Source organism: Phasianus colchicus, chromosome 23 (assembly GCF_987193195.1).
Source record: "Phasianus colchicus chromosome 23, bPhaCol1.hap1.1, whole genome shotgun sequence".
Lineage (NCBI taxonomy): Eukaryota > Metazoa > Chordata > Aves > Galliformes > Phasianidae > Phasianus > Phasianus colchicus.
In genome coordinates, this window is record NC_143458.1 from 6,740,335 (window position 1) to 7,209,568 (window position 469,234).

Consider the following 469,234-nt stretch of genomic DNA (forward strand, 5'->3'; position numbering starts at 1 on the left):
GGGGGGAGCAGCCCCTGCCGGTCCGCGCTGCCGGGAGCTCCGAGCGGACTCGTGGCCGCGTTCCGCCGCCGGGGATCCATCCGCACCGAGACCCCACGCGCGCTCACGCGGGCCGATGGAGGCAGAGCAGCTGTCCGTAATTGCGCCTTAATTACTGTCGGCTCGCAGCTGATCCGGGGGTAATTACTGAGGCCGCGGCTCAGCGGGGGAGCTGGGCTTGCTCGAAGGATATTTAGATCCATCAGTCTCTTGGGTTCCCCCGCTAGGTTTATTGCATCTGAAAACAATAAACGGCGTTCAATAAAACTCCAGCAGTAATAACGCATCCCAAATGTCTGTTTTTACCACGCTCCCAAGGCAGAACGCTACAGGAGCGTCGCGGCCGCATGGCTGCGCTCCCCAGCTCCCCAGGACGGCTCGGAGCCTGCCGGCCCTCGGCTCTGTGCCGGCACGCGGCCACAATGACAGCACGATGCAGTTACGGTGGCTGCTAAAGCTGGCACAGCGGTGTGATGGCGACAGTTACGGCTCCCAAAGAAGCCGGGTCACTGCAGTGTGTCAGAGAATATGAAGAGGTGCCCTCATCCACTGCCATCAGTGCGGCCAAAGGATGCACCAGAGAGGGGATGGAAGGGACAAAAGGGACAAAGGCCATCAGCAACACTGCACAGCGCCTCTCCCCTGCTAGAAAACGTTTTTGGAAAGGGATTTGCTGTGTTAGCAGAACACCACAAGTGTTTGCCGGGTCGTTAGTCATTGCTAATGACTGCACCCTGCCCCGATATTTAATGCACAAAGCACAGAAGGGATAAATCGCCAGTTAGATTAATCTGTGTAGAGCAATTGAAAGAAAAAAGGCAAAAAATAAAATAAAGTCTTGTCGGAAAAGAGAAACTGCAATGGGGTCTGCATCGCCCAGCTCAGAGCTATCGGGTCCAGGGGGAATCCTAGCAGAGAAGGGGTTTAGGTGTAGGGATGCAAAGTTGGGGGCAGCCACAGCAACACCCCCAGATCTGCCCCACAGCTCCTAAGTCAGCTCTGATGCAAGCAGAGCTGTGCTCCGCTCTGCACGGCCTGTGGGAAACGTGCAACAAGAAAGAAAAACTCCCCTAACAGGTTACCCCTGCCCTCCTCAGCCACACACTGCATTTTTGCAAAAAATAAGCAAATCTGACAAGAGTTGGCTGCATTCAGATGCTCTGCCTCTCCCTGCTGCTAAAAGGTACCAGGGAACGGCCTGACCTGAATTTTTATTAATCAGATGAGAACAAAGCCCCGGGCATCTCTTGTGATGTGACTTGCATCCAGCAGGCTCGGGACCGCTCCATTACAGAGCAGCCCTGGAAACAAAGAACTGCAGTTATTTTTTTTGCCCCCAGAGTAAAGGAGTCAGCAAAAAGAAAAACGAAAAGGAAAGCCAAGGGAAAGCTCCTACCCCAGCGTGCTGAAAGGAGCACACAGCAGGATGGGCAGCAATTTGATGCCTGCAATTACACCCCTGGTTACCGACTGACCAGAAACCAGAGCCCTCGCTGGCAGTGAGAACTCATGCAGTTTTCAGAGGTTTTGTCCCTTGGTGAGGAAGCAGAGGGCCGTGTGGGCAGACCTCGTTCTCATGCCACCACTTCCAGGGCTCTGGAGAACACCATGGCACAGATAACTGGGTGAAGGTGGATGGGCACAGGTCCTCCTGTCGCAGTCCCTCAGAGGAGCCCAGGCTGCTGCTCTGTCTGCTTAAAAAAACCAACACACCACCAAGGTTACCCCATCAAGGTTTTAATTGACTTAAGCAGAAGGAGCAGTTTCCATAGCAATGGGCTGACAGCCCCAATTTCGTACAAAACCCGAGTATAAAAAAAACAAAAAGCGACAAAACTCTAAAAAAAAAAAACCCAAAAAAAACCCCATCACCAAAACCCACAGATTTATCGGGATAAAAAAATAAAAAAGCAGCTCCACGTCTGGCTCTGCCAGCTCACACTCTTCCTGCCTCCCGGAATTTCTTCAGCAGGGGTTCGTCAGCCCGCAGGGCGAAGGTCAGCGCCCGCTTCTGGTAGTACTCAGCATCCAGCAGCAGGTTGTCAATGACGTCCTCCAGCAGATGGGCTCTCTCAGCAGAGCTGCCCGGCGCATCGTAGCCCAGGGCAGTGAAATGCACGTGCAGGTGGTAGTAGGAGGGCTGGTAGTGCAGGTAGATGCGGAGCTGCGATCCGGGCACACCAAAGCGTTTTGCTATGGCTTCCTACAGACACAGACAGGTCAGTGAGGGCTTGGAAGTGGGTGGGAAGACCGGGGGGAGGGAACAAGAGCCCCCAGGTGTGGGGAGAAAGGTGGAGCCCGCGGCCAAACCTTGCGGCCATCAGGAATGTGCCTGCAGGACTTAAACCACAGGAGAAGGTTCAGGCAGCGAAAACGTGGAGGGAAGCTGTTAAATAAACACCTGGCAAGAGGAGAGCTCTGCTCACACCACTGCCCGACAGCCAGAGCAGCGCTGAGCCCGTTAGGAAGGGAGAGGCGAAGTGAAACGACTGCTGCCTCATCTCTCCTTACAGTAACGGATGGGGAAACATAGAAGTCCGGATGCCCTTCCTGCCAGCCCCACTTCTCCATAACAGGACGTGCTCCCTGCTCCCACTGTTTTCCATTCCTCCCTTATCTCCCCAGCTCACTCAGCAAGTTACAGGATCCCGTTACCAGCCAGTGTAATTAAAGCTATAAACAGCAACGGCGAACTCCAACACACTGGCTCAGTTTGCTGCTCAGCACACTGCAATCCCCTGACTAATCTCTTAATTAATCTCTGCTTTCCCTAGTGCAATTACTTTCCAAATTTCTAATGCAGTGAAGGGAACTATCACACATTGATCTATACGGCCCATTACCAAGTGTGCCCTGGAACAGCCACCAGCCAGAGAAAATGGTCGGGAGGTTACAAAGGCAGCTGTTAGCACACACAGGACGATGAGCTCGACTCTGAGCTCACTGCAGACAAAACTGTACCAGACACTTCTGAAAGGGGAGAGAGGTGAGGAGCTTGCTGGCTGCAGTAAAAAGTCACAGTTCCAAGGCAGGCAGCGCTCAGATTTCATTCCCAGCCTGGCTGCCAAGAGGAGGAGGGTGTTTTCTTCTTAAGGAAGAGCAACGCTTTGCTCCAGAGGGATGGGTGGACTCCCAGACACATCCACACCTCTCCAGCCCATTCCAAAAAGATGCTCCCTTCTCCTAGAACGCACTGCAGTGACACGAGATGGCATGAGGCCAAAGACAGCAGCAGAAATATATTTCTGTTCTCAAGCCGTGGAGGAGAGCTTCAGCCCCAGTATGAGTGTTCAGCACCACCATGGTGATGTGCAAATGGATGCCTGGTGGCTGCAGGAGGAAAGAAAAGCCACCAAGGCCTCCAGAATTGAAGCAGTGTGGCCAGGCTACACAGGGCAGCACTGGGAGGGGTTTCCCAGCAGACAGACCCTTGTAAGGCAAGCACAGAGCACATCGCCTACTGGGCAAGCTCTGCTGCAGTCTCAGGAAGGGAAACAGGCAGGGGAGGCATTCACACCTCCCCCCACCAGCTCCCATGAGAGGGTCTAAACTGAGGAGGAGAGGAAATCAGAAAATGCTTCCCATGGCCCTGTGGAGACTTGCTGCTTTGCTAGGCACCAAGCCCTGCTCAGTGCCTGGAGCAGTTCAGGACACTCGCAACGTATCTGGCCTCAAGAGCATACAAGTTGAAGCACAAAGAGGATTTAAAGTGCCCTCTTTTCATCACCCTGCTCCATTTCTCCATTTCAGCTCTTCCCAAGGCCTGGTGCTGCAGTGTGATGCATCCCCACATTGCAGAGTCATGCAACACAGCACAGCAGCGCTGCAAGAACAAGGCAACATCCTCCCCAGGCAGCTCATACCATAGGGTGCAATGCAAGGAGGAAAGTCAACTCCACCTATGAAGAAATGCCCCTGGTTGAAATAGGGTTCGTATTGCAGGGGAACAATGGGGAGGAGCTCGGGAGGGAGATATGATCATCACTCAGCTGTTGGTGTCCACACAGAGAGCGGCTCTTTGCCAAACCAGGCAGCCACAGCAGGTGCCAGGAGCCGAGGCAGGGAGTTGCAGCAGCTCGCCGTGCCTTCCTGCACTCACCTTGCCTTCCTGCAGGACGTTCCTCAGCAAAGGGAGGTGCTCTGCTGTGAGCTCCCGGAGAGATTTCACATCGCGGCGGTGAATGAGGGCTATCAGGTAGAGGTCTTCGAGCTGTGGAGAGGCAGAAACAGAGGAGGAGGAGGACGATGCTCACAGCAGAAAGCAGGTGGAGGCTCAAGCACTGTCCAGAGCTTTCTGGGCTGTGTTGTAATGTGCACACACACTTATCTGCTGACTTCTTTCACCAACCTCCAGCCTAGGTGGAATCCTAGTTCCAAACCCCAGTAACGTCTCCTCAAACACTTCAGAAGCACTTGTCCAAGTGCAGAGCAAACTAAACCTTCCTCATAGGGCAGCAGAGGTGCAGCACTTGCCTGGGCAGCAGGGAATTGAATGGCAGTGCTGAGCTCAGCCTTTCTGCAGAGCAAAAGAATGGCTTATATCTGCGCTCAGGAGAGGATTTGCAGTGAATTCCAGCAGCCAAAGCTGCAACTGTAGATTTTTCCAAAAGAAAAGCTTCCTGTATTGCCTCTGTACAAACAGTGATCCGTTTTCCAGTGACTCCAGTTTTATAAATAACTATTTTCAAGTGTTCATCTGTCACCTGGCAGCCCACAGTGACATGCGGCCGCCCCGCAGCGCTCAGACCGACCTGTGCCATCTCCGGAAGCACTTCACTGAATTAAATGTTCACGGAAACAAAAGGTCGTGGATCGTTATGTGTTTAAAAAAAATAAATCAGTCAAATGGTTTTGTGACACTGCTGCCCGGGAGATGATAAACACAGAGATGAAGCCCCCTGTACAGGGATCAGACTGAACACAGAGGCAGCCAGGACAAGGCAGGCTCCCACACCACAACTAACAGTGATGTTCTTCAGCAATACCTGCAGCTGACAGTCACTCACACCCAAACCTACCTGTGCTCTCTGCACTGTGTTTTGGCAAGCAGCTGCTTGAGGCTATTTCCTCAACTGCCTGCATTTCCAAAACGAAATGTCCTGCAAACACCAGCCCCTTTCTGCAGCACTTAATCCCTGTCTCCTTCAGTTTAGTTAGTGGCTTTCTAACAATATAAACACTGTGTAGCAAAGGGTTTGGATATCTACAGCCCAGCAGATCTTTTCAGAGTTATAAGCGATCCATCTGGCTATTTGAAAACAGATGTTTGTGCCAAAAGATGCTTGAAGAACTCTGCCTTGGGACTCGAAATACAAAGCTTTATTTGCATCCAGCCAACAAAGCCATTCTCATGGTGTGACCCGGCTCTCACAGCAGCACAGCTCCAGAAGAAGATGGCCTCTCAGTCTGTCCTCTTCAAACCAGAGCTGGCTCACAGGGGAAAAGCAAACATCCCCTCTCCTTAGAACATCTGTATGTTGCTGTTTGAAACAAATAAGCCTGTTGCTAAAAAGGCCCTCAATGATGTCATGTACGGCACCATTTCAGGCAACGCCTCGGGGCTCCTGTGGGTTTGAGAAGAGAAAAGCTGGAGGGATCTAAAAGGGGCTGTTCAGCACCACGTCTAACCAGGACTTGCTTGCTCTGCACAGCTGAGCTGCCACGCTGCTGCTGCAGCATTTCCAGGTACCCACCTCCCAACACAAAGCACGGCTGCTCCTGGCCAGCCGCCCAGCAGCAGGCAGAGGCACCGAGCAGCAGCACACAGGCAGGGAATCCTCCTCCATCCATCAGCCCGAAGCAACAACAGGTGAATCCACATTTAGCAAACTGCTAAGCTGGCACAGCGCGATGCTGTTGGACAGAACTCCAAACCTGAGCTGCAGGGAGGTTCGCAGAGCGCTGCTGGGAGCCCAATCTCACCACCTAATTGAATTCAGCAGCCCATGGCTGCTTGGATGAGTCAAAATGTGAATGGCCAACGGCTCTGAGGTGCAGCTGCAGGGATGAGATCTGATCTGACAGATCCCATGTTTCATCTAATACATTAGGTCTTGAGACACGTTGGATTCAAACCTGTTTGGTTTCTCTCTGAATACCATTCATTTATGGCAATGTCTCACTTACAAGACACTACTGAGTGCACATCCAGCTGCCCGCAAGGCAGGAAAACCAGCTCTAACCTTCCTGATGACGGCCTCAGCGAGGAGCCATGCACATACCCCGCTCAACACAACAGCAGTCAACGCCCATTGCTGGGAAGAGACAGGCAGCACAAGGGGGCATGGATCCCAGCAGCCAGAAGTGCAGAAAAATCACGTCCAAGCCCTTCTCTCAGGATAAGGAATCAGGAAAATAAGCCAGCAGTCCAGATCTCTGCTTTTTAAAACTCAGAGAGCACCCAGCTATCAGCAGCTCCTATCAGTGGGGAGGCAGTACCTGCACAGAGCACGCTGAAGCCCCCAGCTCAGCACTCCCAAAGAGCCTGCAGGGCTTGAGAGCAGCCCCTGCCCTGGGGACGTGGCTGTGCTGCTGCAGTGAGAGCACCCAGCAAGTGAGCCATGGGAAAAAAATCAAGAAGATCCTGTTCAGATCACAAGCAAACCGCACAGCATGGGAAACCTCCGTACGGACAAATCCTGCCATGCAGGTGCTCCCTAACTGCACTGCACACAGCAGGTCTCTAGAGAAATCTGGCTACAACTTCAAGCCCATCTGTCTTCAACACTGCAGTGAGCTGCACAGTTTGGTTCTGGAGAGAAAGAATTTACACTGGGGCTTTGCTCAGAGCGAGGAAAGAGCACATTGCTGAGAATTAACTTCCCAGGATCGCTGAGAATTGCTGAGAATTGCTGCCACATTGCAGGGTGCTAGACAACGGAAATTAAAGCTCAGTTACCCCACAGCAACAAGGCATGGGATTTTTAGAACAGCTGACAGTGAGGGGAATGCAGGTCTTTACGGACTGCCCTGCAGTAACTCACCTGTGCTCACCCACCATAACCCCAATTCAGCACCAGACAGACATCAGCTCTCCTGCCTCCCTGCTGCCCCCAGCCCACGCTCAGCACAGAAATACAGACTCGTGCTGTGCTAAAAGCTTACCAGAAGGATTATTTTTAGTTCTGATTTCTACGTTTTCATCAAACTTTCCCTCAGTGCCACCCACAGAGAGGTTCTGAGGATCAGAAACACGAAGGGGACTTTTTGACTCCACCGAGGCTTGGAGCCTTGCTTCTTTGAGCTTGGGGCATTTCATCTCTGCAGGCACGCCGCAGGCCTTGATGTCTCCAGGCAATAGAAGTGCCACATGAATCCAGCCAGAGTCAAAAGAAATAACGAGCCACTCAATTTACGATTACAGCCTGGGCTAAAACCTCTGAATCTCAACAAGTGGCCACTCCAGCGAGGGGTTAAGCAGCTGCTCATAAGCTAACAACCATCTGTTTAATATTGTTTGAGGAGAGTTAATTGGAAGGACGACACATCTGCCTGATTTATGCCTAATATTTAGACTGACAAAAACCCAAACAAAGGAATCCATCAGGAACAAACAGGCAGCTGGATTTCAGTTCCAACACATCAAGACAGCACTCAGGCTAATACAGGAAAGAGAAAGTGAAGCTAATAAACAAATCACTGAGCAGCAATGAGGACAGCCTGCGTTTTGAAGTGTCCACCATTAGCACTTCCTAAAAGACCCTGAGTCACTGTAACATCATTGCTTAATTACAGTGTGAACAGGAAGGATGCATTTCCCCACTAAAAGTTTCATTAACATGCCATTAGTGATACAAAAGTGGACATTTCCTCTGTATTGCCTCTCAAAGCAGCATCCCTTCAAAAACAAGAGTAGCAACAAACCTGGTTTTGATTCCACTTAAAATCTGGAACTAGAACAAAGCCATTGCAAGGGTCTGGGTTTTCATGGATGATTCGATCAGCCTCAGCTTTCTTCTCCAGGATATTATACACCCACTGAAAGAGAAACATGTGATTTAGAAACCAGCAGAGCAAAAAGCTCAGGCACATTTAGCCCAGGCTCATGGATTAGTCTGTATTCACTGCAAGCAGAATGTGAAGAAGAAAAAAAAAAAAAAATGACGACCAAATAATTTCATGGCCAACAACATTTGTAGTTAATTTTCCATAAAACACTCCAACAAACTCCAGGCTATTACAGGCACTTCAGTTAAAGGATACCCTCTGACCCCGCTGCATGGCACGGCACCACTGCCTCGCTAAATTATTCAGGGATTTCTGTTTTCCTCTCGAGCATTAAGAATCGGCCACAGCTGGAGATGAGGTACGGGAGAGAGATGGTTTAGAAACCGTTGTATTTGCTTGTAAGAGGATTTGGAGATAATTCTGCCCAACAGGGTCTTGCAATTCTCCATCACGCCCACAGAGCTCACGATGCTCCCAGGCAGCAGCCAGACCCCTGGGGCCGGCAGCAGCTCCCGCAGGGCCTGGCGGTGCCTCCATACACCTTTCACACCCCACACCGTCCCGAAACCTCTACAACGAGCTCTGGAAAGGAAACCCAGCTGATTTTTCCATTCAGAAAGGAAGCAGCAGACTGCTGCAAGGCTGAGGTTGGACAGGGCTCCTGCTGCTGGCAGCCAGCGCTCTGCGGGCGAGGATGAGAGGCCTGTGTTTTCTTGGGCAAATCATGTTTCCTGACTGGTTAGAAAAGAGCTCACTGCTCTTCTTCCTCTATATTTAAAGCTTCGGCCTCCAGATAGCCAGTAATCCTTGCTCTGGTCATCCCCTGCATTCCTGGTTGGGCTGCTGGGAGGGAGAACAGGAGGATGTGGGACCTCAGACTCTGCAGAGGGAAACCTCCTGAGGAGCAAAGCACCATCCAGAGACAAGTCTCCACTGTCAAACAGGGATAACCGAAAGATGAGACAGGACAGAGAAAGCACCTTCACACCTAGAAGACTGCTGGTGCTGCTTACAAGCTGCCCACCTGCCCTCCTGCCAAACAGAAAGGTTCTCTTTCACAGAGAGAGCTGCAACTTGGCTTCTAAATGCTAGCAGTTCTTGGAGTTTCAGACTTCCAGCATTGGTCTCTAAAAAAAAAAGCAAGGCAGCAGAAATTGGCTGGGCTTTGGAAGCTGCAATCATTTTGAAACACCCTTCCACTGAAGAAAGTCTTCCTGAGACAACCAGGCTGCAGAAGTGCCACAGTGGTTTCAGCTTTACGGATACAGCAAACAACTGAACTCCACACAACACTCATCACCACCACGCTCACCTTCCCATCAAGCTTAGGTACAAAACACTGCTGCTGTCCCAGTGGCTGTGGAAGCACCAAGCCACTGCTGGCCCTGCAGACACACTGAGCAAGCTGGCTCAGTGGCTGCTGTGTGCAACAGATGCTCAAGATGAAAGAGAGCCCTGCTGGGAACTCTGTCAGGAGTTTAATTAATCTAATCAAAACTTAGGATCGTTGTCAACTGACCTGAATATATCTCCTTAGGGACAAACAAACCTCTCCAGCCTTGATCCTTTTCTCTCTTAAGTTCCCACTCTTTTCTCCCTAGCGATAACATCTCGGAGATCCTCAGAGATCATGGAACACGTGGCACAAGACTGCTGTGCTCTGTGACCCTATGAGAAAAGCAGGGCAGGAAGCTCAGAAGGAAATGAAAGTTTGCCACTCACTTTTTCACGCCACCTCTTTTGAGTAGTGCCAACCTATGGGTACCCTAATAAGCTCACATACAGGATGAGCAGAGCCTCATGTGATCAGCAGTCATCAGCTGGCTGCTCTTGCTCTTTCCAGCACAAGCCTGGGGAAGACACCACGTCCACAAGCTGGCACTACAATAAAACTATTATGCAGAAAGTAGCCACACTTTGCATCCTCCAGGCAGAAAACAGAGCCTCCTCTGTAGTCCTCCAATATTACTGCCCTTCACATTTCCTCTTCCTTCTGACAAAACCAATTAGGTAAAGACAAGAAACTGCATTATCAAATCTCAGAGGACCGATGCTCAGACCAAGATCGCCAAGCACAGATAAGGCAGCTGCTCCCAATGGTGGGCAGGAACACGTCTCCATCTATCTACTTCACGCAGAAATCAGCTCACAGGCATTCGGTGGAACAGGTAGAGAGACCTTGTACTACTTCTGAAGGCAGCTGCTGTGTCACAGAACTTAGCCTGCAGAGCAAAGACACGGAGAAAACATTTGGGCAGGCTGCTATCAGGTGCTGCTATCTTTTGTTTCTCCAGCTAATAAATGCTTCCTATAAATTAGGGGTGTTGCAGTCCAACTGCTGGCAAGAAAACTGAATGATGGAGGGAACAAATGTGGGTGAGCAAGGAGTAATGGAGTGCACACTGCAGCTTGCAAGGTGCCTCCTGGAACTAGATGCAGAAAGCAAGATTCATATCAGCTGCAAGTGATTAGAGCACAAGAGCAAACCCATAGCCAGTCTGCTGCAGTTTAAATCATAAGGAAAAGATGTGAGGAGAGGACACACGAGGTCTGTGATTGTCTGTCTTTTTTTGAGACAAAGGAGTTTATTTTTAATGAATAGCCTCAACAGACCCTCACCTGTAGTCAGCTGGAAGGGCACACACTTCCCTCATCAGCAAGGTGCAGCAGCAGCATGACCAGGGAGAAGATGCAGGAGCTATTGCCTGGCTTTAAGAGCCACTGGGTTTGCTTGCTGGTTTCCTTTTCATGGCAGTGGCTGTACAGATTAGATACATAAGCAATCAGTTGCTTTTAATGCACTGAAAGAGTAGTAATCAATTACTGGAGAAAGCTTGGCATTGTTAGGATTCATTTTATTCCCTCGTCTGCACAGGTTGGCATGAATTGCCCCTACAGACTTTTGTTCCTTCAGCCTATAAAGATGTGGTAGAGAGGAGCAGTCAAAAAAGAGAGAAAACAAGAAATGAGTGCATTGCTGCTGCCCGTGGTGAGAGGCAGCCCAAAAATTCAGCTCCTACACGTGGGATATGAACTGGAAGACTGGAATGCAGAGTAGTTGTATGCAAAGCACTAGGAGTGAGTTGTGATGCAGGAATCCAAGCACAGTCTGGGTCTCCCATTTCAAAGCAACCAAGAGACTCCCACAAGGCCCAGCAAAGTGCATCAATTCCACCCTCAGAAGGAAGAAGTGTCCCAACACAGAAAGTCTCCAGGAGCCTTGAGAAGGGCACACTGGATAAATCTCCAAAGGAAATGCTTTTCTATAATGATGTAGTAGTGCTACCGAAGAACAGGAGAGCTCTACTGGGAGAGCTTGGGGAAAGAGCCTTGTTTAGCACTGCTGTGCTTACCAAAAAGGTCAGACAGCCTCGAGAAAGTGCAGCAGTTAAGAGGGTGTTCTCAGGGAAACAGTCAGCATCACAGATCCCAAACTTCACAGATATCTGCTGCTGGTCACATCTGAGAAATAGGCATGTTAGAAGAGAGGGTGAAAGACCACAGAGCTGCCAACACACAGATGGAGCAGCCACCAGGGAGACAGGGGCAGAGCACTGCTGATTCATCTGTCTGCAGTCCAGGCTTCGAGGAGACATCTGACAGCCCAGCATGTTAAAGAGGGAGGCCAAAGACAGGCAGAGCTCTGCTTCTGTCCCCAGAGCTCCTGCAAACGTCAAGCTTTGCAGAGACTGTTGACTTCAAGGCACACTGTCAGTTCTCATTTGGCCAAAGGAATGGGAGACAGCATGCCATGAAGGCAACGCATGAGGCCCAGAACAGCTCCTGGAGGTGCAGCCTCTGGCAGCTGTGCAATACCAAAATGAAGACTACTATGAAAAAAGAATCAAGTTGAGAATCCTGCTCTCAATTCTCATCATCCAAATCCACTCCGGTACCACTGCAAACAGAACTCGCCACGTTTGTCAAAGGCAGGGTCACCACATCAGTGCCTGAAGCACCTCTTCCTTCAGGCTCTCCACCCCTGCAGAGGGACGTGGAGCCCCAACGCTGAGAAGCAGCAGTGCCTATACCTGGATGCTGAAGCTCTGGGACTGGATGAAGGGCAGTGTTATGTTCCTGTAGTCCTCCCAGGTTTCACGGACGAGGTGCACTTCCTGACGAAGATACTTCTGAAGGTGTTTCTCTGTGGCAGGGTACACCACTGTGGCTTTTATCTCTAGAAAAAAAAAAAAAGAAAAAAAACAAACATATTTACTGAATTATAATCACAGATGAAACCCAAGTTACTTCCTTTAGTTCCTCATGAACCTCTTTTTGCCCTCTAATAAATGCAACACTAGCACATTTCAAAAATATACCATTAAAATAGCGGGGGAGAGCTGATACAGATGGCAAACAAGCACTTGAACCAGCAGGGCTCCTTCTGTCATCAAGGAAAGGAGCTCAGTGCATCTGCACAGAGGAACACAATAAGCTGACAGCACAGCCAGGGCCAGTATTTCCAGTTCAGGTGGAAGGGAACACTGTGAAACTTTTCCCACACTCACTTTTCAGATATATCAGCAACATCAGTGCACATCTGGGGCTCCCAGGGAAGAGTTTATGTGCAGTCAAGTAGGACAGAAACAGCACATGGCAACACTACCCAGGGCAGAAGCACGTTCCTCATTCTTTCCACCTGAGGGTAATCAGATGTTATCAAGAAACTTTCTCCATCCACTAAAGCAGACATCCCATGAGCTGCACGCAGCAGGGCTGCACCAGGGCTGGCACAAGGAGCCACCATCCCCGCAGAAAGCCACCAGCAGGGACAGGGCATGAGAAGCTGCAGGGGGATGGAGCTGACCCTGCTTATGCTCAGAGTGCTGCCTGAGCTGCATCGGATCAGTGACAGCCGGAGGGATCTGCCCTCAGCCCACAGTCCCAGAAGTTCTGTTCCTCCATTTGCATGCAGCTTCACAGCAGCTGCCCAAACTCCAGCAGGGAGGAAGGCAGCCACAGCCGCTCCCTGACTGCAAACAGCCTGTCTGAAGCAGCTCAGCTCCCCTTCCAGCTCCAAGATGATGTAGCCTACTTTTGAGCAGTTGAGGAGCCAAAACTCCACTTGACACAGCTTGGAGAGCTGAGCACACCCATGTTGTGTCTGAGGGCACACCCTGGCTACCTGCTCCCAGACAACAGGATTAGGACAGGAGCAGAGCAAAAAGCTTTTAAATGAGGACAGGCACCTCACCAACCCCTCGTGAGCTCAAGCAGCTAAGCTGCTGCAATGGTACTGGGACAGCTGGTGTCCTCAAAAGAGACAGTAGATGGGATACAGGAAGAAAAGCAAAAGAAATGGGCGCTCCTGCCATGATAAGCAATTCCATTTTTACCCCACCCACCAGCCCCACGCACCCCATCCTCCTCTATCACACCCCATTCGAGCTGTAAGCCCCAAAGCTCCCTGCATTCACAATGCAGCTCCTCTGAAAGCCTCTTCAGCACAGGGCCTGAGGCAGCTCTGTGCAGCCCCACGATATCCAGGCCGTCCTTCTGCCCTGCAGGAAAGGCTCAGTGCTGGTCCACACCCTGCACCAGGCGCAGCACACGGGAGCGAAACCTCCTTGCACACGTGGCCTTGAACTCACAGATTCTCTTCCCAAAAGAGGAGACACGGGGCACATGGACGATCCGTGGGCGGGCAGCACTCCTCCCAGAGCTCCCAGCCATAAGGATGCTCAGCCCCGAGGACAGGAGGCCAAGAAGAGGGACACGTCTGGAAGGTGCTGCGGCTGCTGGGGATGAGTGCAGGGCTCATTCAGTGCTCCGCTTCACCAGCTGGCAGGCAGAGAGCATTCAGCTGGTTACTTTCACTAAAAGAAAACAAGCCCTGTTTACTTTGAGATTAGAACTTGGAGGTGTATTTTCCATGACATTAAATAGGATTCCAGCATGCACCTCACTGACCTGGCAGCTCTGGCCTTGGCAGCAGTAAATCTCGCTCACAGCAGTTGAGCACTGGGAAACATCCTTCCTTGCCCGAGGGTGGATGTGCGACAGCCGCAGGAGCCAAACTGCCCTGCTGAAGGAACACTGAACAACTGAACGCAGAACACCACGTCCTGACCCCAGACGAAGCCGTCAGACCCAAGCACAGGGCAGAAGTCCTGCGGCTTTCCCAGCTTGTGCCCAAGCTCTGCAATGGCTTTTGCTGCTGCCACAGAAAGCAGCAGCACCAAGCAGCTGCGCCTCACGCTTTATAGAAGAATATATGCTAGCCAGACGTGGAATATAAATATCTATTTGTTCTTAAAGCCAGGATTGAGGGTGGGTGTCTTTTTTTGTTTTTTTGGTTTCTGTTCTTTTTAAGGTCAGCACTGCACAAGCTGGGAGACTCTGGTCTTTTCATTCCATGCCAAACCCAGCTTAATGAAATCCACAGGAAAATGCTGGTAACATGAAATATGAAAATGCAAACCACAAGGGCAGTCTGGTCCGATTCCCACTGTACACATGTTCAAACAAGGTTGTTTTCCAGGGCTCGATTAGCACTTTGAGAGGGGTGATGTAATACCCAAAGACGAGGCTGCAGCTCCTCCACTCCTTGCTTAAAAAAAGACCAAAAAAAGCACTGAGGAAACGCAAGAGATAAAAGCCCAAGCCCTCACATTCAGGGTGCAGTGGTGAGCAGCCCCACTGCAGACACCAGCACAACTGCACACACTCACTGCTAAATCCTTCCATTTGCTGGCAACCAACCGCTCGTGTCTCATTCTGAAAGCTGCCCTGCTCCCAGCAGGTCCACATGTGCTAAAACACCACGTCTGGTGCATGACGGGTGCAATCCGTGCTGGCCTGGAAATGGGGCAGAGCATCACTGTGCACATCAGGTGGTTTTCTGGCTGGTAAACGGTTGGCACTTATCACTGCCTGCATCTGGGTCGTGTTGGCCAGCCTGTTCCAGGATGGCAGCCCAAAACGGCTGTGGTTTTTAGCTGGAGGCAGCTAAAAAAATACAAAAAACAGAGGTCTAAATGGAAGGATCCTGGACAAACGTGTGCCAGAGGTACTTGGATCCCTGGGCATCACCCTACAAAGGGAGCAGGTGGTGTCTGAGGGAAAGCTCCATGATTTCAGTTCCACGTCCACAACGAAATGAAGCTCAGACTGCCGAGAACCAAACAGTTCCTCTCCTCCTCTGCTGAGACTGCAAAAAACCCCACTCACTTCTTCACCCCACTCAAGAATTTGGAGGCAGTACCGTGAGGGCCATCACCACGTGTCTGTTGTATGTTTTAAATCAATGTAAGCGTGCTGAGGAGCTGAGAGAAGCAGGCAGGAAAGAACAGCCCCGGGGTGGGGACACTTTTCCTCCATTTGCCAATAGGAAGCCCAGGTGCTTTGGTTTACGATTGAGCACACAAAGCCAAGGGAAAATTGATTGCACTCTTCTAAGTTCTTCCTCTGCAAGATCTTGCATGTTGCATACAGCTTTCTGCACCATCCTCCGCTTCCCCTTTTAATGCCAAGTTACCCAAGCACACTGACATACAACCTCCCTTCCCATTTATCCTTGCTCATGATCACAACTGTACAGCATCCCCAGACGAATCCCACGTAACCCACCCCGGCAGTGCTGCCATGCTCCATCACAGGCTTCTGGGGCTTTCGCTACAGAATGAGACAAAAGCACACAAAAAGGAGAAAGCTTTCAAGAGCTCTCACACTCTCCAAGGCCAGCACATGCCAGGGCAAGCCAAGTGTGCTGCTGGGGACTCTGCCAAGCTGTCTGGCCGCTGCTTCTCATCCAGAGATGGAGAGGACGTGGTGGGCGCTGGCTGCAGCAGGCAGTGTGGGAAAGAGAATCTGAGTCACCAGCTCTGAGAGCTGGAGCCCAGCACGGGAATGGCTCCCACTGCCCAGCAGAGCAGCCCTCCCCTCACCGCCGGCTCTCCTGCACCTACCCCCACCTGGCTCCAGCCCAACTGCTCCCGCTGCTCAGGCTCCAGCCTTCTGTTTAATCACAGAGTCTCATTATGGCATTTAAGCAGCCGCCGCTGTGCCAGGCGGGCGGAGCGTGGCAGCACAGCCATGGGAAGCACTGCAGACTCCGGTGCAGCTCATGCAAGTCTCTCCAGCTCCCGCTGCCTGAAACCAGATCCTTGCTGGGCTCAGGAATGCAGGAATATGTATCACTTCCTGCATGACTGAATAGTTTCCCCGCTGCCTTCCATACTCTTCCATTTCTCCCACAGTCTCTCCACCCTGCGTCGGAGCGTCTGTCAGTAATGCTCATTTTTAGACTGAGCTGGTGAGCTTCAGGCTGCAGCACGAGGACGTGCTTGCAAATGGAGCTGTGACATGTAGCTGCCAATCATGCACAGCAGACAAAGCTTCCTTCCAGTGCAGACTGATGAGAGCCCTTGAATTATGTGAGCATGGCTTAGGTGCCATGAAACACAACATCCCTCAGCAGCCAGGCTGCGCTGCGCTGGAAAACACAAGCTGCCTGCTAAACAGATGTCAGCTGAGCAAATGCATCACCAGGAGCTGGATGCTAGGAGGGAATGCATTGCTTAAACCATCGAGCTTTTGCAATCAGTCCTCTGGCACCCAGAAACTCTTTTCCCTGCTATGAAAGCAGCTCCTGCTCCCCGGGCTGGTGGCAGGGCTGTGATTTCCTCTGCCAGCACATCAGTCCTTCAGAGGTGAGCTGGTAGGCAGAAGCAAGGGGCAGGAAAGGCAGCTCACTGGTATTTAGGAATGGCAGGAACTTAATGTGAGATGGCTTTCCCTCATTCCCCTATCAGTCAGTGCTATGCTGTTTTGCAAACCTGGGGCAATGTTTACGGCTGTGCTCCACAGAGCTGTGCCCAACACACCAACCCAGCATTCAGTGCCTGGCCCACAGCAGAGCTGCAAAGGCTCTCCTCTTCCAGTATTAGACCAGTTATGGTCAGAGGACGTATCAACCAACTCACCAGCAAGCCATCTCCCTAATCAGGTGGGTCTGAATGGCAAATTATCTTCTCCTCAATCAGGTGGGCTTGGGTTACCCTCAGATGCGCTCTCGCTAGGCTGGTTTTCAAATGCATTTCCCATTTTTCCCTCTGCACACCTGTTCCAGCGGCCACAACAAGCAGAACAAGCCGAGGTCCTCCAGCCAGGACCCACTCTGATACAATCCCTGCCCACAAAGCCTGTCCTCAAGCTGCAGAGTGCAACTCTGACTCCCAGGGTGGAGGGACGTCCCCTGCGCGGGTACCTGCACCTCTCCGCCTGCCTCTTCTGTGCCTTGCCACGAAACAAAGCTCGCCCAGCCCCCAGGTTCTTCTACCACCAGGACAAAACAAGCTTTCATTGCACAGAGTTTGCATTAGCTTTACTCCCTGGTGAAACAGCATCTGAGTAGCTTAAACGAGGAGGTGGGAAAAGAGGAAAGAAAATATCCGCTTTCAGCTCTCGCGAAAGCCCAGCTGTCTGCAGGGCCTCCAGGGCCACGGACCACAAAGGCGACATTGAGAAACGCGCCCGCACAAAGCACAGACCTGCAGGCTGCTAATGAGAGCCAGCCAGAGCTCCTCCCAGAGCTGCTCTGTGCCATTAGCAGACCCAGCCTCAGCCACGGCGCAGATGTTTGCAGGTCACCTGCAGCTGTGAGCACCTCGCTCCAGGCGCTTCGCTGGCAGGGGTTCAGCTTCACCCTTGGAAAGGAAGGCATTGAGAGAGGGGGCTTGGCTGCTGCAAAATCCCTGCAGTGAATTCCTCTTCAGTGTGACAGCGACCCAGGGGATCAGATTAATGCCAAAGTCAGGCCTTTACTGCAAAATCACCCAGGCTGTAAGTGCAAACCTGTCAGTGCCAAGAGAGAAAGCCTTAACACCACAACCAAGAGACCAAACTGGATGCCAGGTCTTTCTGGGTCTCCACATGCTCACTTGATGTCCATGGTTTTCCCAATGTACACAGCCCCACAGGGAACTTCTCATCCATCATTTTAACATTTATTAGCTTCATTCCTTGAGTCAACTCCCTTCTTGGGCCATGACTCACTCAAAAAGGCAATTTCTTTCCCCTCCCAAACATGCTTCATCTGATGCTAAACACTCCAGGGTGCCAGCACTGCTGATAGAGAGCATCTCATGCGAGGTATCTGCAAATGCAGCTCTTCATAGGAAGAAATGTGACATCTTTAATAGCAACAGACAGCCCTCGAGCTGCCAGGAGGGACCAGGAGATGTCTCAGCCACACTCAGCATTTCCCCTGCCTGCGCCTTTTCTCGTGAAATTTTAACAATGTGCTGGCATCAGGGAGACCAACTGTCCCCAACTCAACCCTGTTGTGTGTGGAGTGACACAGGGACACAGCTTTGAGCAACAGCAGAGAGGGATGCAAAGATGCCCCTGCTGTCCTTCTGCTGGAGACACGCTGCTTACAAACCGCAGCTCCCGTGGACACCTCTGAACGGCAGCTTCAAAGGTAATTCAGTAAACAAACTTCCACCAAAGGAAGCCAGCAGAACCACGACAAGGGCGCACAGCCTTTATGCCAGGACAGCACGCAGCAGCCCAAGCCAGCTCCCAGGCTCGGCTCCCAGCCCTGCAATGCCACCTCGTGGGAGCCACTGCGACTCACCGCCAGCGCTGACAGCAGGTGCTGCTGACATCCTGAGGCTGAAACCCCTCATTTCAAGTCTGCCGCAGAAGAACACATTTTGCACAAGCTTCTACAGCCACGTGGTACTACCTGCTACGCAGTGGAAGCTGAAGACGGATGCGATGTCCTGAAAATTCCATTTGGGGCCACAACAACTTCTTCCTTCAGGCTATCACTTTGATTGATTCTGACTACATTAAACCTGTCTGGTTATCATCGCATTTATGGAAGTGCTGACACACAATCACTACATTTCCAGAATTTAAACCAACACCAGCATTAAATCAAAGCATCAGCACGGCTGAGAGCAGCCCCACCTTCCATCAGCAGCTGAAGGGTGCTGAAGCCAAGGAAAGCAATTTGATAGCAATGAAAATCCAATTCACAAGGCAGCACCACTCCATGACATCCTCAACCTGCTGATCTGACCTCACCACAGTCAGCTGTTAATCAGGAAGTTGTAAGCAGAGATGTGTGAAATCAGCGGGGAGCAGCAGGAAGGGCAGACGCAAGGTGCTCACCTGCAGCACGGGCTGCAGATTAGCGGCCTTTAATCCCATTGCCAGCACCTCAGCTCTCCGTCCTCATAAGGCAACGAGGAAAAACAAGAACAGAAAACGACACCCTGAGAGGATGCTGGCAACTCTGAAGTGTGAAGAATTTGAGGGATGAACTCTTTGGTGGGTAAGGAACTGGGGGGCTTGTCGTAACCAGAGGGCGGTGGTCAGAGGCTCTACGTCCAGGCAGACACTGCTGAGTTCTGCACCCAGGGTCTCTCCCGGGACCAGTTCTCCAATTCCTTTATCAATGACACGGATGGGACCAAGAGCACCTCGGCGAGATGACGCCAAGCTGAGCGGCGCAGCCGGCTCAGCAGAGGGAAGCCATCCACAGGCACCGGGACAGGCTCAGAAAGCGGGCCAGCAAGGAGCTGCGCTTGGCTTGGGGCAACGCCGGAGAAAAACCGACTGAGAGCAGCTCCGCAGGAGGGACTGGGGGTCCCGGCGGGGCAAAAGCCGGGCGAGGCGGCGGGGCGGGAGGCGGCGGGTCGCTCCCGCAGCCCTGAAGGCCACGGCGTCCCGCGCCAGCAGCGCGCTGATGCCGGCGCTCGCAGCGGCCGGGCAGGCAGGCAGCAGCACGAGCGCCCCCCCGCGGCGAGGCGGCCGGCCGGCACTCACCGCTCAGCTCGGGGGGCGGGCGGAGGCGGTACGTGCTGTAAATGTCGTTGCGCGTCTGCAGCTCCAGCTTGCCGTGCCTCCTCAGCAGCTCCTCGATCTCCTCCTCCCGGAACGGGGTTTTCTCCAGGATCAGCACGGCGTCCGTCTCCTCCCCCGCCGGCCCGGACACCTGCGGCGGCGCAGCCGTGAGCGGGGAAGGAGCCCGCACCCCGCACCCCGCGCCCGCCCCGGACGGGGCTCCGCCCGGTACCTGGCCGTGCACGAAGGCCGCCTTCTCGCGCGCCGAGTCCCGCAGCAGCCGCCGCAGCCGCACGGAGCCCAACGGGAACGGGGAGCCGCCCGGCGCCGCCTCCTCCTCCTCCCGCCGCCGCTTCGGGGCCGGGCCGTCCGCCATGGCCGCGCGGGGACGGCGTGGGAACGGCGCGGGGACGGCGCCCCCGTGCGGCCGGAGGGCTCCGCTCCCGCAGCGCCGCGCAGCCCCGAGCGTTACAGCCTCCGTCGCCGCGTGCCCGTAACGCGCCCGGCCTGCCTGCGACCAATGGTTTTCTCGGAGCCGCAGCCCGCGCTGTGGGGTGTGAGGAAGGCAGCCCCCCCACACAACCCGGGCTCTTTACTGGGACCCCCCCCAAAAAAGAAAAAAACCAACACGCAGGCAGGAGTTAAAAATCAGACGCGCATTTCTCCTCATACAACGTGCAACGCGATGTCCCTGCAGCACAAACGCGCTCCAGCTGCAGGCTCCTCGTGGTGTCAGCTTGCACAGGAGGCTCCAGGCACCCTGAGCGCCCTCATCTTCAGAAGACGCTGCGGAGCCCTCCCTGTGCTTTCCCCGGTGGGAATTTAGTGTTTGCATGACGTGCTCGAGTGATGCCCTGCCCCCAGCCTTGTCCCCATGGAGCCCGAACCCTCGGGACAGCAGAGCTGGGCAGGCGTGATGGCAGCCCAGCAGTGACGTGAGGGGGCTTCGGCTCTGGCCCCAGTGGCACCACTTTGTCCTATTGCACTGAAATGCCCATGGAAATGCCTCTAGCTTTGCTCAGACAGAAGTGCCCTCGGTGGGCACTACTCCATTCCACTCGTGGAGCTCCGGCACAGCTCTTCCAGATCTGTGGAGGCAGCAGACAGGCCCTGTTAGCAGGCTGACTGATCTCAGATTCACCATTTAAACTAATAACAAAAGCAGAGCACAAGGATCCAACCCCTTCCCACGGCCCACTGAGGGATGTCTGGGGACAGAGGTAATGTTCCACCCCCCATGGTACAAACTGTAGGGTACTCACAGCGCAGCACGGTGTCCCTGATCTGCCTGAAGCTGTTCTCCTTGAGAGCCGTGTAGATGTAGTAGAGGTTCCTCAGCTCCTTGGGGTAATCTTTCCTGTCAATGTCCTTCAGCACAGGGATGGTACGCCCATTGGCCATGGGGGCCTCTGCTAGCGCCTGGTGCATCTGGTACCTGCACCAGGGGTCCTGCAGGAAGCTGGGGGTGATGAGCATCACCCAGCAGTGGCTGTTCTGCACAGCCTCACACAGCTCTGTCATGACAGCACTGCCCGCCACGCTGTCCCGCAGCTGCAGGAAACAGCGCAGTCCCTGGGGTTGGCTCTCCAGGTAGGACACCAGCTCCTCCACAAACTCCAGGTCCACCTCGCTGTGGCAGATGCACACATCGTAGCTCTTCGCCCAGCGCGCGCTGCTCGAGCTGCTGATGTCCACTGGGGCTGGGCGGCCAGGCTGAGCTGTGCTGGTGCTGCTCGAGGAGCTGGAGCTCCAAGCAGAGGAAGAGGAGGAGAAGGAGGAGGGTGAGGACGACAGTGATTGGCTGATGGTGCTACGAGAGCCGCTCGATGTGTGGATGGAGCTCGGCTTGGGCTTCTGCACGAGCCGCCTAAACCATCCTGCAGAGGTGAGGTAAGAAGGGAGGCTCAGCACCAAGGCCCCAGAAGCCACATCCTCCTGAGCAGCCCCCGCCTCACATCCCTTTAATCTCTTGACCGCTCAACCACCCTGCCTCTGACAGCCCCTACATTGCATGGTAAGCCTTGGGGTTCTTCCCCACTTCCCTGCCCTCCAGCCCCCTTCTCCCAGCAAATAGCTCACCAGCCATAACAGGCAGTGCACCACTCAGCCTCCAAGCTCCTGCATGAAACCTCTCCTGCAAGGAGAAATGCAGAGGGGAGAGAAAGAACAATGCACCCAAGGATGCTCAGTGCATTTGCACCCCATAGGCAGCTACAGAGATCTCAGCCCCAAAACCATCTCCCCCAGGGCTGCTCCATGGCCACAATGCTCACTCCATTACAACAATTCCTGTAAACCCACACAAGCAAAAGGAACAGACAGACAGATTCACTTCCCCTTGTGCTTGGCGCACATGGGATTTCACCATGACTTGGGGGGATTGCGTGGGAAAGGGGACTTTGGGGGGCATGCAGCAGGGGCAGCCCCCTGTATCACCCAGAGCCTTGTGCTGCAGGGCAGCCCCAGCTTTTTCCTCCTCACCTGCAACAGGCATGTTTGTGGCAGCAACGTGCTGGCAATGCCCAACACTGCCGTGCTGTGCAACTTGTCTGGGCTTCAGCTCTCACAGCAAGCCTTCCTCAAAACACCAGCTCCCGCCTGCCACCCTTCTTCATAAAATTTTCCCCAGAGCAATGTTTCAGATCCAACTCCAAGCACATTGTTCAGCTGCATCCCTCTGAGCCCTTGGGATTGCTGAGGTTGCGCACATCCAAACTCCTCTGCTCCCAAGGGCTGTGAACTGGGACGCCTCTGGCAACACCCTCACCTGCAGCACGTGATGTCAGAGCAGGAGAGCCCCTCATACCCGGAGCAGGGCTAACCAGAGTCCAGGGGAGGGAACAGATCCTGAGAGGATGGGAGGAGAGGGAATCAGTTTCCAGGGATCAGCACAGCAGCACTGTTTCCCACAGTACACATCCCACACCCTTGGTGCTACTCCTCCCTCATATTTGGGGGGTGCATCTCTCCCTAAAAACACACAGGCAGGCCCACAGGCCACCTCTGCCCATTGAGGATCAGCTGCCTGACAGTAGGGATGCACCAGGTCCCACCTGTCCAGATGTGAGTGCACAGGGATCTGCACCTCGATGAGACTTGGGGCACTGGAGCAACTCATACAAGGATACACTGGTGCACCAGCAGCAAGTATGCTCCTGCTTGTTTCAACACCTCCTCCTGCCCCACACTTTTCCACACTTGCATCACCTCATTCACAACAAGCACCGCAGCCTTTGCCCCACAAAAGGAGCAGGGTGTGAAGCGAGCACTGACCAAACCTCCAGACCCACCAGGAACCCAGTAGCATACAGTGCCCTGCCCACGGAAACCACGATCCCCAGGCGATCCCTGCTTAGTAATAGCAAGAAAGCATAAGCATAACATTAAAGAGCTACTCAGTGGGCAGGGAACTGGGGTACCCACCTGAAATCCTTGTGTCAGAGCACAGAAGGGGCTGCATCAGAGCTGGATGGCAGCGCAGCATGAGGTAGGCAGGAGGGTCTTCTGGGTGGGAAAGGTGCAGACAGAAGATATTCACTCCGGAGCCCAATAGGATCCAGTGTGAATGGCCCAGCTGAGCCACTCCTGCAGCTTCCTCCTTGCCCCAGAGCAGCCCCAACAAAGCAATCCCATCCCCTCCCACCCCACAGGGAGCACTCACCAGCCCCGATGGCATGGAAGAGCCATCTTGGGGCTGGTGTCTCACTAGCAGGCAGACCAGCAGCTCGGACACGGAAGTGGAGGGTGGGGAAGCCAGCAGCAATCCTCATCTGGGAGACCAGCCCTCCCTAGGGCCTCCCTCCAGCCCTCCCACATCCGTCACGGCCGGGCCAACCCCATCAACGCAATGAGAACAGCACCTTGACATCCTTACTGCTGCACATCCTCAAGGACCCCAGATTCTCCCTTCTCCCATCCCTGCCTCGCTCACAGCATGGGGGACAAGGACACTCAGCTCCATGCAAAGCCACAAGCTTCTCATTTACCTGACATGCGCAAGCTGAGGGCATCAAACAAGACGTTTCCCTCCCTATCCAAACACTGCAGACGCACAGATCCCACCTAAAGAGTTCAGCATCACCCAGAGCACTGGCACTGGAGGGAGCCCTGTGGCTTGGCATCACAGCACTGCAGGTAGAGCACATCCGCCCTTTTGGGGTATTCCCCCCCCCCACTGACAATACAGGAAACCACCCCCAGCTGCTTAAATCCCTGCTCTGCACCCCATCACTTGCAGCGATGCACAGTTCCATTCACCGCTTCTACAAAGGACAGACAAGACCCTCCCTCACCGCCCAGGCTGGAGGCGCACAGAGGGGACTCTCACGCCCCGCTGACAGCATCACCCCACATCCCCGCTGTGGGGCCGCCCGTCCCACCCCACGTGGGCGCAGCGCCCGCCCTGCCGCTCACCCCAGCAGTGCGTGCAGCTGCGAGGAGCCCAGCGCCCCGAAGCACCGCGATCAGCCCCACCTCAGAGCTGCCAGCTCAGACCCTCTAGGCGGACCAGGGCTCGAAGGGTCGCAGGATTTCAGCCTCGCAACCTACAAAAAGAGTGCGTTCTCCAACCCGCACCCGGCTCCCGCTGCTCGGCAGGGCCGGCCCCCCTCACCGGCACGGGGCTCCAGGCAGCTCTGCCAGGCGTTCAGCACCGCCACAGCGCAACCGGCCCCGCTGCTGAACGGGGAGCGCCGCGATCGGGGCGGCTGCCAGCCCACGGGCCGGGGAGGCCCCGCACCGCAGCGCCCGCAGCGCCCCACCGGCACAGCCGGCCCCACGCGGCAGCGCGCAGCCCGGGCCGCCCGCTCGCCTCTCCCCCCGCTCCCGGCCCTCCGCCAACCCCCCACAGCCGCTTTATTACACCTTTAGCGAACGCCTGAGCTCTGCGATACCAACCAGGCGCCCAGCGGCGCAGCCCCTCCGCGCTCGGACGGACCGACAGACGCCCCGCCCACCGCGCGGCGCAGCCGCCATTTATTTATTGATCGACTTTTAATATTCCCCCACGCTGGAAGCATCGCGAGATCTGCGCCAATTCTCGCACGTGCGCTTTATTCTTCTCCCGCTCCCTCCCCCCAAAATTCTGGTGGAAGTTCCCGCCCCTTCCGGGACGGAGCCAATGGGAGGGGGCGGGCCAATGGGAGGGGGCGGGGCAATCGTCTCCCGTTCTCCCGCCCACAGCCCGACAGGGGGCGGGGCGGCGCATGCGCAGAGCGCCGCAAGGAGGGCGTCACCACGTGGGGCCGGGCGCGCGGCGCCAGGTGCGTGCGGGGAGGGGGGAACGCGGAGCGCTGCCTTGGCGACGGCGGGGCGGAAGGGGCGCGAAGCGGGGCCGCGATGTGGCGGGGGGCCGGGAGGACCTGAGCGGCCGGGTTCGCGGCTCCGCCCGCCCTCCTGCCTCTGTCCGGGCCGCCCCTCCGCGCCGCATCGGTTCCGGTGCCGTCCTTGGGGCTCGGCTGGAATCCCCAGCTGTGACGGAGCCGTGGCGGCGCGGCGCGGTGATTGGGGCTGCGGGACGCCCGTCTGGGTGCCTCCGCTGCTCGGCCGTCCGGCGCCCTTCGCGCCGCCCCAGCGCCCCGCCGTCCCAGCGCATCCTTGGGCGGCGCCGGGCGGCTCTCGGCGATCTGCCGGCGCGCCGCTCTGCGCTGCAGCCGTGCGGCCACCCGCCGTCCGCCCGCGGATGAGCCGTGCTGGCGGCACGGAGCGTGCGGTCAGTGTTTGTTACGGGCTTTTATTCCGGTGCTGGAGGCGCGCTGCGCTGTCCCTCTTTTCCTTAGCTTTCTCTTCTTGCCCCCCTGCTCCCCTTTTAGCAGCACATGAATCAGCAGATCCTTCCTGCGCTCGGCGGGAGCTGCCGCACCCCGCGGGCTGGGAGGGAAATGAACACGCAGCGCTGTCCTGTGATGCGGGAGCAGCGCTGCGCTGTGACGGGAGGACAGGGGGCCGCGGGGTGATTTCTGTGCTGTCTGCAACTCGGCGTAGTCTGAATAGCTGGGAAGTTCAGGGGAAAAAACTGGAGAACTGCTGCTTGTCTGGTGAGTGCCTGGTTGGTGGAACTCACAGCAGGGTCAGGTCCTGCCGAGGCCCCGGTGCAGGATTTTCCACACGGCAGTGGTGTCATCCTTGGAGACAATGCAATTTGACCTCGGTTACCCATCCAGAATGTTTGTGCTCGTGTGGCCCATCCCTGCAGAGCAGACCTTCCTCCCGGGCTCAAAGTCTGGAGGCTTCCAAGTCTTGCTCCTCGGAGAAGTAAACTGTAAAGAGCTTTGCTGTTATTGGAGCTCAGAACAAAAAGCACTTTTCTGGAGACAGGAGGAGACGAGGCATTATTTGTGGTTTGTTTTTGTTTCTTCTTGGTTATCTGCAGTAAGTGGAGATGAAGGCTGAAGTTTGTAATGTTAGAGAACTGTCTTGGTGGCTACAAAGAACATTTTTTCCTGAGTCAGAATGACTTTTGGAACGTCCTTAATACTTTAGGATCATGTAGAAATTGAACTGAGTTCTCCATTAATGCTGTTCAAAATATGCAGATACGTGTGAGGGGAGTAAGTGGTGTCAGGCTGGTCTGTCATCAGGTGACACAAGGAAAATAAAAGTCTGTTATGTGAGGTGGGTGGGCAGCGTGTGCCAAGGGCTTTCAGAAGGTGACAGGTGGGGTCCCTGCACACCTCTCCAAGTGTTTCATTGCAGTGCAGGCTGTCAGAAGGGGAAAGAAATGGAGCCTGGCAAGCATGCTGTGCCACAGCACTGCTCTTGGGAGAGCCAGCATGTCCTGTTTTCATTATCCAGCATGAAAAGGTTATCTAGATGATTGGGACAACCTCTTAAATTATTCCTGCTAACACTTACAGCTCAGCTGGGGTTTCCTTCCTGTAGAGCTTTCGCATGCATTACGCTGCAGTGCTGCTCCTGGAGTTGGTGGAGCATCTGCAGGCTCATTTGTTCTCTTTGAGAGGCCGGCTTTTTACGCAGGCAACAGTGACAGGACAAGGGGAATGGTTTAAACTAAAAGAGGAGAGGTTGAGGTCAGAAGTGAGGAGGAAATCCCCCCCTGGGACGGTGAGGTGCTGTGCTGCCCCATCCTGGAGGTGCCCGAGGCTGGGGGTGGGTGCTGGGCTGTGGGCAGCCAGCACACAGCTGGGAAGTGGAACTGACTCTGTGCACAGACTCTGGGGTTCCTTCCAACCCCAAATGTTCTGTAATCTCACCAAGGCTGCGTGGCAACGAAGGTCACAGCCCCTATAAAAAGCTGTGATTTCAGGCCAGCTGCTCTCGTACAACATTTCTGTTTGGCAGAAGCCTGCCTTTGCATTAACCCAAACCAGAATTTTTGTTGGACTCTTCATTACAAATGGCAAGAAAAAGAGATAAGGGTGTGTAGATCTTTCTGTTTTCTTTCCCTTTTGACAGACTTGTTTTGGAGAAACGTGTGGGAGAGGAGCATTTCCTGGCAGACTGTCTGTGTTTTACGTAATTTGCTTTTGAGAGTTCTCAGCACTTGGCTTCCTTCCTTTCTGTCAGCTCGGCAGTCAGATCCCACCCAGCCCAGATGTGTGGCCGGTTTGGATGATCCTTCCTTTGGCACCACGGAATGGAATGCTCTCTTTTTTTGATAGCCAACAAAAATCTGTTTGTGCTTCTTCCCTCCTGCTGTTTCTGAAGCAGTGAGAGCGATGTGCTGTGAAGGTGCCTTATCCTCAGGCTCCCAGAGAGCCCCGGCGGGACAAAGCAGCCAATCTGATCATGCTTTGTTGCTAGAAGTTAAGGAGGTGGATGAGAGCCAGGGTACAAAGTGCAGAAGCAAGGAGGCCCGATTCGTGGCTCAGAGGTGATGTAAAGATAACGAAACTGAGCATTATCCGCCTGCACAAACCTGCGGTCTGTGCCACGCTGTGATGCACGCATGTGGTGACTCTGCTTGTGGTCATTTGTCTACTGTAGAAACTGGATGGCTTCTACGGTGAGCCTGGGCAAAGAAACATTGTTGGAAGATGGAATGCCCCCTGCAAAAAAGCCCAGGTAACTTTAATTGCACTCCAGTGCATTTCTTCTAATAAGAGCTTTTCCCGTAACCTTGCACCGTCCTTTAATCAGATTGATGTTTGGCACAAAGCTTTAGCAGTCCTTTCTGTTGCTGATCCAGGAAAGGCATTCTGTCTCTAGCTGTGCTCTCTAAGTGATGTTTTCCTGTGGTGCACAAAACAAAGGCCTTAATGCTGAGCATGTGCTGGAGAATTCTTTGCTGCTGGTTTCCTTAACCCCAAAGCATCTTGCACAGAAAGCTTCATTTTGCTGCTCTGTCTCCCTGGTTTGGTGTCAGCCCTCACTCAGGTGCTGCCCTGGTGGCTGTGCTCCTGCACTCTGGGATGGCACATCCTGGTAGGACAGGCAGTTCCTCAAATAAGCTCGACTTTGCTGCATGAAAGGCTAAATAATTGCACTCTGGAGGCTCCCTGTACTTATGTGTAGGTTATCTGGCAGTTCTCTGAATTGCAGTTGCATGTGCTGAAATTTGTGATGCCAGTCAGTGGGGCTGTGCCTGTTTCTGAAGGATACTGAGCTGTGTCCCTCTTCTGCTCACCAAAGAGCCCTAATGGACGTTTTGATGAAAAACTCAGGCAGAGAGTGCCTCAGTTGTCCTTGATTTGCACGTTCCATGACTCAGGACATCCTTCCATGTGTGGTGGTGCCAGCTGTGCTGCTTTCTCCTCTTGCAGGAAGCTGTTGCCAAGCCTAAAAACCAAGAAGCCTCGGGAACTTGTTCTGGTGATCGGAACAGGAATCAGTGCTGCGGTTGCTCCCCAGGTCCCAGCTCTGAAGTCTTGGAAGGGTTTGATCCAGGCCCTCCTGGATGCCGCTATTGACTTTGATCTTCTGGAAGATGAAGAAAGCAAAAGGTTTCAGAAGTGTCTCCATGAGTACAAGAACTTGGTTCACGTTGCCCATGACCTTATCCAGAAGCTCTCTCCGGTGAGTGCCCGCAGCTCTGTGTCTGAGTCCCGAATGCTGCCCCAGGAGAGCAGTTGGTTTTGGAGGTGCAGCAGGTCTGCATTTACAGGGAATCGAGCACGTGCCGTTACTGGGCTGGGTTCCTGATGGAGGGTTTGGGCCAGGAGCTCCCAGAGCTGTCTGTGTCCCTCGGACAGCCGGGTGCCCCCAGCGGCTGCGTGATTCTCGCTCTCAGGTCTGACTACGAACTGCTGGCGTCCCATGTTGAGCTGCCAGGGAGTGCTCCCACCTCGGTGGAGCACATGAAGGGCAAGAGGAAATCAGCCCACTTTGGAGAGTGACACTCCTTTATCTCTGAGCTCCAGAGCTGAGCTGAGTCAATAAGTCTGGATGGAGCAATGCCTGATGAATGTCTCTTCTCAGGTGTTCCCTTGTTCTTGCTCTTCGACCTGAAAATAAATCTGATAAAAGTGCAGCGTTTACCTTGCGAGGACCTATAGCTTTGCAGAGCTCTTCAAGAAATGCATGGATAGTTCTTGTGTATTCATTTGGCATGAAGTATGAAAAGAAACCAGGCTCTGATCTTAATCTCTCTCTGCTTCTCAGCGCACAAGCAACGTTCGCTCAACGTTTTTCAAAGACTGTTTATATGAGGTGTTTGATGACCTGGAATCTAAAATGGAAGATTCTGGGAAGCAGCTGCTTCAGTCAGTGCTTCACCTGATGGAAAACGGGGCACTGGTGTTAACCACAAACTTCGATAACCTGCTGGAACTGTACGCAGCACACCAGGGGAAGCATCTGGAGTCCCTTGACCTGACGGATGAGAAGAAGGTAAAGGATGTTGATTCAAAGGGCTGAGCTGGGACAGCATGGGGTGCTGGCAGCTGCAGGATGTGCTGTTATGCCCATGTCAGGGGTTGTGCAGCTAACAGTAACTTACATCATGTTAGATGAACGCCAGACAGAGGCTCTGACAACTTGGGGCAGTGAGGAATGAAGACGCAGGCTGGTTTCTAAAGTGCAGTTCTTACTGGCTGATATCAGTGCTCAGGAGCAGCCTTTGGGCCTGGTGTTCCTCTGGTCTCTGTCCCTGAAACCTGTGGCTGGGATCTGCTGAAATACAGTGAGCCCTGCTTCCACGTGAGGCTTGGATTGACAGTTCTCACTGAAACAGGCAACTCCAGGCAAAAAGCAGAGCTGGCCTGTCTGCTGTAATGTGCTTTTTGTGGGAGTGCTTTTTGTGAGGGGGCTCTGGCCTGCCAGGCAGCACGCTGCAACTTCTGGTTGCCTTCGTCCTTCCTCCCTACCCTCTGCCCTGCCTCCAGAAGGGCCGAGCAGCTCTGTGTGGGACAGCACCTCGTGCTGCTGTGCTGCATTGGTAGCTGTTGGCCTCAGACGCTTCCCTGCCTGCCTGGGGCTTCAGCCAGGCAGAAAATGAGTGGCAAACAGCACAGCCCGTGCCCTGCAGCACTGCCCTCCTCTACACCGTGCGCTTTGCTCATCCAGCTCACAGTGCTGCTCTGTTTGTGGGTGCTGTGAAGTAATGTTTCCTTCCATCCTGACTTGTTTCTGTGCTTTGTTTCCTCTGTGACCTCTTAATCTCCATGGCTGGAGGTACTTAGAGCAATACAAATAAGCGTTCTAATTATTGCCAGCTTAAATGAGCTGTGGTCTGTAGGAGTAAACTGCAAGCCCCAAAGTGGCTTTCTGAAATGAAGGTAAGCAGCTGAGCTTTCTCAGGGCCTGGGGGAGCAAAAAATGAACTTGGGAGAAACTCGAAGAAATTGCTGACATTACATTCCATTTTTCCCCCTTTTCTGCTGAGCCTGGTGAATTGATTATAGACTCTTTCATGACGTTAGCCATTCCTCTGTAGTGTTGAACCTAGAGGTGCCATAGGCTGCTGATGTAGTGGCTGTTGAACTCATAACCTCTTGAGGAAACGAGATGAACGTGAGGAAGAAGCTGCCTCTGAGAAGCTTCTCCAACTGCCACTTTAGCAGCACACAGTTCAGCACCTGAAGAGGTGGGAGACAAGTCTTAGGGCAGGAGCTGCAGAAGACCTTAGCGAGGACTGTGCCCTCAGCAGCTCTGCTGGAAGCACTCACTCACACTCCTGGCCGTTTGTTCTGCAGGTGCTGGAGTGGGCCCAGGAGAAGAGGCAGCTCAGCGTCCTGCACATCCATGGTGTTTACACCAACCCCAGTGGCATCGTGCTGCACCCGGCCGGCTACCAGAATGTGCTGCGCAACACCGAGGTCATGGTGAGGCTGTGCTGCAGGGCCGTATGAAGAGTCCCATAAATTAGAGCCAAATTCCTTCTGAAAATACACTCTGCTCTTTCCTTTTTCCTCTTTAAGCGAGAGATTCAGAAGCTGTATGAAAACAAGTCGTTCCTGTTCTTGGGCTGTGGTTGGACTGTCGATGACACCACATTTCAGGCCCTGTTTCTAGAAGCTGAGAAGCACAAATCAGACCTGGAGCACTTCATGCTCGTGCGGAGAGGAGATGTGGACGAGTTCAAGAAGCTCCGTGAGAACATGTTGGACAAGGGGATTAAAGTGATTTCCTATGGAGATGAATACACAGACCTGCCCGAGTACTTTGGGAGGCTGGCGAGTGAGATCGCCACGCGGGGCCGAGCAGGTATGGGCTGTGTGCACCTTACAGCTGATCCTTGGAGCACAGCACAGCGTTACTGCCTCCTTTTCTCTGTCTTGTATTTACCCCCCCCAAATTTTCTGCATTTGTAGTTGGATTTGGGGCTTATTTTCACACAATTGCTGCATGTTCATGTAGTTAAAACAGCTCTACTGCTTCTGACGCCTTCATACCTTTTTACATGCAGCTGGCATCATTTATTCTCTTTCTAATGAAAGGAAAGTGCATGCCAGGCTCATTGTTTGGTCTCAGTGCCCTGCACACTACTCAGACTGAGCCAATTCTTTAACAAATGAGATTTCACACTAATAAATCGTAAAAATCAGAAACAAGCTTGCTAGCCAGAGCCTTGCTGGTGTGTGTCCTGAAGGTAAAACCCAGCCAGGAGGGCATCCCGTGGAATCCCTCAGTGCTGAAGTCATACACCCAGATTCCTGGCACCAATTGCTCCTGAAGTGCCATCCCATTCCTGGAGGAGTGCAGGCTGAATGCTGTCGGCGCCCTCCTGCCTTCCCAGCCCATTCTTACGCTCTGCTCTGTTTTAGGTGTGCCCAACGAGGGACAACAGCTGAATGGCTCCGCTGCAGCCCACACTGAGATAACAGGTAAAGTTCCCCCAAGTGCACTCAGAGGTTCCTTGTGCAGCAGAGCAGGGGTGGGGTGCAGTGCTGAGGCCACTGCTAACTTGTGTTGCGCAGCATCACTCCACAGCCAGCCCCAGTTCAGAGCCTTCAGAGCAGAGGCTCCACCTGCCCTGTGGCACCCAGCGTCCCTCTTTCCAACCACCTTGCCAGGCTGGAGGTGCCGCAGGAGCAGCGCAGGTTTTACAGAGCCTTTCCTTCCTCCAGGATGCAGCACGTGAGCCTCAACCCAGGAGTGATGCTATGGATGCTCCCCACACCGCAGGCAACCTGCAGCACCATGCGAGGGGAGGAGCAGCACCCTGCTCAGAGCTGCTGCCTGCCCACCGTGCTGAGCCCTGCCGAGCCAGGCAGGCACGAGCCAGAGAGCTGGGCCCGTCCTCACACAGATGCCTGACAATGTAGACTCTCCTTTTTACCAAGGGTGTGTTTGCTGGGGACTGTGATCTCTCCACCTCAGCTGCTGCCTCCTGTAATTTCATACTTAATGCCTTTGTATTCTGTACTTTCACTTCAGAATGAAACTTGAGCAGTTTTTGTTTTTGTTTTTTTACTTGAAGCTCTAGTTTTATAGTCCTTCCTTTGTACTGTACAGTATTTTGTATGTTGAAGCTCCAATTAAAGGTCTGTTCAGTTCCATTACCCTTTTGGCTGCTGTTTGGTTTGTGTGCACACATCGCAGCCTGAAGGCAGAGACGCCGGTCTGTCTCCCCCATGAGGAGGAAAAGGGTTGTGGCTGAAGGCAGGCCAGTTGTACACAGAAAACAAATTATGAAGTTTATTTATATAAATTATGTCTCTTAGCAGACAGCATTCAATTTATTGCACTAGAGCACATCTGCAATACGGAGCTACAAGACATCGTAAGAGAGTTTTGTATTATTCAATGTAGCACTTTAGACCAGGATCGAGAGGCACTCTAAAGGGGGGGAGAAAGGGTGCAGGGAAGCAGCAAGCAGCCACCACTGTCTTCCAGTATTTTTTTTCTTTTGTTACATAGTTGAGGCAGCAAACAACGCTGAGGCCAGCAGGCAGAAGATCCCCAGGGGCACACCGCCCTCCATCGCTGGCCGGTGGAACAACCAGCATTAGCAGACCACACTGCTGCAGTTCTCTGGGTACCCTGCAGCAAGACCCCAGTGACAAAAGAAATGGGGGCCATAAGGCAGTTTAGCATCTCCCCAGGAGCCCCTGCTTGCCCAGGACAGGGGCAGGCTGTTACAATTTTTGGTTTATCAACTTTGGTGAGCTGCTACAGCCAAAGTTAGCAGCACTATGAACGGTCAGATGGTCTAATGCTGTCACTAAGCAGCAGCTGTCCCTGTTGTACGGTCTGCAAGAGCACAAAAGAGCAGCATGGGGCTAAGTACCCACTTGCAGCACTGCCCAACAGTGCACAGCTGCTGCTAATGACAGCACAGCCCCAATGCACAGCAGGTCCTTGCATTGCCACTTGGATAGCATGAACAATACAAAGCTCTGGTTTCAGCCTCTGCATGAGGGAGGCTGAATTACTGGAACAGAACGAAGGAATCCAGGGGAAGGGCTGTACTGAGCAAAGCCCCATAACTGATCAGGGAAGAATGCTCCAAGTAGAGAAGAGAGCTTTCATTTACAAATACTCTGTAATCAATAAATATGGCAGGAGAGCATGGACCTAACTGGAATAAGCACAAGGTGATCAGGTAACACCTTCCTTCCTACTTTATACTCATGCAGTGCTGGAAGAGCACACCAGCGAGCACTCAGATCAGATGGGCAGGGGAAGCACAGCCCTTGCACCCGCATCCCTTCATTCTGTTTTGCACTACACTGGAAAGACTAGTCAGTCACAGGGTGAAGCATGTTCTTCTGAGACATCTGCAAACAGCAATTTGGTGCAATACTTGATTTTAGGCCTTCATGAGCGCTGCGACCACAGCCTTGGCGTTAAGGCTACGCAGATCACAGTAGGTTTGTCCAGTACCAACAAAAACAATGGGCTTGCTTGTGATGTAGGTCATGGAGATGGCAGCGCCAACCTGCCGAAGGGATGAGCACCATTAGCAAGGCCAGCTGAGGCTGTCCTCCCCAAAACCTCCCATTGTACAGCCTGTTGCTCCACAAAAACACTTCCAGTTCACTGCTTCAGAGGGAAGCAAAAAAAGAACCCAAGAATGCAACAACAAGGATCCAAATTTCTGAGCCTGAAGCTCTGAGTTTTGGAGAACAGTTACTTGCAGAAATACGTGGAGCATTACAGCTGTCATAACTGGGTGTCGGTGCCATATGCAGCCACAAGTCATCTCCCACCAGGATTTCACCTTCTCCAGATTTCATTTCCTACACTGTATAAGCAGGCTCACCCTGATTTAAAGCCACGTTATTCTGCATGGCATTTAATGCAGGCTCTGAGTGGCTGATTCAGCTGCACTTCCCTTGGGATGTGCTTGCTGCAGCTGCCCCAGTATTACTTCCTCAGGGGAGCACAAACATTCAGCCTTCTTACGTTTTCCAGATCTGTACGGTCCCAATTCCACATCCCCCAATGCAATACTGCCAAAGAACTGGGACGCCTCACAGCCATTTTTCCACAGGGACAGAAATCAGTCCACTTCATTTTGTCTAGATGATTGGAGTGCATTTTAACACAAAGGACAGCCTCTAGGAGAGGTCATAAGTGGCCCACTGAAAACAGCCCTTGTTTGTTGACTGCACCTCTTCCCTCCTGTCACCAACAGGAGAGTTGGACAGGTTAAGGTTGGAGATAACCCCCAGAGCACAAAACGCTCCCCTTACCTTGTCATCGATGGTATCAAACTTGGTGAGCACAATTCCATCAATGAGCCGGGGTGTCTGGGCCATGGAGTGGTCAGCCAGGGCCTTGTTGAACTTGACCTGAGGAAGAGAACATCCTCAAGAAATGAAGTTGTGAGGCTGACCCTGTCTGAAACATCTCCTGTAAAACCTGCACAGATCTGCTCTTATCTGCCCTTCCCAGAAAGCAACTCTGCACACTCACCAGCTGATCCACAGCCTCATTTCCCACCAGAGCTTCTCCAACGAAAAGGACCAAGTCAGGAGCATTGACGGCAATGAGTTTTGCCAGAGCTGTCATCAAGGGGGCATTGTCCTGCATGCGGCCCGCCGTGTCCACCAGCACCACGTCGAAGCCCTGGTTACGAGCTGGGGAGATGTGGAGAAGGCATAAGTAGGACGAAGTCCCAGGACTTCCTGCCCCCTTCCTAGCCCCCTCCTGCCACCACTCCTTCCTACCATAGGAGATGGCCTCCATGGCGATCCCCGCAGCGTCCTTCCCATAGCCCTTCTCGTAGAGCTGCACCATGGTCCGCCCGCCGTGGCTCTCCGGGGGGTGCAGGGCGTTGAGGCGCCGGGTGTGAGTGCGGAGCTGCTCCACTGCCCCCGCACGGAACGTGTCACAGGCAGCAATGAGCACACTGAAACCATTCTCAATGAGCCAGAATGAGATCTGTGGCCAGCAATGGAAAAGCCTCGTTAGTGGCCACAGCCTGAGCTCAGTCCTGTCCCAGGAGCCGCCAGCACCGTGCCCTACCTTGGCCAGGTTGGTGGACTTCCCAACACCGTTGACACCGCAGAAAGTGACCACGTAGGGCCGGCGGTGTCGCTGCGCATCCATGACGTCCCGGAGGACGTCCACACGGCGCTGCGGCTGCAGGATCTGCACTAAGGCCTCCTGCAGGGCCTGCTTCACTGTTGAGGTCACAGCTGGGAAAAAGGAGATAGAAGGAGAACTTGTCACACCTGGAAAGCCCTGCAGAGAAGCCCTGAGCCACAAATTACAAACGCGAGGAGGCCAGGAAGACATTTGGTATCACAGTTTCACCAGGTCAGAGAAGCGGGGGACTCAGGCCAGCAAGCTGCACACACCAATAAGAACACAAGCAGGGCACAACCACTTACTGGTGAATGTTCCCATCACTTTCCCTTCCAGTTTCTTCGCCACTGATTCACAGAGCTGGACTGCAATTTCAGCTGCCACATTTTTTGCTTTGGGAGAGAGAGAGAGGCAGAGAGAGAGAAGAGAGCAAGGTTATCAAAGCAGAACGGGTGGCACATGTTGGACTCCAGTATCACACCAGGCCCTGGGAGTTCAGTGCACTGGGGGACGAGTGGAACTGAAGAATCCCCTCCGGATTACACCATTCAAACAAAGCCACACACAGCAGACCCATACATACCAATTAAGTGATCTTTCATCTTCTCCAGGACTGGGTCCATGTCCTGTCTTGTCAAGCTCTTGGAGCCCACCAGGCCTTTCAGCATGCCAAACATACCTCCAAGGCCACCTTTCTTTGTGCTGCAAAGAAGCAGAACAGTTACCTTAAGTGTGAACTGCATAGTGCATGCAACAGCCAGCAGCAGGGAGACACAAGAGCCTGTCACAGCTGACAAACAGACCTGTTTACATCCGCTACAATACTGATTAACACTGGAAAATGAATTATGGGAGGGAAATCATGAAGGGTGTAGCAATCAGGGCTTCAGGAGCCTCTACCTGGGTTTTGAAGTGTTCTGCATAATCTTCTCCTCCTCAGCTTCTTCATCACTCTCATATTCAAGGTCGTAGAGGCGGCCAGGCTCACGGTTTCGATCCTTAAGGGCCTGCAAGATGAAAGCAGCACACTGAGAAGTGGCAACTGCTTAATTTCATTTTCCTGGCTTGCTTTCACTGCCACCAGGAACAGCATCAGTTACAGTCAGCAGAGGCAGCTCTACAGATCTTTGCCAGAAGCGCTCATTGTTTGATCCAACGTGCATGCAAATCTGGTGCTGTTTGCAGCTGTCACAGCAGGAGAAGACATTCTCTAGGTAGTAACCTTACAGGCAGTAGGCTGGGCACCCTGATCCCCTCTTCTAGCACCTTCTCAGCCAGCCTTGGTGACCTGCCTGTGTTCGTGATGCCCCGCTGACTCCAGAAGAATGCACCAAAGCAGAAACCATGACCTGACTTCTCCTTACCATATCAGGATCAAATTCCTCCATGGGAGAGGCCTCTGAGTTCCCGTTGGTAGTGGAGTTACTGTAATCAAGTACTTTGGCGTTAGAGTTCCCCAGATCCCATACTCGGGGTTTCTTCCCCTTCTCCTTCTGAGCATCAGGCTTTGGAGACTTGCTGAAATAAAGACCACAAACATTTTGTTCGGTTGAGTGAAGTATGAGCAAACGCCTTCTTAGAGGCTTCAAAAATTCAAAGTCCAGCTATCAAAAAAGGCAGAAATCCAGGCTAAAACTGACCAATGCCAAATCTCCACAGAGTTTATCTATCTGAACTTTAGTCTTGTCTCAAGCTCAGTATGGTCTGTTTTAACCCAAGCCAGCCATCAGCTCACCCTTTATTTACAGTGGGAAAAACTCCCCCCCATAAAAGAAATCTGGACCCCACATATGAGGTCTGAATTTTGAACACCATACTATACTTTGAGCACAGTCTGATGATTAACAGGATGATTTTCAGGAGCAATAAAGGAAAGAGAAGCTCAGGTATCACCAAGGGATGGCACAGAGCCTCCAGCAAGAGCTGGGCTGCAGCACGCGTGGATTCACCACAGCCTGACCGTGCCCCTGCAACCCACCTGGACTTCTCCCCTGCTTTCATGTGTCTCTTAAAGAATTCTTCCCGGTTCTTCTGCAGTATTTCATCCTTGGTCAGTTCCTCCTTGTCCCCAGTGGCCGAGGACTGCTTTTCACTTGGGGCTGCTTTACTGGAGGCTGTAACAGCTTCATTCCCTGAAGGAAAGAGCACCAGCACAAGCTCAGCCTTTCAGAACTAGCAGAAAGAGCCAGCGCTGCACAGACTGTACATGAGAAATTCCTCTGTGAAGACAGAGACCCACTCCGGCCTCACCTCTGAGATTTTGGAAGCCTCAGGACACATGAGCATCTTATTTCAGCCCAAAGGCAGCTGTCTTTGGGATCCCATTTTCACAAGATTAGCAGTTTATGAACCAGCTCTCCCCAGACATTTTGTACGCTGGTCATTCCCCAACTCAGAACCAAGAATGCATGCTAAGAAGCCATGTCATTACAACAGAACAACCTTTGCCTGTCATTGTCCTAACCGAAGGGCTGTCTTCCTCAATCTGGAAATATGGTAACATTACCATAGCAGATTAAATACATTAAGCAGGACTTTTACCTCTTGAGCCTGTGCTGGCTGTGACCAGAAGACCCTGAACAACACTCAAGTGCTGTGGAATGATTAGGAAAGCACAGGCAGGGCCACACGTGACCCACATTTCACAACACTGGAATATTTACACCCCTCCCATACACACCACATTTCCCTTCGACTCACCTTCCTTTTTGGAACCTTTGTTCTTCTTGTTCTTGACTTTCTCCTTTGGTTTCTCCCCTCTGGTCTCTATCATACACTTGACAGTCTTTTGAGACTTCACAGACTGCTCAAATGTCTTCATCACGGTGGGAGCTCGGACCTTACTGCTCTCCTCTGCTTCCCTGTGGGACAGTGCCCATGAGCCTGAATTGCAGCCCTGTGCCCCCCAGCCCCAGACTTGTGTCTGCTCTAGATAGAAGTAGCATTGAAAAGCTCAGCCTTCCCCACAGACCATTTCTATCAGGTTTTTGGCTATTATGGCCTCATCTGCTATCATACAGCATGCAGCACAACTAAAGAGCAGAGCCACCCACGCTCAGACACAGTGCTGAGCTCTGGGGCAGGAAAGCTCCTCACCGGAGGAGGCGCAGGAAGTCATCCTTAAAATCAAAGGTGCCATTTAGGATGCCCAGGGTGCCCTTCTGCTGGAACTCATTGCGGTATTTGTCTCTGAACTCCTTGTGAACGTCGTCTATCAACTTGTCCACGTAGGTGAGAGTCAGGATCTTCTGAAATCCCACCTGCAACAAAGTGCAGTGGAAAGATGTCACCTTAAGCAAATGGCACTTCAATAATTAAAAACACTAAAAACATTAATTGCCAGTATATCCAGCAGGCAGAATTGACCTTTCTGGATTTCAAACACTTCGTATGAAGTTTTTTAATTTCAGGCACCAGATGATGCAGGCTTCAGACTGAGTTTCCTAATCTGACTTCCGAAGCTTTTAATATGTTCTCTATCTCTCTTAAAAAAAAAAAAAAAAAAAAGCACACAATGCAGAGCTTTGCTTTAAAATATGACTCCCAAAACAATGCTGTTTCATAGCAACAAAGACATGCACTGAAAGACCAGAAAGCCCTGTGCTTATCTGTATAAATCCAATCAAGCTTGTGTGGAGTCACTGAGATAAGGAACAGAGAGCTAAAGGAGAAAAGCATCACAGCTTTCCTGAAGTTGAAAAGATTAGCCATTTTTTACTTTTTTTCTATCATAAATCCAAATACAGACTTCCCATCTGCGATGAGGTTTTCTCAGAATATAACAGTCTGTGCTGTTTCCATTCCACTCAAAGCTGGATTCTTAATCCTATCACTGCTGACTAAAATAAACCAGCACAATCCACAGCAGCACACAACTGAAGGAGGACCCACACTCCGCTCACAAAACCCAGCCTTCAGACAGCACAAACCCTACAGTGTGCTGGGAAAGCCCACTGAGAACACAACAGGCAGGCAAAGCACCATGGGTGACCTCAGTGAAGAGCATTCCTCACCCCCAAAAAATACCAGAGCAAGAAGCTAAGCCAGGCAGAGACAAAGCACAGCAGTATCTGAAGCACCAGTTTGCTCAAGATGCACTGAGGTGACAATTCTCCAGCACTGTGTGTGCAGGAACACCTCTGTCCAAACAGGACGGCTTTTGAATGCTTGCACCCCACGTGCTGCTCTTCCCAAGCTGTCCCCACGGCAGCTCTGCATGCCCAGCACCAGCTGACCCGTTGCCAGCTCAGCTCAGTGGCAGCCTCTGGGTGTTTGACACGTGGCCCAGCTGCAGCATTTCTCAGTGGGCACCAAACTCTCCTGGTGGCGCAGGTGGAGGAACAACAGGACATTGTGTGCCAGGGAAAGTGTCACCTCCCCTGTGTGCAAAATATCTTTTGCACCACGCAGTGCTGAGCTAAGCCCTGTTTTTTTGTGAGATTTTAGTAAGTCAGGGGAAAGCCTCAGCCCCACAGGAAGGCAGAACCCAACATCTCTGCCTTCCTGGAGCTTCTGACCTAGCCACAAACCTCCCTGAGCGCTCTTCCTCTTCTGAGCCTCAACAAGCCCCTTCCTGAGAGTCCCTCAGAGCAAAGAGCACGACAGCCAATCACAGAAACAAAGCATTTAGAGATCAGGGCAGCCCAAGAGGGAGCACTTACCACAAACACCAGCTCAAACTGGTTGTCCAGCTTGTACTTGAGCGTGAGGGCTTCATGGGTGAAGGAGTTGTTGCCACCTCGCTCCTGTGGGATGGACCCATCAATTCAAGGTGGTGACAGCAACAGTGTGACACCCCCCCCTTGCTATTCCTGTTTTTCCCCCAGCCAGAAAAAATCCCCCTCGATGGGATTCCAGGCGCAGCCCTCAGCGCCCAAATAGGGACCCCCGCCCACCGCCACCCCGTCCACCCCAGGATACCAGCCCCTCCCCTCCAAAGGAAGCAGCTCTCCAAAATTCGGCGGTGCTAAGCTCTACTCTCCAACTCCCAGATACGCGGTTCCTCTTCGACCCGCCCCCCCAAGCAGCAGCTCTGCCCTCAGCCCCACTCCTCACGGAGGCAGCCGCAGCCTCTCCCCGTCTCCCCCTCTCGCAGGCCCCTCCCTCATGCAGGCCTCCGCTGCCGCTCCCCCGCCCCGGCGGACCTGCAGAAGCACGGAGCGGATGAGGGCGTTGACAGGGGCAGTAGCGGCGGAAGCGGGCCCGCGGACGCCCTGGAAGCACCAGAGGACGAGCCCGCCCTTGCTGAAGATGGTGAAGAAGTCCAGCATGGCGGCGCCGGGCCGGGCTGCGCGCACACGTCGCACTGCTCCGCGCACTTCCGCCGGAAGTCACCGTATGGTCACGGGGCTTCCCATTGGCTGTTTGGCCAAAAGAGGATGTGGGGGGGGGGAAGCCAATGGCGAGGCGGGGAGGGGCGGAAGGGGCGTGAAGGCGAGGCAAAGGGCAAAGGGCAAAGGGCAGGGGGCGGGGCCAGCCGGCATGCTGCGCGCGGTGCGAGGGGGGCGCGCGTTTTGGGGGGGCTGCGGGAATGGCGGGGGGGGGGCGAAGCTGGGCCGCACCCTGCGCACCGCCACCCCGCGGCGCTCCGACATCTTCCGCGGTGAGATGAGGGCCCTGGGGCTGGGGGCAGCGGGAGGAATCGGGGGTGTCGATGTGATGGAGATGTGTGGAGCGAAAAGGAGATACGGAGGGGGGTAAAGGTCACTGTGCAGGGGGCGCAGAGGGGATTCAGTGGGGTTCTGGGGGGATCCGAGGGGATCCGGGTGGATCGCGGGGTGGCACAGGGGTGGTGAATGGGAAGGGAGGGGGTCGTCGGGGTGCGCCATGGTGTGCAGAGGAGACCGGGAGGTCCGGGGGGGTCCAGGAGACCTCGGTGGATTGGGTGAGGTCTTGGGGGGACCTACAGTGCTCAGTGTGACCTTGGAGGGCGTTCTGAGTGGAGTTAGGAGGTCTCCTGGCTGCATCCCCCTCTATTCCCGCAGAGCTGGGGCCGAGGCTGTCCCGCCTGGGGCAGACACTGCGGGGCCAGCTGCCAGAGTCAGAGGGGGCCTGGAACCCACTGCGTCCCTACCAGAACTGCCCCCCACCCCCAGAGCGAGCAGATGTGGTGGTGGCGGGGGGGGGCGTGCTGGGCTGGTCAGTTGCCTACTGGCTGAAGGCACTGGAGAACAGGCGGCATGGCATGCGGGTGGTGGTGGTGGAGCGAGACCCCACGGTGAGACCTGGGAGATGGGGGGTTGGGCAGGGACACGTCACCCCTCGAACCCCTTTGCCATCGCCCCCCTTCCCCCCTCATAGTATTCCCAGGCTTCCACCGTGCTGTCTGTGGGGGGCATCCGGCAGCAGTTCTCCCTGCCTGAAAACATCCGCCTGTCTCTGCAGTCTGCCACCTTTCTCCGTACCATCAATGTGAGTTTGGGTGATGGCAGCACTGTTGGAGGGTGTCTCACCAAGGAGTCTCATTCTTATCCCCTCCCTACCGTGCTGTTCCCCCCTCAGGACCACCTGTGGGTGCCCAACGAGCCCCCCATCGACCTTCAGTTCCAGCCCTCGGGATATCTCTTCTTGGCATCTGAGCGTGGTGCTGCTACCCTGGAGGCTGGCATCAAGGTGCAAAGGTGATATGGCTACCCCTGACCCCCCCTTAAAAGGGACACTGGGGACACACCTTTTCAGTGACACCGTTTGTCTCCAGGGAAGAGGGTGCCAAGGTCGTCCTGCTGTCCCCTAGTCAGCTGAAGGCCAAGTTCCCATGGATAAACACAGAGAATGTGGCCGTGGCGTCCTATGGTAGGGGAAGTGCTGTTGGTGGGGACGCTGCTGTCCCTGTATGTCACCATGTGTGTCATTGTGTGTGTGTCCACAGGGCTGGAGAATGAGGGCTGGTTTGACCCTTGGTCCCTCCTCAATGCCTTCCGAAGGAAAGCCATGTCCCTGGGCGTCTACAGCTGTGTCGGGGAGGTGACATGTGAGTCCTGGGCGCAGTGACACCACCACTGTGGACACAGGGACAACCTCACCCACCCTACAACTTCCAGCTTTTGTGACGGACACCGCAGACAACACACCAGGCATGCCACAGGGCGTTGGCCGTGTGAAATACGTTAATGTGAGTGTGCCCCAATGCCACCATGTTTGGCTGTCACCACGTTCTGCTGTCACCATGTTGTGGGACCACTTGGGAGCCCGTCCCCGGTCCAGCGTCCTCAATGTCCCAGGTGCGCCTTCCTGACAGCCCAGAGCAGCAGCCCATCTCCTGTGCCATCGTGGTGGCTGCCGCCGGCGCCTGGACTGGGAAGCTGCTGGACTCAGCCACGGCTGGGCTGCGGGGCAGCCTCACATTGAGCCCCCTCCCCATAGAGCCCCGCAAGAGGTCAGGGCTCGGACTGAGTTTGGGCACTTTCAGCCCCAAAGCACATTCCTGTGCCAGGGGGTGGGACACGGCGATGTCCCCACAGGTATGTGTATGTGTGGCACTGCCCTGGCGGGCCGGGCCTGGAGACGCCATTCGTCATTGACACTTCGGGAGCCTATTTTCGGCGCGAAGGCATTGCTGGCAACTATCTAGGGAGCATGAGCCCACCAGAGGTGTGTCCCCAGGGGTCACAGTGTGGTGGGGACCCCCAAGGTGTCCACAGTGGTCACCACCTTTCTCCACGCAGGGCCATGAGCCGGACGCAGGGAACCTGGAGGTGGATCACGACTTCTTCCAGGAGGAGGTGTGGCCGCGGCTGGCGCACCGCGTGCCCGCCTTCCAGTCACTGAAGGTACAGTGCCCTCCACCCTCCATCCCCCACATTTGGGCTCCACGCTGCCATGATGCAGCCCTACAACGCCAAGCAGGTGAAGAGCGCGTGGGCCGGCTACTACGACTACAACACCTTCGACCAGAACGGAGTGCTGGGCCCACATCCGCAGCTGCAGAACGTCTTTGTGCTGGGGGGGTTCAGCGGGCACGGCCTGCAGCAGTCCCCTGCTGCCGGGAAGGCAGCTGCTGAGCTGCTGCTGCACGGCTCCTGCACGGCTGTGGATGTCAGCAGGCTGGCACCTGCGCGGCTGTGGGGGAGTGAGCCTCTGTTGGAGGCGGCCATCGTCTGAGTGGGAGCACCCCCGGGGGTGGGTGCTGGGGGGGAGGGGAGCACTGCTGCTATGGAAATAAAGGGATGGACTGTGGCAGCTGTCTGTGAGTGAAGGGGGTTGTGTTTCCGGCTGGATCCCCACCTGGGATCCTTTTGTATGCATGGTGTCCTACAACCTAAGATGCCAGTTGCCCTCTCAGAATCACAGAATGGCCAGGATTGGAAGGGACCTCAAGGATCATGAATCTCCAACATCCCCCAACACAGGCAGGGCCACCAACCTCCGCATTTCATAGCAGCCCAGGCTGCCCAGTTCCTCATCCAACCTGGCCTTGAACACCTCCAGGGATGGACGGGGCATCCACAGCCTCTCTGGGCAGCTGTTCCAGCACCTCACCACTTTCATAGTAAAGAACTTCCCCCTGACATCCAACCTCAGTCTTCCCTCCCTCAACTTCAAGCCATTTCCCCTCGTCCTGCTGTTATCTAGCCTTTCAAAGAGTTGACTCCCCTCTTGTTTGTAGGCTCCCTTCAGGTACTGAAAGTTTGCAATGATTCACCCCGCAGCCTTCTCCAGGCTGAACAAGCCCAGCTCTCAGCCTGTCTTTGTAGTGGAAGTGCTCCAGTCCCCTGATCATCTTTGTGGCTCCTCTGGACCCCCTCCAACAGCTCTCTGTCCTTCTTGTGCTGGGGCTCCAGGCCTGAACCCAGCGCTGCACACGGGGCCCCGCACCCCTCCCCGCTCCGTTCCCCCCGCTCTCCCCATTCATCACCGCGCCCCCCTGCACGTTGCCCTTACTTTGGCGCCCCCTAGCGGCGGCGCCCGCGCGTCAAAGGGCGGCGCCGCTGACGGCGCTCGCGCGATACCTGCGTGCTGTGCGGCTGCGCGCGGCGCACGCGCGGATCGCGGCGGCCGGGGCGGCGCGAGCCGGGTGCGTTTGCGGCGCCTTTGGGGCCCGGCGGCCCCGAGGTGGAGGCGGGCGCCGCGGGGCGAAGCGAGGTACCGAGCCGCCGGGCCGAGGGCCGTCCTCCGGGTCCGGCCGGTGTCTGAGCCGGGGGCGGCCGCGCTCGGCGCCGCTGGGGCACGGAGCGCCGTTCGGAACCGCCCCGCTGCGCGGCCGTGTGCCGGGGCCGCTCTGCTGCGAGCGGCGGCGCTTTGCGAGGAGCTGCTCGTGTCGGTGGGCGGTGCGCCGAGCCGAGCTGTGCCGTGCCGTGCCGAGCCGAGCCGTGCCGAGCCGAGCCGTGCCGAGCCGAGCCGTGCCGAGCCGAGCCGTGCCGAGCCGAGCCGAGCCGAGCTGAGCCGAGCCGTGCCGTGCTGAGCCGTGCCGAGCCGAGCGCAGCTCTGCGCTTCCCCTGCCCGGAGGCTCGGCTGCGCCCTGGCTGTGATCTCCGAGCTCCGACCCGCGGTGTTTGTCTCTGCCCGCAGGCTCCATCCGCTTCCCACCCCTCCATGATGAGAGAGGCTGGGGTCCGGCTCTTCCCCTCTCCCTGTAGTTGATGGTGTTGGAAGCAGAGGTGATGCTGGAGGCGCGATGGCAGACAGCGTGAAAACCTTCCTTCATGACCTCGTCAGGGTGAGTCCCTGCGCGCCGGGCTGCTCCTGCTGCGGGGCGCCGGATCGTTCAGAGTAAAGGCATCTTCAGAAATCACGTCAGCGTGATGGCAAACCGTCAGAAGAAGGGAAAAAAAAATCATTTTTAGCTGCTTAGAAGTGGTGCTGTGCCCCACATCCCGGGAAGGATTTGTTTCATCCCGGCTGTGAGATACGACCTAAAGAGCAGACTGAGCCTGTAAGGGATTCCTTTGGGCAGGAGTGACCCTTGTAGCCTGGCAGGCGTTTTATGGTGACAGAGTTTTGTGTGCACTCGGTGCTCCCTGTCTCACTTGGATCTCCCAAGTGTTGATGTCAGCTTGAAAACACTTGTGGTGTGACGCTAACAAGTAACCTGGTTTTGGTAAGTTGTTGTTTAAGAGAGCAAAGGTCTGTGGTGCCCTGGCCACAGCTCAAAGCAGAAGAACCTGTGTTGTTTCGTGATGCCTTCATGCCACCTGTAAGAGGTGGCTTAGAGCAGCGTGTAATTAATTTCCACCTCATCAGGTATGAGCAGCAGCTTGCAATGCAGTTTGTCAGATGTGTACTTGGTGTCAAAATCCATGCTGCTGGGTCAGGGGGGAGAGGGGCAGTGATGTTTCATGGGCTGTCTGACCTGTCCGTGCATGCAGGCAGCGTGACTCTGAACCACGGCGATGTGCTCAGCCAGTGCTGCAGCAGTAAGAGGCTGCACAGCAGCCACCCAGGCCAGCTGCAGCACATCTGTCGTTAAAAGGAAGAAATGGCATTGGAAATCACTTCAGGCACTCCCTGGAGGCTTGCATGGATGAGGCTGATGTGAGAGTGTTTCTGAGACAAGGACAGATGGTTTTATTTGTGGAGGAATAAGAATCGAGCTCGTACAGTGAGGCCACATGGACTTTGCACATTCTGAGTATTCTGTATAATTACGTTTTATTGGCCTTAGAAATGCTGGCAGGGGAAGAAGTGCTTTGTGCCAGACAGAAGAAATGGGCTGTGAGAGATCTCCATGGCTTTTGCCAGGGTTATAAATAGAGGAGATTTATGAGACATCACACCTTTTTTTTTTTTTAAAAAAAAAAGGGAAGGGAAAAAAAACAAAAAAGTTTTCTAGTGCTGTTCCTTAAGATGCTGGAACACGTGATTTAGGCCACCAGGCCATGGAAAATACTGTTACTGATCCAAATCTTGGCTTTGGCTTGGCCTTCCAGCTGGGAGTGGGGCTGGCCTTCACCCATCTGTGGGAATGGGTGATGCAGATGTGGTCTGGTCCCTCGTTTCTCCCCCCAGTTCCCTTCTCTGCGTACCTGAGGGTTGGCCAACCTCGGCAGGGAGTTGGGATGGATAAGGGCAGTGCTGCTGCAAATCCACCTTCATGCAACTGAGGACCTTGGGGAGGTTGTATTCATCCTTTGGAAGAATGAAAATCCAGGAAGGGTTCTGCAAGGAGCAGTTGGCATCAAGCACAGCTGTTTTTAAGATGGGGTTTGGTTTATCTTTCATCTCTCTTGCTTTTTCTGAGCATCGCTAACATTTCTCTGAGAGAAAAGCTTTATTTCTGGGTTGCTTTGTCTTGACGTGTCACAGCACTGCTGTCCTGGGAGTGCTTTTGCTTCCTTCCTTGTGCTGTAACCTCTCTCTCCATCCTGTAATGATGTTATATCTCTGTTAATTGTACTGGGCTGGCAGCTCTTCCCAGACAGAAGAGCTGGTAGAGCAGCAACCAAATCTGCAGCCTTGTGCATCTGCTTGGTGCGCATCCTTTCCATAACGGGGAGCAGCCTGGGTCAGCCATGTCCCACTCCTCCCTGCTCTGGGCATGGCTGACGTGCTGTCCTCGTGTCCACAGGGAATCAAGGATTCCATCTGGGGCATCTGCACCATCTCCAAGCTGGATGCCCGGATCCAGCAGAAAAGGGAAGAGCAGAAGCGGAGGAGAGCAAACAGCGCGCTCGCCCAGCGGAGGTTTCACATGGAAGAGAGGAAGCAAGAGAAGTGAGTATGGAGCCTTATGAGTCACAAATCAGGTAATTTGCTTGCCTTTGAGTCCGTTGAGAGCGAGGAGGGAGAACCAGAGGAGAGCTCTGTGCAGAGCTTTGAAGAGCCCGATGAATTGCAAGTCACAGTGATGTGGCAGTGCTTTTCTCTGTCAAATATCCACTGTATCACAGCAGTCTGACTAAAAGGGAAGTTAAGTGAGGTTTATGAAATGAAGTCATTACTTCATTTCATAAACCTCCGTGAAACTGGGTCAGACCTGATCCTGAGTGTCACTACAAGCTGATCTTCTGACATGTTTGCAAGTGGTCTGCAGCAGAAACACAGCTTGTAAACCCAACTGTGCTGACATGCAGAGCCAGCGAGGATGAAAACTGTGACATGAAAGACCTTTTTGCATTCCATAGTGAAACTGTGGGCCTTTTATGATAAGAGAGGAAATCAGACTTTACACTGTTTGAGGATTGAGACTATGTAGGCACTTTGGAATTATCGTGTCCGTGCCCTGCAGTGTGAAGCTGTGCAAGCCAGAAGAACATGGGGTTCTGAGTTTGCCTTTTCCTGAATGCTGGCCCTCCTGCTGTGGTTAAAGATGGTTGCTTTTGGGGATGCTCATGGGATCAGAAAGAAACAGTGTTCTGCTTAGAGCATGCACCTCAGATCCAAGTTACACTTTTGGGGCAGTCGAAGGATATTTTTTTCCACAGCCTTGCAGTGTTCTGCAGCCACCCATATCAGCTGCAGCTATTAAGGCTGGGACTGCCTGAATTACATCCATGTGGGAGCAAACCAGCATCTATTCTTGTGCCTGACTCCCAAACCACACAGAAACGTTTCTCAGCTCTCCTAAATCACTGTTGGGCTGGCATTTGGTGCTGTGATGTTTGGTTGGGATATGCCTTTCAAGATGTTTTTGCAGATTATTTTGCCTGCTTTGGTGGTGGTTTGACCCTTTCTAAAGATGTTGGCAGAGTCCTGCATGTCTGTGCTGGGATTTCCAGTGTTCAGATAAAATCAGCGGTGCTACTGGTACTTGGTTGGTTCTCTTAGAAACTTATGAAGGTGTTTGTCACAGCAGTGTCCAAAATGTGAGACTGAAACAGTTGCCATTTGTCCATGCTCAGGAGCTAATTGTCTCTCATGCACATCTGTCCTGTTGCTTTCCAGCGAGCCCCGGATTGTGAGCCGGATATTTCAGTGCTGTGCCTGGAATGGAGGTGTATTCTGGGTAAGTGGATACTGGGGAGTTTTCTATGTTAAAATGCTGTGAAAAGCAGTGATGTGCTGCAGAGCTTGTGAGCTTTCAGCAGGGCTTGGCTGCCCCGCAGTTGAGAGGCTGTAGGAGCAGAGGGGAATCCTTACATTTCCCAGTCCCAGCTCTGTATTTAGAAGGATGTGGTGCAGGACTGAAGTGATAGATTAACGTGAGAACAATTTGTGTCAAAACCTGCTGATTTCACGGGTCTTTGAAGCTGTGCTTTTTCTGAATATTCAAGTCTTGCTCTGTTGCAGTCAGGGATATTGTATACCGAATTGAATACTGATATCTCAAGACACTGCCTCAGTTCTGACCTTACCATGACTGTGAATAAGTTTAATTAGACTGCTGTTTAATGAAGCAGATGCTTTGCAATCTACTAAATCACCAACTTCATTTTTCCATCAGACTGTGGCAGCGTATGAGGAGTCAGTATAGAAATGTTAAAAGAAAGTGCTTAATCACAGATGTTGGCTGTATTTAAACAGAGATCCTCGGTTGTGTGTTGGTGGATTGATGCCCTTATAATGGTGTGAATGGAGCAGGTAGAGGATCTGCCTTCAGATCAGTGATTACAACCGTGCTGTCTCGCTGTGTGCACGTTACTGTTCCATTTGAAACTGAGCTATTTAGCTGCCGAATAGGAAGCTGTCTGCTGGCCTCATGGTGTGGCTTTGGGACCACAGTGACGTCAGAAGGGGCTGTGGTACCTTCAGGGGGGTTTATGCTAGAGGTTCATTAGGTGTGTTGGGATTTCACCACGCCAGGTGGCAGAATAGAGCACAAGAAGCAAATGTGCAAAGCCTCACCACGAACCCTTGTTGTTTCTCTTTCCTTGTAGCTTAGTCTCTTCTTGTTTTACCGAGTATTTATACCTGTACTTCAGTCAGTCACGGCTCAGATCATCGGTAAGTGCTCTCCTGTCTGTGCATTAAGGGGCACTGAGTAGTAAGGCAAGGCTGTGATTAATTGTTTAGTAGAAAATCAGACAGATGGGTAATCAGACTGGAAGGGTTGACAACAGTCTTTGAACTCTTCTTGTGTTAGGGATCTAGCCGTGTGTTTCACTACTGAACACCCGTGGATGTCAATAGATACAAATTATTTTTTGCAAATAAATGTAATGCAAGTGGGTGGAAATATGCCTTTAAGGGAGAAATGCTGAGGTCAGAGCACTTTACTCGAGCGCTACGATGAGAATTTCACTGCCACAGAGATGATGGTACCAGGAAAGTTTAACACGAACCTGTGGGGTTGTGATGTGAAATGAGGAGGTTCCTGATGTGCTGCTTTCTGCTCATCTTCCAAAGGTGACCCTTCCCTACATGGCGATGTCTGGTCTTGGCTGGAGTTCATTCTCACCTCCATTTTCAGTGCCCTCTGGGTCCTTCCCCTGTTTGTGCTCAGTAAGGTCGTCAATGCCATCTGGTTTCAGGTAGGTGACAGGAAGGTGGACTCATGCAAATGATGGGGAATTTCTGTGTTAAAGCTTAATTGGTCAGGAGGAAATCTGCAGGACACCCTGCGGCCCCTCTTGGTGATGATATGGGGGTGGCATTTTGGGTCCAGATAAAACACAGCATGTCAAGTCCAGAAATGGCACGGGCTGTGTGTCCAAACCATCTTGGCACCCCTGCGTAGGTGTGGGGCAAACTGCCAGGATTAGAAAATCTGAAATCCCATCCTGAAAAGGGGTTGGGGGTGTTCTTAGTGGGTGACCGCAGCGCAGCAGTGTGGTCTGTTAGGTGAGCTGTTTGTCCTTCCCCTTTCCTCCCGTGCAGGACATTGCAGATCTCGCATTCGAAGTTTCTGGCAGAAAGCCTCACCCCTTTCCCAGCGTCAGTAAAATCATTGCCGACATGTTGTTCAACCTCCTGCTGCAGGCACTGTTCCTCATCCAGGTGAGATCACGGCACTGAGCAGACCCTGCCCTGGGGTGGTGACAGTCACACTGCTCCGAGTCCTGAGCAGCCCCCCCTCACCGGCCCTTTTCTTCCGCAGGGGATGATTGTGAGTCTGTTCCCCATCGATGTCATTGGCCAGCTGATCAGCCTCCTGCACATGTCCCTGCTCTATTCTCTCTACTGTTTTGAGTACCGCTGGTTTAACAAAGGTGAGTGCTGCCTCCTGCAAGACACACCTCTGTACCCACGTGCTGCCTGCATGGGGTGATATCAGGGCATGTGTGCAGCCCACAGGGATGTTCTACACCAGCTGACAGGAGTCGCTTTGCTGGCTATTGCTCTTCCTCATTCTGATGCTACTGCATGAGTTTGTTTTCTGTTTGCTCATTTGGTCTTTGGGACAGCTGTGTTCTTTGAAGTAGGCTGGAAATAATAAATGCTTCTTGTTCTGTTTATTGTTTTCCTTTATTTTTACAAGTAGTGAAGGTCTTTCCCCAGTGTGCCAACTCATTGGGTTTCTTTGGGGTTTTATTCTCACCAGGAATTGAAATGCACCAACGGTTGTCCAACATTGAGAGAAACTGGCCCTATTACTTTGGATTTGGCTTACCACTGGCTTTCCTCACCGCAATGCAGTCCTCCTACATCATCAGGTGAGTCTTCAGGGGGTCAGGTTGCTGTCTAGGAGGAGCAGGCCATGCTAATGCCCCTTTCCCAACTTCTGCCCTCCTTTACATCAGAGAAACGTACCCTCATCCACAGCACCGTGGACATCCTTCACAGAGAACTTTCAGCAAACCCAGAAAACCCTTTTCTTTTTCCTTCCAGTGGTTGCCTCTTTTCCATCCTTTTCCCTCTGTTCATCATCAGCGCCAACGAAGCAAAGACACCTGGCAAAACGTAGTAAGTAGTGGCTTGGGGATGCTCCATGGTGGTGTTAGATCTGGGACAAACGTGCTAAACAGAAACAGCACAGGGAGAACAGGCTTCCAGCGCTGGGTTGGTGAGGTGGAAATAGCAAGGCTGAGCTTTCCATACCTGTTAGATTCCCCTTATCCATAAAGGGCATGACAAATGCTGTGAGGGCTCAAGGGGGCTTTTTGGACACAGGGTGCCATGTTGGTGTGGCATCAGGGAGAGCCCAAACTATGCAGCAAGCTCACAGCCTCTCTTCCCTTCCAGCCACTTCCAGCTCCGTCTCTTCTCTCTGGTGGTTTTCCTCAGCAACAGACTCTTCCACAAGACCGTTTACCTTCAGTCCACCCTGAGCAACGCCTCTACAGACAGGATGATCTCTCCCCAGCCGTCTCCTGCCAAACACAAGCCTGCTCCGGGGCACTGAACCACAGCCCAAGGGGGGGGCAGGATGCAGGCCAGGCCTCAACTGCTAGAAACATCCTGGGGAAATGCAGGACCCAACGTGTGAGGCACTCACGTGTTTTCCCACCACCAAAAGCCCCCCTGGGTGTTTCTGTGTCCCCCACTGTGAGCATGCAGGTGGAGAGTTTGGGAGAACTCTGGATTTTTAACACCTTTGTCAGATACAAAAAGCCAGGTTCCCTGTGCTTGTTTTATAGCATGTCCCAGCCCTTCCCTTGGACTGTTTTGTACTTCCTTCCTGTGCCATCTCCCTCCCCTCAGACGAGTGCTTTGTGGCCCCTGTTCTGCCCTAGCTTTGTGGGTAACCTGTGCTGTGTCTCCCCTGTACCGTTGTCCTTTGTATGTTGTAACTCAGGTCGGGGTTTTTGTAGTCCTGCTGTGCTGAGCAGCTCCCAGGGCTGTCAGCCCAGTGGGGGCAGCTCGGCCTCCCCACCCCGCAGTGACCAGCTCTGGTCCCCAGTTGCGGACAGCCCCATGAGAAGTGCCACCTTCCAGGGCTCAGTACCGGAGGGCACCGTCCTGCAGAGAGGGAGCCAGCTTCACACCATGGCCACCAAACGCTGGGGGTTTTTACATCTCTGAAATTGCAAAGGGAAATTGCTCAAATAAGGTCAGGAACCGAAATGGAAACTTGGGAAACGCATTAAATCTGGGGTTGGGTATACAGTTTTTTGGGATTTTCGTGCATTTTTCATTTCTTTTGTGGCCATTAAGCTTCTTGTGAGCAGCACCTGCCTGGGGGTTTTCCATGGACACAGGGATGTGTCACCGCAGTGGCTCTGCACGCTGTTCTGCTGTACCCAGAGCAGGGCTGTTGGTTTTCGGTTGTAGCGGTGGCCGCGCTGCTTTGTCCACGTGTGTGGGTGTGGCTCTGTGCGCGGTCCGTCCCGCAGTGCGTTCCAGGTGCAGCGATCGCGCTGCCACTCCGCTGCCCCGTGGTTTTTCACAACAAGGGTCAGGCTTTGGAGAAACAAACTTGTTCTCGAGTATTTTCACACTGAAATGTTAAATAAAAAAAAAAAATCAAGTTTGCAGCCATCCTGCGTGCAGCAGTGCATTTGACGCGGCCGTTCTCGGGTTCTTTTCGGGGTGAATTCGGGGGAAATCCGCCCTGCCGCAGCTCCGCCTCGGGGTGCGGGCCTGGCGCTCCCACGTGGCGCCACCCACGTGGCGTGCACCGCCCGCTTCCGGGCACGTGACCGGCCGCGCCCCGCCCTCGGGGCTTCGAGCCCGGACGGACACGTCACTGCTCGCTCTCAAGCGGCCCCGCCCTCCGCCCGCTCCGCCAATCGGAGGGCTCCGTGCGAATCCCACCCTCCGCGTTACGCTGAATGAGCGGCGGCGTCGCTTGAGCGGCGTCGCATCGGACCAATGGGAAGCCGGCGGAGCGGTGAGGCGGGCTGGGGCGGCTGCACGGGGCGGATGGCCGCGGCGGCGGGGCCGAGAGCAACGGGCGGGTGAGGGCGGGGGGCGGGGCGGGGCGGCCGGGTCTGAAGGGCCGGGAGCCGTTTGGCGTCGGGCCTGAGGTGAGGAGCGCGGCCTGCGGGGCGTCGGGCCTGGCGAGCCGAGCTGAGACCGGCGGCGCGGGGCGCTGAGCGCGGGCTGCGGGGCGGTGCGACAGCCGGGCGGTGCGACAGCCGGGCAGCGGCCTGCGGGGCAGCGCTGAGCCGCGCCGCGCTCTGCCTCTTTTATCGCCCGCCGCTGCTCTGCCCCCACCGCCGCCGCCCGCTGCCCCGAGGCCCGGGGTCGCTCGCCGCGCAGCCCCGAGTCCGCGTGGCGGTGGTTGGTGGCGGTGGTTGGTGGCTGCAGGCAGAATCGCTGCTGGTCGCGGGACGGTTTGCAGGTGCACTCCGTTATTTCCCAATCTCAGCCGGTCCAAAGAAGCTCCCGCGTGGCCCCTTGAGCTCGGCCATCCGGGCCGCGGCCGTACCGAACGGCTGCAGCAGCTGGGTTTTTTGTTTCTCCCGTCTGAGTGGGCGAAAAGCGCTTCTAAAGAATCGGGGTGTTTTCAGAGGATGAAGTCGTTAATCCCTGCCTGCAGTTTCACTTCCTTGGTGGCTAAAATCAGGTTTTCGCTGTTTTCCCCCACCCAAGGAGGTCAGGTCAAACAGCTGCATCACGCAGTGCCACGGGAGCTGCTGTGCAGAGCTGTTAGCACACCTCTGCCCTGTGCGCCATTCAGATCAGCAATTTGGAACCCCGGTGGGTGTGTGGTGCATCTCCTGCAGCTCGGCCAAGGAGAACCAGCCTTGGTTCTTTAGCTGCTGAAAGCTTCAGATTATCTTGTTTTGCACACAGAGAAACAGACACATCTGCCCAAAGAAGTTTTGCTCTCTGAGAAAGAAGCTGAAGCCTCAGCCAAGATTTGGGCCGACTGATCAGGTGAGGCTCTGGGGAGCCAGGTTCAAGGGGCAGGAGGGAGGGAGGGAGGCAGCGGATACACGGCAGGGGCCCAGCCCTACTCTCTGACCATCTCCATTTCTCATTTTTAGGTTTTCAGGTGTCTGTTTCCCTGCCTTTGATGTGACAATGACCAAGCTGGGGTTCCTTCGGCTCTCCTATGAGAAGCAGGACACGCTGCTCAAGCTCCTCATCCTGTCCATGGCAGCTGTGCTGTGTAAGTCTGCGTGCAGGACCCCAGGAACTGCCTCTGCTCCTCCTTCAGTTCTTTCTTAGGTCACCAAGCTCCCATCTGTCCTTAAAGAGTGACCCAAGAGCACGCTGTTATTCATTCAGTATTGTTTCCTTTAAAAACTCATTCTTCTCTTCTTTGTGTTTACAGCTTTCTCCACAAGACTCTTTTCTGTCTTAAGGTTTGAAAGCGTCATCCATGAATTTGACCCGTAAGTGTCTTCCCCTCGTCCTGCGGGTTTCCCTCTTTGGGATCAGTGGATGTTGGGTGTTGTTTGCAGGGCTGTGTTTGCTCTCAGCAGTCTGTGAGCAGTTGTCCAGCCTGTGTCTGGACACAGAGGTGCTCGTGTTGTTGCAGGTACTTTAACTACCGCACAACACGCTTCCTGGCAGAGGAAGGCTTCTACAAATTCCACAACTGGTTTGATGACCGAGCGTGGTACCCCTTGGGCAGGATTATTGGTGGAACCATTTATCCAGGTAGGCCAGCAGGCTTTGGCTGTGCTAGAACACACTTTGTGCAATGCTGGGCTGCCAGGGTGTGGATTTGGGAAAGCAGCAGCTCCCATCTGTTCCATCCTTCCCACCTTTTTGGCTGCCCTGCTCCAGTTGCAACCCACTGACGGTGCCACATCCATCCCACAGGGCTGATGATCACCTCGGCAGCCATCTACCACGTGCTGCACTTCTTCCACATCACCATCGACATCCGGAACGTCTGCGTCTTCCTGGCGCCCCTCTTCTCTTCCTTCACCACCATTGTGACTTACCACCTCACCAAAGAACTCAAGGTACAGGGAGGACCATTTCAGCGCTAGGTTTTATTCCTTTGGGGTGTAGCTGTGCATACAGGGCCGTGATCTGATGGTTCTCTTGCCCTGTGGCTGTGCTTCCCAGGACGCAGGCGCAGGGCTCCTTGCTGCTGCCATGATTGCAGTTGTGCCTGGATACATCTCTCGTTCTGTTGCTGGATCCTACGATAATGAAGGTGAGTTTGTAACACTCAGAGCAGGGAAACCTTTAAGAAGCCTGGTTTCTCTCTCCTGTATGGGCTGTGGGGGACCACATAAGGAATCACTGTTGCGCTAAAGGATAGCTGGTGGAGCTAGAAACCACGTGAGCATTCTGCTGTGTATTGACGTTGAGGTTACACTGACATTCAGGGTGATGTGAGCTTGCTCTGACCTCACTGTGTCTCTCCACCCAGGTATTGCCATTTTCTGCATGCTGCTAACTTACTACATGTGGATCAAGGCTGTGAAAACCGGCTCTATCTATTGGGCAGCAATGTGTGCTCTTGCCTATTTCTACATGGTGAGCATTCTTTGTCCTGGCACCCAGATATCTGATAAATCTGGGCTTTTGGCAGCTGGGGCTGTTCAGGGTGCCCTTTTTGGGAAGAGCACATGATCCCAGGAAAACAAGACTTGCTGTTGGACCCCACCATGCAGCCTGCCCAGCCCTGGAATTGGTATTTTTCATTTTTCTCTTGCCAGGTCTCCTCGTGGGGTGGCTATGTCTTCCTGATTAACTTGATCCCACTGCACGTCCTTGTGCTGATGCTGACTGGCCGCTTCTCACACAGGATCTATGTCGCCTACTGCACTGTGTACTGCCTGGGGACGATCCTCTCAATGCAGATCTCCTTCGTTGGCTTTCAGGTGAGGCCTTCAAGCACTGCTTGTCTTTCAAGAAATCTTGGAAGTTCCATTTTCCGTGAAGGAAACGCTCACACCAGCACACATCTCCATATAGTAGTTCGTGTTTTCAAGAGAAGCAGTTGTCTCTTTCTCACCTTTAGTGTGCTGGTGTGGGGAACACAGGTTTTGTGGACTTGGAAACTTCATCTGGAGGAGAGCTTACAGCAAGGAGGGCTCTCAGAGTTCATTTTTCATGTGCATTCCTATCAGAATTAAGGCTGATTTGCAATTAGTCATGTCCACAGGGAGGGAATAGCTTCCTCTGACTTCAGCAAGTCATGACTTCAGCACTGATTTTGCTGAGATCTGTTTTTGGAGTGACTCAGCTGCTGTTTCCTTGTGTCTAATCACACTCTCCCCTGCTTGCAGCCTGTCCTCTCCTCAGAACACATGGCTGCCCTGGGCGTCTTTGGCTTGTGCCAGATCCATGCCTTTGTGGACTACCTCCGCAGCAAGCTGAACCCACAGCAGTTCGAAGTCCTCTTCAGGAGCGTCATCTCCCTGGTTGGCTTTGTCCTCCTGACAGTCGGGGCTGTGCTGATGCTCACAGGTAGTTCAATTAACGGTGATCCCATTAATGGTGATGTTGCTGAGCATGTTTCACTGCTGGCTTCATCTCTTTCCAATGCTTTGAATCATAGAATCACAGAACCGTTAAGGTTAGAAAAGACTTCAGATCACCAAGTCCAACCCCAGCTCACCCACTAACCCCCCGCTGAAGGGCACACCTTTTGTCAGTCATGATTTCTGCACTATTGCTTGCACCTTGTGGATTAGGTTGGGGAGAAATCTTCTTGAGTGTAAAATCACACTTAATTTCCTTTTTAAAGTGAGAGTTTTGAATAATGGAGATGTTAAATGAGGAGCAGGATTGCTCATTTAGCTTTGCACGTTTCCCTTATGACAGAACCTGTTGCTGTTGCTGGCTGTGCAAGGACTGATGCTGATTTTCTCCTCTCTGCTAGGGAAAATCTCCCCATGGACAGGGCGTTTCTACTCCCTGCTGGATCCTTCTTATGCCAAGAACAACATTCCCATCATTGCCTCTGTCTCAGAGCACCAGCCCACCACCTGGTCCTCCTATTACTTTGACCTGCAGCTCCTCGTGTTCATGTTCCCAGGTGAGCCCAGCCTCGTTGCAGTCAGACCCTCAGGCGGTCTCTGGATTTATTACATCCTTGCAGTGTCTCCACCAGATAAATTTTCTTTCAGGCTAAGGGGAGCCTCACCTGTTTCTCTTTCCTCTTTGCAGTTGGTCTCTATTACTGCTTCAGCAATCTCTCAGATGCCCGCATTTTTATCATCATGTATGGTGTGACCTCCATGTACTTCTCTGCTGTAATGGTGAGGGCTGCTCGGGTTGGTGCACTGTCGTGGGACTAAGCAGGACACAAGCAGAATGATGAGATTATAATAACAAGGCTGACTTTTTTTTTCTGAACTTGTTGGTAATGGCTTTAAGAGGGTATGTTTAGGTTAGATGTTGGAAGTTCTTCACTGAGAGGGCAGTGGGACCCTGGCACTGCTGCTCAGAGAAGTGGGTGCCCCATCCCTGGAGGTGCCCGAGGCCAGGGTGCGTGGCTCTGCTCAGCTCCCTGCTCCTGCAGGCTCTGATGGCCGTGCTGTTGCCTGCAGGTGCGGCTGATGCTGGTGCTGGCCCCAGTGATGTGCATCCTTTCCGGCATCGGCGTGTCTCAGGTGTTGTCCACCTACATGAAGAACCTGGACATCAGCCGGCCAGACAAGAAGAGCAAAAAGCAGCAAGACTCCACCTACCCCATCAAAAATGAAGTGAGTGCTGGGGCAGCTCGTGACTGTAGGGAAGAAGAGAGGCGTTGCTGTTCCTGCTGGGGATGGGAGGGAGGTGGGAATGCTCTCTCCCCTCCTGCAGTGACGCCTATTTGCACCCCCAGGTTGCCAGCGGCATGATCCTGGTGATGGCTTTTTTCCTCATCACCTACACCTTTCACTCCACCTGGGTGACCAGCGAGGCATACTCCTCGCCCTCCATCGTGCTGTCAGCGCGCGGCGGGGACGGCAGCAGGATCATCTTTGACGACTTCAGGGAGGCTTACTACTGGCTGCGGCACAACACGCCGGAGGTAACGGCGCTCCGAGCCCGGCGGGTGCTGGTGCTCATCTGAGTGCTGACAGCCCGTGTGGTGTTTGGCTGCAGGACGCCAAGGTGATGTCCTGGTGGGACTACGGCTACCAGATCACCGCCATGGCCAACCGCACCATCCTGGTGGACAATAACACCTGGAACAACACTCACATCTCCCGTGTTGGGCAGGTAGGTGCTCCCACCCCGCGCCCACGGTTTGGAGCACTGCGGCACATCACAGCCATCGGGTCCCTTGCAGGCAATGGCCTCGACGGAGGAGAAAGCCTACGAGATCATGAGAGAGCTGGATGTGAGCTACGTGCTGGTGATATTCGGCGGCCTCACCGGCTACTCGTCCGACGGTAAGAGCCCGCAGCACCCTGCGTGCCCCCCGCACAGCCGGTGCTCACCCTCCATCTTTTGCAGACATCAACAAGTTCCTGTGGATGGTGCGCATCGGCGGCAGCACGGACACAGGCCGGCACATCAAGGAGCACGACTACTACACGCCAACCGGCGAGTTCCGCGTCGACCGCGAGGGCTCCCCGGTGCTGCTCAACTGCCTGATGTACAAGATGTGCTACTACCGCTTCGGGCAGGTCTACACCGAGGCCAGTGCGTGTCCTGCGCCGTGCCGCCGTGTCCCAGCAGCCGTGGGGCCGTGGTGGCACAGCGCTGCTTTCTGTCCCCATAGAGCGGCCGCCGGGCTACGACCGCGTGCGCAACGCCGAGATCGGGAACAAGGACTTTGAGCTGGATGTGCTGGAGGAGGCGTACACCACAGAGCACTGGCTGGTCCGGATATACAAAGTATGAGGCCGGAGTGAGCCCCGGCTTTGGGAAAGCATCCGATGTCACCCGGTGTTACCCGCAGGTTTCCTCTCTTGCAGGTGAAGGATTTGGACAACCGCGGCTTGTCGCGGACGTAGAGCCCTGCGCTGCCCCAGCCTTTGCCTGTGAAGCAGAAATATTTTTGGATTTTCTGTTTTTCTGGGGTTGTTTTTTTGTTGTTGTTGTTGTTGTCCTTTTGGTTCTCGTTTTTGGTTTTTTTTTTATACCATTCATAAGTGCAGGAGGAGATGGGATGCCCCCACCCCTGCTGCGTTCCAGGGGGGGTTTTTTATCACACGCAGAGCAGTCACCAAATCAGAAATCACGGCTTTACCGGGGTTGATTAAAGGGGAATTACCGATGTCTGCCGTTTTCCCTCAGTTGCGCTCGGTTGGTTTCCCCGTTCGGCCCCACGAGGGCTCCGTGGCGCGGCGGACCCGGCCCGGTTCGCGGCCTTCGGGCGCTTTTGGCGGCGCGGGGCGGTGCGGGGGGGCGGGGCCTCGGCTGCGCGCGCAGCGCGGGGCGGGGCGCGTGGCGCTGGCGGGAACGGGCGGCGCGGGCTGAGCCGTGCGGGGCGGGGCGGGATGGCCGTGCCGTTCGTGGAGGACTGGGACCTGGTGCAGACGCTGGGAGAAGGCGCCTACGGGGAGTGAGTGCGGCGGGGCCGGGGGGAGGGGGGCGAAGTCCCGGAGCAACGCGGGGCGGCCTTTGCGTGCCGCTCTCCCCGCGTGCGCCCCGCACCTCCCCGCCTGCACGGCGCGGGCACCTCGCGTGCGCACCGCTTGGCATTGCGGGTCGTTGCGTGGCGTTTGCGCGTGCATCTCCTGTCTTCCGCACGCCCGCTTTACGGCCTTTGCTTGCCCGGCGCACGGCCGCTCGGCACCCATTGCTGCGTCCACCGAGCGCTCCCCGCTCGGACGCTGCGTCCCGCTTGTGCGCGCGTTGCCTGCCCGTTATCTGCCTGCACCGCGCCCCTGCATCACCTCTGCTTGCCCTGATGCGCGCCTGTGGTGCGCCCGGCCCCTCTCCCTCCTGGCCGTGCCCTGCAGGGTGCAGCTGGCCGTGAACCGCCGCACCGAGGAGGCCGTGGCCGTGAAGATTGTGGACATGAAGCGCGCGGCCGACTGCCCGGAGAACATCAAGAAGGAGATCTGCATCAACAAGATGCTGAACCACGAGAACGTCGTCAAGTTCTACGGGCACCGGCGCGAGGGGGCCACGCAGTACCTCTTCCTGGAGTACTGCAGCGGTGGGGAGCTCTTCGACCGCATCGGTGCGTGGCAGAACGCAAACCTGCGCCTTGCAGACCGCGTCGGAACGGTGCTCCGTGCGCCTGGGAGCTGCGGCTCCCATCTTCACTCCTTGCTGGTGTTGCAGAGCCAGACATCGGGATGCCGGAGCCGGAGGCGCAGCGCTTCTTCCAGCAGCTGATCGCTGGTGTGGTGAGTGCTGCAGGACGGAGCTGTGGGACGGAGCTGTGGAGCTGCGGTGCTCCATGGTGGCAGCGATGACCCCCGTCCCACCCGCAGGTGTACCTGCACAGCATGGGCATCACGCACCGCGACCTCAAGCCGGAGAACCTGCTGCTGGATGAGCGAGGTGTGCTCCCCACCTCGACTTCCTGCTACGTTTGATCACTTTAACTTAACCATCTCTATTCGTTTTCCACCCAGACAACCTGAAGATCTCTGATTTCGGCCTGGCCACCGTCTTCAAGCACAACGGGCGCGAGCGGCTGCTGAACAAGATGTGTGGCACACTGCCCTACGTGGCCCCCGAGCTGCTGCGGCGCCCCGAGTTCCGTGCGGAGCCCGTGGACGTGTGGGCCTGCGGTGTGGTGCTGACTGCCATGCTGGCGGGAGGTGGGCATGGGGGGCACATGGGATGCGTGTGGGGGTACGAGGTGCGGGGTGTAGGTGAGGTACGTGGGGGGTGTGTATGGGATGCACAGGGGAGGTGTGATGTGCAGGGTGGGGGTGGCTCTCGTGAGAATCGAAAGCCACGTGTGGAGCAGAGCAGCGATGCCTCGCGTGGGAGGTTGCAGCGGTGTTGCAGTGGATGTTTTGCACAGCACAGAGCAGTACTTCTGCACGCTGTGCACCTTGGCACATCGCGTCCTTTTGAAAGCAAACAGGAAAAGCAGCGTTCCTGCCTGCCTTTGCCAATCTCATGTGCCACCCCCGCCATCCCCTCTCCCGCAGAGCTGCCCTGGGATCAGCCCAGTGACAGCTGCCAGGAGTACAGCGACTGGAAGGAGAGGAAGACCTACCTGGCACCCTGGAGGAAGATCGACTCTGCACCGTTAGGTACGCAGCTGGAGGCAGCGGTGCCCCCCACCGCCCCGCACCTCCTGCATGCACCCCATTCCTCACAGCACTGCTGCACAAGATCCTGACCGAGAGCCCCACGGCCCGCATCACCATCCCCGACATCAAGAAGGACCGCTGGTACTGCCGGCCCCTGAAGAAGGGTAAGGGCTGCGGGGCAAAATGCGTTTCCTGCCTGAGCTGTGCACAGTGTTGGGTTTTCCTTGTTTTGCAGGCACAAAGCGCAGCCGGGTGTCTTCAGGTGGTGTCACTGAATCCCCCGGAGCCCTCCCCAAGCACATCCGCTCTGACACAGACTTCTCTCCTGTGAAGGGTGCCCTGGGGTGAGCGGGCTGCACACCTCCCTGTGCATGCTGCCTTTCTGCAGTGCAGGAGCATCCTTCTGCATTGCAACAGCTGGTGCAAACCAGCTCGATGCACACATGACCCCACACTCATTCTTTCCCTACTTGTGCATGCAGAACCCTGATGAGGTACAGCCCTCTCAGTCACCCCTTTTGTAATCTCATCTGCTTGCCTTGCAGTGAGGACAAGGCGAGCTACTCCACATCACAGCCTGAGCCCGGCACCGGCGGCACACTGTGGGACAGCAGCACAGGCAGCATCGACCGCCTGGTGCAGGGCATCAGCTTCTCACAGCCTGCCTGCCCTGAGCACATGCTGCTCAACAGCCAGCTGCTCGGCACGCCAGGCTCCTCCCAGGTGTGCTCCCTTAGGATTTGGTGTGCAACACTGCAACCTTTTAGATGCGTATCTCTGCAGTGTTTGTAATGCCAGGACGCAACCTCACAATCTTTGGGGTGCAGCTTTGCAGTATTTCTAATCCTAGGGGGCTGCTTTGCAATACCAGAGATGCTGCTTTGCAACACATACCACCTTAGGTTGCAACTTTGCAATGTTTGTAATCAGTGTGCTACCTTGCAATACTCGGGACAGCATTCTGCAGCATCTATAGTATCAGATTCGGCACATTGATAACAGTTAGGATGCAACTTTGCAATGTTGATAATACTGGAGATGCGGGTTTGCAATACCTAAAACGTTTGGGGTGCAGTCTGTCAGGACCGGGGATGCTGTTTCCCGCTGTTCTGTAGCACCAGCATGCAGCTCGCAATGCTCACCACGAGGGGGTGCAACTTGCTAATATTGCACGAGGACGTGCGGCACCAGGGGTACAACTTGATGCACCTTCAGGCTTTGGGGCTGCACGGACCGCTTTGCAGCCACGCGTGGGGTGCGGGCACAGCACTGCACTTTGCAGCATTCCTGATGCATTCTGTGCTGCAGAGCCCGTGGCAGCGCCTGGTGAAGAGGATGACGCGCTTCTTCACCAAGCTGGACGCCGACGGCTCCTACCGCAGCCTGAGGGATGTGTGTGAGAAGATGGGCTACGGCTGGAAGCAGAGCTGCACCAACCAGGTGGGGCCGGGCCGGGGGGTGCGGGGATGGGGCTGAGCCCCCCTGACGCCGTGCTGTGCCCCTGCAGGTCACCATCTCCACCACGGACCGGAGGAACAACAAGCTGATCTTCAAGGTGAACCTGCTGGAGATGGAGAGCAGGATCCTGGTGGACTTCCGCCTCTCCAAGGTGGGTGCTGGGGGGTGCAGCGGGCACAGAGCAGCTCACGTTGGGGTGCTGCTGTGAGGTGCTGCTCTGAGTGGGGCTGCGGAGCGCGCTCACTGCTCTCCCCATGCAGGGCGACGGGTTGGAGTTCAAGCGGCATTTCCTGAAGATCAAAGGCAAACTGAGCGACGTGGTCAGCAGCCAGAAGGTGTGGCTGCCCCCACCCTGAGCCCCTCTTCCTCCTCCTCCTCCTCCTCCTCACCCTGTGGGGCTCCCATAGCCCCCAGCAGAGCTGTGCTCCCCAGGGCAGCGCTATGGGGACGGCCCGGTTCTGCGCCCTCTGCGGCTTTTATGGGTTCAATAAAGCTTGGGGTCACAGCTCAGCTCTGTGCCATCTCAGGGGCGTTCCGGGCGCAGCGCCGGTTTGGAGCGATCTCAGCCCCGTGCGGTTCTGCAGCTCCGTTCACTCTGGAGCCGACCGACCGATGGTGCAGAGCTCCTTTGAGCTCTGTGGCTCCATCCACGCCCCGGAGCTGTGGGGGCAGCTCAGGGTCCTCCCCGCTCCCTGCCCTCTCAGGGCTGCAGCTGCCCCCGTCCCAGCCTCTCTAATTGCTTTTCACAGCGCTAACGAGCCCGGAGCTGCCAGGGGTTGTTAGCGCTGGAGCGAGAGGAGCGCAGGGATTAACCCGGGGCAGCACCCCCCCTTCCACACACCCCCCCCAAAAAAGAGCATCCCCCAAACCCCACCCCGAGATGCACATCGGCACCACTCAGCCCCAAACCCACCGATCCCACTGCTTCTCCAGTTACTGAGTTGGAAGAAGCCTCTTTCCGTTGTTTTCCCCTTTTTCCAGTGGGAGCCCCCCCTTCGGCCGAGCAATTAACGTGGCCTTTCGAGGTTTTTTAATTGCATATTTATATTGCAGCCAGGAACGAGACCCCGGCAGCGGGCGAGGGGCAGCAGGAAGACGCCGCCCCGACCCCGTGTGCTTTTCAGCCGGGATTAAGCGCCGTTAATTGTCCCAGAGATCACAGATTGCAGCCGGGGGATAATTAGGCTGAATGCGGGTTTTTCTGGTTCAGTCCCCCGGGGGCTCCCGGTGGGCACAGATTTGGGTTTCCAGGCAAAAAGGAGCTTGGGAGCACCGTTAGAGTGAGGATTTGGGGGGTGGGAGTGGAGAACTGAGGGTTGTGTTCTTCAGAACCTCCCACAGCTCATTGCAGCAGTGGGAAATTGGTCCTACTTGCAGGGAAGGTTTCTCTTCCAGGGGAAAACCTGTCCTTTGGTTCATCCCCCACAGCATTTTGCTTTGCCTGTTGCCTACCCCTGTTTTGGGGGTCACAGGGGTGTCCCATGGATTTGAGCATCGAGCATCTCTATGGGCAATTGTGGTAAGCCTTTAGTAACCATGTAGTAACTCGTCAGTAAGCCTATAGTAAACCTTTTATCCCCTATACAGGGCTCTTAGAGCAGATGCAGGATTTAGGATGCTGATGTTAGGATGTAGATGCAGGTTTTAGGGTGCAGGTGCAGGACACAGGATCCAGCAGGTTCAGGATCTGGGATGCAGAGTTGGGAAAGGGAATTTAGGGTACAGATAGAGGACAGGTGGTATGGAGAATGGGATGCAGATGCTGGACACCAGGTTCAGGGTGCAGGGCGGGGGGTGCAGAACCAGGATGCAGGACAGGGGATGCAGCAACAGAATCCACAGGGAGGATGTAGGTGCAGGACTGCAGGTGCAGGACGTAGGACAGCGAGTGCAGAAGGAGGATTTGGACACAGATGTGGGATGTAGGTGCAGGACAGGGATGCTCCATCCCCAGAGAGCCCCAGACCGTGCGGGGCCAGGAGGTGGGAAATGCCCGTTCCCAATGAGCAGGGATTGCTTCGTGCCACGCGCCCGGCCGATGCTGGGATTTCCCTGTTTGTCCCCATCTGGGCAGCAGAGCCCGGCCACATCTGCCCACCAGATGTGATGGGGCCGCGCCTGGGGGGTGGGTGGGAACCTCCCTGCCCCCCCCTACCCCCCCCAATGGGACCGCCGCAGCCATTGCTGAGATGGGCTGCAGGGCTGGGCTGGGATGGAGGAGCTGAGGAGAGCGGCGTGGGGCGCAGCTCTGAGGTGCGGATGCAGATCCAGGATGGGACGTGCAGGATTAGGCAGCCTGTGAGCAGCACGAGGGGTTTTGCACGGATAAAAGCTGCAAAGATCCCCCAGAACGTGGGGTCGGCCCCACAGCCGTGGGCGGGAGAAAGGAGGAAAAAGCAAAATGCTCGAAAAAGGTGAAAGCCTCCCAAACGCTGAGGTCATTTCTTGGCGAGGAAGTGGGCTCGGTTCGAAGTGCCTCCAGGTCTATTTAATATCAGCAGACACATTCCTGGGCAGGGCGGGGAGAGCGCCCGCACCCCACGGCGGCCCCGAACGCCCCCAAAACCCCCCACAGCTCCGGGACAGCGCTGAGCAGCGGCAGGAAGAGCACAGAAATGGGACAAATGCCCCCAGGATGGTGGGAGCTGAAGCTCTGAGTGGGATTTTGGGGGATGGGGAGGAAAAGTGCCCATGGAGCCCCCAACATGAGGGGCCCACGGCACTGTGCTGGAGCAAAAAGGGGAAAACCCATTAAAATAATGTGACTCCCCCCATCCCACAGCCACCCTGCAGAGCTGCCAGCATCCCGCACGTTCTGAGGGTTTTGGTGACAGCGGTGTTTATTTTGCTAAACCTCACAAACCCATAATTGGGGGGGGGGGGAGGGGAATGTGTTACTGAAGGGCTGAAACAAAAGAAGTGAAAAGGGGTGGAAGTGCAGCTTGAAAGTGAGGTTGGGGCTGCGTGTGCAGAGCAGCTGCCAGCAGAGATGCCCTGAAATCAAGGTGCAAACAGTGGCAGAGGTGCCCTGCTGGGGGTAAGGAGGGTAAGGAGCGTTTGGGGCATTTCTGCAATGGAGGCAGTGGGGCGATGCTCAGGCTGGGGGATTTCATGGTGCTCACACATTCCTCCCGTCAGCAGGATTTACACCACAGCACCAGCAGAGATCCCAGGTCAGTGCAGCATTGCTCCCTGTGTCAGCTGTCTGCACTGCATGGGGCTGCGGCCAGGAGGGCTGCCTGCAGTGCATGGGGATGCCTGCAGCCTGCAGGGATTTCTGCAGCAGTTCATGGGGATATTTGCATCCTGTGGTTGTGTTCTCAGCTTGCAGGGATGTTTGCAGAGCACGGGGATGCTCGCAACTTGCAGGAATGCTTGCAGCACATGGGGATGCTTGCAGTGCACAGGAATGTTTGCATCGTGCAGGGATGTGTGTGGCATGCAGGGATGTTTGCAGCACTCTGCAGGTCCCACAGGTGCTAGCAGCAGTTTTTCAGCCTTGCCCCCTTCCCGTGCCTCAGTTTCCCCTCCCCGAGAGCAAGCACAGCACTGGAGCTGTGGGACTCAGCTCACTGCTGCCTGCTTCCAAACAACGTCTGTGTGTCAGGCAGGTGAGGGCGGCGAGCAGCAGCAATGTGTGCTGAGGAATTTCTTTTCCAAAGTGCCAAAATGGGCCCCGCAGAGCCTTTTCTCCCCAACCACATCCCCAGGCTGCAATGGAGCTCGCTCTCCCTTTCTCACCATTGCAGCACTCAGAGGGGCTGCTGCTCGCCAGATGTGATAAGGAAAGGTTTGGCTGAAGCTTGAGAAGTGGGGGGGCGGAGCGGGGGGAAATAATAATAATAAAAAAATAAAAATAAAAAAGAAGCAAAGCAAATTCCTTGGCAAATCAAAGCGTGGTGCGTGCAGAGCACGGAGCATCCGTGCTGATAAGGGATGAGGGCTGTGGGAGGAGGGGAGGCAGCCCTGCGAGCCAACCATGGCTGCTGGTTGGGGTCAGGGAAGCGCCCGCCCTGCAGCCCAGGCTGTGCCTCAGTTTCCCCACCCTGTGAATGCTGCAAAGGGTTAAAGCTCAGCGGGTAAAATACCTTGGAGGGGTTAAACAGGGCGATTTTTCTGCTGGGTTTTATCCAAAACATATGTTTTTGCCACTATTCGAGTTATCTGGGATATTTCCTGCGTGTTTGCTCCTATGGCAACCGGCCCAGCATGAAAGACCTATTTACTGGGCCCTGGGATAAGGCAGGGCCATGTGTTGTCAATTTGGAAGGCTCCTTCCCCTCCAATCTGTCTCCAGCCCCCCGACTCGTCCAGGGAGAGGCAGCGGGTGGGGGTGGGATGGGCTCTGCAGGGTGGGTTGGAGGCCCATCAGAGAGAGATGGAGTTGAGGTTCCTTCACTGTCGCTTTGAGGTTCTTCAGGAGCTACAGATGGACACAAGCAAGCTGTAACTTGGGGTGAGGTCCTTCGCAGAGGTAGAGATGGGCACACGTAACCTGCAGTTCTGGTTCGGTGTCCATCAGGGGACATAAGGATGAATGCAAGCAAGCTACAACCCTGTCTGGAAGTCCTTCAGAGGCTGGGGGTGGAGACAAGTGACCTACAACACAGATCCTTCAGGGAGGCCAATGGACACCAATAACCTAAGACATTGGTTTCACATCTTTCTGAGAGCTGAGGATTGATATAAGTGACCTACATCACTGCTCTGAGGTCCTTCAGGAGCAAAAGATGGAGCCGAGGGGCCTTCAGCATCAGTCTAAGGTCCATTGGAGATACAGGGATGGAGGCAAGCAACCCACATCACTGCTCTGAGGGCTGCCCAAGAGACTGGGCTGGAGATGGGGCCTCCGGCGCAGGTCTGGGATGTCACCAGGAGGCACAGCAGGAAGCAGGGCTGGTGCCAAGCAACCCGGCATCCATCCCAGAGCTCAAAGCTACAGCTCACCCCAGGCATGGGGCAGGAGGGTCCTGGGGGGAGCAAAGGCTCCTCAGATCCTCCAAGCCGCCACGAGGTCTGATCCCCCTTCAGCATGTCTGGAATTCTTTTGGTGTCACCCCAGTGCCCCAAGAGCCCCAACACTGCCTGGGACACTCTGTGCTCCCTCCCGGGCAGCTGCAGCCAGGCAGGACCAGACACGGTGTGGGACAGAGGATCTGCAGAATGCTTCACCCCCAGGACTCCTACACTGGTATTTCTGATGAAAAAGCCCAAATAAATGATAATTTTTTTCCTCCCCCACGTTTTGCAGGAGTGACCCTTCCTCCCTCCCTCCCTCCCTCCCTCCCTCCCTCCCACCGGCCGCTCGGCGCTGCCTCACCGTATTTCTTTTTAACACACACACAAAAATAAAGGCTTTTGGCCAAAATAAACCTTCCCTATGAAAATGTGCGTTTGGGTCAAAAAGCCACTTTGCACTGGGAAAAAAGAAAAAAGAAAAAAAGCAAAAAGAAAAGAAAACCCCTTAAGTGCACGGCTGGCAAAGCTCCGAGGGAGATATAATACCGTATAATATCATTTGCAGAGTGATGCAGCGGGGGGAAGGATGGAGCAACAGAGCGAGCCCCCGAAGCAGAGCGGGTGGGACAGGAGCTGCTCCCCGTGCAGCCAGCCCTGCTCACACCGCGCTCGTTTCCAGCACGGAGGTTGGCCAAGGATGGAGAATGGAGATGCCCTCGGGGGGGGCGGCGCTCCCTCGCGATGCTCGCAGGCTGCGCATCCCCTTCCAAAAAGCTGCCTTATCCCCCACCAAGCTGGCTGGGGAGATGAGGAAATTGCCTCCTTTCCCGTTTCCCCAACCCCGGAGGAGACAAGCGATCGTTTGAAGGCGGCTCTTCATTTCCTGCCCCGCGCTTCAAAGCGCTGATGGCCGACGGGGGGGGGGAAAGGGGGGGTGCATCGCACGTGGCCGCGGCTCCCCGGGCGACGGCGGGTCCGGCGGAGCAGAACTCCCTGCCAAGGCAAACATTGGCTTCAGAAGGAGTTTTGTCTCTTTCTTTTTTCCTAAAAATGCCAAGTTTTTGCTCACTTGAGGAGGAAAGCGGGCTTTGCTTTGTTTCCATCCCGGCTCTTTTTGCAGCAGGACCACGGGGCAGGTGCAAAGGGGCTTTCAGACACTCAGCCTTCGCCCTCACCCCTGTTGGGCTGTAGGAGGGCCCCCTGTGTCCCCCCGCATGTCCCCCATATTCACCCTTAGAGATGATAGAAAGCAGCGTGCTGGGAGGGGGCTGTGCTCAGCAGGGGCTGCAGCAGAGCAGGGAATTCCCTGTGCCTGGGTGTGGGCCAGCAGCAGAGCCTGGGGCATGGCGAGGTGTCAGAGCTCTTCCCTGCCCTTCCTCCTCCTCCTCTTCTTCCTCTTTCTGCTTCTCCTCCTCCATCCCCCCCTCCTTCTCCATCTCCATTTCCATCATCCCCTCTCACCACCCCCTCCTTATCTTTGTCTCTTCTCCCTTCACCTCTCTCCTCCTCTCCTTACCTCGTCTCTTCCCATCTCCTCACCTTCCTTCCCATGCTGCTCCCACCCAGCCCCCCCACACCTCCCACCCGCTCCGCTCCACGCCTCGCTTTCCCCTCTTGTTGAGCTCCATCAGCCGATGCCACCCAACACCACCTCCACAAATGAAGAGCCCAGGGACCACCCCAGGCAGGAGAAAACCCCCACATGGAGACCCATTGCATTCCCAGGGCTGCCTGAGATGCGTTGGGCAGCGAAGCCCCGATAAATCCTGCGGCAGCAGCGCTCTGAGACCAGCTGTGTTTTTCTAGGCATCTGCGATGTGACTGATAGGGTTTTACTGCTACCACAGAAGCTGTTCACACATAAATGTTACACGAGGGTTTTACAGATTTTTCTGTCCCTGATATTGACCTTAATGTGGCTAAAGAGGACTTAAAAAGGTGATGTATTTCAGACCAAAAGCTCTCACCGGCAGGAAAATGCACCGGGTGTCAAGTGCTTAAAAAGCAGAGGAAGATGGAAGCCACAAACCTTGTGACCCTGCAGCCTTCACCTGTCCCCAAAACAGCCTGTCCACCCAGCAAGGCCAGGATCATGCTGTGCTCTTCCCAGCAGTGCCCCTTATCCCTCCCTGCTGGAGCCCCTCGAGAGGTGACTGGGTATCTGGGGACAAGTGGAGTGGGATGGGGAGCTGGGGACCAGGACAAGGTGCTGGGAATTGGGATGAAGTGCCTGGTGGAGACGGACAAGGGAACTGGGATGGGGACTGGGAGGAGATGCTCATTAGGGACTGGGCTGAGATGATGGGATAGGGGGACAGGGACCAGAATGAGATACTAAGGGGAACCAAGGCATGATACCTGCTGGGGATGGGGTGATGGAGACCAGGACAAGATATTGGCTGGGAAAGGTATGAGGGGGTGAGGGGACAGGAGGACAAGGTACCTGCTGGGGACAGAGTGACGAGGACCAGCATCCACTAGGGACCAGGCCAGGGCAACATGGAGCATCTCCCACCCTCATCCTCCCACGCTGACCCCACATCTACCGCCCACCCCCACCTGCCAGCCCCTCCTCCCCCGCCCCCGCTGCCCCCCGGTCCCCATCCCGGCCCGCAGTGCCCCGAGGACACCGCTGTGGGGCCGCGCAGCTCCCGCGGAGTGGGAGCGAGGAGGGTTGGAGCGCGGGGCGCTGCCGGCTCAATGGCGGGGCCTCGCTCCCACGAGTGCATGAAAGGCCCCCTGTCCAAACGGCATTAGACGCGCTGCGAAGGCTCATTCCCGATCGGTCACGCTCCGAGGCGCAGCTGCAGCCCCCGGCCGCGGGAGCCGAGGATGCTCCGGGGCTTTGTTTGGGCAGCCCCGCTCCCGGGAACCGTGACAGGACGATCGGATTACGGAGCAGCCGGAGAAAAGTCGCCCTCGCTGTGAGCAGAGGGGGGAACGCATCCCCCGCCCCGCCGAACGCCGAGCTACCTGCCTGCTGCCATCGGGGTCGAACAAAGCCGACCCCACAATGCCGGGTTGGGCTGGGAGGGGTTGGGTAGCAGCCCCATTAGTGACGGGCTCGCTCGCTGCCCTTCTGCTGGATGGGGGTGTAGTATGGCCCGTGGGGAAGGGCGAGAAGGGGTCAATGTGGAACAGAGACCCCCAAGAGGAGATGGCTTTCGTGGTCCCAGCTGTGGTGTGGGGGCAGGGCAGGTGCCCCCCTTGCCCTTTTTTGGGATGCCAGCATGGGGCGCTGCGGGATGCAAGAGCCGAACCCCAGAAGGGCGCACGGGGGGCAACGCTCAGCCAGGAGGAAAGCCCGCCCTGAGGAAGCTGAGCAACAGGAAAAGGTGACAGCAGCACAGCCCAGCAGCTGAGTCAGCAGCAAGAGGGGCAGCACCGAGGCTGGGCCGCCCAAAGCCACCCAAACCTGGCGAGAACCCGCAGAGGTTGCTGGGTCACGGCCTTTCTGTCCCCACCGGGCCGGTTATGAACCCGCCGCCAGACAAAGCCAGCAGCCCGCAGCGGAGCCCAGCGTTCCCATTTGCATCTTTGCAGAAGGGATTAGCGGAGCCCCGTTGTCCGGGTGTCACTCGGCGCCTTTGAAAGCAGATGACTTCATCCGCTTTCATGGCCCTGCCGCCTTCCAGTAATTAGATTTGCTCCCGACGACAGCAGCGGGGGTGAGGATGCCGGCCAGATTTTGCTCCCCTTTCGCGAGCAGTTTGGTTATGGGTCCGGCGATGGTCCCGCTGTAGGAAAGCCCAAAACACGGCAGGCGCTGCGCTGGGCGCGGGGCGCACGGAGCCGCTCGGGTCCCTGCATGGCGCCCGTGCTGCGGCCACGCGTGCAAAGCAGCAGCGTCACCTCCGGAGCTGCGGGGTCACTGCGAGGATTTGGGGTGGAAACGGCTCGGCCCGGGGATGGCTGCAGTTACGCATCCTCGTGCGCGGCCCCGAAAGCCCCCCGGGCCCCGCCGGGGTTAATTCACTCAGCGCACCGCTAACGGGCGTAGCTTGTCCCTAATGAGCAGCTCATTTGAATCCATGCAAAGTACCAGGGAGCATGGAGACATGCTAATTAAAGTGACTGCTGCTCCGTAATTAAGCAGCAATTCCCCCCCCAAAGAGGGGAATTCTCATGCAAATACCGCCCGCTTTGGGTGATGTAAGGGCTGCGGCGGCAGCTGGGTCTTCCTAATGGGCTCGGGGGGCATCGATGTGGCAAAGCAGAAGAAAAGGAGCAAATTTCACCATTCCCCGCCCAATCCTCCTCCTGCGGGGGCTGCTGGGGGCGGCGGGGCCACAACGGCACGCGGCGAACCCACCGGGCTGCTTCCGAGCTCAGCCCTCACTTCCCTGTTGTTTTTCCCCCGCAAAGAATAATTATCCCCTCTGGATGCCGAGAGCCCTGCTCGGTTTTGTTTTCAAATCCTGGCGTGATCGCAGCGTGACGAAGCGCATCTGGTTTTTATACGAGTGGGAAATGCTTTCTAATAATCTCTGCGACAGCTTAAATAATGGGAACCTGGAGGCGTCCCGGCGGGCCGGGCCGTCCGAATGGCGCGACGCCCCCAGTGCTTGGGCTGCTCCCTGTGCTCACCTGATTCCTGGAGCTGACTTTGTTCCCAGCCACTTCTTTATTCGAGTCACCGAATTTGAGGGTTGCTGCTAGAAGGGCCATCTTCCATTGGGGCCATCATCTTCCATTGGGGCCATCATCTTCCATTGGGGCCATCATCTTCCACTGGGGCCATCTTCCATCACAGACATCTTCCATCACGGACATCTCCCACCATGGCCACCTTCCACTGGGGACATCTGCCATCAGGGACACCTTCCACCCATCAGCAATGCCTGTCACGGCCATCTTCCATCACAGCCATTTTCTATCATGGCCATCTGCTATCAGGGCCATCTTCATCCCCTTTATTGAGCTCCCCAGATGTATCTGAGATTGAGCCCATGGCATCTCTGCCACCAAAGCCCTGTGGTGGCACCCAGGCTCCTCCCACATTCCCAACCCATGGCCATGCTGCAGCTCCATCACTTGGAGCAGATGACAGCCTTCGGTCCCCCCATGTCCCTGCCCACACAAGGCACACATGCAAGCAGCGTTCCTCCCCCACTCTGGCAGTCTGGGGACACGGAGTGCTTTTCCTCATTTCTCCCTTTTTGCACTTGTGGAAATAATGACGTCCTGCAGGAAACCTCTGCAGGGACAAAATTAGGGCTGGTAAACACTGGGTAGCGGAGCCCGCTGGCCTGCTGGGTTTGCCCAAAGACCCACAGACTGAGAGGCCCTTTGACAGGAAGCCCTTCGTGGGCACCAATCCCATCCCCACGCAGCCATCAGCACAGCTGGGCCGGGAGGGATGGAGAACCGGGGCTGGGGAGCAGCGCAGGAGCCATGACGCCCCACTCTGCAGTTTAATTCCAAAGATTAGGTCTAATGCTTGGCAATTTAGCAAGCTGTTAATATTAAATTACGCTGCAAATGATGGGAGCTTCCCGAATGCTTAATATGATCTTCTTGCGGTTTGCGTTTGGACGCACTCCAAGCCCAGATAAGCCCACTTTTGTTGGTTTTAGCACTGTCTGCCCAAGCAGAGCTTTTTTCCCCGCTGTTATCAGTTGGAGGATCGTGCACAAAGCATGTGTGCAGCGCGGAGGAGCGCTTCCAGCCCTGCGCTCTGGAAAGGCTCAAACGACTCCCCCTGCCCTGCACAGCTCCGTGCCTTCCTGCCGCTTTAAGGGCTGCGGGGCAGAGGTGAGCCGTGCAGCAGAGGGGCGCACGGCAGGTCCCGTGGGTGCGGGAACAGCCTTGGATCGCAAAGCCCTTTGCGCAGGGGAATGGAGACGTGTGGGTAATGTTTGCACGGGGGAAGTTTGCGCAGCGCTCAGGCATGCATTTTTCATGCAAACAAGCTCCCGCTCGCATGGGGCGCAGAGAGGTGTGCAGCGCTCGGCGAGGTTTGTGTGCGTACAGCGATTGCACAGCGCTCAGGAATGCGCTTCTCACGTTTGCGCGAAGCTCCCGATGGGGGCACATGGACGCGCAGTGCACGGCCAGAGGCTGCGCAGGTGGCGTTCGCACGGGTACGGCCGTCGTGCGGCGCTCGGGAACGCGGCTGCACGGTGCAGCCAAGCGGGGCGCGCGGAGCTGCTCTGCGCAGCGATCGCTCAGGTGCGGCCGCTCACGGCGCCCGGCAGCAAAACGCCCCACCGGCGCGAGGCGCGCGGCGACGTTTGCACGGGGAAATTTTGCACGGGGAAATCTTGCACGGGGAAAAGCCGCACAAGCGGAGCCGCGCGGACCCCGCGCCTCGTGCACGCGCCCCGCGCACCGCCCCTCCCACCCCACCGCCGCGCGCGCCCCGCGCCCCGCCCCCTCCCTCTTAAAGGGCCCGCGCCCACCGCCCCGCTTCCTCCCGCGGGGGCCTCCGCCGCTCTCCCCCCCTCCTCCGGCCCTTGGTACGCTCCGCGGGGCGGGGGCGGCGGGCGGCGGGGCTCGCGGGAGCGGGCGGGAGGCGCCCGGCCGGGTCGCCCGCCCCGCCTGCAGGCAGCGGGGCCGGGGCCGCTTCCCTGCGGGCTGGGGGACGCGGGAGCTGCGTTTCCCGGCTGGATGCGGCCGCCGGCAGCCGGGCGCGGCGTGACTCGTTGCGGGCTGCCCGCATCACGCGGCGCGCCGCTCGCCTCGCACCCCCGGCACGAGCCGCCGCGTCCTGAGCCCCGGACGGCGGCGCTGAGCGGAGCTGTCAGCCCCGGAGCGGTGAGTGCTGCGGCCGCGGGGCTTTGGCGCTGCCCGGCCCGAGCGCCGCTCGTGAACGCGCGCGCCGACCCCGGCCCGGTGACAGCGAACCGCCCCGCTTCGCCTCTCGCTCGCGCCGCCCCTCCGTTCCGCTCCCGCTTCGCTCCCCTGCTGGCGGCTGCGGGCCGGGCGTCATCGCTGCACGAGGCAGGTTGAGCCCCCCTCGCGATCCTCGCCTGTCGCAAAGCCGCTTCCCGACAGCTGCGAGCGCTGCTCTGCCCACCCCCTCGTTAAGACCGAAAGGTGCTTTTGCCATTAGTGGTGGCTGCCTTGTGAGCGCTCTCGGCTCGGTGAGGCGCTGTGAATCCTTACCTTTTTGATCCGGCTTGGTTGTGACCTGCATGCTTTTGTTTTAGCGAACCAAACACGCGCTGCTCGTGAGACTGAAGCCAACGCGCTGCGTTTTTGGAGGCTGCCTCGGGGAGAGCCCGATATACACAGAAATAAAAAGGGAAACTACATTTTTGCAGCAGTCCCCTCCAAAGCAAGAGGGAAGGCTCTGAGCAGATGGCGTAGCGGTGCTGCAGCCCCTGGAGCTGCTCGGTGCTTTGGGGTCCCTCGGGCTGCTCGGTGGGATCACCTCTCGGTGCTGCGCTGTTGTGACTCCGAGCTCTGGACTGGGGCAGCCCCGCTTGGAGAGGGATTAGCGATTCACACAAGGGTGAGCCTGGAGCTTTGTTACCGGGATTAACGCGATTTACACCCTTAAGCTGCTTGTAAGCGGCCGTGTCGGGGTGGGTGCTCTGCTCCCCTCCCGTGCGCCACGCAGGGCACCCCGGGGCTGTGCTGCTCCATGGGTTCCCGTCGCCCTCCTCCTTGTGAGCACCGTTCCACCAAACTCGCTGGGTTGGTGCACTGTGTGCGCTTCCTCTGCTGGGGCTCAGTGCTCCTTAATGTGGTGTTTCTTACCCCCAAAAGCAAGGAAAGAGTCAGGAGGGGCCGTAGTGCTGCAGGGCAAACCCCAGCAGTGCTTTCGCCATCTCGAGGTGTGCTGTCAGCCCATAAACTGGGGCTCGTGCTTACTTTGGCACGGCCATGTGCCAGAGGAATAAGGCAGCTGTGCTCCGACTTCAGGTGATGTCACTTGAGGATTTTAACTGTCAAAGCTTAGAAACACACTTACTTGTTTAAAGCCTGCTTCTGCAGATGTGGAAACAGTGAAGCACAGCGATGGATTGACTCCATGGGCACGCAGTGCTGGTGTTCCTCATCCCAGCACCCCTCTGCAGTGCAGTGCTGCCTGCAGCCCTTGGCTGTTATGGGAGCCCTGCTGGGAGCTGCGGCTGCTGGGGTGCCATCCTGCTCTGCTCACCACCATCAGTGTAAGGACAGCAGAGCTTCAGCTTCCGAAACCAAACTGAGAAGTGTGAGATGGTTAAGTTGCATCAGGATGGAGCTATTTTGTAACTCAGTGTGGATTTGGGGCGTTCTTGGTTTCTCATGCAGAGCTGGGTGTCTCTGATCTGCAGCTCTCAGCGTTCTCAGGCACGCAGCCATCTGCACAACCGTATGAAGATGCATTTTGTTTCATCGGTTTGATTTGGCTTGGCGCAGCTCCACGGTGCCCGTCCTGGGGCTGCTGCTGTGTCTGTGTGACAGCTGCGGGTTCTGCTGCTCCTGGATGCGGTTCCAGAGAGGCTCAGAGCTGTGCTGGGTTTGATGTTCTCAGGGAGCCCCAGCACTGAGTTTGCAGCTTTCCCACTTGCTGCAGTATTTCTCTGGTTTTTAATGAACCATCCTGTAACTAGAAGTGTTTTTTAATAACAACAACCTGAGGTCTGCAGTGTTTTCTTTGTTTGGAGCCCTCAGTCTTTTCTCAGTCTCCAGCTTTCCCTGCTTTAGCTGACATTTTCCTCTCATTGACACACACACGTTCAGATACAGATGATGTCTGAACCCCTCTAAGAGCAGAGGAGTGCTGGCAGAAACTGTTTGGGAATCTCGCAGCTGAGTTGTGCAGTCAGTGCTGGTTGTGTGGAGGGGAGCTGCTTGCAGTTCCTCTCTCGATGGGAACCTCCTGCTTTCCTACCCGTTCAGACTCTCCAGGCTGGGCACCAGGCTGCTCTCTGTGCACTGCTGCTGCAGTCTGGTGGCTCAGCTGGCACCAGCTCTGCTCCCATTGAGCGTTCCCAGCTGCATGGGAACGATTCACCCGAGTGCTGTTGTCTGTAGCCGTTCTGCAGTGCAACATCTGACAAATTTCCAGTGCTGCGTTCCCAGCACTGCCTGAACTTGCTGTTGTCTCTCCCTCTTTCTCCAGGGAGAGATCCTCCCTCTTCCCATCCCAACCCCTACAGTCTCCTCCGCAAACTCAGCACGAAGGCTCTCTGCTAACGAGAGCAGTCTCCAATTACCCGTCTCAAGAATTCCTGGAATAGATAGCTGCCTGTGTATGTGCACGCTGCTTTTTTTCTGGGTGTTCTTCCAGCAGTTTCCTTGTAGATGGCTCGCTGCATCTTCCAGGCTGTGTGTCACACGGTTCTGCTCAGCCCCATCGTGGTGCTGTGCTGATGGTCCTGCAGCAGTTTGATGAGCCGTGTGCTCAGCACTGCCTGCACCACCTGCCTTTCCCATTAAGCCCTCGCTCTTCCGATGTGAGAAATCTCTGCTGCCTTCCAACAGAAGGGAAAACAATCACACAAGCTGGGTTGTGTTCCCATCTCTCATCCCAGTGAGCTGCTGGAGCTCCCCCACCACCCCAGGGGGGGCTCAGAGCAGAGGGTGCACGGCTGGTGCCGTGGGGATGCTGCTGGTTGGTTCACTGCTCAGAAGGGTGCCCCGAATTTTCGGATGGCTGTGGTGGCTGCAGGGGGGGCACAGCCCCTTTTGGCAGCAGCTGGTTTTAAATGAGCTTAACTGGCTCATAAAGCTGCACTCTCATGGTGTAGCTGAGCTAAGTGTTGCGGTGGGGAAAGGCTTTGCTGTTCCCCCATACTTTGCCCCGTAAACCCATCCAGCTCACTGAAACAGTAATGGGGAGGGAGGGAGGGAGAGAGAAAGGTAAAAAATAAAATAAAAAGTGGTAAATCCCCTGACGAGCAGCACGAGATAAGCCCACTCCGTTGGAGTATTTCTTGGTCCTGCCTGGCAGCTGGGGGCAATGCTGGGGGAGCAGAGCGTGCTGGGCTGTGAGACCGAGCTGCTGCAGGAACGTGAAACCGCCCCCGGCCTCACCTGTCTGTCTGATCACGCCTCTGATTTATGGGCTGGATTTTGCTGTTTAGTTTTCCCCACAGACTTCAACCATTGTATCTGATAATGAACCGAGTGGTTGAGCCTTATTTGTTTAATTCAAAGGCAAGTTTAATGTTTCCTACCTCGGAGTGGTACAAAGTCTGCTCGCTGGGTTTTCCTCGCAGCAAATCTGCAAATACCGAAGCAGAGCAGAGGAGGGGAAGGGCTGCGGTGGGAATTGGGCTGTGATGGTGCACAGTGCAGTGCTGCTGCACCGCAGCCGAGCTCAAACAAAGGGGCTGTGTGCTCTGGGAAGGGCTGGGCACCACCGGCTTGTGTCTGTGGGGTGAAGGTGGCTGTGGGCTGTGCTGCCCTGCTCATCCTATGGGTGCTGTCCCGGGGGGGGCTGCAGGAGCTCCCGTTCCTCCTGCAGTGCCCTGGGATGTGTGCTGGCACTGCTGGGTGGCAGCCTGCTCCGATGCAGTTGGAGGTGCTGTGGTTCCTATGGGTGGATGCTGTGAGGGGTTTCCCTCCCTCGGCTCTCACCTGGCAGAGAAGACGTCCGTGTGGCTGAAAAGCAAAGGTTTCTATTGAGGCGCTGGTACAGGGCGTGACCCTGTGAGTGCTCCTCACTGAGGACATGACCATCGTGGGGAACTGCACCAAGGGAGGAAGAAGTTGGTGACCACAAACCAGAGGAGATGTTTCGGGGTTTCTGATCCCCTCTGGACCCGAGCACGGCTCTCCCCACTACAGTTCCTGTTGTGAGATGGTGTTTTTTCTGTTCTTGTTTCCCTTCTTGCTTGCTGTTTGTTAAGAGCTGATAGATCAGCCCAAATAAGGGTATGAGAGAGGCTGGAGGTTCTCAGGAGGATCCACAGACAGTCAGTACATGACTTGTTGCCTTTATCTCTGAGATCAGGAGATTCTTTTGCAGTGATGGATTAATCCACTCCTGAGTGAATAATATAACCAAGAACAAGCAGGAGCCAGCGCTCCAAACAGATGATGTGTTTAATAGTGTGTGCCTCTCCTCCCCCACCGAACTGCGTCTGTCTTCGCCGTCTCATTCTGCGGGGCCGCTGAAATCCCAGCGTGGGGAAGGGGGGGAGGCTTGGGGCCGTGTCAGATGTCTGCAGGTGGGCGAGGGCTGGGAGCTGCCTGCAGCCCTGTCTCAGTGAGCAGTGCCCGCTGTCATGGCGTTGCTTTGCTCTGGTCCCCGTGGGGACGTGGTGGCACTGAGCACTGCAGCACCCAGCTGTGTTTCTGGCTGGATGCTGAGGCGGTCTGGATGCGTGGCTGCGCGTGCTGCGCTCTGCTGCCTGCAGCAGAAACGGTGCTGTGTGGCTTTTGCCCCTTCCCCCCTGCAGAAAGCAGCTCTCGCGTTGCGGTGCTGGATGAAGGCAGGCCCGGGTCTCCGTGCTGTTTGCTGAGGACTGGTACTTCTAAGGAGCTGTTTTGCCTGCAGTCGCCTCGGGAGCCCTTTGTTTCTCAGCCTTCCATCCGTGCTGTTGGCGTGGCACGGAGGCTGATTGCCGCAATACCTTACAGTGACATCGCAGCCCGGAGGTTGGAGCCTCCTCTAATGAAATGTGAGCTGAGGAGGAAAACCCCGAGGGTTTTTTGGAACAGAAGATGTTTTCTGTTCTTGCCACTAATCTTTGTTGCCGAATGAAATTGGAATGTATACTTCAAATCTTTGTAAGGGTGTAGAAGGAAGCTGGCAACGGATGTAATCAGAAATGTTATTACCAAAACTCTCAAAATATGTTGAAATTTTGAGCCCGATGGTATAATTTTAAATTCAGATATTCAGATTGAGGCGCTTCCCGTTGCTGTGCCTGTTGGGATCAGGCAGAGAGGAGCCCAGGAGGGGACAGTGGGTGGTGGGTGCTGGGGGAGGAGGGCCGGCGGCTGCGTGGCCCCAGGAATTGAGTCTGTGCAGCGCTGGAAGTCGTCACAGAAACAGATCTGCAATGAACTTAGTGCTAGCAGTAATTCGAGGTGCAGCCCTCTGGGTTACGGACTTCTGAGCACTTGAAAAACGGTTGAGTTTCCAAGCTGGCATTTTTTAATTAGTGCATTTGTCACTGCTTATGTGTGTAGGCTGCCACACGTGGAGGACGTGTTGGAGACGAACGAAGCTGCAGCTGCTGTGGGTTGCAGTTCTGCAGGGTCCCAGTGCTGGGCTGAGCCGCTCCGCTGCGCTCCTGTGGGCTGCAGGGGGGGCTGGCAGTGACCTTCACCCTGCGCCCTTTTGTCTGGTAGGCTGCAGGTTGAGGACGCAGGAGCCAAAGCCCTTCTCCGAGCCGGAGGTGTGAAGCTGTTTATTTTCACTCTGGAAATGTATATATTGCAGGAGGCAGATGCTCGCCTGCTTAACCTAAGCATTCGCGTCTTATCTGGGGTCTGGCAAGTGTACAAGTGTTGTCCTTTCTAATCCCAACTATTAAAAAGTCCAGGCACCTTTCTCTGGCTGAGTCTGAGACTGCTTAAAAACACAAAGAGGAGCCAACAGAAAGAGCTCTTGCTCTCCTTGCCAAGTTTAAATGAAGACTAATGCCGCGGTGCTCCTTAATCTTGTTTTTCTTGCTATGGGATGGATGCTGACGTGGGGTGGGATCGGTCCTGGCTGCAGTTATCTGCTGAGCTCGGCGCCGAGCTGCGCAAGGAGGAAAGCAACAATCTGGACAGAGAAGAGAGTCAGAACTGTTCGGCTGCTCTGTTCTTATGCATAATCCTGTTTTTATTCACTCTCCACCAGCAGTGAATTCTGAAGGGTGAGTGAGAGCCTGCAGTAACGCTCCCCGCACCTCCCATATCCTGCAGCCATGAGTTCACAGGCTCCTAATTGCCGATGATGTCAGACAGCAGTCGATGGGGTTGCTATAAATTCTGGCTGCAGGTGTGGATTTAATAGTCGTGCTTCCCTTTAAGGGATCACGGATAGCATGGATCCTGCAAGTTCCAACAGACTGAGTTGGACGTGGGGCACAGAGAGCTGTTTGCTGTTCTTAGGGCTGCTGCTGCCGAGGGATGAGGTGTCAGCGTTCATCTGCAGCCACCTCAGAAATGAGCCTGCTGTCTGCTGGGGCTCTTCTTGGGCACTTTCTCCTCTCCCAGCTGGGCAGGCCCTGCAGCGTGCCTGCATGCAGTGTGCTTGGACGTGAGCTCCTTTGTCAGGGAACCTGTGCGGCTTGGCTTGTAGGACAGGGCAGCCCCGCAGTTCTTGTCCTTTTTAAGTTGTGCTTGGCCCTGGTTATAGGAACCGGAGAGCTAACAAACGAGGGGCTATCAGAGGTGCACGTGCCCATCAGGGACAGCCAGCCCCGTGAGTCCCCTTGCTGGGAAGGGCTGTGCCTCACTTGGAGTTGCGTTCACTACATTTTCCCAAACTTACCACATTCTCGCAGTTCAAAGATACTGGAAGGTGCTCTGTAGGTTGACCTGAGGCTTCGTGGCACTGCGGTGCAGTGTTCCCTCTGTGGATGTTTGTCTCCTGCTCTGCGCTGTGCTGGTGCTGCAGGTGGGGATGCACGCTGCCCTGGAGGAAGGTGCTGGGCTGAAGTGGTTGTGAAATGCTGTGAGATCACTGGGCTGGAAACCAGAAGATCCAATTGGTGGTGCTGGAAGAATTGGGGAGCGCTGCCAGCAGCCGGGGAGAGCACAGCAGTGAGCTGCAGGTATGGGGATGGGAGTGGGAAGGGGTGAGGGCCGTGTTTGGGACTGTTACACTAATGATACCTTTGGGTCCCTCCGGGTCTAAAAGCCCTTAGTTAGGCATTTAAGGATAATTGCGGCCGAGCCGAGCTGTACATTAGGCTAATGCTCCATTCCTTTTCTTCCCCCCGAGGCCAGAAGCTCAGAAACCATACCCACTTCATTAGCGTGGCAGCGGGGGGACTGTCAGCCTTTTGCTTTGAGGTCATTAATGAAGCTGAGTGCCTCGTGGTGCCGGTTTGCAGCAGGCGGTGGGATGTGGGTCTGTGGGAGCGCATCCCATCCCATCCCATCCCATCCCATCCCATCCCATCCCATCCCGGCTGTCCCAGCAGAACACCTCTGTTGCCCCAGCAGGGCTGAGCCGGCCGTGCTTTGGGAAGCAGCAGAGCTGCAGAGACACAGCACACAAACCGTTAACTTTTCTTCACTCTGCTCACAAATCCATTTCTGCAGCCGATGCCAAAGCATGCGTTCTTCTATCAAGACCATATGTACGCCAAGACTGAGGTTTTAAAGTCAAGGTGTTTTTGAAATATTGGAGTGCAAATTAAGTATCTGAGTAATCTTAACTGTCTTCTCGAAAAAACTCGCTATCAGCTTCACTTATTACTCAAAGGATTAATGGAAAGCTAAACTTTGATCCGTGTCCAACAGCTGATACCAGCCGTGAGGCTTCCCAGGCCTGAGAGCAGCACGCAGGAATCTGGCGGGCGCTGCTCCATCGGCTCGCCGGCTCTGGGCCCGATGTGGTTTTTGTTCCCAGCCCTTCATGCCTCCTCGCGTCACCTCTGTCCCGCAGCACCAGACGCTGCCTGGAGGGGCTGATGTTGCACGGACCCACCTCCCACCTGGCCCTGCGCTGCCCACATCCCTGCCTCCCTTATCCTCAGCGCTCCGTCTGCCCGCTGACAGAAACACATCCCTGTGTGGCTTAAAAAGGATGCAGGGTGCAGAGCATCCTGACAGCAGCACTGCAGTGGCACGGCTCAGCGGGGCACTGCGCTCCCGTTTGGTTTCTGCCGCTGCCACGAGTGCATTCCCTGATCCTTTTCCCTGTCAGCGAATCCCGGTGGGGTTTTCCCTCTTGGATTGAAGTGTGCTTTGGGATGCAGGGAGAGCTGGGCCGGTTGCTCAGGGCTCAGCATTCACAGAAGCACCGGAGCCCTTTGGAGTACAGAACTTTATTACTGTGACTCTTGCAGCCCCGTCTGTGGCGATGCCATAATTCCTGGTGATGGTGTTTGAACAAAACCCCAACCCTTATGTAAATGCCTGATTGCTTATCTCCATCGCTCGGCTTCCTGCAATTTAGTAACACAGAAACTGCAGTTTCAGTGCTCGGGGTGGAGAAGCAAAATGGGAGCACTTTTTTTTTTTTTGACACGAGCTGTGACTGCAGCACAACTCCTCGGTGTTGGGGTCCTCTCGGAGAGCGTAATTAGGAACACATTGATTCTTATTGCAGCTGGCAGCTGCTCACTATTGCCTTTTTCAGCTTCTGACCCCCATAGTCCCGCTGACCTTTCCTGGGGTTAGTCGTGGGCCCTTTGCATTGTGATGGGCTAGAAGTGGCTCATGTGGAGTTGATTATTTCCTTGCTTGTCTGGCCTTTTTGGTGCCATAACTCCAAGTCACTTCCATTTTCTTCCCCTGCTTTTGGCTGACCACAGTGAAAGGAAATGCTTTTGCTGGCGACAGGATCAGTTTGCATGCTTGACTGCCTCGATTGAGACCCTGAAAAGGGGGGAGGGGGAGGGTAATGAACACTGTAGGTGCTGCATTTGCTTTTTAAAGGCTGATGCTAATGATTGAGCGATCATTAAGCATTCATAAAAATGGCGCTGGGGCAGCTTGGGATCCTTCTGGGTGCCCTCAGCCCTGTGTGCAGAGCGGAGCGTGTGCAGTGTGCAGTGTGTGTGCAGTGTGTGTGCAGCGTGCAGTGTGTGTGCAGCGTGCAGTGTGTGTGCAGCGTGCAGTGTGCATGCAGTGGGCTGGCACTGTGTGCTGAGCAGTGACAGCAGTGCTGCTCTCCACGCTGCGCAGAGCCCCGCACAAAGCTAATGAAGTCTCTGTGCCAGCTGTTACACTCATTTTGCAGGACCCCAGGAGGACAGCATGAAGACAGTGAGTGATCAAAGGCTTTGCAGATCACTGAGGAGCCGGGGCTGCAGGAATGTCTGATTGCTTTCTCTTGGAATGCCACAGGCTTCAATACCACATTTTTTTTAAGGTGTCTTGGTGTGAGATTTAATGACCCGACTCAGCTTGCTCGCGCTGGAGGCGCGGCGCTTCACTTCATTCCCGGGCTTTCATTTGCCCCAAATTTTGCCGCTTTGAAACTCTGCAGTTCTTGGTACAGCGAGGATCTGGGAAAGCGAGTTAAAAATTGATTGGATTGCAGGGTTGCCAGGAAGATAAATAACGCAGAGTGCAGTCAGTGCTGCTGCAGGCTGTCCAGAGCGCGGCGCAGAGGGGCGGTGGATGGAGAGGTGACACCTTCAGGTCTGGGCAGCCCTGGGCAGCGCTGCGGCGGGCAGACGTCACTTTTTCCTTGGGCTGCTCGCAGGGCTGTCAGCTCCTGGAGGTGGAGTGGGGAACCTGAATACCTCCCTCTGTTCCTCAGCCTGCCGTTTCCTTCCTCCTCCTCCTCCTCCTCCCCGGCACAGTGCTGTGTTGGTGCTTGCAGGGCTCCATGCTGGGTGAGCGAAGGGATCCTGCCCTCCTGTAGCTCTGGGTCTGCCGGACCTGCACTGAAGGTCAGACGCTCGGAGGGAGCAGTGGGTGGGAATGCAGCAGCAGCTCTGCATGGGGTGCAGCCCAATAGAACCGGGCTGCAGGATGGGGTTACAGCAGCAGCAGGCAGAGCTGGGTCTGTGGTGAGGTGTGGGAGCGGGGCGGTCCCTGCAGGGCTCCAAAGGATGGAGGGTCGTAGAACGGTTCGAGTTGGAAGGGACCCTTAAAGTCCATCTGTTCCAATGCCTGCAGGGAGCGGGGATGCCCGCAGCTCCAGCAGGTGCACAGAGCCCAGTCCTGCACTGCGGGATGCTGCTGACAGCAGTGTGCAGCACAGGGCTGTGACTGATGGTGCGTGGCGCTCCCCGGGGCTGCTGGGGACCATTTATGAGGGATCAGTGACAAATGAGGCACACAGCTAGAATTACGCTGTCCTTCAGAGTACTCCATCTTCCTAATGATCTCCCAGAAGGGATCAGGTGTGTGTTTATTTATGGCTTTGTGTGTGCAGGGTGCTTTCTGCAGGCAGGCATCCATTGGGGTAGTTGGGACTCCTCCATCTCCTGACACAGGTCCTTTATCTTCCTTGTTCCCATTGACTAGAATATATCAGAGCAGCAAAGAGGTCAAGTGTTGGAGGAAAACAACTGGAAAATGACTTCAGATAAAGAGGTTTCAGTGGCGGGGGGATAAGTGTGGGCTATGGCTTTCTGTTGTGTATGTCAGTTCAGGTCTGGAGACGTTGGCATGGGAGTGGAAAGGCTTCCCTCTGCCCATGGGAACTGTGGCACTTCAGTTCTACTCTATTAAAATTGCTGTGAGTAATTCCTGTCAGTATTGGAGTTCCACAAGGAGTATAAATACATTCTATTATAAAAAGACTCATCCTATCCATGACACCTCTTTCTTCAGAACAGTGTGGGCTGCAGAGGTGAGGATGGATGAACTCAGGTGAGGGGCAGGGAGTGAAGCCATGGATGTTGCTGGGTGTGCTCATCCTGCAGGCTGAGATACATGACTGGAGTGGCGTCCAAGCAAAGCACTCCTTCCTCTGCCCCCTGAGCACCTTGCTGGCCCTTGGCAGTGCTTTGCTGTCGTGTGCAGTGGTCAGAGTGGGAGCTGCAGTACTGAAATGATGGCAAAGCAGAAACATTCTGTTTTTCCCATCCCTTGGGCAATTCAACACTTGGGTATGTATTAGCATGTAATGCTTGAGGCAGACTTTATCCACTGAGTGTCTTAAGACCTCCAGAGCAGTGAGCTGTGGGCTCTGTGCTTCTCTCCATCGCGGGGAGTTCTGCGGCGATGTGAGGCGAAGCATGGAAGGAAAAGCAAGTCTCCTTTGGGCTGTGTAGCACTCGTGGGGTCCATCTGTGTGTAACAGAAGCAATGTGAGGAGAGGTCCCTGCTGGCTCCTGGGTGGTGCTGCTGGGGATGACAGCCCAGGTAAAGCTGCTGCTTCGTTCCTCCTCCAGTTGGGGTGCAGTGGTCCCCAGTGCTCTGTGCGCTGTTGGACGTCTGCTCCGCCAGCCAGGCTGCTGGGTCGGAGAGGAGTAGCTGTTGACACTGGCAGCCAGGAACATGTGAAGAGAAAGATAAACAGAGGGAAATCAGAGCCCGGATAAAGTAGATCTGCAAAGATAAAGTTTAGTTAAAGATAATGAGCTGGCCTTGTTTGAAAAGACAGCTGCAGAATAACCCAGTAGCTCCATGTGCCGGGGTTAAAGTTGACCTAGAATATACGTTTCATTGCTTTTCATAAATAAATAGTCAGGGGAAGATTTGGCAAAAAGCAACATTGCCCCCCAGCCTCTTCAGAGCAGTGTTTGATGTTAACAAGTTCTCTGCATGTTTACTCTGCGCTCAGCGGAGCGGCCGCGCTGCGCTCTGCCAGGACCTGGGAGGCCCCGGGTGAAGCCGCCCCGAAACGGCAGCGCAGCTCCTCGGGATTCCTCACCCCCTCCTAAAGCTGTCACTGTAAACTTGAGGCGGAATCGCAGGGAGAAGCGGCTGGAAGTAAATAGTTCTATAAAATCTGGAGTGATATTTTTATTATGATTGGAGCCTCTTCCCGACGCGTGTTTTGCGCAGGCACTTTGCGGTGACGCTGATGATGAAATGCTGTGATTTTAAATAAACCGTGGGATGGTTTTGCTGTGGATCTCTGGATGTGGTCCTTGGGAGCGGAGCGCTGCCCAGATGTGCGTCCGTGGGCCGCTGTGTGGGTGAGGGGTTTGTGCTCAGATGTGACAGATGAGACTTGTCCCGTAGTGCTGTGCGTTATCAGCGGCGAGGCTGTATGGTGAGCTGCGGGCAGACTGATAAATGAAGTAACTGTGCTAAATGAGCCCAGATCTTATTCATCATCGCAGGATGGAGGGCAGCACAAACGCAGTGAGTGGCAGCTGTGGGGCCTGGGGCTGTTTGGGAGGAGAGCGTTCCGTGACAGCGCTGCGTCGGAGATCTGCGGTCACGGCGGCTGCTGGGGATGTGTCCTCGCCCAAAGGGCAGCGCTGTGCTGGCATGGCTGCTGGGGGGTCACCGTCCTGGGCTGTCCCAGAACGTGGGGCTGTGGCACTGAGCAGTGCGGTCAGTGCGGGGATCTGGAGGACTTCTCCAACCTGAGCACATCGGGATCTGCCGGCGGTGCTGCCCTGATGGGCTGCGGAGCAGCGTTCCCGTCAGTGGCTGCAGGGCTGTGAGCTGCTGCTGTGGAACGTGGGTCCTCGTGCCTTGTTAAACAAGTGGAGCTGCTGATGGATGGCCAAACGATTATTGTTTGCAAACAATATTATCTGCGATAGATAAGCTGTTTATTTTGGACTTCAGTTCCTCTGGTTGGCGAGTAGTCTCATTCATCAAGGCGGCGCGGCTCGGTGCGTGTGCCGCGTATCCCAGCTGTGGAAAAATCTTACATTAAGAATAGGACTTGGAAACATGGTTAAGCCCAACTTGTAACTCATTTTTGCAGATGGTTTCTATATTGCGGGGAATATTGGCCGTTTCCTGGTTGCGCCATGTTTTTTTTTTTTTTTTCATCCCCAAACACTTTGTTGTTGGGGAGCTAAAAGAAGAACTCGTGAACCTTCCGTAGACATCTGTGTGTTTGCTTTGCAGCCGTGGTGGTGCCTGCAGTCCGGGCGCTATGCAGTCGGCCCCTGCCTGCCTGCATGCACTGCTCGCCGCCGCGCTCATCTCCGCCAGCAGCTCAGGTAAGGACCTGCTGGGTGAGGCTGAGCCCAGTGAGGCTGAGCTCCAGGGCTTTGTTCTTCGGGGTCCCTGCGGATGAGCTGGGCTCTGGGTTCTCATCTCAGTTCCCCTGGGGTTGGGAGGGGTTTGCAGTTTGCCGAGGAAAAGGGGAACGGGATCTCTGAGCTGTGAACGTCGATGCGTGGCGCTGGTTGGAACGGCTCTGGCGTTAGAAAAAAGCAGAGGGATGGTTTTAATTGACACATCTGCTCTGTGTAGTCAGCTTGTCTTAATGTAACCGCACAAAAAAGAAGCTTTTACTACTTTTAGCACTTCATAGGCAGTCGTTATAAGCAAATGGGATAAATTTTGTTTTTCAAGCCGTCATGGGAGATGAGTTCCATCTGCGGGGCCGGCGCTGCCCGCTGTGACCGCGGTGCGGGCGCTGCAGGACGGGGCAGTGCAGCCATCACTGCTGGCCCTGGGGGCCAAACCCCACTATCAGGAAAAGCAGCTTTCTATTTAAAAGCTAAAACCGTACATCTGGAGCCCTGAGAAGTGCTCGGATACCATTTTTATGGATTTCATATAGTTGTGTTTTTTTTTTTTAAGTGAAGCCACGCTTTAATTTCCAGTTGTGCTTCATGCTTATGCAGATAGCTGGGTTATGGTTCTGGTAAAAATGCGCAGTTTCTCATCTGCAGCTCATCTCTGCAAGCGGCTGGACCGGCTGGCTTGAGAGGCAGAGCGTGAGCTGAGGGCCCCACCTATGAGAAAGCTGTATCCAACCTGGATTTCATTTCTCCCACTCTCAGTCTGTCCTATCTGGGCTTTTTTAGCTTATTTACAAACTCAAATCATTTTCCCTTGCCGCTCTTCCTGTTTGCAAATATTCCCCCTGTTTCTAAGCAAACAGGACCTGTTGGTGTTAAGTGCCTTTTTCTCACTTTGTACAAAATCTTCAGCAGAGAAACCCACAGAAAACAAATGGAAATAATTCCCAATGTTTTGTTGGCCAGAACAGGAAAAAATTCCTCCTACAAGCAGGAATTTTCTTCTGGCAAATCAATGGACTGTCCTCACCCAGTTTTCTGGAGCTCAGCCTTCTTATTTACGAGCAGCTTTCCCTGCCTGCTCGCCTTGCTGCAGTGAAGATAACGGCTGCCCAATTCATCACTCGTCCCAAGGAAGTCGTGCACTTGGTGTTCCCAGGTCCTTCGCTGCCCACGCAGCCTTGCTGTGCTCAGTGCATCGTTCTGCTCCCACCCCAGCCCCTGCAGTCACATCCGAGCCCCTTTGCAGGGCTGCATCCCGGCCGTTGTTGGATGCAGAGCAGACCCCAGCGTGGCCATATTCTGTTCACATCCGTTCCTCTGAATCCCATTGCGGCTGCTCGTGTAAATGCATTAGCAGACGCTGCTCACTAACGCAGTACTGTTTGCTTCCTTCTAGACTTGACTCCCCGCTTCACTTCCGAGCCCATCTCTGCTGTCCAGAAGCCCGGTGGCCCCGTGGTGCTGCGCTGCTCCGCTGAGCCCCCGACAGCTCGCATCTCCTGGCTGCTGGATGGAGAGCCGCTGGGCAGCGGGCTGCCAGGGGTGCAAATCCAGCACGGGTCTCTGAGCATCGCCTCCCTGAGCACGGCGACGTCTGGCCGCTATCAGTGCGTGGCCAGCAGCAGCGCGGGCGCAGTTCTGAGCAGGGCTGCGCTGGTGTCAGTGGGCAGTAAGTCGGCTCGGTTTGTGTTCCTCACTCCACGCAATTGCAGAGACCTCAATGAGTTTGTGTGGTTTGTTTTTCTGCTGCTGTGGGGGAATCGGGCGTTGGGACCCTGTGTGGGTCTCAGTCCTTGGAGGTGTGCGTTGAGTGGAGCTGGGAGGACGTGCTGTGTTTCCCATGATATGGTGCTGGCTGTGCTTGGTGTTCCTCTGTTTGTCTGCTTGGGATCGCAGAGCTGTTTGAATCAGGCCTTTGTCAGGCAGGGTTTGAGTGATTTTGTGTAAGGTATCTCATCTATGGAGCATGTCCAAAATCCCCCCGGGAGGAAAATTTCTTCTGAGTGTGAGAAGTGTTTTGGTAGAGTAGTGACCCATAGCAAGACCCTCTCAGGAGAGCTGTGGGGTGGCTGCTGTAGGAAAGCAGAGCAGCGGGGAGGTGCTGTGAGCACGAAGGGCGCAGAGGAGCAGAATTCACATTTCTGTCTTCCTTTTGAGGTTTTTGCAGCGCACCTGAAGTGCTGCTGAGGCCTTCTGCTCGCTGCACTGCTCACAGCGATGAGTGGAGGATGCCACTGCGTTCAGCACTGCGTCAGTTATAGCCACAGAAAAGCACTGTAATGTTTCTTATGGGAAAGCTCCAACTATTAATTTCAGCTGCACTCCGTGCTGCCATCGGAGCCCACGATGAACACCAGGTCCTCTCTTCCCTTTCCCACCCTCGGCCGCTCATCACCTCCTGTAATTCCCTCCAGGTTTGGCTCACTTTGCCCCATCGCTGACACCCGTCGTCGTGGCAGAGGAGGGAGGCACGGCGCTCATCGGCTGCGCGGTGCCGCAGAGCAACCCCAGGGCTCAGGTCCGCTTCCGAGCGCGGGGGAAGTGGCTGCAGCAGCCCGCAGGTGAGGAGCAGCGCCCAGCGGGCGGCCGTGGAGCTTTTGGGAAGGGACTCACAGTGTGCGGTGTGCACACACCGTTCTGTGCTCATTGCTTCATCAAACCCTTTGTAGATTAATATCCTGTTCGTAGCAGTGTGATTTTTTTTGTGATTTGAAACGTAGACTGGGCTGGTGTGTATGACAGGTTATTAGAAAATACGTCTGTCTTTATTTGAGATGAAGTTAAGTCGCCTTTCTTCTTCCCCGCTTGTTCAGACAGGTACCTAATTCTCCCGTCCGGAAACCTGCAGATCCTCAATGTGTCCATGGAGGACAGGGGGTCCTACAGGTGTGCTGCCTACAACCCCGTCACTCACGACCTCAGAATAGAACCCACGGGGAGGAAACTCGTCATCACACGTGAGTGCTCAGCTCCACTCCGCAGAATGAACGCGGCCAGAGGGACCGGGGCGCAGCTCGGCCAGGCGGTGGCTGCGGTGTGCAGGGCTCGGTGGCCGCCTGACCTGTGTCAAAGGCTGCGCGAGGCTTCGGGGCTGTGGACGCAATGGCAGCGTGCGGCTGAGAGGCCCCGGGGCTGATCCTGCTCTCCTCCCTTCCAGGTCCCTCCACCTCACAGCCCCGCATTCTGCACCCCCTGCGGCCGCAGGCGCTGGCCGTGCCGCAGCGCAGCCCGCTGACCCTGGAGTGCGTGGCTGCAGGGCTGCCCGCGGCCGCCGTGCGATGGGAGAGGGACGGCCGGGACGCGCTGCGCGGGGGCAGGTGGGCCCTGCTGCACTCCCACCTGGTGACGGAGGGGCTGCAGCCCGAGGACTCCGGGAACTACTCGTGTGTGGTGGGGACCGGGCTGGGGGAGGTGACGTACGTCAACTACTCGCTCACCGTGCTCGGTAAGAAGTGAAGCCCCTCTCATGGCTGCTGTTTCTGGCGTCCGGTGACAAGTTGAATATTTAAGCAAAGGCACGTTCGTATCTCATCTCTCCCCGGTTAAAATTCATGTCGGTCTCTTTTCAAATGCTCTAACAACTGAAGACAACAAACCTTGGCATTGTGCAGCCCCTGCTCTGCTCATTCTGCAGCGCTGAGTGTGGGTGCGTGCGGCGCTGATGACGCTGCAGAGCTGGTTTTCTTTGGGGGCTGCAGGAAAGCAGGGAGCTGACAAGGGCAGCTGCTGTGTTTGGATGAAGGCAAAAGCAAATGAAATTCATTTGGCCACTCTGTGTCCACGCGTGGTTCCCCATCTCTCCTTTCCTTTGCAGTCATTTTCCCCTTTGAGGTTTTGGTCTCCGTTGCTGTTTTTGTTTGGTTTTCAGTGCGTACCTCAAAGGGACTTGGAAAATGGGCTGCTGACATAACGTGCACCTTTTGTTACGGGGACGTTGCCAAAGAATTATTTTGAAAGCACAAATGTTTTATTAACGGTATTACTGCAAACATGATTGGTTGGAACAGAAGGAAAAGACCATTAAAATAAGCAAATCGTGGGGAATAGCAGCCCTGCGGTGCACAGATCCAGCACTGCGTGATCCCTTCTGAGCCTTTGTATGGGATGAGTTTAGCTTTTCACGTTTCCAGTGTTATTTTTCAGGATTTAGGCTCAGATACGTGCAGAGCTCCACACGGAACTATTTCTCTTTTCAGAACCTGTCTCAATTTCCAAAGGGCTGCAGGATGAGACAGTGGCCGTCGGCACAACGGTGTCTTTGCGGTGCGCTGCCCACGGGAGCCCCACTCCAGCCCTCACCTGGCTGCACAACGCTGCACCCCTGCGTGCATCCCCGCGGCATTTCCTGCTGGGGAGCAGCCTGCAGATCCGTGGTGTCACCGCGCAGGACTCCGGTGTGTACCAGTGCGTCGCGGATAACGGCGTTGGCTTTGCGCAGTCGGCCGGGAGGCTTCACGTGCAGGCAGGTAGGAGCACTGCAGGGAAAGCAAATTAAGCGTCTGTAAGAACTGTGGAATCACTGAGGTTGGAGGAGAGCTCCTGTGTGCCAAGTCCAACCCCGCCGTGCCCACTGGCTGTGCCCTCAGTGCCGCGTTGCTGCCTGGAATGCATCCGGGGTGGTGACTTGAGGCTTTATTCTGCTGTGTTTTCTCCTCGCTGATTTTTGTCTCTGCTGCTTCTGGCCACCGTCTGCAGCTGACGGTGCAGATAAGTGCTGTCAGGTGCACGGCGAGAGCTGCAGGTGTTTCTGAGGTGTTGTGGTTGCTCCACATTTGAAACGCAGATTGCCAGCTGCAATTAAACCAGTTTGTGGTTAAATTCGGCACAGTTTATGCTGAAATGGAATCGGGGTACTGGATGAACTGGTATTCGGAACAGTGTGGGCTGCTGAGTAATTAAGCCTTTTTCATACCCTTAAGTTAGCAGAACGATTTTCAGCTCTGGAGGTGATGCTCACGTCCTGCAGGTTTGCTGCAAGGCCCTGTCTCAGATGGAGAGGCTTTGCTTTCTGCCCTGGGGGGGCTGAGCCGGGCGGTTCTGCATGTATTGCAGTTATGCCCTTAATGCACAGGGAAGGCAGTTTGTGTGCTTCCTTCAGCTCTAGAGTCACAGAATCATGGAGGCTGAGATTCCCAACCCCACCCCCCCATGCCCACTGCCCACATCCCTCAGTGCCACGTCCCCACGGCTCTGGGACACCCCCAGGGATGGTGACCCCCCCCCCGGGCAGCTGTGCAGCGCAGCACTGCTCTTTGGAGGAGAGGTTGTTCCTCACACCCAACCTGAATGTGATGTGACCTCGTTTTCCAGCTCTTACAGCATCTGGTCTCTGGATGCTTAGCTGAGTGCCAGTGGGATTTAGGATTCTCATGTATGTGGCCTGTATCTCGAGTTTCATTACTACCAATTGACTCATTTCTATGATTTGCGAAGATGCTGAAAGGTTCTCGTAGAGGAAGGGGAGGGGGAAAAAATGGAATGAATGTGATCCCATCAAGTGGTTCATTTGTAAGTTTTTGTTGGACGTTGCTGAATGGAAGCAAAGCTAAATGTCATCCCAGAGTTCAGTCTGTATCAAACAAAACCCCAACTGCTTTGCCTCAGAGTTTTATGGCTGCGAGTTCAAGTTTAACGTTTTGTTTATTCACTTTTATCGGTTTCTAATACGCTCTACTCGCTGCTGATTGTGGTGCGGCGTGGTTACGGCGTTTGGTTTGCATATAAAAGTCCTTAAGTACTGCATGGGAGCTGTTGGGGTTTTTGAGCAGCCCCCATCCGTGTCAGAGCCACGCTCAGCCCCTCGGATGAGTGACAGCAGTTTGTGCCAGGTGCTCATCGGGTGCTGCAGGCTGTGTGAGCTGTGATTTCAGTGCTTTGCACTGGGAGGGGTTTGTCTGCACTTTGCTTCGCTCCAGCACGGAGTGAGAGCGTTTGGCTGAAAAATGTATTTATTTTTTTCTTTCTGCTGGATCTGTTCCATGACCTGGTTCATTGCATGGGCTTCAAAGCTGACACGGCAACTCAAGCCACCACCATAGTGAGAAACCACCGAAATGTAAAATGATAGCCTTGGGGTCCTGTGTCCGTAGCACTGCAAGTCTCTTTTAGACTCTTGCGGTGGTTGCATGGCAGAATCTTCCCATAGCTACAGAACAGCTTCTGTCCAATGGAACTGAAGGAGAAAAATGTGCTGCAGAAGCTGTGAGTGGTGGGCAGGTTGGTGTAAAGCACGAGAAGGGGCAGACCTGTTGGAGGTGGACAGCTGGCACAAAGACCCTGCGGAGGTTTCCCAGCCTTTGCACAGGCAGAGCTGTCAGACAGAACCCTCAGGTTGTTTGGGAAGGGGAGAAGTGCCTGGGAATGTGATCTGTTTGCAGTGATGGCAAAGCACAAAGGTTGCTCTGCTGCCGTGCAAACAGAGGGGATGCCAGCAGGTCAGGAACTGCTGGTGCCTCTGTGTAAAGAGGCGGAGCGGTCAGCATGGAGATGAACAGGCGTAAAGCTTCCCCAGGCTCTGCTTCTGGCTGCTGCTGGAGATGGGATTTGGGGCACTTAGCCCTTGCTCTGGCCCAGGGGGTCACACTGGCAGGGCTGTGGGGCAGAGGAGGAGCAGCGGACGCTCGGGGCCGTGTGCGGGTGGGCATGGGCAGCAGCACACCAGGAGCCAAGCAGCCAGAGCTGGGCTTGGAGTTGCCTCATGGAAACTGTTACCCGGGATTGTTTTTCTGAAAGCAAAACACAACTGACTTGCCAGTGGGTGATGAGTCCCCTCCCGGAGCAATAAACACAGCGATGACTGCAGGTCTGCTGTCACCAGCCGTAACCGCAGCGCTCCCCAGGCCAGCAGGCACCAGCCCATGTGTGCCACCCACAGCCGCGCGTCCATCACGGCACGCCGTCCCTCTGGCTCCCGGAGCCGCGACAGCATTTGTTTCCAATATCCCGTGTGGCAATGCATCACTTTCTCCCCGCCGCACTGACAGCAGCAGGGACCCCTTCCCCCCGGGGCTGCGTGGCTCTCAGCCATGCCGCCCTCGGGTTCCTCTCCCTGGGCCGATCCCTTCTCCTGCCTCCGTGCTGTGACGCCTTCCCAAACAAGTAGGAAGGAACAAATGCTTGCGGAGTGTCTTCATTTTGAAAAGAGAGCTTTCCTTCCCTTCCCGGCTTTTTAAAAAGTGGCCAAAAATAGCAGCCACACTTGCTGCTGGTATTTTAATGGAGGTTTGGAGGAATCCGAGTCAGCCGGCCCAGCGCTGCCTGGGCTGTGCGTTACCAGGAATTTGTTTGTTTTGTAAACCAAGTTCCCTTCATTCCCTTCCCCTTCCAGACCCCGCACGTAACATAAACCTCCACGGCTCCGCGGGCGGGACGCAGCCCGGCACATCTGGGCTGCAGTGCTGCTCCAGCCATCCTTCTCCGCCGCGCTGACGTTTTCTTGTCCTGCACAGTGTCAGACGTCCAACCTGCCGGCCTGCTGAGCCCCGCATCCACCAGACTGTGCCTTTTTGTCCCGTGGCCTCCCCGCACCCCGGTGTGCTTTATTTCCCAGGCAGTGGGCTGAGGGGCCGGGGGTCTCGGAGCACACGGCGTCGAGCTGTGCGTTGGGTCAGTCTGTAGGTGAGGTTGTTCTCAGCGGACGTTTTCGGATGAAGTAGTCGAGTTGTGCAGCTTTCAAAGCTGATTGAAATTACAGTGCAAACCTCAGAAACGGAGGTAGGAGAATGTCCTCTTGTGTGCACGCCAGTACGGGGCATGAAAAGTTCCTTGTACAACTGCAATTAATTTAAAATTACTCTGTTTGTGTCACACGTGGAGCTGTATGTCTTTGCTGTTCACATACAGTGCTGCTGCTCCCTGCCTGAGTGGCAGCCGGGCTGTGCCCTGCTTGGTGGGGAAGCGAAGAGGGGGAAGCAGGGCTGAGTGCAGCCGGTCTGCGTGGGGACCCCTCAGCTCTGCTTTGCTCTGCGTTCGCTGGGCACCAGCAGGTCTGTGATTCCATGCAATCGGAGCATGGTTTGGGTCAGAAGGGAGCACTGAAGGCCCTCGGCTGCATCCACAGCTCCATGCGGGGCGAGCGTGTGTCACCTGGAGGTGCAACCAGGCTCCTTGCTTTGCGTTCCCTGTAGGAGCTGGCCCGAAAGCAGAAGAAACGGCTCTCACAGAGGCTGCCCAGAGTGATGGAAGCCGCATGGATTCCGGTGCGGAAGCGGCGTTTCCCAGCTCAGCTCCGCCAAAGCCGCCTTTGGACACGGCTGCGACAGACAAACCATGGGGCAGCATCTCCCCCCCCGAGGCGCCCATCATCCTCAGCCCCCCGCAGACGCTCAGCCCCGATGTTTACACCTTGCTGTGGCGCTCGGGGCGGGACGGCGGTTTGCCCATCAACGCGTACTTTGTGAAGTACCGCAAGGTGAGTCCCTCCTGCGCTGCGCGCGGGGCTGCGGCCGGGCGGGCGGAGTGCTGCTCTATCCATCTGTGGGACTGGCCCCGTTTCAGGTCTGTTACGGTATCTTTGTGGCCGCGGGGAATTGGGCTCCAGGGCACGCTGCGCTCAGCGTCCGTGGTGTTAAAGCTGCGTTCGTGTGAGCCAGCTTGGGTGGGGTTTGCTATGGCTACACTGAGATCAGAAGGAAAGCTGAGCGTTAGCCTGACGTATCAAAGGGATGGCATCCGAGGAGCAACGCATTGCGGCCCATTTCAGACTGTATTCATCAGACGTGAAGGTGAGCAGGGGCTCCTTAAGCAGATACCTGTCGTGTCCTTGAAAGCAGCGTGCCTGCAGCGAGCCGTGCCGATGGGAACGAGAGCCAAGCGGTGCCGTTCTTCTGAGCAAACAGCCTCCTTTGTGGCAAAGCTATTGGGTTTATTCTTCATAAGCTTTTTAATCCTCTACATCCTGATCTTGTCTTAGCCTGGAGGGAGCGCTTTGGTGTCTGACCTGTTAGTTCCTGAAAACCTGATGCCAAAGTCTGTTGATACAATTCCTCACCCAAAGGGAGGTGATGCTCACGTGGGCGCTGACGGCTCCGATTGACCCCTCGGTGCTCCCCCTCCCCTCTAACAGCTCTCTCCGCATGAAATGTGCTCACTGGTGCGTTTCTCAGCAGGGAGTTACTGTGTTTTTTTAGGGTGGTGCTCTCTTTGTGTCATAAATGACTTTATTTATTTCCCCCTTTGGGGGAAAAGAAAAGAAAATTAGTGTGGAATAACAGCACTGGAAGAGAGATCTCTTCAGAGGGAGTGCTGGAACAGAGACCTCTGGCATAACCCTTGATAATCCGTGGCGTTCAGATCTGCCCTCCATGTTATATTAAAGTCTTATATTGTTTGGTAGTTTATTTTCGGTAGGCTCTGTCTTTTCCTTCGGGATTTGGGGTAATGTTTTTCTGCAGAGGTCGAGCATTAAGGGACTGCCCTCGATCTGCTTCAGCAGAGCTGCTGAGCTCACTGTTACAGTGTCGGGTGGGATTCTTTCCTCATTAGAAAAAAGCAAATCTTTGGTCTCCCTGATGTTTTTTTCCCAGCCTCCGGGAGGACTGAGACATACTTCTGTTGCCCATTTCAGCCAGTAGATATTTAAATGTGCTTAAATGCAGGAAAAGCTGGGATGGTTCAGGGAGCGCATCCCTCTCATTAGGTGTTGGGTCCGGCCTGGAACAACACGCGTCCGCCCCGAGCTCATGGCTGAATGAAGTATTAAAGTCAGTTGGGCTCTTGGAGTTTTCAGTGTGAGAGAAAATGGTTGTTTTTTCAAAAGCGAGTGCATTTGTGGGGTGGGATGGCAGTGGGCAAAGGAGCGCTGCGAAGGCAGCTGCAGAAGTGGTTTGAGGGCAAAGCGTTTGGAGATGGCACCAGCCAACAGACGTACCGTGATGAGGCAGAGGAAAACGTCAGGGGTCCTGGCCGGTCGGAGAGGCCCTCGGGTGTTTGTGTGCTGGGCAGCCGTGGATTTGAGTACTGCACCGGGATTTGTTGGCCGGTGCTGAGCTGTTTCTGTCCCGCACAGCTGGATGACGGTGTGAGCACAGCTGGCGCTTGGCACACCGTGCGCGTCCCGGGCAGCGAGAACGAGCTGCGGCTCAGCGAGTTGGAGCCCTCCAGCCTCTACGAAGTGCTGATGGTGGCCAGGAGCGCTGCCGGCGAAGGCCAGCCTGCCATGCTGACATTCCGCACCAGCAAAGGTACAGAATCTCAGCCACTCAGGCTGGAAAGACCACTGAGATCCCCCACCGCACCCACATCCCGCAGCTCTGGGACACACGGCCCCCTCCCCGCACAGCTGCACACCGCAGTGCTGCCATCTTTCCCGTGTCCTTGGCTTTTGAGAGGACACGTTTCCATGCTGTCTGCTGAGCTGTGCATGAAACGCTCTCCAATGCAGCTGCTGCAGAGCAGCCTCCAATAGGTAAATAGCTGGGCAGCAAACATTGCCAGGCATTACCAGCTCTGCAGGTACCCTTCTTTTAGCTGGAAGCTGCTGGCTGTATGCAAACAATCAGATATTTTTTTGGATTTCTGTACAAGATTTAGGTAAAAATGTACTGTTTTCCTGCAGTTCACAATCTGTATGGACGGCTGTATGGACACAGCCCAGCATCGCTGGTTTTGTTATTGAACTTCTTATCCAAGCCCTGGGATGATGAGCTGTATATCTTGTGTTCCTTAGAAAGAACGTCATCCTCAAAAAACACGCAGGCTCCTTCCCCACCGCTGGGCGTCCCAAAGCACCCCGTTGTCCACGAAGGGACCAACAGTTTTGGAGTGGTGCTCCCCGACGCATCGCGGCACAGCGGAGGTGGGTCTGTGGCTGTTTGTCACTCCTGCACTCGTGTTTGGCACGGAGCAGTGCACCCACGTAAACTCGTGTGCTTTTTGCTGCTCTGGCCTCTTGTATTGCCTCCTTTATTCCTATTTATTCATGGAGCCTCCTGGAGGTGCGTTTCCCATGGAACTTCTCTGGGTGAGACCAAACCCTCACGCTGTTGGGTTTTCTGCTGCTGTGCTGCACTCCCAGTGGCGATGCCGGCTGTGCTGCGGGGCGGTGCGGCTCCTGCATGGCTCAGGGCAGCGCACAGCAGTGTGTCCTGAACAGCTTCTGTGGGGAGAGGTATTGGAGCTGGGAATGTAACAGATGCACATCCTAATCCAGCGGGCAGATAGGATTTCAAAGGGCGCTGTCACCTGCGTGCTTGGCTCTCAGAAATGAGATAAAAGCCTTCCATGCGTAACTGCATTCCTGCTGGATATCAGAGTCCCTTTTTACATCAGAGGAGCCAAGGGGACCCTGTGTGCCCCGCTGTGTGCCAGCTCAGCTGTGGCTGCTCCGGGCTGTGTCCATGAGGGGGGTTACAGCTCTCAGTGCTCACAGTGCTGTTGCAGATTCACTAACACAGCTCTTCCTGTTCTCTCTGTCCCAATGCTGTCTGTAACTTCCAGTGAGCTCCGTAAGTACATCGTTTGCTGCATGCTTCCTTTGCTCTTTGCTCTCGTTTCTTCCAAGTGATGGTTTGGGCAGCATAGTGCTCGTTAGTGTGGGGGGGTTGAAGTCTCGCTGGGGCCTGGTGCAGTTTGAAAAGATGATGGAGGTTTTCCCCATTCACTCAGTGTGTGTTCCCATTTCCGTTGGAGGTGGGCTGGGGGAGCACTGCCACGTCCGTTTGGATGCCACCTCACTGAGGTGGGGAATTCTGTTCCTCCATCCTTCTCCTCAAGCGTCCTTTCCCGAAGAGCAAGGGGATCATTGATACAGGAGGATTTGGGATTCTCTTGTTAATGCACAAAGTCTGATTTCATCACTGACTTGTTTAATCAGTTGCTCCAGAAAATGAAGTTCCAGCTGTGCTGGTCCTCCTGTAACCGAATTTCACCCTTCAGTTCCAGAGGCTCCCGACCGCCCCACTATCTCCACCGCGTCCGAATCCTCCGTCTACGTCACGTGGATCCCCAGAGCAAACGGGGGCTCTCCCATCACAGCCTTCAAAGTGGAGTACAGGCGGGTGGGCCGGAGCAGCGACTGGCTGATTGCAGCCGACAGCATCTCTCCTTCCAAGCTGTCCGTGGAGGTCCGCAGCTTGGAGCCAGGTACTGCAGGCTGCTGCTCCGCCGTCGGGTGGCTGCTGCTGCAGGGCGGTGCTTTGGGATGGCACTCTGTTGTGTGGATTCAAGTTGATGTCTGGCTGTCCAAAGAGAAGCACTCGCACCATAACTTAATGCTTCTTCATGCAAAGAGGGAGATTGTGTGTTATTGCTATTTTTAACTTAAGTGTCCTTCTGGTAAACACTCAGAATGCCGAAAAAAACGAAACAAAAGAGAAGAAAATGCATTAAGGAGTTGTACACATCAGTTTGTTTTTTTCCAGTGTCCAGCCCTAAGAGCTTAGGGAAGGAGCAGAGGGAATGAGTGGTGATTTCCCTCTGAAGGCTGTTCTCAGTGCCCACTGCTTTGCATTTGAGGGATTCCTGAGCCGATGGAGTCCATCTCTGTGTGATGTCTTTGCGTTTTTCTGGAGTGAATTTCCCTCATCGCTCCTATAAGCTGTTTATATTTCTGATGGCCGCATCAGTCTGTGGCAATGAGTTCTGAGGTTTTTTTCCTAATTGGATGTTGTGCAAAACCTGCTTCCTAATCTGTTTAGTCTCTCCTCGTACCCCGTTTCTGGTGCTTGTTTTGCTACGACTTTCTTCCCCTTTTTCCCTTTTAAGGAGAGATGTATAAGTTCCGTGTGATCGCTGTGAACAACTACGGGGAGAGCCCCCGCAGCGCCGCGTCCCGCCCCTACCAGGTCGCAGGCTTCACCCACCGCTTCTCCAGCCGCCCCATCGCCGGGCCCCACATTGCTTACACTGAAGCCATCAGTGACACCCAGATCATGTTAAAGTGGACGGTGAGTGCAGGCAGCTCTGGCTCTGCTCTCGCTCCTCTGCCTGACGTACCCAGCGGGAGCTCCTGGGTCCGGCCGTCCTGCGTGGGCATCGCAGCAGGCAGCAGTGAGCAGAGCTCTGCCCAAACAGAGCCACCAGCTGGCCTTGCCTGCTGCAATTCCTGCTGCTTACGATCTGTGGTCATCAAGAATCACTATCGGATGGTTGGAAGGGGCCGCCGAGATCATCGCATCCAACCATCGCCCCACCAGCCCGTACCCGTTCCCTCCCCAGGCTGGTCTGGCACTGGTGCTGTGCTGCTTTTAGAAGCCCGTCGTCTTGCTTTGCTTCTAGCAGAGGATTCATGTTAGAGAAACGTTTGCCTTTCCCCTGGTACCTTGTCTTCTGTAAACAAGTGCTTTAAAGTCCTTACTGAAGCCCACAGAAATTCTTTGCTCTTGTTTTGAAATCTAACCCCCTGGTATACTTTGGAGGATTTAACGTGTGGAGTTCCCTGTGTTAGTTTGCTCTGCTAGCTTAGTCTTAAGAGATGTTAAGGATAATAAACTTGAAATAACCCCTCGTTCCTCGGGAGGCCGCATAACTTAAAGTTATACTCAAATATTCTGGGCTGCATTGGAGCGACCTGAATTCTGGCTGAGCTAAGAATGGTTTTAACTTCTCCCTTTCATTACATGCTCAGATTTTCAGGCCGTTAATGATCAAACCCCCGTTGAATGTGGGAGGGGGAGGTGCCATCCGCAGCTCGGTGATGGGAGGTGGTGATGGGGTGGTGGGCTGTGGTCAGCAGGGTGGAGGGGTGGGATGGGATGGGGATCTTAGTGCTCGTTTCCAACCTTAATGACTGAATCCTTCACATTTTTTCTTGTCTAATGCGATCTGCTGAATTCTCTTTTAGTACATCACATCGAGCAACAACAACACCCCCATCCAAGGGTTTTATATCTACTACCGGCCCACGGACAGCGACAACGACAGTGACTACAAGAGGGATGTTGTGGAAGGTACCTCACTGTTTGCATGCTGAGCAGCACGGCGTGGTGGGGAGGGACGCCGTGTAGCCGTGTTGGCTGTGTTTATATGAAATCTAAACTGCTTTTCCCTAGTGGAGCCTTTACCATATATTTCACAGAAGCAGCTATCTCAGCCCCATAACACCAGTTCTGCCCACACATGGACTTGCTGCTTCCTTCTGAGCCCTCACTCACATTGGAACTCGAGAGCTGAGCAGTGGTTGTGAGTCTGTGCTGCCGCAGCTCTGTGCGTAGGGCAGCCCTGCTGTGATGGTCTGTGATGGGCAGTGCTGCCCGGAGCTGTGCTGCGGCTGCAGGTACAGCAGTGCTTCGTTCCGCCTCTTAATCAGCTCTGTTTGCTCAGCGCACATTAGATCACCACTTTCCTGGAAGAAGTTATTAGATAATGTCTATATTAGTCCAGAAGTGGAAAAGCCTTTTAAAAATATTTTACTTAATGTCCTTATTGCTCGGGCTGAGTAAACGGAGTGATCTCATTCCGCCCCAATGGCGGTAATTATTTTCTCCCCTCATTTATTTTGGTTACAAGGGGAACGAGCCTTTATTTTGAATGTTTTGCTCAGCTGGACAGCGCTGCACAGAGCTGTGCTGTGTGACACGAACCTTTGCGCTCCATAAAGCTATTGGAGATCACCGTTTCTGCATTACAGAAGCCTATGCAGCCTGCAACTTCATCTGCAGATGCATCTCAGCCAGACCCTGTGCCAGAGCTGCTCTGCCTCAGAACAGCTTCTTGGGGGGCAGAGGACAGAGAGCAGTTTTTGGTTAAAGCGCGACTGCCATGCCTGGGGGAGCTGCGATGATGTTTGTGCCATAAATCACTCATCCTGCCCTGTTTCCCTCTGCTCTCTCTGCATCCCTCCCTGCTGACAGGCACGGTGCTGCAGGCAGCACAGAGCAGTGCTGAGCTCTCTGCTCTCTGTTCAGTCTTGTTGGAGGCACACGGAGCTCTGCTCCCATCTCAGGAGCGCTGCAGGCCCAAGCAGATCTTAGCAGAAAGTCCCATCTGCAATCGCTGCTCACTGTCTTCCAGCAGCTTTTAGCAAAGAAGTGAAGGGAGAGCAGCCCTGTCCTGCGGGTCTCCGTTTGAGGGTCCCAGAGACTGAAATTAAGATGTAAATGCAGTCTGATGTCAGTTGTTTGAATGTTTTCCCTCGCTAATGGTGCACGAAGAGGACAGTCGAAGTGCCTGTACTGATTCCAGTCCCACTAATGGTTTGGAGCGGAAACCTAAAACCTGGCGCAGTGATTAGCAATAGGAATGTGGGGGGGGCTGTGGGAGAAGGGCTGCAGCCTGCAGGGCAGCACCGGACCTGCCTGCACCCCGTCCTCCTGCTGGCAATGCGTAAATCAGGAGGTGCTGTGACAGCTCCTTAGAAACAGTGGAAACAGTTCAAGGTGGTATTTTCCAAGAGGGATTAGGAGCGCTCAAACAGTTAATTAAACTCCCTGAAGGGAAAAAAAAAGAAAAAAGAAAAAAAAGGAGTTGCTGTTTATTAAAATTTGTCACAGGCCCACGAAAGTAAAAGCGGGGAGTGATTTATGTGGAAGCACTCCGTGCTGCAGGAGGTGTCCCAGGGAATGCTGGCGGGCGGCCAGGGCTGACAGAGCGTCCCATTAGCACTGCTGGAATGCAGCTCTGCAGGGCAGGCAGCAGTGCTCGGTGCTGCTCCCTGCTGCATCCCGTGCTGTGCATGGTGGGCTGTGCGCGGTCTGTGCTGCTGGAGGAGCCCAGCCGTGCCCTTCCTTGCACGGTGCTGCAGGGGAGGCCCTCGTGCTCTGCAGCTCACCTGCTCCATCCGCTGAGCTGCGCAGCGCTCCAGATGGTGAGAGGGAAGTTTGTTCTATGAGAAATGGTTCGTAAGATGTTGTGGAGCACTGCAGGGCACAGCGGAGCAGCTCTGTGCTGAAGATGTGCAGCAGTGCACATCTGTGAATGCAACGCTGTAAAGGTGCTGAAAAGCTGGGCTTGGGGTCCTGAGCTCAGGAACTTCCATTCGTGTGGGAAAACAAACAAACAGAAAAACTTACACAGAAATCCTTAAACCAAAGTACTTAAACCAAACCACTTATTCATCAGAAGGCTTTGGCAGGATGGGTTTTGGGTCACAGTGAGCCTTAAGCTTTCAGACAGGTCTGCAGGTCCGTGACAAAACCACCTCCTCCAGCAGGAGAGCCACCACCGTATGTTCCATGCAGCCCTGCAATGGCACGGCGCAGAACTGTTACGGCTGGGAAGGACTTTTGAGGTCCAGCCCAACCTTGCCCCATCCCCACCACTGCCCATGTCCCCAGATAGGATCACAGAGTCACTGAAGCCAGGAAGGGGCTTTCAGAGCACTGAGTCCCATCCCCTGCCATCCCCGCTGTGCCGGCTCCTGGAGCCCCGGGGTGCTGCAGGTTGGCACAGCCGCCATCACCGCTGCACCATGGCCGTGCCCGGCTCTGAGTCATCCCAGTGAATGAAATGAAGCTGGTGTGTTCTTCCGCAGGCACAAAGCAGTGGCACCTGATAAATCACCTGCAGCCAGAAACCTCCTACGACATAAAAATGCAGTGCTATAACGAAGGTGGTGAAAGCGAGTACAGCAACGTGATGATCTGCGAGACGAAGGGTGAGCAGTGCTCTGCTGCCCCGGGGCCGTGGGGGGGTTGCAGTGCAAAAGTTGTCTGTAATGAAGACTGTAATTTTCTGGAATGTTCGGAGGGATTGTTTTGTCTTCCATAGCGGGGATTGTTTTTAGTGAAGCTGCTGGGCTGCGCTCCCAAGGACGGCTCTCGCCCCGTGCCTGGCCAGCACAGCAGAGCCTTTGGGAGCAGGGAATGCAGCCTCCATCACACCTAAAGCTCAGCCATCCGCCGTGCAGCGCCTCGGGGTGTGGGGTTTGCAGGTGATGCTGCTCATTTGGTGTTCCTGCATGGAGGCGCTGCCTTTGCAGAGCGGCTCTGCTGCAGCCCAGACACCTCCTGAAGGTGCCCGTGTCAGGTGGGCAGTCAGTGTGGTGTGATTTCTGGGCTGTCTGTGTTTGCTGTGATTCCTGTTCAGCTCTTTGTATCTCAGTGTGGTTTGAGCACGGGGTCAGCAGGGTTCACATCGGATCCAGGTCGGTCGTCTGATGCAGCGGGGGCATAGAAATGTGTGTTGTGGTTTCTCCCGACTTCAGGAGTGGAAAGATGGTGCTCTCCAGTCAGTTACTGCGGTGTGCATTGAGCTGTGTGTTACAGCTCCCAGTGACCTCAGTGGGAGGGTTAGCGAGCTGAATGACAGCCATCTTCCAAGGCAAATAGTTATTACCCAATAGCAGCTGGCCTTCTCCTTATAGTTTTTAATACTGACTTGGAAGGTTCCTCACTGAGGCATTAGGATTGTAACTCCAGCAGTCATTATTTTCATTTCATAATGAAAAAATGCGTTTAGAAAACTCCTTTGGTGAACGTGCCCTGCCCTGTCTCCCATTGCACGCAGTGAAGCGCATGCCAGGAGTGTCTGAATACCCAGCGAAGGAGCTGAGCACCCCACCCAGCCCCCCCGAGCGGGCGGGGGGCAGTGGGGGTCCGTCCTCCGGCCCGGTGCGGAGCAGTGACATGCTGTACCTGATCGTGGGCTGCGTGCTGGGCGTGATGGTCCTCATCCTGATCGTGTTCATCGCCATGTGTCTGTGGAAGAACCGCCAGCAGAACGCCATGCAGAGTGAGTTGCTTTGGGGTTTCCTTTCGTCGCGGTGTTCAGCCCAGTGCTGGGAGGGCAGATCCCCAACTCCTGCTCAGCCCACGGTGAAGCAGAGTTCGGTTCCTGGTCTTTCAGAGAGGTGTTAATGGGCAGAACCTGGCGCCGTGCACCAAGCACAGTGCTGCGCATTGGAGCTCAGTGCTCATTGCCTGCTCAGAGGTTAACAGAAGTCCTTTAATGGCCTTTCCTAGAGCAGAAACCATCCCTGTTCTTTCCCTTGCTTGTGGTTATTTTTAAATGTCCTCACTCTTTTGACAAGAAATCACACAAACTTCTCGCGAGGTGGGAGAGCGCCTTCGGCTGCAGCCCGGAGCGCAGTGGGAGCCGTCTGGGCAGCAGGGGGCTGCTGGTCCCTGCAGGCTGTGCTCAGGAGCTCCGTGCGGCCGATGGCAGCAGAGCCTCCAGCACGGCCTCCCGGTCTGCCCTGCAGGCTGTGGCTGCTCTCCACTCCTACGCTGCATGCTGAGAACTGAGAAACACCGTTAATGCACAGAAGCTGCAGAAGGAGAGAACGAGCGTCTCCTGTTCACTCCCTTGCGGTACCTGCGCTCTCCGGAGCAGAACTGCAGTCCTCACGCCTGGCTCTCTTGCAGAGTACGACCCTCCTGGCTATCTGTACCAAGGGGCAGAGATCGGCGGGCAGATGATGAAATACGCGACCCTGCCCGGCATGAGCCGCGTCACCGGCAGCGTCCACGGCAGCTTCATCAGCAGCAGCGCTGGCAGCGGCTGCCCGCACCACCGCAAGGCGGGCGGGGGGCTGGATGCTGTGAACGGAGGGGCTGCGCTGAGCTCCCTGCCCGGCGCACACCTGGACTGCGAGCGCGCCCACCGCCTGCTGAACGTGAGCTTGGGCCGTAGCGCGGGGCTGAAGGTGGGCGGGGGGCTTCGTCCTCTGACAGCAGCTGGCTCTGCTGAGCTCCCAGAGGAGGCGACCAGGCTGATAGTGCTGATAAAACACCACGGTTCTCATTTGGGAATATCGGGTGACGGCAAGAATTCCGCTTACTCTGGGAAATCTGCCCCTGCCCTGCTAACAAACAGCTCTGAGAATACTTTTGTGCTGCGTCGAGACGCTTGCCTTCTACATATGGTATTTCTCAATCTTCGAGTTAAATAGATTTAATTACAGCTGCTTATTCTGCGGCTTTATGGATCGCCCGTTTTCCCCCACCTGTTTCAGATCTGTGACTCTGAGCAATGCTATTAATTGTAGCAAGGCACAAATGGAGCAGGAGCTTCCATAAAATAGCCCATACATCAGAAACGCAGTGACGCCATGAGTGCCTTTTTTTTTTAATCCCTCATTTGTGACTTTTGAGACAGACTGCCCCCCTTTTTTAAAAAAAAAATGAAAATAAAATTAAAAACTAATTTAAATCCACGACCCAGCTTTTGTATGTTGTGGAAAAGTACTTCATTTGCTGAAATGTGTCCCGTTTCCAAGAGAGAATAATGATTTCATTATTGTCTATGGAAACAGATGGCTTGCATTCAAACTTACTAAACTTACTCAAAACTGTGAACATTGCCCAGGAAAACTGAAAGAAAAAGTTCAAAAGTCTGAGAAACAGCATGCTGGTTTGGGAGGCAGAAAGGGGGCTATTGTTTGTGTTGGTAATTGAACACAAGCGCTTCGTTTTATTGAACAACAAATTAGCACTTGCACAGTAGTTGCCACTTAGATCACTGCAGTTTCGAGGGCAGAAATGTTGGGTCCTCACCTGGCACCCCATCGCTGTGCCATCGCTGTGCCATCGCTGTGCCATCGCTGTGCCATCGTTGTGCCATTGCTGTGCCATTGCTGTGCCATTTGTGGACCCGTGTTTCCCTGACCTGAACACCCTACCAGCAGGTGAACTCCTGAAAGCCTCAGCCACCCAAGCCCTGGGGAAGGGGTGGTTTTGTGGCACTTGAAAGCCAGCCCATGGGAAGCCTGGCAGTGCTGGGATGTCGTTGTTCTGTTGCTGCTCATCTGCTCCTTGGAGGCAGTGCCTGGTGCACGTGCAGCCGCAGCTCTGCTCTGTGTCTCTGTGTTGAGATGTGGGCAGCAAACCCTGGCATGATGTCTCACTGGAGCAGCTGAGTGTTGGATTAGTGCTGTTTTTCCCCTCTGTGTCGTGCAGAGCTGAGTAAGGCAACCCCTTCCCGCCCAGAGCAGCGGAGCAGAGGAACAGGATGTTCTCATTCTCATTAGGACTCTTTTTATTGTTCCATTGATTGGGCTGAATGAGGAAGAGAGAGACTGGCAGGATGGCAGTCAACACTAATTAGGCATTTCCTCAGTGATCCCTATCTGGCTGAGCAGCCTCCCTGAGCAGAACCCACCCTCACCATCAGCGTGAGCTCTCAGGCTCTGCCTGGGCTCTGCTTGGGGTCTCCCACCCTGCCCGGTCCCACAGACCCTGCTGGGCTGTGCCGACCCCGCGCAGTGCTCCCGTGCTGCCCGCTGCCCCTCACAATGAGGTATGTGTTAATCTGGGCATTCTGCTCACTTGTAATGGGCTCTGCAGCCAAAACCAACAGCACCAAATCCCTCTCACCCGGAGTCATTGCTGGCGAAGGAATTACCCCATCTGTACAAATACCGAGTGTTTCAAAACTCAGCGTAGCGAAGTGCAGTGATCTAATCGGGGTAATTGCAGGAAGGTGGGATGGGTTTGTGCTGTGCTGTGACATCAGCCCTGCAGATTTAGTGCTGTCTCCCCGCGCGGCGCAGCTCGCTAACGAACAGCGATTTGCTTTCATGTCTGTCATCGGCGTTAAAAATAAACATATTTACAGCGTGTTTATTAAATTAAACCTGAGCATATGAAGCTGAAAACAGACCGGGGAAATTACAGCATACTTGTCTAGGCTGCAGTGCTTACTTTGCTCTCCGACACGCGCTGGCAGAGCCGCTGCCTTGGCTCCGTATAATGGCTCAGTGTTGCTGCGCTGGGATGCGGGCCCAGGGCTGGGCAGGGCAGGGCTGGGGGTCGGGGTGCAGGGCTGGGGTCGGGGTGCAGGGCTGGGGGCTCTGAGGTGCTGCTCCCAGCTGTGCTGACCGCTGTCTCCCTGCAGGGCGGGGGGCTGCGTGCGGCGCTGCCCCAGGCGGAACCCCCCGAGTGCATCAGCTGCAGGAACTGCAGGAACAACAACAGGTGAGCGTGGGGGGGGCGGAGGGTGGGTTTGTGGGGAGGGGATCTGCTGTGTGCCACGGGGGGGAGCTGGGGGAGCTGGGCACTCCCAGCAGGATGCCCTCCTTGTGGAGGACGTGCTGCCTTCCAGGCTTCTGAGGGGATCTCTGGTTATTAAGGGCTGACAGTCGGACGTTCTGGACAGGTTGAGGGGTAAATGTGGGGTCTTCTCAGTCATATTTTGAATTTTCTTTCTTATTAAAGCTGGCATTTGCCCTCCGGCGTGTGTCCAAAGGAGCTGAGCTGGAGTTCAGCCGTTCCCAAAGGCTGAAAACTTGCATGCTTCGTCTTTGTGGTTTTACCTCTGAAAATAGAGCTCAAAATGGCATCGAAATGCTCCATCCTCCCGTAACAGGCGTGCAGGGATCGGGGGTCACCCCGGGGCTGTCCCAGGCCGTGGGGCTGTGTGCTGAGGGACGCAGAGGGGTGGGCTGTGGTGGTCTCAGGGGGGGGATGGGCTGCGCTGAGCAGAGCTGTGACACCAGTGGGGACGGAGCGGCCGTCACTGCAAACCGACAGCAGTAACAGCAGTGAGTGGGATGTGCACAACTGGCTGCCATTTGGAACACGTTGTGTGTGTTACGCTGGAATTAATAGCCTGCTTCCCAGTTTTAAGCATATTTACATTCTTAATTACTCTTTTTTCTTAAGAAAAAGGAGAGAATGAGCTCCATCCCACGCGACTGTGATGTTCCTCCCAGTGGGCCATCAGCAGTGGCTGAACTTTGACTTCTCAGCCCTGCTCTGTGTGACACAAGCTGTCCCCCCCAGCTGCAGCTCTGGAGGGATGGGGCACACAGAGGGGTGCATGGGGGGCAGTGGGGTGATGGGCCCGGCTTTGCCTCGGTGTTGTTGGAGGTGTGGGCATGCAGTGACTTTTTAAGTCCAAGCACACTTTAGAGCTGTGAGCACAGCGAGTTCCAGCACCGACCATGGAGGGGTTCCACTGTTACAGCATGGAATCCTCTGGTCTTTGGTTGTTGCTCGTGGATGCCTGCCAGAGGAGGGGGCTGCCAGGTTGTGGACTCCCACTTTGCTGTGGTGGACAAAGCCAGGGAGATGAGCGTGATTTGTGCCGATTGCATCAGGGCTCAAACAGATTTGGTTTTGCTGTGGTTCTCTGGTGCTTTTGCACTGATGTTCTCCGGGTCCTCAGTGGTTTCCGAGCAGTTCTGCTCCCTGCAGGTTCCCTTTGGCACAGGCTGTGTTCCCATCACAGATCTGCACACACGTCCCAAGCGAACAGCCCTTCGGGTTGGAGGGCTGTGCACGATGGCTGGTAGGACTGTAGTGCTGAGAATCGATGCAAGGCGTGTTTTCTGCAGCAGAGATTTTCCACTGCTGCTCACTCTGGGCACGCCCATGGCCAGTTTCCGTCAGAATGTGGTTTTTAGGCTAAAAAAGCTGAACTGCTGTCTTGGAGCTCCATTCAAGCCAGTGGAGTAATACAAAGCGCTGCACTGACCTCTGTGTCTTTAAAAAGAAAGTCCCATAAACATGCAAAACCAAACATCTTAAATGGGTTTCTCTAAGAATTTTTTAAATAATGAGTGAGTGTAGTCAAAACCTCTGTGGAAAGAAATGCAAACTAATAAATGGATTTGTTTGAAGCCCAGATGTGTTTCATGTGGATTCTTCAGTGGCTTTTGTGGTATTTTGGTACTTGGAATAATGATCTGGAGGCGGCTCAGGGCGGAAGGACGGAGCGGGGAGCTGTGAGTGCCATGAAGGCGCTCCATCCCTGCCCCGATGGCACTGTGGGGTCGGTGGGCACAGCAGGACGGGTCGGGGGCCGGAGAGCTCTGTGCTGGCTGGAGGTGGCACTGTCGCTTCAGCTCATCTGGGGGGAAAAGCACTCTGGAAAGGAATCCTTCCAGCAGTCGTAGGGGGAAACATGCAGGGTCGCACACGGTGAGGGCTCGCAGCCCACGTGGGCTGTGTGGGTGCCAGCTCTGAGCAGTGCAGTAAGCAGCAATAAACAGCGATGTGTGGTGAGATGGATGGGCTCGTCAGGGGGGGAAAGCAGGGCAGGCCACTTTTCTATTTATGCTTGGCAGCAAAGAGATGCTCTGAGTTGTGTCCGTTTGGCACGTGGCTTATGGTCTGTGCGTGGAGTTGGAAGCCTGTTCAGCCTTCCCTTGAGTGCCTGGGAGTCGTGCTGGGCTCACATGTAGCACAGAGCTGTGCTCCGTCCATAGCTCAGCGCTGGGGTCGGGGCTGGGTTCGGGCAGACAGGGATGGAAGAGCACTGCAGGACAGGTGAGACGGACACGGTGGCAGCACTGCATTGCATTCTGGGCTCCTTGCTTCTGCTCTACCTGTGTACCCATCAGGGAGCGCACTGGGGGGTGCTTTCCTGGTCTATGGCAGCTATACAAGTGAACCTTTTACTTTTGTGGTAATTATGGTTTTCTATAAAACCACAGTGAAGTGTGATTTTGGGCTGTCGTGCGTAGGATTTGCTTGTATAAATGTTCGCTGAGTCTACATTGTTAGTGGAGCTGCAAACACTGCAGGCATTTTCCCTGCCTGCTGCAATGGCTGTGTGTCTGTTAAGGCCTCGAGCTGCTTTCTGTTGAAGGTTAAATGCCTTGGCTATAACAATTCATTTCGCAGGCTAACTCTGATTTCACAGCCCTTGTGTGTCTCACAGGGTCGCGATCTGAGCTGCACCACTCGGGATTTTGCCTTTATGGTGCTGAGTGTATTTTTGTAGTTTGCATCCACTCTGATAACACTTCAGCATTTGTTTCCCAAGGCACTTTGGTTTGCTGCTTGGGTTTCAAACCTGAGCTCTTTCTGTTGGCGGCGAAAGGCCGCCGTGTGGGGCTGCCCTGGTGGAGACCTGCAAGTCAATGGTCGGGTCACAGCGGACAGGGGAAGCAACTGAGCAAATGTTTGCAGTGTTTCCAGCTGTCTGTTGGGAGAAGAAACGCTTGATCCTTCTCTTAATGTTAGGATTGATCCAAAAATACATTCAGAACTCACTTGGCAAGATCCCTACAGTAAATAACACATGGTGAAGTACTTAAAAATCACAGTTTCTCATGCTAAGTTGAGTGGTAGAAAGGGAGAACGTGCAGACGATCAGGGCTCACAGCAACTCCTGGTATCCCACTCATGCTGGATATGAGGAACAATCTCTCCTCCAAAGAGCAGTGCTGCACTGCACAGCTGCCCAGGGAGGGGGGTCACCGTCCCTGGGGGTGTCCCAGAGCTGTGGGGATGTGGCACTGAGGGTCGTGGGCAGTGGGCACAGTCGGGGTGGGTTGGGCTTTGTGATCTGAGAGGTCTTTTCCTTCCTTAATACTCTGTGGTTGTGGCACATCCTCAGGTGTTTCACCAAAGCCAACGGCACTTTCAGCAGCAGTGCGCTGCCCCTCGTGCCCATCGTCGCTCCGTACCAGCAGGACAGCCTGGAGATGAAGCCCCTGAGCCACATCATGGTTGCCATGTGTTTGGCCTCCAGCATCCCCGAGCACGGCGGGCGGGTGGAGGAGGACAGCATGGAGACAGCCGAGCAGCCGCCCAGCCCTCAGCCCTGCTGCAGGCGCAGCGCCGGGCCGCTCTGCGTGGAGCACACGGATGGTGAGGCGGGGATGGGCGGCACCCGGCGCGGGGACACTGCAGAAATGGCCCTTAATTAAACACAGAGACGGGTAATTAGGCTCGCAAAAGAGCTGGCCTTTGGAAAAAGGGCTGTGTTCCACCTCCTGCAGACTAGTGGTGGTGAAGTTGAGTGTGCTTTTCCTGACTGATGCCTCTAAACGAGCTCACCCTGCAGACGCACTGCAGGTGGTGAGGCTGCGGCTGGTCGCTGCCTGTGCCCACAGCAGACACAAGGGGGTCCCAACGCAGACCTGGGGCTGAGGTACTGCACGTTCCCTACTGCATCTGGGGTGGCCTAAAGCCACGCTGGAGGTGAGGGCAGCAGGGGGATGCAGCTGGGCCGTGTCATCCCAACCTCTTGGATAGCAGCATCAATGTGCTCGGGTAGAGCCGAGGCGCTGTGCTGTTGCCCAACGCTTCCTCAGGGTTTTATGGGAGTAAACCCACTCAGAAAGCTTTGCCAAGATCGGTAACCCGAATTTCCTGTGTGCTCATGAGGCCTTCGAGCTGAAAGCACGTTGCTCTTGCTTTGCAGGTGACAGCTGTGCGCTCTCAGAAACACCAAACCACGTTCTGAGCTGGAGCCCGCTGGTTCTGCAGCCTGTGCCCAAGGACTGCAGGGACAAAGCGGGCTGGACTGCAACACTGCATGGTTCTGGGCAGCCACCGCTGCAGGAGAGCTGAGGGGAGCGCTGGAGGGACTGATGGAGGGGCCTTAATTATAACAGAGAGAGTCACTATTTATTTTTTGTAGTAGTGTCATATGAATGTATCTTGTTTTTAAATGGTTGCCTTTTTATATTATTTATGCCTTGAGATTCCTTTTTTTCCCACGCACCGTGAAACTAGCCTGGTTCTGTGTATATAAACAAAAAAGATTGGTAATAATATAAAGAACAACGATGGGAAATGTGCAGTGTGTGTTCCATGGAGCCGGCAGAGGAGCGCTGCTGAGAGGCTTTAATGGTGCTTTGGGTGCGCGGGGCTGCGCTGGGTTGGGCTGCACTCAGACTGCTCTGCTGGGAGTGGGCAGAAGGGGATCAGCACTGCTTGGCTGTGCTGTGCCGTGCAGCACGTGGAGGTGCTGCAGCCGTGGTTTTTTGGTGGTTGGTTGTGGTTTTTTCCTTCCAAATTTAATCAGACTAAATGCAATGAAGCTGTGCTCGTAAAGCACTCTTTCCAGAAAGCAGCGCGTAGCCCCGGCTGCTGGGTGCCTTCATCACCATTACAGCTGCCCACGGCTCCACGTGCAGCCCGGGCTGAGCAGGAAGGGGCTGGGGGGGGCGGAGCGCTGCAGGTGCGGCTCGGAGCCGTGCCCGACCCAAAGCTCCGTTCCGCACTGAATGTCTGCTCTGTGTACAGCACGGAGGTGCAAAATAACGTGTTATGTGCTTTATAAATAGAGCCCGTAAATAGAGAGCGTGTTGGCTCGGAGCTGGGCTACCATGCAGGTAGGATTCTGGTTATGCTTTATGCCCAGAGCCTGGCGGCGATGCTGTGCTGCGTGCCGTGGTTTCTCCCCTCTGCACGCTTTAGTTCTCATGTCTGCAAGACTGAGCGCGTGCCAGAGGGAGGCAAAGCTACCCAACAAGCACCACATGAGGGCAGTACCCTTCCCCGGATTTGCTGCTCTGCTTTCTTGATGCCGACGCAGGATGCTGGTGTGAGCTCGGTCGGATGGAGCAGCTCTGGTGTCAGATGGAGCGGGGCCGTGGGCTGAGCCGGGCGGGCAGCGATGGATGTGGGGGGCTGCGATCTGCCCTGTCAGCTGCACCTCTCTGCAGGCTGCTTTATTTATAGTGAGTGACACTGTTTTAAGTGTTTGTCTTCCATTTATTGTATTTTATTTTAAAATGTGTCTGAGCTCTGCTTTCACTGTAGGGTTTCGGTGCGTGCTGCCACCTCCATGTGCCCAACTCCAAACCTCCCGCCGATCCCACGGGAGCACCCTGCCTTCAGGCTGCGTGCACAGCCCCGCTCCTCCCTCTGCTCTGCTTTGCCCACCCAAACCCCATCCTTCCCTGTGGCTTTGGCAGTGCTCCTCTCTTTCCCAGAACCAGCAGCGAGCTCTGCTGGGCTCCCGGCGCCTTGCAGCTCCCTGCTTTCCCCAAGCACCGAGTTCAACAACCCTGTGTGCATCAGCCCCTTTTCTCCCCATCTTTGGGCCTTTAGAGAAAAAAATGGACAAACCTCTCTGTGTTCCTCCGTGTACCTCTGAACGCATCGCTGCTGCAGTGCTGTGCTGTGCTGCGCTCCAGATGTGTGCTTGTTGGCATGTGGGTAAATACACTCTATTTTCCGAAGAAGATGTGATATTTCTTTGGAAATTGCACATGTGTTGGAATGATGTAGTTGTTGCGTGTTGGTTTTTTTTTTGTTTTGTTTTGGTGGTTTGATAAATATTAAAGTGAATGCTGCTGCTCGATGGGATGGCAGAGTGGTGATTGGTGCCGGTGCGGCACTGCGCTGAGGTTGGGCGGATCGTTCACGAGATGCAGGGCAGTGCCAGGACCTCCCCTCTCTTGCATAAACACAAAGCTGAGGGCCGCCTCCTCCATGCTCTCCAGGCAGAAGTCTCCCCTGCCCCAACCATCCCAGCTCCTCCTGCTCCCTGGGAGCAGTGATGCATCTCCCCCCACTGCAGAGCAGCAGAGCCAGGCCCTGGTTTGCTGGCAGTCCATGTTGGAGCACAATAAAGCAGCCCAAAAGATTTCCTCTGTGGCGCTTTACCTGCAGCCCAGCACCAGCAGCCACGGGTTAATGACAGTCGGGTCCCAGGAGGGGTGATGTGGGGACATTTCCTGTGGGTGAAGCCCCTTTCCTCATAAAGGGTAAAGGCTGAGAATTCCACAGCTTCACCCTTGCCTCCTGGGGTCCCCATTCCTGGGTTTGCAGTCCCTCTGCTCCCTCCCCACCCAGACTGAGGCTTTGTGGAAGAAGATCCCCACTGCATCTGCTTTCTTGCAGCCTTTATTGAGGCAAAGGAAGCAGTGGGGTACAGCACAGTGCAGGAGGATGGGGCTGTCCAAGGGGTGCTGTTGCCACATCCCAGCTCTCATCCCCCAGGAACAGCAGCAGTGAGGAGGAGGGGTGTCTCAGGAGTGTGCCATGCTCAAGGCATGGCTGTCACCGTGATGCTGACCTCCACCGGTGCGTCATCCGCAGGATCACCTGGTGGGGCTGAGCGTGGCTCTTCTGCAATGGGATGGGATGGAGAGCCTCAGTGGCACCAGGCTGTACCACCACTCTGGTGGCTCTGCCCACCTTCTACCTTCCATGGCTGCTGTGCTGGGGCCACCTGGCTCCTCCTGTCCCTGTCCTTCTCCATCCTCTGTGCTCACAGCCACGTTGGCATCCTCAGCAAGCTGTGGCGCATCGGGGCCAGCCCTGGGGGCATGGGACTCTCAGGTGAGCAACGAGATGCAGGAGAGGGCTGGGTGCATGGCAAGGGTTGAGGCACTCACATGCGGAACAGCAGCTCGTGCAGCCCTATGAATGGACAGACGGACGTCAGATGGGGGTGTTGGGGTTTTGCCCCCTGTTGAGGCCCCCAACACTCACGTGGCAGGCGGTCCCGATGGCGAGCGATGTAGTGCACAGCCAGCAGAGACATGGAGGTGGCCACCAGCATCCCCATCACTGCTGCCCCAGTCACGGCCGGGAGCGCCTCGAAGGGCGGCTCAGCTGGAAGAGAGCAGTGCAAATCAGGCCGTTGGGATGGGGGAGGTGAGGAGGTGAGGAACAGCCAGGATGGTGCGGAGGTACCAGGAGTGAAGGGAGCTGGGGGAGCACCGAGCATCCCTGGCACAAACGGAGGAGAAAGACGGAAGCCTGCACTTGTTTGCTCTGAAACCTACTGATGGCTGCTCACGCTGGGGTGCAGTTCAGTGTTTCTCTGCTTACTCCCTGCTCTGCCTACAGGCAGTCAGCCCCGGTGTGTTCTGTAGCCCCTACCGGTGCCTGGCACCACCCAAGGACGCCGGAGGAGCACGGCATGCTGTCCCGTGCCCGCTTCACCTGGCGTCTGCACCTCGGAGGGGTGCCCGGCCGTGCGGTGGTTGACAGCCAGGACGCGGAAGGCATAGACCACGCGGGGGTCGAGCCCCCCCAGGCGCCGGTCGCGGGAGTGCGGCTCGATGTCTCCAGCGGCCGTTTCCCAAGGGCCTGGCACGCGGCGCTGGGGCTTCTTGGCCGGCCGCCGCTGCACCACGAAGCCGGTCAGGTTGCCCGCGCCCTGCGTCCGCCACTGCAGCCGCACCTCGGTGCGCGCCCGCGTGTACCGCAGCTTGCTGATGGTGACGTTGGGAGGGGCCGGGTACCCTGCGGCGAGACGGCGCTCCGTGGGACAGCTCGCCTCCCCGCGCACCAGGGGATGCGTGCCGCGTCCCCGGGACTCACGATCCACGCGGAGGCGGACGGGGAGACTGGCGGTGCCCACGCTGTTGGCGGCGGCACAGCGGTACGTGCCACCGTCCTGCGGCCACTCGGCATCGCGCACGGTGAGGTTGGCCCACGCCCCGCCGCGCTCCAGCCGGTACTTGGTGGTGCCCGCCGGCACCTCGCGCTCCTGCGGGTCGTACCAGCCCATCTCGGCACCCAGCTCGGTGCCGCCGCGCTGCCGGCACGCCAGCCGTGCCTCGCCGCCCTCCAGCACCGCCACCTCGCCGCGCTCCACCTCCAGCTCGGGGACATCTGCGCAGAGAGAGGGGCTGCTGATGGCATGCCTTCGGCCGGCGTGGCACGACGATGGGGACAGCACACGGGGACGTTCTCTCTTACCCAGCCGGAGGCGGCACTCGGTGCTGGCGGCTCGCAGTGGGTGCGCGGCTACGCAGACGAAGTCCTGGCCCCTCAGGCTGGTATCGGTGCTCAGCACCAGGACAGTGGCTGATGGTGTGGGGGCACCCAGCGCCCGGCCCCGGCCGTCCCACCAGCGCAGCGTGGCCGGCGGCGTGCCCCCCTCCCAGCGGCACCGCAGCATCACGTATTCGTCATGCTTGGTGGCCGCAGCCATGCATGTGGGGCTGCCTGCCGGGATCCCTGGGAAGAGACAGGTGGTGGGGTGAGCCGCATCCTGCCTGCCTTTGTCCCCAGAAAGTGCTGGGGTAGCAAGGGGCAGCCAATGCAGCTTCATTTTGGGGTGCTCTGCAGTGCAGCCATAGCACGTGGATTGAAGGGCAATAGGGTGAGGGGAATTTAGGGACGTGGGAGTTTGGGGATGTGTCCACACTCACACAGAGTGGTCCTGCACACAGCCCCCTCCCGCAGCGCAGGGTGCGTGGCCACGCAGGCGAAGGAGCTGCCGTTCCTCGTGGCCGCCCCTGGCACGATGCTGGTGGCCATGGAAAAGCTGGGCCCCGCTGCCCCCTCTTCATGCTCCTCCTCCTCCTCCTCCCGCTCCTCCTCCCTAGGGCCCACCCAGCGCAGCCGGGCTGGAGGGAATCCCCCCAGCCAACGGCACCGAAGGGCCACGTCCCGCAGGTCAGCAGTGGCCAGAGCAGAGCAGCTGGGGCTCCCAGCCGGTGGATCTGTGTGGGGCATAGAGCTGTCACCGCGGGGCCCCTCCATGCCATCACCCCAACATCCTCATCGTGCCATCACGTACTTCCCGCCCACATCCTCACCAGGCACCGTGTTGTCACCACGCCGGGCCAGGGCCACAGTACTTACAGTATACGGTGAGGACGATGGTGGCCTGGGTGCGCGTTTGGAGGTGGGTGTTCTCAGCCAGGCAGGTGTAGGTGCCCGCCTGGCCCCGGGCAATGGCCGACATGACAAAGGTCTGGCCAACGTGCACCTGGGAGCCATTGTGCAGCCAGATGTAACGGCTGGGGGGGTTGGAGGGCGCCAGGCAGCTCAGCACCACGTCCTCCCGCTCGCCCGCAGAGAAGCTGCCCTGCTCCGGGGAGAAGGGCTCCACGCTGATGGCCGGCTCATCAGGGCCATCTGCAGGGACACAGAGCCCTTTAGCCATGGGACATCACTGCTGAGGGGACGCAGCTCTAATCAGGGCATCTTCCCACTGGTGGAAACCTGACCCATGAAACCTCCTTAGAAGTGATGCAGGACAGTGGCTGTGAACACACTATGATACATGGTGCCCATGGATGGACCACAGGGAACAGTGGCCTTGGTGGCACAGTGCCAGCCATAGAGGTACCATGATGGTGGTGAACGATGGCCACAGATACACCTTGGAGGCATGGTACTTGGTCGCCATAGAGGCACTATGATGTTGATGGATGATGGCCATTGGTGCATCTGATCAATGTGGCACTTGGTGGCCATGGAGGCACCCAGGTGGCCATACCTGCATCGTGGTGGCATCTTAACCCTTGGGGCTGCCCCGGTCTGGTGAAAAATCTCCCCCACCTTAGGGCCCCCTGGGAAGCAGAGCCATGCCCCGGGGCACTCACAGACGATGTCAAGGTAGACGGGCTCACTGGTGCGGTTGTTGACCTCATTGCGGGCAGTGCAGGCGTACCAGCCAGCATGGCTGCGGTTGGCAGGTGCCAGGAGCAGCTCTGCCCCAGAGCCTCCCAGCCCCATGGGGGCTGCCAGGAGTCTTCCATGGGGCTCCCGGTGCTGCCAGGAGAAGCTGAGCGGTGCCGTCCCCTCCCGCACAGTGCACGTCAGGGCCACCTCTGTCCCCTCCGCTGCCGCCGCCGCCGTCAGCCGCACGAAAGGTTTGGAGACGGGCACTGAGGGTACCGGGCCATGAGCGTCCCCAAAGCCACCAGCCCCCTGCCCAGAGCAGCTGCATCCCTCCTTCCTTATCCAGTTGTGCCCTTTCCAGTTCTGACATTCTGTGGCTAGTGGGCTAGTGAATGTGTATGAGTCAGTGAGTCCACATGTTGGCTAGCGGGACACCAGGTTGGCCAAGGGAGGGAGATAGGAGGTGGCTAATGAGCTGCTATGTGGCTGGTGGGCAAGGCAATGGGGTTGGCCAGCGGGTTGCTACTTTGTTGAGTGCAGAGTTGTGTTGGCCAGTGGGGCACTTCATTGCCCAGCGGGGCTCCTCATGGTCTATCAGCACGCAGCAGTGCGGGCTGTCGGCGAGGGGAGCCGCGCGGAGCGCTGGCAGGAGGGAGACCTTACCCAGCACACGCAGCATCACGGCGGCGTATCCCACACGGAGCCGGCCCCACTCCGGGAAGAGCCCCTGGCAGAGGAAGCGCCCGGCGGCGGCCGTCCGCAGCTCCCGCAGCTCCAGAGTGCCGTTGCGCAGCGTGACCCGGCCCAGCGCGCCCGCGCCAGGAGCCACCGCCACCTCCGGCCCGGAGCCCACCGCCACGGCCCGCGGCGGCCCCGCGCTCCCCATCGCCGCGAAGCTCCAGAAGACCACGGCCGGCGCTGCCAGCCCGCAGCTCAGCTCCACCGCCCGGCCCCGTATCCCCGTCACCGTCCGCTCCTCGTAGGCTGCAGAGCCGGCGTCCAGCGGCTGGCCTGGGGAGAGGTGCGCTGTGTTGGCCGCGTCTCGGCGGCGCGGCTCCATCCCTCCGTGCCACGAGGACCCCGGCACTCACCCACCGCCATCAGCGGCAGCAGGGAGAGCAGCCAGGGGCCCCCCCAGCGCTCCATGCCGGGAGCCCCCCGTGCTGCGCTGCGCTCCCCAGCCCGACCTCCTCTCGGGTTTCCCCGGATTGGCCCTGATTAATCTTTAATTATTAATGAAATGACAGCAGAAACCCAACGCCGCTGCAATCTGGCTGTCCCCGTGCCAGGCACGAGGATGGGTGCACTCATGGCACGAGCCATTGCCACCTGTCCCTCCTCCAAGAAGTCCCCACAGGTGGCCAATCCCTCCCTCTTCCCATTTTTCTCCTTACAAGAGGTAAATCCAGTCTGACCCCCACTTTGTAGCAATAACGGGGGCTTTGAACACGCAGCAGACGCGTGGCACCGAGCGGGGTTTGATATTTCATCTCCTGCTCTCTGCAGGCCATGAAACATTGATGGGGGGCGGCGGCACAGGAAGGCAGCGCCGGGAGGGGACGGGGCTGCCCTGCAGGGGGGTCTGCAGTGTGTGTGACGGGGCTGCATCCCACTGCACCCATGGGGCAGCCGCAACGCCCCTCAAAAAAGGGGGTTCATCCCCCAGTTATCCTCTCCCAGTCAGTTATTATTCACCCCTCCCAAATTCACCCTCAGCTTTCGCACTTTTGCTGGTGCCTCTTCTGCAGCACCGCCCTGGGTGAGGGTTTGTGGTGGGGCGGCGTGAGTGGGACAGCCGCCCTGGGGGCAGCCAACAAACACGTGGGCACAGCCAACACGTGGGCACGGCCGCCAGGCACTGGCCCTGCGTTGCAGCGCTGCCCTTTGTGCTTTCAGACGCCTTTTGGCAGCCCTGCGCAGCTGACTTAAGAGAGCACCCGCAGGCGTTGTTTGCTTTCTTCTGGTCTGTTTGCTTAGGAGGGGGACACGAGCGCGGGTTTCTTTTGGCTTTGGGTTTTTGGCTCTTTTCCCCCTTTTCCCCGGTCAGGCCGACCCGCCCCCTGCGGCCGCCCGCACCGCGCTGCTCTGTGTTATTCGTTAGCAGCATTTTGAAACGTCATTCCCACACTCACAGCGGACTTGACAACACGCGTGTTAAACGGCTCATTAAGAAGCACGAGGAGACAACAGCAAAGATGCTCACAAGCATTACGAAGCGCATTAACCGCCCCCCCCGCCGTGGGAACGGGGCTGGGAGGGGGCGGGGCTGAGGGCGCGCGCGGCGGCTGCGTGCAGAGCGAAGGCCGGCAGCGCCCCCTGGCGGCGGGGCGCGGGATGAAATGGGGAAGCAAAGCCCTTTTGGGACAGAACCGCCCCGCCTGCGCGGGGCACAGAGGGAGCACTGCCTGCGTGGGGGAAACGACAAGGGGGATTTTTAAATCCTAGGCTGGGCCTAAATGGGAGCTGAACGGCTGTTTAAAGACGGTTCGCATGAATATTCAACAGTCGTGAATATTCATGACGGGCGCGCGGCGGGGCGGGCACTTCCGGGGCAGCGGCACCGGCACCGGAAGTGGCGGCGGTGGCTCAGGTACGGGCGGGGGTTGTGGGGCAGCGCGGGGCGGTTCGGCCTTTCGGGTCGGCGCTTCCGATCCCAGCCGGAGCTGGAATCGCCGCACGGCGTAAATGCGCGCCGCGAAGGTCAGGAAAGGGGTGAAAAAGCGGCGCTTGGAGCGCGGCGGGGCGGCGGTTCCGGAGGACTCCGCGCCACGTGGTTCCATTTAACGCGCAACTCCGATGGGCCTTCTGACACGCTTTATTGAAGTACGTTGCCGAGTTGCCCTACATCACACAGCTCACACAGCCCCCGTCCGGGGGAGCAGCAGCATTCCAACTTAAAAATCACAGCTCTCGCTTCGTTATGCAGTTTGAGTGGCTTTTCCCTGTCTGCTTCCTCGGCTTTCCAGCAGTGACTCAGAGTGAAGCTTTCTAACAGTGTAGCAGCGAAGTACGGATGTCCAAAATCCAATAACCTGGGGAGCTGGGAGAAGTTTTACGCTACAATCAACACGCTTATATAAACAGAAAGATTTCCAGAGTAGTTGAGTCCTGGATGGAAGAGGAGAGCATCTAGGATGACGTCAGAACGGGGTGTTTTTCCTGGGGATGAGGCCATTCGCCAGGTCCCAGCGCACTTCCCAGCGCAGGGCAGCCCTCTTCTTGTCCGTGGGCACCGTGTAGGTGTTGGGGACGTAGGTGTGCTGCGGTTTGCTGGGGTGGCTGTGCTGTGCGAGCATCCGCCCCCGAATGCTGCAGCGCACGTCCTTGTGCTGGTCCTCACCTGGCACAGGGAACCGCTCCCACTCTCGCTTGTACTCAAAATATTTGGCCACCCGGTCGCTTTTGCTGCGGTTTTGACGCAGCGTCTCCAACCTGGGGGGAATGAAGGACTTGGGCTGCACTGTTGTGGCTGTGCAGTGAGAGGTGGGAGGACTCTGGCTCTGCACAACCCTGAGAAGGAAGGGAGGATCGCACTCAGCGCCCTGATGCTGATAGGAAGGCTCTGGGGGGAACTGTTGGAAAAAACTGCTGCTCATCTCGATTTCCCCCTCGGAGAGGCTGTCATCTGGACCGGTGCTCAGCTGAAGCATTTGCTGTGTCAGGTTCCACATGGCCGTGCTCTCTGGCAGTCTGGTGATCGATTCGTCACAGACCTGGACTCCTCCGTCAGGTCTCCGCCTCAGCACCTTCCTCTTCATCACCTGCCTCCTCGAGCCCTTGGGGCACCATGGTGCAGCGCTGGGCTCTGCACAGGGGAACCCTTCGGATGGAGGTCGGGCTGGCTGCAGCCCTGTGAGCGCAGTGTAGGCACTGCAGCACAGAGGTGCCCCTTCTGCTCCATGGCCCTCGCTGCCTCCTTCCAGCTCCTCATCACTCAGAGCAGCACATGAATGCCTGTCTGCTTCCAGCCTGTTCTCCATGGTTTCTGCTGGGCTGGTTGGACCCTGCAAAAAGAAATTTGGTTAATATCTTGCAGTGCATTCAAGTTGGCTGAAGGGGGCTCTGTGAAGTCTGACTCTGGCTCTTCTCCACCCTGAAACTTCTCAGGTTTGTGGTGCTGATTCAGGCTCCATCAAACCAGAGAAGAAGTTGCCTATAGACAACTTATGTACAGCGTTGTACATGGCACACATAAATTGCATTACATTGCATATGAAGGTTCGATGAAATGATGGACAAGTGCAGGGCAGACACAGTACGCTCTGTGACTGTAAGCCTTGGGCAGATATATTAATGATTTTCCCTTTGTGCAAACCAGTATGTTCTCTCAAAAACACGGTACCTAGTTGTGACTAAAGACATCAAAAAAAGGGTGTTTTTATTTCCATAGACAAGGAAAAAGTGTTTGTTTAGAGATTGGCTATCATAGCCTAAAGGCAAAGCTTCAGGCTGAGTTGTGTGATTGAGGTAAGGCAGAAGGATTGGCTGCAAAAGGGATATGGACAGTGTTCCCACTGAAGCCTGCAGGTTTGGGGCTATCTTTATGCCATTAAACGGGTTTAGAAATGCAAGTTTTAATCGTGTGGCAGTGATGCCATTACGAAACGTTCGAGCAGATGGTGCTGCGGGATGACTGGTAGCTGTTAGCAGGCTGTCTGAAGTGTTGATGCTAGCTGAACACAGCGAGAATGGGAACCGCTCCATGACAGCTTTGCACAGGAAATGTGGGAATGAGCTGCCGCCGTGCTGGGCTGCCAGAGCAGAGCTGCTGACAGCGGTGGCTGAAGGAAGATGCGTGATTAAAAGCACCAAAGAGATTTGCAGCCTTGAGTCAAAGTGTATCATCTCAGCCAAGCACCCCTGACAGTTACTGTGTGCTTCTGGGCACACTGAGTGATTAAAAAGAAGCTAAAGAATTATTGTGCAGATAACAATTCTGCAAAGGCAGAAAAAGGTAGAAACACAGATTTCCTCCTTTCTTTGCAGGCCCTGAGGAGCTGCCAGCCACCAGCTAAAGACTCCAAGAGACTCACTATGGCCAATGGGAGCTGGGCCACAGATCGAGAACAGCTCCTGAGGAGGGTGCAGGACCTGGAGGAGGAGGTGAAGCAGCTGCAAGAGAAGTTGTCAGAGGGGAAGGAGGGCACTGCAGTGAAGGACACCCCTTCGACCTCCAGGAAATCCAAGAAGCAGCAGCAGCGGCCATTTGATTTCAGTGCCCACAGCCGCAGGCACGTGGCACTGAGGATCGCCTACCTCGGCTGGGGGTACCAAGGCTTTGCCAGCCAGGAGAACACCAGCAACACGATTGAAGAGAAGCTGTTTGAAGCCCTGAAGAAGACACGGCTGGTAGATAATAGACAGACCTCCAACTATCACCGCTGTGGACGGACAGACAAAGGAGTCAGTGCCTTTGGACAGGTCAGGATGGATTTATGGGTTCCACTGGGGGTGGTAGAACTCAGGATGGAGATCTCATGGGGTTACTGGTCAATGACAACGAGCCAAGTGCTCACTGTGTGACAGTGCAGGTTGAATTTGTTTTTTAAAACACTTTTCAGACACTAATTGTTTACTGGAGCTGTTTGGAGAGGATGAAATGCATTTCAGGCTGCCATTTCCTGAGTCGGGTCAGCTGTCAGTCCAGCTCAGAGTTGCCAGAAAGGGGAGCTGCCCCTTCCTCTGCCTATATAGATATTGCTCTTGTGCCAACTGCAGTGCTTGGCAGACCCCTCTCATCTGCCTTAACAGCCCAGCAAAATAATGGGAATGCTTCCCACAGAGTGAGAAAACTGAGTCCCTGTGTGGAAGGGTCTGAGGAGAGCTGCAGCCAGCGGAAGAGAGTGAGGGAGTGGGAGCTAGAGGAAAAGGAGCAGCTGGCCCACACAGTGGCAGGGAACCATCAGGGAAGCTCAGCCTCCTCACAGATCCTTATGGTGGCTTTGCTTTCCTCCTCTTCCCCTCCTGCTTGTGCTCAGGGAGCAGGCCTGCCCCAGCTTTTGCCATGGTAGGGTGGTTTTAGCCTGCATCACTCACTTGCTCTAGTTCATGAAGCAAACCACACAAAGTAAGGGTGTGGGCCACCTTTTCTTGCACAGTTAGATATGCTCACGGACTTGCAGTGTTAATTCACTTGTTTCCACACCACAATTCCAAGCCTGTTCGGCTGGTAATGGGTTCAAGTTATGAACTCCATTAAAAAAAAAAAAAAAAAAAAAAAGCACATGTGTATCCTGCAGACTGAAGCCATTTAGAGACCATGCTATGTAGGCAGTTTGCAACTTTTTCTGATTTATTAAAGGAATCTATAGCATCTGCTAGGAAGCTCAGCAGAGGCATTTGCAGTTTTACCCACAGGAAGGAGTGGTAAGAGACTGATTTAAGATACCTTCCTCTGTAGGAGATCCTGAATTCATTTCAAAATGCAAGGCAGAGGTGTAGGAAGACTTGGCTTTACACACTGAATACGCCCATCCACCACCTAATCCTAGTTTTCACAATTTTGCAGGTGATTTCCCTAGATCTTCGCTCTAACCTCTCGGAGGAAAAGAAACTAAATGGTTGCACGGGTGATTCGGAGGGAAAAAGCAGTAAATCTGAGGAAGAGCTCCGCTACACTCACATTCTGAACAGGGTGCTCCCACCTGACATCCGTGTGCTGGCCTGGGCCCCCGTGGAGCCAGACTTCAGTGCCCGGTTCAGCTGTCTCAAGAGGACCTACCGCTACTTCTTCCCCTGTGCAGACCTGGACGTGGCCCTCATGCACACTGCAGCCCAGCGCTATGTGGGGACGCACGACTTCCGGAACCTCTGCAAAATGGACGTGGCCAATGGCGTCATCAACTTCCAGAGAACAATTCTCAGCGCCCAGGTAACGTGGGTGGATGGGGGAGCTGAAGGTGGCCTGCGGGACCCTTTCCGACTGTGCCAGTTCGAGGTGACAGGACAGGCATTCCTCTACCACCAAGTGCGCTGCATGATGGCCATCCTCTTCCTGATTGGACAAAGGATGGAGGGCCCAGAGATCATCGACGAGCTGTTGGACGTGGAGAAGAACCCTCGAAAACCACAGTACAGGTATGGGCAGCAACCTCCCAGGCTGCATAGCAAGAAAGCAAACTGCTGGCATCTCCGTGAGATAGCCTTAAGGATCTGATTTTCTTGTTGCTGTGCTCCTGGACAAGTTATTGATGGTCTTAACCCTTTGTATTTGGTAAAAATTAATTCAGAAAAGCATTTTTGTGAAAGGCAGCACTGTTATTAGCAGAATGGGCAGGCTGCTGTGCTGTTGCATTAAGGCAGTGACCCTTTCCTATCACAGCCATTCGCTAGCATGCCTGTTTGTAACGCCTTCTCTCCTTTTTCCTAGTATGGCTGTGGAGTTCCCCTTGGTCCTGTATGACTGTGAGTTTGAGAACATCCAGTGGCATTATGACCCGGAAGTGCAGGAGTTCAATGTTACCCACCTGCAGCAGCTCTGGGCCAGCTACGCCATCAAGACTCAAGTGCTGCACAACATGTTACGAGGCCTGGACGCTGCTCCCATGGCTGCAGGGAAAGGTAAGAGATGGCAGAATTGTTCCAAACAAGTAGGTATTCAAATATTGTTGAAAGCGTCGTTCGTACAATCATTAAGGTTGGAAAAGACCTCTTAAGATCATCAAGTCCAACCATCAGCCCATCCCCACCATGCCCACTGACCCACTGACCACGTCCCTCGGTGCCACATCTCTACTTTTCTGAACCCCTTCAGGGCTGGTGACTCCACCACATCCCTGTTCCAATATCTCACTACTCCTTCTGCCAAGAAATTTTTCCTAATATCCAAACTGAGCCCAGCACTTGATCTCATTGTTCCATTGGCTTCAGCCCATCCATCAGCCTGGCCAGATCCCTCTGTAGGCCCTTCCTACACCCTGGCAGACCGACACCTCCTCCCAACTTGGTGTCATCTGCAAACGTACTGAGGTTGCACTCAATTCCCTCGTCCAGATCATCCACAGAGATATTAAACAGGGCCGGCCCCAGCACCGACCCACGGGGAACCACTGGTGCCCGGTCACCAGCTGGATTTAGCTCCATTACCCCGCTCTGGGCCCAGCCCTCCAGCCAGCTCCTCACCCAGCAGCATCACCTGTCCAACCTCGGGCTGCGGCTTCCGCAGAGCGCTGTGTGTTTCAATTTCTTTTTCAGACCCGGGGAATGCCGCCCCTGTGCTCTGGGGAGACCTGAAGCCTCCGGTGCACAACCAGGCCAGCAGCTTTGTGGAAGGTGTCCGTGCCCGGGCCTACAGACCGCTGCTGGAGCGGCCCCGGTGCGAGGGCCTGGAGTCCCGCATCCAGCAGTGCCTGCGCAGGGGCCGCGGGCAGGCCGAGCGGGCGGCCAAGCGCCTGTGCACGGGGGAGGGGCCGGGGGGGGGCCGCTGAAGGGCGGCTTTTTGCGCGGGTTTGGTTTAAATGCGTTTTTCCTTGCGATTTTTATAAATTCCTGTTGGCCTTAAAAGTAGCGGTGCTGCGTTACGGCCTGCGGGGGGACGGGGCCGGGCCTGGGGCGCCGAGGGCTGCCGGGGCACGACACGATACGACACGATACGGCACGATACGGCACGGCACGAGCACGGGGCGGCTCCCGGCCGGCCGGCACCCCCCGCGCGGAGCCGCACCTCACCCGCTCCGTCCTCGCGCCGCGGCCGCGACCGGTTCCCAACCGCCGCTCTCCTTCAAACTGCCGGGCGGGGGCGGGGCGGGGCGGAGCACTGCCGCTTCCTATAGGCGGTCGCTGAAGTCGCTCGTCTCCCTCTGCCCTCCTATTGGGTGCCTGGGCTGAAGGGTTGTCTCGCCCTCTCCTAATGGCGGGCGGTGCTGTCGTTCGTCTCCCCCCGCCCTTCCCATTGGGCGCTGGGCTGAGGCACCGCCTTCCGGCGGGCGGAAGGGGAGGAGCGGAGGAGGGCCGGGAAAATGGCGGCGCTCAGTGGACGGCTGTGGCGGCGGCCGAGTGAGGCCTTGCGGCGGACGGCGGCGGGGGCGGTGCGGGCGCAGGAGCTGGCGGAGCGGCTGCGGGCGAAGCGGAGCGAGGAGGAGAAGAAGAAAAAGGAGGAGCGAGAAGTGAGCGCGGCCGGGAGCTGGCACGTGGGCTCGCGGCGTGGGCCCGGTCGCCTCCATCCGCTTCTCTTCCTCCATTCCTTCAGGTGGCCGCGGAGCCGGCGCGGAGGCGGGCCCGGCAGCTGGCCGCGCTGCAGCGGGTGCACCACAACGTGCTGGCCAAGGCGCTCCGGCAGCGGGCCGTGTACCAGGACGAGGAGCTGGTGGTGCTCAACAAGCCCTACGGACTGCCCGTGCACGGTGAGGGACCGGCGGTTCCCCGTTGCTTCGTGCTGCGCCGGAGGGCTGCGGCCGGTGGGACGAGCTTCAACAAGACTGAGTGCCCACTCACAACGACACCCTGTAACTCTACGGGTGTGGGGCAGAGCGCGAAGCTGCAAGGAAGGAAAGGATCTGGGAGCGGTAGCTGACAGCCAGGTGAATTGTGCCCAGCTGGTCAAGAAGGCCAGTGGCATCCTGACTTGTATCAGAAACGTGCAGCCAGCAGGAGCAGGTGATTGTGCCTACAGAACTCTGGTGCAGCTACACCTCGAGTGCTGCGTTCACTGTTGGGCTCCTTGCTGCAGCAAAGACGTGGAGGCTCTGGAGCTCATTCAGAGAAGGGCAACAGAGCTGTGAATGGTCTAGAGTGCAAATCTTACAGGGAGCAACTGAGGGAACTGCGGTTGTTTAGTTTAAAGAAGGCTCAGGGGAGACGTTATTGCTCTCTGCTGCTCACTGAGAGGAGGTTGTAGTGAGGTGGAGGTCAGCCTCTGCTCCCAGGTAACAGTGATGGAATGAGAGCTGATGGCTTTACGTTGTGCTGAGGAGGTTCAGTTGGACATTAGAAAAAATTTATTCTGAAAAGGAGTAGTGAGGTATTGGAACCAGCTGCCCAGGGAGGTAGTGGAGTCACCGTCCCTGCAAGTGCTGAAGAAAAAAGTGGATGTAGCACGGGGGAACAAGGTTTAGCGGGTATGATGGGGATGGGCTGATAGTTGGATGAGATGATCTTAGTGGTCTTTTTCTATCTTAGTGATTCCATGTTGATGTGCTTTTGTTTTTGATTTTTTAAGCAGAGTTGTGTAGTGCTACCCCTCTCACTGATCACTGTTAATAGCAAGGGTGGGGAGATCCTGCCGTGTCCCTTTGTATTGCATTGAAGTTAGACAGGGATGTGAATGCCTGTCTGGGTTTTGCAGGTGGCCCTGGGGTCAAGAACTGTATTGCTGATGTGCTGCCAATTTTGGCCAAGATGCTGATGAACATGAAAGCTGAACCACTGCACCTGTGTCATCGGCTGGACAAGGAGACAACGGGTTTGATGGTGTTGGCACGGAGCAGAGAGGCAGCAGACAGGATCCGGCTCCTCTTCAAAACTCGCCAGGTGGAAAAGATATACTGGTAGGAAAGGTTTTGGAGGAAAAATCATAGAAGGGCTTAGGTTGGAAGGGACTCAGGGGATCACTGAGTTCCAACTCGTCTACCTTAAGTAGGGTTACCAACCATTAGATTAGACTGGCCAGAGCCCCAAAATTATCTTTGACAAGCAGTAAAGTGTCACCACTGTGCAGATATGGGGATGTGGAACTCTGCAGAAGTGATGGGTGTTTGATCATAGAATCTTACAATGGTTTAGGTTGGAATAGACATTACAGATCATGGGCAGGGTTGCTATCCACCAGATCAGGTTGTCTAAGGCCCCATCCAACCTGACCTTGAACCAACTGCACCACTCAGCTTGATGTCGTCAGCACACTTGATGAGAGTACGCTCAATCCCACTGTCTGTGTGACTATGAATGCTTGAGTCCCCTGTTAAGGGGGTCTCTCCTGGGGAGAAAAGTGAGGGGTAAGGGAGAGTTTCTATCCTGCTGGATGTGCAAAGGGCTGTAGCAGCATCATGCAGACCTCTGCTTTTCCTTTGCAGGGCAATTAGTGTGGGGAGCCCAGACCCTGCTGAGGGCATTGTGGAAATTCCTATGGTGGAGAGGGAGGTGCAGAGCCACCAACCTCACTACAAGGTGAGCAAGTATCCTCTCAATTGCAGTTTGGGGCTGTTTTCCCCTTCCCCTGGGCTCATCCTCTTACTGTGGTTCAGATGACACTGGCCCCAAACTACCGCATGTCTCCTGAGGATGGAAAGGTGTTGAAAATCCGCAAGAACCGCAATGCTGAAAACGCTGTGACGCAGTATCGTGTTCTGGCTAGCTCATCTGCCTGCTCTCTGCTGGAGCTCCACCCCATCACAGGTGAGTCTTAGCCAGGTATTCCTGTGCTTTGCTTTCTGTACAGCCAGGGGCAGTCCTAGAGGGAGGAACAAGCTGTAGAACATGGCCAAGGCTCTGGGAACCAGTGCTGTTTTGCTGCTAGGGCTCTCAGCACAAGGTTACCTAGCATGAGGGTGCTTTGGGTGGGTAGCGAGTGTAGACCTGATGCCCAGTGTGACAGATGTGATGTTTTTCCTTTTCTCCTTGTTATCTCAGGAGTGAAACACCAGCTCCGGGTTCACCTGGCCTATGGATTGGGGTGCCCCATCCTGGGGGATCATAAATACTCGCACTGGAGCAAACTGGCACCACAGGTAAGGCAGATACCGTGCCATGGAGCAGGGCAGAGAAGGCACCAGCTGCTTGGTGGCACATGCTGGGATTCTGAGACCAGGCTGCTGACATGGGGTTATGGAAGGGGTGTTAGGGCTGTCCTCACACCACTCTGTCCTCAATGCAGAAGCTTCCTGAAATAACTCTGAAGAGGTTGAAGCTGCAGCAGAGCAAGTCTCGCCACCTCCCCCTGCATCTCCATGCCTACCGCCTCTCCCTGCCGCTGGGCACCAATGGGAGCAAGCAGATAGACCTTGTATGTGAGCCACCCAGCTTCTTCCACAGGACGCTGAGGAAGCTGGAGCTGGACTTTGCTAAGGAGTAGAGCGTGGCTTGTCAACAGGACTGATCCTTTGCATCTCCATACGTCTGGCACACTGTAGTGCTGGATCCAGCTATGCTGCATTGGTGTTTCACTCACAGCAAGTGGCGTGATGAGGTTTGTGTTCTGCTGCTTGGGAGACACCTTGCCTTCCGGGTAATGGAGTTGCTGGCTTAACCTCTGCGCACTTCTTGTCCACAGTCCATACCTGATCTGGAGCAGAAAGCGTGGTGGGTGCACTCTTGTTTATAGTGATGAGGCTGGGTGGAAACTGGGCATTGACCATTCTGTGCTCTGAACTTGTCCCTGTCCAATAAAGAACCCAGCTTCTGCAAAAGTGAAGGTTGTGTGGCTCTCTGTGGTCAGGGCAGGTGGACCTCAGTGCCTGGGCAGGTTTTGAACAGCTCTGAGTGTAATGCAAGTCAGTTCAGGACTTCCTTGGCTCAGCCCTTCTGTACTATCTTACATCCTGGCACTCAAATTTGGAGACTGCCTTTGTCTGGAAAAAAAAAAAACACAAAAAAACAGAAACAACACAGTAAAAGTAAAACTTGGCAGCGATTGTAAGTGCTGGCTGTGTTGAGAGGCTGCCCAGAGCCACAGCATGGCAGGGACTCCCCTCAGCTTGGCTGAGCAACCCAGAGCTCTCCTGGCTTTGGCTGTTGGCTTCTTGGGCAGCAGTCATATTGCCAGAGTTGGCAGAGTTGGGAGCTTTTCTGTCCTCTGTTCCATCTCACCAACTCCTGATTTCCATACTGTTTTTTTCTAGATCCCAATATTTGTATCCCTGTCCCAGTGGAGCTTGCTGCTTTGTCCCCACTGCGCTTCCCTGGAGCCAGATTAGAGGGTGAGCAAGGGGAGATTGCAAAGCTGGTACACAGGGAACCACAGCTGGTGTGTATCTCAACAGTGCAATTACTGATGTCTTCTCAGCTCCTGGTGCCACTTGGCCTGTCCCCAAGGTTTGGGAACTGAGCAGCAGGACCTCCTCCAGCAGCCCTGGCACACGCAGGAATGTTGGAAGGGGGCTCTTTGTACCCTATGAGGCCGCTCTGTACCTGGCTAGGGCTTTTGGTTAGGGTAATGCCCCATCCTTGCTTGTTACAGAAAGTAAAAATAGTTCAGGAGCCCCACGCCCCACAAACATGTTGCTGGAAATACATCTACTTATGACAGAGGGGAGTAAAACCACGGGGATCTGGTCCGTGCTGGGACCCATGGTGGCTGGGCTGGAATGCTGCCTTGGCCATGGTGCTGTGACTGCGAGGTTTTTTTTCTATTTTGAGGCATGCCATTTGCATTCTTGCCAGTGAAAGACTTCCCCTGTAATTATCAGTTGATTTAATGCACTATCTAAGCTGTCATTTACAGCTGCCTGGTTGGTAGCACTTGGCATGCAATGTTTCCAGCCATACAAAGCCTCTCGCCACGCTAGTTGCACCTCAGACAGCACCAGGACCCCCAGGCAGCAGCACTGGACTCCATTTCCCCGTGGCGTGGCCCTTCCTGGAGAGAAAAATGTCCCTGTCACACACGGCTGCCGAGTACATGCTTTCAGATGCCCTCCTCCCAGAGCCCAGCAGCTCCCGTGCCAAAGGCTTGCGGCTGGAGCTGCCGAGCGACCGCGTGCTGAAGTTCGTCGCAGTGGGGCTGCCCCTCTTCCTCGTCTCGCTGGCCTTCGCCCGGGAGTTCTCTGCTGGTGAGTTGTGGGGACAGCGTTTGTATCACATGCCTTGCTGGGACAGCTTTAGGGTGGTGAGAACTGTAAAAGCCTGATGTTTTCACTGGCGTGACATTATAGCTTGGAAATCCCACTTTGGGGGTTTTAAATTTTCTGTCTTGGGATTACTGGTTGTTTTTTAATTGATTTTAATCAACCTGATGAGGTTTTGTTGTTTGATGTAATAGCTTTTATTGATTTTTTATTTTTTTTTTTAATTGCTTGCTGGTAGCCCTCTGAGTGTAGCCATGCGTCCTCTCACCTGCTGTTCTGCTCACAGCACCCTGTAGTGCTCCTATCAGAAAGGCAGGATTGTTTTGTTGGGAGGTGTCAGTGGGGTGTTGAGGTCTTCCCTGGGACTCTTTGGGGATTTTACTGTCCCAGAGTTTGGTGCTTGCTTGGATAATGAGAGCAGGCTGGTGATAGCAGCACAGAGCTTCATTGACAGCCTGTTTTGTGCATCACAACATTGAGCTAAAGCTGGATTTGGCCACTGTTTTTATGTGGCCCTGCAGTGTTTGGTTTTGTGCTGGTTTGTGTCTGGTTCAAATTTTCCTGCTATGAACCTGTGGCTGTGCTTAAAGGGAAACATTCAAGAAATAGTAAAGCCCTTGCCCCTCTGACAGCCAGAAAACACTGCAACAGGGACAAATAGCTACAAAGAGCCCTGTCCTACCTGCTCAGCTCCCCTCCTCCTCGTAGGTTCACAGATCAGCTGTTTCTCACCCTCCAACTTCACGGGGAAGCAATCTGCCTATGCTGACACAGCTTGCTGGGACTCACTTCTCCACCATGGCTTCGATGCTGAGGGACGTGCTGTCACCAAGTCCCTTTGGGCTCTCAAGGTACACTGGTGGGCTGGCATGGGGCTACCACCTCAGTGACTGGGTGCTACCAGGTCCTGCTGTTGTGTTGGCGGGGCTGGATCCTGAAGGGCAAAGTAGCTGAGCCACCTCATCTCCCCCTAAAATCCCTCTCTCCTGGGGAACCCTAACCTAGAGGTGGTCTCCCTCAGGTCTTCCCATACTCACTGCTGGTGGTGGCAGTGCTCATGTATCTGCCCTACCTGCTGTGGCGTTATGCAGCCTCCCCCACCCTCCACTCTGACCTCCTCTTCATCATCGATGAGCTGGACAAGTCCTACAACCGCTCCGTGCGCCTGGTGCAGCACATGAGGAAGGTCCAGCAGGCGAGCGATGATCCGGAGCAGTTCTGGGAGGAGTATGAGAGGTGAGGCAGCGTGCTGGAGGCATCCAGTCGTAGCCCCTACACACTGCCTTTGGTCACCTCCTCACTCGCTTTGGTGAAGCAGTGGGGTGGCTCCAACTCACTACTCTCTCTCCAGGGCTCGCCAGGAGAGGTACTTTGAGTTCCCATTGCTGGAGCGCTACCTTGCCTGCAAGCAGCACTCCCACTCCCTGGTCATCATCTACCTCCTGAGGAACCTCCTCCTGCTCTTGTTCTTGGCTGCTACTTGCCTCTACCTGGTCTTCCTCCATCTCAACATCTTCTTCCAGGATGAGTTCAGCTGCTCCATCAAAACAGGGCTGCTCCAGGATGAGCCTCACGTTCCCCCACTCATACCGTGCAAGCTGGTCTTCTTCTCTGTCTTCCAGCTCATCAGCCTCACGGTTGGTGGTGTGTATGTCCTCCTTATGCCTGTCGTCATCTACAGTGCCCTGCGGCTCTGTCAGTGGGACAAAGGGCTGCTCTCCGTCTATGAGATGTTGCCTGCCTTTGACCTTCTCAGTCGCAAGATGCTTACCTGTCCCATCAACGACCTCAATGTCATCCTCCTCTTCCTCCGGGCCAACATCTCCGAGCTGACGTCCTTCAGCCGCCTCAGTGCTGTCAGTGCCTTGCGGGAGGCCACTGCTGAGAAGCAGGACATCGACACCGTTGTTGACTTCATGACGCTGCTGGCTGGGCTGGAGGCCACCAAGCCCAAACACCAGGCTTGTATGCCCCTGGGCAATGGCGAGGCCATCGGTAGGTTCCTTGGTGTTTCTGGGGTAGAGATGACCTATTTGCTGTCTTCTCAGCACCTGCATTTTTGCATTCCACCTTAGGGGTGAGGCAGAATCTGTCTGCTCTGGCCCTTAACCTGTTGCCAAGACCTTTAAGCTTTTTGGACTGGGGTGCTGCAGAGGGTTGCTGAGGGGGCTGATGGTTCCATCTTCCCTTTTTATGACCAGGGACTGGTTCTGGCAGCCAGGGCCGCGACGCTACCACGAGCCCATGCGTGGGCAGGAGTTGCTATAGGAACAGTTTTGCTGAGAAGACTGCAGAGCTGGAGGCTTAAACCCAAACTCTGGGCTAATTGGGGGGCTGGGGGTTGTCCTCATTTTTGGCGAAGACAACAACCCAGCCTACTGATGGGTGGGGGCAAACTAAATTTTGGGGTGCTGGTGTGATGTTCTGCTGTTACTGTGACAGTGGGGTGGTGGGCAGGCTCCCAAGACACCAACGCTTCTTCTCTCACGTTTGGATTTTTGGGGAGCTGGGGGCACCTTCTTTGCTGTATTCTCAAGCTGCTCACTGTGGTTTCTGGGCTCTGCAAGACAGCTCATCCCTGGCAGGGTGGGAGCCAGAATGTCTGCGATCTTTTCCTGGCCCTGAACATGCAGCCTGCGGTCTGTGGTTTTAAAATGAATAAATATGGAAAGAAAGAAAGATTGAGCTGTATTTAGCATCCTTGTTGGCATGGTAACTGCAGGGCTAGCACAGCCAGCTCTGGGGCTAGTTGACTGAGAAAAGCCCAGGATGCTGGGTTGAGGTGGTTCAAAGGCTGAGATAATTATGTCTTCTTCCTCCAACCCCATCCAGAAATGAAGCCTGGAGTGGAAGCCAAGGATGAAGATGCCCGTGACTCCTGAGCCTGGCCACAGCTCCTCTGCTGGGATCCAGCTCCGTCCTCTTCCACAGCAGCAGTGCTGGTTGTTGTCATTAAACTTTGATTTTGTTACAGGTGTGCTGGTGGCTGTAGTGGGGCAGGCTGAGATCACCTTTCTTTTGCACTGGGGTTGAATCTTTCCATCTTTCCTGCAAAAAAAAAAAAAGAAAAAAAAAAAGAAACTGTGCTCTTAGTGAGTGGTGCCGGGCAGTGCTCCTTTCCTAAGAGTTCGTCCTGGTGTTACAGCAGGAGCGGGCAATGGGGGGGGACCAAAGGAGGGGGTAGGGGGAGCCCAGGTTTCCCCTTAGAGGAGCAGCAACAGCACGGCGCGAAGGGGGAGGGCGAGCAGAAACTCCCGAAGACAAATATGGGTCGGAGCAGCAGCGGGGGGAGGAACGGGCGGCAGGAGCAGCTCGGGGGCTGACGGCGCGAAGGGCCCGGCCCGTTTTAGAGCCGCGCGCTGCGGGAACCGACGGCCGGGAGCGCCGCGGGGGGCGGGGCCTGGGGGGCGGGGCCGCGGAGGGCGTCGCGCCGCTCTTCCGTTGCTAAGTGACCCCGCGCCGCCGCACGGCTCCGAGCGGGGCGGTCCGGTAGGAGCGGGGCAGGGGACGAGGATCGGAGTGAGGCCGGGCGGGGACTGAGGGCGGGGCCGGGCGCTGCTGCTCGCCCCCCCACCGCACACGACCCCTTCTGCTCAACCCCCCCCCTTTACTCCCCCCAACCCTTCGGGCGGCTCTGCGCACGCGCGGCGGGCGCCGACGGGTGCGGACAGCGCCCCCTGGCGGTCGGGTCCCGGGTTCGAGTCCCGCTCGCTCCGCTCGCCGTGGCCGCCATGTCGTTTCTCGACCCCCGCGGCGCCCCGCGGCTGCCCGGCGGCTTCGAGGAGCTGCTGCAGGGGATGGCGCGGGAGGTGCTGAGGGCGCAGCCCGACGACGTGCCGGGCTTCATCGCCCGATACTTCGAGGCGCTGCTGGCTGAGAGGGAGCGTGAGTGAGCCCCGCCTGCCCCGCCGCGTTCCCGTGCGCCCGGCCGGGGCGTCCGGCCGCCCTGCCGCCGGGCCTCAGCCGCGCTTCCTTCCCAGGCAGCTCCGCTGCGCCGGACGGGGACGCAGGAGAGGCCGGGGCGGCGCGGAGCAGCGGGGCGGTGCCGGAGCGCCAGGTGAGCCGCTCGCGCTGCCCCGCGGGGAGCTGACGGCCGACCCGGCCCGGCCGGCCGCCGTTGAGCCGCGTCCGCCCCGCGCAGCGCCGTCCCCGCGCCCGCCTGCTGAGCTCCGACGACGCCGCTACGAAAATCCAGGCTGCGTTCCGGGGCTTCTGCGCACGCCGGGGGCTGCGGGGGCCGCGCAGAGCCTTCTCCGAGCCTCCCTGCCCGGCCTCGGGCCCCCGGGACGCCCCGTAACCGGCACGGCTCCGCCGGGAGCGGCCCGACCCGAACGTCCTGACCCAAAACGAGGAGCCGCGATTGAAGAACCTACATTTCCCTTCCAGGCGGCTCGCAGGGCGGATAATTATCTCTCGCGCTGCCGCCAAGGCGCTTGCATAATGAGAACTTAATAAAATGCCTCCAGTAACGCTCTCCCGAGGCCCCTGCTGTTATTAGCGGCTCTCACCTGAGGCTTCTCCCCTAAAAGCTCAGTGTTAGCCGTGCCCTTCCGGCACGACCGAGAGAGGGGAGAGAAGCTCTGTAAAGGCGCGCGCCTCGAGATGGTATTTAATGCTCTATATTTAGGGCCCCGCATCCCTGGAGGTTGTCAAAATTTAATATCGTCCCTGTGAGAAGGAGGGATGTGACATTGCTCCACTGCCACCACCCCCCACCAAGGCTGAGATGCGCCTGTATCTCTGCAGCAATTTGGGGTCCTCCCGCGTGTGTTTGGGAGGCAATGGTGAAATGCAGGCAAAAGTCAAAGCCCTGAGAAAAGGACAGTGGGGTGAAAAGTGGGCGATGGGCGATGGAGGGCCGCTCGGTTCGGAGGGATCGGCGGGCCCCCAGGCTCACCGCGGAGGGAAGCCATGCCGCCTCGCAGCACTGGCGTCGGGAGCTGCCATATGCAGGCTGAGAAAAACAGGAAGGAGGGATGGGGACAGCTGGCGGGGACCCCATGCAGGCTGGTGCCAGCCGCTGCGCCCTGACCCTGCGCCGCCTCGCCGGCTGCCAGCCCCGCTCCCCAAAGGGTTCTGTGCCAACACCGCGTTGTGCCAGCATGTCCCCAAGCTGGGGCTTGTCACCCATTTCCATCCCATGGGTTATGCGTTATTCTGCATCCCAGGGTGATGCTAAGGGGTTTCTGAGTGCCTGGAAAGCATTGCTCAGGGCGGATGGTTTTTGGGGTGCCCTCACTGTAAGCAGCAGCACGGGGAGAAGAAGGCAGAGGTTGGCACAGGCTCAAAATGCTGCTAATGATTAGAAATGTTCTGGCATTTTGCGTCCCTCCTCCGCAGCCTGCGGGATTCGTGGTGATCAGCGACTCTGCCAGGACTGGGGAGCTGCGGATGGAGCTGGTTCTGGGAGTCCAGGGCCAAAACGCTCCCCAGATCCCTTACACTGGGGGATTTTACAGGTTTGGCAGGTAATGGGATGAGCTTTTTGCACCGCAATTTTTGAAGTTTCCCATTAGCACAGATTTTTCCTGGAGCCATCCCTTCGATGCACCTATCGCCCTGGCTCTGCTTAGCTCCCCAGAAATGCCTCCTCTTGCCTTGCCAGGAAACAGCGATCAATCCGGAGGCTCTAAAAAGAGAAGGGGATTGGTTTCCCATCTGAAAACACCGGCTGAGCGGTGCAGCCTTTGTCTGGAAGCTGGAGCAGATCGGTGCTGAGAGCGCAGCTATTTTTTCCCCGCGCTGGTGGGAAGAGGTGGCATTTGCAGGGACTTGAAACTGGCTCCGCTTGGGAGAGCAGGAGTGAGCAGCTCGTGGGGATTTGAGGGATGCTCAGCCCTGCAACCTGCGTGCCACTGCGAGTGCTTGCACCTGGAGGCGGCTGTGGATAACCCCCACAACCCCTCTTAGGGTGGGATGGAGATGTGGAGATGGGGACAGGGACAGATAGACAGGGAGAGAACAGGGGCAGTGATGGGAAAGGGAACAGAGATGGTGACAAGGGATGGGGAAGGGAATGGATATGGAGATAAGGAGGACGGACAGTGAGGGGTGCAGGGATGGGGAAGAGGACAGGGATAGGGAGGGGGACAGACAAGTACGGGGGGAGAGGATGGGGCAGGGATAAAGAGTGTTGGGAGTGGGAACAGAGATGATGATAGGAACAGGGATGGGAATGGGGACGGGGATAGGGATGGGGACACAGAGAGTGATAGACAGGAGCAATGATGGGGCAAGGATGGTGATGGAGGCAGATGATGATGATGTTGAGGTTGGGATGGGAACAAGAATGAGGGTGATGAAGGGGATGGGGACAGGAATGGTGAGATGGGCAGAGATACTGAGATGGGAACAGGGACAACAGTGGAGGTGGGGATTGCGGTGGGGGTGGTGATGGGTCAGTAACAACAGTGGGAACTGTGACAGTGACAGGAACAGGGACAGTGATGACAACAGGACGGAGGTGCTGACCACAGCGATGGTGACAGGGACACCAGTGACGCCAGCTGACGGCAGTGGGAAGGTTGCTGCAACAAAAGCCCCGGGTGGGTGGCGAGGCCAGCCCTACAGGCAGCCTGCCTAGGGGCACCCATCCCCACCGGGCTCTGGGGGACCACAGCGTGCTTTGGGGGCTGGCCACAGCCAGCATTGCTGTGCGGAGCCCACAGGCGAGTTGTGTGGTTGCTTAGCAACCCCAAACCCGGATTAGAGGCGTGTGAGGTGGGCGATGCGGGGGGCTGCGGCTGCACCCCCTGAGCTGCTCTGGGGGTCCCCATGGCTCCTGGTGACAGCGTGGCCCGGGGAATGGCACAACACCCCCAAAGATGTCTCAGGTTGAACGTTTTGTAAGAAAACACTCCCAAATTGGGAGTGAGATGCTGCTGTGAGTGCGACCACCGTGAGCAGCCCTCCTCACCATCCTCATCCGTGCCCTCCTTCGGGGCCCAGCGCTAAGTAGGTCAGAGCTGGTGTGGGAAGGTTTCCCTCTGCTCCTGCAAAAACACAGCTGGGGGTGAAGCCCCCGGCCTGAGGGCTCAGCATCACCCCTGAAAAGTCACATCACCCCCAAAAGTCACATCATCACCCCCCAAAAATTCACCCTGAAAAGGTCACGTCAACCCCACTTGCTGCAGGTGTGTGTGACCCTGGTGCACCCCAGCCCCCATGTCCACAGCGAAATCAGCTCTGCTGGGAACCAAACGCAGCCCCCCCACCCTGATCTGGGCTGTGGGCACAGTGCCCAGCACCCCATCCCATTAAATATTTGATAGCATCTTCCGTGTTGCGGGATTTATATTGCATGAAGCCCTGGCATGGGCTGCCGGCTCCTTTAAGCGTTAGGAGGGAGTCGGAGGCGAGGGGAGTCGCTGGGAGAGAAATTGGAGGAGGCAAAAAAAAAAAAAAAAAAGAGAGAAGGGGAAAAAAATTGAAAAGCTGAATCCTGATCCTGGCAGGAGCAGCAGTGCTGGCGGGGAGGTGGGCTGAGCGGCGCCCCGAGGAAGCGCATTACGTAGGCAAGCAGCTCCGCTCAACTTGCCACCTGCGCCGAGAGCCCCGCACCGCCATGGACTGCTGCAACGTACGTACCCTGCTGCTTTCTGATTGTTTTTAATTAGTATGTTTATTATTTTGCTTTTTGGTGGTGGTGGTGGTTTGCTTTTTTGCTTTCGTGCGGGGCTGCGCATTGTGCTGTTGCAGGAGCGTGGGTGCTGCACCCCTGTGCGTGGCACCCCAAAACGCCCCTGCTTGCGGGGTGCTCAGGGACCCCAACCCTTCCTGCCTCCAGGTTTGCACAGCATTCCACCAGGGCAGAGTGGGCAGCAGCCCCTTTCCTCAAGCCCAGCACGCAGACACCTCGTTCTGCTCTTATTCAGCCTTATCTCCCCAGAACGGCTCCCCAGGAGGAGCGAAGGTTTCCTACAGACGAGGGGCGAAGCGGCTGCTTGCTGCTTTGGAAAGGGGTGACTGCTGCACCCCTGGTGAGCAGCGCTGAATCCCCCAGCCGGGTCACGGAGCTCATCTGCCAGAAGAGCACACTGCTGTCCCCTTTCTCCCTTTTTCTCCCGATTTTCCCATTTTTTCCCTCCTTCTCCCCCTTTTTTAGCCCTCCTGCTCCACCGGCATCACAACACTGCTGGCTGCCTGCAGGGGTGGCAAAGCCCTCCCTGGGGACAGGATTTCCCCCGTGGATATACAAATTGTCCCTGCGGAGATAGAATTTCCCCCGTGGATATAGGGTTTCCCCACTGCGTATAAAATTCCTTCCCTGGCTATAGGATTTCCCCTCTGGCTGTAACATTTCCATCCCAACGATCGCATTTCCCCCCAGCTCTGTCACTTAAGCTTCCGACACCCTCCCCACTGCCACAGCAGCACTTTGCAGTGACACCGCGTGCCCCCTCCCCAGGAGCACAGGGCATGACGGCTGCGGTGTCCCCTGCTCCTGCACTGACCACCCCTTGGTGTGAATCAGCCCCAGCCGCTTTCTCCCGTGGGTGAACATGCTGTGGCTGCCGTCCCTTTGCTCCTGAAGAACCCCCAGAACTCTCACAAAAGTCCTTAGGAGCTCAGGGCAGGGTGACGCAGTGATGCAGTGGCAGTGGGGTGTCACTGGTCCCGTTTGGATGGCAGGTGATTTTTCCCCTGTTTTTCACTCCTTTCCACTCCTCAGAGGTGGCAGCGTGAATTATTGCCCCCGGCTCCAAGCGCTGCCCTGGGGAGATGCTGTGGGGTCAGGATGCGGTGCACGGGGTGTGCGTTTCCAGCAGGGTGTCGATGCAGTCGCTTCCCCCACATCTCCCCAATTTCCCCATTGCTTTTCTGTACTTTGTGGGACGACGGCACCTTTCCCACCCCACAACCACGCACCATCACCGCACACACCCCGACCCCAGGCCCCGAACTGCCCCCATAACGGCCGCTCGCTGCCGGCAGGAGGGCGCCTGCACGAAGCTGGATGAGGACATCCTGGACATCCCCCTGGACGACCCCGACGCCAACGCGGCGGCGGCCAAGATCCAGGCCAGCTTCCGCGGGCACATGACCCGCAAGAAGATCAAGGGGGGGGAGATGGACCGGAAAGCCAAGGACGCCGAGTGCGCCAACAGCACCCGCGGCGGAGACCTCCGCAACGGCGATTAGGTACTGCAGCCCCCATCCCCAGCCCAAACCCTGCTTCTCCAGCTCCGAGCCTCCTTCCATCCCGTCCCGCTGGGACGCTGTGATGGAGCTCTCCTTGCAGGAGCTCAGCAGCGCTGCCTGCCCTAATTCTGCGGGCGCACCGTAGTAGTTAGCATAGGAACGGCGGGGAAGGCGAAGCCCTAGATTTGAATTGAATTTCTCCCTTAGCAACACCACCCCAAACGCCTCGCCTCAGCACATGCTATTTTTAAAAGCCTGTGTCACAGTCTCCTGGCAGGAAAAGGGAAATTTAAAAGCGCCCACGGTGCCGGGCTGTGGGGCTGGGGGTGCCGGGGGTGCGTGGGGAGCAGGGAATGGCCCCCCAGGAATGGCCCTGGGGTCAGCAGCTGTGCTGTCCCGCTGCCCCCCCAGCTCCAGACAGGGATGGGGGTGGGGGAGGCAGTGCTGCCGTGGGTGGGAGGCGGAGGGGCTGGAAGAGATGCAGTGGGGTTACAACCTGGGATGGAAGGGGGATGCACTGAGAAGGCAACTTGGGATGTGGCTGGAATGGAATAGGAATGGAGTGGGACCGCACTTGGTAGCACAATTGGGATGGAGGGGATGGAATAGGGATGCACTGGGGACTGAACTGGGAATGCACCAGGAAAATGCTGGAGATGCAACTGGAATGCAGCAGAGGTGGAACGGGGATGACTGGATTGCAACCAAGATGCCATGCAGGTGAAGTGGGGAGGCTGTAGGGAGACAGCGGGGCTTTAGGAGGGATGCAGTTGGGTTTCACTCAGGATGCAGTGGGACTGTGGTAGTGATGAATTTGGAATTCAGTGAGGGTGTAGCGGGGATGGACTTGGGATGCAGTGGGCTTGCAGTGAGGTGCAATGGGTTGAAATGGACATGCATGGGACTGAAGTAGGGCTGCAATAAGGATTCTATAAGGATGTAGAGGGAATGGACTGGGGATATGATGGGGCTGCAGTGAAAATTTATAGAAGATGAAGCAGAGATAAAGCTACAAATTGCAGGGGCTGTGGGGCTTGTTAGGGCCATCAGGGCTGCCTCGCTGGGTGATCCATGCAGGGGGTCATCTTTGTGTGGGCTCCAGCCAAGCTGTGCTGGGTTCTGCTTCCCACCAAAGTCCTCTGATCCTGGAATGTCCAGGATGGGGGTCTGAGCCCTCCGACCCCAAGGGCTTGTGGTGCCCCAGCTGCACAGACAGGGAGGGGGGCAAGCAGGGGGCAAGGGGTGGGGCTGGAGGGAGTCGTAGAAATTGCAGGGACAGGGTGCAGGCAGGGCATGGAGAAGGTGCAGGCTGCAAAAGCAGAGTGCAGGAGCGGGGTGCAGGACCAGGGTGCAAGGTACAAGACGTGAGGTGCAGGAACAGGGTGCAGGCAAGCATGAAAAAGGAGCAGGCTGCAGCAGCTGGGTGCAGGGTACAGGAGCCCCGTGCACACCACTGACAGCTCTGCTTTCTCCTTGCTTGCAGGCCCTGCTGGACTCCCCCTGCCGAGCCCCCCTGCCGCCGAGGAGCCCCCGCTTCTCCCCATACCACCCCAGCATGCGTCATCCCCTCCCCACCCACCCCGGCCCCAATAAAGGTCCCTGCCAGCGGCTGCACTGTCCTTGGCGCCGTGGGGACATCGCAGCGTCACTCAGTGGGGGTGAGAGCTCTGACACGCAGGTGGACGGCCTGGTGTCACCAATCACAGCCATGTCCAGTGTGATGTCACACACGGCACTATAAGATGTGTGACATCACTGCTGGACGCGTGGGGCTGTCGTGATGTCACACCCACGTGTGATGGCACTGGTGGGTGGGAGCTGTGACATCACTGATGGGCGCGCGGTGGCTGCTGTGACATCATCTGAGTGGGTGTGACATCACCGAGGGACCTGGGACAGACAGCCCAGGTCGCACAGCACGAGGCAGCCCCCTGGGGGCACACTGTGACCCCGTGCCACCAGGCACAGCGCTGGGACATCGCCATGGGGGACAGTGGGCGGATGGGGCACCCTGAAGGCTCCCCGTGTGATGTCACACAGCCACGTGACATCACCCCGAGGGACACAGGGCCACCAACCCGCTGCACCCTCACAAAGTCACCCAAAAGCAATTTTAATCAAAAAAAAAAACAACCTAAAAAATTTTTCTCTCCCTCCCCCCTCCCCCATCGCCACCTCCAACCCTTTCCCCAACACTTTTAATGCTCTTTTATGAAAAATATCCCATTTCCATCGATACATAAAAAAAAGTGGACCCAGCGGGGCTGGTTCGGGGCGCTGGCATCGGCGGGGAGACGCGGCCCCCCCAGGGCAGAGCGGGGCACCTGCCGCCCCATTAAACACCGCAGGACAAGTCCGGCTGCTCCAGGCGTCTTTACAAAAAAATGAAGAAAAAATGGAAAAAAGGGTAAAAAAGCCCCCAAAAGTGGGCAGGGCGGGGAGCTGAGGGGAACAGCCTTTTTCTGGGGGGTCACACCAAGGAGCCGGCCCGGCTCTGGGCGGGCACCATGACGGGGACGGCTCCGGCCCGCGCCAGGCTGGAGGGGGGCAGCCCACCCGGGGGGGCAACGGGCTGCGGGGGGTGCCGGGGGGCCCCGTTGGTGGCGGGGGGATGAGGCCCGGCCCGGGGGGGTCCCTGATAGCTGCCAGCAGCGGTGAGGACCGAGGCAGTGTAGGAGGGGGGGGAGGCTCCGTAGGGTCTGTCCCGGGAACCCACGATGGAGGACAAAGTGCTGGTCTTGGAGATGGTGTCTGCAGGGCGGGTCCGTGTCCAAGTGGGGGTTTTGGGGGCCACGGCGTCTTCCCTGTGGAGAAGGGAGAAGGTGGCACAGGTTGCTGGAAGTGCAGCTGTTCCCAACCCCCCCATCATCGGATGATGCTCCCCAGTGCTGCTGAGCTGCAGGAGCCCCTCCGTGTGGGGGGTAAAAGGGAATTCACCCAAATGGAAGGGGAAAAAAGGTGGGAAAGACCCGTGTTGACTCTGAAACCTAATGATGGCCACACCGAGGTGCAAAACCTCCTCCTGTTACCGCTGAGCCCCAGCGATCCCCGCCCCATGGGGCTGCGCTCACTTGATCTCGTTGGCCGCTTCCTCCTGCCCGTCGCGTTTCTTCCTCCGGTAGCCGAGGACCCGTTGGGTGAAGAAGGCGACGGTGGCCAAAGCGCCCACAGAGCCCAGCACAGCGCCCGCGATGATGGCCCCCTCGCTGGCTGCCAGGACAGACGGGTGGGGGAGATCTTTGCCTCTCGCCCGTTCCACCACGAGGACTGAGCCCCCGTCCCCTGCCCTGCGGACACGCACTCACTTGATTGCACCTCCAGGATGATGCTGCACTTGGCCGAACCCACGCGGTTCTCCGCCTCGCACTCATAGAGGCCCGACATGTCCAGCGAGAGGTTCGTCAGCTTCAGGGTTCCCCTGGCCCGGTCTGCGGGGCAGAAATTGAGGTGCTGTTCTGTGATCACCTCCCACCCCACCACACACCTCCCAGTACAGCAGGGATGGGAGCGGGAGGAGTTAAGGGATGGTCCCCTGCATCGCCCCAGGGTGAGGTTGGTAAGGGGCAGAGTTCAGGGGATGCTCACCCAATGTTCCAGCAGTGGGCAGAGCTATGGGGACTTTTGCCTGTCCCCTTGCACAAGGAAGAGAGCGGGCAGAGTTAAGGGGAAGCTCAGCAGAGCTGGGGGCAGGCAGAACCAAGGGGACAAATTCAACCCCTCCAGCTCTCCCCCACCAAACCTTCCCAGGGTTTTCCCACCCCCTCAGCCCACCTTACCTTGAGCGGGGGGAAAGAAGACCTGCTTGGTGGGCTCCTGGCGCTGCCACTTGTACAGGGGGGAGGGTTTGCCCTTCTGGGAGGCGCAGCTCAGCGTCACGTTGGCTCCCACCGTGGGGCTGCCCTTCAGCCTGCAGGCTGGGGGGGTTGGCGGCACTGCGGGCACCGAATCGGCGTCAGTCCCAGCGTGGGGGGCACCGGGGGACGCAGAACACCCTGCGGGTCCTTACCCAGCACCGTGAGGTTGATTATGGCCATGCTCCTGATCGGGCTGATGATGTCATCCACCACATTGACAGAGCAGATATATTGGCCTGAGTCTTGCTCCCGTGTGGCATTGATGAAAAGTGAGATGTTGTGGGTGAGGACGGGGTGCAGGAACCCCACACGGGGCTTCAGCTCCGTCTCCTCCACTTTCACCTCCCCATCCAGGTATGTCAGGATCTGCAGGGAGAAAACATCTGCTTGTACAGATCTGAATGGCACTGCAGGAGGGGAATTCCCCCTAAATCCTATTCTGGGGAGAACCAGTGGCTGCATGAGCCTCCTCCATTCTCACTCATACTCTGAGCATCCACAGCATTGAACCATGGGCATCTCTCCATTGTGGGCACCTCTCCATCATGGGCACCATGAGCACCTCCTCATAATCTCCCAAACATGGGGACCACCCATGAGCATCCCCTCATCCCAGAGACCTCCCTTCCGTGGGCATCACAGGCATCTCCCCATTGTGGGTACCTTCTCATCAAAGGCACCGTGAGCACCTCCTCCCCACCATGGTTCCCTCCCCAACATGGGCACCGTAAGCATCTCCCCATCATGGATGTCCCCCCACCATGGGTACCATGAGAATCCCCTCATCACGGGCATCTCACCACCATGGGCAGCATTCCAGCTTGCCCCTACTCCATCCCCATCACCTGGAAGTGCTCAGCAGTTGCCTTTTTCAGTATCCAGCTGATGTAGGGCTTCTTCTGCGAGCTGCTGGTGTACCAGGCGGGCAGCACAGCTCCCTCCCCTTCCACTGAGTAGACAGAGCCTGTTCCCACGTGCACCTCCAGCACAGCTGAGCAGACACCTGCCCCGCAGGAAAACGGGACATGTCTCAGCCCCGGGTGCCAGTTGTACAAAAACAAAATAAAACAGAAAACAAAGAAAAGAAAACAAAACAAAGCCCCACTAATTGTTAGAACAACTCCCTGTTCCAATGCAAGGAAGAGAAAAATCCCGTTATCGCCCAGAGGCCATGCTGGGAGGAAATCTTTCCTCCTTCCCCACGACGGGAAGGGCTCTCCGGATGCAGGACAAAGCCTTCCTCCCACGGCCGCTTCCCCACAAACAACACGGGAAGCCCCCACCCCAATGGGGGTTGGGGATGGACCCCAAAAAGGCTGAACAGCACTGGGATGGAGCTACACCTGCAATCCCCATCTGATCTCTTATGGGGGCACACAGGCAACACCCAACCCGACGCAGCACCCTCATCGCTTCACACCCCCAGCATTTCACACCCCCCGCCCCGTCCCCCCCACAGGTACTAAATGGGGATTACTGAAGGTGGCGGTGACAAAGCCCCCGCAAAGTTCGCCCCCAGCACCCACCCCCCAAAACGAAGCCAGGAGGGGGGACCGGAGCAGGTCAGGGAGGGGGTGCCCGGCTGCAGGGGGGGATTATTTCCCAGCTCTGCTCTGAAAAGGATCAGCTGGAAAATAATCTGCTCAGGCGAGGTCGGGCACCCGGAATGGGTCTGCATCTGGGGCTGAGGAACGCTGAGCCCCGCCGCCCCCACGTCCTCTCCCCAGGGATGCTCTGGAGCGGGGACAACACGGCGGGCTGTGCTCCATCCCCGCTGCAATTTGGAGCAGATCCTGTTTTGCAGCAAAAAGGAGAACGGGAGCAAACGGAAAGATTTGGGCATCGGGGCACGGCCCGCCTGGGCTAACTCCCGGAGTAAAGCACTGTCAGGCACAGCCCCCCAAATCATTGCCCCCTCCGCCCCTTCCCCACACACAGAAACTCCTCCGGGATCTTTCCAGGGCGGGAAGATGACAACACGAAGCCCGGGGGTATTTTTAGCCTCCTCCGCGCATCCGCTCTTCCCCCCGCACGGTATCGGCGCCCGCAGCCCCGTGCAGGAAGCGCTGCGCCGGCCGATAACGTCCGACCCCCCCGGCCCTCCTCGGGCGGTTCCGGCCAAGGAGCAGCGGGGACGGCGGGGCCGGGCGAGGGCAGACACCTCAATGCCTAAAATAGCTAAACCCGACCTAAGCGCATAAAACCTTAAGTCCTACCCAGGGGGAAAAACAGCGCCAGAGGCGGCAGCGCAGATCGCAGGGATGCAAAGGGCATGGCGAAAAAGAAATGAAAGAATACTCTAAAAGAACAGCGCTGAGGACAGTTCCCTAACGGCACAGAGGACAGCGCAGATGGGCTGAGTCGTGTGGCAGTTTGGGTTTGATATGGGAGATGGGATCGTGCCATTCCCAGAGCTGTGCGTGCTGGGAGCAAAAAGCAGCGACTGGGGTCCATTACTGCACTCCTCATCCCACGGAAATGCCATATTTTCACCCAACAGCATCTGTCTGGCCTGCGTAAAGTACAGCGAAAACAACACATGATGGGCAAAGTTAAGGTGAAGCGGGGCTGAGTGGCACCAGCGATACAAAGCCCTGGGGCAGAATGCTCTTGGCACCCACCCCAAAAACATCCCATTGAGCTGGCCTCAAGATAAAGCCCTGAAATCTCTCAGAGATTGGAGATAGCGACAAATACATCCATCATTACTCATAGGATACCACGGCCATGAGCAAACAGTTCTGCACAGAGTGCCTGCATCATCAGGCTGTTTTCCACCAGCGAGCCCCAGGATCAGCCTCCAGCTGTCCCAGTTTGCCCGGCCCAGACTGTTTTCCCCGTGCATTGAAGCTCAGTGGACGTATTCTTAGAGCAGCTCCATCCCTCCCTACTGAAATTTAGCACTCGTCATTGTGGAAATACTTAAATCACGGCAGACCCACACTGCTCACCACAGCTCCCTTTGCTTTTAGGAGTGTGCGTTAACTCTGAAACCTACTGACAGCCCAACAGCACAGCACTGTGCCCACAGCGCAGCTCACTCCTAAGTCTCAGAGGCTGATAAAAGATCGTGACTCCATCCTCACACCCAGCATGGTGGGGTGTCCTCAAAGTGTGAGCACTGCCTTGCTGGAAGACCCTGGCATCCAAAATCACTCTTTTCCTTGGGGAGGTGCCCTGCAGCTCCTCATTGCAGGAGGAATCGCCCTCCAAGTGCTGCTGCCTGGGCTCTGGTGGGGACGCAGTGCCTGGGGAGCAGCCCTGAACCCTTCGGTGTGCAGCGCTGCCATTGGCATCAGCTCCAGATTTAGCCACCTTGCCACTGCAAATCCCCTAATGCTTTAACCAGATCGAAAAAATTAAGCTGCTTGGGGCGTGCATATGCATAATGGCGGGGGGGGGGAATGGGCCCTTCATGCACTGCCCTCCCTGGGGGCCACCCGGCTGCTGTTTGGGATGAAAAACGCCGATTTCATCCAACTGCCCTGAGCTAAGCACCTGCCCAGGGAGGGCTCCTCTGCCTGAGCCCATCTGCCGAGTTTTTTTCCTTTGGAAAAAGCCTTTAAATCCCCACACACCTCCAGCAGTGCTCTACAGCAAGCTGCTGCACCTGCATGGAGCACCGTGACCCCGGATGGGCACCCTGTGTCCCATTGGTAAATCCCACCATTTCAGCCCCAAATGCCACCTCTCCCATCCAAACAAACCAAAACCATCCTCATGCCAAAAGCATCCTCCCCAGAACCACAGCCCCCAGGCGGACCCTATAAGCCACTAACCACCAGGAATTAATGAGCTGAAGGCGGATTGCATCCGATGCCCTCGCTCTATAGGATTAAGGCGATTTGGCCATGTGAAACCGAGACAGAAATTAAACCGAGAGATGACGGCTCAGATTGAATGCGCTCCTCCGGAGCGGAAATGGTGCCAGAGAGGGAATGTGGATCGACAGCGGCCCCCGAGAGCCTCGAGAAAGGTCAAAGGACCCACGAGGAAGCACTGCACCCACCCGGCCCCGATGGTCCCCCGAGCCCTGCACTATTTATAACTGGGCAGATAGGGGCTGTGCTGCGCCCGTTGGGAACGGACACGGCGGCCGTTCTCACGACCCAGGGGCAGAAAGCGCCGTATCCTCTGGAGAGCCAAAATCAGGAAAAAAATGCGACTTTGCTATAGATAGACACGGACGGGCAGCTTAACCCCTGCGGCTCAGCGCCGGCGTGGGGACACCGACACAGCAGTGGGCACTCAGCATCACCCCACTCTCCTTTCCTCCTCCCTGTCTTTCCCCCATCATTTGTTGTGCCGTGACCCCACGCAGACCCCATCAGGTGCCAAGGATGTTTGATTCTGTCATTCTGTGTGGCCGCCCAAAAACACCGGTTTGGGCCCTAAGCGCCTCTTCTCTGTATTTCTGCACTCAGGGTGAGTTGGGTCCTTCCTGCAGCACCGCATCCCCACAGCCGGGCACATTGCAGGGGAACCCGCACACATCCCCCCCCAGCAGAGCAGCGCCTCATCCCACCAACCTTTAATTAACGCTCTTTAATAATAATGATAAAAACGGAGTAGCACAACTACAAAGCGGCTCCATCGGGGGCAGGGAGCGCCCCGCCGGGGAGGAAACACCACCCATTGTCCCCATTGTCTTCGGGGCCGTTTCCTCCTCCTCGAAGGAAACTCGGAGGGCTGCGTCCCTCCGCAGCACCCCCTGCGCCTGCAGCCCTACCCTTCGACCCTCAGGAATAGGGCAAAAGAAAGAAAAAAGCCCAGGGACGGAGCGGGGCACGGCGGAGCGGCCCGGGGGCAGCGGCAGACACACACGGGGGGGGGGCGGCAGGTTTGATGACGGGAAAAAAATACATCGATTTTTTCCGCTCGATGCCGAGCGGGAGGGGGAATTATCGGCGGGGAAATGCCCCCGGTGGGAGCAGAGCACAGCGCGCCCGCGCTGCGGGGTTCGGCTCCACGGGGCGGTGCGGGGCGCGGTGCCGCGGGACCCCCCGGACCCCGAGCGTCCACCTCCCAGAGCGCCCGACGGGCGGCATCGCGACATCAGAGCCTCCCCCATCCCCATCCCGCTCCCCAACCCCGGCCCTCAGCGCCCCCCGCCGCCCCTCGCTCCCCCCAGCCGCTCCCCGGTCGCGGTTCCCACGCACCCCCGGCGCTCACCCAGCAGCGCGCCCAGCAGCAGCGCGCCCGGCGGCAGCGCAACCATCCCGGAGCGCAGCAGGTGCCGGGACAGGGGGGGTGAACGGGGGGGGGGGGGGGGGCGGAGCTCAGGTGGGCACCGCCCCGCAGGTGGGGGCGGGGATTGTGGGGCGGGGCGTCTTGGCCCCGCCTCCCGGGGTCCAAACTGCCTCCCCTCCCATCCAATCAGATCTTATCACTATTTATTAGTTATTAGGGCTATTAATAATTAATTGTGATACGAGAGCCATTATTGTGGAAAGGGATGGCATGCTGATGGCACTGCTCCATAAGGAGCCCAGTGCCCCCAACACACACTTCTTCTCTTCCTCCTCTTCATCTCGTGCCCTGGGATAAAAGCATTAATCCTTAAAAAGAATCATTAAAAAAACCCACAAAAACACAAAACAACGAACATCTCAATCCCATGGGTTAAAGTGAGCCTGGAAACAAGCAGGCCAAGGAGCTGCCTGGCTGCAGGGCACAGCTGGAGCCACAGGAGCTGAGTGGCACCTGGAGCCCTGGAGCAGAAACACAGCAGAAACCCCGTGTGCAGATGGGATCCTTGAGAAGGGACAAGGATAGAGGATGTCCTCTGCTGGGATCAGCTCCAGGAACCCTTCCGAGTGTCCCCACTGCTGGGCACTGCAGGGCGGCTGTCAGAGCGCTGCTCTAAAAGCATCCTTTCATCCTGAAGTGCCTCCCCAGGAATCCAGCAGCCCTGCCAGCCTGAGTCAGAGGGTAGCCCTGCATCACAGCATAGCCCCAGTGCTGGTGTATCCAACACTCCCAGCCCTCTCCAGCCCCACACTCAGCCACAGGCTGTGTTTGTGGCTTCTTGGACTTTAGCTTGTTTTCTCCAGCCACAAACGAAGCAGCAGAATTGGCCATAGGAGGGCAATTGTCACCATACCTCACAGAAATTCAAGGAGTCCTTTGAAGCTGTGCTGCACCAAAGGTCTCCCCATGCTGAGACCCAAATTTAACAGGGGAAGCAGGCAGGGCAGTGGGTGAAGGCACCTCCCAAGGTCACGGCTCTGAGGTCAGCTGCACACGGAGCATCCCCAGAGCCCGGCACCCCCCCAGCACACCAACATCACCTGCAGAGCCGGGGAGGGAGACCATGAGGCGGCCCCTGTCCCTACAGCACGCCCAGCTCTGGGTGAGCCCTGCAGGGATTGCAGCACAGCAGCATCCGCCATCCCTCCTCACTGCTGCCCACAGCACAGCAGCAAAGGTCCCAGGAGTCAGAATGGAGGTCCAGCGAGCACTGCTGGGTGCTGATGGCCGACAGAAGGAAGGCTCCATGCCCACGGAACGCCGCCCAGAGAGGAGAAAGACATCTCCAGGAGTCCGTGCGCGTTTGCTCGATTTTATTAGGACTGACACATTCATTGTATGTCACAACGTCACTGATCAATGAGCTTCCGAAAACCGAAACGCCGGCGCCAGCCAGCGAGGTGATGGGGCACATATAGCAACACTTCTGAAAGGCTTCAAATGCTTCCTCCCGGCCCACGTGCCCCCAGCCCGCCTCCCCCCCCCCATCTCACAGCTTTGATTGTACCCATAAGCATGGTTTGACAGAATGTTCCCCAGCTGCCAGGTTATTCTCACAAAGAGGCTAACTAGAACTGAAAAAATAAACCGATAAAAATAAAAATAATAAAAGCCCGGGAATTATTTTAATGTTAAAAAATAAAATAAAATAAAATAAAAGCGGATATGGCAACACTACTAGGAAAGTGGAATACATCACAGAAACAAAAGTCTTTGCAGGCAACACTGTTTGGAGATAGGAGAACACTGGATGGGTGAAAAAAGTGAATTTCTAAATTATATACAATAGTATCTAAGGGTGGCTTTGAAAAACAGTCTCCTTTAACGTGATTCAAGATTTAACTCGCCATTATCTATTGCTTATTTATTCAGATCTGTAATAACACTTATAGAGACGGATGTGTAAAAATGAGACATTGTGGAAAAACAGCTGTTCGTATGAAACGTCCGCTCCGTCCGACATGGAATGTATGGGATGTGCTGGGCAGGGCTCAGCGCTGCCCACAGCCGCCCCGCGCTGCTCCACGGCCCAGCAGCCCCCCTCAAACTCTGCTGAGCAACGCCTTCGCCTCCCGGCCGTGCGCAGGATCCATCAGCGTCCGACGGTGAGATGGGAAACGGGCAGAAGCCCTAATCCTTATGAAGGACGAGATTCAGTTGTTGAATTTTAAGGGGTATCCAATGGCTTTTTCCAGGCACTCTACCAAAGAGCCAGCGGAAAGAAAATCCCTCTCCACTTCCACAAATTTGATGTAGATGGATTTTGGGGAGACCCCAGGCTCTACGACACAGTTCTGAGATAAAAACGCGTTGATCCCAACCCACTCTTTGCTGAAGGTTTTGGTGTTTGCCTGAAAATGTAAAAACAGGCACTGCTGGAGAGTCCTGACCTCGGCGATGCCGAGGTAACAGTAGATGATGCGGGCGGACTCCATCTCCACCCGCAGCGAGGCCTGCGGCGACGGCACCTCCAGCTCCCCCGGAGTCTCATTGCTGGGATCGGCGCCCCGCGGCTCCGCCAGAGGCGAGTGGGGCTTCTCGTGGCACTCCTCGTACCCGATGGCGTACAGACCCGGGCTCTTGGGGATGCCCCCCGGCAATAAATACTGAACGACGTTGCCTCCCGTCGGCTTGGAGTGAGCGATGGGTATCCAGTCAATCTCCATGTGCAGCTCGAGGCACCTCGCTTCGCTGATGGTGATCTCCAGGAATTTGTAGTAAACGTTTTTCCAGTTCATTTTCTGCACTCTGGTCATGATGACTCTGCCCTCCGGCTTCTCCGAGTTGAAATACTCCCGGAGCCGTTTGCCCAGCGGGACCTGCGAGCTGATCTCCGCGTAGTGGTAGCGAATGTCCTCCTTCCAGCGCGTGTTGTAGCCGATGCCAAAAATGGCCAGTTTGTTGGAGAGGTGCAGCCTGGAGAAGTCCGTCCAGCTCTGAAACAGCTCCCACTTCAACTGGACGGACTCCAAGATTTGCATAATGTTCTGCATGACGTCGCGCTTCCTGGAAAAATGAACAGAAGTGTAAAGCTGTCAGTAACCTCTCAGAGCTGCAAAACCATCCCAGGCTACATGAGAAAGCACTGCCTGCACAGGAGGGCTGAGCCTCAGCTCTGCTTCCCAGGCACCTCTATGATCCGGGAAGACAACAGCAAACATCACCAGAAGCATCACCAGGCTGTGCGCTCCGCAGGCTGCTCCTCAAGCAGTGGGTATTCAGCTCCTGCACACCTCACGCATCGATACATGAGTTCCCAGGCTGTAACACCATGCTGATGTGTCTGTTTTCATTTTAATTAACCTCATTAACAACAAAAACAATAAACAAAGCAGAACTTTATCCAATCTCTCTAGCAAGATACACCTTGTGCTGGAAAAGGTATTTAGTGCAAAAAGTTCTGCAGAGAGAACCTGGTGAGGAGAACTAGAGCTGCCCTGCAGACAGACCTCCAAGGAAGGTCTCAGCTGCCACCACCACCCCTGCATCACACTGCACACACACACAGCTCGTACCTCTGCTGCTTAAATGCAATGGCAAGCAAACATTTCTCATGTACCACTAAGTTAACAAGAATTCAGCAACTCAGTTATTCTTTACAGATGTGTGTACACCCTGAAACACTTTGCTGCATGTTCCTTCAGTTTAGTCTGCTGTTCCCTTGCAGAAGTCCAAGTGCATTTGCCTTCACCTTACTTTGAAAAGCAAAGTCAGAAAAAAGCACAGAACTTTGTTCAGGGGTTTTTCATGCTTCCATAATTCAAAAAATGACATGGATTTTTTTTTCAGCTTTCCCCCTCTTCCTGTGACCTAGGGCTCTTGCTTCCAACCAACTGCACACAGCCATCCTCTTTTTACTTGCTTGAATATGACTACTGCACCCAGAAGCTGTGTGTGCAGCCCACCAGAGGGGAAATAAAGAAGCTCCTGTGTCCCCAAAGATCTCTTTTGGCTGTCAGTAACGACAGCAGCAGGAAGGCAAGCAGCACTGCAGGCATTCACACTTCACTGAGCGATCAGGTGGGAGCTTTTGCATACAACTGAAGCAAGCCAGAACAGCTTCCTTCAGGATGAATGAGACACTTAAGGCACAATTAGTGGAGAGAACTACTGATTTTAGTAGTTACTGTCCTATAATCCAATCTGTACGAAGACAATGCAGCTGTGTTGGTAATTGAGAAACCTCTCTCAGTCCAAGAACTGTGATTTAGAAGCTGTTCCACTCATCCCTCCCTAGAATTATCCTTCCACAACAGCTCCCAACAGCTACAGCACAGGCTGCTGAGACAGTAAGGTATCAACTTGTTATGGAGGAAGTGCTTAAGCAAGAGCAGACAGCACCCCACAGACTGCAGGGAATAGGAACGGGGCTGATACTCAGTTGCTTCTTTGCCCCACATGGAACAGAAGCACGTTCCTTCTTCCACTGTTCACAGAATCACAAAATCATAGGGTCCCAGAATCATTAAGGTTGAAAAAGACCCGCTAAGATCCCCAAGTCCAACTCACCCCACTGTGCTCGCTGCCCACCTCCCTCCGTGCCACATCCCCCCAGTTCTGGAACACCCCCAGGGCTGGTGACCCCACCACCTCCCCGAGCAGCTGTGCAGCGCAGCACCATTTTGCAGTATACTGACGTTCCAGTTCAAAGATAAATGGTTTGGGTTCTACAGACCCTTACAACACTACAGGAGGGCTTCAATTACATGGCCTCCCATCCCAGAGAACTGCTTCTTGGAGGTGCTGCACATCCAAATGAAGCCCCACACGCTGGGTCTGAGCAGCCCAGGCTGAAATCACTCTCCTCACAGAAAGACTCATCTCAAACTTGCAGTTTAGACATTTGGAAGTGTAAGTTCATACTCTGGAGACAAAAAGGATAAGGTGGCTGAGCACAGGGCTGTGCGATAGCAGCCTGTGTTTCACCAGCATTCATTGCATTCAACAGAGGAAGCTGAATGCAGTTTAAGAAAACGGTCCCATCCAAACCCAGACACGCCAGAATGCAGTGTGGGTAGATTTTCATTCAACAGTAGAGGAACAGAGCTAAGAACAACAACAGAAAAAACAACACCTTTATTAATTACACCATAAATACTATTGCTAAGCTCAGTTCAGCACAAAACACAGCTGAAGCTCTGAAGAAAAAAAAAAATTAGTCACTCAAACTACTCCTGCTGAACAAGAATAATTTCACTAGAGAATCCCCAGCAGTGAAGACACAGGCTTCCCATGGAGGGGATCTACCTCTTCAAGCACAGATGAAGCAGTAGGGAAAAAAGATGTTAAAAAAGCAGTTCTCTGTCCTTTTGAACTGGGGAACCCAGAACTTGTTCCAGTGTTCCACTTGTGGCCTCCTCACGGCAGAGCAGAGAGGAGGAGAACCTCAGCACAGCAGGGTACACTGCTGGCCCTCTGACACCAGGACACACAGATCCTCCTCTGCAGAGCTCCATTCCAGCAGGGCATCCCCTCACCTCTACCAACACGTGCAGCTGTTTCTCCCCACGTGCGGGGCTCTGCACTTGCTCTTCCTAGATCTCATAATGGTCCTCTCTGCCCAACTTTCCAGTCTGTCCAGGTCCTGCTGAATGGCAACATGGCCCTCTGGTGCCGCTGATCCTCCCAGCTTGGTATCAGCAGCAGGCCTGCTGAGGAGCTCTCTATCCGTTCGTCCAGATCACTGATGAAGATGTTAACAAGGCCAGGCCCAGCACTGACCCTGGGGCACACCTCTGGTTACAGCCTCCAAGCAGACTCTGGCTGTCTGCAAGACTTGAATTTGGGGTACACCACATCCACTGCTCTCCCTACATCTACCCAGTCAGTCACGACATCACAGAAGGTTCCAGATTAGGCAGGCATGATCTCCTCTTGCTGAATCCATGCTGACTACTCCTGACAACTTTTTCTTCCAGTTGCTTGGAGGTGACATCTACAATAACCCTTTCCCCATCACTTTCCCAGGGTTTCCTTGCCCTTTTTGAAGACTGGAGTGCCATTGGCTTTCCCCCTGGCACCTCTCCTATTCGCCATGACCTTTCACAGACGCTGGACAGTGGCTCAGCAATCACTTCTGCCAGCTCCCCAAGCAATGGTCCTGCTGCAGAGCTTCACTTTCCCAGGCTCTACCCAGCATCTCCAGGTATAAATGCATTCTGCACCGTGACCCACAAACTGCCTGATGAGAAATGGTACCACGTACCCTCACATCATCCTACATCATGCCTGCATATGGAGTCAAGCTAGGAAGCATGCGGTGCTATTGCTGTGCTCACCACCTCCAGTGCCAATGGCTTAAAGCACAGGTAACTGTGAAGACGGCCCCTCCTTTCCCATGCCTACAAAATCTGGGGGTTAATCAAGAGGGGGAACTGTGGGTGTTACACCACAGCTTCGTCCTGCAGAATCCTGCAGCTAAATTAAGGCAATGTGGCTCAGGCAGACACTTGCTTTCCTTAAGTATGGAGCTCAGGCTGCTTTTTGTCTTTCTGCTGGTTGCAGGAGGAAACACCCAACACAGCAAAAGCTAGACTGTTACTTCTCTCTTTAAAAGAAATACACGGTATCTGAGCAGAGAGCTCATCCTGGCTCAGCCCTACATGTCACAGGGCTATCTCATTTTTCAACTGTAGAAGGTGCCCTAGAGCTGCATTTTACCATATCGTTGGTCCTCCACCCCCAGCACCTGGCTCAGACTACTCAACACATTGCTTTCTCCTCAGAAGCTTTTGCAATTCAAACGAGGAAAAACTCGAGACTTGGTGCAAATTTGTTCTAAGGCACAGTTTCCAAACAAAAGCAGACTTCAAAGAAACCAAAACAGCTGGTTTCAGTGAAGGATTTAACTCCCCAAGCATTTCTATTTCAACATCAAAAAGCCTGCAGTGAAAAAACACACTCCTCTGAAATTTAAAATGGTAGAACAGAGTCTGAAGCAGCTTTCACTTCTCAAAAACATTTACTTGGAGGGAGGAGCAAAGGAAATGCACCAGCACGACCAGTATGGGAGAAATGCACCAGCAGAGGGCAGGGATGCAGCTCACCTACCAGGTTTTTCCTCCCACACCTCTGAGAATAAGGCAACCCAAGAAACAGAGGAGACCTCAAAGACTACACAGACTGCTTGTTTTCTATCCAAAGTCAAGAGAGGCAGTGCTGTCAGTGCCAACAGGCTGTGCAACCTGCTCAGAGATGCAAGGCACTGAGTGGTGCACAGCCAGGTCCCAGCATCACTCTCCCACATTCTTCCCTCCTGTTAGGAAAATAATCCTTCTTTGTTTTTTACAAAGCCTTGCTCCCATGTTTTTCTACAAGTTGGTCTGCTCAGCTCTGCAATTCCCCCCACTGGGAACACAGAGGGCTCCGTTGGACCATCTCCTGCTGGACCACTGCTGGTTTTCACAGCCCCAGGACCACATGTGGGAATCTGGAGCTGGTGATACTGCAGAGCAATTCCTTCCAACCTCCCAGAACAGAGAGAAGCAAAGATAGCATTTTAAGATCACATGCACTTATAGTCAGGCAGCACCACCATGTAAATCCTCTACTTTCCATGTGTTGAACGCATCATCACTTCCACTGATTTTACTGAGATTACTTTTGCTTTAAACTTCCATGTGCACAAGAAAGCAAATGAACTGAAGGTCTGCTTTCTTTGCAATAAGCTACATGCATTTTAAAACATGGGCCAAAAACATGAATATGTTTGGTATTATTTGGTATGGCTTTTAAAATTAGACAACTCTTTTTTTAAAAGATAATAAATACTCAGCTTATCTACAGTTCAGTAAGGCTTCTCCAGACTGCTTGTAATCATTCCAAACTCAATACTGATTTCCTTATCTGATGTCCAAGACAACTGCTGAGGCAATGAACTGGACAAAGCAAACCCTGTCACAGCAGCATGCAGGGATCTTCCACTTTCCAAAAACCCAACCTGAAAAGCTGCCTTTGACACCTACTACTAAGAACCCTGACAGTGCAGAAGGCAGGGAGAACACTTATTTAATTCTTTGCTTTCCATTGCTTGATGTAGTAAAAAGGCAGAGTTTTCAAGTTTCTTTCAACTTTAAAAGATTTCAGAGTTTAAAAGTTCCTTGTTCCTCATAGCAGAGGAAAAAAAAAAGAAGGCATTTTCAGCAGATTTCTGTGTTGGAAGACACTTTGTGCTTTCACTGAGCATGTGAGATCGGCTTATCACCCGCACACTTCACAACATGCCTGGGAGTTCAGAGACCTCCATGCATTTTAGAGAGAGCTTCGAGGGCAGAAAAGAAACCCCCAACTCTGAGCAGTCTAAGCTCTAGCCATGCACCTGCACAACAAAAAACTGGCAGAGAAAATTCAGGCAGTCTTCACACAACACAAGCTTCTCTGAGCTTCGATCTCCAAACATTCAGAATTCTTTTCTGTGCAACTCCCTAAGGCACATCTTGAAGGTAGAATCTGAAGGCAGAATTATCCCAGAGCCATCCTAACAAGCTGTTCAAAGAGGTGATGATGTTTATACTGAAAAACAAGTGTTTTTCTTCATGTCCATCCCTGAGATGCTACCCTGAATTCAGTTCATATGAAGAGAAAAATCACCGTCAAGCACAGCGTAACCCTGGAAAATCCATTGAGGAGTTTGATAAAGCTAAGCCATTACAATGCAGGCTTTTCGTTAAAAATAAATACATACATATTTGGAATTTTAAAAAATCATTTACTTCCAGTAAAAAGCCTCTGTTGCTAACCAGAGACACTACATAAACGTGTACACACTGATGAATTATCGTCCTACACAAACTCACTTTGCAGCCTAAGAAATACCATACTGACTTCAGCCAGCTCTGTAAGCCATGGGGAGAAGTGGTGCAAGACACCATGCCCACATGTGTTCCCACCCTGAAGGGCCTGCAAGTCGATTTGAGACAGCTCATTCCATTACAGATGGAGCTACACTTACCCTACAGGGTTTAAAACCCAAGAGGCTGGAAGAAAGCAGCCCTGGTCTGCAGAAACATGGCACGATTCCTTTCATTTTTTGAAATACTCTGTGTTATTGTTGGCGAGGCAATGGAGATTCACATGCTTAAAACATTTTAAATGCTTCGGTATTTGTCAGATTAAACCAATCCAAAAGGTTACAAGTCAGCTCTGGAAAGTTATAAAAATAAAAGAAATCATAAACTTTGGCATGCTTTCCACCAAGGAGGGGATATGCATGAATTTTTTATGCGAGTATTACTCATACAAGCCAAGTCAACAACACGCACTTCTACTAAGGTAGTCTCACTTCTCACCCTCTTTCTTCCACTTATGATCCATTTAAAATATCTGGTCAGCACCACCTGGTATGCAGGTCACAGTCCTGCCACTGGTTTAGCGGAAAATATACATTACAACATAATTATTGCTCTTTAAAATAAAAAAATTTTTTTTTTCCTTGTATCCAAATGGGCAGAATTCAGGCAACTTCAGGCAGATGGAAAAAACAGATTTCAGATAGCTCCAAGAGCCTGGACTCATCCCGTGATAACCACAGCCTGCCCACACACAGCCCTAGCAGTCCTGATGTGGATCTGAGCTGCATGTTAAGTCCTTGCATTCATGTGGTGAGTCGTTCTGTTTGCTGTATGATGAAGCCAAGAAAGGACAAAGTTGTGAAGCTTTTCAAATGTTCTGAGGTAACTGGAATAATGCATAAAACAGATTCAAGTGTATGAATAGTCTTGCACAATGTATTTATAATTATAATCAGAAGTTTCAAACATCCTCCCTCCTGCACAACATCCCCAGGGAAATACATTCCAGGGTAAAACATTCATAAATTACTTACTGAGCGTCTTCTGAAGATTCCTGTTTTATCTTTAATGTTCTTTTTGTGGTAGGCATTTCATCTGAAAGGTAAGATCCAACGCAGTTATATTTTAAAATAAAAGGCAGCAGGAATTTTTTTTTTTGAGGCTGAAGTTAAAATCCACCTTACTTCCTAAGCCCACCAAGTCCTGCCACATGCACAAGGCAGCTCCAGTTCCTACATTAACTGGAGCTTTTGGTTTTCCTTCGGAAATGATGTGGTCAGTTACAAGATCTGAATCTGGCTCTGCAAGTGCAAAACCTTCAAGGACAAGAGCATAATTCCTGCAATTAAGGAGACCACAGTTTGAGTCACCAGAATAACTATATGGAATTAGCTGTCATTTACATACGTTTTGAAACATCATCAGCTCCCCACCATTTCTCTCCCACATATTTCTGATTTCTAAGCTCCCAGAGGAAGAAGTCTGAGAGAACCAGAATGTGGTTAATTTGCAAGTTGGCTGCTTTAATATCAAACTGCAATTTAAGACTCTCTTATAGCATTCACCATCTCCAGTCCCCTGAACAAAGATGTGTACAGACAAGTGACTGTATCTCCTTCCTGTTCCCATTTCAGCCTACAGATCACAAGGAAAACCACATCAACATCTTTTCCCTAGCTTGTGTTCCAACTGCTGGATTTGATCAACTTCTATTTCCTCCGTGAAAAGAATTCCTTTTCCTTCATGCTTCACATGTCATAACATAGTGGTCAAGACACAAATGTGCTTGAAGAAACCCACTTCTTCACTGCAGCTGGACACAACAGCTCAGATCAGTGCACTTGCTTTCCTGATCGAGAATGCAGTAGCTGGCTCTGTTGGACAAAGTGAAACAGCCACAGGCAACAACCAAATCTCCAAATTAGTTAATGTACTCATTTGTATGCACTGAAGCTGACACTACTAATTCAAGCAGGAAAAGCATTCCAAACACCACACATCTGGATACAAGCATATCTGTGGCTTAAAGCAAACACAGCAGTTAGGATGTATGGGAAGAAGGAGAAAACAGTCCTTGGTATGAACAGGAGCAGCCTGGAAGTAAACAGTGGCTGAGTGGTAGCTGGCACCCAAGGACCTCAAAGCCGGGCACTGCTGACAGGGAAGCACCTCCCTGATCCCATCAGGGGAAGTAAAACTGAGCAGTGGGTGGAAGGGACAGAGAGCCAGGGAATGTACTGCCTCCTTTGCCAAGGCTTAGGGCCACATAACCCTTCTTTTCTCCTGATCCTGATACTCCAGCAGCCTCCAAGAACCACTGTGAAATGATTATTTCCCTTTCCTCCCCCCATCAGTTGTTTAGTACATGAGCACATTATGTCCCAAACATGAATGTGGGGACTGTACGAACACAGAGAGTGGGGAAGCATTAACAGGATTCCTTACCTAATTCCTGCTCACCAGTCTGGTAGCAGTGAAGATCCTGACTGTGGTTTCCCCAGTCCTCCTGCGAGTACTCCTCCATGGTGCTGCCATCCGACTCCAGCTCCTGGTACAAGCCACTGCTGTTGATGAGGACAGGCTGGCAGGGCTGGGAATCCCATCCTCCCTGACCAAACACCTGCTCCAGCTGTTCAAATGTGTAGCTGCTTTTCCTCTTCCCAACACCATGCTCCTTCACACGGCTGTAACACCTGCGAAGGGTCTAAGACAGAAAGCTGCGTGTTAATCACCCAAAGGTGCTGTTTCAGCAGTGCACACATAGCAGACAGTTACATGACTGCCAGGCAGAGTTTAGAATTTTACTTCTGCTGATCAGTACTTGCCACACGCTCATGAGCTAAATGCAAGGCTGTCAAGTTAATCTACACCTGGCAGGAAGCATCACTATGTATCTGATGCTCCTGATGCAGGTTTTAGCTTAACATCTACAACACAGAGCAAAGTTGTACAGCAGCTACAGGTTCATCGATTTAACTTGGGAAATTGATTCATTTATTCTCCTCCCCACTTCAAAACCCCCCAGATCTGCCATGTAACACAGGGAAAATAAACATTAGATCCCCAGTCAGAGATACCAATCAGCCAAGAAAACGCACACCTACTACAAGAGGGGGAAAGCAGAGCTGGTGTTGTGCCCACAGCCTGAAGAAGGTAAAGCAGGGAGGAGATGGAAAGGAAGAAAGAAAGAAGTCCCCAAAAGCACAGACAGTCCAACCTTCCTTACTCTGGTAAGAAGACACAAGGTACAAAATGTATGCCTAAGCTATTCAGCTAATAAAATATATATTACTTACATATTTTGCATTCCTTACTAACTCACTCTGTCTCTTGTGAAGCTGCTGAAATTTAAAAGAGGTCAAATCAATAATGCTCCAAATTCCCAGACTTTGATATCAATCATTAAGAAAGAAACATAACTCAGATGGCTCTGGCTAATAATCCACTATGACAGCTTTCAGCGCTAAGGTTGAAACCTCCAAAAATGACAAATGCAAAAACCCAATCTGGTTTTGGTGATCTCCACCATCCTGTACTACCGGCCAAGCTGGCAACTACACATAACACCCACTGCCTGACAGACAGGCAAAGCTGCAGACAAAACTCATAGACTTGTACAATTCCCCCCTAGTCCAGATCTAGACAGATATTTTGCTGGGGAAGAACCTTTATGTGCATCTCTCAATGTGTTTTTAATTCAACCACCACTCTACTTTTAAAAGATAACATCATGCTCCAACTTTATCTTGCAAATCTCAGCAATTTGCAGACTGATAGATTTGTAGAACACATTTTCTCACATGACATTCATTAGATTGTTCAGATGCTAGACAGAATGGTAATCAAAGCCACCTCTAGAGCTCAAAAGAGGCATTAATTTGGGAATAGTTAGTTTGGTCATCTCGTTTTCTGAAAAAGGACTACGGCTCTTAAGCAACAAGCAAGTACACACCATTGCATAAAATGTTTCATTTTCCCCAAAAGGAACTTTACATCTCCAGAAAGCTCCAACGTATCCAATGTTCCTCAAACACCTTGTTTAACAGCATCAGCAGGAGAGGAATGCACTCCTAGCCCGTTTCCTCTTGATATTCAGAGCCCCAGGAGTAGCAGCAAAGCTGCTAAGCAGCAAGTCAGTTTTACTCTGCTGTTTCAAAACCAAAAAAACAACACACAGCAAAAGCCCAATGAGCCTACAGGCAGCAATAAGTACCACTTTCTATCAGCAGCTCTGGGAAAGCGACTGGGGATTCTCAGCTGGGCAGCAGCCTGAAGCACAGCACCAGCCTCTCCTGATTCTGTCTTTGCTGCCTCTCAGGATAAACAGGCAGATCCTCCTTGGACAAGCACCAGCAAATTTTTACATTTCCAATACCTCTACTGCAATTGGGGTAGAAAACAACCAGCCATGGAATCCCAGAATCATGAACCCATCCATGAGAAGTGTCACTACTCACTGCAGACAAATTCATTTCCTATGCCTGGGGGTACAGATAAGTTTAGTTGGCAAAACTTCAACAAGAACTCCTTTGGAAGCACTGTGACAGTTTGGAATGATCAGGTGTGCCACAGGTTGGATATTAGGAAAAATTCAGTCCCCAGAAGAACAGTAATTCACAGACACAAGCTGCCCAGGAAAGTGGTGCTGCCACCATCCCTGGAGGTGCTCCAGACCCACGGGGATATGGCACTGAGGGAGATGGTCAGTGGCTGTTGGTGGGGGTGGGCTGGTGGGGGTTGGACTCAGTGATCTTAGAAGTTTTTTCCAACCTGAACGATTCTGTGTGTTTTTACTCAGCTAGATGGTACAGACTCCACCCAGCAGTTCTGTGATCTACATGCCTGCCCACAAATGTCACAATTACCTTTCCATGATACCCTATCAAAGGGTGGCTGCTGGCCTAGACCAGGTCCCAGAGACACAGGGTAGCACTCAGCACCATTCAACTCTTAATGGAAGGGAGGAGTCCTCAGATTTATGAAGTGAGGAAGCTGAAGTGAAGAAGGCAGTATCCAAAGGCTACCTGCCTCATCACACCAGGATACTCACAAGTAACAAAAGATGAAACCATAGTGAGACAAAAGAAATGGCTTGTGAAGTTTGGGCTGGTTGTACAGCATGTAGGGATGACTGGAGCCATGAAAGCTCTTGAAACCTGCATTCCCACACTGGCTGGCTGGAGCACAAGGAAACAGAACTGACTACAGGTGGTTGATTCCTCTGCTCTACACACTAGCTCATGAACTTTCAGGTTAAAAAATGTGTGAAAGGCAGGAGAACATCAGGCCTAAATAAGAATATCACCACAAGAAGCCCTATATCTGTACTTCTGAACTGAAGCAACAGTTCCTACAATAAAAAGAGAAGAAAGCACAGCTTGAACTCTAAAGAGAGCCATACCACACAGCAGAAAGGCAGCTGATGACTTAGTGCTCGAGAAACCAAGTCTACCACTGCTCTACAGAACATGAGCAAATCCATCCTTAACACTCTGCAGTCGTGCACTGCAGAACCTACTGCAGACCTGCCTGAAGTGGCACCAGCTCTGCAGGTGGCCACACATCTGCCAGATCACAGCACTCAGAGATACGCCGGCAGTCAAATTAAATCATTTTTCACACCAAAGAACAAAGCCTCAATTGTATCCCAATGTGCCTCCATGCCAAAACTTTTCTGAAAGTTCTGGCTCCAGAACAGAGGACTCCAGAATGAAACAATGAAAGTGATGTAAATGCCTCAAGGGAAGACAGGTGGTCAGGGAAATAGAGAAGTCAGTCACCAAACTGAGACAGAAACCAGGTATCTCTTTGGATGATGACTTGAAGAAGCAAAGTCATGCTGTAAGACACAGACGAGGGATGCTCAGTCAGTACTGTAAGCCACACATTTTTAAGGCAGGTTAGTCAGTAAGAGCTAGAATCTAACAAAAAAATGCAGTGGATTTTTCACCACTGTGTGTTTCTAAACCACAGTTAAATACATCTAAACAATCTAAGCCTAGACAGGTATTACTTACAGAGGCATCAAACCCTCTGGCAGAGGCCAGCCTAGATGATTATAAACGTATTTCTACACCCCTACACCAAGGATACATGGCTCCTGTTAGCTCTCTGAACCACTGCAGCAGACATCAAGCTGTCCACTTTTACTTACTAAAACAGGAGATGTTTGGGTGCAGAGATCCCACAGGTTTCAAGACAAAAACCCTACTGCATCAGCAGGATCTCATGGAGCATATTAACCTGGGATACTGCGGGACTTTGCCAGAGACTGAGAGAAAGAAGATAAACTGTAGGCTAGGAGATTGCTTTGCCCCAAGTTTATACCAAGGACCAGATGGAGGCTATGCTACAGTCTGACAGAGGATGAATTCCACTTCCAAAGCACATCTGGGACCTGGCAGAATTTCACTGATATTCAACCAGTACTAAGGGCTTCCATTCTTTCCATTAAGAACTAACAGCAGAACTCTTAAGGGCTAGGACACCCAATAATAGTCCCACAGGCCATTTTGGTCAGTAAAGGCATTCTTTCCTACGCTACCCAAAACTGCTGTCACTACTATTCCGAAAACTATTCACTACTTACCCCAAAGCAATGAAAGCCATGCTTCAGTGCTCGTCCTGCCTTTAGAAACACACTCATTCCTTAAAATTAAACATGAGTTTTCACACAAACACTGTGAATGGGACAAGCATCTCCATGCCACCCAGGAAGCCTGATGTCCGAAGATAACCATTAAGTACAGCAGTCTGGACAAAAGAAATCCAAGAAGTACTTGATAGGTCAGATACCAGCTATTTGGCAAGCCAAAGGGACCACACAGGCCTACCCCTGTTGGTTCTAGGTCTCAAATGAGCAGGCAGAGCAGGGCCACAGACTAAGAGCAGCACAAACCCTCTTGCAGGTGGTAGGGAAAATGCTCTGCTCCAGAATAAGCTCCAGATGGGAGGCAGAAAGCATCAACACGGGTGGCACCCCATGGGTTACTACTCACATAGTTCTGAAAGCTGGGAGCTTTACACACGATCCTAGAAGCATGCAAACGCCCGTCCTGAGGCTGTGGTCTCCAAAGAAAGGTCCATGCCAGGCAAGTCCAACCTCAGCCTTTGTGATTTAGCTGCATAGAGAAATCGTTATCAATAGAAAGCAACATCTAAATCTAGACCAATAGGAAAAGCTGTAAGAAAAATACCAAAGCCTGTCTTAACTCCAGTTTTCACCAGAAACAATGGCCAAAACAAAGATTAGTAACTTGTGGGACCCACAGCAGTCCGGAAAGCATCATCTCCTTAGCCTCCTTAGATTGACAGATTTAGCAGGATGCAGCAGAATCTGCAACAGTAGTGGAAGTGAATCTGCACCCACACAGGCACTTAAAGCTCTGTGCTTTCACACCAGCTTCATTCTGTTGAACATTTCAGGTGCATTCAGTTACTTCTCAAATAAACAAAATCCAAAACCAACCATCTAGCAACTGCATCATTGCCACTGGGACTCTCTTCTGACGTCAATGCAGTTTCTGCAGTATAACTGCCAATGAAATGTCCACAATTACAGCCCACTGTGTGTACAGCCCAAGGGCAAGTATTAAAAATTGGGAGGACTTTAAGATCTGGGTCCTAAGTGGTTCCCCTTCTGAGAGGCACAAATAATGTGTTCCCAAACTAAGATTTAACGTTCACAACTGTGACTTGCTGCCTGCTCAAAGACATGCCATACGTGAGCTGCTTTTAGCCCCGACTCTTGCAGTAGAAGCAGATAGCTAACTTTTGTTTCTCTGGATGGGCAATCTCAGGGCACACCTGCATGCCAGAGCCTCCACCAAAGTGCTTCTGGCAGAGTTGCTCCCCAGAAAATGGGAAATTCTGGCCTGTGGTGCTAACCTGCCTCCCTGAACAGCACTCCAGCAAGTGGCCCACACACAGAGTGGACACAGCTGCTGTGTGAGAGCATTCATTTCATGTGATGCTCACATCTTCCAGAGATGCTCCTCCACTGCAGTCTCACGGTATGTCCAAGAAGCAGTAAAGCAAGTAAACTCTTCAGTGACAAAGAACAGATTTATATTGTCCAGTTTACGAATGTCAACAGAAAGTTGCTCCCACCTACTGGGGCCTGTGAGGTTCTCCAGCGAGGAGTGAGTTCTTGGAGAGGATTCAGGACAGGAACTGCAAAGTGACCCAGACTGGAAAACTAGAGGCATCTGAACCTACTTAAGACGAAGAAAGATCAAGAGGTAACTTGAACACTGCCTGTGCACTTCGCAGAGGGTGGAGCCACAGGGACAAGGATCTCGGCCTGAGTAACAGAAGACAAGGGAAAATACATTAAAAAACGGAAGGCAAAGCTGTTCTGAAGGTGATAAGCAGTTGGATAAGCTGCTGGTAAAGGGACTGATAACTCCATCCTTGGAAATCCTTTGAAAAGAGAGCCACTCTGCTTAAGGTTATTGAACCCAGTGATGAAATTCTGGGTGAAATTCAATCTCCTGGAGCACACAGAAGGTCACACTGCATGACTGCAGGAGTCCCATCAGAGACAGCCAGTGCAGCACTTCCTTCTTTCAAAATGACTTCGCGCTACAAAGATTTAAAAAGAGATTGTTTACATCATAAAGCAGCAAAAAACACAGCCACATTGAAAGTAAACCCTGTCATCATCATTTTACGTATAGCTTAAAGCAAGAGAATACGAACAGCTGACATCCAAACATAATTCCTCATTCCACCCTGTTTCATGTTAGCACTCCCCTTTGTGCCTGCACTCCCCGTGTGAAAGCACATAACTGCTGTCTTCAAGGTGCTTTTTTTTTTTTTTTTTTTTACTTTGCAAAGTAAATCACACATTCTGTGGACAATCACAACCCAGCAGACACCTTCCACCTCCTGCTCAAGTGAGCAGCAGGTCACTGTGTGCAGAAAACAAGCATGAGGGCAACGGGCTGGCCACCAGCAGCAGAGCTTGTGAATGACATGTTCAGAGGTTGGAAGAGCATGAAACAATGATGTTCAAGCTCACTGCCTGATCTGAAGCAATAACAAAGCCTACATACTGGATGCATCAGCTTTTTTTGGCCTTCATATGGAACGTCACAGCACGAGGTGATAGCTCATTTTTCTGTGATTGTGCCTCTGCCACTCGTTAGCAGCTCACCTCCTGCTCTGAAGCAATGATAAGCCTGGTGAAGGGCACAAAACAGAAGTGACTGCATACAAATCTGGAAAGGGTTTTGCAAAGTATCTCATCCTCTGCCTTAAATAATAGTTCTGAGGTCAAAACAAATAGCTGAATGCTCCACAATGCCGCACAGAGGGGATTGGTTTGGGGATACACAAACTGCTGAGCCAGGCTAATTCTCCAATCTTGGATTATGAACACACTTAGCAAAGAAGAGCAGGACTGGAGGAAAAGCACATGTGCTTCAGTAAACAATTCTTTAACAAGAGCTGTGAGATCACAGCTGCAGGAATCGTCAGAGCACACTACTATGCCAGCAGTGATTCAGGACACAGCTTGGTATGCCAGGATGAGGGAACTCTGAGGCACAGGATGGCTTCTGAGGACCCAACAGGCAAAAATCAAAACATCTAAATACTCCTGCAGCTCCCAATCCCTCAGCTAGCTGGTCCACAGGCATCAAAGTCATGAAGCCAGGCTCTCATGTGGGAATAAGCTAGGAGCACTTGTTGGAATTATTACATGTGATTCCCCGAATGTGAAACAGGCACTCTAGAGTGGCAGATCCAAGCAATGGTCTCATTTGCAGACTGCAGGCCAGCACCACTTATGTGCAGAAAAGCACATGCAGATGTTAGAAAACGGACAAAATGTGAACTGGGACCTTGCTTTACATCCTGTTTGAATTAGGAGAGAATGCATATATGTAATACAACTGGAGCACTGGAAAACTTTGTTCCGCAGAGCTGACTTTTTCCTTTCTATCTCATTTCTAACACTCCTTGAGATTTGGCAGAGCACGGGAAATTCGGGTGTCCTGAAGAAAGCCAATACTAAGATCTTATCTACAATGTATTTATAAACTAAGTTGAATTTGACACATTTTAAGCATGATTTACACTCATAATCAATCAGCAAATCCTTACAGCATTGTCCCTTGAGGGATGTTAAGTCAAACTATCCTATAAAACCATGGAAATGGGGGACATTACAGCTACAGCAGGCAAGTGGAATGATGAAGCAAAGCACTCATTCATCACCATTGCTTCAGCTCTGCTTTTAGCTCTGACAACGGATAGCGTAAGACTATGAAGTGTCTGTGAACCGCCCTTTTTCCAACAGCAATCCCAAGCCTTCCTGCTCCATCTTAAGACAGAAGTCAAACATCAACCTCTCTGTGCTCAGAAGTGATTTTCACCCTCAGCTGAGTAAGAAAGAGCCAAGCAGACAATTCTGCCAATTCTAATGCAACTATTTCAATAGTTCTTGTAACAAACTCAACCTTTGGCTCTATCAAAAATGGAGCTTTTCAATGAGTGCTCATTTTTCTTGAAAAACCCAAAGGATTGTGAAAAGCTCTGCCATGCAGACATGTCCACCTCTCCCAAGAGCGCAGCGATGAAGACCCCCACGCCAGGAGCACTCAGGACATGCAGGACCTTGGACAGCAGCACGACCTGCGTGCCAGCACAGGGCAGGGTGGCAGTCCTGTCTGGGAGTGCATGGGACGCTAACAACTTGAGCAAGGAGCCAAGGCAGACAGACCATGAATGAGCAGTGACCATGAACCACACCACGTCCTTCACGTCGAGCCTCTGAACCAGTGCTCTCTGTGGACTTCACTTAAGAAGAGTCCATGCAGATGAATTGCGTGTTGGCTAGAAACATCTGTAGGGAAATGTCTAAGAGATCTTTCAGGAGGTGCTCTTGAAGCTATTGCAATGCAGTAAGCATAAGCCTCAAAGTGCTTCATTCCCTCTAAATTGTTTGAAACATACATATAAAAACACAATTTATAGTTTCTTTGCAACTTACAAATTTAACTGACAAAAGAATGATGCCAAAGCACTTCTCAACAGACAGGGCAAAAAGTATCTCTGGTAATAGCACCATGAGCTGCTAGGAAACAGGGACATTCCAGAGGGCACCTTCCCACTCCAACCAGAGCCCTCCAAACACACCGCCCAGCCAGGTTAGCTCTGGGACAAATATTCTCCTTACAAACTGCTCTGCACTGTGAGGCAATTCCTTGTACAGTTGCAGCCACAGCCAAGGCAGCAGCCCTTAACAACAGCAGCAGGAACTCCCCAATAACCAGAAACCATCAGAGCCATGCAGACAAGGAAAACTGCTCTTGGAGCTTTTTTAGCACTAGCAAAACTCCAAGTGTCCCAGATTTGTGGAAGGGCTGATTGAAGCTGGATGTTGCTCAGGAACAAGAGACTTGGAGAATTTTTGCAGTGCATGAAGCGTCTGCTTAAAAGCAACATTTCCCTCCAAAATGTTCTGATGCATTCAGGAAAATAAATCCCCAAGCAGAGAGATACAAGGAGTCAAAGAGACGACATAAGAATATACATTCAGAAAGCAAAATGTTTATAAGAAAGAGCTTTGCTTCACTTTAACCATTTTTCCAAAGACAAATGCTAATCAGACACTGCAGGGCAAATCCCCTGCTCATTTGCTCCTGAGAACCTCACAGGATGCTCAGTAACACACAGAACTGCCCACCAGACATACTGCCATCAGTCTCTATTAATACTGCAGAAGTGCCCAGTTACTTATTTTATACATTTTGCAAATCAAAGATCAGGATGTTTGCACACAGACAACCCCAGGCTGCATGGGCCAGCACAGCACTACACATCAGTGATGAATAGAACAGGGCAAAGAGAAGCCAACAACACCAGCAATATCAAGAACTAACAAACCGTTCCTTTTTAATTGATCAACATTTTAAGCAACTGCACTGGAAACCAAATGGGTCACGAAAGGGGAAACAAGCCTTAAGGGACCTCAGCATTTAATTCTCCCTTCTGCACTTCATTCATATTTACAACCTGAAGCCTGCAGCAGCTCCTATGTATCACAGGTTCCTCATATCCCACCAGTCCTAGTCCACTGCTCCTTCTGTATGAGGGCAGCACATGGACTGCTGCTCCCTGCCTGAGCCCAGGCTTTGCCTTCTCCCCAAGGAATGACACAAGTAGAGAGCCAACTCTTTAAAACCCAGCACCACAGAAGCCAGCAGGCTGCGCCGTTTAACACAGCCCAATCATTAAAGCAGGCAACCCAGGGGAAACATCATAGCCACAAGGGAGCTCCACAGCCATGAAAGGCCCCAGGAGCAAGGCCCCAGGAGCAAGGGGACCCCAGGAGCAAGGGGACCCCAGGAGCAAGGGGACCCCAGGAGCAAGGGGACCCCAGGAGCAAGGGGACCCCAGGAGCAAGGGGACCCCAGGAGCAAGGGGACCCCAGGAGCAAGGGGACCCCAGGAGCAAGGGGACCCCAGGAGCAATGCTCCATCACAGAACAGCGGGAGCTCTTTCCCACTACACAGCTGCAATGATGCTGGAGGGCATCAGGGGCTGGGTCAAAATCCCCCCAAGGCCAAGGTGCCATAGGACACTGCCTGTGCACGAAGACCCACAGGTGCTGCCTGAGGCAGGGGACCCAGCACCAGGCCTGCAGCCGAAGGAGGACGCGGGCCCACCCCAGCTCGAGGAGCGGACCCCCCACCCCCGGGCCCTCCACGCGCGGGGCCGGGGGTACCTTGATGCGCTCCCGGCACTGCGAGGGGGTGCGCTCGTAGCCCAGCTCGGCCAGCGCTCGGGAGACGCGCTCGTACATGGCGGGCCCGGGGGCCTTGCTGCCGAACACGGTGCCGGCGCCCTCCAGCTGCTGGTAGCGGGCCTCCACCAGCCGCTCGTTGCCCCACACGGCGATTAGCGCGTTGGTCTCCGCCGGGGTCCACGACATCCCCCGGCACGCTGCGGCCGCGGCGGCGGCGGCGGCTCCGCCCGGGGAGAACGAGACGGAGGGCGAGGCTCCGCCGCGGCCCCCCGCCGCCCCGCCGCCCCCCAGCCCGGCCCCGCCGGCTGCCGGCCCCGGGCCCAGCGGGGAGGCGCCGCTGGGGGTGGACGGGTCCGAGAGGCTGGGGTTGCCGTCGCTCAGCGCGCCCGGCGAGCCGGGCGACAGCACCTCCATCTTGGGGATCTTGAGGGGCGGCTCGGCGGCGGGGAGCTGCGAGGAGCCGCAGGACGCCGCCATATTGGAGCTGCCGGACCGAGCAGGCGGAAGTGACGCGCTGATCGCCTCGGGTGGGACTTCCGGTAGTGGCGAGAAGAGCGGGATGGAGTGCGGGACGAGCGGGGGCGTGGTCGGAGGCGGGTGTGGTCAATGGGAGGCGCGGGGCGTGGCCGTTGGAGGGGGCGTGGCCTCGGCTGATGGGCGGGGTTTTCTCGATGGTGGGCGTGGTTATGATCCGTGGGCGTGGTTAATTTGCTGCTATCCCTAAGGGGGCGGTGCTTGGGGTGGGTGTGGCCGGAGGGGCGGGGTCAGCATTGGGGCACCGGGTGGGGTCTCCCCATAGGGGTGGGACCGTAGAATCGCCTTGTAAAGAAGGGAGACGGCCCTTGTGCGCATGAGCTGAGTGTCCTGCTAGCATCGGGGTTGAGCATCCCCCAAACTCGAGGGCTGAGAATCCCCCAAAATCCGCACTGAGCACATCCCCAACCACTGGGACTGAGCATTCCTCCAAATCTGGGGCTGAGCATACCCCAGCATTAGGACCGAGCACCCTTATAAGATCAGGACTGAGCATCCCTCAGTACCTCCAAACAACAGAGCTGAGCATCCCCCAGACATTGAGACTGAGACGACTCTCAATAGAAGGACCAAGCATCCTCCAATAAAAGGACCAATGTAAGAACCCCCAGTCTAAGGACAGAGCACAGCACAAAGGCTGCCCCGTTTGTGCCACAGCTGTCCCCCCACCACGATTCCAATTAAATGGGCTTTGAGCAGAGGGGCACCACGGGCTGTGATTGATGAGCGTGGGGCAGTAATGAAGGGGAGCAGAGACCCCCTCGAGCCGCTGTTGGGGACCGCTAGGGGTCCCTAAGGGTGGGCACTGCTCATCCCATCCCTCCCCCCCGTGCAGCAAAATGCGTTAATTAGCGCCGTGTTGGTTAAACAAACCCGTGCGTGGCACCGGGCGAGGCGAGGGGGGGCTGCAGCACATCTGGCGGGGAGCGGCCCGGGAGCAATCAGAGCCGTAATTATCCCATTCTAATTACTGGGATTACCGCGGCTGCGACGTTACACATTTCATGAGCTGCAGGCGCTGGAATATATTAACCGCCCCCGGGCGGGGGGGGGGTGCAAAGCTGTGGGTTCTTTGTGAGGCGGCTGGGGGAGGGGGGCCGTGGGGTATCCTGTATGTCCCCATCGGGGTGCACCCAGAGAGGCGGGCATACCTCCTACCAACCCCAGGATATGTCCCCAAAAGGGTATGCCCACTGCCAGTCCCGTGCATTTCCCCCACAGTCCATCCCTGTCACTGCATCCTCGAAGCAATGCACCCCTTGTCATCATGTCCCCAGAAGGGACGCACCCACTGCCACCCCTGTGATACATCCCCAGCGAGGTGCACAGAGGCACTCACTGCCGGTGTGTCCTCAAAGGGATGCACACGTTGCCAGCCCTGTGACACACTCATTGTCACTGCAACCCTGAAGAGGTGTGCACCCATTGCCAGTTACTGTGACACATCCCCAGACGGTTGCATCCCCCGTCACTGCATCCCAAAAGGGGTGTACCTGCTGCCAAGCCCACGACATGTTCACAGAGGTGTTCAGCCATTGTCAGCCAGTAGGTTCCCTAAGTGATGCACCCACTGAAACCTTACTAGCATGTCCCCACAGGGGAGCTCTCACTGCCAGCCTTGCTGTGTGTCCCCAGAGCCGTGTCCCCACGTAGATGCCTCCCCTGCAATCCCTGCCAGTGTGTCCCAGATTTGGTTCCCTAAAGGGATGCCTCCACTGCTGCTGTGTCCCCAAAGGGCTGCACCCATCACCGCTCCCGCTGGTGTGTTCCCAAAGTGTACCCAGGACTGGGCACCCCAAGAGGCTCAGCTGGACTCAGCTGCACATCCTCAATGCTGGGTGTCCCCAAGCCCAAAGGTGTCCCCAGCACTGTCCCTTCTCCCTGCAGAGACGCAGAGCTCATCAGAACGCAATTAGAGCACCACTCCATAATGCAGGGGATAGGGCGGAGGGGAGGGATGCAAATGAGGTTAACGGTTAATTACATATTGAAAAATTCATTATTCCTCCAGAGCAGCTGATTGCAATGCAACCCCGCATCCCCATTTGAGTTATTTGACCATTTGCAAATGAGACACCGACCCCAGGCTCACCCCCCTCCTCTCCCTGTCAAAAGACATTCCTACAGCAAGTTGTGCCCACCCTCAGATCTCTGCTTTCCTCCCAGATATACAGGTACAGGTGAAACTGGGGCATCCTCCATGTTAAAGGGATGTATAAGTGGGACCTGCATCCCCAAAGTTTGTCTCAGAGTGTGTTAATTGGTATCATTTCCCTCTCCCCACTGAATCAAAGATTGCTTACTCAGAGGCCTCCATCTTCTCACATTCCCTTTGCATTGGAAGCTCTGTTAAATAAGGAGAAGCAGGAAAATACCAAAAAACTCAGCCCTGTGCCACCCCCTGCTGAGCAGCAGTGAGATGTGAATTGAGCTTGGCACTGCCATTCGTGTCACACCGAGTCAACCACCACTGCTGGTGGCATGCAACGGTGGGGATTAATTGAGATTCACTTAATTAAGTATGGATGCAGGGTTTGAAATGCCACTGCAAAGGCGTCCTCACCGTGTGGCACTGCTGTCAGCAGAGACCAAATGACACCAATGACAGCAAAACGGGCAAAACAGGGGGAAGAGTCTCTGTGTGGGGCTCCCGGGAGTGCCTCTGTCTGTGTGCTGGTGCAGATGGCCACACATGCCACGAGTGGTGCCCATCCTCAGAAGCGCTGTGTGCAGCCCGGGGACGCGCGGATCGGGGCAGCCCTGCTTGAGCCCGCCTTCAAACCCAATCGCCATGATGAAAAATGAGCCAAAAGCCAAGCGAGCCGTCAGATATCCCCCGACTTGTGCTTACTGCAATGTAGTGACCTGTTCGTAATTAACCTCCCGTTGTAAATGAAAAGAAGTATACACTTATTAACAGAGACAGAGGCCGACGCCAATTAAAGCGGAAGCTGGCGCGGGCTTCCTCGGCGTGCGGCAAAGAGCAGAGGCTGATGAAAGGAGATGAAAGGCGCGGGATGCCTGCGGTGCCGATGCAATATTCAGGAGGTCGCAGAGCCAGGCAGCGCCCGGCCATTGGGGACGTCCTTCGGGGCTGCGTCTCCTGGGGCGGTGGCGAGGAGCACCCAGCTGCCCCCTGCACAAAGGGCCCAGGCGGGCGGATGGGGAGCGGGCGGGCTGCCACGCCTCTGCCTTTGTCTCTCTTTCAAAGCCAATATCCCAGCCCCAGATGGGTTAATACATAATGCAGACAAGCAAGTAATTGGTTGCCTTTGTATGGCCGTCAGCGATCGGTCCCCGGCCCTCTGATCCCCCATTAGTGGTCATGCAAACAACCCTTCCACCCAATTAAGCACAGCTTTGATAGCGCCCTTCCCAATGATGCGCCAGCCCCAAAGCAGCGCTTCGCACATGAGCCACTACCTGTTACCCGGCTTCGGGGACGCGTGGCCCCGCTGCTCGCCGTGCCCCAGCTGCTGAGCCCTGCCTGCAGCCCCCGGCCTGAAGGGAGGCCCGGCTGATGAATGAGCTGGGCAAACTCTGTATTAAAGAGCTGGAAATGGGATGTTAATATACCCCAACTGCTCATCTCGAGAACACATGGGCTCCGGCTTCCCAAAGGCAGCGGTAATGAGGCGGGCTGGGACGCCCACCACCTCCTGCACCTGCCAGGCACACAGAGGACAGCCTGACACTGTTCCTCTAAGGCATGCTGGCATCTTCCCACTGAGCATCCCAGTGCCATCCCACAGAGCATCCCAGCGTGCTCACTGCAAGCATCCTGCTACCATTCCTTAAAGCGTCTGACCATCCTCCTCTAAAACAACCCAGTGCCACCTCCCAAAACATCCCAGTATTATCTCCTGAAGCATCCCAGTATCACCCCTCAGTGCATCCAGCATAATTCCCATCTCAGTGCCTTCCCCTAAAGAATCCCAGTGCATTCTCCTTAAGTGCCCCAGTGTGCTCAGCTAAAGTAGTCCAGTTGCTTATACAGCTTCCTGGCATCACACTCTGAAACATTGCCCCATCACTCCTAAAGCATCCCAGCATCACCACCAAAAGCAGACCAGATTGCTCTGCAAAAACATTCTGACATCATACCCTAAAGCATCCTGGCATCATCTCCTAAAACACCTCTGTGTCACCATCTAAAACACCCCAGTACACTCCCCACATCAAATCTACAGTATGTCAGTGTTATCCCCTGAAGTATCTCTAATGCATCCCATCTTATCCCTTAAAACATCCCACTATGCTTCCCTAAAGCATCACATCATCTCCACAACTTTCCAGTCACTATCCCCTAAGCATCCCACTATCATCCCCCACTGCATCCCAGCACACTCCCCTAAAGCATCCCACGTCATCCCCTTATGCTCCCTTAAAACATCTCATACCATCCCCCTATGCTCTTCTGAAGCATCCTAGGTCATCTCCTGCACCATCCTGTGGCATTTCTTCTAAAGCATCCCATATTGTCCCCTAAACCATCTCATTGTGCTTCCCTAAAGCATCCCATGTCATCCCATAAAGCTTGGAGGCATTACACCCTGAACCTACCACTAGCATCCTCCACAGCAAGCCAGTACTCTCCCCTAAAGCATCTCACAGCAGCCCTAATGTACGTCAGTGTCACTCCCTAAGGCACCCCACATCACCCCTTAAAGCCTCCCCCATGTTCCCTAAAGCACCCCATATCATCTCCCCAGCCTTCCATCCATTTTACCCTGAGCACACCATTATCATCCCCACACCCCTAAAGTTTCCTGCCTGTTTCCTACAGCACCCCACCTTTATCCTCTAGGACGCCCCATTTTGCATCTCTCAGGAGGTGCTCTGGGGACCCATCCAGCCCCCAGCCCCACTGCAGGCTTCACCCCGCTCCCCCCCCTCTCTCCCCCACACTGCCCTATGCTATGTCACACGGCTCTGTATAAATATTCAACACAGCGCATTTCCAGGCGGCAGCGGGGGGCTCCCTGGGGGCATGCAGTATGCTAATAGCAGGGCAGGATGGGATTTACATCCCCTCACAGGCACGGGGCCGCTCATTTGCCCATACAAATGCCTTGTCGCTTATCATTACCGGCTGGGCCACCGTGCAGCTCCGTGCCTCAGTTTCTCCATCCCGACGCCATCCGCAGCACACAAAAGGTTCTGATGTGCAGGGAAAGGGCAACTCTGGCAAACAGGGATACGGAGATGAAGTGTCCATAACTGAATTATGATGGGAGCACCCAGGCACACAAGCCCTGAGCAAACAGTCACTAATCGCTGAATTAAAGGGCAATTAGGTGCCCTGGCGGCAGAATCAATCTGCTAGCAGCCCCCCACTTGCTGTTTGCCCAGCTGATTGTGGGGGCAAATAGGGGGATTAGGGACCAGAGGTTCCTTTGTCTGCTTTCCCTGATCCCAAGAGGAGGGTTCAGGAGTGGGGTCTGTGTGTACCACCCCTTGGAGCCCATCACTCCACCTCGGGCCAGGGTGACCCCCAGGTTAACAGGGAGGGTTCTCTGTTCTGCTCCCAGGCCCAGGCCATGCCCTGTTCCCTGCTCAACTTCTAGAGGCTCCCAGATTCCCCAGTGCTGCAGCATTCAATATTCTGGCATCACTTTCAATTACCATTCCAGAGAAGTGTTTAGATACTAGTAGGATAAACCTATTATTCTGCAGGTCATTTATTTCTGCTTTTTCCTGACAGGAGTCCCCCAGCTGCTGAGCCCCATCGGGAGAAATGGGAAAGATCTGTGTTATTCTTAAATTAATATTTATTTGCTTTCTCTTCTTTGCCCACAAACAAGGGTGAATGTGAATAATGCATGGCCCTGAGGACACCCAGATAGGAGTGCTGCATCGCTGAGCTCCAAGGACTTTCGTGGCTGGGGAGGCTCCCCGATGTGCCCCAGAGAAACCCAGATGTGCACAGATGTGCAGCCATCTGCAATGCCAGCATGGTGCCAGATGTGTGCATCTATCCAGGTGTGCTGCAATCTTCCAGATGTGCACCCAGCCCAGTTCCGAATGTGTGTGTACCTGCTGACAGAAGACCTCCAGATGTATGGCCAGATGTGAACTCAAATTACACTTACATTCCTGGTTGAAAGCACACGGAGCATTGCTGTGCTTTCAGATATGCACAGATTAAAAGCATCCATCTGTCCAGATGTGCCCACACTGTGGTGGCACACACATACCTACAGATGTTTGATCAGCTGCCACACCGGGACCTTCCCAGCTGCTATCCTGCACAACAGCTGAGCCCTCCAGCTATTTGAGTGTACAGCTGGATGTGAACATCCCAGAGACCCAGTTTACCCCCATAAAGTTGGGCATCAACCCAGGATGCCTCCAGATGAGAACCTGTGCTGGTGCACATCTGTGCCTCTCCTTTGCAGACGTTTCATCCAGATGTGTGCATCAAAAAGTGGCCTCTTCTGGGAGAGGGGAGCATGGGCACCTCCAGATGTGCACACACGTTTCCCTGTTTTCTCCCCATTACCCATTCCCACCTCTTCTCTCCTCTGAGCCTCCCCACCGCTGCCAGCCGCAGCTTTGTGCTTTTGCAGCCTGGTCATTAGTGGCACCGTAAGGAGCCCCTTTCCACTCCCGGGGGGGGCGCTGAGGGGCCGCAGTCGGGCTCCAATTAGCACCAGCAGGAGCCAGCTTCGAAAAGACACATTGCTTCACACGTTAGCCTGGCACATTCATAAAGCGGCTAATTGCCAATTATGAATTCGGGAGATACGCGGCGACTGCAGAGCCATGGGGTGCCGGCTGCCCCGGGGGCACTGCTGGAACCGGGACCCAACACAGATTTTGGGATTAGCTGGGGATCCCCAGCTGCCTCTTCCTACCCTTCCTTCTCCTGAAGCCAAAGCGGAGCCCGACTGGTGGAGCTCACTCGGGACATGCCAACATTTCAACAGCCGCCCCCCACTCTTAGATTCCTCCCCATTTGGGACTCCTCCTCCCCATCCCTTTGCCCCTCAGCCCCTCAGCCCCCACCCCCAGGTTACCCCCATATAGGAGAGTCCCACCCCATCCCTTTGCCCCCACTCTAACGGTGACCTCCCCCCTTCTCCCCCCGGACACCCTCTCTCTCCGCTCCCCCCGCTCCGCACCGCTCTGGCCGCGCCCCCTCCCCGCCGGGTCTGGGGGCGGTGCTGCGGGCTGAGCCGTGCCGAGCTGAGCTGGGCTGGTCTAGGTCCGGCCGCGCTGTGCCGAGCCGTGCCGGGCCGTGCCGTGCTGGGTCCGGCAGAGCCGGGCCGAGCCGAGCAGAGCCGAGCCGTGCTGGGTCCGACTGAGTCGCGTCGTACCGGGTCCGGCCGTGCCGTGCCGAGCCCGGTCGGACCGAGCCGGGCCAGCATGCTGCGGTACCTTCTGAAGACGCTGCTGCAGATGAACCTGTTCGCGGACTCGCTGGCGGCCGAGATGTCCAACTCCTCCGAGCTGCTGCTCGGCATCAACGGCAGCGAAGCCGCGCTCGACCTCCGCAACCTCACCGCCGGCAACGGTACGCGTCCGGCCCCGGCCCGGCCCCCGCTCCCTCGCTGTCCCCTTGTCGCGCTGTCCCCCTGTCGCGCTGTTCCGCTGTCCCGCCGACCCATTCCCCCGCTGTCCCGCTGTCCTGTCCCGCTGTCCCGCTGTCCCGATCCCGCCCCGACGCGGGACACAGCGCGCAGCCCCGCAGCCCCAGCTGGGGCTGACCATGGACCTTTCCCTTGTTCCCAAACCCACCGTGTGTCCCCATGCCGGGATCTGTCCCGTATCTCCAAACCAGCTCCATTTTCTCAAGCTTGTCCCTTGTCCCCAAAATGGGAAGGGCTCCTCATCCCCAAACACACTGTATGTTCCCGAACTGGCTCCGTACTCTCAACCGAGAGCGACCCATGTCTCCATATCATTCCCGTCCCAAACAGGAACAGCTCTCGTGTCCCCAGACCGACCGGCTCCGTATCTCTAAACCGACCCCGTGTCCCCTAATTTGTGCCGTGTCCCCAAACCGAACTCATGTGCCCCCATCCCCACAGTTCGCTCCCGTGTCCTCCAGCCGGGACAGACCCAGGGCACAGCGGGTTCTGGAGCTGCGGGGTCGTTCTCCTGAATTTAGAGCACTTTCTGAGTTTTTCCTTTTTCTTTGAGCCCGAACTTTTTGATCCGTTTGGGTCCAAGGCGGCCGATCCGTGTTGGGAGCCTCGCGGGACGCCCCGTCCCACCGCAGCCGACTGGGCTCAGGAGAGGGCACGGCGCGGTCCCCCCCGTGGCAATTAGCCCCTTGCCCAGCTGCGGCCCCCACCCCGCTGCTCCCCCCAACCCCCCGGAACTCTGCAGCATCCTATCCCCACGGCAACGCATCCTGTTCCTATGGCAACGTATCCCCCCGCCCCGCAGGGGTGCCCCTCCCCCTCCCCGAGTCCCTCTGCTGGTGCCACCGATCGCCACGACCCCCCCAGCCCCTCTCAGGCTGGCACTGCGTGTACCGGGCACTGCGAGACAGCAGTGACACTCCGCGACCGAAAGCCGAACTGCAGCTCCGGCGCTGCCACAAGGCCAGGCGGCACCGGGGACGCGGCAGGACGCAGCGGTGGTGGCACTGGGGCCACGTGCGGGATTTGTGGTTCCAGTCCCGCTTTGGGGGCTCCGTGTGCTCCAAGCTCTGCTCTGAGCTCTGGCGCAGCATAAATCCAATGTAGTCACAATGAGCGTTAATTAATTCTTCTGCCCTAACGGTAGGGATTTCCCTGGATCCATTGAGAAGATCCATATACTCTTTGGAGAAGGACGATTTTTCCTTTTTTTTCTTTTTTTCCATTTTTTTTCCTTTTCCCTTTCCTTTTCCTTTTTCCTTTTCCTTTTTATTTTCCTTTCTCTTTTTTCTTTTTCCCAATCCCACACCTCTGAGGTCCCACTCATTTCCTGCCTTGCACCCTCCTGGCCTTGCTCCCACCTCACCAGCACCCAGCAAGAGAACCAGGGAGGGGACACATCAGGGTGACATGGGGGGACACCAACACCTCTCCCTGCCCCAATCTCTTTCCCCAACCTGAGCCCCAACCTCTTTCCATCTCATGCCTTTCTGCCTGCACATCCCTGGGCTATGCCACACCCTTCCCCAGGCTCCCACCCACGGCTGGAGGACTCCGCACCCCGCATCGTGGAGCACCCCTCGGACCTGCTGGTGTCCAGGGGTGAGCCAGCCACACTGAGCTGCAGGGCAGAGGGCCGCCCGTCGCCCACCGTGGAGTGGTACAAGGACGGTGAGCGCGTGGAGACGGATCACGAGGACCCCCGCTCCCATCGCATGCTGCTGCCCAGTGGCTCCCTCTTCTTCCTCCGCATTGTTCATGGCCGCCGCAGCAAGCCTGATGAGGGTATCTATGTCTGCGTGGCCAGGAACTACCTGGGTGAAGCCACCAGCAGGAACGCCTCGCTGGAGGTGGCTGGTGAGCCCCAGTTGCACAATCCCCATCTCCACCCCCATCTGTGTCCCTGTTCCCATCCCCATCCCTATTCCCATGGTCTCTGAGATCCCACACATCTCCAGACCTACACCCTTCTGGCCTTGCCCCTTCTCAGGGGAAGGGTTGTCACTCCACTGTGTGCTGGAAAACGTCACCTCAGGGCTAGATTCGAGCACTTGGAGCAGGCACTTTTTGCCCCCAGAAGGGGCTCCTGCAGCAAAAGGAGTGTAGGGATGGGGAAACCGAGGCAATGACATTGCAGCCTCTGTCCCTGCAGTGCTGCGGGATGATTTCCGGCAGTCCCCTGGGGATGTGGTGGTGGCAGCAGGTGAGCCAGCTGTGCTGGAGTGCGTCCCGCCCCGCGGGCACCCCGAGCCCACCGTCACCTGGAAGAAGGACGGCACCCGGCTCAGCGACAAGGATGAGCGCATCACGGTGAGGCCCAGGAGTCCCCAACACAACCAGGTCGGTGTTTGGGCCTGGGCTGAGTGCGGCTCCCCGGCAGATCCGCGGTGGGAAGCTGATGATGGCCACCACGCGCAAAAGCGACGCCGGCATCTATGTCTGTGTGGCCACCAACATGGTGGGGGAGCGGGACAGCGAGCCGGCCGAGCTGGTGGTCTTCGGTGTGTAGGGACGGAGAGGCAGCTGGGGGGGGGGTTGGTGTCGACGTGGGGACTCACAGCTGCTGCCCCTCAGAGCGCCCCGCGTTCGGCAGACGGCCACAGAACCAGGCGGTGCTGGAGGACCAGGCGGCCGAGTTCCCTTGTGAAGCACTGGGGGACCCCCCGCCCACCGCCCGCTGGCGCAGAGAGGATGGTGAGCTGCCGGCGGGAAGGTGAGCGGGGTGAGGAGTTGGGGGGGGGGGCCAGCACGTCCCAATCTGGGGTGTCTGCTATGGGATGGGTGTCTGTGTAACCCATCCATGTCCTCATTGCACCCCAAACCTTCACATCCAGCATGGCATCCCACACCCCCACGGTGTCTCACATCCACATGACATCCTGCACTCCTATCACATTCCACATCACCTTATGCATCCTGCACCTTCATTATATCCCAAATCCTGATCCAAATCTCTATCATATTCTATACCTTCCTGATGTCCTACCTCCCCCTCACATTTCACATACTCATCCCATCCCACATCTATAACTCACCCCACATCCTTGTTGCATCCTTCACACTCACTACATCATGCATCTCCATCCTTACTGCCACCACACCCTCCATCCTAGCTGCATCCTGTATTCCCATCATATCCCCATCATATCCCACATCCCTGTGGCACCCTCATGGCACCTGGTGCCCTGTCGGCACCGTGGGCTCTGGGGTCTCTCCCCAGGTGGGAGCTACTGGCTGACAACACACTGAGGATCAGTCGGGTGCGGGCAGAGGATGAGGGAACCTACACCTGCATGGCCGAGAACAGCGTGGGCAGGTCGGAGGCCTCAGGCACCCTTATTGTGCGCGGTAAGGGGGAACCCCAAGTGTATGTGCAAGGGTTAAGATTATGTCACAGGGCATGGAACAGCAGTGGGCACAGCTCAGGGAGCTCAGGGAGTGTTGAGACACTGCTCTCAGACATAGGGCTTAGTTTTTGGGTGATGCTATGTTTGGACTCGAAGAGCCTCGTGGGTCTCTTCAGCTGGGGATATTCTGTGATCCTGTGATTCCCTCTCTCCCTTTATGTCAGTGCCCCCGCAACTCATCACCCGGCCCCGCAACCAGACTGTGCCCCCTGGCCAGAGTGTGACCTTCCAGTGTGAGACCACAGGAAATCCTCCACCGGCTGTGTTTTGGCAGAAGGAAGGCAGCCAGGTCCGTCCCCTCCCCACCTCCACCCCCACAGCACCCCACCGTGCACCAAAGCCTTCTGCCTCCCCTTCTGCCCAGACACTGCTGTTCCCTGGGCAGTCCCCGCCGCCTGCCAGCCGCATTTCGGTAGCATCCAGTGGTGCCATGACCATCGCCACCGTGCAGCCCGCCGACGCCGGCTATTACCTGTGCCAAGCCATCAGTGTGGCTGGCAGTGTCCTGGCCAAAGCGCTGCTGGAGGTGGAGGCAGGTAGGTGGTGGTGATGGGTGGCAATGCTCGGGGCACCAAAACAGAGGGGCTCACTCAACTTTATCTGCACGGCAGTGCCCGCTGAGCCCCAACCGCCAGTGATCCGCTGGGGCCCCGCCAACCTGACGGTGCTGCCGGTGGGGGCCACAGTGCAGCTGCCCTGCTGGGCAGAGGGTGAGCCCCCGCCCCATGTGGGATGGCTGAAGGATGGGCGCACTGTGTTGGGTTCTGAGAGCCGCACCAGCCTGCTGGAGAATGGCACTCTGCAGATCAGCAACATGCGGGTGAGCTGCACCAGCACGGGGAAATGGGGAGACACTATGGAGCTGGGGGGCACTGGGATACACTGAGCAAGAGGTGGTGGGTCCAAAAGGTGGTGGGTGCTCAGAATGATGGGCACCCAAGGCGATGGGCACCCCAGGTGATGAGCATCCAAGATGATCCATACAAAAGGTGATGGGCACTCAGGGTGATAGGTACTCAGGGAGATGGGGCAGGAGCTCTTCCCCTTGCAGGTGACAGATTCAGGCCAGTACGAGTGCGTGGCCACCAGTTTGATGGGTGAGATGCGCTGGAGCGGGTCCCTGCAGGTGCAAGGTGAGTCATGGGGATGCCATGGGACCAGAGATGCTGTGGAACTGGAGATGCAGCTTCCATGGATTCCAGTGCCTCTGCCTGCAGGTGATTGATCTCTCCTCTCCCCACCATCCTCAGAGCCTGGCATCCTTCCAGGGCCACCCTCCACCCCACTGGTCACCAATGTTACCAAAAGCAGTGTCACTCTGACCTGGAAAGGGAATGAGCTAAGTGGTGGCACTGCAGTCACCTACGTTGTGGAAGCTTTCAGGTACCACAGAGACCTCCTCTCCAGGTTCAGGGTGACATGGTGACATAGTGTCACCTTGCCATGGGTCACCTCTATGCCCTGGCAGTGAGGCCATGGGTGGCCCGTGGCAGACAGTAGCAGCCAATGTGGAGGGTGAGACACACACAGTGCAAGGCCTCGTCCCCGACACCGTGTACCTCTTCCTGGTGAGGGCACTCAATGACCATGGGCTCAGCGACCCCAGTGGCATCTCAGAGCCGATCCGCACCCAAGGTGAGACTCAGCAGAGGCGCAAAGAGACACAGCATCCTGGGTGCACCCACATGTCCATGCACCCAGCTCCTGCCCCTTTTCAGCAGACACCAGCCCTACGCCACAGGTGCCCCCAGAGCTGGCACGTGTGGCCGTGCACCTGCAGGAGCCCGTGGTGCTGCCGCCGGGTGCCGTGCGCCTCTCCTGGACCGTGAGCGCGGGGACACGGCGGGTGGGAGGGGACACGGTGCTGCACCTCCATCACCCCCTCATCTCCTGTGTCCTCAGGTGGAGCCCCCATCGCCCTCTGTGCAGGGATACCAGGTGCTGTACCGGCGGCGCGGTGGGCGCTGGGAGGCGTGGGATGTGCGGGCAGCGGGTGAACGGGGGGCTCTGCTCACGGGGCTGCGCCACGGCCAGGACTACGAGGTGAAGGTGCGGCCCTTCTACCTGCACCTCCACGGCCCCGACAGTGCCGTGCGTGCCCTGCGTATGCCTGAGGCAGGTGAGTGTGGGGCTGGGGGTGCAGGGTGTTCCCGCCATGGAATGCATTGTGGCCGTGATGTTCCACATCCCACAGCCCCCAGTGCTCCACCGCGGGCTGTCAGCGTGGCTGGAAATGGCACCAGTGTCCGCATCTCCTGGCAGCCACCACCACCAGCTGAGCAGAATGGAGTCATCCTCGATTACCGAGTAAGTGGGGCCTGCAGGGTCCTGCATCCCCCCACATCCCATATTCCCATTGCATGTCACATCCCCATCAAATCCTCATCACATCCCACATATATGTCATATCCATCATTCCTATAACATCTCGCATCTCCATCCCATACCTTATCTTCAAGGTGTTATTCCATATCCTTATCACATCTCCATTGCATCCTACTTTTCCACCTTGTTCCACCTCCCAGCTGCATCCCACAACTTCTCTGCATCCTATGACTCCACTGCATCCCAATCTCCATCTCATGCCACATCCCCACTACACCCCATGTATTGATCTCATCCTACAACCCTATTACACCCTGTATCCCCCATTGCATTCTGCGTTCCCATTATATCCCATGTCTCCATTGCATCTTGCATTTCCAGCAGACCGCACATCCCCAGCCCCCGTCCTAACACTGCACCTCTGCCCCAGATCTGGTGCTTGGGCAATGAGAGCCGCTTCCACATCAATCAGAGCGTGGAGGGGACAGTGCTGGCCACAGTGCTGCAGGGTTTGGTGCCCGGTGTCCCCTACCGTGCTGAGGTGGCTGCGGCCACAGGGGCAGGTGTGGGTGCTCACAGTGCGCCCATCGCCATCCGCATCGGTGAGTGTCCCCATGGTGATGCAGCACCCATGAGTGGGGATCTCTGTTGGGCTGGTAGCCAGGGATGGCTGCTTGGCACCGCTGGCATCCTATCCCATGTGCTTGCAGCACCCCCAGTGGAGCAGGACGTGGGGCCCGTGGGATGGGGCAGCATGGCGGAGCACATGGCTGCGGTGGCGAGGCGGCCGGCCTTCATCGCTGGCGTCAGCGGTGCCCTCTGGCTCATCCTCGCTGGGTTTGCAGCATGGCTTTATAGCCGCCGCCGCCGCAGGAAAGAGCTGAGCCATTTCACAGGTATGGATTGCAGCCTGGGACCCCCATCTGCTGCCCACCATACTCACACAGGGTTTCTTGTTGCAGCCTCCTTTGCCTTTGCGCCCACGGGTGCATCCATGGGTGCTGTAGGGCCACGTCATGGCCCCACCACATCTTCACTGCCACCCCCAGCTCTGTCCACACTCACCTTCCCACACACCCCAGTACCAGCACACAGCAGCCCCAGGTAACACCACATTCCCCCAGACCCGCAGCCCAGCCAGGCACCCCCATCACCATCAGTATCCCTGCAGGAATGCTCACCCATGGCTGGCGGATGCGTGGCGTGGTGGTGGCCTGGATGCCACCGAGAGATACTACAATGGTGAGGGGCTTCAAGGAGCTGGCGGTGTGCTGGGGGTGGGACCAACCCTAATGGGGTGGCCGTGCTCTGCAGAGGCTGGCATCTCCCGCTACATCGCCCAGACGGAGCCCTTTGGGCCCGGGAATGCCGAGGGGCCCATCTACAGCAGCATAGAGGCAGGGGGCGAGGAGCTGCGCACCTTCCACCGGCCCTGCTCACAGCATGGCCCTGAGATCCTGTATGGTCACTCAGCTCCCGGGCAGCACGGTAGGATCACTACCCCACTACCGTGGGGGGACACTGGCACACGTCCCTGTGCCTGCAGCCCCACGTCCCTCACCCCAAAGGGAAAAACTTGGGGAAAGCGGTACAGACGCCGGTGCTGAGCTGGACCGAGCTACTGCCCCCACCACCCTCGGCCAGTGAGCTCAGCCAGTACACTGAGGAGGAGGAGGAGAAGGAGGAAGAAGAGATGAATGAAGAAGAGGATGGCATGTGAGTGTGCATGGTTGGGGAGGCTGTGGTGTGCTGGCTCCAGTGCCCACCCTGTGCTCCCCACAGCTTGGGGCTGGAGGAGCACTGTCCTTCCACTGAGGATGCCCCCCGGCACACTGCCTCTTCACCTGCCACCCCGACGGGCTGCTGGGCCCCGGCTGCAACAGCCCCTATGCCCCACGAGGACACTCGCAGCCTGCAGCGTTTCAACAGCCCCCATTCACCCCGGTAGGAGATGTCACATCACCCCTTGTCCCATCGCCATATGGCCACACCGGCACAATGGGATCATCACGATCTGTGCATGATGCTATCATGAGCCCAGGGTACAACAGCCTGCCTGGGACATGGCAGTCCAGCCGTGCCACCATGTCATGGCCCACCTGTGCTGCAGTCCTGCTGTGCTACTGCAATTCAACCACGCAGCTGTGATCCATCTGTGCCATTGTGACCCAGTGGTGCTGCTGCACTTTAGCCGTGTCACTGAAATTCAGCAGCACTGGTGTTGGTCAGATGTGCTGTTGAAATCCAGTTGTTCAATTGCATTCCAGGTTTGCTGTTGGCATTATTCTGTGCAGCTGCACTCCAGCTGTGCCTCTGTGATCCAGCTGTACCGCTGCAGCCAGGCTGTGCCATTACAGTGCAGCCACACAGCTGTCATCCAGACCTGACCCTTCCATCCTACCCCACTGTGCCACTGCTCTGCTCTGCCCTGACACAGCACAGCACTGGGGCGTCCCCCTGTGCCCCCTTCTCCCCCCACTTCTTTCAGACAGCCCAACATCACTCCATGCCCCCTCTTCCGCAGGAGGCCCCCACGCGGCACTGCACCCTCACCGAGCCCCCCGCTGAGCCCCTGCAGCCCAGACACATGCAAGGGTCCCGTGCCCCGAGCCCACCGCCCCCACGGCGCAGGTGAGCCTCACAGTGCAAGCGCAGGGCTTGGGGGGCCCTCACTATGTGGAGGGTGTCTGACATGCCATCATCTCCCGCAGGGAAAACACGCTCAGAAACCCCGAAGAGCCATCCAAAGCCCAAAGGCGGCCGCTACCCTCGGGAACAGTGGACGGGAGGTGGGTTTGTGCCCGGGGGAGGCCGGGGGCTACCCGCGGCGCTCAGCCCTCGCTTTGCCCCCGCAGCAGACCTGCCGCCGCCCCCTCTGCCGCCTCCGGGCGAGGCCCCCCCTCCCAGACGGGAGACGAGCGGAGCTGAGCGCAGAGCCGCCCACCAACCGCCCCGCCAAGGTGAGCTGGGATCCGGCCGCAGCGCCAAACCGCCGGCAGCGCCACCGACCCAGCGCCGTCCCTCCCCGGCAGGTGACGTTGTCCCCTACAGCAAACCCTCCTTCCTGGCCCGCGGCTGCTCCACCGCCGGCAGCGCCTCGTCCTGCGGCTCCACGGGCTCCCGCGGGCACGGTTCAGGGCGCAGCCCCCGCCCGGACCCCCTGGCTCCCCGCCCGCCGCAGGAGGAGCGATGAAGCGGCGCGGGGACGGTGACACGGGGAGGGGTATGCGTGGGGTGCTCGTTCATTTCTGTCTGTAAATAGGTGTGCACAGAGCCAGAGGGTGGGGGTCAGCTTGAGGGGGTTGAGGATGCACTGGGTGGGGATGAGGACGGGATAGATGAGGGGTGAAGACACTGGGAGGGACAAGGATGTTTGGGACAGTCGCTTGGGATGGAAAGACAAGGACCCTGGGGCCAAGGCCAGCTGGAGAGGAACATGAGCAGGAGGGCCACCCACCCACCTCAGTGCTCCCCAGCTGTGCACGTAGCATTTGCTAGCAGAGAGCCCCTTCTGGGGGAAATGATGAATAAAGCTGGATTGTAGCCAAGCTGGAAGGATTCTGGCCTCAACGCTGCTTTAACACAGGAGCTGCCACACTCCTGTCCCTTCTGTCTCTGGGAAGGAGCCCACCCCACTGGCTGCCCACTTGGGGAATCCCCATGAGGCTGCCCATCCCCGTCCCCTTCCCTGTCCCCGTCCCCAGGGCCACCTCCCCGCACAGAGGGGATGATGCCAGGCGGTGCAGGGGGGCAGCAGCTCCCTCACCACTCCCATCGATGTCCTCGAGGCTGAAGCAGAGGCTGTCAACAGCCACAGCCAGCGCACGGGCAAAGCTGGCATCGAGCAGGAAGGAGCCATCAGAGGAGCTGGCCAGGCTGCAGCGGGTGCTGGGGACAGTGTCCTCCGTGACAGACCCCCATCCGTTCAGCAGAGAACCCCCCGGTGAGCCCTCATGACCCCACAACTCGGGCTTCTCTTCCTCCTCCTCTTCTTCCTCCTCCTCTCCCTCGCCCATCTCAGAGGTGGGAGGCCCACAGATGTACCCATAGGTGTGGGGAGGGGACAGGGGCCGGGGCACAGAGACACGCTGGGGATGTGCTGGGGACACCTCTGGCCTGGGGGTGTTCGTGGGGTGGTGGGCCTCCTGCACCCTCTCCAGGTCCTCGGCAACCCGCTGCGGGGTGAGGACCCCATCACTGAGCGCTGGTGAGAGGCGGCCGGGCTCTGGGGACACGTCTTTGGTGGCCATCAGCGTGTCTCTGGGCTGTCTGATTAGCACAGACATGTCCCTGGGGTTCTGGAGGACCATGGACATGTCGTCAGGGTGCCTGGCTGCTGGGAACATATCCCTGGGACACCTGGTGGCTGAGAACATGTCACTGGTGTGCTGAGTGACTGGAGACATGTTCTCCTGAACTGTGGTGGCCAGGGAGTGACTGGAGGCTGGGGACAAGTCCCTGGGGCTCCTGGTGGCCGGGGACTTCTCCTTGGAGTGCCCAATGACTGGGGATCTGTCCCTGGGGCACCCAGTGACTGGGGACACATCTCTGCTAGGTCTTGTGGCCAGTAACATGTCCTTGCGGCTCACAGTGGCAGGGGACATATCTACAGGGCTCCTGGTGACAGAGGACATGTCCCTGTGGTTCTTGGAGTTCTTGCTGTTCCTAGTGACTGGGGACACATTCTTGGGGCTCCTGGTTACTGGGGACATGTCCCCAGGGTTCCCAGTAACCGTGGACGTGTCTTTGGGGATCCCAGTGACTGGAGACGTGTCCCTTGAGCACCCCATGGCTGGGAACCTGCAGGCACATAGGATACGTTGGCTTTTGCCACTGCAGCACCTGGCCGGGGCAGGGAAGGGGACAGCCTATAGCACCCGGGGCATCCCCTAGAGACACACAGACTCACCGGGTCCCCATGGGGTGCCAGGCGTGCGGATGTCCTGCAGGTACCACCAGCATCCCAGCACCAATTGATGCCACCGAACTGCGCCGTGGTTTCGGGGAGCTGATGGTGGGCAGCCACCATGGGTCCTCTCCTGCTAGTGCCGTGTCACCGTCCTGTCCTTTCTGCTGAGGCCATCTGTCCACTGAGTCAAAATGTGTCCCCCACTCCCCACCACACAAGGGCACGGGAATGGCCCTGAGCCCAGCCACTGGCACTGGGGAGCTGTGTGTACGGTCCAGCTCTGCATGGGGACACAGCCATCAGCCACCATGCTGCTGTCCCCAGCATGCTGCCCCATCTCCCTGTCCTGTTCCCACCTCGCTTGCGGAAGTGCTCCCACAGTGCCAGGCTGGACGTGCTAATTTTGGGGTGTTCTCTGCAGAGGTGGCTGCAGCTGGGGGTCGTCACAGGGCTGAGGCTCGGCAGCTCCGAGGTCAGGGCTGGAGAGGAAGAGCTGTCAGGCTTGGGCACCCTTGGGTGCTGACACATGAGCCCCTCCATCCCAGGCACTACCTGTCCCAAATGGGGGCCCTGTACCCCCCATGTGTGTCCCAGGCACTCTGTAAGAGGCATTGAGTGGGGATCCCACAGCATCACCTGAGAGTCTCACTAGATTTGGTAAGAGTCCCACAGCATCATGGGGATGGGGAGGTTGGAGGTAGTGGATGGGGTGGCCATAGAACCTTGAAAGAGAGTCTCAGGCACCTGGGTGAACTTCCCAGGGCAGTGCATGGGCATCCAATGGCACTGGATAAGGAGTCCAAGGTACTCTGTGAGTGTCCCACAGAACCCTGTGGGGGTCCCAAGTCCCACTGGGGATCTCGTAGCCCTCTGGAGGCATCCCAAGCATCGTGTGGGAGTCCCATAGCACCCTGTGGTATTTCCATAGCACTGGGTGAAGGGTTCCAGGCACTGAGTGGAGGTTCTAAAGCATAGGGGAGTCCTATAGCCCTGGATGGGGGTCCCGACACAGGGCTCACGAGAGGGCTGGGGGTCCCTGCTGTCGCTTCCCAGGAGCCGGCTGCTGAGGCTGCTGCTGCCACTGAGGTTCTGAGGAACACAGACAGGTTTCCAGGGGCTGCTGAGCCATGGCACATCAGCGTCCTCCCGTCTGCAGGGCAAGGGTTGCCATCAGTATGCCACCCCTCCTGTGCCAGAGAACCCCACAGATCCCCACCACAGTCACTCACCCATGTTTTGCCATGGAGTCCCGGCTGGCGCGACGCTGGCAGATGAGGAGGAGGAGGGCAAGCAGGGCCAGCCACAGCAGTGAGCCAGTGGCTGCGATGACCGCAGGCTGCTGCAGCACCTGCACCACTCCGGTGCTCCCTGCCATCATCTCTGCAAGGGCATAGTCAATGTCACCCTATGTCACTGCTCTATTCCCTGCTGCATCCCACAGCAGGCCCCTTTTCCTACCCAGGACGCCACAGGTGATATTGCTGGGGATCCCCAGCCCTGCACCATTGAACGCGGCTACTTGGATGCAGTATCTGGCCCCAGGGCCATGCAGGAGGGTCTCCAAGCGACGCGTTCCTCCATCTACTGTACGGTTGGTGGGTTGTAGCCAGCCCTCGCCCAGGGACCAAACCTAATGGGTGCCAATAGGTGAAATTCCCTTGAGGAAACCCCTTGGGATAGATTCTCTTGGATGACTACCCTTATAAAACCCCTTGGATGGATTTTCTTGGATTGGCCCCTCTTTGATGGCCCCATTGGTTTCACCTCTTTGGATAATTCTCCCACCTTGGATGTATCCCTCTTGGATGGAACCCCACCATGAATGTATTCTTCCTTGGATGAAGCTCCCTTAGATGGAACTGCCTTAGATGGACACCCTTGTCCCTTCAAACCTGGTAGCCCCGAATGATGCCATTGTGGGCATCTGGAGGAGGTGGCTCCCAGCTCACGATGACGGTACTATTCCCTGGTGCAGCCTGGCCCACGGTGACACGCTGGGGTGCTGCGCTTGGCACTGCTGGGACAGCAACACTGAGCCCCTAAGATCTCCACATAGCTCCCTACATCTCCCCTCCCACCCAACCCAACCTACCTTCCTCAGGGATCCAGAGGTGCCAGCTGTTGCTGTCCAAGCCCTGGGTCCCACCAGCGTAGGGTCGGACCTTGAATTCATACTGGTAGCCCCGCTGGAGTGCAGGGATGATGGTGCTGAGCTCCCTGCCCACGTCCTGCTGGGACCAGGCAGTGCTGGCAGGGAGCAGACAGCGATACAGCACCACATAGCCCTCTGGAGCTGGCCCTGGTGTCACCATCTGGATGGGACAAGAAGGGTTATGGGGATGTAAGGAGAGGATCTTATTCCACCACTCGGTTGAGGCACACCTACCCTCCAGCGGAGCCAGACAGTGGCGTTGGTGGGCAGTGCAGTGCCATTGTCCAGCTGCAGCTGCACAGCCAGCAGGTTCTGCCGTGTGGCCTCCCACCGGCCTGCCGGCAGCTGCCCTGCAGGAAAGAGGAAGGATAATGGTGGCACCTGCACCCCAGAAAGACATGCCTGGAGACCAACGCGTCTCCTCGCATGGTTACACTTAAATGGACCCTTTGGATGAAGAGCCTTTGAACGGCCTTCTTGGATGGATCCCATGGTGGATTCCCATTAGTGCATCCTTCTTAGATGGAACCCTTGGATGGATTCTCTTGGCTGGATCTCACTGTAATGAATCCCTCCTGACAGAACTCCCTAGATGGATCCCCTTGGAGGAAGCAGCTTAGTTGAATCCCATTTGTCCTTTTGGATGAGTTCCCCTTTGATCCTCTTGAGTGGACTCTCCTTAAACTGACCTCTACTCAAATGATTCCCCTTGAATGGACCTTGTCTGAATGGAACCTTTTGGATAGATCCTGTTGTATGGAATCCTTTAGATGGACCTGTTCATACAAAACCCCCTTTTGGAAGGATTCCTACCCCCTTGACTTCATTCTTCTTGAATGTATCCTCTGAGATGACTCAGTTAGATAGGCCCTTTGCTGATGGACCCCCTTGGATAGACTCCCCTTGGATAACTGCTTTGGATGAACCCTTTGGATGAACCCCCTTAAAGCAAACAATGAAACTGAGCTCCATTAGATGGCCCACATCAGCTGAATCCTCAGATGCCCCCACGTGGTGTCCCTGGTGGTCCCCACTGACCCTCCACATGGAGGCGGGCGGTGGCAGCAGCGCTGCCCAGCTGGCTCTGGGCTGTGCAGACATAGGCACCACCATCAGCTGCCGTCACCGCGTAGAGTCGCAGCGTGTGCTCCTGATCCACCTCGTGCCTGTGGACACCAACATCCCATCACCCTGTGTCACCCACACTGGAGAGATGGCCTCACCACCTCACCACTCCTACCTCCCCCAGGGCAGATCCCCACTCTCCTTGTGCCACTGAACCCGCGGTGCTGGGTCGCCCTGCGCACCACAGCTCAACTCCACCGTGCTGCCTGCCGCTGCTGTGACATCACTTGGCCGCCGCACGATGACCGGCTTCTCTGCAGGGAGGAGACATCGGGGAGGTGACATGGTGCGTCTTTGTGCCCCAGGACCTTCACCCACCGCAGCTTACCCAGGATGGTGACATGAGCACCCCGGCTGTGCCGCTCGCCTGCTGCATTGGCTGCCACACAGACATAGACCCCCGCGTCGCTCCTGCGTGCCGAGGCCACCCGCAGCTTCCCCCGGGTGAGCTGGTGATGGCCCCCAGCCAGGCGCAGGGTGACGCCGTCCTTCCTCCAGGTGACGCGGGGCTCGGGCTGCCCGGCGGGGGGCACGCAGTCCAGCTCCAGCGCCTGCCCTGCCATGACCACCAGGTCCCCGGGCTGCAGGCGGAAATTGTCCCGCAGCTCTGTGGGAGAGGGCACACGTCCCTTGGTGGAGAAACCTTTTAGGATATCCCTCACCCACCCATCACCATCCCCATGATGTCCTTACCAGCTGGGCGCTGGGTGCTGTGTGACTCCGTGTCCCCTCCAGAGGGGAGGCAGCCCCCCAGGCACAGTGCAGTAGCCCAGAGCCCCAGTGCCATGGCCCAGCCTCCCTCCATGGCCTCCCACTTTGTCCCTGGATGCAGTTCTTCCCGGTAGGGTACAATGGCCGGATGCGAGGGACGGGAAGCACTGGGGGACGCAATCAGCCTGGCTGGGGGAGCAGCCAGTGGGCTGCACGGAAGGGTGGGTTAAGGAGAAGTGAGATCAGCGTGGGGGGGGAGGGCTGCAGGGCACAGTGCCATCAGTAGGGACTGGAGTGAACAGTCTCAAAGCAGCACTGCAAACTGAAATCTGGGGGAAATTTCAGCATTTCCCAAACTGTCCTTGGGTGCTACTTCCCTCCAACTTGGGATTTCCCCACCGGCTCTCTTGCCGACCTCGTTCTTGCTGCCTGAATGGGTGCACTGAGTCGGTTCTTCCCAGCTGCCACCCATCTTCCTTGCATTGTCCCCCTCCCAGCACACTACCCCAACACACCAAGCACCTTGGAGCTGGGTAACACATGGAGTTTATTGGTTAGTAGCATCCACAAGTGCTTGCTCATGCTGAGCACCATGGGCTGCCCCAGCACCTGCTCTGGCGCCCCGGCCCTTCGGCTCTGTCCTAAACCTACTCCTGGGGAAACCTGCAGCAATGCACATGGGTGCGCTGAAAAACAGGTGATTTTCACAGAAAATCCAAAGGCAGCAGAGGGTGGCTGGTGGCTGCAAGGGCACTGCTCACTGCTGGGACTTGGGCCTGTGTTTGGGTATAGTGCAGCCAGGGGGCTGGGGCACCTTTCCACATGTGTGTGTGGGTGTACATGCGCATGGGAGCCTGCACACGAACTGCATGCATAGGGTTGTGGTCATGTGCACAGTGCTCTTGCATATGCATAACATATGCAAGCTCTGTGCATGTTCTTTTCCCACATTCCATGCACGCTCCTTCCACACGCCCCATGCATGCTCTCTGAACACTCATGCTCTCTACGCGCTCCGTGCACATTTGAAATGTACTCCAAATGCTGACACACTCTCTGCAAATTGCACACTTACCTGCATGGTCCATGCACATGCCATGCACACATTCTGCATAAGTACTTCTGCTATGCAGTCTGTTTGGTCTTAGCTGCATGCTTGGTGCACTCTCTCTTGACGTGCTTTTGACATGTTTTATTTATGTTCTCTTGCATGCTACCTTTGCACGCTGTGTACATGCTCTGTCTATACACTCTTGTGCATGCTCTCTTGCATCCTTTGTACATGCCCTCTCTCCATACTCCAGGCTGCTCTCTCCACACAGCCCATGCACATTCTCTTGCAGGCTCTATGCACACTCTATCTGCATGCTCTCTCCATATATTTCATGCACCATCTCTCTGCATGCTCTGTTCGTGATATCCCCGCACACTCCGAGCACACCCTCAGCATTCTCCTGCATACGCTCCTGCGTGCTCTCTTTGCACACTACATGTGCGCTCTCTGCATGTTCTGTGCACACTCACTCCACATGCTCCATGCTCACTTTCTCTGCAGACGGTGTGGGCTCTCTGTGCAGGCACCATGTACATCCCATGCATGTGTGTGTGTGCTCCCCATGCGCCCCACACCCAGCCCCATGGCCACTACAGCAACACCCCAGCACCCCAACAGGGTGGAAGGGTGCAGCTCCGGCAAAGTTCAGTACCAAATTAGTGACTTTCCACTGTGCCCCTTGTCACCCCTCCACGCCTGGGCCAGGCCGGGCCATGCATGTGTTCCCCAGCACCACCGCTAGCTCAGGCACTGATCTCCAGGGCGCTGCCTTCCTCCTGTTCACGGATGGCAGGGACCCCAGTGGCCCGCAGCAGGCGCGCAGCAGAGCGGGATCGTGCAGGGGATCCGGGGGGTGAGCGGGGTGGCCGGGCTGGAGCAGGTGAGCGATGGTAGCGGCGAGCCCCACGTCCTGGTGAGCGCCCAGCGGGTGGTGACGAATCCTCCTGAGGTGCTGCAGTGTCCTGCAGGGACAGCATGGGCGTTGAGCTAAGTGCAATGTTCTGGATTGCCCTGCAGTGCGTCCCAGCTGCCCACTCACCTGCTCCTTGAGGATGTAGAGGGCCAGGGGGGTCTTGCGATCATGGTCGGCACCACGCGGGATGGTCTCAGCTGCGGGAAGGGGAGTAGGTGGGTGCCCACGGTGCAGTGCTGCCCATGCTGCCAGCACCACACTCACCCTCATGCTTGGGGTGCTCCTCATCCTGCTCTGTGTAGTCAGGGGGAGGTGGCTCTGCTTGCTGCTTCGGTCTGGAGAGTGAACAGAGGCTGTGATGATGGTGGTCATGGGTCAAAATTATAGTAACTGTGACAGTCATGGTGGTGGTCATGGCCATGGTCATGTTGGTGTTGATGCTAATGGTCATGGTCATTGCCATGCTGGTGACAATAATGATGCTAATGAGAGAACGGCCCCAAACACAGCCACAGGTGACCACGGTGCTATAGTGAGAGTGGAATGGGGTGAGATGGGGATAGGGCAGGATGGGACAGAATTGGGCGACGTGGGATGGAATGGGATGAGGTGAGAAAGAACAGAACAGGGCAACTTGGGATGGGGTGAGATAGAATTAGATAGGATGAAATGAGACAGAATGGAACAGGATTACATGAGAGGGAAGCAAATGGGATGAGACACAACAAGATGGTATTGGATGGAAAAGGGAAGGATAAGATGGGATAGAATCAGGGATGGGATAGGATGGGATCGGATAGGTTAGGAGAAGGATCCCCTTTGTCTCCTGTATTCCCCCAAGCCATACTTCTTGGAAGGTTTCCAGCAGGCACAAACAGTCACCAGAGTTACAAGCAGGAAGATGCCACCCGTAGAGAGGATGATGTAAAGGGAACTCCGGCCTAGGAGAGAGCAGTGAGGAGGAAATACTCCCAAAAGCTTAACCAGGAGCATCTTCCAGCAATGGCCAGCTGTGGGGACACATCTTACGGTAGACAGTGAGCTTCACGGGGACACTGCGGCCCTGGCTGATGGGGTTCTCCACCAGGCAGCTGTAGACATCATCATCTGCCATGAGGACACGGGTGATGGTGAGGATCTTCTGGTCAGGGGAGAGGAGGAGGCGGGAGTCGTTGTTCAGCGGCCGCCCATCCTTCAGCCAGGTGTAGGTGGGCTTGGTGCCATTCTCGTGTGAGCAGTTGAGGGTGAAGAACTCGCTGAGCTCTAGCACTGTTGAGGAGGCCACCAACACTTGTGGCTTTGAGATGGGGACTGTGGAAGATGGGAGCCTGGGTGACACCAATGCCCTGCAGGACATGGATGGACCCAGGGGATGGGGAAAGGACCTCAAAGCCCCACTGGGGACATGATTTGGCTGCAAGCAAGCCAGAACCATCTCTCCATATGTCCAAACTCCCCACATAACTCTGCCGTCCAAATCCCTCCCAGAACAAAGCTGTCCTGTTGGGAAAAACCCAAACACGTCTGGGCACCCTCCTCGCCCTTACTGTCCACAGTGAGGTTGATGGTCTTCTCGCCAGTGAAGGTGTCATCGGTGATGGAGACCTCCACCTCATAGCTGCCCTCGTCGGCCAGCTGCAGCGGGCTGATGAGCAGCGAGCCATTCTCCAGCACACGGATGCGGTCTCGGTAGTCGGGCCGCAGGTTGCCGATGATCTCAGTGCCGATGGACTGGACGACGGTGACGGGTTTGTCCCGCTTCAGCTGCCACTTCACCACCGGTTTGTCGGGGCTGGCGCTGGCGTAGCGCACTGACAGCAGCGCCGCTTTGCCTGCCGTGCCGCGCACCAGTGCCGACGGGCTGGTGATGTTCACCCCCGCCAGCAGACCTGGGGATGGGGGGAGACAGCGGGCGCCGCGTCCCGGCTCTCCGAAAAAGGGGAGATCCCCTCCCGGAGCTGCGGCAAGCATCCCCAAGAAGCCCTCGACTGCAGCACCCCCACTGTTTGCATGGAGATTTTAAAAAATGCATACATTGCCTCAAAAAAGTGCACTGCAAGGATTGATGCAGCTCTCTGCAAAATGCATTGGAGGGGGTTGATGCAATCATTTGCAAAGTACGTTGGAGTATTGACGCAAAGTGCGTTGGTGGGGTGATGAAACTTTTCAAATGCACAGTGGAGTTGATGCAACCCTTGCAAAGTGCACTGCAGGTCTGATGCAACTCGTGGCAAAGATGCATGCACAGGGATGACATTTTTCATCACACCCCCAGCTGTAGAAGATGCTCTTGTCCAGCCAACACTCCTCCCTCTGTGCACAGCCACTGTGAAGGGGATTGAGTCCCCATGTCCCAGTTTCAAGGGGACCCACCAGTCCTCATCACCCCACGGGGAAACGCAAACTAGCTGAGCTCATAGCAAACAACAAACAGCTTACAAAACTGTTCTTTGGAGCAAAAGAAATAAATACATAAATAAATAATGGCTTTACTCTCCAAAACTCCTATCTCCACCAATTTGGGGACTTCATGAGTCTCTGTCCAGATGGCATCACTCAGAGGTGAACAAATACCAGCCTGAACAGAGGAAATCAGATGGGGAGGGCGAGGAGGGAGGCAAGCAGAGCAAGAAAGGGTTTAAACAAGCTCGAAAGTCACGGGACCTATTGGTATGCAGCATCCGTCCATCCGCCCTCCCCAACAGCCATGAAGCTCAGCCTTGAAAAGGCACTGTGAGGTGAAATTTTGGGGGAAAATCTGGCTGCGGGTCCAGGATGCAACCCCTGCCACATCCTTCAAACACAGCTGGGTGCCTGTTTTAATCCCATTGCTTTGTTTTTTCAGGCTTTTGGGGGGATAACGGGAGAGATTTAGAGAGCATAGCACAAACCTCTCCAAAACTCTAATGCTTCCCCAAAAGGTCAATGATTTCTTCAACCCTCCCCCTCCACTCCATGTAATAAATTTTGGAGTTCAAAACCAATGCACTTTGCATCCTCAGCCCGACATCTTCTGAGCTACTTATGAGTCCAAATTTCAGAGAAATGGTGCAAAACAGCAGCTGCCTTCCTGCACCAGGCCCAGGGTGGGGGCTAGTGCCTCAGGGGTGCTGAGTCCCCAGAACCAGTTTTTTTGGGGGGTATTAAGGGAATTAATGATACTTGGGGGTGAGCTGCAGTGGGATGAGGGCAACAGGAGATAACGGGCGACCAAAGGGCTCTGAGGGGAAGGTGAACAGAGAGCAAGAAAAGAGTCTGGGGAAGCCAAGGAGCTGCTGCCAGAGCCTGGGGGGCCGCCCCCCTTTCCCCCCTCCCATGGCACAACCCACTTTCCCTGCAGCGGAGTTCTTTTCCTATCTTTCAGCCCCGTTTTCCCCCTTTCCACCCCTCTGCCAAGAGAGGTAGCAGCACCCGCCCACCCCACTGCACCCTAACCGTCCCCGAACAAATCCCCCATTACATTCAGTACCACCCTGTTGCGGTGAAAAGAGAAAGAGGGGAAAGAAGCGCCGTGCAGGCGGTGCCAGCCGCCCCTACCTGCATGCAGAGCCAGGAGCCAGGCGGCGGGCAGCAGGCGCGGGGTGCCCACAGCTCCCCACATTTCGGGCCGGCTGCAGGGCCCTGCTCTGCCTCGCGGTCCCGCTCCGGGCACGTCCCTCCGTGCTGCTGGCCCTAAGCCCGGGCAATGTTTTTTTCCCTTTTTTTATTTGTCCCTCGCTCTCTCAATAGAGCCCTGTGTGTTTCGCCTCCCCAGCAGCCCGAGCTGACACTTGTTTGGGGAGAAATCACCCAGATTTGCAATTTTCTGCCCCGTTTCCATGGGACGGCTGCAACGTCCCGTGGGATTTGGGGAGCGGGGTGCTGCGTCCCATTTCCTTGTATTTTTTTTTTGTTGTTGTTATTTTTTGGGGGGGTCACATTTTGCAAATCTGCCCCCACCTCCAACCTGCGCTCCCTTTTTGCTGTTTCCAGGCTGCGTTCCAGCTCCAGTGCCAATTAGTTCCCGGCACGGCTCAATGGGGCAGCGGGAGCGGGGCAGGCTGCCCGGAGCCGCGTCCCACGGAGCGCTGCCAACTGCTCACAGCACCGCTGCGCTGCCCCGGGCTGCCTGCGCGGCTCAGAATGCATCCGGGGATGCTCAGAGGTGTTTGGGGGCGTCTGGGAGGGCACTGGGGGGCTTTGGGGGCACACTGGAGGATGCTCAGCAATTTGGGGAAGTTATTTCGGGGGGGGAGCGCTGATGGATGCTTGCAGGTTCTTAGGGAGGTGATTTGGGGGGACTTTCGGGCAGTTTAGGGGGATGTTGGTGAATGTTCAGAGGTGAGATGCTGTGAGGGATCTTGCAGGGGATGCTTTGGGAGGTGGTTTGGGGAGTGCTACCGGGCAGCTCCAGGGGTGCTGGGAGGGGCTTTCTGCGGGGGTGCTCTGGGATGGTCCAGGGAACGCTGCGGGGCTGCTCGGGGGGTGTTTCAGTGGGATGTTGTAGGGGTGCTTCAGAGGTGCTTGGAGGGACGTTCTGGGGGTGTTTTGGGGGTGCCTGGTGGGATTTATGGGGGTGGTGCTCCCCAGTAAATGATGTTTTCAGGGTTTAGATTGTGTTTCTGGGATGCTCTGTGGGATGTTTCAGGGAGATGCTCTGAAGGCTGTTTGTGGGATGCCTGGGAGGATGTTTCAGAGGGATGACCTGGAGGGTGCTTTTGGGATGCTTTTGGGATGCTTTTGGGATGCTCTCGAGGGCGTTTGCAGGATGTTCCAGGGAACTGGGGGATGATGCTCTGTGAAGGCTCTCTGGGGTCGTGCTCTGGGCTGTCTCTAGATGCTCTGGGGACGCTTTCGGGATGCTCAGGGATGTCTCAGGGCGATGTCCCGGGGGCTCCCAGGGCACGCACCTCCTCCACATCACCCTCCCCCCCTCACCACCCCTTTCCGCCCGCCGCGGGACGCGAACCGGGACGGTGAGGGAGGGCGGCACGTGGGGGAGTGGGCGGGGCTGCGGGCGGGGGGAAATGGGCGGGAAAGTGGGCGGGGAAATGGGCGGGAAAGTGGGCGGGAAAGTGGGCGGGAAAGTGGGCGGGGCCGCGGGCGGAAGTGGCGCCAGGATTCAAACGAAGCGCTGAGGCGGAAGTGGCGGTTGGTCCGGGAGCCGGGGGTTCCGGGGCGCTGCGGGGCTTTGGGGGTGAGGAGTTCGAAGGGGATCTGCGCCTCAGGTAGGGCGGGGCAGGGCGGGGTGGGGTGGGGTGGCGAGAGGATGGCGGGGGGATGGGCTGTAGGTGTGGGGGGGGGTCTGTGGGCTGTGAGGGGTTGCACGGGGGCGGGGGACGGCGGTGTAGGCCGCGGGTCCGCGCTCACCCCTCGTTTCCCCCCCAGGAGCAGCCCGGGGCTGTGCCAGGATGCCGCCATCCTCCGGACTGCGGCCGCCAGCGCCACGGGGAGCCGTGGGACGTCCGGCGAGAGCACCGCGGACCGGACGGGCGCTGCTGGGCGAGAGGAGCCTGCGGGTGGCCCCGGTGGGCGCCTGGGTGGAGAGCGGCCCCCGCGAGCAGAGCCGTGCCTTCGTGAGTGCTGCACTGCCCGCTGCTCCCTGCCCCGGGGGTGACGCGCGCCCCATCTGGGGCTGCAGGCAGCCGGGAACATGTATTATTTTCTCAAATGGGGTCCCGAGAGGCCGAGGTGCCCGTGTAGCTCCCCCCCCTCCCTTCTACACGCACGGAATTTGCTCACTGCATTTTTTATGGGAAACACTGATTTCAGAACCGATCAGATGAGGGCCCTTCCTGATTCTATAGAGAGCTGCTGTTGATTACTTAATTTTTTTACACCACCCACTGTAACTTTAGCTGTATCTCTGTGTTTCTAGCTTGCTATCGGCAGCTGACCTCTACCATAGGTAACAGAGCTAATAACTACTGACCTTTTGCCCCCTATCAGTGCTATTTATATTGTTTGCCACCTCCTTGTTTGTGCCTAAAGGATGCTTGTGAGCAGTGGTTTTATTCCAAGTTGCTGATGGAAAATAAAGAAATGCTGTGGGGGTTTTGAGCCAATCTCTGAAGTACCTTCATTAGAAACGCTGAAGAAAATCTTCTCTAGTGCTTATCTCAGGGATTTCTGCTTTGCGGGTTATTATAAGAGGACTAAAAGTGCATTAAATATAGGATGATGAGTTCAGTCCCCTGTAATTAATGTCGAAACGTTACAGAAGCTCCTGTGCTTCTGCAATGATTTATTTCCATATTGTAATTTAAATTCTGAAAGGTTGAGATAATATATGGTAATGAATTGTCTCTGTATTCATGCAAGTTCCACTGCCAAACTTCAAGATGAGCTGGAGCTTTCTTGGGGCTCAGGTTTGAAGCCAACTGAGAGCTGCTGGTCGTTGCTGGGGGCTGAGCCCTCGCCGTGCATCAGAGCACCTTCTGCACGTTTGCTACACGCCAGCTGTGCTCATGCCTCCCCTTTGCCTTTGTGCCTTCAGGTGTGGGCAGAGTTGTGTGAGGCTACTGAAGCCTGTTTAATACACCTGCATACAGCAGTGGGTCATATTAAAAAAATTAAACGAATGTCTTCAATCAGCATTGCTAATGAGATTGCCAGCAGGGAGCGTGGTGAGTTGGAAATGGCACCTTCAGTGCTGCTAGCAGTGCGGAGTTCTGCCCGCCTTCGTGTTGTGGTTGTGCCAACGGGGTCCTGCTGCCATTCGTTTTCCTGGCACTGAGGTATGGGGTGCAGCCATCCCTGCAATTTGAGGTTGTAAGAGTACGTGGCGGGTGATAGGATGTAACCCATACCAACCCCACAGCCCTGTCTGTCAGCTGCTTACCAGTGACTCCACTTCAATCTCTTCCTCACAGCTATGTTTGATGTAAAGCAGTGTAAAAGTGAGCATCTAAATAAATAAAACTGAATTACCCTGTAGCTGGTGACAATTTGCTCCTGCAGATTCTTTTTCCAGTGACTTATTTATCTTGCAGCCAGGAAATGGAGCTGGTTTTCTTTAAGCCTTGGTAGTGTTAGCAGGATTTTCTGGTGGGGCTTCAACTGGGAACTATGAAAACCTAATTGTTAGGTCATTCCTTTTAATCTTTCACTTTGGATGGTAAAATCACTGTCAGAGCAGTAGCTCTGCCTGTGCTGTGGTCTACAGCATTTGATATACTTCCAGCACTGCTCTTGCAAGACACTTAGTGAAAAATGGATCTGGGTCATTGTACGGAGCATTAACATGGCCTGGCCAGCCTGATTCTTTGGCTTAGAGTATTTGAGCATCCATTTGTGGAACAGTGATCAGAAAGTCGCTGCATTAGGCTGTGCTCTTATTTTTCCTTTCTATGCATGGGGTCAAAGGAGGAAGCGTGTGTGCTCTGTAACAGCATCTGGCTAGTTAGATTTGATTCTAGCTAGTAGCAATCCAGTAGATGTTGTCCAAGCTGGTACTTTGCACACTTGAAATGAAATGTTATAATGAAGCTCTGCTTATCTGGCTTGTAGCTACAGGTCTTTAGAGGGGAAGCAGGAATATGGGCTGCTACCACCCTGCAGTGTTGCAAAACCACACGAAATCTGCATTCATCTCTTCCAGGCTTCAGCATTTCAGGTTGAGGAGGAACTGAAGGAGCAGCAGAGGAGGAAGGCAATGAGGCTGAGGCACTTCCAGGGAGAGGTGAAACGGCGGGTGAACCAGCAGGTCAAGATGAGAAGAAAGCAGCAGCTGCAGAGGTCTTGTGAAGCGGTGAGCAGCTCCTTCTCTCTGCTTTTCAAAGCAGTGTATTCCTCTAAACTGGAGAAAAAACACTATCAACCCCAAATTAGGGTATTAGTAAAAAACCCAAAAAAAAAAAAAAAACAAACCCAACCCCCCCCCCAAAATAAACACAGGAAACTTGTGGCTCCAGCAGGCACTGTTGCTGCAAGTGGCAAACCCACAAGTAAGGCAGTCCAACACCTTGGCTTGCTCTGATGCTGAAGGTGCACTAAGCCTTCTGTTCCACATGGAAGGTCACTGGCTCTCTGGGACAATAGCTAGAGAACAGTCCTGCTGACCCCTCAGATCTCAAGTGTTAAAAAATAGCCAGGCTGAGTTGTGAATAGTGCGCGTGTCTCCTGGTTGTGTTAGAGGAAAGCAGCATGTTTCTGCTAGTCTCTTCCCATAGAAATTCCCAAGCAGCAATTCCATGACATATTCTTACTCTCATTTCCCTCCAAGAGCTTTTTTAGATGATCCTTTGAATGTATTGTTTAATCCTTCCTCCTCTTAAACTCCAGTGATAGTTGCCAGAAACTCACTGTACAGTGAAAAAGGGAAGTATTGAAATACCAACAGTTTGGACACCCTGAGGGTGTTTGGACTGCTTCCAGCGATGAGAAGGCACGGTCAAGCGGGTATGTCCTCACATTACTGCCAGAACCACTCAGAGCAGAGAGCTGCCAAACTGCTGGTGTTTGCTTGTGGTTCTTTAGTGTCTTGGTTTTAACCACAGAAGTGTATGATCCTGTAAGCTCAGCATGAGCTTCTGCAGAAGCACATGCCAGCCAGGTGGGAGATGATCACTGGAGATTTGCACGTGGCTTTTTATCCTGGCAGACAGAGAAGGAGAGCAACCTCGCTGTGCAGTGCTTGGGCTCGGTGCTGCAGCTGACACCCAAGAAGAACACGTGTGTGTTCCGGAGCCGCCCTGTGCCTGCCATCTGCAGCCCCACTGCCCGTGCTGCCCTGGCATGGCAGGAGGAGCAGGGGATGCCCAGCGAGCCCTTCCAGCAGCAAGCTGCCCAGGTGCGTGGGGCCCTTCCACCCTCATCCTTTCCACCCCTGTTCCATCATGCTGAGTGCTTTAGGGTTAAGATGGAAAATGGTTAACGTTTTGTTTGTACCCTCTTTTACAACACTTCCCTAGTGTATATATTTTTTAACAAATATTGGTGTACCACTCCATAGGACACTTGTACTAGCCCCACTGCTTGTAGATACAGTGAATTTTTGTTTAAAACCTGCTGCAAGTCCTCAGCTGTGACCTATTGCTGTGCTGGGATGTCATGTTGGAGAGGAGGCACTAGATGGTGCTACCTCATTGAGTGTGTGTCCTGCAGATGAAGTATGTGGGACCCTGAAATCTTGGTAAATGTGCTGTAGGGACTGTCTTGAGTGTTTTCAATAGTGATGGTTATGGTGCATTTGGCACATCATAATGTGTGTTAATCTAGGAGCTGGTGTTGAACAGAGTCCATTGGGACACCTCTTTTATGTAATGAATTTCTTGGTGCAGCACTCCTGGAAAACATCTGCTGACCTGTCATTGTTTCCGTCCTTCTGTCTTTCTCATAACAGCTTAGCAAAGCCATGAGACAAGTTCGGCGCAAGCTGGCATCCTGTCAGACAGTGCCCAAAGGCATGGAGGCCCCAGAGCTCCCCGGTGGCACATGGAGGCTTGGCCAGAGGCAAGATGTGAGTGGGGCAGCTGGGCAGGGAGTGAGTTACCTGTGAGGCTGTGGGCAGGGCTGGTGCTAACTGCAAACCCGAAACATCACTTAGGGAGATTCTTCAGCAAAATCTGTGGCTTTGTGACCCTGGTGGTGATGTACCTGCCCATGGATGAGCAGGACCCAGGGGCTCTGTTGCATGGACGCTTCTACCTTTGTTCTTGCAGCCACCTTTCAGAGAAGGCAGCAGGACAAAATGAGTGGAAACACCTCTGTTTGCAAGATTAACGAAAGATAAACTGGGAAGCAAGAATTCAAATAATATTTTAAAGGCTTAGATTGTAATCTGGGGATCTGGGAGGAATGTGGTGATCAGCCCACCCCTTGTGTGCCCTTCAGAAACTTCAACTGCTCTTATTGCAGCAGTCTGTTTTGTAAACATGGCAGAGATCTGGAGGTCTTCCCTCATTCAAGGCTGGCTTCAGGCAGACAGTTGTTGGCATGCGTCTCCTTTTCTCAGAGCACTAAGAACATAGGAGTCGCATAACAAGATTAGTCCCAAGTGCCTGACCTTTTGTGCTGTTGAATTTCATCCTGTTCTGATCGCTCAAGATCAGCTTTATGCCACAGCTACTGGCATAACCGTGTCCTGCTTTGTATGCCAAGTCCTTTTTTTAACTGATGTACTTTGCCCAACTGGAAGTTCTGGAGAACACTAGCAGCAGCCCAACCTGCTGTTTTGTCTCATTATCTCCACTGGAGCCAGCTTCCTGCCTGTCTTGCACTTCTTCATTCCCTTCTCTTTTCGGGTTCATCAAAGGTGAAGTGCATTTTGGCTAGCTGTTATCTAGAAAATGCCTTTTATATAAGGGCTGGTCTGACTCTTCCTCCTCTATACTATTGGATGTCTGTTCAAGAAAGTCAGCTTTGTGAACAAGAGTTGCAGAAACACTGTAATTACAGCTCAAGGAACTTGTATCTATTTCAAACACTACACATACCTTCTATTTAAGTCCTCGATGCTCAGCAAGATGGAGAGAGAACATTACTTAGCTGTTAGTGGTGGTGTATCCTGACATGAGTAACACAGTCCCTGCCTGTGCAATGCAGGCACTTACAGAAGACAACGGGCTGTGGGATGTGTGGTGTGGGAGTCGTACGGGTTGTCCACAGCAGTAAGGAATAAGTCTGGGAGAGGCTGTTGGTTGGTCACCGTATCCACCCTCCTACCTGAGTTGCAGAAAAAGGTTAATCTGTGCTTTCTTAAAACCTCTGACAAGAAGGTGCTCTTAGCTTTTGTAGGCAACTTTAGTCCGGAGTGAATATGTTAATTTATTGCATTGCTTTCTCTTATTATTCCAAGATAGCAAAGAAAAGAGCTCTTTTGTTAATGTGAATTTTTCTTCCTGCATACATGCCTGGTTTCTGTAGTAATAATTAGGACAGCAGCTTATTCCCTTCTTTTCAGGTGTAAAGGCTGTTGCAGACTTAACACTTCAATAAATTGCTGCTCTTCCCTTGTGTTTGTCCTGATTGAGCTTCCTTGTGCTGCCTTCTCCATCCGGTCTCTTTCATTTGGATGCAAGCATTTAAACTGTTCTGATACTTCTACAACTTCACATGATGTTATGGGGTTTGCAGATGCAATCAAGGCATTCCTTTGTTCCATCACCCTGACTGATAATGAAATTATTGAGCAGTGCCCACTTAGTCCTTTCCTTTCTCAGCAAACCCAGTGTGACCGAGTCTTGATAGTTTGTCATCAGTACTGCAAGTCCTTTTAATGGTTTTACCTAATGGATATTTCCTTCCCAAAGTGCTGAATTAGGCCATGTCAAAAACTGGGCTAAAACTGAGACGTGCCCATTCCTAAGAATCTAGCTCTCCACTTGTATCTAAGGGGGGCTGCTACCAGCTTGTCTGCCAGTCCTGGAGGTAGTTCAGGGCAGGTCCTGCATACTTAAAAAAGAAGTCTCAATTTCTAGGAGTATTCTGACTTTTCTCCTCCCAGTTCTAGTCCCAGATTTTCCTTGCTGCTGTTACTAGCTCAGAACAGTTCTTTGGCTGAAGGGTGATGCACAGAAGCATAAAATGGTGTTATTCCTGGTGTCCTCTGATAGCTGTCCCTCTCCTTCTGTACTGAGTCCCCTTACTGAAAGCCTGATTTCTTGTTACCTTGTTGTCTCTTGTTTTACTTATAGCCTTGGCCTTTGTGGCACTTGTTTTATGTCCCTGTGTGCTTGTGTTGTCTCCTACATGATTCTTTTTGTAACCTGACCCATGCTCCATTTCCTTTGTGCTCACACTGATCATGGGCACCAAAAGAGCTTGGAGCTGAGCCAGGTTTGCCTCACACTGTGCATTGTGGCTCTCTGCTCCAGCAGAGTAGCTTATACTTGTTCAGTTAGCATTGTTTAATAGATTATCTGCTTTCTCAGTCCTGTTTACCACCTTTCTCTTTTTTTTTTCCTTCTTCCCAGTAAAGACTTGCATTCCCTGTGACTGTTAAACAAGAAGTCTGTTCCTGAAACCACTGCTGTTCTGTCACAGGGATTTCTTTTTCAGCTCAGACATTTTTCAGAGATCTTGCTGGTCTGTTTCCTGCTGCATGTCTTTCCCAAGCAGATACCTAGATTGCAATATAGTGAAAATTACCTGTCCTGTGTTCCGGGTGATCCTGCTCACCAAGCCTTCATTGCTTTACCTTTAGTGTTTGTAGGTCTCCAGCATGATGGCACCCAAATTCTTTTCCCCAGCTGATCATTCCCCAAAGGTGTTGTTTTTTCTTCAGCAGTTTCATTTCCTTCTGTCTTTAGGGCTTCAGAGCATCCTCACAAGACAATAACTGTTGATCTCTACTCTCTTGTCCAATTGGAAAAGCTTCTCTATTGTATTTCTGTCATTCCAGTGTTGATAGAGTAGTTCTTCTGCCTATCAAGTAATTTCTTTTTCAAACTCCAGGCTGTCCTTCATGCCCCATGTATTGCAGCAGCACAACCATCTTGGGCGATTCCTGGCTTGACCCACATTCCTCCTGTTGATTCACCCTGCAAGCACTTCTGCTCTTCTCTTCCTGTCTCTGTTTCTATACTGCTGAAGGGATAGCAAAGGAAAAATAAAAAAAAATCTAGCTCAGAGCTTGCTTCTGGCATTTTGATTTTTAGTTTGTAGGAAACAATCTGCTGCCTCTCAAAATATTTTAATATCCTTTTTAGGGGGCCTGCCCACTTACCATCTGAATGAGCACAGAATGAGTGTCACTCAAGCAATCCTGCTCACCCCACATCTTTGCAGTCAGGAAGTGTTGTCTAGAAAGGTGTAAAGGTGTTTTTTTTTTCCATCACCCCACACGCTTCTGTCCCTCTGTTTCTGCAGTTGGTGAGAATGTAGTCAGGAGCCACCCTGCTAGATTTTCTGGCTCTTAAGCCCTGCGGTGATGTTTGAATATGTTGCATTGCTGCCTGCCAGATCTCAACTAGCTTCTCATAGCTTGTGTCCTGAGGTTAAAAGTATGTCTAACCCTTGCTTGAGGACATTACCTTTGGACTCTGCACCCAAAGCATTCACGTTTGAACCTCACATTTTCTCCTCTCTCCTCCAGGAATCAGTGCTGTATGCTCCAGTGCCCACTGAAGGTGAGAACGAGGAGCTTATTCTAGCAGGACATCATGATCTTCCAGCTGAACTGAAAGACCAGATGACAGCTCCGCATCAGGCTGAGCAAGATGATGATTTTTACATCAGAATGGAATTTAGAAAAGTGAGATATGAGTCTGGGCCAGTTGAACTTGAGAAGTGCAAGTCTTTGGGAGTTATGTTCAGACAGGGGCAGTGCGGCTGCTGTTGTAGTTCCATTTGCACCTTCACACCTGGCAAGCTTGTGCCTGCTGTCACCTTTGGTCGACACAGACTAAAGAGTTTGAAAGCAAGGTGAGATTGGTGGCTTGGAGAAGGCTCTCTGGCATGCACCGCACACAAGGGCTCTGCAAGAAGGTGTATAGGAACTTGTATCTTGATCTGTAGGCACAAGGGCACCATTTTTAAATGCTTGGAGCCTGTTAGTAGGTAAGTGTAATGAGAGCTCTTGTGCCTGCTCTTAGAATAGCCGTATCATTTTGCAATTGTGTTCTCACTGCTTTGATCTTAGCGCTGCGGCTTCCAGAGTGGTTTTATGTGTGCCTGCCTCGTCATGCCAGTTGTCTCATGCTCAGCAGAAATCTGAGACTCACTGTGCAATTGCACTGGGTGTCTAATCAAGCTCCAGGCTGGGGCAGGAGGACCTGCAGCTATCCCATGTCCTTCTGCCCTGCTGGAGGCAGTGGTGGGATGGGAGAGCTGTGCATGCATCAAACTGACCAGAAACCTCCAGAACAAGAAGTTTTTCATCAGAGGAATGAGCTGAGATCACCCATCCTTAGGAGCACCATTAATGTGCATGCTCCCAAGAAGGGAACTAATGTATTTATCAATGGGTTCTCTGATTTCAGGCAGCTTTATTAAGTATCTGAAGTATCGAAATGTTTTGCCCTTTGGATTACTCGGAATAGTTAGCAAATATGATATGGCTAAAGCAGCACGTGCTGCTTGTCTGGTGGCTGGTCCAGCTGAAATACTGACTTGACAAATAGTTTGAGTGGAGCAAAGAAGGCAGAGGGTTTTAGGAGATGCTGCCTGTTGTCCTCTGCACTTTTCCCTGTGTTGCTATTGGTTTTTTTGCACTTCATGAAGTTCACAATGAAAGTTCAACAGGTGAGAGGGTTTTATGAATCCTTATTTGGGCTGAAACAGAAAAGTCTAAGGATACCTCCAGAAGTGTTCTGTCAGAGCTTGTTCCACATGCTCCCGTATGAAGATGCAGAACATTTCTTCTCTCTGGTGATGGGGATACACCAACCTATTGGAGTCGTGTGACACTGATAAGCAGCTGAGCTCCATCCCACTGCTTTGTCATTCCCACTCTTCAACAGAGCAAAGTATGGTGGAAAGAACAGCTCATGGGTTGAGATGAGGACAGAGATCACCCACTGATAACTCTTGGTGGGGAAAAACAGATTTAATGTAAGGAGATGAATTTAATTTATTACCTATTGATAACAGATTAAAGCAGTGAGAGCTAAAAGCAAACTAAAATTATTTTCCTTCCCATCCACCCTCCTCCTCCTGAGTGGTGGAGGGGAACAGGGAATGGCATTCAAGTGCTCCATCTCTGCTACTCCTTCATCCTTACTACTTCCCTGCTCTGTATGGGTCCCTCCTGTGGGATGCTGTTCTTAAGTGATCCTGTGTGCAGCTAATGCTGAGTGTGTTACTCTGGGGATTATGCACAGAGGACTCACCTCCAGCCTGGAGGACTTTGCTGAGGAAAGAGGAAGGTTGATACTGCTCTCTCATATTATCTTTCAGTTCTCTGATGGATCAGTGAAGGATTTGAGCTCACCTGAGTCTCTGCAGAGAACGACCCTTGGTTGTCAAGCTCCCCTTGTCCTGTGGGCTGGCATAGACCAAGAGGAAAGCAAGAAGCAGGTTTGTCTGCTGCAGCTAAGTGTTCATTGTTTTGTATCTGTTTCAGGAGTAAAATGCACAGAAGCTAGGTGATGCTGCTGGCTCAGATAAGAAGCCTCTGGAGCAGCAGTGGTGTGCGAAGCATCTGCTGAGTTTGTCAGTGCTGATGGTTTCTTGAGCAAACCCACCAAGTTTTTTTTTTTTTTTTAAGTCTGTTGTGACCCTATGTGCAAACACTAGTTGCTATTCCCACAATATCTGGAATCTGAATAATGCAGAAATATTTTAGGAAAAAAGGTTTGGTTCTTTCAACCTTGCAAAACACAGGCTGTGAGGTGCTGTGATTTGTTTTCTGCAGTTGCATGGAGAGAGAGGGAGGAGCTGCCAAAAATGCTAAGTAAAAGGAAAAGAAAAAAAATGAACAAAACCCCAGTTTATCTTGTTTGTGTATGAGGCTGGGAGTATAAAAGGTTCCCTGCATATCAGCACACAGCAGGAGGGATGGTGGCTTTCAGGCTGCAGCCCTGATGCTTGCAGGAACTTGGCTGTGCTCAGCGTGATCTGCTCCGCTTGGTCAGCACAAGGCAGGGAGTTTCCTCCCTCTTGGCTGGCCCTTTGCTTGAGCAGAGCAGTCCTGCTTAACTCAATTCAGGAGTGGCTGAAGCTTGTTGGGGTTTGCTGTGTGCTGCTAATGGGATCTGGCCTCTTTCTGTAGCGTGCTGAGGGTCTGATTTAATCACCAGGACCAATCTGTGGTCAACACTTTGGCTCATGTTAATGCAGGAGAGGCGAAGAGATTGCTTCTCTTGGATTCCTTAAGAAAATGGCTTATTTTTTTCCTGTTTCCTTCTGACTTGAACATTTCTTTTTTTTTTTTTTCCAACTTATTTGTAGTCTACAGCCTAAAACTCAAAAGGACTTTGAACAAATTGTGTTTTTGTTCTTTATGTGCATTTTCTAACAAGCTGGTCCAGAAATTCAATTGTGGTTTCTAGAAGTCATGACAGCAGCTGGGGTTTGTCAGACTGTTTCTTCTGCCCCTTGCTTTGTATCTTCTTGGCTCTGATCCACTCTGAGATAACTGGTTTTGCAGCAATATCTTCCGTGTGGTTTTTTTCCATCCAGCTTTCTGTCCTTTCAGCCTGCCAATCTCTCCTGTGCCTTCACATCCAGCTGTTCAAGGCTCTCTGAACTGAGGGTGTCCACCCTGTTCTCTGCAAAGCTCTTGGTATTGATGAGGAAATCTGTGCCTTGAGGTTGCTGGAATCGTGGGGGCTCAAGCATGCTGACTGCTTCCCCTTCAGGTGGGAGAGCTTTGCCTGTAAGCTTTAGTCAGCAGCTTTCTTCACCCTTGCTGCAGCTGTGAGTTTAAGCTGAAGCCCAAATACTGAATGTTTGCAGTTCTGCACGTGGTGAGTTCAGCTTGGGGTTGTGCACTGTTGTTTGTACCACACTCCTTTAGTGGGATTAGGTGGGAACTAGGCCTTTTTCCAGGAGGAAAGCAAGAGTTCAGAAATTTGTCAGAGGAGAGATTCCATATCCATAGGAGGGTTGGTCAGAGAGCACTGGTACGGAGCTCTCCAGTGCTCCATGATGCTTTGGTTCTCTTTTCCTCATCTCTCCATCTCTTTCTTCAATCCTTGGCTACTAAGAGACTTCTGAGGACCCTTTGGAGAAAGATTGAGGTTTCCATCTTGATAATCTCAAGCTCCAGAAGTGAAATTTGAGTGTTTGTACTACCTAATATTAGGTGAGTCTGCTCCAAGACATCTTTCTCAAAGCTCAAAGCACCTTCATTCCTGCAGCGTCGGATCGAGTACCTGAGGTGCAGGCGTCTCTTCATGAGTGCAGAGCGAGAGCAAGTGAAAGAGCAGCAGAGGCAAAAGGAGCGGCAGAAGAGGATTGCTGAGTGAGTATGTGTGGGTGAGCAGCACTCTGTCACTTGCCCCTTGCAGCCTAATCTCCAGGGTATGGAGACTTTGTGAAGACTGTCCAAAACCACATGTGATAGGACCTTTTCTGACTCCTTTGCCTCTTTATCAACTTTTAAAAATGAATCAGGAAGTCAACTAAGAGAAGCCCTGTGATGCAAATGTCTCCTTGCTGTTTTGGTGCACAAACCATTAACTCTAGGGTGGGTTTCATTTGCCTGAAACGGGAACAGAGACCCACAGGCTGTGCCGAGTCCTTTGGAGGCACTCAACAGTTCTCTGTTCAGTTTCTGAGTGTCCCCATGCAGCTCTGGGGGGAGCTGGGAGCTGAGGTGTCAGGCTTGGAGAGATGCATTTCACTGCAACACAGCTGGGACACCAACACCCAGACCATGTGCTACTGCCACAATCAGAAACATTGGGGTGAGATTGGCATTGTTCTTAAGCCAGTCTTCTCTGGCTTTTTGTATCAGACCCTTCACCCTAACAGCTATAAACATCTATATGGCATAATAAAAACTTATTTTAGTATTTGTTCCCAGAATGGAAAGCTCAGTATCTACGTGGAAGTCTCCCTGTGTTTTGGTGACTGGGTCACCTTTCCCATTTAGGGGGGTCCTTAAGGAGAAGCTCTGTAAATTCACACCAAAAGAAGATAGATGCTCCATATTTTTGTCTTTGACTTGCTGTGGCATAAAATAATGCATCTCCATGATCCCCTTGTGCTCTGACACTGGTTTTGTGCGACCAGGCTTTGAGGGCAAGATCTGGTCATTCTATTCAATTTAAGCACAGTTTCAAAAAAGGAGTGTAGCCCAGCTGCCACCTGCAGCCAGTTCCAAGGGGACAACCTGCAGGCAGCTGAAATGCTCCAGCCCTTAAATGACAAGGTCAGTCTGCTGCAGTGCAGTGTCCTGGAGCATGAGGTCCTGGTATTTTTTTTTAGTGATCATTTTTTAGACAGAAATTGTAAGGAAATGTTTCTCCAGCCACATTCCTGAAACTTAAATTGGTGCTCAGAGATTTGGAGACACTTTCTTGCCCTGCAAGTGCTGCTAGGGACCTCCTAGTGTCTGATGTTACTGATGGATCTTTTTTTTTTCCCTCTTTTCTTTTCCTAGTTGCTGGGGCTCTGCTGGGCCTGCAAGTTGCTCAGCAAAAAAAAAAAAAGAGCTGTTTTTGCAATTACTTCGTATAATGCTAAGCTGGCCTTGGCCTTAGTTTCTATAGCAGAAGATTTATGGCAGTGTAGTTAAGGCACTATTACCACTTCATAAAAAAAGAGTTCATAACTTGACAAGAGAAGTTTGGTTTCAGTACTTTCATTCTCAGCATTCATATTTGACCCAACAAATAGAGTAACATCCAAAATGTCCTGTTCGATTATGCTTCCTTCCCCTGGCTTCTCCCTAGCTTTGATATTCTGAATGCCTTTTGGCAGTGATCAGTGTGTAACATGTGATAACATTTGGTACTCATCAGCAGGAATAAAATGGCACATGCTTTGGTTTAAAGTCTTTGTGCTTTGTAATTGCCACTTTCCAGGGAATGTGCTTTGTAATTTTTGAGTTATACAGTCCAGATTCCATGAAAGGGGTTGTGCCATGTAGGTGCAAGGGAGAGTGAGGCAATGGAAAAAGGTTTGGTTAAAAAGGGAGAAATAAATTAACTTCTTGAAGCCTGTTCAGAGTTGGTGTGGAATCCTTGGAGTTTTTCTGTTGTACTACTGCAGCCTTATTTTCTTTGTCATTGTCTTCTTGCAAGGACAACTTAAATCAGGGTCCAAACTGCCCAGCTTGAAGAAATCAAATGTGGGAAGGCTGAGCAATTGTCCCCAGGAACTGCTGATCTCTGTGTGGATATAAAGGACCTTAGGCACCATTTTTAGTTTCTTAAAGGTGGAAGAGTATCTCAGGAGGCTTTTTAAGAGCACTGCAGTTGGCTCTTGGAGAGCAGGAGTATGTGTCACTGTGGGTACCCATGTTCCAGCACCTGTCTGGGTGCAGAGGTCATGTTGGAAATCTTCCCTCTCTGAGAGGGTCAGTGAAAGCTCTCTGTGCCTGCAGGATTAAGAGCAAGAAGGAAAACCAGCGCCAGGTGGAGGAGCAGAGGATGCAGGAGGTGGCTAAGCAGCAAGAACCCTTCCTGGGGGAAGGTGTCTGCAAAGTTCTGGCCCAGCTTGAACTGGAGGAGAGGAGGCTAAACAAGGTCAAGCAAAAAGAGCAGCGAAATAAGGAGTACACAAGGTGAGCTGGCAACAGCTGGGCCTCTACTCCTTTTGCTGAGCTTAAGTGACTGTTTTGTGCCTTGCAGGTATGTTGAAGCTTTAAGAGCCGAGGTGAAGGAGAAGATGAAACTGTACAACATCAACTTGCCTCCCCTGTGCTCCTGCAACTCTGACTTCTGGGAGTCCCACCCTGATACCTGTGCCAACAATTGCATCTTCTACAAAAACCACAAAGGTAGGAGCTCCTGCATCTCAAGAGGAGATGGCACAAACCCAACTGAGGGTGTGGGTCTGACTGTACCGAGAGAAATCAAACCTGACCAGATGTCATTCTGTGCTTCAGATACACCTTAACTGCACAGATGTGCACCAGCTGCTGGCTTGCCTAATGCAGAACTGGGGCAGCTCAGGCATGGTGCTTGGGGAGAAGCTGGGTGCTTGGCTGCTCCTTTCCAGTCCCTTCTCCCTCTGTCTCTTCAGTGAGTTCCATGGCATCATCGGCAAAATGCCAACCTCTGTGGCAGAGCATTAAGTAGTGCCATAATGTTGACATGTTGATGGGGGAGAACAAACTGGTTAAGGGCATGGGAACCTAGTGGCTTTTGTAGTGCTCTGCTTAAATGCCAAATGTGTTCTTTGAAGATCGCTTGTAAGAAAGTGATGGAAATCTTCTTTATGTGAGAGTGCTCTGATCTTGGCCAAACACCTGGCTGAGTAATTGGGAGTTCTCTGCTAGGTGGCTTTCCAAGCTGTAGAAATGGAAGCCTTATAGAAACCTCTGGCTGGCAATAATGCTCTGTAATGAGGATCCTACAAGTGGCTGTACAGCCTGTAGGTTGCAAAAAGAGTGTGGAAAACTATGGGCATCTTGATTTTTTTTTTTAATAGCAAACAAAAAAACTGTTTTTATTGCATTAGAAGCCTGAAGCTCTTAATCAGTGAAATGCTCATCTTGTAATGCTGCTGCTTGCTCCCTTTCCCTCCCAGCCTACAGCCATGCACTACAGTCTGTCATCTCATCCTGTGACCTGGTGGATGGAAGGCTGAAGCTGCCCCTCCGCCACCTTGCTGCTCTCTGCACCTGCCCTGCAAAGGTGTGAAGAGGGCAGCGGTGGTGGTGCTGCAGTGTCTCAGCTCCAGAGCTGCACTGTGCTGATGCATTTTGCAGTTGTGCTCAGGTTTGAACTGCACATCTTGGACTAGGTGCAGTTGGCTATTGCACAGGGCAAGGACAAGTGTAAAGAAGCAGATTGCTCTGTGGCCTTGGTTAGAGTCAAGCACTTGCATTTTAGCATTCAACTGCAGAATAAACTGCAGCACAGATTATGCTCTTTGGTCTCATTTGTGGTGAGAAATGAGCGGAAAGAAGGTGCCTGGGGTTGAATGGTCATGTTGTCTCATGCGTCACTGAAGCCCTCCTCCAGCAATTGCTTGCAGAGGGTTTTGCTGCGGGTGTGTGCCCCCAGCTGCTGCCTGAGGCTGCTGCCCAACCTTCACCCACTCTGCTCACTTCATGGAGGTGGGAGCCTGGGCACCCAGCCAGTCTGGGAACAGGGTGCATGCTCCAGCTGCTTTGGATGAAGAAGCCTCTGAGCCCAGACCCTGTCCCTCTCTTTTCTGTTCAGTTCCATATCGTGCACTCTGGCCCCTGACTCTCAGAGCAAGGCATATTGCTTGCTGCTTTCTTCCAAATGAGCACCTCTCTAATTACAGGGCAGCACCCAACCCATGCTACTATGGCCAGTGGTTTCCTCTGTGAAGGGGCTTTGCTCTGGGAAAGGTTTTTTCATCTCTTGGCACAGATGGTGCTTTCTCTGGCTGCTGCTGCTCATGGGATACTGGGACAAACTTGTTTTGAGCAGTGACAGCACATGTAGGGTGCTGTGTGGTACCCATATGGCTCTGCTCCTCTTTGCTGGGGCCCTGAGCATCTCTGAACTGAAACTCCATGCAGCCAGTTCCTCAAAGCTTCCTTTTCTTCCTCCACCCCACTGGGATGCCATGACCAAGCCTCCTCCTGCCTCCTCTCCACCATTAACCCAGGCAGGAAGGGCAGGCGCCCAAGCATGCAGCCCTGCTGCTGCTGCTGCTGACCCCGAACCATGGCCGAAGGTGGCTCAGCACGGTGGTGCCAGCACTACTCATTAACTGGGATGTGCGTCATGGGAAGACGCTGCTGACAGCCCTCAAGGGTTGATCACCTTGTCCAACCCACAAGGATCAGGGTTGGGGATGTCTGCATCACCTTGCTTGTGTCCCGGGGATCGAGGGAGGAAAGGGACCCCAATTTCCATCCATCCCTTGGGCTGTAGGCTACATCAACGCTGAGTTTAAAGGGATGGAGGTCAAATAGAGCCACAGTTAAACCATCGTCCCCATCTGTCCCTTGGCTGATGCTGAGCCCTGCTCACACCCCTATCTATAGTGACAGTGTCAAAATCCATGCAAATCAACTTCGGTTTGCCTGAGGCTGGGCAGCAGGGTTGGCCCAGGGCAGCCCCGATCCCAGCGCCCTTCCCGTGTGCTGCTGGAGTGATGGAGCAGCAGGGGACCTGAGAGCTGCAGCTGTGGGGATGCCAGCTCCGTGGGGGGGACAGAGCAGATCCGGGGGCTCCTGCAGAAGGGGCTCCTGGGCAGGTGTGTGCTGTGATTTGTTCCTCCTCAGTTTCTCTTCATCCCTTTTTCTGTTTCTCTTAATCCCTTTTTCTTCATCCTCCTTTTTTTGTTTGTTTGTTTTCTTTCCACTTTTTTTTCCTCTTTTAGATTTTTTCAGATTGTCTTTTTTTTCCATTTTTTTTTCTTTCTACTTCCTTATCTTTTCTGTGTTCTCATCTTTCTTTTTTTTCTGTTCTTCTATTTTTCTGTTGTGTTTTTTTCCAATTTTTCTTTTTTTTCTGTTGTTTTCCACTTTTTTCCTTTTTCTATAATTCCCTTTTGCTCTTTTTATTTATTTCATTATTTCCTTTTTTTTCCTTTTTTTCTTTGTTTTCCCTTTATTTTCTTTTCTTTCCCATTTTTCTTATTTACATTTGTATGTGTGTGCACTCTTTTAGTTCTCTTTCCCCTTTTTTTTCCCCGTGTTTCCGTTTTTTTTTCTTCCTTTTATTTCTTTTTTTTCCATCCTTCCTTTCTTCTCTTTCTTCCCCATATTTTCTTTTCCTTCTTTTTTCATTTCCCATTTCTTCCATCACCTGTTTTTTTTTTTCTTCCTTTTTCTCCCCATCCCGCCCGCTGTGTCCGTCTCGGGGCGGGCAGTGCGGGGCGCGGGGCGGTCCCGGGGCGGTGCCGGGCGGGGAGCGGCGGCCCCGGGGCAGTAAAGGGCCGGGATCGGGGCCGGGGTGCGGCCCGCCGCTCGCCATGAGGGCAGCGCTCGCACCCGGCGTCCGCCTACTGCGCGCCGTGCCCCGGGACAGCCGGTGAGGGAGGACCTGGCGGGGACGCGGGATGGGCAGCGAGGGGGCTGAGGAACGCTGCGCTCCGCTGGGACGGGGATGCGCTGGGGCGGGGATGCGCTGGGATGGGGATGCGCTGGGATGGGGATGCGGCACGTGGCAGGATGGAGCTGCCACCTTCGCACCTCACTCCTGTCCGTGTTGTCCGTATTTGTGCCTCCTCCGACCCTCGGGCAGTGGTGGGCGGAGGGGCCGTGCGGCTCCTGGGCACTGGGAAAAATGCTTCTGGGTGCTCCGAGGCTCAGCCCCACAGGACTGCTCCAGGCAGAGGATGTCAGGAGATCCTGAGTGCGCCCCTGGGAGCGGTTGTGGACACAGGGTTCCCTCTCGGGACACACAGACCCTGGGTTGGACATTTCTGCAGGCATCCTGTCTGTCCTGTCCTGCGGGGTGAGGTGCTGAGTCTGCGCTGGGTTAATTGAGCAGAGATAGCTCTGCAGCCATGGCCAAACACCCTGGCAGCCGCCTGCTTCCCCTCTGCTTGCCCTGCACTGCTGTCATCTTTTCCACCCCCCCGTTTGTCCCTTGGGCTCGGGACACACACGGGATGTTTCTGTTCCCCTTTCTAATTCACAATGCCCTGCAGTGCTCAGCAATGATTTTATTATAAAATTATATATTTGGAATGGGAAACGGTGATTTTTACACCATGTTGGGCCCCAGCCATCCCCAGCCCCCAAAACAGAACTGTGCCCTGGCCCTGTGGGGCCCTTGGGTGTTCTGACACCTACCCATGCTATGGGAAGAAGTGAAACTGTGCTGACTTAAGCTCTTATAAAATGGCTTTCCATTGTTTTTGTTGTGTTTGGTTTTCTTTTTTTTTTTTTTTATCCGAATGCAGAGTCCCACTCTTTGGGTTGGGATCTTCCAGGCGCTCTCCTTCAGCTCTGCTCAGAACAACATCCTCTGGAGACACCTCTCCCCATTTTTCCCAATTTCCACATTTAACTGGAGCAAACAGGAGGGAGCAAAGTGTGCAGCCCCCCTCCCTTTCCATTTCCCAGCTCGGTTTTGCTGAGCGCCGGCAGCACTGTGACTCAGCCACACTTCCACCCGTGGCCCCGCCTGACATGGGGCTGCAAGGCCAGAGAAGCACCAGCCCCAACCCAGGCAATCACTCCGTTAGCAATAATCCCACTCTTATCTTTAATCCCAATTACAATCTCAACCTCAGGGCACTGCACTGCCTGGGGAAATGCCTATCTGGAGCTGACCCATCTAGTAGGAAGTCCTCCACCATCCTCATAGGAACCAGGGTTATTCTGGGGGAGAACTGAGAGAAAATGGCCCCACTTTTCCCCTTTTCCATGCTTTTCAAAGGAAGGTGCTCAGTTCTCCATCACAGGCTAAGAGTAGCATGCATATACCCAAATATTGCAACCACTCACTGCAAGGATCCATCCTATGTCCTGGTGACTCTCATCCTCCTCATCTGATATTGAAGAATGGAATTTTTTGAGATGGTAACTGGGTTTTGCTCAATCCCCTATCCCTGACTCCCCTCTCCTACAGCTACCGTGGACTGACACTAGTGCTGACCTTCCTCTCCTACACCAGCTACCACCTCTCCCGAAAACCCATCAGCATTGTCAAGGTGAGTGACACAGCACCCCATACCCATATCCCATATCCTGAGAGGATCCCTGAGGACCTCCCTGGACTGACCTCATCCCATTTGCTCTGGACTGACCCTCCCAGAGCCAGCTGCACCTCAACTGTTCGGCGCTGGGCACCAACCCACACAACGACTCCAACAGCACCACGTGGTGCAGCTGGGCGCCCTTCGGTAAGGCTGGTACCCAGAACCCCAAATGCACCCAAATCTCAGCTCTGTGCCTGAAGGCAGTTTCAGTCATTAATGGGTTAAGGTGGGCAGGCAGGGGACCAGCACTCATTAGGCTGGAGGTGATCAAGTGGTGCAGGATTGTGCCCTGTGCCCCCGACCAAAGGACAGCGGATGTTGAAATCAGAACAGGGTGGGATGGCTCCCAGCTCCCAGCCCTACAGCCCGACCTGGGAGAGTCTGTGGGGTGGGGATGGGGATGGGGATAGGGATGCAGCCGCAGCCCTAATGCTTTCTCTTCTCCAGATCAGGACAACTACAAGGAGCTTTTTGGTGCTCTGGACAATGCCTTCCTTGTGGCATATGCCATCGGGATGTTCATCAGGTACAGGGGGTTGTGCTCAGGTTCCCTAGCTCAGCCCCATGCTCCCCATTTGGCACCACTCCTCAGTTTCCCATGCTCTCTCCACAGTGGCATTTTCGGGGAGCGGCTGCCGCTGCGGTACTACCTGTCGGTGGGCATGTTGCTGAGCGGGATCTTCACAGCACTCTTTGGCTTTGGCTACTTCTGGAACATCCATGTCCTATGGTACTACATCATTGTGCAGGTGTGGCCTGACCTCATCTCAATTTTGGCATTTCCTCCCTGCTCAGCGTGGGTGCCGATACCGCCCGCCCAGTTTGGCAGGCGCTCCCAGATCACCCTCTGGGATTGTTGCTCTGCTTCCTCCTGCTGGGAAAAATACCCACATTTGGGTGTTTGCTCTCTCCCTGCCAGGTGTGCAATGGGCTGGCACAGACGACTGGCTGGCCCTCAGTTGTGGCATGCGTCGGGAACTGGTTTGGGAAGGGAAAGTGAGTGCGTGTCCCTGTCCCCGTGTCTCCTGCTCACAGCCAGTGCTCATCCCACTGTCTTGTCCTCACAGGAGGGGCCTGATCATGGGCATCTGGAACTCACACACCTCCGTAGGCAATATCCTGGGCTCTCTCATTGCGGGTGCCTGGGTGTCCTCTGAGTGGGGCTTGTCCTTCATCGTGCCCGGAGTAATCATCGCTGTCATAGGCATTGTCTGCTTCTTCTTCCTTGTGGAGCGTGAGTGGTGTGATGTGAATACCCAGCATAGATTTCCTCTTTGCTCATTTCCAAGTGGTTTTGGTGACCCCAAAAAGTAGTTTCCCTTTGGAGGCAAGCAGGGATGTGTCCTCTGTGCTGGGAGCAGACCAAACACCACAGGAATGCTCAGGATCCTTTGGGATCGCACCCTGGCCTCCCTGATGCCATTGGCTCCTTGTAACTTTGCTCAGAAACATTTTGGGAGGTCTTGTGGGTTTCTGTGGGGCTGTTTCACTGCCAGGGACATGGCACCTGCAAGGCAGTGCTCCCAGGGGTGCCTTTTCCTCCCACAGATCCCGAGGACGTCGGCTGCAGCCCACCCCAGCAACACGTGAGTTCCATCGCTGTGCCTGGGGTGGGTGGGTGGGGAGCCTGCAGCCACACAGTGCCAGGGATCAACTAGCTTGTAAATGCCTTGGTGCTGTCAGAAATCTGAATGATGCCTGACTGTTGGGATGCTTACTGCATTGGTGCAGGCATCCTATGGGCCAGTTCTCAACCCAAGTCGTCACATCCCAGCAGCAAACTGTATCATTTCAGCAAACCTTAGGGATCAGCCCCACATCTACTTGCTTTTAGGATGCATCAGGCGAGAAGGACCCCGAAGGGGTGACCTCCGAGGACCACAGCAGCACTGATCCCAAAGAGCTGGCTGAGGAGCTTGAAGCCATCAGCTTCCTCGGGGCGCTCCGGATCCCCGTGAGTCCCTTCCTCCATATCCCCCTGGCAATAAAATTAGTGGAAAAATGTGTTCCTGATGCTGTCTTCTCTCCTCACAGGGTGTAGTGGAGTTCTCCCTTTGCCTACTCTTTGCCAAGCTGGTGAGCTACACCTTCCTCTACTGGCTGCCACTCTACATCGTGAATGTTGGTGAGGTTTTGGAGATGGCAGAGCAGTGCAGGGTAGATTCAGCCCCTCCTCAGCTGGGTCCTCACCCCTCTCCTCTTTCTGCAGCTCATTTTGGTGCCAAGGAAGCTGGAGACCTGTCCACCCTCTTTGACGTTGGCGGTATTTTAGGTTTGTGGTGCGCCTGAGTGCGGGGTTGGATCAATCCTTGGGGACAATCCTGGGTCTCTCTCACCCAGGCTCACCTTTCCCTTAGAGAAAATATCTTTTGGAGTGGACAGTTGTCTGTGGGTGGCAGGGAAACCCTGCGCAGGGAGGCAGCCAGCCATGGATAAATGACAGCCCTTCTCTGATGCAAAGATATTGAACTTGGATGTTCAGTCTTTAAGATATTTAACTTTGGGGGCATCTCGCTCAGAAGATGAGACAAAAGAGCATCTCAGTGCAGTGAACCATTTAATTTTGGGCTAACCCAGTGTGGAACTGCTTTGCCCTTGGGTCTGATGTGATTCCTTTATCACAGGGGGGATCTTTGCTGGCCTCATCTCTGACTACACTGGCGGCCGGGCCACCACATGCTGTGTGATGCTGGTTGTGGCTGCTCCCATGGTAAAAAAAAAAAAAAAAAAGACCCCAAAGGGATCTGTGTTCTCCATCCCACTCTGTCTTAAAGCCTGAGCAATACTGCAGCAAAGCCTTGGGGTCTCACTGAGCCAGTCCAGTTTTCATCCCTTTGCTTTGCACCTTGAAAGCTGAGAGCCCAAGCACCTGCATGTAGCTCACTTGGCTTTGCCACCATGAAACGCAGCTCATTAGCTGTAACCCAATCCATGCTGACTTGAAGCTGTGAGCCTTCTCCTTCCCACATCCCTTCTGAAGCCCTTCTGGAGCCATGTGCTCCATGGCCACATCCAACAGCCACGATAGCACTGCTGGGGCAAATCTGTGCCTGGCGAGCAATGCTGTGCCATAAATTGCTACAACCTGTCTGTCTGGCATTCAGTCTGTTGGGACACAAGGCCAAGCCTGTGTCCCCTCCACATCCATTCAGCTGATGCTCACCACTTCCCAGCCCACTTGAAAGAGGCTTCGAGCTCAATGCAGTGATGATTTGGGTCCCCAAGGGTCTCCCATCCCGCACCTACAGTAATGATGCTGTGAAATTGCCCAGGAAAGTGCGATACTGAGGATGGGTTTGTGCTTTGTCTCTCTTCCAGCTGTTCCTGTACAACCACGTTGGGCAGAATGGCATTGGCACGTCTATAGGTAGGGAGCAACTGGGTGCAGTGATTCCATCACCGATGGGTAGTACGAGAAGTTCCACTCACTCTCCTGGCTTCATTTCTCCCCTCAAGCTGGGGCTTAGGGCACCCTCCTGTCTTTATTTTGGGAAGGAGACCATGGATGTTTTTTTCATTACCAAACCAGTGGGCTTGGCTGGGGAAAACATGAGCTGTTGAGTGCAATGCACACAGAGCAGGACTCACTGGGATGATGCTCCCACATCCCGCAGCTCCTGGGAGCATTCAGCTTCAGCCTCTCCACCACATCCTGGCTCTGGGCTGACCCCAGGCTGTCTTTTTCCTTGCAGCAATGCTGATCGTCTGCGGTGCGCTGGTGAATGGCCCCTATGCACTCATCACAACGGCAGTGTCAGCAGATTTGGTGAGAGTCATGGGGCTGTGTGCATTTTTAGCTGTTCCAACTCTTGTCCAGAAAAGCAGGATGATCACACTGTGTGCTTTCTTCCTACTGCTTCCTCAGTTCCCAGCTGTGTGACTCCTCTTTCTGTCCCCATGCATCTCCCCTAAGCGGGTACCTAGTGGAAAAATTTGCTCATGAATCACACAAGAATGCCACATCCCCGCATATGCTCAGTCTTCCCATTTGATACATGGAAATTGCCAGCATGTGTGGTGCTCACGCTGTTCTTCCTCCTCTCTTTTCACAGGGAACCCATGAGTCCCTCAAAGGAAACGCAAGAGCCCTGTCCACCGTCACGGCCATCATCGATGGCACGGGATCTGTAGGTCTGTACGCCGGGGGTGCTGGATGTTCTCCTGATGCTGTGGGGCTGGGGTGCCTTGCTCCCCTCTTCCCAAGTCCTAACACCTCTTGTGTTCCCTACAGGTGCTGCTCTGGGGCCCCTGCTGGCAGGGCTTATCTCCCCCACCGGCTGGAATAATGTATTCTACATGCTGATAGCAGCTGATGTCTTGGCTTGTCTGGTAGGTGCCTCCACGGAGGTTTCACAGCCTGAAGGTTCAGCCCCACAAACACGGTTTTCCCCAGGAAAACCCCCAAAACGCATCTCCCAGCAGTGACAAAGCTCCCACCCTTCCTCTTGCAGCTCCTTGCTCGTGTGGTGGTCAAAGAGGTGCGCGCATGGTACGGCTGCATGGCGAGGAAGAGAGGGTACGTCCAGCGCGGCATGGGGATGTTTGTGGGGCATGGCCGAGGGATCGCGGTGCTGAGCACCATCCTTGTGTCTTGTAGCTCTAGTGTGCAGCTCACAGAGTCAGTGCTGGATGGGAAGTAGCTCGGTGTGAGTACCTCCGGCTGCACCCGCTTCAGCACCAGCACTGAATGCAAACACTGATTGGCCCCAATGCTTGGCGGGGTCACCAGCAGCCACACTCCCGCTGGAGGTGTCCCTGCTCGCTGCGGGGAGTTGGACCAGATGGCCTTTAAAGGTCCCTTCCAATGCAAACCAGTCTGTGATTCTATGATTGCAAATAATTCCACGGCCAAGCCAAAGGACACAACCCCAGCGAGCAGGGCATGCTGCAGGCAGGCACACAGCACATCCCCATCTCCAATGCCTTGGGACACAAAGCACTGATTAATTCAAAACGAACAAATTTAGAGGCTGCCCACCTGTGCTAATGAGTAGGTGACGCGGGTCATCAGCTGCTAATCAACCCATGGCCAGATTGCCGTGGGAGGGTGCACCTAAATCATCTCCAAATCAGCACCGGCCAAACCCCGCGATGAGCCGTGGTGCGCAGCCCAACACGAGCTCCTCCATCTTGTGCCCGCAGGTGAGGAGCAGCGTTGGTCCGCCTGGCGGTAAGTGCGGCCCGGTGCTGCGGGGCAGGCCGCCCGCTCGGCCCACTGCCGCTTCTGTGCTGTCTGCAGCGCTGTGCGTGCAGCGCCTTTGGGAACGCTGCGGGGCTGCGGGCCGTTCCCACTCTGCCTGAGGTGCGGCGGTGGCGGATCTTCCCCTCACGCTTTCCTCTCCCTGCGGCCGGAGCCCGGGAGCTGCTTTTCCCTCCCTCTATTCCCACAGCTCAGCCCTCGCTCTGTCCCCGCAGGTTCAAGCAGTTCTGACGTGCCCTCGCCAGCTGTCCCGCGCTGCCGAAGGGTGAAGGGACGCAGCCGCTGTGCCGCCATGTCACCGTGCCACCGCGCCAGCCCCGGGCCTGTCCCGCCGCCGTTTTGTCTCGGTGGGAGGAGGAGGTGGCCAGGAGCCAGCGGACAGTTTTGGGGCCAGTTCTGTGCCATGGGCTCTTTTATTAATAAAAAGGTGCAAAGCCTGTGCTGCCCACGCCTGCCTGGGTGCTGCGAGCCCCCCGCTGTGGGCTCACCCTGCCCTGCACACGGTGCTTCGGGACGTCAGACCATCGCCCAGCACGCTGCAGCAGCAGCAGGGCCATCCCTCCCCTGTGAGCGCCGCTCCCTGAGCCACAGTGCAGATGCTGCTGCTCCTCGCCACTCCGTTCACCCCGCTTTCCCCCAGTACCACTCAGCATCAAGAACAGGAGACAGGTCCTGATGAGCAGATCAGCATGTGTGCTCTCCTCGCTTCAGTGCAGGAGGCTGATGGCCTTCGTTAGCCATCTCCTAATTAGAGGAGTGGAGCAGGAGGGCCACCTAATTAGCGTGATGCCAGCTGTGCAGCCAGCTGTGCGCTTGGGGGGCTTAGTATGAGGGGTGACATGGATTGGGGCACGTGGATCCTGGCCCAAAGAGAGCACATCTGGGCCCCGTGTTTTATTATGTGCTGATTCCATCACCAGAGAGGAAAAGAGGGGAGAAAAGAAGAAAAACAAGGTCCTGTGGGGCAGTGGAGCAGCGTGCAGTGTGTCCCCGCGCAGCGATGGATGGATTTGGAAAGCGATGGCCACTGCTGTGCACCCAGCAAACTGGGGAGGAAAGAGAGGAGAAGTGATGGGGCACACAGAGAGAAGCAAATTGCCAGTTTGCCAGCACAGTATCACCAAGATGGGCTGAGAACAGTTAGAATCACAGAATATCCTGACTTGAAGGATCACTGAGTCCAACTCTGAGTTGTCTGGGTACATGTGAGACCGAGCTTAGCCTTAATTGCAATAGGAGGATGGGGAAGGCTGAAATACACACCTAAAGCAAAAATCCCACAGACGTGACACACACGCACACGGGCTTATTGCAAAACCAAAGGCATTTTTCCTTTCTTCCTTTTTTTTTTTTTTTTTTTTTTTCCACTTTCTGCCCTTTGTTGCCTCAGCTCACAGTTTTTCCAGGATGAACTGAAGCCGCCTTCTGCTGCAGCTGGCCTTGGAAAATGTGAGCAGCCCTGGCTGCAGTCTGGGAGCACCAGAGCCCAACGCCAGGAGTCACACATCTCACCGGGACTTCAGAGACCAGCAGGAGGGCTGCATCCCTGGGTCCATCACGGCACCCATGCATTAAAAAGCTCACAATCCTCTACCTGGGAAAATCGGGATTTTAGGGCACACAAAGCTGTGAGGGCCAGCACCGATTTCCCCTCTAGCAGCCGTCCCTGTGTGCTCATCCATCCATGACCCTGCAGTGCTGCTCTCTGAGCCGTGCCAGGAAGGGCCGTGCTGCCTTTGGAGCAGTGCTGGCTCTGCAGAGGTGAGGAGGTGGTTCGGGCACGGGCCGTAATTACCCGCGCAAGGAGCAGCCGGCGGGCACTGAAGGGCTTTTTAATTAGCAGCCAAAGGCAAAGCGGGACTCAACAGCGGGAAGCTGAAGTCAGCAAAGTCAAGGTGGAAATCAGAGGCCAGTTCTGTGCCAGCGAGAGTAATTAAACGCCAGCAGAGCGCAGCACGAGGCGTGAGGAATTGCCGTCACTCACAGACCTTAAATCAGGAGCAGGAGATTCTCCTGCGCTGGGCACCAGAATCCCAGCGGCCAAGCAGCCCACTCCTTCCTAATGAGCGGGCAGAGGTTGGTGCAGGGAGGGCTGTCGGCCCAGCAGCCCACGAGCAGCAGCTTTCAGCCTGCTGCCAGCAGTCCTGGTGTGGGGATTCTCTTGCTGGGATTTAGCATGATCCTCCCGGATGGGATGTGGATCATCTGCAGGAGGAGAGCTGGCAGCAGGAAAATACTGGGTGATGACATTCACCTGAATTCCCAGCATCTGACCAGCAATGGAGGACCACAGAATTGTAAGGGATGGAAAAGACCACTACGATGATCATTTTTGGTTCGGGTGGGAGACAGCAGCAAAAGCTTGGAAAGCAGCTCTGGCACACAGTGATTCCTTGACATACTCCTTCCTTCCCCAAAAATAAACAGGAACAGTCTGGAAAGGCCCTGTGTGGGGGGAGCCGAGCTGCAGTGCTGCACCCAGCATGAATAACACTGCAGAGAGCCCATGGCCATCGGAGCACCCCCAGAGGGGGCACAAGGCAAGGATGGGGTCTGTCTTAATGGTCCCCCAAGTGCACCCCAGGAGGTGCCGAATGATTAATTTCAGTTACAAACAGGTGACTAATGGGAGCACAAAGCAAACATTCTGGGTGTATTTCCAGGGAGAAGCCTCATACTTCTGCTTTTAGAGCTTTTTTTTAGTGCTTCAGCTGCTTTGCCACAGCTTCCCTATTTGTGAGACACGACGCCAGCAGTGAGGCTTTGGGAACTGCTCACTGCTGTCACTGTTATTAAGATGAAGAATCAAATACAAATTCTGTTTCAGGCTCAACTTCAGAACCTCCCAGAGAGCCAACGCTGGCGCTGCATAACTGGGAGCAGAGCACAGGGAGCATCCAAGGCCCCCACACCTGAAAAGGGGGAACCTCCCAAAAAGCACAGAAAGGGCAGCTTTCAGTAACACCAAAATGTGCAAAACTCCTATTCCTGGAAAACAGACAAAGACTGGGCCAGGGCTTCCTCCAAAAGTTTTATTAATGTTAAAAAAGAATTTAAAAAATCCAACAATCAACGCCCCAACTCGGTCACCCGGTTTACTGCCACGAAAACGGGATCCATTCTCGGGGACTTTCCCTCCATGCTGCTGAAATAAAACAAAGTGAAGAAACCACCCTCCCTCCGTTCCCTTGAACAATACAAAAAGGACAAAAAAAGGAGATAAATTATTAACTCAAACCAACCGAGGCCTCAGGCTGAGCCTGAGACAGGTGGGCTCAGAGGGACAACAGGATCGGCTGGAAGAGGCCCCTTGGATCACTGAGCCAACCAAGAGCCAGCGCTCCACCTCCCGCTCGTCCCATTTCCGCTGACAGAAGGGGCTCCGTGAGGCCGCTCAGTCCCACAGCCGCCGGAATCCCTGCAGAAGCGGCTCCGTGGCACAGCCTCACCTCCAGCAGCGCAGCGCCTTGGCGTGTGTCGGCTCCAGGAGGTGCATCCCCAGCAGCAGCGCGCAGCCCAGCAGCAGCAGGGCCATGACGGCCAGCAGCACCAGGCGGCCCACCAGGAAGGTGTCCACGATCTGAGGGCAGAACACAGCGTTACAGCCCGCGTCCCTTTGTGGCTGGGAGAGACAAGGGAGAACGTTACACCAGGAAACTCCTGGGGTTCCACTGCGTCATCCTGGGTCACAAAAGCTTCAGGTGCAAAAAACAGATTCAAAAGGCGGGAAGGCAGCTTCCAGCACCAGCCTCCCTGGGGCGGCCCCAGGGCTGCGAGCCCCCGGCTCCATTGAGCCGAAGGCACTGGCACACACAGCCAGGACGCCGCAGTGAGGGGCTCCTGTGGATGCCGCGATGGCTCCTTCAGCACGTTTCACTTTTTAATTAGCCAATTAGCGGGGCTTCATCGCAAAGAGCCCAGGTCATGCATTATGTATAGACGGAGTCCTGCCCGACCGCGGGACCCAGAACGCAAGCCGGCCGTCGGGGAGCGGAGCCGCCCTGCCTTCACGTGAGCGGTTTCACACGTGGCAGAAGAAAGAAACCGCACGGGTTTGCGGCACGGATGGGCATCGGGAGCAACAACGGATTTACATCCGTACGGAGCGGAACGCGCCTTCAAACAGGGCGCGGGCAGCCTGGAGAGAGCGAAGGGGGGAGGAACGGGGGGGAAGATCGGGAAGGGCCGCCCGGAGGGGCGGAGCTCACCTGGGGGCCCGCGGGCGGCCCCGCACCGCCGTCGTCCCGCGGGAGCAGCAGCAGCGCGGCGCTCAGCAGCGCGGCGCACAGCGGCACGAGCAGCGCGGCCAACCTGCGCGCGGAGCGGCGCGAGGCCTCAGCGGCACCGCCGCCGCCCCGCCGCCCCGCCGCCCCGCCGCGCGCCCCGCCCCCCTCCCCTTACCGCGCGGCCCCGGAGGCGCGTGCGAGCAGCAGGCAGAGCAGCAGCGCCAGCGCCCACAGCCCCGCCAGCAGCAGCGCGCCCGGCCCCGCGCCCAGCGCCGCTCCCGCCATGCCTCCGCGTCTTCTGCCTGGCGACCGCGCCGCTTCCGCCCAATCGGCGCCGCCCGCCGCGCGCTCCGCGCTTCCCATTGGCTGAAGGAAGGGGGGCGGCCTCAAGGCCTGCCCCGGCCGTTGGCGCGGCCGCGCGCCGTGCAGGTGCCGGCGTTGCTGAGCTCGGGGTCGGTGCCGGTGGAGCCGCGCCCCGGCGTCCCGTAATGCTCACCGCCCCGCCCGCGGTGCGTGCGCCCGTGGGTGGCTTCGTGTCGGCGCCCGGGAGTCCGTCGGGAGAAGTCCCGACGCCGGCTGAGCGGAAGGCTGTGTGCAGCGCTCCTGCAAGGGCTGCGTGGTCCGCTTTCATTTCTGCCGCTCCTTCCTTCAGCCCCCGCAATAAAATAAAATAAAAGGGAAAAAGAATCGAAGAGGAGAAAAAGCAAATTGTGAATTGCGAAAGATGGGGAACCAGCGAGAATGGAGGATGTCACGAGTGAAACTTTGCGGGTGTTGGCACAGCACGGGTTCGGGCGGCAGCGACCGCAGGGCGCACAGCTGCGGCGCGGTGACCAGCTGGGCGCTGCGGGCCGGCAGAGCCTGGGGCAGAGGCGGCGCGGCGTCCGCACTGCGGTCGCTGCCGTCGGTAACGACTTGTCCGTAACGAGTGTTGAATTATTGTACGGACGCTTGTATTATTATTAATTTGTGACCAAATAGCCCATCTGCAGGCGGGGGGAGGTGGTTCTGGTGGATTTTTGGCAGCTGGGCAAACGGAGCCTTCAGAGCCGCGACCCCCAGCGCTGAGGCTGACGACGCGCTGGCCCAGCGGGACGCGGAGCTCACCTTTCTGCAGAGGCCGCGGGGCAGCGCGGGTTGGACCAAAGCTCGTTTGGAAATTAATTGTCTGAGGCACAGGGCAGGGCTGGGCGGAGGGGTCTCGTTGGGGCGGTAACTGCACAGCTGAGCACTCGGAGGTGCCAACCCAAGGCAGAACGGAACAGCTATGAAACGAGGAAAACAAGAAAGCCTCCCCCAGTTGGACCAGCATCGTTTGGTGCTACTTTCTGCCCCAGAACGTGGATTTCATGGTGGTGCCTGCTGGAAATACCCCGTCCCACTCCATCCCCAGTGCAGTGGGCTCTCCCACTCCAAAGCTGAAAATGGGGGGAGGTCCGGCAGCAGAGAGCTGCGGGAGGTCGGACAAAGCAGTGGAGTGGTTCCCTCAGCACAGCTCTGCAGAGCAGAGGAGCTGATCCAGAGCTCCTTGCACCGCTGTAAAGCCCGCAGTGTTACAGCTGGCTGTGGGCTGGCTTATCAAATATTAGGAGCAGGCGCTGATGCAGGTCTATCCTAGCCCTGATTTAAAGACGGCTGAATTGCTAAATATTTTTATTAGCAGCAAATTTGCGGCTTGCTGGAACTAATTTCACGCCCAGTAGATATGGAGCTTAAGCTGGGGATGGCGTTAAATTGCTCTCTGGTACGGGTGTGTAAGCCCTTTGGGGATGCTGCTGGATGGGAGCAGGTGCCAGGGCCCCTGTGGGGCATCGTTTTGGGGTGGCATCTCGGGCTCACCTACACAGTGGGAAATGTGTCTGTAAAATGCAAAAGTCTCGTAGGCATGGCTTTGCTTTTGGAGGGGCTAAGCTTGCTGCAAGCACAGAGGGAGCAGGGAGCGAGGCTGGGAAGATGCTCTTTGTATTTTAGGGATGCACTTGGCATATTTGTGATATTTGGGGCATTGCAAGTGACAGCATCCTGTGCTTCTTCGCCACATCTGGAAAAGGCTTTTCCATTGCATTGCTGCTGATGAGGGTTGGATGTGGAGATGCTCCTCATTGCTCAGATGGGGAAGGTGGGCTGTGGGCGGCACGGGGCTGGGTGCAGCTGGGATGGGTGCAGGGTGATGGGCACACGGCGCCCTGGGCTCTGCTTACAGCCATAAAGACCCATGGCTGTGAGTGAGGGCTGTTCCATCCCTGCCCGGCATCTCCCCAACGTCACGCACAGATCGGCCAGGGGATGAGTTGCCCTTTTCCAAAGAGAATCACTAATGAAAGAAAGTTAAAATAATATAGGAGAGTACATAATGGCTCCGGTGGGGATACGGCTCTCTCTCACAGGAACCCATTTCGTATTATCTTTCTCCTGCTCATGGCGGAAATCAATTTTAATAGCGGTGACAGGAAATGAGGATGTAAGACTTCAAATAGAACAAATCCTGCAACGCACAGAAATAATAAAATGGGATATGAAGTCACTTTTTAAATAAAAAACTTGATCTTGTCAAGAGAAAATGCGCCTAAAAGCACCCAAACGTGCTGGGTTTGGGGACAGAAGTGGTTCTCACCGTTGGGTGAAATTTCCCCCATGATCAGCACACAGTCTGAAGCTGATCTCGTACTGCTTTCTGGGATCTTCTTTTCTAGTTAGACCTCATGCAAAGGTGAAGGGGAGAAAAGAAAGCCTGGAGCGGGGCAACGTTTCAGTGCCACTACTGGGCAGTGGCTGTGCAAACCCCGGCCTCCATCTGGAAGACACCATATGATTGTAACTGAGCTGTTTACTAGCAGTTATTGTTCTGTTTATTCATTGTTACTGTTCTCTTATCAACTATCATTGATTTGGTTATCAATCCCTGGTGTTCTGTTTCCATAGTAGCCCACTGACATTTTTTAACCCAGGAATATCTCGAGGGTTTGGGGAGCCTCCCAAACCAGGATGGGTTTCTGCAGACACAACATTCCCTAAAGCACGTTGTGAGGTGTCCGTGTTGCCTTTTCCCATTGAATAAGAATAGGAATGTGGTCACTGCTTCCATCCTTGCTCCAGGACCTTTTCCAGCAACGTGTGACACCGCAGAGCCATTCGATGGAACTCCCAACACTTAACTTTAAGTGGCTCATCATCATTAGATCTTTTGGTATTCCTCGTAATGGCGTTAATCACGGGCCACTCATTAGATTTTAATGTGGCTGTAATATGTTCATCCATTGTCATTCAAGTGCAATTTGGCTCACTGGAAGGGCTGAGCGGTGTCACTGGGTTTGATGGCAACACCTTGCGTTCCCCTGCCTTGTCAGCCAACAGCCAGGCACTCTTTGGTCTTCAGAAATAAAATTGTGGGGTTTTCAGTGCCTGTGGGTTTGTATCAGAGCACACTGGGAACGACTGAGCTGCCAGCTCACAGCTTTGTCCCATCACACATGGGCAGCCTCGGGTTGGGGTCACATCTCTTGGGGGCATCCCAGGGCATTCCTGCCCCTCTCCAACCTGATTTTTATTACTGATGGATGGGGGGAAAGGAAAGAAAAAGAAAAACGGTGAAGGGAAACAAGTCCTTTCTGCCACACTGGGACTCCACGGCCCTTCCAAAACCTCACGTTGGTATCCCCATGTTCTCCAAGCACATCCTTTTATGTCAGCCTTGTGGTTTGGGCTGGGATCTGGAGGAAACACTTCAGTTTTCCCAGGTCCATCTGTGAGTCTCTGGGCTGAACTCCAGCAGGCGTATTGTGAGGCGTTTGGGTGGTAGATGGGATGCTTTTGGGGAACTTGGGCAGAAAATTAGAAGTTGGCTCATCAAATGGTCTCCTGTAATTGCAGTGCAAAGCCCCAGTCACAGCGGGGGCTGTTAAAAGCAGAACTGAATCTTTGCAAACTTTCATGGGTATAATTTCAGGAGAGATCAAAAAAAATGACACTAACATCGGGATGTAAAGCTACTCAAAATTCAAAGTTTATAGTCCATCTGTCTCTTTGCTTCAGGGAGCCTGTATTAAATTTATTGCTAAATAAAACAAATAAGCCTAGCAAAAATCGGCACCGAAATCTGCATACCCAGATGAGAATTAGCACACGTCTCTTGCTATGATGGCTGATTCTCAATTTGCATCTTTAAGGAGTTGTGACCAGAGCTGCATCTCCTGTGTCCCCGTGGGCTGGGTGAGCCCCCAGCATGGACCGAACCCAAAACGCTGCAGTTTGAGCCCAAATCCACCGGGCTGCAGCAGCACGGAGTGTGGATGGGAACGGCGGCTGGGAGACCCCGAAGGAGCAGCAAGACTTTATTACAGCTGGAAATTAAACATTTAAAAGCAGCAAGTTGGCAGTGGGGATTTTCTAATAAAAGCCATCTCGCCTGCCATTTACCCAGCACTCCCATCCGAAAGGACCGCAGCGCGCTTTCCCAGCTCGGCAAGGTGTCATTAACCCCTGGCCGGCCGATGGATGCTATCCCTCCTCCTGCTGCCTATGGATTATTGATAAAGCCCTCGTTATGTCCCCCCTGCGCTTATCTGGTAGGGGCTGTTGGGTCTATGGGCTGTTATGAGGATGTGCTGAACGCACCGTGCCTTGTTTGTTTTCCACAGCAAACAGCATTGCTGCGTTGCTGCCATGAACCTTTTGGGTTTGCTCTCCTCTTGTTCCCAGGAAAGTCGTGTGCTAGGATAAAGATAACATTGTTGAGGGGAGTGGTTATATCTGAGCAGTGGTTATCTGAGCAGTGGTTATCTGGTGGTGTACCGCAAGTGGAGGGAAATCAGAATAACAGAATGAAGCACAGCTGAAAAAGAGATAAAAGCTGGAGGATCCCTTCGTTTCAGCTCCATGCCATAATCAGTTCTGCCCGTGTTCCTGTGATGCTGGGGTTGCATTGGATGACAATGGTGGATGACTCTCAGAACTCAGTGGGATTTGAGCAAGGCATGGGAAAGCATGTGAGCCCTAACTGAGCATCCCAAATATCCAGCACCAACTCAGCACTCAGAGCTGTATGGCATGCAGGGAGCAGCCAGCCGTCCTCAGCGTGGTCCATCGGGCTCCTTGGAGCCATGCTGGGCGGGTTTTGGGTCGGCCCTTTGGGGCTGAGCTGTGTCCTCTGCCCAGCACCACACCTCACCTCATCATCCACCCTCTCATTGTTTTAACATCTACTGCTTAATAATTTACCCCTCTCCTCCCTTATACATATTTCAGGGGATTTCAGCATCTCCCATCACACCCCATCATGGCGTGCGTCAGGAAATCCAACACCAGCCCCAGTGCAATCTTGGAAGGAGAACTGAATTATTTATGGCAAAGTGGTCAAACGACAGAGAGTGAAGCACCAGGCCTGGTGTAATTTCGTGTCTCCTGCAGCCAGTTATGTAAAATGTAAATATTACAAGTTATCTGTGTCACTGCTCCTGCCAAATGTTTAATATTTTAGCAAAGTTGCTCTGAGTACTCTTGCCACTTCACAGAAGGAACTCGGTGTGCTCTTGAATAAGTGCTAATTAGTTTGCTCTAATTGCATATTTACAACTTCAAGTGCACAAAACACAGCCTTGGTGTGGGTGCGTGGTGCAAAGTCCCTATTTTTGCCAAAAGGGTTTAATTTTAGGGAGGTTTCCACTTCCTGATGTGGGACGGGGAGTTTTGAGCGAGGGCTGGGGGGTTGGATTCCCTTTGCAGCATCGCCCTATGGAGGAGAAGGTGTATTTGATATCAGAGTGGGTGTACTTGATATCAGATGTGTGTGCATTTGGGTACAAAGCTGATGGCAATTTGCGAGGAGAAAAGAGTGGAGTGAGAGCCAGTGCTGCCCTCAGATGCGGGGTGGGTGCTTCCGTGCTCCTGGTGCATCCCTCCCACCCCACGCAGCCCGGCGTGGAGCTGAGCACAGCCTCACGGCTGCCCTGCCGGGTGCCGCCCACGGAACGCAGATGAGGGATGAGCATCCCAGCCCTGATCTGTGCTCCAAACCCAAACCAGCACGAAATCCCCACAAGTCACTGCCCCAACGGGCTCTGTGGGGTGCCGTCAAAATATATGGGACTATATGGAAAAACAGAAATTTCAGTGCATTTCTCCCCTTTCGTTTTTTTGCGGAGGAGGAAAGCCTGCATGACTTTTGGTCTTTGTGTGCTATTTAGCGAAGGGCACAGGCAGCACCTCGCCCACACTGCTCAGCCAAGAGGTGCTGGGGGCGCCGGCTGCATTTTTTTTAGCAAGAAGCCAAATTTCAGAAGTTTATTTCCAGGAGCGTGGAAACAAAACGGGAGCGGCTGGAAGGCGGCCCTCAAACAGCGCCCACCGCGGCCAACGGCTGCACTCGATCCCATCGCTCCACTGCCCCCAGCGCCCATTGTTCCAGGTTTCCGCACTGCTTCCAGCGACTCCCGGCGCCCTCAGCCTCCCGGTGCGGACACGACTGCGATCCGCACCGAGCAGCGCCCGGCAGCGCCCGACACCATCGGCCCGACGCCACCCGGCCGGCGGCGCAGCGCGTGGAGCGCGGCTACCAGGGCGCGTGGCGCGGCGCGCGCCGCTCCGGGGCCGTGGGCGGGAAGCGGGCGGGGCTGCGCGCGGCGGTGGGCGGGGCTGCGCGCGGCGGTGGGCGGGGCTCTGCGCGGCGGTGGGCGGGGCTCTGCGCGGCGGGGCCGGGCGGGCGGCAGCGGCGGCGCGCTGTCAGGCCGGTGCCGGTGTGATGAAGATTGGCGGCAGGTAGGCGCTGTCACTCAGCGGCGGGGCCGCCGCGCGGGGGCGGGCGGAGCCGAGCGGACAAAGCGGCCCCGGGCGCCGGGGCACGTGCGGCGGGCGGCGGCGGGCGGCTCCTCCGCGCCCTCCTCCCGTCGGCGCTCCGGTGCGGGAAGTAACTTGGCGTTCCGCTGCGGCGCTCGCGGCGCCGTTCCTCTCCGCCTCTCCCGGTGCGCGGCTCCCGGCGGCGGTGCATAGCGGCGGGGGACCGGAATGTGACCCCCCCCCTCCCCTCCCCTTCCCCCTTCCCCGGTCGTTGCAACGCTATGCGGCCGCGCGGTGCTCTCCGGCCGCGTGCGGTGCTCGCGGCGATGGGGCCGTTCCCCGGGGGGCCGCGGTGCGCTCCGGCTCGGCACGGTTCCTCCCGGCGGTTGCAACCCTGGGGGGCCTCGTAATCCCGCCGGCGGTTTGTGTGCCCCAGCCCGGCCCGTTGCAGCCCCCCAGCCTCGTGCGATGCATCCCGGCTGCTCGCGGTCCCCGCAGCCCGCTGCGATCTTCCCCCGGCCCGTCGCAATCCCCCACAGGGGGCTGCGTTGCCCCCATCCCGTTGCAATGCGCTCCAGCTGCATGCAGTTGCCCTGACCCGTTGCGGTCCCCCAGTTCTTTGCGGTGCATCCCGGCAGCCTGCAGCCCCTCGGCCCGTTGCAATGCACCCCGGCTGCTTGCGATACCCAGCGGCCCACTGCGATACACCCAGCTGCGTGCAGCCCCCCAGTTTCTTGCAATCTCCTCCCTGCCCACCGCAGTGCATCCCAGCAGCCTGCAGTCCCCTAAAGCCATTTCAATCCTGCCCCATTGCAATGCACCCCAGTCACTTGCAGTTCCTGTGACCCGTTGCAGACCGCTGTCTTTTGCCATGCACTCAGCAGCCTGCAGCCCCCCAGTCCTTTGCAGTGCATCCTATCTGCTTGCAACCCCCCCCGCCCCGTCCCGTTCAAATGCACTCCAGCTGCATGCAGGCACCTCGACCCATTGGAATTCCCCCTGGTCCGCTGCAACCCCTCAGCTCTTTGCAACACACCCCGGCTGCTTGCCAATCCCCCAAACCCGTTGCAATCCCTCCATCCCATTGCACTGCACTTGGAGCGCACCCTTGGAGTAACACATAGGTCTGGGGAGCACCACCCCAAAAGCTGCCCTGCTCAGTGCCAGCACCCCGGCCAACCACCAGCCCAGGGCTGAAAGGGTGAAACACACCGTTTTCACATCTTTTTGCCCCCCTGCACCGTCGCTCCCTTCCCCAAGGTTTGTGTCTCTGCTCTTTGTTTGGATATTGGCCCCGTAACAGATGTCTGGGGATGCAGACTGGGGCTGCCAGCCCCTTTTGGGGTTTTTATCATTTATTTTCCTCGCTTCATTGAAACTTTCCCTGCTGTGTTTTCCCAAGTTTTGGTTTTTATTTCTCAGGCCCTTTTTAAAGAAAACACAAAAATCCCCATTTTGGGAATGTTTTCGGGCTGATTGGGGCACAAAACCTAAATAATGCCCATAGGAGGGGCACATTCCAGCCCTTTGGGGTGGGTGGAGTGAGGCATTGGGATTCCCCCCATTTTCCTCCCACTCCCTGTTTACTGAACTCCTCCTGCTGAGGTTTCCCTTATTATTAGGGGCAAAAGTTAATTGACCACATCTAATTATGGGTGCAGGCAGCAGCGAGGGACGGACCCCGCATTTCTCTGCTGTTGCACCCAAACCACATTTTAGTTCACATTTTAGTTCATATTTTAATTTTCGGTCACACTTCAGTCCACGTTTCAGCATTAATATCCGCATTCCTATTGCAGTATTGCTGGCTTAGAAGCTCCAGCTCTGACCAAACCTCCTCACTTTGCAGTTTTTTTGTTTTCCCAGGGAACTTTCTGATGGCTGAGCAGTCCCTGCCCGCTGCCTGCCTGCACCTCCCATCCCAACCCAGGAGATCTGCGGGAATTCAGCATCTGTCCCCCAGCCGCAGCCGAGCAGGTGTAGGTGAGCAGAGCGCAGTGCAGCGCTGTGGGGTTGGCTTCCCCCAGGATTCTCCTGTAATCCTACGACACTGTGGCTGAAAGTACTTTTGGACAGAGGTTGGGGTGGGGTTCCCCACCCTGGGGTGGATGGGGAGGTTGGAGGCAGTGCATAAAAGCGTGGTGTAAAAATATATGAGGCTCAGAGTGGTGCTGCAGTGGGAAACTGCTGCACGGATTGAAAATGTCCAACTTTGGGTTTTTGGGGCTGAGTGCTCTCCTGGATCTCTGTGCTGCAGTTTTGCTACTTCTTCTCTTGCAGAAGTACTAAGTGCAAACAACAAAATGCATTTTCCCATAGTTTTCCAAAGTTCTGCTGTGCAGAAAACCCAAAAGATTGATGCTCTCTGACGGAAAAAACATTTTGATATCATAGGTTTTATCTGAGCACTGCTGCTTTCTGCTCTCTGATTGCACTTCTTCAGTCCAATTCCTGCTTTTTTGGTGGTGTTTTTGGGTTAAGCTCTGGGGTTGGGGTTAACTTGCAGCTGTCCCACGTCCCTACTGGCGGCTGTTGTAGGGAACATCTCACAGAGAGGGGCTGAGCGCGGAGCGGCTTTTCCCCTAATGAGAATTGCAATTGGAATCCCGTTAAGAACAAACGGCCGCTAATTAGAAAAAAAATATTTTGCGGCATCATTAGGCCAGAATGTGAAGATTCTGCCCAAACACGGCAGTGCTGGGGGGAAATGGGTTTAATCCTCGCAGGGATGCGGCGCCGGGGGATGCTCCAGGTGGAAAATCCCGGGGAGAATCCCACGGGACGGCCCCAAAGCACAGCTGGAGTGGGACGGCCCCGCAGCTGTGTCAATACGACGGGAATTCGGCCTTGGCTCCGCGCTCCCCCCTCCCCTCCTCTGCCAATAACATCGTGTTGGGCTCCAGCGTGCGCTGATAAACTTAAATTGGTGTTGGTTCGCTCTGTGAGTGCGGTGAGGTGCAGGGCTGTGTCTGGCGCAGCAGGGATTTTTTTTCAATTAAAAAAAAAAAGGGCAAAGATGCCTTTTTGGTCATCACTGCTGGAGCGATGCGGCGCTGCTAACGAGATGCAGATGCTGGCGGCAGCGCCGGGCCGACGCTCATGACCCTTCTGTGAGTGTGGGAGTGAAATCGCCCCAAGCCGGCCCTGCAGTGGGAATTCTGGGGTCACACTGAGAATTGTTCCCAGCGCCAGCCCTGCCTGTTAGCATCCCGCAGCACCAGCTAGCATCGTGTGGCAAAAGGCAGTGGGACTGCAGGGGAAGGGCTGCAGATCCCCTCAACCCAAATCCCTGCATCCCGCCAGGAAGCTGTAAGCCCACATCCCAAATCCCATCCCAGCCTACATCCCAACCCATATCCCAACCTGCGTCCCAACCCTTCCCAAATTCGGGAGGGCAGCTGCAGTGCAGTACGATTGGAGCGCCTCAGGAAAGTGCCACCAGCTCCGTTCTGTGCGTAGCTTTCAACTTTAATAAGGTGTTGCAAAAACTATGAAAATAGTTATAACCAAAACCACATTTTTTCGGCGTGCGCCGGCTCTGTTCTGCGTCCCTTGGCCACAATGTCTGCCTTTGTACCCTCCATAAAGCTGTTGGAGCGCAGTGAGGAATGGCAGCGGGGCAGGATGGGGGTTAATGGACACGATGTGGATATCCGAAAATCCCAGGCGGGGTTGGAAGCGTTGCAGGCAATGTGTTTGATTTCGCTTTCAAAACCAGGATTTGGGGCATTAAAATCACATCGCCCGGGCTCAGGAAGCTGACCTGAAATCCCCCCCAGCATCGGAAGGTGTTGTTACTATTGCTGCATGTTGTCCGTACTGTTGGGCCAGTGGGTTTGGATGCCTCGTTTTGTTGAAAGGCGCTTTATAGGTTTGCAGAGCCCTTAATGTGGTTGGAAGCACCGCTCCCAGCTTGCAGGGCTGCATTAGGGCAGCTCTGCTTCATCCCATCCAATTCTCACCACAGTGCTGTGAGCCGGAGCCCTCCGCCCGCAGCGCCCTGCGTTGTGCCCATCTGTGATCCAGCACTGCCCAAGGTGGGGAATTCTTGTTTTTCTCGCTTCAAACTTTACATTTTTTTTCTTGCCCATCCACAAAATTGACTTTCTGGCACATTTTGGGGTTTTAGTGTTTGCCTCCCTGGCATCCTGCAGCCCCGTTGCAACGGTGTGAAATTGGCCGCTCCGTCAGCTCCATCCAACAAGCTAAAATATCTCAGTCTCAAGGAGATCCCATTTTGACAAAGCTCTCGGAGGGACCAGAATGCATTTGCCCAGAAGTTGCTGTCCTTGTCTGTTAGGGACAGAGTGGGTGATTGATTTGGGGGCAGAAAACCCAAAGCCGGGTCCTTTGGTGCATGTGAGTTGCCATCCCTTTCGGAGGGCATTACACAGGTGGGTTGCTATCTGCACTTCTCCTAATGAGCTGGTAATTAAAACCCCTATCAGCTGCTCAAGCACAGCCCGCTGCGCCCCAGCAGTGCGGTGGGATCTCAGCAGCATTGCCTTGGAGATCCCTCGGGATTTTAGTGGGACCTCAGCGATGCTCTCCCAGTTTGGGGTGACTTTACCCCATCACTGTTCCAGAGGTGCTGCTACTCTTTATGTCCCATTCTGCCTCATCCCAACCAATGGCCCCCATTAGGCTGCCTTCCCTAAATCCATCCTAAATCTTTTCCAATTTATGTCCTTCACTCTCGTCATCCTCCCTGTGCAAGAAGACTCTAACACACAAAATTTTTGGTTTTCCCCCCTCCATCCCCCCATTTATCCACTTTTAAGCATCCCAAAGAGTAGAGCTGGAGGACAGATACTGCAAATCCCACTGCAAAATGAGCGGGCTGCTTCAGTGCTGAGCACCCAGGGGGTGGCCAAGGTTATCTCAAGGTGGGATTGCGTCATTCCCTGAAGCCTTTCCCGCTGGGATCTGCTTGGGGGGCCGGGAGCATCCCTGGGGCTGGGGCTGTTATCTCTGCATGCATCGTGCATTCCACTCTTGGAATTAATTGCACGGGCTCAGAGCATCATCTCCATCCTGCTGCTTGCAGCACGCATGCAACGAGCTGGGCAGGGCTCAACACACCCAGCAGTAGTGCCTCTGTCCTTGCTCCTGCATTGAGTTTTGCTGCAAAAATAGAGTTTGCAAAACAAAGCAGTGTTTTCCCATCCCTGTAAGCCTTCCTCCTGCAACTTCCTAACCAGCCATGGACCAAGCTGCTCCTCCTTTACAAGTTGCAAGCATGCTTGTTGAATTTTCCTCTTTTTTTCTTCTTGAATTCAGTCTTTTTATCAAAGGAAGCACTCAAACCAGCACCCCAGCCTTTGCATCAACATCACTGAGCGGGGGGTGGCAGAGGTGAGCAATCTCCCAGGTGAGGTTTGCAGAGTCCTCGTTGTCATGGTCTCTTTGCAGAGTCCCCTTTTACAATGCTCTTTTTACAAACCCCTCTTACAGCATGTCCCCTTGCAAAGCCCCCTTTACAACACCCAACTTCGCAAACTCTTAAGCAAAGCCACCCTTGCAAACTTTCTTTGTGAAGCCCCCATTGCAAACATTCCCTTTGCAAAGCTATCACTCCAACGTCCCTTTTCCAATACCCCCTTTGCAAAGCCCTCTTTATAGCACCCAACTTTGCAAACCCCATTGCAAAGCTCCTTTTGCAAAGGCCTCTGCTCCCTCTGCAAAGCCACTTTTCCATCACCCTCTTTGTAAAGCCCCCATTAAAAACACCCGCTTTGCAAAGCTCCCCATTTTAAAGCTCAATTTGCAACGCCCCTTTTGCAAACACCCATCTTGCAAAGCCTCATTTACATCAGTGTTTTTGCAGAGCCCCTGTTTGCAGCTCCCTGTTTCCAATGCCCTCGTTGCAGAGCCCCCATTTGCACAGCTCCCAGCGCAGACACCCCTTTGCAGAGCCTGCCATGTTGCCCCTGGTGGTGCATTTTGCCCCCCCCCCAGCTGTGGTGTGAGCCAGAGGGGCAGCACTTTGGCCCCGCTCCAGCACTGGGCCGGGACACACAGCACCCTTCATGAAACCAGACAGAATTAAACCCTTTGTTTCCTGTTTGCAGCCCGCCTTGGCCGAGGCCGGGAGCGCTCAACAAACCCTCCTTTGTACTAATTTAATTAATCGGGGCGGCGAGGATGAGAGTGGGGCTATAAATACTGCCCCTTCCCGGGGGCAGGAGGGGACTGCACGGTGCCATTCCCGGGTTGGTGACCCTGAGCACCACGGCGGTGCCATGTGGGAGCAAAATTTGGGAGGAAAAAGGGGATTTTTGGGAAAAGCACCGACGTGGTGACACAGCCGCTTTTGCAGTGCTGCTGTTGCACATCCTCCCAGAAAGCAAATGTCTTGCCCCAGTGTTTGCAGAAGACAAGTTTGGGGCTGTGCACAACTGAGCAAAATGTGCTGGGAATGGGGTGGGGGATTTGGGTTTGGTGCCAAAGATGGACCTACGTGATTCTGCTCTGGGGCTTGGGGTGGCAGATGACAAACGCCTCCTGACTGCTCGCATCGTTTCAGTGGGGTATTCGCTGGTCTCTGTGCACTCTGAGGTTTTTCCACCCCGTCCCTTTGCAAATGATGAAAACAGAGAATGCAACACAGGGCAGTTCCCCATCTGCATTCCCTTCATGTTGTGTTGGGCACAGGAGCTGTGGGTGATGCTGCGGGGGTGGGGAACTCAATTCTGACCCCATTTTTGGGACATTCTGGCAGCTTTTGCTAATTGTGCCACAGTTCTGTGTTACTGAAGGAGCCCCACCAAATCTCCCTGAATAAACCCAAACCAGTGGAGCTCACAGAGGTGCTGGAGCAAAGCCAACTTTGAGGGGTTAAGGGGTTAAACCCACTTTGAGGAGGAATCCGACCCCATCCCAACTCCATCCAGAGCCAACATTCCCCATTCCCAGCTTTAGTTCCAATCCACTGCTCCATTCCTCAGCCCTAAAATGAGCCAGCATTCAGCATTTGACCAAATCTCCGTGCATTTGGAGCTCCTCTCGAGCTGCTCATTGCAGCAAGAAGAGCTGGCCATAGAAACCCTTTGGGTTACTGTATGTAGCACTGGTGCTATTTCTGGTGGTTAAACAGGATTGGGTTTGCCCATTTATTTTAGGACTGCTGGGTGATGTCACATGAAACCTGGAGAATTTGTTGGTGAAACATTATCTCGGCCGAGCCCCGCTGCTGCCTTAAAATAGCTGCGCTATGGCATGGCCACGGGGCTGAGCCTGGGGTGAGGTGTGTGGTTGGGCTCCCGGCCTGAATTTAAGGGAAAAAGTACTGTTTTGGTCCTTGGAAGGTAAAATGCAGAAGGAAAGATGTTTTTCCAAGCAGGGGCCTTTACTCCTGGCTCAGTCTGGGGGAAATCGCAGCGGCAGGATTGCTGGTGGGAATGAGTGGTGTGGGGGAACTGAGCTGCTCTCCATTGGGAGATCCCAAATCCAGCATGGAGAGTGTGCATCCCCCTGTTCGTGCTCCTCCTGCCTCCGTTGCATTGTGAGCACTGCTGTTACTCCCTCAGCATTCTGGGGGAAGAAGCCGGGTATTCCCACTGGGAAGAAGCAGCGTTGGGTTTGTCAATGGCCAACATGGAAGGAAGTCCATTCTGCCACGTCAAAAATATGTCTGGTAATTCCTTAGTGAGAGTTGACAGGGATGGCCGCTCACTGGGATGTGTTGGAAGAGATCCCAACACATTAAGAAAAAATCTGTTTTTTCCCCATGTGTTGATGATGGGGCAGTGGAAAGCTCTGATTTGCACAGTGCATCCCATACTTGGGATGTTTCAGAGTGCAGTGACATCTCCAGCCGTGTCGCGTCTCTATTTACACAACCCTGGGTAAATACTCCACATCCGCTTTTAATCCCAGTTTTCCTGGAATTTAAGGGCTTTGGTCACGCTGAAAGTTTCTGAGCAACAGTTTTTCATGCTGTTTTTTTTCCTCCTAAAGGAGAAATGTGCATTTCCACACCCCTCCCTACAGGAAAGGGCTCACATACCCAATTTTTGTTTGGGGCGAGCAGAAACCCCACCAGAAAGTTTAAATTTCTACTGGATAGCAAAATAAAACACCCAAAAAAACCCTGAATAAGCTCACCGCTGGTCAGTATTTCTCTGCACAGGCGAGGAACGCTCATGTGATCACCCAAAATATTGGGACAGAACGTGGCTTTGCCATTGGAGCAGCGTGAGCACACCGCAGCCCATTGGTGTGCCATTATTCTATTAGTTTCAGAGCTGGTGTTAAGTGGACATGATTCCTTCCCACGGACCATTAGTTGTGTTTTATTGCTGGCCTGATGGCCATTACCCTTTTTTGCTGGTGCCTTCCCCCATTAGGTTTGTACAATTAGCAAAACAGGAGTGTGGGGTAGGGAGTGGTGGGAGGGCTTCATGGTGCCCTGCAATGGGAAGTGTGCTGCACTCTGCTCCTTGCAGGCTTTGGGGTGGTTATGGGGTGGTTTTGGGGTTGTTTTGGGTGGCCCATTGGATGGGAGCAACACCCTCAGTTTCTCAGTGCATCACTCGTGGGGTCTGAATAATGTTCTGCAGTAGGTGCAGCCACGTGGGCAGAGGTCCTGGCAGGGTGGGCACATCACCACAGATCCTTGCAGGTACGCAAATCATTGAAATTCCAAGCTGAAGGTCCCAGCAGGGCACCCGGGTTAGCAGAGATCCTCACAGGATGCTCTAATCAGCAGAGAATCCAACGTGCCTCCTGAGTTGCCAGCAGCAAGATGGTGCCCAGACCCACGCCAGATCCAGCTAACTAAGAACCTTGAAGTTTCACCGAATTAGCAAAGCCCCATAGCTCCATAATGAGCAATGGTGGTGGAGTGGTACCCAGAGATGATGTGGGGCACCCAGACCCATGAGCATCCCTCTGGTTACCAAACCAGAACTGAAGACCCCAGGACCTAGAAGCCCCACAGGAGAGGTGGCTGCTTTCTTATTTTCCTGTTTTTTTCCGCCCAGATGCTCAGCGCTTTGCCCCCCTCTCACTGTGGCTGTGTTTTTTATTTTGATTCAGCAGCATCAAGGTTTTTGTCTGCAGTCAGTGTTGCCTTGAGGAAACCCAGTGGTGGGGCACTGAGCCCTGGAGTCCTTCCCAAAACTCTGCGTCTGCCTTTTACATTGAAATCCCATAGGCAAACCTAAAAGGAAAACCTTTTGTGTGCAGGGAGAATGCAGATAGTTTGCTCTATACTCAGATGGAGCCAGAAGGTGGGAATGTGGTGAATGTGGCAAACATTTGCAGTGATGGCAGCATCAGGTGCTGTGCTCCTCATGGAGTCTTTGGTGATGTCTACAGAAAATCAGTTCTGATGAGAGTACCTTCAGCTTTGTAATCAACAGTATAAATAATCTCTTCTGTGCAGGAACCTCTCGTCCTTGTTAGCCCTCATTAGAGCTGGGTTTGCTCCTCATCAGCGGGGGCGATGACCTCTGCTAGGGACAACCCGGGGACACACGGCTGAGCAGTGGGACTCCTGGGGGCAAGGTGCTCCTGCCCTGTGTTGGAATGGGGAACTCGGCCGTGCGATGGTTTCTGCCTTCTGCAGTGCCCCAGAAGGGAGTTCTGTTCTGAGCCAGGGAGCTTCCCTGCAGCTCTGGGGGTGCTGTGATTTGGGGGTGCTCTGTTTTGGGGCATGCTGTGATTTGGGGGATGCTCGTGGACCAGCTGCCAGCCGGCACCCGATGGCTCAGGCTCTGCTCCCGCAGCTGTGGGACCACATTTACGGCTTTCCCCACCCAGATTCACACCACTCCTCCAGCTCTGGGATCTGCCCCTCCATGGAGGGCTCAGATATCACCACTCTCCCCCCTCCTCTAACAAACACCTCCCAGAGCAGCGTGGGTGTTTCTTTCCCTTTGCGTCGGCTGAAACCTGAACTCGTGTTTATTTCTGTTCCTGGTTGGCTCCCTGTGAGCACAGCCCATCCTGCACAGCACTGTGCCCCCTGCATGGCATTGCTGCTGGAAACGGAGTCCTTTTGCTGTGGGCACCCAAAAATAGCCAGGGTTGGTGCTGAGCAGAGCATCCCTGTACGGCGCACAGCTTTCTGCTGCATTGCCCATGGAAATGCCCACGGAAATCCCAGCTTTGCTGCCCTTGTCTCCCTGGAGTAGTAGAGCATTTCAGTTTTTATAATTAAAAGATGCTGCTGAAGAGCAATGAGTGCACTGTTTGTAACATTTGCAAACCTTCCAACCCTCTTTGGCTTGAATTTTAGCAAAAAGCCCCAGATTGCCCTTTCTTGCTGTGCTGTGCTCCAGCCACCTGCTCTTGACTGGAAGTGCTCTGAGGCTTAATTGGGATTGCTTAATTAGCCACCAGCATCAGGTAGGTCGTTCCTTGGGGTGCACTGGATGTAAAAGTCCATCCTCAGTGGCTGCCCCAGTGGTTGCCAACAAGACTGTGCGATCCCATAGGAGCTGGGTGTGGTTTGCACTTCTTTTCACAAAGAGAGGCAAATTCCCCAAAGACGTCTGTGGGAAATGGAAATCGATCATGCTCTTCTTGAGAGGGTTGATGGTGGTGGTGATGGAAGGAAGTGCTGATGATGGAAGAGCGGTGGGTGTGAAAACACCCACATTTTGGGGCATTCCCTGCATTGACAGTGTTCTCCTCTGAGCATTGCTTGGGAATGAATGGGAAAAAATCCCCATTACAGAAGAGCTAAGAAATGGAGGTGGAAGAGTCAAGAAGTGCCAAAGGGAACAGGTTGCTGCGTTGGGTTGGCCATGAATTTACTCATTCTGGGAGAGCCTTTTCCCTGTGCCTGTTGACACTGTGGGGAGATGTTTTGCTTTCAGGGATTTCTCCTTTTCCCTCCTCAGATGTATTGTTGGAGGTGAGCGATTTTGGCAATCACTGTTGAACAAGAGTCATAAAATGAGAAGCACCGCCCGGCTATATATAAACCCGTGGCTGCGCTCTGTACCTATTTTTATGAGGTTTTTTTTTTTTTTTTAAATGATCCCAGAGTACTTCCTGGAAAACGGAGCCATGAATTGATGCTTTTTATAGGTCGCACCATAATGCACTAATAAAGCAAAAGGTTAAGAGAACGGCCGTGTCCCTGTCCTCTCCTCCCGCCGGCTGTTAGAACAGCAGATTCTAAATCATGGCGAGTTATGAAGTGCAGCTCGTGGTTCCGCCAGCCAGTTCAGCTCTCCCCATCGTGCAGAGCATCTCTCTACTGCTGCCATCACCTCCCCTTGTGCCAAGTGAACCTTCCTGGTGAAATCTCTACAAGCAATTACATGAAAAACTTCCAAACTATCCTTAAAATAGCCAGAAACAGCATCTGAGTGGGAATGTGGCTCCTAAACATGCTTTTGTGTGTGTGTGTGTGTGTGCAATAAAGACATAAAATGGCATTGGGTTGGTGCTCACCAACTAGAGAGGTGGACGAGTGTGGTTTGCATTCTGCAGAGCAGCCCTTGGGGTGAGCAGCAGTGGATGCAGAAGGTCCCATCCCCACTGTGCCCCACCATCACCCCGACCCCATCCCCACCTCAAAGAGGCGAACGGCAGCAATGGAGCTGCTGGAGTTCCTTTCTCAATTAATGGCTTTGTTTAATCATACCCCCTGTCCAGAGGAGTATTGTCTTACGGATAATTTCGTTTGCCTAACGAGATTTTGCTAATTAAATCTCCTTTCGGTCGGCATGGCTCTCCCTGCAGGATAGGGGAATGTTTGTGGATCCGCTGCCGGCTAAATAAACCTTTCCACTCCGCTACCAAAGAAAACACGGGGATTGCAGGAGCCAAACACTGTTTGCAAATTAATTATCTGCTGCGGCCCCGGCGAGGCGCTGTGCTGTGCAGGGTGCTGCTGGCTGTGCCCTGGGCTCTGCCACTATTGCAAAGCATGTGTTGGGGCTGATGGGCTGCAAAACTTGGAGCAGGGCTTTGGGTCCCCGGAGTGGTGAGACAGCCCTGAAATGGTGCAGGGGGACTTTGGGTGTTGGGGCCACTGGCAGCATTTTCGAGGCTGAATGGGAACAGAGTCCCATTGCATTGCAGGTTTGGGGACATCTTGCAGGAAAACCTCAGAGCTTTTCATGTGGCACCCGTTTAGCACCTGGTTAATCACCATTAACTCCTTGGCACTCGCTGCATTTATGTTAATGGTGACCCAATTAAGTAACACTCATTACCTTGCACTGTCACTCAGCTAAATCATTTTCCAGAGAGACAGCCCAGGAAAATCGCGGTCTCTTTTGCTGGGGCTTCAGTGGAGAAGAATAACCTCTGTTACCTCAGGGTATTCATTGCACTGCTTTTGTCCCATTACAGCACTCAAAAATGGCAATGCTGCTGCTTCTCTTTTTTTTCCCCCTTAAAAAAAAAAATCTTCCTGCAAAACAACTTTCTGTTTTTCTTCCACAAGTTTCACACATTTCTCCTTCGGTCTGTGGCTTTTCTGGCTGCAGTTGTGTGCTTGGAGGGTGTCCTGGGCACGCTCCCTGCACGCTGCCAGGCACACGTGCTGCTGTGCACGATCTGCTGCTCGCTGTTGTGCACGCTGCTATGCATGCTCCCATCTGCAGGCTCTTTTACTGTATGCTTCTTCTGTGTCCCCATGCATACTGCCTTGCACGCACCCAGCTTCTCTGCACACTCCCTTGCATGCCTCAAGTCCCCACTCACACTCCCAGGCATGCTCACAGCTCCCATGCACACTCCCATGCATACTTCATGCACAGCCAGTGTGTGCTCTGTGCACATTTCTGTGCATGCTTCACGCACTTTCTGTGCACACTCCCATGCATACTCCGTGCACACCCGATGCACGCTCCATGCCCATTCCTATGCATATTCCCATGCACGTTGCTGAGTACGCTCCATGCAGACTCCCATGCATGTCATGCTCCATGTGCCTTCCCAAGCATGCCCCCCACGTGCACCACAAATATTTGTCTCTTCCCCCTTCACCATCTGTTTAACAAAAAGCCTCTTCTCTCCCCATTGCAAGCTTTGCCCCACCTGTCCCAGCTGTAGCCATTTTCATGAAAGTTGTGAGGAATTCACTGGTGCGTGGCCCCATCACCCAGTAACTGCCTGTGCTGAAACCCCCCCTCACCCTGTCGTGCCATGGAGGCATCCTGCAGACCCGAACATTCTGCATGCAGCCTTGCTGGGTATTTAATAATATCTAATAATGCGGCGTTGCAGCATAAACACCGTCTGCGGCTCATCGGAGGCAGTAATACTAAAAAAGTTACAGGGAGCACTTGGGGAATGGTGATAACCCTTTTGAGAGGCAAATAATTGGCGACTGAGGAGAAATATGGAAAATGGAGAGAGAAAAAACGTGTGTACATGTATATATTAACGAAACATTAACTCTCTGCACGGGTTGACTTCCACGGAGCTGGGGGTGGGGTGGGGGTGCGTGGCTGGAAACCCGACCATAAGTAAAGAGAAAAGAAAATAAAAATGTTTTATCTCCGATCTCTTTCTGTGATAATGATCTTAACTGATTTGAGATGGCAATAGAGCTAAAGGGAAAAACGTGTGTGGTTTTTAAATGAAAGTCGCCGTGGCTGTGTGCATCCCTGCTGCCCATGGGGCTGAAGGTTGGTTTGGGAATTTAGGTTTCGCGCACCAAAATCAACAGGAAGGTGGCATTGCCCTGAAGTGCCGGAGCAGAGATTTGGGGGATGTGACTCCCAGGGCTTGGGATGCGTTCAGCATCCACTGAGTTGGGCAGGTGGGATTACAAGAGAAAAAGTGTGCCATTTTCTATCAGCATTTCATCCAAAGTTGGTAAAACGTTGCAAATATGGAGTGGGAGCAGGAACCCTGAAATTGGGGTGTGAAGGAGAAAACCCGAGCAGAGCTGTGCTGGGTCACCTCCCCTGACAGCAAATGCAAAAATAAATTTTAACCATTGGGTTCCAAATTGTATGAATATATTTTACAGTATTTTAGGAGGTTTGTTTTTTTTCCCCAAAAGATAGGTTTTTGAGGCAGTGTTTCTGAGATCTTTTTTCAGTTGAGTGGATGGTTTTGGGTTGAGAAAAAGTTACAGTGCTTGGGAAGTTTGTGCTGAGCAGAGGTTACAATGTGAAGGGAAATCCCACAGCAGGCACCCAGCAGCTTGCCCCTCCTTGCAACAAGCAGCTGCCAGAGCTGCTTCTGGGGCCAATCGCTGCACTTAGGGGCAGGGAGGAAGTTGCTGGATGCGCCGCAAACCTGTTTGCAAGGCTCAGGGTCCTGCAGACCCCATAGAGTGGCTGAGGTGGGAACAGAATTCCAGCAGAGGTTTATGTCCAGTTGGCTTTTGAGTAGATCCCAGGATGGCGATTCACCATCCTACCACCCATTCATCTCACCACCCATCCTCCTCCTCCCCACCCACCCCGCCTCTGGGGCTCCTGTCCCAGTGCAGAGCCTACCTGTGCCCCTCTGTGCCCCAGAGCTGGCCACCACTGGCACATCGCACATGTGAACCCCACTCATTCTTTGGGGTTTGACCCACTTTTGTACTTTTTCCTCTCCCTCGGGCTGTTCTCAGCCCCGGTCTCGAGGAGATCCCCGAGTGGCCGCATTCTGTGCGTCAGGGCTGTTCTGAGCACCGTGTTCCTTGGCTGTGGGCCAGGCTGGAGCTGGGACTGCCGCTGCTGCCATTGCTATTTCCATGCTTTTTCTTTTTTTGCTTCCGAGAACAATTAAAGGAATACGTGGGCGCTGCTGCCTCGTTGCAGCAGTAGTGCACAAAGATGCAAAATTCGGTTGGGCGCAGCCCAACGCCTCACATCCGCGTTGCACATCCCCCTGCCAGAAAAAAACCTGCTTTTTTGGTGTTCTTCCCCAAGTTAAGTGCCAAAAACGCATCTCCTGAGCGTCTTCCACCAGCACCAGATAGCGGGCAAAAAAACTTCCTGATGGGTCAGTGCCACATTCTGGGGCAAAACCCAAAGTTTCCTTCATGTTCCTCTCCCTCCCCATGCTCAGTGCTTGCCACCCCGCTGTCTGTTTTTCCTCGCGGAGGTTCAGTTCTAATTATGTTGATTTTCTCCAGCCCACCCCCTCCTGGAAAGCTTATTAGGGTGAATATTTTTATTTATTATCATTTCGCCCAACTCCTGCCAGCATTTCCAATTACTCTCGCCGCTTCCTTGTAATTGTCTTTCTGTAATGGCTCCGAAACAATTGCGCTAAATGAGGTGTCTCCGGCAAGATGAGGGTTTCACTTCATTAAAGGCTAATGTATTCTCAGCTCCAGCTCTGTGGGGCTGGCGTGGAAGGAAAAAGGAAAAAAAAAGAAAGAAGAAAAAAAAAAGAGATTTAAACAGCTTCTTTTATTTTATCGGGAACAACTTTCCCAACAGGAGAAGCGTTTGGGGATTTTTTGCTTTTGGTTGAAGGGAACCCTATGGGGGAAGTGAGCGTCCTGGTGGGGAAGTGCTGACTGTGGGGGAAGGAGGCACCGTGGGGTCAGGGAAGTGCCTGGTGGTTCTCAGCACCGCTGCACTGGGAAGCACTGCTTGCAGAAGTCCTGGTGCATTTGGGTGCATTTGCTCCCCTTCTGCACCATGAACGTTGTGTTTGTGTCTCCATCCAGGCGTGCAGCTTTTCCTTTCTCCAAGCTGCCACTTTTTATTTTCTCACTTAATTTTATTTTGAATTCCTTTCTCTAAGCTCTGTCTGCCTCACAGAATCCACCGTTTTTTCCCTTTTTTCCCCTCTGCCATCTGATGGGAGATGCCTTGGCTGCACAAAGCAGCACTGGAGGAGTTCCCTGTGTTGCAGCTGAGCCCTCCTTGCCTGAAATTACAATAATTATTGCTGCAAAATACACTTTTCTCTTAAAATGTTGCATCTGTGGAGCAGCCAAGGCCGGCTGCAAAGCTTTTTGCATTTCCATCAGAATTTCAAGGCTCGCTGGGTATTATTTTTGAGCCAGAATCAGATATCATTCTTGTTTATAAAAGGTTTTTTTTTTTTTCTTCTTCCATTCCCTCCTTTTTTTCTGTTTTCTGGTTAGTCCCAGCTTGTGGGGAGGACTTCACTATTTGCTGTGTTGGAAGGCTAAGAAGCACAGCTTAAAGTTAGAGGGTTTCCTCTCAATTTTTAAGGGTTTTTGCAGTATTTATTCAGGTCCTGATCCAGCAAATGGCTCAGGACTGCTCCAACACGAGCATCGCGAGCATCAAAATGGGACTTCACTGAAACAGAATCAGAAACTGCAGGGGAAAGTATCCTGTTGGGCAGAGTGAGACCACCTAGAAAATGATGTGTGCAAATGGAGGTTTGAATGAGGGGAGAACCCACTTTGGAATCACCATTAGTGAGTATCGCAGCTGCAACAATGTCTGTTTTTGGAAGCAACCTGGAAGAGGATCCCCAGCAGGGGAAACACTGAAGCCTGTGGGTGAAGGAGTTGTTGAGGGCATAGCAGTCATAGAAAAAGTGGAATTATTGCTGTTTTAGAGTGGAAAAAGCCAAAAACCCAACAAAAATGTGGTGCCCAGGGAGGAATCAGAGAAGAGCATGAAAGTTTGATAGAAGATGGAAAAAAAGGTGTTTTTTTTGCCATGTGAATAAAGACTTGTGGTTGTGTCTTCATCTGTCTGCGTAGTGATGGGAGCAATGTGAGCTCAGTCGGCTGTGCCACGTCCCCACGCTGCTCCCAGCCCAGCGCACCCATGGAATGCCAGGAGATGGATGCAGACAAAGTGCTGCTAAAACAGCTGCAAGTTTACTTAAAATAGAAGTCTGGAGTGAACTTCAAGCCCTCACTTCCACTGTGGTGTGCACTGTGGGGTTTTTCCTTAAAAATTGTATTTTGTAGGGATGCAATCTTTGATAAACAGCAACTGGAACATCTTTAAGTGCATGAAGAGCATTGAGAACTCAGCAGAAAGCGTCAAAAAATGAGGATTGCTGGGAGTGGCTGCCAGAGGAACGCCATAAATCTGCAGTTCTGGCTTTGGAAAATGGGGATGGAAATGCCCTAAAAGCAAACATTACTTTTGTCACTTCTACATCGCTTTGCTGCACCGTGCAGAGGGACGGCGAGCGGGTGGCTGTTAGCAGCACAGCTCTGGGAACGCCTTTTTATGGATTTTTCTCTCCTGGGAACACCGCTACCAGCTGAAGGAGGAGCGTGTTATTTCAGATGGGTGCCAGGAGCAGCAGTACTTCAGTGCAGAGAAAAGCAAACCAGAGGGTGCAGGGACTGCATGGCTGGGAGAGCTGAAATTCCTAATTATAAAAGCCCTAAGGTGGCATAAAGAGCTGAGATCCCCAATTATGGAACATCTGGAGGTGAGATGGCATGACCTTCCTCACAGCCAGGGATGCTCAGAGCCCACTGAGGATAATTTGTTTTTGGGACAGATCTCCCTAGATTTGGTTGATGTTGGATTGCTGGCAGCCTTTGAATGAGGCAGAATGTCCCTCAGAAAGAGTGAATATCCCTACAGAAAAAAACATTTGGGGGAAAAAAAATGGGAATAGTGCTTTGGTTCTGGGGATATGGAAGTGACTGTGAGGTGCAGGAGTGCACAGACAGCGTGGGGCTGCTCTGTGCTGGGGGTTTGGATCTGAAATGTGCCAAAAAGTCTCTGCGTTTTCTGGTAATGAAGTACTGCAGCCTCTGCCTTAGGTTAACTGTGTCCTCTGTGTTTCCAGCCCCCCCAAATCCTGGCACTGGTGGCAGCCAGTACCTTCGGCTCTGTCCTGGGCCGCATCCCCGCATCCTTGGGGCAGCTGTTGGCTCTTTGTGGCCAACCCAGCCATTGTTTCCAGTTTGCTGTTAGATGGATTGGCTCTAGCCAGCGTCCTTGCTTTGACATTAGTGAGCATCTTGGGTTTGATGCCAGTGTCAATGAGTACCTTGGGTTTGGATGTAGCTGATAGCCTCCTTCTGATAACAGCACCCACAGACTTGAGGTGATTCTGCCCAGCATCCCTTTGATCCTGGCCAACATCCCTACCTGATCCCTGCCTGCATCCTTCTTTTAAGGTCAAGGTAATTCCCAGCTCAGCTCACACAGTGCATCCATGCCTGCAGTCTGCATGCAGCTGCTGCACAAACCATGTGCTTCCTGCATTGCTATGGCATTTATCCAGCAGTTTTCTGACCGTGTCGTGGCAGACATGAGGCCAGCTGCCTTGGTCTCATTTTACAAAAACTCAGGGTGAGAAGCAGAGCTTATCCTCAGAGCTGCAGCATTTGCAACAACTGAGACAGCTTAGACCAGATGCATTGAATCAATGCATTGATTAGTGCATTTGCAGCACATGCTACACAATGCAGAACTGCTCTTGTTTTCTCTGGGGCATGTAGCCCTCGCCTTTCCTTCAGTGTTTGGAGCTTGCAGCAAGCCAGCTGCATGCACAGAAACTGCTGCCTTTCTGCACATTGCTCCCCGTGCCCCACCTGCGCAGCCCTTTGCCAGGACTTTCTGCAGCCCTCCTGCACCACTTTCTGCAATCTGCTCTAGTTACATTTTAATTTTGCCCTTATTAAAGCTTCCCAGACTCTGCCTCATTCCGTGCCTCTGAGCAGAAATTCCTGGGCCAGGCTCACACCTGGGCTGGTTCTGCTCGCATCCAGCAGTCAGACATGAAAGCCGACGGCGGAGCACTGTTCCTGGGATGTGTCTGCACAGGTCCCTTTGCTTGGCACAAAGGAACACAAAAATTGAGTTTCTGAGGCAGGAACCAAGGCAAGGTTTGTCTTTTGGGGGTTATATTCTGAAAAAAAATCAGCAGTAAAACAAGCTAGGAGGTTTTGCAGTCGAGCTGCCAAGTGGGGAGAGGTGCATTTTGCAGCTTTTGCACAGTTTCTCAGTGAGATGCAACAAGTCAAATTAAAATAATCCAACTCCTGCAGCAAGCTGTAGGGTGAGCAATCTGCTCTGGATTTCCCACTGCAGACTTCCAGAAGTATCAATGCAAACGTTTGTGCATGCACAATGGTGGAAAAATGTTTCTCTTTGTGCATGCAAAGCTGCATGCAGCAGCATGGAGAGGTGGGAGGTGCATCCCCAGAGAGAGCCACGTGCAGCTGCACCCCCGTGTGCACACCCCTGATTTACACACAAACACACTCCATAACTTTCTTTTCTTGCCATTATCTCTAACCCATATACTCCGGGAAGTTTAATTTGTTCTCGCTGGTAATCACCATTAAATAGAAATTGTCTTTTTCTGTGTAAACACGTCATTAGTGGCGCTGGTTTCTGCAGGGTCCAGATTCCATTTTTATTAAAATGAAACACTTTTCGGCTCCTCACTGTGTCCGGAGATGAGCAGTGTAATTTTAACCCGTCGGGTTGGCCGCAGATAATTGCGCGGCGTTTGATTGGGGCGATTAGGGAGATATCCTCTTTTCATGCCGAAGAATTTGCATTTTCCCCCTACTTCTCTGCAGCGAAGTCATGCTTTTGTACACAGCCAGTTTTAATGAGCATTATAAATCCTAATGAATATATTTTCGACGTGCCTTTTATTGGCTTGTTTTCATTAGCGGAGGTCTAACAAACAGGTCTGGGTGGGAATGGTGGAGCAGTGCTCCACACCTCTGCTCCTCTGCCTCCCTCCCGGCAGGAGAGCAGTGCATCCGGCCACTGTCCCATCCAGAGCGTCCGTTCTGGGGCTGAGTTATTTTGGAGCACTGAAAGCTTTTGCCGTCTCACAGAGTCACAGAATCATTAAGGCTGGACCTTAATGAGATCCCCAAGACCTCTCAGATCCCCAGTCCAACCCCAGCCACCCCACCGTGCCCACTGCCCACATCCCTCAGTGCCACATCCCCACAGTTCCTGTTTGGAACCATGGGACGGTGACCCAACACCCCCCGTGCAGCTGTGCAGTGCAGCATCGCACTCTGGGAGAAGAGAGATTCCTGACATCCAACCCGAGCCTCCTCTGGCACAATTTGTGGCCATGACTTTGTTCCTAAATGCAGCATCTCCCTCTGTATGAGGCAGTGAAGGATTCTGGGGGAAAAAACGTGTGGTCTAGGGTCAGGGGGGACAGCTTGGAGGGGCTCTCAGGGCTGCAATCTGGCACCAGCATCATCCTTTTGTAACAAGGAGCAAACATTAAAGAGCTCAGTGCATTTGTGTTGTGGCCCTATTGCCCTTTCATCCCTCTCCGGGCCTTTTTGGGATCACATTCTCCTCAGATCTGCTTTCTGCATTCCCATATTTAAAATGCATTATTATACATTATAACAAATATTTGCTGCAAGGAATAAAGCTCGCGTATGTAAATATGTACATATAATACACACCTATAAAAACTTACATATAATACGTGCATATAAATAAATACATATGTGAAAATGTTACACATATATGCACATATATGCAAATGCATAATTTTATTGTAATGCATTCATATATTAACAATTTTCACATGTACGCTGTATATAGAATGTGGGCACTGGGTGATGCTGTGCCCTCCCTCCCCCCTGCCCCATTCTGCCCCACACAGGCTCTGTGTTTTGGCTGCAGCCCTGCAATGGTGTGGACCCTTTGTGAGGTCCCTCCTTTTGCTGTGCTCAGTTGGGCTCTGGGTGCAGCACTTTCCATTCCTGTGCTATACAGAAAAGAGTGTTTTTGGGAGTTTTTTGGGGGGAAAAGGCTGCATCCTCCAGCAGCCTTGCCGTGTTTGGATGGTTTCTGCCCCTTGCAGGGAATGCTTTGGGGTTATTTATGCATGCCTGGGGCGGGGCTGAGCCCCGCTGGGGGGGATTGTGGGGTTGCATCTCCGCCAGGTTCAGTGGGGGCTGCTTTCACCAAACTGCTCCAACACCTCTACTTTATTAGGTTGTTTCTTTGCTTGCAGACAGGTTTCCTTTCCCCATGGTGAATTTTTGGGGAAAAATCATCCTTTTTGTGCACTACGGTGCTGCAAAAATTATATATATGTGTGTATATATATATTTAATTAGTGTCAATAATCGTGCAGACAGCCAACTCTGCTGTCACGTAGAGTTTTGTGACAGAGGAGGCAAAGTTGCAAAAAAATAAAATAAAATGCAAACGGACATTGCACTGCAAAGTTGCAAAGTAAAAATAATTTTTATGGAAGAGCAAACAGGTTTTGCATTGCCAAGTGGCAAAAGTCCAACCGTGCATGCAGTGGAGATTTGCAAAAACGCTTTGCGGAGTTTCAAAATCCTGCAAGGGCATCACATTGCAAAACCTTTGTGCACATTGCATTGCATTGCAAAAAGAGCAAGCGCAGTGCATCGCCTTGTGAAGCCTGCAAATGCACTGCACTGCACTGCAAAACTTGCAGCGTTCCTCAAGTGTCGGAATGGAGTCAGTTTATTGTAGTCGGCAACAAATTAGTTCCAGTAACTCCGTGTTTTTTCTGCAAAGAGGAATGAATTCCCTCTTCTGTTTCGCCTTTGGAAACTCAGGTTTAATGATGGGGATCTTTCTTTGCACAGAGGATTAACTATGCCCCTTTTAATTCATAATCCCTTTATTGCTGTTCAGCTTTTGCTGTGACCCGCTGCCTATCCTTTGGCTGCTGACACCAAATTTATCGCCTTATTATGAAGCCAAAAATTGTTTGCTTTCCTTTGGAGTTCCCCACCCCCAGAGTTGCTTTTGTGCCCCAGCAGCAGTGCGGCCGAGCCGCTCGGAGCCACCGGCACTGCAGGTTTGGGCAGAACTCACTGAGCATCACCGGTGCTGAAGCCTCATTGCCGTAATTTAGCCATTATTAAGTGATTGCGGTGCATTTTCAGCCAAAAAAAGCCTTAATTTTGACAGATGAGAGGAAAGCGATTTCCTTATTTTTCATTTTCTAAAATTTTTTCTGAAACCCAAAATGGGAACATCCAGCAGTGGGAAAACATCTGCGAGAGAAAAGGGGCCGTTGGGCTGCCGGGTGAATCGGGGCCTCCATTTCCCCAAACCCCCCCAACCCACCCATGTGAAACCCCACCTTCAGGCCCCGAATTAGCACGAGGTTAATTCCGATATTTTCAAACTCCAGAGTTTACGTTCCCATGGCAACCAGTATTTTTATCCTCTGCACCGTCGGGGAGCAGCGCTCCTCTGAGAGCCTCCGAGGTGTTGGGGTCGAGTCAGAACAAATAAATAAAGCGCAGGAATTTGCGCCGCGTCGCCTCGGTGGGCAGCAGGAGAGGCAGTGCTGGCGTTGGGGTCGGGTGGGAGAGGGCCGGAGGAGCAGAGCTGACAGGGGCTGCGTGATGGAAAGGCGCAGTTGGGTGCCGCTGAGCGCTCTGTGCTGGGAGAACAGCGGGAGTTGGGGATCCCCCAAACCCCCTTCGCCGTGAATGGGTCACTTTCAGACTTCTGTGCGCCGGAGTTGCGTGGCTGCTTCTGAAGGAACCGATGTCCATAGTTTGGGTGAGATGGGAGAGGGGACAGGAGGGTGCAAACCACAAGATGTGGCTCAAAAATGACCACCGTGATGGGAGTCTCACCCAAAAGCAATACCGAGAATTTGAGCAAAATTTTGCAGCCCAACCATGCAGTCGGTGGCCGAGGAGCTGCACCCTGTGCAAATCCTCCAACCCTCTGGATATTAATTAATATTTCGTGTTGACATTTTTTCCCCCAAACGGGATGTTTCCAGCACGCAGCCTGCGCCGTCGAGTTAAGATAATTAAAGGCGGTTTTGTGCCGTATTTTTCTCTTGACTGAATCAAACAATGCTGTTGGCATAGAAACAGCCTTTTGTGGAAAGGTCACCTGCATGGAGGGCGTTTTAGGTGTAATTCAAGGAGATTACAGGGGATTAGGGAACGTTTAAATATATATTTTTATATACGGAGGGAGCGTATGTATCATGGCATGCGTGTGTATATATATGCTTATGTACCCGTGTGCTCGTGCATACCCTTGTATATGTATTTGTATGCACTTCTTTAAGGGAAATACGATAAAGGAGCAATATCCAACCAAGCTGGGAGGTTCAACAAATTAAAAAGTCTGCGATAAAGGTTTTATTTCCCCCTTTTTTTTTTCTTTTTTCTTTTTTTTCCCTGCATGTGGCGGGGCGATATCAACACGAAGCGCTTTCTCCTCTGTGTTTTTGCGCTTGGCTTTAATTAAACCTCAGGCAGGGCTGGAAAAATGTGGCGAGACGAGATAATTGCGCTATTCCCCACGCGGGGCTCAGCGCCACGGAGGAAAACGCGAGGAGAGAAATTTGGGGACGGAGCCGTCGAGTGATGCAGGCGGCCGGGACCGCGATCTTCGGGCCGAGCAGACTCCTTTGCAGCCCCCAAACTCCCCAGAGTAGCAGCTTTTGCCTCTTTGTGCACCTCCATGGTTTTGCAGGGAGTGGGAAAAATTAGTAAACCTGATTTTTATTCAGACGACCAGCACAGGTTGCTTTTCTTTGCCTTTTTTTCTTTTCTTTTTTTCTGGCAACACATTTCCAAGGCAGGAATTTAAAAGGTGAGATCACTGCCAAATGGTGTTTATATGGGATTTGACACAGGATCGCTCCCTGCAGCTCTGGGTGCGTTCTCCCCTCATCCCCCAAACTGGTGCTGATGTGAGTGCTGCAAATCTCTCAGAAATCAAGCGCTGATTCCATGAGAGGAAAAGCAGTGTCCCTTTTTCCAGGTTTTCCCACAATAAGTCCTTATAACAAAAAGCAGTGTTGGAAACAGCCTGGCTGGTAGGAAGGGCTTCCCGCGCCTGACCTTGCTGGAGCCTGTTGGGATGTAATAGGAGAGAGAGGCTGTGGAAACGTGGAAATGGCCGGGAAGAAAGGATTCAGACAGACAGCGATAACAAAATCCCCATTTTGTGTCTCTTCTCGCGTATCTGTGGCGGCCCTTGGTAGCAAACATTTGGTTCAGATTAGGTTTTGGTGATTACAGCTTGTCAGAAAATATTGTTTGCATCCTGCAGGAAATACTATGTTTTAACTTTGTTTTCATTCCAAGTAGTCAAAATATTGATTTTTCATTTTTTCAGGGTAAAATTCCAAAAGCGATTTCTGTTTGGACACATGGAAGCAAAAGCTATCAGCTCTGTCTGCAGACTTGAAATGTTTTGACATTTTTAAATGTTAGTTTCAAATTGACATTTCAACTTAAAATAGCATTAAAATGGCACAGAGTGAAGCTGTTGATTCAAACAAAAATTAAATTTCATCGAGGCATTTCAAAACTTTGCATTTTTCTCCATTCTGAATGAATGGTTTGGAGAAAGGGCCATTCCTTGCCATTGGTGCTCTTCCTCCAGAGGAGACCAGGTGTGCAAAAAATGCACTGTTTCACTCCAGGCTTGGTATTAAATAATCCTGGACTCCCCGTTTGCCATTTTGGAGACCCCAGAAAAGCACAAAAATGAGCTTTCCCTGCACTAAGCCGGTGAGACATTGGAGTGAATCAGAGAGCATCACTGGGCTGTATTCATTGGAAGCCATTGAAATTTGCAATGTTGACATGAGATTTTGCCTTTCTTCCCTGGAGGAGATTGCTCTGCTTTTGACATCCCATGGTGGCATCTCTTGACTTGCAGCCTTTGGCAGGCAAAAGGCAGCAAGGAGGGTTTTTTTCTCTTTTCTGTAGAACTGCAATATTGGATATATATCAGCACATGTTCCTCCAAGTGGAAAAAAAAAAAAAGCCCAAATAAATCAACTGAAAAAAAAAAAGAAAGAAAGAAAGGAAGAAAGGAAGAAAGAAAGAAAGAGAAAACAACCAACGAAATAACAGTTGTATTTTTCCCATGTTGGTTGGTGGCCAAATCCCATCGCCCGCTGGCGTTGGAGGTGGGCTGCATCTATTCAGCTGGGAGCAGCTGTGTAGGATGTAGGCCAATAATATCTCAACAGAGAGGCAAAAAGCTACAGTGAGCCTCAAATGGCTACTGCTCTTCTTCTCAAAGTGCCTGCGGTTCCCATCTCAGTGTAAAGAAAACTGGGACAAACACCGATAAAAAAAGCCATGTCCAGCATGGATGGCCAGACAGAAAGTGCAAGGACTTCAGGTTGGCTTCTGCCAGTTTGCAGTTAATTATTTGGCTGTCTTTCCAGTTCAGCAGGGGTTGGGTTATTGGTGTTTTGTTTTGGCAAATCCCATATTTGGGGCAGTTGCATCCTGAGAATTGGGCAAAAATGGCCACTGGAAGTCCTGCAGGCATTTCAGGTCATGAAGATTTGAGGTTTTTCCCTGGTGATTGGGAAGAAGTGCTTCCTTCAGTGCTGGCAGTGATAGGAATGGCCCATCTTATGAGCTGATGTAGTGATACTGGAGAAACAGCAGTTCTGGATGCCTCAAAAACGATGAGCACCACACATTCACCACGGGAAAAAGTGGACCAAAGTTTTGCTTCTTCTCATGGTTCTTCCACCACATCAACAAAGAAACATGGCAAAACACTTCTGGGGGGCTGCTTTAGGGATGCTGCTGCTCAGTGTCTCTTGAATGCAGATCCATTGGAAGTCTCGGGGAAAGACTTTTCCCTGAAAGTCTCATTTCTGCCCTCTGAGCCCTTCTCATAAACTGATCTTCCAATCAAAGAAAAAAATCCACAAAAATAGACTTCCCCACTTCTTTCCACAAATCAGAACAAGGAAGTACTGAACAGAGAGAAGATTTCAGCTTTGGGAAAATTTCTGTTTCTGTAGGAAAAATTGCTGTTTCCATTGGGTCCCTCAATGGCTCTTTTGAAAAAGATCTTGAGTTCGACCAGAATTGATGGCCAGGGCTACAAGTGCAGAGTGCTGTTTCCAGCCAAAATTGCCAAACGAGGTGATAAATAGTCTCTTCGGGGGGATTTCTTTTAATATCTGAAGTCACTTTATAGCAGTATTTGACTTTTACGGCAGTCTTTGGGCAGTTGGTTTGAGTCACGCTTCCTCTTAGCACAGCCGTGGACGCGGGATCAGCTCTGCTCTGAAGGATCAGCGCAGTATTAATAGCTGTTATTTAATAAGTGTGCAAATAAATCCATGTCCAGTAGTTGTTCATAACTGTGCTTTGTTCCTCAAGGCGTGTGGGAAGCAGAGCATCCATCCTCGGGAGCATTCAGCCATTCACCTTTTGCTCGTTTGGAACTGCCTAAAAATAGGGCGATTCTCAACCTGCGTGGAAATGAAAGTACAGAAAGACGATGAGCTGGGAACGTCCTAACATGGAGTTCCTGGCATGCTACTCTGCTAAATGTGATCTTTATGGCATCCACACGCTTTCTTTGAATACTAATAACTAACAGAGGCAAATCAACACCCATTAGAGGGTCAGGGCGCGGGTTAGCGCGCACCCACCGCTCTGCAGGGAAGCGCCTCGTCAACGCCTCGCTCCCATCGCCCGATTCCTCTGGGTGGAAGAAATCCTGGCCATGTGCATCTCGCCCCACAAACACGGGATTTCCCAGCTGGATTTTCTGTGGAAGGTTGCTGTGATTTGTTGTGCTGTGTGCTGAGTGCAGACAGCAGCAATAACACCTTCCGCCGGGCGCACGCAGCACATGCAGCTCCGATCTATCACAGCTTACTGCAGGCTATTAATAGTTTATTAACTCCATTTAAACTCTGCCTAAATGCTCCCAGTGTACCAAGTGTCTCTGCATGGAAATTATTAAGAAAAAAGAATTAAATGGAATTACAGAGTGTGCCAGGGCACATTTGGAACTTGTGCTGTGTCCCCCACATTTCTGCAAATGGTGGAGTGTGTGTTTGTGTGTGCATTTGGGAAACGTTGGGATGTGGTCCTTCTTTTTTAGGAATGGAAGTGTCACTGAAAAGGGATGCTTCCCAGAAGGAAGAGTTTGGTTGTTTGTGCTGAGCCAACCCCAGACCTGGAATTTTGCATTTGCTGCTGCTTGTCTCAGAGCAACTCAGGCTGTGGAACGCTGATCAGCCCTAAACTTCAGAAATTCATTCCTGTAACAAGAAAAGAGGTGTTTTCCCAGCCCACTCCTGCGTATGGGGAGCTGAATTTGGGGGATTACGGATGGCAGGAAATTTCTGCCACGGGAAGATTGTTGGCAACCTACAATTTATATTTGCTTTCACGGCTGATCCTCACCCACGGGGATCCCGTCATTTGATCTCAAGCGCTCCCTTCCTGCTAAACACAAAAAAAATGTATATTTTTTCATCTCCCCCTTCACTTTGCTGTGATGTTTCTTTGTCTCCCACCATTCCCGAGTATTGAGAGTCAAGCCAGGGCATTAATATTGATGCAGACCTCAGTTATTAGGAGCTGCATTTCCGAGCGTGCCGGCAGCATATAAATACTATTACAGGGTAATTAGTGAGCATCAAGCTGAGTTTGGATCTTGCAGGGCTTGGTGCCCTACTTTCGTGGTTTTGTGTGTGGGGTTGTTGGGGTTTGCCCACAGCCGGAGCTGAAGGCTGAGTGGGATCCCATCCCGGGAGCAACCGAATGCTGGGCAGAGTGGAGCAGAACACAGAGAGCAGGGAAGGAAAAGCTGTCACAGCTTTCCTTCTTTGGATGCTGGGTGTATTTGAAGTGCAAAGTCGCTTCCGACTTTCTTATTAAATTTTCCCCATTTTTTTGTTTGCTTCTATCCCTCCTTGCCAAGATGGGATTTCATGGTTTGCATTTTCTCCTCCTGTGCCATGTTTTAGGTTTTTTTCTTCCAGTCTTGTAAAGTTTGAGAAGGTTTCAGCATCGCCAAAGGGCAAATACAGCTCAGTGGTTCTGAGGGCCAGGAATGCTGCAGGTCTCCCAGCCTCCCAGAGCAGCAAACAGCTCACACTGCACAATGCTTCTCAGTAGAAAGGAAATAAAAGAAATAACTCCTATTTTTGGGCAGAAGTAACATCCAAACAGTCTGTGTGCATTAGATCTGAAAATGGGTGCTCCTGGAATTCCTCACACTCCTTTATTTTATCATTTCCTCCACTTCCTTCCCTCAGCAACTACAAGAAGAGGTTGCGACCCAAGAGGAGACAACTCAGGGTTGTGGCTCTGTCCCCAAATCCTTCTTTTTTTCCCACGGTGCTGCTGTTACCACCTCCTACTGAAACTCTCTGTGAATAATTTAGGAGCGTTTTGCATCTTTTATAGCTCTGAACTTCGACTAAAAGGAGTTTTGAGATGGTGCTGCCTGTGCAATAAAGTATGAATGTGGCTGAAGGCGAAAAACCTCAATCTTGCATGAGTGAAAAGGGATGGGGATGGGGGGTGACAGCAGTGGGAGCCTTGGAGGCCTCTGAGTGCTGCGAGCTCTTAGAAGTGGTTTAACACATTATTTTCGTGTGTTGACATGGGAGAAAGGGCATTCAGCTTGCAGGCTGCAAGCACGGCTTGGCCCCAGTATTTCCTTGTCTGGGGCTGTCAGGGTTGTTGGAGAGGTTTGAGGTTTGTCTTTCTGCTTGGGATTGGGGAAATCAATGCGGTGTGCTGCACAGAGGGGTGAATCACTGCAGCTCACTGCCCCAGGGGTAAGTCAGTCACTGCAGCTCTGTGCTCCCAGGAGGTAAACCCACCTTCTTGCACTTCACCACCCCCATTTCTTTTTTGCAGCTTGGTCACTGCTGTTCTCTGCTGCGGGGTTTCCCTCTCCATTGCAGGTGTTTGAGCTGAATCGTACAGTTTTAAGGACTGTTCATTGCTTGAGTCTCTTAATACATTTACTGTTGGCCAATGGGAGAGGTGCAGCCTCATTAGCAGCATGCTAACAGGCACATGTCTTTGTCTCCTGCTCAGGGATGCTCATCCCCAGCTTTGGGATGGTCGTTTCCAGCTTTCCAGATTTGGGATGATCGCAGAGGACTTTTCCTTCAAGGGCTGCACGCACCAACATGTGGGCTTTAGCAGGGTGTCTGTGTCAAGCTGCTGGAAAGATTTTAAATTCCTGACTAATTTCTTTTCCATGAAAGAAATGAATCTTCAGAAGGGTGTTCTGTCGCAGCTGCTAAGCCATTTAATTTATCTGAGTCGTTTACAATTTGTGATGGGATTGTTAATGGCCTGATGTGGGGATCAACATCATTTAAATACTTGGAGGATTTTTTTTTTTCTCCCTCCTATCCTTTATTTTTCCTTTTGGTTTTAAAGTTGTTTCTGGATTTGTCCCCAGAGGCACAAAGCTGTGTTTGGAAAATGTCAGCTCTGTGTCCCCAGCCCCTTTGTCACGCTGAAAGCGCAAACCGCAGCCCACCCAGGGGGACGTGCCGCCCTGCTACTGCTTACTGCTTCAAAGTACCTGTCCATGATATGAAACATGCCATAAAATGAATACATTCCAGATGTCCCTACAAATTCCCCTTGGCTTCGCCATCCACCTGAAGGCAAACGATGTGGTGAGGCTTCTCAGCACCGGTTGCTTTGCTTGTATGGGGCCTTCCTGCCCCACGGTGTGGAATGGTGACCAGTGTCCCCATGGCAGTGGAGGGGGTCAGATGTCACTAACCAGGGATGATGAACCAGGGATGATGTCTGCAAGTCTTGCCCGGTGCAGAGTGGTTGCAGCTGCTGGCAGCAGGGTCCCAGGGGGTGATTTCCCTCCTTCTGACTCGGGAAGGGTCTCTGTCCTTGGCGTTTGGAGGGATTTTTGGCCTTGCAGATAGAGATTCTCTCTCCTTGAAAAGCCTCCATTCACATCTTGGAGAGGGACTCCATCCTGGGAGTTTGGGGGATCTCTGCCCTCCAGGTTGGGAGGGCTCACAGATGTGGGTTTTAGGCATTTTATGTTTGGGAACTGCTGTCCTTGGAGTTTGTGGAATCCAGGTCCTTGGGGTGAGGAGGGCCTTAGCCTTGGGTTTTGTCAAGCTCCATCCATTTCAGTTAGGAAATCTTCATCTTTGGTTCATGGGGATCTTTTTCACCAGGGTTGATGGGGCAGTGTGCATCCTTGGGGCTGGCAGATCTCCAGCCTCTCCACCATGGAGATGGTGAAAGTGGTGGGAAACCCATCCTCGAAGGTTTTCCCCCGTCAGGGTTGGGGAACCTCTAGCCATGGAGTAGCTCCATGCTAAGAGGACTTTCATCCTCGATTCTAGGCCAAATCAGGAGCCACTGCTTCTTCCATGTAGCACTCACCTTAATGAAGAAGTCATGGGATTCTGGCCAGGCTCTTGCCCTTAGAGAAGAGTTAGGATGCTGTGAGCCTGCACCTGTGAATGATGCCAACTTTGCAGGCAGCTCAGCAACCATCGCCTTTGTTTATTCAAAAGCACCACAAAAAACACAGTGGGGGAATGTGTGGTGTCTCGTGGGTGGATTTCCAGGAGATACAGGCAGCAATTTCCTTGGTACCCGTGGTGTTAATGTCCACTTGACTGGAAGGACTGCATAAAATGGGAATGCTGGTGGTGTGGAAGGCGGTAAAGTAGTTAGAAAAGCTAAAATTACTATTCATAGCTAATATGTTCCATGGCACTAATCAATTTTTAAAGAGACTCACTGGGGACCTCATTGCTAAAACGTGATGTTTTCTCCTCCGGCACCATAACTGTTAACTCAAAACAAAGCAGATAGACAGAAAGGAAGAGGAACTGCAGCATCCAAGGGATTTCTCTGATGGGCAAATCCTGCTGTTGGGATTGGGTTGGGGTCACCCTGTTGCACCCCTCCAAAGTTGCTTTTGTTTTTTGGGTTTTTTTTGGATGAGTCAAATCCAGCTTTCCTGAAGTGCAGAAATGTCTCTGGAGCTCAGAGCATGCTGAGAGCAGAGGGAAGAGCTATTCTGGGCTCTGCTCTCACCTGTCTCACTTTACCCAAGCGTGGCTTTCCTGAATATTTTTAGCCATGTTTTATTACCAGCCTCGCAAGCCCCAAACCAGGGGATTATTACCATTGCACAGTTACTTACCCACATACACGTTATTTAATTCAAATAGTCTTTGGGAGCACTAAGAACAGACTTTCCTGGACATTTTTGTTGTCGCTGGCATCTGGACAGGAATCAACAGCCAAATATACTTATCCAACATTTCCCAGCATGTGATGTATGTAGTATTGCTTCTAAAATGGCCAAAGCCATAAACACCTTATCTTCAATTTGTGTTTAACTATTATTTTTATCAGGCTGGACATTTTTCTCACCACCACCTTGAATCAACCTCTTAATGCTTACACTTCAAGTTTCATCAGGGTGTATTTCTCCAAAAGAATGAGAATTTATCAAGCTTCAGCAAAACTGTTTCAAAAAAGTCACATTCAGTGCTTGGATTTGCCCCCTCCCCCCCTCCCCCCCCCCCCCGTTACCTTTTCGTTTGAAAATTAGGAACTTTGGTTGCTCAGGGCAAACTTTCCCTGCTGTTCCGCAGGGAGGTGATAGCAGCGTTTGGTCCAAACTGGGCCAGGGGTAACAAATTCCAGTTGCACCACTGCAATATTTCATTTCATTTTTGCTGGTAGCAGCCTGGGGTCACAGAGCACTGCGCTCACGTCCTCCCCCAGACGGAGCGATTTCTGTTTCCATATGGAAAAGGGCTGTGGCATCTGGTTTCACTCCCAGCAGCTGGCAGCTTGAAGCCTGTGTTTTGCGTGGTGTGGAGTAAAGAGAAAATAAAGTGTCGAATTGTTTGGCATTATCAAGGATTTCTGCTCCCCAGGACTTCTGCATAAAGAGATGGAAATTTTAGCTGCTGGAGCCAAGAAACACACAGAAGTATATGAATTTATTACATTTTATCTCATTCTCCTGCAAACAGCACTGGAAATGTCAAAAGATCATCTATTGTTTCATCATTTATAAAGAATTTTTGTTTTCTTGTTGTAATTTCTTTGATGCATGGCTGTGGGGAAGGAAAAGAAATTGGAGCAGGAGATGGCAGGTTGAACGAGCAGTTTGTCTGGCCACAGAGCTTCGTGCATTTAAATTTCTCACATCCCGGTTTTTAATTTAACAAATGTAATTAAGGATGGGGTAGGTACTCGGATTATTCATTTACTCCAGATGGAAAAATTAAATTGAATGCAAATTCTATAATCAGACATGGAGTTGAGGATGTCGGACGTGATGGGGAAGTGTCAGCACATTAATGGGACCACTTTCCCTAAACAGCACCCAAATCTAGAGCTAGGGATTATTTGAATAATTGAGGAGGCATTTGATAAGATATCTGATTGCTGATATCTCCTTAAGATGGAGCCTTAATTGTAATTCTCCATCAAGAAGGATTAATCTGCGTAACGGGGCGTGTTGGGAATGGTGCGGTGTCAGACTGCCTCGCTCGAGTTTTGGCCTTTTACCAGGGGCTGCCATTCCTGGTAACAGTGCCAAAATGATTGGTGGCATCTCCTGGTCTCATCCTGGGCCTCTGGGGCTGTGTGAGTCCTGGCAGAAGGATTTCCCAAGGGTTGAGCCAAGGCTGCAGCATCAGTGCTGAGGTCTGCTCTCATTTCCTTTCTTTGGGGCGCAATCAAACCCTTATTTCTTCGTGAAATAGAGACAGACAAGGAGAATGTTGTCGCATCTTTATCAGAAGACCTTGTGGGACCGTCAGTGTCCTCTGATGGGATGTGATGGGATGCTGCCACTGGGCGGCCATTGGGAGTGGATGGACGCTGAGACCCAGCTCAGCCTTGGGGGGGCAGCAGGAGGAATTTACCTGCAGCCTGGTGGCAAACATTTGGCCCCAGTCATAGGCAGCTCCTCTTGCATTTCCTTAACACTTATGCTGCACTCTGGAGAAGTAACTGTTCTGTTGAGTCCTTTTCACTGCCAGCAGTACTTGTTCTTCTTGGAGCAAGGCATAACAGGCAGTGGGACGGAGATAAACTTTGCTTCTTGAATCCCACATCTGGCAGATAAAATGAATTATTTCAAATGGTCATTGTTTTTGCTGGAAATAATAACTATTTTTAAAGAAAAACAACAACAACATTTTCTTTAATGTTGGCTATCCAGAATTGTAAAATAATCATTTCAGCCTCTCTCTCGCTTCCTGCATCTAGCAGCAAATGAAGAAAGGGAAAGAGAGATGAAAGAGGGCAAAGAGATAAAGCTTGAAAGATTTATTTTCTTGAGAGTGTGCATATTTTGGAACAAAATGTAAATGAAACACACAAAAAAAACCCCACCGAAAACATTAGGAGAAAGTACTCATGAGCCCTACTACAGATTTTGGATTGCCCAACAGTGCAGAGTGCAGCCTGTATCTCTACTGTCTTTAATGTAAAGCCATGTGCAAATTCTTTTTTTTTCCTTTTTTTCTTTTTCTTTTCCTCACCATCCTACCCCCCGCTGTCGCTTCGTAGTAATATCCACTTCTGCTAAACGGGTGCATTCATCATCTCAGCAATGTGATTTCAGCACTCAGATGATCTCCTAGGTCAGCATTCACACTCCACAACCAGAAGGGCATGATTTCCCCCAAAAACTTAAATCACTGGAGATAAGTTGGGCATTATCTTCAAGGTTGCAAATTGCTTGTTTGCTCCTCCAGCTGGAGCTCTTAATTCAGAACAATTAGCATGCCATTTAAAACAGAAACAAAGCATATGGAGGTGATCCCGGGAAAAGAGCATGTTTGGGTTGGAGCACCCCAGCATTGCCTGGCATTCACTGAACCAGCTTGGCTCCAGTTTGTCTTTCTTTGCACATCCCAGCTCTTCCTTTTGTCCTTCTTTTCTCTCTCCATCTCTCCCCCCCTCCCTCTCTTCCTCCCTTCCCTGCTTTCTTTCCTTACTTTCCTTACCTCCTTGCCTCCATCGTTTGCTCTTATGGTTCATACTGGAATTGCACGAGAATGTTATTAAGAGAACCAAGAATTTATTTTTCATGTGAAATAAAAACAGTGTTTTCCTTCAAGTCTTTGTAGGAATCAGCATTGCCCGACACATGTTGTGTCACAAGAGCATTTTTGCTCACCCCACAAATGATCTGCACATCTTCCCAATGTACTTCTCTACCACTGGGGTTTTTTGGGAGCCCTCAAACCTGCAGACCCAGGCTGTGAAGCTGAGCAGGTCGTTTTAAAGAGCTTTTCTGCAACCCCTTTCCCATTACTCCCAGTCAGAGGATGGATGGAGGCAGCATCAGCAAATCTGAATAACTAATCAGAGTCCTCATTAACCCCCCGCAGAGATGCTCAAACATTCACTTTGCTGTTTGTGAAGCAGAAAAAAAAAAAAAAGAAAAAAAAAGAGAGGGGAAAGAAAAAGAAATACAACACAAAACGACCCACCCTGCATTAAAATTGATGTGTTATTAATCCCACTGTTCAGACCTCATGGGCACCAAATTTTCCTCCATCTCGCCCAAGGCTGAACAGTGTGGGGCCGCTCCTGCGGGGCTCTTTGACTTTCCATTATTTATTGGTGCAGTGTGGTGAGGCCGCTTTGTTCCCCGTGCCCAGATGTGCACACGTGTGCCTGGCGGGGAGATTCCCATATTTCTTTACATTTCCCCCCACTTCCGAGGATGCAAATCACCTACAGGGGCAGTGCTCTACTCGTGGATTCATCTGCGGTTGGTGCACGGCTTTGCTTTTTCAGAAATATGGAAATAGTGCGTGCATATTGGCACATTTCAAATCTTTTTGCTGATAGTGGCATCATCAGGGTTAGCTTGTGACTCTGGGAAGGTGAAAGGATGACTGGGTGAGAACGCCAGGTTGCTCTTTGCGCCTTCAGGTGCTCCCACCCTGCAGCTCTGCGCCGTATTTTGTACTGAAATTGCCTGATGAGGAAAAAACACAGTCAAAGGAGTTTGTGCAGTGCTCCTTATTTCAGCTCGCAGTGATGTTGGAGCTGCTGTTGTGCTTGGAGAGGAGTCATCACCTCTTGATTATGACTGGTGCTCTTCAAAGAGCACAACTGAAATTTGAGCCTTGGTTTTGCTTATTTATAATACTTTTCATGCTGATAGGGTTTCTCCAATTTTCACCACAGGTATAGTTTGGGGATGGCACAGCTTGGAGTGAGATATGAAAAAATTCAGCAAAGCCAGCAGCGTTATCAGGGATGTCAGTGTTTGTTGTCCCTGCTCAGGTCAGAGGAGCTGGCATGGAGTCTGTTAAAAACTGAGCCACAGTTAAACAGCACTGAGTTGCTGACGTTGGAAACACTAAGATTTGGTCACACTGGAAACAAGTCAGCGTGCCAGGAAACATCATTTTTTGCAACAATCCTTAATGATTATTTTTTGCTAAATATTAATCAGCGTTTCCTTATACTTAATTATATCCTTATTAAAGGGATGCTCTAAGGAAGCAACCTTTTGCAGCCTGAGCACAGGTTGAACTCCTAGGATGCTGGTACCTTACCTGGGTTTCCATCTTCGCTGATGGACATGATATGAGTTGGGTAAATGGGGATTTCGGGTGTGTTGGGGGATTGCTGTAGATGCAGTCTGTGCCAGGACTGCAAATCATTGCCATCAGTTGGTCTTGTTTGTGACCCTCCAGCAGCTGCTCCATGCACTGAGTGTTGTATGTGCCATGGAGCAGCTTGGAGGCGACATCTCCATTCCCTCTCGCATCTTCAGGACTTCAAAGGCCTCTGATAAACTTCAAAGGATGCCTTTTGAAGTTGCTGAAAGTGTGTGCTGACTAATGAAGATTTATCTCCCTTTGCAAGAGTGTTTGGGGAAGCATTGCTGGTGGGACTGGCTATTTGTGCTCCTTGTGACAGGGACAAGAGCTGCATCTTTTGTGCAGAAGCCATGCAAGCTGTATTTTTGCCCTGTCAAAACAGGTGCATGCAGTATCCAAGACTGCAGCCCTGATCAGCTCTGAAGATGGAAATCAGCCTTGCTCAGGAGCTATTTTAGCATTCGCAAAGCTCTATTTATCTGCTCCTTTTCTTCCAGGTCTCACACTTTGTTCACACAAGCAAAGCCAGATGACAAAAGTTCCTCCCATGGGAGGAAAAAAGACTTTACAGGGACAACAAATTGCTGCAGAAATATGAGCTTTTGGAATCACTGTCAGGACAAATCCAAAGCTGGTCACGTCCCAGCTCCTTGACTAGCATTCGGTGTCAGCCTCTGCTTGCTCTGCCAAGGCACAAGCCCATAGGTTTTTATTCCTGATTAAAAATATCCTTAGTGATGTTTGCAATTGAAGAGTTTTGGACTCGAGACCCATCTGAGTGTTCAGCATAACCCAGGTTGAGTCTCTCAGCCTCTCGGCACGACCTGGTCAGGAAGCCAAGAGCCTTCTTGCCCTTCTGTCTTCTTCACCAAGTCTTTTGAGATTTTTCTTTTTTTGAGATTTAGAGTCCAGCTTTTGGATGGGAGGAGAAGATTTTGTGCCAAGAGCAGATGCATAAATGTGTGCTCAAAACTGTAGTGCTGGAAAGTCAGATGGCATTTTGGGTGGAAAAGTCACGGGAGTGATACTGAAACAAACACTTAAGTGCTGGGGCCGTGGTGTGTAGCATGGCAGATATTGTGGGTGGATGTTGGGGATCTCAGAAGCTCTCCTCTAGTTGATGCATATCCAGGTGCATATCTCCCATGTGTGTTCAAGGTCTGAGCAGCTGTAGATCAAGGTATAAATATATCCTAGACACATACAAGTGATCTGAGGAGGTCTGTACCGTATGATATATATTGTGGTAGGCAGATACAGATTGAAGATTTGAGGAGCTTTCTGGAAGGGATGTTTATCAAGGGACTTACATGTTTATTGGAGTTTTGAGGAGCTCTATAGAGGTGTTATATATAGCATGGTAGATATATCAGGTGTGCACTGGAGATCTGGGGAGCTCTCTGGAGGTGATGTATGTCGTGGTAGGTACATACATCAATGTATATTTTAGATTTGAGGAGCTCCAGACTGGTAATATATATAAGAGATGTATGTATCAGACAAATAAGAGAGATCTGAGCAGAGGTGATTTATATCAGTGTAGATATAGCAGGTTATATTGGAGATCTTAGGTGATGTTTATCACCTTGTATCTAGAGGTGATGTAAATTGTAGGGACATTTATCAGACATATATTGGAGATCTGAGGAGCATGCTAGAGGTGATGTATGTATCAGAGATCTGGGGAGCTTTGTCTCTTTGCCTTGAAATCATCCACTTGCTTCCAGCTTCTCTTGGAGGCCTCAATGTCAGCCAGTTTTCCAGGAATGACATTTTCTGTGTTCTCCTCTTTTTTTAGAGAAAAAATACAACAAAAAATGCACCCATGGCCATGCAAAGTCACTGCTCGGTCTAACTTTTTGTTTGTTTATTATCCGCAGTGCAGAAGGTTTCAGATAACAGATATCTTTATCCTGGACTTGCCTGGCTCTCTGACTTCTGTCTTGCCAAGGAGTAGCACCCATTTGCCAACCTTGGTCACAAGACATCTCAGATTTTAAGTCATCCTTGCAAGCTTCCTTCTGTGTAGATTTTTTTTTTTTTTTTTGACACAGGAATTGCTGCAGAGAGGGAGATTTGTGAAGGCATTTAGTGAGATAATTAAAGCTGAACTGAGAAATACGGTGATTTGCAGACGCACCTAAGTGGGTTAGGCAGCTAAATCCCATTTAGGCAGGGAAATTTTGCCACTTGATCTGCTTAGAAGGGCCTAGAAATCCCAATCTCAGCTTCCTTAAAGACCAGATCCTTGGGAGAGGCAGCATCAACGCTAACACTTATACGGACTTTTGCTTATTAGATACCTCCTGATCCACTCCCCTGTTTTTGAATTAATGGCTCTTTCCTGGTTCACGCAGTCTGAGCTGGAGTGTAGAGGCACATTTATACTCAAGCAAAGATTATTATTAACTATGGGAATGGTGACAGCCAGTGCAAAACAGGGGCATGGCCAACAGCAGCAGCAGCAGCTTCATGTCTCTTTCCCTATTTTCTCCTTTTCAGACCCAAACTGTACCACTAACCCACTGTGAGATCCTGTGCTGAGGAGCTGTCATTACTGAGGAGCAGAAGGGGACAGGACAAGATACAACTGTGGCTTTCCCTTTGTGGATATACTGGCAACGAACGCATCTTCATATTCCAGACACATCTCGGTTCGACCTCTAAAACTCTGATACATTTTTCTCATTCCTTGGAGATGCTTGTCACATCCCCGGGGGTCTGACTTATCAGCCACTAGTCCACCTTTCATCCCCAAGGGGCAATTCTCGCCCCTGATTTCCTTGATTCCTCCTATTTTTGGCCCTATCCTGCAATAAGAGGTTCTCTAAGGGCACACTTGCCCTTGCAGGGTGGCCCGCAGTGGCTTCACTGATGGTGCCAAAGGACCTAGCACAAAAAGCTTCATCCTGTATGTAATATTTCATCTTTCCATTTCATTGTTTTCTTTCCATATTCAATATTTCACCATTTTCTTTCCCAGACTGTGACCCATTCTCAGAAGCTTTGCTTTTGTGGCTGTGGAACGTTTCGTGCAGTGGCTCCTCGAGCACCCACAGACGGTAAGGCAGCCTCGTTTTGCACTAATTGGGCAATGATGCATGAATTGAGAGGGATACGGTGAGTTGTGACCTCAGCAGGGCTTTGTCAGGGATTTCTGCTCTTTCCTGGTACCTTGCACTTATATTGCCCCTTTGCTAAATTCGGTGAGCATTAGAGAGGAATTGCTGACTTTCCTATTTTTATTGTTATTTTCCTTAGAAATCAGGCTGTGCAGGGGATCTTGCTTTAAAGCTCAAGCGTTGAGAGCACGTTGTTAAGAGCTGTAAGCCACGACTGACCCAGAGGAAAACACAGATTTTGTCATAAAAATGTCCCAAATATGGGCTGTTATCACTGCGAAATATTGGCAGCTCAGTAGGATATGGAGAAATGGTCACCAGTTAAAAATAACTTAAATGCAGAGCTTAAAATAAGATGTGCGTGAAACCAAGGATCTCGCAGTTCTTCAGTCAACCCCAATCGCTAAAATTAGGGCCTGACAGAGTGACAAATGTGTTTGCTCTGTGCCAACACTGGAGGCACCCAGAGGGTGACAAAATAAATCCCCGTTGGCTGCAACTTTCCTCCTAAAGAAGCAAAGCAAAATCTTTGGCTGTTGAACAAAATATTAACTTGAAAACTGAGATGCCTTCAGTGTGGGCAGCTGTCCTGGAAAGGAGCCTTATTTCCTCCTCAGTCAGTGGAGATGAGGGCTGGAGCATCTCAGGGTAAAACCCAAAAGCTGTTCAATTCTTTCTGCTCTTTCAGCCCCAAGTGAAGCTTCACTTGGAGACTGCAGGGCAAAGCACAGTGCAAAACCTTTTGCATCTTTTCTTTGAGTTTTGCCTGCTCTGAAAACCCTTTTAATAAGTGGCAGTCAATAATGACAGGATTATTTTCTCCAGGCTGCCCTTTCAGCCTCAGTTCTCACCAGTGACCTTCCATCAGCCAAATAAAACAGGATTAAGTATGTGACGAAGTGGCTGAATTTCTCATTATTCCAGATCTCAGGTTTGGCCCCATTTCTACTAAAGGTGTGGATTGGGTTGACCTCGGAATCTTTTCTTAGGTTAAACGCAAAATTATCAGAGGGTGTGTACAGGAGAGCTACAAGATGGGGAAGGCTCTGGAGAATCATCTCTCACCAGGAATTTTGCATTAGAATAAAAAACCCAGACCCATTTCCCTGGTGGTGGTAAAGACCAGGAGACCAGAGAGCTGCAGGAGGGGGATGTGAAGCAGAAGTGCAGCAAGTTGGGAGCTCTGATTTATCTGCCATATGGGAAAGAGGAAAGCAGCCAGCTCCAAAGGGATTCCTTTCACTCTCCCAAAGGGAAAATTTGCAAGCATGTTAGCAGGAGTTAGTAAGAAACGAGGCAGATTTAAGCGAGGAAAGGGTTTTATGGGTGTTCCATGGCATTGCTTTGCCTCTGGTGATTCCCATGGGCAGGGAAATCTTTGCCTTGGTTCCTGTGCATATCTTGCCATCCACATTTCTGCAATTGGGGTAGGTCTGCTGCTTTAATCCAATCTCTGCCACATGACCAAAAATTGTGTTTCTGCTGGTGTTGCGATCACTCACACGTGTTGGGGGATTTGATGAAACTGATGCAAACAGGCACTGTGTGTTACGCAGTCCTGCATAGTTTGTGGCCGGATCTTTGCTGGGATCTTTGGAGCACTGAGGCTGTGGGTGGCTTCTGTCCACCGGTGCCAATCTGATCCTCTGACTGAAAAACTGGTGATGGACTGTGGGATGGAATAACATAGCTGATGGTTACATTTTTGCAGAGGAAGTTTTTCTCTGTCCTCCAAGAAGTTCTGTGTTAAAGTCTGAACCTGGTTGGGACTTTGGGGTGAAACTTTCCTATTTCAGGACTGGAATGTGATTGAAATTTGGAGTTTGGGTGTTGGAAATATGATTGCACAGCAATTCCTATGTCATGGGATTAGCAGGTTGCAATCGAAAATGAAGTGTGCAAGGCAACTTTTGAAAGCATCAGGATAGATTTTGATCATAAATTATTCACAGTTAATTGCTTGCAGTGAAGAACTGTTAGAAAATTAATCCTCTCCCGATTTTTGCTAATGCTCTCAAAGCAATCAACCTTTTCTTGGACAGTTTGTGTCCGACAAGGGGAAGTTGTACATTTTTAGGCTGCTCAGCTACGTTTCACTTCAAAGGTTTTCCATTTGCCCTCCAAAAAAAAATTCACAATTTGCTCTTTTGGGAACTTTTGCTGGGCCGGGGGCTGCATTGCCCAAAATTCAAGTATTTTCATGTTACTTTGAAGAAACCTCTTTGATGTTTCCCTGTGCCGTTTTTTTTGGAAGGTGCTTTAAGGATCTCCATCTATAAAAGTAACACTAAAACGTGTGTAGGTATCTCAGCTCTCCACTTACAAAAAGAACAAAGTTGTTTAATGCTGCCGTTCAAGGTACATTAACCTTGTCTACTAAAGCTCTGACTGGCTCTTGCAGGTTTTATTCTTGTGTTTATGTTGCAGAGATATCCCTGGAGCATTTTAGTCGGCAGCGGGGATGGGTATCTTCGGAGAGAAGAGAAATGCTTAGCGGTAATTGTTGTTCTCATAAGAAACGCACCACAGCAGCCCCCCCTCCCACACCCACTCCTTCGCATGAAGCTGGGGGGGTTGCAAATATCTTAGTGCTGTTTCCCTTCAACAAGGGGGAGATTACCCATCCCGTGGGAAAGTGAGCTGTTTTTGGGACGTGCCATGCAGCACAGCGTGTCCCTTTCCTTTTCTGCTGCCTTTGTGTTGGTCAAGAGCTTTTTTAGGAGAAGAGGAGTTTGCTCCGGCCCTGGATTTTATTCTGCAGAAGTACCAGATCTCAAACTGCGTTACACAGTGGCAGCAGCAGAAGCCCAGCCTTGATTCATCTTTTTTTTTCACTGGGAAATAACTCAGTGATGAGACACCAGGAAGTTGTCAGAGTTCAGCACGTAGGGAAGTGGTGTCTGGGCTGTTAGCAGTGCAAAAATCCTCCTGGAATTGAGCAGAGGAAATTTGGCTAACAAGCATTGCGAAAAAAATGGAAATATTTGTTATCCCCGTGGTATTTCTAGCGTATATCCACATTCAAGGTAGCATGCAAGCCCGTGTGGTAGAAAGACAAGAATCATGAAAACCAATTGAGAATGGATAGTTCCCTGAAAAACAGGATTCTTCCCCATTTTTGACCATTGATGAATTGACATCATCAGACGTGACATTAGACGGTTGCTTTCATAGCTTCTGAAAACCTAATGCTCATCTGCAGCTGGAAACTTTTGCTCTCAGGGAAATGGGCAAATTTCAGTAAAAACAGACGGTCAGCAACAAGGATACGGTGGGCAGAAATGCTGCATGTGGGACCAAGGGATTCGCTCCTGATTCACTTCGCAGGCAAGCAGAGGGATGCTGTCACCCGCAGAGAGTGAACCTGTCCTGGTTGGCGTTTCACAGCAAGATATATTGTCCTCTGGAGGTGCATCTCCCTTCCCGTCAGCCATATTTCTTCATTTTAACTTATATATATGTGTATAATGAATGCGTATATCATAAACATCAGTGTGCAGGAGCCCTCTGCAGAGACAGAAGCACTGAGCTCTGGCAGCCTGCTGTGAGCAGAGCGTGACCAACGCTGTCCTCGTTGTTTCTCAGACAGAGAAACACCCTTTAGAAGGGTGAAATCCCCTCCTGTGGTGGAACCACATCCGAACCGTCTCAAATAATTTTGCAACGTCAGGAGGAAAATGGGAAATGCATGAAAACCTGTCTGCATGGTTTCCACGTGGAACTCTCAGTTATCCACCACACGCTGCAGGGAGAAGCTGTTGAATTAGCTGGAAAAAAATGATCCCCATTTTCCATTGATTTGGAAGCAACAGCTGCATCTTGCAAAGCCAACATTAATGTTATCTGAAAAAATGGGTAACGTGGAGTCCAAGGCGGTGATTTTTTGACATTCAGGGCTACTTCTAATGCAGTTTCACAACAGTTTTGCTAATCACGCGGGTCAGGGATTATTTCCTCTTCACCTCCAGGATGGCAATGACTGCCGGTGATACTTGGATTTTTTTAACATTTGGAAGCATTGGTGACCACCTTGAAAAGATGACTTCTCAACTCATTCTAATTACGTTAATTTGAAAGGAGAGATAAGAGATGGCTGGCAAAATAGCAGCCTATAAATCTTTCCGGGCTGAAACTCTTTTAGGTCGGCACGAGCTCTTTGGGAAATACGTTTCCAACTTAATGGCAATGTTACAGTGAAATGAAATAATTTTTATTTCATAAGGAAATTTAGGATACTTTGATCTCAGATTGCTGCCAAAACCCCTTCCGGAAATGAAAAGAGCATTTATCAGTTTTATTGCTCAAAAATTCTCATTTGTGTGTGATGCCCTGGGAGCAGGCTGACTCCTCCTGCCCTCGTCAGTTCCCAGCCCCGAAAATTCACCATTTGCCCAAGGTGGGATCACTGATCTGAGCTGCTCTGCAGGGGCTGTTTCTCTGCACGCCCTTCTCTTTCTCCTCTCCTCTTCTGGATGCCTATAGCCAAGGGCACACCGGTTTAAAAACATTTAAGGGGGAAAATAATGACCAAAAAATAAGAATTAGTACCTAAAATAGCAGTGTTTGGACCTTCGCTGCTCTTGGAAGAAGCGCAGTGCTGACGGTAAATCCCCGGGGCTGCAGGACAGCGCCGACAGCTCAGCACCGCGCGGGGCTCCGCGGCTGCTCCGGCAGCGCCCGGATGAACGCAGCGCTGTCGGCGGCGGCCGCCTCTCATTTTTATCCCTTTTCGTATTTGGCCGTAAGTCGCATTCTCCAAACAAATCAACACCTGTGAAGCCTCAAAGAACCGCTTGATGTGGCGAGCAGGTTAGGCGGTACTCGGCAATTAATCGGGCTCTGGACTGCCACCTTCTGGGAATACTTTCGGCTGTAAAGCCTGCACCGCGGGGCACCGCTGCTTGCTAACGGTAGGCTTGCTGCTGGCACGGACAGTAGCTGCGTGTTTTTGCCCCAAAATAGCCCTCGGTGAGGTCTTTTTCCTATTTTTTTCTGGACTGTCAGGATGCCGAGCTCTTTGCTTTTTCCAGCTGCAGCAGTTTCTGGTGAGGTTTCCCCCGTGGGTTTCAGTGTCTCCCCTTTAGGATGGGGCTGCCTGAGTGCCTGCACGGCAGGATTTAACATCTGACCCCAAAGATTTTAAGCTGCCAGTTCACTCAGGAGCAGATAATTTTATTAGAGTAAAAAAAGATAAAAGCATCATTTCAGGAGTTGGACTCGATGATCCTCATGGGTCCTTTCCAACTCAGGAGATTCTGTGGTTTTATGATTTTTATCCCATAAACGCTGTCTTCAAGAGGTCTGCTCACGCGCTGACCCCACTCTACATGCTCAATGCCCCGCATTTTGGATGTGCTCTCTTAATAAGCTATTCAAGGGACATGCAAAGGATGTGAAAAGTAATCCTATATTATTGTATCTGTAAACAAATATTTTTCACATTTATTCACTCAAAATAATAGCGGCGATTGATGCTGATCCCACGCACAGTGCTCAGCTTTCTGCATGAGCACAGTGCCTTCGTGCCTGCGGTGCCTGGTGGGCTTTGCAAGGCCCAGAGTCTCACGGAGGAGAACAGAATATTGGAAATCTTCCCCCAGACAACTGCAGGGAATGATCTGAAGACCCCGAGCCCACCTCAGTATCCCCGTTCCTCTGCTGTGGGTGAGGATGTTTCCTCCCGCAGATCACAGGAGGAAGCAGAGCCCTGCGTGCACCAGGGTTCCTATGGGGAAAAGTGTAGCAAGCTCCACGCATGGCAGCCCAAGGCTGCAGCAGCGCTGCTCTCACCTGTGGCCCTCATCACCTTTCCCTGAATGCATTTCCCATCCAAAATGAGAAATCTCAGATAACTGTCACATTAAGGGTCAACAGATCATTTTGGGTTTCCCACAGGGAGAGTGCTCTGTGCTCATGCGAGGGATTTCACCTCTCCTTTTCTTTCCTTCTCTCCTTTTTATTGTTATTTTTCCCTTCTGGGGAAGAAAAGCCCTATTTCAGGGCTTTTTTCCCCCAAATTCAGCAGCCTTTCCCTGCCCGCAGGTTCTCAATGTGACTCCTGCCCAGGATGCACCATGTCTCCCCGGCGCCGGCTCTGACGATGATGGCCACCCAGACGGTGCCCCCTCCTCCCTACCAAGATAGCCCACAGGTGAGTGTCCCCCATGCCCTCATCCCCCCCCAGCACCCCTTCCCACTGCAGCTTCTGCAGTGAGATGGCTTTGGAGGCAATTTGAATGGCGTTTTGATTGATTTTATGGCATTTTTGGCAAACCGTCGCAGGGAAAAAGAGACTTCATCTACAGTGTTGCTCCAAGGAGTCGAATAACCTCCTTTCCAAGTGTCATTACAGAGTTAGTTATTGTAAGAAAAGGAATTTGGTCCAAGAGAAACTCAGCCAGTGCACCCCAATGTGCTGGATGTGGGGATTTGGGCTCTGGCAAGGTTGGGTTTTGGGAATGGCCCTCCTCTTCACAGCCTATTCCAAACTTTTGGGGGGCAAATCTGTATTTCTAGTTTGGTCTGCAGAGACTGAATGTGGATGATCCAGATGTAGCACTGAACTGGCGCCGTGTTTAAGGCAGCTTTTATAGGGCTTATATGGAAAAATGTGAATTTTTCCCCCATTTTGTGTTTTCTTCAAAGCCCGACCCTGCTGCCTTTCTCCACCATTTGCATCCCTGTGTGGCTGCAAAAGCACAAAATACCCCCCAGGAAAAAAAAATAGAGACCATTTCCTGCAAGGAAAATAAATACGTTGCTGCCTAGCCGTGACTTCTGCGCTCCCCCGAAGCCACCCGGGCCTCCTTTCAGCTCGTCTCCTTCGGTGGGAAAAGGTCACTTTTGCAAATGATGCCTCGGTGGGGCTTTTATGGCTCCTCCAACTTCTGTGTCATCATTTGCTCGCTCCGCTGCTCCGCTCAGGGCTTTTTTTCTTTTCCCCTCACTTTTTCCTTTTTTTCTTAGTGCCTCCTGTCGAAACGCCGCGCCTTTCTCGCTTACGCAGCAGGGAGCTGGGACGCCGATTTAGTCCTAATGGGCAATTTAAGGGACTTTTAAAATAGCCCAGCTTTTCCATGGCATCCTACAGAGACATACCCTATACCTTTCCCTGTCCCTTCTGTGCCCTCGTTTTCATTTAGAGCATTGCATTTGGGGATCTTTGGGGCTGTTGCCACCCAAACCCTTTCTTTTCATCCTTTTGAAGGGGATGCTTGTGTGTTTTTCATTCATTTTGGGGGGAATGCTGCAGCAAAAAGCACTTTGTTTTGTGTTTGTTATTTATTTTTTTTCTGAATGCTGTGGCTGCTGTGAGCTTTTCACCTGAAAGTGGTAGGATTTGGTATTTCTAGCTTTTAGAAAAGCAAATTGCATGTTTATTCCTCTCCCCAAAGATACAGCAGAGATGGGGAGGTCAGCATTAAATAAGAAAACAAGTGGAACCATCAATTACAAGAGCTACAACTGACATTTCAAAGCTCCCCGTCATCAAGGGGACCATCCTGGGGAGAAAAATGGTAAAAAAGGGGTTTGGGGGAGCTTTGCATTAATATCGTTAGTGCAGAGGCCATGCAAGCAATCAACCTCACTGTCGGAAATGTGCAAAAATGAAGCAGAAGTGGTGGGAACAGCTGCCTTATGAGGGAAAAAACGCTGTAATAATCTTCTGGTTCTGCTACCAGCACGTAACGGTGTAATTGAGACCAAGCGTGATCGCTGAGCAACTCTACCTGTTGGAAATTAGGAGTCTGCATAGAAATCCATGTGTTTTCCATAATAAATTAAAAGAAAGAAAACAGCAAAAAGTCGTCTGCCATTTCACTGTCAAAGTTGGACAAATATAGTTAGCAGAGTAGAGGTTGTTTTAAAAATACAATCTCATTTTTCAGGAGCTGATGAAAATAAGCCTGCCCCCAGAAACCATTTTTAAAATGGTGTTGCATTTGTCACGGACAAATCCAGAAACTCTGCAGCTGTTGCAGGTTAAAAATTGAGTGGAGATGTCAATTTTTCTGTAGGATCAGTGAGTCCCTCTCCTGGTGTCCTCGGCATAGTTCTGGGCTTGGAACCTGCATAAATGGCACATGGATTTCATGCAAAGGCACTGAGAAATGTCCCTGTGAATAGGATCGCGTGCAGCAGGCTGCCCTGCCCTGAGCACCTTCGCTGGGGTTGCTCACTGGAGTTGACCTATTTGGCTGTAGTTCTCAGAAATGTGGAGCAAAAGGGATTATTGCAGGTGCCAGGCATGCTGCCACTGGCTCTGGCAAAGCATTTTCATCCTAAAGAACCAAAAAGAGGATTAAACACCAACAGGAGTACAACCGAGAGGTGATGCAGTACCACAAAAATGTCTTCAGCTCTCTGCACAGAATTCAGCCCTGCTGTTACCCAGCAGTTACCATTGCACAAATGCATGGCAATTTTATGCATTTTTCCCTCTCTTATGCACGTACTGTTGGCTGTTTTCCTCCCTGCCCCACACCCCTGTCTGTCTGCAAACGCTTTGCATTGGAGCAACCTCTCCTATTTTTTTCTGACTTGGCACCACTGCGCTGTTCATCAGAGGTTGCATGAGGTGTGGGATTATTTTCTTTAGTCCAAGGTGAGGTAATGGCTTCGAAACAGCCGCAGAGGAGGCTTTTCTGTGAGTAATAGCCCAATTAGTTGCAGACTCAGCTGCACGCAGCCAACTTGGCAGGATTTGGGGGCTCCGTCTGCCGACGAGGACACAGAATGGGCTGCAATGTCCCAGTAAATGAGTGCTCAAGTGAAGAAAAGGGAAAAGGGGAAAACAAAATCCATTTACCCCCAAAAACGTAAGGTAATTCTCAGCGGAGCTGGCAGGGAGAGGGAAGGGGAAAATGAGAAAGGAAGTGGAGGTATTTAACGGCGTGGCTGGAATGCCGTACACAGTCAGTGCTTTCTATTTGGGTTTGGATAAAAACTGGAAAAAAGCAGGGAGAAACCCCAACTGACGAGTGAAGCCCAAACCATCCCACAAACCCATTTATTTGGCCCTCTGGGAGTGAAAAGGGAGAAAAATGAAGTGACCCAGCCAGCTTCCGCGCTGGGAGTGTTAGAAATTAAACGGTGCCAGGTGAATTTCCAGGAGCCAAACTTTGGAGTTATGAACAATAACCGAGATTAAAAAGTGCCGTGGCAGCAGGGAAAGGTCAGGCAGGAGATATTAAAGTCAAACATTTCAAAAGCAGCGGGCGCTTTGGCACGGGTCTGTGCAGCTTTTAATCGAGGTGAGAAATCTGCTTCTCTGTGCCGAGAGTCTGAGTGCAGAGGTGAGTCGTGCTGGACAAAACTGTGGGCATCTGCACGTATACACACCTCTATATGTACACACAGAAAGTATTTAGCCAAAGACAGAGGCTTCTTTTTGCTACCCAGCTTGAGGGAGGATGGAAGATTTATGGAGGAAAACAAGCAAATGCTAATTTGTACAGAATTTCAGAGCAAGAGCAGGTGAAACATCGACTCAGGGAGTTCATTTTGCGCTGAGATTTTGAGTTGCAAACCACACGAGTTGGGGTGCTGATTGATTTGGCCCCAAAGAGATTATGCTTCTCCCCCAGCTGTTATTCCTTTAACTAAATCTTGTCATTTATGTCAGACCTGACTACAGCCTGGCAGTGAATCACAGAAACACGGAACTGTAGGGGCTGGAAATAATGCACATTTCCCTAATGCAATCATTAATTTTAATGTTAATCATTAAATTTAATTTTAGTTAATATGGAAATCACCCCAAAACATTCAAGCAAGAACACACACCCTGTGCACAGAGATTTTGGGATGCTTTGGGGTGATGCTGGGAGGACGTGCAGCAATTTGCACATGTGCTGGCAGAGCTTTTTAGATGCATGTTTCACTAAATTAACGTCAAGTTTTTGAAAAGCAAGGCATTTGCTAACACAGTCGTTTACTGCGTTCATCTCATGTATATTTTGCTGGTGGATTTCGTGCCCCATCGCAGCAGCCATTTGGGCAGTGTTGGCCATTGGGACACACACACAAAAAGTTGCTTTTCTGGCTGTCTGCTCACAGTGCTGCAGATGACTCATCTCTGGGCTCAGCACACAGAGGGCTGGCAGAAGCTGGTGTGATTCTGGGAGACGGCAGAAAGCCTGTGTGTCTGACAGCCCTACCTGCTCTCTTTGAACATTGAGAGCACGAGACGAGCGCCGCAGATTTTATCGGGGCTGCGGAGCACTTAGCAAAGAGCACCTGCAATTCCCCCTCACATTACTGCTTTTTCTCTCCTGTTTCCCCTTCCCCTCAGATGACGGCCACAGCCCAGCAGCCCAGCAAGGCTCAGCCCGTGCACCTCTCCGCCGCGCCGGCTCCCACCGCAGCCGTCCCCCCCGCAGCCGGCGACCCGCAGGCGCAGCTGGAGGCCGACAAGCGAGCTGTCTACAGGTGATGCCAGCTAATGGCCTTGGGCAGTAATTAATCCGTGCGGCAGTTTGTTCCTGCATTCATTTTTCTTGTGCGTTGGGAGTGCATTGATTCGGTAATGCACTGATTAATGCATTGATGAATGCAGCAACGCACCGATACATTAATTATGGTAATGCATTGTTAACCCACTAATATTCAAATGCATTCATTAATGCCTGGGAATGGGTGGGTTAGCATTTAGCTCCTTTTTAGCAATAATCGTGCATGATGATGAGCTCCTTGGCCAACCTAGCACCATGGCCAGCAGTACCACACCCCTTCAGGAACACCACAAAATCCAAATTCATCTTTTTTCTTTTTGCAAAATTGTGATTTGAGGCAGAAAATGCACTCAGGAGTAGCAAAAACAGCCATGAACCTGGAATGTGCAGTTTGTGCTTCCATGTGGTGCGCGAGGGGCAGTGGCAGGACCCCTCCTGCCCCCTTATTTTTAGCTGTGGGTACAATATTACATCATATTATAATGTATAAAGTGTTGTAATACATAATATTACAATTATGCAAATAATGTAATTATATAAGTGATACATAATTAATGATAATACCATAATGTATACAGTATATAGCAGATATAGCAGTAATGTTGGGGGTTGGAACCAGATGATCTTTGAGATTCCTTCCAATCCAAGCCATTCTATGATTCTATTGTATGATACCGTCATGTAATTAGGATTAAGGCTTAATATTAAGGAATAACTTCAGCTAACAGCCATGGCTGTGGTTTGGAGATGCCATGCATTTATAAAAATGCATAGAAGTAATTTTTTTGCTGTATATTGGCCTACAGGGTTCCAGTCCCATGTAAAATCTGAATATACATCATTTCATGTAAGATAAGGGTACGTCATTTGATATCAAATGTACTTCTGGCAGCTGGCTGCGTGCCACCCGGTGCTGCATCCTCCACTGTCAGCAATGGATTTTTGTTAATTTTCAGTAATTACACAAAGGCAGGAGGCATTGGCTCTGTGCATTGGTTGATCAACCTGGAGGGAAATTACCAGAAAAATGCAACAGGAAAGAAGGCGGCAATGGGCAAATGACCGCAAAGTCATCACTGGATTTTATGCTCCGGAGGGAGTTCTATCCCCCATTAAAAAATAGAAAAAAAAGAAGGAAAAGCAATCCACTTCATCTTTGCTATATGACTGAGCATCATTCTGGGGACTAGCCCAGCTGCATCACTTCAGATTTTGGGCCATCATGCACTCAGAACCACTCCTGTGCTCTCTGTGCTCTGGATTTCCTAGTGGGAAAAGTCTGTGCCTCTTTGCCAACCTGCTTTTGGAGAAAAAAAATGCATTTTGAGGCTGGAAAGAAAGCAGCAGTGAGTGTTGTGCCGTGCTGCCCTCCCTGTGCCCATGCTGCCAGCCTGCAGCAGCACCCTGCTGAATGTGCGAAATGAGGCCATTAGAGGGATTCATTTCTCTTTATTAGCCCGTGTCAAATCCTTTTTATTAGCGGCTGCCAACGACCTCTCCTGCAGGAAAATGTCAGGTTCAGCCCTTTATTTGCTTGGTGCCACTGCCGCACGGGCGGCTTCTCCCGCTTATTTGGAGCGGTGGCAAATGGGGTGGAAAGGCTGACCTGTGCACGCTCCAGATTCAGAGGATTGCCCCAAAAACACAGATTTTTGCAAAAGCAGATTTTGCCAAAGCAAATTTTTCCATCCCAAAACTCTTCTCGCTGCTGTGGGGGTGATTCTCTGCCTTTGTGACATCTGTGACGGGGGAAATCCTCCTGGATGTCGTGCATCCCAGATGCCCATCCCATATTTCACATCGAGGCATCCAGATCCCCTGTGCCAGAACCCCGTGGTGCCCATCCCATTCTCCTGCTTGTAGCAGCACGGAAAAGCTGAAAATGGAGAAATCTGTGTAATTTTTGCATGCAAAGGGAAAATAAACCAACAAACAATTGCAACAATTCAGCACCCAGCTCATGGCAGAAACCTTAATTTCAAGCTCCTGAACACCGTGCTTGAAAAGGGCTTTGGTGATTTTCCTTAGCTTAGGGGTTTTTCATGTCCACCTTTAATTATTTTGTTTTATTTACTTATGATATTTTGTTCAAAATATTTTTATATATATATTTTAATTTTTATATTTTATTATTGTATCACTTATTTTGGTTTATTTTCCTTCCAAATAAAAGCAACCCACACTGCCTCCCCATCCCACAGGCAATTCCTGAAGGTCAGTTATGAGACAGCGGAGCGCAGTGATGTCAGTGGTGGCTTTAATCCCTGTTGGCACCAACAACCCTTCAAAGCAAAGAGGCTACAAAATGCATCTCCCCCCTATAACAACCCCAACCCCTGGGGTAATTTTGCTCCTTCGTACCAGGTCGGTTCGTGCCTTTTCTTCCTAGCTGGTTTTCGAAATGGCATCTGCTGCGAGCCGTGGGTTCATAAGGCCAATAATTCATGCTGCTGCTTGGAATTTGCCGTTCATATCCCTCGGCTGAGCCCCGGCAGGGCGGCTGAAATTACGGAATGATTCCCCCAGCCCCCACAGACTTCTCCAGCCCTGGCAAATCTTGCATTAAACTGGGATCAGGCCAGATTAGACCATAATATGCTGCAGTATTAGTGGCTGCAAATGAAGACTTAGCCCAGGGGTTTAACCCCTTCCCCTGACTCTGGCTTGGAAAAGACCCACAGGAAGCCTAGAGTGAGCCATTATCATTCCTCCTTTGGGCTAAAATTGCTTTTTTTTCCCCCAAAAATGTTGTATACCTGTTTATAAGAGTGCTTATCTGAAGGGGGTGCAGCAAATCCTGTTATACTGAGATAACTGGGGTGCCATTGCTGTGGGGATGGCAAAGCAATCCCATGGCAGCATTCTGCATTTCTCCCCTCAAAGTTTAATAGCTTTATATTTTTTACATTTTCTATTTTTAATAGTTTTATATTTTTAAAGTTGCACAGCCAGAGAAGCTCCCTGTGCTATCTCATGATCTTTGTGTCCTTCTTTTCCGTGTGCTTTGGACTAACACGTATATTTACATTTTATATTGTGCTGATTTAGAATAACTATTAAAAGGAATCCCAATTGGAATCCCAGTGGTGGATTTGCAAAAAGAAAGGCAAGCCTGTCCTTAAAGGGAAATCTCGTGTTAAAAAGGAAGTGAGGTTTGGTCCACCTTCTACCTCATCTTGAACACAGATGTGCTCAAAATAGTCACAAAGAGCCATCGGGATGCAGTAGCAACCCATAAAGCAAAAGCAAGTCGGATGCTTGGTATAAAAGGATGTAGAAATGCAAGCCCACCCCATCCAGCATCCCCAGCTGACCGACATTTTTGGGAGCCTCTTGGCTTGGATCCCAGTGCAGATGTCGATTCCAGTGCCAAGGCAACTTCCATGAAGCCAAATGTTTTTCTCCACTGCAGAACCATTCTGAAACAGTCAGCACTGGTGCAATGCTGGAAAGTGTGATGATGTTGAGAAACGCCACTTCTAGAGGGGAAATGGTGCATTCAGCAATTCTAAAACTTTGTTTCTTACCTGATCTAGAGAAAGCACATTGGCATGAGATTTTCATCACTAGGCTGTAGCAAGCTGGGAGGGAATGGATAGATGGCTTAGGATAAGAACAGATGAAAGAACTAAAGCAGCTGGATTTATGGGGTGGCCTACTCTGTTGTTCACAGGCACCCACTGTTCCCGCTGCTTACGCTGCTCTTTGAGAAGTGTGAGCAGGCAACCCAGGGCTCCGAGTGCATCACCTCAGCCAGCTTCGACGTCGACATTGAGAACTTTGTCCACCAGCAGGAGCAGGAGCACAAACCTTTCTTCAGTGATGACCCTGAGCTGGACAACCTGGTAGGGTGTGCTGGGGCTTGGTGTAGGGCCTCTGTGGGCTGGGGCTGGAATAGGGGATGAGGAATGTGTTATGGGGGTCTACCAACTTGACAAGATCTTGGGGCAGTGTTTATGACATTGGGCACCTTAACAGTGTTCTCCATGGATCCTGCAAGATTTTTTTCTCCAGGACTTTCTGTGAGATCATCTCCGGCAAGAACGAACTCCAGCCCAAGTTTTGCCTGACTTTCTCACACTTGCACCGCAGAGTCAACACATTTCTGGGAATCAGCCAAGCTTGATGAACAGTTTGTGACCCAGAACTTGTAATCTCTGTTTTTCAGTATAATGTGCAGTCCCATCCACTTTCTGCCTGGCACCATCTCAGCTCATTCATGATGGGCAGCTCTTGTCCAACAAACACGGCAAATTGAAGGCCTTTTCCAGAAAAGGAAATGTGTATCAGTGGTTTGGGCCACTTTGAGCTCTTTATAGTGCCTTCTCCACTGTAAATTTTCTACCGTAGCCATTCTGTGCAGGGATTTTGCTTGGGATGGAGCTTTTCTCTTGCAGAGACTTCATGGAATATCTCCAAATCCCATTATTATTTCCAGTAAGCCTCTACACATGATCTCCATGAGAGCTTTGTTGGTGACCACGTCCTTGGCCCCATCCTGGTGCACTCACTGCCTCACAAGGAGATTTTAAGGTTGAAAGAGGAAATTTCACATGCCTGAGATGATGCAAAGACCAAAAGTCCTTCCCCAGGGAATGGTGTGGCCTCTGGGATTTGCTGCAGAGGGATTTCCATCCCAGGAAAGCAACAAATTCAGGCAATTTGCAGGCAGTGAGTTTGTCTGATGACCTGGCAGAAGGAGAAAAAAGTCAAGCAATGCTCATCCAAGTGCAGAAACAAGCACTTTCCTAAAAAGCAATAAATAATTACAAGATTAAAATCCTGCATCTTTTGGACTTAATTCCAGCATTTGGAGGAGAGTTTGATGAGATCCTCAATTCAAGACTGGATTGGAAGTCTGTGGAAAGCCACCCAAAAAATTAAAGGATGTGCAAAACTGTTTGCAGATTACTAAGCCTATTTTGCAACATCTTGTAGACAAGAAACAAAACTGCTCTGGGATGAATGACCAAAAAAGCAGTGTTTGGGATCGTTTCAGTGCAGATTTAAGGGCTGAATATGCATCAGATGTTTCCCATCCAAAATCTGTTTGCATTCTCCTTCTTTTTGGTTTGTTTTTTTTTTTTTCTTTTTTGCATTTTTTTAACACCAGTGATTCCCTGGAAATCAACAATGGCGAAGTGGGGATGAAAAGGCCAGCGGCATTAGCTATCATTAGAATAAGAGTCATGTATTCCTCGCTGCCGAGATGCACGTAATTAGAAATTAGAAAAAGGTCAGATCTCACCATTATCAACTCAATCAGCTGCCGAGTGCCACACAGTCAATTAATTCAGCATCTGTATTTTTTACAACCCCGCGCACGTACGCCGACGGACTGTAACTCTTTATCCGGACAGATATACGGCGCAGCGGAGCAGGGACATAAAATGAGACCCTAAGCAAATGAGCTGAGATAATTGAGAGATTTATTTTTTATACATATATGTGTCAGGTCCTCTTGCCTTTGCCCTTGAATATTGACTTTCATGGCCGTGAGCCCCTGGAGGATGCGGAGAGCTGGGGCGCGACGCCTCCACCTTGCGCTTCACCCGTGCCAAGCACAGAGGAAGGAAAATATGCAGAAAAAAAGCATAAAAAAGGGAAGTTTTCCATCCGTGCCCCATTGTTCCTGCTATCTGCTGACTGAAAATTTGCTTTCTCCATCGTGGAGCCTCCACCTGAGTTTGGCCTTGGATTTTTCGGGATGTTTCCCAACCTCGATATCTCACAGTTTGTAAAGATGACCACTAAAATTTGCAAGTTAAAAACACCCTTTGAAATGCAAAGACTCTTTGTTACATAAAACTGGATTTATTGCCCCGGAGTGAATAGCTGAAATTTTATATATTATGCAAGATTTCAAACAGCGGCTGTAAAACTTAAGGTTTCAGCTCGGCAAGAGGAATGTTTCATGTGTAAATTTTTTAACATTTATGGGGTACGTTTTAATGAGGCCCAGGCTTTGCACCGGCAACAGCTTACGGCGGTGCTGCAGCCCCATAATCTTGTTAGAGAAAGTGGCCTCTGGAGAATAACCAAACACGTTGCTACATCAGGGCTTTGCCTCAGAATTTTCTGGGAGAAATTCCCATGAAAGCAACAGTAATTTTTGTGAATTTCACCTCTTGGGATCGCAGAGATAGCACGGCTGCGGAGGGAGAAGAAAGGCAGGGGTGCAGAGGGATGGGCTCTGGGGTGGATTTGGGGTGAGAATATCGATTCTAGGGGCTTTTTCTTTCTTTCTTTGGTTTGTTCAGAATAGTAATGCTTTTAACTTTGCTTTTGATGCATGCAGATGGTGAAGGCAATCCAGGTGCTGCGCATCCACCTCCTGGAGCTGGAGAAGGTCAACGAATTGTGCAAGGACTTTTGCAACCGCTACATCACCTGCCTCAAAACCAAGATGCACAGTGACAACCTACTCAGGAACGACCTGGGGGGCCCCTACTCCCCCAACCCTTCCTCCATCAGCCTCCACCCTCAGGTAACACCTTAACACTGCCTGCAATCACCATCCTTGCACTTTGGCCAGCGTGCAAGGCACGCAAGGTTGAGGAATGGTTCTGCAAGTCCTGTGATCTCTGGAAAATTCAATGAAATCCATCACAAATTGAGGAAAACATGAAAAAAAGAATGTATCTTGCACATATGAAGCAAAACGGTGAGGATTTTTTGTTTTCTGAAATAGTTACAAGTGTTTCATGAAAAAATACTATTTGTCCCTGTAGTAGAAGTTCTAGGTCATGGCTTAAAACAGTGATTGAGCACCTGGTGGGAAGGCAGGGCCAGCCCAGGGCAGCTCAGGTGCATGCAATGTACTGAGTGATGGAAGGGCCAGGATCCACCCCTTTCCAGCCCTCATTTAAGGATTGGCAGTAGAGGTGAGGTGATTTTTCTGGAGATCCTTGCATACCTGAGGCTTTCTGCAGGTAAACAACTTTCTTTTATTTTTGCTTCCACAGCTGTTGTGTTTGAGCATATCCTCATTGTAGCCTGGGACCTTGCTGTCACTGCTGTGTTTTCTATTGTTTTACAGTCCCACTTTGTCATCTTCATTTTAAGGCAGGTCTGCAGATTACAAATGCCCCTTTTTGGTTGCTCTGCTCTAGCACATCCTGCAATCCACCACCAGCATGACCAAGCTTAGCACCTTGATTTGTTTGTGTATGCTTCAAATTCTCACCTGTAGAAGGTAACATTTGGTGCCTTAAGTACTACAGATATCCAGAAAGCTCAGCCATTTCAGTTCATATTTTGGCATTGAGTTGCACCTTGGTGTCTTTTTGGAGAAAAACAGGGGATTTCTCCTTCACGTTTGGAAGGAAAATCAGGTGTCCCTTAGGGATGTATTTCTCTCTGATAATGTGCTTCTTGGCTTTTTTTGTTTGGAAAATGAAACTTGGGATTGCACAGTCCTCCCTGAAATAACTGCAGCCAACACACAATTAGTCAGAGGTTCACCAAGCACCTCTTGGCACTATTCCCTGATGGGAAGTAGATGCCAGAGGCTCTTCATGGTGTTGCAGGGTGTTTTCAAGGTGGTGGAAGGGAGAAAAAAGACATCATTTGTAGCTGCTTAGCTCCAAGTGCTGCACAGTTCAAAACTGGTGTTACACTTGGGGCTGCCTTCTTTCCCCAGCACAAGAAGGGAAAGCATGGAAAAAAAAGTTGTATTTCTTATTTGGGTTTTGTGAAAGCACCAAACCACTTAATCATTGATCTTAAAAAAAAAAAAAAAAAAAAAAAAAGCCTCTCTATTTTCTAATAATCTCTAGAAATGGACTTATTATCCCTTCGCTACTTTATGGAAGCATTCCTTATGATCAAAATTAGCAAGACACTTGCATAAAAGAGAACAATAATTGCTCAACGAGCATCTCGTTTGTAATTTATTAGTTTCTATTATTGTGCGTTGCCACGGCAACAGCTCGCATCCCGGGTGATGAGAGAGATGTTAGATATGAGCCGATGAAGCTCCTGGTCCCAGCAAATGGAGGTGCACGTTTTTATCAGTAATTTTCATGAAAATAATAAGTGAGGGAGTTAATGAGATGGAAAGCCGTCCTGTGGCTATTGTGATTTTTTTTTTTTCCCCCCTTTTTTTTTTTTAAGTGTTGATCTAATTAGAATGCATCAGTCAGGAGAAGTAATGAGGATTTAGCATCTCACAAAGAGGTGGGGATCGTATCAGAAAATTAGCACAAAATTGGAAAATAATCGGGCCGGTGCTGGGGAAGGGGCTGAGCACCTCGGATTCCTGAAATCCCAGAGCTGCCTCCGTTTCCCTTCCAGGCAGGACAGGAATGTTGAGAATTCAAGTGAGGTTTTGGAGATTGTTGCTGAATAAATGGGTGAGACCCAATTGGAGGGGAATGGCACTGCAGGATTGTCACACTGGCTCAGGGACAGGAAGGCTTGCAGCAGGCAACAGGAGCTGAACTATTCATGGTGACAGCTCAGAAGGAGCCACCATCTCCTTGTGCACTGGATGAGGATGACATACCAGTGCTGACGTAAGGGCAAATTTTTTCTAATTACCCAACTCAGCAATGTCAAGTGCCAGAGTGCTTCAGCTCATTGAGTATACTTGAATTTGCGTGGATAAAGCTTAGAAAAACAACAGTGGAAACACTTTTTGTTCATCAAAGAAGCCTTGTAGAGCTGGGGATGCTTCAGAGAACTGAAGAACTGTGAGACTCGTGGTCAAAAGATGGCGAGTGGGATGATTTTGCTAATTATTGTGCTATTAATCTCACACCAAATATATGTGTAACACTTAAGCAGCCTCTATTACAGGAATTTTTTAAAAAATTTAAATAATGGAAATGTGATTAATCAATTTTTGATCTACAAGGCTCTTAGAAAATAGGGTTGTCAGGTTTTTTGTTTTGTTGCTTTTGCTTTGTTTTTTTTCCCAAGGTACAGGATCAATTATTTTGAGAGAAGATGTACCAGGTTAGTTATGAAAGCAAACTGTTTCTGCTCGGGCAAACTTTTTTTGACCACACAACTGCCTGCTTAAAAATGTATGGATATGTCATAACAAGAATGAGAGCTGAAACTGAGAAAGCAACAAGTGGAACTGACAAAATGGGATAATCGCCATTGTATTGATTTCTGTTATGTAAAGCCAACAGGTTCTCATCCCCCATCCATCCAACTGTGCCTCTACAGTGTTGAGTTTGGCCAACTCTTTCTCAACAGACTCATGTTTCTTTTTTTCTCCAGCTAACCCAGATTTTTCCCAGTTTCACACAAGCACAGAAACATTCCAAAAAATTAGGAGGAGATGGAAGCTTTGTACATGTGTGCCACCCAGAAATAAATGACTGCATCATAAAACAAAGTGAAAGGGAATCAGCACAAGCAGCATTGCATTTTAGCGCTTGCCTTATTGTGAGAAAGGGGTGTTTTTTTGCACAATGCAGTATATACCAGGTCCATTTCCTCATTAAAGTGATTTTTAATTTGGAGAAACCATGTTTTGCCATAGAGCTGCAGAATTTTGATGTTGAGATGGATCTGTAGAGACACCTAGTGATGTATTTTTTCTATGCTCAAGTGTAAAAATTGCCAGAAACTTTCCAACTGAAGTCCTGGAAAAACATTTCTAAAATCATCGTGGCAATGTAATTTGGCTGGCATTTGCAATTAGTATGCTAAATACATATTTTAAATCTTCTTGGAGATATCTATAACTATTTTAAGGCAGAGCCTCCACTTCCATTGGATACCTCTGGTTTTGCAGTGTTGATGCACTTTCAGATATTCTGAATTATTTCTTCCCAGTGCACTTCCAAAAACAGTCTTCAGGATTCTTGTTTTCTGAGGAACTGCAGAATAATGAGTCAGGGGAAGAGTTTTGCATGTCTCCTGGTGAACATTGCACCCACATCATCACTTGATGTACAATTAATTGATCTGAGTGTTCAAACTATCATCCCCATTGCTTTATTTTTAGAATAAGAGGGGCGATGGCTTTTTCTGACCCAGCTGTGCTTGTGTTTCTGGTGTCACTCCACATCAGTTCTCCAGATAAATCCTCTTTTCTTAGACCAAGAAATAGGTTTGCTGAAGAAATGTATAAAAATGAAGTAAGTTCAAGTAAGGTGGAAAATGCCTTTTGTTGGTATTTTGTTCAGCAGCTGAGGAACAGGACAATGGAGAAGTGAGACAGAATAGGAAAATGGGTAGAAGAGGGAGAAAAAGATCCTCCTTTTTACTGCAAAATGTGAATGCAGCTTTATCTCAGTTACAGCAGGCATATTTCAGATATACATACCTGTCAGGCTTATTTTGGAAGGATAGTTTTCTAAATGCTCTTGGCATGACTCAAAAATCTTGCACATCATGGAAGCTGTCCTGCTTGGCCCTGAGTTCTCCGTATCCTCCCATTGTGACACACTTCACAAAGTATTGTGCTAAATAATCACATAACCTATTTGTGCTCTTTTCCATTTGCAGCTCTTAGGTGAAAGGCTGATGATAACATTACAGCACTTGGGGAAGAAATTTCCATTTTTGCAAGAAGTTAACTTTAAAGCTGCAAGGAATTATGTCAAATGGAGCTGTGTCACTATTTTTTTAAATTATTCTGGCATGGAGAAACTAATAGTGGTTGATTTCTGCTACTCTTATTGGAGATCTATGCTGCTCACGTGCTTTTTTTGGGGGTGGGATGGAGGGGGAGAGTTTAATTTTTCTCAGAGCAGTTTATGGTGTTTTCCCTTTGAGGAGAAGCTGCTTCATCAAGTTCCAGACAAAGGAAAAAAAAAATAAATGTGTAGATAGGAAGACAATATAATTATTTCTTTCTTGTCATCTGTGTGGTATTGTTTTCACTTATTGAAAATAGTGGCTGCACAAAGAGGTGAAGTTGCTTAGACACGAGTGGGAGCTTTGCAAAGCATAATTCCTTGTTTTTCCATATTTTATTTCCAGCTGCGACAAAAGGAGGGGAAAACAAAGCTCTTATTGCACGTGACAGAATGCTTTGAAGTCTTTTCTTCTCTTTCTTGCAGGAGATGCTGCAGAGCTCACCTGCGGCGCTACCAGCCGCCTCCAACCCCCCACCGGGCATCGTGGTGCCTGCAGCTGCGCTGCCCCCAGGCAACCTGGCCATGGGCAGCGGGGCTGGATCACCTGCCGTGCCAGGTAGGGCCAGCAGGGAGGCTGGGGGGGGTCAGCCCTCTGCACGCAGCACCCCCATGAGCCCTGTCTTCCGCAGGTGGAGCCCTGTACCAGCCAGTGACAATGGTGACATCTCAGGGCCAGGTCCTTGCCCAAGCCATCGCCCCTGGTGCCCTGCAGATCCCCAACGCCCAGGTAAATCCTAGAGCCACAGAGCATCCTGAGCTGGAAGGGACCCACAGGGGGCATCAAGCGCAACCCCTGGCTGCGCACAGCACCACCCAAACACAAAGCATGTGTCTGAGAGTGGTGTCCACGCCTCCAGTCGTAGACCCAGGGCTGCCCCATCCTACACACAGAGTCTGGCATTTCTAGCATTTAAGGATGAGAGGTGGTGGCCTCACCTTGTGCCAGGGGAGGGTCAGGTTGGATACTGGGAAACATTTATTCTCTGGAAGTGGTGGTGTGCTGGCACAGGTGGCCCAGGGAGTGGTGGGGTCCCAGTCCTAGAGGTGTTCTGGAGCTCTGGAGTCAGTGGGCATCATGGGAGAAGGTTGGAGCTGGGGATCTTGGAGGTCTTCTCCAAACTTAATGATTGTATGTTTCTATGATTGTTAAACTTCATGTGGTTGCTGCTTGCTCTGCTATCAGATCTCACAAGGTCTCTCTGCATTTCTTCACCAAGTTCCAGGGAAGTTGCAGTCTCAGGTTTATTTTTGTAGGGTGAAAGATCTGCACCAAAACACCTCAGTATCGTTTATCTTCTGGGGACCACAAGCATCATCCATCCCATATGGCAGTGCTCCTTTTTTCTCTTTGTTATTGTGACCTCATGAATTTGGGGTGGCTTTGAGGCATCTGTTCTATTTTCATTCCTCTTCTGATCAGCCATGCTGGGTTTCTCTGCTTTTTTGCAGCAGGACAATGATTTAGGGTAGAAATTGCTTTATAGGGATAACTTGCCATCCGTGTTTACATGCAGCCTGCATCATCCACAGTCTCTTACAAACACTGTCATTCCTCAGGAATTTGGGCAAAGCATATCACTCTCCCCCACGCTGCTCCCTGGGGGCAGATCAGCCTCAATTCCCCCATGCACATTCTTAATGGCAGGAGCCTCCTAACGCTATCAGACATAAATGCATGTGGAAAAAAAGGATATTTTGGAAGGAGGAGACACCTCCGCAGCAGGCTTTAATGCCTTCAAGGCTTCTTTTCTCCTTTCCCTCTTTAATATCTTGCCGTCACCAGCTTGGATCTTGCAGCAAAGCCCTCTGAGGTGCAAGAAACAGACGCGCGGGGAATATCAGGGCAGGGAGAGCAGCCTGGACAAGCACCTCCGGATGCTCTTCCTGCGCCGCCAGCGTGATTTATTCATCTGGAGCTCATGGGAGCGCTGGGACCTGCCAGGCTGATGTTTAATTCATCCAGGAGAAGCGTTTTGATGAAGAGCTGGGAAAAAAAATCTTTTTAACTGAGGTTTCAGTTCTTTTCCCACGACATCATTAAAGCTTCTCTTGCAGCATCCCGGTGTATTTATTTTTAATTTTTTTCTAAAAGCAGTGCATTTTCTCACAACGTTTCTCCTCTATTAATTGGAATAAGCAGAGTGAGGAACAAGGAGTTAACGAATCACAGAGTTTTAACCTCAGGCTGTAAAAAATAGTTCTCTGTTTTGTTGTGGTATTTTTATTATGGTAAATTATCCTCCTTAATTGCATGTTGAAAGTTGGCATGGCGTTGTCCCCACTGGTGCCACTGCAGTTGGGAAAAGCCGATTGCCCTTTGCAAAACTGGGTGCAAAAATGAAGATACTAAATGGGCAAACAGATTCTGGTGGAAAATGGGAATTTAATGCAGATTTTGGGAAACTGATGGGATTTGGGAGGTTCTTACCACGGTCTGTTTTTCCTGCTCCGCTGTTCCCGTTTTGAGTTCATTTTTGTTTGGGTTTCTTGGGTTGCTTATCACCTTTTTGAGCTGATTCTCTTCCTGGCAGGTGAACCTGGATCTCACCTCACTCCTTGATGGCGAGGACAAGAAGTCCAAGAACAAGCGGGGCGTTCTGCCCAAACACGCCACCAACATCATGCGTTCTTGGCTCTTCCAGCACCTCATGGTGAGCATCATAGCCACTGGTGCACCCTGCAGAGCACACTCAAGGGGTTGCACAAGGGAAAAAAGTCTGCTTTGAAAGTTGGAAAGAAAAAAAAAAAATGTCCTTAAATCCTTCAAAATGAACAAATTGAAGTGGTGGTTTGTCTCAGTTTGGGATATTTGAAGGCACAAAGTGGCTTTGCTTTTATTTTGGGAGCATTGAGGGGGTGAGTGTTTTCACTGCTGGTGGCAAAATTATGACCTTGATGTTTAGCAAACAAAACCAGAGGGGGAAATAAGCCAAATGTCTGATTTTCATCCACATTTGCAGATATGTGAAGAAGGGTTCTGTACAGTTAACGGCTCCAAGATGCCTTTTTCCAGCAGTCAGGGTGGAAATTTCTGACAACCATTATTAGAAAACAGTAGAGAAAATCGCTAAAACTAACAAAAAAAATTCTCTTCTCCTTCAAGTAAAGCTTTTGGTGAAGAGCATTGGCAAAGAGTTAAGGATGCAGGGGAGACAATGGTTCCTTGCACATGCAACAAGTCATCAAACTGGGGCGGGAGGGATGGAAAAAAAAAGGTGTCATTTCCCCTGATTGGGGCTGCTGCTTTACATACATGGATGTCATTTTGTTGCCCATCTATCTTCCAGCACCCCTATCCCACGGAGGATGAGAAGAGGCAAATTGCTGCCCAAACCAACCTGACCCTCTTACAAGTCAATAACTGGTGAGCACACTGGTGGCCTGTGCTGTCACCTCACAGATTTTATGGATTTTGAACGATTCTGTCTCATTTAGTCTATTTTTAGGGATTGGGTGAATGGTTATGGGTCATTTTTAGGCAGTACAGTGGCTGTGTGCTTAGTTAATTGTTGGACTTTGATGATCTTTATGGGTCACTTCCAACTTACTGATTCTATGAATCCAGTGTTCATTTGTGAAGTCTCAATGCCCTCTCCTGGCAATTTCAACATAGCAGCCAGTATTTTCCCTCCTGCAATTAATAGCTGGAAAAATTAAGAGCAATGGCTTAACATGCCACAGACAAATGAAACAGGCGTGTGGCTTGGGAAATGGGATAGAAAAACAGTTTTCTGCACCATGAAACCACTTCTGAAAGGACTTTATTGTAATTATATATATAAAAATAAGATAACAATTCATTAAATTGTTATTGTTTACTTAATATAGTAATTAAAACAGTTTTTAATTGAATGGCCGCTTTTTTCTTGGGAAAGGTTCATCAATGCCCGCCGGCGCATCCTGCAACCAATGCTTGATGCCAGCAACCCAGACCCAGCCCCTAAAGCCAAGAAAATCAAATCTCAGCACCGGCCCACTCAGCGGTTCTGGCCCAACTCCATCGCTGCTGGTGTCCTTCAGCAGCAAGGTGGCAATTCAGGGACGAATCCTGATGGTAAGGAGAATCCTGGTGGCCCCTGCTTCTCCTGGATAAGGCCATGCATTATATTATGGCCTGATGTTGGTATTTAAAGATTAAAGGAAAAACACGTTGAAGTAGCCCATACACAACAGGCCATCCAGTTGGTCATCGCGAGGGTGATGGCAGTGGGGCCACTTGTATGGCAGTGTCATGGTTCTCTTGTGACAGGCACCACCATCTCATTGACATGGGGATGATCCTCTTGCTGAGGTGTTTGGAAGGGGAAAGTAGAGAGGAGATGAGATTAAAGCAGAGAGAGGAGAGGAGAAGGGAGGGGAGAGGAAGAGAAAGATGAAGTGAGAAGGTGAAAGGAATATTGCCCGAGAAGCTGTCCATCCATCCCTGGTGAAGGCCAGGCTGGATGGAGCTTTGGGCAACATGATCTACTGGGAGGTGTCCACACAGCAGGGATTGGAACTGGATGGTTTTTTAAGGTCCCTCCCAACTCAAACCATTCTGTGATTCTACAATAATTCTATGTTTCGATGAAGAAAGAAGATGAAGAGAAGCTCTGACAAACCGTTTTGGGCATCTTCTTCCTGAAAAGTTAGTTTCCTGTTATTTAGTAAACATACAGCAGTTAAATGTAAGATTTAGACCTCAGGAGATGGGTGGAGCAGATGGGGCCCCCGACATAGTATTTTGTGTAGTACAGCTGTCCCTTTGTGTTCTATTAGGTTTATGCACTTTTCTGTCCTTGTTATATTATCCAGGGAGTCTTTATTTTTACCTGTTTAATTTCAGGCTCCCTTGCCATGGACAACCTGCAGCCCCTCTCATCAGCCACGGCCACCATGGCCATGCAGCAGGCCATGCTTGCAGCTCACGAGGACTCCCTAGATGGCACTGAGGAGGACGACGATGAGGAGGATGAGGACGAGATGGAGGAGGAGGAAGAGGAGGAAGAGGAGCTGGAGGAAGAGCCCGGTGGCCTCCCAGCTGCGCCTGGCGCTAACCTTGGCTTGGACCACAGTGACTCACTGGAGTAGCTCACCCTGTGTGCTCCCCAAATCATGGATGGCACCAGAAGAGACCTCTCCCAGAGTGACAAAAAACAGCAAGAAAACAACAAATTGGTGAGGAAAAATCTAACTGTGGAGGCCCTGACAGATGCCCTATCTGCCTGTGGGAGCACTGGGGCCACCACATCAGCACATGGCAGTGAAGGACACGTGTTTACAAGGCACATATTGTGGCCGGATTTTTTTTGAGGTTTTCTTTCAGGTTTTATCCTTGTTTTCTCCCTTTTCCCTTCATTTTTGGTAATGAAAGCATTTATAGGGGAGGCTATTTTCCCCACTGTGCTCAGATGCCACCATGGGCTGTTGCATCCTCTTGGATTTCTTGATGCAAAAAAACCCCCACAGAAACAGGATTGATGTATTTTTGGGGGAAGCTTCCACAAAGAAAGGTCATTCACATAAATATCAGCATGTGGAAAAAAAATTGCCAAGTTTCCAATTCTGCTTCCTATCAGATTGGAGGAAAATTTCATGCTTTTGACCCACAGGATTGCTCAGATGTCCCTGTCTTGGCCCCAGTGCTGTGGCCATTTGGTGACTCTACGTGCGACTTTCAGGAAAAGAAAGTCCCCAAACTCTTTAATTTATGTGCTAAAAACCCATCAAATCTGGAAAAAATATTCAGCCTTGTCCTTCAGGGCTGAGACTGGATGCAAAGTTGGGCTGGATGTGAGGCTGAGCAAGACCTTTCCAAGGTGTTTTGGTACCAAATAGGAATAAAACAGCAGCCTTTCTCCCCAAATTGAATAGTGATTTGCCCAGGAGGAAGGAGATTCAAAAAGATGGTATCTCCCCAGTGTCATCCACCTGCGCAGGAAAACACTGGGTTTCTCACCCCCAAGTGCCACAAGTGAGCTGTTAGGGGGCAGCTGTACAAAAACACTGTGTTCAGGGGCTTCAAGTGGTAGCAAAAAGGCAAATTCTGCCTTAAAACATGAGAATAAAAGCAGCCCAGGTAACACAGGGCATCTTCTCAGTTCCATGGAGGTTTAAAAAAAAAAAAAAAAAAAAAAGGATTTTTTTTCCTGCAAGTTCTTCCCCAGCAGTGTGGGGTTTGTTCTTCTGTAATAAGGAAGGATTTTGTCGGCTGCATGAATTGCCAATTTTGACCTTCTTTTGGCTCTTGAAGAGTTGAGAAAAAACAGCAGCCGCAGCCAAACAGGCCGCAGCAACAAAGTGATGCAATGGGCAGCAAAGCCTATTTTTCAATACTGATCTGGCGTGAATGTAATCTGTAATTTCATAAAGGATTCATTGTAATTTAGTATTAATTCATGTCATTTATTATAAAGTGCTACGAGATGAGGTTTTGCAGCTGTATTTTATTGTCAGCTTCTTTCTAGTGGAGGTGAGGATGATGAAGGACAAATGGAATGCCGGAATAGGTGAATAACCCCCAAATGGGCAACCTATAAATAGGCATATTTTCCTAAAATGAGTGAATTACTTCAAATCCACAAACGAGTGGTGCAACCCCAAAAGGATTCGTACTTACGAAAGTGATATCCCTCTGTGAAGATCTCTGAGACTGAGTGATTTACCTCCAGTATGAACTATGCTTCCCCAAAATGAGGGACTATCCCCAAATATGAACTCTGCTTCTCTAGATATGCAATGTGCCTCCAAATGAGTGACGCATTCCAAAATCAGTGGGAGCTGCCCTGACACCAAAATAAGCACTATGCCACCGAATGTTGCTTCCCAAAAATGAGGAATGCTCTTCAAATATGATTAACTGTCCCCTAGAATTTGTCTCTTCCTCCAAAATGAGTGTCTTTTCCCACAGATGAGCAACCAAAATAAGTGACACACCCCAAAGCAGCATGATTCTTCCCAAAATGGAATCCTTGCCTATTAAGCATCCAGCAGCTTGTTACCCCAAAATATACCTGTTTTGCAAAATGCTGAATAACCATGACCCACAAAAAGTACATTTTTCTACCCAAAAGCTGCAAAATAACTTTTTTCCCCTGCGTAATGCAGGATGAGAGGGTTTTGGACCTGCTCCATCCCCTGGTTAACCGGGGATGCCTCAGTGGAGTGGAGACTGGCAAATGTGACACCCATCTTCCAGAAGGGCTGGGAAGATGATTGTGGTAGCTACAGACCTATCAGTCTCACCTCAGTGCCAGGGAAGGTTATGGAATGGATAATCTCAGGAGCCATCACGGATCAATTAAAGGTCAGCCAGGGGATCAAGCCCAGTCAGTGCGGGTTCATGAATGATAGATCCTGTTCGATATACCTGATTTCATTCTATGACAAGGTGAGCTGCTTAGTGGATGAAGGTAAGGCTGTCGATGTGATTTACCTGGACTTCAGTAAAGCCTTTGACGCTGTTCCCCACAGCATTCTCATGGAGAAGCTGGCTGCCCATGGTTTGGATGGGCGTACGCTCCACTGGGTGAAACGCTGGCTGGATGAACAGGCCCAAAGAGCTGTGGTCAGTGGAGTTAAATCCAGTTGACTGCCGGTCATGAGTGGTGTTCCCCAGGGCTTGGTACTGGAGCCACTTCTATTTAACATCTTTATTAATGATCTTGATGAGGGGATTGAGTGCACCCTCAGTAAGTTTGCAGACGGCACCCAGGGAGGAAGTGCTGATCTGCCAGAGGGGAGAAAGGCACTACAGAGGGACCTGGATAGACTGGATCAATGGGCTGAGATTAATTGTATGAGTTTCAATAGGGCCAAGTGTCGGGTCCTGCATTTTGGTTGCAACAACCCCAGGCAACCCTACAGGCTTGGGGAGGAGTGGATGGAAAGCTGCCTGATGGAAAGGGACCTTGGTGTACTGATGGACAGTGGGCTGAATATGAGCCAGCAGTGTGCCCAGGCGGACAAGAAGGCCAATGGCATCCTGGCTGGTATCAGGAATGGTGTGGTGAGCAGGACCAGGGAAGTCATCCTGCCCCTGTGTTCGGCACTGGTGAGGCCTGACCTTGAGTACTGTGTCAGTTTTGGGCACCACAGTACAGAAGGGTCGTTGAGGTGCTGGAGCAGGTCCAAAGAAGGGCAACAAGGCTGGTGAAGGGCATGGAGAATATGTTCTACTAGGAGTGACTGAAAGAACTGGGGCTGTTGAGTCTGGGGAAAAGGAGGCTAAGGGGAGACATTATTGCTCTCTTCAAATACCTGAAAAGTGACTGCAGAAAGAGCAGGCTCGATCTCTTCTTACTGGTGACAGGACGAGTGGAAATGGCCTCAAGTTGCACCAGGGTTAAGTTTAGGGTGGGTATCAGGACGAACTTCTTTATAGAAAGGGTTGTTAAGCAATAGGCTCCCCAGGAGGTGGTTGAGTCACCATTCCTGGATGTGTTTAAAAAGTTTGGATGTGGTGCTCAGGGACGTGATTTAGCAGAGGGTTGTTAGAGTTAGGGTAGTATGGTTAGGTTGCGCTTGGACTTGATGATCTTTTAAGGTCTTTTCCAACCTGAGCAATTCTATAATTCTATTAATTGAATGCAGGGGAAGAAGACACAGGATGCCAGTTGCTTAATTAATGAAACAAATTATTTATTTCCCAGCTGTGCAAAGGTTTGGGGGGATGTGGGCCGGGGAGGTGCAGGTGACCTGTTTCCATGTGACTGGCCCCATTTCTGGGGGTACTGAAGTTTGGGGGTGCAGGGTTGCACTGCATCAGGTTGGGCAGAGCACTGCAAAGAGAAAGGTGAGCGTGCACAAGTGTGCACGGGGCTGCACTAAGGTGCAGGAGGCTGCAGAGTGATGCATAGGTAACAGGGCTGCAGGAGGGTTCACAAGGATGTGCAGGGCTGCACAGTGATGCATGAGTGTGCAGTAGGCTGCATGAGTATGCATGGGGGTGCACATGTATGCTTGAGGGTTTGTATACACAACTATGTGTGAGCATTCATGAGTGTGCACAAGCATTCATAATGAGGGTGCTTATGTTTGAATGAGGCTGCACAATAGCTGTAAATGGAATGTAAGAGGATACAGGAGGAAAACAGAAAGGATGCATGAGGAATTCACAAGGCAGGTACAAAAGGGAGCACAGGGGATGCACTAGGGCATGCAGCGATGTACAAAGAGCGCATGGGGGATGCACAAAAGATGCAGGAGAATGAGCAGGTGATACACAAGGAATGCCCAGGAGATGCATGAAGGATGCATGAGGCACACAAAGGAGATTCAAAGGAGAGAAATGCACAATGGTGCATTAGGGGTGCCCAGGCATCCCCAATGGATGCAGAAGGGCCATGGATGGATACACAGGGGATGAAGGAGTATGGACAGTGACATATGAAGGCCCATGAGGATGCTGTAAGGATGCAGGAGGGATGCTCAGGAGATGCACCCAACGTGCAAGGGAGATATAAGGGATGCACAAAAAATGCATGAGCACTGCATGAGACGTGCATGAGGGTAAGGGAAATGTAGAAAGGATGCACAGTGATAAAATGGGGAATGCCATTGGGGTATGGAGGATGCAGGGGGGATGCACGGGGCACATGCAGGTACCTTTAAGGATGTAGTCCGTCAGCAGCGTGGGCACCTTCTCATTCCCCTCCTTCATGGCAAACAGGACTGCACAGTGGAAAAGGACCTTGAGCACAGTCCATGTATCCCACATACCCCTATTCTGTCCCCAGACAGCCCCACACCATCACAGAGGCACTACCACAGTGTACCCATCCTGACAGTAGCCCAATGGAGCATTTTCACCCCTATCAACCACACTCAGGTGATGCAGAATGGAGTTTTCCACCCAAGTTGGCACTGAGGTGGGCTGTAAAAATGGGAAAGGGGGCGGGGGAGGACCTGCAAATCAGCTGTGCTACAGCAATGCAAAATGGGGAACTGTACCCCAAACTGCTCTGGGCATGCTGATACAAAATGAATAATTGTGCCCCACATTGGCCATGCCAAGGGGGTACAAAATGTCTCCCAATGTGAGTGGATCACAGTGATGCAAAAACCAACAGCAGCCATGCTGATGCGAAGCTTTGATTTGCTGCAGTGGTGCAAATGAGACAACTCAGACAACAATTTCTCAGACAACAATGTCTGAGAACTCACAATGCTTCACTGATATAAAATAGTGTTTCTCCTCCAAACCAGCTGTGCTGCATTAGTGTCATGCATCTGATTGCAAAAAAGGTGGCTGCACCCCCAACTGGCTGTGTTGAAAAAATGTAAAAAAAAAAAAAAAAATCATCTAAGTTGTGGGCACTGCAGCAATGCAAATTGTGTGTTTGTGCTCCAAATTGGCCACGTTATGGTGATTCAATATGGGTCAAGCAAGGACTCACTGTTGGTGAGCATCTGCAGATCCTCAACGGAGGGCGGCGAACCCTTCTTCTCATAGGGAATCACTGTGTTCAGATACTGCAAAGCAGAAAAATGCCCCCAAAACACCTCCATGCCATGAAGCTGTCTCTTTTTTACACCTCACTGATGCAAACCACCCCAAATTGGTACAAAAGCAGAAGTGCAAAATACAGCTGCAACTTTCCAGCAATTGCATTTAATTTACAGATGTTTGGGGGGCTGTTGAGTTAAGAGGATACTGCAAAAGTTGTGCTCAAATGCACATGCACCCCTAGCTAGGGAGGACTGAAGGGATGAAAAAGGGCAAAAATGGCACACAAAGGGGTGTGCAGAGCAAGGAGTGGAAGGGGACAGATTTTGGCAAGTCGAGGGGAAAAGGCACCTGCTTCTCGTTCGCAGTGGGGCCAAAGGTCTGACGCAGGCCGGATTGCAGGATGCTGGAGATGCCCTCCATGCTGAACCTCTGGGAACATGCATTATCCTGTCACCTCCTGGCATAAGAACACCACCCTGGGCACCAATATCCCCCCATCTCCCCGACCCACCTCCCTGTCACCCTATCCCATCCTCACATCCCCACACCATGTGTCCTGTCCATGTCCAATGTCCTCCATTTGCTCAATCCCATGTCCCTTCATCTCATCCCGTCTGATCCTATGCTATCCTATCCCATCTCATTCCATCCCATTCTACCCCATTCTACCCCATCCCACCCCATGCCATCTCCACATCCACAGGACCCCACACCCCACCTCCCCCAGACTCACGTCCATATGTCGGTCAACCCCATCCCCACCTTTCTGGGCATGTGTCCCCCACGCTCGGGACGACCTCCTTGCAGGCTGAGCCCACGGTCGCGGCGGCGGCGGCGTGCGGCCTCCCGCTGCTCCCGCTGCTCCCCCTGCACGGCCAGCAGTGCCCCAATAAACGCCGTCTTCACCTCTTTCTCGAAGGCCAGCTCATCCCGCCGTGCCAGCTGGGCCACCAGCTCAGCCGACAGTGCCCGGCTCGCTGCCTCTGCGCGCCCTGCTGCCGCTGCCAGCTCCCCGGCCGTCAGCTGCTCCAGCCCTGCCGCCAGCATCATCGTTAGGGTGCACAGCGTGCATGCACTGTACAAAAAGGCCTTACGTGCAAGGTGCAGTTGGTGGGATGCCTGGGATGCCCAGTGCAATGCATGTTGTAGTTAGCAAAGGTCCAGTGCAATGAGTGACATGCATGGTGCAGTGAGTGTTATTTCTGATGCAGTCAGTGAAAGGCGCGGTATATTAGTTAAGCACCTGGTGCAATTAGTGACATGCACATTGCAATTATGGAATGTCTGGGGCAACTAATGGCATTCCTCATGCAGTGAGAGCTACCCCTAGTGCACTCAGCAAAAGCACAGTGCATGAGTGAAATACCTGGAACAATGATCAAAATGAATGATGCAATTACAGGAATATCTGAGGCAATTAGTGACATGCATCGTGCAATTATTTGAGCATGAGTTACAGTCAGTAAAATTCTAGGGATAATTAACAAAATGCACACTATAATCAGTGAAATGCACACTGTAACCTTTTTACTGCTTTGTGATCAGTGAAATGCTCAGTGCATTGCTGGAGCACCCAGCACTGTCATAGCACAATTGCTGAAGTGCCCGGTGTCAGAACAAAGTGCCCTGAGCAATTATGGAAGTGCCTGACGCAATTAATGGCATGCATGGTGCAGTAAATGAAAAGCACTAAGTACAGTTAGGGAATATACAGAGCAATTATCAAAATGCCTGGTAAGATTAGGGAAACCCTCTCTGCTGTCAGTGAAACATAGACAAGGTATATCTGGGGGAAAACCTGGTGCAATTATTAAAAAGTATCATAAAATTTCCCATGTATTTTGGAAAATGTCTGGTGTATGGTGCAAGTCAGCAAATTAGGAAAATGCACCAAGCATGGCTCAGGGAAGACCTTGCTGCATGCAGTCATACGCATGCAGCAGTGCCATCAGAAAAGTGCAGAATGCAAATAGCGATGCACAGAACAAGTGAGACATTTTTTCAAAATGAACACGTCAATTGCGTGGCATGCTTAGAATGGCACGTGTCACTTAGCAACATGCACTTAGTGCAGTGCACAATGCTGGAGACATTTTGCAAAACGTGCTCATGCTTGTTGAAACACAGGACCATCTATAACCATGCTATAAGAAAGATCTCAGAGGGCTCATTTTTTCCAGAGAGCCACCTCCTGATGTCCAATTTGGTGAAAATTGCACCCAGAAAGGGCTGTGCGTGGCTCCTACTGCCCATACCTTCATGGGAGCAGTTGTTGTTGAAGGTGGGGGAGAAGGTGTGCAGCTCACGCAGGATGATGGGCTCCATGCCTCTGCCTCCATCATCACCCTCTGCATTGGCCTCAGCATCCTCTTCCTCATCTTCTTCCTCCTCCTCATCCTCATCACCCTCAGGATCCACCTCAGGGTCAGGCGAGCTCTGCATCAGCTCCTCCAGCTCCTCAATGACCTGTGAGGCACCAGTGTCCCACATCTGCACTCTGTAGCCCACATCATCCCACATCTGCACCCTGCATCCAACATCTGAGTTTTGCAACCTTGTCTACAGATATGCTCTACTATCCCAAAACAAGTGGATTTAGCCTTTTTGTGTCCTGAGCAGTGTGAGCCCAGTGTTACAGAGACGTCCACGTGTCTGGGTGTAGGTACCTGCTCAGCTGTCAGCAGAGGTTCCTCATTGATGCCTGAGTCGTGTTCGCTTCTCTCAGCAAGCTCTTCCTCTTCATCTTCCTTCTCACAGAGCTGCAGGAGACAAGCTGGTCACCTTGGTGGCACCACAGGCACTGCCTGGTGCAAGTACGGGAATGGCAAAGGCACAGGCATAGCCCTGTAGCTCATGGGAAGAACTACCAGAACCACAGCACTGCGGATGCACTGCCTGTGGGGCTTACACTGGAGAGATGTTGGATGGAGATGCTGGATGGGAGATGCTGGATGGGAAGAATTGACAAGGAGACATTGGATGGGAGAGCTGGATGTAGCTGTTGGATAGAGACAGTGGATAGGGGTTTTGGATGGAGGTGTTAGATCAGAGGCATTGGATAGGAGTATTGTATGGAGAGATGTTGACGTATGAGGTGTTTGATGGAAACAATGGATGGGGATGTTGGATGGGGATGCAGTGGAGGATCGTACTGGCTGGGGTTGCCGGAGGTGTTAGACAGAAACTTCAAATGGTGATGTTGGGTGGAAATGATGGATGGGGACAAGTTTGATGGGTGAATCATAGAAATGTAAAATTGCTCAGATTGGAAAAGACCTAAAAGATCATCAAGCCCAACCGCAACCTAACCATACTATCCCAACTCTAACAACTTTCTGCTAAATCATGTCCCTGAGCACCACATCCAACCAGTTTTTAAACACATCCAGGGATGGTGACTCAACCACCTCCCTGGTCAGCCTATTCCAGAGCTTAGCAATCCTTTCTGTAAAATGTTTCCTGATATCCAACCTAAACTTCCCCTGGTCCAATTTGAGGCCATTTCCCCTCATCCTGTCACCAGTGAGAAGAAACCAGTCCCACACTCACTGCAATCACCTTTCAGGTACTGGAAGAGAGCAATAAGGATGCTGCATGAAGAGACTGAATGGAGACAACACGTAAGGGAGATGACAGGGAAATTTTGGATAGTGAAGCCATGGAAGGAAATAGATGGAGGTGGTGGATGAGGATGCTCTTCTCTAGTGACAGGTTGCACAACATCCAAACAGGCTCAATTCAGTGGATTTTTTATGCCGTCCCACAACCCCAAACATAGCTCTTCATAGCATGAACTCATTACAATGAAGTAAACAGTATTTTCCTCCCAGTTTGGGAACAGATTGGCAAGGACCAAATTGCCAAATCAAGTACTTAATCTTACCCTTTATAGTCACTGTCCCTTGGAATACATACATCCCCTACATTAGGGATGCATGTAAGGACAGCCACCCAAAAATGCCATTTGTAGGTGGTCTTGAGTGCCCTGGCTCTGCTCCTCCCCAACAGTTGCTGAGTCTTGGGGCTGACAGACAGCTGTCAATCACCATGAGGGTCACACGGGGACAACAGGGCTTCGGGGTGCCAAGGGTGTCACAGCCATACCTGGGGATCGGTGCCATCAGGGGCCTCAGCGTCAGGGTGCATCCAGGGCCGGGGGGAGCCTCGGGGGACAAAGCCATCAGTGAGAGCATCCCAGACTCTGCAGGGAGGTAGGTGTTGAGTGGGGATCATCAAAACACCTCAAAATGCCCCAAAGTGCTGCCTCCCAGAAAGCCATCCTGAAACAGCATGCCAAAATACCACAATGCATCCCAAAACGAGCCCCAGGACACCCTGAAATATTCTTAATCATTGCCTGGTGGTCACTCCCTCACCACCACTGAGATGTGTAAAACATCCCAAAACATCCCAAAACACCCCAAATTCTGCCTCAGAACACCTTAAAAAAGTGTGCACGTTATCTGTATCTGTAGCATAATCCCAGTTCCCCCTAAATCACCCCAAAACAGCCTCCCCTCTCTAATTGCCCCCAGCTCCAAACCAACCATAAAAACGCTCATTTTGGGATATTCATCTCATCTCCCTCCTCATCTGATTTTAATTTCCTCTTATGCACATATTTCACAATGCATAAAAATGGGACATTAAAAAAAATTCGTATTCCCAATTTTAAGAAAAAAAGCTACAAACAAAGAAAAAGCAAAAATTTGCTTCTTTTCTGCTCTTAAAGAACCAGCACCTTGCAGAATGAGCCACAGATTTCCAGGTTAATTATGGCAATAGCTGGTTAATAATTAGAGGAAAGCGGTGCCTTTAAGGCCTCCACCCATCCCCCATCCATGCACACAGGGCTCATTGAGGAGTGGGGAAAAAAAAAGCCTGTTTTGCCCAAACTGACCCAAAATGACACAATCCACAGCACAAAGTGGCACCATGGGCTGCTGGTGGCAGTGCTGCCTTCCGGGCGTTCTGCCAAAATGCATTTTTTCTCTGCAAAAAGACTGATTTTTCACAGAAAAAATACAAAAACAGCTGAAAAAAAGATCTGGGAGCTTTTGGTTTGAAAATAACCACTTTGCTTGGTGAAAAATCAGCATTAGGAAGTGCAGCCTGGGGAATAATCTCAATTAAACAGGCAAAAAGAAATCCGTTAGAAAGGTGTTTGTATGTCAACACCCCTGGACAAAAATAAAATAAAAAACATAAATTCTGCCCCCTACATGGCCTTTTGCTACCAAGAAAAAGGTTTTGAGTGAAAATTAGATTTCAATGCAAATGCCACTATGATGCTTTTGGCCAGACAGGCAGCACTGGGCAGATTTTGCCCCCACTTTGTGCACAGTTTTACATTGCAAGGAGGGGGCTGAGCCCTACTCACACCTTACTCACAGTTCACACTTACCCCTGGCTCTCCTCACAAAGCCTGGGCCGCTGCAATGTGGAGCATCTGATGTGCCTACTTGTGGATACTACAGATACTCCACGGTATTGCATTACCATGCTGTGAGGGAAGGGCCTGTTTTGCACCTGGAGGGTAACCTGCAAGCACTCAAGGAGGTGCACAGCCCCCAGATGTGCCCTGCTCATAGGACACAACACCATTACCCGCACAATCATGTTGCAATGGGGCAAGCAGGTTTCCATGCTGGGGGTGAGGTGTATCTCAGAGTGCTGCGCAGAGGCATGCAGGCCCAAGTGTCCTATGTGTCCTATTTGTAGGACACCACACAGAAACTCCATGCAGATGCACAGCTATGCCATGATGTAAGGGAAGTCTCAGAGGTATAAGGAGGCACAGAGGCCCTAAGGGAGCATACTCACAGGCTACTGCACCAAAACTTTGGTGCGCTGCATGATCATGCAACAACACGGGGATGGGAATGCGAGGAGACCCATGTTCCCAGCAGGAAGGGGCCTTACTCACTCCTCATCCTGGAGGTGCTCCTCCTCCTCCTGTGCCTGCAGCCGGCCTCTCACAGGAGCCAGGCCCTCAGTGGTGGCATCGTAGTTGCGGAAGCAGACGGTGAGCTTCTCATCGAACTCCTGCACCAGGTCCTCCATCGATTTGAAGCTCATCATCTCGGTCGAGAAGCTCTCCAGCTCAGCCAGTGCTGGGTCCATGGTGCGTTGAGGGGCCCCTCCATTGTCCCCAGGCCCCTCCTCAAACTCTTCCTCCAGGCTTACCAGGGGTGCCTCCATCCTCCTTGCCACCACTGCCGTCTTAGCTGTGGGGACAAGGTGCCCATGAGGCACCTGCTGCTCACAGGCTGTGTCAACAGGGCTTCCTATTCCCTTTGCTGGCTGTAATCCCAGTGCCAGTAGTATCCCAGTAGTACTTCAGTTGTATCTTGGTAGTAGCTCAATAGTATCCCTAGAGCATCTTAGTACTGTCTTCATAGCACCTCAGCAGTGCTATAGTAATAAGTTGTAGCCTCTTAGTACTATCCCAATACTCTTTACTAGTAGAAAGTGTTTAAGAGTATCTTACTGCTGCCCTGATAGTGCAGCTAAAGTATTGCATCACTGCATTTTTTACTGAAACATTAATATCTCAGTAGTAGCCTCATACTATATCACCTGAAAGTATCACACTATTATCAACAGTGTGCTGACAGTATCCCAAAAGCTTCCTTGAGTACTGCCTTGATAGTACCCCAGAAGCATCTTACCACTACCTCTCCTCATTCCCTAGTAGTAGCTCAGCAGTATTCCATTGGTATCATAGTAGCATCCTACTAAAAACTGAATACTGTTCCAATAGCACCTTATCAGTGTTGTGAAAAAATCTCAACAGTATCACAGTAGTACCCTGATGCTATTTGAGCTGTGCAGTATCTTAGTAGTAGAGTATGCTCGCAGTATCTCAGTAAAATCCAGCACTACCAGCATTCTATTTTGATGGATTTTAGTAAACCCCTGGTAGCACCTCAGCAGCATCCCAGAAGCATCCTCTAGGCATGCAATCCAGTGCAGGCATGTAGCTCTGCATGTGGAGGGAGTGCATGACTGCATAGAGGCACATATATGCAAGAGTGCATGTGTGCACAGTGCACAGATGCACAGCTGGGAGCGCATGACTGTCAGGGTGCATGCATAGAAGGGGTACATACCTACAGGTGAATCTGAGTGCAGGTGGATCCTGTGCCCATCTGCAGCTCTGCACACTTGCAGCCCTGTACATACGGTGGTGCACAGGTGCAAGGCACATGTTTGCACACCATGGGTGCACGTGAAGATGCACGCATACACAGTGCTGTTTGCATGCTCGAGGGCTGCATGTATTTGGGGTGGCTGCACACACGGCAGCACAACAGGCTGTATATACACTTAGGTGTGCACTATGCACTTGTGCACCATTGTGCACCAGCTTTGTGCACACCTGCACCATTCACACGTACCCTGTTTTGTGCCCCCAAGCTCTCCGCTACATACACCCGCATGTGTGCACTGCGCATGCTCCTGCCAGCATCCCTCATACGTGCAGCTCAGTGCATGGCCCCCCCGATGCGCCCCAAAATGTCCCCCCAACCCCACATCGACCTCTCCCATCCCGTCGCGCAGCGCCTGCGCATCACCTCCGCACGGCTGCTGAAGCGCATCGAGTACCGCGGGGGGCAGGCAGCTCCTTGCTGCCCCCCCACAACCGAGCAGCCCCAGAATCCCATCCCTACGACCCGTGCACAAGCCCAACGCATCCCCCACAGGGGCACCCTGATGCGATGTTCTCACACTGCGCAGTGATGTCCCCCAGAGTCCCGCAGGCCACCGCGCTGCACCTCCAAAATCTTTCGCCCGTCCCCCACCCCCGCCCCCGCCCCGCATACATGCAACGCCCTTTGCAACCCCCTCAACTCATTCACACACTCCCCCACCGTGCACTCCACCCCCCCCCCCCCGACTGCACCCCAACCTTCCTATTTGCTTGCATTCTCCCGCACCACACAAGGGTCCCCCCCCACCATGTCCTCCCCCCAGCCCCGCACCCACCTGCAGCCCCGCATCCTCCGCGCTTCGGGAGAAGGTTGACGGGGGGGAAGGGGGGGCGGACGCGTTGCGCAGGCGCGGAACGGGTTGATAGGGGGGTGAGGGGTGACGTCACCTGGAGAGCTCACGCCTCCCCCCCCCCCCCTTCGCCCCCTTATCCCCGGGGAAGGGCAAAGGAAGGGGGGGCGCGGGGGCCCGCACCATCATTCGCATCTTGCCTTCTTCATACTTGTCCTCTTCACCATCAGTATCATCAGTATCACTTTCATCTTCACCCTCCTCCTCCTCCTTGTCCTCCAGATCATTCTACTTTTCACCTTCTTTTCCTCCTCCCCGCCCTCATCCTCACCCTCCTCATCCTCCTCACAACCTTTCTTTGAATCATGCACCCCCCACAATACACCATTCTCCCCTCCCTTTAATATATGTATATTTATTTATTCATGCGTTCTTGCAAGCATACAAATATATCGCATCCATTACAAAAAGCAGACTATGTGTGTATATATATATAAATGAGATAAAGTTGAAATAAGATCTTTAAAAATATATATATATTAACTATGCAAAAATCCCTTTTCCCTCTTACTTCAGTGCTTTTTTTCCTTTTTTTGTAAGGAGCCATACATCCATCACTGTTCTTGAGTCATCACCCCGAGTGAACAGCAGACCCAGTACCCCCAGTTGGAGGTTATGCTGTGCCATGGCTGTCGGTGTGATGCACTGCAGGGATGCACAGGGCAGCACTGCTCCTGCATCCCAGGATACGCAGTTCTCAGACCCAGCGATGCTATAGGATTTGCTGGAACTCTGCTGGAAATTTCCAGCTTCCCTAATGTCATTCCTTTGTTTTTGCAAGCTAGCATAGAGGTCTTGTTGCATTGCTGTGTTTTTAACAAATGGGCTCAAAACACTGTGAAACTGAAGGATTTCTTATAGGGTAGAAAATTCTGTTGGGAAGGCTTTGAGGCTGCGTATGTGAGATAACACATCATGGTTTCACTGCTGCTTGGCCACACAGCACACTGCATCTGGGAGAAGGAAAGCAGCATTTTGCAGTCCAGCAGCTCTGGAAAAGCTTTCTGCTTTGAGAAAACCGCTGAGCTGTACAAAGGGTTCCCATGGTCCCACCCCATCTCACAGTTACAGCATTGTGACAATGCAAGGATTTAAAGGTCCTTCTCTATTGTATTGTATTGTATTGTATTGTATTGTATTGTATTGTATTCTATTCTATTCTATTCTATTCTATTCTATTCTACTCTATGCTGTCCTATCCTACTCACTCCATTCCACTCCACTCCACTCCACTTCATCACATCCATTCTATTCCATTCCACATTCCATTCCATATTCCATTCCATTCCATGTTCCATGCCATTCTATTCTATTTTTATAAAGTTAACTCCACCCATGACACCCTGCAGTGCTCAGACACTTCCAGCTCCAGTATCTTTGCCCATGGCAGTGTTGGGACTGAATTTCTCCCCATAACTTGTGTCCTTTTTTAATTCCAGTCACAGCAGCTACTGCACTGCTGGTGACAGTGACACAGTTTTTCTGCAAAACTGTTTTTATGAAAGAAGTCATTTACTGCTGAGAACACATTCCCTCCTCTATGCTTTTACCAGCTCACAAAGCCCTCTTTTGAGCATTTGGATTCTCCATATCTCCAGCAGTGCTTCCTCCCAGCAATATCTGCAGGCAAAGCAACACACTTCAGCTTGTCGCCACACAGCTTTGCATTTGCTCTGAGCAGAAAACCAAGGCAGTATTTGGTGTGACTGATAACATTGCGTGGCCCCACATCTGTGTCAACTCCAAGCTGACTCTAAGCAAGTAAACTGAAGATTAAAAAATGCTATCAGTGTAACTCTGAGTGACATCATGGCAGGTGTGAATTCATGCAGATGGCTATTTTGTCACTTGAAATAAGGGTTCCATTTCCCAGCTCAGCTAAGACCATGTCCGTGAGTGATGAAAACTCATTTCTTAAAGTGAGGCCTTTTTTTGCTAGAGTATGCTGATAGTAAAAGATAAAAAAAAAAGAGAGAGAGCGCTATACTGTCAATGCTGTATTGACAGCTACAATGGCTGCAACCGCTGCTGGAGAACTGCAGCATGGGGCGGGATTACAGGAATCTATTGCATCCCATTGGGTATGGCCGGCAGTGCTGCAACGGCCCCGCCGCGGGCAGCAGCCGCGTGCCCCGCAGCCCCTTTGCAACGCTCGGCGTGGAACGTGCGCGCGGTGGAGGAGGCGGTGGCCGCGTGGAACCGCCCCGGGGCGGAACTGCAGAACCGCGTGGAGGGAGGTTAGGGTTAGGGAGGGGAGAGGGCTTGCCGAAGAGCGTTGCACGCGATGTCCTCGAGCAGCGAGGGGAGCGTTTAGAACCAAAATGGGTTCTTGGCCCCTCGTGCGGTTTAAGGGAGTTTCTGCACGCAGCTCCTGTCGTTCTTTGCCTGGAGTCACAATCTCCAGTTTTGCTCTTTCTGTGTTCTCTCTGTGCACGTGGGCGCTCCTTGCACCGCGCGCAGCAGAGCACGAGGCTTGGTCCGTGAAGGACCCGCGGTGTTCAGGTGTCCCATCTCGGCCAGGTGCTGCATCGCTCTCCTCAGCAACGCCTCCAGCTGCCGTCAGACCTTCAGCTGCCGGGACCGGAGAGCGGCTCCGGCAGTGCCCGGCAGAATTGCGGGCGTTCTCGCAGCCTTTTGCTAATCTTTGTGCTAAGGAGAAACGTTCTTAGTCAAGAATTCGGAGTTGGAAAATGCAGAACGGTCTATGGGGTGAGGCACTTTATATTAACCTCTATTTTAGACACACTACCTCGTTTAAGGGAATGGTTTCAGACACGGGAGTGCTCTCCAGCCTTCGCCATCTGCTTCTGCACACCTGTGGTTTCACTCCCTACCAGCCCTGTTCCTCACTGGAGTTCTGCGGACTAATAAAGTAAATCCGGGGCGTCAGAATTCCTTTTGTGATGGATAAGTGTGCCTTTATGTGTTAAACAGCTGCTTTGTTTCTTGTTAGAGTTAAGAAACAAACGAGTGCTTCTATAAATGCTAAGTTTACAGATGCTAACCTCCCTGTAAGGGTTTGTGAGCCAGCTTGAGAAAAACTGAGGAAGAGTGACTGGGACGTTGCAAGGATGTTCTGTTGGGCTCTGGTGTGGTTGCAGCATTGTCCCATCGGGGCAGTGGTTCCTGCTACCTTGGGTTATCTGGCCACCCGTGGATGCTTACTGTGAGCTGTCAGTTTTATCCTGGTGCCTTATAGGCTCCTGTTGTTTTTTACCCCAGCTATTAGTGTCTGTTTTCATTTTTCTTTTTTCCCTTTTTTTTTTTTTTTTCCTCCAGAAAACTATAAAAGAATTGAAATAGAAATAATTCAGTGATGTTTTAAAACAACAACAACAAAAACGGTTCAATGGACTTTGTATTCAATTGCTTTCAATTTGGTTTTTTTCTTGTGAGGGACAGTAGGATTGGAGAGGAGGCCTTTTGCTGCCAGGAGCTTTAGCAGAATGCAGTCTGGACCTATAAGAATAAGTTCATTCACTGCTCCTGGAGTTGCTCCATTGTGTTCAGACCATTTGCTCTTTGGGCTCAATTGTTTTTCAGTAGATTCATAAGCTTCATTTGCAAACCTTGTTCCAACTCTGAGTACATCTCCTAGGCTCTTATCTTCAAATTCCTATGATGCTTCCTGGCATTCCTGAGCTGTTTGTGATCTCTATAAGTGAGTATTAGAATCTGTCTGCTCTTAATGTTTTGGAGCAATGTGAGTAGCGTATTCAGTTATTACCAAAGGAAGTGTACCATGATCTAGTATATAAATGTGCCTGAGTAAACTGAGTTCCTTTACAGCAAAACTTCAAGATACACATTTGCAAGATAACTTAATTAAATACTGGGAATATGCAGTAAGCTGGGTTTTTATTTTTGACTTTCAAACTATCATGTTTCGCCACACTTCTGTTGACAACAGTCTGATTTAAAGAATGTCAGCAGGGACTTTTTGCAGTCTTAGACTGATGATGGTACAGCAGCAAAAATCTCTTTCTTCCTGACACTTGTTTGAGTGGAATTTACACTGGTAGAAGCCAAGTCTATTCTAGAGTTTTGCGCTAGTATAGCTTAGGAAGATCTTAAATGCAAAGCCAGAGGCTTTTGATGTCTTAGCGATGAGAATCTCTCACCTTAAACCTTAGAGCTGTGTGCAGGAAGCGTGGACTACACGTGTGCTGTCTGATGTTGGCCTTCATAGTATTCAGTACAGGGATGTTTTGCTCATCAACAACTGAGTTTACTTAGCCATAAGTCCAGCAGTGACCTTGTCTATAGAAACCAAAGACAGTTTCAGAGTCTATCAGTCATCCAGCACAGGGTGATAGCTTGTTAAAATCCGTTGCAATATTTCTCATGACAGGTGTAATGGTAGACCAAGTATTGATTGAAATGTTGTTCTCTGCATTACTTTTTCAATTTCCAAGGCATGTTTATTTCTGTTGTTCTGTATGCAGTTACATGGTAACTGTTGAGTCCTGGCCTGGCCCACTGATTGAGCACCTGGGGAAAAGATCCAGTCAACCCTGGGAGCACAGGAGAAGGCAATTCAGTGATGTGACCGGAAGGAGTGGAGCACAGCTGCCCCTCTCTTAGACCTCATTTAAGGGCTGACTGCCACAATGGAAGGATCTGTGGTTGGAGATTCCTCCCTTGAGGAGTTCTTCCTGTGAGCTGAGATCTTCAGAGACCGGTGAGCGCTTTTCCTTTTCTAATACCGTTCTATTCATGCTGGTTCCTTTGCTGTTATATTCCAGTGCTGCCCTTCCACTGTGTTAATCTTTCTGATTGTAAAAGTAGTGGGCCAGGATTTTTAAACAGGGTATTGGCCTGTCTTCCTTAACATGCTCTAATCCAAAGAGGGAGGTTTTGTCTTTTTGTACTTTGGCATTGTTGCATACCTTCATGTCCTGTCCTCTCTGGCTGGTTGTATCATTTGTCAAGCCAATTACTGTAAGGCTGACAAAACATCTGTAGTGGGTATCAAGTAAAGTGTTTTACAGACTTTAAGAAAAGGCTTTCTTTGTTGTGTGCATGCAGAAACTGAAATGGAAATATCACAGCTTATAAGTAGCGATATTCCTCTTTTGTCTATTTTTCTCGGTAAATGGAGAAATGACGCTGCAGGAGTAATGAAAGAAGTCCTAAGTCTCAATGCTTTGTTTGTTTCCCACCAGTCTATACTCAGTTGTTTCAGAGACCGTGCCCAATCAGCTCTCGTTTTCTGCTGCTGCTTGAGCAGTAGGTTTGTTTTTTTTTTTTTTTATTTCTTCAGTCTGGCAGAATATAGAAGGTAAAGCAAGTGGTTGTTCCAGTGCAACCACAGATGCTGTCAATAGGTAACCACATTGTATGTTAAGTATTTCTGGTGTTGACAGAACAGGAATCCTCTCTGAAATAACAATTTGCAGTAAAACACCTGCAGGGGAACTGTTAGGCTGTGGCTTTGAACTGGTGATTGAGCACCTGATGAAGGGCTGTGGCTGCCCAGGGAATGCAGGTGAAGTGCTTGCAGCTGTGCTCCCTATGTAGCCAGAAGGGCTGAACATAAGGTGGAGGCACCTTGGGCTCCTGTAAGGGTCAGCCATGGAAGGGAGCTTCCAGAGGAGGAGTGCTGCATAGCCAGAGATCCCCAGCACCAGTTGGGTGAGTATTGCTGAGAACCTGTTAGAAGCAAAACTGCTACTTTGTGAACAGAACAGCATCCCACCTCCAATGGAATGAATGAAAGATGATGGGCTTTTTGCTTTCTGTGGTTCTCTAGATATGGGTAAGTTGTGCTGAGCCTTTTTTTGTGTTTGTGTGTAGTACCTTTCCTCCCTCCTGCATTAGAAATACCTTTCCTCCCTTGCCTGCGTTAGAAATAGTGCAGCCAGCAGGAGCAGGGAGGTGATCATCCCCTGTACTGAGCACTGGTGAGGCCACACCTTGAGTATCGTGTTCAGTTTTGGGCCCCTCGCTACAGGAAAGACATTGAGGCCCTGGAGCGTGTCCAGAGAAGGGCAATGGAACTGGTGAGGGGTCTGGAGCACAAGTCCTATGAGGAGCAGCTGAGGGAGCTGGGATTGTTCAGTCTGGAGAAGAAGAGGCTCAGGGGAGACCTCATTGCACTCTACAACTTCCTGAAGGAAGGTTGTGATGAGGAGGGGTTTGGCCTCTCCTCCCAGGCAATGAACAGGAGCCGGGGAAATGGCTGCAAGCTGTAGCAGAGGAGGTTGAGGTTAGACATGAGGAAAAACTTTTTCTCTCAGAGAGTGGTCAGGCACTGGAATGGCTGCCCAGGGAGGTGGTGGAGTCACTGTCCCTGGCGGTGTTCAAGAGGGATCTGGATGAGGAGCTGCGAGATATGGTTTAGTAGCTTGTGGTAGCAGTGGTAATGTAAAGATGGTTGGACTGGATGATCTTATAGGTTGTTTCCAACCTTGTGATTCTATGATTCTCCTAAGAGGGAGCAGATTGGGTTTACAATAGAAGGAGTACGTTCAATTAACAAAATTACAGCTGTTGGACAGTGCAGCAAAAGCTTTTGGCAGGCTGCAGATAACAGATGCTTCTTTTAGGTGGCCCTGGTAGTTGTAGATAGCTACCAGCTTCCTATAGTAATAGCTACAACTCTGAATGTTGTTTTATATAATGTCTTCACTTATCACAGACCTGTTCTCTCTGGTGAGTTTAAGATAAGATATGAGAGGCGATGGTTTTCTCCCTGCTGTCGGGACAGTTACACACCAGGTTTTGATGGCTGATCCTTTTTCTGATGTGCTCTTAAGCACACACCCTGCAAGCTCTAAGGGGCTGCAGTTCTACCTTCTGCCACGGGATGTCGCTCTCGAGCTGGAAATTTACGGCTCTGAGGTTTCTCGTCCGGGTTTCTGCGCTGTAAGTTGAGCGGCTTTTGTTCGATTCGAAGCTCTGTGAACTGTCACGAGATGCTCAACAGCGCCGTATCACAGCAAAGTGCTGTTAATAACAAACTTGTCTGTGGATGTAACACAAATGCAGTGGGCACAAGTGAGGTATGTGTATTTGCCAGCTTTAATCCAGTTCTTGGCTACTGCTGCTCTTCACAGCTCCAGAGCCTCAGTTAGGCAGGCAGTGCAGAACTCACGGTTCTTTCAGTTTATATCAGGTTCCTGATGTGGTTCTGTGTTGTGACTCTCCTTGCTTGCTTGGCAGCACGTGGCCTGAACTTGGCTGGCTGGCAGGCAGGGTCTGAGGTTATTGTGAAGGCATCTTTGAGACCTCGGAGGAGGAAGAAAGGTGGATGATTCCACCTGCTGGAATTGTACTGCAGTCTGACTCTCAGAGACAAAATCTGATCTCTCCGTTTCTTTTGGATGAATAAATTGTGGAGAAAGCAATCATCCTGAGGGTTGATGGATTATAGAGAGTCAGTGGCAAGTAATGATAACCACAATTAGTCTTCTCTTGCTGCCTTCTTCCTATAAGCTCTTCAAAGAGCTTATAATAAATACTCCTTCCTGTTTGTTTGTTTTTTTTTCTGTAAGCAATGTAAAAATTACAGGTTACAGGGAAAGAGCTACTGCTTTGCTTAAACGTATAAAAAGAAACGGTGGAAAAGGCAGGATTAACATTTTGTATTGTACCTTTTTATGTTAGCTAAAAGTGAGAAATGGTGTGGAAGGCATTTTCAGACAGTGTATAGTTGGATACTGACATTATTGCTGTGGGAAATAATGAAGCTGGTGAGCTCCAGAAGGTCTTAGAAATAATTCATGTATCTCAAGGGGAGTCTGAGTTGTATTCAATGATATCTGATCAGTAGGCAAGTGATCTGCTTTCCAGAGTTTCCTGGTTCTGGTCATTTGAGTGACCTAGATCAGGTCTGAACCTTGGTAGCAGTGCCATGGTGCTTGTTTGGGAGCTGCTGCTGCACCAAGTTGTTCATGCCGTGTACTTCTAGAGATAAAGAGTAGGAGTGTTATGTTTCTAGCAGGGCTCTAGAGAGACTGATGGAGACTTCAGGGAGCTTAGGGTACAGATTCATCTGTCATTTCTTAATCCCTGTCAGTATATTCTATGAAGGATTTAAAAGTGTTTAGCAGTGAGGCTTTCTCTGGCAGTACTCTTCAGGCCTTATTTGGTGGTTTGTTTATGTGGCTGTTTTGGGTGGTGCTGAGTGGTGACTTGTTTCTGTACTGTTTCATAGCAGAAGAACAGCTGCTTTGCTGTTCTGCGGTCCTTCATCTTTGCAGGAACACTCTGAAGTCTGTTGCTGTGGATTTTTTGACAATGGAAACTTCAGATCCTGCCTTTGGGTTTTGGTGTGCGCTTGTGCCTAATCTTTTCTACACTGGTGCATTAGTTTTTTTCCAGCAGCCTCCAGGGACGGGTCTATTTTGAAGTGTTTGATTTATAGCAAGATTCACATAACATCCTTGGGCTAGTAAGAGAGCTTCTTTGTGGCCAGGACAACAGTATGTGTTTAGAGCTTCAAAATGTTCCATTGCAAGGAGAGATGAAAGGCTGACCAGTACCTTGTGGCTTTGAAATAGGGATTTCCCAACTTTGACATGATAGGAGCAAATGCTGGAGGTTGCAGAATAATCAATCTATAGCATCTTCAGTGCAAGCACCACGGTATTTTTTTGGTCTGCACGCAGACTTGAGCCCTAGAGAAAAAGCTGTATCTTTTTCTTTAGCAATATGTTACTTCTGGACTAATATCCCATATTCAGGCTCTCACAGGCTGAGGATTGTACTCTTGTGGGACTTAAAGAATTATCAGGCACATGGGGGGGGGGGGGGGGGAAGAGAAGGCAAACTAATAACTTGCTCCATTGAGGATCCCTACTCCTCTAAACCTGAGCTTGTAATCTCAATTGCTTGAAATGACTTTATTAACTCCAGTTACATGTTTCTGATGTTACCAGAATGTCTTCATGCTGCAGAGGTTTTGGGGTTTTTCTTGCTGCTTTTCATCTGTCTGATTAATTTCAACACAGACCCTCTTTAAGTGGCTCTGATTGCAGGAAATTGCTGTGGCAAGTGACATGTGTCACAACAGTATAGTGATTAAAGCCCCCATGTGTAATTTACTGACTGATTGAGCTAATTGCACTGAGAAAATGGCAAGCATGCAGAGCGGAGCTGGCACTCCTTATTGTTCAGGATTTTAAGTATTGTGAATTAAGAGTCCAAATAAATGATAGCTGAACTGGAATTTGTCAGTTCTCATCCTTCAAAGCTTGCAACAAATACGCAGTGTGTAATGCTGGGAGGCAGGGTTGGCTTCCTCCTGTTTAAAAGCTACACTAAAAACAAACTGAAGCAGAGAAATTTCAAAAAGTTTTGCTGTTGAGAAGATAAAGCTATCATCTGGAGTACAGTCTTTGTTGAAGTGTCTGTGAACTCCTGCTCTTTTTAGTCCATTTTCTGTTTCTGCAGACGTGTGTGTATATATATACCATCACTCCAGAATGATAATCATCTTCTATTAACACTGTGTGGCTTTGTTGTATCTCTTACTTCCCCACAATTAGAATTGATTTGGAGTAGAATTTCCTGGTTTCATGAGTCTCAGCCTCTTCTTGCTTTCAAGGTGTCCTTAGAGCAGGAGTGAGTTCTGTGTCAGAACCTGTGTTGGGCAAATCTGACTGTTAGAATGGCTTATGGTATTTGATGGATGTTGACTGTGACCTAGTTGGGGGGAAGGGGGGAGTCAGAGTCAGTTATAAAAACTTGTAAGAGGAAATGATTATCTGTACGCACTTGTAGTGGAAGTGCAAGTCATGTCCTGGAGCAGTGATGGAGAACCTGGTGGGAAGGCAGGGCCAACGCAGAGAAGCTCAGGTGCATGCAATGTACTGAGTGATGGAAGGGCAGGAGCCAGGATGCACCTCTTCCCAGCCCTCATTTAAGGGTTGGCAGTACGGGTGAGGGGATCTTGCTGGAGATCCCTGTGTACCTGTGGCCTTCTGAGGGTAAGCAGCTTTTTCCCTTGTCCATGGCTGCTGCCCTTGTTGTTCAAGTATTTCCTGCTGGTAACTTCTTTCCAAGTGAAGAGGTGGAAACCTCTTTGAGTAAGAGGTCAGCTTGTTGTAGCAAAAGTGGAATCACGCTATAGAACAGCAGCTTGTTGTTAGGAGTCACAGATGCTCAAACTGCAGACCATTCTGACTGGGGAAACAATGAGATGAAAGGGCAGAGCAGTGGGAATGGGAAAGGGATGTAGAGTTATCTCTGGGTAAGCAGTCAGCAAGAATTGAGCACAAAGAGTGGTGGGGAGGGAAGGGCTGGTTGCTGTTCTGGTTGCTGTGACCTCCTTAACAAAAGGTGATGTTGCATTAGTGGGAGGCTGGGATAGAAGAGGATTTGCAGAGCATGTCCCAGGAGAAGATGAGGCAGGCAGCTGTTTGGTCCTTCTGGTGTCCTTTGTCAGCCTCCTTCTCTTCTGCTTTTTTTGCTGCATGGAAATTCCTCATGCAGTTCCTTATCAATTCCTCACAGCTGGAGCAGAGGGGAGGTGTGGTGCCTTCTCCATTGAAAGAGGTCAGGTTGCCATAGCAGCTGGGCTGATTCTTATCCTGCTGAGTCCCTCCAGAGCTCCCGCATCTCCCAGCCCTGCTCTCTCTGGTAAGCGCAGGTGGGGTAGCTTGAGTGCAGTGCTGCTGCCAGGGCTCCTATACCTTCTCCTTGCTTAGTGTCCCATTTGGGCTTAAAGCTCGGTAGCTTCCTTCTTGTCTATGGTAGTCTCAGTGAACATATGTAAGGGCCTTCAGTTTTATAATTGCAGTGGCAGATAAATATCTTCGTATTGTTTTGCATTCAAAACAATGGAACTTTTCATGGAATTTTGCTGGAACATGTGTATAAAGATTTTCCCATGGCACGTGTTCCTAATTGGTCTGAGCTCCTTCGCTCTGAATGCGTCATAGCATTTCTAAAATAAGATGGCATTGTTTGCTTCATTTTTTTTCCTTGATTGTGATTGAATTATAACTTGCATAAGATAATGGGGCTCAAGCAGTTCTCAAAAGGGGATATGACGTTTTGCAGTAGACTGGTAGCTGTCAAATGAGCCAGCTAGTGACCGTTACAGATCTGCCTAGCAATTGAATGGGATACAAGTGACTCTTTCACTCCACAGACCCAGTCATTAGCTATTGTGCTTGAGTGGAAATCTTCACTTATACAGCAGGTGCTCCTGGTCTGTCTCTGTGGCTGCAGCTGTCTCCCTTGTTGTTATTCATTCCTTCCTTGTCTCGCGTCCATCCTCAGACCAGCCTGTGCATACTGAGTCTGCAGAGTTGCCACTGCCCTTCCCCATCCAACTGCAAGATTTATGTCAGTGATGTCTTGAGTCTGTCTCAGGGATGCAACAAGTACTTCTGTAGTTCAGAAACTTGCTAGTAGTTATTGTGGTGGAGAATCTATAGAAATATGAGCAAAACCATTTTTGTGTTCCTGTTTCATTTTATTTTGGAATAACAGATCTAACTAGTGCAGTTTCTTAGACTTGAAAAGTTGATGGATCTGGGTAGCTTAGCTACAGGTGAGTAGCAATGGTGCACAGCTGTAGCAGTGTGTTAGGTGTTGGGAATTGGTAAGCTGGAAGGATCTCATTGCGCCAGAGGAGATTTAGATTAGACATAAGGGAAAACTTCAGAGAGTGATCAGGCACTGGAATGGCCTGCCCAGGGAGGTGGTGGAGTTGCTGTCCCTGGCAGTGTTCAAGAGGTGTCTGGATGAGCAGCTACGAGATCTGGTTTAGTAGCTTGTGGTAGAGGGAGGACGGTTGGACAAGATGATCTTGTAGGTCCTTTCCAACCTTGTGATTCTATGATTCTATCCCAGAGTCAGTGGATCTGTGGGGAGAGGTCTTCCCAGAGAGTGACACAAAGGTCTGTGGGTAGAAGTGGTGAAAGTGCACCAGGAACTTCATGCAGTGAGCCAGGCTGCGTGTGTTTCTGAGTGTAACTTCCCTCATACCAGCTCAGTGGAATGACATGGTTCTTAAATCTGGCATCTGCTTTCCTACAATGAACTGGAAGTGCCCTCTGCTGCCTAGGAAGTAAGTGTAAGAGCACTGAAAATAAAAAGGGTAAAAGGGTGGAGAGAACAGAAGATCATCACTTTGAACTGGGCTGCAAAGGAAGCAGCCAGTGTAAATTTCAGGCCTGCAGATCGGAGGCTGCAAAGCAAGGAGCATTTAAAAAAAAAAAAAAAACAAACCAAAAAAAACACCCTACAGCTCTTGTTCTTTGAAAATAAATGACCCCAGCAGTTCAATTCTCTCCTGCTGAACTGGAGGCTTCTGGGACTTGCTGTGAGTCTCACATTGACGTCAGCAAGTGCAAATGTAGATCTCAGCTGGCTCTGATAAATGGTGCTGCTAATTGAATTAGAGAGCACTCCAAGCCACCAGCTAATTATGCTCCTCAGGAAGCTGCTTTGTCCAGGTCCATTTAATTCTATATTGGCTGAGTGCTCCAATTCTGGCACAGGAAAGGGGAAATATGTTACAGCTCCCTGCTGAAGAGCACATATTTTCCAGCTTTTTAGACTGAGCTGTCTGCCCACTTGAAACACTTGTGTTCTCACCCTTGGGTTTTCTATCATATGTATTCTTAGTGAAAGAGTAACGATTCGGTCACTTTGTGCTAGAATATCATTACCCTGGTCTGATAGGTGGCAGTCTTATTCCCTTTAGTGGTGATTTACTTATTTTATGAAATGGTTTCCCTGCTTTAGTTTATAAGTAGCTAAATCACTTCTTAGGTGCACATGTTGGAAATATCCGAATAATTTTATCAGGATGGTATCTCTGATAAAGCAGATTTTATTCGCAATTGCAGTGGCAGGCCTTATGCAAGCAGGAGAGCATGCAGAAAACAGTGTTACATCTTTTATGCCCTATTACTCGGTGCTTATCTCTTTCTCCTCTGGTTCCTCATTGGCTGAGTACTTCAGGTTCAGAATCTTCCGATGCTCAACTAAACATATGGATACTGGCTAAATTTTAAATGTGGGTTTTGTGATGAGTTTGTGAGCAGTTTTCAACATCATGTTTGGTTTGAGCCTAGCCCAGTGGTCAAGGCGCAACAGTGGCAATCTAGAGACTTGGGTTTTCAGCTTGATTTTTGGGGCAAGTCACTTTCCACATCTGACGTTGCTTCTCTGCTTAGCAGGTGCAGTCCTTGTCTGCATGTCGCAGCACGTTGGACCATGTGTTTCTGAATTTGTATCAGTGCTGCTGCAGATGTGAGAAACTGAAGGGTCAAAGCAAGAGAGATAGTTAACGGGATCCTTGATTTCTTATCCTGTTGTTTTAGGACAGGGAATGGATGCCAGGAGCAGACTCTCATACTTGTTTTTCATGGTGCTGTTTGTTTCAGCAAGTCTGCTGCTGTGATGCACTGACACAGATAGAACCCATTGGCACTCATGGAGTCACTGCAGATGGACTCAGATCCTTCTCAACTCACAGTTTCTCAGGAATATGCTCTGGGGACAGGCAGGAGCTTTCCAGCAGCTTTATGCAGTGCCATCTGAATCACACAATAAACAAGTCCAAACCCTATTATTAGGCTTTGGAAGCTGCTGCCTTAGAGACAGGTTTGCTTATAAATATCCATTATTTTCTCTCTGGCTCTTCACTGGGGAAGTTGGCAAGAAAAAGATCTCTGCTTTTCCAGAGTCTGCCTGTCCCTGCTGTTGTTGCTTCTTTCTACCTGAGCTCATCGTCCTTCCTGTTCCAACCTCCCAAGTTCTGGCTTTGCTAACAAACATCTGCTCCAGTGTCAGCAGGGTGGCAGGTGCCAGCTACTTTGGAAGGGGACAGCACTGCACAGGCAATGAGTGACTGGGCTGAGCCCTTCCCACAGTCACTGTAGTGTACTGGTATGTAAACCAGCTGCTTTGGTGGCTGCAGCAGGAATATTGGCTCTTGTTCCATGCTCAGCTTTAACACTCTTCAGCGCTGAGGAAGCCCCCGAAGCAGGGATGGCCTGTCTTGGCTGGGTAGGGACAGACCTAGGACTTGCCCAAAGTCGGTGGAAATGCCCACTTCAGCTAACTCTGCAGCAGTGCAGTGTACTGTCCAGGCTGTCTCACAGCATGAATATATCTGGTTTAATAGGACTGCTGTTTTATTGAAGGCTGTGAGCAGTCCTCATCCCAATGAAGAAGCGCTTTCTCCTCACATGAAACCTGTACCCAGCACAGATCTCTTTAGGAAGAGCACCCTGTACTGCAGCTCTTTCTGCTTCTTTCAGTTGTCTGGTGTGAGTACGTGTAGCAGCCGGGTGCATTATCTTCCCTTGCAAAGATAGTCTCATGTTAGCCATTGCTGCAAGACTTTGATTCAGCTTTCTGTCAGAACTGAGAGCCCCCCTTCCTATCTGTGCTCAAGAAAGTGCTCTGCTGTACAGAGAAGCCCCAGAGCTGCTCAGACTGTGCCCTATGTTGTTCTCTGTATGTACGGCTTGGTGTAAAACAGCCATGACATGCCTTGGAGGCTTGGAGGAAGGGCAAAAGAGGTATTCTTAAAGCAATTAAGGAAATAGCAAGCTCTGCTCCAGTTAGAGCTGTGGGAGTGCTGGTGTAGGACCTAAACTCTGAAAAGCATTTCTTGCTGCTGTGCAGCCCTGCATTGCCTCTTTTTTCTCCAGCAGGGCCTGGCAGAACAGATGATGCATGCCCAGCCAGGCAGCAGAGACTGCTGCAGCACAGTGCTTGGTGGGATATCATGCTTTTCACCCCACAGCTTTGCAAACTGCTGCATCCCTGGAGGAGGGAGGAGGTGGGGGGGGGGGGGGGAAGTTGTGCTGTGTATTTTAGATTGGGCACCTGTACATCTGTGTGCTGGAGCCCATGTCCCACAGACCTTTCCTTGCAGAGAGCTCCTCCTCAAATGTGTGCTCAGAGAACATGAAGGCTTTTCTCTGACACAGGGTCTAAATGCAGAAGGTAATGGGCAGTGTCTTGAAGGAGATGAGCTGCTAAGTTCGTTCAGCCAGCAGCACTAGGTAGATGTTGAGGGATGTGTGCAATTCTCAGCCTAAGCAGGATGGCAAATATGCACAGACCAATAGCTTCTGAGTGGAATGAGTGATGTAGGGCTGTAAATATGTGCCTCAGGCTGGCTGGTGAATACTAAGGAGTGGCGGAAGTGAAAGAAGCAGACCTCCAGTACTGCTTCACAGAAATATTCTCTGAGACATTTCCTTGCAGAGTTTGTTAAGCCCAGCATGCTTGCTGACTTGTGCGGTCACCTCTGTGCCAGATCCACCTCCAGCAACAAGGAGGATGAGTTGGATTTTTCCTATCAACCAGTCAATATTTGTTCTTCTATGCAAGCTGTTAAAATGCTGTTGCTCTCTTGTTTTGGTATTTGTTTCTACTGCCTTGCTGGAGCATTGCCCCAAAGTCTCCCACGTCAGCAGATCTTGTTTGTGCAGTAATGACAAGTGAGTGTTCATGGAAGAAAAGGTTGTGGGAGCCTTCCAATGGTTGCCAGGCCATGTTTTCACTTTCTGTTGTGTATGGAGCATTTTTCAGCCCATCTGTTTCAAGAAAGGCTGGAGTTTGGGAAGAGGAAGCCACAGGATCATTTATTTATTCAGTCCCATGGTGAAGACTTGGTTCCACTAAAATTCTTGAAAAAACTCCCATTGAATCTAATGGAGTTTATTGACATCCAATGCTATCAGGATGTGGGTATCCCAGGCCTGTGTTGGCCATTATCGCCACTCCCATTTCCTCTCTGCCTTTCTGTGCTCTATCCCTGCAGCTCGACTCTGCAGTTCTAGCATTCCCCTGCACCTCTGAGGCAGTACCTTGAAATGATGACTGAACCCAGTTATTATTAAGAGTGAGATGGCATCATTCTGCTGAAAATGTTGAGTCAGCCTGTGCCAGGGCAGCAGGACAACTGTCTGCTCTGTCCTTCAGTGCTAGTCATGCTGGATGTGAAGGCCTCTTGCTGAGTTCCATTCAGCCAAGGCACGATTTTTTTTTGAAAGTATTTCCACTTTATACTGTGGGAAATTAAACTGGCAGTCCTCTTCCACCTTCTTGTAAGAATTCAAGCATAGTTTTCCTGTAGTCTTAGTATTATGATGTATTTGCTGCATGAAAGAGCCTGTGGCATTGGAAGGATCTACAATCTTGTAGCCAAAGTGCTAATCACAATTTGAAATAGTGATGGAGCACCTGGTGGGAAGGCAGGACAGTCCAGGGCAGCTCAAGTGCATGCAGTGTACTGAGTGATGGAAGGGCTGAAGCCAGGATCCACCCCTTCCTAGCCCTCATTTATGGGTTGGCAGTAGTGGTGAGGGGATCTTGCTGGAGATCCCTGCCTTCCTGAGGCCTTCCAAAGGTAAGTGACACTTCTTCCTTTGTTACTGCATCTATGGCTACTGCATTTGGACTTATCGTCACTTGCTGTAGCCAAAGGCTTTGCCACCCTGCCATTATTGCTACACTTTTCATCACATTATAGTGTTACAAGGCTGGAAAGTGGTTTAGTGAGAGGAAGTCTGAATTTCTCTAAGGGAAAACCATGGATTCTTTTCAGGTACTACTTATACCCTTGCAGGGAAGGGAGGAGATTAACACTCATCCAGCCCCAAAGCCATATTGTCATAGCTTTGTCTTTCAGTAATGCAGTTGGGAATATCTTTCCTGAAACCTGTTAGAATATTAAGACCCCAGTTAGACTAAATTTTAAGAAATGCATGATGAACATTTGCAGCAGCTGTGGGACAAAGTGAACTAGCCATTGTTCTTGCAGCTGGGTACACAGTTCTTACACAACTACTGTTACTGTGACATATTGCAGTGAGCTGGTATACTACAGCACTGAAGACAATTTCACAAGCTAAAAAAAAAATCAGCCTCCAGTGGTTGTTTCCTTCCAGCCTCACAGGCAGTGTGGGGCAGATCCATTTCATTGCAGGAGCTGGAGGATCCAGCTCCTGCATGTGTAAAGGGTAAGGCAGTAACTGAAGAAATGCTTAGGCACATTTTCCTTAAAGGCAGGCTTCTGGGTGGTTACGTTGCTTTAACTGACGATAGCTTATAAAGAGTGAGTGGAATTTCTCAAGAGATTTTAGTTTGACCTGGCAGTGTGGATGTGAAAGGTTGTCTTGGAGTTCCTTTGCTCACTGTTTAGGGCACAACCATGGAATCAGGTACTGTGGTAGATGGTTCAGTCAGGCTCTGTGAATTCAAGTAGTTTGTTCTTTTACTTCCAGGTGGAGGGAAGAACTGAGAACCCTGTTGCGCTACTCATTTCACATGTCAGTAAGGTTTGGTTTGTAGTTTGACTTGTGTCTTTGAATCTTGAGGTCTCGTTTCCCATCCTCTTGCTAAAAGAATGGGGAGAACCATATCAAAAGGAGGAAATGCTCTCTTTGCAAGGAAGGGTGAAGTATAATTTGTTTGCTTTTGCCCAGCTCTGTGGTGGTGGCTAGGAAGAAGTTTCAGTTTCCAACACTCTCTCCTTTTGAGAGGTGTTTTCCCGCGTGCTGTCTGGAATGAAATACAGCTCAAATGGGGCCAAACCGTAGTAAAAGGAGCAGGGCCTTGTGTATGTTCTGTGTCTCTGAGTGCTGGTGTGCGCCTGATGAGAGCTCCTGGCATCTGCCTCTGGAGCATGGCCAGCAGTGCACTTTGTGCAAGGTGCAGCATGGGAGACATGCAGATCAGTGGCTGCCAGCCTGGTGCCTTCTGAAGCAGTCATGCTCCCCTAGATACTTACAAATGTGTTACAGATATAAGAAGCAAGTAACTGCCTAATCCAAAGGGGAGAACAGGTCAGGGAGGCGGTATGAGGAGGGTGTATTACTGTCCTGGGGGGAAGCTGAGCCACAAAGGCTGCAGTCTTCAGCAACTGTAGCAACAGAGCTGAGAAAGCAAACATGGGCCTCTGGAGTCCCAGCATGGGGCTTTCTGGCTGAGGCTGTTTGGTTTTCTGCTGAACCCAAGGCCCTGCACTGCAGAAAATGGCAGCACAGAGACTGAATGCTTGCAGGGAGGTGGCTTACTGACCAGGTTGGCTGTAATCAGGGAAGCAGGACTGCAAAGAGTGGGTGCCAGTAGTGAGCAGAGCACCTCAGGAGTCAGATACCACATCCCAGGAGATGCTGAATTTCTGTAGGAGGGAGAAATGTGACATGTGATTGTTTTACTACTATTATGGTAGTAAGTCTTGTTGAGCAAATACTCAGGTTTTGCATTCTCTCAGGGAGGACTCTGGGGAAAATCCCAGCCTGGAAAAGGTGTCTGCAGGTTTTCCACATGCCAGACTTGTGTCAGCGTCCCACCATTGTGTTTGTTTACCTTGGCTTCTTGTGCAAGTACAAGGGAGAGCAACCCTATCTCTGCTGGGATTTCTATGTGCTTTGAAGGACACTTCTATTAAGAAAATTATGTAGGTAAAGGGCAGCTCCTGTGCATAGTATTGTCTGAACAGAAAAGACAGGGGAAAAGAGGAATGAGACCAATTGTGAGCCGTGCCTGACAGGAAACTGTCTCTATCCCACAGTCTGCAGTGTGTGTGAAAGGAGATGCTGACCTGAATTTCTGGACAGAATGGCAAACATTCTTGAACAGCTCCATTTTCAGACTCTGTCCTTCTATAAAGACATAGTGTGACATCCTTGAAAACTGAAATGAGAGCTTTGGCCTGACTTCACAGTGGAGTCAGAACTCTGCTGCTTGAGGGGCCTGAGCTTTTGTTCTGCCTCTAAGAGGGTATGTTTCAGCCACTGTGATCACTTAGCTTAGGTGAAAATTCTTATTAGTAACTAGCTGATTTGTTACCTGGGCAGTAAAACAGGTATGCATTGTTCAGCAAAGAGAGGAAATGAGGCATGTTTGTTAGTGGCTGCCATGTCGTGCAGTTGGCTGTGCTGATGGGCACTGACATTATTCACTGAGCAAATGCTGGGTGAAGGATCTGCTGTTAAAGCAAACATGTCATGGGAATGAATGTTTCCTGCAAACAGTGTTTTAAAATTAAATTAATGATGACTGAGAAATCTAAAACTTTTTTTTTTCTCCTGGGGCAAAGCCAGAAAGGAATTTGCTTTTCAAAGCTGGAAAGTTTGAGCCTTTTAAGCCATACTTCTGGGATGTTGGAGTCTGGAGAGCTTCTCCTTTTGAGTTGCCTGAGTGTTGACTCCTGCAACTCCCCTGCAAGCAGGACAGTGCTTTTAGACTGTTACAGAGAGGAAGCAGAGGTATAGCAAGCCAAGGGCCTGTATGACCACAGAAGCTGGAGTCAATGGCAATTCCCAAGTGAGCCATTCAGTATCGGGTACAGCAGCTTCCAGAAATTCCTGGAAAGTGATGTGCCCACCAGCACATTCTGCTGGGAACTGGCAAGTTCCTCCACCTGGCCTGCAGCACAGGATCACTGCTTCAGAGCCATGTCAACACACAAGTCTCCTTGCCTTCATCTGACATTACCCGTGCCTCTTGATTAAATGGGAGAATTGTGCACCTTCTCCAGGGAAACCCTCAGAAACATGTAACTGCATCTGACTGAAGTGCTGTGTAGCAGTGGGGGCCTGGAAATCTGCTGACCTCACCCACAGACTTGCTTGTTGGGTATTTTGGTGTGAACTTGAGAATACATTTTGTGACTGGTAAATTTTCTGCCAACTACTAATGTTTTATCTTCGTGATCTGGTTTTCCACTTAGATTTTTAAACCCCCTTGGAGTTAGTGTTGAGTTCTTAGATGGTTTCTTTTGTTACAGAGGGGAGTGTTACTTTGTTTTAAAGCAACATTTTTACCTTTCTGAGGCTTTCTGTGTTTACAGGCAGCAAACTGCAAAGTACAGTCTCCTAAATCCCCTCTAACAGGACAGATCCCTTCAAGCAGATGTTTCAGCCCTGCCTGCTGTCAGGCTGTGTCATGGTTTAGCCTGGTTCCATGACAAATATGAACAGTCCACAGAACCTGCAGCATTAACCCCGTAACTTTGCATGCAAATACATGATGTGGAATACTGATGATAAACCATGAAACTATGACAGGCTGAGGCCTACTTTGGAAGCAGTGGAAAGGGCAGTACAGAACACCAAGCACAGCAGCTAGTCCTCAGTGCCTGAGCTGCCTGTTGGCAGATGAAGTTCAGATGCTGCTGGTGTCAGGTGCCTCCCCTCTTAAGAAATGTTTTGGTTGCTTTTCTTTCTGTTTAGATAGGCCTGAATTGGTGCTGGTCCATTAATCCTTCACCTGCTGCATTCGCTCCTGAAAAAAGCACTGTTTTGTGAGAGCTGGAGAACTGTGTTCTGCACTATTGCTGGGTGAATTCCAGCACAACCCAGGTCCCAGAGCGATTGTTGGCTTTGGGAAAGCCTTTGCATAGGAGCAGTGCCTGTGGAAGCAACACCCTGTGCTTGGAAAGACAGCGGTGGCCGCACTGCACACATGGCTCCTGCAGCCCCAGCCTGGGCCTGGTGCTGTGCTTGTGTACCCTCCTTAGAAGCCCTTGCTGTTGGGTATTGTGAAGACCTGCTAAGTCTGTCCTAAGGTGGTTTCTGGAATCCTGCGGTCAGGCAACAATTGCTCCCCTGAAGGTTGAGCAGTGATAGGATGCCCTTGTTCAGGTGTGTGATTTAATTTCAGAAGCCAGGGTTGCTGTGAAAAAGCAGCTGCTAAGTACAGGCCAGCTGACCTGGGATCTGCTCTGTAGCTGGTTATCTGAGCTCTGTGGTGCAGGAGGTCTGTCTGCTCATAATGTGGGCTTCTCCCATCCCCAGTGATCCAGATGGAACAGTGAGCCACACAGAGCTGCAATAAAGCTGCCAGAAGCTGCTTTCCCCTGAGTTTTTCTAGGCTTATTTTTAGGCAATTTACAGTTAATTATTTTGAAGAGAAAAAAAATTGCTCTTTTGGCTTCTAAGAAACTATTGATGTAAAAGTCTGCCCTTTTAAAGACTGGTATTCTGGGACAAATACTCCAGGGAAAGACAAAAATCTGGGTATTTCATGATAGGGCTCTATGCAACATATTCAAAATATAGCAAAAATGCATGGGGTTTTTGTACCCTGCATGCTTTTTAGTATTCAAGTCTTAGTCCCCAGCTACAAGTCAGGGGTGACGCACCTTAGCTGCCTATTGTCTGCTCTGTGGGAGCCTTGGGGTGCTTTCTCTGTTCTATGGCAGGTGCTGGGACTGCTGACCATCAGTGAAGGGCTGTCAGGGTGCTGGCTCTCAGCATCCATCCTGCAAGGAGCACTAAATGCAGCAGCCTGTTGTCAGCTGTCAGTGTTTGGGATACACTTTTCTGAGGAGCTGACATGCATCTGATCTCTAGGCAGGCAGTGCTGAGTCAGAGCTTTGGCGTGTTTTCAAATATGTGATTACTTTGAATAAACATCAGTAGGGCAAGGTGAAGTGCTGGGGCCCACAAGTATGTCTGTGGGGCTTGAGGTTAAGGACCAAGGTTAACCAGAAGGACCAAAGGTCAGCTCACTGTGGCTCTGGGAGGAGGTCAGGGCCTTGTGTATTGAACTGCAGCTTGGCACCAGAGTGAGCATATAACAACTAGAGGTATTGGAATGATCTCCAGCCTAGTGGCCCCACTGGGTCAGGCCTGTGGAGCACATATGAGGCTGATGCCAGTGCTCTTGGCAGCAAAGGGGGATGTGTTGGTTCTGTCCCCATCAGGAGCTCTGCAAGCTTTCTCTCTGCCTTCCTGAGAAAGTTTGCTCAGTGCCCGGAAAGTGCTTCAGAACCTTCCTTGGCTCTGTGCTAAATGACCCTCAGCTTCCTATAGGCAGCATGGCCTGGGCAGATGTGTTGGCATGGCAACACCCCCAGGGATGGTCTGGCACAGGGAGCAGCCAGGATATGGCCATGCCCCCAGCTCATGTCAGCTCCCTGATCCCTGTCCATAATTCATTATCTCTCCAACAGCCCTTTGTGCAGCTACCATGATGGGGCAAATGGAGCTTGGCCGCTAATTAGCAGCATTAATAATAATGTCCTCCTGCTTTTGCTCATAGCACAATGCTACCAAGGAGGTTAAAGCCAGGTTCTGTACATAGTGGGCAGAGTGCAGACCCCTACACCCAGCAACTGATATGCTCGGAGCTGGGCACACTGTTTGCTGCCAGCCCTGCAGTGTTTACCCTGAGCCCTGCTCAGCTCTACAGAAGCTCTCAGCTCCTGACTGCACAGAGCAGCAGCAGTGTGGCCTTGCGAAGTGTTTGATGTGTAAACTGTTAACTGCAAACAGAACAGCCCATGCTGGAATGGGGCAGGCAACCTCCTGACTGCTGGGGCTTTTGCCGTTTGGCACATGTGTCACAGTACTCACTCAGCAAATAAGCTGTATGCTGCTGTATACTGTACTTTCAAAAAAAAAAAAAAAAAAAATCTGAGAGGCTGAAATTACTTTTTTAAGGGAGTGGAGGCTTTAGAGAATATGTGCTGGATCTGGTGCAGTATTTTCCATGCAAGCAGACACTTGGGCTTTCCTGAGAGCCCTGAAGAACTGCTCTCAGCAGGCTTAGTTGAAAGGGTAATGCATACTCAGGTGATTTTGGTACATGGTATTATTTACCCTATTGACGTCAGCAGCTGCATGCTCAGTTTCTTCCTACTCTCACAGCTTACAGGAGACGAGCTGCAGAGGGCTCATGAACTCCACGAGAGCACCCAACCTTTCCAGAGCTCAGCATGTAATTCTCAGCTAAGTAAATGTCCATTTGTCCATTGGGATAAAATCTCCTGTTAGCTTTCCAAAATGTAATTCATTTCTTCTGTTCTGTAAACCAACACCACATGGCTTCTTACCAGAAAATAAAGGCAGTAGTGTTTTGATAAGTCAGTTCAGCAGATACTGTTACCTAAAACCATATTATGGCATTTTCCTTGCAGAAATTTTCTCCATTAAAGTATCTTTCTGAGTACAGAGATGTATAAAAATGTTTGTTTTTATAAGACCCCTTCCTAATACTGAGTGGCAGCTGTATAGGAAATGGAGTTTTCCCAGCAGGGATACTGTTTGGGATCCTTGCTGGAAAGACCTGAAACAATGGGTAGACAGTAACTCCTGAAATGAGCTCGAAAAATGAGATCTAGTTTTTGAGTCTTGTTTTCTCTAAACAGCCTTTACTAATATCTATGCTTGTCTAAGAACAAAGGCAAATAGGTGTCCAGTGGTGTGATTTTGCAGGTTGGGCTCAGCCAGAGTATTTTAGGCACTCCAATATTGTCATGTGGTGCTTTTGTCTGAGGTAGGCCTGTTAATGATGTTTTTGGAGTGTCATTTCAAATGCACCGTAGTCCCTTGCTTCCCACACCCCCTGCTGGAGGGCTATGTGGCCCCGGGGGCAGTGTTCCTTGCCAGGGGCCAGCTTTGTCTGTGTGTACCTGGTGTGAGCATGCACAGCTGCTGGCAGTGAGGGAAGGGGGCTGCTCTGTGTCTTTGTGTGCACTTCTCAGCTTTGGATCTAGTTTCCTGACACCCGTTTCTGTGCTGTCCCATGCTATTGTTTAGCCTTTATTTTCTTCCAGATACAATGTTTTGATATCAGTTCATCAGTCTTCCTTTTCCCTTCTGCCTTGCTCACATTGTCTCTGCTGTGCTAAAACACGTGCCAGTACTATTTGCTCTTTGTGCCCCCGTTGGCTGCTCCTCTAGTGGCTGAATCTGCCTCATATCTCTGTTCTGCTTCCCGATTCTTATTCCTTTGAGGTTTTCTGTTCCTAATTCATAGCTGATTCTCTGTAAGATTTACCCAATTAGTAATTTCTTTTCATCATATTTAATGTGAGTTTCCTGACATCTCACCTCCCTTTCAGACATGTGATCTGAAATTCTTGTCAGAAAATAAGCTGAGTCAGGAGAAATGTCAGCCTTTTGTTGTCCCAGTGTACAGCCGTCTCTGCCAGACTGACCTGCTTGGCAGTGCTCCATCTGTGTTGTCCTCACTAGGGTCAGAACTATAGAATCTGTGTGGCGTTGTCCAGTTACACACTTTCATTTATGGGGGAAAAATAATCTATCCTGTGTTGAAGCTCATTTTCTTGTGTAGGGAATTGTTAACAGTGATCAGATAGTCATACTGTACTCCCTCATTAGCAAATACACAGATACTAATTTTGTTCTGCTTCCTGCTTGTCACATAGCATTGCATTCAATCACCCCTGTGTAACAATACTTAAATACACTGGCAAATCCCATCTCATCTTGCATTCCCTGCATCAGAAATGGAGAAATCTGCTTATTGGCCTGCTGTGCCTTTTTGTTTCAACTCTCTGCTTCTGAGGACTCTAGCGTGTTCTGCACCAGTTCTTCCGTAGGCTTTCCCTCCACTCTTCCTTCAGCTAATGTCCCTCACTGCTACTTTGCTTTGTTCTGTACTGAAGGACTTGGGGATGGAGTTTTCCAAGGCTCATATATGATGTGTTCAGGACACTGGTGGAAAGTAAGCAGAGGATGAAGCTTGCACTCACATAAATTGTGTGCCAAATTTAGACTGCTTCCTTGCAATTCAGATTGCAAAAGCAGAAGTGATGTGTATGCGTCTGCGTTCACCCCATGCACATATGGTGCTGACAGTCAGCTGCTGCCCATTGTGTGTTCCCATGGCAGCCCTGCCTGCTGATCCATCTGCATAGCCTTAGCCATGCAGCACAAAAAGGAATGCACTGCTGGCCTGCAGTCGGTAGGGAATACTATGCAAGGGGCTTAAAAGCTGTGACCCAGCCTGCAGGCTGGAACTTAGTCCAGAGGGGAGGGCTTACTCCTGTCTCCACTGGGATAAGAAGGGCTTAGCCTTTACATTTCAGGGTGAGAGTGTCTTCTAGACAGCTTGTAAGGTTAGCTGAGGCAACCCTTTGAGGTGTGACCTTCTGTAATTTTGCTTTGACTGCTAATAGCAAATAAGTATGGGGAAGAGTGTTCCCTTCTTCCTGTCCTGTATGTAGCCTATCTGCAGTGTTGCTAGAGGATGAACAGCTCCAGCACCTTCCTGTTGCCAACCAATGGCCAGGGGTAAGTGGGGCATCCAGGCAAAGCTTATTTCCCTTTTGCTTGGGTCCAAGGGACATAAGGCTCCAGGGAGTACTTATGTCCCTTTTGCTTGGGTCATCACATCAGACTGCATCAGGAGGCTCAAGGGGCAGCAGAGGAGCAGAGTATGTGGGAAAGCAGGCACAGCAGATGCATTGGTCCTGTTGAGCTTTTGTATGGTTATGGCACAGCATTTCTTGTAGCCTGAGCTCACAGTCTTGAGGCTTCTCGACACTTCTGATTCACAGGAATGTGGAATGTGATCAGTCAGTTGGTCAGTACTGTTAAAAACTGAACTCCTAGATCTGAGTGCTTTGTGTTGCAGTGTGTCACCCAAAGTGCTGTATTCAGGTGCAGCTGTTCATGGCCAGTTGTAGCTGAGGTCACTGAGCAAATGCAATAGGGACAACAGCGTTTCAGTGTGGTAGGCTAGATGAACTTGCTGGGTTTTATGCTGATTTTTGCTTTTGCTCTTTGAGCATCACACTTTTCTTGCTATTGAAGAAACCCTTGAAGTCACAGAAGTTATGTTAGAGATGTCAAGGAAAGAAATCTTGGGATATTTTCACCTGTGCACTTCTGTGACCTATCCTGTAATATAACTGTTGTTGCAGTTCTGTAGAAGTTGAGATATAATGTTTTCCCTACCTCATCTTGTTTGTGATTCTCCCTCTATTTTGAGCATGGCATTGTGCTTTCCCACAGAGTCTCTCTTTGGAGTTGCCCAATTTTTCTGTAGACATAAGCTTTCAGTTTAAATTATAAGAGAACTGCTGTGATTCATTTTTTATTTTTCACCCTCAACAGGACAGTGGTATAGGGCTTCAAGCAGAGGAATAATCTGAATTTTTCACTGCTGCTGCTTATAGTTGTAGAAGGATAAAGGTTCTTGTTTAAGAGGAAGGTCCTAGATCATCTTAGGCTCAAAGTAAGCCTTTTATACCTGGCTCAGGGTAAAAGGTTTCAAGGGAAGCAGTGAATGGGATGTAATTAGGAAATTGTTATAACTTGTTGAATTCTCAGAGTGGGGCTTCTTTTCTTAGGTCTTTACTGGGCCGGTTCAGTCTTACTGTCAGTACAGAGAAAGGGAAGAACAAGAAATAAGAGTTTTCAAATTAATAGGACAACTTCGGGCCAAGTGCAAATCTTGCTTCTGATTCCACAGAAGGAAGATTTCTGCCAACTTTGTCTTGTTTTGTCATCTCACCTTAAGTCATTTTGAACAAGTTTTCTGTTAGTGAAAGTACGTAAGAATCTTGAGGCATCAAGCTTTCCAATCTCTGAAAAAGACTTCAGTGTCCCATTGACTGCCTGGTTCTTCATTCTTCATGAAATGTTTGTACAGCATTCCTAGGAATTAGCATTATATGATCAACATTAAAGTGCTTTTGTATAACCTCTTGGATAACTCATCCTGACTGATGTGGAGCAATGACAAAAGTAATAGTGATTTTTGAGAATAATTTTCCTCTTTTGATGTCAAATTGATATACCACTGACCATGCCAATTCTGGAGTCCTGCTCCAGAAGCGAAGACAACAATGAAGACGTGCAATTTTTTCCTTTTCTTTGTGAAACTGTTAGAATGCTTTCTTGACTTTTCTGTAGTATCAACAATCCTATGTGTGTTAAAACAGTAGGAAGCCAACTTCAGTCTAGAGAATCCATCCTTTGCAGTAGGTGCATTTTTTTTTTTTCTGGTGATTTGAAGCTTGGTGTGTCAGAGATTAAAAAAAAAAAAAAACAAAACAAAAAACAAAAAACAAAAAACTGCAACACTATATATAAAGAGGCTGTTAAAGAATGCTGAGCAGCAGAAGCCATGGTAGCTCACTGCGTATTTGAAAATGAAATGTATGTATTCTTTATTTTGTATCAATACACTGTAATTGCTTCACAGAGTCCAGCATATCAGTTGCATGTAAATACTACAGATGAACTTACCAAACTGGAGCTCACAATACTAGTGCATTTATCCCAAAGCGGAGACTAAACCCTCTAACTCCTTAAAAAAATACATTAAAGAACGTACCACACGCACACATATATTGCACTTTTCTCCATATGAAATTTTTACCCCATATACATCACACCAAAGTCTCTTCAAAGGAGCCTGTAGTACAAGATAATAAAGCTAATAATTACTCTTAACAGTAGTGTACACTGTCTTCTAATGTTAGACGTAACAGATTTGAACAAAGGAACCACTTTGAAGTAGCATGACTACAAAGTGGTGTCCAGTGGATATTCTGCTGTATTAAAAGGCATTAGAAGCCTTTTATTCTAACTGACTAAAGGAAACTGCATGAAATGTTAAATAGGATGGTGATTGAGGGTAACAGTCTAAACTATATTCAAAAACTCCATAGCTTTCCCTTTAGCAGTACTGCAAAGCTCAGATGAGCTTAGACTCATTGGCACATTCTGATAAATGAATCACATAAGAATAATTCTGCTCTTGAGTTATCACTGAGTTCCAAAATGTATAATGGAACCGGACAGGGAGGAAAGTGGTTATAGGCTTGGCAGTAACCCAGTTCCTGGTGCAAAACTGGGCCTGTTGCCACAGCTGTGTGTCCCAGTGACAGTTTTGGCTGCCTAGTTCCTTGAGCACTTGTCTGATCTTAGAACTGCAGAATAGAAAAGGAATGAAAGGAAAGGGCTTCTTTGCCTCCTTTTCTCTTCTGCCATAATGAAATGCCTGGTGTGTTATGATGTGATGGTTTTCATCTGTTTCCTGTCCTTTTGTCAGTCACTGCAGGGGGGCACAGAGCTTTCTGTGTTCTGCAGCTACTATGTTCTGCACCTATTTGCACTGTCAGAAGAAGCTTTAATTGTGTGAATTCCCTTCAAAAAGAAATGTGTCTATCTCAGCTATTTAAACAACAGCTTTCCAGCTCTCTTGTATCAAAAAAGTAAGTAGTGTGGAGATGTGCTTGTTCCTTAAACTTTCTTTTGCTTCTGCCTTGAGAATTGTTCTGATATCAGAGGTAGAAGCTGAGCACTTGAGACTGAATTGGAGCAGTATCAAAGCAGGCTCTGTATCAACAGTGAATGACATCTCTAATTGTCATACACAGAAAACAAGGTACTTTGTGTCAAACTTGTTAAACTCTTCCCTCCTTCACAAAGCCTACAGTGCAGTGACTGAAGTCTATTCCACAATTAAGTGTGGTCTTATTGCTGTAAATGCTGGCTGATAATTCACCTTTCTGGTGAAAGAGAGCAGTTTTGAGAACTCCTTGTTGGAGTTCAGTAGGATCTATAGTCTGAAAACACTGAAGACCCAACCAATCATGAGTACTTTTTTTCTTTTCTTCCTCCTATTACCTGTCTGAGCCTGTGCTTTGCTACAGTATGTAAAATCACTAAAAACATTTGTCTATCCATTTTAAGTGACTACATGTCCTGAAGATGCTCTCCTTAGTTGTAGTGTCAAAGTCTTTAAATTTAAACTTATGTTGTAGAGAAATTTTCCAGTAAACAGTGGTCTCTACATGTGCCATCAGCACAGTTTCTCAAACATTCTTTGTGCTTTAATGAATCTGCAACTGTGCTTAAAGTTTGCTGAGAAAAGGGCTGAAACTGTATGGCTACAAGCTTCATCTACAGGAGAAAGATAGACAATATCCCACAACATTTGAAGACCTGAGATGAGCCCAAAATTAGTGATTTAAACTTAGTGGAGATTTCTAAACAATCCTCCTACAACTAGCATCTCCTGACTGGAAGTTCTGGGGACACAACTGCTTGTTGAATTTTGTATTTGTTGAAGTAGTACATAACAGTTCTTGATGCTAAATATTGCTGTTATACTTTCAGTGTTGTATATACTGAAACAATCAAAACACTAACAAAGTTCAACTTACATTCCACATAGTGGAACATGTGCTCTGAAGGGACTTTGGCAATAGCAAGGATGTAGATGGGGTATTGTCTATTTCTTCAGAAAAAAAAGCATATAGTCTGATAAAGAACTGAAAAAAGGCACAGCACTATCACTTCACAGGATTTTTTTTTTTTTTAAGCTCATTAAGTTCTAAAACTGTAAGTAATTGTCCATATATACAAAGCTCAATAAACCACCAGCAACACATACTGTAAATTCAAAACATAGTTTGCTTGTTTCTAAATGCCATAGAAGGTCAGATAGATCCTCTCCAGTGAACAGAACTTCTCCAAGACAGAACTGTCCACAACGCAGGGGTGATTTCTAACACCACCCAGGTGGATCCCTGGATGCCACTGGCTGCAGCTCTTGATCCTTCTCACCATCCTTCTTAGCCCATCCATCTGCTACCTAATTCTTGATCTTTTAGTATTCTCAGTCCCACCCAAAGCTCTCTAGAAATCACTGTGATGCCCTGGGTCAGTTTCAAGTGTCCTTTTATCAAGTCAGTACATTACTTAACAAATATCCAGAAGCTTCTGTTAGTGACCAATTAAGAATTCCTTGGCAGGCTTGGGAAATAGCTGTTTATTTGCTAGCAGGAGGAAGCAGAGGCTGCCTGAGGTGCCTGGTGCACCTTAGACTTACCATGGAGCAGTCCCAGATCAGTAGCTTAACCAGAAACTGGATGCCAAAGTGCAACTTTCCTTTGGATCCTCCTCACTGCTGCTTCAGCTCAGTATGCTACTTGCTATCAGCTCAGACCCAAATTAAGTCTGAATTTCAATGAAAACTATTGCTTTTATTGCCAAGAAGTAGAATGCAATATGCATTCATTCTCCTTTCTCCTAGCAAATGCTAGGTGAATACTGCCAGACTATCAAAGTTTTTGGAAGGGGCCACTTCCTTTTAAAACTGTTTTTCTCTCCTTCTACACAAACTGGTTCTTTCTGGGACTAAGCTGAACTGTTTGTTGTCTAGCCCCAGCCACTGAGAGGAGGAGCTGGAGGCCACATGCTTCTAGCCATCTCCTGCTTTTTTCTGGTCAGGTGGATTTTTAGTTCCCTTGTTGATTGAAGGTCAGAAACTTTAGAGTTGGAACAACACCAAAAATGTACATGCTTCTCTGTCCACCCTGGCTTCCACTCCCATGTTAGACACCCATGGTATTAATTCACCAGGACGTAGCCACTGTGCTGGGGATCTACAGTTTCCATCATCTCACAATCAAATAGTCCAGGCAGCTCAGAGAGGGTCAATGCATCGTAGTTTGACTGTGGCTCCTGGGCTGCCAAGCTGCCCTGGCTGTCAGGCAATGCTACACTGCTCTGCTGTGCTGGGTCCATGGAATACTGGCACTGGTCAGGGTAGTCTGGCTCAGAAGAGGTGACAACAGGCAATTCACAAGTCTGATAGGAGTACTGTAAGGACTGTGGTGGCTGCTGCACCTGAATTGGCGATGACAACTGTGATGAGCTGGTGAGCGGGGAGGGTGGTGGTGGCTCCAGCTGTACTTTCTGGTAGTGACTGAGGAAGAGGTCATAATGCATTTGTTCTGAGGAAGGCTCCATAACAGGGCTGAGAGTCTGCTGGAGGCTGAACTGGGTTGATTGCTGCTGTGCTGATGGCTGCTGCTCCTCCTGGCATGAAAGCGGCATTTGACTTGACCTTGGGTACGAACTCTCAGCTATTTGCATCTGGTTAAAATAGGCCTGCAGCTGGGACTGCTTTTGGAGAAAGAGTCTCTTCTGATGCAGCCTGAATCAAGGACAGAAACAGCAATTATTTTTTGCCTTTTCAAGTGTTAAGGTACTAGCATCAGTACTGCATGCACTCCTACAGTTCCAGCAGGGAGCAAAGGGCAGAACTAGAAAATTCCTGATCAACCTTTTTTATTTATTGAAATTTAGCGTGTGGAACTTGTGAGCTGAACAGTTGTACTTTTCCAGCTACTAAGGGAAGCGAACAAAGCTTCCCTCCCCCGTATTCCTTTTATCTGAACTGCACTCTTCCCTATGAAGTTTTACAGAACTTCACAGCTTTGACCCCCTTACAAACAGGAACAGCTTACAAACACGGTGTCAGCTTACATAGCTACCTTTGAAAATCCCTGTGATATGACAAAGGGGAGGTCTCTTGCCAGCCAATTCCCAAAGCATGCACAAATAGGAAACCCGCTATTGACGTATGCTGATAGCATTCAGAAAAGGAATCTATTGTTTCCCAGCTTATTTCTCTGCACAGACATCCTAGTCTTGAATAAATGTACCAAGCTACTCTGAATACTGTCAGTATTGTCAGTTAAGTTCTTGACTAGGATTAATCAGTTGTCAGGAGTGTCTGTGAGCTATAAAGCAATTCTAGATTACCTATTTCCTTGAAATCAAGTAGTATTTTCATACTTCTACTCCTTAATCTTTTTGTTCCATAAAACATGTAGCTAGTTTGCTGTTTTCCTTCCTCTTTTTCCAATTCTTCTGCAAAATTTAGTAACATGAACATGTGTTTAGTATCTACTTTGCTTGTTTGATAATTACCAAATGATGAGCTCATAAAAACCTTATAGCTCTTTAACTTGTCAATGAAAAGCTTGTCTGCCGTAATATATTACAACAGTTATAAAGGCACATTTCCAATTGATTCATTCCTTTTTTTTCTCTACAGTAACTTTTTCAAAGGAGCATCACTTCTGAATTTTCACTGACAAGAAAAATTGTTTACTTCACATTTTTTTCACAGTAAGATTACTAGGCCATAGGAACAAGGTGGTAAATATCTAAATGAATGCAGGGCTCTCAAGCAGGTGGAAAGACATTAGCCATGTTCTGACCTACCATAAAAAGTGCAGTGTGTAGCGAGTGGTGGGGAGGGCAAGGGAAAAGATGAGTATAACAGTGCAAGAAGTAACTTTCTGCTATGCTTCCCCTTTGCACATCAGCACTAAACAAAGCATGCGGGCATTTTCAGTCTACCTTTGCCCCAGTAGAATTACCTTACAAAGAGCTCACAGCACAGCAGTTTGTAAACTGAAGGCAGGATTGTTGTCTTTTTTTTTTTAATAAGTTCTTTTTAAGAATTTTTAAGAACTGTGACCTTAATGATTTTTAAGTGAAGTTTTCCTTTTCAAGGAATTCCTATTCAGACAAAATCTGTCTCAGTTTTTTCATTACTACTGAGAGTGAGAATAAGTCGCTTATCTGCATAGTTTGAAATCTTACCTGTGCTCCTGTAACTGCTGTTCCAGACTCCGGGGCAATTCTTTGCAGTACAGCTGGCAAGTGTTTGGAACTTTTGATAGCAGGGTGGGTTTCTGCAAGAAAGGTAGCACTGTTTTAAACTGTATTTGTTCAGTCCAGAATGCAACTGAAAGAAGATTGCCTCCCCTTATGACAGCTTAAGTGTCCACCTTCATTTTCAGAACCTGCTACTAGAGTGCTGTCTAAAACCACAGCTAGCACTGCTTATTGACTTCTACCTCTTGGAAAAAGAACATTTTTGATGATGGACTGTATCACACAAGCCCATTGAAAAAATTCCTCCTACTTGAAAGAGAAGCTGGGGAAAAAGAAAGGGGGGAGAGAGGGAGAGTTTGGAAGAGAAACAGAAGCTGGGTAGAGGCTCCTCAGATCCTGATGCACCCCTTTTCAGCGTGCAACACAGGTAACAGGTATTCACTAGCAGCCACCTCAAATAGCTTTAATAATGTTCTACAGTAAAAGAACAAGTAGGAAAACTCCAGCAATACAGTCTGATTTTTCCATAATTAGGTTCATTGTGCAATAGAAGAAACATACAGCATACTTTCAACTGTTCCCTGCTAAGGTAGCATCTGACTCAAGAAGAGTAATGGGATCTGAAAGGTCAAAGACATGCAAACACAGTTCCTGACTGGGATTGGTGGGGAAAGCATGGTACCTGGAGCCTGTGCTGCAAGTACTGTGTCTCTAGGCTTTGCCGTCGGGATAACACTGGGGTACGTGCACCACTGGGGAAAGTGGCTGCAGCTTCCTGCTGCTGAGGTCTGTCTTCCTGCAGAAAGAAGGAGGAAAAGCTTCATCCCCAGAAAAACCTTTTTCTGCCTAAACCTTTTCTTTATGGAGTTCCCCTGGACAGAGATTCCATAGCTGCTGTCGGAGTTGGGTCCCGGTGTCACCCATTGCTTTCACTGCATGCTGAGCAGCCCACATGACAAAGCTCTGAGCTATCTGCTGCAAAATGCCAAGGGCTTACATCTGTGACTAAAACGACATTATTTATAACACTTTGTGACTTGCTTGCCCTCTGGAGTACTAAAAGTAAAGTGGTAGCAAACTGCACAAAAGCATGCTCAGAGTTGAGTCAGCTGTTGTTGCATGGCTTCAGAGCTGAACACAAAAAGATTTCTGTAGCACTGGGGAAGGACATGCACAGTACAGGGCTGGGAGGGAACACTGTGAGCACTGTGGCATGCATATAGCAAGCAAGAAATTCTTGGGAAAACTTTACAACTTGTTGTCAGAACTGAAGTTTTCCAGCAGTCAGAAAGGAACAGCAGGCTTGACCTGGAGCATGGGTGCTTGCAGTGCATGTGTGCTGCTGGCCCGTTTCATTCACAGGGTCTGACAGAGATTTCACATTCCTATTTCCTGCGACCTGTTCCATTCCAAACACATAGTTAGGGAACTGGCAGGAGCAATTTGGCCTTTCACAACACAAAGCAAGTTGTTATCACGTAGCTTTTGCACTCCTTAAAGTTATATATATTGGAGGCCAACTTCAACATGGAAAGATTAATTGAGATTTGTTAAATCTGAAACATTCAAATTAAAAGTAATAATGAAATATCAGATGTAGAAAGCTGCCAAGATTGTCTCAGACACCCCAAGAATATAAAGGCTAACCTGCAAGTACCCATTCTCCATTCTGCAGGAGCCAGAAAGGAGAGAAAGGAGATGTGTCTATGAGCAGCTCTCCTCAGAATCCCCACAGCACCACATGCCCCCCATCTGTCCCACAGCAATGCATCTGGAGGGGACAGCTATGCTAAGGGTGGTACCTGTGCAGAGCTGGTAGCGAGGTCCTGAAGCTGGGGGGCAGCTGATGGCAGAAGGGGTTCTTCTTCTGATCTTATTTGCTCATACAGTAGCTGGACTTTGTTCAGCTCCAGGATTCCTTTGGTTCGTGCCAGATTCTGGAGGTGCTGTCTGAATGCTACAATACCTGTAGAAGAGGTGTGCAAAAGCCCTTGTCAGAAAATGAGTTACTTCATATCTGGTTGGCACAGCAGCACAAGATGAGCTGTGGTGCAGTCAGAGCCCTGTAGGAACAAAGCAAGTTTAGGGCCTCATGGTTACCTTGTGTGAGGGAAGTGTCCGATGCTCTGCGCCCCTCCCGGAAGCTGACAGGGGAGCGGTTGTGGGTCTCGCGCTTCTGGGACGCAAGAGCCTGCATGGCAGGGTTGGTAGGCTGCAGCCCCAGGAAGGGTGCTGCCAGCTGCACCACATCCTTCAGTGGAGGGGCATCGCCCAGCAGGCCCACGTTCCTCTGCATTGACCCCATGTTGTACTCTGACTCTATGCTGCTGCCCAGAGAGGAGTTCTCATCCAGAGAGTAGACCTTCCCTGTGTCAAAAACCAAAAGCCAAAATAGAAGGAAAGTACAGCAGTAATTAGGAAGTGCCATGGGCTTGAGCTATTCCTGCCATTTCCTCCATTAGAGAAAATGAAACAATAGAAGTAATCATAATATGTACAGTACTGGAATATCTTGGGGTTTCTTACTACTGGTTTTTACATGAGTGCAGTAATAAGACACCATACAGGTGATGTTCAGTGGCTTATTGAGAGTGCAGTCAGTGTTCTTGCAGGGGATCCTGATGAGATTACAGCTTGAGCTGAAAGGCTCTGTCACCTTGCTGGTTGTGTAGTACCCAAGAATCTGGGGGGTTTTGCATGCCCTGTCCTCCTCCAGCATGTCTTTAGGGGATTAAGGGCTTGGGGACATTTGGTTAGGTGAGAACAGCACAAGCAAACTTACAGGACCTCACCTATTGCTACTGGTAAATGACTACAGCCAACTGTTTGATTGCTGCTCTGATTTCATACTGCCTTCTCAGCAGGTTTGGCTGCGTGGAACTGATCTCATGCTTGAGGTGTGTGTGTATGTGTGTAAGACCCATACCTGTGCCTGGTACCACTACTAGTTGGTCGGTGACCTCGGCCAAAGTGTGACGCCGCTTCCCACTGCGAGCTGCCTGCAGGGCTGCAAATGCCTGCGCAGGGTCATCCTCTGCCTCGCCTTCTGTCTCTATTCCTTCGTCGATTGAGGTTTCCATCATGCTAGTTGGCAGTGACTGGCATCCCTTCCGAATCACCATGGGAGGCACAGGATCTAGCAGGCAGCCATTTACCTAAATACCACATGGAACGGACAGCTTTCCATTACTTGCACACAGCAGCATGCCAAAGCGTGAGAAATCTCTGCCTGTCACGGAGGCTGAAGGAAGCTTCCCTAGGACCCACTGAGTTAAGTAAAATTTGCTGAAGAGTTGTACAATACAAATCTCCCTGGTGGTATCACCAATGCCATTCCCTTGCTATTGACTCCCTAAATCTGAATACTCATTTCCACAGCACTGAGTTCTTCACGGCCTTTCTTTCTTGTTTAAACCAAAGAAGCAAACTAATTTTGCCAGCTCTGCCACAAATACAAATATTTACAGAATTATCAATTTTGTTGCTTCCCCTTGCTCAGTGCTCATTTATTCAAATTCCCGATGCTCATTTATTGTTATCGAATAAGGACTATGAAAGAAACGGTCTTTCTGTATTTAATTAACTGGTGTTCTTGCAGAGCTACAGAAGTGTGTTCAGGAATGACATAGTAAATGCATTCCTTCTAGAAGAAGTCCATTGGACTTGCACTGCTGTTCCATAAACAGAGTGAGCGTGTGGAGCCCTCTTCTTGAATTCACACAGCTTGTTAAACCTCCAAGCAACTTCATCTGGTTTGAAGTTAGCACTGCTTCCCAAATTGAAATACTGGACCTTTCCAATACAGAATTACATTTCTGTATTTACTCTTTTTTTAAAAAATACTTTACATCATTTTGTCTTGAATTCTTTTGTACCTTAACCAATTCCATATGCAATTACTTGTGTGCTGAGGACTACGGCCCGTGTCATACTGTTGGCGTTCTGCAATACTCTGCAAAGCTCTGCGTGCTATCCTGCTGCGCAAGCTTTGGCAGGCTCAGATTGAGCAAAATATGAATGAAACAGCACATTCATTCAACATAAAACTACACTGCTGTAGGTGATGTTACATAAGACTGATAACTTGTATTCAACAAAGTTCTCTGGTATTTTGAAAATACATGTATTTGGAAAAGAAAGTTCACTGCATTAATAGTAGCTGTTAACAGATGGTCCTAGTAGCAGACTATATTGCAGTTACTCCAAGAAACTATTTAAAACAATACTGAGAAATGCTTTCACTAATTTGAGCTTCAGTATAATGATGATTCTTGCACAGAAATATTCTGCATCTGCTGCATCTATTTTAAATAGTAGCTGACATCCTTAAGCCTAATTTCCTTGCACACTTTCCATTTGTCACTTTCCCACTCAAAAGCCTTCTACTGACCTGGCAGCAGTAGTGCTGTAAAGATTATTTAGTGAACTGCTGGAATAGAAAGGAGAACACATGGACTGTCAGCTCTTTGCAGTTTACCATGGCATGTGGCTCAGAGCTTGGAAGTTTTAGCAGACATGGTGTGTAACAGATAGACATTGAAATATTCCTAAGCCATTTGTGATTTGACACCTCACTGTAGTCACCATTTACTGATTTTACTCTGGCCAGATGGCATCTCCAAAAGCAATGGGGCATACAAAATAAAGTTTGAAAAGTTAATTTCCAAATCTCTTTGAAATGCTTTTTGCTTTTCAGACTATAAGAACCCACAGATGGAGTTAATTAAAGCAGTGACGAAAACCAGGACCATGCTCTCAGTAACTAACCAGCAAATGAGTAGTAAAACCCTCAAAACAGCAAGCCTGAGATCAGAACCCTGGCTGATAGCAGGAAAAATGTGAAGTGCTAAAATTAAAGTTACAATGTGATACAGCAGGAGAGAGAACAACAGAAACTTCACAGAAATAATATACTTCACAAATATAGTTCTTCTGAGAGATATCCTCATAAAAACTGCTATGTTGTACCTATGCTACCAGCCTCATGCATTTCACTTATTCTTTGCTACCCTTCAGAGTATTGTGATAGACCTCAAAGTTGGATGGCAAAATGCATGAGACTGTGGCTCCCTTCAGAGCTAAGCTGTAACTGTACATTTCTAGGGCTGCAGAGCTGACATATCACATTAGTTGAGTCAGCTTAATCTTTTAACTGTGGAGGTGCGGGAAGCATACACACAGTCTTCCAGTCTGATTAAAGAAAGCAGAACCTATTAGATGGGACAGGCTTTTTTTTTTTTTTTTTTTTTTTTTTTTTTAAAGCAGGCATTTCCAGTTATAGGAATGGCCCATCTGAGAGCCCAACAACCTACCTGAAATGCTGCAGTTCTAGCAGGCTCTGACAGACTGGAGGTCCTGCAGGCTATTTACCATTCAACAGAAACTAAAAAAAATGCAATTCTTTTGACTAGCTTATTATGAAATTGGCATATAAAATACTACTTAAAAGCTATATTAATGACTTAATCACAAGCTCCCACTGTCAGCTGAAGGTTTAATTATACCCTCCTGTTCTCATTTGTCTGAATTTTTGGTGAGTAGCTGAGTAGTCGCTCTAGATTTTCAGCGCAAAGAACATGCAGGGAGTGCAGAGTCCAGCTCCTAGTCTGGAGGATGAGCAATGCACTGGTAGGAAGGACTGCCAACTTGGAGAAGCAGCCACTGAGCCTCATAAACTTGTACCAGGTGAAAGGCAGTAATTAAAAGGGCAACCATGTTTTATTAGTCTTACTGAATTTGGGCACAACAGTAGGGTGAAGCTACGGTGTACCTTTGGTGTGTTGATTCTTTCTTCTTCCATGAACGCCGTCTCTGTTTGGCAGTTGGACGGAGGGAATGAAAAGACCTCTGCTCCTGAGGTGGGGGGAAGTCCTGGGGACCGCAGCAGCCTCGTGTTTTCTGAGCACAAGTTCACTGATGGCACCACAGCTTGTGCCTAAAAGAAATGAAAGGACTCCAAAAACTGAACAGCTTTAGATAGAAAACAGTGCATAAAGTCACAAATTAAAAATAAACAATACCCATCCCACCTCCAAAGCAGAACTCTAGAATTCATTTCCTCATTCTTGATGTAGTTCATTCTTAAATTTGGGGGGAAAAAAGTGTCATTACACTAACTACTTATTGAAGCTGAGCATTTACTAGCAAGAAGGAAAGTGGGACTCTTTGGTGCCCTCCTACATATGACTTGCTATAATTCCTTTCTATACATATATCACCCTAAATATTACCAAGAGGATCAGGGCTGGTTTCAATGACTTCTCTAACATGCGCTGACTCCTGTTGAACAAACTATAAGAAAGAATAGAACAGAACTGTTGAAAGGAGAGGTGTGCCTCAGGGAAGGCAAGCATGGCAAAATTAGGAAAATAGGATAAACAACTAGTGAAAGCCATTGTTCTCCTGACATGCAGGACACAGAACTTGTCTATCCAAAATAAAACAAGCAGTCTTATACTGGAGCCTGTGGTGCCACCATGTGTAAAAACAAGTCACGTTGTTGCACACAATAACTGCACAATTGCTTGCAGTCCTGAGAAAAAGCAGGAATAGTGGCTATAGAATACAGAAAACTTGAACGTGGTACAATAATGAACTACTTCCTGGGTGGTTTTCTCTTCCTCCTTGCTCATCTCTCTTCACCTACTTTTAATACATCTTATAATTAATAATCTACCTTTGAATACCATGTCTTTCTGTCTTTAGATATACCATCTAAGAACATAGCTGGTATTAATCTTTGTCGGTCAGATTTTGCCTGGACTTGGGTTTTCATAATTGAGGGTGGTTTGGCTTTAATTTCAGCAGAACCTAAAAATAAATAATGTTTTGCTGTCTTAAGCAAAACAGGAGCAGCCTAGTTGCAATTTCTCCTGGAAGTGGGGCCCAGGTACTTGTTCCATACAGCAGTAGTACAGTACCTAGGAGGCCATAAACTTGAGAGTGTATTTTCTTGAAATAACAATAATCTGAGTCATCTTAGGCCAAGTCTTTCACGTTTCCAGTTTTGCATTAATAGAAATCAAAAGCTCTACTTTTGTGTCTAGCTTAATGAAACAAAAGAACATGTTAAAAAAATACCTGAGTATTATTGGAATATGACATGATAAACTCTGCATGACCTTTCTTTCTGAAGAAAATCACAAGGAAAGAAGTAGACTGAATAGCTGCAGAGCCTGTGCTGCAACAGTCAGTATAATTAGAAGGGATGCTAAGCGGACAGCCATTTGCAATGGATGGGCTGGCACCAGATGTAGGGAGCACACAACTGCTGCTAATAAAATACACACAGCACTCTTAAGACTTAAATCAATTAGTTGTCAAAATAGCTCTGTGGTCTATGCTCAGAGGTTTTGCAGCCATGCTGAAAAATCTCTTTGCTGCATAACAGCAGCAAAGGAGGAAAAAATGGCACAAGTGTTAGCAGAAGTGATGTTATTTAGGAAAATATCTGAGTCTTGACCAACAAAGAGTCTCATGACGATAATACTCATATTTGCTATGTAATACCACAGTGAATTGTTTTCTTAACCTGACATCAATGCTATTTCTCTTGGGTACTTCTATAATTCAGGGGAGACAGAAAACATATCTAGAGAACAGCAGGTAAGAAAATAATTTTATTTTCAACAGGTCTTTTTTGACTGCCTGTGTTTAAAAGCACTGTGTAGAGTGTTCGTGCTTTAGCCCCCATGCCAACAGAGCCCTCCATAAATTCAGTGGCTTATTTGTGGATCACTTTAAAGATACTCCAAACATTGCACAGATTGTATTTCTCCAACACTCTAATCATTGATTTCCAAGCAAAAGTTTAGAAATTCTCAAAAATGAAAGTGTTCCACTTTGAAGCACAAGCTTTCCCTTTAACATATTGCCCAAAAGCACAAAAGGAATGTTAAGAGCAAAACAAAGAGAAGAGACGGAATAAATGGGAGCCTAAGGTTAAAGCACTTGAATACCTCTTTAAAGCTTAAACTATTGTTTGCATTTTGGGCCTCAGAATGAAGTCAGCTAGCTTCCACATCTGCCTAGAGACCTCACCTTGGCTACTGTCTGCTCAGCAATGGTGCTTGGGCGGCGCTGGCGAGCATCAAATCTCTGCTCTACAGGGAAGCTGCTTCGATGCGATTTGAGTCTTTCCACTAACAAGTAATAGATAGCAGCAAAGTGGTTATAACTCTTGTTCTGCAGTGACTGAAAAAGAAAAGTATAAGAGTTTATGTGCAGTCAAATACAGGCTTTTTATGTTCTGTGAAACCAAGAAGCAAGAATTGTCATCTCAGGAAAAAAAAAAAAAAAAAAAGATACTGAAGAGGGGTTTACAGCATGCATGCAAACATTGTTCTGGAGTTGAGAAAGTTTCAAACTGGAGTGCTGAGCAAAGTGTGAGAATCAAATGTTGTTTCTGCATTAGAATTGGATAATATTTTCTTATTTCATGGTCTCTGCTGTCATAGTTCTTTCTGGGAGTCTTTCTACTTGACTTGGGGGGGGGGGGTGTCTCTGATAGTTTGCATCACTTATCCTCTAGATGAACCTTCCCTAGAAATGCACACTCAGTATATAGGTGTATATATGTATATTTTGTCATATCCATTGCAAGAATATCTTGCATGAGATTGATCAAACCAGAGAACAAGTCATGGGGAAACAGGGGAGGGAGATAGGCAAAGGGGGAAACAAGGTACAAAAAGCTGTCATTGTGTCCTTAGGGGTGCTCCTGCTTGCTGGACTCCCACCACTGCAATCCCGAGTAAAACCTGCTTTTACCAGAGACACTGTCCTGACAAAAATTATTTGGATATTTCCAACAAAAGGAAAGCATCAGCTTTAGTATAGAGGCCTTTGTAAGTCATGAGGGCTCATGGCATTCCAGTGTGCAGCAGTATCTATAGCTAACATTCAGGAGCAGTCCTTCAGAAATTTGAGAATAGAGGAGTGACTGAGCTCAGTGACCTCCTGAATGTATTGGCCATCCCAAATCACTAGAAACAAAAAGAGTCAGGCCTCTGTAACACAGAGAAGCTTCCTCTGGGGGGAAGTATTCAAGTGCAGCCTCCACAATGGTTAAAAGCATCAACCACTGTATAAGGAAAAGACTGTGTTAACTCCACAAGGAGTCTGCTAGTATTTACATTTGGCAAGAAGCACAGGTTGGGATTGGAGGGAAACATGTAACTGCTTAGTACTTCTGTGACCTCCCCTTCCCTTCCAGGGACAACTGCTTGACTCTGGTTTACCTCAATAGTCTTTTGTTGGTCTATTCCAAGGCTGTGCATTAGCCGGAGAACCTGTTCATTATACTCTCCAATGGAAGGCTGGTTCTCCTGTCCTGGGGCATAAAGAACAGATCTCTGCGTAGGAACTTCTATAAGCATCCACTTGTGTTCCTTAATCTGAGCAATCGTTAACCGTTTGGATGGGTCTAGGACCAGCATTCTTCTAATCAGATGCTCACAATCTGTTGGGGAGTAAAACACATTACCAGCCTGCTTACTGTTTGCATATCTTCACCTGACACCTCCCAAAAGAGCATGATAACAGGAAGCTGCCTCTCTTCTACCTGACTTCTGTGCTAAAAACATTTCCTGAGGACTACAACAATCTTTGAAAACAAGATTGAAAGTCACACAAGAGGGGAAAAAAAAAGACCCAGCTACTTTAAAGCACAGTGGCATTACATCGGCTCCTACACAAGGGGCATTGTAACACTTAGTAACTCTTTGAAACTGCTTGTGTTTCTTAAGTAGAGTGCTAACATTAACTGATAAAACTTCAAAAACCTCTGTGAAATGTGTGTGGGGGAAACAAGCATCTTCCTCCAGCATTTTGAAATAGCTTGTCCAGGCTCATGGAACAAGAGGTTGGCAAAAGTAAGCTTTATTATTAAATTGATTACTATTAAAGATTTTCACCCCAGTGCTCACAAAATGCATCTGTGGCTGTGAATAGTAGCCAATGGCAAAGAGCAGTTTTACCTGTTTTAAGTCCAGGATCAAAGCACAATCAGTGCTTTAGGTGCCACAGTGATTCTGAATATACCAGGGCATCGCTGTTTTCTGACCACTACATGTTCAACAGTGCTAAAAACAGCGATCACAGAGATCTCAGTTGGATTTTGGGAGATGAGGGTACAAGAGCTGAACACAGTTCTTGTGCAATAAAAAGTCAGTATAGCAATATAAGTTAATTAACGTAAGCTTACCAATCTGCCCTGCATTTCCAGCTGACCATAAGATGCTATGAGCCAGCCAATTTATGAGCCAGATATTTATGACAGATAGTTTAGAGAGATTTCTGGCTATTTACTCCTGTTGCTCTCTTTTGGTTTCCATGTTTTGCTAACAGGCGAATTCTCCCCACTCCCTGCAACATCATGTGATCAGCAAAGGAAGCTGCAAAGCTGGAAGTGAAACAGCCCATCTACACCTCAATCAGAGCAACAGCTGATGTGCGGAATCAAACTCTGTAATCCAAGTAAGATTACAAAGCAGGTATAGTTTATTCGGTGCTGTGCAGACCCCGGCTGCAAGGGGGATACATCCACCTGACTTGCACAATGTAGGGCAAAAGCTTGGTACAGATATAGGCCGAACTAATACATAATCAATGATTTTCCCAGAATTTGCATACATATTCATTACATTTCCAAGAACCCATCAGCATATGGTCCCTCCTTCTTGCACTGTGGGCAGTGGGGGTCTCCTTCTGGTGATCATGGGATGAAAGCTCATTGTCTTCAACAGAAGTAATCCCATCCTGACCCATTCCTTGTGTAATGTTTCTTCAGGTTTACAATAGAGTTTCCAGATGTTATCTGGCCTCACATACTGCTTACCTACATTCCTATACAATGGTTAACCTTTATCTCGTCCTCTCCTTACTCACATTCCTGTACAATGGTTAACCCTCAGTTTGTCCTCTCCTAACTCACAGCTGCAACCGGCACAGAGGTTCTTGCATCTAGTTCACATGCTTACGTCAGCAAAGTCACAAACACAGCACAGCTCAGAGCAGGCTGCACACTGTGCCCCGGAAGCTGAGGGCTTGCTGCAGTGCAGTGTTGCTAAAAGCAACCAAATAGCTGAGCTAACCAGATCAGCTGTACGGTAGCAGCTATTTTCAGGTGTAGTATGCACTAAACACTACCAGAATGAAAAAGGGGAGGACCAGAATGTTTTGCACCACAGAATGCTGAACAACAGACTGAAAAATTATTTTTAATTCCCTTAGAACAAACAAACAAAATCCCATAAAAAGAATACTGAAAGGGGATTTGATTCAGAAAAGTTCTTTTGAAGTAATCAGGCTTAGAGACCCTTTAATAAATGAAAGCTGAAGGACACCATCAAACTGTGTGCAAAAATGGCCCAATTTGTTCTCATCTGAGAGGCACATGGCAGAGTGAAACCCAACAGATGGGGCAGTTAGGTAAGGCAAAGATCTAACAGTCAGTTGTGTGTGGGAGTGCTACAAGTACAAGAACCTGGCATATGAATTGGTTGTGCACTTCTTTGCTTTTGTTTAGCAGACACTGTCAAATGCCCAATCCACAACCTAGGAATGACAATGATATTGCTGTCAGCATATTTTCTTCCCGGATTAAAATGTTTATGGCCTCGTAGAATGAAAGTTAATTGCTATACAAATGTGCCTCTCGCCCTATATCCCCATATTCCTGGTCATGGTAGAATGAGAGATCCTTCACCTCCTATTTCAAATTCCTCCTTGTCCATGGGCAAGCCACACTGCAATCTACCGGAAGAATGGGCCGATTTGCCTACCTAGGAGTAGCAGCCTAATTACAAAGACATACAGTTCACCTAGGCTTGTGTTTCTTTGCAAAATGAGAAACAATTGGCTGTACTGTAATTTGCTGGGCAGATATACCACCCTCACTGTACTGCAACGGAGATTATTCTAGAATTTAATTAAAGCAAGAATATAAGACAAACCATTACCTTCTGACATAAAGTAAGGTATCCTGAACCTTCCTTCCAGAACTCGTTGCCTCAGTATGGGGAGCGTTGGCCCATCAAAAGGTAATGCTCCACAGACCAAAACATAAAGAACTACACCCATGCTCTGTAAGAAAGAGAAAATTCCTTTCATTTTTCAGGCTTCAAGCAAAGTAGTTGAGCTTGGTTAGCCAAATCCTGTCACAGAAAAATCTGTAAATTATGTCCCAGAGAAACAGGAAATTTATACAAAGTAGAGTTAGAATTCTGAAGATTGTTAGACCTTAGAACACTAAACCCCAAGTGGCTAGGCTTGCAGTATTTATGCCAATAAGCAGGTAAGTTGAAGTATAGCATGCTGGAGATTCTGGCTGCTAGCAGGAAGCTCATGGCAGATGACCAAATGAGACCTGCAGAGCAAGCCCAAACTAAGGTAAGAATCAGAAACTATTGTTTCAATGACATTCAAACAAAAGCAAACCTCAAACAGCAGCTACTCAAAATAAGAAATGTTTCACATTTACCAATTTGCAGAAACTTGGGAAGAGGCATCCCCAGTATCTTTATCAACAGCCATCTTCATGGAAAGATGGTTCTGTACTGCTGTGTACAGTGCTCTGAGCATGGGGGATTGTGTAAAATGAACAAAAGGAGACAATCTGGGAAAGGGCTATCATCCAATTGCCAGACTAATTTTGTGAAGTATGTAAGTTAATTGGCGCAGCAAGTGGAAATCATCCTGCAGCACATGCCAGAAAAAAAATCACACCACACAAGATGAAATAGCCACAGCAAATGAAATAACTACACCAAACTCTCATGCCATGAGTTGCAGCAGATAGTCACAGCACTCAATTTCTTAGGAAGAAAAAAAGCAAAACATTTAGCGTTTACCTTAAAACTGTTCAAGTACACAGAGATTTTAAAATTAAATATGTATTTTAATAAGTAACTTCCTTTCTTGCTGAAAATTGAACTATGTATTGCTGCATTCCTCTTGCTAGCTTAGTATTTTCAGCAGACCTGTTCTATGGTTGGATATTGCAAAAGAGATACAGAATCCTTCACTCATCTCAGAAAATAAGTGAAGATAAATTTCAGATAAGTTTTATCTGAAACATAAACAGTTGTGCTTTTCTTTGTGAGCAGGTTTATTCTGTTACTAATTTAGAGTCACACATACTTAGAAATATTTACCAAAGCTCAGAGATTCACTTTTGATGTTCAAAACTGACATCTACTATAGGCTTATTTGCCCGTTACTGAAGATTCAGAAAGGCAATAGCCTATTTTTTAAAAAATATGTCTACATATATATGTGTGTGTGATAACATTTATAGACAAATGCATGTATGCATCTGTGTACATAAAAGCACAGTGTTTCTTTGTTAAAAGAACTAGCATCATTTTAATTAGCAGCTGAAAGGTGACCTTCTGTGCACCGTTTGCTTACCAGGCTCTGGCGAAAATGTCAGTGCCTACGTTATGAAGTGTGTAATATTATCACCGCAAACCTAATACCAGAGCAGAGGCTGCCAAATTGTAACGTGTCTGGTTGCTTCAGAAAGTGAATGTCTTGTAAGTAGCAGAATATTAAACTTAAAAGTAAATACATAAAAATTTAGAATGACAAAGCAGACTGACAACAGATGAAGGGCACAGAAAACTTCTTTGGCTCATTCTTAGTCCCTTTTCAATTGTGTAAGAATGAGGGTGACTCCCTCTGTCCTCTTGCATTGAGTAGTACGCAGACAGATACAGAAACATGCAGCTCAGAGAAGAAAGCAGCCATCATCTCTCCATCTCTTCTGTGTTTTAGCTGCTCTGAGTCCCATCAACCTCAGGAACAGGTTCAATCCTCACTTAATGCAGAAAATACCAGAGGCACAGAAACAGCAAAGTTCATGCATTCAGACAAGGGAGCTTTTGCAGGAGGTGCAGGCTTTCCTCTGGTACGCTTACACAGATCTACAACATACATTTAACAGGCATGTAAATAGGTAACTTTAATTTTATCTGGTGTTAAGAGGCATTTTTATGTCAAGGAATAAACCCAAAGAGGAACAGTTGTCTGCAGCTTAAGAAGACTCAAAAGCAATTCATTTACTCCAGCTTCCCAGAAGTTGACTTGAATCCAGTTAAAATTAAGTAAATGAAATAGCAATACCCAGATATCCAGCTGGGGTCCTTCATATTGCTGTCCTTCAAAGACCTCTGGGGCTGCATATGGTGGGCTTCCACACCACGTTGTCAGGGGCTCACCACTCCTGTAGAAATTTCCAAATCCAAAATCTGTTGAGAAGTGAAGGGGAAAAGTCACTCCAAATACCAGCTTCATGACACACCAAATAATCGTAGGCATGAGCTGGGCCTGAAAGCTCACCTTCATTCACAAAAGGCTGTATCATAAATCCTTTTATCATTACTCCCACTGTAAACATTTATTAGAATGCTGAATATCCTATACTGCTATTTTCACAATAGCATAATCATTAAAATATTCTACAACGCCTATAGGAGCTTTGAGTAAACTTGTAGCAGTTCGCTAAATCTGAGTTGATAAACAGTTATCACTAAAATTTAACAAAATGACACACGTATGTATGAGCTTATTTACTTGCAAAGAGATACCTGAGCTACAGTACTGAATCTGAGATTCCCTTGACTTTCTTTAGGTACTCTCTAGCCTTGAATAAACAAAATTGATAACAAAAGCATCAGTTTTGGAGATGGGAGGAAGGAACTCTGCCAAAAGCAACAAGCACACACAGCCTTCTGCAAGGGAAGGAAGCTTTGCTCCTGGGATTGCCCACAGCTCTTTCAGTCTCTCAGTAAACCTTAATACTCTACAACTGAGCCATTCTTTTAAAAAGCTTCCTACAGCTTAACATGAAACCAGACTTGGGGACTTCAGCATTGTTGATATCAATCCAATAATTAAATATGAAATGACAGCCACAATTCAATAGAGAGATGAAGCCAGAAAAGAGCCTGCTGCAAATGGTACAGATTACCCTGTTGCTGTTTTCCTGAGTTGCATGGTTTTTTTTCTTACTAGAACAAAACAGCAAACAACAATAGCACTGAAGCTGGCTTAGTAACTGAACTAAGGCTGATCATTTTCAGAATGCAGAATTCCATGTGGGTGTTAAAACTCCACTGCGTCTGATCTGTAGCTCTCCTGTCAGTCACTTCACCTTTCTCAAAGTCTTCAGAGATCTTCACAGCACAGACTTTCCAGCTCCTTTTATTTCCTGCCATCACTTTCACCCTTTGCTTGGTTCATACATCAAGGGAGCAGTAAGAATGAAGAATAAAGCAAATGAAGTACCTCCTACATCCACTGTAGATACCCATTCTGAACACACTGCTTCAACAGCACTACTCAGTATTAAAATACTCAGGCTTTTAATAAAAGCCCCTGAAGTACCCTGTGTGGATAGACCTATTCACACACCGAATCAAAATCCCAGCTCCACTTCCCATAGAATTCAATGGATCCACATTTCTCTTAGTCCACTGTTTCCTTTGTGCTGCAGACACTCCATACGTCCCATGACACCCGAGTGCTGTTAATACTAAAATAAAAAAGAAGTCCTCAAGGTGAGAGATCTGATAATAAGGAAAATACTCTCTGGATTTAAGACTTTCAGGCAAACTAGCTTCAGTTCACAAACAAGTTGGCTGTATCTCCAAAAGAACCACAGAATAGAACATTACCAAGTGATTGATGTGCAAAAACCATCAAGCACAGTGATGCTGTTTGTGTTTGTCCCTGGGCAATTACTGCTTGAACAATGGTTCAGCTGTTCCTTGCTCCTTTTTCCCCCACACTGCAGCAGAGCATGCAGTAGAAGGTTATAGTTGCCTTACATTTCTTTTCATAAGTGATAACGCTTTTACCCTTGGAGCTCCCACAGAGTAAAATGGTATATTGGTGTGACTTGAGGAATGCTGTTGATATGCAGCGGTCAGTCTGTTGATTTAGTCCTATCAGCTGCTGCCTAACTCAGAGGTATGTTAGTGTGTGGTGCTGCCAATCAGCAAATAGCAGTACAGATACACACTGTGGTTAGCAGATGCTATGTTGGGCACTGCTGGTGCCTCTTTTGGTTTATGGGCTCTGTTTCACTGCATGAGAGAACCCTCAGAGTCAGTCAATACAAAGATACTAAACAGAAAAAATTAGCAGGCTTAACATTAGCATGTAATTGCTTTAGAGGAGCTTGAGGCTAGAAGTCTTTGATTGCTTTCCTAATAAGTCACCAGAGCTCCAGTTTATTGAACACCACTCCTGCAATACACATAACAAATAATGCAGGCAGAAGATGCAGTATCAGGAACACCAAAACTGAAGAGTCTTTGAGAACACTTTTTGCCTTTCAAGATTTTTCTTTAGCAGGTAATAAGACAAACTCCGTCAAATTTGGTTTCAGCCAGTCAGCAGGTTCAGAAGTTATCTGGGACATACACACAGCAGCATGACCTCATAGGCTTTTTGACTGTTGATATTAATTATTTCAACTATGAGTTCACTTATGATTTCAACAAGAAATCAGCAAGACTTGAAAAGAGATCTTAAGTCTTTTTGTACCACAGGTTAATTTTTATTACCAAGAGCACCCCTTTACAACCTTCGTCACCTCTGCTTCACTGCTCACATTGCAGTGCTGAGTCTCTATTGTGTTAAAAAGGACCACTGTTCTAAGCAGGATACTCTTAGTTGTCTTTAATGAAATGCACTAATTAGGAATAATAGAGGAATTATGGAGAGCCAAGACTACGCAACCAATCAGCCCTCACCACGGTAGTCTCAACAGTGGGTAGTGTACTGTAAGGTAACAGACTCAGGTAGGCAGTAGTAACTGTAGATCTTCCAGTTATGCACAAGTAGCTCATACCTTTCTGTCCTTATTTTGTGCCTCCTCTTTCCAAAGCTCAGTCTAATCTTGAAGGAACTCCTAGTTACAGCAATGCACACGGCTCACCTCTCTTATAGCAATTCTAAGTGCTGTTCTTCCATAGTAAACACATCTTGAAGAGTGCTGTGCAAGATGACTAAACCACTTCTTTTTATTTAGGAATTTCAAGGGATTGATTGTAGAATTTGTCTCTCTTGTCGGGTGTTTGAGGGTGCTAAGGAACACATCAGCATTACAGCAAGGATGCTGGAGTAAAGCAGGCTGACCCTAGTTCAGGTACAAAATCAGTGACTCAGCAGGGCCAAGCATAGCTGAAGTGCCTGTCCATTCTCTGCACAGCGAATGGAAATTGTCCCTCTTTGTTGAAACCTTTTTCCTTAGCACTTCAACAGCCTGAAATCTGACACTGCAGCTCTGCTGTAAGGTTTCTGCCACCATTAATGCACATCATGTGCTCCGGGAACATCTCAGTTCCCCAGATACCTCAAAGCATAAAGGGAAGTGCTAGATCCCCTTTCTTTTCATAAACATTTGCCTAATGCTTTTTTTTCCTCAGCTTAACTACAGAGCCCAGTACTCTATACATACTTTATTACCATCTCATCAACTGATGGGAATTGCCTTTTCTTTTAAATAAACCAGTCATCCTGTGAAATAGATATTGGAGATTTCTGAATTTGCCTTATAAGAGATCAAGTCTAAAAATAAGCAGGATAGTCCTTTCAGGCCAATGCAGTATAGATACTAGCTCCTTTGTCAGCCACAGTAAGGTTGTGCAGAAACAGAAAAGATCTACCTTATCTACCTGACCATATATCTGGAACTTCTGGGTCCAACCCAAAGTTGCCAAAAAAGCAACTGTACTCCAGTTGTCCAGACCCGTTAGAGAAGCCAGGCCAATGGCTGAGCCCACCACAAGTAACTCTACACTGAACAGGCAAAAAAGGTTTTCTTGGTTGCATTAACCCTGCATTATACACCAAGAAAAGCCTCTAATTTGATCTGCAGGCTCTCTCAGGCTAGCTTACACAACCAGCTAGGCAAGTGGCTGCTTTGTATCCACGTACCCTGTAAATGAACTCCACTACTTTTGTAGCAATGGCAAGAGCTAAATCTGGTGCCAATAACTCTCCCAAGCCATTCCTGTAATTCCTCTCACAGAAAAAAAAGTTATCTGATCTTCATCCGTCCGGGAAGCGATCCCAAAGTACGTCAGTGCAGCTACAAAGGACGTATTCCCAGAGACATCTGACAACAGCAGAACACTGTGTGCACAATGTGGAGATCTTTACTTTATTAGAAATTCTCACATGCACGAGATAAACCTAACCACACGAGTGGGAAATCCTCTTCCAACATGTAGCAGGAAGAGATGGTCTTCTGAAAGATATACTTTAGTTCAAAAGTAATAACGCTGGACATTTGTAAGACAAATATCTACACTTCATTTATCAATGAAGTGTAATTTAACCCAGTGTTAAATTAAACTTAAATTTATCCTTAAATTAAATGTGTATCCCAGAGAATTAACATACTTCTATTACAAGAGACCAAATTGGTTACTGCAGAGAGCTGTTACAAGCAAAACCTCTAGCTTGAGTCCAAGGTCACTATTCTGGCTCTGACTCAGAGACTCGCATACTCATTGTCAAAGCAGTGAACTTTTTGGACTTGGCCATCATCAAAAAGCCCCAGCGTCTGCCTGAAGGAAAACTACAACACCAGAACTATCAGCTGAAGGTCAGACTGAATGTAAGATCCACAACAGTGCCACACTCTGCAAACACACAGAATGCCTGACAGTTGCATGAACAATTATGTAATGGCATCCTGGCATGCCACCATACTCTGGAGGCACCAAGGTCAGCTCAGATTCCAGATCTAAGTAGGAAATACCAAATGTAACATTAGTGCCATCTTTCCTTTTGCAGTCTCCTCCTGTGCTGAAACAATTGCAATATAAGTTGCAGTAACACAGGGAACAACAACAAAATTTTCTAAAAATAAAATAAAATAAAAAAATCACACAAATTGCTGTACATCACCTGACTTTTTCTGATCACAGCCAGACTTTTGTTGTGAATCTCTTATTTTCTTTGAGGAGACATTTCTTTATACATCATAGGCTTGGCATCCCCGACAATACTTCAGGAAACACAAAGCAATTTATTTTCACAGAAACAGTTTCTGTCTGTGTATTTAAATCTGATCTCTCTCCACTTATCTTGAGTGTGTCAGATAAATATCAATCCAACTCCCAACTGCAGCTCCTACTCAGGTGCCACCCTCATAAGCCTTTGTACCAGATTCACAGGTACACATACATACATTTGTAAGCACAGCTATAGGAAGCATAACCTGCCTGGATATAAACAAGATTTATAATGCTAAGAAATTAAAACTTTTACCTATCCAGACTGGAATTAAAGTAGAGTTGAATGTGAACATGCGGAAGCTGCTTCAGAAAGAAAGACAAACAAATTTGAGCAGCAAATGACAGAACAGAGTCTTTAAGTACAAGTGATCACTATACAAGAAGGGGCAGGTTTATGCTGTAATTAGGATTTTTGCTTTTTGCAGTTATCCTTGCATGTTTAATTTCATAGCACATAATTTTATTTATTTATTTTATGATTACCAGGAGCAACTCAAGAGCAAGGGCACCTTAGAACTGAGTGGCATGGTCCTTGCAAGGCTACTGCCTTCTGCTCCCAGAGCAGCGGAATTACAGAAATCAACGCTGTCAAGACAGCGTTTGACCAGGGAACAGCATCTGATGGTTTTACAAGGACAAAGACAATTAAGTTTTATTAAGCAGTTCTATGAATGAAAGGTCTCTGAACTGATACTAGAAGGAACAGGCAAGGGTGTGTTCTGTCCAAGCACTACTAAAGCAGTGCTGGCTGCTGAGGCTTGGGGGCAGGAATGAGGAGGAGTAGGCTACAAAAAGTGGCATGCTTTGTATGCCCTGTCAGTGCCAGATGGATCTCAGCCAGCAGGGAATTCCTCATGAGTCTGCACACCTTGTCTATGAGTCTTACAGCCTGCCAAATAGCTCCGTCATTCCGTCTTTGAACTGCAGTTCTGCAACTTTAATTTCTTCCCCTTTTCAAGGGCAAGGAAGACTGGCATCCTCTAGCTTTGTTTCCACTAAAAAAAAATAGCACTGACAATAAGAAGTACAGTAAAAGCCAAATACCTTTTATTTTGTGCTGGGATTATTCACGTAAAATAAATCAGTGATGCATATTTCAGCAATTTGCTCTTATCTTTAGAAATGAAATTATATTCTATTGTTACATAAAATAATTACCTGTGCAGGGAGATCAGCATTGTTTGTTAGGGTACATAAATTATTAGGGTGACCTCTTTTTGTTTCCATTATGCTTTCTACACTTACTTCTAATTATATGAAACCACTTTTTATGAACTTGAGAATTTATAGGATCCATTAAAGTCATTTCAAAGAAAAAGTTCAAGATTAAGTCACCATACCTGCTGCTTGATCCATCGGGCTTCCTCAGTTTTTAATTACTGTGCTGACAGTTTGGTTGTCCCATTTTTTGAGGTGTTAGAACAGCCAGGATTCAACTGAGTACAAAACAATCACCAGCACTCTTCCTATTCCCCTACCTTGTGTCTACTTGACAACTGCTGATCTACCACCATCATTCTGGATGAAAGATAATCATTTTTAACCCAAGAAAAGCATTAAGGTTTCTCATTCCAGAAAAATGAATTTCAAGAACATTACTATCATCTAATGTGCCAGTCCTGCACAAGAAATGCCAGCCACAGAATTCTAAGAGGACTGAAATTGGACTTGCTATCAGAAGACTGAGATTATATAATTCAGTAATCTTTATCTTTTTAACATTTTCCCAAATCTGCACATTAAAAAGAAAAAACAATGACCATTTACAGCATTGAGTTCAGCTGAATAAACTCAGTGTTTCTGCCATCTGAAAATACTGGCTCCCAACATTTGGGGCATTTAGTTTCTTGATCTCATTACCCTCTTCAAAATAATCTTTTATTTAGAAGGTATAGGTTTTTTGCACATACAAATGGAAACTATTTTCCTGTTAAAAATGGAAACAGAGTAAGATTTCAGACCAGTTTGCAATTTGAGAAATAGAAGCTCCCTGCCAGAGCCACTGCTACTTCTGCTGTGCATCTAGCAGTATGAGGTGGTCTCTAACTTGTACTACTACAAATCATGTAGAAGGGATACCAACCTCAGAGCTACAATTAATCCAGTCTTCTAAAATTACAAAAATGATGCAGCTTGCCTGGCATTATAGAGCCTCACGGGTCTTCTGTTATAACATAGTACTGTGAGCAAAGGATATCAAGATGAGAGGGGTGCTGGTAAAGGAAAGGTATGAGTGTTAGAAACAAACCTGACCCACTTCATGCACTGAATGCGCATCAGCCATTCTGACGTCAATGCATATTTTACTGTCCACCAGCAAGACAAGCCAGCACTACAGCCTATTTCAAAATAACAGTCTCTCCTACCTGATCTGGTTTGAACACAGCAGCTTTACCATCCGAATGCTCAAGTTCTGCAGACGCATTTGTAAAGCACATAGCCACTCCAGAGGGAGTGTATAAACAGGAGCGGGAACGACTGTTTACATGGGTTGATAGTGATATGACAAGGGGGAATGTTTTTAAACTAAGACAGGGGAGACTTAGGTTAGATATTAGAAGGAAGTTTTTCACTGAGAGGGTGGTGACACACTGGAATAGTTGCCCAGGGAGGTTGTGGATGCCCTATCCCTGGGAGCATTCAAGGACAGCCTGGATGTGGCTCTGAGCTGCCTGGATTGGTGGTTGGTGACCTTGCACATTGCAGGGGGATTAGAACTAGATGATCTTTGAGGTCCTTTTCAACCCAGACCATTCTACGATTCTGCGATCTTAATCTGGCAGTTTTGTAGAGATGGAAAGCTACAGGGAGAACCTCGCTATTTCATCCTCAGTTCTGCGCTGTACTTGCTGTTCATAGAGCCATCTCTGATAGAGGACAAACAAGTTTTATCTGATTACAGCACAGCTTACCGACAATGAGATATCCAGCCACTGAGAGCTCTTCAGAAACCAGCAAAATGTGAAAGGTCCTCAAATACCTGGCTGTCTACATGCAACAACTTTGGAAAAAAGTGCTAGAAACAAATTTGAGAGGAGCTGTATGGCTTGGTAGCCTTCAGCTGAAACTTTCTCATTGGACATTTAATCCAATTAACACCTCTGTTATGTTACTTATGCTCAAATTTAGGTTTGAAGTTTTTGTTCCCAACTCCCAAATATCTTCTAGAAAATAACAGTATCAAAGCTCTCACTTCAAGATCTTTGTGCATCCTCTGCTTCTCATCTAGTTACTAAGATAGAAAAGAAAGGTCCTTGGAATTCTGTCTATCCTCTTTCTTTTAGAGAAGTATTAGCACAAAGCCATGACTTTTCATGTCAGCTTCCCTGTTTAAGCAGAAGAGATGGCAATCAGCTTAGAGTTCTAGAAACACTTGCTTCTGAATCATAGCTGAAATACAGAGGTGACTTTATGCAAGTTCCTATATTTAACTGCAAAACGTTGTATTCCTAAAGAACAAAAGCTTCAGTAAAAGACTTTGGAGCATCAGAATAGATCAAGAGATCCCATGGCATTTGAGAAGAGCCCAGAATGGCCACGAGCATCAGTGTGGATTTGTAGCTGCTTAGAGCAGTCAGCAAGGTGCAGCCCCACGCACAGTGCTGTCGTGCAAACACCGATGCTGCAAAGCTTTCTTTTGGAATAATTCATCAGTTTTTGTGCTGTTTTTAAATTGTAGATTAATTGTAATTAGAAAGTAATTCTAGCTGTCAGAGTTGGGATCCTGGCTGCTCTGTGTTTTCTGCACAATTTCATACACGAACCATGAAGAAATACAAACCACTGGAAGAGACTGTTCTCAAGGACCCATGTGGTACCAAATAACTGCAAAATCACAGATAAGCCATTCTGTGGAATTAGTCATCTCTCTCCTTCGCAGAGAAAAGCAAAACAACCGACGCAGGACCAATCATCACACAATTTCTGGCAGGTTTAACTTTTCCCTGGTTACTCTATCACCAAAGCTGCTCACAGGAATCACAATCCATCCATGAAAGTTCAATGAAGAATAAGACCATGTGAATCACTACCAGTTAACGTAATCATTTACATGCATTACATACCATCTATAATTAACTTCCTGGTAGTATAGAGCACAAGAGCAGCTGAGGTAGAGACAGCAGCAGCTGAAGGAACCTGGGAACAACCATTTATTGGTGTTTTCATTTATTCCTGATTCTCTGGAGGACTTACACATCAAAGCTCCCCATGACAGAGCAGTTGATGTCTTCAGCCTTTTCTGGCCCTACAAGTTTTCAGAATTTTGAGATACCACTACCAGTTCAGTCTCAACATTTTTTGTTATTTGCACTTAGGCCACTTTGGTTTAAAGTCCAGACATCATCTCCATCCTAAAATGCTTTGTTAGCTTTCTTCAGGTATCAAAAGCACTAAGTAAGAACTCATATCAGAACTTCACTTTCTAACTACAACAGGTTTGCTTCATCTGATAGTAACTTTTTTTTTTTTTTTTTAAGTTAACAGTAGTACAAAAGTCTAAAATAGAGAACAGAGAAAAGCAAAATAAATGAAAAAGAGGCTGCTATAAGAACTCCATTATTTACTGATATAAAGAAGTAAATAACAAAACAATTTTTACAGCTTTATGAATGTTCTTTAAAACTCCTACTATGACACACTAAGGATCCATGAAACAGTGTTTGTTTATGAGTGGTGAGGTGCTGGAACAGGCTGCCCAGAGAGGTTGCAGATGCCCCAAGTTGCTCCAGTTTAGAGGAGGATAAATTCTTGCTCAAGCAATAGTTTTGATCTCAGAGGTGCTCATTTTAAAAGACTGTTGATTCCCCATTCTGATTAAGGTGACTTGAAAGGATTTGAGAGATTCTTCCTAAGGGTGAGGTTAATCTCCAGAGATAGACTGGATGCTCAGTCTCCCCAATGTCTTCTGCAGTATCACAGAGGGAGAGGTAAATCTTCACAACAGATGCTAACCAATTGAACAGGTACTAGCTTTTCCTTTAAAATCTTTCAGGACATTGTCTTCATGAATAAAAAGCATACGTTTTAAGATCTGCTGGCACATTTAACACTTTTCTGCAGCCTCATCCTTACGGAAAGTATTAGATATCTAGATACGCTTTCAGCTCACCCATTTCAGAAGTGCCAGAGAAGAAATTCAAGAGTAAAGTCATCTAGCTGTAGTCCGTAACTCAGCAGCATTTTATCACTGCATCTTCCTCAGCCAATTGAAAGTCTATTCACACTTCCTTCTCAGAACACACAAGCTTATGCCAATACAAAACAGCTTCTTCCAGCAGTTAGTCCTCCTTTCCTGCTCCTGTGTTATTGATGACTGAAGTTCAACAGTGCTCCAAATCAAGATGTTATCTACCTTTTGCATTTCAAGTGTTTCTGGGCTAAAGTCAATATGGAAGGATTCATAGAATTGTAATGAGTTGATAACCGACAAAATTATTTTCACTGCTAGCAACATCTGCTGTACCTAAATTTATAATTATAATAAAATCATGCATGCAAAAAGAAAAAAAAAAAAAAATCAGTGAGCTTCCATTTTGAGTTTTTTGACATTGAAAAAAGTTATTAACTCAATTTTAACCTGAACATCTGGCAGCATCATTGACATGTTATGACACCCACAAAAAATTACTCTAACTCTAGAAACGGTTTTCTTTTCCCTGAATGATATTCATAGTGCAAAAGTACTCTATGTATTAACACTCTGATTTTCTTTGCCTTAAGCACAGCAGGACTTCTTAGGGAGCAGCAACTGAATTACTGGAAAAAACTTTCCTTAAAAATAAGGTGTTTCTGAATAACCTCTACATTCTGCATACCTGCTATTTTGATGTTCATGTTGTTGTCAAGCAGAAGATTTTCAGCCTTCAGGTCTCGGTGCACAACCTTCCGGTTGTGGCAATACTCCACTGCTGAGAGGATCTGCCAGAACTTTCGCCTGGCCTCAGACTCACTGAGTCGGCCGTGGCTGGCGAGGTAATCTGTTCACACAAAGGACATTTAAATAGATTAGACACCAAGCAGTAACCCTGAAAACAAGTGATTTCTCTCAGATATTTCGCGCTAAGAAACTCAAGGTGTATTTAAGCCAATTCCAGTTTCTTGCATTCTTTCCTCCAAAAAGGGGAGAGAAGAACAGTTGTTGTCTAGTTAAACTCAACTCTTAGCTCTTTTATGGTTGTCCATTCTGATAAATATTTTCATGTAAGACCTCCTATGAAGTAGTTACATTCACATCTCTCTTGTGAAGCCTCAACACATGCTGTGCAGTGACTAAAAGTATTTGTTCTTTAGAAAAAAAGCAATTACCCATAAAGTACGCATCCTGACCTCTCTCTCTCATCTTCACTGCATCACAGCAGAAAGAACATTTTGTTTTCATATCTGATTATGTTGTAAAACTGACGTTAGCCCTGAAACAAATGATAGCTCTGAAACTGAAGACATCATTTATCTGCAGGAACAAAAACAAGCAAAGCAGCAGCCGCGCAAGTCTTGACAAAAGTAGCTTCTGTAGCCAGTTCTATTCTTTCAATTCCAAGGTAGAAAAACCAAGGAGTCAACCGTTAAGAAATGCCTTCTACATCCTACTAAGAATGAAGCTCAAGGCCAAGGTGCAGGAAACGCACAAAGGTATTCCACAGGAGAGACAGAGCATGTTATGATGCTATAGTGTGATAGAAAGCACAGCAATAAAAGCAGGGTGGCAAAGTCTCAAGCTACAAATGAGGATAAGCCCAAGCACAGCAGCTACAGACACAAAAACAAAGGGAAAAAGCTTACCCTCGAAAGGTCTCTGGTACACAGAGATATCCAACAAGATCCCTTCGCTTCCCCATCAACCCTTAAGTAAGGTCTGAGAAGGGGTGCATTCTGGCTCCACCCCTTCCATCACTCAGGTACATTGCATGCACCTAAGCTCTTCTGGGTTGGCCCTGTCTTCCCACCAGGTGCTCAATCAACCCTTAAGTAAGGTCTGAGAAGGGGTGCATTCTGGCTCCACCCCTTCCATCACTCAGGTACATTGCATGCACCTAAGCTCTTCTGGGTTGGCCCTGTCTTCCCACCAGGTGCTCAATCACTGTTTTAAGCCATGACTCAGCATTTCTGCTATGCATGTACACACAGCCATCTCCAGCCACTTTCTGCAGCACAGTTAGGACTTTTGTTAAACAAAACAAAAAAGCAGTGACCAATGAACTTATGTGATCGATTATAAGTGTTTGTTTTAATTTTTTTTCTTTTAAATTTAGATAATCTAATGTTCCTAAAATAAGTTGGTACTTTGGTTCCTAATGACATAACGTTGTTGCATGAACTTGCAATCTATTATTTCATTTATGTGGTAGGTCAGCTTACCCTGTACTCTCAGTGAGACAGAATACAGCCTTATTAGTTACTGTACAAATACAGACCACACAGAATGCTAAAGGTGAAGAAAGGCAGTTTACTAGTAGATAGTTATAGTGCCTACATTATGATCAAAGGGGAAATTTCGTACCTAGAAAATCTTTTCCATCCTGCAAGTTGCGTGGGCTTACTAGACAGGGAGAACATGTGCTGTCAAATATTCTTCTGGCAGTAGTTTAAAAAAAAAAAAACAACAAAGGAGGAAAAAAAGAACAGAAAAAAAAAAGGACAAACATAATTTTAAAAACATCACTAACAACTTAGCTGCTAGTTTGTGATATTGCATGGAATAAGAATAAGCTGGCAGAGAACCATTAGAAATATAAGACAAGGGCCAGGCTTTCTGTAAAGCTGTGGAAAATTTGCCAAATTTGGCAGAACTGCTTTAGACTCGTGTGCAAGGCAACTGGTGCAGCATACTACAAATACATCATCTTTCAGTATAAACTAGAAAAAATGCAGTGAAAAAGTGACTACTCATGTCAAAGAACTGATTTATGGCATTGCTTTAGAGAGAACAGTAGATTTTGATAGATCCATTATCTATTGGCTAGGAAATCACCCTGTCAATGACATGTATGGGAATACTGTTCATTTAATTGGTAGTGCATACCGATCAATTCCAAAGTATAACATTTCCTTATTAGCTCTAGATTACAGTACTGCTGCAAATGCTTATGTGATGCTGTAAATACCCTGAAATTATATAGCACTATCAAGGGAAGCACTCACAAGGAAGTTGGAAAGTTTTGCAGAGTGCAACAGAAAATGCAGCAGGGAGCAGCCCAGTGGGTCAGCAGCACTGTCAGCAGATGATGCCCTGTATTCCAGGATTCACAAAACACTCCTCAAAGTTCTGGAACTACTGGGAAAAAAAAAAAAGGGGGGGGGGGGGGGCAGGGAGAGGAAACTCATGTATGCCCATGCCATGCAATTTCTACATTTTGTGACCAATCACTGAGGAGTGGCACTCATTTCAGCAGCTCTCAAACATTTCCAGGCAGTCCCTTAGATCTCCAGGATTTGTAGATCTGAACACTCTCCTCCAAGCTTCTAACCAGTTTGAGCCTGAATGCACTGTCTGCTGGCTTAACTTGGCAAAGCACAAGAATAGAACTCCTGCAGTAGGGAAGATCATAATATTTGCATATCATTCAGTGATGAAGTGCCTGACAAATCAAATGGTATCAAAGTAAAGAAAGTCAGATATCAGATACAAATTAAATTACATGGAATAAAAGCCAACTCTGTAAGTTGTTAATCTATCCTGTGTTAGAAATTCAATAAGTTAGTTAACAAATCTAAACTGTCATTTTCTTTCACAGCTTTAGCCTGTTAGGGCTCATTTAAAGCTTCCAAACCACATTCAGCAATATTTCTGGCCTTGCGTTTTCCACCAAGTCTAGTCACCTGCATGGAATAGGTGATCTATCCTGAAATGCACTGCTTTCTCTCCTGGAGACATAGAACATACCACAGTCATGCTTTAGACACTCTCTCCTTCACATTTCCAGGGTATAGAAGAGAACGAAGCATCTGAAAAGTACATACATAGGCACAGTCACTTTGTCACATGTCACCTGTCTGGTGGATGAGGGAAAGGCTGTTGATGTAGTCTACTTAGACTTCCGCAAAGCATTTGACACTGTCTCCCACAGTATTCTCCTGCAGAAGCTGGCAGCCCATGGTTTGGACGGGTACACTCTTGGCTGGGTAAGGAACTGGCTGTAGGGCTGGACCCAGAGAGTGGTAGTGAATCCAGCTGGCGACCAGTCACGAGTGGTGTTCCACAGGGGTTGGTACTGGGGCCTGTCCTCTTCAATATCTTTATTGATGACCTGGATGAGGGCATTGAGTGCACCCTCAGTAAATTTGCAGAAGACACCAAGTTAGCTGGAAGTGTCAATCTGTCTGAGGGTAGCGAGGCCCTACAGAGGGATCTGGACACGCTGGATCGTTGGGCTGAAACCAATGGGATAAGGTTCAGCAAGACCAAATGCCAGGTCCTGCACTTTGACTGCAACAACTCCAGGCAATGCTACAGGCTTGGGGCAGCGTGGCAGAAAGACTGTGTAGAGGAAATGGACCTGGGGGTATTGATTGATGCTCAGCTGAACATGAGCCAGCAGTGTGCCCAGGTGGCCAAGAAGGTCAATGGCATCCTGGCTTGCATCAGAAAGTGTTGCCAGCAGGAACAGGGAAGTAATTGTCCCCCTGTACTCAGCACTGATGAGGCTGCACCTTAAGTACAGTGTCCAGTTTTGGGCCCCTCACTGCAAGAAAGACATTGAGGCCCTGGAGCGGGTTCAAAAAAGGGCGCCAAAGCTGGTGAGGGTTCTGGGGCACAGGCCTTATGAGGAGCAGCTGAAGGAGCAGGGATTGTTCAGTCTGGACAAGAGGAGGCTCAGGGGAGACGTTACTGCTCTCTATAACTACCTGAAGTGAGGCTGTAGTGAGCTGGGGGTCAACCTCTTCCCTCATGTAAATGGTGACAGGACTAGGGGGAATGGCTTCAAGCTGTGCCGGGGAGATTCAGGCTGGATGTTAGGAAATACAACTTCTCTGAGTGATCAGGCACTGGAATGGGCTGCCCAGGGAGGTGGTAGAGTCACCAACCCTGGAGGTGTTCACAGAATGTTTGGATGTTATATTGAGGGACATGGTTTAGTGAGAACTATTGGTGATGGGTGGATGGTTGGACTAAGTGATCTTGTGCATCTTTGCCAACCTTGGTGATTCTATGATTTAGAGGAGGGTTGTTAGAATTGGGGGTAGTATGGTTAGGTCATGGTTGGACTCAGTAATCTTTAAAGTCTTTTCCAACCTGAATGATTCTATGAGATGTGATATGAGCTTTAGACACAGATGACTCTTTATTACTTGCTTGGAGTTCTCATGCTAAAAGCCAGCTATAAGCCACTAGAGAAAACTGAAGGCTGAGATCAAACTAATGTTACCTAGACTTCAGCCAAAAGCAGTAAATTACTTTAAATAGTTAAAAGTTAAATCAGACATAAGTCACCCAAAATGTCACCTTAAATACCTATGGCGTTTGTTATGTTTACACCTTTAAAATTGTGACTGTAGTGAGGATGTCAGACAGCAGCAAGAAGAGTGAACTGCTTCCACAGTAGTAGAAGCAATCACAACTGGCACTGTGGATATTTTCACCTTGATGAACAGTGGTCTTATCTTTAGGATTAACAATCAGCTTTACCCTCCACATTCTTACCCCTGTGTTGCAATATGAAGAAAAAAAATAAAGTTCACTCATGAAAAAAATATGGGGAATGAGTCCTTCAGAATAGGCGCACTGTGATTAACTGACAGTTAATCTAGAACAGGCAAACTCAGTGCACCCAAGGAAAGATTAGGACAGGAAGGAGGAAAAGCTCACAAGGCTTCAGTCTCCTTTCTGCTTGTCTCTCTCTCCTTTTATTGAATACCACCTTGGATTTTCTCTACTTCCCGGTTACATAAAGTTGTCCTAGACATACTATCTTGCTTACAACAGACATTTCAATGATAAGGACCTAAAGATGAAAAAGAAGATAAACCAAACAAAAAGAAAGGACTTTGACCATTTGATTTGCATCCATGAAATCCACCCCATGGCCCACAGTGCAAAAAATTGCATTAAGTCAGGCTCCACCTCTTCTGTTCTCCAATCATTAGGGTCCTCCCCATGGTGAACTCTATTCTGATGCCCCTCAGAGTTTGTTCTGCCTGGCAGTGTTGGTTGAGTGTCAGTGAAACTTTTTATCAGCAACTCCAATTTTGTGACTGCAAATGTAAAATGTATGGGAAAACTCCAGGTGCCTGGATGTCAAGCATAAACTCACAAAATCAGCCTTTACAAAGCTCAGTACTCCAGATAACAGCATACCAGTATGTCAATCTTTTATCTTTTTTTCATTACATATTAATTCCATCTCTCACAAATTAGAGAAAGATGCTACATGTAGTCTGAGTCACAGGTCAGTATGACTGGCTTTCCATACTAGTAGCCACACAGTTTTTCCAGATCTACAGGAAGAACACTAATACTGCTTCAGACATCTGAATTGCTCCAGGAATCTCTTCTGATTCCACCTGCTTTCCTCCACAGACAGAAAGTAACAGTTTGTGACCAGAATACATGTCAACAGTGTTCTCTCCTCTATGTCTGTGTGACAGAGATTTTTTTTCTCTGGTTTAAACAAACTTCCAGGTCAAAACCCACCATCGCACCACTGTAATTCACTATCATAGCTTTGTCTTTATATTATTCCTGGGAATGTAATTTTTGCTATTAAATACTGAATTAACAGTTCCATCCAGCACCATGAATAACATCTTTCTACCCAGAAAGGGCCCAACAAAGTCTGGATAAACCTCATGAAAAGGTGCAGAAATTCAATCTCTCCTCCTGCAAATTTTTAAAACATCACCTCTCTTCATTTTTCAACTTTACCATCAGCTTCACACTTTGAAGGTGAGACACAACAATATATGCTCCAGATTGAGAGCATATTAATTCCAACTGCACAGCAACCGAAGTTCCTTTAGAGCAAAAATTTATGTTGGAAACTCAAACTGTAGCAGCTTTTCTTGAAGTTTGTTCTAAAATGAGAAGCAGTACCAGCTGTCATGAGCTTTTCTAGACAGAGAAGGGAAAAATGACATACTACAAAAAAAAAAAAAAAAAAAGCCCTGAACAAAATCAGTGCAATTAACTAAGTGCAGAAGTTAACGGTAAAGTGCTGGGCATGAAAACATTCTCTTACCAAAAATTTCTCCATTTTTGGCAAATTCTGTCACGAGGTACAGCATGCTTTTGGTCTCCATCACCTATTGATGGAGAAATTGCACATTAAGTTATTATTTGCAAGAAGAGCAAAGAGCCACCAAACCTACATGAATACTTTTATTTATACTTTTTCCTCCAGTATAAAAGAAGTAGAAGTCTGTCCTGGACATACAGTTTTGTTTCTCATGTTGCCTAACCAGTTCTGAGGAGAGCATTTGCACAACCAAAATAAGCCCACCAAAGAATTAGTTATCTGCCTTCTAGGCAATGCACTTTCAGATAAGTTTGGGTGGCTCGGCAGGTGCATTTACATCGCAGCACTTTTCAGAATCTGGACTTACATATCCTCATGTCTGACACAAAGAGAGGATTGAAAGGCTGCAAGCGCTGCTCAGGTTTCTTTCAGCCAAGGCTCAACCAAAGAAAACCACCACAACCACACATCCCTCCAGATCCTGTTCGCTGTAAGCATTGCGCAGAGCAGTCCTACCCTGCTCTAGCTACAAAGTGTCTTGTCTACTGGCATGCAGCAAAGGTTCATTACCAGGTGTGGTAAACTTTTCTCTTTCCCTAACATTGCATTTGCAACTTCGTGCATTCTACGCACAGTTCAGATACATTTGAGTACCTAACATCTCCAGCCTAATTGTTGCCATAGGATGAACAGACCACAATCGATGTGCATTCAAAAACATTAACCATATATCAATGCAAATTAATTCCCAAAAAGCTGGAATTGTGAGCTGCTGATAGGCGGGAAGTGAAATCTTCAAACAGAAGCAAAGAGGAAGAAATGAGCAGCCAGTGTTACCATACCTGGTAGAGCTTTATGATGTGTGGGTGATCCAACATCTTCATTATCTGCACCTCACGGTAGATCTTTTCGAGATTCACAGCATCTAGCTGAGATTTGTCAATGATTTTTATTGCCACCTGCAGCCAAAAAGCAACAGAGAGATTAGAGCTCTCCCTGACTCCTTTATCCTCATTATAAATACCACAATCCCAGATAGATGGGAGCTTTCTCCTAGCTCAGAAACACATATCCCACACTTCAGCCTCTAGACATGGAGCAGCACAGTCCAAGACATGGCCGTACTGCCATGGGGGAGTTCACAGGATGCTCTGCTAGCAGCATTCCAACTCCATACCTGCAAAAATGGTACGGAAAAATAGAAAGCATTGGCTCTACACAGAGTCAAGACATGGTGGCTGCACATAGTTCTAACAGTCAGGTGCTTATTTAAAGTTTAATTAATATGCAGCTACACAGGGACATCTGCAATTCATCTAGTCAATGAAAAAGCTCTGTAGCAGAAATGCTAAGTCACAGCCTGAAACAGTGATTGAGGACCTGGTGGGAAGGCAGGGCCAGCCCAGAGCAGCTCAGGTATATGCAATGTAATGAGTGATGGAAGGATCAACCCCTTCCCAGATCTCATTTAAGGGTTGGCAGCAGAGACAAAAGTATCATGCTGGAGATCCTTGCCTACCTGAGGTCTTCCCAAGATAAGCTGCTTTTTTTTTTTTTCCCCCCCTCTCCCTCTTTGTTTCATGTTCCACAGCTGCTGCATTTGGGCTTGTCCTCATTTGCTGCAGCCAAAGAATTTGCCACTCCGCTATTATCACTATACTTTCCATTACATTATAGCATTACAAGCTCCATGGAGCAGATGTGTCTGTAGGTCAGAGCTCACCAACAGATCCCAATTAGTTTAGAGAACAGATCTTGGTCCTGACGGCTTTGTTTTTAGCCAATATCTGCAAAACATGTTACAGAGGACTGCACTTGCTTCACAGACTAAAAGTTTAAAACAGGAAAAGGAAAAAAAAAAAAAAAAGCCCACAACAAAACCACTTTTTCTTAAAATAAAGAAGTAACAAATATACAGCTGCTAAAAACCTTAAAAAGGATCAGAATATGAAGATCATTAAATACCGAGTAATGTTTATTCATCCTAAAGATCTCGTTATTAATGCTGAGGTGGGAACAAGCAATGTAAATCACACAGACACTTCTGATGATGACCATGTTTACAAAGTGCTGAGCAATAGCAGGCAGCTGCTGTGCAGGAGGAAAACTACTGCAGAGCAAAGGATGTGAGCGTTCTTCGTGCAGCTTAAGAACTGCATACACACACCCACAGCTCCAAGTCTCCACAACCTGGTAGAAGATCACACCTCATAAACTTTTTTCTTTTACTCCCAGAAACCAGGAAGAAATCCCTTCACTACATCACTAGAAAGCTACAGAATAATGAAGTAATCAAAGCAAACCACTTGAGCCAGACGAAATTCTTAAGCATACACTGAGAAATATTTATTAAAAAACAAGCCCATGTCTCTCTTCTCCACTTCCTCTCATTCATTTTCTGCTCTCTCTGGAATCCCCCAAATGAGATGGTTTCTTGTTCCTTCTGCATCTGTCTGCTCAGCAGCTGGTATGGAGTGACCTCTGAATTCAAGAGAAACGGAAACCACTCTTTCTTATTTACAAACCAACAAATGTTCACCTGCAGCTACCTTGTATTCCTGCCTCACGCCAGTGGTACATCTTCAGGCCAGCAACAAAGTGAGTTGCTCTGGACAGCCCCTACCTCCTTCATTGGTCTTGTGTGCAATGAAATGAAGTGCAATGAAATCCTGCTTCCCTGCTTAGTATTTAAAGTGCATGGCAACCTAACTGAGAATTGACACGGCACCATACTCTGCAACTTGAGGTACTGACAGCAGCTTCTTTTCTCCACCGACTCACACCACTCCATGCAGAAACCTTACCTAAGACCCAGAACTGAACTACTGCATTCCCATCCCATTTCAGTGCTTCTTCCCCTTACTGCACACAAAGAAAAAGGACAGTAACTTTCTCCTATTTACTCTCCTTGCACGTAGGAAATGCATGTAGTGCCAGGAAGCTAATAAAAGCAGATCTCTGCAGAACTTCAAAGCAAAGAGGTTTTGTCTAGCAGAGAAGAGGAAAAAAAATAAAAGAAATCAATAAAACAGTAGACTGCAAAGTAATAAAGGGCTTTGGGACAATTTGAAGGAAATAAAGCAGGCTGTCATCTAAGGCTCACACTGTACCTTTATCTACCCATCATTTGATTCACACAGATATTTATACTTCCTTCTCGTATACTTCTCACCCCTCCAAGTGAGTATAATGGGGAATCCTGCAGATGGATGGTTCTTTGTTGCTACTTTTCTCAACAAAGCTTGGCTCACGTCACCTCATCCTATTGAGAAAAGCCTCTCTCTGTAGGTACACAGGCTCTTGGCATATTTTCAAGCATAGTCTGGCACTGCCACAGTATGATCTTAAAATTTAAGTACTGTTTTTACTGATAGTAAAATATACAGGCTGTTACCACTCCAAAGCCCACCTACAGATGGAGGGTACTAGATATCCCAAGCATGGCCCTGAACTTGGCAGCTCCCAGCTTCCAACATCTCTACAGGGTTCCAGCCAGCTTTTAACTTTAACTTTGTTCAGTCCTAGCTACAGAAGGATCTATTTCCCCAGGAAAACCCAGATAAAACAAACGTATCCTTCTTTAATTTTAAAAATCAAATACTCACATTTGACAGCTATTGCTATCCAGAAGTGAAAAACAGAAATGCTGTCACTAGCTGATCTGCTCAAAACACCTTCATACATCAGTGGGAAGCAACTTAGGCTGATCGTGTGCAAAGATACAATGGTCATACGGCTAGGCCCGTTGCCATCCCTATTACTCAAGATTTCATAGCTAATATACTACTGTATAAGAAACAAGTTCTCAACATCTATGTCTGATACCATGAAAGATCACTAGTGTATGCACAGAGGCGTAGGTGTGCTTTGTAAACACCTCTGTTCCATCTCCCAAACATGTGAAGTAATTCTAAGGACATTTCTCCACTAACCAATGTTACCTTCTGGGATGTGAGAAGCTAAGCAAAATAATGAAGAATAAGCTGCATCTCCAGCTTAAATAGGTTCTAATTAAAAACATTAACACATTTTGTCTCATAATGTGAAGTTATTTGGCCTTATTAAGTAGTTGCTTTTTTCAACACAGAGTAAAAAGCATGTGGCTGCCTGAACTAAAAAGAAAAAAACTATTAAGCATCCTTGTACAACTCTGAGCGCTGAAGTTTTCTCTGCGCATACAGTGGCAGGCTTCCACGTGAAGAGCAGCTGGCGCCACTGCTCTGCGGTCAAATGCAGATTAGATAGCTTGGTCTATTCTGAACCCTCAATACCCATGCATGTCACCAGGTCCCTGGGAGGTTCAGAGGAGAACCTCTTGGAAATCCATGAAATCCAGCAACTCCTTCACCACATTGTGAGAAGGAACAAACATTCAGCAGCGACAGCTCATTTTTGTCCATAGCCTCAGCTGTGTCATAATGACAGGAAAAGGGGAAATAATTCTTAGAGGTGAGGAGCTGTTTCAGGACAAGGAAGTTTCCTATCTAAAAAGTATGCTTTGTTTCTGGCTGCACAGTTTGCTAGCAACCACCTGCAACTTACTGAGGACTGCAGCATCACTGAGCTTTTGAGAACAGTGCATGGAGACCACCTGTACCTGTTGGTGAGTTCCCATTGCTCTCATGTGCTCTGTCACCACCACAGCCAAACAAACGGACCCTAGTTAGGGACAATTACACACACATTCTGGAGTTTTATTCTGTCTTAAATGAAGGCCACCACTCCTCCTAAAAAGGGTATGAAAACCCCAACCAACCGAAGAAAGAATACATACTTCAAAACATCAAGGTGACCAACAAAAAGAAGAAAACACAGTTTTATTGCTGTTTGTGCCTTTTTCCCCCCCTTTGAAATTTTTGCTACTTAAAGACTTAAGAAAGCTGCAAATATATTTTGGAACATTGCTTATTCTTAATTTAAAAAAAAATATTAGGGATAGCACACACCTCTTCCCTCTTTTGCTAGAGAACTGCTCAGCCCTCTTCTGGAACTGGGAACTGAAACTGTCAAGTAGCAAAGCTGAAATGCTTGTCAGAGGAAAAGAAGAGAGCAGTCCTGTCTTTCAATCACTCCAGCTTTCTGTTTCCGTTGTTTTTATATTACCCATTTAATTTTTGGAGCAGTCTTTCCAAAACCACCACACCTAAACACTGCACAAGAAGTTCATGTAGAGCTTGTTCATTTGAACTGGCATCACCCAGATTAGAAGGATTCAGCTGTGAGTCGCTAACCCAATACACATGAAAAAGTAGGTAAGAGGCATTAAAATCAAACATCTAAAGTCTGTGGCTGCAGGATCCACAACCAGAGTTTTTTTTTTTTTTTTTGGGGGGGGGGGGGGGGAACTGTTTCAGTTTCCCACTGAATTATTCTCTTAACCTGAACTGAGACTTGATTCTTTCGTGGATTATTGACAGGGATTGTCCAGGTGGTACCTTCATCTATCCCCAACAGCAAACAGAAGCATAGCACTACCATGCAAATCTTCATCATATTTCATCACAAGCCAATATGTACCTTCCTAAAATTGATTTTTCTTCGTCTCTTCTCCTTCCAAGCAAAATTTTTGCTTATCTATGCATGTTTCACTAAGAACAGTTACTCTGACATCACAGGATTTCTTGGCAACATGATAAATAAGCATAGCAGGAAAACACGTGCATTAACTTCAGTGGCAACAAACACACAAGCAAGAAGCCACACAGAGGTCACTCCAGCACGGGTGGTCATGGACTACTTCTATCACCATCAGTGGGGATCAATCCCCCATTTTTATGCACGTGCACATACATGCATGGTGAACTCACACCAAGCCAAGGGAGTGTGGTGCAGGCCTGCAGCACTCACTTGCTCATTCAAAGCAAGACTGGCCACAATCAGCTGCACTGGAACCCTCAAGAGTGATCTCGATGGGATTCCTCTTCCCCAGCAACCAATAAATGCACACAGAGCCAACCTGGCACTTCAGCTGCAGCATGTCAGCACACTGTCCTGAGAAACAGCCTGGGTATGTCTCTGACATAGCAACCTACCTAGAAACTGCTTGGGAGACAGAAACTGCAGAGGGACACAGAGCTCATTAGGAAGAGAGAGCTGGATGACAGGCTGGTACCAAAGGGGAACGCACAGGAATTCAGCCATTTCTTAGAGTACAGATGAAAAAGTCAAAGCAGAGTTGGGCAGCCATCAGGCTCTAAGTCTGTCTGCAATCTTTGATATTTTGAACAACAGCAAACAAACACACATTCTAAAACAACAATTAAAAATCAAAACGAAAGGTTTTGCTCTCATCACAGAGTCAGAGAAAAGTGAAGAACCGTTACCTGCAAAGGAGCGTGCAGCATGTGATGGCATGGCATCAGGCCAGTGGGCAGGGACACCTGAAACCAGCTCAGCCCAGCAACAGTGGCACTGAGGGATTTACCAGCAATGTTCTGAGTATCGGGCAGTTTAGGAAACAAGAGAGTTAGGGAAACTTGGTGCTGGGGATGCAGCACTCGTCTGTATGGTATGAGCACAGCAGCAACGGCATGGAGTTGTGTTGACCTGAAGGCCACGCATAGGGCATTTTCTAAAGTCGGGTTCACCACGCAGGACCCCAGCAGCCCCTGCGGACCCCGACCCCGAGCTTCGCCTGCTCCTTGGGGGCAGCGCTCCTAGAGGGCCGCCGAACCGCCGCTCCCCACAGGACCGTCCCGAGGCGCACGGTACCGGTCCCAGGCGACAGCACCGCGCCGGCGGGCGGCCGCGGGAACACCCGTGGTGGGGGGAGGTGTTGCACAAAGGCACCGCGAGACGCGGGAGGCGCTGCGGGGGCACGCGGCCTCGTCCCGGCGTGGCAGTTCGGCCTCACCGCTGGCCGGGACGGGCCGCAGCACCGCAGGGCGCAGCCGGACCCAAGAGGAGTGGGGCGGGGGCAGCACCCGAGCCCCCGGCAGCGGCACAGGCGGGGCGCGGCCGCTCCGCTCCTCCCGGCCCCGACCGCCTCCCGGCCCCAAGGCTGCCGTCCCCAGCGGACCCGCGGCTGCCGTCTGCCCGCAGCCAAGCTCGCAGTCCGCAGCCCGGGCCCAGTAGAAGAGCGGGGGCGGCGGGGCCGCGCCTCACCTCACTGCGCGTGATGCGGTGTCGCGCCAGCTTGACCACGGCGAAGTTACCCTTGCCCAGCGTGCCCTCAATGTCGTAGAAGCCGACACGGACGGGCCCGGGCCCGCGGGGCAGCAGCGGGGAGGGCCGCCGGGGCTCGGCCATTACCATGCTGGGCGCGGGGGGCGGCAGCGGCTCGGGCGGCTCTTCTCTGTCTGCGGCGCCCCGCGGGCCGGGCCGCCCCGCCCCCTGCGCCCGCCTCCACCAACCGCGCGTCACTGCGCGCGTCACGGGGGCGGGGCGTCGCCATGGCAACCGTGGGCGGGGTGGAGGCGGGGCTTCGCAGCCCTCGGGTGCCTCCAACCTCCCCGCCGCGGCGCGGGAGTTGCGGAGTGGTTGCTTCCGGCTTCGCCAGTCCTCGGTTGGTGTCGCCGGGAAGCGCTGGGCTGATGTCGCCGGGTTGGAGCGGCGCGCGTTCTTTGTGCTTTCCCTGTCGGGGAACCGCTTGCCAGAGGCGTAGCCGGCCCCGGGCCTTCGGATTCCCCACAGTGTCTCCAGCAGCCTGGAAATAGCCCTGGGGCTGCCGCACCCTTTTTGTTCCGCGTCAGGGGTAGAGAGCGATGGCACCCACTCTTGTGCCATATCCGAGCTCCTTTTCTCCCTGTCTAAAGCTGCATTTTTCAGAACTCTTAGATGCTGACTGAACTTTCAGGTTGGATATTAGAGAGAGTTTCATCTCCAAGATACTGGCGTTGGACTGGCACAGGCTGCCCAGGGAGGTGGTGGGATCACCGTCCTTTGGGTCGTTCCAGAACCATGGGGATGTGGCACTGGGGGTTGTGGGCAGTGGCCATTAGTGGGGGTGGGTTGAGCTTGGGGATCTCAGAGGTCTTTTCCCACCCGGAATGGTTCTGTGACTCCATGAATAATTCCAGCATGATACAATCTCGGTGTGATCAAAGCAGCTTTTTCTTTGAAGTCTACGGGAACTGTTGAGTTCCGGCATGAACCATTGATTGAGCACCTGGGGAAAAGGCCCAGTCAACCCTGGGAGTACAGATGAAAGCAATTCAGCGATGTGATCAGAAGGAGTGGAGCGTGTCTGCACCTCTCTTAGACCTCATTTAAGGGCTGACTGTCGCTAAGGAGGGATCTCTGTTTAGTGATCTGTCCTTTATGGAGACTTTCTAGCAAGCTGAGATTTTCAGAGACAGGTGAGCATTTTTCTAACATCCTTCTATTGCGCTGGTCTCTTTCCCGTTACAATTGCATAAAATACTATCTAACTTTTCTCTTAGTCAAAAATTAGTTTTATTCTTGACTGCTTCCATTTAAGTCTTATAACATTGGCCCAAAAATCAATTTTTATTTTGCAGGAACTTTAAGTGTTGCACGGTACAACGTCGCTTTTGGCCCGAAATTCCTGTTATAGACGCATTTCTTCTTGCTGCTAGAGGAACCATAGTTACAAAAACATCCTTAAGTGTCTCTTAGCAGTATCGGTATTCTTCACAGGGCGGGCGGCTCCCGCCGTAGCTCCGACAGCTGCGGAGCGCTCGTGCCCCCCCGCGGTCAGTGTCGCTGTACCCGGCACTGCTCGGGGTCCGCCGCTGCACCGCGGTAGCCGAGGCTGGAAGCAGTGCCTGGCTTACGTGCCTGAAGTAGGTTAGGGTGGCCTGTGGTAGATGGAAATAAGTCCAGGCTAAGAACCAGGACTGCCATCTATAGCTGAAGCTGTGGATAAGATGCAGGTAATGTCACTTTTTCCCAGCTCCAGATCAGCGCCCTGGCATTATGTCTGGCAGCCTGTAATTGGGCTTACATTTTAATCTGTAAAATGAGGACAAAACACAACACTAAGAGTACTACAGTACTGAATTTTCTAAGGCTGGGCTGGTAGGAGACGTTGGTTGTGAAGCAACAAAACTGCAGTGTGTTGGACTGCTGGATAATATCCACCATGACTAAATGGAAGAGCAATTTCTTCTAAGATTTTACAAGAAACTGGAGAGACTTTGGAAGTAACATACATGTATTATTATCCATAAAGCTTTCTTTTTTTTTTTTTGTATTTTTGTTTTGATGTCAAATTTCTTTGCTACCGCGTTTCCCTACCGGGCTATATAGGGGATCAAGCCACTGACAATAGTGAGAATTGAATTCAAGGAACTGCCGTTTATTACAGGCTGCTTTGTAACAGTTTAATCCAAAATTGTTCCAGTGGGAAATGTAAAACTGGCCAGAAAAGTTTATGGCACCATGTAAAGTAAACTAAAAAACCGATTCAGTTTGCAATTACCAAGGCATACTTTCTCAAGGAGTAAGTTTCTACGAGCGTATTTCAAACAGCTAGCCGTATCAGACAGTTAACCCAGCTGTTCGCAGAGCAGCACCGCAGCGCCGCGCCCCCCACTTGGGCTCGCGCGCCAGCACATGCGCACTACGCCAGATCGCGCGTTCCGGCGTCCTTCGTCTCGTGACACGAAGGGGGGGGAGGTTGGGATGTCGGTCACGTGAGGAGCTCGACCCAACATGGCCGCCTATCTGCAGTGGCGCCGCTTCGTCTTCTTCGACAGAGAGATGGTGAAGGAGCCGCCGGGGCCGGAGGGGGCTGGTGGGAAGCCCTTCGCGTTGCCTCCGGGCATCACGGTCTGTGATTCAGGCCGAGGAAACCTTGTGTTCGGAGATATCCTGCGCGGCGGCGGCAAGAGTGATGGGGCCGGGCCACCTGGCCTGCAGCGGGTTCGTAGGCTGGGCCCGGCGGGTCGGGCCGCACTGCGCCGCGAGGGGAGATCTGCGCTGTGTGGCGCGGGCTGAGCTCCGAGGCGGGCCTAGCAGTACTCCAGTCTCGGGTATGCAGCAGTTTCCTTGGCTTCTCTGCTCCTTGCAAGTTACAGTACTGTTGTTACCTGTTTTAGTTTTCATAGGTGACAGCAAAAGTATATTTGCTGTAGGCTTCCCGGCAATAAGGAGCTTTTAAGATTTTGATTCTAGTATTCTTAGAGGTGTGGATGGTTGTTGTTTTTCACTCCATTTTTACCTTTTCCTTCGTATTCCTTAACTGTGATGTACATATGGAAGGTCGGATCTGGTTTTTGCCTCGCTCGCTTCAACTTAGTGGTTTCCAAGCTTACAAGTTAAGGGTAACGCACCTATACCAGCTGAAGCAGCACAGTATTTTGGTTTCTGTTGGTGAGGACGAAGAGGGCATTAACCCATTGGTAAGTTAAATGGCAGAGGAAAAAATACTGGTGTTATAGTTAATTCTTAAGTCGTTTGTTTCTAATATCTCATGTTTTGTTTTTTTGGTTAATGTAATATTTATTGTTTTTAGGTTAAAGTATGGAATCTGGAAAAACGAGATGGTGGCAATCCTCTTTGCACACGAATTTTCCCAGCGATACCGGGTAACAAGCCCACAGTTGTGTCCTGTCTAACTGTCCATGAGAATCTGAATTTCATGGCTATTGGTAAGTATAGCTGATCTGTAATAATTTAATAAATATATTATTGTCTCTATTCTGATGTATGGAAAATAGATATGTAACACAAAAACCATTGTAGAACATTTTCATTGTTCTTAAACTGTTTTTACGCTCTTCTCACAGAGAGGTTGTATATTATGTGCTGCTGGAGACCATAAGGAAATAAATACATAATTTTAGCTTATGCTTGCGTTATGATTGTAACAATTTTGATATCTCACAGAGAAGCAGATCTTCTCAGTTGATGTTTTTTGTTCCTGCAAGCCAAGAAGTGTATGATAATAATAGTAATAGACTTAGTCTAAATTTAGTACCAGCACAGAGAATAGCATAGGTTTTTTCATAAATAATGCTAGGGTGTTTTTTTCCCCCCAGACACTGTGTGGAAACTTTCTTAAAGCCCACAAAGCCAATCCCCATTTGTTCTGTTTTAATTAAACATTAAACATTTTTTAATGTTGCTTGCTTAAAGTAAGAGACGGAATGTAGCAAGGCTACAAACCATTTCTGTGAGTTAGTCTCTGCATGAAATTAAGTCTTTCCATATTAGTGCTGTGACCTTCCAGCTTGGAACAGTTTGCTGGATTGATGCTGTCAGCAAACTGTGAAACCTGCTTTTTTGTGTGTAGCATGCTTTGAATAAGTGACATAACTGATAGTTAAAATTAAATGATGAAAGGGCTATTTGTAAAGCAAAATATAGGAAGACCCAAACAAAAATGACCTGCAAGTGAAGTTCATGATGGGGGAGAACAAGTTGAGCATTGAACAGTGATGTCGTGTATGGGGAGAAATTGGTAGGTATTTAATTGAGAGCCTGCAGCAGTCTAGGAGCTTGATACTTTGCTGGCAAGCAAATTTTTGTCATTGACTGCACCTGCCCTAACTTGTCCTGGATAATATTTCTAGTGTGCCACAGAAGTGAACAGTTTGATCTATCGTTTTATAAGGTTTTGCAGACGGGAGTGTTGTGCTTACAAAAGGAGACATCACTCGAGACCGGCATAGTAAGACCCAGATCCTACATGAAGGCAGTTACCCAGTTACTGGTCTTGCTTTTCGACAGTCTGGCAAAACAACACATCTATTTGTGGTGACCACAGAGAACATCCAGGTGGGAAATTAATTGGAAAAAGTGAGAATCTGACTTACAATTGCACTGCTTTCAGAGTCTATTTTGAGTAAGCCCCCGAATCTTGCATTTTCTCTGTAGTCCTACCTGCTTTCTGTGAAAGACTATTCTCATCTGGAGCTGGACACTCATGGCTGTGGATTGCACTGTTCTTCTCTGAGCGACCCCTCCCAGGATCTTCAGTTCATTGTAGCAGGAAATGAATGTGTGTATCTTTATCAACCAGATGAACGAGGCCCCTGCTTTGCTTTCGAGGGACAAAAGCTGATTGTTCATTGGTATCGGGGATACCTCATCATTGTCTCCAAGGACCGAAAAACTTCTCCTAAGTATGTTTCTTTGGAACAGTTGAATTTTTTATTTAATTGTTGCAGTTTCTGGCTTTCCCTCTTTTTTTTTTTTTTTCCCTTCCCTGTGAAACGAAACTTTGCTCTATGGACTGATAGTAATGTTGTCAATGAGTTTTAAGATTAATCATGACCCACATACTAATTAACTTCTGTTGCTAGTGCAACGTAGTCAAGCATGCTGAACATGGGGGATTTCTTCCTGCTCCTGTTAATGTTTCAATCTAGCATACTGATCACACTCATGGATAAATATATGTTGTTTTGCATACGACTCCACCTAATTTAATTGTCCAGATGCTTCTCACTTACCTTGTTCTCTCAGCATCCTTAGATTGCATAGGTATCAAATGTATTTGGGTCATATGAACCTTATTTTCAGAAAATCTAAAAAACTTTTTTCTGCTCTCCAGGTCGGAGTTTGCTGGGAATGAGGCACAGAATTCAGACAAACAAGTTCTGAATATCTACGACTTGTGCAACAAATTCATTGCGTACAGCTCAATCTTTGATGATGTAGTAGATGTCTTAGCAGAATGGGGTTCTTTGTATGTTCTGACCAGAGATGGGAAGATCCACGTACTGCAGGAGAAGGATGCCCAAACCAAACTTGAGGCATGTAAATCTGTTATGTTATTAGTTTGCTTTATGTCTGTGGGGGGGATTGTACTGGCTCTACAGACGAAAGAAGTGGAAGGGTTCAGGTAGACGTGTTACAGCGTAACAAGTGACCTCCTAACTCTCCAACATAATGTACCTGTCCAGCACCAAAAAGAAACAAGTTGTTTTCCAGGCAGGCTTTGGGATGTGGTATTTCCCTCATCTGCTCTTATGCTGAATTTTAATAGATGCTCTTCAGAAAGAACTTATTTGAAATGGCCATTAATCTAGCCAAGAGTCACCACTTGGACAGTGATGGCTTGTCAGAGATTTTCCGGCAGTATGGTGATCATCTCTATAACAAGGGGAACCATGATGGAGCCATCCAGCAATATATCCGGTAAGCAGGGGTTGTTCAGAGTAAGGGCAGTGTAGTATAGATTGGAACTACAAGGGTCTTGATTTTCTATTTAAGCCTGTGGAGTCAGAAGGTGTGACTCATAGTGAAAGTTCTGCAAATAGAGAGGAAAATACGGGTCAAATTGGGATGGAATGGGGACAGATAATATTATTGTAATCAAAGGATTATTGTCCCTTGGAATGATGTGTACCGTACAAGTTACTGTATATGTAAAAGGATGTTTTGAAATTGAAGGATGTGAAAGTTCACATAAGTATAAAAAATACTGTCAGCGTGGAGGTGTGGTGTAAGGTGGGCAGTGTGATTTGATTAGTATGGCAGTCTTTTTGGAATATGATCATACTAATGTCAGTTTACACATGTCAGGTTTTATAATAATTAGAGCAGTCTGCTCTGAGGCTTACTAAAAACTTTTAGTGCCACATTCATGTAGAACTGAAATTTTGGAGTCCTGATACTCAGGCAATGTCAGCACATACTGTATTGAAAGCTTGCCTCAAGTAGTGGGATAACTGGCTAAACTGCTGCATGTGGGTGTGAGTGCTCAGATAAGACTGAGTTACGTGACTGAAAGAAAGGAAAATTAGGCTTATGTTTTCTTCTTGGGCTTATCAATTAGCTGTGGCTGGAGTGTAGCCCGTCTTCTCATGGAAGCCTTTAAAGGAACATGAACTTCTTGTGTGCTACTGCTGTCTTCCCAGTCTCAACCTTTATAGAGATACTTATTTCTCTGTGTATTTAGATGGGTGATCTTGCAGCATAAATGCTTGTTACTTTCATAGCTGAGTGATCACAGGTGAGTTAGTGTCTGAAGTTCAGGGTTCTGTTATGAATTTCTCTTGTTTTTTGATTTCCTGGCTGTGTATGATCTATTGTGACATGACTTTTCCTCTCCCAGAACTATAGGGAAATTGGAACCATCTTATGTTATTCGGAAATTCCTAGATGCTCAGCGCATCCACAATCTCACTGCTTATCTGCAGACACTCCACCTGCAATCTCTCGCCAATGCAGACCATACTACACTTCTGCTGAACTGCTATACTAAACTCAAAGACAGCACTAAATTGGAGGAGTTCATTAAGGTAATGGGAAGGTGATAACTTAAGAATTTTGCATTATTTCATGATAATTAAGAGGCAGTGGTGGTAACAGTGTGAATTGTCTCCTGTGGGACTGAGAAGGAAAAGAATGAATTTGTGCCTCAGCGCTTTTGTTTGTGATGCTTTATTTCCAAGCTCTTAGCTGCATTTTCAGTTTTGCTGGCTTGCTATTCCAGTTTGAAATGTTGGCTTTTGTTAGTATGACTAGCTGTTTACTGAGAGGTGGATAAAAAACTACTTTCTTTTGGCACGTGATCTTTCCCTTGCTTGAGAGGTACTAAATTGTTAGTGCTCTGGCTTTCCTTTTCAAACACAAATAATTTCTGCTTGTCCCTTGGTATAATTCCTACAGTCCACAATCCTTGTGCTTCTGTTATAGGCTAGTGAGAGTGAGGTTCGCTTTGATGTGGAAACAGCAATCAAGGTGCTTCGTCAGGCAGGTTACTACTCCCATGCTGTCTACTTGGCAGAAAAGCATGCCCATCATGAATGGTACCTCAAAATCCAGCTAGAAGACATTAAGGTGAAGTGTTATTGCTCTTGTCTTCTTACTGATGTGAATACTGCTTCTCTAGCCTCCTTTGCTGGTGAGAATCTTATTTCACTGTCCTCAGTTCTTACTCCACCTGTACTCTGGTGAGGCCACATCTTTGAATACAGTATTCAGTTTTGGGCCCCTCACTACAAGAAGGAAATCAAGGCCCTGGAATATGTCCAGAGGAGCAGTGAAACTGGTGAGGGGTCTAGAGCACAAGTCTTATGAGGAATGGCTGAGGGAGCTGGGATCGTTTTTTCTGGAGAAGAGGAGGCTTAGGAAGAGTTCATTGCACTCTACATCTTCCTGAAGAGAGGTTGGGATGAGGAGGGGGTTGGCCTCTTCTCCCACATAACAAATAGGACCCAAGGAAATGGCCACAAATTATGCCAGGGGAGATTTAGGAAAAACTTAGATATAAGGAAAAACTTCTATCAAAGAGTTGTTAGGTACTGGAATGGCCTGCTCGGGGAGGTGGAGGAGTCCCTGTCCATGGTGGTGCTCAGGAAGCATCTGAATGAGGTGCTATATGATACGGTTTAGTAGCTTAGTGGGTCGTAGTGGTGATAGGAGGATGGTTGGTCTAGATGATCTTGTAGGTCCTTTCAACCCTTGTAATTCTATGATTCACTAGCCTCTTCCTTGTAGCTAATGTGCTTATGGGACTGTTAAGGCAGTAGCAGCAGCACGTGCTGTTTTTTATCTCTTGGTGTTCTGCTTCTGGATTGTGCAGTGGACTTTGGGTGGAAATCAGAGGCCTAGTGGTTCTGGTTCAGTGTTATTTTTTTTGTTGTTGCTTTTTTTTTTTTTTTTTTTTTAACAGTGTTCTTAAATCAATTACTAACAGAGCCGTCTTTAAAGTCAGTCTCTTTCCCCTGGTCACAGCCAGCCTGTCTCCCTGAGAATGTCAGCAATCAGGAATAGTAACATCAGGTGTTAATTTAAAGCAGATGTTGTTGCAGCACGTCTTGAATGCTGTTTGTGCTAACATCATTGTGGAGAGTAGAGGCTAATGTCATGTGATCCTTGCGGGCTGCCTCTACAGAACTATCAAGAGGCTTTGCGCTACATTGGAAAACTGCCTTTTGATCAAGCAGAGAGTAACATGAAGCGATATGGTAAAATCCTGATGCACCATGTCCCTAAAGAGACAACAGAACTATTGAAGAACCTTTGCACTGATTACCAGCCATCAGGAAACAGTGAAGGCCCTGGGATTCTGGAAGGAAAAAAGGTATAGTTTGCTTTGACTGAGAGGTATTGCTTAGTAACAGAAACTTTGCAGTGAGTGCTCCTGCATGCTTGACATTCTGGGCATAATGAGGGGCCACATTCTAGCGTATTGGTAGTCCTAGTGATGAAACTCTCTAAGGTTAATGCTCAGAACTGATCACTGAAGTAATTGTATCGTGATGTATCTGTTGTGGGTCATTCTGGGAGCGAGCTGTACAAATTTTAGGGAAGAAGCATCTGTCTGGCTGTGACTGGATGGGTGGTCAAGTTTTTTTATGGTTATTTTGCAGGCAAATTCTGAGGAGTTCATTCCAGTCTTTGCAAACAACTCCCGAGAACTGAAGGCTTTTCTGGAGCACATGACTGAGGTGCAGTCTGACTCTCCACAGGGTGTCTATGACACTTTATTGGAACTTCGTCTCCAGAATTGGGCACATGAAGTAGATAAGCAGGTTTGATCTTTGGTTTTCTATTTTGAGATAAAGCTTTGGTGTTTGGGAATTCTGTTTGCATTCCTGCCAACTCCATAACCTCTCCAGATAGGCATTGTTAAATGTAAGGCAATTTGTATGTTGTACTGGACAAATGGGAATGCAGTCTACTAGCTAAGAGAATACTTATTTCAGTGAGGCAAGCATGTTTTGTATGAGTACAGATTCCAGACAATGCAATCTTTGTGGGTAAATGTCTTTTTCATGAAATTGGATATGCTTGCCTTAATCTTTGAAGGTGCTGGCTGTTTGGGTAAAAGAAATTGTCTTTATTGCTTAAAAGGGGTAAAGAGCAAACATCAGAACTTTGCTTCAGTCTAGAAAAGCTGCAAATTGTTTTCAGATATTGGTGCAAAACTATTCTGTTTCTTCTCCCCTGCCATTCCATCCCTGTTTTTCATAGATCAAGGAGAAGCTGCACGATGAAGCGCTCACTCTCCTGAAGAGTGGAAGGTTCAAAACAGTCTTTGATAAGGCCTTGGTCTTATGTCAGATGCACAATTTCAAGGATGGTGTTCTCTACCTCTATGAGCAGGGCAAACTGTGAGTATTGCTTTTCTCCCCAGAGTCCTGTTGCTTGCCCCATCTCATGGATTTCTGAGCCATAAATGCCCCTGCCCTACAATGGTAAGGACCTCTTGAGTATCGCAGGACAGGAACTGCGTACATCATTGCTCAGCAGAAAATATCCTTCTTTTGGAGCAGGACAGTGATATAGAGAATGGATAGCAGACCAGTCTTGGCTTCTGTGGGAATGTTTGGGCATTCTGTGGCTGAGTGGAAATATGAGGCCCCTACAACCTTTCAAAAGGTAGATTTTTTCTAATTGACATGTTGCTTTTTTCTCTAGTTTCCAACAGATCATGCATTACCACATGCAGAATGAGCAGTACAAGAAAGTGATTGAGGTGTGTGAGTTGTACGGGGACCAAGAGGCTTGTCTTTGGGAACAGGCTCTTGGCTACTTTGCACGGAAGGAGGAAGACTGCAAGGAGTATATTGCTGCGGTGCTGAAACACATAGAGAACAAGAATCTTATGCCTCCACTTCTTGGTAATAATGACATGTGGCCTAAAGTTGGGGAAACAAACAAAAAAAAAAGGCTTATGGCATCTGTAGACTAAGAATGTGAGAGAAGGATCAATGAAGCTTGAGCCCACCAATTGAAATAATAATCTGCTGTAGAGGAAAAAGTGATGCCAGTGGCAGCTTCGCAGTCTGGAGAAGAAAGATCTGCCGTATCAGTTGTCTGTGTTATTTCTGTTCTGACAGTGTGGAGAAGTGAAGGGCATCCTAAGCTCTTTCTGTGGATTGGTGGAGAAGTTGAAATAGAGTTCAGTCCACTAGATTCTTCCTTTGCCATTTTGGTCTGGGCTATTTAAGTGTGCTCCCAGTCATGGCTTTGGAGGTTGGAGCCCTGTAGAGACCAAGCTGAAATTGCATCTTTAAATAAGTTTTCTAATTCAGTAGGAGTGTGGAATGTTTTTTTGCCTGTTGGTTTCCTTTTAATGGAAAGTAGTTTGTCAAGTTGTGACCAGTGCAGTGGCAATTTTTTTCACGTGGGTTTAAACTAATGTTGAGTTATCCTCAGTTGTGCAGACGCTGGCTCACAACTCCACAGCTACATTGTCTGTGATTAAGGATTATCTTGTCAACAAGCTGCAGAAGCAGAGCTGCCAGATAGAGCAAGATGGGCAGAGAATTCAAAAATACCGAGATGAAACTACAAGGATCCGTCAGGAGATTGAAGAGCTAAAAGCAAGGTGCAGGACTGTGATGTCTTGTCTTATACTGGAATATTATTTTCTAACTAAAGAAAAATACACTTTTATTTTTGCCCTTCTGCTTCCTGTCACTGTTTCAGTCCCAAGATCTTTCAGAAGACCAAGTGTAGCATTTGCACCAGTGCCCTGGAGCTGCCCTCAGTCCATTTCCTGTGTGGTCATTCCTTCCACCAGCACTGCTTTGAAAGCTACTCTGAGAGTGATTCAGAATGTCCTACTTGCATGCCTGAAAATCGCAAAGTGATGGACATGATCCGAGCCCAGGAGCAGAAGAGAGATCTGCATGATCAGTTTCAGCATCAGGTATGGTAATGTTGCCCTGTGGGTTTGTGTTTTTTTAAGTTTAGACTGCTTTTGCAGACAGACACCCCTCTCCCCCCCAGGGGCTGTTAGAGAAAGATAAGTAGATTCATGGAGCTAGAGTGACTGGAGGTAGAGTCCTGGTGAGCAGAACTAGGGAAGTCGTTCCTGCCCCTGTACTTGGCACTGGTGAGGCCCCACCTCTAGTACTGTGTTCAGTTTTGCGCACCTCAGTACAGAAGGGACATTGAGATGCTGGAGCAGGTCCAAAGAAGGGCAACAAGGCTAGTGAAGGAACTGGGGCTGTTGAGTCTGGGGAAGAGGAGGCTGAGGGGAGATCTGATTGATCTCTTCCAATATCTGAAAAGTGCTTACAGTGATAACAGGGCTGGTCTCTTCTCACTGGTGACAGGACGAGGAGAAATGGCCTCAAGTTGTGCCAGGGGAAGTTTAGGCTGGATATCAGGATAACTTCTTTACTGAAAGGGTTGTTAAGCACTGGAATGGGCTGCCCAGGGAGGTGGTTGAATCGCCATCCCTGAATGTGTTTAAAAACGGTTTGGATGTGGTGCTCAGAGGCATGATTTAGCGGAGGGTAGTTAGAGTTGGGGTTGTATGGTTAGGTTGCATAGGTCTTTAAGGTCTTTTCCAACCTGAGCAATTCTATGATTCAACTGGAGCTGGAGTAGAGAGAATCCTTGATGTTCTGCAAACACAAAAGATAAACCAGTGCAACTAAGGTAGTAGCTTTCATGCTCAAGATAACTATCTCAGTGGCAGAAAAGCTTGCTGTATGTGGCATTTGCATGAAATAGCACATTTGTGGTTTTAAACTGCTATATCTCTAATATGGGGCTGTAAGTGAAAGGACAAAAGGATATGTTCTGGAGGCAGGGGCCTCTGACCAGGTCCTGATGGCGTTGCTTTGTGTCTTGCAGCTTAAGTGCTCCAATGATGGCTTTTCCGTCGTCGCTGATTACTTTGGTCGAGGCGTTTTTAATAAGCTCACCCTCATCACAGATTTGCCTTTGGGAAAGTCAGCTACGACCATTGAGGCTGGCCTCCAGAGGGAGCTGCTGATGCACACTAAGCGTAGTACCTGAGCTGGGGACTCCCGTTGCACCGTGCGCCTTCTCGGGTTGTACGGGTTACGGCGTGGGCGCGCGCTTCGCCCCCACATCTTTCGCTCTCCAATAATAAATGAAACCGAGTCGGCTTTACGCCGGAGTGTGCGAAGTGCAGCGCGGGGAACGGCGGGCGCCGCTGAAGGGCGGGGCTGGGGCTCCGTCACGTGGACGGCCCCGACGGACGTGACGCGTCAGAGGGGCGGGGCGGGGCCGGGCCATGGGGCGCCCCGGGAAGAGGTGAAGGCGGAGCGGCGCCATGGCGGAGGTGCGCCCGGCTGTGGTGAGTCGGGGGGGGATCCAGCGGGGCGGGAGGGCGCGCGGCCAGCTGCGGGGCCGCTAACAACACTTCGTTGGTGCAGGGCGAGAACGGCATTGGCAACAGGGCGATCCGCGTGGGTACCCGCCGGAGCCAGGTAGGCGGTGGCGAGCTGGGGGTGCGGGGAGCCCGAGGTAGCCCTGGACAGCTCTGCATGGCATTGGATGATTTCGATTCTCCGGGTCCCGGCAGCTTTCCTGCTCGAAAAGCAAGCGAGAGCAACGTCCGTGCTCGCCAGGGAGGCGAGCCCCGAGTCGGGACTCAGCCTGACTCAGGAGGTGCTGCTGCTCTCCTGCCCGAAATTTGCAGGGAAGAGCAGAGCTCCCTCCTCGGAGCTCTGCGCTCGGGAGCGGCGGCTGGGAGGGTTCAGCCGTTCTGGGTCGTTTGTCGAGAACGCGAGAAAAAACTAGTAAACGCTTTTCTCGTCGGGGCCGTTTGCTCTCATTAGTGCTCCTTTCGTGCGATTTGCGGAATTAACGTGGCACCTTCTAGGATAACGGGTATCTTTCTGTTTATTGAATTGCAAGGCTGGCGCGGCTCTTACGGAGAGATGAGGCGGGACCCGCCCCAAACACTCCAGCCCTCCCAAAGGCCAGGGGAAGAACGTGTCCAGAGATACAGTGGGTATCTCTTGCCATCCTGTTGCAGTAAGGGAGGAGCTGACTCGCAGAAGATAACCGTCCTTCAGGCCTTTGTTCTGCGATAAACTCGTTCGTTCTGGTAGCGAGGTTTAAGAAAGATTCAGTACTTCAAAGAGAGAGAGAAAGCATTACATGTGGGTGTCAGAGTATAGATCATAAGCTCCACACATGCTACTACTTTTTCTAACCTGAGGTTGCAGTGGGAAGCCACAGGCTATGCTCATTTTATATGTAGGGAAACTAGAGTCTTGAGAATAAAATTAGTTGCCCCAGGCTATGTAGCTCATTACCAGGAAAGAAGCTAAAACACGGTAGTTAGAGGTGCTTGCTTGATCCTTCTGCTGTTTTTTATTTTGCTTGCCTCTGCCTTTTTTTTTTTTTCTTTACTGCCTTAAGATCTGGTGCGTGCTGTTTGTGCAGACCTCACCTGGTACTTTTTTGTCTGTAGAATTTCTGAATAGCATTTTGATCCTATCAAGGCTAAATAATTGGTATTTGCCAGTATCTGTAGGACTTTTACAGGCAAAGCAAAATCATACTGGCTCTAAAAAAAACTAACATGCAACATCGACAAAATTTGTGGTTTTAGAAAAAGCAGGAGTTAGTTTCTGTGATATGACTTTTCCTTTCTTCAGTGAGTGACAGGCTTTTCTTGCCTTTCTGTTTGCTTACCAGTAAACACCTATGTTTCAGCAGTGGCATTACGTAAAGGTGAAACGCCTTAAGGTTAGTTAGGTAAACGCTGTGAACATATAAGGTTGCCTCTGAGAAATGAAACTTATGCCTAGGGGACAGCTAGTGATCTTAGGGCAGCTGGAAGCAGCGTGTGTGAATCCTAACACGTTTTTGCTTCAGCTGTTCTTCCTAGCTCAATATATTGTTTTGACTCGTTATTGCTTGGATCACAACAGTGCTGGATATGGGGAGAGGTTATTCTGTTGCTTAGATTTAAAAAAGTTCTGTGAAATGTTCTGGTCACTTTATAGGCTCAAAAGATTTATATACGTGAGCTATTGTATTTGGAGCTGCTTCTCTCTGATGCTTACAACTTAGAGAATGTAGTAGTCACACCTGCAGGGCTATCAATGAATGAATGACAAAGTCCTCTTTAGCTACTGTGTAGCTCATATTCTTTTTGCGTAGTACTTTGTTTTCGGCTTTGTTGCAGCTGGCCCGGATTCAGACTGACAGTGTGGTTGAGATGCTCCGTGAGTTTTACCCTGACATCTGCTTTGAGATTGGTAAGTGGCGTTTTGTTTTTTTCCCTTCAGTTGCTGCTCTGGTGTAGGGTGGCAGCAGGAGCCAGGCAGTTATCTTTGTGTGCAAGATGTGTGAATAGGGTATTGTCGAGAGCAGGAGAATTGGCCCCATGTTATCTAAGAGAGCAGTCTGAATTCTATTAGGTTGCATAGCTGAGCAACTGCTGCCGGTATTTTCCAATGGAGAAGGATTGATTACACAAGCTCCTGTTGACTGGGGCCTGTATCTGTCATGCAGGTGATGTTATATTGCTCCATTTGAGAATCTGGGTAATGTCTTTAGAGCTGGCTGTTACCCAAACCTGTCCTCTTTCTCCTTTTGTGTTTTTGAGTCATAAAAGAAGTCTCTATTTCACTTACAACGTATTCTTAGAAGTGAGCTGCTCTTGAATCTGTCTTGAGTCTGTGTTTGTGCTGTGGTAGTGCGTATTGCTTTGCTTGTTACGTGTTAAGTAGATACCACCAGTCAATGTGCTCTGACTATGCCTATGGCTTTGTGTTCTCTGATCAGTTGCCATGTCTACAACTGGAGACAAGATCTTAGATACAGCACTGTCTAAGGTAAAGGATTTATTTCAGGTGGGAATTAATTAAAAAATATAGTACTCAAAAAAGTAATTGTATTTGATGGTATACTTGCGGATTTTCTTCTGTGATTTATCTCAGATTTCTTCATTTACATGTAGATTGGGGAGAAGAGCCTCTTTACCAAAGAGCTGGAAAACGCACTTGAAAGAAATGAGTAAGAGCTCAGTTTTATTATTTGTCTGGCATTTTTTTTTTAATTATTTATTTTTGATATGCTGTAAGTGTGATCTGGTTTCCTTCTTTCTGATTAAGGAAGAAATTCTCTGATACAACATGCTTTTTTTTCTTAAACTCCCTATCCTGAATTAGGCCATGTTTTGGAGTAATGGTGTTCAGATTCTTAGTCTGCCCTAGTTATTTTTGTTTTCTCCTCTGATTTGTATGTTACTTGTGCATCAGAGTGCGTAATCTAATTCATGCTTGCAAAGGTGTTCTTTATTTTACTACTTTGTTACTGTATTTCAGTATTCCGTGTTAGCATACTGCATAACATACTTACTGCTTTTTAGTGTGCTACGTGCTAAATATTCCAGTGAATTGTACATGAGCAAGTTGTACTGCTTTCTGGAGTAATTTCTTCCTACAGAGAAGTCAGATATATAGGGTTGGTGTTTTTTCTTAAATATCCTGAGTAGGGCTGTTGTGGTGCTTATGGCTTGATTAAAGTAAGTTTAAAAGCAAAGATATTTTCTGCATCTCTACTGTACACGTTTGATAATGCATTTTCCAGTAAAGTCAGAAAAAATACTGGAGGCTCAGTCATTTACAAGTCACTGCCCTTGTAGCAAAGTAGATGGCTTTGCTAGCTATTATTTTCACATTGAACCACGATACCAGCCAACATACTGGTTGCATACTGGTTCAGTGAGTCTCTGTGTCAATATTTCTAGTGTCTTACACTAATTCAGACTGGTTGTAATGTATTTTGTACTGCTACTGGGAGGAAGGCGTTATCTCAGATTAGAAAAGGCAGAGAAAAGTGAAGTGGCTCTTCAGAATTGCTTATGTTAGTCTAGTAGTAATTCTGGCTGAAGAGTTCTGAGCGTTCTTTCTCTTTTCTAAGCTAATCCCAAGAATTGGATCTGCACTTTCCTGTTGTTAACTGTGGGTCTCTGGCACAACGTGACCCAACATCTGTTCAGTGCCGTGATTACTGTTCTCTAATTCATAGAGTTGACCTAGTAGTTCACTCCTTGAAGGACCTGCCAACTTCTCTTCCTCCTGGCTTTACCATCGGTGCCATTTGCAAGTAAGTATTTGCACAAAGCCTGACTGTCTGAGGGACTTAACGTTTTGCAGTGTGGATAATGGTAGAAAATGACAGCTTAGATCTTTGTTGTTTGACCTTTGATTATTCTCTGAAAGAGTGGGAGAACTAATGTTCTGTAGCCAGCAGATTTGTTGGAAATCCTTGCTGTTGAAAAGGAGAAGCTTTTTGGAGCTAGAGGATGGTTCCTTTGGGGAGTGATACCAGAACTGTTAATCTTAATAGCCTTCTGTTAAATGATGTCTGCCATTCTGCTCTTGCTTTTTTTTTTTTTTTTTTATACAGAAGAGAGAACCCACATGATGCTGTTGTCTTTCACCCCAAAAACTGTGGGAAAACACTCAGTCTTCTTCCTGAAAAGAGGTGAGTAGGGAGAAGGGGAAGTCAGTGAAGTGTAAAAAAAAAAAAAAAAAATAGAAAGGGTTTGTTCATATTTCCCAGTGACAAATCAGTGAGCTGCTTCCCTTATCTTGTGGTGGTTTTTGCACTGCCTTCAGTTAGCTTTCAATGTACATTACAGTGAACCTACTTGCTGAAAAGAGCTGTGCTAATGAGAATGTTGTAAATTGACTTTGAATGTCTTTAGCCACCTTTGAGATGCAGTGTTTTCTCAAGTGAGACCCTTTCTTGCTTCAGTCTCCAGAGTGATTACAAGGTCCTTTATGTAGTGCTCATTACAGGAGGATGCATACAGTGCAGACACTGTCCAGACTAGCATTCTAGCTTGCATGTCGGTTCTCTCGTTCTCACTCAGCCAATTCAGATTTCTCTGTTGCTTTTTTATGCACACATTTTCTATGGCTCTACTAGGAGCATTACAAACTAGCTGTGTTAAGAATGTGAACTTGCATTTCTTCTAATTAGCATGGGAATCATCTGTGTTAGGTTCCAGGTTATAAAAAAGAGTGAACAGGTAGCTCTAGAAAATAAATGGTTACTGCCCAGATGGGCAGCTTTCTTTGCTGTCCAGTTACATGACTTGTTTTTGAAGGTTCTGCTCCCGTTGCATTTTTGTAATTGAAGAATTTCCCATGTTTTGTGATGCCTGACTAATTTATATCTCAATTTGGAGCAACTAAGCCTGCTTTTTTTGTAACAATTTTTTTTGGTCATATTGCCACCAAGGAAGCTGGATGGGAAGGTGTGCTCTTTAAATCAGTAGCAGCTGTATTCCAGAAGCATTCCCTCTGATTTGCTCTCTGGCAGTGATTTGCCTGCATCTAGTTTCAATGAGATCTTATGTTAAACCTTAACAAGTACTTTCACTTCTTCCAAGGTGGCATAAATCACTGGTAGGTTCTTGAAACTTTGTTTCTATCCTAGTGGGGATGGGGGTGCGGAAATCTTCCTTGAAACTTCTGATGTATATTCAGGTGGAGCTGAGTACTGTTGTATGCTGAATGTCATTGGTCTAATTTTTCCGAACAGTGTTATTGGAACTAGTTCACTTCGGCGAGCAGCCCAGCTCAAAAAGAAGTTCCCTCAGCTTGAATTCAGGGATATTGTATCCTTTTGTGGCAAAATGCAGAATCTGGACAAAGTTGCAGAAAGGATTATGTAAGTTGACACAAAGTCTAGAGTCAAGGCTGATATACACTACCTGATCTGCAGGAACAACTTCCTCAAAGGCTGCTTCCTGTAACCTATTCTGTAGTGCATTTTGTCCTGTTGTTTTCTCATGATTCTATAAAGAAAGGGCCTGTGGTGCATTTCATATTTGGCTGCTTAGTGGAGGTCTATCTTAAGATTGTCACAGTGATAGCCAACTGTTGATCAGTCCATGATACCTTTAATGTGTTTTGGGCTGCTAGTTTAGATGTGTACCACTGAAGTGGTGGTAAAACACATTATTACCTCAGTCCCAGTAACCCAGTTCAATGATCTGCAGAATTATTTGATGTCAGATACATGCCATTTAAGTGCATCATTTGAATCTTTTGAGAGTGCATGCTTGGATTAATATTTCATAACAATCAGCGGAATTCTATTCAAATAAACGATTGCCCATGTTTAGCACTTCTTTCAGATTGATACCCTGACTGATTCTTATTTGGAGGCTTTTAAACAGTCGAGTGAATGCTAAGTGATTGTACGACTGTCTGCATACTGTTTCTCTGCTTGCTTAACCGCTTGTACAGAGAGGAAACTTAAACACCCGCTTGAAGAAGCTAGATGAGAAGGAAGACTTCAGTGCTATAATCCTGGCTGCTGCCGGACTGAAGAGAATGGGCTGGGAGAATCGCATTGGTCAGGTGAGTGTCAAAGTAAAAAATCCCATTTTCTTCTAGGCCATTCCCTGCTTGATTTTCAGACCTTGTAATTGTCCCATCAAAGATGCACACGCAGTCTACTGAATCCATTGCCATGTTAGCTTAAGATCTTATCTGCTTCAGGAAGGCTTTAATTTTACTTGTATACAAAAAGAAACAATTACAAAATACAATACTTTTCGTGTTGCAGGAACAGTTTGTAATATGGTAACCTTACAGCATTTCATGTGTGCAGCAAAACAGTGCATGTCTAAGACTTTTTCTGATTAACTAATGAATAAAATATTACTGTCAAGGTGAGGGATAGTACCTTATCCTACTTTTGGGATGGAAACGCTGAGGCATGGGAAGGGGGAAGCAATATTTCCCTTGGGCACAAGTGTGGTGCTAGAAGTCTGCATGGAGTTCAGTTCTTGCTTTGTATATTCTAAAAAGTGCAACATGACTTTGTTTTTACTTTCTTCCAGCTCCTGAGCCCTGAAGATTGTCTGTATGCTGTGGGGCAGGTACGTTACAATTTTTCTACCTTAGGCCTGACTGCATATGGAAAGCCAGCAGCAGTGTGATGTGTCAGGTGGTTAACTGTGGCAACCAAATACTTCTGATGTATTTATTGCCAAAGAAGAATTACAGTGATCTCTGTTGCAGCCTCTTAGTCTTATGTTCAGTGTGTGTGAAGAACATTAAGTGAGCTCCATGAGTCTGTGTAGTGGGGTTTGACAACTCTGCAAGTATGAGGCAGGGCTAGTGTTGTGCTGTGCTGGGCTAACTGTACAAAGCCAGTGCAGTATCAGTGCTGTGGCACTCCCTTACGTACAATGTCCTGACTCTCTGGCTGTGTGGAGCTGAAACATCTGCCTTGGGGCATGTTGTTAGCATTCTTGTTTCTATGCAAATTGTTCCAGCCCCTGCTGGTCATGTGGCTGAATTTATACAGTGTTGCATAGTTGGTATCAAATTTGTGAAACCTGAGCTGGCTATGCATTTTGTAGAGCAATCATTGTTGTAATGTAATGCAGTTATTTCCCAGTCTGGATGAATTCCTGGTTGATGAACAGCTGTTGCTGTTACTTACAGGTTGGAAACAGTGAACAGTGATGGCTTGAAAGTTATCTCATGACAGTACTGAAAGTAGTCACCCAGATGAAAATGAAAAATGAGCCAGAAATAGTGTTTTTTTTTTAATCATGTCTTTGTCATGTACTATGCTTACTTTTTTTCCGGTCTTGTTTTCCATTTGGAAAAGAATTGGTTTGTGATTGCTGTTATCTTCAGACAAGGTTATGGAACTTACATTTATCCAACTTTCTTATGCTGTTGTGACAGCAGAGCAGATGTTTGCATATATGTAATCAGAAGAGGGGTATGGTCTGAAGTTGAGCTAAGGAAAAGATGTCAGGTGAATATGATCTTCAGTACTTGTCTAAGTAAGTTCTGAGCTGGATGTCTTGCAACCATTTGAATAATTTCTGTAAAATCTGTGTGCTTAAATACTGCTCCCTGAATGAAGCACATCCAAACTTCTGAGTTGTGTTTCATGACCAATGTTGAGTGCACACAGACACTTAAGCTGAGGAGTTCTGTTATTATTGTTGTCTTACAGGGGGCTTTAGCGGTGGAGGTTCGTGCTAAAGACCAAGAAACGCTGAATATGGTATCTGTCCTGCATGATGGAGAAACTGTATTATGCTGCATTGCTGAGAGGGCTTTCATGAAACATTTGGTACGTGTGTTATCCTTGCCCTTCTGCTTGCAGCAACAAATACTGCTCTGCTGTAGTTAAACGGATGACGTGGTGTGGGAAGACTGTTATACTTGCTAAGTAGGGAGAACTTGTGAACTGGGAAGTGCCTGAACAGCAATAGGTGGAACTGTGTGCAGCATATACTTTTCAGAAACCTCTGCTTTGAATGCACTGGGAGGAAACTCAATAGCATCATCATTCTGTTTTCAGGAGGGTGGCTGTAGTGTCCCTGTTGCAGTTAACACCATGCTGAAAGATGGCCAGGTGAGGAATATTTTGTATATATCTGGGATTACTTATGAAAAACTGTTCCAGTGTGCATGTTCTCTGAGGTTCAGTTCAGCAGACGTCTTCACAGCTGAGTAAGGCAGATAAGGGTTATTGTCCAAATCAGGAGTATGAGAAAGAGAGAAAAGAAAAAAAAAAAAGAAAGAGAAAGGAAAAATAAACTAATTAATTGAAAGCCCTGAATGTGGAGCACCTGAAAGAATTGGGGGCTGAAATTTAAAGCATAAAACAAAAATTGGGGAGAGAATACTTTAGGTTATTTCTGGTTACAGAAGCTGAGTCCTAGAAAACACCCTTATTGTGATAATTAGATTTTTTTTTCACCCTCTCTTTCTAAAGTGTTGCCCTGGGATCTCAAAGTCTGCCTTTTGACTTTGGAAAATCAGTGCATTTATACAACAGATTATGAATTAAGTAGATAGAAAGCTAGGAAGTATTTGGTTTCTTTCTTGGGAAGATGCATCTTGCCTAACCAATGTGTGCAAGAACTTCTTTACAGTGAGGGTGATGGAGCACTGGAACAGGCTGCCCAGGGAGGTTGTGGAGTCTCCTTCTCTGGAGATATTCAAGACCTGCCTGGATGCCTACCTGTGCGACCTGGTGTAGGGAGCCTGCTTTGGCAGTGGGGTTGGACTCGATCTCTGGAGGTCCCTTCCAACCCCTATGATTCTGTGATTCTGTGATTATTTACATCATTGTTGTATCAGACTGGCATTCTGATTAGATTAACTGCAAAAGTGTTGCTGTCTAGGTTGGTTTTTTGGTAATAACCCTTTCTGTCTTTCAAAGTTGTATTTGACAGGTGCAGTCTACAGTTTGGATGGATCTGATAGCCTGAAGGAAACAATGCAGACCAGTGTTAATTATCCACAACGGGTATGCAAACCATGTTGGACACAAAATTCAAACCTGTAGAGGTGGGAGGGAGCCTCCTTTGCTGGAGATATTTGAAACCTGCCTGGACGGTCTCCTGTTCAATCTCCTCTAGGGAACCTGCTTTCAGGGGAGTTAGACTGGTTAATCTCCAGAGGTTCCTTATAGCCCCTATGATTCTCTCTCAATTCTGCAATATCTGGTTTCACACACAGATTATTTTAATGCCCACTCCTTCCCACAGCCTTACATTGATGTGTTTATTCTTGCAGAATGAAGATGGACCAAATGATGATGTGCAGCATGTTGGCATCACAGCCAAGAACATCCCTGGTCAGGCCCAGGAAGCTGCAGAGAACCTTGGTATTGAACTAGCTAATTTACTTCTGAGCAAGGGAGCTAAGCACATCCTTCGTGTGGCAAGGCAGCTGAATGATGCCTGCTAAGCCTCTAGTGAGATCAGCAAGATTGTTACAACTCTTGCTCCAGTCTTCGCAGCTATTCTATCAGCTATTTGAGGAAGAGTTCTTGTTTTTAACATTTGCACCAGCCTTGTCTGACATTTGGGCATAAAATACTTGAAATACCTAACTAACTTGGAGTTATTCTTATCGAAGTTTACCTAAGTTGCAAAGTCTCTCTGAAACTTGTTTAAAAGCTTTTGTTGTTAGGACAGATGTAGTAGTAATTGTTCTCCTATCACGTCTGGTAACAAAGCAACGAATACAGATTATAGTCAAACCAAACAGTGGCAGTACTGAAGTACTGCACTGTGCTGACAATACGGAAGTGTTTTCTGTAGTCACTAAACTTGGGAAATTGCAGATTATTTGGGCCTGTTATTTTCAGAAATGCTGAAGGAGATTAGCATTAGGTTCCCAATGCATTCTTCATGGGGTATTTACCACAGATGCTATATTCGTAAATTTTGGCTACGGGGTTACTTTAAGTTACTAAATTCAACTTTGTTACTTGTTCATAGTGAACTACCAGGCAGTTGGTAAGCCAACTTATCCCACATAGATGTAGTATGAGGATAGGCATTGATATACAGTAACTGGTAACCTTTGAGCTGTAGAGTAAGAAATTTGCCTTTTCCTCTAGGCTGTGAGCTATTTCCCTGTAGTTCATGGCTGAACTGTTGTGTTGCACTATCATGTTGCAGTGCCTTAAGGAAACATCAAAATAACCTATTATGGGGGTTCCAGTTATGGAGATGAAGCATTGTTTATTTTCTGTGCAACGTATGCTGAATTTAACAGCAGAGAAACAGTCACATTATAAGCACCCAAGAGTAAGTCTTTTCGGAGAACGTCACCTATGTACAGTTTCTGTGACTGAACTCGAGCAGCCATGCCGGCTGCTGGTGCTTTCTGCCTGCTCCGCAGCGCGGCCTAGCGCTTGCTCCTCGTAGTTGGCCTTCGGGCGTGGAGCTGCACCGCCCTGGGCCCTACGCCGGGATATGGACGCAGCCCCCGCCTCTCCCCTCTCCCGCGGATCGCAGCTCTCCCAGTGAGCAATGGAGTGGCCCTGAAAAGGGCCTTTGTGTGGTGCTTGGGGGGGGGGGGGGTGGGGAAAGGGGGGTAGGAAGGGGAAGAGCCCGGCCTAGTACTCCTGCGACTGCTGCCCGCCGCCCTTCTTGCCGGCTTTGGCCGGGCTCGCGGCGCTGCCACCCGTCTTCTTGGGCAGCAGCACGGCCTGGATGTTGGGCAGGACACCGCCTTGCGCGATGGTGACACCGCCCAGCAGCTTGTTGAGCTCCTCGTCGTTGCGCACCGCCAGCTGCAGGTGGCGGGGGATGATGCGCGTCTTCTTGTTGTCGCGGGCCGCGTTGCCCGCCAGCTCCAGAATCTCGGCCGTCAGGTACTCCAGCACGGCCGCCAGATAAACGGGTGCACCAGCGCCCACCCGCTCCGCGTAATGTCCGCGCCGCAGCAGCCGGTGAACACGCCCAACGGGAAACTGCAGCCCGGCCCGGGAAGAACGAGACTTGGCCTTCGCTCGGGCCTTACCGCCACTCTTGCCTCGGCCAGACATGGCACCTCACAGCGGACCGAGCACCACGCCGAAACCTCAGGAGCTCTGCGGCGGGACGAAGGGAGGACGTCTCCACCCCGTCTCTTTATAACCTCCCGCACAGTAAGGCCCCGCTCATTGGATAGCACCATGGCGCCTCACTATTGGGTCTCTGCCGAATGAACCTCCTCGCTGATTGGCCGCTTTTGCGCCCACCCCACTCCTTCGCGCTTACCTCCTATCGATTGACGACGGCGACGGACCAATCAGAAGACAAGGCGCCAAATTCGTACCACGCGGAAGCCGTTGGCGCTCGCAGCCGGGTACGCTAAGATGGGGGCGGTGCGGCGCCGGCCGGGTCCGGGGTCCGACTCGCCGGCGGAACTCGGCGGTGTGCTGGCAGGGGGCGTGGCTCGGCTCAGCAGCGGCGCTTCGGATAGCTGTCTGGAGTTACACTGTCAGCAGGCAATTCTATGGTGAACTACGGTGCCGGATAATGCTATATAATTAAGAATTCGGACGAAAAAGAATTAATTGTAACCCGCAAATATAAGTGGTTCTTATCGATGCTTTGTGTTATAAAAGGATGCTGTGATCTGTACTCTGCTAGCTAGTCCCAGCGGTGTTCTGATCTGTGAAGAACATAAATGCTGAAGATACTCAGAAAAAAAAACTCGGGGAATCTGCTGCAGAAATTACTGGCATTGAGCGGGGCAGGAAGGCACAGCACTGTACTGTGCAACCTTGTTTCACTGCACATCAACGTTCTTAACACAGAGAGCTGAAGGTGAAAGGGTATCTCGTGTTATTTTATTCTCAGAATGCTCTGAGTCACGGGTATGATTTATAACGTATTATTCTACATCCATGGATAAACCTGAATTAGCCAAGAGGGCATTCTGGTTCACCTGTTCCGCTGTACAGTCTCACAGAAATTGTACTTCTTATTTCTTCTCTCAAGGAACAGTTTCTTAAATTTCAATTTCATTTCTCCTGCTTTCCCTAAACACTCTGTGTAAAGATTTGTGTTGCTTATTTCCCGTCTGAAAGGTATTCTCAGTAGCAAGGATGTCCAAGTAGAGTCGACTGTTTTCTGTCAGCAGAATTAGATGTAAGAGCTCTGTCTACAAACAGAGAATTGTGATTCTAGGCTGGCTTTGAGTAGTTTCTTGCATTCTGAAAGGTGGCTTGGAGTTTTCAGAGGACCAGAATAAGAGTGAATTTTTTGGTCAGCAATTGAATAAAGTTCACTGGAAGGTGCAGCTCCTGGCAGTTCAGTCAGACATCATAAAATAAGCGCACTAGCTGGTATCGGATTGAAAATGCAATCATGCTGCCCAGGACCTAAGTTTAAAAACAAACAGACAAAAACAACAACAAAACAAAACAAAAAAACAACAACAACCAACCTGAAGCTGAAACCTTACAACATCAGACAATTCACTAGCTAGCAGGTTCTTCTTTTCCATGGGGATTTGATGTGCTTTAAAACACGGTCTGCTCACTATATAGCACTTAAAGTTTTTAGGTATAGAAGAAATGAAAAGCATAAATTTAGCCAAAGTTCTTGGCTCATTCAATCAAAATTATACTTATCTGCGAGGGATTTTTATGCCTGTTTATGCAAGTTTATCTTGTGAGTGCAAGATGAAAAAATGGCAAAAGCACTTCTTAAGACACCTAAATTATAATGAAAACTATATGATCTGTAATGGAAAATAACTTGTCAAGCTACAATTTGGCATCCTTTCATAGCAAAGACTTCTCTGCCATGGCCTCGCTCAAGATCAAGCTGTATGTACTTCCCATTCCCTCCTGCCCCAGATGTATTTGGCCTAAACCTTGTTCTCTTTGTTGGAAGTCTTCTGCTGGAATAGGAATTTAAGTGTTGTTTTGTCTTTCCTAAGGAGGAACTCTTATCTTTGAGCTGACGTTGAAGAAGGAATTGCACTCAATTGAGCAGTGTCTTTTCTGAAACAGAACGTCTACTATAACAGGTAAGAGAGTTCATGCGTTGAATAGAAGTAGCAGCAGTATCTGCAAGGCATGTTCTCCTTGCATTCTAAGTTTCTTCAAAATGTTCCCACACCACGCTCAGGCTCCAGCTACCACTGAGTTACATGCCACATTTATCTAAGGGCACCAGCTGGAGATAACACTCATACTAGTGTTATTTGGTATGACTGAAAAACAGAACTGCGATAAAAGGCTGTATTAGGTTAGAGTGACAAGGCAAGAACATAGTGCTGTTTTTCTTACTGTTCTTCTAGCATCCAGCAACTCATGCTCTGAGGAGCTTCTCAAGCTAATCTAGGGACTTAAAATTTAATAGCTTTTAGTGAATGATGCTGGGGACTGAGAGGAAGGACAGCTTCTTCCTGAAGCTGTGTAAAGCACAGATTCTCAAGTTGCACAACTTTAATTGCATCTTGCATAAAAAGTGTGATGCTTCTCGTCCCCCTTTCCTCTTGATATTCTTGAGACAAATCTGGATCTACTTCTATCACAGAATACATTTCTCTGCTAGCAGGAACATTTGTCTGACCTGAATGAGTAGCAACAGGAGAGTGAGATTTCGTTCATGGATGGGTCCAATCAGCTTTATAACAAAGTTAATTAGCGTCATATTATTGCACTCGGAGTATTCACCATCTTCATCCATTCCACTCCTCACGTCTACTATGTGCAAGATCTTTACTACCTGGGGAAAAAAATAGTGCATGCTATTTCATCAGGTATGTTTGGTACTTCCTGTTAGATCCAATTTGCTGTATCCCAGTAGTTTGGCTTGTGCTCTTACTAAAGAGACATGATAGGCTTCTGATGGTCTTGGGACAACTGCTGTGTGTGGTTATTTTAAAAGAGCAATTTTTAATGTAGTTAATGCATTGACTGCAAGAGACAGTGACTGAGCTAAGCAGAATGCGTTCTTCTTGATTTGAGCCAAGAAATAACCACTGAGCCCAGTAGTTCTGCCTTCCCTCCCATCCTGCTGCTCATGCATTTAATTCCTGCCTCAAAACATGCCTGTTATTTGAATCTTTTCTTGCTATTACCTTCAGAATGTATGTTCCCAGGGTTGAGAGGCTGTTAGTTTTGAATTTGGAGTAGCTCATCTCCAACTTCCCTGTTGTAGGATTGAGCCTAAAAGGAACGTTGAAGTCTTAGTCTGGGCAGAGCAAGGAGACAGTGATCCCTACATAAGTAGATTTATATCTCAAGCCAAGTTGCTGAGAAAGAAATATACTGGCGAAAAAAACGAAAATATTCTGATATTGTATAGCAGCAGCTGCTTGTACCTTGGTCCCTCAGATTTGGGCAGTCAATAAAATATTCCTCCCCACTTCGACCTAACAAGTGCATAAAGCTGCAAGGTTAGAAGAACTGAATATATGTAGACGTGATTACAATCAGTGACAATACAAAGTGCTGCAGAATGCTTGCTACAGTAAGATCTTAATCCTAGTGCAACAGCAGTAAGAACGGCCTGTACCCATTTATCTCAGTCTTGTAGCTGAGAATAATCCTATTCATATGTAGTAGTAGTCTTTACTAGTACATTTCTTTGAGAAACTTGTGCTGATTGACTCAACCATAAATAACGTGACTGGCCAACTATCCAATCTACTTTGATAGGTATTAAAAAGAGCACCAACCAACGTATGTTATTGTTTCTCAGCTGGTAGTGGAGACAAAGGCATAAACTGGTACCGTTATAGGTCACTCGGGTACATTACCTTGGCAGTCGGTGGCGGGGACAAGGAATAATGTGGAAGAGTTGAGGCAATGAGTAGAGGAAGTTAAGCACTTGTGGGATGAAAAAAAGAAGCATTGTTTTACTGAAGTGACCCAGGATTCCCACCACAGCAAAGGTCATGCCAGCAAAGTAACAGAAGGTGTCCCCAACAAACACTTGGGAAGGATACCTGCAATCCACAAGGCAAAGGAGAAAAGGTCTGTCATAATCAGTGTTGCCAATATAATGACTTCATAACTACCTGAAGGCATTCCCTAATGGCAAGGTTGATGCATAAAAGATACCAGTGGATTGCTGCTTTGCGTTTTTAGTTCTAGCAAGAAGCCTGTCTATACTCCAGTATATCACTTACTTGTTGAGAAACGTTTTTGTTTGCAAAGGGAAAAAGAATATGCTTCCAAAGAAATGCTGAATGCCCATTCTCTTACCAGTTGTGGTAAAACAGCCCCAGCGTTGTAAAAAAAAATGGAATCATAAAGTAGAGAGAGAAAATGTGATCATCCTGATAATCCCCTACAGGAAAAAAAAAAAAAAAAAATGAGGTTCTAATAAAACAGGACTTGGTTATTTTTAACTACACTGACTACTGAAATCTAAGTTTCTATTTCCCTTTGCTTTTTGCACTCCCATGCATTACCTTACCGTTTAACTCTACAAGGTTGAATGCGATAATGGAAGCAGCAATCACCAGAGACTGCCCTGCTTCAATCCCATTGATTCCAGCGAGAATGTTGATAGCATTAGTACAAAACACTGCTAGCATGCCCATGTATGCATAGTAGAGAATACCTGCAGGTCAGAATGAGGCAAATACTTTAGCATTCATATTTAAAACAGGCAGTGATCCAATTTACTGAAATTCTAGTTTCCTGTTTTGTAGGACAATTCATTATATAGTGTCTCAGTACCATTCTGAAATGAGTAGTGTACTAACAAACAGTTCCTTTTCCTGTAAATGTTACCACGTGTACATGCATACAGCACAGTGACTGCAGCAAACTGCTGTGTTTTTCTTCTGTGATTTGGTGATGCTGGTATTGGTATCTGAGGGCCAAGTGCCTTTGGCACTCTATCATACTGCCAGAAACCTGGAAAAAGGTATGGTACTTATCTATGCATAGTTAAACATATATGCTGGACCTCTTAATGGATATCTGGATGGCTATTCTCACCAGCACGCTATTTAGTTGGTGATGTTCCCTCTCACTGAATACTCAGCAAATCTTCCATAGGTTCCCTCTACAACATAGAAATTGACATCTGCTACGTGTTAAAGTTTGAGATGTGCCCCTTAATTCATTGCTAATGAGCATCAGTGAGTCAGCACTTACCCAAGTCCAAGTGCATGCCCAATAGCACGCGGAAAGGCTTAGGCACCACAATGGTTGTGTTCCCAAAGTTGGTGAAGTACACCATAAGCAGTGGGAGGGATGCCATGGTGGGGAGAAGGAGTTTGTGACGCCAGCGTAGGTTCAAAACATCATCTGCAAAGCCCAGGAAAATCATGCAGCAGATGGCAAGGAGTGAGCCAATAAGCTCCACAAACTGCAGGACAGAGAACAGGGCTCCGGTCACTAATGTCAATTCCTTGCTAATGCCTGCTGTACTCCAGGCACGAGGAAGCCCTACCTCGTCGTGAGGAAAGGCCGTGCACTGCTCCTCTATGAAGCACCGCAGGAAGGGCACAGGGATGAAGCAGAAGAGGATGATGAGGAACACGGCCCCGCTGATCATACCCTGTGCCTCGGGGCTGAAAGGAAGGGGAGGCCAGCGGTCAGCTGAGACGTTGCGGGCCGGGGCCGGCCCGGCGGGCACCGCTACTCACATGGGCCGCCGGAAGGCCTTGTTGAGGTCCTCGCCGACGAGGCGCGCTGCCAAGAAGTGGTCTTTGAAGGCCGGGATTAATGTGAGCGTGGCCACGAAACCCAGTAGTGATCCCCCGAGATTGATGAGGAGGGGCGCGGCCGGCCAGGCCGCCATGGCCGCGGCGGGCGCTGGCCCTGACAGGGGCGCGGAGCGTCTCTCGGCACACCTTGCTGGCCGGGCGCTAGAGTATGAGGCACCGGATACGCGCGCGCCTTTTCCGCTCGCTCCGTGAGGGGAGCGTCATCTTTGGCCCTGGCAATGGCAGTGGGCCGGCGCTATCTCTGTTCCGCCGTCGCATACGTCACTTCCTCCTTCCTCCCTCCCCACACCCTGCGGTAGGCGGGTGAGCCCCGATAGCGCTGCACGGGTCTTCTGGTAGTCCCTCAGAAGCGCGCTAGTGGCTTTGGCTTTTCGAGCGGCTGCTCCAGCACCGAGGGTCTCCCTGTCGAGCCCCGGCGTTTTGATGTGCTTCGCTGCTCTATGAACAGCAACTGCCGACGGCGGCAGGGCTCCTGAGCACGGCAGTCGCCTGGAGGCTATGCAGGGGGACTCGGTGTGCGGCCCTGGTGGACGGCGGCGCTGAAAAGAACCTTGGGGACTGGGGGTGGCATCGGAGGTGACCATCAGGCGGTGGGAGCTCGCGGTGGGTGCGGCCGGGGCAGGGGGCCGCTGGCAGCGCTGTCCTCGCCCGCTGCACACCTGGTGGGGGCCGTTAATTGGTTTCCCAGGAAGCACCCTGAACCTGGTACTGCCTTCTTCAGTGAGAGTGAGCAACGGAGTGGCCCCACGGAGAGAAAACAAATGTTGGGGAGAAAAAATAAATAAATAAAAAATCCACGTTAGCTTGGGTCGTCCTGAGCCAGAAAAGTGTTACTATGTGTGTGGTCCTTGTGTGAGTGATCCTGGTTGAATGCAGGACAGGCATGGGTATGACCACGGCATTGCATTTGGGTGCAAGTCACTGAGCAGAGGAGGAAAACACAGTCGAGGTGAAAGACATAACAGCAGGACACACTCCTTCTGCTCTGTTTGTGTGGGATATGGTGACCTCAGATGGTTTCTGATGGCTTTTTCTGGGCTGATTAGAAAGCTGCTGCTGTATCAATAGACCTTTTCTGGTCTATGGTCTGTTGAATTTCTGTGAAAGTGAAGTATAGCTGAGCCTTAAATTCTAAGGCAGGCATTTGGTTCTGTGAGGAAAGAAACCACAGTGTGCACAAGGGAGTATTTGGCCAGAGAGCCTCCTGCAGCTGTGGAAATGCCACTGTGGCACATGTGAAACAAGGGGGGCACAGCTTTTGTTGCCGGCCCTCCTCGGAGAAGGTGACCCAGGGCAGGCAAGCAAATGGGCTCCAGCTGGGTGATAAGCTGTGGTCCAGGTGCGCTTGTGTCAGCACAAGTGAAGAAGGGTCAAGCAGAGATAAAGGTGTTTTCAATAAGGGGAAAGCCTTCAAAGAACTCATCCAGCAGCCCGTCTGTGCCTTGCTCTTTTAGGCCGCCAGCAGAAGTTCGTGGCAGCCAGCGACCAGGTTGTCATGAGAGAAAGGCTGGTGGCTGAGGACCCGCAGACCCGAGAGAAAAACTTGCACGCGGGCACCGGAAAGGAAAGCGGAGAACAGCGAGGTAGACACGTAACGCCAGGGCGCCGGCCAGGCCGCGGGGAGGCGGTGCTCCGGTACCGGAAGAACTCGGGCGGCTGCCTTTGGGGACGCAGTCGCCGCGCGCGGGTTGGGGTGGCTGTTGCGCGCAGGCGGGCGCCGGGCGCTGCAAGGGCCGGGCTTGGCCCACGTGCGTCGCGGAATCGGGAGCAGGGCGGCGCGCCGCGGCCCTCCTCTCCGTCCGTCTCTCCGGGTGGGAGGCGGTAACAGCTGGGCTGGGGCCGGGCGGCGGCCGCCCGCCATGCCTCCCGGGCTGCTGTGAGGCGCAACGCGCGGCAACATGGGGCCGGATCCGGGCTGGGCCGCTCTGGTGTTGCTTTTCGCCGCTTCGCTGCTCACGGTCGCGGCCTGGCTGCTCCAGTACTGGCGTTCGACGGCTCTGCGATCGCCGCGGCGGCAAATGCCGGCGACGGAGGAGGCCGGGGCCCGGGCGCTGCTCGCTGCGCTGCTCGCTCTCCGGTCCCTACGTGAGCAGTGGCAGCGGGCTTGGGTGCGAGCCCTCAACAGCCAGGCGCGCCGGCACGGGGTATGGCGGGGCGCGGGCGGGCGGGGCCAGGCACCGCGTCGGCGGCGAGGTGAGGGGCAATGAAGCCGGAGGTGTGAGGCCGAGGGGCTTGCGTCGGCTTCGGTCGAGGGAGGAAAGCCCCTCATCGAGCTCTTGGCTGTATAGTCTGGCCTAAACTGTCCAAAGCAAGCACTTTTTTGGCTGCTGCGTGTTGCTTTCTACTGCGCTTGAGGGATGGGGTGCTGATCTTATAAATAGCCATATAAGAATTTCATAAGCCGTAAGTAGAATATGGCTTATGAATCCCACAGCAAGTATTGTCAGGGAAGCTTACGTTGCCTGTTCAGGCCTTAGTACTTCAAGAACTTTGTTGTCTCTTGTTTCTACAGAAGGGCTACAGAGCGCTGATGACTGCTGTGTGAAAGAGTATTGTGTCTTGAGTCAAGTTTAGTTGTCAAAAGAAATTGGTAGAATTGGCCTCTACAGATATTGTGCTATTGTGGATGCAGGTGGCTTATTTGTAAAGGACTTCTTACTCCTGTTATATGGCTGATGTGTTTCCTTTCTAGATTATTTTTTTCTGCATGTTAGAGATCTGGGAATTGACTAATGGAATTGACTTGTTCCGAATGTAAACTTCCTTGAGGCTTGTCATACGTATGTTGTGTCTATCTGTTTTGAGGTGTACCAGTGACCCTGCTTGTAAAGCTAGGTATTCCTTATTGCTGCTAGTATTGACAGATTTGGTTTGTTGGAGCTGTTTGACTGTGCTAGTGAGACACCTGGTCTCTCCTCATCTGGTTTTACTTTTTTTAAGGAAAGAAAAAAAAAACAGGAAGAAGAAAGAGGAAACAGCTGATTGTTTCATAGTGTTCAGTCATTTGCTTTTTCACTTTACGGTCTTTGTAATCTATGTGTGGCACCCCGTTTCATCTCTTCCTTGGCCTTGTTAGGTTGACTTGGAAAGGTTGGCCTAGTTTCTCATTCTTTGCTACCTGTGATAAGTGGAATTGTGCTTTGTTTTAATGGAGAAATGCTGCAGCATCTGGCCTCTCTGCCTTTGATCTAGTTGGTTAACATAATAAAATGGGAATGGGTGGTTATATCACTTTTCAGGCTCTGATGGTGTCAGAGAACAGATTATTCAGCAGTGTTTTTAGGATGAGCTTATCCTTTGACAGGTTTTAACAGTTAAAGTACTTTGTTCCTAAAACGTTTGTGGAAAAATAGGGCTTTTCACAAAGGTGTGGTAAACATGGTGGACATATGATTAAAGGTTGAGATGTCCATCAAATTATACATTAATGCCTGCCTTTGTGGACTTTGCTGCTCCTTCTCCATAAACTGTCTTCTCTTGTTTTCATTTATTGTTGTCAATTGATTGTACTTAGTTATTGAATATGGAGAAAATGAAAAGATGTTCCTTTGAAAATAAGGTAAGGAAGCTGTGGTAAAAATGAGACTGGACCCGTTGTTTGCGTACTGTTTCTTTTACTGTCTGCTCAGAACAAACTCAGAAACTTTCGTTGTAGTCCAAGAAAGTTGGCGAACAGTACCTTTAGAATACCGAGGGCAGGTATCATCCATGTTGCAAGTCTGACTTCTGTGACAGAAGTTAGGACTGATTGTGACCAACTGAGCGATATCCTTGATCTTACAGAAGGAGGTACAAAAAGAGCAAGAAGGTGTGCTGTATAAGGTTGCTGTAGGACTACCTGCTTTATTCTGTTGGAAGTGAATCTTTGGCCTGGAATTAAACAGGACTAGATTATGCACTGTAGGATTATGCTCTTGATAGTTACAATGGGTAAGATACAACAAACTTGATTTGATGTTTAATATGTCAGCTACTATAAAACTTTGTTTTACATCTGTTTCCTCTTCCTCGCTTCCCCCCAGTTCTGCAAGTAGCAGAGTTTAATGCTGAACCTGAGGTCCACATCCTGAAAAGGTGGTTTCTTTATTGAGGAAAACCAGAATGTTGAGATATGCTTGGTTTGTTTATTGTGTGGAAGCTGAAACACTGGATCCTGCCGGCGTTGAATCTATTAAGTCTGCTTTTTATTTTGTGACTGAAAGCAAGTTTGTTCTTGTATAGTATATGTAGCATTGAGGGACTTGCTGTCAGGACAGACACTTAAAATCATGGAATGGCTTAGCCTGGAAGTGATCTTAAAGATCATCAACCTCCATCTCTTTTGTCATGGGCAGGGTTGCCAGCCACTAGATCAGGCTGCCCAGGGCCCCATCCAACCTGGCCTTGAACTTCTCCGGGGATGTGGCATCTACAACTTCTCTGAGCAGTCTGTTTCAGTGCCCCACTGCCGTCTAAGTGAAGAATTTCTTCCTAAATTTTCCCTCTTCTAGTTTAAAGCCATTTCTTCTTGTCCTATCACTGCTAGGCTGTATAAAATGTCAGTCCCCCTCCAGCATATAAGCTTCTTTGAAGCACTAGAAGGCTGCTGTTTTTTGAGCCTGTCCAGGTCCCTTTGAGTGGCATCCCTTCCTACTATTCTGTCAGCTGCAACACTTTGGTGTCATTTGAACACCTACTGAGGGCGCACTCCATCTCATCAGCTACATAATTCTTGAAGATGTTAAAGAGTACCAGTCCCAGGATGGGCCTCTGGGAGGGACCACTCCTGACCAGTCACCAGCTGGACTTAGAGCCCTTGACAACAACAATGGCTACAATCATCCAAACAAGTCTTTATCCACCAAATAGTCTACCCAGAAGATGACGTTGCTGCAGTGAGTTGCTGTGGCTAAAAACAGTTCTCTGAAATAGGGCCTCAGTAGTATTCCTCGTGTTCAGATTGCCTACTCTGTTTTCTCCTAGTGAGCAAAGGGATAGGTTTCTTTAAGCAATGCCATCAGATCTTTATCGTGGCCTTCTGTTCTTTGCGAAATGTTTTCTGTGGAGGACTGCTGTTGTTACATGGGGAAATCCTTGAATGAGGAAGAGGGATACTTCCACGGTGAAGTTTGTAATCTGGTAAACCATGGAAAGGTGGAAAATGGGAGTTAGTCAAGCACATGAGCTGAGGTGCTGTATGTTGGAGATAGATTTTATTGTTGGTAGTGGTTTTTGATTTTTAGTTGGGGTGAAATTAGCAGAGAGGAGAGAGAAGAAAAGCAAAGTTTTGGTGATGAAGAAGGTTTAACACACTGTCTTACAGTTAACAGGTATTCAGAATAATTTTGCATTCTCAATCAGGCTTGCTTGTCTGAAGTTAGTGCTTGTGAGGCTGGACCACTGTTTCATTTCTCTGTCTGGACAAGCCAGAATTGCAGTGTGACATGTTTGTGTGCTGGTTGGGTTCATGGAATTGGACTAGAATGTCTCTGGGGCCCTATGTTAGACTTGTTCATCCTCTTCGAAACTACCTGTGATACCTTGTCCACTGGGAACTAACGGAGTTCTCTTTTTGTAGAGTTCAGTGCAGATCACATTTGAAGAGGGTCCTCAGTTACCACCAGCAGCAAATATAAGCTGTGTGACGTGCAAAGGCCAGTCGGGTCACAGCATGGTAAGGCTTTTTTGTTCTGAATTGTGCCATGTTGGGTTTCTCTGCAGTCAGTCTTGTATGGGGATTGTCAATGCCCACGTGATGGGAATGGTAAACCTGGGGGAAAGTTGTGGGCTAGGTCTATAATTCAATTCAGAGATTGCAGCTCAGGGGCTATATGTTGGTGAACTCTTTGAGCAGTGGATGAGATCCATCTGATAAAGCTGAGTTGTAGGGATGCTGAGCCTGAATATCAGGGCACTGCAGTGCAGAGAAGAGTGTTTCTTTGTAAGTAATAGGTCTTTATTGGCTCATATATGGAGTCTTAAATGGCATATTTAGAGTGCAGAACTGGGGCTGGCAAACTGATGTTTCTGTCTTGCCTCAATAGGTTAACTTTACTTACTGCTTTTACAGATTTTGCCATCTCCAATCTGCGTCTCAGCAAGGATATAAAATTATCAATTTCCTCTTCTCTGTAGGTGCTGTGTTGTCATCTGTCAGCTGAAGCTGTGAAATTCCCTGTCTCTGTAACCCAGCAGTCTGCAGTTTCTGTTTCTGTGGACACATATCATGTCACTTTGACTCTGCTCCAGGCTGAGGTAATAGTTGTAAAATTTTTGTTGGTTTGCTTGTTCTTCTACGTAGCCTTATGCTGAAGGAGGAAGGGAGGACTTGATGTAGTGCAGCTGAAGGCCTTATTGTGCCAGAGAGAGTGCCAAGTTATTGCTACTGTCTGGTGGGGTACTAAATGTTTCCTGATCAACGTACAGAGTCCTGTTTTATGAGCACTGTTCTGCAGATCTTGAATATATAACATCATCTTAATAAAATCTGGGACCAGAGAGATGATGTATGGCAGTGTTCTATACTTGCTTTTAGAAGATCTTCGTGAAAACCAGAAGATCCACAGAATTCAAAACTCCTTGCAGTGTGATAAATAGGGAAAGATGTGTCCTGTGTGTATGTACAAATATTGTTTTGTCCTGTTATTGGTGTGAAAAAGAAATCCACTGTGAGGAATAGTTTACTTGCCAGGACTCCCCTTAATACATTCATTTTGTTTCTGCGTTGAATTCTTGGAGGTGGAGATGCTTTTCCCAGAAAAAGGAACTGAAATTGCACAGTTGCTTTCTGGTTGGGTTTGCTTCTCCAGAATTTCGTTTTTCCTTCAAGCAAAAGGATTTCTTTCTCTTGGTGGCATCTTCCTTGGATACTGCGTACTCTTTGGTGCTATTGGAAGAGATTGTAGAGTTAAGAGCAATTTTACAGTATGAGGCCAGGCTAGTCCCACGCTACTGCAGATATTACAGTTGGAAAGTTGTTCTAGAATGTCTTTGCTCTCAAAAGCTTTAATAAAATTTTCTGTGTAGGTTTACCAGCTCTTGCTGGTTTGTTCTTGTGCGTACATAAGGGTTCTTCATTCCTTCTGAGTATCTCCTTTCCTTCCTTGGTGTTTAGTATGCTTGCTGCTGATCTCGTTGTAGCTGTTAATTGCCATCATTGTTCATCTTTCCTTAGTCTGTAGAGGCCAGGCTGAGACCAAGTCGCTTCTCTACTCATTGGAATTTTTCCTTGTCTGTGTCTGTTGAAGTTTTGATTTTCGTATTCTGACCATCAGACATACTTCAAATGCTTCTGTCCCAAATTTGTCTTGCCTTTTCTGTAAGCCTCTTGCCAGTTTCTTGTCTGGCTACTGTGTCTCAGATCTCTTAACTTTCAACTGAAGACTTTGTGTATTCTGGGTAAATAAATGTTCAAAAGCTGTTTCTTTTGGTTAGTTTTGTTGGACTGCGTTAAATTTTGTTTCATTGTTTTTAATAGAGGTCTTGAATTGGGAGTTCTTCCTCTGTCATTTCATTTGTGTGAGTTTGAATGAGTTTGCAGACCAAGGATGATTTCCTAGAGACTTTAGAAATGGTTCTACTTATGTTTGATGGTGGCTAACGATGTAGCTCCAAAAATACCCTGTATTAGTACCCAACTTGCTTTATCAGATTGTCCTGGGGGCTTTTTTTTCAGCCAAAGTAATAAGGTTTTTTTTTTTTTTCCTTTGATGTCTGGACATCCAATAGCAGTGAGGAAGCTGAATATGGAGTGATGAATATTCTGTAGCCGGTTACTCTCAGAGGCCCAGGACCACCTATGTTCTTCCTTGTTTTTTTATTGCTGCAGTAATGGGGAGGCCCTTTTAGTTGCTGGAGGTGAAGCAGGGCAAGAAACACCAAATGAAAACAGCATTTCTGACTGCATATTTGTTCTGGGTCAGGTGGAGATCCACTTGGAGGAGATACAGAATCAGGGTCTCCTGGTGTCATGGACGTTCAAGGACAGACCAGACTTGGATCTTTCAGTTCTTCCAAGACTTCAGCCTTGTGAGGTAAGCAAACAGGGAGGCTAGACTCAAGCAGAAGGAAGGGTGAGAGGGAGTGCCCAGCCATGAAGAAGGCTGCTGCAGAGTGCAGAGGTTGGCAGCTTGTTATTGTGGCCCTTTTTGAGTGAAGGAGAGGATTCTTTCACTCTGGAACCAGTACTAGCTCACCTGTGCTAAAGGAGTGCATTCTTAAAGAGAGCTAAAGCAGTTCTGATACCTGCTTTCTGAGTTTTGCATAACATCTGAACTCTGAATAGAGTCTACGTAGCAAAAATGCTTTCTGTCTATGTAGGTTCTACTGCTGTTGCCAACTGCGGAGCTGCAAAATGAGTTGGAGTATTTTATTTTACTTTTTGGACTTTTAAAGCATGCAGAACCCATGAGTATTTGTGGCTTGATGAGCTGAACACAGATGTGCTTGCAACTCAGGGTTGTGTGTGTTTTCGTGTTTGGTTTTTTTTTTTTTTTTTTTGTTAGTTTTATTGAAATCCTTGTCTTATCCTTAGCGGATGTAGGAATTCGGCTTCTATGAAAGTGTGGTGGTAATGTTACATGATGTGGCAAGGATGCAGCAAGCCCTAAAGGCTTTATTGTCAAAATTTGCAACAGGGAGACTACAGATGTAAAGGGTCAGTTTATCTTGCTTATATAGCCTGTTTTTTGCCGGTAACTATTACAGCAATGATTAAGCACTGGAGAGAAGGTGTAGAGGACAGAAGAAGAGTATGTGGGAGGGTATTTCTGGGAGAAGGTCTGCTTTGCATCATAGAGGCTTGAGAGGCAGTTGCAGCTGTATGAGGAGAAAAATTGTCTGCCTCCTTATGACATTCCTGCATTTCCTTTGGATTTGTGGAGAGAAGAACGAAGGGAAAGCGGATCTGTCCACCATAAAGGATCTAATTGAGGATACTATTGTCAGCACGCAGCCAGCCATGATGGTGAATCTGAAGGCTTGCACAGCTGGAACTGGCACAGTAAGGTTCTCTTCCTGTAACATTCTCGTGCCTTGTATGCTGTGCCCTGAAGTGCTTCGGAGGGCTTAGGCTCATTTTTAGACAGCAGTCACATTCTTGACAATAATTGGGGTATTGTGGCACAGGGAGTGGGGGGAATTAGTGGGAGAGACCTTTGGCGTGTTGCCTTTGGTTTCCCCTTCTAGTAGTCAGAAAGCTCATTCCGATCTGTCTCTTTTCCTGTCTACCCTAAATTTCATGTCTGAAATGACATGGGGGTCCACCGAAGGTTGATAGTTTGTGGCATCTGCACTACCTCTAGATGACTCTGTGGATGTTCCCATGAGGAGCATTTGTGAGATGCAAGCACAAATGTTGTGTGTCTTACTGCTATCTGCTGAAAAGCAAATGGTAAGTCATCAGTCTTCCTCTCATGATTCCTCAGGTATCCAGCAGTAAGGTGACCCAAGAGTCTCCATACAATGTAGTAGAAGCCCCTCTGGGTTCAAAGCTGTTGATCCGGAATCTTCGTGTGCTGAACTTAGGCTCACAGAGGAGTGGAGGTAAATGTGAAAACACTGCTAAGCTGGAGCAGGGCAAGTGTGGAGGTAGCAAGGTTAGAGCAAGTGGATGTTTGTCTTGAAATGGAAATATGCATGTGTGCGCTCTGCCTTGCATTTACAGGTGCATACGTGCTCTCTTTCTCTGTTGCAGGAGTTGGGGAGATATGTTGTGTTGCAGAACTAGACAGTCCCCCACAGCAGAAATGGACAAGGCCAGTGAGAGCTGGTAGCGCTGGCATTGCTGCAGAGATGGAGTGGAATGAAGAGCTCTTTCTGTAAGTGTCTCCCACCCTCCTGGCAGGTGCAGTAAAGGCAGACTAGCATGACCTCTTTGTGGAGGTGATGTCTGCGGTGCTGGGTGGTGTATGTTCGTGCTGCTGGTGTGCTGGGCTGCAAATACTAGTGATTGGCCCCAGCTTGCATGCGTATTTCCTGCTTCCTTGTATGGCGCGTGTTTTAACTGTATGGACAGAAGTGCTGATTGCGTGTAGTACAGGGGCAGGACCACTTAAATTTCTAGACAGTTTTATTAACTTGCTCTGGAAGCTTATGCAGCCCAGCATGGAGCATTAACTTACGTTCTCCTCACCTTGCTGCTCCTTTTTGAGGCCTCCAAAACAAGGCACACATTCCAGAGCTTTGGAAAGGCGATTTGAGGAAAGGAAAATATTAAATGAACTTGTTTACTCTGCAGCATTTCTTCAAAGACTGCTTAATATCAGTTCTTCTGTCTCTGTTTCAACAGTGAGTTAGGACCCAGAAGTAAGGAGCTGAAGTTACAGGTGCTGGGGAACAGTGGCAAAGGGGAAGGTAAGTAAAGTATAGACAGCTAAAAAATGGATTCTAAGTTTTGTCATTCCATCTGCCTAAGGAACTTGCTGTGCTTTGAGCCTGTGATTCTTTGATGTTGGAATCATACGTTATAAATTCTGCAAGGGATTTCCATATCAAACTTTATATGAGTCTGTGTGTGAAGTACCTCTTGAGTCAGTTGTCCTTAGTGCGGGTCATGGGACCCTTTAACTTTCTTGCCTGGAAGCAGGGAGAAGGATGCAGAGACTTGTCCACGTGTATTGGAAGAACAGGGCAGAGGCTCTTAATTCTTTTTGACTTGTACTCAGAGTACAGACAATTGCATATTTTTGATGGAAGTTACAAAAATACAACTTATCTGACATCTATTTTTTAGATCAGCAAAGCAGAGCCTCCTCTGCTGAATCTGGGAACTATGGAATCAAGGGGATCTGCTTTGATGTCCCGTGGGTCTAGTTTCTAAAAGCAGATGGACCTTGGGAAAGGTCTGAGGTGCTGAGAAGTTGTGTGGTGTTTTGTTTTCCTTTTTCCTTTTGCAGGTGTGCTGCTGGCACATACTACTCTTTTGCTTGATTCTTTGGGCAAACAACCCTCTGGGAGACAGGTCTGCTCACTGGCCTCAGGAGCTGGGCAGCCACTGGCAGCTGAAGCTACCATTGTATTAGAGGTGAGCTGATGACTTCATAAGCTCTGTGAGTGCATGTTCTAGAAATATTTGTAATGTGAGACCATAGCTGGAAACCAAGGTGATTAGGTCTGAGGCTGTTGCAGGGGACTAACAGAGAATGAGAATGTGTCACCTCACCCTTAGTCCCTGAGCTTCCCTTCCATTCAACAGATGTTGCAGTGAGGATGGCTCCTTGGTGTCCAGAGTGGTAGCTTTTGTTGTTTGTATGCCTGCTTTTCATTTTGGGAGGAGGGTAGTCCCTTCTGAGCTGTGTTTTATTCTTTGTAGCTTTTATACCAGGATTCTTCTGCATCTCTGAATGCTCAGCATGCCACATCTCTGCATACCAGCATCACCCCCACAAAGAAGGTGGAGATGGACCGGACCATCATGCCCGATGGCACCATTGTGACTACTGTCACCACAATTCAGTCCCGACCCAAGGTGGATTGTAAGCTGGGTGAGGCTGCACTGAGATAGGAGTCTTGTACAGCTGGCTGTTCGGACACCGAATGTTGGGTTTGCTGTGGACTTGTATCTTAAGTATGAAGTGGGTGGATGGTGCTTTTGCAGGAAGTACTGTGGGGAGGGAACTGACGTGTTGATGTATCTCCTATATTTGGAAAGAGATATCAGAGGGATGAGCCTCTCTGACATTGTTTGAGGATGGGATTTCTGCACGATGTTGGACTAAACATTTTGGCTTACTCTGTTTTCTTCACTGCTAAATGAGTTGTGCTCTATGTACTGAATACAGGCCTGAAAACCCGTTGACCTTGCTTGCCAGTTGTTGCTGCTTGCAGTCTCAGCCTGATGTCTTGGTGAATGTAGCGCAGGCTATTTAGTGAGGTAGGGTTGGGAAACAGCACAAACAAGGGCTCGTGACAAGGCTGCTTTGTGTGTAATTCCAGTTAGCTTCTTACTACTTGACTGCTGCAAAGCCTCATATTGGCAGCTTCTGCAGACGTTCTGTGTGTGTGTGTGTGATGCTGCGTGTGAAGGGGGCTGTGAGAATGTGATGAAGCTGCTTGAATTTCATGTCCACTTACTTTTGTCTCTGTGTCTCTTCCTCTCATTCACTATGAAGATTCACCTTCAAGGTCACCATCCAAGGTGGAAGTGACAGAAAAGAAGACAACAGTGCTTTTGGAAAGCAGCTGTCCTCACAACTCCTTGTCCAGCAGCAGCCGTAAGTGCTTGCGAAACCGGGCTTCTTACTGGAGCAGTGATATTTCTTAGCCATTCTCAGAAAGCAGCTATCTGAGTGAGAGTTGCTGAACTCATCTGCATTTGCTGCAGAAGAGAAAGTCCAAGTACCTAAGGGAAGAAGAGGAATAAGGGACAGGAGGGCGGGAAGTGGAAGCAAGTGAAAGAAATGCTGCTGTGGCTCTCTCATCTGCTAATCTGAATATTTCCTTATCTGACAAAAACATCTCCAGAGTATCTGAAACCAAAGAAATCTGCTCATGCTGTATCTCTGTACTTGGTGTTTCTCATTGTTTCTGGGACAGGGTGCTTAGGCTCTTTGGATGCTTTGTGGCCAAGGCTGTGTAACCTCTTGTAAGTCTTTGGAAGTTCTTTTTAAATGGGAAATAGGAAAGGTATTTTAATAATGCGCCTGTTGGGAAATCAAGCTTAACAGGTGCCTAAAAGAGATGAGAACTCTGTGGAGCATCCTTTCTTTAATTTCTTTGAGCAAGTCTATAATAAATACTGCTATGTATTGTAACATACATGCAGTAGCCCATTAAAAGCATCATGGTCAGTAAGTGAACTCTTGCCTGTGCTGAAGGATGCTACTTCAAGTGTTGGTATCTTTCTTGTGCTCAGGGGACAGCCAGATGCCCAATGGCTTGGATCCGGTGGCTGAGACGGCAATCAGGCAGCTAACTGAGACAAATAACAAGCCCACCAAGAAGACCCCAACAAAACGTAGCACGCTGATCATCTCAGGAGTTTCCAAGGTGTCTGGCAGTTAGAGGTCTTCATTTTCATTCTGGGAGGTTGTTTCTAGGAATGTGTGTGTGAAACCACCCTGTCCTGTAGGGAACGGAAAGATCCCATTGCAGGGGACTTGCTCAGCAGAACCCTTTTGCTGCTTTCTTGCAGCTTGTTCTTATTTCCCAGCAAGCATCAAGGTTACCTGATTAGTCTGCAGGGCAGCTGCCATGGGAAGCTCATAAAGCATGGCAGGAGAAGAGGAAGCAGTTGATGTAGCCAATTGGGAAACCTCATGGAGAATCTGAGTTATCCTGGGACTTTCTTATGGGAGTGAAGGAAGTATTGCAAAATGTAGTGGAATCAGGTATCTTCCAGTATGTTTCAGCAAAAAAATAAATGACCATTGTATGTCTGTCCTTTCTAGCATGGATGACCAAAACTGGAGATAAATGCAACGCTTTAGATCTTGTCTTCCTGTCTGACCCTCTAACATCCTCCAGGTACCTCTTGCTCAAGATGAAATGGCACTTTCTCTGGGTTATGCTGCATCCATGGAGACCACAGTATATGGGGATATTGGGGCAGTCTGTGCATCTGACCAGGTGCATGATTCCACTGAATCATCACAGCTGCTGGAAGCGTCACCGTCAGAGCAAAGAGCAAGTCAGGAGCTGGATGAGACGACACGATCTGACATCTCTGAGAGACCGTCTGTGGAAGATGCTGAGTCTGAAACCGGTTCCACAGGAGCCCTTGAGACCAGGAGCTTGAAAGATCACAAAGGTGAGGGTGAACTGTTGACCAGTAGCTAACATCAGCTTGTCCCTGAGGAAGAAGTGAGACCTTTGCAGCTTGCATATTCCCAAGACAGCGTTTTGGCCTCTGAGTTTTCAGATCAGACACATATCTGTCAATAGTGATTCTTCCTCTAAACTCTGCTGCTGTGGTGCAGAGATGGAGATTGTGTGGACCTGGATACGCTCTGTTTTCTCCATTACCATCAAAGTAGCTAGCACCTCTGGCCTGCAGTACTATAGGATGTCCCCATAGACTCCCAGCTTTTAAACAGTGAAGGGTAGGTCTGCCATGACTGAGCTACTGTTCTGGAATATCCAAGTTTGTGTCAGTTGGGCAGACTGCATGACTTGGATTAGTTTGCTTGAAGCCATGATCGTTTCAGCTTGCTACAAATTCCCTAAGTAAAGACAAGCCAATAATCTGTTTCTCAGAATTGTGTTGGTCTTTTGTTTGCATGTCAGGTGAAAAAGTATCTGGCCCAGATGCACAAGAGACCTGGTGAGCTGGGAAAAGAAGGAAGAAAAAGAAAGAATCATAGAATTGCTCAGGTTGGAAAAGACCTTAAAGATCAAGTCCAACCACAACCTAACCATATTACCCCAACTCTAACTACCCTCCGCTAAATCACATCCCTGAGCACCACATCCAAACGTTTTTAAACACATTCAGGGATGATGACTCAACCACCTCCCTGGGCAGCCCATTCCAGTGCTTAACAACCCTTTCAGTAAAGAAGTTGTCCTGATATCCAGCCTAAACTTCCCCTGGCACAACTTGAGGCCATTTCTCCTCGTCCTGTCACCAGTGAGAAGAGACCAGCCCCGCTCTTGCTGTAATCACCTTTCAGATATGGGAAGGGAGCCATAAGGTCTCCCCTCAGCCTCCTTTTCCCCAGACTCAACAGCCCCAGTTCCTTCAGTGTCTCCTCGTAGGCCTCCAAGCCCTTCACCAGCCTTGTTGCCCTTCTTTGGACGTGCTTCAGCATCTTGAGATGCTGAAGATGCACAGGATTATATGTTCTTTCTGTACTGAGGTCCCCAAAACTGATTGCAGAGTTCACCAATGCAGAGTTCAAGGGCAGGATTCCTTCCTAGTCCTGCTCGCCACACCATTCCTGATACAAACCAGGATGTCAGTGGCAAAGAACCCCACTATCTATAGAAAATACTGAATAATGGGCAGGTTTCGGATATGCCTTTGTATTCCCTTTTGGGGCTGTCAGTGAGCAGCATTTTCATCCTGTCCTGCCTCTCTGTGTCTTCAGGAAACATTGCTGTTTTTTTCTTCCAGATTTGCGCATATTGTGAAACTGCAAACAGTTGTGCTGAGAGTTTGATGACCAGCTAATCTAGATGCCCATAAGATGGGCTAGCCCAAGAAGCCTTTTCCCTGTTGTGTGTTGCTGTGGATATCTCCACACTGTGATATTCCAAGTCATTTTCCATATCAGTCTTAAATTTAATTTAGAGTTCTCCGTGACTCCCATTGAGTAGACGGCTGTGTAAAAGGAAGCTTATGTACAGGAGGTGTGTTTTTAGGAAAATAGCTTTGTATTGCAGTCTGTGCTGAATCTGGACTTTGCCTTACAGTTGGAAGTTAGGACTTACTTGACCTGTGTGCTTTTGCTGATTGGAATGATGGCCTCTTGTTTGAGAGTGGCCAGATAACAGTGTGTATTTGTTGTCCCAGAGACTTGCCAGGGCAGGATACCATCATGATTGCCATCTCCTTCCTGTCTTTGCAGTTAGCTTTCTTCGGAGTGGTACCAAACTCATCTTCCGGAGAAGGAGCAAGCAGAAGGAAGCTGGCCTCAGCCAGTCACATGATGACTTGTCCAACGTCACCACTAGTTCTGTCACCAAGAAGAAAGCTGGCAGCTTCTCCCACCGCCTCATCAAACGCTTCTCCTTCAAGTCTAAACCCAAACCTAAGACTAGTGACAACACAACAACAGGTGAGAACTGAATGAAGGAGAAGCCAGCTGGAAGGATTCAACAGAAATTGACTTCTCTTCTCTCGTCTTTCCACTCCACTGGTACCTGTGACCTGCAGTCCAGTTCCTTGCAACCTTATCTGAGGGAAGACACCTTGGTACTTGACACTGTCTAGGGAGCGAAGGTGGTGAACCCAGGGCTGAGACTGCTTAACTGTCTTTGCTCGGCCTTCTCTAACTGTTATGCTCTCTCAAAAAAAAAAACTAGCTGATACGCTAATCCCCATTGGGGTCCCGGGACCTGCAGAAGTGACTCTGTGTAGCTGTCTAGCTTCACCAGATGTTTCCTTGAAAGAGAGGGGGATCTTTCAAGTGACAGCCTTACTTAAAAAGTGAGAAACTGCTAAGGTATCTGCATTTTTCAAGAACTGTGGGTTGTAACCTTGTGGAATTCTGATATTGAGAAACAATAACCTTCCTGAATTCTGATATTGAGAAAGGATGGTGTGGTCATGAGCCATTCACCTGTTGCTCTTGCTTGGTGCAGAGGCTTGTTGCCTGACTGAGATGTGTGATGCGTCGTGGGGTGGTGCATTCCTGGCCTAAGAGCTGTGAGCAGAATGAGATACTATTCCCCTATTGGAATGGCTTTTGGTTCAGAGGGTGCTGAGGAAGCCTGCTTTCTGCGCTCTACTGATGAAGAAAGGTGTCTCTAAGGACAAGGAAGTCTTAAGAACTAGGCAAGTTTTCTGTAGAAGACGGAGTCCTTACGAGGTTTTGTTGCTGCTCTTGGTGCTGCCACCTGGTGACACAACCCTCCTGTATTTATGTTTTGGAGTGGGGAAGAGACCTTGTTGCATGCATGTACCAGCTGTCTTCTGTATGAGTGGAACCCTTTTCCTTGTACGTAGCTGGGGCTTCCCCAGTGTTCTGCTGGAAGATGGCAGAAGCTGTCATCTGGTTCTGCACTGTGCGTGGCCTCACTCTCTATCAGCCCTCACACCAATGACCAATATCGTGCTGGAGTTGGACAAGTGAAAAATGTGGCAATACAAGCAAAAGAGCAGTATGATATGAAACCTCAAGCTGTGTGGTGACACAAGTGAGGAGCTTACATGGTTTCACAGAGGAAAGTATAGAAGGAGCCTTTCTTGATGGCATTTGATACTCTCCTTCTTCCTAAAAATATCATTTTCTGTGTTTCTGGAAGCGTTTTTGCAGTGGGTGTTTCTTGCGGGAGAAGTGCTTGGGGGAAAATCAACTTGCTTGCACAGGAGTAAACACTGCCCTTCCAAATGAATGTTTTTCTAGTCTCCTGAGATGCATGCATTATGGATATTTGCAGAGGCCCGGTTTGGATGAGTGTTATAGCACTTCCTGAGGAAAATGATAGTGCCCCGTCAGAGTAGATGGTTTGAATGTGGAAGCTCTTTCTGTTCTGTGGGTTGTGGAGTCAAGGAAACAGAGCAAAAGGGAGGAGAAAAAGCCTCAGAAGAGAGATCATGTAGGCCTGGCTGAGTTTTCTAGCTGCTCTTTTCTGTTAAAATATATTTTGAAACTATCTGTGACACGGTGCATCGTGTCAGAAGGACAAAACCTAGGTTACTGATAAGTCCTTGTGCCATTTCTGGGGACTGCAGTGTGCTTGGTAAGTTGCTGCAAAGAGATCTATAGGTAGGAATTTAGGGTGTGTCTCAAAAGTATCTGAAAGTAGGGAAGACCAGAGTCACTTAGGCTTGGATTTTAAGTGTTGATGTGTGCTAAAAGAAAGGACTCTAGTTTTCAATCTGCTGATTCGTCGCAAGGTTGAATGTACCTCTTAAGTTTGACTGTTCCAGCTGGCTGACCAGGAAATTCTCTATTTTTCAAGGTCTGAAATTTTTGCCATTCCCCAGTTCTTTTGTATCTTGTCTCTGTTTTTTGGGGGGGGGGGGGGTTCTTTCCTTGTCAGCATGGTACTGTGGCTAGGCCTATGTGGCTTTCTGTGCAGCTTGATGCACTCCAGATATCACAGAGCTTGCTATTCAGTAAGAATAATGAAAATCAATTTATTTGATGAGCCACTTTGGGAAGTTGGCTGTCTGCAACTAAGTCCTAGTAATCTCTGGTTTGGCGTAGGCTTCCTTCTCTGGATCAGTGATGTATCACGCTGGAACTTTTTCATAGGCATTGTTCCCAAAGCCCCTCAAGGTTTGGTTCTGGGTTTGGTATTCTCTCTTGCAACATCCCTCTGTCATTAACATTACTTGGCGCTGTTGTATTTTTGTTTGTTTGTTTTCTCTAGGTAAGTTTGAGGGTTTTTTGAATGAAGTGTGCTGGTTGTGCCTTGACAGCAGAACCTCTCCGGTGGGATCACTGAAACTTTACATTACCAATGGCTTTGAACTGAAGGGTTGATGACTCTTCCTACAGATTTAGCTTCTACAAGTCTTACTTAATATTTATGTATTCTTTAAAGCTATTAGCAGTGTGAGCTATCTTGGCATGGGGCGGCTTGTGGCAAGTGTCCGGGGCTCCCACCAGTGCTTCTGGAATGTTAACATAAGAGCAACTGTGAGGGATAGTGAGCATTGCCCTTGTTGGCATGGATCGCTCTGCAAAATGCCAATGAGATTTGTGTCTGATAAATGTTTATCTAATTTTAAACCAGAGTAGTTTGTTCCACCTCAGAGGAAGGACACAATAGGAGAGCTGGAAGTAAAGCATGAACCAGAGTTCTTCACTGGCCTCAGGGAACGAAGGAGTTTTTTCTAGCTGTGTTAAATAGGTTATTCCTAGAATACATCTGTTCATCATAATGAATTTGTTCCTGCTTTGTAGGCTCCAGGATATGGTAGCTCTGAAGTGGAAGTGGAATTACTGTTTTTGATATTTTATCTTTGACCTTTCAAAAGAATTTTCTCAGAATATCCTGCACTGTCATCCATAGAATGAATGGCATACATGATGCATGATGGTGATTGTGTTTTTTAACCTTGAATTTTTGGTGGTGTTCTTTATTGTGGGCAGTAAATTGGATGTGGAAGTTTGCATCTGGATAGATAGCTTGCTAGCTAGCTAGTCTCCAGTTCAGACAGAGTACATCCCCAAACATTAACTCATATGTCTACTTTTGTTTTCTTTCTGCCACATCATTTATTCTTAAAGTTCTGAAATACAGAACTGATATTGTAGCCTATGTTTTTCTACAAAATGTTCTCCGTAAGTGCAGAATATTTTTCAGAGTATTTAGATAAGATTTGGGTGACAGTGGGGTAAGGGAGAATGGGTCAATTGTATGCACTTGGAGTTTTTTTAGTACATTCTTGATTTAATGCATTGATCCTTAATCTTCATATCTGTACACGGCTTCCTTTCTCTATTGCAAAGGTTTTTTTTGTCCTCCAAGTAGTAGGTGACTGATTTTTCTTTTCCTGGCTACGTGAGCATGTGTGAATCTGCCGGATTACTTGAAGCCAGGTACAGTAACAGATCCACAAAGAGATGTGATTATTGGTCTATGAAATGATTCTTTTATCATATTCTTCTCAGAATGAAAGGGAAGGTCACATAGGTCTCCAGAAACTATAGACAGAGTTTCATGGAGTTTTCTTTCATAAAACTGCTGTGTAAAATAGATCTGCTTGTATTTAATCACTGCTTGTACTTTAAAAAAAAAAAAGAAAAAAGAAAAAAGAAAAAAAGAAAAGTTTGAAATCTGCTTTAGATGTTTAGATTCTTGTGGATACTCATTCCCTCAGCTTGTTGCCACTTCAGAGTCTGTGGATTTTATAGTGACAGGACACAGAGCAAACACAGTGTGTAGTGCAGGCTTCATCTAATTCTTTAGACTCAAACGATCTCCCATTGTTAGGTTGCAGTCTCAGGGTAGCCTCAATATTTGCACTTAATAAATTGGTCCTTGACCAAATAATTGGGTGGAGAAAAGGCGTGGAAGTGTGGTGAATGTGAACACAGATAGTATTCAGAAAGAGTTTGGCCTGTTTATGTGAGCCTGTGTTCCAAATGCTACATTTTGCTGCTGGCTACAGAAGAAAAAAGAGGGACTATTAAATGAAGCCAAAGTATACTTTTTTTTTTTTTTTTTGCCTTGGTGTATTGGATGAAAAGAGTTAGTAGAATTTACCTATACTGTGTATTTTCACTTTGTTGAAGAAAACAGATTTCTCTGCCTATTTGCTTGTAACTATTTCTGTCTGGATGTGCTCTCTCCTCACATTTTGGCAAGGCTTTTAAGAATCTCCCTGTTGAAAAAGCCCCTGATATCTGCCTGTCTCTCTGTACCCTTTTAAAGTGAGAAAAACGTGCATGAACGAAGGGGCCTGCAAAACCATCAGTGCTTTAGCTTGCTATAGGCTTTAATGTGATAAATGTTGACTGAGGCCTAATACTTGGAGAGAGGGTTCAGTGGCTGCCCAACTCAAGGGTAGAAGGATTGGGTACATGCTTGCATGTTTAGACATGCTTGTGAGTGGAATGTTCTCTGAATCGTGAAACCGATTGCAATGCACAGTGACTGGATAGACAGTTGGAGGGCTTGGGAGAGGCCTTATGTGGTATCCACAAAATATGTCTTGCTCTGATACATCTCTCCAGAGGTGGACTTGAGGACAAATCTAACCACCGCATCTGTGAACACCTTCAAAATGCTTAAATAGTTGAGAATGACTTCTTAGACACGCTTGGCTGAAGTAGGGAAGAAGGAGCGGAGGCTACTCAGCTAGCCATGAAACAGTTCAGCGGAGGATGTCAAGAAATCTTTAAACAGCTTTGAGTGTGCCAGGGGCATGTGCTGTTTCTACTGTTGAACTGGGTATGTTGAAATGTGTGTGCTTAAATGCTTTTATCTCTATTGATGCTGCTTGTTACGACAGCTTCTGAGTTCATGTTTACTAATCCTATAGAGAGGGAGTTGTTACTGGGTAGCTGTTGAGATGCTTGACTGCTGGGTGGATGGTATTTGCTTCTGGGATCTTTTGCTTTGTTCCTCCTCTCCCTGCCCCTAGTTCATGGTGAGTCTAATGAAAGTAACAATATCAGTGGCGGTCAAACTTTTGAAAAAGACCTTCATGTACTTGTGATATTCACAGATCTTTCTACACAGCATGATGACTGCTCTGTACCATCTTTCCTTGCTTGTAGAGGTACTGGACCAAATATGTATGCTAAATCTGAATTAGCACCCTTCCTTTTGCGTGCTTTTTTTTCTCCTAGCATCTTAATGCGTTCTTTCTGGGTGGTTTATTTTAACTCCAGGTTGTTTGGAGGGAAAAAAATAGGAACTCTGTAGTTATTTAAGAAATGGAAATAAAATGACCTAATTCAGACAAAATGAATGAAGTTATTGCACCTTTGTAAATGTTGAAGAATTCCATTGCTGTGTAATGGCTGAACCTGTTAACTTATTAAAACAACGTGGAAATGAAAACCTGATCCTGAGCTTTACTTCATATATGCTGGACTGTTGTGTGTGGGCCGTGAGCTTTCTAGAAGTCCATAGAGGTACTAGATTTGTTGCTCTGCTTTGTAAGATTGCCACTTCTGAACAACCCTTTTTTGCCAAAAGTAGATACAATCTGCAAGCCCTCAGCAAGTGCTGAAGTCTCTCCCTGTCTTACCTGTCTTAATCTCTCTGTCCTTCTCTTTCTCTCATTGACTCTTGCTATATCCCTCTGCCCATCTGGTTGTCTCCTTTTTAAATCTTTTCTTCTTGCATCCTGCTCCCTTATCCTTAATTTTTTCTTCCTCTGTCTCTGCCCTACAGCCCATGGCTACAGGAGGTGACTGTTCCCTGCTGGCTGGGAGAATGCTGCACCAGACCTGATCACTGAGGAGAAGGAAGAGTATAGAGGTGCCAAGCCCTGCAACAAACCTCTTGGAAGTTGTGTGCATTAGTGACTTACTTTGCACTTGGCAAGTGGCTGCGCTGTGTGAAGGAGCCTTACGTATTGTGGGGGTCAGGTGGTGGCCTTGTGCTCTGCAAGGGCTGTATCAGTGGAATGGTTCTGGAGAAGCCATGTGTTTGGATGAGAAGAGAGCGGTGATGGGGGACAAGCTGCTCTACACAGGGCCAGTGGTGGCTACAGGACGTGGGATGGGAGGAGGAAGGGAGTGATGGTGGTTGGGCTGCATTAGGTTTGCTGCCTGGGCAACTGTGGATGTTGCAAGCTGAGGGAGAAAAGGGGGAGGGATTGGGGCCATACCTGGGCCATGGGGGCCCAAGAGTAAGTGTCCTGTGACCAAGGTGGTTAGTGACTTGGGGGTTGGGGTGTGGCTCTAGGACTGATTGGTGGGATTGTGCTGAGTAGGTCTCGGGAAAAGACCCAGTGAGGGGCTTGGTTGTGCTGGAAGTGTGGAACAAGGGCGGAGATGTTCCAGGTTCATAAGTAGGATATGTACTTTGGGAGACCAACAGAATGAATTAAGGCCAGTGGCAGCGCAAAAAGCTCCTGGCCTCGGGTCTCACTTGCTCTGTCTTGCTGGAAAATATTTCCCAAGACTTTTAAATCCCGAGCAATTTAAAACAAATAAAACACCAGAAAAGAAAACCCAAACCAAACTATATTGACCCAGTGAAGGCAGCAGATTAAATATTGGAAGGCTTAGTTCATTTGTTCATTTTGGTTAAATTAGTCATGAACTTGCACAATTTATGTTTTCACATTTTGGATGCTGTCAGTCACGTTAGTTCATTCTGTAATTTGGAAAAGAGGAATTAAGCTGTTTTTCTTTAGCCTGTACTTTATCGCTCAGGGAGGTGCTATTTTTGATCTAATGTAATGCCTTCCTAAAATTCAGTCCAATCTCAGTCCTCTACTGTCTAGTTACAAGAACTTCCAACAGACTGCGAAGTCAGGCTTTACAGGCCAGAGGTGGAGCTAACACGGAGGCTTCTGGATTTTCAAAAGAGAAGGCTGAAAATCAGGTGCTTTGTTTGACATTTTTACTGCCTGTCCTACTTAAGGATTCTGTCCATAGGCACATTTGGTTGGACCCTAGCAGCTTGGTGCTTACAAATGCAGTTCTTTCTGATACAGAGCTGCGCCACTTGCTGTCTAGACCAAATACACGCAATGTTGGAGGAGCTTACTCTTAAGCATTTTTTTTTAAATGCTTTTAAAGTGTTTGAAGGCATATGCCATCCTCACAGGTAACATCTAAAATAAATTATTTTTTTTTGTTTTCCTTTTTTTTTTCCCTTGGAGCAGTAGTTCAGGGAAACGTAGATACTTTCTTCTATGCCAGTATGTTTCCCATAGCGGTATTCTAGGAATGGCTTCTGTTGTTGATTGCTTACTTGCTTGTTTTAAATACTGAAAGAAACATACTGTTCTTTTTCTTCTGCCTATGTAGAACTCCCTTTGTTTCCTTTGTTTTTTTGAGTTGTACTCTCAAACAGAGTGTTCAGCTGGATCTAGAATAGTTGCCAAAGAATTGCCTGTGGACAAGTTGTGCTGGATTTCCCAGATGGAGGTCATAAGGTTTGTTGCCTCCTTGAGAAGTGTTCTTGTTTTATTCTTATATAGCATTGTGTGTTACTTCTGTACCGAGATATATATTTTAAATTATTATAAGTCCACTATCTGTTTCCCAAAGGTGATGCTGAGAAGCATGCATGGTGATGACTTATGTGTACCTCATGCTTCACATTGATTCTTCCTTTGGGTCAATAGTAAACCAAATCCTTGAAAGTATGACTGGAAATCCCACTATTATTAAAAGGGTTCAACCGTGGTGCCTGTGGTCAGAATTCCCTGCAGCAGATCCTGGCAGCAGTTGGGAATGAAAGAACTGATGACAAGTTGCTGAGTATCAAAACCAATCCAGTGGATATTTACAGGCCTTGGGTGAACGGGATGGAATTTCAGAGTGGTGAGGCCAGGTACAGAAGCTGTTACTACTATATTTCTTCTAAAAAGTAGCTTGGCTGTTTTGCATTGCTCTATTAATCGTTCCGAACCATCCTTGGCTTCACTGCATGCATCTGTCCAATTGATACCAGCTTTTTTCATCACCTCTAGCGCTAAAAAAAAAATACAATATTTTGACACTGGCAAAAAAAAAAAAAAAGACAACATCAATTTGATTATTTTATTATTTACTTACTTACTGACAGATATTCATAAGCACTCGGCACAGGTTTACTGGGTGTCGAGAAGTTTTCCTCGGTTTTCTTCGTCCTTTTTAAATTTATGTTATTTTCTTCCCCCTCACGCCCCATCTAACTTTCCGTTTTTCCTTTGCTCTCATGAGAAGGGGAAAACGGAGCGCCAGGGCCTGTGGTGCGGATCCGCGTCGATACGCTCGCAGAAGTTTTCGCGGTCTCTGGTGCCCCCACGTGGCCAATCGGTGAAATTGCAGAAGTATATATTTGGCGCCGCAGGCAGCAGGATGCGTTGCTCGCAGGCGCGCGGAAGCGGTCTACGTACGTTCTCTTCGCTCTGTGCAGCAAATCCGCCGATCTTCGTTATACTTATTCCTCCAAGTAGTCGTGCGCATGCTCTAAGAAGCTTACAATAGCATTGTTTCTGTGACGCCCACGCATGTGGGTGAGCGGTCAATTCCTGCTCAGCGATATTTTCCTCTTTTCCAATTCTGAATGCTCGTTGTCAATTTGCTCGGGCGGTTTAACACCTGAGCCCGCCCAAGGAACGTACTACTCTGGCTCGCAGAGGATCCTGCGTTCGTCGCATGCGCAATGAGGAGTCGAGAAAACCGCATGCGTAGGTGTGTACCCGAAAATGCGCAGGCGATATGATAGAATTCGTATACGCATTCATTGTATTTCCAAGAACGTTGCCGCATGCGCAGTGTTGCCGAGAGCCTGCTGTCTGAAAACTTGCGCATGCGGAGTACGGTGCCCGGACCAGCTCATGCGTAGTGCGATGCCGAGAGAGGCGCGTGCGTAGTGCAGTGCCGAGACTCGAGCATGCGCAGTACGCTGCCCGGACTGACGCATGCGTAGTGCCCTTCGGATCTCGCACAGGCGTAGTGCCCTTCGGATCTCGCACAGGCGTAGTGCCCTTCGGATCTCGCACAGGCGTAGTGCAGTACCAAGACTGGCGCATGCGTGGTGCGATACAGACACTGGAGAAATGTGGAGTCTGGCTATACGTTGGTACTGATACCTTTTCAGGGTGGCTGGAGGCATTGCCTTCTAGAAGTAACAAGGCAAGTGAGGTAACTAAAGTTTTGTTACAGGAGGTTTTTCCAAGATTTGTGATCCCATCACTAAATTGGTCTGCTCAGTACTAATATAAAAGTGGTTAGAGGGAGTCTATTATACCAATTTTCTCCCGACAGTATGACATTTTCTCCCAGAAATACCACTTTTCTCCCCAAAAATATGACATTTTCTTCCAGATCTGAGGGTCACTGGTGGGCTCTTAGAGTCACTGGGGTGCTCTGAAAAGCACTGGGGGGTCCTGCAGGTCTCTGAGAGGCCCTAAGGAGCACTGGGGATCCCTGAAAGGCTCTGAGATGCAGCATAGTGCACTGGGGGGCTTTGGGAGGCTCTGAGGGGCCCTGGGCAGCACTCGGGGGGCACTGAGGGAGTCTTGAGGCATAAAGGGGTTAAATCGTAGGAAAAAAATAAATGAATAGAATGTAAGCAAAGATAAGGGAAGTTGCAAATATGTGAGGGTTGTAAGAGTGAATAGAATGTAGGTGGAGATGAGAGAACTTGCAAACATGTGGGTGTTGTAAAAGTACAATAAGGAGCCTGACAGCTAAAGGACTGTAAGCAGGGACGAGATAGCCATAAAGCAAGCAGAAACTGATTAGGGGGAGCCCCCCCTCAGGCAGGTTAAAAGTTGACAGTGAGAAAGACTACGAGCCTTCATCCACTGACTGCCAGGAGAAGCCCCCTACAGGTTATAGTGCAGGCACAAGGAGGAAGGACTGTATGCAGAGGAGTTCTTGGAAATATAATGAATGTGTATACAAATTCCAGGAAATCTGTTGAATGTGTGTGAGCTTGGCCTAAATACGTAATGAGCTTTTGCTTACACACCAACAAGTTAGGAGGAATGATCCCCCTTGCACCCAGCCTGTGAGCAGCTCTGAATAAATCATACCCGCTGTGTATCCTCATTTGGCTTATGAAGTTTGATTCTGCATATCAGTCTGAGGGGCACTGCGGTGCTGCCACCCCCCCACCCCCCATCTCCTTTAAGCCAGACCACTTTCTCCTTGTGGAGCTTTGGGGCTCCCCTCCTTTCCTTCCCACCCTCCTATCACTTCCCCAGCATGTTTTCCTGGCTGTATTCTCTTATTCTCATTGTTTCTCACCCTTTAGGTGCTGCTTTTCATTCCAGAATATCCAACCTTATGAAGGAAATGAGGTTCGTCACAGAGCATCTTTGGCTATGAGCTTTCTATTTCAGTCAGGTGGGTCCCAAAGCAGACCTGTTGGTAGAGGTGTTAGAGAAGAAGATGGAAGCACTGCACATCTCATTAGGGAAGAAGTGAATTAATTACATTGGTTGATTCTCAGGATGGTAATTTGAGCCATGGAAGCAGCAGTGGACTTTAATAGCCTTCAATACTCCCTACACAGAGGTATCCCTGAAGGGCTCTAATGGATGAGGTGCACCCTGCTGTGACCACAGCCCAGTTGCAGGGTGCACAATTAACAAACATACAGTTTGCAGAGTAGCATAGTTAGAACAGTATTTTACAGATTTTATATTTAAAAAGATTACTGCGACAGTAAGTAATCAACAGTCAAAAGCAACAATCAAAAATAAATGAAATGCCCACTCGTGTCCTAGGCTTACAGTAGAAAACACTAAAGGGAGGGATCTCCAGAAAGAGACTGTCACAGAGTTATCTCTAGATCTGAGTCTGTGATGGGGGCACAAACCCAGGTGTGGTAGTGAGGGTCTGGCGCCCGGAAGATATCGCGTTGTACGGGAAGACAGGGTCCCCCTCCCGATAGCCAATAGCGTTCAGTGCCCAGGTTATATAAGGCTGTTTTTCCTGCCAATAAACGCCATTTGCTGTCCGCCACATTGGTGTCAGCGAGCCGATGGACCGAGCGACCTGGGATTGGTCGCCGTGCCGTTCCCGAACCAGGTCGCCACGCCTACGATAGGCAACAAGTGGTGCCGAAACCCGGGATTGTCGCCTGGACGGGTGAACGGCGGCCGGAGCGGCAGGACCAGCCCGGCGGGGAGGACGCTCCCGGACCAACAAGGAGGATGGAAGTCCTTGTGAAGGTCGTATCGCAGTTAGATAAGCAGTGGGGTATCGATTGTAAGCCCAAAGATTTTATTCTCGCTATTGCGAGGCTTTTGCGAATTGGGGTCATTGACCAGCCGGTGGATATTCTCCACCCTGAAGTGTGGGATAAGCGCACTAAAGCGTTAACTGAGGAGACGATGTCCTCGGGCTGTGGGAGAAGCCTAGAGTCGTGGGGGAGAGTCACGCGGGCCCTGCGCAGGGCCATGCGGGAGCTGGAGGGCGGCAGAGAGCCGTTTGTCAGCCACCCCGGGACTGGGAGTCGGGGCGGCCATGCGGACTTTGCACCCCTCTGACGATGACGATTACATGTCCTCTCAATCGAACCCCGACGCCCACGGAGGGACAGAAACGTGCTAAATCCTTCTGGGGTGGGTTAATCGAGGAGGCCAGGGCTGCCGCGGAGAAATCGGAGCCCGAGGAAATTTAGGCTCGACCGCCCCCCTATGCGCCCCAAGATGGCGCCGAGCCAGGAGAGGGAGGGCGGGGGGAGGACGCCCTTGGCGGGAACATCGAGGAGGTGTTAGATAAAGGCGGTGGGAGCGACCGGGAAGGTGAGGGGAGCGTGAGTGAAGGGTGGAAAGCCAATCAGAACGGCCGTCTGAAGAAAAGCCGCTGTGGGGCGAACATCCCGCTGGGCAGAGGGCGGGACGAACCAAGAGGGAGGGAACGGCCTGCCCGCAAGGGAGGCGGGCGGGGCCGGAGCCTAACAAAAAGGTACGGGAAACCGGAAGTGGCCAATCAGTCGGGCTCTGACTCCGGATCAGACACTAGCTGCGACGAGTGGTTCGCAATTGACTTAAACTCAGAGGAGGAGGGAATGAATGCGAACAGAGTTAAGAGCCGAAATATTCCCATCCAAATTAAAGAGAAACCGCGAGGGGGAGAAATCCCTCTTACAGACTGGAGAAAAATAGATTGCATGCGCTGACTGGGCCCCATCGGCCACACTAGCGTTCCCGGTCCGGGTGATGGATGGGGGACAGAGGGTCCACTTGCCAATAAACCCTAGGGATATACAAGCAATTGTTAAGGCAATTGCAGATAAAGGGCTTAACTCAGCTATGGTCTCCACCCTTATAGATGGTGTTTTTGGGGGAGATGATATGCTCCCATTTGACATAAAACAAACCTGTAGACTAATTTTTGATGGAGCAGGGATGATTGTTTTTAAACAAGAATGGGAAGATAACTGTGCAAGACAACTAGCTCAAGTAACTGGGGCGGATCACCCACTACATGGTTCCAGCCTGTAGCGGCTGATGGGTACAGACCCAACAATGATTACCCCCCAAGCACAGGCCCTGGGCCTCCAGGCCCATGAAGTTATGACAACTACTTGTGTGGCCAGGGATGCTATTTGCACAGCCTCTAAAGTTATTGTTAAGCCATTGCCATGGTCCACCAAAAGACAAAATGGAAGTGAGAGCTTTACACAATTTGTAAATTGCCTCCAGGCAGCAGTCGACTCCTCGACCCTGCCTGCGGAAGCGAAAGGCCCGGTTGCCACCAAGGCGGCCCACAAGAGTGCGCCGGCCACAGGCGGCATGACCAGCCCGGCACGGTGGTGCTGCACAAGATCTGCCGCTACTGGAAATCCATGGAGCTGCTGATCCGCAAGCTGCCCTTCCAGCGCCTGGTGTGCGAGATCACACAGGACTTCAAGACCGACCTGCACTTCCAGAGCCCAGCCGTAGGTGAGCGAGGCCTACCTGGTGGGGCTCTTCAAGGCACCATCATGCCCGAGGACATCCAGCTCACCTGGTGCATCCATGGGGAGTGCACCTGAGGCCACAGCCCATCCGCTTTTTTCTTCCGATTAACATCATGTTGGTAGAGCACCAACAACTGTTATAAGAATGTTCTTGTTCAGAGCACCTTATGTTTTCTATTCGAGTTTTCTATTGAAGATTGTTCTATTCGAGTTTTCTATTGAAGATTGTTCTATATTGTTATATTTTACCTAATTTAATTGTGCATAGGGAGGGGGGAAATGTGGTAGTGAGGGTCTGGCGCCCGGAAGATATCGCGTTGTACGGGAAGACAGGGTCCCCCTCCCGATAGCCAATAGCGTTCAGTGCCCAGGTTATATAAGGCTGTTTTTCCTGCCAATAAACGCCATTTGCTGTCCACCACATTGGTGTCAGCGAGCCGATGGACCGAGCGACCTGGGATTGGTCGCCATGCCGTTCCCGAACCAGGTCGCCACGCCTACGATAAGCAACACCAGGAAATAAAAAAGAGAGGGAAAAAAACTACCCTACATATTAACAGCATAGCCAGCCCTGGCCCTGTGACTAATGAAACAAGGCACGTGACAGGCCATGTACTCTGGGGAAGAGGGAGAGAGTAGAGAAGTAGCAGATAGGTCTAACAAAAAAAAAAACCAACAAAAAAACAAAAAAAAAAACACCAAAGGAGCAATAATTTACTAAATCCAACCAAGTCAAATAAAATGAGAGAGAAACAGAGCATAAAATACAGGTTCTTACACAGGAAAAGCACATGCCTTTTTCTCTGCTTCGGTCCAGCCGGGAGCTTTGCCTTCCTTCCTTTGCATTCCAGGTCTTCCAGGAACGCTACTCACCCCCTCCTACCTGAGAACCCAAAATGTCCATAAAGGTAGTCCACAGAGCCAGAACGTGAACTCTTTAACTCACTTTATGTGATGTTCTCATGTGGAATACTAAGAACAAAAATCACAAAACCACAGCAGAGATTCTTCCCTAGTGGCAGCCAGCCCTTAAATGGGGTCTAGGAGAGGTGCAGCCAGGCTCCACCCTTCCATTCACACAGCTGAATTGCCTTCACCTGTGCTCCCACAGCTGACTCAGTCCTTGCCTCAGGTGATCAATCAATGGTTTAGTCCGTAATTCAACAGCTCCCATACACAGGGCCACGAAATGACAGATGTGTGCCACTGGGAGCAGTGGGTGTGCAAAAAAAAAAACAGCACTTGCTGCATTCCCAACAGTGATTTCAGCCCTTTGCAGTCTGGGCTGCTCACACAGATCTCAGCATCTGCTGTGTCCACATTGAGATCTGTGCTCCCCTATCTGTTCAAAGCGTCACCAATTGGCACTGAGGACAGATGGGATCAAAGTATGTGGATTATCACAGGTCATCCATCCATAAACCTCCCTTAGCAGACATTCATTTTACTCATTTTCTTTGTTCTATGGCTGTACAGATACTGTGATAGAGCACCTGGGGACAGGTGCAGTCCTGTGAGCACAGCTGGGGGCAGTTCAGCTGTTGGGTGGGGCTGAGCCAGGCTCCACCCCTCCCTGACCCCATTTAAGGGCTGGGAAGTGCAGGGGCAGCATCTGAGTCTGGGAAGTGCTTCCTTTAGGGCGTGGGGGTGAGCCCTACTTGATGGGGTGGATAGCATCTTCTTTATTGCCAGGCTGTAATCTCTTCCTTTTTGGGGGGATACTGACTGTATTTGAGGACTGGCAGTCATTGGTACCTGGAAATTTCTTCCTTTAGAGTGTGGGTGAGTACTGATCCTTGGAATAGGGTAAGTGGTTCTTTTTTTTTTATTTCAGGGCTGTGATCTCCCCTTTTGGGGGCCCCTAACCACATTTAAGGGCTGATAGCTGTAAGGGCAGTGTCTGAACCTGGAGACTGCTTCCTTTGGGGCATGGGGTGAGTAATTCCTGCTTTATTTCAGAGCTGTGAGCTCTATCTTTCTGGGGGGATCTCCAGCTGGATTAGAGCAGCTGTATCTACTGTATGTGTTGTTTCCTCTTCAATGGTTCTTACTTCATAATCTCCAATCTGGGACTCCAAATGTGGTTTGTCTGCTTCCACCACATCCCACTTCATGGTTGTAATTCACAGTGCCATGTGTTAATTGCACCCATGCGGAGTTTTTTTAAGGGCATTCTGTGCATCGTTATTGCATATTAAATTATGTTCTCTGTCTTTTCTGACTTCATTTTGCAGCTCAATGGGCTTCTCTAATCAGTGGTGTGAGATCTGTGTAGCAGGTAATGGAACATCATGTGCCCTGTGTTGGTGCATTGCTTGTATGCAGGTAGGTTTGCAATGCGGTCCAATTCCCCCACAGTGAACATCCACAGCTGGATTAGGTTGCTCAGAGCCTGACCCAGCCTCATCTTGAAAGGGACAGCACATCCACCACGTCTCTGGCAACCTGTTCCACTGCCTCACCCCCCTCACTGTGGAAGACATTTTTCTTATATCTAACCTCAATGTTCCCTTGTTCTTTCCTTTATGTATTGAAAGGCTGTTATCAGGTTACCTCGGAGCCTTCACTTCTTCAAGCTGAACAGCTCTAGCTTTCTCTTCTTGTAGGAGAGGTGTTCCGTCCCTCAGTTAATGTTTGTGGCTGTACTCTAGGTGTGCTCCCACAGTTCCGTGTCTCTCCTACACTGAGGACTCCACATCCGGACGGAGCACTCCAGGTAAGGCCTCACCAGTGCAGAGCAGAGGGGTGGGGATCGCCTCCCTTCACCTGCTGACTGTGCATCTTTGGATGCAGCCCAGGATATGGTTGGCTTTCTGGGCTGGAAGGGCACATTGCTGGCTCATGTCCAGCTCCCACCCACCAGTACCCTAGGCCTTATGGGGCAGGACTACGCTCAGTCCTTTCATCCCCCAGCATGTTTTGGTGGTGGGTGTTCCCTCATCCCAGTTGCTGACCCTGCACTTGGGTTTGTGCCCACTACTCAGCCTGTTGAGGTCCCTCTGGATGGCATCTCATTCCTCTGGCGTGTCACTGTACCCCACAGCTTGGCACAGCTCGGATGCACTTGACCCCACTGTTTATGTCACTGATGAAGGGGCAATCCCAGATGTTTATACCAAACTGGGTGTAGGACCCCTTGAGAGCAGCCCTGCGGAGAAGGATGTCGGGATCCTGGTAGATGAGAAGCTGGATGTGAGCCAGCAGTGTGTGCTTGCAGTCCGGAAGGCCAACTATATCCTGGACTGCTTTAAAAGAGGAGTGGCCAACAGAGAGAAGGGAGGTGATCGTCCCCCTCTACTCAGCTCTTGCGAGGCCCCATCTGGAGTACTGTGCCCAGGCCTGGGGCCCCCAGAACAGGAAGGACGTGGAGCTTTTGGAGCAGATCCAGAGGAGGGCACTTAGATGATCAGAGGGCTGGAGCACCTCGCCTATGCAGAAAGGTTGAGGGAACTGGGATTGTTTCTGTTGGAGAAGAGAAGGTTCTGGAGAGACCTCATCACCTTCCAATCGAGCCTTCCAATACTTGAAGGGAGCGCATAAGCAGGAGGGGGAATGGCTGTTTACGAGGGTGGATAGTGATGGGACAAGGGGAAATGGTCTTAAACTGAGATGGGGTGGTTTAGGTTGGTTATTAGGAGGAAGCTTTTCATGCAGAGGGTGGTGATGCACCGGAACACGTGCTTTAGGGTGACTTCCAGGAGGATGTGCTTTATGATTGTTCCCAGCACAGAGGTGAGACTGACATGTTGGTAGTTCCCAGGGTCATCCTTTCTGCACACCCTTGATAGCAGGTGTGCTGTTGCCTTTTTTCTACTCACTAGGGACTTTACCTGACTGCCATGACTTATCAAATACTGTGGGAACGTAAGGAAAAACTGTTCAGAGCAGCAGTTCTGGAGTCGGGGGGCTGCACAGAGCAGCAGCTGCGGAGCAAGATAAGCAGCATGAGAACCAAGGACACTTTCAGAAGAAGAAAGAACATCTCACAGCTCTGATTGGCTAAGCACCTGTGTGAATGGTTAAGGAGTGTTTTGCAGAATGCTCTTTTAACATGTATAAATAAAGTAGTGCTTAACAATAAAGCAGACAAATGCCACTTCAAGGGTATTAGAGGAATTTCCAATCATGAGCTTTGCTTTTGCAATATGTATGAGCTAATTATTTCATGTATAAATAGCCACGATATAATTAATAAAGTTGAGACCTGTTGATCATGATAGCATGAGACTTGTCTCCCGTGGTCCTTTCTCCGACAAAATACCATCGAGAGCGGCTCAGTGACTGCAGCGGTGAATTTCTTCAGAACTCTGAGACCCATCTCGTCAGGATGCAGAGACTCCTGGATGTTTGCGTCCTCAGGTGGTCCAGAATCTGATCTTCCATCACAGTGTGGAATGGGGAGGTTGTTGGTGGGGCTGGCACTGCTTCCTCAATCCCCACCTACCAAACTGAAGGTGAGGGCTGTGTATAATGAGCAGTTATCAGAGAAGATGGAAGCAAAAATATTGTTGGGTACCTGAGCCTTCTCCTTGTCTGTTGTTCCCAGCTGCACTGCTGCCGGTAAGTAGCATAATGCAGAGAGTACAGCCACGTTGCTCTGAGAAAGGAGCACTATAGCGCACGTTTGTGAAAGAGGCACTACCCTACATATGGGGAGGAGTGCCTTCATTACTGTATCGTGTCCAACAGGTGGCAGCAGAGAGCTGCGGTTCTCCCAAGCGCTCTAACGACTGCACGGAGAGATGCGTGGCTCTTCTTTACAACAGCAAGGAACTGAAATCTGCATTTCCTGGAATGCCCCGGAACCTCACTTTATTGGCCGGTAACTGTCTGCCCAGCAGGTAAGGGCAATGCACACCCACCAGTGATTACCCATTCCATAGCATGGCACGACACGGTGCTCCCAAGAATCTTAATTACACTTTATGGTGCCCAGAAAGCTGCCTGTCCTTTTTCTTTCTGTGTTCTTGTTTCTGGCCTTTCACTGTAGTGTTTTCCTTCCCTTTGCTCTTGGTGTTCCCTACTGCATTCTCTCGCCCTCCTGTTTTTGTGTTTCATGCCACATTCTCTTGGCCATTGCCCTTGGCTTTCTTTGGCGCATTCACTTCTGCATTCAGTTTTGGCATTTCCTGCTGTGTTCTCTTGCCCTCCTGTTTTGGCATTTCCTTCCACATTCTCTTGGCCCTTGCCCTTGTCTGGGCATTCCCTCGCCCTTCTGTTTTTGTGTTCCATGCCACATTCTCTTGGCCATTGCCCTTGGCTTTCTTTGGCGCATTCACTTCTGCATTCAGTTTTGGCATTTCCTGCTGTGTTCTCTTGCCCTCCTGTTTTGGCATTTCCTTCCACATTCTCTTGGCCCTTGCCCTTGTCTGGGCATTCCCTTGCCCTTCTGTTTTTGTGTTCCATGCCACATTCTCTTGGCCATTGCCCTTGGCTTTCTTTTGCCACGTTCTCTTCAGCATTTGGTTTTGGCGTTCCCTGCAGCATTCTCTTGTCCTCCAGTTTTGGCATTTCCTGCCATGTTCTCTTGTTCCTTGCCTGGGCATTCCCTGCGGCGTTCTCTTTGGCCTCCTGTTTTGGTGTTCCCAGCTGCATTCTGCATCAGCCTTCTTTGCCGCATTCTCTTTGGCCTCCTATTCTGGCAATTCCTGCCATGTTCTCTTAGCCCTTGCCTGGGCATTCCGTGCCACGTTCCCTTGGCCTTCTGTTTTGGCATTTCTCGATGTGTTCTCTTGGCCTCTGCCCTTGGCATTTCCTGTTGCGCTTTCCTTGCCCTCACCTTGGCTTTCCGTTGTGTGTTCTCTTTGCTTTTCCCCTTATCATAGCCGTGGCTGTTTGCTTTGCATTTACCTTGGTTTTCCGTGGGAGTTTTGCTTCCCTTTGTCTGCCCTGGGTGTTCTGCTTGCCTTTGCCTTTGGCACTCTGGGATTGGATCTTCCTCTGGGAGGAAGCATTAATGTTAACCTTGACCTGAACCCTTAGTTTAATGGGAGTTCTAATGATAATTACATTAACCTGCCGTGTATCTGTAAACTGAACCCTTAACCCAATATTAAAAATGTCTCATACCCCAAATGCCGCCATAAAAATAATGCCCCATGTTTTCTGTCAAAGTAACGTTAATTATAATTATAGTGCAGCATACCGTTGTTAAACAAACTGTAACTTCAAACCTATAAATAGCATTAATTATATCCCTAACGCTCCCTTGCATCATCATCAGAGCAATGTGCGCAGCCCTATATATGCGGGGCAGTACCTTCATTACTGTGTCGTGTCCAACAGGCGACAGCAGAGAGCTACGACGTAAGTGCTGTAACGACCGCACAGAGAAATTTGTGGGTCTTCATGGGAACAGCAAGGAACTGGAATCTGTATTTCCTGGAATGCCCTGGAATCTCACTTTGCTGACCGGTAATCCTCCAACAGGTGAGGGCAATGCACACCCACCAATGTTTACCTTGTGTCTCACTAAGTATTGGGTAGGGTTCCCAGAGCTCATTTCTGTGCTTCGGAGCACTACAGCGCACGTCTGTGAAAGAGGCACTACCCTATGTATGTGGGGCTGTGTTCTCTTGCCCTTCTGTTTTGGTGTTCCCTGCGGCATTCTCTTGGCCATTGCCCTTGGCTTTCTTTGGCGCATTCACTTCTGCATTCAGTTTTGGCATTTCCTGCTGTGTTCTCTTGCCCTCCTGTTTTGGCATTTCCTTCCACATTCTCTTGGCCCTTGCCCTTGTCTGGGCATTCCCTCGCCCTTCTGTTTTTGTGTTCCATGCCACATTCTCTTGGCCATTGCCCTTGGCTTTCTTTGGCGCATTCACTTCTGCATTCAGTTTTGGCATTTCCTGCTGTGTTCTCTTGCCCTCCTGTTTTGGCATTTCCTTCCACATTCTCTTGGCCCTTGCCCTTGTCTGGGCATTCCCTCGCCCTTCTGTTTTTGTGTTCCATGCCACATTCTCTTGGCCATTGCCCTTGGCTTTCTTTGGCGCATTCACTTCTGCATTCAGTTTTGGCATTTCCTGCTGTGTTCTCTTGCCCTCCTGTTTTGGCATTTCCTTCCACATTCTCTTGGCCCTTGCCCTTGTCTGGGCATTCCCTTGCCCTTCTGTTTTTGTGTTCCATGCCACATTCTCTTGGCCATTGCCCTTGGCTTTCTTTTGCCACGTTCTCTTCAGCATTTGGTTTTGGCGTTCCCTGCAGCATTCTCTTGTCCTCCAGTTTTGGCATTTCCTGCCATGTTCTCTTGTTCCTTGCCTGGGCATTCCCTGCGGCGTTCTCTTTGGCCTCCTGTTTTGGTGTTCCCAGCTGCATTCTGCATCAGCCTTCTTTGCCGCATTCTCTTTGGCCTCCTATTCTGGCAATTCCTGCCATGTTCTCTTAGCCCTTGCCTGGGCATTCCGTGCCACGTTCCCTTGGCCTTCTGTTTTGGCATTTCTCGATGTGTTCTCTTGGCCTCTGCCCTTGGCATTTCCTGTTGCGCTTTCCTTGCCCTCACCTTGGCTTTCCGTTGTGTGTTCTCTTTGCTTTTCCCCTTATCATAGCCGTGGCTGTTTGCTTTGCATTTACCTTGGTTTTCCGTGGGAGTTTTGCTTCCCTTTGTCTGCCCTGGGTGTTCTGCTTGCCTTTGCCTTTGGCACTCTGGGATTGGATCTTCCTCTGGGAGGAAGCATTAATGTTAACCTTGACCTGAACCCTTAGTTTAATGGGAGTTCTAATGATAATTACATTAACCTGCCGTGTATCTGTAAACTGAACCCTTAACCCAATATTAAAAATGTCTCATACCCCAAATGCCGCCATAAAAATAATGCCCCATGTTTTCTGTCAAAGTAACGTTAATTATAATTATAGTGCAGCATACCGTTGTTAAACAAACTGTAACTTCAAACCTATAAATAGCATTAATTATATCCCTAACGCTCCCTTGCATCATCATCAGAGCAATGTGCGCAGCCCTATATATGCGGGGCAGTACCTTCATTACTGTGTCGTGTCCAACAGGCGACAGCAGAGAGCTACGACGTAAGTGCTGTAACGACCGCACAGAGAAATTTGTGGGTCTTCATGGGAACAGCAAGGAACTGGAATCTGTATTTCCTGGAATGCCCTGGAATCTCACTTTGCTGACCGGTAATCCTCCAACAGGTGAGGGCAATGCACACCCACCAATGTTTACCTTGTGTCTCACTAAGTATTGGGTAGGGTTCCCAGAGCTCATTTCTGTGCTTCGGAGCACTACAGCGCACGTCTGTGAAAGAGGCACTACCCTATGTATGTGGGGCTGTGTTCTCTTGCCCTTCTGTTTTGGTGTTCCCTGCGGCATTCTCTTGGCCATTGCCCTTGGCTTTCTTTGGCGCATTCACTTCTGCATTCAGTTTTGGCATTTCCTGCTGTGTTCTCTTGCCCTCCTGTTTTGGCATTTCCTTCCACATTCTCTTGGCCCTTGCCCTTGTCTGGGCATTCCCTTGCCCTTCTGTTTTTGTGTTCCATGCCACATTCTCTTGGCCATTGCCCTTGGCTTTCTTTGGCGCATTCACTTCTGCATTCAGTTTTGGCATTTCCTGCTGTGTTCTCTTGCCCTCCTGTTTTGGCATTTCCTTCCACATTCTCTTGGCCCTTGCCCTTGTCTGGGCATTCCCTTGCCCTTCTGTTTTTGTGTTCCATGCCACATTCTCTTGGCCATTGCCCTTGGCTTTCTTTTGCCACGTTCTCTTCAGCATTTGGTTTTGGCGTTCCCTGCAGCATTCTCTTGTCCTCCAGTTTTGGCATTTCCTGCCATGTTCTCTTGTTCCTTGCCTGGGCATTCCCTGCGGCGTTCTCTTTGGCCTCCTGTTTTGGTGTTCCCAGCTGCATTCTGCATCAGCCTTCTTTGCCGCATTCTCTTTGGCCTCCTATTCTGGCAATTCCTGCCATGTTCTCTTAGCCCTTGCCTGGGCATTCCGTGCCACGTTCCCTTGGCCTTCTGTTTTGGCATTTCTCGATGTGTTCTCTTGGCCTCTGCCCTTGGCATTTCCTGTTGCGCTTTCCTTGCCCTCACCTTGGCTTTCCGTTGTGTGTTCTCTTTGCTTTTCCCCTTATCATAGCCGTGGCTGTTTGCTTTGCATTTACCTTGGTTTTCCGTGGGAGTTTTGCTTCCCTTTGTCTGCCCTGGGTGTTCTGCTTGCCTTTGCCTTTGGCACTCTGGGATTGGATCTTCCTCTGGGAGGAAGCATTAATGTTAACCTTGACCTGAACCCTTAGTTTAATGGGAGTTCTAATGATAATTACATTAACCTGCCGTGTATCTGTAAACTGAACCCTTAACCCAATATTAAAAATGTCTCATACCCCAAATGCCGCCATAAAAATAATGCCCCATGTTTTCTGTCAAAGTAACGTTAATTATAATTATAGTGCAGCATACCGTTGTTAAACAAACTGTAACTTCAAACCTATAAATAGCATTAATTATATCCCTAACGCTCCCTTGCATCATCATCAGAGCAATGTGCGCAGCCCTATATATGCGGGGCAGTACCTTCATTACTGTGTCGTGTCCAACAGGCGACAGCAGAGAGCTACGACGTAAGTGCTGTAACGACCGCACAGAGAAATTTGTGGGTCTTCATGGGAACAGCAAGGAACTGGAATCTGTATTTCCTGGAATGCCCTGGAATCTCACTTTGCTGACCGGTAATCCTCCAACAGGTGAGGGCAATGCACACCCACCAATGTTTACCTTGTGTCTCACTAAGTATTGGGTAGGGTTCCCAGAGCTCATTTCTGTGCTTCGGAGCACTACAGCGCACGTCTGTGAAAGAGGCACTACCCTATGTATGTGGGGCTGTGTTCTCTTGCCCTTCTGTTTTGGTGTTCCCTGCGGCATTCTCTTGGCCATTGCCCTTGGCCTTCTTTGCTGTATTCTTCTTGGCCTTTGGTTTTGGCCGTCTGTGCCACATTCTGTTGGCATTTGTCCTTGGCCTTTTTTGACATGTTCCCTTTGCCTCCTGTTCTGGCATTCCCTGTGATGTTCTCTTTTGGCCTTTGGTTTTGGTCTTCTCTTCCGTGTTCTCTTTGGCCATTACTGTTGGCCTTCTTCGCCACATTTTGTTTGGTCTCCTGTTCTGGTGTTCCCTGTGATGCTTGTTTTGGCGTTCCTGTCCGCGTTCTCTTTGGCCATTGCTCTTGGCGTTCTTTGCCACGTTCTCTTTGGCCATGTTTTTGCATTCCCTACAGCATTCTCTTTGGCCTTCTGTTCTGGCGTTTCCTGCGATACTCTCTTTGGCCTTTGGTTTTGGCATTCTCTTCCATGTTCTCTTCAGCCATTGCTCCTGGCCTTCTTTGCCACGTTCCCTTTGGCCTCTTGTTTTGGCATCCCTTATGGCATTCTTTTTGGCCTTTGGTTTTGGCCTTCTGTGTTGCATTCCCTTTGGCCGTTGCGCTTGACCTTCTGCATTGGCCTTCCACGCAGCTTTCTCATGGACCTTGCCTTCCATTTTGGCCTTCTCTGCATTGTTCTCTTTGGTCTCTGTTTTGGCGTTCTCTGCAGCCTTCTCTTTGGGCCTGGCCTCTGATGAGGCCTTCTCTTTGGTGTTCTCCATGCCTTTGCCATCCCTTTGCCTTTGATATTGCCTTCCATTGCGTGTTGTCTATGCCTTTGCCCCCTGTTTTGGTGCTCCCTCAGGTGTTCTCCTTGCCTTTTGCTCTCGCCTTGGCCTTGGCCTTCCCTAACACTCACTCTGAGCATAATCCTAATACACCTAACCCTGATACCTTCACCCTGACCCTAACAAGCTCTCGACCCCAAACGTAGTGGTAATTGTAGCCAGGCTGTATAGATAAATGTACTAACTATCCAAATTAACCCTGAACCTACCCTTCAATTGGGCACTAAACCCATCTGTAACCTTCTGTGTAATACTAACCCTAACCCTTCAGCTTCGCTGTTAAATACTCCTAACCTTAATCTTACTGCATTTCTTGGGGTGGCATTTGGCTTCCATGTTTTGGGGGGCTGGGCTTACGGTGAGTGCCATTTGTGTCTTGGCATTCCTCTTTCTACAGCGTGTCTCTCTGTATTACAGGTGAAGATGTCTTCAACACTTCCAGGGTCTTCCCCCCTGGGATACGATCGGCTTTCCAGGCTTCCCACGCTCCCCATCAGCTCGGTTCAGTCGAGCTGTTCTCCACATCCCCTGGTCTGTTCACTTTCCATAGTCTTCCTTCCACTTTGTCACGAGCCCCTACCACCGCCCAAAGTAGTTGCAGGCAATGTGTGAGATGCGACACTCAGTCTCATAGTTCGTCCCATTGGCCACAGCCCAATGTTGTGTTCCTTCCCAGCCACTTTGAGACTTGTGGCCACTTAGAGAATTGCACTGATTTCAGTGTATGAATTCAATTGATCTCAACCAAATTGGCTTTAGCTATGCCTTGCTTACGGGGTTGGGTTAGCTTTGCTTAGTTTGTTTGTACCGCAGGGCTAACCCAACCCCATAACCAACAGCCAAAGGCTGTCGAAGGCAATTTGCGTTCTTTCCCGGCCAGTCTGAGACTTGTGCCCCTTTGCGGCCATTTAGAGATTTGTGCCGATTTCTTTGTGTGCATTCAATCTCAATTGGCTTTAGCTTTGCAGTCATTTTGCATTGACCCAATTGGCTTTAGCTTTGCCTTGCTTACGGGGTTGGGTTAGCTTTGCTTTGTTAGTTTCTACCGCAGGGCTAACCCAACCCCGTAACCAACAGCCAAAGGCCGTCGGAGGCAATTTGCGTTCTTTCCCGGCCAGTCTGAGACTTGTGCCCCTTTGCGGCCATTTAGAGATTTGTGCCGATTTCTTTGTGTGCATTCAATCTCAATTGGCTTTAGCTTTGCAGTCATTTTGCATCGACCCAATTGGCTTTAGCTTTGCCTTGCTTACGGGGTTGGGTTAGCTTTGCTTTGTTAGTTTCTACCGCAGGGCTAACCCAACCCCGTAACCAACAGCCAAAGGCCGTCGAAGGCAATTTGCGTTCTTTCCCGGCCAGTCTGAGACTTGTGCCCCTTTGCGGCCATTTAGAGATTTGTGCCGATTTCTTTGTGTGCATTCAATCTCAATTGGCGTTAGCTTTGCAGTCATTTTGCATCGACCCAATTGGCTTTAGCTTTGCCTTGCTTACGGGGTTGGGTTAGCTTTGCTTAGTTTGTTTGTACCGCAGGGCTAACCCAACCCCGTAACCAACAGCCAAAGGCCGTCGAAGGCAATTTGCGTTCTTTCCCGGCCAGTCTGAGACTTGTGCCCCTTTGCGGCCATTTAGAGATTTGTGCCGATTTCTTTGTGTGCATTCAATCTCAATTGGCTTTAGCTTTGTAGTCATTTTGCATCGACCCAATTGGCTTTAGCTTTGCCTTGCTTACGGGGTTGGGTTAGCTTTGCTTTGTTAGTTTCTACCGCAGGGCTAACCCAACCCCGTAACCAACAGCCAAAGGCCGTCGGAGGCAATTTGCGTTCTTTCCCGGCCAGTCTGAGACTCGTGCCCCATTGTGGCCATTTTGAGAGTTGCGCTGATTTCAGCATGTCCAGTCGATTAATCTCAATCAAGATGGCTTTAGCTTTGCAGTCATTTTGCATCAACCCAATTGGCTTTAGCTTTGCCTTGCTTACGGGGTTGGGTTAGCTTTGCTTTGTTTGTTTCTACCGCAGGGCTAACCCAACCCCGTAACCAACAGCCAAAGGCTGTCGGAGGCAATTTGCGTTCTTTCCCGGCCAGTCTGAGACTTGTGCCCCTTTGCGGCCATTTAGAGATTTGTGCCGATTTCTTTGTGTGCATTCAATCTCAATTGGCTTTAGCTTTGCAGTCATTTTGCATCAACCCAATTGGCTTTAGCTTTGCCTTGCTTACGGGGTTGGGTTAGCTTTGCTTAGTTTGTTTCTACCGCAGGGCTAACCCAACCCTGTAAGCAACACCCATGTGCTGTTGGAGGCCATTTGCCTTCCTTTCCGGCCACTCTGAGACTTGCATTTCCTTTTGGATGGGCTGAGATATGAGCTGCTTTTGAGGTGGATTGCAATATATAACGTTTTTGAAAATGTAATGTCATTAATGGGGTATGGAGGCTCTGTGACCTTTCTGACATATGTAAACCATGTGTGTTAAACTGAATGGAGTAAGTGTATATTGCACCTGTAAACTGAATATGTGGCACAATGCAATCTGTGTAATGCTATGCCTGTAAACTGTATTGTGCCTCATATGGATGCTGCACCTAGAAATAGCATAGTGCCATATACAGAGTTGATAGGCATAGCATTCATACGTGAAGTTCAGGAATTGTAATGAATATGGGTAACCCTGTTCTACTTCCCAAGGTATAATTGCAGGAATAGTTTATGTACATATGCTTATGTGAAAATAGTCCTTTAACAAGTATTGTTGTGCCATTTAATGGGTTAGGGTTAGGGTTAGGGTTAGGGTTAGGGTTAGGGTTAGGGTTAGGGTTAGGGTTAGGGTTAGGGTTAGGGTTAGGGTTAGGGTTAGGGTTAGGGTTAGGGTTAGGGTTAGGGTTAGGGTTAGGGTTAGGGTTAGGGTTAGGGTTAGGGTTAGGGTTAGGGTTAGGGTTAGGGTTAGGGTTAGGGTTAGGGTTAGGGTTAGGGTTAGGGTTAGGGTTAGGGTTAGGGTTAGGGTTAGGGTTAGGGTTAGGGTTAGGGTTAGGGTTAGGGTTAGGGTTAGGGTTAGGGTTAGGGTTAGGGTTAGGGTTAGGGTTAGGGTTAGGGTTAGGGTTAGGGTTAGGGTTAGGGTTAGGGTTAGGGTTAGGGTTAGGGTTAGGGTTAGGGTTAGGGTTAGGGTTAGGGTTAGGGTTAGGGTTAGGGTTAGGGTTAGGGTTAGGGTTAGGGTTAGGGTTAGGGTTAGGGTTAGGGTTAGGGTTAGGGTTAGGGTTAGGGTTAGGGTTAGGGTTAGGGTTAGGGTTAGGGTTAGGGTTAGGGTTAGGGTTAGGGTTAGGGTAGGGTTAGGGTTAGGGTTAGGGTTAGGGTTAGGGTTAGGGTTAGGGTTAGGGTTAGGGTTAGGGTTAGGGTTAGGGTTAGGGTTAGGGTTAGGGTTAGGGTTAGGGTTAGGGTTAGGGTTAGGGTTAGGGTTAGGGTTAGGGTTAGGGTTAGGGTTAGGGTTAGGGTTAGGGTTAGGGTTAGGGTTAGGGTTAGGGTTAGGGTTAGGGTTAGGGTTAGGGTTAGGGTTAGGGTTAGGGTTAGGGTTAGGGTTAGGGTTAGGGTTAGGGTTAGGGTTAGGGTTAGGGTTAGGGTTAGGGTTAGGGTTAGGGTTAGGGTTAGGGTAGGGTTAGGGTTAGGGTTAGGGTTAGGGTTAGGGTTAGGGTTAGGGTTAGGGTTAGGGTTAGGGTTAGGGTTAGGGTTAGGGTTAGGGTTAGGGTTAGGGTTAGGGTTAGGGTTAGGGTTAGGGTTAGGGTTAGGGTTAGGGTTAGGGTTAGGGTTAGGGTTAGGGTTAGGGTTAGGGTTAGGGTTAGGGTTAGGGTTAGGGTTAGGGTTAGGGTTAGGGTTAGGGTTAGGGTTAGGGTTAGGGTTAGGGTTAGGGTTAGGGTTAGGGTTAGGGTTAGGGTTAGGGTTAGGGTTAGGGTTAGGGTTAGGGTTAGGGTTAGGGTTAGGGTTAGGGTTAGGGTTAGGGTTAGGGTTAGGGTTAGGGTTAGGGTTAGGGTTAGGGTTAGGGTTAGGGTTAGGGTTAGGGTTAGGGTTAGGGTTAGGGTTAGGGTTAGGGTTAGGGTTAGGGTTAGGGTTAGGGTTAGGGTTAGGGTTAGGGTTAGGGTTAGGGTTAGGGTTAGGGTTAGGGTTAGGGTTAGGGTTAGGGTTAGGGTTAGGGTTAGGGTTAGGGTTAGGGTTAGGGTTAGGGTTAGGGTTAGGGTTAGGGTTAGGGTTAGGGTTAGGGTTAGGGTTAGGGTTAGGGTTAGGGTTAGGGTTAGGGTTAGGGTTAGGGTTAGGGTTAGGGTTAGGGTTAGGGTTAGGGTTAGGGTTAGGGTTAGGGTTAGGGTTAGGGTTAGGGTTAGGGTTAGGGTTAGGGTTAGGGTTAGGGTTAGGGTTAGGGTTAGGGTTAGGGTTAGGGTTAGGGTTAGGGTTAGGGTTAGGGTTAGGGTTAGGGTTAGGGTTAGGGTTAGGGTTAGGGTTAGGGTTAGGGTTAGGGTTAGGGTTAGGGTTAGGGTTAGGGTTAGGGTTAGGGTTAGGGTTAGGGTTAGGGTTAGGGTTAGGGTTAGGGTTAGGGTTAGGGTTAGGGTTAGGGTTAGGGTTAGGGTTAGGGTTAGGGTTAGGGTTAGGGTTAGGGTTAGGGTTAGGGTTAGGGTTAGGGTTAGGGTTAGGGTTAGGGTTAGGGTTAGGGTTAGGGTTAGGGTTAGGGTTAGGGTTAGGGTTAGGGTTAGGGTTAGGGTTAGGGTTAGGGTTAGGGTTAGGGTTAGGGTTAGGGTTAGGGTTAGGGTTAGGGTTAGGGTTAGGGTTAGGGTTAGGGTTAGGGTTAGGGTTAGGGTTAGGGTTAGGGTTAGGGTTAGGGTTAGGGTTAGGGTAGGGTTAGGGTTAGGGTTAGGGTTAGGGTTAGGGTTAGGGTTAGGGTTAGGGTTAGGGTTAGGGTTAGGGTTAGGGTTAGGGTTAGGGTTAGGGTTAGGGTTAGGGTTAGGGTTAGGGTTAGGGTTAGGGTTAGGGTTAGGGTTAGGGTTAGGGTTAGGGTTAGGGTTAGGGTTAGGGTTAGGGTTAGGGTTAGGGTTAGGGTTAGGGTTAGGGTTAGGGTTAGGGTTAGGGTTAGGGTAGGGTTAGGGTTAGGGTTAGGGTTAGGGTTAGGGTTAGGGTTAGGGTTAGGGTTAGGGTTAGGGTTAGGGTTAGGGTTAGGGTTAGGGTTAGGGTTAGGGTTAGGGTTAGGGTTAGGGTTAGGGTTAGGGTTAGGGTTAGGGTTAGGGTTAGGGTTAGGGTTAGGGTTAGGGTTAGGGTTAGGGTTAGGGTTAGGGTTAGGGTTAGGGTTAGGGTTAGGGTTAGGGTTAGGGTTAGGGTTAGGGTTAGGGTTAGGGTTAGGGTTAGGGTTAGGGTTAGGGTTAGGGTTAGGGTTAGGGTTAGGGTTAGGGTTAGGGTTAGGGTTAGGGTTAGGGTTAGGGTTAGGGTTAGGGTTAGGGTTAGGGTTAGGGTTAGGGTTAGGGTTAGGGTTAGGGTTAGGGTTAGGGTTAGGGTTAGGGTTAGGGTTAGGGTTAGGGTTAGGGTTAGGGTTAGGGTTAGGGTTAGGGTTAGGGTTAGGGTTAGGGTTAGGGTTAGGGTTAGGGTTAGGGTTAGGGTTAGGGTTAGGGTTAGGGTTAGGGTTAGGGTTAGGGTTAGGGTTAGGGTTAGGGTTAGGGTTAGGGTTAGGGTTAGGGTTAGGGTTAGGGTTAGGGTTAGGGTTAGGGTTAGGGTTAGGGTTAGGGTTAGGGTTAGGGTTAGGGTTAGGGTTAGGGTTAGGGTTAGGGTTAGGGTTAGGGTTAGGGTTAGGGTTAGGGTTAGGGTTAGGGTTAGGGTTAGGGTTAGGGTTAGGGTTAGGGTTAGGGTTAGGGTTAGGGTTAGGGTTAGGGTTAGGGTTAGGGTTAGGGTTAGGGTTAGGGTTAGGGTTAGGGTTAGGGTTAGGGTTAGGGTTAGGGTTAGGGTTAGGGTTAGGGTTAGGGTTAGGGTTAGGGTTAGGGTTAGGGTTAGGGTTAGGGTTAGGGTTAGGGTTAGGGTTAGGGTTAGGGTTAGGGTTAGGGTTAGGGTTAGGGTTAGGGTTAGGGTTAGGGTTAGGGTTAGGGTTAGGGTTAGGGTTAGGGTTAGGGTTAGGGTTAGGGTTAGGGTTAGGGTTAGGGTTAGGGTTAGGGTTAGGGTTAGGGTTAGGGTTAGGGTTAGGGTTAGGGTTAGGGTTAGGGTTAGGGTTAGGGTTAGGGTTAGGGTTAGGGTTAGGGTTAGGGTTAGGGTTAGGGTTAGGGTTAGGGTTAGGGTTAGGGTTAGGGTTAGGGTTAGGGTTAGGGTTAGGGTTAGGGTTAGGGTTAGGGTTAGGGTTAGGGTTAGGGTTAGGGTTAGGGTTAGGGTTAGGGTTAGGGTTAGGGTTAGGGTTAGGGTTAGGGTTAGGGTTAGGGTTAGGGTTAGGGTTAGGGTTAGGGTTAGGGTTAGGGTTAGGGTTAGGGTTAGGGTTAGGGTTAGGGTTAGGGTTAGGGTTAGGGTTAGGGTTAGGGTTAGGGTTAGGGTTAGGGTTAGGGTTAGGGTTAGGGTTAGGGTTAGGGTTAGGGTTAGGGTTAGGGTTAGGGTTAGGGTTAGGGTTAGGGTTAGGGTTAGGGTTAGGGTTAGGGTTAGGGTTAGGGTTAGGGTTAGGGTTAGGGTTAGGGTTAGGGTTAGGGTTAGGGTTAGGGTTAGGGTTAGGGTTAGGGTTAGGGTTAGGGTTAGGGTTAGGGTTAGGGTTAGGGTTAGGGTTAGGGTTAGGGTTAGGGTTAGGGTTAGGGTTAGGGTTAGGGTTAGGGTTAGGGTTAGGGTTAGGGTTAGGGTTAGGGTTAGGGTTAGGGTTAGGGTTAGGGTTAGGGTTAGGGTTAGGGTTAGGGTTAGGGTTAGGGTTAGGGTTAGGGTTAGGGTTAGGGTTAGGGTTAGGGTTAGGGTTAGGGTTAGGGTTAGGGTTAGGGTTAGGGTTAGGGTTAGGGTTAGGGTTAGGGTTAGGGTTAGGGTTAGGGTTAGGGTTAGGGTTAGGGTTAGGGTTAGGGTTAGGGTTAGGGTTAGGGTTAGGGTTAGGGTTAGGGTTAGGGTTAGGGTTAGGGTTAGGGTTAGGGTTAGGGTTAGGGTTAGGGTTAGGGTTAGGGTTAGGGTTAGGGTTAGGGTTAGGGTTAGGGTTAGGGTTAGGGTTAGGGTTAGGGTTAGGGTTAGGGTTAGGGTTAGGGTTAGGGTTAGGGTTAGGGTTAGGGTTAGGGTTAGGGTTAGGGTTAGGGTTAGGGTTAGGGTTAGGGTTAGGGTTAGGGTTAGGGTTAGGGTTAGGGTTAGGGTTAGGGTTAGGGTTAGGGTTAGGGTTAGGGTTAGGGTTAGGGTTAGGGTTAGGGTTAGGGTTAGGGTTAGGGTTAGGGTTAGGGTTAGGGTTAGGGTTAGGGTTAGGGTTAGGGTTAGGGTTAGGGTTAGGGTTAGGGTTAGGGTTAGGGTTAGGGTTAGGGTTAGGGTTAGGGTTAGGGTTAGGGTTAGGGTTAGGGTTAGGGTTAGGGTTAGGGTTAGGGTTAGGGTTAGGGTTAGGGTTAGGGTTAGGGTTAGGGTTAGGGTTAGGGTTAGGGTTAGGGTTAGGGTTAGGGTTAGGGTTAGGGTTAGGGTTAGGGTTAGGGTTAGGGTTAGGGTTAGGGTTAGGGTTAGGGTTAGGGTTAGGGTTAGGGTTAGGGTTAGGGTTAGGGTTAGGGTTAGGGTTAGGGTTAGGGTTAGGGTTAGGGTTAGGGTTAGGGTTAGGGTTAGGGTTAGGGTTAGGGTTAGGGTTAGGGTTAGGGTTAGGGTTAGGGTTAGGGTTAGGGTTAGGGTTAGGGTTAGGGTTAGGGTTAGGGTTAGGGTTAGGGTTAGGGTTAGGGTTAGGGTTAGGGTTAGGGTTAGGGTTAGGGTTAGGGTTAGGGTTAGGGTTAGGGTTAGGGTTAGGGTTAGGGTTAGGGTTAGGGTTAGGGTTAGGGTTAGGGTTAGGGTTAGGGTTAGGGTTAGGGTTAGGGTTAGGGTTAGGGTTAGGGTTAGGGTTAGGGTTAGGGTTAGGGTTAGGGTTAGGGTTAGGGTTAGGGTTAGGGTTAGGGTTAGGGTTAGGGTTAGGGTTAGGGTTAGGGTTAGGGTTAGGGTTAGGGTTAGGGTTAGGGTTAGGGTTAGGGTTAGGGTTAGGGTTAGGGTTAGGGTTAGGGTTAGGGTTAGGGTTAGGGTTAGGGTTAGGGTTAGGGTTAGGGTTAGGGTTAGGGTTAGGGTTAGGGTTAGGGTTAGGGTTAGGGTTAGGGTTAGGGTTAGGGTTAGGGTTAGGGTTAGGGTTAGGGTTAGGGTTAGGGTTAGGGTTAGGGTTAGGGTTAGGGTTAGGGTTAGGGTTAGGGTTAGGGTTAGGGTTAGGGTTAGGGTTAGGGTTAGGGTTAGGGTTAGGGTTAGGGTTAGGGTTAGGGTTAGGGTTAGGGTTAGGGTTAGGGTTAGGGTTAGGGTTAGGGTTAGGGTTAGGGTTAGGGTTAGGGTTAGGGTTAGGGTTAGGGTTAGGGTTAGGGTTAGGGTTAGGGTTAGGGTTAGGGTTAGGGTTAGGGTTAGGGTTAGGGTTAGGGTTAGGGTTAGGGTTAGGGTTAGGGTTAGGGTTAGGGTTAGGGTTAGGGTTAGGGTTAGGGTTAGGGTTAGGGTTAGGGTTAGGGTTAGGGTTAGGGTTAGGGTTAGGGTTAGGGTTAGGGTTAGGGTTAGGGTTAGGGTTAGGGTTAGGGTTAGGGTTAGGGTTAGGGTTAGGGTTAGGGTTAGGGTTAGGGTTAGGGTTAGGGTTAGGGTTAGGGTTAGGGTTAGGGTTAGGGTTAGGGTTAGGGTTAGGGTTAGGGTTAGGGTTAGGGTTAGGGTTAGGGTTAGGGTTAGGGTTAGGGTTAGGGTTAGGGTTAGGGTTAGGGTTAGGGTTAGGGTTAGGGTTAGGGTTAGGGTTAGGGTTAGGGTTAGGGTTAGGGTTAGGGTTAGGGTTAGGGTTAGGGTTAGGGTTAGGGTTAGGGTTAGGGTTAGGGTTAGGGTTAGGGTTAGGGTTAGGGTTAGGGTTAGGGTTAGGGTTAGGGTTAGGGTTAGGGTTAGGGTTAGGGTTAGGGTTAGGGTTAGGGTTAGGGTTAGGGTTAGGGTTAGGGTTAGGGTTAGGGTTAGGGTTAGGGTTAGGGTTAGGGTTAGGGTTAGGGTTAGGGTTAGGGTTAGGGTTAGGGTTAGGGTTAGGGTTAGGGTTAGGGTTAGGGTTAGGGTTAGGGTTAGGGTTAGGGTTAGGGTTAGGGTTAGGGTTAGGGTTAGGGTTAGGGTTAGGGTTAGGGTTAGGGTTAGGGTTAGGGTTAGGGTTAGGGTTAGGGTTAGGGTTAGGGTTAGGGTTAGGGTTAGGGTTAGGGTTAGGGTTAGGGTTAGGGTTAGGGTTAGGGTTAGGGTTAGGGTTAGGGTTAGGGTTAGGGTTAGGGTTAGGGTTAGGGTTAGGGTTAGGGTTAGGGTTAGGGTTAGGGTTAGGGTTAGGGTTAGGGTTAGGGTTAGGGTTAGGGTTAGGGTTAGGGTTAGGGTTAGGGTTAGGGTTAGGGTTAGGGTTAGGGTTAGGGTTAGGGTTAGGGTTAGGGTTAGGGTTAGGGTTAGGGTTAGGGTTAGGGTTAGGGTTAGGGTTAGGGTTAGGGTTAGGGTTAGGGTTAGGGTTAGGGTTAGGGTTAGGGTTAGGGTTAGGGTTAGGGTTAGGGTTAGGGTTAGGGTTAGGGTTAGGGTTAGGGTTAGGGTTAGGGTTAGGGTTAGGGTTAGGGTTAGGGTTAGGGTTAGGGTTAGGGTTAGGGTTAGGGTTAGGGTTAGGGTTAGGGTTAGGGTTAGGGTTAGGGTTAGGGTTAGGGTTAGGGTTAGGGTTAGGGTTAGGGTTAGGGTTAGGGTTAGGGTTAGGGTTAGGGTTAGGGTTAGGGTTAGGGTTAGGGTTAGGGTTAGGGTTAGGGTTAGGGTTAGGGTTAGGGTTAGGGTTAGGGTTAGGGTTAGGGTTAGGGTTAGGGTTAGGGTTAGGGTTAGGGTTAGGGTTAGGGTTAGGGTTAGGGTTAGGGTTAGGGTTAGGGTTAGGGTTAGGGTTAGGGTTAGGGTTAGGGTTAGGGTTAGGGTTAGGGTTAGGGTTAGGGTTAGGGTTAGGGTTAGGGTTAGGGTTAGGGTTAGGGTTAGGGTTAGGGTTAGGGTTAGGGTTAGGGTTAGGGTTAGGGTTAGGGTTAGGGTTAGGGTTAGGGTTAGGGTTAGGGTTAGGGTTAGGGTTAGGGTTAGGGTTAGGGTTAGGGTTAGGGTTAGGGTTAGGGTTAGGGTTAGGGTTAGGGTTAGGGTTAGGGTTAGGGTTAGGGTTAGGGTTAGGGTTAGGGTTAGGGTTAGGGTTAGGGTTAGGGTTAGGGTTAGGGTTAGGGTTAGGGTTAGGGTTAGGGTTAGGGTTAGGGTTAGGGTTAGGGTTAGGGTTAGGGTTAGGGTTAGGGTTAGGGTTAGGGTTAGGGTTAGGGTTAGGGTTAGGGTTAGGGTTAGGGTTAGGGTTAGGGTTAGGGTTAGGGTTAGGGTTAGGGTTAGGGTTAGGGTTAGGGTTAGGGTTAGGGTTAGGGTTAGGGTTAGGGTTAGGGTTAGGGTTAGGGTTAGGGTTAGGGTTAGGGTTAGGGTTAGGGTTAGGGTTAGGGTTAGGGTTAGGGTTAGGGTTAGGGTTAGGGTTAGGGTTAGGGTTAGGGTTAGGGTTAGGGTTAGGGTTAGGGTTAGGGTTAGGGTTAGGGTTAGGGTTAGGGTTAGGGTTAGGGTTAGGGTTAGGGTTAGGGTTAGGGTTAGGGTTAGGGTTAGGGTTAGGGTTAGGGTTAGGGTTAGGGTTAGGGTTAGGGTTAGGGTTAGGGTTAGGGTTAGGGTTAGGGTTAGGGTTAGGGTTAGGGTTAGGGTTAGGGTTAGGGTTAGGGTTAGGGTTAGGGTTAGGGTTAGGGTTAGGGTTAGGGTTAGGGTTAGGGTTAGGGTTAGGGTTAGGGTTAGGGTTAGGGTTAGGGTTAGGGTTAGGGTTAGGGTTAGGGTTAGGGTTAGGGTTAGGGTTAGGGTTAGGGTTAGGGTTAGGGTTAGGGTTAGGGTTAGGGTTAGGGTTAGGGTTAGGGTTAGGGTTAGGGTTAGGGTTAGGGTTAGGGTTAGGGTTAGGGTTAGGGTTAGGGTTAGGGTTAGGGTTAGGGTTAGGGTTAGGGTTAGGGTTAGGGTTAGGGTTAGGGTTAGGGTTAGGGTTAGGGTTAGGGTTAGGGTTAGGGTTAGGGTTAGGGTTAGGGTTAGGGTTAGGGTTAGGGTTAGGGTTAGGGTTAGGGTTAGGGTTAGGGTTAGGGTTAGGGTTAGGGTTAGGGTTAGGGTTAGGGTTAGGGTTAGGGTTAGGGTTAGGGTTAGGGTTAGGGTTAGGGTTAGGGTTAGGGTTAGGGTTAGGGTTAGGGTTAGGGTTAGGGTTAGGGTTAGGGTTAGGGTTAGGGTTAGGGTTAGGGTTAGGGTTAGGGTTAGGGTTAGGGTTAGGGTTAGGGTTAGGGTTAGGGTTAGGGTTAGGGTTAGGGTTAGGGTTAGGGTTAGGGTTAGGGTTAGGGTTAGGGTTAGGGTTAGGGTTAGGGTTAGGGTTAGGGTTAGGGTTAGGGTTAGGGTTAGGGTTAGGGTTAGGGTTAGGGTTAGGGTTAGGGTTAGGGTTAGGGTTAGGGTTAGGGTTAGGGTTAGGGTTAGGGTTAGGGTTAGGGTTAGGGTTAGGGTTAGGGTTAGGGTTAGGGTTAGGGTTAGGGTTAGGGTTAGGGTTAGGGTTAGGGTTAGGGTTAGGGTTAGGGTTAGGGTTAGGGTTAGGGTTAGGGTTAGGGTTAGGGTTAGGGTTAGGGTTAGGGTTAGGGTTAGGGTTAGGGTTAGGGTTAGGGTTAGGGTTAGGGTTAGGGTTAGGGTTAGGGTTAGGGTTAGGGTTAGGGTTAGGGTTAGGGTTAGGGTTAGGGTTAGGGTTAGGGTTAGGGTTAGGGTTAGGGTTAGGGTTAGGGTTAGGGTTAGGGTTAGGGTTAGGGTTAGGGTTAGGGTTAGGGTTAGGGTTAGGGTTAGGGTTAGGGTTAGGGTTAGGGTTAGGGTTAGGGTTAGGGTTAGGGTTAGGGTTAGGGTTAGGGTTAGGGTTAGGGTTAGGGTTAGGGTTAGGGTTAGGGTTAGGGTTAGGGTTAGGGTTAGGGTTAGGGTTAGGGTTAGGGTTAGGGTTAGGGTTAGGGTTAGGGTTAGGGTTAGGGTTAGGGTTAGGGTTAGGGTTAGGGTTAGGGTTAGGGTTAGGGTTAGGGTTAGGGTTAGGGTTAGGGTTAGGGTTAGGGTTAGGGTTAGGGTTAGGGTTAGGGTTAGGGTTAGGGTTAGGGTTAGGGTTAGGGTTAGGGTTAGGGTTAGGGTTAGGGTTAGGGTTAGGGTTAGGGTTAGGGTTAGGGTTAGGGTTAGGGTTAGGGTTAGGGTTAGGGTTAGGGTTAGGGTTAGGGTTAGGGTTAGGGTTAGGGTTAGGGTTAGGGTTAGGGTTAGGGTTAGGGTTAGGGTTAGGGTTAGGGTTAGGGTTAGGGTTAGGGTTAGGGTTAGGGTTAGGGTTAGGGTTAGGGTTAGGGTTAGGGTTAGGGTTAGGGTTAGGGTTAGGGTTAGGGTTAGGGTTAGGGTTAGGGTTAGGGTTAGGGTTAGGGTTAGGGTTAGGGTTAGGGTTAGGGTTAGGGTTAGGGTTAGGGTTAGGGTTAGGGTTAGGGTTAGGGTTAGGGTTAGGGTTAGGGTTAGGGTTAGGGTTAGGGTTAGGGTTAGGGTTAGGGTTAGGGTTAGGGTTAGGGTTAGGGTTAGGGTTAGGGTTAGGGTTAGGGTTAGGGTTAGGGTTAGGGTTAGGGTTAGGGTTAGGGTTAGGGTTAGGGTTAGGGTTAGGGTTAGGGTTAGGGTTAGGGTTAGGGTTAGGGTTAGGGTTAGGGTTAGGGTTAGGGTTAGGGTTAGGGTTAGGGTTAGGGTTAGGGTTAGGGGGTTAGGGTTAGGGTTAGGGTTAGGGTTAGGGTTAGGGTTAGGGTTAGGGTTAGGGTTAGGGTTAGGGTTAGGGTTAGGGTTAGGGTTAGGGTTAGGGTTAGGGTTAGGGTTAGGGTTAGGGTTAGGGTTAGGGTTAGGGTTAGGGTTAGGGTTAGGGTTAGGGTTAGGGTTAGGGTTAGGGTTAGGGTTAGGGTTAGGGTTAGGGTTAGGGTTAGGGTTAGGGTTAGGGTTAGGGTTAGGGTTAGGGTTAGGGTTAGGGTTAGGGTTAGGGTTAGGGTTAGGGTTAGGGTTAGGGTTAGGGTTAGGGTTAGGGTTAGGGTTAGGGTTAGGGTTAGGGTTAGGGTTAGGGTTAGGGTTAGGGTTAGGGTTAGGGTTAGGGTTAGGGTTAGGGTTAGGGTTAGGGTTAGGGTTAGGGTTAGGGTTAGGGTTAGGGTTAGGGTTAGGGTTAGGGTTAGGGTTAGGGTTAGGGTTAGGGTTAGGGTTAGGGTTAGGGTTAGGGTTAGGGTTAGGGTTAGGGTTAGGGTTAGGGTTAGGGTTAGGGTTAGGGTTAGGGTTAGGGTTAGGGTTAGGGTTAGGGTTAGGGTTAGGGTTAGGGTTAGGGTTAGGGTTAGGGTTAGGGTTAGGGTTAGGGTTAGGGTTAGGGTTAGGGTTAGGGTTAGGGTTAGGGTTAGGGTTAGGGTTAGGGTTAGGGTTAGGGTTAGGGTTAGGGTTAGGGTTAGGGTTAGGGTTAGGGTTAGGCAATTGTAGGGTTAGGGTTAGGGTTAGGGTTAGGGTTAGGGTTAGGGTTAGGGTTAGGGTTAGGGTTAGGGTTAGGGTTAGGGTTAGGGTTAGGGTTAGGGTTAGGGTTAGGGTTAGGGTTAGGGTTAGGGTTAGGGTTAGGGTTAGGGTTAGGGTTAGGGTTAGGGTTAGGGTTAGGGTTAGGGTTAGGGTTAGGGTTAGGGTTAGGGTTAGGGTTAGGGTTAGGGTTAGGGTTAGGGTTAGGGTTAGGGTTAGGGTTAGGGTTAGGGTTAGGGTTAGGGTTAGGGTTAGGGTTAGGGTTAGGGTTAGGGTTAGGGTTAGGGTTAGGGTTAGGGTTAGGGTTAGGGTTAGGGTTAGGGTTAGGGTTAGGGTTAGGGTTAGGGTTAGGGTTAGGGTTAGGGTTAGGGTTAGGGTTAGGGTTAGGGTTAGGGTTAGGGTTAGGGTTAGGGTTAGGGTTAGGGTTAGGGTTAGGGTTAGGGTTAGGGTTAGGGTTAGGGTTAGGGTTAGGGTTAGGGTTAGGGTTAGGGTTAGGGTTAGGGTTAGGGTTAGGGTTAGGGTTAGGGTTAGGGTTAGGGTTAGGGTTAGGGTTAGGGTTAGGGTTAGGGTTAGGGTTAGGGTTAGGGTTAGGGTTAGGGTTAGGGTTAGGGTTAGGGTTAGGGTTAGGGTTAGGGTTAGGGTTAGGGTTAGGGTTAGGGTTAGGGTTAGGGTTAGGGTTAGGGTTAGGGTTAGGGTTAGGGTTAGGGTTAGGGTTAGGGTTAGGGTTAGGGTTAGGGTTAGGGTTAGGGTTAGGGTTAGGGTTAGGGTTAGGGTTAGGGTTAGGGTTAGGGTTAGGGTTAGGGTTAGGGTTAGGGTTAGGGTTAGGGTTAGGGTTAGGGTTAGGGTTAGGGTTAGGGTTAGGGTTAGGGTTAGGGTTAGGGTTAGGGTTAGGGTTAGGGTTAGGGTTAGGGTTAGGGTTAGGGTTAGGGTTAGGGTTAGGGTTAGGGTTAGGGTTAGGGTTAGGGTTAGGGTTAGGGTTAGGGTTAGGGTTAGGGTTAGGGTTAGGGTTAGGGTTAGGGTTAGGGTTAGGGTTAGGGTTAGGGTTAGGGTTAGGGTTAGGGTTAGGGTTAGGGTTAGGGTTAGGGTTAGGGTTAGGGTTAGGGTTAGGGTTAGGGTTAGGGTTAGGGTTAGGGTTAGGGTTAGGGTTAGGGTTAGGGTTAGGGTTAGGGTTAGGGTTAGGGTTAGGGTTAGGGTTAGGGTTAGGGTTAGGGTTAGGGTTAGGGTTAGGGTTAGGGTTAGGGTTAGGGTTAGGGTTAGGGTTAGGGTTAGGGTTAGGGTTAGGGTTAGGGTTAGGGTTAGGGTTAGGGTTAGGGTTAGGGTTAGGGTTAGGGTTAGGGTTAGGGTTAGGGTTAGGGTTAGGGTTAGGGTTAGGGTTAGGGTTAGGGTTAGGGTTAGGGTTAGGGTTAGGGTTAGGGTTAGGGTTAGGGTTAGGGTTAGGGTTAGGGTTAGGGTTAGGGTTAGGGTTAGGGTTAGGGTTAGGGTTAG

General features: G+C 50.4%; 31 protein-coding genes and 2 long non-coding RNA genes across 111 annotated transcripts; 19 read left to right on the forward strand and 14 right to left on the reverse strand.

The window, feature by feature from the left end:
* Nucleotides 1–1,400: 1,400 nt before the first annotated feature.
* DCPS (decapping enzyme, scavenger) lies at nt 1,401–20,243 on the reverse strand. Of its 2 annotated transcripts, XM_090123518.1 has the most exons (7): nt 20,015–20,243; nt 19,761–19,933; nt 14,436–14,515; nt 12,018–12,163; nt 7,903–8,016; nt 4,139–4,249; nt 1,401–2,242 (listed from the first exon to the last, which is right to left on the reverse strand). In XM_090123518.1, the coding sequence occupies exons 1-7, from the start codon at nt 20,156–20,158 to the stop codon at nt 1,976–1,978; spliced, it is 1,035 nt and encodes a 344-aa protein (XP_089979644.1). In that variant the 5' UTR covers nt 20,159–20,243; the 3' UTR covers nt 1,401–1,975. The 2 variants fall into 2 exon arrangements, with proteins under 2 accessions (XP_089979644.1, XP_031455576.2); XM_031599716.2 differs by lacking the exon at nt 14,436–14,515 and having other exon boundaries at nt 1,413–2,242; nt 19,765–19,933; nt 20,015–20,226.
* Nucleotides 20,244–20,423: 180 nt separating this feature from the next.
* On the reverse strand, nt 20,424–24,819 carry TIRAP (TIR domain containing adaptor protein). Of its 13 annotated transcripts, none has more exons than XM_090123526.1 (7): nt 24,679–24,819; nt 24,196–24,326; nt 23,769–23,823; nt 23,206–23,286; nt 22,550–22,629; nt 21,045–21,659; nt 20,424–20,870 (listed from the first exon to the last, which is right to left on the reverse strand). In XM_090123526.1, exons 5-7 carry the CDS (start codon nt 22,584–22,586, stop codon nt 20,827–20,829), a joined length of 696 nt encoding a protein of 231 aa, XP_089979652.1. In that variant the 5' UTR covers nt 22,587–22,629; nt 23,206–23,286; nt 23,769–23,823; nt 24,196–24,326; nt 24,679–24,819; the 3' UTR covers nt 20,424–20,826. The 13 variants fall into 13 exon arrangements, with proteins under 13 accessions (XP_089979652.1, XP_089979650.1, XP_089979651.1 ...); XM_090123524.1 differs by having other exon boundaries at nt 23,444–23,823; XM_090123525.1 differs by having other exon boundaries at nt 23,769–23,844.
* A 129-nt stretch (nt 24,820–24,948) lies between these two features.
* Nucleotides 24,949–32,697, forward strand: SIRAL1 (SIR2 antiphage like 1). Of its 6 annotated transcripts, none has more exons than XM_090123513.1 (9): nt 25,017–25,043; nt 27,196–27,613; nt 27,727–27,804; nt 28,503–28,755; nt 29,341–29,568; nt 30,873–31,001; nt 31,098–31,383; nt 31,944–32,003; nt 32,247–32,697. In XM_090123513.1, exons 2-9 carry the CDS (start codon nt 27,459–27,461, stop codon nt 32,258–32,260), a joined length of 1,203 nt encoding a protein of 400 aa, XP_089979639.1. In that variant the 5' UTR covers nt 25,017–25,043; nt 27,196–27,458; the 3' UTR covers nt 32,261–32,697. The 6 variants fall into 6 exon arrangements, with proteins under 6 accessions (XP_089979643.1, XP_089979639.1, XP_089979641.1 ...); XM_090123515.1 differs by having other exon boundaries at nt 25,024–25,043; nt 27,451–27,613; XM_090123514.1 differs by having other exon boundaries at nt 25,027–25,043; nt 27,448–27,613.
* Nucleotides 32,698–32,803: 106 nt separating this feature from the next.
* SRPRA (SRP receptor subunit alpha) lies at nt 32,804–40,990 on the reverse strand. The gene is made up of 14 exons (XM_031599715.2): nt 40,800–40,990; nt 40,317–40,400; nt 38,752–38,915; nt 38,356–38,516; nt 37,634–37,787; nt 37,020–37,173; nt 36,556–36,662; nt 36,239–36,357; nt 35,961–36,047; nt 35,593–35,765; nt 35,295–35,508; nt 35,041–35,204; nt 34,818–34,916; nt 32,804–34,060 (listed from the first exon to the last, which is right to left on the reverse strand). The coding sequence occupies exons 1-14, from the start codon at nt 40,923–40,925 to the stop codon at nt 33,932–33,934; spliced, it is 1,935 nt and encodes a 644-aa protein (XP_031455575.2). The 5' UTR covers nt 40,926–40,990; the 3' UTR covers nt 32,804–33,931.
* A 111-nt stretch (nt 40,991–41,101) lies between these two features.
* Nucleotides 41,102–43,901, forward strand: FOXRED1 (FAD dependent oxidoreductase domain containing 1). Of its 2 annotated transcripts, XM_031599714.2 has the most exons (11): nt 41,105–41,257; nt 41,640–41,872; nt 41,956–42,066; nt 42,157–42,275; nt 42,353–42,447; nt 42,524–42,625; nt 42,696–42,766; nt 42,876–43,030; nt 43,116–43,245; nt 43,320–43,424; nt 43,501–43,891. In XM_031599714.2, the coding sequence occupies exons 1-11, from the start codon at nt 41,137–41,139 to the stop codon at nt 43,753–43,755; spliced, it is 1,497 nt and encodes a 498-aa protein (XP_031455574.2). In that variant the 5' UTR covers nt 41,105–41,136; the 3' UTR covers nt 43,756–43,891. The 2 variants fall into 2 exon arrangements, with proteins under 2 accessions (XP_089979634.1, XP_031455574.2); XM_090123508.1 differs by having other exon boundaries at nt 41,102–41,257; nt 41,956–42,275; nt 43,501–43,901.
* A 724-nt stretch (nt 43,902–44,625) lies between these two features.
* On the forward strand, nt 44,626–52,174 carry EI24 (EI24 autophagy associated transmembrane protein). The gene is made up of 11 exons (XM_031599713.2): nt 44,626–44,736; nt 45,163–45,310; nt 47,159–47,304; nt 48,475–48,535; nt 49,407–49,473; nt 49,876–50,000; nt 50,347–50,466; nt 50,567–50,678; nt 51,011–51,122; nt 51,298–51,372; nt 51,652–52,174. The coding sequence occupies exons 2-11, from the start codon at nt 45,269–45,271 to the stop codon at nt 51,809–51,811; spliced, it is 1,020 nt and encodes a 339-aa protein (XP_031455573.2). The 5' UTR covers nt 44,626–44,736; nt 45,163–45,268; the 3' UTR covers nt 51,812–52,174.
* Nucleotides 52,175–53,249: 1,075 nt separating this feature from the next.
* STT3A (STT3 oligosaccharyltransferase complex catalytic subunit A) lies at nt 53,250–59,476 on the forward strand. Of its 4 annotated transcripts, none has more exons than XM_031599710.2 (20): nt 53,250–53,306; nt 53,944–54,051; nt 54,148–54,231; nt 54,342–54,466; nt 54,632–54,692; nt 54,839–54,960; nt 55,126–55,271; nt 55,378–55,468; nt 55,688–55,794; nt 55,977–56,141; nt 56,550–56,730; nt 57,146–57,301; nt 57,433–57,524; nt 57,816–57,971; nt 58,094–58,282; nt 58,357–58,473; nt 58,544–58,646; nt 58,711–58,899; nt 58,979–59,094; nt 59,175–59,476. In XM_031599710.2, exons 4-20 carry the CDS (start codon nt 54,379–54,381, stop codon nt 59,211–59,213), a joined length of 2,118 nt encoding a protein of 705 aa, XP_031455570.1. In that variant the 5' UTR covers nt 53,250–53,306; nt 53,944–54,051; nt 54,148–54,231; nt 54,342–54,378; the 3' UTR covers nt 59,214–59,476. The 4 variants fall into 4 exon arrangements, with proteins under 4 accessions (XP_031455570.1, XP_031455569.1, XP_031455572.1 ...); XM_031599709.2 differs by having other exon boundaries at nt 53,264–53,375; XM_031599712.2 differs by lacking the exon at nt 53,944–54,051 and having other exon boundaries at nt 53,267–53,306.
* Nucleotides 59,477–59,634: 158 nt separating this feature from the next.
* Nucleotides 59,635–63,578, forward strand: CHEK1 (checkpoint kinase 1). Its single transcript, XM_031599708.2, has 12 exons — nt 59,635–59,764; nt 60,165–60,388; nt 60,493–60,557; nt 60,645–60,714; nt 60,789–60,977; nt 61,317–61,421; nt 61,490–61,585; nt 61,657–61,765; nt 61,967–62,144; nt 62,730–62,861; nt 62,929–63,030; nt 63,140–63,578. Exons 1-12 carry the CDS (start codon nt 59,700–59,702, stop codon nt 63,233–63,235), a joined length of 1,431 nt encoding a protein of 476 aa, XP_031455568.2. The 5' UTR covers nt 59,635–59,699; the 3' UTR covers nt 63,236–63,578.
* A 10,700-nt stretch (nt 63,579–74,278) lies between these two features.
* Nucleotides 74,279–114,383, forward strand: CDON (cell adhesion associated, oncogene regulated). 5 transcript variants are annotated; one of them, XM_031599706.2, is made up of 20 exons: nt 80,039–80,587; nt 81,334–81,490; nt 87,381–87,475; nt 88,905–89,177; nt 89,923–90,069; nt 90,322–90,465; nt 90,666–90,953; nt 91,705–91,974; nt 95,635–95,918; nt 97,515–97,689; nt 98,175–98,303; nt 99,383–99,589; nt 100,211–100,392; nt 101,289–101,394; nt 103,917–104,039; nt 104,891–105,115; nt 105,748–105,998; nt 108,218–108,297; nt 111,668–111,921; nt 112,478–114,383. In XM_031599706.2, exons 3-20 carry the CDS (start codon nt 87,409–87,411, stop codon nt 112,624–112,626), a joined length of 3,354 nt encoding a protein of 1,117 aa, XP_031455566.2. In that variant the 5' UTR covers nt 80,039–80,587; nt 81,334–81,490; nt 87,381–87,408; the 3' UTR covers nt 112,627–114,383. The 5 variants fall into 5 exon arrangements, with proteins under 5 accessions (XP_089979463.1, XP_031455567.2, XP_031455565.2 ...); XM_090123337.1 differs by lacking the exons at nt 80,039–80,587; nt 81,334–81,490 and adding an exon at nt 74,279–74,296; XM_031599705.2 differs by lacking the exons at nt 80,039–80,587; nt 81,334–81,490 and adding an exon at nt 74,377–74,594.
* A 452-nt stretch (nt 114,384–114,835) lies between these two features.
* On the reverse strand, nt 114,836–119,523 carry VSIG10L2 (V-set and immunoglobulin domain containing 10 like 2). The gene is made up of 10 exons (XM_090123719.1): nt 119,469–119,523; nt 119,041–119,388; nt 118,359–118,643; nt 117,613–117,888; nt 117,177–117,470; nt 116,341–116,982; nt 115,960–116,262; nt 115,504–115,626; nt 115,407–115,431; nt 114,836–115,329 (listed from the first exon to the last, which is right to left on the reverse strand). Exons 1-10 carry the CDS (start codon nt 119,521–119,523, stop codon nt 115,110–115,112), a joined length of 2,571 nt encoding a protein of 856 aa, XP_089979845.1. The 3' UTR covers nt 114,836–115,109.
* Nucleotides 119,524–120,709: 1,186 nt separating this feature from the next.
* Nucleotides 120,710–127,043, forward strand: PUS3 (pseudouridine synthase 3). Its single transcript, XM_031599690.2, has 5 exons — nt 120,710–120,967; nt 123,364–123,798; nt 124,886–125,454; nt 125,747–125,937; nt 126,571–127,043. The coding sequence occupies exons 2-5, from the start codon at nt 123,412–123,414 to the stop codon at nt 126,801–126,803; spliced, it is 1,380 nt and encodes a 459-aa protein (XP_031455550.2). The 5' UTR covers nt 120,710–120,967; nt 123,364–123,411; the 3' UTR covers nt 126,804–127,043.
* HYLS1 (HYLS1 centriolar and ciliogenesis associated) lies at nt 121,177–127,140 on the reverse strand. Of its 6 annotated transcripts, none has more exons than XM_090123717.1 (3): nt 127,045–127,140; nt 125,844–125,925; nt 121,177–122,381 (listed from the first exon to the last, which is right to left on the reverse strand). In XM_090123717.1, the coding sequence occupies exon 3, from the start codon at nt 122,355–122,357 to the stop codon at nt 121,518–121,520; it is 840 nt and encodes a 279-aa protein (XP_089979843.1). In that variant the 5' UTR covers nt 122,358–122,381; nt 125,844–125,925; nt 127,045–127,140; the 3' UTR covers nt 121,177–121,517. The 6 variants fall into 6 exon arrangements, with proteins under 6 accessions (XP_089979843.1, XP_031455560.2, XP_031455561.2 ...); XM_031599700.2 differs by having other exon boundaries at nt 127,040–127,140; XM_031599701.2 differs by lacking the exon at nt 127,045–127,140 and adding an exon at nt 126,512–126,620.
* Nucleotides 127,141–127,177: 37 nt separating this feature from the next.
* RPUSD4 (RNA pseudouridine synthase D4) lies at nt 127,178–130,718 on the forward strand. Of its 2 annotated transcripts, XR_004167869.2 has the most exons (8): nt 127,178–127,481; nt 127,565–127,718; nt 128,660–128,861; nt 129,387–129,480; nt 129,558–129,708; nt 129,943–130,040; nt 130,187–130,498; nt 130,583–130,718. XR_004167869.2 is itself a non-coding variant. In XM_031599698.2 (7 exons), exons 1-7 carry the CDS (start codon nt 127,335–127,337, stop codon nt 130,382–130,384), a joined length of 1,044 nt encoding a protein of 347 aa, XP_031455558.2. In that variant the 5' UTR covers nt 127,178–127,334; the 3' UTR covers nt 130,385–130,718. The 2 variants fall into 2 exon arrangements, 1 of the variants encoding a protein (XP_031455558.2); XM_031599698.2 differs by having other exon boundaries at nt 130,187–130,718.
* PANX3 (pannexin 3) lies at nt 130,411–135,704 on the forward strand. Of its 2 annotated transcripts, none has more exons than XM_090123714.1 (7): nt 130,411–130,498; nt 131,151–131,228; nt 131,791–132,080; nt 132,804–132,946; nt 133,117–133,331; nt 133,447–134,090; nt 134,297–135,704. In XM_090123714.1, the coding sequence occupies exons 1-7, from the start codon at nt 130,494–130,496 to the stop codon at nt 134,401–134,403; spliced, it is 1,482 nt and encodes a 493-aa protein (XP_089979840.1). In that variant the 5' UTR covers nt 130,411–130,493; the 3' UTR covers nt 134,404–135,704. The 2 variants fall into 2 exon arrangements, with proteins under 2 accessions (XP_089979840.1, XP_089979841.1); XM_090123715.1 differs by having other exon boundaries at nt 134,928–135,704.
* Nucleotides 135,705–135,783: 79 nt separating this feature from the next.
* NRGN (neurogranin) lies at nt 135,784–142,844 on the forward strand. Its single transcript, XM_031599686.2, has 8 exons — nt 135,784–135,980; nt 136,076–136,152; nt 136,237–136,389; nt 137,436–137,563; nt 138,522–138,640; nt 139,532–139,674; nt 141,030–141,236; nt 142,720–142,844. Exons 1-7 carry the CDS (start codon nt 135,827–135,829, stop codon nt 141,234–141,236), a joined length of 981 nt encoding a protein of 326 aa, XP_031455546.2. The 5' UTR covers nt 135,784–135,826; the 3' UTR covers nt 142,720–142,844.
* Nucleotides 142,845–143,391: 547 nt separating this feature from the next.
* Nucleotides 143,392–150,346, reverse strand: ESAM (endothelial cell adhesion molecule). The gene is made up of 7 exons (XM_031599685.2): nt 150,263–150,346; nt 145,936–146,093; nt 145,243–145,456; nt 145,013–145,168; nt 144,542–144,664; nt 144,308–144,446; nt 143,392–144,040 (listed from the first exon to the last, which is right to left on the reverse strand). Exons 1-7 carry the CDS (start codon nt 150,306–150,308, stop codon nt 143,707–143,709), a joined length of 1,170 nt encoding a protein of 389 aa, XP_031455545.1. The 5' UTR covers nt 150,309–150,346; the 3' UTR covers nt 143,392–143,706.
* A 1,244-nt stretch (nt 150,347–151,590) lies between these two features.
* Nucleotides 151,591–172,384, reverse strand: MSANTD2 (Myb/SANT DNA binding domain containing 2). Of its 6 annotated transcripts, none has more exons than XM_031599684.2 (5): nt 171,863–172,384; nt 162,426–162,470; nt 161,575–161,833; nt 160,164–160,224; nt 151,591–153,346 (listed from the first exon to the last, which is right to left on the reverse strand). In XM_031599684.2, the coding sequence occupies exons 1-5, from the start codon at nt 172,358–172,360 to the stop codon at nt 152,494–152,496; spliced, it is 1,716 nt and encodes a 571-aa protein (XP_031455544.1). In that variant the 5' UTR covers nt 172,361–172,384; the 3' UTR covers nt 151,591–152,493. The 6 variants fall into 6 exon arrangements, with proteins under 6 accessions (XP_031455544.1, XP_031455543.1, XP_089979547.1 ...); XM_090123421.1 differs by lacking the exons at nt 162,426–162,470; nt 171,863–172,384 and adding exons at nt 166,128–166,250; nt 167,243–171,852 and having other exon boundaries at nt 151,614–153,346; XM_090123420.1 differs by lacking the exons at nt 162,426–162,470; nt 171,863–172,384 and adding exons at nt 166,128–166,250; nt 167,239–171,852 and having other exon boundaries at nt 151,614–153,346.
* A 7,028-nt stretch (nt 172,385–179,412) lies between these two features.
* On the forward strand, nt 179,413–188,931 carry ROBO3 (roundabout guidance receptor 3). 15 transcript variants are annotated; one of them, XM_090123693.1, is made up of 24 exons: nt 179,413–179,933; nt 181,537–181,863; nt 182,159–182,316; nt 182,387–182,507; nt 182,581–182,719; nt 183,227–183,354; nt 183,578–183,949; nt 184,025–184,233; nt 184,465–184,546; nt 184,664–184,796; nt 184,882–185,048; nt 185,132–185,238; nt 185,316–185,351; nt 185,448–185,532; nt 185,608–185,720; nt 186,169–186,340; nt 186,449–186,842; nt 186,910–186,980; nt 187,053–187,226; nt 187,307–187,454; nt 187,521–187,682; nt 188,263–188,369; nt 188,450–188,527; nt 188,594–188,931. In XM_090123693.1, exons 1-24 carry the CDS (start codon nt 179,786–179,788, stop codon nt 188,929–188,931), a joined length of 3,969 nt encoding a protein of 1,322 aa, XP_089979819.1. In that variant the 5' UTR covers nt 179,413–179,785. The 15 variants fall into 15 exon arrangements, with proteins under 15 accessions (XP_089979819.1, XP_089979813.1, XP_089979820.1 ...); XM_090123691.1 differs by having other exon boundaries at nt 179,415–179,933; nt 185,316–185,532; nt 188,594–188,698; nt 188,771–188,931; XM_090123689.1 differs by having other exon boundaries at nt 179,415–179,933; nt 185,316–185,532; nt 186,449–186,634; nt 186,701–186,842.
* Nucleotides 188,932–188,954: 23 nt separating this feature from the next.
* Nucleotides 188,955–194,925, reverse strand: ROBO4 (roundabout guidance receptor 4). Of its 2 annotated transcripts, none has more exons than XM_090123699.1 (13): nt 194,618–194,925; nt 194,253–194,531; nt 194,040–194,178; nt 193,838–193,965; nt 193,034–193,149; nt 192,740–192,959; nt 192,540–192,664; nt 192,106–192,277; nt 191,877–192,027; nt 191,667–191,797; nt 191,004–191,126; nt 190,648–190,927; nt 188,955–190,538 (listed from the first exon to the last, which is right to left on the reverse strand). In XM_090123699.1, the coding sequence occupies exons 1-13, from the start codon at nt 194,727–194,729 to the stop codon at nt 189,305–189,307; spliced, it is 3,210 nt and encodes a 1,069-aa protein (XP_089979825.1). In that variant the 5' UTR covers nt 194,730–194,925; the 3' UTR covers nt 188,955–189,304. The 2 variants fall into 2 exon arrangements, with proteins under 2 accessions (XP_089979825.1, XP_031455541.2); XM_031599681.2 differs by having other exon boundaries at nt 188,956–190,538; nt 192,540–192,661; nt 194,618–194,923.
* Nucleotides 194,926–195,058: 133 nt separating this feature from the next.
* On the reverse strand, nt 195,059–200,445 carry HEPACAM (hepatic and glial cell adhesion molecule). The gene is made up of 7 exons (XM_031599680.2): nt 200,140–200,445; nt 198,150–198,491; nt 197,632–197,913; nt 197,450–197,543; nt 196,867–196,937; nt 196,729–196,799; nt 195,059–196,651 (listed from the first exon to the last, which is right to left on the reverse strand). Exons 1-7 carry the CDS (start codon nt 200,201–200,203, stop codon nt 196,433–196,435), a joined length of 1,143 nt encoding a protein of 380 aa, XP_031455540.2. The 5' UTR covers nt 200,204–200,445; the 3' UTR covers nt 195,059–196,432.
* Nucleotides 200,446–200,606: 161 nt separating this feature from the next.
* On the forward strand, nt 200,607–217,002 carry CCDC15 (coiled-coil domain containing 15). 4 transcript variants are annotated; one of them, XM_090123702.1, is made up of 11 exons: nt 200,607–200,746; nt 201,970–202,157; nt 204,182–204,331; nt 205,184–205,372; nt 205,925–206,041; nt 209,618–209,776; nt 211,420–211,539; nt 213,324–213,427; nt 215,516–215,695; nt 215,763–215,911; nt 216,664–217,002. In XM_090123702.1, the coding sequence occupies exons 1-11, from the start codon at nt 200,725–200,727 to the stop codon at nt 216,774–216,776; spliced, it is 1,491 nt and encodes a 496-aa protein (XP_089979828.1). In that variant the 5' UTR covers nt 200,607–200,724; the 3' UTR covers nt 216,777–217,002. The 4 variants fall into 4 exon arrangements, with proteins under 4 accessions (XP_089979828.1, XP_089979830.1, XP_089979829.1 ...); XM_090123704.1 differs by lacking the exon at nt 200,607–200,746 and adding an exon at nt 201,692–201,732; XM_090123703.1 differs by lacking the exon at nt 200,607–200,746 and adding an exon at nt 201,708–201,778.
* Nucleotides 217,003–218,756: 1,754 nt separating this feature from the next.
* SLC37A2 (solute carrier family 37 member 2) lies at nt 218,757–227,259 on the forward strand. 6 transcript variants are annotated; one of them, XM_090123701.1, is made up of 20 exons: nt 218,757–219,092; nt 220,641–220,722; nt 220,827–220,914; nt 221,218–221,296; nt 221,384–221,519; nt 221,690–221,766; nt 221,838–222,004; nt 222,319–222,356; nt 222,605–222,724; nt 222,805–222,895; nt 222,980–223,042; nt 223,395–223,480; nt 224,089–224,137; nt 224,463–224,536; nt 224,823–224,901; nt 225,002–225,099; nt 225,222–225,286; nt 225,368–225,416; nt 225,913–225,940; nt 226,186–227,259. In XM_090123701.1, the coding sequence occupies exons 1-18, from the start codon at nt 219,034–219,036 to the stop codon at nt 225,408–225,410; spliced, it is 1,494 nt and encodes a 497-aa protein (XP_089979827.1). In that variant the 5' UTR covers nt 218,757–219,033; the 3' UTR covers nt 225,411–225,416; nt 225,913–225,940; nt 226,186–227,259. The 6 variants fall into 6 exon arrangements, with proteins under 6 accessions (XP_089979827.1, XP_031455537.1, XP_031455536.1 ...); XM_031599677.2 differs by lacking the exon at nt 225,913–225,940; XM_031599679.2 differs by lacking the exon at nt 225,368–225,416 and having other exon boundaries at nt 218,758–219,092; nt 226,186–227,258.
* Nucleotides 227,260–228,988: 1,729 nt separating this feature from the next.
* TMEM218 (transmembrane protein 218) lies at nt 228,989–231,139 on the reverse strand. Of its 4 annotated transcripts, none has more exons than XR_016459590.1 (3): nt 230,372–231,139; nt 229,213–229,550; nt 228,989–229,112 (listed from the first exon to the last, which is right to left on the reverse strand). XR_016459590.1 is itself a non-coding variant. In XM_031599642.2 (3 exons), the coding sequence occupies exons 1-3, from the start codon at nt 230,479–230,481 to the stop codon at nt 229,416–229,418; spliced, it is 348 nt and encodes a 115-aa protein (XP_031455502.1). In that variant the 5' UTR covers nt 230,482–230,493; the 3' UTR covers nt 228,989–229,415. The 4 variants fall into 4 exon arrangements, 2 of the variants coding, with proteins under 2 accessions (XP_031455502.1, XP_089979663.1); XR_016459591.1 differs by having other exon boundaries at nt 228,989–229,115; XM_031599642.2 differs by adding an exon at nt 230,179–230,281 and having other exon boundaries at nt 228,989–229,550; nt 230,372–230,493.
* Nucleotides 231,140–236,843: 5,704 nt separating this feature from the next.
* On the forward strand, nt 236,844–303,299 carry PKNOX2 (PBX/knotted 1 homeobox 2). 3 transcript variants are annotated; one of them, XM_031599673.2, is made up of 15 exons: nt 236,844–236,949; nt 238,834–238,950; nt 274,693–274,844; nt 275,174–275,252; nt 277,740–277,808; nt 281,355–281,463; nt 285,607–285,743; nt 289,440–289,611; nt 292,065–292,253; nt 296,791–296,923; nt 296,997–297,094; nt 298,899–299,018; nt 299,655–299,731; nt 300,243–300,421; nt 301,193–303,299. In XM_031599673.2, the coding sequence occupies exons 6-15, from the start codon at nt 281,380–281,382 to the stop codon at nt 301,435–301,437; spliced, it is 1,434 nt and encodes a 477-aa protein (XP_031455533.1). In that variant the 5' UTR covers nt 236,844–236,949; nt 238,834–238,950; nt 274,693–274,844; nt 275,174–275,252; nt 277,740–277,808; nt 281,355–281,379; the 3' UTR covers nt 301,438–303,299. The 3 variants fall into 3 exon arrangements, with proteins under 3 accessions (XP_031455533.1, XP_031455535.1, XP_031455534.1); XM_031599675.2 differs by having other exon boundaries at nt 238,834–238,946; XM_031599674.2 differs by lacking the exon at nt 277,740–277,808.
* Nucleotides 303,300–304,965: 1,666 nt separating this feature from the next.
* On the reverse strand, nt 304,966–314,879 carry FEZ1 (fasciculation and elongation protein zeta 1). The gene is made up of 10 exons (XM_031599672.2): nt 314,786–314,879; nt 312,723–313,023; nt 310,901–310,997; nt 309,463–309,555; nt 309,052–309,262; nt 307,559–307,830; nt 307,145–307,225; nt 306,744–306,819; nt 305,953–306,018; nt 304,966–305,126 (listed from the first exon to the last, which is right to left on the reverse strand). Exons 2-10 carry the CDS (start codon nt 312,995–312,997, stop codon nt 305,110–305,112), a joined length of 1,188 nt encoding a protein of 395 aa, XP_031455532.2. The 5' UTR covers nt 312,998–313,023; nt 314,786–314,879; the 3' UTR covers nt 304,966–305,109.
* A 26,788-nt stretch (nt 314,880–341,667) lies between these two features.
* On the reverse strand, nt 341,668–385,515 carry SIK2 (salt inducible kinase 2). 5 transcript variants are annotated; one of them, XM_090123326.1, is made up of 16 exons: nt 385,283–385,515; nt 379,021–379,137; nt 378,182–378,245; nt 371,825–371,986; nt 361,099–361,223; nt 358,935–359,058; nt 356,214–356,434; nt 355,015–355,167; nt 352,745–352,909; nt 349,901–350,129; nt 349,075–349,341; nt 348,777–348,940; nt 348,283–348,373; nt 347,657–347,770; nt 346,960–347,051; nt 345,303–345,499 (listed from the first exon to the last, which is right to left on the reverse strand). In XM_090123326.1, the coding sequence occupies exons 1-16, from the start codon at nt 385,430–385,432 to the stop codon at nt 345,443–345,445; spliced, it is 2,295 nt and encodes a 764-aa protein (XP_089979452.1). In that variant the 5' UTR covers nt 385,433–385,515; the 3' UTR covers nt 345,303–345,442. The 5 variants fall into 5 exon arrangements, with proteins under 5 accessions (XP_089979451.1, XP_031455524.2, XP_089979453.1 ...); XM_090123325.1 differs by lacking the exons at nt 348,283–348,373; nt 378,182–378,245; nt 379,021–379,137; nt 385,283–385,515 and adding exons at nt 372,315–372,418; nt 373,507–373,580; nt 374,148–374,887 and having other exon boundaries at nt 341,668–345,499; XM_031599664.2 differs by lacking the exon at nt 348,283–348,373 and having other exon boundaries at nt 341,669–345,499; nt 385,283–385,514.
* LOC116233020 (uncharacterized) lies at nt 345,326–368,730 on the forward strand. Its single transcript, XR_004167864.2, has 3 exons — nt 345,326–345,414; nt 357,322–357,450; nt 361,607–368,730. It is a non-coding gene; the product is annotated as an uncharacterized LOC116233020 (long non-coding RNA).
* Nucleotides 385,516–387,562: 2,047 nt separating the features above from the next.
* Nucleotides 387,563–397,912, forward strand: VPS11 (VPS11 core subunit of CORVET and HOPS complexes). Of its 3 annotated transcripts, XM_031599665.2 has the most exons (16): nt 387,577–387,947; nt 388,334–388,482; nt 388,596–388,731; nt 389,697–389,860; nt 389,960–390,207; nt 390,639–390,840; nt 391,074–391,225; nt 392,145–392,331; nt 392,729–392,872; nt 393,930–394,118; nt 394,408–394,569; nt 395,012–395,151; nt 395,459–395,661; nt 396,200–396,371; nt 396,473–396,695; nt 397,631–397,912. In XM_031599665.2, the coding sequence occupies exons 1-16, from the start codon at nt 387,794–387,796 to the stop codon at nt 397,793–397,795; spliced, it is 2,790 nt and encodes a 929-aa protein (XP_031455525.1). In that variant the 5' UTR covers nt 387,577–387,793; the 3' UTR covers nt 397,796–397,912. The 3 variants fall into 3 exon arrangements, with proteins under 3 accessions (XP_089979450.1, XP_031455525.1, XP_031455526.1); XM_090123324.1 differs by lacking the exon at nt 388,334–388,482 and having other exon boundaries at nt 387,563–388,003; XM_031599666.2 differs by lacking the exons at nt 387,577–387,947; nt 388,334–388,482 and adding an exon at nt 387,977–388,113.
* Nucleotides 397,913–397,943: 31 nt separating this feature from the next.
* HMBS (hydroxymethylbilane synthase) lies at nt 397,944–407,656 on the forward strand. Of its 2 annotated transcripts, XM_031599669.2 has the most exons (14): nt 397,944–398,099; nt 398,179–398,232; nt 399,945–400,017; nt 400,547–400,596; nt 400,722–400,777; nt 401,795–401,872; nt 402,176–402,253; nt 403,319–403,394; nt 404,029–404,142; nt 404,628–404,666; nt 405,764–405,883; nt 406,115–406,168; nt 406,982–407,068; nt 407,338–407,656. In XM_031599669.2, the coding sequence occupies exons 1-14, from the start codon at nt 398,076–398,078 to the stop codon at nt 407,509–407,511; spliced, it is 1,077 nt and encodes a 358-aa protein (XP_031455529.2). In that variant the 5' UTR covers nt 397,944–398,075; the 3' UTR covers nt 407,512–407,656. The 2 variants fall into 2 exon arrangements, with proteins under 2 accessions (XP_031455529.2, XP_031455530.2); XM_031599670.2 differs by lacking the exon at nt 398,179–398,232.
* A 142-nt stretch (nt 407,657–407,798) lies between these two features.
* H2AX (H2A.X variant histone) lies at nt 407,799–409,777 on the reverse strand. The gene has a single exon (XM_031599663.2). The coding sequence runs from the start codon at nt 409,100–409,102 to the stop codon at nt 408,671–408,673; it is 432 nt and encodes a 143-aa protein (XP_031455523.1). The 5' UTR covers nt 409,103–409,777; the 3' UTR covers nt 407,799–408,670.
* Nucleotides 409,778–409,863: 86 nt separating this feature from the next.
* Nucleotides 409,864–415,024, reverse strand: DPAGT1 (dolichyl-phosphate N-acetylglucosaminephosphotransferase 1). Its single transcript, XM_031599662.2, has 9 exons — nt 414,664–415,024; nt 414,468–414,588; nt 414,170–414,383; nt 413,481–413,627; nt 413,267–413,351; nt 412,819–413,007; nt 412,138–412,225; nt 411,627–411,782; nt 409,864–410,425 (listed from the first exon to the last, which is right to left on the reverse strand). Exons 1-9 carry the CDS (start codon nt 414,816–414,818, stop codon nt 410,360–410,362), a joined length of 1,221 nt encoding a protein of 406 aa, XP_031455522.1. The 5' UTR covers nt 414,819–415,024; the 3' UTR covers nt 409,864–410,359.
* Nucleotides 415,025–416,048: 1,024 nt separating this feature from the next.
* C2CD2L (C2CD2 like) lies at nt 416,049–438,212 on the forward strand. Of its 6 annotated transcripts, none has more exons than XM_090123334.1 (15): nt 416,049–416,327; nt 420,302–420,397; nt 420,859–420,978; nt 422,646–422,756; nt 423,608–423,724; nt 424,149–424,266; nt 424,418–424,541; nt 425,012–425,076; nt 425,619–425,746; nt 426,035–426,206; nt 426,834–426,935; nt 427,577–427,710; nt 428,188–428,470; nt 430,230–430,439; nt 436,183–438,212. In XM_090123334.1, the coding sequence occupies exons 2-15, from the start codon at nt 420,395–420,397 to the stop codon at nt 436,200–436,202; spliced, it is 1,707 nt and encodes a 568-aa protein (XP_089979460.1). In that variant the 5' UTR covers nt 416,049–416,327; nt 420,302–420,394; the 3' UTR covers nt 436,203–438,212. The 6 variants fall into 6 exon arrangements, with proteins under 6 accessions (XP_089979460.1, XP_089979455.1, XP_031455521.1 ...); XM_090123329.1 differs by lacking the exon at nt 416,049–416,327 and adding an exon at nt 416,384–416,888; XM_031599661.2 differs by lacking the exon at nt 416,049–416,327 and adding an exon at nt 416,384–416,888 and having other exon boundaries at nt 423,611–423,724.
* Nucleotides 438,213–445,216: 7,004 nt separating this feature from the next.
* On the forward strand, nt 445,217–447,582 carry LOC149915198 (uncharacterized). Its single transcript, XR_016459600.1, has 3 exons — nt 445,217–445,307; nt 445,608–446,089; nt 447,195–447,582. It is a non-coding gene; the product is annotated as an uncharacterized LOC149915198 (long non-coding RNA).
* Nucleotides 447,583–469,234: the final 21,652 nt, after the last annotated feature.

Coding starts and splice junctions, on each gene's coding strand:
- C2CD2L (XM_090123329.1), top strand. CDS start 416,643: ATGGGGCCGGATCCGGGCTGGGCCGCTCTGGTGTTGCTTTTCGCCGCT. Junction 425,747..426,034: donor AAGCTACCATTGTATTAGAG/GTGAGCTGATGA, acceptor TATTCTTTGTAG/CTTTTATACCAGGATTCTTC. Junction 427,711..428,187: donor TCATCTCAGGAGTTTCCAAG/GTGTCTGGCAGT, acceptor AACATCCTCCAG/GTACCTCTTGCTCAAGATGA.
- HYLS1 (XM_090123717.1), bottom strand. CDS start 122,357: ATGGAGAACAGGCTGGAAGCAGACAGGCATTCATGTGCTGCTCTGAGT.
- HMBS (XM_031599669.2), top strand. CDS start 398,076: ATGGCGGAGGTGCGCCCGGCTGTG. Junction 400,778..401,794: donor AACGCACTTGAAAGAAATGA/GTAAGAGCTCAG, acceptor TCTAATTCATAG/AGTTGACCTAGTAGTTCACT. Junction 402,254..403,318: donor AGTCTTCTTCCTGAAAAGAG/GTGAGTAGGGAG, acceptor TTTTCCGAACAG/TGTTATTGGAACTAGTTCAC.
- SLC37A2 (XM_031599676.2), top strand. CDS start 219,034: ATGAGGGCAGCGCTCGCACCCGGCGTCCGCCTACTGCGCGCCGTGCCC. Junction 224,138..224,462: donor TGGCATTGGCACGTCTATAG/GTAGGGAGCAAC, acceptor TTTTCCTTGCAG/CAATGCTGATCGTCTGCGGT. Junction 225,100..225,221: donor CTGATGTCTTGGCTTGTCTG/GTAGGTGCCTCC, acceptor TTCCTCTTGCAG/CTCCTTGCTCGTGTGGTGGT.
- CHEK1 (XM_031599708.2), top strand. CDS start 59,700: ATGGCCGTGCCGTTCGTGGAGGACTGGGACCTGGTGCAGACGCTGGGA. Junction 61,586..61,656: donor CTGCCGGCCCCTGAAGAAGG/GTAAGGGCTGCG, acceptor CTTGTTTTGCAG/GCACAAAGCGCAGCCGGGTG. Junction 62,862..62,928: donor AGCAGAGCTGCACCAACCAG/GTGGGGCCGGGC, acceptor GTGCCCCTGCAG/GTCACCATCTCCACCACGGA.
- DCPS (XM_090123518.1), bottom strand. CDS start 20,158: ATGGCGGACGGCCCGGCCCCGAAGCGGCGGCGGGAGGAGGAGGAGGCG. Junction 12,164..14,435: donor CTTGTTTGAACATGTGTACA/GTGGGAATCGGA, acceptor TTTTTTTTCTAG/AGATAAAAGCCACAGTGGTG. Junction 4,250..7,902: donor TTAAGTGGAATCAAAACCAG/GTTTGTTGCTAC, acceptor GCCTCTCCACAG/CTCGAAGACCTCTACCTGAT.
- TMEM218 (XM_090123537.1), bottom strand. CDS start 230,827: ATGAAAGCGGACCACGCAGCCCTTGCAGGAGCGCTGCACACAGCCTTC. Junction 229,551..230,371: donor CGCGCCTCCGGGGCCGCGCG/GTAAGGGGAGGG, acceptor TTCTGCCCTCAG/ATCGTGGACACCTTCCTGGT.
- ROBO4 (XM_090123699.1), bottom strand. CDS start 194,729: ATGGAGGGAGGCTGGGCCATGGCACTGGGGCTCTGGGCTACTGCACTG. Junction 193,966..194,039: donor GGGGATCTGCCCTGGGGGAG/GTAGGAGTGGTG, acceptor TGGTGTCCACAG/GCACGAGGTGGATCAGGAGC. Junction 191,127..191,666: donor CAGGGACCCCCAGCCCTCTC/GTGAGCCCTGTG, acceptor CTTCCTCTCCAG/CCCTGACCTCGGAGCTGCCG.
- ROBO3 (XM_090123684.1), top strand. CDS start 179,786: ATGCTGCGGTACCTTCTGAAGACGCTGCTGCAGATGAACCTGTTCGCG. Junction 186,341..186,448: donor GCCCATCGCCATCCGCATCG/GTGAGTGTCCCC, acceptor ATGTGCTTGCAG/CACCCCCAGTGGAGCAGGAC. Junction 187,455..187,520: donor AATGAAGAAGAGGATGGCAT/GTGAGTGTGCAT, acceptor TGCTCCCCACAG/CTTGGGGCTGGAGGAGCACT.
- SIRAL1 (XM_090123513.1), top strand. CDS start 27,459: ATGTGCTGTGAAGGTGCCTTATCCTCAGGCTCCCAGAGAGCCCCGGCG. Junction 27,805..28,502: donor CCCCCTGCAAAAAAGCCCAG/GTAACTTTAATT, acceptor CTCCTCTTGCAG/GAAGCTGTTGCCAAGCCTAA. Junction 31,384..31,943: donor CGCCACGCGGGGCCGAGCAG/GTATGGGCTGTG, acceptor GCTCTGTTTTAG/GTGTGCCCAACGAGGGACAA.
- STT3A (XM_031599710.2), top strand. CDS start 54,379: ATGACCAAGCTGGGGTTCCTTCGGCTCTCCTATGAGAAGCAGGACACG. Junction 55,469..55,687: donor TGGATCCTACGATAATGAAG/GTGAGTTTGTAA, acceptor CTCTCCACCCAG/GTATTGCCATTTTCTGCATG. Junction 56,142..56,549: donor TCTCCTTCGTTGGCTTTCAG/GTGAGGCCTTCA, acceptor CCCTGCTTGCAG/CCTGTCCTCTCCTCAGAACA.
- PUS3 (XM_031599690.2), top strand. CDS start 123,412: ATGGCCAATGGGAGCTGGGCCACAGATCGAGAACAGCTCCTGAGGAGG. Junction 125,455..125,746: donor CCTCGAAAACCACAGTACAG/GTATGGGCAGCA, acceptor CCTTTTTCCTAG/TATGGCTGTGGAGTTCCCCT. Junction 125,938..126,570: donor TCCCATGGCTGCAGGGAAAG/GTAAGAGATGGC, acceptor TTTCTTTTTCAG/ACCCGGGGAATGCCGCCCCT.
- NRGN (XM_031599686.2), top strand. CDS start 135,827: ATGTCGTTTCTCGACCCCCGCGGCGCCCCGCGGCTGCCCGGCGGCTTC. Junction 135,981..136,075: donor GCTGCTGGCTGAGAGGGAGC/GTGAGTGAGCCC, acceptor CTTCCTTCCCAG/GCAGCTCCGCTGCGCCGGAC. Junction 137,564..138,521: donor GGATTTTACAGGTTTGGCAG/GTAATGGGATGA, acceptor GAACTGTGACAG/TGACAGGAACAGGGACAGTG.
- TIRAP (XM_090123527.1), bottom strand. CDS start 22,586: ATGAGGGGCTCTCCTGCTCTGACATCACGTGCTGCAG. Junction 21,660..22,549: donor TCTGACATCACGTGCTGCAG/GTGAGGGTGTTG, acceptor TCACCTCTGCAG/GATGGTTTAGGCGGCTCGTG. Junction 20,871..21,044: donor CAGGGACACCGTGCTGCGCT/GTGAGTACCCTA, acceptor CTGCCTCCACAG/ATCTGGAAGAGCTGTGCCGG.
- VPS11 (XM_031599665.2), top strand. CDS start 387,794: ATGGCCGCCTATCTGCAGTGGCGCCGCTTCGTCTTCTTCGACAGAGAG. Junction 389,861..389,959: donor TGACCACAGAGAACATCCAG/GTGGGAAATTAA, acceptor TTTTCTCTGTAG/TCCTACCTGCTTTCTGTGAA. Junction 395,152..395,458: donor CTCTATGAGCAGGGCAAACT/GTGAGTATTGCT, acceptor TTTTTTCTCTAG/TTTCCAACAGATCATGCATT.
- EI24 (XM_031599713.2), top strand. CDS start 45,269: ATGGCAGACAGCGTGAAAACCTTCCTTCATGACCTCGTCAGG. Junction 50,001..50,346: donor TCAATGCCATCTGGTTTCAG/GTAGGTGACAGG, acceptor CCTCCCGTGCAG/GACATTGCAGATCTCGCATT. Junction 51,373..51,651: donor AAGACACCTGGCAAAACGTA/GTAAGTAGTGGC, acceptor CTTCCCTTCCAG/CCACTTCCAGCTCCGTCTCT.
- SRPRA (XM_031599715.2), bottom strand. CDS start 40,925: ATGCTGGACTTCTTCACCATCTTCAGCAAGGGCGGGCTCGTCCTCTGG. Junction 40,401..40,799: donor TCCGCTCCGTGCTTCTGCAG/GTCCGCCGGGGC, acceptor TCCATCCCACAG/GAGCGAGGTGGCAACAACTC. Junction 36,048..36,238: donor GATGAAAGATCACTTAATTG/GTATGTATGGGT, acceptor TCTCTCCCAAAG/CAAAAAATGTGGCAGCTGAA.
- PKNOX2 (XM_031599673.2), top strand. CDS start 281,380: ATGCACCATGTCTCCCCGGCGCCGGCTCTGACGATGATGGCCACCCAG. Junction 299,019..299,654: donor GGCTCTTCCAGCACCTCATG/GTGAGCATCATA, acceptor TCTATCTTCCAG/CACCCCTATCCCACGGAGGA. Junction 299,732..300,242: donor CTCTTACAAGTCAATAACTG/GTGAGCACACTG, acceptor TTCTTGGGAAAG/GTTCATCAATGCCCGCCGGC.
- H2AX (XM_031599663.2), bottom strand. CDS start 409,102: ATGTCTGGCCGAGGCAAGAGTGGCGGTAAGGCCCGAGCGAAGGCCAAG.
- FOXRED1 (XM_090123508.1), top strand. CDS start 41,137: ATGCTGCGCGCGGTGCGAGGGGGGCGCGCGTTTTGGGGGGGCTGCGGG. Junction 42,276..42,352: donor GCTGGCATCAAGGTGCAAAG/GTGATATGGCTA, acceptor GTTTGTCTCCAG/GGAAGAGGGTGCCAAGGTCG. Junction 43,031..43,115: donor CCCATAGAGCCCCGCAAGAG/GTCAGGGCTCGG, acceptor ATGTCCCCACAG/GTATGTGTATGTGTGGCACT.
- HEPACAM (XM_031599680.2), bottom strand. CDS start 200,203: ATGTGGGGAGCTGTGGGCACCCCGCGCCTGCTGCCCGCCGCCTGGCTC. Junction 196,938..197,449: donor TGCTGGAAACCTTCCAAGAA/GTATGGCTTGGG, acceptor TTCACTCTCCAG/ACCGAAGCAGCAAGCAGAGC. Junction 196,800..196,866: donor GGAGCACCCCAAGCATGAGG/GTGAGTGTGGTG, acceptor CCCTTCCCGCAG/CTGAGACCATCCCGCGTGGT.
- RPUSD4 (XM_031599698.2), top strand. CDS start 127,335: ATGGCGGCGCTCAGTGGACGGCTGTGGCGGCGGCCGAGTGAGGCCTTG. Junction 127,719..128,659: donor CTACGGACTGCCCGTGCACG/GTGAGGGACCGG, acceptor TGGGTTTTGCAG/GTGGCCCTGGGGTCAAGAAC. Junction 128,862..129,386: donor CAGGTGGAAAAGATATACTG/GTAGGAAAGGTT, acceptor TTTCCTTTGCAG/GGCAATTAGTGTGGGGAGCC.
- ESAM (XM_031599685.2), bottom strand. CDS start 150,308: ATGGTTGCGCTGCCGCCGGGCGCGCTGCTGCTGGGCGCGCTGCTGG. Junction 145,457..145,935: donor CAACTGCTGAGCACTTCCAG/GTGATGGGGATG, acceptor TTCTCCCTGCAG/ATCCTGACATACCTGGATGG. Junction 144,665..145,012: donor CTTCTTTCCCCCCGCTCAAG/GTAAGGTGGGCT, acceptor TCTGCCCCGCAG/ACCGGGCCAGGGGAACCCTG.
- PANX3 (XM_090123714.1), top strand. Junction 132,947..133,116: donor AGTCCCTTTGGGCTCTCAAG/GTACACTGGTGG, acceptor GGTCTCCCTCAG/GTCTTCCCATACTCACTGCT. Junction 133,332..133,446: donor TTCTGGGAGGAGTATGAGAG/GTGAGGCAGCGT, acceptor CTCTCTCTCCAG/GGCTCGCCAGGAGAGGTACT.
- CDON (XM_090123337.1), top strand. CDS start 87,409: ATGCAGTCGGCCCCTGCCTGCCTGCATGCACTGCTCGCCGCCGCGCTC. Junction 95,919..97,514: donor ACTTTGTGAAGTACCGCAAG/GTGAGTCCCTCC, acceptor TGTCCCGCACAG/CTGGATGACGGTGTGAGCAC. Junction 99,590..100,210: donor GGTCCGCAGCTTGGAGCCAG/GTACTGCAGGCT, acceptor TTCCCTTTTAAG/GAGAGATGTATAAGTTCCGT.
- VSIG10L2 (XM_090123719.1), bottom strand. CDS start 119,523: ATGGAGCGCTGGGGGGGCCCCTGGCTGCTCTCCCTGCTGCCGCTGATG. Junction 117,889..118,358: donor CGTCTACCTTGACATCGTCT/GTGAGTGCCCCG, acceptor GTGTCCCTGCAG/ATGGCCCTGATGAGCCGGCC. Junction 115,432..115,503: donor CCATCGGGACCGCCTGCCAC/GTGAGTGTTGGG, acceptor GTCCATTCATAG/GGCTGCACGAGCTGCTGTTC.
- SIK2 (XM_031599664.2), bottom strand. CDS start 385,432: ATGGTAATGGCCGAGCCCCGGCGGCCCTCCCCGCTGCTGCCCCGCGGG. Junction 379,138..385,282: donor ACCGCATCACGCGCAGTGAG/GTGAGGCGCGGC, acceptor TTTTGGCTGCAG/GTGGCAATAAAAATCATTGA. Junction 355,168..356,213: donor ACCAACAAAAGACTATTGAG/GTAAACCAGAGT, acceptor TTTCTTTTTCAG/TCACTGCAGAACAAGAGTTA.
- CCDC15 (XM_090123702.1), top strand. CDS start 200,725: ATGCATCCGGGGATGCTCAGAG. Junction 205,373..205,924: donor TCCAGCAGCAAGCTGCCCAG/GTGCGTGGGGCC, acceptor TTCTCATAACAG/CTTAGCAAAGCCATGAGACA. Junction 211,540..213,323: donor AAGAGGAAAGCAAGAAGCAG/GTTTGTCTGCTG, acceptor TCATTCCTGCAG/CGTCGGATCGAGTACCTGAG.
- MSANTD2 (XM_031599684.2), bottom strand. CDS start 172,360: ATGGCGGCGTCCTGCGGCTCCTCGCAGCTCCCCGCCGCCGAGCCGCCC. Junction 161,834..162,425: donor TAGTAAGGAATGCAAAATAT/GTAAGTAATATA, acceptor TTTCTGTCTTAG/ACCCTTCGCAGGTGTTACAG. Junction 160,225..161,574: donor GACTGGTGAGCAGGAATTAG/GTAAGGAATCCT, acceptor CTTACCTTTCAG/ATGAAATGCCTACCACAAAA.
- FEZ1 (XM_031599672.2), bottom strand. CDS start 312,997: ATGGAGGCACCCCTGGTAAGCCTGGAGGAAGAGTTTGAGGAGGGGCCT. Junction 310,998..312,722: donor GAGCACCTCCAGGATGAGGA/GTGAGTAAGGCC, acceptor ACCTCCCTGCAG/AGTCTGGGATGCTCTCACTG. Junction 307,831..309,051: donor CAACAACTGCTCCCATGAAG/GTATGGGCAGTA, acceptor TGCTGGCGGCAG/GGCTGGAGCAGCTGACGGCC.
- DPAGT1 (XM_031599662.2), bottom strand. CDS start 414,818: ATGGCGGCCTGGCCGGCCGCGCCCCTCCTCATCAATCTCGGGGGATCA. Junction 414,589..414,663: donor AAGGCCTTCCGGCGGCCCAT/GTGAGTAGCGGT, acceptor CCTTCCTTTCAG/CCCCGAGGCACAGGGTATGA. Junction 410,426..411,626: donor TCCTGTTGCTACTCATTCAG/GTCAGACAAATG, acceptor TTTTAAACTTAG/GTCCTGGGCAGCATGATTGC.